This window comes from Accipiter gentilis, chromosome 12 (assembly GCF_929443795.1).
Source record: "Accipiter gentilis chromosome 12, bAccGen1.1, whole genome shotgun sequence".
Lineage (NCBI taxonomy): Eukaryota > Metazoa > Chordata > Aves > Accipitriformes > Accipitridae > Astur > Astur gentilis.
The window spans coordinates 5,474,781-5,913,883 of NC_064891.1; the positions used below are offsets into that span (position 1 = coordinate 5,474,781).

Consider the following 439,103-nt stretch of genomic DNA (forward strand, 5'->3'; position numbering starts at 1 on the left):
TTTGCAAGGTCTGCCGCAGGCTGCCCCTGCAGCTGTGGCAGCATATGTGGGGCTGTACTGAAGACTCTGTACATTTGACACAAGTGGGGGCTGCCTGGGGGGGGGCACTTTGGGGGCCCGGCCCCTTTGCTTACCCCCCGCCCAGCACACCAGCCCCTTCCCTCAGCACACGGAGAGCCGGCGACCCCCTCCCCGCTCGCCCTTGCGTTTCACAGGTGCGCCTTGAGTTATTTGTGTGTAAAGCAAAGGGGGGGGGGGGGGGGGGGGAAGTGTGCATTTCCCTATTAAAAAACCCAAAAAACAAGCAAAACAAAACACAAAACAAAACACCAAAAAAAAAAAAAAAAAATCGGGACGGCCCGGGAACGGTGCTTATGAGCCTTTCCAGCCCCTGCTCCGCTCCCCACGGCCGTCCCGTCCCGTCCCGTCCCGTCACTGCCGGGCTGGGCCGGGCCGGGCCGGGCCGGGCCGGGCCGGGGGAGGAGCGGCGGGAGACGGAAGTGAAAACAAGAGCGGGGGGACGGACCCGCCGCCTCCCAGACGCGCCGCGGGTGTCCGAGACTCTCCGCGACCTGAGCCGCACCGCACCGCCGGGCTGGGTGGGTGAGTGAGTGAGTGAGTGAGTGGCGGCCCGGCCGCGGCGTGGGGAGGGGGGAGGAGAGCGACACACACACCCCCAAAAAAAAAAAGGAGGGGGGGGGCGAAGCGAAAAGCCAGCAGGTTGGACGGGGTTTTTTCAAGCTTCACGGTGCTTATTTCTTATTTACTTTCAATTTAATTTCTCTTCAAGCGGGGCGTGTGGTTCGTGGTGGGCGGGGGGGGGGGGGCGCTGGGCCGGGGCTGTCGGCCGTGCCCCGGTGTCGCGGGGGGGGGCGGGCGGGCAGCGCCCGGGGCCGGCGCCTCGGAGCGCCCCGTGGGGCGCCTTGTCCCGCGGCCGTGGGGCACCTGTGGGGCTCCTTGCCCCGCGGCCGGGCGTGTTGGGGTGCCTCGGGCACGGGGCTCTCGGGTGCCTCGGTCCCCAGGGCTTTGTGGCACCCGTGGGGCTGCACGCCGGGGTGCTCCTGGGGTTGCGGGGACGCCTTGGACCGAGACCCAGCGCGCCGTGGGGCTGTCCGCTCCCCCAGCCCGCGGTAGCCGTGCGGCTCCTCGTCCCGGGGCGCTTGGAGGGTTTTGGTGGGGTTGCTGGGGGGTACGGGGGCTTGTGCTGGCGGTGCCCCCCCCACCCCCACACCCGGCACAGCCACCCCACCCGGGGCGGGGAGGGGGGCAGGAGGCCCGGTAGTCACTCCTGGGTCCCTGAGGTCTGTGCCCCGGCGGGCAGTGGTGAAGGCGGGCGTTTCTGCCTGGGTTTGGAAATTCCCCCCTCCAGAAGTAGATCCCCCAAGCGTTTGATCATCTAAATGGAAGTTGCACAATCTCACCCTTAGCTGGTTGGTTTGTGTAACGCTCCCCACATGAAGCGGGGTTGGCGGGTGGCAGTGCTTTCTCTTGGATGTTGCTCTACCACATTTGAAGACATTTGTTAAGTTAAACTTTGAATGGATCTCCTTTGTCTGCCATTCCTGCCTGGTGTATCCGTAAGCTGAGAGGTGCGGACATGGCAGAATCGAGGGGATGAGAAAGGAAAGATGAGTGATGCTGAGTGTGATGTGTGGCATTTCAGCATGCAGTCTCTTCCCTTCCATTTGTAGTTGCTACAAATGAAAAAGAACAGTATCCTTTTCTACTGTAACTTAATCTTTTCCTAGGTCTGTTATTGTAACTAGCTTTTACTCAGTTAAAAAAAAAAAAAAAAAAAAAAGGCGCTACACAAGTGCTTAATTTTCAACTGACAGGTTGCGCTTTCTGCCTGTGCCGATGAACTGTATGTGTGCCGGTCACTAGATGTGCTTTGCTATTCTGCGGTCTCTAATTTATAGTGACCTGTCACTGCAGTGGATTTCATTTAGAGGGAATGAAAAGAATTCGTGTTTTTACATGGAAAGGAATCTGTGACTAATTAAAATCCTCTTTTTGTAAGGAATTCAGTGCACAGAGCAATTAAACGACTTGGAGTTCTTGCTTTAGCGGTGAGCGAGCCCCCTGAGAGTCCTAGCTCGAACTTGGTGGAGGCTTTTTGTTTCTCTTCTTCCTCTTCAGCCCCATGAAAACTTAGCGGCATGTCTTTCCCCCTCTGTACATTGGTGCTTGTTGAGACTTTCAAGGGGGGGGTTGAGTCAGCACCTGGGGTCAGAGCTGCCTCTTCGCTGGATGCCAACATGCGGGGGCACGTCAGGAGCTGCCCAGGTACCCAGGCACCTCTCTTACCAGCTCCGAATTCTGCTTCCCAATATGCATGTTGTCCTGCCCAGTGCGAGCAGCTCTGTTCTGGTTCCCTGGGCGGCCGTCGGTGTGGATAAAGTTTGCTGTTTGGTTTGGAAACGAGTCTGAGCAGTGGCTCGGTGCGGCTCTGGGAGCGGAACCCCGAAATGGAGGGGAACCCCGAAATGTGTGTTAAAATGGCCACCCCTGCACCGGTGGGGGCTGTGTGACAGCCCTGCTCTGATGGTCTGTGAGGGTGGGCTGCGTTTGCAAAAATCTACCGCCTTCCAAAAAAAAAACCAAAACAAAACACAAAACCAACAAAAACCACAGCCCTCCCCAAGCAGTGTATGAACAGCTAAAACCTCAGCTTTGTGGAGCTCGGTGGGGTTTGCAGCCCGCTTGCTTCTGCTCGGCTGAAGGTCCACCTTAAATGTCCCTATACGAGTATGGAATCTGGCTGTGCCCCGGTGTAGTCTTACACCAGCCCGCCCTGGTGTGCTCTTGCCTGGCTTCAACCATACAAAAATAGACAGCATCGACTACCTAAGATGTCATTGTAATGTTACTTACCCGAGGTGAAACTGAAGCCCTTACCTTTGACGCTGAACGGCAATTAAGTGCCTCGGTTGCCTTTTAAAGGTAATTTGTCGCCCACATTTGTGGGGAGGGAGATGCTTGGGTTTTGCTTCTTCAGCACCGAGTTGTGGCCGGGGCTATTTCACTTTAGTTCACAGCTTTCATTTGAGGGTTGGTTCTAATATCTGTTTTGTCTGTAGCATTGTTCTACCAATATGAAGCTATGCTAGAAAAATAAAAAAGTTGCAGGGATTTTATTTTCCTCTGATTAACTTCAAAGTTGTGATGTTTTGACATAATTTTGAAACTGCCAAGACATAATGTGTTTAGAAACAAGCTTTGAGCTGATGACATAGCAGCATATGAAATTCATTTTGTTCGAAGTGAATGTGCCAGTAGTGCTAATTTCTTCCATACTTGGATTTAAGGGATACTGTCAATTTGCGCTTGTCTCAACATTGACTTTTTTTAAGATGAGCTTTAATGTTGGGTGGGTTTTGTTTTTTTTTTTTCCCCCCCACACAATGTTTTGTTAGTAAGACGTAGTTGTCAAACATCTCTGCATCAGAAGTTCTCAAAGTCCCAAGTTCGTGTTACCGGTTCCCTAGTTATGTTTCCTCCTGAGCTATGGAGGAAAACAACACATGCAGAATAAAAGCACAACTAACAACAGACCTGGTTTGGTTTTTTTGGCTGTTTTTATACTATGGAGGGGAACACAGACAAAGAAGGAAGGCTTTCAGGATGGTAGACAGTGCCTTTTGTTTTTATCATCTTTAAATTAATACCCTAATCCTCCTCCACAGGCATCAGTTCTTTGGATTTGATCCTTGAATACCAAAAATCATGAGCAACTACAGTGTGTCTTTGGTCGGCCCGGCTCCTTGGGGTTTCAGACTTCAAGGGGGCAAGGATTTCAACGTGCCTCTGTCTATCTCTCGGGTAAGTGCATTAGCCTCTTTTCCTGCATGTGGGTATCTGTTATGCTGTGGCTGACCTGCAACCTTTAGGCTTTGACATAAGTATGCAAAGCCATTAATTACAGAAGCTGGGGCTCAACTTGCCCTGTGGCATGGAGGGCTGTTGGGGGCAGGGGTGGACCTGGGAAAATAAGTCTTCTTTATCGTCCGAAAGCTCCAACTAAATTGTCTTAGGATGCGTTCATTTGAAATGGTTGTTTTATCTGCATTTATTTATGCAACAAACAAAAGAAACCACCCTTGAATTCTCCTCCCTGCTCCCCCCCAGAAAACAGAGATGCAGAGGTTGGAGGCTGGCAGGAAACAGGCAATTTTTTGTGTGCGGCTGAGCCCAGTTCAAATGGGAGGCAGCAGGGAAAAATCACTCATGTTACCCTTGTTTATTCAGCAGCTTGAGGATCTTCTGGTGTCTGTTCTTGCAAATCCCACTGTTTACAACAAAAAGGCACTTAAATGACAGTAGTTGCAAATAGCAGTTCATCAATATGTGCCTGAGTGAACGTACCAGTTTCTCATGAGCGTTTTATAGAGTATGTGCTCTGAACTGGTATTCAAAGGATTTGAGGAACTAAGTCAAAACAAATGTGATCTTTGTACCCAGGCACTATCTAACTAGTTTCCTACTTTAAAACCATGTTTTCAGGGAGGGCTTGTCTTTCGATGTGGGCTGAGTTTCAAAGCCTTCCTCAGATGGCTGAAGCACTTTACACATAAAATGTAGGGACAAACTTTGCAGTATTGAATTTACAAGATCACTGGAAATCTCTGGGTGAAGAAACTGGCTTCTGATGGCTCTATACCATGGCACCTTTAAATTTATTTGGTTTGCAGCATGGAAGCATTTATGTACAAATGGCCCCTTCTCTGTCGACAGGTCTCCTCCCCCTCCTGCGTATTCATATAGTTTAGTGACAAAGATGAATTATTTTTTACACCTGTTGGGACTGCAGAATTGATACTGCCCTGGGAGTTGGAGCAGGTTTCTATTTGGGTTTATGCATCATGGCAATATTTTTAGCTAATCTCAACTAGCAATTCAAACTCTGCAAGTTCATTTAGACTTGGCTTATCCTATCCACCTGCGGATTATGCTGGTGAAGTTAAAATATAGTTTAGCTCTGTGAAATTATTTTTATATGGCTAAAATGGACTGGAGAGCTGTAGAAATGCCTGTGTGCAGATGAATACAGCTGATATCTGAGCAAAAAAGGGGTTGGGAAGCAGTTTATTCCCAAATTCTGGGGATTTTCCAGCTAAACTCTAACTCAGTTTCTTGTTTAGTAGCTGGTTACTCCTCCACTAATGAGAAATTTGAACCAGGGAAGCAGATAGCACTCTTCTGATTTGATGGTATAAGTGCTCTCATGACAAGGATTTGCAAAAGCATAGGCTCTTGCCTGCATAGGGTAGTTGTGCAAGGTACTGATGAGCAATTACGCGCTGTAGGCAGCAAACCATAGTATACAACTAGTTTTAGGAAAGGGTAATACTTTTTTTGTAGGGGCCTCTGCTGTCCTGGAGATCTAGAGTGCAGTCCTGTGCAGTCCTGCTGTAAGCAAGCTTCCCATCTAAAAGTTTCTAAAGAGGAAGCATATGTTGAAATTAGCCTAGACTACTACTTTACTGCAGGAATCAAATATGCTGTCACATGGAGTAGCCTAGGGGAATTGGCCTAAATAGCTATAAAAGTATAAAAGCCTCAGTTACAGGATTCCCTAATGACAGGTGTCAGTGCCCACAGGAGCAGAACATAAGGGAAGATGGGGACTGGGGTGGTTTTAGGACTTTGTGTACGGGAGGGGGAAGCACAATATCCAATTCACCTATTATACCTCAGCACCGCTCCTCAACTGAACTGTTTTTTCTTATTTGCAGTTAAGAGTATGCAAATATTAGACTGCCTGGTGCCACTCCCCCCCCCCCCCCCCCCCCCTTCTTTGGATCAAAAAAAGTGCTTAGTTCTGGTATGCCAATCCAGCTTTGGCCCGATAGCTGGAAGAATTCAACGCCGTGTTCCTGGTATGCTAGAACAGCGCGTACCATTCACTCCCCTCCCTAGCCCTTTTTTTTCCCTGATGAAGTATAAATGCCTTCCTGTATCTGAGGACTGCTAATTAAATTATTTTAGCAAAACAGTAATGAGACAGCACAATTATGTTCTTTGGCAAGGAGGGCTTTTTTTGGTTTTGTTTTGTTTTTAATTTCTCCTCTAGATGCTGAGGATGAATCTGGCTGTGTTGCTGAGGGCTAATTTCCTGCTGTAGTTTAAACTCCTTAAATTAAATTCAAATAAAGTACAGTTTATGAAGCACAGAAAATACACTGGTTTCAAAAGCTGTTTATCTGAAAAGTTAATCTCTTTTTACTAATGACTTAAATTAAGATCGTGTATGGCTCCTTGGAAGAAAGTTTTTTAGTAAGTCGTTTGGCATTGTACAGAATGCAGTTTAAATGGGAATATTCCTTGTTGCCTCTGTAAGGTAAAATGAGCCTGTTACATGTTCTTCAGTTGAAATTCTTGAAGTCAGCTAAGGTGTAGCAGGATAACATTAATGCTAGGTGTAGCAGTAACATTTAATTTTTTGTGAACTAGTATATTGTAGACTAGTTGCAACATCAAAACCAATTGCAACAGTTATTGCAGGGTTATGGCTGTCACTTAAAGTGGCTCTTGGTGCTTTCAAGTTGCTACGTATACTTATACAGCTGTACACATGCCATGGTAAGTCATATATGTGATGTTGGGGATATATTTCTTATAGTTAGTGGCTTAAATCACTACAACAATAATGTGTGCGGTACTTGTTACGTATGCTTGTATCTGGCTGGACTTCAGCGGGGTGGCTTTTCAGAGTCCTCCTCCCTACCTTGCAAAGGCACCTGCCTGAGCCCTGCGGCGTGGCATTACACAGGTCAGGAATCCAACATCGGGAAGCTGCTGCGGCGTGGGAGGGGTGATCTGAGTGTGTGTGGGGGGTATGGCTCTTGCGAAAGGGGGGGGGTCAGCGGGAAGAAAGCTGCTCTGCAAGTAAAACAATTTGATCTTTACCCTTCAGCCAGGAATAAAGGGTGGGCTGAGGTGGTAGATCTCCATCTTCTATTGACAACCAAGTGTTAAAGTGGCTCAGGCCACCACATGTAACTGTACTGTAGGGCTTCCAGGTAGTTTATTCTGTAGTGGTACTTGTGTAGCGAGAGATTGGTTAGCCTGCAGTGAAGAAGGCTGAAATTACTGGGGCCGAGGTATGCAGAATAATGTAGATTATTCTGAGTTGCTGTTCTTACTTTTTTTCTCATGGTGTTTTACATTAATTAATGAAACGTCTGTTTTCCTTATTCATTCAAGACCTATGTTTCAATACAAAACTGAAAAAATTGGAAACCTAGAGCAGATAAGAACAAATTACTGAGATGCAAGGTTAATTGTGTTCTGGTAGCTGTAAAGTAGCTATTGTAGGAGATGACTAAGATTCAGACTTTTTCCTTACAGAAGAAAAAGCTTAATATCTATCCATCTATCTGTAATATATGTAGCCATCTGAAACAACGTTTGCCATAATGCGATTGTCGTCATATGAATTAATTGGTTGCTTCTGAATCAACATAGACCACTGAAAAGTCAGCTACTTAATAGGCATCTCCATCTGTACCTGGTAGATGCGGGAGGCATTGTCCCAACACTTGGAGTGCTGGCTACACCGCAAGAATTATATCATGGTTCCTCCTTGTTTCTCAATTATTTCCAAACAAAACTAATTTCCAAGTTGTAGGATGTTCTGTTAAACACCAGCTGGGTCAAAAAAGACTATCAGACCAAAATAATTGCAGCTGAACTATTTTGTTTTTAATCGTGATTGCCAATAATAAGTGATCTGCTATTGCTGATATCCATGTAGATATGTAGTCTTGGATAAATCTTACTGATGCTAAGGATAGGTCCACTTTGGGAATAAAATTGGTCTACACTCCATAGATCTTTGCCTTCTAGATTCGTTTGTGCAGGAGTTTGTTTCCTCTGCTGAATTAGAATAAAGAAATGCAGTTTTGGAGATAAAAGTAATGCAAACACGGCTAGGTAGGATTTCTGGAGTGGCTTGTGGGCATGCTAAGTATTACATTTACAGAGTTTGGGGTTAATGATATCTACAACATGGTCTATGTTGTTTACATGGAACACAGTAGCTTTTAAAATAATACACACTTCTTTAGAGCTTGAACTAACTTTATATTTGCTTTACTTTTTGGGGAGTTGGTTAGTTCCCAACGTTTAATTAACATAATAAGAATAAATTCAGTAAGCACGACTGTAGCATTAGAATTTTCAAAACTGCTGTCCTCCTCTGCAGATTGAAATAAATAGTGTTTGGTATTGACAGTGTATTCGTTACGTTGTGATGACCTGTGAGAGGTTTGGATATTTGTTCTAAATTGTAGCCTATAAAATTTTTGTGGCACAGTCTCTAAACAGTGCTTGTCTCTGTTTTACTGCAGTATTTACCACTAGGAACAAGGAAATACTGAAGTGAAACTAGTTTGAACAGTAATGTAGCCTGTGTGCAATTTATACCCTCCCACCTAATGCAAATACAACAAGAAATTTTCTTGTATTTAAAAGTTACTTTTTTGTTCAATCCTGCTGGGAGCTCTAGCCATCTTCCTTCAGAAGATGTTTCGCTGTTTGTCTTTCTCCTACTGTAAGAATAAAATGGAATACAGTCTTCCTGAAATACTTGACCTGACCGACAGCTCTGTTTTTCTACCGCAACTTCTTTCAGTGTGTTTCTTCACCACCACCATCCCCCGCCTTCCTGCTTCACTGGTCACTTTGCCTCTTCAAAAAAACCCAAACCAAACAAAGAAAAAAAACCAACCCCCTTTTAAATAGCACCTTCTCTTTGCAGTTTTTCAGTTTTCATTATTTCATCTGTTTCAAGTATGTTTTCCTGTGTTGTTGTTGCAAGCTTATAGTTGATGGAAGACTGACGATAACGAATCTGTCGGCAAGCAGTACACCCAGGGAGCAGGTGGAAGAGCAGCCCACCTTGGGATGAAGTGAGGAATGCATGTGCAGCACATCAGCTGCTCACTATTCATCCCACGTGAGCACACTGACATCCTTTGTGCTGGTATCGGGAGCTCACTATCAGAGGAGTCGTCTCCTCTGCTCTCCCATTTTCTTTCCTTCCTGCTCAGGTACATACATGGTTACCCAGCAAGTTGTCCGCATGGATGGAGCATGTATGGTTGGTTTTGCATAGTGTTTGCTTATTCAGGGGGTTGGCGTCTGGCCTTGTTAATATTTGGAAGCAAGCTATTTTAAAGTCCTCTAACATCTGTGAAAATAATGTTAATGGGAAGAGAATAAAGGAAAATGATGCTTTGAATGGACCTAGAGCACATCAGCTTTGATTGACTGGAGTCTGGCTAAGCCTCTTGCCCTTGTGTTTGGGTGAACTATTTTATTAAGCCACATGTGTCATTTCCAGTAAAATCAAGTTTTGTGTAAGTATGAAATAAGTTACTGCAGTGGGAGACTGAGGAAGTGGTCTTTCAAGCAAGCATGTGAAATAGGAGAGAAACACTAGAACAACTGTGGCCTGGCCAGTGATAATTGTGTTGGTAACTTTATGCTGCATCCTGGAAGCTACTGAGAGCTACTAACTAAGCCCTAACTGGCAGCTGCTGGCATTGCTGTGCTGGTTTGATTTGCTACGGAGTTGTGATGGTTTGCACAAAATACAGCTGAAGATGTGTTCCACTACTGCAACTTCCTGGCATGGGGTCAGAGATACCAGCAGAGGTCACAGCGCTTACCTGCCGATCCTGCTCCTAGGGCAAGAAATGCTGTGTTTTACAGAAGCTATCGGTGCTTATGAAATGGATGGGATTAGCCAAGACACAAAGCAAGAAGTGCTGTTCTGATCTGTTTAATTCTGTTTACAAGATGTGGTTTACTGAAAAAAAAAAAAAAAAAAAATGCTGAGAATGACAAACGAGCTACTAGTGCTAAAGTCTGTATCCTCTCTGCTCTGAGTCCTGAAAGAGCAGAGGTTTTTCTTTGGGAACTGAGTGGAATATGGTCAATTATAAAGCTCCCAGCTGCACAAGTGGTTTAATATGAGTGAGTTTTCTGAAAGTCCTAAGAGTGCTGGTTAGGGTGTCAGAGTTTGGGTAGCTGCCTGCAAGCAGCAACCTCCTTTAGAGAGCTCCTCAGCTTAACTTGAAGATGGAAAGAGATCGGTTGGTACAGATGTAATTTCCTGATTGCCTCTTTTCCCACTGCTGTTTAACCTTTTTGTGCTGAAAATTGGGAAGCGGGCTATGTTTCCCCTGACCATTTGTTTTCCTTCCCTTGCCTGTTCCACTATGCAGTTTAAAGCAAGACAGACCGTCATTGGAGTGGGTTTGGAAAGAAGGAAGGGCATAGGGGAGAAGAGGCAGAAGAGAAGTGTCTGCATCTCATCTGTTCATGACCTTATTTGTCAGGCAACCTTCTCAGACCAAGTAGGAAGCTAACTTATTTTAAAATAGTTCCTCTACTGATGTCGTTCCCCCAAAAGTGAAGCTGGCTGTACTGGGGGGAAAAAGCAACCAAATAGCTTGTAGCTGAGGGATATCTGATATGATGTGTGAACATACTCTTTTTACATTTAAAAATGCTGGTAACTCTTTTTCCGCTTATAAGTGACAGTTACAGCATGAGGAGTACAAGCTAAATATTTCATGATGGAAAAACTAAAGTATTTGTTTGCAGTGTCCACTTCTCAAAGACAGATGTGGTGAAAAAATAAACTCTGATTAGATGTTCAGAGCAGATGCAAAATTGGCAGTCCTTCCAGAGGCCAAAAAGCAGGACCATTTATTGAATAGTAACTGAAAAAAAATTAGGCATGTTTTCTTTACAAGTATCTGGCCCTGGAGGGCTGACAAGTTCTGTCGACTTCCCCACCATTTAGAGATGCTATTTTTAGTGTAACTGTTTTTCTCATTATTCATTGGCCGATGGCTATCAGAAGGCATTGTGAGAAGAGACATGGTGTTGAAAGGTTTGTTTGTTTGGCTTTGGTATGGAGCCAGGAGATAACATTGTTGGCTTCTGCCGCCCCCCCCCCCCCCCCCCCCCCCCCCCCCCGTTTGTTTTGACTTTTTAAGAATAGATTTCATATGTTATCAATGTAAGGGAAAGTGTGAGAGAAAATTGTCTCTCGTGTGCCTAAAGCAGTGGAAATATGGGAAAGGTGATATTCCTCCTGCTAGTGGTCAAAAAGAAAAAAAATTGAGGCTGAGGTTTGCTTGAACAAATATAAGAACTAGAAGTATGTTTACTTCCATAGGTAGCTGTTAGAAGAATAGAGACAGAAGGGAAGGAGGCCACTGCTAAGGCTGGTATTACATGAGTCTTTGAATGACTCCAGTCTTCGAATGACTCCAGTCTTCGAATGACTCCAGTCTTCGAATGACTCCAGTCTTCAGGGCAATAAAAGTAGGGAAAAATATGACAAAAGCGTCTGTTCGGGTTCCCTTGCTATATCAGGTCCTCAAGCTGAATCTGCAGAGAGAGGTACTATCTTTCTTTAGAAGAATTGACATGAGGGAAAGAAAAAGGCTATGAACTTTTGGCACGGAGTCCTTTGAGGTGCAAGTAGCTTCAGTTACCATGCTGACTTAAAGCCTTACTTGTGTTAAGGAGTTTATACTGTCCTGCTGCTCTGATGTGTGATGCTGAAGACAGAGCTGATGGGTAAGATGTTGAATGTCGCTAACTCCGCTAGCCTGGTTTAAATGCAGAGAAGCTACTGCTGTAAATATGTCAGTAGGTGCTTGTGGGTTATACAGGTCTAGATTAGGGCTATCATGGTCTTGTCAGACAAGTTTGCTGGTAGATCAGGTTTATAATGACGTTTGCTTCCAGGAACTGTTGAAAGAGTTTTCTTCAGGAGCATGGTCATGCTGGTAATGCTATGTCGTAGCAATTCAGTCTCATCTTCTTAAGAGGAAGAAAAAGAAAGAAGGCATTAGGAGCTTGTGCTATGTTTGGGCTGTAAGAGCAGTCTCTCTAATGACTTACTTGGAACTGGCTACATATGGAAATGAAGATCTGGGGAAAGTAGGAAGAGGCAACAGAGGCAGAGAAACAAAACGTGGATGCTGTTAGGTTTGGTAGAGCTGTGAGGAGGTGCAGGTACTACTCTGACTGACCGCTACTCAAGTACCAGCTGGCTGCACGTGCCCATGGCCACTAAACACTCCTGCAGAACAGACCTAAGGTTTCAAGTTGGGGAATGAAAACCACCCTTGCTGGACAGGCTGTAAAAAGTCTGATTTAAGTGACTTGTGTAGCACTGCACAGGTGTATCCCACCCTCTTGTTACATTTGTCTGCTTCCTTCATCACTCGCCTTTCAACCCTGTCAGTTAATGGGATGGTATGCCGGACACAGTAGCTTTTCATCTTTTGTCACTTTGAGACACCAGTGCAGTTCCCGCCACATAATCTCTTGTGTATGCTGACCCAAGTGGAGAGGTAATAGGGGGACAAAATAACATGGTATAAATTAAAGACCATATCATGATGAACACTCTCAAAGCAGATGAGTAAGTGCTGCACCAACGGAATATACTCAGTAGTTTTGGTGTAAAGTATAGTTAGGGGCCACAGAGCACAGACTTCTGCTGTCAGTCCCTTATTTTTACTGAACAGGGAAAACAGTAGTTTTCAGTGGTTTACAATCCAAAAAAAACTTGGAGTGAAATTAATAACTCTGTGACACTTGGGTGACTGTTCTGCCTATATACTGTCAAGCTCCAAGATGTACCAAGTGTTGAGTCCCCACTCGGAACAGGAAGATGCTATGCATTCCTTACAAGACTGGTGTTTTTTCTTTTAACGTAGGCCAGAAAATTTCAAGTAGAACAGTCCATAATATTTTTCTATTATGGATTATTACTATTATAGTTATATCTCCTTCTGAGTTAGTCTTGCATTAGAAACTTCATCTTAAACAGCTAAGCTTAGTAAAAGTAAAAGCAAGAGAAAATGGCATCTGGTTGTTGAAAGTATTTGAAAGTATGAACTCTCACAATTGCTGTCAGCTGTGCCTGTAACAAAGCCCTGAAGTAAAATGTAATGCCTTGTGTGAAGTCCCATAGGCTAAAAAGTGGATCTTGCCAGGTCTTTAGTAGTCCTGTTGGAAAGGTCAAATGGTTTGCATGTTAACTGGATATGAAAGAAGTTTGGCTTACCCTGGTCTATATTAAGGGATGACCTAATGTGGTATCTAGTTCTTCCCCTAACAAGTGATTGAACAATGTGAAGTACTTACCACGGGAAGGCAACAGAAACACTTATTTTGTGTTAATTATTTCATAGTTCTTTTGAAGGCTTGAATAGTGATTTAGATGCGAAGCCTGGATTAAGGGAGAGTGTATCAATTTCAGGAGGGTAATACTCTCTGTTTGTTAAGCATTTGTGGTTTTGAATGTAATTGGATCATCTTTAGATATTCTTATACCCAAAATTTATTAAACCTGTGGGGAAAATGATCACAGTGTCTCCATTAAGTATGATGTTCTATTGGTAGTAATAGCATTTGAGACTGTAAAAAAAGGAATTCTGTCGAGTGAAAGCAAAATGCTGTAAATGTGAAAAATGCAGACACAGAGATGTGTTTTTGTTATTTAGAAAGATTGTACCACCTTGGTGGAAACTCTAGCTGTAGAACATTTTTGTTCAGAATGCTTAAAAAAAGCATCTTTGCTGTGGAAATGCTCCCTCTGCCAGACAGAGCAGCTTAATCTCAAAGTTTACCGTACATCTGCTATTAAAGCTTTTTCTTTCTAATGTACATCTTATACATGACAAGCCAGACGTAGTTCCAAGTCCAATGCAGCTGGTAAGTGAAACCTTTCTTTCCTGTGAAGTAAAAGGCCAAAACTGTGGGTTTTTTTTTTTGGAGGGGGGCGGGGAGAGTGAGGCTCCCCTACCAGTGATTTCTACCTCTACTCTTTGTGTTTCTAGACTTAGGTTGGCATTGTGAGATACGTGGAGAGGTAGACTAATGGGATTGCTTTTCTCCAACTTGCTCATGTAGCTAAGCAATTCCTTCTGTGCTGTTCTGTTTTTCTTTTACTGAATGCATTTAAAGGGAGGAAAAAACAAAAAAGAAAAGCAAGCAAAAAAACCGTGGAGATGTACAAGCCAGAGAGCTTGTGCAAGTTTGGTTGGGCTTGCTTTTATTAGACTGATAGGGAAACGGAAGGCTTGTAAACTTTGAACATCAAAGACATCTTGGTAGAGTAACTTCTCTGGTTTCCTGTAGGCTTTTTGCAGCTCCTCATCAAATCACAGTATTTTGAGTCCAGACCAAATAAGAGTGTTCTCTGCCTAGTGTCTTGTTAGCAATTATTCAGGAATGAAAAGCCATCCCCCAACATATGTACTCTGACAAGCAGTGTATGCTCAGCCCTCAGGGGACAATGTACTAGTTCTTTGTGAGGGACTGATTGTCTGGATTCATGGCTTGACCAAATGTAATGTAGCTAGTGATCAAGGGACCCAATCAACCTCGCAAAGGAAGCAGTAGCAGTTGGAGAGCAGGCACCAGCATTGCATCCTATCTGGCAGCCTGAGTTCCTGTCTTCTTTAAGTCTTTTCTTAATGTACAGAGATGCGTGTGTGTGAGGGAACCCAAAACATTGGCAGTTGCCTAAAATGGGAATAAACTCATGTAATACCTAACGCTTCTCTTGTACGTGAACTGGCCCCCACCCCCCTGTCAGTGGTAATCACTGGTTGAAGAAGGTTGGCAGAACAAAACCTGTGGTTGCGTCTCCATGTCAGAACTCAAAGCCAACTCCACGTATGACACTCTTCCTCCATCAGTGCCCTACGCAGGGATAGTAGGTGGGACTGGTGCAGCAGAGGCACGCTCAGCCCAGCAGGCTTGGCCGCGGGAGCTGGGGCTGCTGGCACAACGGTGGGGGCAGCACAGTCTAGAAGTGCTGAAGCCAGACTTGCTAGGACATGTCTGTCAGTGTACTAAGCTGTGAAAACTGCCACTGAATGCTTATTAAATTACAGCTTTTGTCAGCTATGGATGCCAGTCTATTCTCTTCACTTTCCAGCTGTCATATTTTGGCAACTGGCTATAAGCAAAAGTCATTGTAGCAGGAGCTTACGTGAATCTCCTTTGAGAGATTCAATTTGTAAACTAAATTATTTTGCTGTTGTGCAGATCGAGCGTAATCCTGTAAATGCTAAGAACCCAAGCCTTGGCACTGCAAAAACACTTGAGCAAGAATGTATGTTTGGGCATATAAGTTGTCTCCATAAGATGACTCTTGCTTAAGGCTCAGCCTACGTTGATGTGCGTTGCTGCTCAGCACCCAGCAGTGTTGGGTCTTCAGACTGTTGTTACCAGAAGGGAAGAAACATTGACTTGCTTGGAGGAGACAATTGACCTTTCCCAGCCAACTTTCTGCTTTCTCTCAAAGATGCATTAGCCAGTGATTGTTAGCCATAAGAGAACTGGCTAGCAGAGATGTTTGTATGACAACCTGAGAGCTAGATTAGAAACAGACTTTGACCAGCCAGTCAATGTCCACACCTAAAACTATAGGGCTAAATCAAGTGGTATAGTAGCACCTGGGGATGAGGAGTCTTTGCATATTAGGTATGTGGTGGTGGTGGTGTTTTACTACCCCTTGCTCTGGAAAAGCTGTAGAGATGCTCTATCCACTTATCTCTCTTTGCAATATGCAATTACTGAACTCTTAAGCTACAGATCAGTACCTCAGAGCAGGTCCTTTTTTGGGTAGTTTTGTAAAACTGTCTATTCTGAACTATTGACTAAAATAATTGAGCTTATGAACAAAATACAGATGAGTAGTTTTATTGACCGAAAGACCAAATTTTGTGTATGTGTCTAGAAATGCAATTCACTTTCAGCGTGAAAACTTAAAGATGGTTTCCTTGAGGTTTGCACTTAAATCTTGGAGACCTGAATTCTTGCAATATCTCTCTGGATAAAAGTATCACCATCCCTCTTATGTCAGAGGGAACATGATACTCTCTGGCCGGTTGAGTAACTCCTCTGTGAGAGTATTTTCTTCCATTGACACATCTACACTTGAACTTTAAAACGTAGAAACTGCTGATTATTAAAACTTCAAATGACATTAATTTGTTTTGATGTCTGACCTGATGAAAACTGCTGCTGTTGCAGTTGACAGCCCAGATCAGTTTATAATTTTGTCCTGGATGGTGTGGGATTAAATAACTGGAAATTGCTCACAAGAAACTCTGATTACAGCAGTCAAAGTAAGGATTTAGGGAAAACCAGTCATATTTAGTTCACAACCTCCTGCTGTTGGAGAAGGCTGAAGTGCTGGGGGTTTTCCCCCATGCTTCTTCCTTGCAAATATAAGGCAAGATTTTAGCATGGTGATGGAGACAGATGGGTGCAAGTACACGATTTTGGACGCTGTAGCTATTGACGTCAATTGGTTCCTGACCTCATCAACAGGATGGAGTGCTTTGAGTGCTTCTGGTAACTCTGAATGCCTCCTCTGTCACTTACTCACCATGTGCACAACTCTCTATTTGGTTTTATTGCATATCCTAATCTATGCCTGTTCAGTTAGCTCAGCGATAACTTCATTCCCGCTCTCTGACTTCTGTTGCTCTCTTTAGCAAAGAACGTATCTGCAGGGTACCAAATGAGGTTTTGTAGAGATTCTCCTGTCCTGCTTTGCCCTGATGATGATTACCTAGTACAAGTCAGCCTTTATCCAACAGTATGGACTCGTTCCCTTGAAAGAAACTCCCCTATGATTTGGGTGGGGTGCTGAATATGGACAAAAGGTGAGACCTCACAAGAGGGGATCCCTCATGAAGAAAAATATTATCCAGAATAAGGGGATAAAGATGAACTTTGTGGAATGTGTAACTGCTGTGCTTCAGGGGAAGCATACACTTGAGAGGGGTGGCATGCAAATAGTTTAGACTTGGGTGCAATGACATTTATGTAATATTAGTATCAATTCTGGGAAACATAATGCATAACAATGGACATTATGAGTTAGGAAATACCTCACTTAGGCATTTAAGATTGCTAACCATTCAAATTGAATCAGAGTTGGTTTTCTAGTGCCATTTTTTGAGTTCCTGCCAAATAGGTTTGAGTCCTTCAATTTTTTACCTGTTTTTCTTTTAGCATAAAGAGGAAGGTAGTTTTGCAAGAACACAATTTGTACTGCCTTCAATTTTGTTTCCCTTGCTTTCCTTAGCCTGAGGACATGTCTTACTGCTGAAATAAGTCTACCAGGTGTTTTTGCTGTTAGCTATCATTTGAGAGAAATGCTCTTCAGAAGCCATTATTATTTGTGGTATTAACAGGGTTTAGGGTTCAGAAAAATGTATGATGGGACAGGAATGAAGGGGATAATACAAGCTAGGTATCAAAAAAAAAACCAAACCCCAACAACCCCAAACCCCACCCAAACTACAAAACCCCATTATTAAAAAACTATTAAAAACAAATATATAGGATATTTTTCAAAAAGGTCCAAATGACAAATGAAAGCTTTGTACTCTATATACCAGATGGTATAAGAATTTATAGGGATATCTTGCCTCTGTTTTGAATTGCCTAAGTACTGTATTGTAAGTCTGTAACCATCCTTTTCCTTCCTATTTTTACTTACTGTGCCACTCCTTGCCAGACTGTAGCATGTCCTGGCTTAACCGTGCCCAGCACCAGGTTTCTGTTTAATCAGAAAATCAAAGCCATATGGCAGCTTTTGCTTTATTGGTACAGTTACAGGAAATGCTTCAGCATCAAGAAACAAGCCACTCTCTTATGCAGCAGAGAGCACTTGGGTACCACTGGATTCCGGAACAAGCATAGACACCATCAGCAGCACACGCGCGCTTTGGGTTGCCAGACCAAAAAGCACGCTGGCTTCGTCAGGGAAAATTCTGTAGCTGGTGTTACATGGGAGGCGGTGACGTGGGTCTAGAGGTGGCTTCTGGCTTTCAGTCTCCTGACAGACGTGCAACCACCCTGGGCATGGAGACTCAACTATGTATTTCAGTTTCTGGCAGCCCTGTGCATGGGACTATCTTTCGGAGCCTGCCACAAGATCCCTACTGCTCTCCCAGCTTCATGGCAATGGTAGCAGCTCTCCTCCCTCAGCCACTTCAGGCCGTTCTGATTCCGGAGAGCACGGAGTGGTTAAGTTTCACTTCCCCAGGAGGCTGTTACAATACCATAGGGCTAAACTGCTTTGTAAAGAAAGTAGCAACTTCCTCGCGTTGATCTCTGTTCAGCAATAAACACGGTCTAAAAGCAAAGCGTTGGTTAAAAATCATTCCAAAGATACCACTTTGGCCATCCCCATCCCTTTTCTTCCCACTGGGAGGAAGAGTAAAGGTTGAGTTGTTGTTGAAAGGCTTGAACTAAAATGGAGCCAAAATCTAAGTCATCAGAGGGGCCACACTGCAGTGCTACAGAGCCGAGTTTGTTTTGCCAGTCGTCCCATAAGGAGGAGGAAGCGCTCCGAGATCCTCACCAGCAACCCCAGCTGGATGTTACTCGGGACCACCCGTAGCTGTCTTTGACCTCTTTTGCTGTCTGACTTCTTTTGCTGTCTTCCTGCATGCTGGAGTGATATTCCTAAAGCAGCCCTTCCAAGGGGGGGCTCCATGGGAAGATTGCTACGGTCGACATTATAGAGGAACCCAGAGTTACTCTTGCTAGTGCTGTTCTTGAGTGTCACAGTAACCGTGAACTTTTGGGAGGGGAGCGGTGGGGGGACTGCTGCTAAGCTCCCAGTCCTTTGCATTGATGCACTTGTATCAAAATCTGGGTTCAATTTAAATCATCGAAATAATCCCTCAGTGTCACATTGAAGGTTCAAGAAAAGTAAGTTGAAAAACTCAGCGAAACTTCAGAGTGTATCTTGGCATTAAAATCGTGAGATTAAAAAACACTCCTTATTTCTAGGGCCTGACTCATGGTTTTTGAATGCATGAGGGTGGCAGTGCTAGCTGCTATGGTCAAGTAGCATTATAAATATTTCAGGACTTCAGGGCATAGAGCTGTGCCAAATATTTTTCTCATGTTTGGTTTTTTTTTCCCTAATTCCCGAAACAAATTTTTGCAGATCTCTTATAACCTGGGTTGTGTGTGTAATTAAACAGACAACATGTTAAATCTCCAAATTTTGAAAATGATGTGTCAAATCCAAGTATTTAAATCGATTACATAGTGACCAAAGTGTTGCTGACTGTCTAAAAGCTGTTTTATTGGGACATAGTTTAAGTAGTTTTGTGTACATGTGGTAGAGGAAAGTGAACTGCAGAGCAGCTGGCTTGCTAGAGACCTTCAGAAATAAACAGTACATGGCATGTGTAGTAGAATTTGACCCTGTTAGGAAAACAAGTAGGGCAAAATGGCTGGTTATTAACAGTGGCTCCAGCTTCTGGTGGCAGCACAGGCAAAGCAAAAGAAAGGCGTGGGTGGGGGTGGGAATCAAGTGGGATTTGAATAATTCTTCCTGCCTGTCAGGAAACCCTTGGTATCCTGAAACTCAGTCAGCCAAATTGTAAATGAATTCTCCTCTGACAGATTGCGCTCTAGGGGAAGTATTTTTCTATTAGTTTTCGTGAGGCATTGCAAGTTGCCACGAGCCCAGAGCGTTAAAGGGCAGAGGGGGCTTTCGGCAGAGCTGTGCACGAATGTCTTGCTCGGGACTTTATCGGATGCGGGGTGCTGTGGGCGAGGGGCTGGCACGTCACCCGCCGTGCTGCGGTGGCACCTCTGGCGGCGTGGGGAGGAGCGGGCAGCTGGGAGCGCTGGCCTCATGAATTTCTTGGATGTGACTTGCCAGAAATGTTGAATGAGGTCCCTCCGTGCTTTAAAATGAGAACTGAACCGCTAATTTGCTTTCTCCGATTACCGGACGTGTGGGTGTGAAGAAGCTGCTCAGTGCCCTGTTCTGTGCAGTGGTGAAATAATGAGGTTGAGCACTGTGGATGGAAAGCAGTGGGTAGTGGGTCTCTTCTGCCTGCAATACATCCAGATGAAAAAGATGGAGGATGAATACATACACTTTTTTTCTGTAATTTGTCCATCATGAATGTGCTGAATCTGAACTGTTGTGCTGTGTCGAATAAGCCCTTTAATGAATAAAGCTTTGGGCTTCCTTTGCCCTTCAAGAATTCCTGGACCAGCTTCACTGCTTTCTCCTGATCTGGGGGACCCAAGTCTTTAGCCAGTGAAAAATGTGCATTAGTCCAGAAAGCTTCTTTGCTTGTTGCGTTTGCTGCTGTTTTAAACAAGTATGTGTCATGTGTGGGAAATCCTTGGAAGTAGGGGATGGAGCATGGCAGGCAAGATCCCAAGGAAATGTTGGAATAAGTAGATATGCGGATAGTAGTAACCTGAACCTCTCTTGAAGATGTATAGGAAATATATTGCTTGATTTATAAATTTGTAATACTTTTAAAAGGCACTAAAACATGAAGATGCTGGAAGAAGGTATGGAAAAGTTCTGTATCATGTTGTGTAAGTATCTGGGCTGGGCCCAGGCATTGTAAACTGTACAGGATTGTAATATAGGTAAATTAACGATTTCTCTTTCTGCAGAGGAGAAAGAATGATGTTTACGATATGTACCTCGTGTCTTCATATGCTGTTGTTTAAAATGAGGTAACTGAGAGCAGAACATAACAAATGTGTAAGCACAGTACTCCAGAGTTATCACTGGGATGTAATTTCGCAGGCCATCTGCATATCTAACACATTTACTTTGAAAACTGATTTTCAGCGTAAGAATGGGATTTACCTAGCAAGTTAAACTAGCTTTTAGATTTTTAACTAACACATTGTGGGGAAGAAATGGCATTAAAACATTCCCCTTAAATGAAACTCTAAACTTAATATCTTTTCCTTTCTTCCTTTGATTCACTCTCTATATACAGGAATATGACAGCTGGCATGATGCCTCCTTTTTGAATTGTGCCGTTTAGCATTTCTGGCAGCTGGATACATGTGGAAAGCTATAGAGTGACAAATCTGTTTCTCGTACCTTTTGTAGTCTGTTTTTCGTCAGATAGAAAAATGTTAATACTCCCTGAACTTTCCTCCTTTGGCTCACCCGGACGGTAATTTACTTGAGCATTTCCTGTATACGTTGTCTCTGGGTACGGAGCTGGTGCTTTCCATCTCTGCAGTGTTGCAGAGCTCCACCAGAGTGCTGCCTCATCCCCAAGCTTCTTGGGGGATTTCCTAGGACACCCCTGACTTGCATGCTGCAGTTAATTGGGACAGTGCAAACTCGTGGAAGGGGATTTATCCCAAATCCGAAACAAAATCTGAAGCAAAACTTGGAAAAATGCTTCACTTTGTGTATTTGTTGCAATGCTGTTAATGTTTCCTGTATCTCTTAGCAGAGTTTCATGAATTTCCTGGTCAAAGAGAAGTGTGCCTACAAAGAGTTACTGCTTAGAAAAGAAAAGTTTAGACAATCTTGTTATTTCTGCATGTTAAAATGTATTTTGGTGCTAGCAAATGAGTATTTTAATAAATGATGAATAGAACCTTTGTTTTCAACAGAATTTTCAAGAGAATTGCTTTTATTAATGTGTTTTGGCTTCAGAAATCTACAGACAAATGAAGAACTGATTTGGCTGTTGAGTGAATATTTTGTGTTTCTTCAGGCTGCATGAGGAATTTTGTGCTGTTTGTGGGCAAATGCCTGATTCTAGTCAACTCTGCCCATTGTGCTTTAATATCTAGGCAGGTGCTGAATTTTGAGCTCTCAAACATGCAGGTATTGGGATACGTACACACAGTCTGGAGTGGTCACCTACTGTAAGCAATCACCATAATAATTTTAACTTCTACTCCTTTTCCCCTCCACCTGGGCACTTAATACTAACTCTGCAAACATAAATAGTTCAGCTTAACAGATTACAGTTACAGCTTCCTCAGCGTGCCAGTGTTCAGACTTGCTGCAATACAAAGGGCTTTTCTGGAGACAGAGCAGTGAGAGGTGCTGAAATACTGCTTGGGGGTCCCACCTTCGGCAGGCGGATGGACACTGTAGTGATGACAGTGCCTGGAGGAAAAGCATGCAAACTGTCTTTTCTGACAGCGGTTGGAAAGTCTTGTCTAAAAGTTTTACTTGGCTAACCTGCTGTAATAGTTTATTTATTAAAAAATGCAGTGGTGAGCCCAGAACTTCAATACTTTGCTGTTTATTACTCAGTAGGTGTTTCTCTACTAAAGCCACGCTTTTGGTTTTGTGTTGGTTTGTTGTTTTTGTTTTTTTTTTTTTTTTTTTTTTTTTACTCTCTTGTTTCTTGAAAAGCTACCTATTTTTTTTCTTTTTTCCTTTACAGCAAAGCTGAAATAAAAAGGTGGTTTTATCCTTGTGAATAAGCCTTGCCTTTCCATTTCACTGCTCATTTTGAATGCTGCTGCAACTGTAATTTGTTCCTCTTCTTGTCTCTTCTCCTCCAGTTCTTCTAAGACTTGGACCTCTCCTCAGACCTCAAATATTTTCACACTTGAAAAAAAAAAAAAAAAAGAAAGTCTTGGATTATTTGAGCCAGGCTACAAAAAAAAAAAAAAAAAAAAAAAAAAAGGCAAGGACCAAAACACAGTCACACCCTTGAGGGGAGGATGAGATGTCTTTCAACAAGCTCTTCCTCATCAGCAGTTTACTGAAAAATTTACTTTGGTTCTCCTTAGAAAATGTTTTGAGTTTATTAATGGACTCTGACACTGTTTTCTATTGTCAAGAATGTCTTGAAGTTCTTTAAAAGCCGATTTGTAAGTTATTGCAAGTATTAAACAGACTCATGTTGACATACGTAGGCTTTTATATTTATTAGGTTTTAATGTAGGCATCAAAAATGTGTATGTGCATGTGTGTCTGTATGTTTTATTTTAGTGCTGCAGAACGATGAGGAGAGAGATGTTGCAACACAAAGTTTTCTGTTCAAAGTACAAGCTGACCTGCTGCCAGCAGGCACCGGAAAGCTGTCACGCAAAGCCTCGCTGAAGGAGAAATCAGAGGTGGTTTCCTTAGTACAGCTTTTTATTGATGCATATCAGCTCTGAAACAGAGGTGGTAACAAATATCTGCAGGAGTCATGCCTTTAAAAAATTTTCATCATGGCACTATTACCAAAATCTTCAGGAGCAGTATATTTTTATATACATATAGCTGAGCATTGCTGTTCAGTCTGGGGCAGATTTGGTCTCTGCAAGCATCCACTGCAATGCTTGGTCCAGGATCAAAAACTTGCTCCCGAGAAAAGCAGTATGTGTGCTGGCACCTTCCCGGGTAAGGTGCAGCTCAGGGCATGTCCTTTAGGGCAGCTTCATTCTTGCAGTGGTTCACTATGGCCTGACCCTTCTTTTACCTGGCAGCGTCACAAAAAATGCCGATTGCTAAATTGTTCTTGAGTTTACTGCGAAAACCAACCTGGTTTGTGTGTTTTCAAGCCCTTTCCCTCACTGGGGTCTCAAACAAGGAGAGATGAGTTTCACTGTCAAATTAAATACCAGTTAAAAATGAGTGGCAAAGGTTGTCTTTTTCTTCGCTCCCTTTGGTTGTTATGTTCTATGTGCCTGATGGAAGCACAGCATTTCTTGCCTACTATGTGAAGCAGCAGTGGTTTGCAATGTTTCGGTGCTTTGTTTGGCTTTCATGTTGCCCTTTAACGTGAAGTGTGTGTGTAGGTAATGCCATTGCTATGGGACAGCCTGTCCCTCGTCCTGCCTGACCCAGGTTTCTGTGCGGCACGCCGCTGGTGCGCTCTCCCTGCCCTCCCTCTTCTGCCCTCTTGCATTTGCTTGTGTCACTGGCTGAAGACTGCCCCTGGGAAAGCACCCGAGCCCTTTGGTTTTTTGCTAAGTGCGCTTCAGGTGGATACCCGGATGCTTTTCTTATTTCTGCCTTAAAATGAGGCTTTTGCTCATGCTTAAAATGCAGTGAAGACTGAAGCTGTAAATCAGATGGGGAGTCTGTAAAGCATAGTTAAATTCAGTTGCAAGCTCAGTTTGTTTCACTTATTCACTGTAAATTTTACCTCTGGTCAATCTGAGACCCTTTGCCAAGAACCTGTGGCATTTTTCACTGCCGTGGGATACTTCTGCACATCCGGATTTGGCAGAAGCGTTAACTAAATCCTAATTAATTAAAACCCTAAAGCTCTGGCCCTCTGTCTGCTCCATTTCAGCAGAGAGCTGGAGATGAAGCTAAAGGTTCATTATAAAGCAGAACTGTAACATAATCTATAGGCAGTGTATTAAAGTGACGTGCCAGCTCAGTGTGCCGTGGTTTTAAATAACTTGCATTCATACCCCCCCCCCCCCCCCCCCCCCGAGTACTAGATGAAAGTTTAGACCCTCCCTGAGCAGCCCACACCACAGTTGGAGCTCACAGTTCAACACGTAGGCTCTGGGGCGCCTGTGTCATTTTTGGAGGCTTTCCCCTATCACTTGCTCTTCCATTTCTTTTTTTTTTAATCAGACTTGTGTTTTGTTTTTTGTGGGGTTTTTATGGTTGTTTGTTTGTTTGGTGGTTTGTTGTTGGTTTTTTTTTTTTTTAATACCAAATTGAAGTGACAACTCTGGAGACAAAGCTCTCATTTCCTATGCCATATCTGTCTGTAGGTAAATGACTGTGAGCCTTTTCATTCCTGTTCCTTACCACCCTACCTAATTTAGTGGTAGCACTAAATTAGGCTAGAGTGATTTAAGTTTTACTTCCAGATGTTTCATATAGGGGAAACGGCGTTTCACCAAAATTAGATTTTGGGGCAACCATACTAAAATGTCTTAGCTGGATGATATTTAAAATTTGGAAACAGTATTTAAAGGTATTTAATTATGCAGAACTAAACCAGAAGACTTTTATGCCAGTGAAGTTATTGTTCCATCAACCAAAAAAATATCAGATTAGTTGGAAAAGTAAAAAAAAATGTTTTTCATTGGGGGATAGTGTTGGTGAGCTGTGTGACTAGTACTAATTTCTTCATGCGATGTGTCCTAGAGGTGCTTGCCTGGGGTTGCCGTTGTAATGATGTGTATTTATGTGGTTCACGTTACTCAGAATTCTTTTCCAAGTCTTGGGGTGTTTTCTCTGGCATTGCAAGTTTTGCCTTTATGGTTCAGAGAGCTGCTCAGCCCCATCACCAATAATCTTAGGTAGGAAGGCACAGTCTTAAGCACTGACTTAAGTCAGTATTGCCTCAATCCTGCCATTCCCCTGCCACCATGTACACCCCCAGCCCCTATGCTACCGCTACTGCTCATCTGTTCACGTACTGTGCTAAAAGAGCAGAAAAATGTACTTTGTTTTCATTTTTGTTGGGTACTACCATCAGCTTTTCAATTAGGGATATTTGTATCCTAAAAATGTGGTTTACAGGAGAACTACCTGTAACTGCAGGGCATTGTGGTGTTAAAGTGTCATGTTTAATCATATGAACTGGAGGTTAGAGTGCATTCTTGGTTGGTTTTGGTGAGGTTTGCTTAATCCCACCCCAGGGATGTACGAGTTTCCCCATCTGTGCTGGGAAATTAACTTTCACTTGTTACTGACCTGTGTTAGATTTGATGATCTAAAGGGAGATGCTACGCAGCATACCTGACTGGTAACACTTCACTTAATGAAGATTTACTCCCTGTGATATCTTCTGCACCCTTTTATGTGCAGTGATCTGGGTTGCCCTCTCTTCTCCGAGCTGTAATTAGCAGACTCTGATGAATGTGACAAGTTATTTTGTTTTCCAGCAGATTGTACTTGATTGCTGCTCCAACCTGCCCCTTCTGCTGTTGAGTTGCTACGTCAGTCTTGTACTCCTCAGGATGATGAAAACCAGACTGCCTATGTCTTTTCTGTAACAGGGGAGGAATGACAGCTATTTTATGTTCAGTGAGCACTGTGGTTAGTGTTTAGGAAGTGCGTGTGACAGTAACGGAGAAGCAGGGAGGTCTGCTGTAAGCTCAGGCAGGTTAATCACTATACATGTTGACATTTGAATGCAAACTTTCAGTTGCACTGGGATTTTCATAGGTCTGCTTCCCAATTGTTGTGGTTTAACCCCAGCCAGCAACTAAGCACCACGCAGCCGCTCACTCACTCCCCCCCGTCCAGTGGGATGGGGGAGAAAATCAGGGAAAAAAAAGTAAAACTTCTGGGTTGAGATAAGAACGGTTTAATAGAACAGAAAAGAAGAAACTAATAATGATAATGGTAACACTAATAAAATAATAAAAGGATTGGAATGTACAAATGATGCAATTGCTCACCACCCGCCGACCGACACCCAGCCAGTCCCCGAGCGGCGATTCCCCGCCCCCACTTCCCAGTTCCTAAACTAGATGGGACGTCCCATGGTATGGAATACACCGTTGGCCAGTTTGGGTCAGCTGCCCTGGCTGTGTCCTGTGCCAACTTCTTGTGCCCCTCCAGCCTTCTGGCTGGCTGGGCATGAGAAGCTGAAAAAACCTTGACTTTAGTCTAAACACTACTTAGCGCCAACTGAAAACATCAGTGCGTTATCAACATTCTTCTCATACTGAACTCAAAACATAGCACTGTACCAGCTACTAGGAAGACAGTTAACTATCCCAGCTGAAACTAGGACACCAATTTAATAGGAACGTGAAAGAAACTCTTTCTCCCCTGGTACACGTCTTGTGCTGCTCTCATTTTTATTTGAATTTTATATGCTTTCAGTTCTCAAAGGCTTGAGCTTCCTCATTCCAGTTAAGCACTGCGGGTTGAAGGAGTGAACTCAAGTTTGCTTATGCATCTGAAGGCCTTGAACTTAAGTTCTTCAGCAGTTGACTTAGTGGTATCATGCTGTTCACTACGAGTCATTGCTACAAAATATAGTACTGCCAGTGAGCTCCCATGTATGAACGAGGGCGTGTCCCCATGGGAAGGCTGCTCTCCTGGGGATGCCATCCATATCTGAGAGCTAGCCAGACAAACACCTGGGATGGAGGCTTTGAAGTCACCAGGTGACTGGTCCCAATGTGAGATGGGAATTATTTTTGTGACTCTGACACAGGGTTGCATTTGGCCAGTAACTCTTGGTCAAGCTAACGAATGTCCATTCATTGCTGCATAAGTGACTTCTTACACTAGCAGTAATAGTGGAAGCTCAAACACATGCACATATAGACAAGGGAGGGTAGGGCTGACCCTGTTGCTGCTGCTCTAGTCAATGAGCATCCTAGTGAGAGTGCTGAAGTACCCATATCTGTCATCTTCCACGTCTGCTTACCATATTCATGCATTTATTTGGAAACATTTGCAAGACTCCGATTTCTCCCCTTCCCCTCCCCACAAGTCCTGGTTTGGATGCTGCTATTTCCAAGTCTTTAGGCATGTGTGCAGCAACATGCTGCACTCAGTTGTGTGGCCCTGGAAGAGACCATGTTGCCTTCTGCTTTACTGGTGTGAACACTGAGCCTTTTTTATCGAACTCTTTAGAAGTGCAGTCATTAATGCAGTCATTTCTCTAGACTATGGTGTGAGGTAGAAGGGATTTGGGGGCGGGGGGGTCTTGCGTTGCAGGGGGGAGGAGGGTTAAGTATGAAATTAATTGGTTGATATCAGATCTGTAAGGGTGTGTTGTCACCCATGCATTTTACTAATTTCTGGCCCAAACTTTGTATAACACTGAGTTCTTTGCAGAAATCTGCAGTTTGGCATCACAGTCTCATGGAGGGTGCTCAGACCTGTGCAATATGTATTTCTGCTCCAGATCCTTCCCTTGGAACAGACTGCCAGTTGCGTTGAGTTTTTCTTGTGGTAAGGAGCTGAATTCCAGGTTAAAGAATGTGAATGCTACGTCAGTTCGTGCTCCAAGTCATACGCATGTTGTAAGGAGGAACTTCAGTGTCTTCATTTGACCTAATTGCCTTGCCAGGTCACAGATGTCCTTACGTGAATGGGAAAAGAGAAAAACCTGTAAAGCCATGCTAACCTAGTATTCCCCTCAACTTGTTTGTAAGTAGGAATGAAGGTATGTTTCTGAGAAGATGTTTTAGTTCTAAGGTTTTCAGCTGTATTAATTTTCCTGCTTTAATCATGCTTGTCCCCTCTCACTTGTGTGGTTTGCTTTCGTTCTTCATCTCCACTCTCAAAAAGTGGTGCAAAAGGTACTTTTGTAATCTGCAAGATGACACGGATAACAAGTGTTTTCTGAACGAAGCTGTATTTTATCTAAGGTGAAATATTGGCCCTGTTGAACTACTAAATAGTTACTTTGTTAGTGCATTCTTCCTTTCAAGAAGAGATTGTGGAAGATGTTTGTCTCCTCCTTCAGTTCTCCTGCCCGTGTGGCTGTTGTTTGAGTTGGTGACTTGTAGTACAGTGCACAGAGATCAGAATACTATGGTGCACAGAAAGGCTCTTCATCCTTCTCCAGTTAGTGCCCAAATAGGTTTAAGGACAATCTTAATGGAAAGGTGGAGGAAAAAGAAAAAGCATTTCCAACTATGTTGCAGGCTGTTCTTGTTCAGGATTCGTTTCTCGCTATAACCAATTGCAAGACTCCTACTGATATTAATAGGAGTTTAGCTTGCATGTGATTGTTCCAGGTTAGCTTCAATTATTTTATGTGAGTGAAATAAAACTTCAGAGTGAGAATTTATGCACATTAAAATAATTTCAGTATCAAATTCAAGTAAGAATAGATCTTAATATTTTTTGTAGCCATGTCAGTGCTAATGCTTTTCTTCAAAATACTTAACATAATGAGCTCTTGTTCATATTAATGTATGAAAACTCTGTATTCGATAGCATACCTAAACATACTTCGGATGCTATAATTGTGCTAAGTTGCCATTTAAATCTAGCAGTTTAGAAGACAGAGAAAACACCCCTGTGCTCTCTGGAAAAGCAAACCTTTTAGTAGATTAGAGGTATGGGCTGTAACTGAACACTGGTGAGAGGTATGAAATGCTTCCAGACCACTCAGGCTCTGGAAGAGCTAGTCAGGGACAAGTGCTGTAAATCTAGGGCCTCCTTTGGTAGGTTGCGTAATGTTAAGATATCTGATGCCTTCTAAGAGGTGGCCGGAGAAGAATGAATGTATGAAGCTGTTAATTTCAAGAGAGGCATGATGGATGGCTGTGTGAAGAGCTCAGATCCTTCTGTAGCTTTTTCATTTTCCCAGTGAACCCATTTGGCTTGTAGAAACTGGCTGAATAAAAATTATGAATTTATGTGGAAAAAGCTTTCCTCTAAAATTGGTTTGTTAAACAGACAGTACATACGCAAATGATGCATTTTAGGATCGGAGTGACATGAACCCTTGATGTCACCAGCTCATATGACATGAGGACATTGCTTGCCAAAGGTCACCGGTCGCACGTTAAGTCTCACTTTCCATTTCCATGTGTGCGTGTGGATATTCCTGCCTTCCACCTGCAGAAGCAGGGCTGGGGATGCTATTGCTCTTTGGTGATCGATGAAGTGCACCTTGAATGGGGGTCTTGGGTGGGAAGCCATCGGACCCTTCTGGTTCTGGTGGCCAGCCTGATTTTGTGGTGGCCTTTGGATAATGCATCTTATCCTGCCTGGTGATGTTTGGGGGGGGGGGGGGGGCGGAACAGACAGGACTGAAATATTTTTACCTCTTTTTTATGTTCCCATAAACCAAAGGTGGAGCCTCAGCAGTTTTGAAAATTGTTTGCAATCCCTGTCTCACCTCAGTATATGGGGGTGGTTTTGCTTGGTTGAGTTCCTCCCCCCATCCCATTTTGCAGCCAAATGTTGGTTTCTATTGTCTTGAAGAGCTCGTTTTGCATTCGATGCGCCGCTGCTCAGTGAGTCTTATATCCCACTGATGTGAGTTATATGCTTATGCGTCTTGTTAAATTATGGTTTTGGATATTTGGATGTTAGTCACAGCATGCTGTTAGCTGTGGGGAAGGAGCGGAGGCTTGCAGTGAAGGCTTGCTCTGCCATCCTCCCCACCTTGGGCAATAGGCACTGGCATCTCCTGTGCAGCCGGTATTGACCTTGCCAGCAGTCCCCGCTGTGGTAAGCCTCCAAGTGGGAAGAAGCATGAAGGCAGAGTAACCCTGCCAGGACAGTTCTCCTGCCCTGCTTTCCAAGATGTTTCTTGGATATTCTCGCTCCCTATTTTTTCTAGGTATGTGAGGAGATTTTCATTGCTTTTGAGAGGCTGTGTTAGTCGCGTAATTTTTGTTGGATTCGGGCTGATGTGGAGAATCTCTTTTGAGGATAAGCTTTAGCAGTGAACATCCGTGATGATTTATTCTGAATACCTTTTTGATCTGAAAGTATTCTTCCTGTCTTTCTTCTGCCAAAGGGTACGTAATCACTCACACTCCCAGCTTTCACCAGAGCCTTGCTCGTGAGTGGCCTACAGAAACTTGATGTATACAAAACTCAGTAACTTCCAGAGTAGTACGGCAAGACAGAAAGAACAAGTCATCATGGCTGTCACCAAAATAGTGGTCAAAAAGGCCAGAAACTTTGCTCCTCGTTTGGTATAGTTGATACAGAATTCAAGCAAAAGCAAGCTGAAAAAACAATTTAAGTACTGATTTTTATTTGCTTACTTATTTATAAATAACTCTTCCAAAGTGTTGTTTCCAGGAGTTCTAGGAGTAATACATTTACTTCTAGAAATTATTTGAAATCTAGCATGAGTCTTCCTACTGTAACATTTTGTTGTTATTGTTGTTGGGTATTCATTAAAAAAAACCCTGAAGTGACATGCCTAAGAAGAAATTGCCCAGATTTAGCAGGCATAAAGGTAGGCTCTATAATCATGTTTATCAAAAGCCTGCTGCTTGTGTGATGGTCGGGTTTTTATTCTTAAATAGGTTTGGAGGCATTCAAGAGGCTGTATGTAGGTTGCAGAGGTTATGAGGAGAGTGTAAGTCACATGGAGGCCAGTGACTCCTATGTGAGTCATCAATATTTTGGACTGTTATCAGCAATAACATAAGCAAACAAACAAACCCTTCAGGCTTTCCTTACCATCTGTCTGGGATCAAATTGGAGAAATGAATGGATATTGGGTTTTGGTGTTGCATTGTTAAACCTGGAATAGTTTCCTAGCTTTGTCTGTAACCACCAGTGCATATTGGATATTTTTTTTTTAGAATGCAAGAGCAGTCTTGGTTTTAGTTGTAAAATTTAAGACTGTAAAGTATTTAAATTTTTATTTCCTTAGATGTGATAATGAAGTAGAATTTACAATGCATATTTAGGGTGGATTTCTTTTTCTGCATCTTAATTTTGAAATGTCCTGATTTTAGTTTTGGTAATATGAAGCTCAGAGATCTTGACATACAAATTGGAGGGGGGGGGGGGGGGGGGGGGAAGTGAAAATAAGAAAAGAAAAAGTCACCAGAGAGCTAACGTGACTACCAGGCTCTATTTTACAGGATTCCTCTGCAAGTCTAGGCTTTGAATAGCTGGACACTTTCCACTGCACAGTGATAGGCTGAGAGCAAGTGACAGACTGTTGCAGGGATTAAATTTGAAGGGTTGAGTTTTTTCTTCGTTGGTTTTTCAGAGCTATTTGACAACCAACCTTATTCATTGTTTAGTTGTGTGTGTAACTTTTGGATCTCCAGATGTCCAAGTAAGAAAAAACATGTGGTGGTGTAACTCAGACTTTAGGTTATTACAATTAACAGTTGCTGTGCAATTCTCAGCAGCAAAACTCGGAAGACTTAAAACAGAGCAGCAAGAAATTTAGATGAAGTTCACAGGTGGCAACAAGTACACTAGCATTTTCCTCTCTGGACTTTTAATAAGGAAGTTTTGCGTTGGTTTATATTAAGTCTTAAATGTCTGCAATGCATTTGTCAATCGAATGGTAAGGAGAATTTACTTAAAATGAGGGTCTTCATTTTACAGTCAGAGTATTTGTCCTGAATAGCTTCCCATTTTCTTTCGACAACTGCTTTTTGTCACGTGCTGCCTAAAAAAAAATGCTGATAATCTTCACGTGGTCTTCTTGCACAGGTCCCCAGAAGAGAGGATAGATGCCTTTTTATTTATATAGGTGTATGTGTATAAATATTTATACATAAATATTTGCGTAAAGAATGTATGTGTATAACACCATTGATAGTAATATAGCCAGTGTTTTACATACACATATAAATAAATTTATATATATAAACCCCCCATACCTGGCATTGTAAAAAAAAAAATAAAATTGTGTAAAAGTGATGTTTAAAGTCGAGTAAACTAAAACAGTGGGGGGGGGGTGTGTATATATATGTAATTTCAAAATAGAAAATTAAATTTGAAATTGTTATATGTTCTCATGAGCTTTATTAGCTCGTGATAAAGGTTTTGTGTCTTAGCTATATACAGCTGGTATGAGTTTATTAAACAATGTGCAACTCCTTTAAAATGTGTTTCTTGTTTGCTGAGGGTTTTTTATTGGACTTTTTTCTGCAGTATTTTATACTTTGGGGTTTTAGCCAGTAAGTGTCTGGCTTAAAATAAATGTCTGCTATAATATTCCCGTGACGTATAAAAGGCAAGATATTCACTAGGATTTACTAATGTCTCCTGTTTCTGTTTTACTTCTTTGTGCTAGAAGTTTGCGTTGGACTAATGCTGAGGAGTTCTCTCTCCATTGTGTTAAATAAAGGCACATACGTATAGGACTGTGCTTTCGCTGATCTGGAGTAGGTCTCAGCACCATCAGCGTATTAGCCATATTTGTTTGTTACTTTCTGTGCACTTCAGAGCATGCTTATTTATCTGAAATGCATTGTCATCTTTCACATGTTTAAGGTTGCCTTTTTCTTCCACGTTACCAGAAGAACATGCCATAAGCATTAGTGCCTTTATAGTAAAAATGGGAACCCTCTATTGATGTAGCGTGGTTGAGTTGGAGAAGCTTCTGCACCTTGATGGATTTCTTCTGCACTTTCTTCTTGGGTGCTGAGCTGCATGCTCAAAGGAGAGCTGGCAGAACTGTAGCTCTGAGTCCCCAGCCTTTTTGGCTGCCAGTTATAATGCTAACAGAATTTGCTCACTACTTTTTTTTTTTTTTTTTTTTTTTTTTTTTTTTTTTTTAATATGTGACTTATAAATGTGGCAAAACTTTCTGTGGGGAGTGGGTCTGGTGGCTCTTACTGGTGCGCTTGGGTTTCACCTTGAAATTGGACTTCTACATATTTTGCAGAATGCCGGTTTGGGATGGCATTCCGGTGAGCTGTGCTCCCTGGACAGATGATTTGTGCCAATAAGCAATACTTGCAAAGTCTGAACTTGCCTCCGTTTTCCTCTTTACTTATGTGGTGCAGCTTATCATTATCTCAGTTCTTTGAAGCAAGGTGGTTGTTTCCTACGTGTTTATGCATGCCTGGTTTGTTTTTGGATAGGAGAAAGTGGAACAAAGGCTGGTATATCATGAGGGATTCAATTTGTAGTAGTGTTTTCTTGCTACTGGCTGTTAGTTTTTGTCAGATGAGTTTTTGGTTCATGCTTCCCCACTTAACTCTCTCTCTGCTTTGCTTTCACGTGTGGGATTTGCTTCATTAGTTGCATTTCCTTCTAACTGCTGCCATGTACAAGGGTCTGTCTTCTCCTGTGAGAGGGACTCCAAGGCAAAAAATTCAGAATACCTTTAAATTGCATAGTATGACATATTATTCGATTTGTATTCCTCAATTGGATGTTCTGGAAAGCATGGGGTGAAGGCATCACATTTGATGCAGGACATATATATGCCATTAAGAGGGACTAAATCATAGACCGTGAAAACCTTATGAAAACAAGATGGCACATATTGGGCTACTGAGGTTATTAAGGAGATGGATGTTCAGTTAGTCAAACTAATTTTATCATCTGTAAATGAATAAAAATAATCCTGTTTGGGAAGGGAGGAAGTACACCATTATATGCTCTGCAGACATCTTTATATGTATGGCTTTTACAGTATGGAAATGAATTTCTTTGGAAGAAGCTGAGCTCAGCCCCTTTTGCCACTTCACACTTAAGCTCCATTAGAGAAAACTAACTCTCCTTTGTTTTGGGTTTGTTCAGGAGGCCCCAGCAATAAAACCTGCTAACTTTCTAAACTGTTTATTCCAAATGAGACAGGCACTTGAAACTTCTGTTCTGATGCAAATCATGCGGCTCCTAAGGTGATGCCTAGTCAGCAGTCCCAAGTAATTATGTGCTTTGGTTGTGGAGTTAATTTGTGTTGGCCGTCCAAAAAAACCCAACCCCATAACTATAGAGGAGAGACTCTACAGACTCGCAGCTCCCAAAAGCTAAAGCAGCCGTACAAAGTTTGTGTTGCAGCCGTACAAAGTTTGTGTTGCGTTTCTAGCTACATTTTCATTCCATTTCCTCTTTCTGTCTCTCCGAGAAATTAAGTAGGCAGTAATTTTTACCCGCTGGCATATAGTCTCCCAGGGAGAAACCTGGATTAGTTCTGTAAACTCTCCGAACAGAAGAATAATCTTCGGAGAGAAGACAGCCAGTTAAAATAAATAGGGCTCTAAGGTATGTCGGCAGCATGGGAACATGGCTGAGCTCCTCGAGAGAAGGCTTAGTGAAAGCTACTAATTTAGGGTCTTAAATATCTGCAGACATTCTGGCACTTGGCTGTAAATCACTTTCCATCACTTCAGTGTTTGGAAAGCATATATTTTTTGGAATTGCCCATGTTCTTCTTGCAAATGTGGGTTTAGCCGCGATGTCTGAATTATTTTGCCTTAGTCCTTTTGACAGCTTGTTTTCTGACACTGTGACGTTATTTCTTCTCCTCCAAATCGGAACATTAGTTCTCTCCTGTTACTCAGAAAGTATCACCCATCCCATCTCAGTGGCAATCTTTTCACCTCTTTGTTCTCTTCAATGCTTCAAGGGGCTTGGAAAAGCAAGACCAGATGCTTAGTCTTGTTAGATGCCAATAGAGCTACACTTGCAGAGAGTAGTTTCGTTATTCGTTCTGCAAGGTGAGTGTGAAGTTTGACTCATTTTAATAATCCTTTGAGTTCTGGTGGGTATTATTACGTTTTAACTTGTATGCCAGTACCTGAATAAAATGTTTAAGCTACATGTAAAATACATGAATTGTATCAGAATTTATTGCTGTATGTATAGTTAACTGCTTCCCTTTCACTCTGGCAAGTTCAAAAGCAGGGATCATCCTTTCTCATAACTGCTACTGAACTTGCAGTAATGATGAGGCAGTGGTGTTATGTCAAAAATTAAAGCTGAAGGCACCTTTCATGAGGTTGTTTCTGCTTCCTTACATCCTGCAGCAGTTGGGCTGTTGTAAGGGAAGGGGGAGAGGTAGTAAAGGTGAAACCTGCTCGTGGAAGAGCAGAGCTGCAAGGAAACCATGATCAGTCAAGCCATGACAAGTGAGAGATGGCACCAGCTAATAAGCCTTCTGGCATCGTCATGTGGAAATTGTTCCTGCTTATTAACAACCTGTTCTGCGGCAAGGGAGGGAAGCTGGGGGCTGCTGTTTCTGCTTCACTCCCCTGGCATTCAAGTTGATCTGTTTAGTGTTAGTTGATTGAAAAATAAAAGGGCACGTATCCAAAAGGCCTATGCATTTTGCAGTTACCCTATTTTGTAAACCTAATTTATATTTGTGGATCCTTTTCTACATCAACCCAATTGTGCATAAGAGTAATTTACACTACATAGTCCCTCTTCTGTTTTTAGCAGCTAACGTCCTCTCATTCTCCCCTGTAGGTGTGTAGCTCCATGTTTGGTGCATACAAGGATGGATAGTGGGGGGGTGGGGTGTATGCAACAGTTCATTTGAAGCGCAAAAGCAAGTTAGTTGGGTGGGGTTTTGGGGGGTTTGTTTTGGTTTGGTTTTTTTTGTGGAGGGCATTAGATAAATATTAAAGGTCGAAATACAGTAAGAGAAAAATTTTAAGAAGAAAGGAGAGAGGGTTGAAGCCATTTGTCTTTTTCCTAAAATGTGAACCCACAGGCGTGCTCAGCCATGTTTGTGTAGAGGGAAAGCTTTAACTTTGTGTTAGTTTTTGTTTGACATAATCCCCGAATGTGGGACTACAGGGATACATAGCTCAATCACATCAAAATATATGTTGTTGTCAGGGTCATTGAGTATAAGTAGCAGAACTGAGAATGAAATGCAAGAGGCGGTTTTGTGGGTTCTTTGCTGGCAAAATGGCTGAATGCCTGTGGGCTCTCCCCATCCTTTTCCCATGGGCTATGATGAGTCAAAGGGCTGGTTTGAGTCTGCTTCAGCCAAGCCACTGCCGCACCACAGCGAGGGAGCTGCTGCACGTGGAGGGAAAGGGATGAAGCAAAGCTGGAGGACCTGGGAGGGCAGGCCAGGAGACATGGGTGGTAGCCCTCTCGCCAGGACTGGGGTGGTATCTACTGTTGGGGTCCACGGCCAGACCAAGAAGTATGGTTGGTACTTTGCCTTATAGTTTTTTCCTTACACATTATCTTTAATGATTATTGGCATGCTATGCACACTTTAGGTTACAGCTTTATAAATCGGTCTGGAAGCACCTTTAAAGTTATGAGGAGAAAAAGGAGGGCAATGAAAACATACAGGAGCAAGCAGGAGTACAGGTTCGTGGAGCGAGGTGATGGCAGGGTTTCCTGTCAGTGGTAGGTAGCAAAATACTCTGCTAATTGAAAGGGGGTTTTGACCTAAGCTAATTTTGATCCCTGCTTGGGTTGGGGAAAACCTTTGCTTATTTGCAGAACTGCCTCATAACTGCTTTTATAGCTGGTTGTGTCAGTGGTTTCCACTGCAAACCCTGCATTAGGGTTCTTATAACTCAGCCGTATAAATTTGATCTGGACTTTAAAATTGGCTTGTACGTTCTTGATTTGGAAGCAAATATCGAGGCTGGCTGGCTAATCTATTGGCTACGTGAAAAATATTGCTGTAGTAAAGGCTGTGAGGAGTACGATACAGCTCTCAGTTTCCATTGAGTGCAGAGGAAGCTTATTTGCCACAAAGAGCAGGTGCTCCCCTGGCTCTTTTTTTTTCATGCAGAAGTGGTAAGCTGGACCCTAAGTGTCCCAAACCTGTCGCGACCCTGGAGCGTAAGCTGGGTTTTTGTTTCCTTCCCTGCCGGGAAGAAGGTGAGGAAGGGCTTTGGCGAGCCACCCCGTTAGGTAGGGCACGCTGGAGCACAGCGATACCCTGTTTGTGCTCGTGGTGTTCAGGTGTCAGACCCCAGTACGTGATGCTGCTGCCGCCCCTGTGGGTTCCGTGGTGCTGGGACCACCCGTCAGGAGTCACGCCTGGTGAATTTGCATGAGGGAGCCAGTGCAGCTACAGCCCATAAGTGTGCCCCCTCTTGTGTTTTGGGGCAAGCTTGCATTCTCCAAAAATAGGGTAAGGGTGGCATGTCTTGCAGCAATTCACCGAAGGGATGCTTTCTAGAACGCTTTGAGCTCTTACGTGCATTTGAGAGCCTGCTGTTAAAATACAAGCCATTGGTGCGAGGTGGTACTTTGGTCAGGTGAAATGAGGCTAGGGATAAACAAGGTGATAACAGGTAATGAGTGTAAGTATTAGCATAAAGTGTATTATAGCAGGGAGATAAAGCCCCCGTGGTTTGAATGTCTGTGTGAAAAGGCAGAGCGTTATTTGATATAAGAGAGGTTGCCCGATTGCTTATTTTGATTCTGCACAGTTCTCTTGTAATGTTTCTTCTGTATGTGGGTGTGTCGTTCTGGTTTTTTACTTATTTAAAATACTTCATTATAGGGAAGGATGTAGACTGAAAGAGAAGCAAGGGTGGTAATGATACAAAGATCGTTGTCTCGTTGACTTACGCTTTGATTATGCATGTCTTTAAACTGGATTGTTATAGCCATCCATGTATCAGAAATGCTCAAAGGGTAAAAAATCAAGCTGGAGGGATGTCACATAGCCCAGGGATTTTTAAATTGGGAGCAATTAATTACATTCTGAGAGAAAGTTGCAGATGACATTGAAGGATGCTTGTGTGATGGGGGGAACATTATTTACTGTCAGACTATGAAATAGTTTCTTTGGGAAAGTGGTTGTGAAGCACCATCGCATGAGCTGGATGCAGCTAGGATTGATTCAAGGCAGGCAGTATGGATAAGATAAAAGGCAGCTTCCACCTTTAGCCAAATAGACCTTTGTCTTATGAGTAGCTGCACTTTATGTATTTCATTTATTACTGCATAAAAATTAAATAATGACGGTTCAAAGAAGACATGCTTGTCCAGTTTTCTTCTTAGTCATGTGAGGAAAAAATAGATGGTTATTTGTTAATTAGAAATTAGTTAACATTGACAGATGAGAGATAGATGCATGTGTGTGTGCACACATGCAATTTTCCTGGAAAGGATCTTTCAAAATACCTCATTAAAGCTTGAGAGTAAAAAAAGCTATTTTTCTTACTTTTTTTTTTTTTAAACTGCAAAACAAAATAATAGGCTGGCTAAAATTTAGCTCAAGAAAACAGTTGTATTCCACTGTGTTTTGGGCTGTTTGCTTTTAAAAACCTGAGGCGTGGAACTATGCTGAGATTACTTCTTACACTGTTGCTTTTGAAGTTCATCCTGGATCAAGAACTGCTTTACTTTTATCTCCATTTGGAATGTATTTTAGGACAATATTTGCAGTTTTGGAATTCTGATGTTTAAAACAAGAACAACAAAAAAGAATTTTTTTTTTTTTTTTTTTTTTGGTCATACAAAACTAAAATCTGGTATTAGATGGGTGATTTTTTTTTTTATTTTATTTTTTTTTTTTTTAATGTTTATTAGAAAGTGTCCTGAACATCTCTGGATGGCCTAGGCTGGCTTTTGGCTTTCAGCCATGAAGCTGATTGCTGCTGAGGGCCGGAAAAGAGGTTTGCTGCTGGGGGGGGGGGGCTGTGGGAGTGATTGGCCTGAGCAGGTGCCTGTTCATGAAATGTCTCTCCTGCTTGCCTCCCCCTTTTTCTCCAAAGGAGCTTCCCAGAGTATAGAAACATGGAACTATAAGTAGGAAGAAACATTGCTGGTTTGGCAATTTTGTAGCTTTAAGTCTGCTGTGGAACATCAAAAAGAAAATCCCCCTTTTCTGTAGCTCTAATTCATGCTTGATTTTAGAAACTTGCCTCATACTGTAAATACTGAATTAAAACAGATTCATGAAGGATTTGAAGAATATTTGTGGTGCTTAGAAGTTAGTTTGATTCATAGGTAGCCAGTTTTATAATTTTAATGCTATACTCTTCTGCGCATCTGTCTTGTTGCATTGATTCAATTTGTTTGCACATGTATGTTAAATAAAAGTACCTTTTAAGGATATGCTTTTTTCCTACTAGGAATTCAGCATTAGGTGTTGTTTTCCTTTTACCCAGTTTATTAGTCTTTTGGTATTTAAGCATAGGTAATAACTATAGCTCACCTGTGACTGATGCCAGATATTTTTACTAAGCTAAGGTTGAATTTTCAGTTTAAGAACAAAATCACTCATAGAGGATTAAAAAAAAAAAAAAAAAGCTGTACAAAAGTAGTAATGCTTTCAAAATTTCCTATGTATTACCACCTACATCTTTTTATATCTGCTTCATCTGTTGGATTTTTCAAAATCTAGGTGAAAAAATAAAAGAAATGGAGTTAGTTTCCATTTGGACAAGGAACATGAGGAACATTTCTTTTAGTTTTGGTTTGAATATGTACACAGTTTTGCATATGTAATCTCCAGTATGTATATGAATATATTGTTTATAATGGTAATGCACAGTCTAAGAAGTGTCAAAACTGAGGCTCCTGGGATATAAATAGGTCTGCAGTCTGGAAAAGATCCTTAATCATTTCAAATGTTCTACTTCCTCCTGCTGTGTTCAGTGTAGATGTTTGTTTCTTTTTATATACCTGTTCTTGTGATTATATTCCTCTTGCATCTGTGGTAAAACTCTGCCCTTGTAGCTTCGGCCCCACTTCATTATAGGCACTTCACAAGCCAAGGATGCTGGCTGGTACTCTCAGGGAAGACTTGTACTCTGGCTGAGGTTTCCTAGAAGTATCAACTTCGCCTCTCCTGGTTAGTCAGATCTCTTATCTCAAATCGGTAGGTGTCACTTGGGAGTCTTATCCACTGTATCTAGATAAGGAGATCACTGCTCTGGCATCCCTCTGCATGTGCAGTTCTTCATATCTTTGTCTAGTAATTTGTTTGTTCAGATGTGTCTGTGCCAGCCTTGCCTACAAGGCAGATTCAGTCCCCTGCCTGCATGGCAGGTCTCTTGGTCACAGCCAGGGGCTCATCATGTTTCTCAGGACCAGTCTGCTTTTTTCCTCATCTCCAGGGTGTGCTTTCCAGCCATATTTTTAAGGGATTTTCAGCCTGGGGTTTTGCTGAAATGATTTTACAGCTATCTCCCATGTGTACTTGCAAAGAGTTTCATCCTGGTAGGCAACAGTTTAAGAGTGACCTCGTAGAAGTCAGGTGATTAGTTTTGGGTTGTTGTGTGTTTGTCACCAGAATCAAACAAAAAAGTTTTTGTTTGTTTGTTTGTTTACGTTTATTAATTTATTTTATGTTACACTTCCATGGATGGTAAGGCCCCCCACCCCTCCATGAGAACAGTTAGCCTGAAGCCTGCTTTTGAAGTCTTACTGCTGAATGTGTGGGGGTTGCTTTTTTTTAATCACAGATTACAATGTATGAGCATCACGTGCATTTGCGTACGTTCAGAGAAAGCTAGATTTTATTCCCTTGGGGAGTCCAATAACAAAGCACAGTGATCCATTTGACCTTTAGCTTTTAGGGCCCTTACGTTCCTTTCCCTCTTCCAGACCTTGCTGACAAATGTCAGCATGCTGTAACGTATCGGTTTAGGGATCTGTTTATGGCAGGTTCCACCCCTCACCCAAAGGTTTTAGGAGCTTCCCTATAAATAGCTATGTTGGTCATAGCTTTCTATATGCTTGTGGGGTTCCCTGATCGGTGTTTTATAGTAACTGGGTCTCTTAGCTCAGAATTTGTGTATGAACACCAAATTTTGGAGGAATTTTGGCTTTGTTGTTGAAGGCTTTTGTAAGAGGATGCACTATACGAGTTGTAATTCTTATGAATTTAGCAAGTCAAAAAGTTTTTCTGAAATCAGTGCATCTCCTTTTTCCTTTGTCTTCTACTTTTCTTCCTTGCATGGGACTTGCTCTGCTAACTTTCCCTTGTTAGCATGCCTTGGTTTCAACTCTGGGTAAAATTGCTATGTTGACCCATAGTGCTGAGGGACTGCCCGCTATTTTGAATCTGAAAAAATGCCGAGCCTTCCTAAATCTCGGGCCTCCCCTTTCACCAGAATAATGTATTTGTTAGCATAGGATTAACACCAAATGGAAGGGTTGTTCTGGTTTTGTTTGAATTTTTGGCTATTGTTTTTAGTTGCTAAAGATTGCTACTGCAAATGTCTGTGGGATGTAGACTGCTGTTGAAAATGCCTGCTGTGATCCACTGAATGTGACATTTCCTGCTTTTTGTCTATATGTTGTCAAATGATACATTTTTGGAGTGCTGCATTTGCATTTGTCTTGCAGCATTAGGCCATACTTTTTCCTCAGTTAAAGTATTTGTCTTCAGATGCCACCCAATACATGTGTCGCAGCTGTCATGTATTATAGTCTCTGAAGTTTTAGGAAAGCCTTAACCACATGAGGTAGGCTGATGGGACACTTTCCACAGGTTTACCAACAAGTGACTAATGCAAAGACCGAGTCCTTAGTATTTCATGTAGTACTACCCCTTTGCCATAGGCAGTTGTCAAGACCCAGCCTTGCTTCTCCTGTTGGAGAAATGAATGGTGTGGAGACTGGTGACTGTACTTTGTGGTTGGTCATTGTCAGAAGGAACCACAAGGAACCAAAACTTCTTGGTCTCTACTGAATGAACTAAACCAGAGGCAGTCAAAAACCAACAGAGGTGAAAGCCTTCCTTCTGTCCCCCTTTGAGAAGTCACTTGCTAGAGCACAATTGTGGCCCAAGGTGAACTCTGCTTTTGGAAATAAAAATGAAGTAATTCTTCATTACAGCAGCACTGTAATGCTTCGTTTGCAGCACCTCCCTAAAAACATAGCAATTTCTTCAAGGAACAGATTTAGGCTTGCAGACAGAGGAAAGAGCTGTGAGGTTTTGTATGCACAGCACAAACAGCTACAACTTTTCTGCTGTAAGACAGGAAATACATCTGGAAACAAAGAGGGAATTTGCACCACCCAGGACTGCTCTTTGCAGCCAGCTATAAAATGATTAGCAGATTGAGGACCAGGGATATAAATCAGTGTGTAGATCTTACCATGTGTTGCTTTATTTCTATTTCTGTTCTTGGGAAAGTAGCTAGCTGAAATTCAGTGGCATCAGATGAAAAGACTAATTTATTGTTCAAATGGGGTCAATAATGTGAACTCTACAACGGTTTCTGTTGCAAGACTGTTTCATTCAAGTGGACCAAAGGCAGTTGAGCTGAACTTCAGCAGTGACCTTGATCAAAGAGGCAGACTGCTCAAGAGGCCTTTCTTATTCTAGTCTGAATATATTGTGGGTCACTGGGGGCTATAAACCTACTGAGAGAAAGGCAAAACAAAGTCCTGCAACTGGTCTGTGGCGTTGAACTTTTGACTTTCTACTAGTTGCAGCTGGGGAGAAGTCAGCTTCGCTATTAATGAAGTCTTCCACGCATGTGACCAGTCATTGTCAAACACACAAACTTTGAAGAGATTGTTTAGATGGAAAATCTGGAATGGAAAAAGCTGGTTTCCTCTCTCCTCTTGTGAGAAAAGTTTCATATATGATGAGAGAAGAGGCTGGAACTTGGCATCCAGGAAACTGTGTGTGCCTACCCCTGCTTGTGTCTCTTGGTGAATGTGCACAGCTTCCAGCCAGCAAAGTGGAGTTTGATTTTGAAAAATAGGCAATACTGTGCAATACTTTTCCTGTCATTCAAGTGAAATAAGAACAAGAACCTATAAATACTGTTTCATCGGAAAGATAGTGCAGCAACTTTCACAGGCACATACTCACAAAGGAGAAAAGAGAATTTTTTTTTTTCTTTCTATGAAACAGCACTGTGAATAAGATATTGTGGCCCTGTGTTCAGAGAATATATACATAAACCATCCAAGTTTCTCATTTACCATTCTTGTGATATTTCAGCTTAATGACGGTGGCAAGGCAGCCCGAGCACATGTGGGGATAGGTGATGTGGTTCTTACCATTGATGGGATAAGCACGGATGGGATGACTCATCTAGAAGCACAAAACAAGATCAAGGCATGTACAGGCAATTTGAACATGACTCTGCAAAGGTAAGATACCTTTTTCTTTTTAAAAAAGTGATTCAATCATGATCGTTTTGGGAGGATAAAAGCATGTAAGTGGTTTGGCAAAGTGTGTAAAGTTAAGTGGCCATGATTGAAGGATACGCTGCTGTAGCCTGAAATGTGTTTTGATTTATAGCATTTTAGAAAACTTATTAGATGTTAATTATGTGAGCTGACAAAGACCTTTTCCAACCTTCTGTCACCTGCTCTACATTGAATGAAGTCTAGTTCCTTTTCCTTTTGAGCTTCACTTTTGTTAACACTTGTTTAATTAAAAACAGGTCTTACCCAGGTGCTTTTTCCCTTCCCTGACTGACTAGGGGCACTTCTTTTTTGGGTCAAGTTCTGCATCATTGTTTTTATTGACAAACAGAATGATGGATTTAAACAGTTAACCCCTGAGTTACATGGATGAAAATACTGCACCTCAGGGTCATGGAGAGATGTTTCCTGAAATGATACTACTGTTTCACAAAGTAGCAGCCTCCCTTTGCTAACTGCAGTGTCTACTATAGAATTTACAGCTTGGTCCAGTCTCATTCTCAGAACATACAGTTTATTGAATGTCAGCATACCTCTGTTAGCCTGGGACTATGTTTTGGGTGGGGTTGGAAGAAGAGAGCAGGATGCTCATGTGCAGGTTATTGGAACTGAAGCAGGAAGAGCAGCAGCACAAGCAAGAAATTCCTTCAAGCTCTGAAAAGTCTCCCAGGGTTAAATACTGGCTTTTATTGGAAGAACTGCTATTTTTATTTAATGAAGCAAGTGAGCATCCTGGAGGAGGATTGGCCTCTGAAGTCATCACATAATGAGAACCATCTTTTCTTGTTATCAAAGAAAACAACAGCAGTTGCACCCTGTGATTTCTGTTCGTGCCTGCCTTCAGCAGTGCAAAGTTCCTCGATGAGTGTTGGCTGAGGCCCGTAACAGTATCTCTTCACCAGTTACTACCTTTTCTGGCAAATTATCCTGCCCTTAACGAAAGGACCACTTCTCCGAGTTCATCAGTGTAAGAATAAAAGAGATGATGTGGTTGTAGGTCTGACAAACATCTAGCCCTCCAGGGTGGTGGTGCTTGTTCCTGGCCTCAAGTGATGTGTAGTTGAATGGTTGTGCGAGTGCTGTCTTTTCTAAGAGGCTGCAGTTCAGCCCTTCTTGTTTCTTGTTCTTCCTGTTGTCCTTCTGTACTTTGGTTCTTGGCTACCCTTAATAAGGGATTCCCTTTGTTGAGTCTCTGAGGAAAGGAGTGTCTTGTGGCATGGTTCATGCCTAGGGCATCTTCTCGACTGAAACTTGTAAAGGTGGCATTAGAAGTTTCTTGATGAATCAGAGGTATTACAATGTGTGATTCTTCTGATGAGCTGGTATACCTAGTGTGTCGCTTGCTTTTCTGTCTCCCAACGAGGCAGGCAGGTTGTTTGGAAATGCACTTTCCAGGAGCCCACTGAGTCACTGCAGCAGGCAGCTGGGAGTGTGGGGGTTTGGCCCACTTTCTCCCGTCACCATAAATTGATGGGCAGGGTTGATATCAGATATAGGAAAGGAATAGCAGATGTGTCTCAGTCAGGCAATAACTTGTCTGAGGCTGCTTCTGGTTGGGTGCGAGGATGAGTGGTTTGAAAATTGAATTAATCATGAGTTAGCCCGGTCCCCTCCTGTTCTCACCCTTCCTACCCAGCGTAGCATCTGACTCACCAGCATTGGCTACCTGACAGCTGAAGGCTAAGTTAGGATCAGACTAGCAGAGATCAAAGGAATAGCATCTGTCCCAGCATCTGGGAGTGGGACAGATGTCCTCTCTTGTCCCTCTGCCGGTCAGCAGTCCCAGGGTCTCAGCTGTTTCGAATTCTGCCCAGATCCCATGAAACCAAAGCTGTGGACAGTGCTCTCCCGGCTGCTCTGTCTGTGAAAACCTCCTTGCTCTGATTGCTGTTTAGCAGGAGATTTGCTTCAGTTGTTTATTCGTTCTTTATAGCCTAGATGAAAGTGCTTCTTGGAGTCAAACTGGCTCACGCTAACTGCAGATGCTGGCTGCCCATGGGAGGGACAGCTTGAGAGTATAAACCGAGTGGCATGATAAGCCATTTTAATATTGAGGGATCTCCATAATTATATTCTTCTGTTCCTGCCTCTTCGCCCAGAACAAAACCAAACTAAATAAAATATTTTGAACTGTTATTGTTCACATGCAAGATTAAAGAGATGCTGTCAATGTGAAACAATGTTGGCCTTCAAAATATGAGTTGGTGCCATAGACAGGAAAATCTAAGACATAACTTATTTTGCTCTTACTGCTTTTATCTTGAGGGGGTTTTACACTTCGGAGCTTTTATCAACATTCCCATAGGCTACTGATAGTTTGAACTACAATGCAAGAATGTTGAGGTTAGTCTTGAAAGAGTATAAATTCTTAGATACTGCCCTAGTTTGCTGGTGCTTTAAAGGAACAGAATGATAAGTTGGTTAGTGGTGTTACTTTAAGGTCCAAGAGGATTGGAAAAGCATTATGGCTTGAGCTAATGGCTTTTGCACTGAGCATGTCCATGTGATGTTTTATGAAAGACGTGAAAGAACTCAGTTTCATCAAATTAGTTGTAGGAACCAGAATATATTTTGTGAGTTCAATTTGGTACGGTTTTGGTGGTAGCACTGAGTTGCCTTTATTCACGATAAATTGTAAGAAGTACTGTGCACTCATCTGTGGATGCCTGTGTTACTCTTGATCAGTTATAATTTGACACAGATTCACGTGGCATATGTGAAAATTAGCATAGTGGTGCAGCCTTAAGTGTAATGTAAAGATAATGGCAATATGGGGAAAAATTGCTGGGTATACATTCCACCAGCCTCATGGCATGTCAGAGACGGGTCTGGCTGTGTTGTTTGCTAGGGAGGGACTAACCAAAATAATCAGTAGTTATTTAAAAAAGAAACAGGGTCTTGCTCGGGCTTTTTAGGGGCTTTTTGTGTGTGTGTTGTGAGGATCAAAATGATAGTTGGTAGAAAAGCAGTGGTGCGCTCTAGGGATTAGTAGGCCAGTGAACCTGAGTGGGTACCACCTGAGGTTGATGGGCTCCAGCATCCCAGTTTGCACAGTGGCCAGGGCATGGTGACAGCTTGCCCTTTAAAAGCTGCAAAGGAAACTTCGTGAGTCTACGTGACAAAGGCGAGAGATTAAATTCTTTAAGACCAGCTTCCTTATTATAAATATTCTAACGTGATATGCTTTTGTACTGCTGATCAGGTTTTCACTTGACTTCCTCTATTCTTTATATGCAAAGTGGAAAAAATAAAATTAAGAGAAACAAAATAAGGGGCAAGAAGTAGCTTGCCTGGGAGGTTGGAAGGGATATTTAAAGCAATGTCTTCAAAAACTTTACTTACAGGTTTAAAGCAGTGTATTTATTATGGAGGCAGATGTGCATGTACCTTTTGTGGAAAACCAATTTAGATGCTTTGTGACTTGTAAATGAATGTTGGCAAAATATTTGAAGGGGAAAATAAAAGCTCCCCTTTTTCCTGTGTAAGGCCATATCGCAGCTTAGTTTTTTTAAATATGGAATTGTTCACTGTCCCTGAAAGAAACTGGAATTGCAGCTGTCACAATTGCAAGTCCACTTTGCTTGGAGATTGCTTAAATACAGATGGATAAAATTGTGCTTGCCAGCCATGTACACAAGTAGGTGCTTATTCAGGTGTATGTCTTTAAAATTAATTAATTCTGTAAACCGGTCTCGCTGTTTAGTATGAAGGTTACATTTTTTTAAATTGTGAAATAACATTTTAATTTTGGTATGTTATTTACTCATTTTTTGTATTAGCTATGGCTCAAAAATATGGGGTGGGTTTTTTTTTTTTTTTTCATTTTGTAAACTGCAGTTTTAGCTTCTTGATAGTTTGGGTGGTGGTTGGTTGGTTGTTTTTTTCCACAGGGACTCTTTCTTTGCATGTGTCCCTCTCTCCCTGAGATCTTGCTCTTTTGCACCCCAATATTTTATTTTCAGTTAAAGCCCTTTCCTGGTTCCCATGAGGACAGATGGAAACCAGATGCTTGCTTTTTGGATATATTTTCAAGTTCAGTAACTTAGCATGGATTTCCATAAATAAATCTGTAAGCTGCTGAACAGATAAGAGCCACCACCTATTTTTTAAATATTATTTTTTGGGACTGTTTCTCCAGACTTCTGCCTTAATGATTCTTTGGAAGTGAGAAAGATGAAGAATTGTATATTTCTACTGTTGCATGAGAACATGATGCTCATGAAAATTCTGGAAAAAAGTGTCAGTGAGCAATACAAGGATAAAAATAATATAGAAAAGCCTGGAAAGTTGTGTGGGGTTTTTGTTGTTGTTGTTGTTTGGGGATTTTTTTGGGGGTTTTTTATGATGTAAAACTTCTTTACCTCTATATTTTGTAAACCAGATCTGCACAGCTATAGTGTGCTTTGTAAAGGAATTTCTTTCACCTCTCACTATGAATTTAGACATTTAGGACAAAAGGCATTGGGACTGCTCGGCGTGGGAGTGAAAGGAGGAGTCTCAGGATTGTTTGCCTCTCTCGCTATATTGCAGTGCTTCAGAAATCTTTTTGGGTACAGTAGGTTGGCAGTGAGCAGTTACAGTTCTCCTTCCAGCTCTTCAGTGGATGACTTAATGGATTTTCACAAATGAACATGGGTGTTACGAAGCGGTAGATGAATTTCAGTGACAGCTGTGGTTTCTGTGTTTGTTTTTTTGGGTTTTGGTTTTTTTTTTTTTGTTTGGTTGGGGTTTTTTTTTGTTTTGGTTTTGTTTCCCCCTAAACCTTTTAAAAGCACAGGGTTGCCCAAGTGTCACAGGTGAGGCTAGGGCCTGCTGGGCGTGTTTGATGTCCATGTTGACAGGACTCAGAGCCAAAATTCAGATGAGCCTTAAGGCTGGGTTCTGCAGTTGGTGAACTCAAGTGTTAAAAACCAGTGACACTTATTTTACCTGCCTGCATGAGTATGAATCTTCATCATTCCGTTCTCCCTCATCTCTTTGGTTTTTCTTTCAGGAAACATGAAGTCTAGACTTCTAGCTTAAGAACAGCTGAAATTCTCATGATTTGAGGTCGGGTAATAGGGAAAAAATGTTATGTATCATTTGATTTCTATTTTCTAACGTCATTTTTCAAGTTATCCAATTCAGAAAGGGTTTTCTGCAGTAAGAATAGCTCAGTATGCTTTTTACTTACTATTTTTATTGTTCCCAGTCTTGGTTTTATTAGAACACAGTATGATGATATTACCATTTATTGTGTTGAGAGTCCTGCTCTGCTTTGGAAATGCACAGGAGGAAGAGCGTTTTGCTCTGTAAGGGATGTCTGTTCTGACAAACTATATGGACAAAATGGATGCTCTTGTTCCCATTTTGAAGTTGGAGAAATGAGGCACCTTGATGTAGACCAGGTCTTAAGAGACTCGAGTCCTTTGCTCCTCAGGTGTTGAAATACTCCCCTAGTGTAGGTTAGCTGTAATCTATTTAATTTCTCAAAAATAAGAAGCAGCAGTGTGGGGAATGACACCGGGGTTCCCAAGAGCCAGCCTTAGTCGCTGTTACAGGGGGATCTGAAGTCTTAAAGTTTAAAAGTTAAAATTGGCTCTACAGAAAGTTGAGAAAATAGTATAACTGCTAAATCAAATGGCAGGGGAGGCTATGATGATAATAAAAAAAAAAGAGGAGCAAGCAGAAGAATACAAGTATAGAAAGGATTTCAAACTGTTAACAATACAGGCTTCGCTTTAGGTGATGGTTAAAACTCATGAGTCATGGGTTCCTTGGGGTGGATATTTTGTTTCCATAAACCATATAAGGCTGTGCTTTAAGAAAGCTATGTTAAGAATGCATTCGGAAGCCTTATTTTTCTCCGGTTTTGGTTTACTAGTCATCATCATTTCCCTTACATAGCCATTTTGACTTTAGTTTTTTTCTTCAGTGATTTGTTTTTTTAGCATGTAGAAGGAGGTTGATTGTCCTGTGCCAGTTGAACAGAGGCAATGAATTGGTTCAAAGCATTACAACTTCTGAGTGATTTTTTTCTAAACCTGAAAACAATTTTTTGCTGGAATCCTTTTTTCTGTAATATTAATTCTTGCATAATTCTAATTTCAGGGATGTCAGAACTGAGTGTTGGATGATTAACGCCTACTTTGGGGTTTGCCCCCTGGCATGGGGCTGCTGAACCAGGCTGAGGAGCTCCATGTGGAGCTGGGGCTTGCCCGGCCGGCTGCGCTCGGTGGAGGCCCACAGAGATGTTCAGTATATAGCTCATTGAGGAGGAGGTGATCCGAGATCCGAGGTTGTGTGCCTCGCGGCATGAAGATGGCCAAGTGCTTTTGTCAGCCTGACCTTTGGGCCTGGAAGTAACCTGACTTGCAGGACCAACGCTGCCGTGTGATGTACGGTAACCGGGTGCTGCTGAGAAAGCTGCTTTTAATCTGCTAATTTGCAGAATCTGTTTCTGAGCTGGTGTTTCTTTGAAGTAAACCCTGTGAACTCTGTGCAGGCTCTTCAGATTCTTGTGGGCTCTGTAAACGCCAGCTTCAGGACTTGGAGGTGAGGCGTTGCTGGTCTAGAGCCTGGCGGTTTTCTCCTTTCTCTCGGCTCTGCTGGTGGTGTCTTATGGAAGACTTCCTTCTCTCCCCAAAGTGTGGGCTGGTGCCTTCCCAGACCACATCTGAGGCTGCAGCTGCTGGTGTGTGCCTCAGGCACAGGGTGACAGCTGCCCTGAAGCCTTCCAGGCTCATATCCTTGCATCTTAACAGGAGCTTTTCTAAAGCTGAAAGGGGTTTTCGCGTTGCTTTTCATGCTGCACGTTGCAGCGCAAGCACCTGAGTCATCTTAAGTCTTCCTGCTTTTTCTGGCTTTGAAATTAAGTGGCGTTGGGTAAAATGTTGTCCAAAGAATTCATAGCTAATGAATGATGCTGGGTTCTTCTTTGCATACAAAGGTGTCTTGGTGTATATGTATACGCACTTTTCTTTATTGGCGGCAATGTAGAAAGCTTTTGCTCCTAATTTAGCAGCTGAACAGGTTTTGCTAGCTAAGCCATGCCTTTGGAAATCCTGCCCACAAACTAAATAAGTGGAGGGGTACAGCTTTTGCTTCTAGCTGGAATTCAAAATCTTTTGTTGTGCAGAGCACTTTGCTGCACATCAGCTAGCAATTAGGTGAACCGCAAAACATGCTGCAGCTAAGTGAACCTGACAAACTAAAGACTTGCCTGGAAGTTCAAAGGAGAGTTGCTGGCGTGAAAATGGAAGGTTGCAGGGTAAAAACGGAGTTCAGTGACGTTTGCAGGATCATACCTATTCATCTGCCAGGAAAATGGGTGGGAGTGAGGACTAGTTAAGCAGTAGCAGCCTTCCTCACATTGCATACCTTTAGAGCCTTCCTGAGGATCTTTATTGCTGCAAAAATCAGGATCTGTAAAGGCTGTTCAGTTTCTTGAGGTTGATACAGTATGTAGCATAGGAACATAAATACAGTAGTAAATATAGATAGTGGACAATGGCAGGTGCCAAAGGTAGCTGATTTTTTACTGAATGTCAAAATGTTTCCTTCAACTTTAAGTTTAAAGACTTTTTTTTACTTTAATTTCAGTTACATTCCCCTCCCCTGTGCCCCTATCTATTAATACCACCATAGGAAAAAAAAAAGGCAAACAAAATCAAGCAAAGGAGCAGCCCTGGAATTGAACATTTGATTCAGTCAGGGTTGAAAAAGAAACATGTTACGGGTGGTTGTTTCTTTTTTTTTTTTTTTTTTTTTTATTATTTTTAGTTTGTTTGCCCCAGGGAATGCAAAATATCACCTCTGAGTTGCAGCAATTGAAGCAAATTTACCATTATGCTTTTGAGGTTTTGTCTACATACTGTATCATGGTGGGCTGAACCTGAGGGCAGTCAGATTAGGAGGGTATTTCAGAACTCCACCTTCATTTGTATGAAAATAAAGGAAGCCACCATCAAGTAACTGCCTCTCACAAGCTGGGAACCTGTAATTTCAATGTGGGACAAATTTTCAGGATTCCTACCCTCACAGTCCAAGTCCTTGATGGAATAAGGGTTGATCAATTGAGAGACTGCTTGGGAGGATAGCTCAGATGTTATGATCAGCAGAGCCTTATAAGTAGCTGGGTGGGAAATGAGTTGGGGCATCACTATCTGAAGGGTAGTGAGTGCTTGTGGGAGGAGGTTTGTAAATCTTGTGTAATCTGAGGGTCCCTCACTGAAAATGGAGGGAGAAGGTGTTGGATCCCAGAAGTTCCCACCTGTTTGCAGTGGATCAAGTGGTAACTAAAGGGCCTTAACTGGTCGTCTTGCTTTTTTTCCTTTAACTAGTGAGAAATGTCTGTGCCTTTGCTTTATACAAGTTGTTGCATAGCACAGACACCTGACAAATAAAGCAAAATCTAAATCTGAACTTTGTCTCCTAATTTTTTTTTTTTAATTTTTTTTTAAATATTGCTTGTTTTCAGGCAGGGAAGTAAAGATTTTTATTTATTTATTTATTTTTCTTTAAGAAGTGATGAATGTGATTTTGCTGACCCTATAGGTGTTTGCTGTAAGGTCTGAAACCGTGCATATCTTTCAGATATGTTGGGACTAGCCGAAGAATAAATGTTTATCACCTGTTGTTATTATATGGACTATAGTCTTTAATTCCTACATTTAAGGTAGATGTGAAAACAATTGCCTTCCGTTATAGTTCCACTCTAGGGATTAAACCACTCTGATGTACAATGATGTGAGACTCTTTTAAAACAAAGATTCAATTGCTAAAACAAAAAATATACAGTGCAAAAGATTATATGAGTTTCAAAAGTGGTTTTACACAAGCAGATCTCTAGAAGGATAATAGTTTCGGCTTGATGTTTAGATGTACAGTAGTTTAGAAGCCTGTTTTCATTCTATTTAAAACTAAACTAAAACTAATCTGTATTCTAGCTGAGATCTGACACAACTGATATCTGTCTGCGAAGACAGGAACAAACACTGATGATTTATTCAAATATATTTTACCTGAAACAGTGTACTTGGTAGGAAACATCTGTTAATTAGGTCATCTTGATCTTGGCATGTGCTGGATGGCCAGTACGCCTCAGTATGTGAGGTGAGGACCAGTTTGCAGCGCTCTGCCTAGTGGGTAAAAGACAAGTTTATGATAAACTGCTGCTTGTGATTTAAAATAACTTTCTGCAGTACCAATAGCTTTCTCCTTCAGAATTCGAAAAAAGTTGAGTTGAGGGAGTACCTTTGTGGGCATCAGGGAATCACCTAATGTACTCCACATGGTTTGATTTTATGTGCTTTTACTGTAAGCAAGGACTAACATTTGCAAGCTGAAATTTAATACAGAAAATATGTCTACATTGATTGCGGTGGTAAGTAGTGTAACTAGGAGTCTGACCACTGTCTAACAGTAATCTGCAGGTTGCAAACTCCTCAAGTTAGGTTTGATTGTCTGTTAAGTTGATTTACATTCCCAGTGTTGAAAAGCCTTTTCATTGCTATTGAAGGGTAGAAGCAGAACATGCAATACATGTACAAACATCCCCACTTTGAAGAGGTGCAACTCTTCCTAAGTGACCTTTAATAGCATAGATGCTTCTAAGTAGCAGATTTATTTCCAAAACATTAAATATAGGTATTTTAGGAATACAGGAACAAAGCTAAGCTAATCTTCATTATGGAAATCTAAAAAAAATCTCTTGAAAACTACAGGAGTTAATTTTGCTGACTATTGATATCTACGTGATGTGCAACAAAGCTTCTGTTTAATAGGTAGAAGTGCCAGCTTCCTACATGAGGGGAAGGCATTTAGTCTCAGCTAACGGTGCAATACCAAATCAGCCTTTCTGTAGTTGTCATGTCCCATGTGCTTTGGGCTACACCACCATTTTCAAGACCTGTAGCACCAGTAGAAGTTTGCTCCATGCGATTTTTGTTTTTCCTTATCTCTTCTCCTCACACAGATGATGCTAAAAGGTGTGTTGTGGGTTTTGGGTTTTTTTTAGGGGGGGGGGGGGGGAATTCTTTTTTGGGTTTGGTTTGGATAGTTTCAGAAAAAGGCAGAAATTGAGCCATTCAATAGTTCAGATTTTGATGCCTGATAGGCAAGCTGTTTGCTCTTAGTTGCAATGTTGTTTGCTCTTAGTGTGATTTCCCAGTCAAGTCCTGCTTTTTAGTTATTCTGAGGAAAAGGTTCATAGCTGTGTTTCAGGAAGCTCCTGTTTTCCTTCCATTTATAAATAATCCTCAGAGGGGAGTGTAGATGTTTTTTCTTTAATGAGTTACAGCAAGCCATCAGAAAAGTGATATTCTTAGGATTTTGTTATATTTTGTTTCATTTGAAGTGATCTCCATGGAGTATTACTCTCCAGGAGGCCTTTGATGCAATTCTGGCTTTCATTTCCTTATTTTCTAATGGACTTCCGTGGTGTTCACAGTGACAGTCACCGATACTCCATAAGCACTGTAGCATAATGTAGCAAAACATTGTTTTTTGTTTCTCTAGTAACATTACCTACTGTGTGCAGCAGCTAATTACAGCTTTTTTTAAGATGCTATATTACTTGCAAAATGTTTTCCATTAGTGATCTTGCTATTTTAGGTATTATTTTATTTGTCAGAACTGATTTAGTGGTAAAATGTAGGTTTTAAATTAATGATTTCTAATTCCATTTCTGGATTTGCAGCAGACTTGGTTTGGCTTTAATGTTTTATTTCCCAGAACTAGAAGTTTCCTCTTTTTCTCATGCAGATAACCTTTATCTACCTTTCACACAGTCAAATCTGATCTTACTTGATAGCTGCTGAGCCTCTGAGGACTTCAGTAGAAGATACTAGGAAAAACAAAAGTATGATGATCATTAAATCAGTGATGACTATTCCCATCATTTTTGTTTAGTTCCTTGTGAACTAAAGTGTCTGTGTCCTCCCCCCAAATATTCTCTTGTTGTTAAGAGCCCTGTAGGCAAATATTGATCGTTGCACTTATTTTTACATTTTGGTGATGACGTAAATCTGCTTTGAACTGTTAAATAATATTTAGGTTTTGGAGTGCATACATGTTTTAATTCCCAATGAGAAGTTTCCCACAACAAAATAAAATGGTAAGAAAGATGTATTCTTGGATGCTCTGGTGCAAAACACATTGTAGAGCTTTATTGCCCTGTAAAAAAAACCTGAGAGTTTCATCTTTTAATGCTGCTGTTAGTTCAATATTAGAAGTAAAATCCAGCTTTTTCTGGTGGTTGTATAACAAAGAGCTGTGTATATATTGATTTTTACATCCCCACCACTGCCTCACATGTTCCAATGGGACGTGTTTTGGCCTGACACTGAATAGGATGTGTTTCAGTGGACGTGTTCTGGTCTGAATACTAAGCCTGAAAAATAAGAGAATTGAAAAACTGTAGGGATAGCTTTGTCTTAGAGGAGTGAATTAGATCAGTGAACCTGTTAGTCTGGTATCTAGACCCGTTGTGGCTGGTATCTGATGATTCAGCAGAGGAAGGGGGGTGAGAAGTAAATTATGCCTTTGTAAGACCTGCATGGTGAAAACCTGGGTGCTTACACAAGAGTTGTGGGTTTGATTATCATAAACACTTGTAACTAATAATTAAATTGGGGTCTTATGGGCGTTGTTTGATATATCTATCAGCATGATTCTCATGCCAGACAGGCTGTGTGTGGATGGAAAGTATTTTCTCACATTGATTTTTTTTTTTTTTTTTTTTAATGGCACTTTCCTCCAGCTTTGCGCACAGTGTATCCCCACTTTCACCTAATGTATGGTGAGTTGTTCAGAAAGAAATCGTCAAATTTCTTCACCCACTTCTATGTATCTTTTCTGCTTTTGGCAGGATCTGCACCAGATCTGAGCCTTTGTCAACTTTGTGGTTCAAGACTTGAGATAGGAAGTCTCGAGGATTCATCAGACGCTTCAGTTTAGTCACAGCTGAATCCTTATTTCTACCAGAAAAAAACCAACCACCAAACCACTTTGTCTTTGCAGTTGCTGATGTGCACATTCTTTCATTCACAGAGATGCAGCAATTTCTAGTCTTGAAAGGACTTTAGTTCCCAGCTGGGGCAGAGCCCTAGGGGACATGCTTCCTCCTGACCTCATGGTGCTTCTGGTGGAGCCCTTCTGTGTTTGAGCCTCTGCCCAAAAAGTGCTTGGAAAGAAAAATTTCCCTTCCTTCCTGTGATGAGTAAGGAAGTTTGAAAGTCCCTACCTCAACTTTATAAAGGTTTTGAACTGCCCTTTTAACCTCCTGCAGTTGTTTGGTGTTTGCTCCACAATCCTCCTCTGTCTTGCACATGACCTGACGCCACAGGCTGCTGCTGGAGATGTCAGATCCTTGTTCTCCCCAACCCCCAGGCAGCTAATCAATACAAGGGAAGTGTTTGATGCTGCCAATTTTGGGGAGCTATGAGAAGTGGGAATCTATAAATAGGTTGTAAAGATGACAGCAGAGGAGGGCAGAGAAGGAGGGAAACAATTGTCAGAATGTTATGTCTCAAAGAATAAGGCAGGTTTTAAGGAAAGATAGTGTAACTTTTAGCAGAAGAAGGAAAAGAAAAACAGTGAAAATGATGTGGCACATCATCAGCACAGAGATGTTAGTGTTGGCTCATGTTGCTGAATGACCATCTCTTCTGCAGAAGTGTAAGATGACTAAGACTTGCCTTTGCTTCTGATCTACGAGAGTTTAAAAACAAAACCGGTAGCAATAAATGTATAGATATGAAATGGGAAAAAAAAAAAAGTTATTGCCAATATCTCAAGAACACTTTGGGTAGTAATTTGCCCACTTAAAAAATTTGGGGAAGTTTGCTTACATGCGTTAGCTGCTTAAAACAGAACTCATGTAGCTACAGTGGGGGGGGTGGGGGTGGGGGGAGTTGTGCCCACTTGAACCAGAACTGAACCTGGATTTATTTAGTGATTTATTTATTTTTACTTAATGACATCCACTTTTCTTATAAACTGAGTAAATGATTCTTATTCTTGCTTATTTTCTCAGTTTAGGCTTAATTGCACTTGATGCTAACAAAATGTTTGGTGCATAAAATATTGGCACAAGTTTAGGCTTTAGCTTTTTTCCAGCATTCTTGTGGACTGTGTAAGCTGAGTGGAGTCTGTCTGTTAAAATGAAATTTGCAAATGAGTTCAATCTCTCTTACATTTAAATTCACAACAAACTTACATGCTTTCATATTTTGGGATCTTCATTGTTCCTCTTAGGGCCTTATAACTTTTAAGCTTATGATGTCTGTTGAGTATTTTCCCCCACAGCTTTGGCAAGCTTTAATCTCCTAACATTTCTAATTCTTACCAAGATACAATTAAAATATTACTTAAAAAACCCAAACCAAACCAAACAAAAACCCCCATGAAGGTCTAATAGGTTATTTTATGCAGGTGTGGCTGAGCACAAAATCTTCCAAAATAATAATAATAAAAAAGTCAAATTTGAGAGGTTATAAGCCATTGTCTGAGACACACACAAACTTCATAGAGAATTTATGTCAGCAGGTGAGACTGTTGTAAAGCTGGCGTTTCATGTTGCTTTCTGTTTGGAATAGTCTTCAGCAGGCAATTAAATGGGTTTTCTGAGTGGCAGTTGTTCTGGGGGGCTTCCTTTTTTGGCCTAGTCTGTTGTTTGCATTTAAGCTGTGACTGATCACTACTGTCCGAGAGAGAACATCTTGTTAGAAGGGAATGAATTATGGAAATAACATGAGCTTCGGCAGAGGGGACTTTTAACACTTGTTTAATGTCTTTTGGAGGGAAAATGACCAAACCCAGGGTAAAGTCTGTTGACGATATAGTATCCTTTCTAACTACTAAGCTTCTATGTGAAAAATGGAATGTAGAATACATTCTTAAAATGTATTACAGAGTTTAGGAAGCCAAAGTTTTAATGAGCACAGTGACTTCAGAGATAACTAATGCTTCTCGATTCCTAACAGATTATTTTTCCTTTACATACAAAGCCACTCCACATGAGCAGACTATAAGTTTCAGTGACAGATGAGTCACTAAAATACACGTACTGGGCTTAGTATAACGTATAACAGTTATTGCAAGTACAAAAATGTGTAATATTTTCCATTCAAGGCCTCTCAAGTGCTGAAATTTATAAGTGCGCCTGCTGTCAATAGTGGTCTTGGAGTCCCTTGGTCAAAAGAGCTGCCAGTTATCTCCTTTCCAAGTTTTGGAAGGAAGGTGATGGCTTGACAAGTCAGTCATTTTCCACAAAGTCTTGTTAACTCATAAGAGACCACCCCATTAATGATGATTAAGTAAATGCTGGGACTGATATTTGTGTTTCATCTCTTGGAGCTGCCTACAAAGGAGCAAAGTTGAATAACTTAATTATGAAGAGAATATGGTTGTGGGAATTTTTTATCTCAACTCGGCTGAAGGGAGCTTTCCTGGAGCAGAATGTGCCTACTGCAATTTGAGTGAGTGGGAACAAGGACAGACTGAAGTTAACCTCGTGGCAGGGCTGCTAGACTAAGGTGGCACAATGGTGTGAACACGGATATTTTGGGCTTGCATGGAAGTTGGGACAAAATCAAGTTTCAGCACAACTCAGGTAAATTGCACTGTCATTAAAAAAAAAAAAATCAGAAAAAACCCCCAATATTTAATCTCAGTTATATATATGTCGTGGTTTAACTCCAGCCAGCAACTAAGCACCACGCAGCCGCTCACTCACTTCCCCCATCCAGTGGGATGGGGGAGGAAATCGGGGAAAAAAAAAGGTAAAACTTCTGGGTTGAGATAAGAACGGTTTAATAGAACAGAAAAGAAGAAACTATAATGATAATGATAACACTAATAAAATGACAACAGTAGTAATAAAAGGATTGGAATGTACAAATGATGCGCAGGGCAATTGCTCACCAGCTGCCGACCGACACCCCGCCAGTCCCCGAGCAGCGATTCCCTGCCCCCCCCCCACCCCTTCCCAGTTCCTAAACTAGATGGGACGTCCCATGGTATGGAATACACCGTTGGCCACTTTGGGTTAGGTGCCCTGGTTGTGTCCTGTGCCAACTTCTTGTGCCCTGGCTGGCCATGAGAAGCTGAAAAATCCCTGACTATAGTCTAAACGCTACTGAGCAACAACTGAAAACTTCAGTGTGTTATCAACATTCTTTGCATGCTGAACTCAAAACATATCACTGTACCAGCTACTAGGAAGACAGTTAGCTCTATCCCAGCTGAAACCAGGACAATATAGAAGCTATTTTGGCAGGAAATGGGACTGGGGAGAAGAGAATTAGATGTCTTATGTAAGTGAAAATTGCTCCCTGCAGTTCCTAGTCACTTTTGTGAAAAGCTGCTAGAGTTGTTTTTTTTAGGATCCAGATAAATTTCAGAACTAATATCTTAAACTAATGAATAAGATCGATGGGTCACTTTTTTTTTTAACAAACCCAAATGATCCTTACTTACATTAGCTGTTAAGTATTGTAGTGACACAGAACGTAGTCGTTACAAACAGTAAAGAACAAATGCTGCTTACAGATTCCGTCGTGCAGAATGCATAGAGGTGAGTGGAGGCAGCATGCCAGTGCTAAAATTAATAATGTATCAGTTCAATGTTTGATCATTTCAAAGGGGGAAAAAAAAAAGGTTGGAGAAATCAGAACTACATTTTATGGGATCATAAAGTGGTATAATCTGGTAGATTTATCTTGGTAGGGAGGATGGTTTCCTAACTTATATATGTTTCTTTATTTGTATACCAGAAATAACAAATTCATTTTGGACTAAAATACAGTTACAAAGTTTTGATTTTCTCTTGATGTGGAGAAAAAAGGGTTCTTTGTTTAATGAGAAGGACTTCATCTGCTATTAAAGATAATGGAGCCTGAGGCATTTAGCAGCCTTCCTGGAGAAACATAATACCTTGCAGGGTTGGACCTGAACTGTTTCTGCCATAAGCCAGTAATTAGCAGACAGCACATCTTTGATCAAGAACTGAATAAGGGACACTGTAAAGCTATTCCTTTTGTTTTCCTTTTCTTTCTTTGCAAGAGAAACGGAGAAGGTTGTAGCTTGCTATGTAGCTTTGTCCGAGGATGTAATTTTTATGGCAAATTTTTTACTTTAAAGCTACACCTTTAATTTTGATCATAGATATTTTTCTTGGCTGGGGTGGGTTTTTTCCTTTTTTTTCCCCTTAACACATTAGCACCAGAGAATGACTTTTTGTTAAGAGGAGGTGTCATGAATAGGTGCACACTGTGGGTGAGGCCAAAAGAAAGCATGGGGGTGAGCTGGAGTAATTGCAAACAGTAGATATTTACTCTTCACTACCCTATTCATTGTATAATTTGCTGAAATAGTTTTATTCTTAAAAAATGCTAAGAATTCATCTGATCCTTCTCATGATGCACCATGTTCCTGCTGTTTGGTTTTGTGGGTTTTTTAAACACCATGGAAGACTTGTCTCATGATGAGTCACCAAATTGTTAAGTTACCTCTTAACATTTTCAGCATTTTTCTTTTTTTGTCTCTCTGTCTGTCCATTTGAGTGTTTTGTTGTTGTTGTTGTTTGGCTGTTGGTTGTTTTTCTTTTTCTTTTTCTTTTTTTTTTTTTTTTTTTTTTTTTTTTGGTTTGTTTCTAAATTGCTCTTCCTAAAGAGGATGTTAGACTTCACTGCTAGCCATTTAGGTAAAAATGTGGAAATGAAGATACAGTTTATGCCATTAATGGTCTAATACAATTCCCTGCTTTAGGTCACTGTAGATTGCTAATGGTCAGGCAGGGAGTCAAAAGGGAAAGCTAGTAGAAATGGGCAGAAACTGGCAGAAATGGGCAGAACACAGAAGATGATTGGATTTCTGTGATGGTAGATGTGGAAGTCTTTGGGATTGGGGAGTTCTTGTAGTAGTCACAATCATTTCAAACTCTCTGCACCTCTAGGGCTGGTCAAGCATGTAGGAAAGGCTTGGGTAGGCAAGGACCAGCCTGGTAAGACCTCTCTAAAAATCAGTCTTTGTGCATGTGGCTGCTGGAGTGAAGACAATGGGATATCACGTAGGGGGACTAGAAGGTGGCCAGCACTACTTTATTAGTTTCCAAACCATGGTACCCAACCCAAGCTTTGTGTAACTACACAGAATATTTTTTCAGGACTGTGAAGAAATGCTTTCTCATTTTTGCATGAGACTGCAGAAATCTTAAGCCTTCTACAGGTCATAGAATCATAGAATGGTTTGAGTTGAAAGAGACCTTAATGATCATCTAGTTCCAACCCCCTTCCACTAGGCCAGGTTGCTCAAAGCCCCATCCAACCTGGCCTTGAACGCTTCCAGGGATGGGGCATCCACAAACTCTCTGGGCAACCTGTTCCAGTGTCTCACCACCCTCACTGTAAAGAATTTTTTTCCTAATATCTAATCTAAATCTACCCTCTTTCAGTTTAAAACTGTTACCCGTCAGCCTATCACTATATCACTATACTCCCTGTAAAAGAGTCCCTCCCCATCTTTCCTGTAGGCCCCCTTTAAGAACTAGAAGGCCCCTATAAGGTCTCCCCAGAGGCTTCTCTCCTCCAGGCTGAACAACCCCAATTCTCTCAGCCTGTCCTTATAGGGGAGGTGCTCCAGCCCCCCCGGTCATCTTTGTGGCCCTCCTCTGGACTTGCTCCAACAGGTCCATGTCCTCCTTATGCTGGGGGCCCCAGAGCTGAATGCAGTACTTCAGGTGGGGTCTCACCAGAGCAGAGTAGAGGGGGAGAATCACCTACTTTGAACTTCTGGTCACACTTCTTTTGATGCAGCCCAGAATGCGATTGGCTTTCTGGGCTGCAAGTGCACATTGCTGGGTCATATTCAGTTTTTTGTCCACTAGTACCCCCAAGTCCTACTCCACAGGGCTGCTCTCAATCCGCTCATGGCTCAGCCTGTATTTGTGCATGGGATTGCCCCGATCCATCTGCAGGACCTTGCACTTGGCCTCGTTGAACTTCATGAGGTTCACACAGGCCCACCTCTCAAGCCTGTCAAGATCCCTCTGGATGGCATCCCTTCCCTCCAGCATGTCAACTGCACCACACAGCTTGGTGTCGCCAGCAAACTTGCTGAGGGTGCACTCGATCCCACTGTCCGTGTCATCGACCAAGATGTTAAACAGCGCTGGTCCCGATACCAACCCCTGAGGAATGCCACTCATCACTGGTCTCCACTCGGACATCGAGCCATTGACAGCAACTCATTGACTGCGACCATCCAGCCAATTCCTTATCCACCGAGTGGTCCATCCATCAAATCCATGTCTCTCCAATTTAGAGACAAGGATGTAACACATGATGGCATCAAATGCTTTGCACTAGTCCAGGTAGATACATCCATTGCTCTTCCCTTATCCACCAACGCTGTAACCCTGTCGTAGAAGGCCACAAAATTTGTCAGGTGCAATTTGCCCTTAGTCAAGGGCATGTCGGCTGTCACCAGTCACCTCGTTATTTTCCATGTTCCTTAGCACAGTTCCCAGGAGGATCGGCTCCATGATCTTGCCAGGCAAAGGTGAGACTGGCCTGTAGTTCCCCTGGTCTTTTTTTCCCATTTTAAAAATGGGGGTTACATTTCCCCTTTTCCAGTCAGCAGGAACTTCCCTGGACTGCCACAGCTTCTCAAATATGATGGGTAGTGGCTTAGTCACTTCACCCGCCACTTGCCTCAAGACCCACGGATGCATCTCATCAGGTCCCATGGACTTGTGCACCTTCACGTTCCTTAGGTGGTCTTGAGGTCAGTGACATTTTTCTCCTTGTTTGTGGATGTTTCTTCTGGTAGATAGCAGTTGCCCCAGGAAAAATAATACTGGTCCCCAGTCCACTTAACATAAATGCATTACTAAGAAAAGATGTCTGGACAGTTGAGTTTTTCATCTTTGTCCAAAGAGATCACCCAAGAAGTGCAATTTACAGTGTGGAGACCAGTGTTTCACATCATGCATTTCCTACCTCCAAGTCAAATGCATGCCTAAAATCTGTTGTAGGAAGCAGCTGAGACCCATGACTTCTTTTCCCCTGAAAAAATGCCTTCAAGTAGTAGACTTTGGAATTGCACTCCTTGCCATGGCTTAACAGGACAACATATTTTAGTAAAACAGCATCCATATAACGATAATTTGCCAGATTGAATTAGTGTACAACTGTTCATAATGAATATTTTCTGCAATCAGTGAGCCAATGCTTTTAGAGTTCTTGTATTTCAGGTAAATAATTTAAATGTCCCCCCCAAGTCTGCTCCATAATAACAGATTTTCTTGCTGTGATACCTTTGAAAGAGTGCGGAGGTTCTCCTGTATGGCTCATGGTGATTTGCCATTCACAATCTCAGGTAAAATTTTTCTACCCATTTCTGGTTTGACCTGTGCCAGCTATCCAATACCTTTTTGCAAGTTCAGGGGCTCATTAGCTAGCATGTAAATTGTGGTGCCGTTGACCTTGCACTTTTATTTTAAGCTCTGTCTGTAGTTATTAAGTGAAAGATTTAAGGAAACAATGTGAAGTTGGCCACAGTTTATCTTCACTTCTTAAAATAACACAGATACCTCAGAGAGTGACATGATCTTTAGTGACATTTTAATTCTGTTGGCACACTTTGAAATAGCCAGCTGGGGCATCACAGGCAGACTTCAGTTTTGAAGCCTTGCAGATACTATCTAAATGCCAAACTTTTGAGTGGCAAAATAATGCATTTATATATAGATTAAACATGCAGTAATCAAAAGTGCTTCACAATGCATGCCAGTAACTGAACAGCTGCATTAGAACAATGCAGCTGTTAAAACTCCTCCATGCCCCAGTATACATGTATTCATCTGGTCCAAATATTACTCATGGGTATATCTGTATACTTTTTTTGAGGATACAGAGAATTATTTGGGATGCATTCATTTGAGGAAATCAGTCCTTGATTATATTCTGTCAGGGGGGTGGAAGGTATTAGCAGACTCATAGACATGTATCTTGCCCTGAGGATCTTTGCTCTGGTGTCTGAAAACAAACATCGCTGTAACAAAGTTGTGTAGTGTTTGTGTGTATGGTGCCTGATATGTTGCAGTGCTACCTCCTCGCAAGCTTTAGCCGTATCTGCGAAAAACACAGTGCTGCTATAGAAATATCTAATGCTCTATTTCAGCTTGATTACTGTTCTTTGTATACTGTGTTTGGCTGCTCATTACTCCAAAAGGGGAAAAAATGCCTGGCCAAATATTGAGCCAGTTTACAAGGGAGTAGGTGAGAGTATTAAAGGGCAGGACACTTGGATGTGTCAACATAAGCTGTCTGTCTCTGTATCTTAGGACAACTCTCTGGCCATTTCCATGGTCAGTAATCTAGGCTCTTGTCTCTCTAGGCAAGGCATTTGTTAAGAGAGGTAGTAAGTTTAGATATGGAAGAATTGTTATTTTTTTCTTAGAAGAATTGCTCCTCTCTTGGCAGGTAATAAATTACTTCTCAAATTTTGCTCACTCTGTTTCTATGCTAGCTACAGTCATTGAGTTAGAGCAAGCCTAGCCTGTATGGGCAGTCTGAAAGAGTTGCCACATTTGATTGACTGAAAAAACGAGACCCTTTAAATTGTATGTACCAGCAACTTAATCCAGCAACTGGACAGGATTTTGTGTGGTATGAGGGTATGGAATACTCAAAGATCTCCTCCCCAAGTGATTGAGCCCAAGGTTGAGAGGCATCAGCTCTGAATTGACAAAATCTTTTTAGTGTCTTGGGATGATATGTTTTTGTTAAGAAATACATAATGTTATTGGATGTGTAAAGGACACCAAATTTGTCATATAACTGAGACAACAGAGGTGGATTAATCAGTGTGTTTGTTTTCCTACAAATTGCTTCATTTTACATTTCTTTGTATAGCCAGAGGTATTTGTTTTGTACTTGTTACTTTTTAAATTAAAAGCATTAAAAGTAGGATGATTAATTAAAGATAAATATGAGAAAATCAAAGGTGACTTAATCATTATGCCATAACAAACCAGCAGCAAAGTGGAGACAAGAATCTTGGGGATGCTCTAGCCTTTTCTAGCATGCCAGTGTGTAGCTATTAAAATTATTGGTAGTAATGGCTAATTTTATTCTGTACCTGTTGCTGAGACGTGTTTCATGCCAGTGAGTGTTTGAGGACTGGAACATAAAGTTGAAGAAATTCTTTCACTGTGATGGAAACCAGTCTTGTCATCACGGTTGTCATCATGCTGTCTGTGTCTTGCTTTCCCCTCAGGGTTTTTATTAGAGGAAGCCTTCAGCGGCCTCCAATTCAGCTGTAGAAAGTTATGTCATATAAAGGACGCCAAGAGCAAAGCTGTCAAGGTCTCAAACTGGGAAACGCAGGGGAAGCCTGCACTTCTGCATGAGGACCTTCACTTTGGAAGTCTGATGTGCGTTGTGTCCACTGTAATTTCCTAAGGAATACAGCTGCACAGACCTGATTTTGACTGCGTCACCAATTTATGAACAGCCTGATTAAAAACTTCTTGAGGCTGTTATGACCGTGTTTGTAGTGCTTTGGGACACTGATCGATGTTTTGTTGTTTTTGTTTTTGTTTTTCCTTCCCTGTGCTAGTTATGCGAAGAAAAGCGTTAGTAGAAAGATATCAGAAAGTCAAGAAAATGATGACTCTGCAAATGTTAGGCAAAACTTTCTTGCTGCTGCTGTTGAGTCTCCAATGCTAGTGTTAAGTCAAGTGTCCATTGAATTCAATAGTTTAATGAGACTGCCAGGAAGACAGCGAGCTTGAAGAATAGCCGTCTGACCCAGGTCCAAAAGTTTTCTGATCAAAAAGTTTCTAAAGCCCTGTTGGTTTACTTCCCAGAATCTGAAGTAGCCTTGGGATTTGGCAGTCGCTCAGCAGTCATGCGTGAGCAGTGGCGCTTCCTGCACTCCTGGCCAAGTCTAGATAAGTAGAAAAGCTTGCATTTTGGAAAGTTGAAACTTTTCTTAGAATATGACTCTTCTTACCTGTGGATTTGAATAGTGTGTGTATATATTTGAGAGTGAAACTTTTGTCCCCTTTTTCAGAAAATGTGTGGCTTTGTATTTGATATATTATCTGGAATGTGTGACATGCTTAATGGCATTTATTTAAAGTCTTCTTTTGAAAATTGACTTGATCTTGCTCCTGTTACCCCAATGTTAAGAATGGGAAAAATGGGTAATTTTCACTGTTCTCTCTACTATGGGTTCCCTGTAGCTCAAAATCTGGTAATATACAGGCAGCTTACCTGACCCAATGATGCCCAAGTCCATCCTACGTCAGTCCACTATGTAATCTGTGTCATTTTTTCCTTCATAAACACTCATCTCATTGTTTGGGTGCCACAAGTGATGTTACTTGTCTCTATTTACACTTTTGTTTTTCAAATACAGAATATGCCCCACACCTGTTGCTTTCCTTTGGAAAACACATTTCTCTGACATGTGGGGTTTATGATGCTAACTTGCAGGCATTCTTTAATTATAAAAGGATATGTGATGATCTGTCAAGGGACAGTTGTCTCTAAATGGATTAAAAGAAGCTTACACAGTTTAAATATGGGCTGTGCCCTTCATATGCTGAAAATAGTTCGTTAGCTTGAACTGGCTAAATAGTGTGAGTATTTAGTACCTATGCAGGTAACTGTTTATTTTCTGGATTTCAGGCAGTTAATTTTGCATCTCTGTGAATGTGGGATGTAAAGAACAGAAAAAAAACTAAGGTAAATAAGTGTTCACATGTTGAACTGACCAGTGTTGTTAGATAAACTGTTCCTAAGCATCAGCCCACAGAAGAAAATGAGACACTGTTTAAATTAAACCTGTCCTCTGCCATGCAAGATCATCTCTCAGCTGTTGAGAATCAAAATTGTAGTGTCCTGACTCATCAATAGGGCTCTCGCTACCTTCCTCCAATAAAGAATGGAATGAGAATAAATTAATGATTGGCTGTTTGGAAAATAAATGTCTTCCTGAAAGATAGTGGTAGTATCGTGAAAATGTAACAGCATAAGAAAGATGGGATTTTTGGTAATGTAGGGAAAAGCAGGCAGGTTTTTCTGGTACACAGGATTTCTCTAGAGGTCTGAAACAAAGCTAAATACAAGTTGAGAGCCACAACTGCAAGACATCTGTGTGTTATACCACCTAGTAGAAAGGTTAGTGGTAGCTGCAAAGTCGAACATCTATTAATAACCAAATTGCACAGCTGCACAGTTTTGGAGCCTTTTTCTTTTTGCCTAGTTTTTGAAAAATTACTGCCTTTGAAAAATTCTAGGGTATTGTCAGCAGAAAGTCATGTCTGTGGCACAGAACCACAAAACCCCATGAGGTAATAAAAACACATATTGTGCCTGTCAAACATTGCTCACTTTTGTCTTGCCTTATAGCAAAGTAATGTTTGCAGCATTGTGAAAAATCTCAACAGGTTTTGTGACCGTCAGATGTTTTACATCAGTGATTAGTTGCCCACAAAAGCAGTTAATTGCTTCATATGCTGTGAGCGTGCTGTGAATGTTATCCCCTAAGTATTTTGAGCTGAGAAGCTAAAGCTAGAATGATCCAGTTAGCTGGATCAGTCGGAGTGAGATGGGATTATTAATTTCTCTCCTCTTTCACAGTTGTTGCGAACAACAGAAGAATTCCAGCGCTTTTTCTGCACCTTTAATCAGTGTTAGAGTTTCTGGTATAATTGGTTCCTTGGCCAGTTTATTGACTACAGGAATTAACTATTTGAGATCACTGCTGCTTTTTGTTCTTTCTTGCTTAGCTTTTGCAGTAAACAAAATAATTTCCACCTACAGCTTGTACTCTGACAGTTGCTCTTTGGCTTCCCTTTCCCTTAAAGGTGTGGTGAGACCTGTTGGCCAGGCTAACTTGAGGTCTTCTAGGTGTAATAGTTGGAGGTTTCCTTATAAGACTTCTTTCAAATTGAAGTTGTTAGATATCTAAAACTATAGTAGACAGCCACGTCGAGACATAAATGGCTTTTCTCAGAATGTTAGACCTGCAATGCATGCCGCTAAGCCAGTGACCTTAAATATATAAACATGTAAACAGTACACGGAAACAATAAAGGGCAACGAAAGCGAGGACCTGTAGTGGAAAAGTTAACTTCTGGCAAGCGTGTGTTCATTAAATTGATCCTGTAATAATTGTGTAAGGTGGTTTATAGTGCTTCAGCTCTGCTGTCCCCAGCCACCACCACCTGTGGTGGTGTCCCCTTTGGGGACAGCCCGGGGGGAGTCCCTCAAAACACACCTGCTGCAAGGAAGGCTGTGGCGTCCCCGCGGTGGAAGGGCCCGTGGTCGTCCTTGTGGCAGTTTGCCAGCCAGGCCCTGGGCTCGTGCGCCTCGAGGGTAGATGGTCATCCCTCACCGCTCGGGTGGAATAGGAGGGAGGAAAGAGGTGTCTGAGGGGGCTGGATGGGAAAGAAAACGTGCTTGTTTGGTGGTGGGTCATGCTCAGGAGTCAGACAAATGCTTAATGGTAATTCTGACCTTAAAGGGAAAGAATTAAAACCATAGCATATCCTATTAAAACCAACAGAGTTCATCCTTTTTAATGTATTTAGCATCATGTTTCTTTATCGGTGACTTCTGCCACGTCCCTGGCTTTTCTGGACCAGGCCCAGGCCCAGCAATTTTCCTGACAGCCATGCAGTTGCGGCAGGCTCTCTACACGTCCACGTGGTTGAGACGATGTACGGCTCCAAACACTGCAGATGGAAATCCGGAAGTTGTAGTATTCGGTTGCTCACGTTGTTCCTGTATCATCGCAAGTCGTTAGGAAGCAGGAGGTGTAAGGAAGCAGCTGGGATTTGGCCAAAGACACCTGGGCAGTGCTTCTGGGGTCTGGGTGGGTGACACTGTTTCCCATGCTGGTGACCTAGAGAAGGAGTTGGCTCGTCTTTGTTATTGCTGCCCAACACCTCGGAAACGGTTCTCATCTCATTTGGTTAACTGTGTTTCCACTACATCTCTCAGTTTTTCTTGAAGCCATGGATGGGTAAGCTGCTTTACAGAGGAGAGATGTACTTAGCCTCCCGTAAGAAGTAAAATATAATAATCTAATGGCTTTCTAAATTGCCAGATTCTTCATTTGAGAGAAAAAAATATTGATATAAATGTTCATTCCCAAGCATGCACTGAAGAGGAAAAAAAAATTAAAATCCCAAATAAGGATATGTTGGGGATTGTGGAGCTGTTTGTCATGAATTTCCAGTTAAAATAGATACGACTGCACTTTCAAGCTTATTTGGACTATGTTTTAGACAAAAGAGGTAATTTAAACATTAGTCACTATATTGTGGAAAACACTGGAAAAAATAATTGTGTTTAGGTTTGAATCTCCTAAATTATAACCTAGATTTGATGACAGACTGAAGTCAACATGAAGTTGAGTTGGTTTTTTTTTTTTTTTTGAGGGCTTTGGAAGACTGCCTAGGCCTGCAAGTCATTTAGACCTATGCTTTTCATTAAGCTGGCTGTTTTTAAAAGGTAGCTTGCTGTGTTAGAATTAGTATCTAATAAGCACTTCTAAAGAAAATCAAATGTATAAAATCCGCTTTATTAAAAGCCTGGGTATAGTTGTTTTGTCTTGTTATTTGCACTGAACTGTTATGGGGATACTGTTACTTGGCAAGACAGCTTTAGGAATGCTTAAAGAAAAAAATCAGTTTATAACAAGGCATAACAGATAGAAGTTACCACCATCACTGAAGGTAATGTAATATAAGGTCTTCTATACAAGCCGTTAGTTTTCCTATAGCTTGTGAGTAGCAAAGCAGCAGCAAGATGGGATTCCTGCCTACCAAACTCATTTAGACATGCTGAGCTACCACTTGTTTATAGGCTGCTTTATAACTTTTCTAGGACAAATGGCAGTGATCTGCCATACAGAATTGTAAGGCACTGGCCAAACTTGGTACTGGGAATGCTTTACCTGTTTGGGCTTTGATCAGGGAAGTCATGGGCAGGTACGGACAGATGTGGCCCCCCCCCCCCCCTATTCCAGTGCTGGCCGTATGCATGGGCTTTCAAGGTTTCTAAACCTTCTGCCTTCCTGGGAGTGAGAAGCATGTTTTTAAAAGTCTCTGGCAGTTAGAAGGTAAGTGAGATAAATTCCACGGTATTTTTTCTTTAGCTTTTTGTTTGGTGTTTGGTTTTGCTTTAATAGAATAAAATATTATCTGCCTGCACTTAAACTCTCTTTACAAATGCATTCGGTAGGGTTGCCACAGACCACAGGAATGAGACTATGAGTAGTGGTTGCCTTTGGGAGGTCTTGAAAACAGCTAATCCTTTGTGGGTAGGAATACCAAAGCAGAGGGCAGCTTGTTTCTCTCCTAGAATGTCAGTACTGTTTATTTTAACACATAATGATGAAATCCCAAACCTTATTTAAATTTAAGAGGGAGGACTTACGTTTGATCTGGCCAACTGTCAAATAGCCAGTAAAGCAAGAACATAATTTTTCTTGCTTTTACCTGTCTTAGTGCTTCATCGTAATCTGGTGTGCTGGTGGAGTGCATGGTGTGAGGATGTAAAGGTATTATATAGTGTATACCAAATGTAAAATGCTGACATGCACATTATATTAATTCTCCCCCTTTAAACTTACTGAAAATGTAGAATCTGTTGAGAGTGATTCACTAGCTAACATTCCTAGGCTAAATATAGTGAAGTAAGGTGTTAAGTATTATCTTGAGGTACTGTTCTGTCAAGAAATGAATACTGATATTCTCAGCATACTCCATTAAATATACCTCATCAAAGGGCAGGAAGCCCAAAAGTTATAAGCTGTTTAAAGTGGTTCATCTGACTGAAGAGATCCTTCTGTGAGATTTCACATATAAAGGGAGCATCCACAGGAGCTTTTTTCAATATTTTGTTAATGCTGAAACAACTGTGTCTCACGCTGTTTGCATTTTAATGTTTGAATTATCATGCATTTACAGCCTGTGTTTTGAAGGGCAAGAAGAGAAAGAATGCGTTTTTATTGTAAGAATTAGTTGTCAGAATGAGGTGTTCGTACCAAGACTCCTGGAAATGTATGGTATCTGAAATGCCATTATGCATCCCCTCTTCTCTCTGCTATGGCACTGGTTTGAAGTTGCCATTTGCTCCCTTAAGCAGGCAGTCAGTGCTGAAGTCTGCATTGTTTGATTGCAATTAACATCCATATTTGTCATAATTTGGTATGTTCAACTAAATGGAACCTGACATGATAAACTAGAATGAAGAGAATGACTTAAGAAATAAAATGTTGTTGACAGCCATCCGTTGGTATGTTAGCAAGCATAATGACCAGACTATAGATTTGAAAACATTACCGTGTTTCTTAAGGTGGAAAAAGTCATCTCCTTTTTGCAATGACTGCAACAGATCCCAGTTCTTATTGAGCAGTACTTAGTGATAATTTTGCTACCTGTGCTTTGCCATGCATTGGGATGTGCAGAGGTTTGCAGTCTCAAGGCACAGGTGCTTGTCCTGGCAAGATTGCTGAAGCACTGATTTACCCACTGGTGTTGCCTGGGCCAGTGTGTGTGTTTCTGCAAAACTATGGGAAACGTAGTCATATATTATATTAGTGTATGTAAGGCAACCATTTCTGATGGTGTGTAAGTTGCGATGAGAAGCAAGCTTATGAATGTTTCTGCTTTTTCTGTTGTGAGCCAGAGCAAGGTTGGTAAGAAATGAATTATGTCTGTAATAGAGAAGGGGCTTGGGTCTAAGGCAAAAAGAAATATATTTGGATTGTTCTTTTTTCTGTGTTTTAAATTACATCTGCATTTGTTTTTGTTCAGATAACCCCTAGTGAAAGTCATGGCTTGTTATATATGTTAAACGTTTTCTGCTTGTCATCTTTTTTCATGAGTTGGCTAATTTACGAAAAGCAAATGCATTTAGCTTCCTGCCCTGTCAGCTGACTGCTGTTTAGAAATAAAGTGAAGCAAACCTACAGAACTACAGACTAAAATGGCAAAATGGCTGAAAGATCAGGTTTTCGGAAGGAAGATCTGACCAGTGGCTTTTCAGGGATGTAGTATCTGCTGCCAAAACCTGTATCCTGGTTGATCAGCTAGGAAAAAGGAGGTAGTTTTGAAAATGAGAGTGGGTGAAAAAAATCCTTCCTTTCTTCCTTCCTCCTATTAGAAAGGTTCAGTTCAGAACAACGAATACAATTTTGTGGAAAATCTTCCAGCCTTGACTTTGTTTGGTGGACTTGGCGGTCCTAGGTTTACAGTTGGACTCGATGGTCTTAAAGATCTGTTCCAACCTAAATGATTCTATGATTCTGTGAAGGTCTTGCAGCTTCTTGTATCTCACACCAGAGTTTATGAGCAATCCTGTAAGTTACGGAGGTATGAAAACCCCAAATGCAGTACCTGTGTTAATACTGGTATTGCGTGCTCCCCATGTTTATACAGGGGTTCATAAGCACCGTTACCTTCTTGTGAACTTTCTATTGAGTTCAGCATCTGCTTTTTAAGTTATGAATATAATATAGTCCCTTTACTAAGGGGCAGAAGGACTGGGGATGGTGGGACTTAAATGGAGTTCAGAGGAGATGTGACTCTGAAATGTCATTTGAATTTTAGGTTCAATAAAGCTTTAGGGATTTATTGGCTGAGGGTTTGGGCCTCTGTGGTGTGGTTAATGCACACAGGACAGCTGAGACTTGTCCAAAAAAATCCTGCTTTGCAGTGAATTTACTTCCATAGTGCTAATTATTGAGATTACAGCATTTTCGTTGATGGTCGGTCTTTGGAGGTGATGTATCAAATTGTACTCATTGCAGAAGCAGGAAATACTGTAGGTTTAGGTTTAATAATGGGTTTTTCCAGTTACTGGTAATTATAGAAGGGATTGTTGAATTGCTTGTGTCTTTTTTTTTTTTTTTTTTTTTTAATGGGTGAAATACTTGGAAAGGGAATGAATAAAAGGAGAATTTAAAGAATGAATAGTTTTTGCTGGGCATATTGCTTGCAGCGAAGAGCAGACTAATTCATTTTCCTAATAAGGCTGCGCTGGAAGTTGGAATGTTTTGAATTGCATTAAGTGTCATGAAAGTATTCATCAGAGAGGAATGGCTTGTGGTATGTTTAGAGAGCAAATTTGATCATGTTTGGTCAAAATGAACTGTTTACACAGGCTAAATATAGCTTTTTTTTCCCTGAAAGAATAAACGACTTAGATGTAGAAGCCTGTGCAAAAACTTTGTGCACTTTCATTTTCAGTATTAGGCTCTCAGTAAGTGATGGCTGCTGCTTCTATTTTTGTTGTTTATAATAATTTGTATGAAGCTGAAAACTGTAGCTGTTTGCCAAGGTCTTTTGTGTGAGTTGTTTATAATAAGAATTTATACCAAGCTTTTATGTCTTTGCTTTGTTTGTATGTTATTGAAAATATTGCATAAACTAATATACTGAACTGCTAGTTTTAAATCATTCAGAAAATAACCTGCTTTGAGCCATCCTGCTTTTCTAATAAGTAATAATACGGCAAGTGTGTCATCTCATTTTGAAAGTCTTTATCATCAGTTATTCATACATTCAACATGATAAAACCAGCATGAAATCCTAATATGTTTAATTGCTAGGCGGGAAGCAAAGTGCTAACAGCTAAGAAAATGTACAAGATTCTGCAGTTTAATTATTTTTTTTGCTATGCAGTTTGGTAGTATCTATCAAAATCTTAAGGGAAATAGCCCTGCAGGAAATATTTTCTTAAATGTGCATTGGACACATTTCGCTTTCCAACTTAAAGTGGGCATTTCCTTTTGTACTGTCTTGTCTAGCCACTGTGCATTTTTCACATTCAGATCCTGGTGGCTCAATTTGCTGGGTGAGCATTTTCTTTATACAATATGGTGTAAATCACAGATTTTAGTCTGATTATGGTCTGAAGTCAACAAGGCCAAGTTAAACTGTTTGAAGTATGTCTGGGACATGCAAATTTATGTCCTTGTTTCAAGTGTGTTTGGGGAAAATAAAGTAATGTTGTGCTGTCTGACTCCAATGTTAAAAGAACATTGCGAACATTTCAGTTATCAAGCCTTTTTTTCACCCTCTTTTTCTTTTTCTTCTTTATGTATGATATTTTTGAGGATGAATTTTGAAGAATATGTCTTCAGATCATCTGGAAATAGTGGTTTGAAATAATTTTTGCTCAGTGATGTATTGATGAACGTAGAGCGATTTCATCCATTGCAAACTCAAATTTGATTATATTCTAAAACAAAAAAAAAATTAAGTATGTGCCTTTTATGAGACTGAAACTTCAAGGTCCAGCATTAGCAAAGAGAAGGTTTTTTTTTTCTCAAGCATGAAATATGGTAGTTGACTTGAATAACGAATGTCTTTCCACTTTTTACTGTTAGGTCAGCTTAATAAATACACAAAACATTCCAAGCTACTTTATTAAAAAAAAAGTATACCTAGGATATGGAGTGAGATGCATGTTTCCTTCTAACTCCAGTCTTAAAAAAGAAAGAAGAGTTTCCATATGTATTGGCATTCCCCCCCCCTCCCTCCCCCCCCTTCTTGTTGCTTTTGTTGCTGCAAATTGACAACTCTGCAATTAGGAATGATTAATGATGCACCCCAGTGCTTTGGAGGGCCGGAGGTCAGTCTTCTCATAGGCTGCACGCTCTGTGGGAAAGGGGAGAACGAACCTGTTCCTCAGAGCGTACAAAACCCTCTCTCTGTTGAGAATTACTGTTGATGTGGACATAATGTGTGTCAGCAGTGATGCGCAAATGGTGAAGGGGAAGTGCAGAAGATGATCTTCTCATGTGATGGTGTTTGGGTTTTTTTTGTCGTGGTTTTTTTTTGTTTGTTTGGTTGTTTTTTTTTTTTTTTTTCCTGCCAACATAGCGTGTGGATTATATGTATCTTCCTTTTTGTAAGTTAGCTACTGAACCTGCAGCAGGATTGCTGTTGCTTGAACCTGATGAGCCCTGAGGGCCAAATGGCTTTGAGGGAAGGAGTAAACATTTTGAACATAATTAGTAAAAAAGAAAAAAAGGAGAATATAAAAGGAGTTGTTAAATGGACCATGTGTGCCTAATTCAAATTTAGTTCTACACGTTTTCCTGGTAGAGATAGAAAAGCTGGTTTATACAATAGAAGTGTTTTAAATTGTAGCCTCTGTTAGCTGATCTCCAGTTAAATGAACCTTTTTGCCTCCCCGGCAAATTATCTTTGGAAATGAGAATCCAGCTTCAGTTCTTCCAAACCCTATTTAGAAGATTCATCGGAAATTGGGGTTGTGTGATTTCAGGCAGGATATGATTGCTTGTTTTTGGATCATTAAGGGTGTCAGCTTTTCTGAGCAGCTACCAAATATGGCCAGAAGTGTTTTGAAATGTGGCAAGGAGCCACTTTTCTACTGAAACAGCATGAAAAGAGTCAAGTATATCAGCAGCAATATTTGCAGACAAAATGTTAGTGTGCCAGATTTTTTTGCTGGTGTTTTTTTTTTTTTTTTTTTTTAAATTTTGTGTGTGTATATTTTTCCATACAACTATATGCAAATCTGAAAAAAACAGTCAAGTGAGATGCCTTTACCTGTAACATGTTGCCAGTTCACATTAGGTATAACAAAATCTTTCAATTCTTCATCTTCTTAATCCTTTCCATTGCGGTACTTCCTTTCCTTCCCACTACCCCATAGTAGTTTCAATGCAGCCATTGTTTGGAAGAAATTTTTTTGCCATCTACTGTGGAGTTCAAGTGACATTAACCTTATCTTTGAAGACCAAAGACTGTGCAAAAAGTTTCTGTATAATTTATCTTGCTAAGTCCTTCAGAAGGATTCTTCTTGTTGTTGTTCTAAAAGGAATCTTCCTGTTTTAAGCCTGAATAAAGGTTCTGTGCTATTTAAAATGCAATTCATCTGATCAGAGCTTTTCAGTTACATGATAGTTTCTTATGAAATGATGGAAAACAATAAGCAAATTGGACCTGAAGTCTCCTAACTGGTGATATGGTATTATGAATTTATAAATCAAATAGTACTTGATGATAGATGCTAGAGTTCCTGACATTGTATCCAGAGAAATTAATCTGGTTTGGTTTTGCCTTTTCATTGTATTAACAACAATGTTGTAGGTTTAACTTGAATACTTCTTGTTTCCTTTAGAGGAAAAAAAATGAAATACTTGATATATCTGTGGGTGGATGTGGTGAGTTGGAAGAGGGAAATGCTTAAACATTAAAGAACTTGTTATTTATGTTGTTATTTATGATTATGTGTATGTTTTTCCTCTTCCAGAGTGGCCTCTGTACAAAAACCTGATCTTATTAATGTACCAAAGGTATGTTCATCATCGCAACCAAGAAATGTAGCATGTGACACTAACTGTTACCCATCTGTCAAACCCTGTTGTGGATAAGCACTGTCATTCAAACTTTCCTTTCAAATATAACTTGCTTGATTTCCATGTGCTACATTAAGAACATCGCAGCGTTTTTATCTTTGAGTAACTTTACTCTCCGTGCGCCCCCCCCCGCCAAAAGAACTGAGAGACCTGGCAATTTATTATTTAAGAAAAAAAAAAAAGAATAAACGTTATCTGCCAACTCTCAGAACATATTTTTAGAAAGATATTGCCGAAGTTTTTCCTCTATCCCTAAGAGAGAAACACTAGTAGGGCTTTTCGGTGGTGGTGGGGGGTTTCCCCTTTTTTTTTTTGTTTTGTTTGTTTTTTTACTTGTTTTGCCTTTTTTTAATGGGCACTGAAATCTCCCTTTATATTTGGAAGAAGCTTATCTAAATATTAGAGTTTCAGAGAACAATTCCCCTGACTTTCCTTAGAGCATTGGGGAATTACTTGAGTTCTTCTAATGTTTTGTTCTCAAGCAATAGTTTCAAACCCTCCTTTTTGATAAGGCTGTTTGCAAACCTGAAAATACTTACAAATGGCCTGTATTTGAAATTCCTCTCCAAAGGACATAAATAACGTATATTATGTTAGTGTTCTGCTGACTGTGATTTGAAAGGCCACAGTTTGGGAACCACCATGTTAAAACATAGCTCCCAGGAAAAAAAAAATAAAAAAAATAAAAAAAATTGTATTTTTTGTGAAGACGTTAGGGTACATTGACAGAGTGCAACTGGAAAAGCTCACTGAGTCCCAAAGCATTAGCCTCTAATAAATGAGCTCCTGGGCTCTGGTTCCACTCTTACTGATCTGTTGATACAGCCCTTATATACAATGTGTGTGTGTACACATGCACATGCTGTTTGTGTATGGGGAATGTGCATATCTTGAATTGGGTTTGAGAGGTGGAATGTGGATTTTTATAAAAAACACTAATTTTTTCCACATGAGTTACCCGGTGGGTTTTGCAATAGAGTGGCTCTTCAGTTTCTCTTGAATTTGATTTGTGGGGTGGCTGTTCTGGATATGATGAGAGGAGTCAGCATCGTGGGATTTCATATTGATTGTGCGTGCTTGGATCGTTCCCTTTCCTAAAACGCATGGCTTGGTTTTTTTTCCATACGTTTCACGGCTGCAGTCTCGGTAAAGCTTGCTTCTGTTCTATGCTTCTTCATTCGACGCTAGGTGGGTTATCTCCCGTGAGAGCACCGAAAATCCCTGCTGAGGAACGTGCATGCGTCTGGCGTGGTTTTGTGTGTTTCTTTTTTGTTTTTCATCTCACATAGGGAGAACCTACAGAAGTAGTTAAGCCTGTGCCCATTGCCTCTGCTGTTGCGCCCAAAGTCACTGCCACGGCGAGCGTGGCTTACAATAAGACACCGAGGCCGTTTGGAGCCGTAACCTCCTCCAAAGTCACCTCCATCCCATCACCGTCCTCCGCCTTCGCCCCGGCCCAGGTGGCGGCTCCGTCCCCGACGGCTGCCGCCCCGGCCCCCTTTGCTGTGCCCGGACTGCATGTTAATGCCAAGCCTAACGCTGAGCAGCGGCCGCCTGCACCGAGCGCTGCTAAACCTGCAGTTAATGTCCCACGGCAGCCCGCCGCCACGCACAATGCCGCCCCGAGCGCCTCGGCCGGCGACGGCGCCCAGGACGTAGCCGAGGGGCCACGACGAGGATTCAGAGAAAACCAGGGGGAGAGTAAACAGCAAAATGGGTAGGTGGGAAATTTTTTTTGCTGTGAGGGCCTTGCCTCGCAGGAAAAAAGCTGGGCTTGTGTAAGGGCTAAGTAAAACACAGCTTGGAGGAGTCGTTTAATCCTCAGAAACGAAGCCCTGAGGAAGGACTCGCCTCTTACAAGGCATGCTTCAAAGGGCTGAGCCAGGCTTTTGGTGGTGATTTTTCTCGGGGGTGACATACTGGCTTATAGAGTGTCACAGCTAAATTGGATCAGGACCGCGAAATGCTTTACACGATCGGTTGTATCACAATGCGTTCTGGACCTTACAACAAGCCCGGTATTAATTTCGGTGTCCGTGTCTCACTGTGTATTTTGACTCCTGATACGGTGGCTGAAAGCAGCAGGCACTCAAAAATGCAGAGCGGTCTGTCAAGAAGGGTCAGTGGGCGCTGCGACGGCAGGGAATGAGATGCTCTGAAAGGCCATCCGTGGTCCCAGCAGGAGTGGTGGAGGAAGGTCCCAGAAGGGAGGCAAAGGGACAGATGTCACGTTACTTCTCTGCACAACGCATGAGAAACTTCAAGATGCATTCAGGGAAGCTGGCGGTGTTGAGCAGACTTCTTGCAGCATTATGTGTAAATACCTCAACTTTAAATGTTACCGTTCCCTTAAAAAAGCAACACAGATTTAAAACATGAGTAATTTTTGTATTCAGATAATTGTTTATGTTAAAGTGGATATTGGAGACCTAACATTTAAGGGACTGTAAGGCTACAGAAAAGGCTTATACTGTATCTGGTGTAGCATCTAGAGAGTAAACAATAGATCAGTAAATTAAACTGAGCCCAGCAGCAGTCCTGGGCACTCAGACCTGCACCGCTGCCCTGTTTCAGCAGCACTCGTCTGGCCAGGGCAGCCTTGGGCTCTCCCAGAAGCTCCTGGGCAGCGCTCGGGAGCTGCAGCATCCCAGGGACTGATTCCCAGCTGAGTGAGGAGGCGGCTGGGTGCGAGTGGTCCCATGCCAGTTGGCCTCTGTGCCCAGCAGCAGTGTCTGGCAGATTGAATTAAGTAATAAAAAGGGCAGGAGAGGAGCTGTAGGTTTCTCTTCGATCTTAAGAATGTAAAGCCTGCGCTTAAAAGCGAAAAGCTGTGGTTACTGTTTCCCATCCCTCAAAGGCAAGGGGCTGGAGGAATAGACCTAGTACCCATCTCCTCTGATATTCTCTCAGTATGTAAAGTTTATGAAGAACACTACAGAAAGGTAAACATCCACACCAACTAAAATACAGAATAAATTGCAGTTTCAGTTGAGCTTCTCATGGGGGAAAAAGATTTTTTAGGTACCTATTCCCTTTATATTGCAGTATGAATATTTTCCATATGTGGACTCATATAATGCAGTCTGTATGCGTTTTATATCACACCATTGCCATGGTAACTTCCAGCCCTTTCTTAAACAGCTGATGGCAGGGGTCCACACTGCATAGAAGTGGGATGAAATTCGGAGATCCCAAGGACTTGCTTGATGCTGGTAGTCTTGTTGAATATACTTTGCCAAACCATCTCTTATCTTTCCAGGAATGCTGTTTTACCAAGTAACTGTGTAAGGAGTAATCAAAAGCAGCAATTAGTACTGAAAAAGAGGAACAATAGCAACAAAATCAAGTCTTCTGGAGGGAAGTGCTGCAGGCGTAGAGTAAGCGCTTGACAATCGAGATCGGATGACTGGGTGAGCACTGTAAGGTGCCCTACCTTACAGATAGGGGATGAATAATACCAACTGAAGAGTATCGCAGCTGACGGGTGAAGAAATCCCTGTCTCCCTGCCAATCTTGCAGATCTAATTTGGGAAAGCTTGAAAATGTTTAGAGCTGTAAAAACCTACTTTATTTTGCCATCTTTCTTACAATAGTGTGTTTGCGCTATCTAACTCTCTGGCAGTCCTAAGGCAGAAATAAAAAACAAGTAAACAAAACCCCCTAAAGTTATTGTATTGGCCTGCTGCTACACTACTTATTTTTACTTAGAAAAATTACATGTTTACAATGATGCTTGACTATCTCCCCATTTAAAATGGAATCAATGATATTCATGAAATATCAGAAACATTGAAGTTTAGAATAATTGATCACTCTGCAATAAATTCCGTTTTGCTTCTGTGTTTCATATTATTCATTTTCTCAAAAAAAAAAAAAAAAAAAAAAAGAAAGAAAAGGCAACATATCTTGTCATAAATAGCACTGCTGAGCAAATGCAGTTCTTCAGACATGCACCTTGTCATACTCAGAATTTCCTCCCACCCTCCTGGCTCCCCTCAAACCACATTCAGGATGTAAACTATTTGCCTTCACTTCAGGATGGGGAAGGAAGTTTTGTTTCCCTTGTTGAGTCCTGGCTTAGAAAGAAAGCAATTTGCCTTCATTAGGCTGTGTGCAGTTATGTTTTTATTATGACCTTCTTGCCACCTCTTGCATGAAAACGTGCCTGCTGCTTAAAACAGGTAAGATGTCCATATACTTCACTCATTTTAAGTTCAGCTGGGCTAATTTTTCCCTTGTAGGTTCTCTTGATGATTTTAAGTTTTACTTACGTGACGTATGGCTTTACGAGAGCTTGGATTTTGAAACTCCTGTAATATTTTAAGAAGCAAAGAATGTATTAACACATCAAATACTTTTTTTCCCTTGCAGATAACAACAGTGACAAAGTTAGTATCAACAGCACTGGAGTTGAATTATGGTCGTTTTTCCTGTTGGAATAACCAGCATGTATTCTTGTTTTGCAAAATTATAGCTCTTACAGAGCTTTATATTTAAATTTTGCAAAACAGCTTCAGCTTTTCTTAGTAACTTCTTAGTATAGTAAATGGTTTTGTCTGCATTGGACATGATGTGATCTTGCTTTCCACTGTGTTACATTTTGCAGCTTTTTTTATTCCACAAAACATTTGTGTGGTGTTTGTGTGTATTGATAAATTCTTGGTGAACCTATGGCTGATTGGTGTTGGTAATACAACTAGTAAATGGTGAAATAGAGTATAAAAGCAAAAATGGTTTGAGGACTATGGAATGAAGGGCCGGATACTGAATTCGTATAACAAAAATAAGAGTAACATCCATATACTGTGATTTGTACATATTAAGGATGATCAATATGATTGAGGTTTCACTGGCTTGTCTTTTCTCCCCTTGCCTCAAGGCTGAGTTAAGGGAGAGCCCATCTCATTGAATTTTCCTTTGTCTCTGGCACCACCTTGTTGCCTCAATGAGTCATTACTAGTAGACTCTTAAGCCTTAAAAAAGGCACCAGTAGGATCCACAAGAGAAGTCAGCAGCATATTTTGTTTATAATACCACTTTCAAGAAATGTGAAAGACTACTTATTTCACTGTGGTAGTTGCTAGAATGAAGTCAACTGCATGTAAATAATTATATTTCCATGTAGTTCCACACCTTTAATTACTGCTTTAATTTTCAGATGTTATTTTTGCTATTAACTGTTTTGATGCTTTACTTCATTTTTCTCTGTACTTCTTGTACTCCATCCTGGAAATAGCACTGTCTTTGTTTCTATACCTCTCCCCCTTTTAGTAACTTTGATACAAGATACATGTACTTCACTAATACTGTGTGTCAAAAAATTCAATCTTTTATATAATTTTGTATGATACCTTACACATCGTTCTTTCTTTCAAGTATTAAGTATTCTTTTAAGCTTAAGTATTTACTAATGCATTCCATTGAATGGGCCTAATTCGTACTTGTTGACAATTAATAATTTACATCATTCTCATTCATATTTTCCACCTTTCTTCACCAGAAATACTTTGGACATTATAAGTACAGTGGGGAAGTAGTGGCAAAAATAAAAGTGACTTTTGAAGATTTGTTGGGTTGTTTTGGGTTTTTTGTTTGTTTGTTTTAATTAGAATTGTTATGTCTTAAGAACTAGTTTTGCCCAGTTGGTCTTATGTAGATTATGTAAAAATAAGTGTACGTTTTAAAGGGTCTTAAAGATTAATGCTTTGGGATAACAATTGTAGAATTTAGGAGTAATATATATATAGGTTGAATCTTCTGTTCCCTTTTCTTGAAGTGATCAGTGCCTTTATATGTTCTTTACATCAGTTACTGCAAGCAAAGTTTTAAAACCCTGTATTCTTGCAAATCTGCTAGTGCAGGGATTGGTAGTAGCATGTAGGTAGGTTACTGTGGGGAAAATTTCCAGATGGAACGATTACCCCACTTTTTTGACTTTCGGAGAGGGTATTGAGCATCAGTATCTCCATGTTATGCTCCAGAACATCGCTACATACACTTTCAGATGGCCTGGTTCTGATCCAGGCTTTGCCAGGCACAAAAGACTTGGCACGTACTAGGTGGCCCTTGCACACAGCTAGTGCTTTGCCTCTTGTGAACCAGGGGGATAACTTGTTGAGGAGCACCTGATCCTAACTAAGTAGACAGCCCTGCTTTACCGAGACAAATTCCCCTCTCATTCCTGTAAGGAAATCGCTGTGAGTTTAATCTAAGTATGGGAGTTTTGTGCTGTGGTTTTGGTGGTAGAATGAGAATATCACTATTAATTGGATTTCAGTGCCCTTTCCCACAAAACTAATTCAATAGAATAATTAGCTGCACTTCTATTTCAACTTTCTGACTTTATTTCTTGTTTTCTTTTTTCTTTTTTCTGTTCATGCTGGGAAAACTTTCTCTTGCTGTCTTACTCTGTCATCTCCAAGGAAAAACCCACCCAAACGGTAAAGGCTTAAACATGTAGATAACACTGTCTTTTACTGTTTCAAATGTTTCAGCAGGGAAACAAGGAAAAATATTTCCAGTTGGGTTAGAGTAATTATAAAGCTGTGTTTGGTTCAGAGAACTGAATCTGTGCTCAGGTGTGCCTGTAGAGCTCACTGCTGCACATCTGCATTCAAACGCAGAAGCTGCCTTCAAATGCTGTGAAAAGTCACAGTTCTGCCCTTGTCTTTGTATCTACCCCAACCCAGGCAGTCTCTGAAGCTTTTCACTCACTGCTTTCTCCTCCTTAACACAGCCCCCCGCGGAAGCACATTGTGGATACCTATACAGAGTTTTACCACACACCCACCCACAGCGATGCCAGCAAGAAGCGACTGATTGAAGACACCGAAGACTGGCATCCCCGGACAGGCACCACCCAGTCCCGCTCTTTCCGCATCCTTGCCCAAATCACCGGCACTGATCATAGTGAGTAGTTTGGTGTAAATGAAATAAAAGTAATGGCCTTGGACAGATAGGTGTTTTTAAAAGTTGGGGGTGGGGGGAGATAATAACATGGTTTAGTGGGCATGGTTAATGGTTGGGCTCGATGATCTTGAAGGTCTTTTCCAACCTAAATGATTCATTGATTCAGTCACATGTCTTGCATTTTTCCCACTTGGATAATAAATCCAGTAGGCAGAATTTTGGTGAGCTCTTTAAAAGAAAAAAGTTTGAGAAGACTATAGTCGGAAAATATTTTTGTAAAACTCCAGCAACTGCTAAATCGTTCAGGCCATATTCATTACTGGACATTATTCCTGATTGAGTTGAATATTAATATATTCTAGATAAATCTTAAAATTTCCATTTCTACTCCCAGAGATATGGGCAGGTATGTATTTGTTGTTTCTTTCCCCTCCTGTATAACCAAAATGGTAATGTTCCTTTTAAAATTCAATGCTCCAGAAAAATTAAGGTGTTTTCAGGCATGTAGAAAATCTTTGACAGTCATACAAAAGTATGTGATCTGCAGTGATTTAACCAATCAGAAGCATAAATCCATAGTTCCTCCATTTATTCCCACATCATGTTTCCATTCTCTGCTCATGCTATGGTGTGATTACATGTACTGTGAACTGGAACAGATGATGCAGAGAAGGTCATTCCCAATCATATAATTTTATGGTAAAACTTCATATTATGCTGTCAGTTATAATTCATTGGGTGAGATCTGTAATGTTGTGTAAAAGCCATCAGAAGTGCTATCAGGAGGTTTGAGCTCAGTTATGTTCAGACTGAGGCAGTTAATGCAGAGGTGACTATTTCATTCTTCTACTTTTCACAGCTAGTCCTACAATAAAGAAGGTAGTGAGGAAAACAGACCCCCTTCTCGGGGGCAGATTTGATTAAATCAACTATTGATTTTCTGGCAGAATTACTCTAGAAGCCAATGGTAACATGTCCCCAAATAAGGATTATTGTCCCTGCATGATAAATCTTCTGAACTTGGACAGTTCCTTGATTATTTTGTGGTCCTGCGTTGTGCTAGTCTGTTAATGGATCATTGTCTATCTTTGGATTCTCATCATTAATCCTTGTAAAGGCAGAATGCAAGACCTGAACATCAAATAACATGTCTTCGAGTACTGATGAATTAATCATGTTGACAAATACTATAAGAAAGTGACTGCAACTAGGTTTGTCAAATTTAAAATCAGGGCTGGGAATTTACATTATCCTGTGTGCAGTCCTCTAGCACCTTGACGGTTCACAGCCTGGCTGCAGACAGACCCTTGGATTATCACTTGATATAAACCCCCAGATGTTCGTCCAAAAGAAATACCTCCCAGCTTCCATTGATCTTCCCCTTCTCAACTCACCTTTCTCAATGCCAACGTGGAGAGCGTGCCAAGGGAAAGGGCAGAGAGCAGCAGAGCCACCTTTCAGCAATCCTGCTGGCAAAGGGGCTCTTGAAGTTTATAGACATACCTCATTTCCACTGGGGTGTATTTAGAATTGATGAGGAGTCCTAATGAGCCTTGTTGTAATCTCCTGCTCTGGTAAATGCATTGGCACAGGGCAGAATCTCACTGTGTGGTGGTACCATGCCTTTGAAAATAAAAATTTTCTGTTTTCTTGCAGTGAAAGAACCAGAACGTGAAGCTGCAAAGAAGACTAAGTGAGTTGATGTTTTCCATTTTTATTACTTTTTAAGACTTTGCATGTCTTAATTCTTAACTGATAGTGTTTGGTGCATTTGTGTGACATCTGGGTGTTTTAAAAATGTTGCTTCTTTCTTTGCCTTCTACTTCAGCATGTAAAAATCAAGATCTTTTTCTGCGTAGACCAACCTTTTAAAATTTGTTGCTGCAGTCCAGTATTAATGCTTGTGCAGGAGTTTGAGACTTTCCGTAAACTTGGACTGATTTGGTTTTCTGTACAAGGTCAGCTTGTTGACGTGTTTTCCTCTTCCTAAATCTAACCAGGCATTTTTGATTTGTGTGTGGATCAGATTGCAAGGCATAGCTGGAAAATATTACTGTTCTGGACTGCGAATGAGGGTCAGCTGTCTCCTTCCTTTGGGATAAGTTGTTCAAAATGAGGACCAACCCGTGGCTAAATCTAATGGCTCTTGCAGTCAGTGGGAGTTTTTCTACTGACTTTGCCTAACACTAGATCCAAGTTTTGGACAGAGAGAAAGGCAATGTGCAGATAGAAATAGTGCATGGAGATTGCATGCTTGCTTGTGAAACTGCTTAAGACAAACTTACTTACTTTCTTTCTTTCTTTCTTTCTTTCTTTCTTTCTTTCTTTCTTATTTTTCTTCTGTCACTTCTTTCCACAGGGAAAAGGTTCCCATCCACGTCTTTACCCCCAAATATACAAAATTACGTGACTGGCACCATGAAGTCTCAGCACGTGTTCTTAATGTCCAGTGATTTTACCCAAGTTGCAAAAGCAAAATACAAACTTCCTTCCTTTCTTCTTTTCCATCCGCTTTGGGGAAAAAAAAAAAAAAAAAAAAAAAAGGAGAGAGAGAGAAAAGAGAACTTATTTCGCTAGCCTTACTGCAAGGGAAATTCTAGCTTTTTCTATACTTTTCTAACACTTTCCTACTTATGTATAAAAACTGAGATGAAAATGTTTTTGTGCTAATCACTAGTCGACAAAATATACGTATTTAAAACAGAACAACTTGGGTGACTGAATCTCCCAACATGGGGGAGGAGAGATGGCTGTTGCAGTTCTTTTTTTGCCTTAAAGGAGTCATTTGCATTGCTGAGTTTGAGTTACTGTAGGTTGTTAGAAAGCAGAAAATTATGAACAAAAGAATAAGAAAATGTATTACTTTGATTTTGGGTCTGGGGGAAGAAGATGAAGAGGGACTGTATGCACTTGTTTCAAGCTATTGTAGTTACCAGGATAATTATCTTGGATTTCACTAGATTTTCAGCAGGTCTATTTTAGAGTGGTTGTAAATGTTTTACAAAGTAGAGCAAGAAGACAGACTGCTTTTAAGCAAATCGAAAATAAATAATAATAATAAAAAATTCCGATGTTGTGAATCAAAGTGCAAGCTCAATATAAAGATTCTGCTGCTTAAACTAGTAGTATGTTCATATTGTGGAAAACTTAGAAAAAAATGAGCAGAATGTTGCTGTGTACCTGTAAGAGCTTCAACACATCCTCTAACAAGAACAAGACAAGACAGTAGTATTTATTTATTACAGAGTGAAGCTCATAGGCTTTCTTGTGTTTATAAAAGCTTCATGGCCCTGTGGTTCTCCTGTAAAATAATGTATTATAGTAGCTACACATTCATTAATTTATGCTTTCTGAAGCTTGAAGAGTATTTTAATAAAAGTTGCTTTTATCTTAGCTCTGTCTGTTTTTCTTTTGAGTCTCTCTGACTCCTTGAATAGTCTTCTCGTGCATGGAGCTGTAATTTCATTGCACTTTCACAGATTATAGTAAGAGAAATAATTAAATCCCTGCTGCATTGTAGAAACAATCCAAACTGTATAAAATTACCACAGTAGTAGAGGTCCTCATCATGTTAAAAATGGGGTATGAGTTTGTGTTTGACATGAGATTTGCAGAAATCAGTAAAATGATTGACCTTTAGTGGGGGGCCACAGAATTAAGAATTCTGCTATGTAAAACTTGCTCTTGGCTTTTGCAATGCTTATTGAATCAGAGAAGTTTCAAACCTCAAAGGTGAATTGTAAAGAACATATAAAAGCCCAATCTTTCATAATTGCTTAATGAGAACCATTGCCATTGGTTTGTAGTTTGTGCAGCTGACCTACATGCTTTTCTGATGGAGTTGATCCTGTGAACAGATCGACGTCCACTGCAAATGCTTCTGCAGACTTGGGGGTGGGGGGAGGTGGTGTGGGGTTTGATTTTATTCCACAACTTGGAAAATTGAAAGGAATGGAGACCTTTGGAAGCATTTTAAGCTTGTGTTTCTTTTTCAGATGGTTTATACTGCTATACAGTATAGCAGTAGCTTATGCTATTTGTCATTTTATCTTTAGGAAAAGCCAAACAGAAAATGGAGACTTCAGGTAATAGCCAAGTTATCTAACACTAACAGTCACCGATGTGGATGCCTAACAATGCACAGCATAAAGTACAATTAGATTTGCACTGGTAATGGTGGACCAAGGCATATCACATCTTACCTTTTGGGTTAACTCCTTAGGGACAGTAGGGGAAAATGTTCACTTCAATAATTTCACTAAAGATTGTTTTGATGAGAAGTGCCAATTAGTTAAACCCCCCACCCTTGCCATCGTGTAACTCTGTAGTGAGTACTGTGTTACTAAACCCAAGCATGTTACTGAGTGCACATACACCACAATATAATTATTTGATAGAATGCTGCTTATTAAAGTAAGAATGTGAAGTAGTGTTAAAAATGTTTTGCTGGGTTTAAAGAATTTTAGTGAATGGAAAGGAAGATGGGAGTTTCAGAGGGCATCAATGCAATGAAAACTGTGAAAGGATATCACTTAAGACTCCCTGTAAAGTTTTCTTCATAAGGGCAGAATGGTTTGACCTTCAAGTATTTTTACATTTTGGAGAGGTCCCTAGGTAATAAGAATATCTTCGTGTTGGTATTTAACTTAACCATTATGTTTATCTATCTTACCAGCTCTTATCCCTTTGAAGGGTGAGCTGCTTTAGCAAGAAATGGAAGAAAAAGCCTCTCTAAATAAACCAAAGTGTAGACGCCTCTGTTTTGATTAAAATTAAACATAGATAGTCATAAGGTCTGTCTATTGAGGATATGAGAATAGTCTGAGAAAGGCTACCAAAATTATTGGTTTCCTTTAAATTCATAGTAACAAATCACTAGTTTCAAAAACGTCTTATGAATGTGTGAAATGAATTTCATTTACTGTTTTAAAGATGTCATCTCTTTGCCCAATATCCCCATTGCACAACACTTGTTGACGTTAAATTTTGGACGTTGTTATTGTTGCCAAAACAATGGACTGCTTTTCCATTTGCATGTGGATAACACGCCCTGGCTCATGTCTGATTCCCAGCATACATCTGATCTTTGCAAAAATATTCGGAGTGGTTTATGATATAAATGAATAAGCTTACATTTAAGAGAACACCTGGAAAGGTGAATATGACAAACAATGAAATAGAAACCTCTCTTCCATCCGTGATCTACAGATAAATATCCCAATCTAATAATATCCAACTTTTCAGGCAGGCATTATCTAAGACAAATGCCCTGTGGATTTTTTTTGTTATTGTTTATCCCTAAACTGTAACCCACTAGGGATTTTTTTGTGTGGATAAAACATCAGCAGCTGGAAGGACAGGAAATAGAAGTGGAAAACCCTCTCTGAAATGTGTAAATTGCAACTCTTAAACCAGTTACTTACAGCTTAGAAAGGCAAAGTCTAGCCTTTATGTAAAGTTTACTTATGTGTTTTAGTAACTAATTAGTTCTAATTCTGCGGCACCCTATCTCCAAGTATGTTTTAGATGTTCACTTTTAACCATCTCCTTTTGAGCAATCAGGTACAGATTTCATTTTGGCCTTAAATTATGGAGTCAGTTCATTGTCCTGGGTGAGAGATGTGTCTGGATTTTCCAGATTTGTAGTTTAGCTAATCCATAGCCACTGGAAAATATTTGTCCCATTCTTGGTCAGTCCTGAAACAACCTGTCATAAATAATGTATTTTTTTTCCCCCTCCTATGCCATAAATATCTGTAAAGCATACCTGCAGATCTACCTAATGGAGCAGGAACCCAGGATACCTGTATTAATCTGAATAAAAGCTCTGTAGCTACGCAGACTTTGGAGATGCCACCTGTACCAGAATTTCCATCTGCACCTTTACCACCTATGAGGTCTGCTCCCTTGTCATTCCTAAGTCTGTTCAATAATTTTCAGCACTTAAGGCTCCCTACTTTATTAAATACTTAATTCTGCATGCTAATATTAAAAAAAAAAAAAGGTAGTATTGCCTACTACTCTTGCTAATTTAGTCTGCTCAAAACTTGTGGTTGTGATTGCTTTCTACCTCATAGTTTACTTTTGTATTTGTGTATTACAGTGAGATGTCTCACAGGTGCTTTTCTTCAAGTAGAGGGCTTTAAGACAACAATTTCTAGATTTTTTTTTTTTTTTTCCTATCACAACTCACAACTGAAAAAAAGAAAGGATATGAAAAAATATTGAGAAATATATAGTCTAACCTTCACAAAACTAATGCGCTAAAAAAGTTGCAGCAAAAAGTGTATAAAACTTTGGGAGTGAATCCCCCTAGTACTTGTCTGTTTCTTTTCCAGTATTTCCTAAAAGTTTTCCATTGCATAATGTAATACTAAATGTATGTGTTCCATCTTTGTAAATTTAAAATACTACTTGGCTTTCTGAGTTCATAAGCAGCAGGACACTTCTCAACCTTCACTAAAAGTGTGACACTTCCTAAGTGTATTGTGCATCATTTTATCGCCCTATTTGTGTTTTGCTATAAGCTCCATGGTTTGGGGTTTTTTTCTGATCTACTAACACTTTCATGCATAGTGTTTCCTGTTCAGCATACTATTTCAATGTGGATTAAAACCCTCTTTCTCCATGTGTCTCCATTTGCTTTTGTTGCTGTGAATGGAGTGAAAACGGTGCTAGACCAGAAAGTGCAGCTGCTCTTTTGCCAATAGCAGAGTTGTCCCCTGGCAGTGTCCCCTCTCCCAGACTTTCTGAACACGTTGCTGCAGCAGATCCTGGGAGGTAAATCATTCAGAGGGTGTTCTGCTTCAGTTAACAATCTATCTATATGTTGTTCTAGTTTAGATTTGTCTGTCTTGGGAGAGAGAGGGTTGTCTGTCATTCACTTAAAATTTATTAATCTGCCATGACTAGGGATTTTCATGGAAATGGTAGGAGGGAGAAGGAGAAGAGAAATGAAATAAAGCTGAGCTGATTCATGAAGTCTTGTGGATACCAGTTAAAATAAGACACAATATTTCGTGTGTGTTGGTTTTTTGTCAGTGTGTATCCACCCTATCACCTGGATGGAGTAACTTTTCAGTGGTCTCAACAACAACAAAGTCAATTCAGGTTTCTTCAACACACAGAAAAGTGCCTTTAAAAATCTATAAAGAATTTTTAAATAGGTGGATTATTTCATTCATAGCACTACATGGTGCTATGATGCAGTCAAAGAAAACTAGATGATTATGTGGCAAATTTCCTGTCATTGGCCTTGGATAGCTTCACTGGCACTTATCTTGGCAGATTGGTGATGTTTTGGAAGTCGCCTATGGGTACTAGACAGCGACGGTAATTTTGACTCTAAGTGACAGTAATTTGGAGGGTTATGATGCTATTATTGAAGGTCAATAACATTTTCTGATGGCTTGTGTTTCATAGTGCAGGAGTGGTAGGTAGTGTTCATTACACATGCAGAAGCAGAAAGTTACAACACAAAACAAAGCTGCTCCTTTAAAAATGAGAATTGAATGAACAGTGCCTGGTCTTGCCAGGCCCCTAGACGGACTTGTCCTTGTGAAAAACATACAGGAATATACTATTGCCCATACCTGTGTGGGCTTTCTGCAACTTGAAATCTAATACTAAGATTTGGAATTGACAGTTTCCCCTTTAAAACAATAGTCTCAACCAGCTGAGAGAGATGAGGTGAAATGTCACAACAAAACATGTCAAGTCTGTTTTGTTGCAGTGGCCTTTGAAGGCTTTTTTGATGTCTGGGAGAAGAGGGTACCTTCATGAGCTAATGTGGGATTAGTCAGGAAGGGATGGTGGGTGATGACAGAGGTTTGCTTGGACAGCAGGCCAGTACCTTCATGGTAAGCTTTGGTTTGAGGCAATACAGAAAAGAAGATTTGGTTGAGGTGGTTTCAGCAGCACGTTCTCTTAAATCCCACAAAGCAGATGGGGTGAGTAGTTATGACTCAGCAAAGATGAAGGATACACAGAAAAGGTGTGTGGCAATATTCGTGGTGTGGTTTGTTTTGTGTGGTTTTGGGTTTGGGGGGTTTGTTTTTTGGTTTTTTTTTGTTTGTTTGGTTGGGTTTTTTGGTGGTTTTTTTTTGGGGGGGGGGGGGGGGGTGCAGCTGAGCAGAAAACCTGGGATGAAAAAGGCAGGAGGAAAAGTACTGCTTCAGTAATGGATTTTCATGTCTGCCAATGAAACTCTAGTATGATTGCACCTGCTGAGCTGCAGATGCCTTGCAGATACTAGTACAACTACTGTGTTCTGAGTACTGAGTTCTTTCTAAATTCTAGCTCTGGATCTGTGTCCAGGGAAACAAAATTTAAATCTACTCTCACTCAAGACCTATGGCTCTAAGTTTACTGTTTCGCAAAATTAACCTAGCAAGAGAGCAGCTTTAAAACTAGCCACAGGAAATCAGAAAGGACAGCTACGTTCATGGTGGTTCAGGATAAGAGCCAAAGCGTTTATACAAAAAGTCAAAAAAGTAGATGATGAGTATTTTCTACTCAAGAAGGGCAGAAGTCTGAGCAGCTTCTGCAGAGCTGTAGAAGGAAGGATTAGCATTGAATGTGGGAAGGAGAACATAAATTATTTAACAAAGCTATGTAGTCTTGATTCTCTCCTGAAATCAGTGTAGCAACTATGTTTGGGGTTTATGTTTTGTTACTGAGCTGATGTTGCTGCTTTTTTATAACACCCTTTTGGGTGGGAAATACACCCAAAGCTGATCTCCAACCCCCCTTATTTGTAAAACGGCAGCTATCAGGAATCCATATGGAGCAATTGGTGTGTCCCATGTCAGACTTTTAGTAAAGCAGAATTGGGCCATCCGCAGGTCAGTAGACTTTTGCCACTAAAGCCCTGCATTTGTTGTTGGTGACTGGCATAGGTCTTTATTTTCCTAGTAGGCTCCATCTTGTCTTGGCTGGGGCTCTCTGATTTGTACCACCCACTACTGAACCACCAAGAGGGAGAAAGAGCTTGCTGTGAAATGTATGAAGTATCTGGATTTGATTACTGGATTAAAGTTAGGTTTGCTGCTTATTAGGCAGACTTCATAATATAAAGCATAATGCTTTTTTTATTGTAGTTTTAGTTCTTTATTAAAAGCCTAAACTAGTCCTATGGTGATACAGCCAACTACTGTAATTTATAGTGTATTATTACTCAATTTCATACATGCAGTGTCCTCCTATAAGTTTAACAAAGTATTTAAGAACAATTACATCCTTTCCAGAAAGCTGCAGAAAGTCGTCTTAAAAAAAGTCATCCTGGCAACTTTAGACCATGTAAACCACAGAATCTGGCACTTCCTGAGAAATATATAACTAATATAAAGCAGATCCAGTGCCAGCAAGTCTTTAGATTGCTCTTTTTATATAAATGCTTTTTACAGTAATACAGACCTACTTTTATCTTTTCTTTCAGTGGAATTATTCATGATAGTCATAAATACAAAGACTTAGTACTAAATAGTAGGTATCAATCCTGATTTTTGTTGAGCACTTTCTGATTAGTGGACAGCCAAGAATATTCTCTGCAGAAATTGTAATCTCCAGGAGTAATTTCTTCCTCTTTTTCTAGCTACTGCCAAAGCAAGTGAAAAATGGAAATACGATGAGTATGTATTTATGTATGTATGAATCAGATTTGGAGTCAGCTTGCTCTCCCTTTGGAGCGTATACCCAGTGTGCGATTTACTCCCTTTCTCCTTGCCTTCTTCAAGGCCCTTTTTATGACTTACAAAGCTTCACAGAGATGCTGTGTGAAGTTCTGGAGAACTTGAGGGCAACTCCAGGAAAGGGTATAATCTGTGCATACCCCTGTTCTGTCATGAATTGTTGTAACTGTTGCTGTACTCTCCTCAACTCAGTCAGACCTCCTTTTTGGCAGGTTTGACATTTCTACATCAATTTTCCTAAACACCTTCCCTCGATCGTAGTGATCATGCAAAAGGGAAATTGCAAAGACAGGAGTTGCTCTTTTAATTGGCAGATGAGCATCAGGCTGAGGAGTAGAGGAGGTCTCAGACTGCCCGAACTAAAACTGTCAGCTTTCATGGTTGTCTTGGTTTGGTGACAAGCAAGAGGATGTAAACTATGGGGGAAAAAATATTGCTTTCCTGTGGTGAACACTACTTGTCTTTCTGCTTTCTTTTACTTCTAAGAACTTTTGTTTGAGAACCCTTTGGAAGCCTTACCCAAGTGCACACCTCATCACCCTGCAATTGTTCAGGTTTTAAATACCAGCAGCCAAGTAGCCACAGTGTCTAAAGTGTCATCTACTTACACTAGGTAGAGTTTCTAATATACTGATTGTGCTCTCTTTCAAGTTTCTTGTCTGTTTTTTAACGACTTTCAACTACCCAAATGGTTGGGGTTTGTGGTTAAACAAGCCTGGTTCTAAGCTCTCAAGCTTCAGCTGTAAAAGTGCTCCAATGAACCGGTTTCAGCATGGTCTGATTCCTAGGGGATGAATATTTGGTTCATAGGGAAGAAAAAAAAGCCCTCACGTGCTATTTCTCGTTCTTAACAAAAGATTGAAGAACACCAGCTGGAAAGAGGTGTCCATTAATGTTCAGTGTTTTTAATCAAATGGGAGATTTCTTCTCCATATGTTGTCTCATTATAATTGCTTGTGAATTAACATCAACTAGGAAAATAACTGCGGAGTTGCCTGCTCCAGATGCAGCAAGCCTTTTCACAGCTGATAAAGCAAAGTGTGCTGTGGCCACGCAGACCCCCGAGCTCCCCCTGCCCACCGTCACGGCCGTGTGGCCGCCTTCTGCAACCCCACCTGTGGAAACAGCCCTTGGGCTGCCTCCTGCTCCTGCCAGGTACATCCAAGCCAGCTGTTTTTAAAAAGGCATGATCAGAAACTATAATTTTATAATTTTTAAAAATAATTGTATAATTTATTTTTTACAACTTTATAATTTTATAATTTATTTTTTTACTGATGATGCTGCCAAGATGGAGCAGCTTACAGGTATCTACTGACCATCACGCTGCTCTGCAAATTTGCATAGCAATTAGAAATTTGAGTAGCTTTTAGGCAAAAGTTAGAAAAATAATTCACAAAGTAAAGCGGCCCTTAGATGGAGGAGGAGAAACAAGTCATGGGTAGGTGATTCAGTTGGAAGGTGACTTTGTTGTCAGAAGTTGGTGACGTGGGGTGAACATACAGTGTCAAAGTGCGGAAGAAGGTTTTGGGGGGAGGCACAGTAGAGTGAGCACAACGTATGATGCTTTGATATTCCACATTTTGCTCACCTGGCTTTCAAAGGTTAGTCACCTTTGTCATAAAATGTGTATTTTTGAATTGTCCAGTAGCCTGAAGTTTTTGGAGGAGAATAAAAGCATTAACTTGTGTAGTGACGGGACACCCAGAATACAGTGTTTACCAATAGAGAAAGAGTGAGCTTCCCTCAGTAATTAACTCTGTGGGATATTAAACCATACCTCTTCTGTTTCTTCTGTGTTTGTTTTTTGTTTGGTTGGTTGTTTTTTTATGGATAAGGAGGGCTTTTAAAAATCCTTAAATGAACTCCTCCTGAGCTTTAGTTAGCAATGCCAGAGGTGAATAAGTGTTTGATTAATGACTTTTCTTCTCTTGCTGCTTTTGGGCAGGCACGATGCATCTCTGCCTACTCACGAAACAAATTCTTTCAATAAAATCTCAAGCTGGCAATCTAAATCATCAGTAAGTCATACAAGGTAAATCTTTTAAGGTATATCTACAGCAGACTGCTAGGTGTAAGCAAGGTTTTCAGGCCGTGTTTTTGCATTTAAATCTGAGAAGTGGTATAAAGTATAGTTGTGTAAGTGTTTGGAGTGTTGATTTCTGAAATTATTTAAAAAAATACACAGCAATTCTGGGGATAAAGTTGAAGTTTTAAAATAAGAGTCCGAGTTACAGATTCACCACTGTAGGAACTATTTTGGAGCCAGTCTGATTTTTCACTTCCCCCGCCCCGTTCACATTCTTCCCAACCCAGATAAATAAGTAGGGGAAATGAAAAGGGGTGAGGACCACACTGAATTTGGTAAAGGTGGCTAAGAATAGACCTGCTGAAGTTATATCAGCAAATATTCCAAAGTTTTCCATGTTTATTATTTATTATGAAGAAGAAGAGAAGCTAAATGATCTTCAGGGCTTTTTCTGTCAGGACCGTGGAGACTTAGGTGAATCTGCAGGGAGTGTCCTGGGCCCTCATTCAGTGGGAATGACCCAGGGGTGTGCGACAGAGTCTGGAATGGGAAATATGAAAGCTGGTAGATGCTGAATGCTGACTTGATGAGGGGAAAGTTTTATTTGTGGGTGAAATCAAAACTACTGTTTTCTAGATTGAGTATTCAAGTGGCTAATACATTGCCTGATGTCTCTGTGAGCTGGGAACCTACAATTGCATAACTTTCCAGCAGTTAGTGTGGTCGGGTATTGTGCTGTGTCTCTGTCAATCTTTCCTGCTTTCTCTGTTTTCTTCTCTGTTGGCTCAAAGCTTTTGTGCTAGAAAAGTACTGCTAGAAAATCCTTTGGGACGTCTGCCCGAGTTTGGACCTGCTCCTCTTCCCGTTCTTTCTCCTTTCAAGCAGAGATCAAAAATTAAGAGTATGGCTGCTGCTGCCGTGTCTGCTGCCGTTGCTGTCCGGGCCAGGTAGATACCAACTTTAAAAGCAACATTTTATAGCTTGGTTTAAGAAAGTTTAAGCTCATACAAGAATAATCGGTCCCTGGCAGGGTTGCAAAATCAGCTCTTTCACAATAGGGTGGTGGGTAAATTGTTAGAACGTGTCCAAGGCCCCCTTGCCCTATTTTTAGCTTAGCTGCAGACTGCTGCTCTGAACCTTGGTGAGTAATTCTATGTTTCTTATCCTCATGATATCTGTTTTATGGTTCAGTCAGTAAACTAACTGTAAATAACAATTGTGTTACATAGGTGACAAAGAATAATCTGCATTTGGGAGTAACTTTTACATGCTTGAAGACAATAACTCTCCGAGTTGCATCTAAATCTTTACTGCATTGCTTTTTATAAAGGCTTACTTAGACCAGTGGTCTCAATTATTTTGATGATGTATTCATATCAGTAAAAAATTTTTGAGCATGCAATATAGGTATATTTATGTATTTCTAAATTATATAAAAGTCCTAATGTACTAATACATTATGTACATTATAAAACGTACCCAAGAGCAGAAATTAAAAAAGGATGAGAAAAAAGATGAAATAGACACTATTTTCAAAGTATTTTCTATTTTACTTTATTCGTGATAAAAATAAAGTAAAATTAAAAAAATTCTTCTCACACCCTAATAGGTTGTCGTGTGCACCCCTTGTGGTGTGCAACAACCTCCACTTTGGGGACTGCTTAGTTAGACATAATTTCTACATCAGTTATCCTAGGTTCAGTTTCTCCATACTGCTACAGAACTTACAGGCTTTTTATAAAGGGTTTTTGGTTTTTCAGTGGTCCCAGCCAACTTGGTCTTTGTTTGGTCACCTAGTTTGTTTACATGGTCTTTTTGAACGCTTGCTAGACTCTCCGAACCTAGTGTCTACCGCTCGCTCTTGGATGCCCTGCTCATCACGCCTGTCACTAAGCCTCCTCTGCAGGCCATCGGGCCCTCCAGGAAGTCCACGAGTGCTCTGGAGTTGCAAAAGAGCAAGAGGTATTGTCCGAGTGTGGTGCACGGTTGGCACTTAGGACTCACAAGAAACTGGCTTCTCCTTCAAAGCCTGTTTCTGTTGTCTGCACGCTTGAAGCAGCCTGCCTGTTGTGGTCTTTGGCACGAGGTCACCAACCCCAAATCCTGCTGGTTTCACATCTTTGCAGAACTAATCTGCACCCTGGCCCTGCCAGTGGTGTTTCTGCAAGCCCACCGTACTAAGCAAAGGTTTCCTCACTGGCATCGGGTGCCCTTCTGAGAAACACGGTGCTGTTTGTGTTGCGTTACAAACCTCCGAGGGTGGCACCGCCACTCTCAATAGCCGACTGGAGAAGAAACAAGACGCTCTGGCTTGAAACCTCTGTCCAGGTGAATTATTTGCAATAATTCCTTGGGCAAGTAACTGGCATGTTAAGCTGCGAGGGTGCTCTGGGATCAAAGAGCTGCTATTTTTCAAAGCTCGCTTTTAATGTGTAAAATCAAATAATTGGCATGCGGTGCAAATAACTATTTTAAAAATTATTTGCTGTCTAGGCCCTTTGTTCCAGTGCTGATTCTGTTCAGTGCACAGGACTTCTTGTTCTCGTTTCCTGACCGCAGCTATGTTAATGCTCGCTTCTGTGGAAAGATGCTTTTATGTAATAGACTTCAGCCTCAAAGGCGGAAATCTGTTTGGTTATTTTACAGGACAGTATGTATTCAGCTGTACTAAGGAAGAAATAATTTGTGGGTTTTCATGTACTTATTTGCATTTTCAGAAGAGTAAACCCCTTCTAGAGATAAAGCCCAATTATAAGTAGAGCTAAGATCCACTCAATGTAGAAACTTCTGTTGAGTAAGAAGTATTAGTTCTTTCCCTCCTGTTTCATGGCTTCCAATGTGACCTCAGTCACTAGAAAAGGCTAAAGTAGCCCTAGCCTTGTGGAGGTGAAATGGTAGTTATTAGATACAAACAGACAATCTGAAGTTGTATCAAAATTTCTAACTTTGTGGCATACCTACTTTAAAAAGAAAAAAAAATATTAACAGAATTATAGTGATATAACACACATTAATTTTCTTTTTGCCACTGAATGACACTTACTAGGAAATCTTATGATGTATGTATCCAAAGGGAAAACCTCTCCAGGGGATCTGATACCTGTGCACTATGGTTAAAGTCCAGGACATGCTGCCAGCAAGACTTTATTCTTCAGCTGTGGTGTGTTTTTGCCGATACTTTTGTAGAGCCGATAATGGTGGTGAAAGTGAGTTCCCTGACTTCCCTTTTGTTTTTTACTTCACTCGCTAATGTGCATTGTTATGGCATAAGCTGCAAACGAAGGTAGATTGTTACAAGAATGGAAACATTCCCTTCCTGTCTCTGAAAACTGGCTTTATGTTTATCCGTTGTTTGCTCACGACATGGGGAGAAACTCTCCTGGTTTTGAAGGTTTATTTTTGGAGATGCAAACACTTATTTCTGCTAGGAAGTTGAGATTCCCAAACTGGCTCTGTTCAGTTGCTGTCCCTTATGAGTACATGGGTCTGTTGGGAAAGACAAGGAAGCAATGGAGAACCTCTTTTGTCCTGCCATAGTTAAAGTGCAGGTTTGGAGGTTTTTCTCTGTTTTGCTCTTCCAGAGGGCAGAGCTGGAGAGAGATGTGCTGGGGCCAGACAGTATACTGGGAATACAGAGACCATATAAGCCTGCCCAAGAGACCTTATCAGTATTGGATATATTAAGATCCAGGTTGAACAGCTTGAAATATACATCCATAGATTATTAGGGGGTTTCTAATGTTATTTCTAAACTTGTGAAAAACAAGTTTTCTCTTAAACCATTGTAATAGCCAGGTTATCCTGGTTCAGGTTGCTGCATATGGGTTGTGGCATAAGGCTATACAGGAAGCATATGATTTTTAGGCTGTAGGGTATGACCTAAAATTTGGGAAATGTGATGCAACTACCATTAGTCTGAGAACATTATGCATAAACGGCATTTTTTCAGGATTTTTCCCAAAATAACTGGTGTTGATCTGAAGATACCATACAACATACCAGGGTAATGATTTCTGTTTTCCTTACTATCACCTTGAGCTGCCAGTGCCGGTAAGGAGGAGGGGGTTGCCAGTAGATGGAGCTGTAGAAATGAAGCTTAGTGCTGCCTCATCCTAGTGAATAAAGGAGCATAGCCTTATTGTATGGCTTGAGAAACATGCAGGAAAAGGAGATAAAAGAAGATAAATTATGCTTACAATTTACTGTCAGTAAGGACATATTCTCATTTAAGTTCAACAAAGATCAAGCAAAATTAATTATGTCAGAAAAAAAGAAAAATATAACAGACTTGAGAGAAATGACCCCAATGAGTGTGAGAAACTAGATGTTAAAATGTCTTTGCATTACTGTCCATCTAATGACATATTGTAATATGTACGCGAATGTAATACTGAAAAAGTATTTTAAATGACAGCTCACTTCATGCCACAACACAAGAGTTGATAAGGAAGGAGATCTGAAATCTTATGTCCCATAACTAAAAAAACAACTGGGACAACCAAGAAAGCCAAGTAAATAAGCTTAAAAATCTTCGGGGTTTGTGTTTTCTGGCTCTATCTTGTATAACTTTCATGAAAAGGTAGTGAATCTATTTTACCAAAGTAGCTTAGGCTTATTGGCATTATCTCAGGGGAAAAATTCAAGAAGGCTGTAGCTATAGCAAAAGCAGGGTTTTGGTTTTGTTCTGCAGTAGGGTTGCTCAAAAAATATTTCCCTTCTCTTCCTCTCACTTCACTGTCTCTGTTCCAAAAAGCTGTCTGTCTTAAACTGCTCAGTACTGCCAGAGAACTTGACCTTTTCCTGACTTAATATCCCTTATTAACTGGCCTGAAGTGGTGCTGAACACCACACGTTTTCTTCCCCTACCAGACTCCTCAGAAATGGACTTTTTTTTTGTATAACAGCCAAGAATTCTTTCACTAAGCTGTGTTCATCCTGATGGCAACCGATATAACCTTAAGTTTGTTGGGGTTTGTGTTTTTTAACAGATGACATATAAGCAGCAAAGGAAATGATGTGTTTAATATCTTGCATTTCCGAGAATTGCAGCTCTGCCCTAAAATTAAATTGCATTGCAAAAATGCTGTGAAATTTTGGGAGATGCTAGCAAGAATGGGCATTGGCATGGCTTTCGCTTTATCTACCTGACGCTATGCCATGTACAATTACTTGAAAAGAGGATAGTCTCGCCTTGTGAGATAAATGGTGTTGTCTCCGAGAGAATACTTACTCTGAAAGATGCTTTGAATTGCTTTTGTGTAGAGCACTGCTTACAGAAGGTTTACATACTTCCTCATTGTAACTTGATATGGAAATACCTCCACCCACACATACCTCTGCTCTTTCTTTTAATTATTTTATTTTGCATTTTCTTCCTTCTTGCAAGTTATTGGAACACTGCTAGGTTAACACAAAATGTAAATACTGTTTCAAAAAGCTGACTGAGACCATGGGTTTGCAGTAGGGTTGGGAACAAGGTCAGCACTCAGTATTTCTTGTCTGCTGTTTCTCTATTGTTACATCAGAAAGCCCTTGCAAAAAGGTGTATGTATTTCACCTGTTCATGGGGTTTTGTCATCATTCTCATACCTGGCTTTTTCTGGCCTCCTATATATGTCTTCAGCTAACGTGTATTTTGACACTGGGCAAAATACATCCTGTGATGTCTACAACTTAACATCGCTTAAAACAAGAAACTGAGATCTGAGATTCAAGTTTTATCTCAGCCGTGCTAATACCTTGCTATAAATCTTTGGAGAAGCATCTGTGTAAGAATTTGCTTGGTCTTAAGGCAGACAAATTGTTCTTTTCTTACTTTGAAGTTGTGAAGTTTCTTTAGTAGAAATGTTTCAACAAGTTCATATTAAAAATTTCTTCTTTTTTTTTTTCCCTTCAGTGCTATATCAAGCACTGCATGTATATTTTAGAAGCCATTTATTCAGGTTTCTGTGGCGTTGCTGGATGCCTGCTTGGGGTTAACAGACAACCAACAGGCAGCAATGTGTAATGCAAGGGAAGTCTTACTTTTTTGTTTAACTGTTTTGGTTTTAGAAGCCATAAAGCAGAATCAAGGCTATCGTATTCCACTTGGCTGTGCCAGAAACCAAGAAGAGTGATTTGCTCACATCTTTTCTTTTTTTTTTTCTTTTTTTTTTTTTTTTTTTTTTTCCTGTTTTTGTCTTTAAAGATTTAGTGTTCTTAAGGGAAAATAACCTCACAAAATTCCTGGCCATCTGAAGAAAGCATTTACAGACTGTGTCTTAGATACTACATGACCTTTCCTGTCAGCAAGCTTCCTCAGACCACAGGGGATTTGCTCCTGACATGCAGTCATTCTGGACAACAAGTGGGAGTTAAAATATCATTTATAATCCAGAGAACTATTAGGAAAATACTGATGTACCAGACTGAGCTTGGGGCTCAAGTGATGATGTTTACAGATGGACAACCTGGTATCTTGGACTTGCACGATGATAAAGTCCACCAGACCTCTTGAACCTGCTCTGGAAAGTCTGAGAGACTTGGCCTTTGTTACCATTTTAGTGGTGTTAGAAGTTACACGATGACAAGCTGTATTTCATTTTTGGTTAGGGTCTGAGCTTCTCCTTTGGCTAATAACAACATGATATATCAGTTATCTTGTCTCAAGTGTGTGTGAAGAAATTCTAGGCAGCATTATATAGGAGTTTCCATGGAAGGATGGAGGGAGGTTTAGGCATCTATAGCCCCAGGCCATATGTTTTTCTTCTCTTTGATTTTGGCAGCGGGCGTCAAAACCTCTAAATACATTCAGAAGGATTTTCCAGTGCAAATTTCTTAAAATGCCTCTGAAATGTGTTCAGCCTTGTGCACCTGATTTTGGGAAGGAAGTGGGTGTGGTACCAGATGCAAATATCCTGGAGTGGCCTCTGAAAAACTGGTGCTCATTTCACGTGTGACGTGGACTTGCTTCCTCCCCACCAGGTTCCTTGCCCACTGCCCCTCTGTAGCATCCAAGAAGCTCTCAGTACCGTGTTCAGCGGTGGAACAGTCATCTGGCAAATGTCTTTTTCTCCCTGTCCTCCCACAAAAACCAGAATGTAATACAGTGTTTGGTATTTGAGGAGGAATAGCAGAGGAATTATTACTTGCTTTTTAGTCTGTTTTGCCCGTTTCCACCATGCTTTTGTGGATCAGGAAGGGGTAAGTCTGAGAAGCCTGTTGTGAGCTCTGGATAAAGTTTGCACTGGCACGGGAGCCCTGTGTGTGTGTCCCCAAGTCTCAGACGGGCCCCCCAGAAAGTTCTTTCTTTTCCATACATGTCCTTACTCTGATAGAATAGGGCTCCACTGTGCTGGAGTTGATCTCCGTGGAAATTCAGGAGAGTATGTCATATATGAGATAGCATATGTCAAAGATAGAGAGGTGTCTTTGGCTTTCTTCTTTACTGGATGTTTTTCCTGGACTGTTTTTGCAATCTGTTTCCCTTGCAACACACTTCCAAGATTATTTTGATTAATCTTCCCATAACTTATTAATTAAACACATCGTGGGTTTTCAGGACACGAGACTCGGAGTCACTCAGGCTCACGTTCCACTGTTCCTTCATTCTTGCAGTGTTGAAACCCCTTGCCCAAAGCTTGACGGCAGAGCATTCACATCTTGCAAGCAACATCATCTTTCTTAAAATGGATGGGACTCTTGGTTGCATTAGTTTTCATCATGGTAAACTTTCTTTTTTTGCTGTAAGTACTCATCAGGTGGAGGAGGAATGATTTAAGAGTTATGAAACAAAGTTAAAAGGTTAAACCTAGAGTTAGAAGGAGGCTTGTCATTAATAACAGTACAAGTGTTTTGACATCGAAATGTGCTTGACCTGAACCTGACCTACAAGTGTCATCTGGGAAGCCTGAGAAAGCTACTTATGTGGAACTTGGTAAATACGTAAGGTTTGTCATTCCTCCTTTAGTTTTCTAGTGATGACACTGAAAAGTAGATGGGAGCTCTCTTCCCTAACCGATGCATTTTCTTGAATTTCTGAATATACTTTTGTCTCTTCAAACTCTGTATTTTCTAGGGGATGAATCTTGCATCGTCATTGTACAATATCCTAGTGAGTTACAAAATACTAGTAGGACTAATTGTGGGTATTGTACAGCCACTTCGTAGAAGTTAAGTGTGCTTCTGAAAAGATACATAGCTATATTTATAAAGATAGTTAAAAATAATAGGAGTTTGAGGTTTCTCAGTGTAGAAGACCATAAAGTAAAATGTTGAGGAATTAATTTTGAAGCATGAATTTGAAGAAGTTTACCATTTAAAAGGTTGAATGTCTCCAGGGTGCAGCACTTCTTTGAAAGTGAGACAAAGATGGATCTGTCTTTCTACAGAGAATGCTACACGTGCGCTCCCAGGCAACTGTGTGATTAGAGGCTGTAATTCAGGAAAACCGGTGTGTGCACTGTTTCCTGCAGCCCACCATAGGTGGGCAATATCACGCTGGAGAGACTTGCCAAGCTGCAGTAGTAGCCTACCTGTTAAATTAACAGGTTGTAGTGCTGGCTTGAGTCTATTCAGCTCTGGCTTGAAAGAACCAGGCACAAAGTACAAAGGGTGTCCAAGATCTCTCAGAAGTTTTGCCCTGAGGCCAACACGATCCCCTCTGTCAGTGATGGCTTCAAGCTTTTCCCATGGGAAGCTTCTCTCTAGGATAGGCTCCCGGCATATAAACCAGAAGAGGTGATTAAAAAAAACCAAACAAACACAGGTGGTTTTATAGCTGGGCTTATCATTGTCTCTTAGTTTGGGGTCATTAGGATTCACCGAATTTCTAAATGAAAGCCTAAGAGTCTCTAATAATCTGTTGCTTCAGGAACTAGCATGCCACGACATTCACAAGTCTCAGAATTAAACCATGAAATTGTCAACGGTGGAGGTACCAATCAGCATTACAACTAGCCTTGTGGGCATGCATCAGTGTCTACTTCCTTGCCTATATTTACAATAAGGCTGTAGTTTGTCAGCAGCACACCTCAGCCATTTCTACATTTTTCTCTCCTTCTGCCTGAAGGATACCCTTTTTGCTTGTCTTGCATCCATTTTTGCTTGTTAAGTCGCCTCTTCTGTGTAAAGACAGTTGCTGACTCAGCAGGATTTTCTTATTTATGATTTATATGTTCCAGACAAAGGCAGTAAAGAGGTTCTAGACATGAAGAGTGATTTGAAAAATGGTGATAAGTCTTTTGGATGGAGGAAGAGGAAACTTTCTGGGTTTAGGACCAACAGTGTTTTGAGGAGTTCTTAAAGTTGTAATGGTGCTCCGGCCTGGAGCAGATTTGATGGGCTACGTGTCAAATGTACTCAACAGTACAGAAGGATGTTTCTGTGACACTGAAGTTGCAGTCATGCGCTTTTTTCATAATGGAAGCCAATCCTAAACTACCTTGTCATCTTCAACCACTGAGCTGCTATTTCATGTCAAAAGATACCTTCCTATCCTTTTTCTTTCAGCCTGCAGCAGTGCTTTTATGCAATATATGTCCACTGCCTCAAAATCTGTTGTTAAAGAGACTTGTATCCCAAGTCAAATGTGTACCTTAAATGCCTCCATTTGTGCTGTACAAATGTCTTTAAATATCTTTTAACATTTGAAAGTAACAGAATGCAAGGTCTTACTCTGTGCTTCACTAGGCTTGTGCATGCTGCGTATAGCAAATCCATCAGAGTGTCAGTTCGGCACAGCTACTGCTGTTATCAAAAGCCTACAAATGCAATAGCTGTTACTCATTAAACTGAGCATTCACATATATTCTCTAAACTGGGAATCATTTTTTTATCCCTTACCCAGGAAAAGATTCTAAATACATCAATTATTAACCCTGTAAATCTAGAGACAAAAAAATCAAGGTTATGAACTTGTGTTTTAGCCTCATGGTATGTTCAAGTTCTTGCATGTCACATGGGCAAGGCAATATTGTGCGTGTGCAATACTTGTAAAAATAGCTCAAGGATTTTTACTTTACGAACTTGGCACAATTTATAATTCTGTGAATGACCCCGGTGCAATATGCAACGATGCACATGTGCTGTAAATTTGTTTTTCTTCAATAGAGGAAGGAATACAAGGCTTCTAACATGTTAACTGATGGGTTTCCAGACTGCACAAAATATGCATTTGGAATTGTTTTGGCTGTATTTCGCAACGTTGTTGAGTTCATTTCCTGTTTCTGTGATCCTCTTAGTTTGCAAATGACCTTCATTAGCAATTACTCCTCTACTTTGAAGGTTTTTAATGAAAATATTTGTTTTCAGTTTCCCAAAGGCAAATATCCATTATATGAATACCGTTACACTGCATTAGAAATTTGTTATGTTAACTTTTTTATTTTTTAACAGCCTCTGGATATGAGAAACGAGAAATGAAAAATTTTCTTGCTGGCAATGTAATTACTGACTACTTATACTCTACATGAATTGTGATTAAGTGCAGTTTTCATCACATGTGTTTTTAAATAGCTAAAAGAGTTCTGCTAACCCTGAAAATATAAAAGCAGCTGTAAACTGGTCTAAAGAGGCAATATAAAATATTGCACATGTTGTTAATGAATAAAGAAACTTATAGCTCTTTAAAAATACTTAATCATTGGGGGCAGCCATGGCCCATAGAAGAAAATTGCATTTAATTCAGTCACTTCTAGATTGATGACTTTTATTAAGATCTACAAGTATAATCTGACTATATGAGTATTTGCCTACTCTCCAAGGATTAAAAAAAAGTATTGAAAAAGTCTGGGAGGTTACCAAATTTACAGTACGGGTTCTGCTTTAGTCTGTATCATGCCAACGCTTAATTATTTTAGGTGGAAATTGTGAAGGGATTTAGTTGTCTGTATTGACTTTTGGCAGAAGTTACTCAAGTGTCCCGTTCTTAAAAAAACAGCTTGAAAATATAACTTTCACAGCCTTGTCCTGGGGTGATCACCGCAGCATCGGTGATGATAGAATAGTGGGTGCCGCTCTGTTGCACCAAGGTGCAGGAATGTCACTCCACATCTCCATTTCACAAATTCTCTTGTTCTAGCAAGAAATGCATTTTATTTTTTCCTCCCTCCTTTCTGAACAGTGATTCCCTGGAGGCTACCCAGCCCGCTGCTTTTACGGCCACCTCGGCGAGGAGCGTGCCCACCCGCCAAGAAGACGCGGATGCGAGACCTGCTCCCACCAGCACCACATCTGCTGCAGCCCTCAAGCCAACGGGACCCCCGGGTGCTGCCAAGTACTCAGGCTGGCAGCCTGCAAGCCAAGCAGGTAACTTTCAGTGAGGTTTTTCTTGGTCGCTTGAAGACCTTTGGGTAGCTCAGGAATACATACTTCACCGTGGGTGTAAAAACAGCAGCCTTCAAATGGCTGTTGGTCTGTTTTGAGTACAGGCCAGCGTGTTTAGAAAAGAGGAGAGGAAAAACAGATCTAGCAGTTCTAGTAAACCGGTAGCCCTTTGTAAATAGCCTCATAGATGTAATTGGTTTCACAAACAAGCAAAATCAGATGTCTCTGACCTCTGTTAAAAGCATATATTCTAATCAAATGTATAAACGTACCTCACAGTTTCAACTTGGTGGTTCCCATGTGACTGTAAATTCAACAAAGCATATGCCACGCTGTTTCAGGGGTGGGAATATTAACAGACGTGTTTTCCAAGTGATCTTTTCTGAATTAGGTGTTAATTTAAAAGAAAGAAAAAGAAAAAAGGCTAAAACATTAGCGTGGTTACGTATTTGACATTTGCAGGTTTTATTGGAGCAGGGTGCCAGAGTATTGCATAGGTTTGTGATATGGAGATTTGTTTAAAGGTGGGTTCTTGCAAGGGCAATTTACATACCTACAATCAAAGGTAGCAGCTTAGTGATTCTCTTACCCTTTAAACCTGCACCAAAATGTCTTTTGTCTGGAAACCATGCCATTACCTTTATGAATGCTCCTATGCTACAACGCTATCTGTATTAAGACATGCAACATGTGTAACTGTGTACCTATATTTTCATAATATTACATGCAGTAATTTGGGGTAATCTTTTAATGGAACTTGTTTCTTAAACTGAATCAGTCTTTGGTGTTGAACTAAACTTGAGTAGTAATTTCAAAGGACCAGGGAAATCTGTATTACTAATTAAGCTTTAACTGAAGATTTTTCTTGTAAGAATGAGATGAATATTTTTGATTTTCTTACTGAAAGGATCCAAGATGCTAAGTAGGTTTTTTTGGGTTTGTTTTGTTTTGTTTTGTTTTATTTTTATTTATTTATTTATAGTTCTACTGTTAAGGGTTTTCCCTCTTTAAATTTATATCCAGTCCAGAAAAGGCCCTGGCATAAAAATAAAGATAAAACATTTGGTGTTAATGCTGTGTGTTTTATAATGGCGTTGGCACATCTGGCTAAATTACTGTTGTGCCTGGTAAGAAGTATATTTATTTTGTTTGGGACGTGCAGTTCTGCTAGCAAACCTCAAGATGGCAATACACAGTCATTTCTACACTACCCTGTCAAATATTGAATATATTCTTAAGGAATAAGGTAAAGACTTATTTAAATTTAGATCAGTTTAATTCTAGCATTGTTTTACTTCTTTGAGTTAGCTATCATTAGAGGGGGAAAAAAAACCCAACTCTTTTTAAAGTTACATTTTTGGTAGCATATGTACTTCAGGCAAATGTTTGTGGGAATATCATAATCCTGCATTTTTGTAAGTGACTGACTGTGCTCCATGTTTGATGTAACTCTCTGTCTCACCAAGTGATAAACTTATTTCACTTGCCCAGAAACCACCTGTCAGCTTGGGGTTTTAGTAGTACCACACCCATTTTCAGTATGTTTGTAGGTGTTTCACTGCTAAATCCTACTAGCATGCTTTAGTATTAATACAAGTCTGATGTTTGAAATAGACTTTTATTTATTTATTTTTTTTTTAAATGATGGACACATGAAGGAGAAAGATTTAGAAGGATGAATTAAATTACAGTTCCATACTTCTCTGAAAATCTGTGCCCATTCTCTTGAATAATGTGAAAATCTCTCCCCCCCCCCCCCTTAAAGGTACCAAGTAGGTAGGTGAGGGGGAAAGCCAGCCAGAGAATTTTTGGTTGTTATGTTCCAGAACAGCTTAACAAAACATTATGGAATTCATAGTGATAAAGAAGCTGGTGGAAAGCAGTGGTCATGAGGATTCCAGCTCTGTGCTGCCTTGCTGTAGGGTCCTGAGATGCATTGCTTAACTTCCAAAGAAGCAAAGTCATTACCTCCTCCAAAAATACTGGGGCGGGGGGGCACAGAAATAAAAACTGTAGGGGAAAGAGGCGTTGAAAACTCAGTTTCCTAAAATGGGAAAGTGCAGGGAGGAAAACACCGCAGCGTAGATGGCAGCTGCCTGGGAATTAACCAGGGCAGGAGAAGGTGTGATGTCCCAGGTGCTGGAGGAGCTTCGGTTAGTGTTTGCATCTCAGGAGTGTGAGGAGTCTACGCGCTGCCACGGGAAGCTGGTCTGCGCTGGTCCCCACTACATGGAGATGCTTGCTGAAATGGTGAGGACAAATGGACTATATGGAGATGTTAGGATGCTCTTGGATTTTGTTTATCTTCTACATTATCTGACTTCATCAGTCTGAAGGCACCTTCATCTTACAGCAGAGTCTGCAAATGAGTGAAGAAGTAACGTACCTAGCACACCTGCTAGCCCAATTTCTGAGTTGAAAGGAAGTGTTTCGTGATTTGATTGAAATTCCAACAGTTGCCAAGGTGCTGGAGGATTGTCCAGAGAGGTTATCTGACAGGTTCTACCGTAGGTCTGCCCTGTAAACCTGCCCTAGGCTCTCCTCTGGTTTTATGTGCCGTGCATTGCCCATGTCATTCAAGTTGGTAATGCAAAACTAGCAGATGGGAAAGACCTAAGCATGGTTACAGGAGAAACGGGATCAGCATTTTTTTTTCTCAGGCCTATATTATACACAAATGAAAATATCCAAGGTTTTGCTGTACCTGAGCTTATTCAGTAAGGCTGAAACCAGCAGTCTGACAGGTAAAACTGTTTCAATACTTGAGTCTTTTGATAAAATTAGCCACATGCTGAAGAAGAAGAAAGTCTGTGACTGTTTCAGTGCATGTTTGGCGTTCAGTCATTAATTGCGCTGTTTGCAGTCTGTGAGCATGAAGTTTTCTTTAAAGTAAAATTGCCAGTGCTTCACAGGCCAAACAAAATTTGGCTTCGTGGGTCATAGGCCTGACAGAATTTTAAACAAACAAAACCCCCCTGATTTCAAAGTTGAAGTCTAGCTTAGGAAATAATTAGAAGGAAGACATAATCTTACGTAAATGTGTATATGAGTATGCTATTAATAGCAGAAACTTATTTGGGGTATAGTTTTGTAGCTCTAATAGCACTCACCCTTCTAATGAACATTGTATATAATACCAAGTTGTTTCCATAGCAAAGCAGGCATGTCACAGGATTTTGTTTGAGTCTGGGGCAGCTGTAATCTGCTGTTTGATGGTGTGGCATGAATATTACCAGTAATTTTATTTATTAAGATGTCTGACCACACAGATCAGTCATTTGGTCAGGCAGCATCTTTTTGTTTATTAGCTGGAATCTCTCTTTCTTGCATAGGCCACCAGGGAATACCCCCTTTTTTTTTTTTTTATTAAAAGTTACACAGTTTCTTTTTTTGGTTTCAGTTTACGGGTTGGGGGGGGAGGTCCTGGGGTTTTTTTCCTCTCTTTTTTCCCGTTTTTTTCCTCTTTTTTTTCCCGTTTTTTTCCTCTTTTTTTTTCCCGTTTTTTCCCTTTTTCCCTTTCCCCCTTTTTTCCCTTTTTCCCTTCCCCCCCCCTTCGCCCCCCTTCGCCCCTTCCCCCCTTCCCCCCCTTTCTCCCTGCCTCCCACCCCCCCTTTTTTCTTTTTTCTTTCTTCTTTTTTCTTCTTTTTTCTTCTTTTTCTTCTTTTTTCTTCTTTTTTCTTCTTTCTTCTTTTTTCTTCTTTTTTCTTCTTTTTTCTTCTTTTTTCTTCTTTTTTCTTCTTTTTTCTTCTTTTTTCTTTTTTCTTCTTTTTTCTTCTTTTTTCTTCTTTTTTCTTCTTTTTTCTTCTTTTTTCTTCTTTTTTCTTCTTTTTTCTTCTTTTTTCTTCTTTTTTCTTCTTTTTTCTTCTTTTTTCTTTTTTTCTCTTTTTTTCTCTTCTTTTTGTTTTTCTTTTGAGATTGTGCAGAGATGCCTAAAGGTGTCAGAAGGTTTTCGTTAGAACTGAGTTATGAGCTCTATTGATCTCTATTTCATGACCTGGCAAGAAAAAGGTGTGAAGGAAAAAGATAGTCTAAAATGAATGGCTGGGATAGCAAACCTGGAGATGCTTCAGGCACTGGGTTTCTCTGCACAGCAGTCAATTGTGTTCCAAGTGATCTCACAGTCATAGCACTCTTGGAGCTGAACTATGCCCATCTGCTGTTGGGGGACTCTCGTGGGGTACCCACAAATGCTTCTAGGCTAGTCACCCACTGTGAAGGTAACAGAGGTTTTATTCCCCTTTGGAATAAAATCCTGACATTGAAAGATTCCTCAGTGGTTTGGTAGAGGAAATGAAGGATGGCTGCCTCATGCTTTCTTCTAAGGCATGGGTAAGAAGCTGGATAAGCAGGATAAAAGCCTGGCTTGTCAAACAAATGAAAAAAGTCTGATCTTTGGGACATGGGTGCACAAGGAGTTGAAGATGGAGGGCAGGTGGGGCATGCACACAGTACAGCGGTAGCATCTGCCTGGACAGTGGTTTCCAAATTATGCATTTGCTAGCAGTCTCTCTTGCCTGTTTTGTTGATTTTTTTTCAATTACTGAAATAAGCCAAATTGTGGCTGTTACTGTGTGTTAAGAGTACAGGCTAGAATTTATAATAGTTCTCACTTAATTTCTGTTGAGCTCTGTTCACCCACCAGAGGGAGAAGCTTTTTGCAAGATTATATTCAATTTAAAAAAAATAATTACTCAGAACATCCTAGCTACATCTTAGTGAGTTATTCTACTATTTGATAGCTAACTGTTACCCTGTTCTTACGTAGCATCGCTCACCCCAAGGAACCCCAAAGCATTTTCCAGTCCCAGTACTGTGTGGAAGCACACGATGCATGCACAGGAATAGCTTTCACCCGCCACCACCATGCAGTTACTTCTTGGGTGAAACGTAACAGCTGCTTGTCAGCACACTGTAACACTCCACGGCACCTTGAAAGGAAGTGAATAGCACCGTGGCAAATTGAAACTGCTGGGACAATTTAAGAAAGTATAATTACCCAGTAAATGCAGCTACACAAACTGGAGTTTGGCCAGGAGACGAACTTTTCTCGCGGAAAGCGCAGCAGATCTGTGATGGTCACAAGCAGTCAGGACTTCCAACGTTACGTTTCTCACGCAAAATTGCTTCCTTTTTCCAAGCATCTTCAAAACGCTGCTGTTGGAGGGCAAGCTGCTAGTTGCAGTGGGGAGGGCAAGCTGCTAGTTGCAGTGGGGACTGGAGCGGCTTGGTGCCAGGCATGGTGCTGCGAGCACCGTGTTCTGCCTTCCCGTGCAGGAGCTGGGCAGGCAGCATCCTGCTTCACTCATGGGGGTCTCGCGGGATCGCGGGGGTCCCGTGGTGAGCTGGTACAGCTGGAGGCTGGAAAAGTTGGTTTGCTGCTTAGAGAGGAGGGTTTCATTGCAATCGATGACCTTCGTTCCTCCTGGGCTTGTCAGCTGAGTACGAGGACAGGATGGGGTAGGTTTGCGATAGAAGTGTCCAAAGCTTGCAGTTTTGTGACCGGTTATCTGCATGTGCCAATTTCCTTATTCCCAGGGTCTCTCTCGGCCTGATACCACTGGGATACATAATCCCCTTCCAGTAGAGCTGCTCGGGAATGTCAGCATATTCTGCAATACCCACAACTGTCAGTTGCCTAATCCCGAGCCAGCACATGTGTTAAGCACATGCTCCCTTCAGCAGAGGGAACGCACTTGGAAGAGAACTGTAAGCATAGAAAATTGCTCCCCAGGCAACTTTGTTTGAAAAATTCTGCTATTTCCTTACAGTTGTTTTCATGTGTTTGGTAGGCTTGCATTTACCATCTCTGGAGTTATCCTTAGTGTGCTGTCTTGTGCTTTTTTTTTTTTTCCTCCTATTTCCTATTCCCTCGATAATATCAGAACTTTAAAAGCAGAAGAAAATACAAGCCTGCTCCTAGGTGTGATTTGACATCCTGTCCTGCACATACTGACAGTTTGGGTCTTTGTCTCCTTCTTTGTGACTTATTCTGTAGAGGTTTGCTAAGAAATATGGGGTAAAAATCCAGACCATATCAGACTGGGGAGTTTGGCCACGAGGTCAAGCAGCATGAAGCTGGGGAGAGGGAGGGAGACATCAAGACTTATTGTGCTGTTGCAAAATTAAAAAGTAAGGCTTTGCTCCAGATCCACAAAGGGATGGACTGTGGCACTTTCTGTCCTTGTCCTGTTGTTTTTCTGTATTTCATTTGTAATCACCCCAGCCCCCACTTCAGTTCTTTTGACCTTACCGGCCACGCTTACTGGGTAAATTAAGTTGATGCCCCATTAGCTTTGGGAATATTTTTGCATGGAAAAGGCAACCAATCTATTGTGTCAGCATCACCTTGTTCATAAAGTTCTGCAATGTTGTTTTTAGGGCCATCTCATCCCAATTTGTTTCCTTTGTAGAACAGGAAGTTAAAGGCAAGAGTATTTTACGAGTTCAAGGACCTATGTGCCCATTGAGGGCCGTGGTCTGAACTTTGGGAAGGAACTGGAGTAACGCTACAAGTTGTTAAGGCAAATCCTTATATTGTTGGTAAGGCCTCTACTAGAAGCAGTCCCAAAACATAAACAGTTCCAGTATTTTTCACTAAAAAGGGTTGTTAAGTATTGCTCCTCCATGATGCAGTCACCATTCATAAAACCAGAAAACCTTGTCCATAAAAGTGATAGGATTGACAGGTCAAAACACAAAAGCTTCCTGATCCTGGTTTATGGACTGTTATTAATTTTTCATCTAATCTAAATTATTATATCGTCATGTGACAGCAAACCACAAGAATTTATTCTTACAAGTTAAGTAATGTGAAGTCACTTAGCCAAGCAAAACCCATTGTGAAACAAGAGTAATTTGTAAATGTCAACCTTAATTTGATGGTAGTATGAAATTGTAACTCCGGCAGACATGGTGAAAAAAAATGAATAAGTTTCTAAAACTTGAATGTTTGTATTTAAGAAGGGGTGGATCATAGTAATGATGCAGAAATGTACCACCTACTTGTTGGAGGCAGAATGACCTGCTGTACCTTACTACAGGATCTGCTAAACAGAAACTCAACTTTCTGTTACAAATATGACCTTTGACAATTTTCCTGTGATTTGGTATTGCTAAATTCATGTGCTATTGCACCAAGCTGTGCGCTTAAACTAATTGCATACATAAATCAGATAGATGCATGCTTCTTTCTCTAGTCATTTAAACAGAGGTGAAGAGATTATTTGTCTCTGTGATTATTTCACACCCATTGAGTGGGAATATTCCCCGACTTTCAAAATCAGATGCTCCTCGTCTTTGTTTTGTTAAAAAGCAACTAGCCTGTTGTCACAGACTGACTGACCAGATCAGTTCCCCTTCATTTGCTAGCACTGACTCAGAGCAGTGATGTGTCCTGTTCAGATGTACAGGTGTAGGACATCCAAGAATTATGCCTAATATTTGTTCAACAACTGAAAAGTCAATGTTTCTCTGGTAAATGCATTCTTATCGCTATTGAACATTAAACATCAGCTCCATAAAACTGGCAGATAATCTGCATGTGAGTGAGACTGGGCAGTCATGCTCTCCACAGGCAATAGTCAAGCTGTGGAGGTCAGAACAGGAGCAAGGGAAGCAAATGTTATCTACAGGAATCTACCAAATGGGTTTCTAAACTATCACTCTAGAGAAATGAAACACTATCATCCAGGTCTTCATTTTCCCTTTCTCCTCCAGGCATGTTTTCTGTAAAAGCGACGCCAGTTGTGCCAAATTTGTGATGGTGTGTGATGTAACAAATCACAAGGAGACAGGCTGAGTAAGCCAAACCCACCATACTCATTTTAATTAAGATGCTTTACAGCTAATTTAGCCAGAGCCTTTCCAGTTGAAAGGCTGGTTGCTAGCGCAGGAACTAGCCCCTGGGGTTGCAGGGGTTGTTGAAATTGGGCTGGGGTGGCACCTGTTGTGATTTTCCACGGGGTGCATACCAGCCTTTGCTGTCATTTAAAGACATGATAATGGTTTAATCCTTCCTGTTCTGCCTTTAATCAGTGGTGGGGGTTTAGCTCTGACTGCACTTCCAAGACTCCATAGGAAACAAAAGGAGAACTGCTGAACACAAGGGTTTGGTGGGTTGTTTGTTTGGATTTTTTTTTTTGTGTGTGTGGTTTTTCATTTTTTCCTCCTCTTTTGCTTGTCCTGTAGCTTTCTTCGCTGAACTTGTGTGATTTCACGCGGGCCTGGGAGTGGATGGGGTGTTATATACGGCTAATGTAACGACCTGACAGCCGAGCTTTTCAGACACGTTGCTTCATCCGGCCATCTGTTTGGTTTGGAGGGAAGGAACAGGAAGATTTCTTATTGTACAGATATATTAAGAAAAGTCAGAAAAATTGGATGTATGCAGCTTTATATTTTCCATTTATAATACAGTAGTCTGATAGCAGCGTATAAATCACTGAGCTAGAACACTTTAAAATGAAGTTCTGGCACTCCCACTGCTTAAAGTAGCATTGTTATTTATAGATATTACATGAAGTCTGATGTTATGTTTAAGTGAGCGTTAAACAGTTCAGGCTGTTGTATTGTTGCTACGCACCGGAGAACCTCTGTCAAAGTGACTTTGGCACCGCCGCGTATCCGCCTTTCTCCCTTTGTCTTCCAAACCTTTCGCTAGTGTTTGCAGTTATCCATGTGCTCAGTGATGGAACAGCCTATTGTTAGACTAACGAGGGCAAAGCCACACTGGGATTTTTGAAAAAGAAAAAAAGCCAGTTCTTTACCTTGCCTAAAACTTTGTTAAATATTAAACTAGCCATACCAAGGAGTTTAGTGAAAGCAAACACTGAGGGTAAACCTAATAAAGTAGAAAGTTAATAGTCAGGTACAGAGTGTTTTCTGTTTTAGCAAAGCCAGCTATGACAATACACAAGTGCAAATCAACAGCGCTTTAGAGGGTTTAATTAAAGAGAGCCAAGGTGAAGTGAAGCCTGCAAAACTCCAAAATTTGGCCACTGAGACCTTCTCATGACTTGTGGAGAACCCAAACCTCTCTGGTATTCAGGGTAAAATAGCTCCTGATGGGGTGTGTAATTCTTATAAATTATTTCTTTTATTTATTTATTGTATTTACTTATTATAATCTATAATTCTTCAATGCATCCACAAAAGTTGCTTCACTCTTCCCATTTCAAGCAACAAAGGTGGCACCCAGAAAATACGTGGTGAGATTGTGTTGTGAGGAAGCTGGAGACGTTTCCTTTCCCATCCCCACACGGTCGTTGTTTGCAATTAAAAATGTGCATGCACCACCCCAGCACTCTCCGAGAACAGAGTTGCTGATGGGATCCAAAATCATATATGTAAAATGTAAAAAGCAAACTATAAAGCACAAACCACAGGAGCACTCAGAATGATTGCCAAGAGTTGAGATGCCTTTGCTTAGATTGAGTGTAATAATTTGTACCCACCTTGTTATTAGTGGTGTGCCCTGGTAAAAGCTTCTCATTGCAAGAAAAAACACCTGCATAGGTTTTCCAGGCCTGATGTTTTTCTTTAAATCATGTGGTTGTGTTTCAGTCTGAAGGGTTTCCCGTTGAATAGGGAAGAGAAAGGAGAAGAGGAGAATGCGTGAACTCTAAGAGTGTCCCCTTCCTCTCTGCTTGCAGAAAAAAAACATCTAAAAACATCTTGTCCAGTACAGGAGTGTTAAACTAGCTGGTTTAGTAGAAGGGACAGTTGGGAAACCTCAATGTTCATTCTAAACAAGAAAACAGGCCTAATATTTGAAATTCTGTAGCTACAAGAGGTGGAATATTGTTGGAAAAAAATACTGAGAATTCATACAGATTTTAAGTAGGGAACTAATAGTGTTTGGTTTGGGGTTTTTTTTTGTGGTTTGTTAGTTTGTTTGTTTGTTTGTTTGTTTTAATAAAAAACTGAACCAAAGAAACAAAAATGCCACCACCACCAAAAAAAAAATGCTCCATGGCTTGCAATGGATGTAATGAACCTTTGGTAAAATTACTGGAGTGTTAAAGGCATGTTTGTGGCCTATGGAAAGACACAAGTGGGCAATAAAAGCTGTCCTCCTGCTCGTGTTCAGAGGAGAATGAGGAAGATAAGACTGAGGCAAATCAAGCGGTAAGAAAGGGAGAATGATCTATGGTGGAAAAATATCTAGCAGAACTACTGCAGAAGGTTTACAAGGAAACCAGTATAATAAATGTGGTGAAATGGCTATTACTATACTTTACTGGTGTATTTTCTTTAACAAGAGTATGGATCTAAAGGCAGTAGAAGCAGACGTACTCCTTTTTTTTTTTTTAGGATGAAAAATCTGAACTGAAAGAAACTAGAGTCCACTTCAGAACAGGAATAGAGTAATGCTGTGCAAGACCAACAGTCTTAAAGTGAATACCAGCTAAGAGAAAAATACCCCTTGAGAGAATGCTGTGGGGACAAACTGTAAGCATGGGCAGGGAGCTTCCTGGCTTTACAGTGGCCTCAAGAGATGGAAGAAGAGAGCATTTAATAAAATGCTTTAAGGTTTTTCTTTTGAAGGATTTTTGAGCAGAAGGCAACCTTTTCTTTCTCAGTTCTTAGCTGCTTATGGCATCTGCAGTGATCAATTAGATATTGTTCCCATCATAGTAGACCAAATAGTGACATAAATTTACAAATGACAGTCCAAAAGCCTATTAGAACTTAGGTTTTGTACAGTATCCAAAAATATTCTGGCAAATATAGAAGTATCTGAACACTTAGGGCTTATTTGTTATTCCCATTATTCTGTTTGCATTGTGGCTGTGATCCCATGGGAGTCCTGTATCTGCTGACGGTCTGGGCGTTGAACTTGAGTTCACCGATTTCAGTGGAAGTGGAGTGGGTCCATTTGCCTTCACTGGTCCTCAATGCTAAATGCCCAGCTTGTTTTTGTTTAGGCCGCAGCTCTTGCTTAACACAGTACTAATTTGTGTGGTTTATATTATGGTTTGCTTAAAAGAGAGTTTTTGTTTTAACATAGGGTCATTAGTAGACTGAAGTTATTTCCCAAATGGATGGACTATCTCCTTCTCTTCTTTTTTAGTGCTTTGAGTAACTTGGAAATGACTGATCTGTATATCAACTCTGTAGAGAAAGTTTATGTAGACAAATTCTACTCCTCACCAGTAGTAACTTTAGAGTTGGGTAGTGTTCAGAAAAGCATCATTCATAAGAACAGCATTAATGAAAGCTGTAATGAGACCAAAGAAAAGGAATAATTGTGATGTTTGTAATTTTTTTTTTCCCCTTTAATCAAGCAGGACTTTTTAAAACTATGCAGTGCAAACAAGAGCTAGCTGATGTGTCTGAATGGGCTTTGGGATTCAGCAGAGAACTCAAACAGAAATTAGCAATATACTAGAAGCTGCACTGCAATTTGATTTATGGTAAAAGCAGTCTTCAAACGGATTTGGTTTGAGTGTGTATTTTTGTCTTCTCATGAAATGGGTCCTGAAAATTAGAAAGCCATGTGTGGTGACAGAGGAGGAAAGTGCTATTAATCAAAAACACTTTTGTTCATGTCTTCAAAGACTTACTGCCCCTTTTTCCATTTTTTTATCTGTTCCTATGTTTTCAGTTTAGCAGACATTTATAACCTGAAATGAACTACAGTGGCAGAGTGACTTGTTCAAGATCAAGTGCTTCTACTCCTAAATACTTTCTACGCAGGAATGCTGAATGTTTCTAGAATCAAGATGTCATTTTTTCAAAGTATTGCAAATTAATTAATTATACATTCAATATAATCAATAGTCTTGTATTTAAAAAAGACAACAACAAAACCACATCAACCCCCCCCCCCCAGTGAACCAGTATACTTTTTGCTACTCCAGATACTGAAAAAGATCCAAAAATATGTCAGTCTTGAAATAACCTGATTTGAGAGAATTTGATTTGAGAAAACCAGTTAGACAAAAAAAAGCTGTATGACTATATTGCTGCTTCATACAGAGAAAGAGAAGCAAAAGTAGGTATCGAGCCCGTATCAGTGGATACCAGTCATAATTATAGTATAAAAGTAGTGGTGTTAAAAAAGGATTTCTTTTCCAGCTGTGTTGCCTTAGCCTACAAATACATGAGTAATGGGGGGTTTTGTTAACTAAAGTTCACTGGATTGTTTTGATTAAATTGTGTAGTGTGTGGCTATCTTACTTCTGTAAATAGCAATGGATTGGCATTTCTGTTGAATTTTCTGTGTATTCACTGTTGCTTAAATTTATCTTCTCTGGGAATTAGTATGCTACTTCCATTTGAGCAGGGAATGCGATGTTTTACCTGAAAGGTACTTGCAGCTTTTCTGTAGGGTGGAGGCTGATCAGCGTTACATTAAGGCAGATAATGATAAACAGTTTTTCATCTTTTTCCTGGAAGATGATATGAAAGAGGAAGACTAGCACAAAGATTGATAGTTCCACAAACTAGTCTTTTTGCAAAGCTATGTACCAATGCCCTGACCTTGTGTTGGAGAGCTGCATCATTGCAACAGAAGCATCATCCTGTGCTGTCCAATGTCTGTCATTACTTGGTTGTTTCTCTGTGACTTTCCACTCAGATCTTAATTTCGCTTTCTGATTTACAAGATTTAGTACGGCTGCACTAAGGCAAGGACACTGAGTAAACACTCATGGTTTCTCTTGCCCATGGTTACAAACAAAAGGCTATGGAAATGTGGGGGTTTTTTAGGATACTTGAAAAAAGAAAAAGAATTCTCCACTTGACAGGAATAACTGCTCCCATAAACTCAAGTTGCTGTAGCTTGTACGTTACCAAGGTGCATATATCAATAGAGGAGAAAGAAAAGCAGAGGACTGTTTGTTTCTTCATTACCCTTAGTAACAGTATCATCTGTGCCTTTCATTTTTGTAAATGCATTTTTCGTACACCACAAAAGCTTATGTCTATTCTACAACTCTAAAAACCTAAGCACAAATGGTGTGTGTATGGATACATTTCTGAAAACATCAGGTTTTTATTTGTGTCATAACTTTTATAAAGAGGATGCGAATGTGGACTTTGGAGTGCTTCAGATTGGCAGTATCTAGTGATCTAGACTAGCGTTTAAATTTGATTTAGAACTATGTTTTCCTTATGCAGTACTATATTTTAAGTTCCTGTACATGTTGTATTGAATGTGTGCTCTTGTTTAATCTGTTAGTAATAACATATGATCTATTGCACTCACTGTAAAATGTTTTGAGTAGGTATGTCATATTCTCCTGTCTGTTCATACACTGATATTCTTGGCTTCAGCTTTTGTATCTAAAGCAAAATAATGCCTTCACAGGTTGTATATTCTTTCGCCCAACTTCTTTAGTATGTTAAAATTTGTCCACTACTTCTACAAGTTAGCCAAAACCATTCTGTGTTATTTCACAGACATTTCATAAAGTATGTAGGACTGAGTCGGTGGGGGAGGAGGGGAAAATAAGTGCTTTCTAATTTGTTCCTTTAAGTAGGCTGGCATACACTGTACAAAGATATTAGGTGAATGTTGCTGGTTGCTTGTATTTCAGGATAATTTACTTGGTACGGAAAGACGGTCTTCTAAATGCTTTTGGCACTCTTTCCCCAGCTCCTGCCAGTGGATGGACATCAAACAGTATTAAAACACCTGGAACAACTGCCCCGAGTGAGAAATTTGCAACAGCACCTCAGCTAAATGAGCAAGACACGTTGGTTCAGAGGGCAGAGCATATTCCAGCAGGAAAGCGTACTCCCATGTGTGCGCACTGTAATCAAGTCATTAGGTTTGTATCTTTTCGCTGGGTATATTCTTTGCTGGGTAAAAAACTGTCTGGATGGCCAGGCCCCAAGAGTGGTGGTGAATGGAGTTAAATCCAGTTGGCAGCTGGTCACAAGTGGTGTTCCCCAGGGCTCAGTATTGGGGCCAGTTCTGTTTAATATCTTCATCAATGATCTTGACGAGGGGATTGAGTACCGCACCCTCAGTAAGGTTGCAGACAACACCAAGTTGGGTGGGAGTCGTGATCTGCTGGAGGGCAGAAAGGCTCTCCAGAGGGATCTGGCAGGCTGGATGGATGGGCCAAGGCCAGTTGTATGAGGTTCCGCAAGGCTCAGTGCTGGGTCCTGCACTTGGGTCACAACAACCCCACACAAGAGTGGCTGGAAAGCTGCCCAGCAGAAAAGGACCTGGGGGTGTTGGTTGACAATATGAGCCGGCAGTGTGTCCAGGTGGCCAAGAAGGCCAATAGCATCCTGGCTTATATCAGAAATAATGTGTCCAGCAGGACTAGGAAAGCAATCGTACCCCTGTACTTGATACTGGTGAGGCCATACCTCAAATACCGCGTTCAGTTTTGGGCCCCTCACTACAAGAAAGACATTGAGTTGCTGGAGTGTGTCCAGAGAAGGGCAACAAAGCTGGTGAAGGGTCTAGAGAACAAGTCCTATAAGGAGCGGCTGGGGGAATTGGGATGGTTTAGCCTGGAGAAAAGGAGGCTGAGGGGAGACCTTATCTCTCTCTACAACCACCTGAAAGGAGGTTGTAGCGAGGTGGGTGTCAGTCTCTTCTCCCAAGTAACAAGCGATAGGATGAGAGGAAATGGCGTCAAGTTGCACCAGCGGAGGTTTACATTGGATATTAGGAAAAATTTCTTCACTGAAAGGGTTGTCAGACATTGGAACAGGCTGCCCAGGGAAGTGGGGGAGTCACCATCCCTGGAGGTATTTAAAAGACGTGTAGATGTGCTGCTTAGGGTCGTGGTTTAGTGTTGGACTTGGCTAAGTTAATGGTTGGACTTGGTGATCTTAAAGGTCTTTTCCAACCTAAACGATTTTATGATTCTATTCATCCTGCAGGCTCTCTGACAGCAGGGCTTTGTTTTGCTTTTGTGGTTTTTTGATTCCTTAGTCACAAGTGTTTTAAGGCTTCATTTCAATAATGCAGAACACTGTTTTCATGCATGGTTTATCTAACAAAACTGAGAGTGAGAGTAGTGATGGAGGAAAAACATTGTGAACTGCTAACAATCACAGCCTTACAACACATTTTACAGAGAACCAGAAAGCTGGGTGGAATAGAGCAAAAATAAAACCAAAGAAAAGCAAGCAAGCTAGTTTTCACTTATACACCCATTCCAATAAAATTGAGATTAGCTAATTGGGAACCAATCAGAGAGTATAGTCTTATAAAGACTAAGTTGTCACAAATGTTGATTTATAAACAAGAATTTCTAATTGACAAGAAGAGAAATAGCAGGCTCCATCCATATAAGAAAAGCAAAGAATAGAGGTTTAACATTGCTAGGACTGGATTAATAGTAATTTCCTGCAGTGGTAGATTTCTTTGGTGGGCTCTCTGTCCTTTGGGTATTATGGTAGCTAGTGTCCTTGATTTGTATGACACGAGTAGAAAAGATTAAGCGATACAAACGTGAGTTTTCCAAATGAGATTAAGTTAAATAAATTCTGATGATCCCCTAAGATATGCTATCGTTAGCCAGAATTTCATATGGAGGAAGAATTGAATCTGGGTTACATTGTTCAGTCAGTGATTTCTGACTATTAGTCATGATTGTCTCATCCAGGGAACTGTAATCAGTTTTCATGTCAATGTGCAAATCATCCTGATTTTCATCTACCTTGCATTTTATTTCTTCCCTAAAATAGAGATTTTCTGGGATTATTGGAAGAAATGTATTCTTTTAAAATGTTTTCTTCTTGCTTGTTCAGTCATCTGTGGTGTTGAACTATAAGGGCAAAGTAATGCATTGTAGCACTTCAGTTTTTATTTATCCATGTCCCATGTTTTCAGTGAACAAAGTAGGAGAGCCTGCACTATGTTTTACCACAGTTAAAGAAAGTGACTTGTTTGATTAGAAAACGAGTTCTGAAAAATGAGGAGCTGTGTGAGCTGTATAAACTTCATTCAGTATAATAGAAAATCAGCCTTTCTACCGTGGCTTTTTGTAGCCTCTTGAGCCCTGGCTTGGATTCTGCATCAGAAGATGCAGCTAACTCAATCACTTGATCTCTAGGGGTCAGTTGAGTCCAGCTTGTTTACTTTCATTAGATTTCTGTTCTGATAGTTCACTACCAGTTCAATTAACATTGGATTAATTTTAGAGGACTTTTTGCTAACTGATCTGTGATGTTTTAGAGAAGTTTTTCCTACTTTCACTGTATATGTCAAGGTGATAAAAATACATTATCTGAATCCCCTTGAAGCAACAGAAAAACTTACACAAATTTCCAACACAGGTGCGCATCTTTTCTAATCCAGATTTTTTGCTTCACCAGAAAATGGATGAGTAATATCAAAAAGGTCTACACACTTTTGGATGAGATTAATCTGATTCGTTGAACAGTTTGGCCTGTATAATCATTCTGTCTGTCTTCAGTATGCTGACCTATTTGTTTCCCGGGCTTTGGATTTGTGTCTAGTAACTAATATGCAGGCAACCATGCACTTTCCTTTTTGTTACTACCATTTCAGTTTAAAATTAAAACTGAACATAGCAAATCCACTATATGCTGCATCTTTTATGCAAGAAACTTCAGTGCCTTTCACAGCACCTGTGGTTTAGCAGGGTTCGCTGATGCTCTTTGCCGTGGGGTCTTGCAGCACAGTCCACAGATCACTCCTGAGCAGCCAAGCTCTCATCTCAGCCCTTAAATCACTTGCTGCTACTCCCTGCCTTCCCACTTCAACCACCATTAAAAAGGAGATGAGCTGCTGTCCTGTATATTGTATATTGGTCCATGGAGGAACCTTTGCTCCTTAGTGGATGCATGAGGAGAAAACGCAGAGCCTTACTTGACAGTACTTAAGCCATTGTCACCTATTGTAAGTGACACCTCTTCATGAATAGTAACTGATACCCACATCTAACTTCTTTGTAATTTGCTGGTGGTGTTTAAATCCTTATATTTCTTCATACGTTAAATGACACCACAATTATTAAAAGCAAGCATTGTTTCCTTTGAGGATGAGCTGACGTACATTAATCAATGCCAAATATGCCTTGTGTTCACAGCATACAGTGGATTTGAAAGATTGCAATGGCATTTTGAATTCAAGTTTTAGCATAATTACAGTTCATGGCCTTCGTGGTAGCATTACCTATGAAAAGGTAGGAGGAAGATCAAGTGACACTGCATTGTACATCTGTTTTGAAGCCAAAATGCGTTGTGGAGTTGGTTACTTTACACTCAGGCATAGAATAACCACGGGTGGTTGAAGCAAAACCATTTCTTAGAGACATGTTATAACTTTTTAATATATCTTTAATTATTCATACAGTGATTGACTGAAGATGCCAGTTTTTTCCAAAGCTTCATTAAGTAAGCTTTTCTTTCCATGTCTAAAAGAATCAAAGCTGGAGGAAAACTAAATTTCCCATCATCTACTTGCTGAGATGGTCTGACAAATTTCTGACATTTCCTGATGAAGGTTTCTGATTCCCAGGCAATCGTACTGAGTGGTATAGTGCAGAGTTGGCTCTTCCTTTGAAGTCCAAATGTGTTTTCCCTGGATCTCCATTGAAAACGTATTCTTTGGCATGTCTGCTTGTGAATGATGGTTTGGCTTTGTCACCTTTTCGTACAGCTTAATTGCTTTTAAAGGCAAAAGGGAAAAAGTACGAATGGTGCTTCCCTTCAGCATCTCCTATACAGAAATTATATATCATGACATTTTCAAGTGAGGAGAAAAAGAAACTTTCCAGAGTGTAGACTGTTGTATGGTTAACTGTAAAGTGATTGACCTACTTAGCAGATGTGGAAATCCTTTTGATCTCTCTACCCCCAAATTTCAGTTCTGGCTTGCTATCATAATAAAAACCACATCAGAAGCTAGATTATTGGCATACTAATACATCAGGACCATACTGATGAAGTTATATTTTGCTACGAGTGTAAAGATAGTGAAATTGCAATTATATTCCTTGTACATTACTTACTTCTCCTTCCAATTTGCCCCTATATCATTGCTACATGCAGAACCCAGATGTTTTAGGTGGCTAACAAATTTATGTACCTGGTGATCCTTTGGGGCATAAGATTCTGTAAATACTGTTGCAAATACATCAGAATCCCTTGTAAAAAAAAAAAAAAGTAAAAATAAATTACTACTGTTTGCCTCCATCCGTGAGTTTGGTTCATATGGTCTAGATGGTGATACCAGAAAATCTGTTCAGAAATGCTTAAGCATGTCAAAGTAGCCTGGGATAGAGGCACGTTCATAGCCAACTGTTGCCACTCGGATCATCCCATATCTTTGGGTGGAAGGAACATGGTTTTTTTAGCACCACCTTTAAAAATATGTTCTAGTTGACAGAGGCATGTGGGATTTTTTTTTTGTTTTGTTTTGTTTTTTAATGGGGAAAGAAGGATGAAACCATCTGCAGCCATCTTCCTAGCGTTTCATGCCTTAGCTACTTCCCATCAGGTTGCACAAGTGTAGGCACGCGCTCCCCTTACTCAAATCAGGGCTTTAAACTCCTTTTCAACTTAATGCAGCAAATAAATACCTTTCATTACTGGAAGCTATCGTTTCGATCACAAAAATACGCAGAGACCAGGAACACCTCCAAGTTCTGAATATCGTGTTTTAATGTATTTTACGTGGCAGGTGTTTATTTTTTTTTTCTTTCTTCCACGTGCTTTGGGGCAGCTTTTAAGTCGCTAGTATCATTAAGCTGCAGCGTCAGCTTGACATGTTTAAACTACAGCCTGATTAAAAGTAAAATTGTGTTTAGAAAGCGTTCTTCTGGACACGTGTGCGCAGGGAGCCAGCCTGCTAATGGAACACCTCGGAGACATTGTGCAGGGCACGGCCACAGCTGTCTGGGGACTTTGGGAAAGAAACTCTGTAGATGCACTCTCAGGCTGTTCCCCATCCATCTGGGTTCCTGTGCGCTGTCCTGAATGGCTAACCTCAACATGTCAGAGCTGTAAACTCTGGAGAGCTAAATGCAGCAGATGTTGTAAAAATTCCTTCCCCTCCCGTCACTAGCGAACTTGCTTTCCATTGCAGAGCTAACTGAGCCTATCGTTTCAGTGCAGATGGCCAGAAACTCAATCCTACCTGGAGCTGGGAGAGTCTCTTCGGTGTCAGCCCCGTGTTAATGAATCTGTTAAATTAGCCTGTGCTGACACAGCGCACTGAGAGCACTTTGTTGTACATAAGGGCTTGTATTGTTTGATCAGTACATAACTGAAAGGGCATTGATGTAAAAAGGTGCTTGTAGAGCGACGGAAGGGTATCGGGTTAGGTCAGTGTTTGCACTGCTCAGGCATCCGCTGGGAGCGGGGTCCAGAGAGCTGCGCTCGACCCCAGTTCCCTCCTTAAAGGGCTACGAGCTGCTCTCCAGGAGCCATTTTTCACTGCTTTCTCTCCAATAATCAGAGGCGAATAGAAGAAACTGTTTCAGATTAAATGTGTTCATCATCTCAGAAGGTGTGTGAGTTGTCCTAAATCTGTTTGAGTCCCTTAGCTTTGACTTTTCATCCTGTTGAAAATACATAGCATCTCCAGAGAAAATGTAAAAGAGAAATAAATAATTACCCCCTGCTCTCAATGAAGTTGTCCTCTGTCCTTTGCCTGCTTATATTCCCGTCTTAGAGTCAGTATAACCCTGGAAGCAAATTTTAAGTTGTTTTTTTTTTTTCTTCTCTATTGCTGTTGCTTTGTTCATAGCAAAATCTTATCTTACACAAAAATGTTCTTGTAGGTTACTCTGTTTCCAAAACAATGTTTAGCAACAGGGTGCTGATATTAGTACCTTACACTTTTTTTTTTTTTTCAGTGACGTATAAGATCAGAAAAAAAGTGATGCATTACTGAAAGAATGGCATCTTTACTGGTGTTGCAAAAATGGGAAATCTGGTGAGGGAGGTGAACTTGAACCACAAAGTTCACCTGAAACCTAAATTCTGGAAGGTTAAGTGTTGTTGGGACCTTGGAGGTACCTCATTAAAAGAAATATGTTCGTTAAAGAAATTAGCATGCTGAATATGTTTTCAAATTAATACAGATACAATGGTATATGCCTGGGATTTACGAGTTACAAACTGAGATTTTTTTTGTTGACTGAGAAATGGACAGGTTTATCTTGTCTCTTAACCTTGTTGCATTAGCCAGACAAATGTTATTAAAAGCATCACTGTTTTGTGTTTGCAAATAATAGAGGAGGCTCTGTATTTGGCGAAAATGGTCCTATTTTAACTAGCTTCTGAAGGAAAAGAAGAAAAAAAAACCAACCACCACCACCACCCTCCAGCCCCCCAAAATCCCCCAACAACTGGGATGGGTTATCCTGTAACAAACATGTCAAATAAGGACAGCGATTGAATTTGTCTCACGAGAAACTGATGATATTGGCTCTTAATGGAGTTAAGTCTATTTGAACATTTGTGGCCTTGATACAAATGCACGCTGAAAGACAGCTGATCCTATCACTGAGTCAAATACCTCTCTGCAATAGATGGAAATAACTGGGAACATCCTTCTTCTCCTCTTCCCTAGCAGCCACTTCAGCACTGTGTTTAATGTAGTTCTAAAATAAGATTTCTGAAATGCAGTGAAGCGAAAAGAATTAGTATTTATTGTGGTCAAGTGTTTCTGGGAGATAGTTCAACGGGAATAGATACAGTCAACGCTTGATGCTTTCTTAGAGCCTGTCAGAGGAAAGAGGGATGGAGCAGTATATGTTTGTGAAGAATGTAGTAATGGCATAGAGGTATCGTACGTTAAGCCTACTAACAGCTTTTGCAGGAGCCAAGCCAGGGCATTTGCTGACAAAATCTCTTCTTTCTAATCAGAGGACCCTTCTTGGTGGCTTTGGGGAAGTCATGGCATCCAGAGGAGTTTAACTGTGCTCATTGCAAAACCTCCATGGCTTACATTGGGTTTGTGGAAGAGAAAGGGGCGCTGTATTGTGAGGTCTGCTATGAGAAGTTCTTCGCCCCTGAGTGTTCGAAGTGCCAGAGGAAGATTCTTGGGGTAAGTGACCAGCAAGTGGCCTGTTTTTCAGTGGGAACAATAACCACAGTGTTCAGTGCTTCTCTGTAATGAAATCCCCTTTTATCTGGCCCAGTTTGCATTCTTCCAGACATACTCTGACATAACTTTTTCAGCTCCCGTCACACACAGGATATTTTTTTGGCTCTTCTATTGAGCCATTTCAGTCTCTTTGAGAAAAGTTGCTGTAGTCTCCTTGGTTCTTCCCAGTTCAACTCCTGTTTTCATGAAGCTGTTCTGTAGCTGTTGTGATTACTAGATTTTCTTGAGCAAAATGCTTTTAACTGGGCAGCTTTATACAGAAGGGGGGTGGGAATAAATAATTGTCCTTAGCTGAGCTGAGCACTGAGGAACACGCTGGTTAGCTAGATGTGAAATACTGAAATATTCCCAGTGGCAGCGTAGATAGAAAGATGCGTTATCCTACTCGGCATTAATATTGCTAATTTGAGCCTGCCAGCTGATCGTCCGCTGCTTTACTGCAGACAGCAATGTGTCTGGACTCTTGTGTAACTGGGGTCAAGCAGGGCTCTGGCAGCGCAATTCTCAAGTCATATTTGGCACTATATTGTCTTCCAAAACAACACAGAGCAGCCATTTTCTATGCGATGCCTCCTGATTAACTCTTCACAGACTGGAGGAGACATCAGAGATGCTGCTTTTCTTATTTCAGGGCACTGTTGTGGGTGAGATCCTAATTAAGATGGAAAAGGTGAACAAATGAGTTGTTAAATCTGTCCAACTCTATGTTGAACCTTCCGAAAAATGAAAGGTTGCTTACGACAAATAAGATGTGCCATAAATAAAGCACCTCATTAAGATTAACATCAGAAATTGCATGCACAACCCATTTTCAAAGTAGCAGTAGGAAACAAAGTATTCTTGAAATGAATCAAGTGTGGAGGCTTGGTCACCACAGTCTAGTCATCACATCAAAATAATGTGTTAGTATCACTTTTTCTAATCCCCACAGGAAGTAATAAATGCTTTGAAACAAACTTGGCATGTTTCCTGCTTCGTATGTGTGGCCTGTCATAACCCCATCCGCAATAATGTCTTCCACTTAGAAGATGGCGATCCCTACTGTGAGACGGGTAAGAAGCAACACAACCAAAGTTTACTGCGGCTGCGCGGGGAAGCAGAGCTCGATAGGGTTGGAAAAAAAATAGTAATTCCTTTTTCTCAAGCTTCACTTGAGAAGAAGTGTCCCAGCAAATTCATGTAACTTTGATAATGTCAATTCAAAGCAGCAACAAGTGCTGTAGACACTCTGAGTTTGCAGCAGGAGGATTTGGTGAGAATTTCTTCATTGGCTTTGGCAGGAGCAGGCTTCTTGTCACTGGTTTTACTTGTTTGTTCCTGTTAAGCCCTCAGCTGTAGGTATCAGTGATATAGCAAAGTGTTAATTTTAGGGTGACTTTCTGGCTGGCTTTAAAATAATCTGGAGTTTATGTAAATCTGCTTATTTACTAACCAAGCAAATGCTAGTGGAATAATGTGGTTTACTCTGAATTATCTTATTCACAGCTGGGAGGGACTTCGAAGAGTAAGCAGTCTGCCCAGGAAGTTTTTTGCAGGATCAGGGATAACATCTGTTGAACATAAGCTTGGGATAAAAAAACTAGGCTGTTGGGAAAAATACAGTGATATGATTAAAAGCTTGATGAGCAGTATTATGTGAAAGATGCAGCTTAGAAGTTCAGAGGGATTCTGGTTTGGTTTTTAGTACTTCCAGCTAATTGTACCTTTTTTTTATTAATATGAACAGGTTTTATTTATGTTGGTTTCCCAGTTTGCTTAAAACTTTCCATGTACCCTTTTGGGCTAGGAAAGAAACAGTATTTGTAAAACAATTCCCGCAAAAGGGAAAAGACACAAAATTGTATCAAAATTGTCTATTTTCACACTGCATGCTGTTTACATCAGTGTTAGAACTGTCTGTCAGACCTTTTCTGTGTTTTTCCTTCTACTGTAAGGAGCATTGTAGTTTAACTAGAGGTGGAAGTGGATTGACCAGGAAGAGATATAGCCCAAAATCCTAGTGACTTGTTTGGAGCTAAGATTTCCTTCTGGGTTGATTCCACAGTTGTTCGCAGCGAGTGCCATGGAGAGTGCTAGGTACTGAAAGGATGAGGAAAGCAGGCAAAATTTATCCAAAATTTCTCTGTCAGAGCAGCTTTAATGAGGTGTTAGCTGATAGGAAAGGATGCAGTAGGTTATTGCTCACTCAGTGACAGAAGTAGGGTAATGTGTTGCTCCTATTGAGTTTGTGGAGCAGCAGGGGAAACGGATATATAAGCAGCATCCTCCAGTGTGACAGCATGGTGAAATTTCATCCTGAAGCAATCCGAAGCCTCTAATCTTGGAACTATTTGATAATTCAAAAATAGTACTGGAGGAATCGATAACTCCCCTTTGTGTGGAAAGCTTGTGACCGGGTTTGTTTTGCTAATGTTGAATTCTTGTTCCTGCCACCAAATGACCCGTATGTTGTGCGGTGCATTGATTTGTGCTACTGTTAGAACTCCTGTGCACAAATGCACACTTTTCTTTACTGTGAGCAGGAAACACTGGGATAAAATGTCAAGAAAATTACTCTTCTCGCAAAGTTTATTTCTGAGATAGAAAGTTGCTAGCACAAGTTAATGTAGACACATTCTGTGAGGTGTTATTGGCAGTGATACATTGTAATGGCTCTGGCTCTCTAACTAGATGTTAATTTGAGATATATTCATTCCTCAAAGACTTTCAGTCCAGCTGGAGTTAAGAGTCTATGACTAATTTTAAAGAAATGAGGAGTAAATGTCACTGCCAACTTTCCTTCTTCCTAGTGCAAAGGAGGGTTCTAATTTTAAATCTGTATTTGAAATTATAACAGCATCAGCTATTAGTATTAAGAGGGTTTAATATACAAAACGTTCTGGTTTTGGATGTTGATGCTAAAAATTAACTGAAAAGTGTAGATATCTACAACTTCAAACTTTGTTTAAGTGCAGAGTTAGTAACCTGGTTTTGAAAATGCTGTGTGCAGGAAGCATTGATATGTGACTGTACCAGAAGTCTGCCTTGGAAGCCTTCTGTGGTATTGCAATTCAAGCATGCAAAAGAAAGCTGATGCCCTTCATTCTGCCTTATCTATTGCCCTTTCTTCAGAAGAAAAGCCAATAAACTTATCAACACAAACCACAGGCCAACTTACAAAAGGCTTTAACTACTGGCACCAGGAAAATATCAGTGGAAGATTCTGTATGAACATGGGTGCAAAGAGCTGAAACAGTATGGTCATGAGACAGTGTCCTTCAGGGGTTTTGCACAGATATGTTCAACTATTTGACATTTACATTGTCTTTTTTCTGCTTAAACACTTGCAAATTCATCCCTGTAGCATGGATAAATGAAGGTGATTGGTGAAGCTCTTTCTTGCCACTGGCAGCCATCAAGGGTTTTGCTTTTCCAGAGCACTTGTGTTCCCTGTCCAGCTGAGATGCCTCCTATGATGATGCTTTTTGAGGTCATCATACAAAACACTATCTAAACCAAAACAGGACTTTTCTCTTGGGCTTGACTCGTGATAAGCCTCTGTTGGCTCTGCTACAGTAAGCACTAGAGCTTCAGCAGATCTGTATAATCTAGTAGAGAAACAAAATCTCCTTGTACCCCACTTGCCACTCCTTATAAGTCTCCTTGAAAACAACCCCTGGCAACTAATTTCCCTGTCAGAGGCAGCGTGTGTTACTATTAAGGATGGAGTCCAAAGCTTCATTATGGTTGTCATACTGTCTGTAGATCATCTTATGAAGACGTAGAGTTGCATGACAGTACATATTTGCCATGGTAGTGTGCTGATCCCAAATTCTCTTGTGTTACAGCACTAATGCTGTTGTCTTCTGTGCAGGAAAAAAACCCATTTCCTTCTTTCTTAGAATGGGGTGTTTGAGAGTTGAAATAAGTGGAAAAGATGAGACAACTTGGGGTGAAATTTAGATTTGCAGAGGTGGACAGTGAAGGGCTGTGATGACTTGTAGCCCCTGAGGTGGCTCTATGCACAGAAAGGAGGGTGTCACACACTGAGACCGTGGGGATGGGGGTGGGTGCCAGTGCCTGCCACCCAACTTTACACATATATTTTATCCTCCTAGTCTGCCCTGCTCTCTCTTTTTGAGCTTTGCAGTTGGTGGGGAATATGAACAGTTTGATGCCCTTCATTTTGGTCCCTGCTCTCTGAGTCTGCTGAAGGAGCTTTTCTCTGCTGACTCCAGGAGAGCCTCCAGTGGCACCAGGCCAATTCTGTGCCTAAAAATGAATGGTGCAAATACCCCTTCAGTGATTCCAGTCACCAATAACCATCCTGACACCCTACTGAAACTTTTTGTTAAATGCAATAAATGTATTGCCTAAAGCCTCTGGTTTGGTTTTGATTTGGGTTTTTTGTGGGGGTTTTGAGGTTTTTGTGTTTTGATTTCTTTTTTTTTTCTTTTTTTTTTTTTTTTTTTTTATTTAAGCCATGTAATAAACTCCAGTGACTAGAAAACTATTCTGACCTGATCCAAATTGCTGGAGTCTGTTTAGGACAGAAGCCTAATGGTTACATGATTTTGTGTAGTGCAGTCTAGGGTAAATATTGTGCCAGAATGTAGGCAGGAGTTTGTTACTCACTGAGGAGGTCTGTCATGTGGACAGCCAGGGTATGCTTTCAATGCAGAGCTGGAGAGAACATAAGGAACATGTATAGCCTGCATGGGTGCTCTGCAAGGAGTGCATTTCCCCTCCCAAGCATGCTATTGATCTCAAGGAAATGAAACACCAGGAAGATGGAAGCATTGCTCACTCGAAAGGATAAGGAAGGGGCTGAGAACTGAATTAGTGAGGAAAGGAGGGCATCCCGGTCTTTCAATCTAGGAGCTCTTTATTCAGTGTGCCCAGTATTATAAAACTCGACAAGTGCAAACCCACTGCAATTGAAAGCAAAGGCACAAAGGTTTCAGAGGGTCAGTCTTGGTTTTCTGCATATGCTTCATCTTTAAAATCTGTTTGTATTTATTTGCAGATTACTATGCCCTCTTCGGTACTATGTGCCATGGCTGTGAATTCCCCATTGAAGCTGGAGACAGGTTTCTTGAAGCTCTGGGCCACACTTGGCATGACACTTGCTTTGTATGCTCAGTAAGTAAAGCTAGTCTACATTTTAAACAAACCCATGGCAGCAGTGCTTGTGCTAACCTGACCCATGTGGGAGTTAACAGCTATAGCCTCTTTCAATCCTCTGAGCCCAAACAAAAAGCACTTTCCCAGTTATTTGGAAGGTGTGTTGCTATTGTGAGCCTTTGGCACCAGTCCAGAGGAGTTGGCCTGGATTGCAGCCATGTGTCCTAGCATTTAACCCTTGATGTTTACTTCCTCGGAGCAAGCGTTGAAGGCCATACAGGAATGGGCAGCGTTCCTAAAGTAGCAAGAGTGCTTCTGACATAAAGGCACTGTAGCCAAAGTATCACCTGCTAATATTGTATGACAAAAAAAACCCCTTCCAATCCTAATGGCTGGATGGCTTTGGTTTTTTTTAAATGCTGAGCCTAACTCTGCTCCCAGTCAAGAACCTGTTTACTTAAAGAAAGGAAGGTTATGCTTACATCAACCATTAGTATTACATCAAAAAGAGTATCTCTAACAAAAAGGTAACAACTCTTACTGTTTGAATATATTTGTGCATAGAACAATGCCATGATTTGGCATTCTGAATAATGTATGGTGTCATACATCCATCTGAATTGAGTGATCTTTTCTTTTTTTATCCCATTTCAGGTATGTAGTGATAGTCTGGAGGGTCAAACTTTCTTCTCCAAGAAGGACAAGCCACTATGCAAGAAACATGCTCACTCTATCAACATCTGATGCTTGGAGCTCATCTTGTGTAACAAATGTACTTAGCAGAAAGAAAGGTTAAAATGTCCGTGTTAAATAATTGGTTAAAAATATTTATCTATGATTTTCTAGAATGGAAGAGAGACGTGAAAACTTGTGGAGGGGTTGTACACTAATTTTTGGAGCATTTATCAGTTAGGGTTTTGCTTCATAACAAGATAGGAATTAGGAATTGCACCCAAGCCAAATGATTACAGTGCCTTTACCTCTACACTTGGAACATTATTATTGGTTTCATGATTTTATGACCATATTTATATCTGCTTCAGTATAAGCAAAACGTCCATAAAAATAAATACCCGATATTAGAAGTCTTGGTTTTGCTGCTATTCAACAAATAAAAGGAGATCAGCTTCAGCAATCCAGATCACTTTATTGTGCTGCTTTTTTAAAGTGTGTCTAGAAGTATTGCAGCTCAGGTCCATTAAAAGGAACTCAAAGCAAAGATAACATTACACAGAATATATAGTTCAACAACTGATATTTTTATCTGATACTCATATACATGAAGCCTCCTGCACAATTACATGTACCTGTGCCTTTGCAGTTAAATCTCTGATGGGTCTGCAAAGGACAGAGATTTTTTACAAAGCAGTTAAGTGGGGTGGTGGCTATGCTGGTAAACAAGAATAGTTTAGAGATGCCACTTCAAAAACGTAAATGGGATACTCTTCCTTAACTCATGTAATACCAGAACACTAGCCAAAAATACCTGCTAGTTAAGGTGTGTTTGACAGGATAGAAATGTCAGAGCAGATCTTAAAAATAAGGGAGCAAGGAGTTACACTCTTATGTTTGCAGTTCAGGTTTTAGGTAGTTTTAAGTGCCTCAGAAAGGGGAAATTGCACTGACTCTGCAGGTAACAGTGGTTTATATCAAGTATGTGAGATTGGTGTTGAATGAGGGAAACTGAAGTGCAACTGAGGACATTGTTTTTTCTCTCAGTACATTCTTTACCATGTAGCTCATGAGTATGTATATTGGTGGTGTGCCAGGCAGTGTACCAAAAACTTACTTTCTTGCTCAGCTGTTATGATTTTTATTAGTTTAGGTTTTATTTCTCTCTTTTTTTCTCCGGAAGTAGGGAATATCTTGTTGAATAATATAATGTTGTTAGGCAGCTCAGTATCTCTCAGTTCTTACAAGGGAGCAGAGAGACAATGCTGTCATTATGCATTTACTGTGAGCCAGGAGACGTAGCCAATTCTGTGGCTGGATTTGAATTTGTCCTCCCCACAGAGAGTCAGCGCAAGACCTGTGCACCAGCTAAGTCCCACTTAACTTCAAATTAAGCCTTAAATGATATGGAGCAATTTTAGGCAGATAGGGAAGAGTTGGTAACCGTTTGCATAGGGTGAATTTTGCTCCAGCAGAGTTGCACAACAGGGAAGGGGGCCCTCTCAGGGCCAGATCAGATTCCTGAAGAAAACTGAATTTCTGTGCTATTTAATTCAACTGGGATGTCAGGGCTGAATTGTTAGTCTTTAGTGCTCTTTCCAGTAGACATTAAAAACAACCATTTACTGGTTTTGTTGTTGTGGGGGTTTTGTTGGGTTTTTTTTGTTGCTGTTGGGTTTTTTTTTTAATGATACAAAGGACAGGTTCATCCATAAAACCATGGGGAAAATCACAAAAAAATTGCCATGGTTGAGTAAAGCAATTGTAACAAGGAACGTCAACAAAAGAGGGGGAAAGAAAGCCAAAATTGCTGTGCTGAAATATTAAAAGATATTTGGCTTTCTTATTAATTCAGCAAGACAGGTTCATGTTGTGGGGCTCTTTGACTTTACTTCCCAAAGTTGTTTTTCTTCAATACTACCACGTTTCTGTTTTTGAAGTTATGGTGGTACAGAAGAAATGGCATAAAGCTGTTTAAAATGTTTACACTCTTGTAGATGTACCCTTTTGTGAGTTTGGCTGAAAATCAGAAGGGTAGAAGCAGACTGAACAAGAGATGGTAACATATGAGCCAGGTTGCTTTTGAAATTAGGTGGAATGAGGAGAAATGAGACCTAGAGGCTAGGTTTCAGTGGAGCTATATTGCACATGCATGAGGAAAGAGGATGGGAATGCACAGGATGAGGCGTACAGTAATTTCTGCAATTCAAACCTCGCTCTTTTAAAGTAAGATAGAAACTTTACAGTTTTTCATTGTTCTTAAAATCAAATTGAATTTTGTTTAGTTTCATAATTTTAATTGGAATTATATTTCCTAGTCCATATGCTCTAGGGTTTGAAATTTTGCAGTTAATGAATTTGAGGACAAAAGCTTGAAAGGCTCTGATAGTACTGCTTCATTTAGCTGCTTTGCCTTTTAATTTTTGCTTTTATCTATTTGTTTAAAATTTAAAAGGAAGCATAGAGTCACTGATACATAATGAATATTTAATGGCTCTACCAAATTATATAGATCAACTAAAAGGAACATAATTTTTATCGTTATTTTAATAAGTGAGATTTTAGTAGAGCACTTTATAATAATGCCATATATCTCACTGAATATTTATTACCTTTTTTTGTTTAGGACTATTTCATACTGGTATCTTTGTACTTTGTTTTATTTGTTAGCCTGCATATTTACCTCTAGAATCTTTGATGTGTAAGTGTCTGTATGTGTATGTATTTATAAGTACTTCTCTGCACATGCACACATATGCATGTACATTGAGAGACATAGGTATATATGCACATATATATACGTATATTTGACTGCAGACTTGACGTAGTGAAAAACCGGCACCGTTCAGTCATCATTTGGGGATTTTGTGATACTTCCAACTAATTTTCATACAACACGTATAGCATTCATGTTTTGAGGGAACATTACAAAGTCAGGAGAGACATGTTAGTAACCTAACTACTGTAGTTTTTTGCATGCATTTTCAGTCAGTAATTATTTTTCTTCCAAAACTGCCTGTAAGCAAATCGGGTTTAACTCTGTTTGAAGGTAGAAGGTCTTTGTAAGTGAATAATTGAATCATGATGAAAGTTTCAGTATATTGTAACTAAATAATTCAGAATTACGTGTAAATATAAATGCTTAATATAACAATACAATAAACTTAAAAGTAAAAGTTAAGTTGTGGTTCAGTGTGTGTTGGTCTGTTCAGTTGTGTACCTGTTTCTTCATGGAGCTACTCGCATCATCTAGCCATATGAGTGGCTTTGCAAACAAGAGTAAAAAGGGGAACTACACCAATTCACAGATTACTTGTTTGGAATTCCTTTTTTTTTTTTTTCCCCATTGTTTTACGCTAAACAACCAGCTGTTAAGTCCTGGTGATTTCCTTGCCTGTGGCTAATAGTCCTTGGCATCAAATTTTGGCTGTTTGCAAATTTAATTATAATTAAAAACCCAAACCAAACAAATAAACCCAACACAGCCCCCTCAACTCTCTATCTGTCCTCAGTTGTTTTGTGGTTGTTGGATGTTTTCTTCTTCTGAATCATAGTCAGTAAAAGAAAGTTGTGATTGTACACATGAATAGATATCATTTGAGTTGCTTGTTCTTCAGGTTTTTTTTGGTTGAATGGAGGTCTGCTTTATGGAAAAGGACTTGAGGGTCCTGGTGGACACCAAGTTGACCATGAGCCAGTGATGTCTCCTTTGTGACAAGGAAGACCACCAGCCTCCTGGGGTCCGTTAGGTGGAGCATTGCCAGCAGATTGAGGGAGGTGATCCTTCTTCTCTGCTCAGCCTTGGTGAGACATATCTGGAGTGCTGGGTACAGCGCTGGTCTCGCTAGTACAAGAGAGACACGGACGTGCTGGAGTGAAGAGCTAGGAAGATGGTTAAAGGCCTGGAGCATTTGCCATACAAGGAGAGGCTGAGAGAGCTGGTACTGTTCAGCCTGGAGAAGAACAGGCTCAGGGGGACCTCATCCATGTGTATAAATATCTGGAAGGGGGAGTAAAGACGATGGAGCCAGACTTGGTTCAGTGGTACATAGTGACAGGACAACCGTGAGGATTGGTCAAACACTGGGACAAGTTGCTCAGAGAGATTGCAGAGTCTCTGCCCTTGGAGATACTCACAACCCAACTGGACACGGCCTTTGTACTAGACAAGGTCCCTTAATTTCCAAAGGTCACTTCCAACCTCGGTGAGTCTCTGATTCTCCATCTTTTCTCAAGGTGGAATGAAAGATGAAAATATGGTATTGAACACTGTAGAACATGTAACAATGGAAAACTCAATATTGGCCAATTCCTATTTATTTGCTACCTTTACTTCATTCTACTGCCCATCTAGAATACTTTGCAATGCTTGTTTAGAAGCATTTAATATTTTTCCTTAGTTGAGACTGTTCAAGGAACTATTGCCTGCTCTGGCAAGCATTATCTGGTACTGTACTTAGCCTTGGCACACAACAGTCTCCACTTTCAGCATGGGATACTTAACTGTCTACTATAACATGGCCAGTTACTTCATGATAACACCAGCCTGGTAAGACTCTCCTTAGCTGAGTATCTCTTAACTAGGCAAATGCACTGCTGTTTTCTACCTTTATTTACACAAGCAAAGGAAAACAGTGCACACAGCTCTATAAAATTTAGAGGCAACTTTACAGAAAACTTGCCTTCCCTCCAGTGTTTAGGCTATGGATGAGACAAATGCAAGTCTATTTGCAAACAGTATATTAAACTCCAGAAGCCAAACTTTTAAAAGCATCAAGTCTGCATTTGACGTTTTAATGGCAAAGGTTTGGTTTCTATCAATCACAACGTCATGTAACATTAAAATGCACCGACAAAAAAAAGAGAACTGTCATTCATTCATTAAAACACTGTAATCCAGTGTAAGATTTATAGGCTTAAAACTCAACGGTGTGTTTTCACAATAAATCCACTTTCACTGCTCAGCACAGAACAAATCTCTCTGTCACTCAAAATGTTTGCTGGTCAAAATGCCCTGTATGAGATCTTCAAAGGGTTTTTCACAAAATTGCATATAAATCCTTTTACCAGCAAAGGCTTAATTTAGGTTCGAGTTTTACTTTCTCAGGACATTGGTTAATATCTTGTGCTCAGACAAGATCTTGGTTATATCAGAAACACATAGGGCCCTAATTTATTATTAGCAGTCTGGTGTTAATTAGCGGGAATTACCAGAAATAGTTTGCTTGATGGAAATTTATTATGGGATCACACTTTACTGATGGCAAAATAGGAGTCACTGAAAGAGTGCAGCTCCTTCTCATAACCAACTAATTAATAAGGTGCCAAAATTCCTCTGAGAAGGGTTTGGTCCTAACTATGGGAACCTCACAGAGCAAATGGTTCCTGTGCAGTATTTAAAATTTAAAAGAGGAAAAGAGAGAGGAGAAAAAGCTGCCCAGCAGAAGTCTCAAAAGTGGTACAGCTTTTTCTTGAATTTATGAAACAAAATATTTAGCTGTGTTTCCAAGCTCATTAAAGAATTGCTTTTCCCAGACAGAAAAACAACAGCTAGTTTATAATCTCATTTGGTATGCTTGAACTTGGTTTTCAGTTTTACTTGTGCATACTGTACACTACTGCTTGTAATTTTATGAATTGGGCTTATAATGAGCTTTTATATTGCTCTTTATTGCTTTGCCTAAAGATCTTTTTCATTATCATTTGCCATGAAAGTTGAGGTTGGCATAGATAGGAAATTTGTGTTGATGACTGAAAAATAGAGCAAAGTATTTACATCTCTGATAAGCCCAAATCTAGCGCGTATATGGCAGTTTGGGGACAGAAAACCCCTGTCTGTTGTTAGGGGTCTGTTGAAAGTTTTGTGTCAGAATGGCATGTTATAATAAGATGGAGTGCAAGCAAAAATGTGTCTAAAGAAATTTTAAATCACTATGCTAAAATTTAAATATTGCTGATTTGGAAAAATATTTTCCATAAGATTTTTTTTTTTTTCAAAAATATTTAAGATGGTAAGGTATGCAAGTTGTAATAACAGGCTTTTGTATTTACACTGGAAATACCTTAAACTCTTTTAAAATATCTAGTGTTTGGGGTATGTTTTAAAAGTTTTCTCCTATACTGTGAAACTAAGGGTTGTGTCATTGTGCTCTGACTAATATTCACACTTTCCCTAGGATGACAGTTACTTCCTTTTCAGTACTCATGTACTCATGGCTTTGCTTCCCATTTTTCTTACTGTTGGGCAGTGCCGTTGTTTGTTTTAAAGTATTTCAGTACAAGATAATCCTGTCACATGTGTCCCTTATTTCTCTTTGTGATGCATCAATGAAATGTCAAATGTTCCTTTGGTAAATATAAACTTGCACTAAATTTTGGCACACTTCTGAAGTGTCAAGTTTTCCCACCCAGAAGTTTCCGCTGGAAAAACAGCTCAAGATACTAGACCAAAGCAGTAATTCTATCCTACATAAACTCTTTCTTTCCCTTGAAATCCATCAAGCAGAAGGGAAACACATGAAAACAAGTGTAGGGCCAAAATCATTGAAAACCTAAGCAGATACAGCCTCACTGATTTCAACTTATTCCCCTCCGAATTAAAAATGACTGGTATCAAAGCTGTGTTAATTTTATGCTTACATTTGCCCAGTGAGTGAGATCAGAATTAAACAAGGATCTGGGTCCTTGGTTTTAGCAGGATTTCCATTAAGTGTCACAAATCTACTTGAAGGAATGCTCTCATTTGGTAGATGACAAAACAGTTGAGTACCACGCTACCCAGAGACAGGAACATCACTACAAGAAATAATACTGCTTCCTAATGGTGTATTTCATTTCTCAAATCTCGGATGTTGAGTATCTCTGGACGAACCATAACAGGCTAGGTAAGAAAGTGAAAATCTTTCCCTGATACTAATCTGCCTACACTGGTACCTTGCTGATTCAATTAAATTTAATTGAATTGTTATACACTTCCACTGAAATAGAACATAAAATTTTTGTACTCATCCTGTGCTTGGATCAATATTGTCTGAGAATAAAAAGGATGGTAAATTAATAAATGATTTGGCTCCGCATGAAAAATGAACTATTGGCATATTGGCATTTGCACTAAGTCGAGGTACTCTTTGTAGGTTTTAGCCATATCGGCGTTCTTCAGCTTTTCTTGCCATTTATGTTCTCCTAGCAGCATTTCTCCAAACTATGTAAACCTTTCAAAGTGTCCTTTAAGGGTGGATTGAAAATTATTCAGATCTCTCAAAAATTACTGGAGTATATGTTTTTTTAAATTCACTTCCGTTATTGAAATTGTTGATCATGACACATAAAGCAATCACTTACCCTCTCCTTCTGTGTGCAAAGCATAAATTACATTTTATAGGACAGGACTTTTTTTTACTATACAGTGTGTTTTTCCTTGTATGTTCTCAGCCTGTGCCTGTTGGAGGCAGGTAGAGTATAAAATAGAGCAACTTATTATTTACAGCACCTAGGGTCCAATCTTGGACTTATACTTGGCCTTAAACAACCCCAGTGAAGTTAATCTGCTACGTGACTTTTTTTTCCCCATGTGGTACCCACTGACAATCAGTAGAGGATTACTGGGAAATTCTGACCAGTGTCTGACCAATATCTGGAGAAGCAAACAGGTTGGTTTTTCTCTGAAATAATTCGGTCTGTATCAATGGAAGTAAAATGACACTGCAATAAGGCTACAAATAAATCTGGCATGTTCTTCCTTATTTATTTATATATTTTCTCAAGTATGTGGCTAATCAAGTGGGTTTTTTCCCACTTTTAATAGAATGCATCTCATAGTTGGCTAGAAGATCCCTCTGCAAAATTTGGAGAGATGTTATTTTTTGATGCTTTCCTTTTTCATTTATTCCAAGTGGATGTCTGTCATGTCTTGCTGGAGATCAGTTTCTGAGGATGCTCTGATAGTGTCTGTGATAACTCCCCCCCCCCAAAATAGCAATAGCATATTTTCCTGCTTAAAGTTTGTCTTTTACAAGGTCCCTAGAGCTTTAGCATAGGTTTCCTCATACCATATTCATATTGTAGGCAGTTACATAATGGTAGTAGGAGAATCTTGTATTTTTCTGCTCAATGGCAATTAGCATTCAAGGATTGTGGTGTATTGTGGGAGCATTGGATCGCTAGTTAGGCAATGTTGTGGTACTACCGTGAAACCAAGAGTTGTAATTTGGAACTTGATGTGATAGATGTGGTAATCATAGTGCCACTACACAAAGGGTGCAAACAGTTAAATGAAAAGCAATATATGGGAGCTGTGGATTATGACCTGCATCCAGGCTCCAGCTCCTTTCCTTGCATAGGTCCTTCTGCTGCAGAGATCTTGGCAGAAGCAGCCAGCCAGGCCACTTCGTCCCAACAAACACCCCTACTTGCTGTCTCTGTTGTTCATCTCCCATCCCTCTGCCCAGCAGCACCCTGGTGACACTGAGCCTTTGCTCTCCTACATCCAAAGAGCCAAAAATACATCTTTGGAAGCTTATGTATAGGTCAGATTTTTAAGTTAAGTTCAGGGCTAATCACTGTTGAGTGTGAGCATGAGTCTATCAATATGTGTATGAGTTAACAAAGAATTTGTTTTTCAGGGAGCACGTTGAGAGAAGACTACCTTCTTCATGGCAGGGGTTTGCAAAATCGACCAGGGTGGAAACTGGCACTCCAAATTAGTTCCTTTGAACAGTAATAGTGTTTGCTATTCTGGCCTTCATGTTTTCCCATGATATATGGTAAGGTGCTGTCTTGCTCTTGGAAGGAAGAAAAGGCGTGCTGGGCAGTGATTTTTAGTTGTGCTTTCAGTCACTGTACAGGTAGAAGGGAAAAGCAAGGTGCAGGGGGGCCAGGAGATGGGGCACAGTGATAGGAGGAAAGGGGAGGTGACAGTAGGAAACAGTTTGGGGTTTAGAAAAAGGGCAAGAGCTTGTAGGAGTCATGCCATTTTGTCAGTTGTTTCTTGTCAGAGGTTCATGTGAGCATGGTCTGAAGAAGGGGAATGACTGGGGGGGCAAGGTAAAACAGCAGGCAGGAGCTGAGGTTGCTCCTAAAGGCAAAGCTTATAGCCTCGTGGCAGCGGACTTTTCTTCTCTCCCTATTCTACATTTATATTCATCACCAAATTGTGCTCATTTTTCTTCTGCTGGCTTTTTTCTTGGAGGTTGAATAGCTTTTTCATGCTCATGATGTACTTGGGGGGACAAATAAATCCTTTTTTGTCATCAGCTGATCCTGGGCTACCAAGAGGCTGAAGCAAGTGTTGTTTAACATTACCAGGGCCGGCAGATGCTTCAAATTACACTGTCCCATCCTGTGCTGTCTGTAGGCAGCAGCCCTATCTCAAATTCCCCCAGGGCTTTGCTTCTCTGAGCTTCTTCCAGCTTCTGGCATGGCCACCTCTGCTGAAGTCCACTTGGAGATTTTACAGAGCAGCTCCATGGGTCTGTGAGTGGGAAACACACCTCGAGCTGCTCCCCATAACTCGCAGGGGATGAAATGGACTGGAAAATCTCATCCAATTGTTAAAATTAAGCTTTTTACCTATGGCTATGTGCAAAGTTGGAGCTGCTGTTCTCCACATGCTGTTTAACATGCTGCGCAAGGGAGCACTGAGTGTCTGAGCTAACCTGTGCCCCAGTGCGAGGGGCATCCAGCTACTCTGGGAGCTGACAAATTTCTGGAAGCTCTTTGCTGTAGCTCATGGTTAAACAAATCCATCGCTTCTTCCAGTCTGTGGATTACGTACCTTGTTCAGCACTACCCCAGTGCATAGATTTCATATCCTCCTTCATGTCAGACAGAAATTAATAATTTCATGAGGATCCACAGAGATAGTCTGCAGTCTGATACCCTGCTTTGTCATTTTTGTCAGTGCTGCCTTGTTTAGAGTTCCTGTCCATCTAGAAGAGCTCCCTGGCCCTTCCCCTCCTGCCTGCTACCAGCTCCAGCAGAATTTGTAGCTGGGTGGGCGGGGATGGGGGACTCAGAACAACGGTGGTCCCTCTATCAGGATGCAGCTTGTGCTGTGGCCGGCGGCGGTCCTGATGGTTACCTGCCCCAGCTGCTGTTTGAAATGGCTGCAGGCGGCTGGGTATGAGCTACAATTTGACCTCGTGGTGGCTGGTCGATGAGGATGCTGGAGGAGGGAAACACCTCGCCTCTCGCAGTCCTGGGCATCCCCTGCCTCAGCCAAGCCGGTGTCCCGGACCATGGATGGAGGAAGCCTCCAGGAGCTTTTGCTTTTCCGTCCTTGTCCAGGTTTGTTTCTCCTGGGGCACATCCAGCCCCAGTTGGCTCTTATGAGGCAGGGTAGGGATGGTGCTCTGAAGAGCACAGGGGATGAACCTGCAGCACGTTTTAATGCGCATTCAGTGTTTGGGGGTGAAAGACATAGCTTAGCCCAGAGAAGTGTATTTAATCATAGGGCAAATGGAAAAAAAAAAACACCAACAAGGCAAACCCAAGTGTTTAGCCATCAGTGTGTTCTCTGTTATTCACAAATGGACTTGGTAATGTGATTGAGTTAGATGAGCCCAACATGCCCCATGGTAAAGGCTGTTTTCTCTTTCTTATTATACATAGTTTGATGTTTACAAATCATAACTTAAAAAAAAGATAATGGAAATAAACTTTGCTTTTGATTCATCAGCTTTTTGGGGGGTTGTTCATGTGAGTCCCAGTATCATTGAAATATAGGATCTGCATCTCAGCCAAAACGTGCCACAAGGGGAGCGGGGATGCTTTCGTTTAATTGCATTGAACTGTACTGAATGAGAGCAGATTCCTATGGAAACCGGAGCATACAGTCAGGTAATCAAAGGTTGTATCTGAAGAAGACTGAAATGGCACTATCTGCTTCCTGACTTTGGAGTCCTGAGTTTTCAACCTTATGTATGTTTTTTCAATGTAATGTAATCTGTATAGCAAAGGCACGTGCTGGTGTGGTGTTTATATCAATGCTCTAGTCTGGTTCAAAGCTCAAACTGTTCAGAGGTTTGGAGTGTAAAAATAAATCCAAGGGAAGATTTACTAGCAGACAAAGGCCAGGCACAGCAGTCAATGATATGACCTGACTAGTGCAATATCTATATGGCTTGTTTGTGTGTGTTCATGCAGTTACAGAAGCAAAGGCCTCTATAGTGAAAGATACCCCAAGCAGCCTCTTAATCCTCCCCCCCCCCCCCCAAGAAATAGATCATACTATGCAGCAAATGGCATGTGAGGCGAGAGGGCTTCACGTGTCTATTTGCTCTAGGTAGGAAGAGATTAGTAAAAGGGCGTGTCAAGCTCCTTTAATGAGCAGAAATGAAGTTGCTTTAAATTCTACCAGAGATTCTGGGCAAACTCAATTCAAATATTCATCTCTAAGTTAAAGACTTGATACACTAGGCATGGACACAAAAAGCTAGAGCAAAACTTGTATAGCTGAAGCAGAAGCTAATTATACAGCCTTTCTTGAAAATGGAAATTCGAAGTGAGGACTTTTCTGGTTAATTTAATGAAAATCATCCTGATACATTATTAGACTCTTAACAGTTGGCCAGAGGAGATATGTGGAAGAGAGAAAATAGAGACAGAGAAGGAACTGATGATACCGGAGAAGTGGTGCTGGCAGTTCAAGCAAAACAGGATCAAAGAAGAGATTGCTTTCAGGTGAGGTAAGATAAATATTTTGCTTTTTTTTCCTAATTTTCCCCCCCCAACAGCTTAGATGGAAGCATTTGCTTCATTTTTCTCATAGGATAAATTGGCCAGAGATATTAAGCAAACTGTTTATTTTGTATTAATTCCAATCAGTCTGGTTTTAATTATCTTTCTTTTGTTATGGTTGTCATATGGATAATACTATGCAGATGTATACAAAGAATAGAAAACCTTACGCTCTGACTCATAAAGATGTTGAACATAAAACGTAACCTGCAGCCCTTCTCTCATTCTTGGTCATTGGCTCTGGACAGAGGCGCTCCATTACAGCACTCTTTACAGCCTTTTGACCTGGGATCTGGACCCAGGGAATTGCCCACTGGAATAAGGGAGAGACTGCAGGATGCAACCATAGTATTCAGTGCCTGGAACCCAGCAAAGCCCTGATGCACGTGCTTCCTCTTAAACATATAAGAAGTCCCCTTGAAGATAACTGCTTTATTAGGCTTTGATTTCAAGCAGTCTGTTATAGACATCTTTAAAATAATATTTGTAAGGTAAGTTTATCAATGTTTATATTCCTAGCCTCTTTTTTTAAATTATTATTGTTTTGAAATTGAGCAGGCTACTTCTCTTCCTTGCAGACCCAGACAATATGAACACTTTCTAAGCTCCTCATATTTGTCTCTTTATGTAGAGTGTGGTTTTTATCAAAATGATTCACAACAATATTATTATTACTCCGCATGGCTGAATTTGTGGAAGGTAACAAGTTTAAGTGATCTTCAATCAGTGCAATTACTTACATGACTCTAGCTCCAGCATGAATCTTCTCCTGAAAGTTACAGCTGCTTAAGAGACAGCAGTGGCAATTTTTAATTCTGGACCAGTGATGTATTTAGTAGTTGACATGTTATATGTTTGCATAGCTAAAAGTAGCTGCAGTCATTGGGACTGCTGCTTCCTGATCCATATGTACATGCTGTGGACCCTGTGGTGCAACAGTGTTTTGGGTTTGAGTGGTGGGGTTTTGGTAGCGGGGGTCCTCCAGGGGTGACTCCTGTGAGATGCTGCCAGAAGCTTCCCCAGCTCCAACTCAGACCCACCTCTGGCCCAGTCCGAGCCCATCAGCGATGGTCGTCGCGCCTCTGGGAGAACAGATTTAGGAAGGGGAACCTGCAGTGAGTAGGGGGATTGGAACGTGAGAGGAACCCCTCTGCAGACACCGAGGTCAGTGAGGAAGGAGGGGAGGAGGAGCGCCGGAGGAGGGGATGCCCCTGCAGCCCGTGGTGAGACGGCAGGCTGTGTCCCCCCAGCCCATGGAGGGGAGCGGGGGAGCAGATGCCCACCTGCAGCCCGGGGAGGGGCCCACGCCAGAGCAGGGGCGTGACCCCCAAGATGGCCGTGACTCTGTGGGAAGGCCCGTGCTGGAGCAGTCTGTGACTGAAGGACCGCGGCCCACAGAAAGGACCACGGCCCACAGAAAGGACCCATGCCGCAGCAGTTTGTGAAGAACTGCAGCCCATGGGAAGGACTCGTGTGGGAGAAGTTTGCGGAGAACTGTCTCCTGTGGGAGGGACCCCACGGTGGAGCAGGGGAGGAGTGAGGAGTCCTGCCCCTGAGGAGGAAGGAGCGGCAGAGACAAGGTGTGATGAACTGACCCCAACCCCCATTCCCCATTCCCCACCCCCCTGCGCCGCTGAGGGGAGAAGGTAGAGAATTCAAGAGTGGAGTTGAGCCTGGGGAGGAGGGAGAGGTGGGGGGAAGGTGTTTTAAGATTTGGTTTTACTTCTCAGTATCCTTGTTTTGATTTGATTGGTAGTAAATTAAATTGATTTTGTTTCTTCCCCAAGTTGAGCCTGTCTTTTGCCTGTGACCATAAGTGATGAGTGATCCCTCCCTGTCCTTGCCTCAACCCACGAGACAATTTCTTCTCATCCCACTGGGACCAGGGGAGGAGTGAGCCAGCGGCTTTGTGGTGCTTTGTTACCAGCTGGGCTTAAACCACGACACAAAGCTATCCTCAAGTCAACAGCATTGACCTCTCAGTTCTTGTTGCATGGAGGTCTAATATGTCAAACTTCAAACATGTCACTGATCCAGAATTGGGCAGATACACAAGCTAAGAGAGAAGATTTGTGCTGGAACTAGAGGAGAAAATAGATATTTATAGATGCTGTGAGGAGAAAAGAGGCCATCTGAAGCTGGTCGGGTTGGCGTCTGATGCAGATACAGCAGCCGAGAAGGGAACCATGCCTGGTGGTGTGGGGCTTTGCAGGGCTCAGCAGCAATCACCACTGGGCTTGGCCTAGACGGCTGCCACCAGTAACCGCTGCACCTTCTTACAAGAAAGCAGCTGCCGTTCTTCTAGGGGATTTTTTAAAGCACCTTGGTTTTTGTCAGAGTTTCCCCACTCGTGTTGGAGAGGGTTTCTGTGTGTCGCCTGCTTGGCTTTGTTCATCAGCCTGCCCCTGGCAGGAGTGGTTTCCCTTCTGCAGTGCCATGGAGGAGCCAAAAGCAGTGCTGTGGCAGTGAGTCCATCAAAATGTCAAAATAGGTTGTGTGCAGATAGTGCCAAGCAGCCATTTACCTGTTGGGAATTACAGCTGATGGACCACCTTCATGTGGGGAGAGTTGGCTTTAACTTTTAAAAGTCCGTGTGAGAATTACACTGTGTACAAGAAACACATCACCTGCAGTTTTACAAGTGAGTCTCAGGTGCCCCAAATACACCAGAGCACAATAAGAAACAAAAGGTTTAGAGAGGAATTTAATTCAGTGGCAAATAACTCTAACAAAACAGATATTCCAGAGCTTGCTGGGATAACCTACCAACTTTGGCATAAAATGTTCATAATAAGGCAAAGAAGGACAATGGATATCTGCAAAGAAACTAGGTTTTATAGCTGTGGTTCCTAGTTTGTGTCCACCCAAAGTAAGATCAGCCCCGTCACATTTATCTCATGCTTGCATTTCAGGGGTGGTTCAGGCTGCCTTTTTACTGTTTTGTGGGGCTCCTGGCTTTCCCCTTCCCTGGGGAAAGCACAAGGAAGATGCACGCGGCACCCTGTAAAAGGAAGAGGAGACAGTAAAAGTTTGCTTCCTTACACAGCTCGCATTACAGATGCTGTCCAAGCCTTCCAAACTCCTCTTCAGAAATGAGATAGCATTACAGTGCCTTTGCACAGGGAATACCTAGGAAGAATTGAAGTGAAATTATTTAATTGTAAAGGCTGGAGACTTTTTTTTTAAAAAAAAAACCACAAAAGCTGTAGAATTGAAAGGGCATTGGTGTTTCTTTTTGAAGAGACTGCAGGTATAAAATTATATTCTCTTACATTTGCGCAGAATTTGAAGCCTCTGTAATGTATACCGTCTGTATAATTTATAAATGTCAGACCCCTTCCCAGCAGATTTCACCTGTAATGTATGTAATGTAGGGCACTTATGCATAGCCAAAATTACCCTTCCTAAATAAGTTTCAGCAGGGCTTTACAGCCCTTGTTACAAGAATAGTTCACGCTGGCATGTGGTGTGAGTTTACCCAAGTGGACTGAGATGAAGGGAAGCGTTACCTCAGATCTTGATATGATTATTTGCCCATCTGTGTAGTCCTCCTTTGAATATTGCCAGGATAGGAAATATAAAATGGCTTCAAAATGTCAAAGTCTTTAATTAAAAAGTAAACAAAACAGTGAAATCTGAAGCTAATATTACAGGAGGAAACAAAAATAGGAACAAAAGCGTAGGTAGGGACTTTGATATGATTAGTCAAATGCCAGTGAAGCCAAAACTCAGGCTCTCAGGGTGTTTCGTGGGAAGCAGTTAAAGTGATCGCTGCACTGCTTGCTTGCTGGGTGCCGGGATTGTCAGCAGAGCTAGGACTGGTTTGAGGGTTGGGTTTTTTCTGAAACACTAAAATTGAGGAGCTGGACTGAGAGAGGTGGTTGGGATGCGCGCAGCAGCTCCCAGGGTTCCCTGTCTGCCTGTCCTTGGCAGAAAAGGAGCATGTCCGCTCCTTACCACAGCCTGCCTGGGCAGCGGAGGCTGAAGCCAAAACCTCACGTGTCATATTGCCGGTGTGTTCTCACCGTCACTGAGCATTACAAGGTGCGGAAGCGGGGCGGACGGGAGAAGCCCGGTTACGACTGGCGTTTCATCGATGAACAGTGCAGTCCTGTTCTCTCGGCTGCGTCCCGGGCTGCACCCCCTGCACCCGCCGGTGCCTCCCGCACCTTGCACCAGGGCGGCTGTCCCTGCCTGCAGCTCCGGGCCAAAGAAAATAGGCCCCAAAAGGCAGAGAGGTTAGCTCATCTGTTGCTTATAGCCTGCAGTCTTCATTCATGATGGCTACTATATTGGGAGTTTTCTTGGAATACATAGTTATAAATGGTAATGGGAGTTCTCAGAAATATCATTTCAACTCCCCGTACTTGTAACAGATGCCAGCGCATTTGGGCTCTGATCGCAGTTTCCAACCTTGCCCTCATCTTTGAGGCACTCCGCTTCCTTCCACCCCAGAGACAAAAGATGTTGGGCTATAAAATGGAGGGGGCAGCGATCTGGCAGAAAAATCAGTTTGTCATACGCATTTCAACATTTGTCACATCTCCCAGGAGCTGCTCGTTAGCCAGCTTGAAGTGACTGTATTTGCATGCAACACCAAAGGACAAATATGCCCTTAAAGTGATCAGCCTGCAAACATCCCGTGCTGGTCCAAGGGAACAGACGACTTTTTTTTTTTTTTTTTTCTCTAGAGAGAATGGAAAGTAAATGGATTTGATGTGAGTTTTTTCTGAAAGCAAAAGAATTAACAGAGAAAAAGTTCTTTAGAAAATGTCATTGGCTATTCAAGAATAGAGAAATGGGAATTGAAAGGGATATCACACTTCAATTTTAACTAGCGGTTTGCAGTCGCTTTCTTTGGATATCCTCTTTCCTAGTTGATATTTCCTCTGATTTATTCCACTGCAGAAGTGGATCATTTCAGTGAGTTTTATGTAAGTCCACTTGGCTGTTTTACAGTTCTCTGCATGTTTCAATATATTCCACTGTTAAAAATTTTAAAAGTAGGTGGGGAAAGAGGAAATTTCTGGTTAATATATAACAATTTCTGAAGTCAATGTGCCTGGACTCAATTTTTCAGGGCATTTTTCCAGATATCTAATGATGCCAGAAAATAAAAATAGCCAACTAGCAGGACCTTTCCTACAAACTCTTCTGCAACCCAGCAGAAGCTTCATGGCCCTAATCAGGTCCTTTTCTACCATCATTGGGGAGAAACTGAAAAAACTATCACAGGCACACAGAAGAAATAGAAGTGCTGTATAAAACTGCTATAGATGATGAAGTCTGCTATAATAGAAAGAGTTGAAATTAATATTTGTCTTTTTTGTAACATCAGAACAGTTGTGGTTGACCAAATGATCTAGCTGAGCTTTGCTCGTGAGAACACTGGAAACTTCAGCTGAGCATTTGTATTCGTTTACAGTTCGCCACAGGAAGGGCAGCAATCTTGGCACAGACACCAGGCTGGTGCTATTATTATTGCTACTACACACACTGTGGACAAATAGAGTTATGTCTGGAGCCAGTATATGGAATCCCAGGGGTTTCAGGTAAGTTCACATCCGACTGATGAGAGAAAAATCTTGGATTTGAAAAAAACCCCCACCCTACTCATTTTCAAGCATGCGTATTTTGGATCATAAATAAGAAAAGCCTCACACTGATAATTCTTATAGAGTTCAAGTAATGAAAAATTAAGTGGGTGAAAAATGGAAATAGAAGACCTGAGATGGGAATGTTTTTCAGTTCTTTTTAATTCTCTGGCTTTTGAGGAAATGTGGTGAGACGATATACATCTTAAAAAGAGTGCAACTTGTGGGTTTGCCCACAAGATTTATTGCATTGTATTTAAAGAATTTCTATCTTATTGGGATATTGGGTTGCCCAGAGAGGTTGTGTAGTTTCCATTCTTGAAGGTTTTTGAGACCCAACTGAGCAAAGCCCTGAGCAACTTGGTGTGACCCCACTTGGCGCAGGAGGTTAGGCTAGATACCTCCCCAGGTCCCTTCTAAACTGAATTATACTGTGATCCTATCAAGCAGACAAAGAAGGATGATTTTTATGTCATGCTTTTAGGCAAAATTTTGTGCTTTTGTGTGTGAGAAATGCTTGTCTTGATGGAAAGCAAGGACTTAACTGGATTCATATGTAATTTTACACACTTTCCAGGAAATGTTGCCGAAAATATCATATCAAACCACCTTCCATTTCATTAATAGCTTTCTATGATTTTAGGTGTGAATGAAAATATTACAAAATGTGGAAGTTAAATAAATGACGAAACACGAGAGCAGTTAATGACTGAGTAGGTTGGCAAATGAAGTAACAGGATAGTGTGAACTATATTAGCTTAGTAGGTTAAGCTACGCGTATTGTTGATAATGCTCTATGCAGGATCAACATTATGGGCTCTGCAGTTATTGCTTAAGCAGAAGAGCCGATCCAGAATAATTCTGGGACCACCTCATTCATCCCATCTGTGATTTATGCCAGCTGCTAAATGTTTTCTATGAAATTCATACTCATGCCTTTATTTATTTTTGTTCTTGGTTTGGCTGATAAGACCATATCTGTGCTGCTAATCATTATTATAGCATTTTTTCTGTCAATTACTGTCTGTTCTTATTGCTTATACATGTTTCCAATAATATATCTGAAGAAACATGGATGTATAAGAGACTGAATCTGAAATCTTATGCTTGTGCTGTTCATAATATTTCAAACTCTTCAGTAAAATATTATTTCAATTGGCTAAAGCTAGAATAAGCATAGGGAAGAGGCTCTATAGTCTTGCCTCCATGTGTGCATACATCTTGTTTCAACCTGACTGCAGCCCTACGTAGTAATGTTCATGGAAAACTTCACAAAGGTAACATGCCACATATTAGCTTAGCAGCTGAAAGATGAGTGAATTCAACAGCAAGAGAAAAATGAAATTAGGTAGAGGGAAAAATCAGCCAAGTATTTAGTGATTCAAAGTCACTTAGACCTCAGCTGTTTTGGGTTTGAACACAAGAAAATGAAACTACATGGGCTTTATGTGAAATCTCTTCCATCTGGTTCAACAGAAAGCCAACCTTTTAGTTGTCTGGTTAGCTATGAATTTTTCAAACATGTTTTTCATAGATCCATTCTGAGTTTATTGTGACGCCTTCTAGAGGTCATGGTAGAAGTCACTATAAACAGATTAAATTCCTGTTCTTGTACAAAGAGAGGAGTGTATACATTCGCTGGAGTAATGCCAGTCTACTGACTTCTCAAACTTTTGTTGTTTCAAATAGAAAAGTGAGAATCTTCATCTGCATTTCTTTTGCCTTTGGATTTTTCCAAGCAAGTCATCAGTTTCCCCTTCACCTGCACAGAGCTCCCCAAATCCTCTTATTTCATGATGCTGATTTATTTTATAATACTGATACTGAAAGGATCCAAACTAAGGTAAAGTCAGAGTGACTCTGGGAGATACTTTATGTCTTTTGGGTCCTTAAAAAGCCGGCTGACTTGAGAATAACATGACAGAGGAGTCCCTTATCATCCTCCAAGAGGTTAAATCTAATGGACTGCAATTCAAACATGGCAGAGAGGTTGGCATGTTGTGCGCTGTTGTTGGCATTTAGTAGAGCATGCGACATTTTGATAAAAGATTAACAGTCTTTACAAGGAAGGGGTGAAGCAGAGAAGATGTAAGCTTGAAGGAAAGAATAACTTGGATTCTTACTGTTTTCCTATAATTATTTAATGTTCAGGGCCTGTCCTGTCTCTTCTGGCCACATAAAGAGATAGTAGAGCAAATACATTCAAAAGATTTGAAGTGTGCATTACTGCAACTAGACTTATGTAGAGTATTAAAAATGAAAGTGTTATGATTTAGAAAGAGGTAGACCTAGGTTTAGGTACAGAACAGCACATGGACTTGGTGGTAGCACTAGATATAAAGATTACTTTTCAGAAAGAATTTGCAATAGGTGTCATTTTAATGGTTGATTCTGGGATTAGGATTTTGCCTTACAAATTCGCTGCATAAGAGATGGAGAAATACATGTTAATACAGATGGAGTAACACATGCCTCTTTTTTTAGCTATGAATCAGTTCTGAGATAAAATAAGAAATACTTATTTCTAAGTTTGATCTCTGTCATTGGCAGAACTGAAAGAAAAATCCATGTCCCAGGACTTTTCGGTGCTCAGAAGAAACTGCTTTTGGGACTCTGTGCATCTATCTGCCTGTGGACAGAAACTTGCTCAAGTGCTACAGGTGAAAATAATGGCGAAAAGGAAAGGGATTTTTTTTATAGGTGATTCAGGTTTCTTAAAGTAACATTAGAATGTAGTCTTAAGTTTTAAATTTTAAAGGAGGTAGAAAGAATTACATTACTGAATAGATGTGGGCAGAATGCTAATTGATTGTATCATATCCCTGCCAAATTATCACATGGATTCTAATTCCCATATCAAGTGTGCTTGTGGGTATAAATATATATACATAATATGTACATGTATATATGTGTGCACATGGGTTTCTGTAAGATGAAACGGCCTATATACTTTTTCCTGGGTTATGCCCAGCACATTCATTTAATTATTCAGCGAGGACATACACTACCAAGTTCTTGGACCTTTTTCTTTTATTTCTTTTTCTTTGTAAAAGCTTTGATACTTTTTGGCACTGGTTCGTGTAGTCAGTAGAGTACATTTAATGGGCCAAAGGCATTTTTATTACCCTTTAAAATGTTTAACAGAGTTTCTGTATAATTTCTCAACATGTTCTATTTGTTTATTTCTGTATATTTTTGGTATAAAGAGGTAACATTGTGGTGTTAGGTTTTATTACCTTGGCACTGTCATCATTAAAGATGTATCAATCCTTCCATTATGCGCCCATATTTTTAGGGGCTTATATTCTGGACATGGAATTTCATTCCCAGTGGGCAACCCAATACAAATGCCCCAGTAAGATGCAAATCATGATTTTCTTTAATTAAGTTTAAAAGAAATTGGTTTGGCAACTTTTAAATAGCACAAAATCTGTTTTGAGACCTTTTTTTTTTTTTTTTTTTTTTTTTTCACAAGTTCAATAGAAAAAAAATATAGTTTTTATTTGAACAGTTAAGGGATTGATCCACCACTTCTCAGACACTTAATTATCTTAGTTGTAATGGGAGATAGTTTGAGACGAGACTGAAGGTTCAGGCTCCAGAAGTGACATGCAGTTACTGAATAGCTTAGCCTTACTTTTACCATTATGTGAGAAATGCAAGTGGACTGGACACTAAATACAAAGGATTAGTTGTTTCATATGAAACAGATTAAAATTGAAGTGCATAGTATCTGGATTTTCTCATATACTACAAACAGGGAAAATAATACACTTTTGGTCTTTTGAGTTTAAAATAACAGCAGCATATTAGTCACTAAAATCTTATGCATTGTCTGTGTTTCTGTTTGCACCACTGATTAGGCCTTAATTTTTATGTGTGGGTATTCTGCCAATTAAATACTCTGATTTGTACTTGATCCAATGTAAAATTTTGAAGAAGATTGATCAGTAATTAGGACTTGGTTATAAGATACATAAGAAGGAACTGCACTGAAGTGTTGGTTGCTTGTATGCAGAAGTCAGACATCATTATCTGAGTTTTGTGAGTATAGATGTCTTATTAATTCAGTGAATGTGAGCATAGTAGACCACCTTCTAGACATCTGGTGGGTGGCAATGCAGGACCTTTTTTACTGCCTGAGTTCCAGTCTGTTGCACAGCTCCATAGAAAGAAACGGTTCATGGTTAAAACAACTGAGAGTCAGATTTCGTTTCTGACTCTGCTGAGCTTTACCTTTCAATAGGCAAGGGGGCAGCTACACCAACAAGCTCCTTAGCATTTGGAATCCCTTTCTCACTGCTATGTGTATTTTGCAAAGGTTTTTTTGTGGGATTTTTTTTTTTTTTTTTGGCAAAGAAGACATAGCAAGAGGCCAGCAACACTGTTATCCTGTAGGCTGCAAGTCCTCTTCCCAAATAGTGCTGAGAAGCTGGGGCTCTGCAGATGGAGAAAACCAGCAGATCTGTGGTGTGACCCTAGACTCTTTCACCCCCTCTCTTATCATATGCAGTACACAGAGGTTCAAACAGATGCTAGTGAGATAAGTGGTCAAGTCCAACGCTACACCAAAATGATAAATACAGCAACTATATTACAGAGCCCAGAGCATCATCAACAATCAGGGCCAATATCTGGGTACCAGCATCCAAATGGTCCAAAGGTTTCCAAGAGTTCAAGGCAGAGTCAAAAGCCAGTTTTATTTTCACTTGCTCCAGACAAGGTCCACCAGTGATTTCAAGTTCAGTGCTGTTCCCAAATATGGGATAACTCATTAAAAAGGTCCAGTGCTTAGAAAGAGACCAGCATCAAAAATGTGTTCGCTACTGTTCTGGTCTTACTGAAGATGGCTCCTCTCTGTTAGAACAAAATGTTCAACGTATATCCATTACATTTTGGATGCCTTCTGGTGGCAAAAAAAAAAAAAAAAAAAAATCATTCCACAATTGTCACTGCATGTTGTTAATATACATGCAGCATACGTAAAATTTATGAACATGCGCATAGATGTACAGATAAATACGTACATATATATATATATATCCAAGAAGTTAGGAGTGGAGGTAAAATGTGTAGGAGGCCACTATGTAGTGCATCTTACTCAGTTTGCAGAACGAAGCCTCATTTGTGCATCTGTTCTAGGAGAAGCTGATGGAAAATAGGTAGATTGCAGTCAGTTACACATACTGCATGATATCCTAAACTGATGGGAGATGAGTAAGTACAGCACCAACTACTTTTTTCCCTGCTAAGGATTTACTCTTCACATCTTTGGTCAAACATCATCCCCTCTGGAGTGGCATGAAGCCTTGTCCCACAAAAGAATTATCTTTCCCATAAAGCTGGGGGGCAGTGCACAGCCAAGAAGCAGGTCAGAAGCTCCTCCTGTTTGTCACTGGTTTCCCTGCCTCAGGAACAGCTATAATCCTTGCCCATCCTTGCATGCTTCAGATCTGCAGTGTGGAATATAATGGTTCATAAATCACAGCATATCAACTTTTGCTGATTGTTTAACTGCTGGTCCCCAAAGTCGTGTGGTGTTGATGAAGAGCCAGTCTGAGCTCGGGCAAGTGAAAGAAGCCATCAGGTTCCTGCTGACATTTGGAATCTGCTGTCTCAGAAACCATCATTTTTAATGCATGACTGAAAGCCTTATTTCAATTAAGGGTCTGTGCCATTGGCTACCAGCTGTGATGCTGTGGAGTTTGCTGCGACAGGGTACTCCCTTTTCCCAGACCAGAGTCTCCACTCAGTCTCTTGACAGTCTGCCAAGCTTCGCAACTGGAATGTGTGAAGTTCAGTTTAGAAACAGTTTCTTTCCATCATTCGTGCCTGTTTTGATCTAGTATGTGAAACAGGTTTCTACTTTTGTTATAGGATTCTTGTTCATTCTTGGCAGATTTAAATTCATTATATAATCTAGCAGCATCAGATGACTGCCTAGGAATGAGGAGCAGATGCATCCCCTGAGATACAGAATTCCTTGCTACAGCCATGCGTTGGTGACTTGATAGCCACCACATATGACCAGAGTGGTGGCAACAAAGGCATCATGAATTTGATAAAACTGAAACCAGACGGAAGGGACTCTGAAGGGGTATGGTAGAGAACTGGCCTCCCATACCTTAAGAATGATGGGGAAAGCATTTGTCCTGCCACAACCACACTGTGATGGTAATCCTTTCCTGCCTAAGCACAACTCAGGACTATCCTCCCTGAGGATAGTCATAGCTATTGTCAGTATTAGTCCAGCTTCTCCATTTGCACGCTGCTGTGCTGTGAGCAGGCTGTCTGGCTGATGTACCGCTAAAGCATGTTGCGCAGCTTCTCTTGTGGCTAATCTACTAAGAATGACCACTGACCCAAGCTAATGGATGAGGTCTTTTTATTTGAGGGGCTTTGAGACTGTAGTCTGGGTTTTCATTCCCACTGTTGGCATAATCAGAAAGAAGTTACAGGTGGTAATGCTCATGGCGGTGCCAACTGCTGTGCACTTCAGAAATTTGGAAAGAACTTCTGAGAAAACTGGCATGACGTATTTTCCATCTTTTCTTTTTTTTATAATAACCTACAAAAGACAGCTGTCTGCTACTGCTACCAGCAAGCAGTGCAGTGGCAAAGGCCTTTAAACAGCTTAGGAACCTCCATTCAGAAGTGCTCTGAAAAAGCTGGCTAAGCTGTTACTGGACTCTGGAGGTACCTGACCTCTCTAGGAGCTTTCCTGCTTGGTGTTAAGTTCTCCAGGTGCCTAGGATTGTACCTCCGAACATTTCACCCTAATCTTCACAGGACTGAGCAACCCACCTGTTAGCACGGAAGTGAAACACGTCAAGATTTTCCCCCTGATGTCCTCAGGAACAGTTGATCTTGTAGCATAGGGGTCCCCAAAATCGAGCATAGCAGTTGTCTGTGCAAACCAGTCCAAAGGGGTGTACAAGTCTGAATGGAGCTGGCAGGTTTTGCCATCAGTGGTGTTATCTACTCCCATAAATGGTGATTCCCTCAAAAAAAGACCCCCAAATCCAAACAATTAAAAGCCCCACTAGTGGTTTTACCCAGTTGTAGGCATTCTCAGAAAATGCCTGACACATACTGAAAGGATTAGGTTCCTCACAAAATGAAGTCACAACTGCCACTGCCTTTTAAAACATAGCTGGAGGAAGAGGAAAAAGGCCTTCATTTCCATAATAGCATCCTAGTCAGATTATTCACCAAGTGAGAGGATGCCTATGTTTCTTCCTATACTGAAGGGAAAACAAGGTCAGAATGTCCCGTCTCTGAAAAGCATCCTAGAGCTCATGCTATAGGTCTTTATGTTTTATTTTGGTTTAATTTGCCTCTGAGCAAAATAAAAATAATAATTAAAGATTCTCTGGCCCAGATGAGAGTGACTTTATAGCCTATGGAGCAGAGCTTCAACATGTGTAGAGTCTTGGGTTCTCATCTCATTATCCTAGATCATTTGTGTATTTCACAGCAACCAGTCCTTGGACAAGATGCACAGGTGAGTTGTTCATTGCGTAGGTGGGCCTAGATGTTCTTCCTTTCCTCTCCAATGCATCTTTGATTGTTGAATGAAAGGAGTTCTACTTAAGATGACTACCTTTTAAGTAAAGAATTGTAAGTGGGATGAGACCACCCCATCCTCTGAGCTTCCTCCCTCTGTTGGGTCTCAGCTGCTTTCACTCCAGTTCTGACACCTCAAACTCTCTCACTCCATGCTTGAGGTACTGGTACTAGAGTACTTGATACAGGGCTTGTTGTCCCATGGGGCTTTACAGACCAAAGTCCTTCACTGTGTCCCTAGTTATCTAGCCCAGCTAGTAGAGGTCTGTCCCTGAACTGTATCCTGGGATAGATATCCTTATGGCCTATCGGTGTAACCATGGTGAGAAGAAAGGGTCTTTCTTAGTCCATCATTGCATTTTGCAGTGGCAGGCATAAATTAACCCCTAGCTTTGTATACCAGTGTTTATCAACAGTTCTTCAAGCAGATGTGTGTTACAGATTTGACTATAGACAGTCCTATAACCAATCCTCACTAAATTACTTGCAGGTTTCTCATGTAGATTAACAGTTGGCAAGAAGTTTGCCAAACCTGACTAATATATTATATGCATTGTCTTGATAATAAATGGAAGAACATCTGTGCTTAATACTTTTCCATCTTTCAGAAATTCTCCACATTCCACAGATGTGAAATGAGAGCCTTTGTAAGTGAACAGTGCTTTTGAATTTCTTTCATAGTTGAAGAGGTTAATAACCTGATGACCACAAGGAAACCACTTGAAAGACAAGGCTGCTTTGGCCATTAGATGAAGTAATTAAATTTAGTAATAGTTGTCACTGTATAAAAGATCCCAATGTATTGGTCATGATTTTTCTGATGGAAAACCAGTATTAAGGAATCTAAATGTGATACTGTTACATATTGTGTTAGATGGTTGGATATGCATGTAGCAACTACCAGAGGATTTTATAGGTCTCAGCTGGTGATTCCAACTCTGGTTATTAGGGGTGCTCAGAGTTTTTGTTTCAGATAACTCCAATTATCAAGAGTGCCAAGAGCAAGTTGAAAAAAACTGGGTTGGCAGACATGAGGGACAAATTGGGGAATGAATATTATAAATTATATAAACCTCAGCCAGCTAATTAATCACAAATAGAAAAGCAGAAGGAGATATTTGGATGTTGAATTCTGTGCTAGGGGTGGGTCACTTCTTGCCTCAAGACAGAGGGCATGTTGTAAAGGGTGCTTTGAGTTGTTTTGAAGGCCGTATGCTAAGATTACTCATTAATAATTGAATCTTTTCAATCTCATTTCCAGGTAACAGTTGAGTCATCAAGTGGAGCAGAAAAAGCAATATGCCACAACACATCCATAGCCTGGCTTGTGTTCTCTATCATATGCAAAAGACAGCAAGCAGGTCACCCTGTGCAATGTGCACCAGTGTCAGCATACACTGAGACTAATTTTTGGCATAGAGTAAGCCTGCATGCTCAAGGGTGAGGACATTTTGTTGCTGTTGCCCAAACATTCTTAGAGGGTTTTGTTTTAGCCAAAGTATAATTGTGTGCCTTTGATTCAGATCATGAATCTGCACTGTAGTTATTTACAAGGGACTGTGTGAACACTCTCTCTCATTGCGCTGTGGAAGATGAAACAAGGGATTCAACTACTAAAGGCTAGATAGTAGCACAAGACTTTGTCAGCGTGTACTGAGGTCTCCTGACACAATCCCCACTGAATTTCCAAATCTGGCAAATGACTGTTCACTTCCTGGCAACTTGCTGACTTGATGGGAGATTGGGAGATTTTCCAGAACTCCTCAGCTATATGACCAAAAGCAAATGAAGGAACAAGGTTTTTTACATACTATGGACAGCTTCTAGCACAGGAGGAGGGGAAGAATGATGTACAGTTGGCAACTCAAGCTTCAACAATAGCACTTCTTAGTTTCTGGTGAGAATACTGACTTGGTGGATCAGGCATACTAGACTGACATTCTTCACTTGGTGTGTCTGGTCTCATGTCATCATCTGGCCGATTTGAAATCGAGGAGGGTTTTTTCTCTGTAATTTGCTGGGCCAAACTCCTTGCCTCAGCAGTTGTCAAACTGTAAGGACACCAGTGACTTTGTAAACTACACACCATAACAGTACAAAAGGAAGCTGATAAGTCGCCATGTGGCCAGATTTTCATATAGTATATTTATCTGAAGGCCTTGGCTTCGAGAGACATTGTTAAGCATATATAGCAGCCCCAGATTTTCCATTTACCAGATATAGCTGATGTACTTATCAAAGATCTGTTTTGTATATATCACAAATACTGTTTCGTCTAGGCCCGAATTTTTCAATATTTTTAACATTGTTGAGCCCCTAGTTTTTTCCAGTCACACTGAGGATCTTTTCAGAAATTATGCATGTTTCAGATCAGTGCGTATGAAATTGCTTTTTGTGTTGTCCCTTTGTGGTCCTCTAGAAGTAATTCTCCACCCTTCTGGGTTGAAAACTACTTATCTGCATGTATTGCTGCACTGGGTTGGGTGTGCTCTTTTTACCAGGAATAAACAATCTCAGGGAATGAATAAGCTGTCACAAGCAGCTTTAGGAATAAAGAGCAAAGTCAGGGAAAATGCAGAGCTATGAAGGTTCTTTTTGTCAACGCTTATATTCATGGTTCATAAAAATCTAATTCAGAAGGTTAATTTATGCTCCCCCCCCCCCCCCCCCCAAAAAAAAAAATAAAAAAAAATCCATTCAGACACTGTACATTTGTCACGTGTGAGCCAGATGCTGACAATCCTGGTATTATCCTGTCTCACAGTCCAAGAAAAATCAGCTTTTATCTTATGAAAAATTATTTCATGTACCTAAAATATTGCAGTATTTTGGTGGGAGGGGGTGTTTGTAATGCCTTACTATATTACAGAGTTAGTACAGCAATCTGTCCCTTGCTGGTTTCATGTTCATTTTTGACAGATACAAAGAAAATAAGAGCAATGCATCTGATGCTGAGGTTTTGGTAAGACAAACTTCCGACTGATAGTGAATTAAAGTAAGATTCCTGCCATATAGTTCTTATTTGTTAGCATGTTTCTGTGTGAAAGACCAGAGCTCTTTTTGTCTGGGTCCTGTGCTAACACATGCAGAGAGTCCCTTACTCAATGAATTAATACCCTGAACAGAGAAGACAGATGGGTGGGAGGGGAAACAGAGGCACAGTAATGGAAGTGCTTGTGCCAAGCTATGCAGCAGCCACAGCTAGAAGTGGCCACAGCATCCAATTTGCCTGACTGGAAAATCAAAGCTGCTGGCCTTCCCTGAAGATATCACCTTTAACTTAAGCCAAATATATATTTAGGTTGATTTCCTTATCTGGAGATTTTTATTTTATATAGCCAGGAGGTTCAGTGATGTGGCTGCAGAATAGGATTAGAAAGCCTTTCTGATGTTTCCTGCTTTTGTGGACAGTTCTGGTAGCAGGTGATGGTAGCTAGGATGAGGGAGAAAGCCAAAGGGCTCCAAGGGGACCAGACATTAACGCAGTTCTTTTTTTTTCGGAAAAGAACAAAATAAAATGTTGTCAGTGCTAGATTTTTTTTATATTTTTTTTAAGTCTATTTTACTAAATTTTATGGCAAAATACAAACTGCATGGTCTGACCTTTTATGTATTATTCATCAATGTTTTCTTATCCATTGCTCCCTAAGAAGAGCCCAGTAAGTCAAACAAAGCACTTTGGCGCACTGAAATTATTGGTGTTCGCTACGAGCAGAGAATAAAATGGGAACATTTCACAAACAGTGTTGGCCTACAAAATGGGAAGAAAGGAGAATACGGGTAGCTGATCTGGGCAGATGAGCCACACCCTGTTCTTGCTCCCAAATCTGTCAAAAAATCTGCCATATAAAATTCCACAGATGGGCATGTAGGAACAGCTTTTGGCTCTGCCATTAGTCCACTTGCATGGTGCCAGGTTTGATGTCTCTGGGAGAACTGTGAGGGTTTGAGGGTCATCAGGACATCTATACATGTGTGGAGGACATTTCTTCCCCAGTTTTGCATGCAACCAGACAAAGCTCTGAAGCCTGAAAGCCATGAAGAGTCCTGTCTACAGAAAGATGAGTATTCTGCACCAAACAGAGTTTTCTCACCAAAAAAGGTAGGTCTTCGTACAGGCTGGAAAGACCTCTGGCCAGTCAGCCCTGTACAGTTATAAAATCTGTCTGCAACATGTCCAGGTGCTCCCTATCAAAGTTTCAGGCAATGTCCTATAATAGTCCCTGGAGCAGAGGAACTGAAAGGAGGGAGCTGTGGAGGCGGGTGGTAGCCCAAACTAAGCGAAGAACTGTTTTGTTTGACATTTTGCCCAAGGTTCATAATTGAAAGAAAAAGCTTTGACCTGTAAGAAACCCTGGGTGTGGTGGAAAGTGCTTCCTGGGCTGGGGGAAACAGGCGAGCCACCCTCTCAGCTGCCTCAGGCATGGGTGAACAAATATGCGGTCTTTGGCTTCTGGCTGAAAAGTGGTTATGATGGGAAATATTTTGGATGGATTCATACTTAATGATTTTTAGGATTACTCAGGTGCTTTTGTTTTAAGGCTTCAGAAAAAAATTGTTTTTAAGGGCTGCAGGAATAATCTTATGCAATAAAACTTGCTGATGCTTTGGGACAAGCAAAATTTTACTCAGAAGATTTAAATTTTCTAAATCCTATAAGCACAATCTAGCATGGCAAGGTCCATTGATGAGGTGACAAGTCATTTGCTGAAATGTGCAAATCCTAACAAATGAAGATAGTACAACTTGAAAGGCTCCAGAAGTGAAGCATCTTAATATGCTGGCAATATGCTGTGTAGAGTATGCAGCACAAGGCAGTGCGCGTTTGAGAGCAAATGTAGGTACATGCACATGTGTGTTTATTTCCTACTGGACAAAGGTTCAGGCTTTACATTGATGAGCATGAAAATCCCCATCAGATAGGAAGGCAGCAGATGACACTGGTCTTAATACCATGGCTGTAATCATTGTCTCTGTCTTTTGTGCTGCAGTCCTTTTTTCCTTCCATCAGAAAAGCTCAAGTCATTTCCTTAGGCCAGGATGTGTGAGTTTTATGCACCCCCCTGATTTCTTGAGGGAAATATATGTAGGTTTTTTTCTTTAAGTAATTCATATTGAAATACACACCCAAATACCACCTCAAAGGAGTGAGAGCTTTCCAAAATAGTCTAAAACTTAATCCAGCATGAGGGACTCTCCCCTAAATAGGAGCATTTTGGAAGGACTGTAGTATCCCTGGGCTCTGTTTTTGCATGGTACTCCTGAAAAAACAGGCGAGATTTTGTGATACTCAAGCTCAGAAAATCCAACGTCACACCTCTCACAGAGAAGAGCACCTTGTGCATACGGAGGAAGAAGTCTATGCAAGCAGATTTTGTACGGCCTTCCAGCATGGAGGAATTTTAGTCTGTACATGCCGTACAATCTCCTCATTATTTCACAGGGTAATGTTGCTTTCTTTTCACAGCCCAGCCATTTCGCTTTCAGCTGCTTGAATTCAGCATTTTCCTTTGTCCCCATAGCCATTCCCATGTTCACATTCTGGCTGGTACGTTGCTTCTTAATGTATGTGCCCAGAGGACAGATGACACCCTCTTCTTGATTCCCAAAGCAGCATATAATTTAAGAGTTTAAAATCCATCTAATCTAGACTTTTCCAAAATGCCCATGTTTATAATGATTGAGCAGCACCCCCAGAAAACTTCTGTCACTATATAACTACTAAGTTACCTGGAGAAGCTATTTTATGAGTGTTTCATCACCATTTTGGTTGTAGGTGGATTTCTGCAACAGCTGTTCTGCTCCAAAACTGCTCTGTGTGTGGGCTTCACCCACAGAGGTAAATGGGAAGTAGATGATGATTTACCTGACCGCATGGCTGCAACCTGTTTTCCTGTCTGTCCTACTTCCCACCTGTGCCCATCGGAATCATCTGGGATTCTGTTTATTAGGATTTCTTGTCTCCCCATCCACAGTGTCTGCTCATGGTCCTTGTCCCATCTATGCTGCTTGGAAGGACATGAGGACTTTTTATATTCTGAAGTATCTCTTGCAAAGAGGGATGGAAGTAAGTTGTGGATGCATCTATATGTTACTTTTCACCAGGGAGATGAGTGATACGTTTCTTAAGAGGACATGACTTGTTTATGTCCTCCTCTGACATGCACACTTTCCATATAGAATGACCTTGGCTCAGAAAGTGCATTTATTTAAAATAACATGATTTATTAGCTGAGCTATGGCTGACAACAGTCTGTTCCCTGCTTTGGCCAGATTTTAAAACTTCATTGAACTCCACTGCATGTACCCATCTCATGCTGCTGTTGTCTCACTTTGGAGACTGTGGGAGATGCTTCAGGATAGCTTACATGGACACTGTAATAGCACAGAAAAACCATCATTACAATTTGTAAAAAAGATTGTTATAATCCAGGAGACAGTAGTAACATCTTATAAATGGTAAGCACCTGGTCCACAGAACAAATCAAAACCATTACATTATGACTACTGGGAACTGTGAAATAAGAGTCCACTTTAGTAGACCTCAGCAGTACTTTTTTTCTGGTAAATGTTGCAGTGTTGGTAAATGGAGTGTATATTTATGGAATGGCTTTGTCTTTGAAAGGATCAGTATAACTCTGATGAAGCTCATGTCTGCAAAAAGAGAATTTCATTAGGGAATCTGAAGGCAGTAGTACCCATTATTATGAACGGTAATGTTTCATGGTTAGGTGCCTTTATATATGTGCTAATTGGCAATACATGACAGTTTTTTTGCTTAGCGAACTGATCTTGAGAGTAACCTCATTGTTTTCTCATGATTTAACAAGGAATTAGAATCCTAAACAGTGGTAAAAAGCATTCAAAGGTACTTGACCTTGACCAAATCACAGCTTCTAGTTTAATTTTAATTTTTGTTCCCTGAGGAGATTTGATACACCACAGAAACTGGCTATGAGTTTTGCACCGGCTATAACTTACTGTTTGGTACTATTTGGAATTTGTCTTGTATCTTTTGTGAGATGCTCAAGAGTATTTATGCCAGTCTACCAGCACAGTTGTTCCCTTCACTGCTCCAGCATAAAACGTCTGTTGCTTTTAAATTCAGTGATTTCAGAATACACTTTCTTGAAAAGAAAAAGAGAAGTCAACAGTGGCTTGAATTAACTTATTTATGCTCCAGTTATAGTTGGAGAAACTTCCTGTGGACGAAGTGTCCCCAGCTTTCCCCAGCCAGGGCTTGTTCCTGGGACCTTGAGAGAGTCTCAACTTTTGTTGGTTGCATTTATAGCATGTAGTTTTCATGTGCAAAATAATAAACTGGGGAATGAGCTCCAGTCTTGCAGTAATCTTGAGAGTTTCCCACCTATTACCAATCTGACTGCTCTCTGTCTTGACCTGAGCATGTTAATGAGCCTTAATTGCCCAGAGAGACCTCACCTGGGACCTCCACCCACACATCCTACCCAGGTGACGGGCCTCCATTTAAGGTCAGGTCAGAAGACCTTCTCCTTCTTTCTGAGCATACTGTTCTCCATCCCTTGTTTCCAGTCTTGTCTTCTGCTGCTCCTGCTTGGCCCCCTGGATCTGGCTCACCCCTTGCCATGTCCGGGACCATCGAAGGACCTGGCTCTACCTGTCGTGTTCAGGTGCTGACGGGCTTCTCGTGGGTGAGGGCGCGTGGCTTGTGCTAGGGTTGTCCTCAGCTCCCTCCTGCCCTCAGCAGCCCTTCTCGTTGTTCCCTGGCACTATAGCCTTGTAGCTCAGCGTCCTTCATCATGGTAGGACAAGGATGAGATGGACCATAATTGAAGAGTAACTACAAACAATTTGTGCTCTAGAGAGGCTGTTTTCCTACCCAGCGAGCACGTGTGGGGATGTGGCCCAGCATACTGACACTTCACCTGGGCTTTCCATAGGTAATGTGGACAATTTTACACTTATGAGTTTGTATAAAAGTTGTGTTTGGTTTATGTGTCACGTATGGTGTGCAAAAATTGTAAAAGGTAATTCTGAAGTGTGGTTCCCTTTGCTTCTGTTTGCTGCCTCAGTATTCGTTAATTTGGGGTGAAAGAAGAGGGAGGAAAGGGCTAGCTGGGGAGCTCACCACCTCCAGCCTTGGTCACAGAGTGAGGGAGTGGCTAGGCTTTTGACTGTGCTGAGATCAGCCGAGTGGGTAAATCCTGATTAGCGTGGCTTCTTGTCACAAACACAATGGTATAATGAGTTCGCACAAACTAGCCAGGCTTCAAAATTTTTGAAGAGGTGAATTGGGAGGTCGGGTTATGAATCTAGAATGGGATTTGACTGCCTGTTCCTGTCTTTTTTTTTTTTTTTTTTTTTTGCTCAAACTGAACTTTGATCCTTGTTTCAAAATGTCCCAAAGACGATGTTTTGCATTATGGATGTAGAGCCTTTACGTGTTTCTTCCCTGAGTAAAAATGAAGTTAACTGCACCAGAGCATCCCCCTTGTGCAATCTTCTGTGCAACTCTTGCTGCTTTGCTTACTGCCTAATGCATGTTCAAAATCCTAATGGCTGTGGATCTTTCTGTATTCAGATGAGTATAGACTGTTAGATGTGTATTGTTGGCTCGTTTCTTGCTGCTTGGTTGTTTGGTTTTGGGTTTGGTTTTTTTTCATTTCTTTGCCATAAAGTTGGTTTTGGGTTTTTTTGTTGTTGTTGTTGGTTTGCGTTTTTTTACAGAGACTTTTTAGTTTACATTTTCTTTCATCTGGAATCTCAAGGCCTTTGATTCATATTTGCTCTTTGCTTTTGGTGTATGGAAAAAGCTTAAGACGTACTTGGCTCTGAGTGGTACAAATTTAAACACTGGTAAGGAATAGAAATATTTGAAACTAACCCCATCCCGGTGTACTTAAGGATTTCAGTTACTAATAGCCATGGATTGCAAAAAACCCTCATTATTTGTATTTTGTTACTAGATCTTAAAAGAATAGAATCGGCAATAGTTTACATGCTTGTTGGGTGACATTGGGTGTTAAGCAGGAGAGAAAGCTGAGGTTTGCTTCCAGAGGATTCTTGGGAAGTCACTTTGAAACATGGCTTAAAGGGTAATTGCTTTTCCATCATAAAATTTTTAAAGGAGAGTGAATTTCCAGGTGTTTGATAAACACTTGGTTAAATAATATGTCTAAAGTCAAATGCTCAACAAAAACCTGTGTTCAGAAAATAACAATTGCAAAGAGAGAGGAAAAAACCCAGCTACTCCAATGGTGTAGCACCTCACCCAGAAAGAATGTAAGGGGCTGTAATCAAAGAGTTATAGGGGTCCAGCATTTACCCATTGCTGACTGCATCCAGAGGGGAGCTGAGATGCAGCAGCAACCACTTTAAATTTTATGGCTAAGATATTAATGGATTTTTTTTTTCTTTCTTTAACAGTGTTCACAAAAATAATTTCAAATTCCAAAATGCTTGTAGCTTTCCCCAGTCTGGAGAGAAAAAAGCCAAAGCCAAATGTGCTTTGGATAAATAAGGCCATAATTTTAAATGCTTTCTCTGTAATGTGCCACTATGTTTAAACAGCACCTCAAAGGAGCAGTAGTGTTCATATGTCATGACAGTTATAATTATGGGAGGAGGAATGCTTGTGCTTTAATAATAGGAGAGTTCTTCAACTTCCACTCCAATAACTGTTTTGGTTGTGAGGTTTTGTTCTTTCCAATAATGGTTTGGGTTTTCTCTCCCTTGTTCAGAAACCAAAATGAATCCATACTGTGCATGTGCTATCTCTGGATTTACAACCACATGTATCTGCATTCTCTAAAAATTTGAAGGGTTAACACTAAACAAATAGATATAAAACTTCTTCCCAGAAAGATCTGTGTGGGGAAAAAGGTGTGGGGTTTTTGTATAGAAGAAAACGGGATCCTGTGGTTGCAGGGTAAAAGGAAGATTATTTTTTTTTTCTCTAGTGCACCTTCTTAAATCTTACTCTTCTCCCACAAATATATCTGTTTTCAGCAGTAAAATGAAAGTCTGTGGGAGTCAGTGAAGGACACAACGAAGCCAACAGGGCAATCTTTTCTTGTTTCAATATTTGCATCCTTTGAGCTTTACCCCCTGTGATCAGTGCTTTCTGCGCTCAGTATAAATGTGTCCACTGAGGCATACTTGTGCCAGCCCTTTGCACTGCTTCCCTTCCCCTTGAATCCCCCAAAGAGGGTTTCAGTGGGGCTCAGACACTGCCCTCAACTTCCCATCCATTACCTAAACCGTACTAGGGCCATTCCAGCACAAAAGCCTATGGGCCAAAAAGGGCTGAGCAGCAAGGGATCTGTAGGCTGCGTTTCTGTATTGTAAAACGCTTTCCAGAACTGGCAGGAGCTGATGTTCTACAGTATAATTGCTTTTTCACCTTGGGAACTGGAAGTAAAATATAGAGATCTCATATATTTTAATCTTTGTGATGGATGGTGATAAAAGGGACTGTGCCTTGTGCGCTGCTGCTTTTTATTATTATTACAATAACAGTAATAGGAAAAGGTTTAAAGGGGATTTCTATAATTCTAATGCAAGAATGGTTGTATTTCACTAGCAGCAGTTCCTTCTCTGTATCACGCTCTTGCGAATGCAGGATACTGCCTAAATGCTTACAGGTAGCCTCTGGGTGTTTATCAGTGTTGATAACTATGTCTCCATGAACTTTTCATCTGCCTAAACAAAACAGAATAAACATCAGATTTAGGCGATGCCACCATATTGGTAGCAGGGGAAGAGAGAAACATGTTTCCTTTATGTCTTGTTTTACCCAAAAAACCCATGGGGAAGGTACTAGACCATCATTTACTGTGCAAGAGTATGTGGTCATTAGGGCCTGGAGAAAGCTGTTCAAGGTGAAATAGGTCAGAATGAAGGAGAGCAGAAGATGAAGGCAAATAGACCTACCAGCATGCAAGGAAATAATTTGTTGCTGGAAAAATAGTTCCTAGAGTGACAGCTCCTCCCCTCTTGCTCTGCTCTGCTTCCAGAGCAGTATCATGGTATGTAATGATACAATTAGCTGTGTCCCTCATGCATGGTTTTAGAGGTGCCTGTGCCCTGCTGATCTGCTGAAAAACAGATTAGTGCAAGCATTTATTAATAGGGACTGCCAACGTTTATGTGCTGCAAGTGTATGCCAATCTGCAACTTTTATCTGTTAAGACATATTTAGGGCTCTGGGGGAGTTTTAGTCTTGACATCTTGGCAGCATAAGGAGACCATTTTCAGTTTCATCATATTCTTATTATGAAATAAGAGCCATCTATTATAGGTGGCTTTATAGCTAAGCACTACACTGGGAATTTAAGAAATCCCACTTTATTTTCCACCAGACAAACGTTCTGCTCTTTTTTGGCTTGGGTCTCAGAACACAGCAGGAAAATAACTGTAATCCAGTTTCTGTGTACTGTCTTCTTGCTTCTTACAGAGTTTGGATAATTTCACTGGTTCCTCCCCCAATTCTTATCTACACCAACAACTATGACGTAGCTTGTCACATCCAATTACTACCCTATGGTCCTGGATTTGAAGAAGTTTCTTTGCATGCCTTTTGGTAATTGCAAGCTATTTCAGTTTCCCCACTTACGTCTGTCAATAAAACCTCTTAAACCCAAGGAGTGCCCTAACAATATGGCAGGGACGCACGGTCCCAACTCCAGTAGCCTTTAAAAAGGACATAATGACATGGGGATCTCGGCATCTGGGCTGCAATATGTTCCAGGAGAGTGGTTGGGATAAAAGGCACTAGTGAGAAGCTCAGGATCTCTCTCATGAGAAGTCTTGGGGTAGGAGAGGGAAATTTTCCCTGGCTCCTCTTGAAATTGTTCTGTAGTTGCATATGGAGTAGCTGGATTGACTGGGCCAGGGAAGGAAAGACAGGCTCTCCAACCCCTGGTTGAGGGCTTCAGTGGGAGAGCAAAAGGTCCTTTCCCAAATGATTCTTTTTTTGTTTGTGTATCTTACTGTAATTGGATATTGGAAAATGCATGTAAGTGGTGATTATTTTTTTGCTTGCTTCTTTAATAGTATTTACCTCTGGGTTGTTTGGTTACCATTTTTTATGACTGAAAATCATGTTTAAAGTTTTCCCTTTCCTCCTAATAGCATTATGGAGATTAAAGTTCTTTTATTATTATATTTCTCTTTATTTTAGAAGAGACTCTGTAATAGCAGGGTAGGGTTTGGCCTAAATGACTAGCTTTCCAAAATTTCAATATATGGCTAGTCCCATAGCCAGGGTGTGTAGGGGGGAATATACAATGATGAATATTTTAAATTCGTGTGAAGGCATGGCAAAGCTGAGGGTGGGGAAGGGGATGTGGTGGGTGATTCCTGGATGCATAAATTGTTTTAAATGCTTTCTTGCCAAGAAATTTCTATTTTTTTAAAACAAACTGAAGACAAACTTTCTTATTTTCTGGATATTGTACACATTGGGTTTCACCTGATGCAGTGCTCTGTCATTAACTCATCAAGGCTGACTCCTTGGAGCCTCATCAGGAGAAAGCAAGGATACTAAACCACTGGAAATCATCTCTGCATTGCAAAAGAGAGCAGCAGTCCAATGGATTATGTGACATGGCAGATCTTGAAAGCATAGCACATCAAGGAAGGAAGGAGTGCCATAACTGCAAGGGTATTTGGCTGTTATTTTTAGAGTTGTTTGACTGACAGATCACCATGTAACAGTGATGTGTATGGGGAGAGCTAGTGAAATAGCGCTGGAGATGGTTATAGTCTGATGTAACGCCAGTGTGATGACAATTCCCTGGCTCTTAGTGGTTTTATCCCTGACATGCAATGTTCTACATGTCAGCTTTCTTTTGTTTTCCATGCCTAGTTTCTCTTTGCTTTCCACACCATACAACAGTGAGCAAATGAAAAGGATCCTTTTATGAGTTACTGAATGCCTTTTGTATTTTTACATATTCCACTTTGGGTATAGGAGAAATGCACTGTATGGTTGGGCCTGTGGCTGGTGAAACGGGTACCCACAAATAAAAGGACACCTAATTTAAAACAAAGTGAGACCCTGTTCCTTTCCACTGGGAGAACGAAACAGCCTCTCAGCATGGGACTTCTTTGTGGTGGATGGGTCACTGATGTAGAAATCAGCTGTTTTCTTACTCCCATTTTCCAGATCAAGCCTGACACACTTAGAAAAGGCAAAACATGTCCAAAGGAAGATCTCAATAAAGAAATGTACCTTTTTCCATGTAGGCTCTGCTGACTTCACCCACCGGAGTCTCCTTTCCCTGTGGTAGTCATATAGCTTGCTGGCTAAAAGTAAAATCGCTTAAACAGTTTTGTTCTAAGAACTTTCAATGGCTGCTTCAAGATCGAGCCGCTATCCTTGTTTTGGTGTCTTAAGGAACACCTAGATCTTTTGCTGTTATTGTGCAAAAGGTCGCATTTTATCCCCTGTGACAACACAGCTGCATTCAGGGAGAACTGCTGTTGTTATTGCATTAAATTGGTCAGTTTATGCTCTCCAGAAAGCCCATCCCTTTTCAAGGGTTTAAACCCAAGAGGAAATCCCACTAATATCAAATAACATTACAGTATAGGAAGAATAAGGATATTTTTATATATATAAATATATACACACCCTATATAGAAATAACAAACAGTAATTATAAAAGTCATACTTATAATGAGACCTAAATTAAGGAGTAGCAAGAGGAAGAAAACGCATAAAATATACTCCATAACAGTGAAATGAAGTTAATATTATAAAAGAAGGATGACAGGCTTGCTTTTTAATTAAAATAACACCTGTTGGATTAAGTTTCAAAGAAAGGATCAAAGAAAATACTGAGCACAAAACAAGGCACACAGTAAGTGTTTAGTAGATCAAAACATTTAAAAATGTTTCAGAGAAGTACGAGATGTAAAAGGGGGAAAAAAAACCCCAGGGATTATGTTGGGATTATACTGGAAACTTGACTAAAGGACCAACACTCCTGAACAAATAACACTACATTAAACTAATTAGAGTTCAGAATATGAAATTGTTAAACTCTGCTATCTCAGCTGCTTCTTTAAACTGGAAAAGGGATTAATCCATATTGTAAAAATAGTTAGTGTTTCAGAGGGCAGAAGCTATAAAATACTGCTGAAGGTTGGAAAAACAATAACAATATCCACAAAAAAGTGGAGCCTGAAGTCCCAGCCTGTGGAAGCCTTAGGCAAGTGAAGAGCTCTTTGTGCGAGTCCATTCACTGGACTCGGGTGCACTGTTGTTATCAGCAAGGTGTATGTATGTGGGTGCTTTAGGATGTACCCTAAATCCAGGATACTTTTTCTGCAGTTTAAGACTGAGTAGTTTAACTGAAGTTAAAACATTACAGGCAACAGATTTATTTTTAATCGGAGGGCATTCTTCCCTGCTGCTATTGTCCTGGAGACAGTAATTTGTTTTTATTCTTTTAAATTTCCTCTGAAGACTTCTGCACTGTAACCTTTCTTATTTGGTAAAGATGTCTAGTGTTCAGTTCTGATGGCTTTCGAGCCCCCCTTAAATCAATAAGGATTGCGAATGCCAGAAATTCATAAGGAGAGGACTCCGGCACATTGAAACTCGTGGAGGATGTTATGGCTGACTGCTGGCTCCTCTTGCTGGTGAAAGATGCTGAGGCAGGCAGCCAGCTGCTCTCCCCAGGAGGGAGTTAGTCCCTGGATCTCAGTTTGGGAACGGCTGTCTTAAATAATTTTGTTCAAATATAGTGCCTTTTATGTTCTTTCCAATTCTCTGTCCCTCTCGCAATTACCATTTCACATGGGAAGCATGTACCCTTTCTTCTTGTTCCTCTCCGTTTATCGAGATGTGCTGTCAGTGTTTTACCCTCATTGTAATACACACTCAAACATGTATATGTACATTTGCATCCCATGGCAGTGAGGTAACATGAAGTACATTTGATCCTAAGCTTCTAAAGTTTGCACAACAAAAAATAAGACTGTGCTGCATATAAATAAGCATAACTTGAGTCTGTGGATAGCGTTTGGATCAACTCTTGGCCATTAAAATGCATTTTACTTGTTTGTTTTTTTCTTTAAGCGTATTACATGAGCCATTGGGTAGGTGATCAGCATACCTGATAAACAAAAGCATTTTTTACAACGTGTATGTGGTGATTATCTCTTTCCTAAGTCCTTTTCTAGCTGGCTGAAGAAGCCTTTTGATACTCTGTTTATCACAGTTTAAGGGCTGATTTGAAAATCCCAGCACTGCACTACAGACACTATACTCCAGCAAACAGACGGTAGAGAACCATCAGCTGTAATCCATGAGTCAACACAGACAAATGAAGTTTGGTATTGAGTTTTGTAGATGAGATGTAATTGTGTTATAGAACTATAAGAAAGCCATGAAATATTGTATCATCCTGCCTGTACAGTAAAGAACAAATGCTATTTAATCTGGCATGATAACCCCATTTCTTGCTGCATTACTGAAACCTGCAACTTTAGCATGGTAGGAAAATCATCATGTCTGATCAACAGTTGGGAAAATGGGAATAAATTGGTTGCATGTGTTTGTTTTTCCTCTGTGAAATACATAGGGCCACCAAATGACAAACAGACTTGGTGAAGTTGTTTACCAAGGAAAAGCAATGCATAAAATGTAGAGCCACAGAGCTCTTCACAAGACAGGAAGAGAATACTACTGTTTTGGAAAGAGATATAGAGCGTTTGCTTCTAGAATAGAAAGGATTATGTTGTCTTCTTTAAACACAGACAAAAGGTGAAGAGATCGCACAATATTTGTTTTTCCACCGGATGGTTTATTTGCATGTGTTTAGGGGGGAATTCTCTTCCACTGACAACACATAGTATCTGAAGGAATTGCAGAGGAGCAGTGCAGCTCTCAACACTTTGAGGTCAGGAAGGTGAAAGCAAGCTGAAAATTTTGCCGGGAGGCTCAAACATTTTTGTGGTTTCATCTGTTTACCTTAGCAGTGATAGAAGATTTAGACAATTACCCAACAACCTCAAACAGTGTCTTGTTCAGAAATACTACATCTCCTTTTTGGTATCATCGCTGGGAGCTCAATATTTTGAGCACTTTCATTCAAGTGTCATTATAATCAGGTCTGATATAATTAGGAGTTAAAGAATGTTGGCTGAAGTGATCCAGTTAGAAGAGATTAGCTGGAGGTTGTGGAGAGAAGAGGGAAACTGTCATGCCTTCATTAGACCTCAGTCCAGGACTGCACAGTTTTTGTGGCTGCTGATTCATTGCCGCTCGGAAGGGCATGCATTTTTGAAGACTTGCCATATGTTTTCAAGGAAATTGGTAAACAACTCTCCCTGTTTGGGCTGCATTCTGGCATTGGAGCACTATAGCACAAATCCTTGATTCTCACCTACTCAGCAGATATTTAATTATTTTTGTACTTCAAAGGCAACCGTGCTTTTCAATCTCTCAGTTCAGCAGCGTGAAGCAAAGGTGTTCATAATGCCTCTTTTCTCATTGCCAACTGTTTTACTTTATGGCACTTTTTAATTCTGTTACACCTTCCTTTTGTTCCCTTTCTATTTATTTTTATGTCTTCTCTTCCTTTTCATCCCTCTCTTTATTACTTCCTGAGGGTGCTTTTTTTTTCTCCTCTCTTCGAGTTCTCTGTTTTGGAGGTTTCTCTTGCCAGTGTAGCATGGGGTGTTTTCTAGAAGAGCCAGGACTTCTTTTTGTCTTGGTCTTCCCTTGTTTGTCTGCAGGAGGCAAACAGAAGAGGGAGAACAATTAAAAAGTGAAGTATCTCTGCTGAGAGGGAAACCTTAGGCTCACAATACACGGCATACCTGTGTTATAATGAGCTGTGGCTAGGATAAAGGCCAAAAAAAGTGCGGAGCCTGAAGTGCACAAGGACAGCTCGCATACACAGATTTCACAAAATAGCAGTCCAGAAATCTTGCTGGAACAAGCTTTCTGCTAGTTTTTTTCAGCATTTCCAAATTTGCCTCAGCTAGTAACAAGGTCTTACCTTTGCTTCTGCCTCTAATATTGACTGAGGCATGTGTAAAGTAAAAAAAAAAAAAAAGAACCCACACCTACAGTGGTGGAGAGAGTATAGGTCTGGGCCTAAGAATAGAGTGAGATGCAGTGGAAGAAGCTCTCCTTCTTTGGGGCTAGTTTGCCTTCTCCTCCCCTGTAGCTGCCCCAAAATACCGATGCAATATTCTGCAGATTGAATGTTCTGAGTTAACGGGGCATAGACTGGCTTCTGTGTGTGTGAATGATAGATCAACCCCCTCGGAAAGCGATGGAGAGTATTAACTCCTCTTGAGTGCGAGAAACTGAAATGATATGAGGCTAGGGTAATCTGTACCTGCACCACCAGCGAGCGTGGCCCGGTAGATTTGTGGCCTGGAACAGCTGGTGCTGAGGCCCTGGTGCTCAGGCCAATGCGTTTGAACTGGCTGCGGCCTCACCTTGTGCCCGGAGTGCCTGTTGGCCCCGAAGCGCGTTAGGTGCGCTCCTGGCATGCATTTTCTGGCTTACTGCTTGTGGTCTGTGCACTGAGGCCGCAACTGCTTCGAAGCGCACTCCTGATGCACATTAAAATGCTAATGTAGTCATACCTCAAATATTCCCATTTTAAATCCCCTTCTTTCTCAGAAGTCACAAATTTTAACATGTGTTATAACGGACTAAATTGTGGCCACAGAATTCTAATGGGATAACCTGAACTGCTGGTGTTATTTTCTTTAGCCAGTAGTATAGCCGGGAAGCAGTAATGAAATAACACTGAGCTTGGAAACCCTGGGCTGAGTTTTCTGTCGTGCCTGTAAGGTGGGACGGGACGGGACGGGGCTGCCTGTGAGACGCAGTACAGGTTACCGCAGGAGTTATCTACGCTGGGGCCGTGGTGCAGCCTACGCTTTGCGATGAATTCTTGCCGACGCTATAAACGCTCTACGACATGCTGGCGACCCGTTTTTCCGTGGGCCGTTCCCACGCTGTCCGTTTTATCTGGAGAGGCCGTTAATTTAACCCCGGCAGCGAACCGCCCCGCTTCTCTTCCCTCTCCCCGCCTCGCCAGGCGAGCGCGGGGGCGGCTCGGCCGGCTGCGGGGGAGTTCGCGGCGGCCGCTGACTCCTGGCCGTGGGTAACCGGCCCGTTCAGCCCCGTCCCGGGGGCTCGGCGGTTCCCGCTGGGTGACCGAGGGTCCCCTCCGCCGGCGGCGGGGGCCGGGGAGGCGGCAGCTCCTTGCCGGCCGCCCGCAGGGGGGCGGGAGGAGGAGGCGGCGGCGGCGGCTAATCCTCCGCTGGCTGGCCGGGTGTGCGATCACTAGTGGGAGCTGGAGAGGGCGGGAGGAGGAGGAGGAGGAGGAGGGGGGGGGAACCCCCCCACATCACCCAAACCACCCCAAACCCGAGTGCAGAGGCTGCGAGCCGGGCGGGAAGGGGCCGTGTGCGGGCGGCAAGGCGGGGTACGAGCGCGGCGGGAGAGGCAGCCCCGGCGAGGGCAGCCCCGCGGAGCCCGCCAGCCTCCGCAGCCGGTAAGGACGCCGGGGCCGGGCGGGGAACGGGGCTTGCGGAGCGGGGATGCTGCGGCGGGCGGCGGCGGCGGCGGCCCGGCACCTGCGCGGCCGGGGTTGCCGGGGAGTTGCCGTGCCCCGGGGCAGCCGGGGGTGGTCCCGGCTTCGTGCCCGCCTCAGCGAGGGGAGCGCCCCGAAAGCTCTCCGGCGCCAACCGGGGGCTCCGCTTACCCTGGCTGGGGTGCTCGGCGAGCCCGGCAGCGGGCTGGCTCCCGTCCCGTCCCGTCCTGTCCCACGCGTGGTGTCGAGCCTTTGCGTTAGGCTCTTCCTAACTTCTCGTAGCGCAAGCAGCTGCGGCGGGGTAGGTTCCTTGCCCCAGCTGGGAGGCTTCTGGGAAGTCGCTGGACCTTCGTCTCTCCTCGGTCACACGCTGCGTGTTGATGCGAGCTCGTTACTTGCACGCCAGAAGCTGATTAATCTTGCACCGATTAAGCTTCGGTGCTCCCAAAACGCGCCTTTGAGCCAAAACGCCGGTTTGTCGAGGTACGTCCCGTTCTGTAGCTGAGGATGACGGAGGACTCTGTGAATCTTTGGGAAGCGGTGGTACGGTATTGTTAACTGAGGGGCTTTGTCGCTTGTGATGGACTGACGTGAACTCTGATTTACCGGTCAGATCGTAGCACTCCATTTTTTTGGTGATGCTGTTCGGAAACATAGCGTTTGGCTACTTGATTTAAGAACCTGGTGACTGTAAATTACAGAAAGCGTCACTCTTCAGGAGGCTCTTGTAGATAAAACCAGAGGTCTGCCTAGCGTCCTGGGTCTGACAGTGCAAAAAAGCGGTGCCGGGGGGGGAGGGTGAAAATAAGGCAGACGTGTAAGGATAATTCTCCAGAAGGCGCTCTCAGCATGCAATCATTTGCAGCTTGGATGCTTCCTAAGGGAGAGCTGATGTCTTTATAGCCCTTGCTGCTTTTCCCCTTCCATGAACTGCTCTGATTGCCCCTTGACCTTGTGTAAACTTTTAGCATCTGCAGTGTGCTGTGGCAAGCAATTTCTTAGCTTTAACTCTACACTGTGTCAAACACCCCACCCTTTTATTTTGAACCTTCGTTTGATGGCACCTATGTCTTTCATAGAGATAGCGCAGAACTGGTCCCTGTCCCTCTCTGTCCCATTTGTTCTTTTATAAACTTCCAGTGTTTCCTCTGTTGTCTCCTTTTCAGGCTGAAATGCTCTCTTCTGCTTCGTTTAAAGTTTACCTTAAGAGAAGGGAAGTGAGTACAGGCATCGTTATTTTCTGAGAATGGATCATTTTGAATGACAGGCATGTTAAAGTCAGGATGTTAAAAGCTACAGTCTCTGGGAATAACTCACGGAGGCAGCGTACGTTAATTTGACAGAGTGGCTACCATGTGATTGCCTACAGAGGACAAAATCGCCTCTGTCTGACAACTAGCAAGAAGCTTACGGCACCACTTACTCTGGCTTTCTTTTCCTGGCAAAGGCTGCACGAGCAGGGAGTGGATTTCTTTCAGAGGTTTTTAAAAGCAATCAAAAAACCAAACCAGCGTTTTACTATTAAAGTGATATGATGAATTCATAATCTGCTTATAAGTAGATTCTCTGGTTCATGTGTTGAAATTTTGCATTGTTATGAAACAGCTTTACAGTTATTTCGAAATAAGGAATCCATCACAGTAAATACAACCTAAGGGCCTTGACTGTCTTCCCACAACCTACTACCCTGCTTGGCTTCAGCTGAGCTGCTCTTGATTGACACTTGTGCAATCAGGAAAAAAACCCGAAACCCTCAGACCTTTGGAGTAGTTGTATCTGTACCTATCTGTATTTATGTTTGTGTGTGTGTGTGCGCGCGCGCGCGCATCCCTGGCCTAGCAGTCCTTCTTGTGGCTCAGTATACTGAATGCTCTGGCTTCAAGTTAGCGCTTAATTTAAGGATACGAGTGGGTCCATTTTAATTGGTGCACTTGTGTAATTAAAGTGATGCATGTGCTGGGGTCTTTGCTGCAGTGAGGCCAGAGCACTCATTGCTTTGCAGAATCAAGCCCTCAGGTCTTGAAACTCTCTTTAAAAGAGCTTTGGTTGGTAGTGATGTAAACTGACAGATTCACAAAGGCTGTTCCCAGCATCTCGTCTTTCTTGCCTGTTTCTGTCATTCTTCTCAGTGTATTGTTTCCTAGAAAACAAGAGTTTCAATACGTAAGACATAGTATCTGTTGCCAGGTGCAAGGAAACAATGAGAGGAAGTCTGATGCTCAGGTGGGAAATGATGTGTTACTACTCCCAAGAAGTAAGATTAACTTTTTTTTTTTTTTTTTTTAGATGAATGTTTATGAGCTGCTCTGTTTCTTAACCACCACTGATCACATGCCATTGACTACAAAGCACTTACCTGGACTGTAAATCCTGTGGCGAAGGGACTGCTTTGATTTATCTTATGAACGCAATACCCGATATGCAGTGCGCTGGGGGGAGTGAAGGGGTGTCTCTGGGCCCAGCCTAAATGCTGCTGCTAACAACCGCCATTGCACGTAGTTTACAGCCTTCAGACAGAATATGGGATAAGCCAGAAAAGTTTCTAAAAACTTGTGACAGGTATTTTCTACTGACCTCAGGGTAGTTGCAAGGATAGAATAGCATATAAAGCAGCGTGGTTACCTTGGTTGTCATTAATCTGCTTAAGTTGGTGAGGATTCACAGATGTATCAGTATGTGACTCGGATGTGCCAAAATGATCTAGATCATTACGCTGTAAATACTGAAAATATTGAACAGAAAAAAATTAATTAGATCTATTGGTGCTACCCTGTAAAACAAACTATAAAATATATCTTAGACTTACTACCATTTTGAATTTTTGTTCCTTTTCAGAAGATGTGAGCACCTATTTTTAAATTCTCGAACAAACTGAAAATGTTGCCACTGATAGGCAAAATTTGGAGGAAACTGGTTAGCAAACAGTAGTTTGGTCTAAAATTTATGTGTCAAACTGGTTTCTTCGCTAGCACACGTTTCAGACCAGGCTCTTCTGATAAGCACTTTCCTCTTGCTGTTTTGTGTCTGGTTAAGGTAGCAAAAATGTAACAAGGGTTATATGATAAGGTTTTCAAAAAGTCTACAAATTGTAACATTCCGATGATATCTATGAATCGTATCATGCTTTACATCAACAACCTTGTTCTTTTGAGTGCGTGAAAGGAGGAAAGATTTATCTATTACAGCTTCTATAAGGGCTGGACTTTTTTGTAGTAAGGAAATGATTTTGAGGTAACTAAAATACTTTATAAAGTAGTGTTTGATTACATTATACCAGGTTTTTCATGCATTACATTACTGAGTTTACTTTTCTCTGCTTAAAATGTCAACACCTCATCAAGCTGTAAAGAAATTCCTATGTGATCAATTATTCTTTATGATCAGTTCACGCCATGCTGTGGGCGCGCACCCAGGTGTGAGTGCTTACACAGAGGTGCGTGTATCTGCGTGTCTCTGGTATACAGGCAATACGTTTTAATTGCTCCCGTACTCGGACTATGTCCAGGATTTTGATAAGAAGCAAAACTCAAAGGAACCTCTTTTCTTAGGCGTTGTGTCTCAAGGCTGGAGTCCCTGCTCCAGCCTTTCTCTTCACAGGGTCACTTATTGGGGCTGTATTCTCAGCCCAGCTTCCTGCTTTTCTGCCACTTGTCAGAGTGAATATCTTTTAGGCCTCCAAACCTATGTCAAATTTGGTTATAATTGGCCAATAGGCTCAAAGCTTATTAGAGAGGGTCTGGCAGACGTGTTTATCTGCAGATAAGCACATATAAACATTTCCTTGGGAAAGCAGGCCGAAGGAGTTGTTTTCTGTTTGAGTCTGGATATAAAGCAAGTCCTCATCTGGTGGTGCAATGGCCAGCTGGGAGGGCGTTTGCATGGAAGTCATGATTACAATTTTGAGCCCTAAATAATTGGTGTTTGGAGTCAGCTGTGGTGGCTTGTAGGACTGCAAATACAGGTCCACAGAGTTTTCAGACTTTGAGGAAATGGGCACAAACCACTTAATGTAATGAAGAGACTGGGGGAGCAATGTGGGTGTGGGGAGAGCATCGGTGAGCATAGGTTTCCCCCTTTACATGTTCCAGAAAGATTTTTCTAGCAGTGAGTGAACTGTGGTATGTAGGAATCTGCATGTACGCAGGTCTTAGGAAGTTTCTTCCCTTAAAACTGATTGTGTTACACATTGAAAATTAATTCAGTGCTAAAGTCAAAATACATTGCTACAAACCTCTACGCTTGGACATCATTAAGCCAGAGACTGTAGTTTCACATACCAGGATGAATAAAGGCACATGTTTGAAATGTTCATTCTTTAAAACTACCTCTTATTTCCTAAAACAAACATAACTGTTGCTGTTTTTCTGAAACAAAAGCAAATATTGTTTGGGGTTCAGAAAAATTTCACATGTAAAGCCTAAAATACAAAATGGGTTGTATATAAGACATATTTATAAAGCAGCCAGGTAAAAGTTTTTAAAAGGTTAAGTTATTCAAGACTTATTCCCTGAAGCTACAAATGTATTTGCTCATGCATAACTTCACTGAGGAATACTTACAGGAATAAAATTACGCGCTTGCAGGTTTGCGGAATCAAGACCGTAATTAGCTCTAGGTTAATTCCCCCCCCCCTTCCCCCCTGCTTCCTAATTAAAAACATACAGGTCAATTAAGGATCAAATGAGACATTACCTTTGTGATTATCTTCCTTGGCAGAAATAGTTGTTCTGATAAATATTTCGATTTCAGTATAATCTGACCTTTTGCTCAGCTTGCTTTCCTTTATCCTTACTAATTTTGGCTGAGGAAAAAGAGTTGTGTTTAAAACAGACTGTGAAAAGGAGAAATGCTGAAGCATGTATTTTGGGCACACATTTATTTTAGGGGAAAAAACGCCCCATGGTGGGTGAAATATAGATTTATTCACCTTGGATTCATAATGTGTATATGAAAAGGGTTTGGCTAGTTTGTTTTTCTCTCTTAAGTATGCAAATACAGCTTTATTTGTAACCAGATAGCTAAATACAATCTTCTTCGTGTGTCTGCCAATTTCTGTCTTCCCCATTAGAAGTGATGATGAAATGACATCCACAAGCGTGCATACAGTGCAGAGAGTATAGGCATACATACAGGCTAAATCTTTCCTAGTCAGGTTTGCTTCAGAGCCTGTTGATTGTCGTCTCTGTATGTATGTGAGAAGATTTGCACACGGCCAAAAAATTCTTGCTTCTGTGCCAGATGTATTGCAAAGTCAGGACAGTGTAATGGAGATAAGGTTAATTAGCTATTTGCATTTGCTACTGAAGTTGGATGAGCAGTTGTTTTTTTTTTTTTTTTTCCTAACAGGGAATTTCTCTTCAGGCATAACTATCTGGTAGAGTTTGTTAAAATGAATATAGCAAGACTTTTGTAGCCTGCAGAAATATAATTAAGTGTGTGCAAGCATCATAGACTTCTTTTATTCGTAGGTAAGTCTTGTAAGGTCTTGTCCTACTGGAGAATCGAAGTGGAGAAACCCTTTGAGCTGAGCAGGGTCCTCTTGCTTCAAGGAGATGCGGCAGGATCGGTCCATAATGTCTCTCTATCTCGGTTTCTGTCCTGTGGGGTGCAGACACAAGTACTCCTTATAAAGTGTTTTGAGACCCTGGGTGAAGAATGAGGTTGAGTCCAAGCTGCTGCTGTTGATGGACAGAATGAGACTTCAGTTACTCAGAAGACTGTTTTATGCTTTCATCTTTAAAAATTTTAACGTGTATTGTCTTTTTCCTTTACTCACAAGAGTTCCTCGGCAGGCATTCGGGGCTGCTACATTCAGCACCTTGCAGCTATTATGAATGTGAAACTTTGAATCTGTGTTGTGTTTAGGGTTTCAAATACTAGTATAATTTCTGTTTGAGAGATGGTAAGAAGTGCTTTGTCCTAAGATTGCTGGTGTGATTTCTGTGTTCAAACTGCAGTCCGCCTAGCTCGGTGGTTTTCACTGTCACGTGAAGTGAGATTCTTATGGCAGGAAAAATTCTTCCCACAGGTATTAATCTCCTTTTTCAAGTTTGCCTCGGCACAGATATAGACACCTTACTCTAGCTAAAGAGCAAAACCCTTTTCCTCTAGGATTTTGGCATTAATTGGAAATGGATGGTAAACTTTGGGGGTTTATCTAGGGGTTAACTCTATTTACACAGGGCATGTGAGTTATGCTTGCCAGTGGTACATGAGCAGCAATGGCATCACGTAGATGCATATTTGTATTTTATGGAAGGAACAGGGGTTTTTTTTGTCCTGACAGCTGTTGGAGCAGCAGGCAGATCCATATTTACGCTTTTGAAGAGGAGGAGGAGGAGTTCACTTTTAACTTGCAGCTAATTAATTTTTCTCTGATAACTGCATATCACAACAGTTTGGGCTTGTCTGTTTCCTTTGTGCTTCTTCCACAAGTAAGTCAGAACCACAAAAAAACCCCAACCCAAACCTCCAAATAATTGCTTACAATGGGGATTAGGAAGCATTGTTGGGCTGTTTGGTGTAATAGGGATGCTGCTGATTGAGGACCCACTGAAATCAATAGTTAAGTCCACTTAAAAATGAAAGAAAATAAAGATAACCTTTATAACTTTTTTACTCGGAAATCCATTGACAGGGAGTAATTGAGCTTCTCTGTAACTGAATTATGGAATTTCTGAGGACTGTTTCATTTTGAATGAAATTTGCTCTCCTGACAAGAACTGACGTGATGTCAATGACACGTGCTCTGTTTTGAACGTGTGGAATTTTCTTATGACTTGGGTTTTTTTAAGGTTTTGTTGAAGTTATTGGTTATTTGAGGATCAGCGCTTTAGTTTTAAAAAAAACCCAACAAACCAAACCCAAAGCAACACAAAAAATAGTTTCTAATCCTCTTGGTTGTATACTTTATTCTTATTTTTTGAGGCTTGAATCTTGAGTTGTTTGACTTTTTTTGCGTGTGCATAATACCATCTGATTTACTTAACTTGGAGCTTAATTTGTGCATAAATGTTTTGCTAGCTTTCTGTAAAAGAGTAGATTTCATACTTTGTGCAGAACTAAAATTTTTCTGATTCACCTTGCCAGTTCAGGCACCGTGACTTGGAATGGTGTGAAGAAATGAGATCCTGTCAAAAGGGTTTGATCTATTTTTATACTGCCCTTCTGCTCTCAAATGCTGCACATATATTTGAAATTATTAATCCCGATGTAATTTCTTTCCTTAGCAGCATTTCAGCTGTTTCTTTAAACCATTCTTGGCATTTCTTGTCTCTTAATGCAAATTAATATAAACTAAAACTGTGTGACTCTACTTCTGTAAATGGCTATATTCTTACAGGTTTAATCATTGCTGCTAAATCTTTTTAGAAGTTGGTGGGGGCTTTGCATACAGGCAGGAGTTGTCTTGCGTGTATTGAAATGCCTTTTGAAATGTCTTTTATGCTAGTCATACCTAAATACTGGACCTGGCTCAAGGTGAAAAATAAACTGTAGATAGTCTGATTGACCAGAAGCAGTGCTGTTAAGGATAAATTAAGGATTTGAAGGCTGAGTTAAGCTTTTGGAAGTGCTTTGCCATAAAATTAAGGACATAAATGGGCAGTTGTTTTGGGAATTGTTGGAGCATTTGCGGAGAGCTTCTGTGCCTAGCTCTTTTTTTTTATCCTTCTTGCTGGAATATAGGGTCCTCAGCACTCTCAGCAGGCAGTGGGAATGTGCCTGGTCTGCATCAGTGCAGAGGCACCTGCCTTGTTTTGTCTTTTCCCCAGCTGTGATGTGAGATAACCTCCCTCATTGTCCTCAAGCAAAGTGACGCAATCTTCCTGGGAAGTGTGGCTCGGCTTAGCTGGCTAGCGCAGAAATGAACAGTTGAAGAGGCTATCTTTCTCAGAAATTAATTTCTTTTCCCTGAGACTGCAGAATAAGCAATGCTCTCAAATGGCACTTGACAAATGTCAAAGGCTAGAGATGGAGAGTTTTTGATTTATTTTGTGTGTGTGTGTGTGTGTGTGTGTGTGTGCAACTAATATCCTAAAGAATAGATGGGGTTTTTTTCATTGAAAATAGTGGATGGTGGTACCGATGACATAGGCTAGAGAAGATACAAACACAGTGATACCGACAGAGGTCCTGCAAAGTTACCACATTTGGTTTCGGGCTTGTGAGTAGGTTAACTGATGGTGATGGTGTAACATGCACAGCTTAACATGTTACTAGTAGGTACGCTGGTGCTAGGTGCTCAGATCTCAGCTGGACTGGAGTGAAGCAATGTAGCTTCAGCACCCTGAAACAAGTCCTGTGAGTTGTCTGAAGGTAAGGCCGAAGGAGAATGCTGTCAGCCTAACCCTGGGGAGAGAAAGCACGGGAAAGGTTGCAGGGGATGGTCAGGACTCTTACAGCTTCTGCTTCCCACATCGGCTGAGGACAGAAGGGACAGGTTACTTCAGGCAGCAGCTGTCTATAAGTTCTATTAATGGTTAGAGATCATAGTGAACACTGGAAAGGATTATAATAAAATCCTTGAAGGATGTGCACAGCAATTCCTGTTTTCATTCCAGGCTCTGGTGTTGACCCTTTCATTTAGTCTGTACCTTAAAGGGTACGTGTCACACCTATAATGTAGACATCATGTAATGAGCAGCGTGGATCTTTTTTTTACCTGCATAGGTTATTTCACTTAAACCAGTATAGGCTGAAATACCAAAATCATGCTTAAATTGGCATATTGGTCCAGTGGAGGGGGACAAAAAAAATATCTGTCCTCTAAATAGCATTATACTGTCCCATGGAGGAGTTGCAAACCCAGATAATCCTTTCTGGGTGACCGCTGACTGATCATCACTGTTTTGGTGGTTTGTTGGCTTGATTTCAAAGCATGCATGTTCATCTCTGGTGCTTGTTAACTTCTTTGAGCAGTATGAGTGTTCAGCAGCTTTACAAATTAAATAATTACCTTTCTTATTTTGCTTGTGTAATGCAAGTTTTAATTCAGATTTGTAAGGCCTTTGAACTATCGCGGGTGATGATCTGTCTTTTTCAGAGAAAACACATGCTAAATTACAGGTGATTTTTCACTTTCTAACAGATGTTGATCCAGTTACCTGTTCTTTCGAGATGCTAGAATGGACTAAGCAGTGGCTTTTCTTTTTTGCGAGGACTGGACATTATCACCGAATAGTTGCTAGTGACTTTAAACTACATCTTAAACTGCCTCCTGTCTGTAAGCCATATCATCAAATAAGGAGAGGTGGTGGGGAATGAATAATAAATGAATGTCAGGAGTTGAGAAACTTTCTGCACAGAACCATTTTTCTTAATCTTGTTGTCCCTTCCATATTTTCCCTAAGGTATATAAGGTGAAGCGTCAGACCAGGGGCCGTATTCTTGAAAGGGCCTGTATATGAGAGAGGGTAATAGGGTGATTTTTATCCCACCATGAGGCACTGCCAAGTGTATCGCATGGACAGATCTCTGTGCTAATCTTTGCTGAATGAGGAAGGAAACCTTATGATGGTGGCTGTGGTGGCAGAACTGTGTGGTTTGGGGAGGGGGGGGAAACGGCTCTGGGCCACAGCACAAGGGATGCATGTGTGAAGTCATTAATCTTGGGGATTTGCTGCCCTTTTTTTTTTTTTTTTTTTTCTTTTTTTTTCCTACAGCCCACACACAGCTTTTGGCTATGGGTACGGCATTTTCCAGCAGATGGCCTATTGCACAGGAAGGTGAGGATGAAGTTGGAGACTTTCTGAGTGCGCTGATGTAGTCAACCCTTTCACACATATTCTTAAATTCCGTGAGCCAGTTTCAAAGGAACCATGTACATGACTGTAAATTTAGGATGTCTTTGCCCTTCCTTTTCTTTTCTTTATTGTCCTCAGACATGGATAAAAGTATGGCTCTGACAGAATATATGGCTGGACAAGGAGGATAATTAGTGCAGGTTTGGCCACCTCCCCCCTTCCCTTCTTTTTCAAAAGCAGAAGAACAGGTTAGCTATAGAAACAGAAGAGCTGCTAAATGTTTGTTCAACTGCAAAACAAGGATCAGTTTATGCTCTTGAGAACCCTTTACCTTTTGTTAATCTATGCAGGCCAAAATTTAGATTTGTAATGAGATAAACAGCTGCTTTTGCAGTTAAAACTGGTACTAACGTCCTTTAAAAGACTGTCCCTTCTCTAGTTATCTGAATTCTGGAATGTCAGAAAAATACACCACAGCTGACAGGATAAAATCAAAGGTTTTTTTACTGCTATAAACGTGTATAATTTGGGGGATGCAAGCATAGTTTTCTTTTGCGAAGAGTAGTTGTGTGCTACAATATCAGCTGTTGAGTGCACATTTAAAATGGAGGTGTCCACATTTAAATACAATAATTTCTTTGTGATATCTCTTCCAGAAAACTCTTAAAGGGAAAATATATCTTCAAATGAGATGGCTTTTTTGAAATGTTTGTATATCTGGGTTAAATATTTTACTGTTCTGTTACTTTAGCACTTCAAGAGTGAAATTATATTATTTAAATGGAAAGAAATAACAAACCCCAAATATAAGTCTTGCAAAATACCTTTTAAAATTGTTTCATTTAAGTATAATTAGAATATCTTCCAAAAGGTGTTGCAAATGATAACTCTTTAATTCACTAGTGAAAAATAAAATAAATGGGCTGCCTATTTAATGAATGAAATAATGAATTGATGAAGGCTCTTCTGTTACTTCTGTAACAAATGGAAATGTTATTTCCATTTAAGTGACTTTACCTCCCCTTCTTCCTGTACTACTTCAGTTCTCTTCCAGCCGCTAACCTCCTTTGTCCCCCTGCCCAATTCCCTCTCTCTCGACAGTATTCTTCCCTGAACAAAAGCAGCCAACTGCTGTGATTGTTGTCAAATAAGCCAGTGTAAAAATTTGCAGCTGCTTTTATTGTTTAAAAGATGTTCCTTTGTGCAGTATGAAAACTTTTGTTCAGTGTTAGCTTAGCGGCAGTAATCATGGGATTTAATGATAATACTCTCCAATCAGATGAAAAATGCTTGTTTATAGCAGCTCTTCTACACATTCATTAATCAGGAAAGGTTCTTGACACGGTGATAAATATAACTTTAATTCTTGCTTAAATGTATGATATACAAATAATACAGTCCTGTTCATCAGTGAACGCATGATAGATATACTTGTAAGGTGCGTAAAAGATATGTCGTGGTTCAACCCCAGCCAGCAACTAAGCACCATGCAGCCGCTCACTCACTCCCCCCCATCCAGTGGGATGGGGAGGAAATTGGGAAAAAAGAAGTAAACTCCAGGGTTGAGATAAGAACGGTTTAATAGAACAGAAAAGAAGAAACTAATAATGATAATGATAACACTAATAAAATGACAACCGTAGCAATAAAAGGATTGGAATGTACAAATGATGCGCAGGGCAATTGCTCACCACCCGCCGACTGACACCCAGCCAGTCCCCAAGCTGTGAATTCCCACCCCCACTTCCCAGTTCCTATACTAGATGGGACGTCCCATGGTATGGAATACACCGTTGGCCAGTTTGGGTCAGGTGCCCTGGTTGTGTCCTGTGCCAACTTCTTGTGCCCTGGCTGGGCATGAGAAGCTGAAAAATCCTTGACTATAGTCTAAACACTACTGAGCACCAACTGAAAACATCAGTGTGTTATCAACATTCTTCACACACTGAACTCAAAACACAGCACTGTACCAGCTACTAGGAAGACAGGTAACTCTATCCCAACTGAAACCAGGACAAGATACTAGCAGTGTAGTCAAACAACAGAATATTCTTCTTCCATACACTCTTATTGAAATGATCTTGTACACTCTTTTTTTTTTTTTTTTCGTAGTTTTGTGGCTTGCTTAGTTCTGTGCACTTGAGTCTGTGCACGCATTGATGCTTACTGACATGGATTTCAGAAGTTCGAAGAAACCTTTTGGCATTAGTGCTGCATCTATCCATCCTTCAAGGGTGATGGGTCCACTCTGCTTTATTCTCCAGAGTTCTGGATATATCAGCTTCTAGATCAAGGAGCTGACCAGAGTGTGTGGCAGCTCACGCACAAGGGGTCTTTGCCCAGGACTACTGCCCACAATGGTCTCGTTGGCAGTATAGTGTGAGGATGTGACCAGATTGCATATGTAACCTCTGTGGTGAAACTTCCATTGGTATCAGTTGTCCTTGCTGGTCCTGACTTAATACGTTATCATTGTGGGGAAAGCCTCCAAATTCCTGTTTGACAGTTTCATGCAGTGCATGCTCAAAACCACTCTTTGCTTAGTAGGAGTCAGCTGGAATCTATTTTCTCTCTTTTGACATGGTAGGACTAACAATGGCATTCACTTGTGCCCGTTGTTTCAGGCCAAAAATATTATATGCAAAATAACACATTCTGCTTCTGTACAAGAAGTGTAGAGTAGCCTCATTTATTTGTAGCAGTCTTCGGGTAGTTTGAAATGGACGCAATCCCCTGTGGCACAGAGAACAGTCATGTGGGCTTTATCTCAGTCATTTCCCTTTTCTAATCAAGATTTTGAGGCACCTGTATTTCCTTTTGATCTGCTTTTGAAAGTAATGCCTGGGCTGGATCCTCAGTTGCATCTCTTAGCACTTTTTACTGAGTTATTTCCAATAAATGCAGATTCTGTGACTACTACATTTTGCTGATGGGCTGGCATTTGCAAAGCCTGTGAACTGTGCCCATGTAAACTTTCTTTGTTCTTTGAGCCATAGCATTCCATTAGTAATTATTCCATTAGTAATTCCATTACTATAATATATATAAACCATCCTGGAGGTGGTTTCCATGGGTGTTATTCTCTGCCTTATCTTTAAAGCTGCAGTGTTTGTTTTTCATAGGGGTCTATCCATCTGATACTATAATTGTCCAGGAAATAGGGCCTCACACTAGTGAGAATACAAATCATGTTGAGCTCCTTGCTTTGAGAGTTTCTCAGTAAATTCCTGTCTGCCTTGAGTATTGAGATTTTTTTTCAAACTCTTTCTTCATGTCTGGAGAGATTTAAAATTTCTTTTAAACATCTGGTCATAACGCTTCTTTGAGTAAGGTTTGCTCTCAAAGTAGTACTTTTTGAAACCATTGTGTGTTTTCTGTAGGTGGTCAATCAACATCTCCTGGGGCCAGCTGACTGCCTGACTGACTAACAGGGCTAATATGTTTATTACTTATTGAATATGTCCATTTTTCTTTCAGGTTTTTCAAATAAAGCTTGGTATTGCTTGGTCTTTTTGAAGCCTAGATAACTGCAGATCTGCATAAGTCAGCTTAACTTTTTTTGGGGGGGTTACTTGATTTTCAGTGCTCAGGAGATTCTCAAAGTGATCCCAGTTTGAATGACTAGCTGATGTTTGTTGCAATCTCTGTTTGTCCTCTCTCGTGATGGTTTTATGATCCTCCCCAGGAAGTTGAGGGATCCCGTCTGAACTGAGAAATCATAGTCACAGGGTGTGAGTGGCAAGTTAGTAAATACATTATTTGAATGTAGTAAACAAGCAACTACCACTTGCAGTTCAGCTGGTCTTACAGATAAGTCTAGGGAATCATGCCGCATGTGGAATTCAAGTGTAGCATCTCTGTCCTTCCACACTTGTACTAACTCCAACATGATGCTTACAGTGTCACTTGACATGGGAAATCCAAAATGGGATTAGATTTCCATAACCACCATAAGGTAACTGATGTACATTTCCAGTGAGTCCTTTGTTCGTGAAAATAAAGCAAGGGGCTACACTAAAATGTACTTGGTGGCTATTGTCAGGAGACTGCTAATACGTGAAGCGTCTCTGAAATAGTATATGTGCCTAAGATTTCACAAAAAAACTTCAATCAAAATTGCCATAATTGTATACATAAAAATAACAGTACTTCACAGTCAATTTTAGTTCTGTGACCATCTTGAGAAAGATTCAACTAAATTACTTGGATAAATCTATCTGGCAAAAATTCTGCCTCTTCCAGTGTTACAATGGACTGCTCCCTAAAGCCTTTTTAGCAGGTTGATAAGCACAGAGCAGAAGATGACTGTGAAACTCATGATGCAGTCCTGCATTCAGGATGGAAGAACTTAGGTTTTCTCTTTACGCTGAATTTCATAGTAGTTGTGTCTTTGGGGTATTCCCTTCTGTTAGATTTAGTTTACGTGGGCCGTATGGTTCAACACCTACTGGAGGGAAGAACCAAAGAGGTGGTAAATGGCAAAGATGAGGATTGTAAGCCTTATATTTTTAGGAAGGCAGGCTATAATAGGGAGTGTGTGTACACAGTTTGCTTAAAGAATACCTAGAGAGAGCTTTACCAAAGAACTTTTTACCTTACCTATCAGATGTGTCTGTGTAAGCATGGGAATGTCTCTTTGTCTTGTCAGAATTTCATTTTGCCTTTTGGAGTTCATACAGCTAAGTTTGTGGTTTGCTGCCATCTTACTAGTACTCAGAGAAGGTGAACCTGAAGGTCATGAGCACTGGAAGAGACTGACAAACAGACTTTTCACATTTAAAATTTAACAGAACTCGCAGTCGAGTTGATCTTTGGCTAAACTTTTTTATCCAGATTTAAGGTCTAGTCCTTAAATCTGACACTACAGCGATCAGTTAGAAGGTTGCCCTTGTGTTCAGCAGGAGGAGGAAGGGGTAGTTTGATGCGTTGGAGCTGCAGACGTTATGCTCATGAGTTACATGGAAAGAATGGCAATAGATGATACGAAAGGTCTGAAATGAAAGCAACAGCTGATTTTGTTCAGTTCAAAATGACCCTGCCAAAAGAGGCAAATGACATCACAAACTGGAAGGTAATTTTTTCTTAACAGACTTATAAAATATGTTTTTATCCAAAAAATACACTGAGAAACTCGAAGGATGATGAATAAACTACTTCAGACTCATGGGAAGCAAGCATCTTTTGCTATTCAGAAATCTTCAAAACTGCTGATGGGAAGGAGGTCTAACTTCATCTTAATGGATATAATCAAATTCCTCATTCTGTTACTGTCAGGTATGTGCATATGGCGTATTTTCCAGTGTCCTATTTCACTTGACCAAAATGTCTGGAAATACAGAAACTACACAAGCTCACTTGGTTATTTTTACACACTGTAAGAGGGTGCAGTGTCATTTGGCTTGTTTATTTTCCCTGAATCAGCTTTTCCCAGTTACAGTTATCATCAGCTGTGGAAATGAATCACAATAGAAGCAGCAATGTAAGAAGTCTGGTGTTTTGTTTTTTTTTTTTTGTTTGGTTGGGGTTTTTTTTTGTTTGTTTTGTTAGGATGTGCAAATTACTGTAGCTATGGGTAAAGTAAGTACTCTGTAGTTTCCCATTTTAAAACACACCAAAACTTAGAGTCTGAATAATGCTAGAGACCCTTCCTGTTTATGGCCCAGAAATTCTTGGGGTGCATCCTCTTGCCTTCTAACACTTTTCCACAGGTGGAAAGGAGCCTTCATTTTATTATTCCACAGATGCCCAATTTTTTTTCCCCCAGAAAATTAGGTCCCTCTTCTGCTTTTCCTGGTATGTCCTAAATCCACTTCTGAGATGGAGGTGGAGACACCAGAACTCACCCAGTCCAAAGAAGCATCACCTAGTACTGGGGTATGGGAAGCTTTCCCTCCTCTGTCTGTTTCTGCCCTCACTAAGAATATGAGGAGCAACCGTGGGGGACGAGCCTATGTTTTTAAAGAACATCAGTTGCCTTCAGACTCTTTCTCTGTTCCCTGTAGTGTTTACTGGTTTTGCATGCTCAAATTATTTTTGTGAGGTGTTTTTGATTGCTTGAAGACATTGCTTTGACACTTCAATGTCATCTTTTATTTAATCTGGTATGTAGTCAGCTATTAATCTTCCCTTATGAATCCACTTCTTCAGCCCTTAAGCATCTTTTTGTTCTTACTCTCTGAATTTTCCAAGTTTTTTGTGCTTCTGTAGTGTTGGGTGCTAGGCTGGTCCTGCTCAGTGGTTGTCAGACTTTCTGACTCTGTTCCAGTATTTAACGGTGTAGGCTATGTACAGATAGAGGTCACCTAGGAGGACATTTATTTCCTCTTCACAGAATTCAGTTTGGCTGTACTGAAATCTACTGACTTTTCTTTCCTTGGCTGCAAAAGCCTAACAGTTTGTGGATTATAGTTAGTAAAAGCACAATTTCCACTCATCAGTTTTAAAATAATTTTCATTTTCACTGGTTATATTGCAATTTTGTAGTTTGTTAGCTGTGAAAATAACATTTACTTTGGACCTTAATCCTATTCATTTTCACGCATGACTTTAAGTACAATATTGACTGAATTCTTCTCTTTTCTCCCTTAGGAGATGGGTCAGGATGAGTGCTTAAAAACAGTCTGAAGAGTAAGGAAATAAGTTAGATAGGTAAACCAGAGCAATTACACTAGCAATTTTTTCATTTTGATAAATTGCTTTTCCACTGCGTTCATCAAACATTTACCTTGAACACAGTAACCTATTCAATCCCTTTTTTTTATTGCAGTGTGTTTATAGACCCACCCTCTCTGTATTTCCATGTTGCAGTTGTGACTGGTTGCTTTAAGTGAATGTCGCTGCATGTATGCAAGAGTTCATCTGCTGTCTCGTGTCCCTGCAATTTTTCCATGGGCAAGGTGTTTTTGCAAGGAGCAGATTCTGGTGGTCCCTTTCTGGGTGTGGTTTAACGCCTGTTAAATACATGACTTTGAGCTTGGCACAGATGTCATGATTTTACTCCATTTCACAGAGCAGAAGTTGCATTTAATTTAGCATCAGGTGCTGTATTCATGTCACTGACTGTTTCTGGAAAGCAAGCAGTATTTTGCCAAAAGAACCTGCTGTGGCTCAGGATGGGTGCGGACAGGGATGCTCGCTCAGCCCAAGTGGTGGTATGAATGCACAGGCTGCCTGTGGGTACTGTACATTTTGTGCATCTATGAATTCCCTGGGAGGGTCTGTGGACAAGAGATAAAAGATACAACCTTTAGTTATGGCTGTATGGCAAGCACATCCCATATATGCAAAGCACTTTTGTTATTGTGTAATTTCAGATGTGTTGTCTTGCAGGTTTACCCTCTCCTTGATAACACCCTTTTTATGCAGTTCTCTTGCCTCTGATTTTCTAAAGTTTCAAAAAATGATGGATCATCTAATGGAGTAGCTTTTGTAAGAGGTTTATTGTGGATGTGAAAGTGTGTCTCGCAACTTGAGCATATCCAGAGCAAATTGTATTCAAATGCTGGCTTTGCTCTCTTTCAGTGGACTCCAGCTGTTCTACTGGACACTGTTTTTTATCATTGTGCTGGACTACAGGGTACAAGTGTTGAGACTACAGATGCTTTTATCTAGTATAAATTTTCAAAGAGTTTCACTGGCGGTTTACATTGCTCGACCTATTCTCTTTTATGCTTTCTGTATAATATACGTGGAAACCACTAGCTAGAGAATCATACTTAGCAGCTGGTTACACACTGTATTTCTTTCAAGATCTTGTGTGAAACTTCAAAGTTTACATCAACTTACAGGAAAAATAACGCTCGAGTATCAAAGGGAGAAATGAGCAGAGTACTCGATAAATGTTGGTGCTGGTTTGAGTGCTTCCACGTTGCCCTGAACACAGCTCACTTATTTCTTTAGAACATGCACTGATATTTATATTACCTTTCTTTATGATCCTTTCTAAAGGATTTTTGCCTATTAAAAAAAAAAAAAATCAGCAGTGGAAAAGCTTAAAATTGGGTTTTAAATGTGCATGAAGTGGAAGTGTATCTTGATTGTTTTGCTGTTTTTCAGAGTTCATTTATGAACTGCCTTTAATCTACTGAAGGAAACTAAGATGTTTATATTATGTCATTGGGCTCTCATTAGTTGGTTGCTTGTTTTTTAATAGGACCATAATTTCATTTGGCAAGCCAAAACCTTGTCTTACCACCCCTTTACCTCTGTCTCTGTTTGCAAAGCCCAAGAAAGTCTTTGTCTGAACGTTATGTTTCAAAGCAGACCAAGAAACCCCTAGACAAAATAATTAAACTCCCACTCGCTAGGTTGATAGGAAAGGCTTAGCACTGTGTGTGTAACGTTTCTGGGGAGTCCTTGGCTCGCTCAGCGTTGCAAACCCCCCAACACCAGTGCAGCCAGGTGAAAGCAGCCACAAGCTTGGGGCACGGGTGAGTCACAGCTCCACTCCAGGGTGGCTTGAGAACACTGATGAAGAATATTTGGATAAAATCAAAATGAAGGTTTCTTGTTTAAGGGCTACAGAAGAGAGAAACTTAAATAATAATTATGATGATTTATGAGCTGTTAGGTAATGTGGTTCACCCATGAATTTGGGAATTAGTACTCCTCTGATGTTTAAAGAAGTGAGTTTGTAATTCACTTGAAACCAGGTAAGTTAGTATAATAGTTAAGCTAGGAGCTTACGCTCCCACACCTTAACAGCCAGTGAAGTCCTTATCTATCTTACTAGGTTTTCTAATGGCCCATTCTGACAGGGAAAACTGTGTCTGGGTCTGTCCATTTGATTTTCTTATTTCTATGTCATTGCATTGGTTACTAGGGTTCATCTCGCTTAACTGTAATTGTCTAGCATTTCTCTGTAGTCAGTGATGGGAGATGAGGCCTCCTGAAGACAATTCAGTTTGTCCTATCCTAACATTAAGGTGTTTTAAGACAGTGATGAATATTTGTAAATCCAGGGTCCATTTCCTTGAGGTATCAAAATAATGCTAGGGCTTGTAGCTGAATACATGTGAGAAAAATTACACCCTTTTTAATGAAATACTTGTTTGATCTCTGTAAGAGTGCCACTCCTTCTTATTAAATTTTTTTTTATTGTTGTTTAGGAATGGTTTGAGGGTTTAGGGCCCCCAACATCAAAATAACCTTGTCCTGGTTTCAGCTGGGATAGAGTTAATTTTCTTTCTAGTAGCTGATACAGTGTTATGTTTTGGACTTAGAATGAGAAGAATGTTGATAACACACTGATGTTTCCAGTTGTCCGTAAGCAGTGTTTAGATAAGTCAAGGATTTTTCAGCTTCTCATGCCCAGCCAGCAAGAAGGCTGGAGGGGCACAAGAAGTTGGGAGGGGACACAGCCAGGGTAGCTGACCCAAACTGGCCAAAGGGGTATTCCATACCATGTCATGTCATGTCCAGTGCAGAAAATGGGGGGAGTTGGCCTGGGGGGATTGCTACTCAGGAGCTAACTGAGCACCAGTCGGCAGGTGGTGAGCAATTGCATTGTGCATGACTTGTTTTGTGTATTCCAATCCTTTTATTATTATTATTCTTGTAATTTTATTATTGTTGTTATTATCATTATTAGTTTCTTCCTTTCTGTTCCACTAAACTGTTCTTATCTCAACTCATGAGTTTTACCTTTTTCCGCCCCAATTCTCTCCCCCATCCCACTGTGGGGGCACGGAGTGAGTGGCTGTGTGGTGCTTAGTTACTGGCTAGGGTTAAGCCACGACAAAGCTTTTGAGATGAATTCCTTTCTCTCTTGAGGAATCCTAATTAGAAGCTGACAGCTCCACCAGAAGCTACCTAGGGGAGCTCCCCATGCTCTGGCCTTCTTGTTCAGGCTTTCCTGGCAGCAGATCTGCAAGACTTCCTGGGTCACTTTGCAGTTCTCTGCCTTTTCATCTCTTACACAATTCCTTTTGTAGAAGTAGCAAGTTTATTCTTCTAAAGGCTGAATCTCTGCTTTCTCTTTCTCCTGTATGCAGGGTGTTCTCTGATGCTCAGCTGTGGAGCTGTGAGGACCTTTGTTTTCATTTCCAACCTGAACATCATCACAACTGGTTCATACAGAATGCTTGACATTGCCCTTAGCATATATGCTGCTTTTTCCTTTCTACTCTTTGTGCCTTCTTGCTCTTCCCTTGATATGCTGGTAAACAGCCATCACATGCCCTCTCAGCCTTTGTTTTGCCAAGGTATGTTAGCCAGGGCAGGCAAAGGTAGTGTCATTCTTCACATGTGTTTTTACTTATTTGCTTCCCAGCAGATATAGCTGCAGCAAGGCACCAAATGGGAAGGTTTGTAGTGACATTTTGTTGTGGGCAAACCCGGGTGGGCATCTCAGCCCCACGCAGCCGCTCGCTCACTGCGCAGCAGCAGAGTGGGGGAGAGAACAAAAGGGTAAAAGTGAGAAAACGTGGGTTGAGGTAAAGATGGTTTAACAGGTAAAGCAAAAGAAATTTGGTATTCCAAGTAAGCAAAAGGTAAGCAAAAGGGATTAGCAAAGGAACCCCAGAACAGGCAAGCAAGGAATTCATTCACTACTTCCCATCGGCAGGCAGGTGTTCAGCCACCTCCATGGAAGCAGGGCTCTATCATACCTAACAGATACTTGGGAAGACCAGCACCATAACTGCGAACGTCTGCCCCTCCTTCTTCTTCCCTCAGCTTTTATTGCTGAGCATAACGTCATATGGTCTGGAATATCCCTCTGGTCAGTTGGGGTCAGCTGTCCTGGCTGGGTCCCCTCCCAACCTCTTGTGCACCCCCAGCCTCCTCACTGGCAGGGCATTGTGAGAAGCAGAAAAGACCTTGAAGCTGTGTAAGCACTGCTCAGCAATAGCTAAAGCATCTCTGTGTTATCAACAGTGTTTTCATCACAAATCCAAAACACAGCACCATACTACCTGCTGTGAAGAAATTAACTCTATCCTAGCCAAACCCCGTACATGTTTCATCAGCAGCAGAGTAGGGAATGTACGTTGGACAGCTGGTGGGCTAGTGTGGACAAGGGCAAGGAAATGCAAAAGGAAGATTTGATCTGTTTTCAAGGGCCGGTGTCCTCAGTCCAGAGCCAAATCAGAAGATTTCTGGTGTTACGTGCTTTCTTTTTTTTGCCTTTCCTCCCCCTCTCAAGGTTAATTGGTCTGTCTCTGTGTGTCCACATTGTTGAAATTCCAGTGGAAGCAGCACGGGGACTAGTGTTTCGTGGTGCGGCAGTGACCCCTGTCCATGGGGCTATAGTGAGGCTTCGAAGCAGAGCATGTCCTGGTTTTACAGTACCTGCTTGTTTTCCCCCTAGTCAGCCTGATTCAGTATTCTCTGTCTCCTGTCATAATCAAGAGCATGTCTTGGGGTCAGGAACACCTTCTCTTCTGCTGAGATAAGGGGAGCTCCTAGGCTAGATGTTGCTGAGAACAAACCTCTGGTGGCAACTCTAAATAATGTAAAAACTTTCTCCTGTTAATTTGTTCTAGGTTGCTTGCAGCTAGACAATCCATTTGTTTTCTCAGAAGTTTCAGGCTTCTAGGTACCTGACTCGTCACACCATACATTTGCTTCCCATTGCAATTCTCAACTGTAGGGTCTAGCTTGCAAAGTGCACGGGCCCAGGTTCTCCACTGTGCCCAACCTCTGAGCCTAACTAAAGTGACTGTTGGGAAAAGATAGACTAATTAGAACGAAACTAAATGATATCACGGTGTCCAATTGCATTTGATAAACTCTGAATCTTTCCTGGTCATCTTACCAAAAAAAGTATTAAGATGTTATGGACTACTGTGATAACATTGGTCATTTTGGGCAACGATGGTGGGGGATTCTCCCATACTCTGCTTTGCCAACCTTTCCTTCCTGTGTTGCTGAAGCAGAGGGGATGCCCAGGTAGGCTTATTACACTTGAAGAGTAGACGGTAGAGATGCGTGAGCAGAGAGGGGCACGGATTAGTGAACAAAGGTTGATGGGATTAGTATTGTGTGTTTAGTAGTAGCTCTTAACTACTCAATGGTACTTTCAACTAGTAATTCTGGTATTGTGCACTAGTCAGGAAGACTGAGAGGCCTGTCACAGTGAAGTGGGAGGTTGAAGGAGGACACAAAAGATGGCTTTAGTGGGAGGCTGAGATGTATTTTTTTATGTTCCCACAATTTAAATGTTTTCTTCCCCACCCCCACCCCTTAATAGCTCCTTAGATTGTTTTCCACCACCTTTTATCACTTTTTCCTTTCTAGTGTGTAATTTTGAAGATTAAATATTAAGATTCTGATATTTCCATTGTGAAGCATCTTCCACCCCACGTTCCTGTAGTGAAGTGTAGCACAAATGAATGCCAGTAACAGTGTCTGAATCCAGCCTTGATTCACCATACCTGCTGTTACCCAAGTAAATGCATTATTCATAACTTACATGATACTTTCCTGAAAGCGGTATACTTGAAAGCAGTGTATGTAATATAATGTGTCATTATTCTAGAGGTCTGAAAATGTCCTTTTATAATTCTCTTTAGTAGTACAGTTTATGTGATGTGGAAACTATTTTCTAACACATGTGCCTAAGCAGTGAGCCCTTTGTTAGATCCAATTAGAATTTCTCCCTTGATAGAGTGTGAGGCTCTAAAGCGGTGTTATGCTTGGCTGCGGACAAAATTAATCCAGTCAGTTGGGACTCTGAACATCAACTTTCTGCAATCTCAAGGTATAGAACCACTGATATGTATGTTTATATTCAGCAAATCTAGCATTTGGTGCAAGCGGCAATAGCCAAGCCACTTGTCTAGCGTAGCGTGCGATGTGTCAGCGCATTTCAAAATTATTACGTGCATATGAGCTACTGTACAATAACACTTTCCCCCACAATGTGGTGTAGCTCCTCTCCTGGTGGTGGAGAGGGTTTCTCATTTGTCTTTTTTTGATTTTTTTTTTTTTTTTTTTTTTGAGAGTATGATGTACGTGCTATATATATGCTATGTTCATGAATATACTTAATAGGGTTTAAGAAAACCTTATGTATTTTCTGTTTCTTTTCCACTGTAAATTGTTAATTAAAAGAACAACCCCAAACATTTTGTTGATTGCCGGGTATTTTGTTTGGTTTAGTAAGTGTTTATTATGGGGCTTATGTTATAAAGGATTGTTTGAGAAACTTGGCTTTAGGTTGTGTGTTAAGCACACTGATATCAGATGAAGTAAAATACTTTCAAGTATCACTGATTGTTTTTTCTCCCTGTGTAGTGCCTATGCTAGAATCTGGGAATGGAGAATTAGTTGCTTTTGATGATTTGCCATAGTAAGAGTGATGAACATGACTTAAACCTATTCCAAATTTATTGGTTTCCCTGGGAGTTTATACAAAGGCCAGAATTGTTTCGACAGGTCTTGGTCCACAGAAATCTCTGTGACCATCAAAACGACTCATTGGCTTCCGCAAACATGCAAATGCTTTTAAAATGAACCTTTGTTTTGCTGGCTAACTGTGCTCTTCAAGTACTGCAAATGCACATCCCTCCTTGGCTGGAAATGGTGTGTCACACTTGGCGTTCTCCTAGGCCTGACTCTCCTTGGTGTTCAGTGGCTTCTGTGGGTGCTAATGCTGACTGGAGAGCCCCCGTTACCCTCCTGATACTTCAGACAGCTGTTGTGGATGAGGCCGGTTCCTGTCCTGTACTTGTCCTGCAGGTCTGCTTGTGCTGTTGTGGCATAAAAGAGCCTCAAGCGAGGTAGAAATGACCCTCTGAGGAGCGGTTCAGTGGAAAACTCTGGAGAGAGGTGATGCAGCTTGGGAGATAAGCTGAATAAAACGTTAGGAGTATGTGCTATGTCCTGGTGACTTTCAGCTGCAGAAGGGTTTCCAAACTGGAGCGGTTAACAGCTACCTGAAGCTCTCGCCAGGCATCATCTATGCATCAGATCAGCTTGGCTGGGATGCAGGGCTCCTGGCACCAGGGTAGGTTTCTCTTCCTTTCCAGTTCAGATCAGTATGGAGTTTGGTTACCACCAGCCAGTCCCCATATCAAAGCCAAGGTTTTTCAAAGATGCCCTTAGAAACAGCAAAAAGCAGACTCTCCTTTCTTTTTTCCACCATAAAATATGCTTTTGGAGTTACAAGGAGGAGTCAGACACCTTGTTTTGATTTTTACATTGTTCTCTTCTGAATATGCATGCGTAGTAGAAACATTTCTTTTTCTGGAATTGTAGTACTGTTCTTACCCTGCCTACCATGCTCCAAACTCCTTTGCTGTTTCCTTAAGGAGAGTGACTCCATGGTGGTTAACTCTTCCTCCTGGGCTGACAATGATGGGTCCTATGTCTTTGGGTTGAAAAGTGCTCAGTCTCATACTGCTTTTGTTCCAAAATCAGAGTGTGTGTGAATAACCCATCATCAAGTTGTTCCTATTTGCTTCTAGCAGCTCCCAGAAGGAGCCAGATAGTGTATGCCACATATAGGGAGCGTGACCCCTACTTTGACGGTAAGTCTAAAAAAGTCCTAAGTACAGCATACTAATTGTGATATAAAATTTAGTGAAATGTGTATGGATAGGCATATATTTAAATTATCTGGATACCTACGATGGAACTGGATTCTTGACATGTTTCTTCATGTATGAACAGTTGCAGTAATATCTCAGATTTCCATTTTTTTTTTAAAGTGAAGGGTGGTATTAGCTTAAAAAAGTTGGACATAGTACATTTTAGTTAGCTATATGTAAGGTACAATTTGTTGTAATTATTACCTTTGCTTTAAGTGAGAATCTGAGGGCTGGCAAATCTTAAGTTAGCTGTGCAGTTATAGAGTGAAGCAACTAAATTTTATTCTGGATGCGTTTTGCATTGATCCAGTGGAATTAAAGCTGAAGGACAAATTTTAGATTGCCCTGAAAAAAGTCATTAGCAGATGGCTAAAAGATTTACTAAGATATTAATAAATGCTCCTGGTAACTGGTATATGCATGTTGGAAGTGTGTAACTGATCAAGCAGATGCTAATTTATGTATCATCAGTTCTGCCATTTTGTGCATAAATTTTGATACCACCTTGCTCAAAAAGAATTCATTTTCACAGTGTTACTGAAAATATGCCCCTTCGAATTTCATAAAGAAGCCTTTATGGTAACTTTTTTCTTCAAGAGAATATAAGATTATTTATTTTACTGTCAGCTAAACTACACATTTTTGTATACCTTAAATTATACAAAATCTTGCACTCCATTATTTGAGTGTATATAAGTTAAACAAAACACTTTACGCAAGACTCAAGTATTAATTTTTATGAAGCTAAATTCTAGTATTATGCCAAAGCGAGTGGAAAAGTTGCCAAGGCTCTATCTGTTCCTAACTAGAAATGTTTACGGTTCTTAGGAATGGAGGTAAAGTGGTATGAGCCTTACTGAAGAATAATGTCATAATAATTCTTATTTAAAAAAAAACCAAAACCAAACAACCTGTTATAACTTTCTGGCTTATTCCTGAGTGTTATCATGAGAATTATTTTATCAGCTTATGATTTTTCTGTACTGCATTTATATTTCCCATTGGAAAAGGGTGACCTGCTGTCTTGATTGCCTTGTCACGTTCAGCTGTCTTGCTGCAAATTGTTAACCTGTTTTGCTAAATTTTTAGAATCTGTTTTTTACTTTGTTCTCAAGCTGTGTTGGTCTCTCGATTCTCTTTCTTCATTCATAGCTCTGCCAAGCCCCATCAGTTCCACATACAGTAATGCTTAGCTTGCTTGCAGGCTTGCCACAAGTATACGGCTTGTTCACTGCATCACTCATCCCTTTCCTCCCTTATGCATAGCATCACCTTCTGAAGCAAAACTACATCTGTAAACCCAATTACGATAAACTTTTTGGATTATTGTAACAAGATTGACAAATCCATCTACATGAAGGCTAGTGGCTGGGTTATTACATAGGTAGGGTGACTCTTTGAATATAAACCACTCAATTGTTGGAAAACGTTTTGCATTTGACTTCTTTTGATTTTTAAATAATGTTTTATTTATGTAGCACAATTCATTGAAACATGAGTGTGTAAGGCAGAGTGTGAACAGTGGAGGAATTGTTTAGGCAAGATTGTATGAGCAATAAAGCCTAAACATGAACTACTTAGTTCTTCCTGACCATGAATAATTTGTGGTTTGGTCCTACTGCTATTTATTCAGTCAGTAACAGAATGGTTATGACTGAAAAACCACTGGAGTGCCTGACAAAGTGAATCCAGTCTCATTGGTGAGTATTTGTCAGTTTAAGTACCAGTTCTTCCTCCAGGCTGTGGTACTAGGCAGAAGTCCTACAGCTTTTTCCAGTTGCTTTGGGAATTAACATTAAGGTTAAAAATACTCCCTGCAGCCTGCATAGGTGCTTCCTACCTTTCTGTGGCACTTGCTTCTAGCTCAGCATTTGTGAGTGACTCCAAAATTGGTGAGACTGCAAATGTTTCAAGGACAGAACTGGCCTGCCGATTTCTAATGATACAGACTTCAGAGGAAGAACAAATAGTTTTTTAAAAAGTGAACATTACTTCTCAACTATTACTTTTGCCATCAGTTTATGCTCATTTCCCTGTCTTAGGCAAAGCAGCAGAAATGCTTTTGAGCCTTCTAAAACCACTAAGGTCTAAATTTGTGGTAGATCCACACAGTAATGTGGCTGACTAAAATACATAATAAGCATTTTCATGTATGGAGTATAATTTTTGTTTTCAGTCAAATTAGGGAGTAAGTACAGGGGAGTGCTATGTAAATTTTTTTGCAGTGTTTTTGACAGCATTTTCTTAGACAAAAAGCAGATTTTGCCTACCATTTGTTATGATTTGTCTTTGGTTTTTAATCAGGCTCATCAGTCCAAGGACTAAAAGATTTATAGGATCAGAGCTTTTAACTTTGCCGTGGCAAAGAAAGGGAAATCGGTCTATAGCATGTTTAATTTGTACATTTTAGTTTCTGTTTGGTTGAACTGCTTGATGTTTGATGACACTTTGGGGGAATTGTATTATATGGTGCATGTTTATGTCAGTGTGCTTAGGAGAGAAAAAGGGGAGGCGTGCACTTGTTGGGAAGGGAGCTATAAAACACAGTTCTTTGGGCATCATCTGCATAGTGTTGCACTGAAAGAAGCCTTGTGCAAGCACAAGAGCATAAGCACCTCTTTTTGGTAGACCTGTAGCATTGTCTAGGGAAAGATCATGTTTCACATGAACCTTTCACTGTATTTGCAACCACAGTGCACTTGACTCATTGTGTTGGACCTTACTTCTGATAGTGGTGAGGTGGTGGAGGTCTTGACAACAGACCTATTGAGAAAAAGGACCTGTGTCCAAGCGGAGGGATAAGGAGACGAGAAATAAGAGTGTTCAAACTGGTCTGTTTGGTACCTATGGAAATACCTATGGTACAGGAATGGGTGGAATTCCCCTCAAGTAATATATAAATTCACAGGTCAGTTACCACCACATACTTCCCTTTTTCCTGAGTCTTCATGGAAAAAGCAAACACAGACTGGGAAAGTTAACAAGAAACCATCTGAAGGCCTCATTCTTCCAAAGCAGAAGGGAAGAAAGAACACTTTTTTGCTTTTTCATATTGATTTCCTTCATGTTTCATGTTCAGGAAGGGTGCATTCCACCACATCTGCTTCAGCCCTGGTTGAGAATTAGCCTTAAATTTTCCACTCCTGGACATGTATTTTCCCCTCGGTGTACAGTATTTAGCTGCATGCCACAACCTAAGAGCCCAGCCCAACTCTGTTCAGGCAAATTGTTGCGTTGATGGTAGTATTGAGCATCAGGCACCAATTTACCAGTGCCATAGCTGTCCAGTAACCCCTCTCTGCTGAACCATTGACTGTTGTCAGATACATTTGTAGTGCCTACAATATGATGCTTAAGGACTTTTCAGCTGAAGTCAGTTAAATGAGTGGAATAGGGATCTCGCACACATCCATGACAGAACAGAACTCGGCAATCTTTGAAGTTGTAACTTTTCTGGTTTTTATATTCTCTCTTTTCACATTTTGGATTTTCTTGAATGCTTCCTTTTGAAAACTAAATCTTATGGTTCCCCCCTCCCCCCACCTTCTCCTTTGTTTCGACTCTCATGTTCTGTATTTTCTTTTGCCTTTATCTTGTTCATCCACTGACCATGTGTCCTTCCTAAAGCAGATTATTCTCAGTGCTGTCTCATTTCTCTCCTGATGTGTTTGTTAGATGGATATAAAGCTATTAGCAACTTCAAATATGGAAGCACTTTCTCCCGCTTCGAGCATTTATATATAATCTCAGAAGGGTTTTTTTTGTTTTATAACAGTAGACCTTAGAGAGTTTAAAAAAAAAAAAAAAAAGCCCAATAAAACAGATCAAAGAGACAACATTTATGAGAACTATATATTGAAAGAGGCTTTTGAAATCTATTGTTTAAATTACTTTTCCTTTTGGGGCAACTGCAAAAGTACTTAATAAGCTGGTTTCGAACAAGAGCTGGAAGGAAGTAAAAGAATTACAAGTATTTTCTTACTTTCCATTTGTTATGAAGAACAGTTAGTTGCTCTGCCAAGTCTGCTTTCAGTTCTGTTTAGTCCGAATAGGAGCCCAAGAAATTTTCTGTTGAAAAGAAAATTGTCTGTGTAAATATAAAAAAATTATTTACATCTTGCATATTTATGTAAAGGAATGTTCTATGTATCCTAGCTTTATAAAACTTCAGTGTTACTAAAAGTATCCCTAGTGCAGCTCAAGGCTGTGCTTAAAGCTATGCCAGTGTTTTGGAGGACTGTAAATGGGGAGCGTTTAGGAGAAGAAAACAGGGACACATTGGATTAGTAGTCTGCTATGGTTTTGAAGAGAAAGCAATGTTTGAGTAACTTCCAGAAATGAACAGCAGGGTAAAACCAGCCAGAATTGTCTTGATTAAAACAGGTTGAGATGTGTTGGACTAGTGAATATGTTGAAGTCAGTAAGAAGGCTTTTCACTGTCTGCTTATTAAAGGGATGTGGTCTCGGTCTCGTGGTACAGGTGGGTGTTATGGAACCTCCTTGTGGAGTGTAAATGCGCCCTTGCCCTGACTTATAGAGCACAGCTGTCCCAGCCCTTCAGCTGGGCCAAGTGAAGAGTGCCAGGAGAGCATCGAAATGAGACCAAGGCTTTGTTCTCATGTGTAACGTCAACCCCACGTTGACATAAGCCAAAATTGACTGCAGAGGGATTGTTCAGAGCCTGTGGAGGTTGGCCTGTCTTCTTCAGAAGTTCCCAAATTTCACTTCAGAGACCCAGTTTAAACAATCCAACTTGGTTTTATGTGTGTGTTTGGGTTTGGTGTTGTTTTGTTTTGTTTTGTTTTGTTTTAATTAAAGGGTTTCTTGAGACCAAATAGTCTGGTTGTATCTTCCTCTCTGATAGAGAAGTCATTCAGCTTGCCCCACAGGCAGACAAATTTGAGTCGTCTTTTGTACAGAAAGAGGGGTAGGAAGGCTTTTATTCTTGTTTGTTTAGTTCGGCTTGGTTATTCAACGGGATCTAACAGAACTGAATATTGGATTCCAGTCAAAAGATTTTAAGAATTGTATGTCTAAATTCCTTTGGAATTCTTAATATTTGGGTGTCTGGGATTTAGATTCTGGCTTTCATACTTTGTTCATTTCAGTGGGATTAAACTTCCCTGTAAGGTGGAACGTAAGCTCTTTGCAGATTTGCATGTAATCAGGTAGGAATGGTATAGTTAAAATACCAAATTCAGCAAACGGGAAACTTGTATCAACAGTCAGGTTCTTCCTCTGAGCAACTAGTTGTGGAAGTTCATGTGCAGCAAGCCAAGTTTTTCCAGTGTCTTTTGTCTTTCGACACTTATGAAGAGAAGTCATTCTCCCGCCATTTGTTTTTTGCTGGGCTAGTTTTGGTCAATTTTTTTTTTTTTTTTTTTTTTTTTTTTTTTTGTCTCCTTCTTTGAGAGAGGTTCTCCACTCCTGTAACATCCTGGAAGTCTTCCTCTGCCACTGGTTTGTATTCAGTGTTCTGGAGTGTAAATGGCCAGATTTCATGTGCTGTTGCTGGAGCATGCCGGCACTAATGCTTTCCTATCTCTGTTGGACACGTGACTTCTCATACATTTTCAGATCATATTTGCCTTTGAGGTGTCTTCATTTTGTTGGCCGGTCACAGTCAATGTGTTGTCAATGAGTATTGTCAACAAGGTATTCTCCCTCCTTGAACTTCTCCGGTTGATAAATAGCTTCATTTTCTGGTGCTTCCATGCACACAGCCTTCCATTTTATGCTGTAGGATGTCATGCTCAGGTATCTCAAAGTTACCCATTAAATTCTGTGTGATATTCTATATGCTTCTTCTACGTGTTGGTCGTGTATCCTAACTTTGTGTGAAAAGCTGTTTTTAATAAGGTACTGCTGGTTTTTTTTGTTTGTTTTTTTTTTCCTTGCTAAGTTAATTGGTAAAAGTACTAAATAAAATGACTTTCTGAACAAATGTTTGTGGAAGTACACTAATAATCTCCACATGGTGCATGCTTTCCCTTTATAAAACTCCATAAGCTAGTCAGTTTGTTCATACTGCTAACATCTACTTCAAGTTTCCCCTCTGTTCGTGAGTTCACTAAAGAATTCTTTGTATGTCATGCTATCAGAGGCTTTATTGAAGGCCAGATAAATGATGTCTACTAGAGATGCTCACATTTAAAAATAAAACAAAACACAGAGTAGTCTGACATTGCTTATTTTTTTGGAAATGCAGCTAGAAGTATATTCCTTTGTTTACTTTCATCTCGTCAACATTCCCCCCCCCCGCAAGTAATTGTCCTAAAGCCTTGCGTTCTGCTGGGATCAGAATAACTGGACATTCTTTGCCCAGATTCCATTTTTGCTTTCTCAAGTTACGGGTATTATATTTGCTATTTTCCAATCAGATGGCACCACCCTCAACATTGGAGACCTATTAAAATATTTTCTTTAACACCTCCTGCTTCATGTGCCAGTGTTTCCAGAGCTCTGGGATGTAAATTATCTAGTCCTAACTTGAGTTTATTAAATTCTATTGAATTTTGCTGTCACATTGGCTGTGTTTATTTTCACGTCCACTAACTAATCTCAAAGAAGAAAATATAACTTATAAGTTCCTAAATTAAAAACACATATTTGGTAAAGCACATTCTCCAAAAATCTTGGAAACAGCCTGGTAAACATTCTTTAAAACTGCCTGTATAATTCACTGGCCTATGAATATTACCCAAGAAGCCATAAAAAGCAGAAGCCAATTGACAGTAAAAGTAATGTACATTTCCCAGAAATTTAAAATTGTGGGGTGAAGAGCCATTTGGCAGAAGAATGACCATTTTCCTCTGTGGCTTTCAACTAAGTTTTTAGTTTTGTTCAGTTTGTTGCCTCTTGACATTCCTTTAGTACGGGAGGAAGAAAATGGATGCCTTGAAATCTTGCATGTGGAGTTTTTCCTTTCATGTGTCTGATGTTCCAGCTCATCAAAAATGTTACTGTCCTTCCCGTTTCCTTTCTCCCCTACACGTATTTCATCTCTGTGCTTCTGTGTTTTGCTGTCATCTTCTTTATAGTCTTTCCAGCTTCCTGCATAGTCTTCCAATCCTTGCCTGACTTCCCCATGCTGCCTTTTTTGTGCTATTCCTCAGTATTTTAGGAAGCAGTTGCTTTGCATATTCAACAATCTGTGGTTTTCAGGGTTTTTTTTCTGAAAACCTATCCTTTCCACAGGTACTCTGGCAGATGTAATTAAAAAAAATAAAAATTTAATTAATTCTACATAGTACTTGCTCTTTCTGTTAGTGTTTGTTCTTCATTACTCAGAAACTTTGACTATACCTGAATATATTTATTCTCATCTTTTCCTTTAGGACCTGTGAATTGGTGCAATTTTTTTTTTTTTTTTTTGATTACTTGATTTGGAGTAATTATTGCAGTAGTTCAGTTGCTAGTAGTGCTTCATATTACCTAATGGTATCATGAGTAGCAGAAAATGTGCGATGTTATTAGCAAAGCAGCTGTCAAGGTATAGATGTGTAGGTGTTGGAGCATTCCACAATTAGGTATGGAGAGAGCCTTGTTTTCCCTTTTGGAGTGAAAGGAGGAAATTGTGCATTAGGCTTGTCATTCAGGAGGTCCCTTCCATTACTGCTTTCCTATGAAGAGCTGGGGTCAGCCATCACCTTGTCCAGGAATGTCCTCTTCGGGGTTACTCAAGTTACTTGCAGCGTTGATTGGAGCACTTTCTATTTCCAAGTGTCAGGAGCTGGTTTATGGCTGAATCTCTTTATGGGTGGACAAGATGTGATTTAACACATACTTTTCATTGCAAGACCACCCGACTATAACACTCTGAGGGAGGGAGCTGTGATGCTTGACCATGTTTTTATACGCTGTATTGATATGTATTGGCTGTGAGAGTATCTGGTTACACATTTGAGCACTCCCTAGTTGTTCTCTAATTGCTCCTGTTTTGCTCACGGTTGCCTAATGTGCAATCTTGACTGTTACGCTGAACTCATACTATTTAAGCTGCTGGGAACCTGTGCTCGGCATTAAATGTACAGCTGGTACAGCTGTGGCTACTTCACTCTGCCACTGTGGAAGCTGCAAGTCTCGCCAAGGAGCAAGCTTGCCAGAGCGTTGACCTGTAAAGTGAGTTGCTTTAATATAAAGGCCGTGGAAAACACTGCAGCACATAGCTGCTCTAGTACAACTTGTCGTGGTGTGAATGCACTGCAGAAACCCTCTAATTCCCTCCTGTGCTGGGGGAGCTCTGTTTCTAATAAGGTTCAGTGAAAAGGTTTAGCAAGCGTGGAATGGAGTTACAACAGTCTAAACCGACTGCAGGGGTGTCCTTTGCATTAACAGCGGTTTTCTGGTCTTTTTGCCCCCCCAAAGCAGGCATGCATTGGTTTAGAGAGCTCTAGCTGCTGATAGGGGAAGAACTCACTCTATGAGTTGTATCCAAGACCAAGAACTGGATCTTTACCTCCTGTAAATGGACAGTTCGTTATTTGACCTGGCATTGCTGCACCAGGGACAGGGCCAAACTCTGCTGGAGCCACTCATGGAGTCTGCTTGCCAATGTGGCCAATAACATATTTACCGTATGTATGCTTTACATATATGTATCCTGTAAGTATACCGCTGCGTGTATGTGAATGATCGTGTGTGTGTATGCTGAATGTGTAGTTTAGTAAGAAAGCGAGGGAAAAAAATATGCAAGGAGGGAAAATGGCTCAAGATAAGCCATTCCAGTGCAGGGTTGTTGCAGGACAGCTCTTTAACTACAAGAAATCTGGCTTGAGCCCTTGAAGAGCTAGCCATGGGAGTTTTGTCTACAGGACAAAAGCTCGGGAGCTGCCAAAACTGAGAGTGTTTTGATTGGATTATAAAAGGCTACTTTTTCTTTCTAGCAGGGTGGGTGGCTGTTGGGGAACTATCTGAAGAAACTAGACTTATACAGGGAGGCAAAACCTGTGTAGGATGGCAGGGTCTTTTGAGTAGTCATCCCACTCGGCTATATTTCTTCTAATTTTGCGAGTTGATAATACCAAACTACAAAGTACCTTTTGAAGCTGTGTAGGAATCGTGGCCCAAACTCTCAGATCCCAAGCCTGCTGTGGATTGCCAGCATTGGTTTGCCGTGACAGGTTTTAGATTTACTGCCTTAGGCTAAGTGCTTCCTGCTTGCTCAGCAGGACTTCAGTTACCAAGCAAATTTTAAAAGAAGAACTAGCAGCTTTCTTTTAGTAAAGCAAAAGGGTTAAATTCTGGCTATAGTATTGGAGGCTTAATCACAAATTAGAAGCATTAAGGCAATAAAATCTGTCCGCAGAGTATACTTGATATCAACCTTTTTCTAGAGGTGTCGTTTGGTTATGAAGAAGCGTTTGTGAGCTAGAGTAAATTCCAAACCAAAGACCTATTCTGCCAGGGCACTTCTGTGGAATCCCGTGTTTCGCAAGATCTTCCTGAATTTTTGAGTTTCTACGTTTGAGCGATGTATTGACTTTCAATGCTTAAAGCATGTTTCAAGACCCTTTGTATTTCCCTGCTATGAATGTGTGGTGTTGCCTGACTGCTTAGCGTCTGTGACATTGCCCTGCTCTACTTCAGAGTATATACCCGTGATGCGTACGAGCCTTGGATATGATGATCTTTCCGTTCTGTTTGGCCTTTTTCTCAGGGAAACAAATTGATTGCAGTCATAAAAGTACACTGTTCCATTTTGTGGACACAAAGCACAGAAGCTTGATTTTTTTATTTTTTTATTTAAAATCCTAAAAAGCATGTAACATGAAGATTTTCATAGCTACATCATGGCTTATGTATTATATATATTAAAAAATCATTTTTTTTATTCAAAGGTTTACTATGTAATTTCTGTAGAAAGCTTTATATAGTGTGTTTAAAATATTAACACCTGACCTACATGACTCATTTTCTTCCTTCTCTTAGCTTTAAGGAACTTGGTAACATAACATAAAAATTTCAGTTGTTCGTAGAGGAAAGAACAGCATTTTTACTAGATATGGAAAATTCCAAGTGGAACATGTAAAGAGATAAAATACCATTTGGAGATTTAAGACCACATTTTATGATTCTGACTTTTTTTGACGCAGACCACACAACAACCTCACAAGGACTCGCTTTTCCCTTGCAGTAGAGTGACTCATACTGAGAGAAATCACATAGGCAGAGAAACATAAATTATTTACTTGAATAACTCTCTCTTCAGTGCTTTCCTGAGAAGCCAGAAGACAGTAACACATACTGTTGAAAACTTCTTTTTACAACTAAAATACTTTGTAGTTGCAGGTGATGTCTGTTTTTGAGTTAGTGTTTGTGGTCAAGCAAAGAGCCAGTTCTTTTCCTTTCTCCACCTTTTAATAGCTTAGGACAGTTTCGGGGCTCCTGTAATCAGTGCCAACTGGCACTGGTTAGGGGCAGCAGCAGAGTCTTGCCAACCTGTGCAGACATCTGCTGCATGTTTAAGGGTAAGACTGGCTGCGTGCAATTCTCCTTAGAATAAAGGTTACATCATAGCGATTGCTGAGGTGAGGCAGAGGTTGAAAGTATATAGCAGATTTTTTTTCTTTTTCTCCTCCAGTTTTAATTTGTTAGCACACCTGCAGGTCTGGCATTTGTTTTGTTCTTTGCTTCCTCTCCTTTCAATATATAGAAATGGCTCATTGGAGGCAAGACTACCTCTACTTTTATTTCCAGCTAACTTAACCCCATGCTGCTGCCCCCCAGCACCCACATCCCTGCACCCAGAAGTGCACTCCATCCTTTTCTTTCTCTGTTAGGTAGTTTGCAAGAGGGAAGTGGTGAATGTTGGTCTTGGAAATCTCTACAGAAAATCAGAATTTAACACCTCTCATTTAAAAATTACTTTTACTGTTTAAATGTAAGGGTAGATATAAAGAGCTTGTAAGAGGAACGTAGTTTATCATTCCACAGGGACAAAAGATGAAGAGCGTGACATCTGGAAAGTTTGGTAATATAAATAAAACCAACTGGAAACAGGTGGATAATGGGGAGCTCATCTCCTACTACAAGAAAATGCTAAATAAATCTGTTTTTAGTACCTGGCAGTATTTAAAAAAGGACTTTCTGTATCACAGAGGAAGTTTCTAATGAAGAAACAGAATTCTTCTGTTCTCTGTGGAGCCAGGATTTATTCACCCAGGTGAGTAAAAACAATGGGGCCAAATGTTTCAAATTCAGCTATTGAACCTCCAGTCTTTAGAAAAAAAACCCCACCTGTTATAAAGGGTGAGAAATACACAGAAAATATATCATTTACATAATACAAAATCAGGTCTAGCCTCTAGAGTTGCAAAGACCAGTTGTACTAGTACTACTAATAATCACTCTTATAATGATTACATTTAATATAAAATTAATATTAATTAAAATAATAATTACTTTTATAATTAGTACTAGTAGCCTATTTAATCTTGTAATTATTAGGTTAAAATCCTTGTCCATCTGAATGAGAACTGAAAATTAACACTAATGGTACCAGTGTAAATGTCAAATTGATGATAACCTATTGAGGATCATTTTAAGTCATATGATGTGGTATCTGGAAGTTACCAGAAGGTGAGCTAACAGCAACAGCTAAATTATCCCTTCACCCGCCATAGAAGACGCATTCTTCTCCAGAAATGCTAACTGATGTAGTTAAATAAAATATTATGCCTTTGATTTATTTGTTTGATATATGGTGTGCTTAATGCCATGGTATGTTCTAGAATATACGATGAATGTTTTAGCTGTTGTAGACAAATACTGAGCCTTTTTTCACTTTGCAACATACATAGATGCAGGCAAGGCAAGATCAAGATTTTTAAAAGTTAAGTACTTATTTGTCTTTGTTTCACAATTCCGTATCGTTTATATGCATGTGTGGCAGTTTGTGTGTGCATTTACACAATATGAAGGAAACAAAATGAAAAACCAATTTTAAAGCATGAGGAATTATCAAAAATGGTATACAGTGATTTTGTGTTTGTGGGACTGAAATTTTCTGTATGTACATATTGAGAAGTGGCCAAAACCAAACAAATTCTTCTCAAACATTGAACACTTCAGCCTGACAATCACGTCTTGCCTTTATTTGATTAACTAATAACAATAATAGTGGCTGCTAAGAACAGTCAGGACAGCAGTGGGTCTCGCTCAGGAACCTGTCCCTGATGGCAGCTGTGGAGGATGCGCCATAGGGAGGACAAACAAGCCTGGCCCCATCGGTGACCATTGCCTCATTGACCCTCCCAGCACCCACCGCTGTTGGGCTATGGGGGTTACAGGTACACCCCAGCCTCTTGCCCCAAATCTTGCCTAGGCCGTTTTTGTTGCCAGATGAGGCTGTGGTGTGAGACTCGGAGTTCGAAGATGTTCGCTACCAGCTGTGGAGAAAAGCACTTTTGCCTGTCGTAAGCCACCTACTTCAGTCCTCAATTTCCTGCTTAATACCACTAATTGCTGTCTAACATGACGGCCTTTGTCATTTCTGTTTCTTAGAAAAACCTTGTCAGTGAGGCGTGCTTGCTGCAACTCTGCTGCTGTGTGTCCATGTAGCAATACCTGGCCTGTTTTTTTTTTTTTTTTTTTGTGGTGGAGTTTCACCAGTGTAAGAAAAGACTGTAGGCTTAGATGCGTGGGGCTTGCATCTCCATACGATGAGGTAACATTGTAACTGGAAGGTACTCTGTAAATCAAACCATATATAGTTAAGTATTCTGCAAAGAACAATATTATGGGAAATACTCTCACAGATGAGCAGGTCTCTTCTGAAAAATGAAATCTAAGAAGATACCAGATGCTTGCTTTTATTGGATCCATAAAATTACCTTATGAAATCTGGTTTTATAATTGCAGATTGTACAGGAGAAGTCTGAAAAACACACATATGTTTTAAGACGCTAAATATCTTACCAGTGATCGGGGGATTCAAGATAAGCGGAGGTGAACAGGTCTAGCAGGTTTCTCCTTTCCCTTCTCAGCCAGGTGCATTTTGAAAACGCTAATACTTAACTAATCTCTAGAGCCCAAAGATATTCTTGGGTTTACATCAGGAGCAGCTACAGCAACTACGGGCGCTGCAGGGAAGCATGGTGCTGCAGCTGCAAAGGCGGGTTGGGGATGAGGGCAGAGCACCAGGTCACACGGAGGCTGGCTGCAGATGGCCAGGGTTGCTTTGCACCCACCGCTAGGTCCCAGATGGGGCTGTAGCGAGAAAAGCTGGCGATTTTCTTGCTTTGTTGGAATTCTACGTGTTTTGGCGAAGACCATCGATTGGGATTTGAGCTTTGATGCTTCCAGATAAATTCATGTTTCCAAAGCACTGATAACTACATGTAAGTGTTTAATTTCCTCACCCTTCGCTTTCCTTCCTGGCAATAATTGGAATTAGAATGAAAGCTGTGTAGCTAATTCCCAGGTGGTTATTTTCTTTGTTTCCTATTGCACAAATAAGTTGAGCACTATCCCGTGACAGAGTGCTGGTCTTGTGGAAGATACTTATAGGACAGACTGGATAAGGGCTTATAAGTTGGTGCTGTTTTACGCTTGTCCTGCTAGGCAGGACCTTCGTACTGAAAGCTGAAGTAACAGAGAACGCCTTGCCCAGCAGCGCCAGGCATCTTTTATAAAGCAATGGGCCATCGGTTTAAACTCTGCCTGCCAATTGCAGCTATAGAAATTTGGGCAACAGCTACTCTAGTGGGCAGTTACTGAGCTATGACAGGCCACATGTGACAAAAATAACAAGGAACTTCAGTCCCCATCTGAAAGTACACATCACACTTCTTCACAAACAAAGTCTATAGTGTTGGTGTGGATTTTTTCAGGTACCCGATTTAGCCTCAAGTGTTGAAATGTTACTGTAGGCTGACAGCTCATTTCGGGTGAGACATTCCTTTGAACTTTCAAGGTGGGTAACATGTTCCAGCAAAAGTAGGTGCTTGCTGAATCAGGGCCTTAGTTTCTTTCTACTGAGCAGCATGGAGAGTTCACGAGTTGGTTTGCATTGGCACCTTTTCGTTCGCAGTGGTTGTAAACAACAGGTGCATGCTGTCATACTTTCCTTCAGCAAAAAGCAAAGTTTATATTTGACTATGCGTACATTTTCCTATTGTTTTAATAAGTGTCTCACCAGTATTGTGCACCTTGATTTAGATTAGTGTTTATTTCTAATTGATTGTAGTTTCCTGAATTTTAGATACCAGCATGCTTGTGATATTTGCATATATCAGTTGAACACTATTTTTCTTATGGGAGTTTTGCAGATGCCTTATGCTTTAAGAAAAACAGCATTCAATTGATAATTCTTTGCATGCTGAATAGGGTCCATTGCTAGAGGTGTCTGAATGCACCCTGATTCCATATAAACTTCTTCTTCTTCTTACCATGCGCCTCTCTCTTCAAAAATACATCTTAACTTTGGATGCATTAAGTGACTGATAGTTGAGAAGAGACATGTTTGGAATGCTTGAATAATTCACATCATCTGCATTGACTTCAGCTCATCCCTTGCAAACTTGCAGTATGACCCAGGAGTTCCTCTTGCATTGACCAGGAGGGAAAACCAGGCACTGAATGCTTGCAGTGGACTCACCAGTGTTCAGCAACAGTAACGTGGCTCTACGTAGCGTGTAGCAACTCACTAGTACTAGAATAGAAAGCAGAAGGGAAATCTTGAGCCTACCATAGGCAAATCTGATGATTAAAGCCAACCTGCTTCTGGTGTTCCTGCTGTAAACCAGCAGAACTTGACTCTTGCCAGCAAGCAAAGTGTCTAAAGCCTGGCCCTTTCACGCGTCACTCATAAAAGATGACCAATTTTACCACCGAAATGAAAGGATTTCCAGTCTAGGGGGACACTGAGATACTGAAGAAGGAAGAGGAAGGAACTGAAAAGCCAGACCTACGTTTGGGACAGGATCCTGTGCTGTATCACTGCGCTGGGATTACATTTGTGATGAATAGTTTACTTGGGAAAACAGAAGTAGAACAAGAAGACCTGAATGCCAAGTGTTAACAAAAAGATTAGTGCCTTGTACAGTGCAGGAACTGTGTGAGAACAGTTAGTCCTCGTGTAAAGATTGCCCCGTAGTGCTGAAAGGTCAGGGAGACCCTGGAGTTATCTGCTGCTTCATAAAGGGATGAACGTTTCCTCACGCTGGAATTGGCAAAACAACATTTTGCTATTTCCATTCTCTCTCCATCCCCTAGATGTCATCAATATAAACTGGATTAAGTGAGAAACAATCAGAAAACTATTTTTAGTGGCAAAGAGGTATCTTCTTGAATAGAGTTTTGTGTTTTATCTTGTAGAAGATACCTGGGGAAGCCTTTTAAGATGCTCTCTGATCTAAGGGTAGCTCTGGATGCTGGAAGATCAAACCAGGAAGAGTGTACGGAACATAAAACATCTTGGGCTTTGTTCTGTTGTCTGCATTTTTAGTGCTTGCCACCTTTGGCAGACACCTTATACAGATCCATTAGCCATCTGTGTTGGCGAGCAAGATGTTAATGCAACTCTGAAGAAAAATTGCTAAGGAAAGGAAAACATTGGGAGAACTCTAAAAATATGTCAAAACCAGTTAGGGTGTTTTGGGGGCTTTTGGAATGTTTTTTAAAATAAATAATGGAAAAATTTTTGTAAATCAAAATTTTTGACCTATGGTCACTTTAGTTTCGATTTAAGTTTTGGCTTGACACTATAGTAGCTATGTAGTGTCTTATGAAACTTCCCTTTCCACACTTTTATACAGTCTTTTTATATGCGGTGGTACAGTGATTTCTTAGACTTTTGTATCATCTAAAACAGGATAAACTGTGACTAAAATAAAGGTTTAGAAGAGAAGAACAATTTTAGCTTAGAACATTATCCTGGTCATGGGGAGCGTTGGTGTTTGTTTTGGAGGTGGAGGTTTTTTTGTTGTTTTCTGTGGTTTGGGGGTTTTTTTTGGTTGGTTGGTTGGTGTTTTTCTTCTTCTTTCCTTGGCTGCATAGGTGGCTTGCTCTGTAATATTGAGCAAAATCATTACACTGAATACATGCTTCATGAACAGCCCTAATTCTAGTATTTACTAATTTGAGAGCTTGGGTTTTTTGACATTAATGTCCCTTTCATGAGTTTTTCAAGATGCATATTTTTTTTTTTAACTAAAACCTTGGAACTTGCTTACCAGATTTCATCAATTTCACCACTTGCAATACGTAGTGAAGTAGTTGTTTTTCAGGACCCAAACTTTGAATTGGTGCCCGCAAACATCATTATGAACACCTTCCATTAATGCTTTCAAATGAAAAATCAAAGACAGACCATAGCTGAGCCAAATCAGAGCCTTGTTAATAATGGCAAACAAATAGCCTTTTACTTATGTGTCTTATAAGTTGCCAATGGCAAATTAATACAATTTAATATCTTTTTGTTTCAAATTAATGTGTACAGCACATAGCACTCGTGCATAATTAATGGAAAGAAGGAGAACAGAGGACTCTCTAGATAAGAATTGCAAGATTCTCTTGTTGCAGCATATTATCTACCTGACTTGAATTCCTGCCTGTTTTGAATGCTCACCTCTTCTCAGCCATTTCCCACTGTATGCCAGGCAATTTCAATTTATGGAGTTGTTTTGTTTTGTTGGTTTTCTTTTCTTTTTCTTTTTTTTCCTGAGAGTGTAATTTATCTAAACAGGTACATCATGGCATGCACAGTTTGTGGGCTTTCTTCCCATCTTCGAAAATGAGTTTCTGTTCCAAAAAAAACCGAGAAAGCAAATAGATGTTTTGTATTTGTGTGAAACTGTATTTTTCCATTTAACAAATAGAGCTGCGCTTGAGGCCTGTGCTGTTGCAGCGATCCCCTGTTTTGATCCCCTCCTGAACATGGAGCAATCGACAGCTGTGACTATGCTTTTATGATTCTTCCTTTGAATGAACTTGAAGAGGGAGCTAATGATTCTGTTTTAACCATTTATTATAGCTGAGTAATAATAATTCATGGCCCAAATTGTGCAGGCTGCAGATAGCTTTTCCTTTTGAGATACACTTTGCATAGAACGGAGTATTAATAATAAAAAAAGAAATTCTTTGGTATAATTGGACTCCACAGTGTATTTGAGAAAAATAAATGCTTTGTGTTGTAGGTTTCCTAATTTTACCCACAGGCTAAGTCTTGTAGATACAATTATGCTTTGGGAGACATTTTAAGTGCTAGTTGAACCTTTAACCTGTGTTTCCTCTGGAATAATTACAGGATGTGAAAATGGCCAAATGAAACGCTTACTCACAGAGATTAATAGAATTAGTTAAGCTACTGTTACCTTATGCTTGATTTATATTGTATGTGTAGGTCGAAACAGGCTGTAATGGCATGTGGGTGTTTTCCTATCTTTTCATACTTGCTAAAGTTTTGCCTTACGTTTATTACTTGCTGTGTTATGTGAACTGCTTAAAAAGGTATTTTAGACCACTGGCAGGTAGTTGAATTTCAAAGGCTGGCTCTATTTAAAACAAAACAGTGGTCTTTGAACTTCTATCAATTTTTCTGAAACTAACAGTAATAGAATTGATTCCATCACCTTCCAAGGAAACAAGTTGAAAAAGAAACCTCTGTGGATTAGTAGTCCAGACACTAAATATATTTTGCAGACATTTGAAATGAAGCCCGAGTCAGCTACAATAGGAAGCAGGGGAAACTTAAGAAAAATCACTTGTTTGTCTGCACTGCCAAAATTGTTTGAAAAGGTAAAATTAAAAAGTTTATAAATATGAGGAGCAGTATAGTAGAAGTAGAGCATTTAATCTTATTTAAAGATTCAACATTGGTGGTTCTAGGTTTTTTTTCAGTAAAACATCCAGTGAAGTGATCCGCCTTTTAAAAATTGATTTGTTGTTTTTCTTTAAAAAGAGAGTAATGCATTAGCTTTGAGGCAACTTGAATTTTGATCTTTGAAGAAAGTCTTGTACAGTTACCATCCTAATTTTCAGAAACTGGCTCTTTAACAGAAAACTTAAATTTAGAATTAGAGGAAAGCTTGAAATCAGCTGATCTTGTTAGATACTACTGTGGGAGTGTCTAGGCAGGTTTTTACTAGGCTTCACTGGTGTTCAAGTACTTTTTGTTGGGTTACTTTCAGTAAGCGCTTCGCAGCCCTCCTCCTGCAGCCTCTACTAACTGTAGTATTTGGGGGCTGCACCCAGGTGAGGAGGAATGTACAATGGTGTTACCAAGGAGCAGTAGCTCACCATGGCTCATTTAAAAATCTCAGCAGGTGCTGGCTTAATATATTCATTATTGGTTTTTTTGGTTGTTCAATGGAATGCTGTTTTAAGGTGAAGATGATGATGCTCATCCTCTGTGAAGATCCTGGAAAGGCTTTGGGGAAGTGAACTGAAACCTTTAAAAATCTGATCCACGATTAGAATAAACCTGTCTCGTAGAAAATTCTTTATTCAAAAACTTCATTTTGAATCAAAGAGTATTTGGGTAAGCCCATTTTATCACTCACATAAGGTATCGTTAGTGAGCTATTTCACTACTTTAAAATCTTGTTTTAATTTGGTTTAGAGTTAGTGTTTGTTTCAGTGGTTACAGCACTAGTGAAAATGAGATTTTATTTTTTTTAAGGTCAGTGAAGTATAAATGCAAAGGAGATTAAAAATCAATTATTAAATCAAGGTTTCCTTTATCCTCATTCTATTAATGTTTGCCTCTCTTTGATGACTTCCCCTTAAGGTATTATACTAATGTAGGAAATTAAAGATTTTCCTTGTATACATTTCTGTATCATCTGAGTTACAGGATTTCTCATGTCTTTCCTGATAAACATGCTCAGTAAGTCCACTTAGTATGTATGAGAGAGTTGTCTGTGTACAGAGAGGATACAACTTATTTCTTTATAATAATTATTGTGTTATTAATTATACCAAATTTCTTTTAAGAAAGACATTTCTATTTTGCTCCTTGTGTAGAATAACTATACAATGCCGGAATTACAGCGTTTAACCAGAGATGCAAGCAGAAATCCTGGAAAAGGATCACTAAACGTTGAATCTGAATGCAAATGTTGTGTGATAAACGTGGATTGTTTTTGCCAAAGGGTGTATGTGTATGCATCGTTGTAGTACTATGACGGCATGAAGACGGTTTATGGCCACAGCCGTGTGTGTTGAGGTGTGACACTTCAGCTGGGAATTTATATACTAAAATACCTTTGCTTTTACCTTTGTGTCGTTATGTCTGTTGTTAGTTAAGTAATTTTTAAGGAACTTTGAGAAACACAGAGGCTTTGGTTGAAGGGAAGTAAACTTAGAAAATCATTAACATCAACAAATACAATAAAATAGTAAGAGAAAGGGAAGTCTAGTGTATTGAGCTATTGACTGTTCTGTGTGTTTACTAAAGGACATTAGAATGCCGTGTTTAAAATAGTTGACTAAAATTTCAAAAGCATTACACTAGCATAGGGTATGTTAAGAATATGCTACGTGTATTGAAACAATGAGAGGGGACACACAAGTCCTTTAATGTACAGTTATCAAATGCTGGTCAGAATGCTTCCAGCATTTATTGGAACATCAGTGCCTTGTGAAAATGTTTTTAAATTTCTACCAGATTTTCTAAGATTATAGAATGATTAAGTATTAGCCAATTGTTGTGCTCTTGGGAGTCACGAGAATCTGGAAAATATCCCTCTGCTGTCTAAGAAATGAAGTCCTGTTCTGGGGAATTCATCTGGAAAGAGCATTTCTTTGGGGGTGATGGGGACCATCTGTGGAATTCTAACTACGCAGAAAAACCAGGAGCAGAGATGGGCAAAAAATACACCAGGAGGCAGGCAGTTCTGAAGAGGTCACTGCAGTAACCTTGTTTTGAGGAAAGGTCTGCCTGCATGGGCTGACCTTCTGACCCTTAATAATTCAAGAGTAATGTTATACACTCTTCGTGCCTATGCAATATTTCCATGGCATAAGGCTTCTAATCATTCCTAATCTTCATATGATTTCCAAATATATATTAACACATACACGATATATACACACGCAAACCCTGTGATTGTTATTTAGTATGCAGCCCATGTAGTTTAAGAACATTCAACTCCAAAGTAAACAAAAGCAAAAGGAAACATGCTCTGAGATTCAATTCACAAATTACTTTCTACTGCAGTGAATCAGTAACTTGCTTTGTGCCGTAGTGAGGTGCATTTTTTCCATTTGAACCATTTGGTTTACAAATGACTTTGTACTCCAATGGTTTACTACTGTTGTGAGATTTCATCAAGCAAGCAGTGTTTGTTGAGTTACCAGTTTTCGCATGTGTATTTTTTTGCTTTTGGCCATCTCATTTGAAATTGTGTGATATGCCATGTTCCCAGTTGCGATGGAAAGCCACCCTTTTTTAATCCTTCCTTCAAGGCGATGAAATCTATTCATAAATGGAGAAGATCTGGCTGTCACTTCTCTTGTAGCTTGACACAGCGATGTGGTTGTGTCCTTTCAGAAAGGAGTTCTGTGTCTCTGTCCATCATGTCCCCCCTGCCCGCAGTTCACCATATTTTATCTACAGTTTGCAGTGAATGGTCTCTTTAATGTGAAATGCAGAGCGCTTGTGTATGAAGTCTGAAAATAGGAGAGAAAAGATCTTGTTCCTTGTTTAAAATGATAATAGCACATCATGTTGTAAATAAGGAAGGATTTAGAAATTACTCTGATTTTTATGCCCAACACTTTAACTTCCTTGTTTTTCACTGCATCAGCCTGAAATGACCTGTAATTCTATCTCCTGTGGGTGTTTCTTACTATCTACTTATATTTCAAGTCTTATTTTAAAAAAGAGAATAAAAGTTGAAGTGTAACTTTTTTTTTTTGGTAACCTTGTCCCATTATAGCTATTTCTTTCACACTGGAGCTATCATACGTATGGGTAGATAATTTTAACATATTTCACGATTGTCGTAATCCTATTGTTTCAATGGAAAAGTTTTGAATTTACAGAGGCACACCCCAAATTGGATGCTGAATTGGATAAATATTTTTCTGCTTTAATAGGCATTCCATGGTTGTGGCCTGCTGTATGAACAGTGAGTTACAGATGAAGCTGAGAAGGTGGGTCCTTTAGGAGACCATCTATCTATTACAGGTGCATGTCAGGTTATGACATGGACATGGTTTAGTGGGCATGGTTGATGGTCGGACTTGATGATCTTAAAGGTCTTTTCCAGCCTAAATGATTCTATGATGTAGAGCGTGCATACAGAAAGTAGAAGGCAGTTGGGCTTACGGTTCCTCTTTGGATCACTGTCCTGGGGATCCTGCTTGCACGCTGCATGCCAGCTGTAGGAGGTGGGGAACACGTGGCCCTTCGTGTCTCTGGGAGAACCATCTGGATGCTGCATGTCATCAGCCAGGTACATGTACTGAAGGCCACTCTCACATAAGCACCTGCGCAGAAAAGCAAAGCTGACTGACAGCAACCTGTTGCTTCTCGGCGTGTACTTCGTCAGATCTGATTTTGTGTCCTTCAGCTTTCTTAGTCCCCTATGGGGACGTTATTGAGCTGGTTATCAAATATGACAAATGCTCTTCAAATATTCATACGTGCTTTTGTCATTGGCATCCTATAGTTTTGTGTTCCGTCTTCTCAAATGTCCCTTGGTGTAGGTATTGACATCGTTTTCATGGAGCACACGGTGCTCTCCTTTACAGGTCCGTAGCCTAGTGCTCTTTTTAACATCTCTAATAACAGCCTCCATCAGCCCCACGTGGAAAATGTAGCTACACATGCCCAGCATTTCTACCAATAGTGCCAGCCAGTTTGTGTGTAGAGAACAAAAGAGGTCTTTGGGGCCCAGGCTGTGCTTGAGAATGGAAGTGAATTTCCAGTTGCTAAGTGTAGGTGGAAGCCACAGTTAAATTCTTGATTTTAGTCCTTTGAAATGTATTTGCTGACTCTTCCCTTAAACTTATGTGCCTCAAACTAATCATGGTAGTTACTTTAAAAAATATAAATAGATGACTCATAATGTCAACACACATGACTTTCGTAGTGCCTTTTCTCCTTTACTTCGGAGTTAAAAACAACACTAGAATTTCTTAAATATTAATTTCATGACTGGCTAGAATACAGTATTCTAATATTGACAACTCTGATTAGTGTCAATAGAGCCATGTAAACTTAAGGGATATTTATACTGTCTCATTTTGTTTGTACTCAAACTTTGTAGAAGATCTTTAAAAGTTGAATTTGTTTTAAGTAATTACATCTGTTTAGTTTCTTGGTATCTTTTCCATGAAATAAGTGGGAATGACTACAATGTTACTGCATTTCTGCTGATAGGGAGGCATTACAATCCTTTGAAGCCAAGTGGATTACTGATTATATATTGAAGCTGTTTATCAGACTTTTAAAGATCAAAGATTTATGCATTTGAAAAATCTATAGTTTGCTTTAAAACCAAAATAAAGCAAAAAAGACCCCAAACTGACAACCTTCCCCAAAACCTAAAAAACCTAAAACCAGAATCAATTAACAATGCCAAGCAATGACAGCCCTTGTCATCTTGGTTGTTTATGATTGTGTTGTATCCTGTTAATCCTGGAATAAACCTGACCTGGTCTCATGAGTTACGAATTAAACTTTACTCCTTGAGCATCTAAGTTGTGGTACTTGTGTGCTACAGAAACAGTTGCTGCAAATACTGAAGCTAAATTCCCTGTGCTCCTTGTAACGCTGGGAATGTAACTCTGCTGTTTTTCTTTGCAGACGCTTTTCAGACTGGAAGGGCGGAGTTTAGTCTTTTCATGCTAAGAAAATATTTGAATGTATTATTCCAAAAGACAGTCTGAATTTTTTTTCTTTTTTTTTTTTTTTTTTTTTTAGTGTATTTCAGTTGAAAACAGGTGGATCAGGTTTCATACTGGCTGTTTAGATAGGTGCTTGTCATTCTTATAGTGAGCAAAGAAGGCTCAGTGTGTGAATGCCTAAATGGCAGGGAAAGCATATTATGGGTGGATGTGGGAAGCATGACCAAGACAAGGAGTTCATTGCACAGGAGATCACCTGTGGTTTTTTTTAGTGCCTGCACCTTGGAGAATCTTTCAGACAGCACTAATTTGCAGCACAGTAAGTACAGAAAATAGAAAGTAATAAGGCCTTATAGAAGTGCATTGAAATAGATGAGCCTTCAGTGCATGGCAAAGCAGCAGTAGTTTTATTTCTGTAATAATTTAAGAATGTCATAAGAAAGGGTCTTGGTTTTTTTCCTGATAAACTAAATGCTGGCAGCCATAGGGAAGCTAGGAAACCTATAGAGAAAATTTAGCCACATCTGTCAATTATGGTTAAGGCGCTGAATTATCAGTATCCTACCCACTATGTGCTGTAATTTCCCCTAGTGTTTGACTGGGGTGGGGCAGGGGGGGGCAGAAGAGTTCACAGTTGAAGACACTGGTGGGCACCTTCCTGCTAGAATCATGTCTTTCCAAAGATTCACTTCTCCTCAGCTGAAGGTTCATGTCAATTCAGCTGTTTTGCTGAATCTTCTGTTCGGATTTCTTTTTTTTATTTAGAGCCTTCTGCTTGTCTTGCTGACATGTCGCTCTAAAATTGCAAACTTAAAATTGTCCTGATCTTAGCAAAAGTGATATCTTAAGTGATTCTGTCTTATTATGAAATCGTGTAGTCTAATAGGAGAGGAGGAATTGATTCCGTTTCAGATGAATTTTTTTTTGTCTATTTGTAATTAGAATCATGTGCCTACTCAGTTTCTTGTCTGTATTGCAGTTATATTTTTCCCTGATAAAATCTTTAGGTACAGACAAATGCAAATGCATTAAATTGATTTCATTCTGTCATAACATTGTATAATTTGAGAACTGAAGGCACTGATGTCCAGAAGAATCATCTGGATTTCTACAATCAAACTACATATTTATATATGTTATGTTTACACATTATGAAAAAAATTCTTATAGGCTTTTCCATTCATTTTTTTTGCCTCATGGAGGCTGCATCAAGTGAAATGTCATATTCCTCATGCTGTAGGACTTTTTCTATAATGTGTCTGCCTTAGAAACTTTCTGATGTTATCTATTCGTTTTCCTCATCGATTTTAAATACTATTGATTCCAAGTAATTTGTTTAATTAGCCCCAAACTATCGGTGTAATTATTGCAATCTGTGCTTCTCTCTCAGCTTTTTGCCTGCAAGGCTGACAAATGGCAGGAGGGGAAAAGGGCACCTTCCTGTTAGTGGCTGGGGAGCCTTTGGTCCTCTGTCTGCTTCGTGCTATGGGCTGTCAGAGCGGGTGGACTCCTGAAAGAGCTGTGGGAAGATGATGAAAGTATTATTTAGCTTCATTGAAGAAGTCAAAACAAATATCAGCTGTGGCAAAAAGCTTCCTTATTTTATGAAACAGGACGTTTTTATGGTTACTGTAGTGTTTCCCAGCTTTTTATTGCCATAGTATCAGCTTACTCATGAAATCCCGGATTGTATCAGCCAGTGTTAAGTTCAACTTTCTGTCTCTATTCTTGCAGGGTTTAAGAGGAATGATAAATTAGCTCGGGATTATGGGTGTTTTGTATGCAAATTGGAGTGAATGCTAACTGAATCATCTTCACAGTTTTATGGACGTTGACCTCTTTGGCTCTTTTATGGACGTTGACCTCTTTGGCTCCTGTATTGGTTATGTACCAATTCTAAGGTCAGACACATGGATGTCAAATCGCAGCTGTATTCGTCTGCTAAAGCATAGCATAAATTGTAATGCTTATTTTTTATGCATTGTTTTGCTTGCTAATTCTAGGCTTTTCTGTCTTTCTGAGAATAAAATGAAGGAAAATCTTTACATTTTAACCCAGCCCATACAGGTAAAATATGGTCAAATGCCAGCTGAAACATTTGTTTGTTAGGCACCTCCTCTAGATCACAAATAGAGAAAAAAAAAAAGAAAAAAAAGATTGAGGACAAGAGTGGGAAGCATTCTCAAATAATACAACATGCTTTTTAGAAGCTGGAAGCTTGCATGCAGTTCCACAGCTAAAGCAGGAAGGGAGACCTGCCTTGTCTGTAGTGAAATGTATCACCGTTTGTGTATGTAACATTAGCTTAGCATGGAAAAATTGTTCTTCGAGAATCCTTTAAAAGTAAGGTAGTGAAATCACATAATTGAAGGCTGTTTGTAAGTGGAAATTATTATTTGGAGCTGGGGAGGCTGCGCTGCGATTATGGGGGATGTTCTCTTGTAGGGTGTACCTACCTGAGATCAATCCCTGATCTCTGCAGGATGGAGTTGAGAAAAAGAGTAAAAAAAGACTAGGAAAATGGCTTCCAGAGATACTAGAAAACAGGAAGATCATGTGAAAATGTCCTTATCATGTTTCTGCCTGTTGCTGAGCACAGCAAAGTGGAGAGTTTCCTTTGTGGGAGCTGAAGGGAAGGAGCTGTCATTCTTCGCTACCAACCATCCTGTTAAAACTCCTCCAGAGCAAGATCATGAAAATTTAACTGCTTACATAATTTGTAACCTCCCAATCAGTTCCTCATCCCTCTTTTAACTGTGTAAGACGGCACAGTCAAACAGATATGATTGACTTCAGATTGGACATTAGGAAAAGGCTCTTCGCTGTGAGGGTGGTCAGTCACTGGAACAGACTCCCCAGGGAAGTAGTCACAGCACCAAGCCTCTCTGAGTTCACGAAGCATCTGGATGACGCTCTTAGACATAGGGTTTAGTTTTAGGTAGTCCTGCGAGGAGCAGGGAATTGGACTCTATGATCCTCATGGGTCCCTTCCAACTTGAGATATTCTATGACTCCTTATAGAATTATCTGATAGGAGAAATTGGGAAGTTCAAACAACTGTATGGTGTGCTTATCTAAGACCTTTGCTTTTTCTATTCAGGATCAGATTTTTTTTTTTTTTTTTTTTCTCTGTCCATACATAGGCATGAAGTTGGCATTTTCTGTCTGCTTTCCACTTCTGTCTCAGGTGTGAACGCAGCTGAAATCTGAGTTGAGTTGCATGTGACTGTGGATGGTACTACTGTTCCTCTTCTCCACACATCCTGTGAGAAGGTACAAATGGTGCTCTCTGGGAGCGAAGGATTGAGCTAGGTTTACTGGAAAATGATCACCCTTCAGATAGAAGCAGAAGTCATTATAGGTTACTGGAAATCACTTTTTAGCCCTCAAGCCATTCTCTTATAAACTTAAAACCTTTGCTCTGGAGGGAAGGTTTACTTTAATCTAGACTTCAGAGTAGACTTTAAATTAGTATTAAAATATAAATAATACTTTGGTTTTCAATCCTGAAATTGCTGTGCTTGATTATGATCCTTATTACTTTGAACTCAGAGGCTTATGTCCCTTATTGGGTGGGATTCTCACCGTGGGGAACCCTTCACCATAGCCTGGGCGGCTGCCAGGCAAGTCATCCTGTGAAGCCTTGGTTTACCAATGGCAGGATTTGCTTGGTCACAAAATGATGTTGCAAGAGTCGCGCATCTCCCTCTTCTCCAAATAGGAGCTGGGGGAAGAGAGAGAGAAGCAGAGCTGTGTGAATGTTTGGAAGAGGCCACGGGAGTTTGCTGATGAAGGTTTACTAACCTGAGAAAGTTTTTGCTGTTGGTGAAAGTTGCTGTGTTAAATGTGTGCCGTTAATAATTTGGTGATGACATAGTGATATAGAGTGGATTGAAAGTAAGTTGTTAAACCAAACCTTTTCTACCTGTAGCTTTGTGTAAACACTAGACAAACTTCTAGGAAGTATAAACACAATTTAACTTAGTATTTCAAAATGAATATGACCTTACATGCACAACTTGATGTATGTGAAAAGGCAGAGTCCCCAATATTTAGGCCCTTTTGAAGAAGTACAGCAATGGAAAAAGAAAGTTTCAAAATCCCTCCAGTGACTCTTAGGGAGTGAAGGCAGTAATTTTTCTGACTTTTAATCTCAGTTGCACTATATATTATGGATGCCTGAGAGCTCCCAAGATGTCAATGTTACAGGTGTTTTGGGGAAGATGTACTCACCATTAGCATCTAGTCTCTGTTAATTAGAATCGAAACCAAATGATCACAACTCACTTCACTAGTTTGTTCTATACATGAATGTTCACAGAACTAGTATGAACAAAATGCATGGAGTTTTTCATTTATCCCAGAAAAAGGGAAACTAATGTACACTGTGAATTAACTATACCATTACAAGCTAGTTGCATATTTAAAATGCATAGTGTCTGATTGGTGTCATTTAAATACCTAGGTATTTTCTTTAATAACAAACAACATTATTTTTTTCCTTTCAAACAACAGATTATAACAACTGTCGAGTATGAAATCTGCTGTAGGAACAAGGACAACTACTTGAATCAGGCCATTATCAGCAAGTCATTTGGATTTATGCCCTTGCAAAATTTCTAGCTGTTCCAGCATTGTGAAGGAAATGATAAATATTTGGCCACTGTTCGGGACAGGAATGAAATTGAGCCATTCTGCAACTCTTGAATTGGTGTTGATATGTGTAAAACTACTTCAGATAAGATAAGCAGTGACATTTAAAGATTTTAGGGAAGCTGTCTAAATGAATAATTTCTGCTTCACATTCTAGTGTGATAATGGAGTAGTTAATTAAAGAGCAAAGAAGCAAAAGCTCTGGTCTTCGTGTTTCTCCTTGTCTCTGTGCTCTTGTGCCTTTTGCTCAACCCATGAAATGGCTTTTCCTTACAATACAAGCATGTAATGTGTTCATTCTCCAGCAGCCACCACCACCACCATCATCATCCTACTGTAGCTGTTGCTCCATCTTCTTTTTTTTCTCTTGCTTTTTGCCATTATGATTAATTTTCCAGCCTTGTCTTCAGTCCTCTGCAGCTGACTGAAACTGCTCTTGCTGAGGACTTCAGTAAACCTTTTATGGCTACATTGCAGAATAAATGAATCTCGATCTCTCTGCTGCTTATGAGACTGTTGTTCTCACCCTAAGACTTACAACATCTGTTGCCATACAAATCCAATCCTACTCCCATGGAAGTGTTTGGGTTCTTGCGTTTGTTACATCAGAGAGGAGAGATGATCCTTGGTTTCTAAGATATGTGAATTATTAGGGCATCTAGAATTATTTTTAGTAATGTGTATCATATTATCTCATTCTTCGGGGGCCTCTACTAAGATGTAAAGGAAACCTGTGTGGTCAAAGATTGCACAATGGCTTGCAATATTGCCATTTTCTCTTGGAAGCTGGCGTAATAAGTAAAAGTGTAATTTTCCTTCTAAAATAGTATTGTTGAATATTTCACTATCAGTGGTCTGCAGTTCATAGGAGCATTTACCATGTTACTTGTTGAAAGAATGTAGTAAATATATAACTAGCTATATGCCATCAGTGGGCTTTTTTCCAGATATCATTATATTTTTACCTGAGTATCATACCAAAATTGAAGGTTGGTATTATTTTGCAATGCTTTAAACCTTCCTTCAGAATATCACTAATCGTTTAAAAAAATGTTCTTTGCCCACAGGGTGGAGTTTATTTCTTTTGTTCTTGGGAGCTGAATAGGAGAAAGGGACATTTCAGCTTTTCTTGATAAAGGTAAGACAGCATCTCTTGATAAAGATAAGACACTGTTCATTATTATGAGCTCATAGAAAGTTTGTCAATGGAGGGTTTGTTTATTTTGTGGTTGGGTTCCCCCTCTCCCCCCCCAAGTTCTGTGCTTTGTAGTAAGTTCAATATGTGATAACGCAACTTGTATTGGGAATGGAATGTGTAATTCTGCCACAGGTATCAGTAAAGGCTCTGAAGATAAGCAAGTACCTGTAGATTGGCATGACAAAGTAGATAGCAATTTGTTCTACACTACTGGAACTTGTGACATACTTCATATGCCACTGAACTGGCCTGTGCAAGTTCACGCCATCATGCTAGCACACACTTGGTGAGAGCTCTTAAAAAACTTAAAAAAGTTCTGTCCATGCCACTTCTCAAAGAAAATGTGTAGACTTGCTTGGTGCTGTCTTTACTGCTCTGTATCGTCACATGAGAGTGCAGAGGTTTGATGTGAGGAGAGAAGGGTCTTGAGACCTATTTTAATTGAGATACACCTTCAAAATTAAGCAGCAAATGCCTATCCTACTTCTGACAAGCAGAAGTAGGAGACGGAGAAGGGGATAAAACTCTGGAAGTCTTCTCAGAGGCACGTTTTCCCCAATGACTTTTGCTTCATGTTGTGCTAAAAATGTGTCTGATGTTTTATAAATTTTACAGAGTGTTAAATTAAAACCTGCAAGAAACACTTGAAGGTATAGCGTGCAACTTCATGTTGAACTCTTAATTGCAATTTTTGATGCAGAAATCAACATGGCACTGTCTTTCCTTACTCCCATTTGGCAAATTTTGAAAAGTGTTTGTAGGTAGGTTTGATGTGACAACTGCAAAGAATGGGGCTGGTCTGGTTTAACAGCTACCATGCGCACAGCAGATTGACTACCTGTATGTCCTTCGTGCGGTGCAATGCAGGTAGGGAGCGTCAGCCTGTTTCAGTTTCTGTTCAAAGGGGCTGGAATTCATACGTGATCATTTATCATTTCTTATCTGACAGAGGCTGCAGTCTCTAGCTGAGGGTGGTAATGTGTTTTAATGAGCATAAGCTGATCACTACCTATTGTGTGACTGTATCTGCAGATCTACTTTTGACTTGCTCAGCACTGTGTTTAACTGCATGGTAGTATGAAGGTGCCGCTTATATGTTAAAGTTTGGATTATCAAGAACAGCAAGGCATAAGTCTACTTCTTGAAAGTTAAATAGTTTGTAAAAGAAAAAAGTCTCAAAATTCTAACAAACTTGGAGAAAAATTGGAAGATTCACCAAAAGTCAGATTTGTGTGTTTCTACAGATGTAGCTGATTTTCAGGTTTTATTTGTAACCATTAGAAAACTTTTCTGAGCAGTAGTTTAAAGCAGCATAATCATGCCACTGTGTATGGATGCAGTTTTTATCAATTTACAGATGTTTACTGTACTATAGCCTACTACTTCAGGGAATGAGAAAGAGCTATAATCACCTTCCTAACCTTATGATTGTATAGATAGGTAGACATTAAGAGTTACATTGACTTCTTGCTTTGCAAAACATACAACTTAAAATATTTTTGATATAAAAATGTTCTTTCAAATTCTTTGACTGATTTCTGAATTTAGGCTTCAGCTTTGATTTCTTATCCACTGATAAATACAAAAAGTTCCCTTAAGGTCAGTAAAATCCTTCTAATGTAACCTGGTGCTCCTGTCCTTCTGCCTGCCACCCCCTCACCCCACCATTGCCATCATTTCAAATGTTCACTTTTTTGTTGTTTGTTTTGAAATTTACTCAGCATGTATAATCTCAAAGGTTAAATCACTGTTGGATGAATTCTCAATCAATCATGAAAGGAGAAAGAAATTTTCCTGCTGAAATGGTACATCTATTGGAGGACTCGCGGACTCTTAGTGAAGGAATGTGTTCCATTGTTAGATTGCTGAAGATGCAGGGGGAAAAACTGCTATGCTAACATACATGAAAATGTATTAATAATAATTTACAGATAAATTAATATAAGCTTAATCTCATTCTGCCAAAACCCATGTTGAAGGAAATGAGAATTTACTGGGTTAGGATCTAATTGAGTGATTCCCGCCCCCCCCCCCCCCCCCCCCCCTTTCTTTTTTCCCCTTCTTCCCTGCACTGGAGAACTCATTTAAATGAATAGCCTTAAATATTTAGTAGTACTGTACCTACTGTGTTAATCTGTTGGTTAGAGGCAAATAATTTTCTTCCTATCCTTGTAAGACTCAGTTGCCTGTATAAAGCATGGTCCTCTGGTGAAATTGTGTGCTCTTGCTTTTTTCCGAACGTTGGGCAGAAGTTATTTCTCCTTATAGATTGCTCCATGCTTCTTGTGCATCCTGTAAGCCTTGCTCAGTGATATATGTAATAGGCTAGATCTGACTTGCTGTACTTCTTTCTCTAGTTAGAAAAAATCAGTAAGTCTGAAGTCTCATGCGTGTGTGGTTCCCCACGGGTGCACAGACAGAGCAGCAGCACTTTGCTTGTTCTTTGTTACTTTGTGGGAGTGGAAGAGCTCAGAGTTCATACTTAAGTTTATCAGTACCCGGCAGGGTTTAGGAATTGCACTTAATGACAGAAATTCCCAAATGTAATCAGTGGCAGATGCAGTTTCTGGCTGTGTTGAATCGGTGCTCGTGTGTAGCTGTGGAAGGAACTTGAGCTGTACAGGCAGGCTCAGTTAACAGCATCACTAAAAGAAAATTATAATTTGTGAGCTCTGATGCTCGCCCATATCATAACTACTTTTTCAGCTTAAATACTCTTGCAATGGCTGCAGCCTTCTTGAAAAACATGAACTGTTCCCTGTCTCCTACCCACAGCCTGCTCCGAAAAGACTAGCCTTACGTATTAATTTAGCCTTATTTCCAACATTATACGCTCCTGTATTATACACTAAAATTTTTAGTCTGTATATTCTGTGTGAGTGTAGGATGAATGCTTTGAAAACTGGGGATGCCAGCAGGCTGCCAGTTCAGCTCTGCTTTCTCCCAGGGGTGGTCTGAGTTAATGTCATAGGCCGGGAAAACTCAGGTGCTGGGGAGGGGAAGGCCAGAAACTGTCCTTCAGCTTGCCTATGTCTTCCCTCCCAGTTATGATGAATGGTGTAATTTTTTTTTTTTCATCACAACATAGTTCAAGTCCGAACCCAACAATCCTCCCCATGCGTGTCTTAATTCTTTATTCCTTGACCCTTTTTTAAAATCAAGAACCTCTTGGGGCAGCAGCATTCTTCATACTTGTCTGGTTTACGACAGAGCATGTACGTGTTCTGCTCAGTCTTCTCCCCGAACAGAGAGCTGTGTCAGAAAGTAAAAGCTGTCCCCAATAAAAATATTTGCCTCAAAGGAGCTTGACCTGCCTTATGATGTTTTTGGAAACAAAATGCAAGAATAAGCATTATATCACAAGCGAAGCAAGGAAAATAAGGTTGCTGTTTTCCTTAAATACGAACAGAGCTTTAATACCGCTGAAATGTTTGGTTTGCTGGGGGAGGTTACCTTTCCAGGAAGTTGGACGTTGTCTTGACTTGTTTATTTTGGATATTTCCACTAATTGATTGTAATCTAATTACCAAAATATAAAGCCAGGCCTCTGAAACAGACAGAAACTGCAGTTGGAAAGATTTATTGTGATCCTTCCACTGAAGGAGGAGAACGGAGCACCATTTACGTTTCTAGTACTGTGTGTGTATAGCTGGCAGTGGAGTCACTGAGTCAGGGAAGTGTACGATGTTCTGTGACGGAACTATCCTTCAATAACTGCTCTCATGACTTTCAGTTTATCAATGCATGACTTAGTTGCATGTTATAACGTAGAAAAAATATCAACAGAAAAAGGCTGATTTGTGTAGAAAACTATGCAAGGGAACATCTTGTTATCTCTCCTGTTTCATATTCTAACAAAATAGTCCATTTCAGATTACTGGCAAGCAATTTTCAGCTTGGAAAGGTGGCTACTATGAAATATAGATGCTGCGGAATGTATTTGGTTAAAATACACCCCTTTCTCACATTGGGGCTGATTTTCTTTTGCGTCTAAAAGGCGATTAGCACAGAAGAGGGAGGTGGGGGGACGAGTGGATGTTGCTGAATGGAGTGGAACAGGTTACTCATTCTTTAGAATAGCCAGAAGGTAAACTCAAGTGCACTTGAAAAACCACACTGGTAAAAACCCCTCATGTGTAGTTCAGGCTTTTAAATACAATGTTTACTATTGACTTTTATATTGGATTAGAGAATGAATCAACTCCCGAGAATGCACTGGAAAAATACGCCGTGGAGGATGTGAAGAAGTGGCAGTGTACACTGTGGTGCTTTGCACCCTCCACCATCGCTTAAATGTGTGATGTGTCTATGTTATATATACATATATGTGTATATGTTCTACATACACACGTATAAATATTCTCTATATAGAATATACGTATACTCAAATATATGCACACATATATATGCACGCATATTTATGCGTGTATAGGTATGTGTACGCATGACAAGAACAAGTACAGAGATTCTCAAACTGGGGATGCAGGAAGTATCTTGGAAGGCAGGAGATGGCCCAGGAAGACTGAATCCAGGGTTTTCCCTTCCTATCCATCCACAAATACTCTCTCATCACCATTACTCATATGAAGAGTAATGTTTAATTTGACCTTGTGAGGAGGCGGCGACAGGAGTCAGCGAGGGAGTACAAAAAGCTTGCAGGCAATTGGGTGGTGGTGGTGTACTAAGTGCCTTTCTTTCTCCCCCCCCCCCATAAAGGAGGAAAAAGGAGAGAAGGGATGAAGGGATTGATGGTATGCTTTATTACTAGACCTGACAGGACTGAAGGTTGGGGCAGATTGGGAATGAGATTCTGTTGAGATATATGTTTATATTGTAGGGGGAGAAGAAGCAGGACAAGTGGTACAAAAAAAACTATATAAAAAAACCAACAAGATAGAGGAAGAAGAATTTACAGTGCTTGAGAAATGTGGAACAAGTCTGTAACCACAGACTGTGCATGGAGAAGTTGCTGACTAAAGTGTTAGCTTCAATGTGATTCAAAGAAAAACACTTGTTCAGGTATTTATGAAAAGATAAAAATAAGGTAATACAAGTTGTGGTGGTGAGGGCAGGGTAATGTAACCTTTGCAGCCTTGAGGGATCACAAGCAGGATGTAAACACAGAAACTAAATCCACCTTATCTTGGTACAGAAAGTTCAATTTGCATCTCCCCTGGCCTTGGATAAAAAGACAAGCTGTAGGATGCCTAACAGAAGTTGTTCTAGCCACTGGGAGTAGAAACAAACCTATTTCATCATATGAAATGAATAATTTTCATTACAAATGCATGGATCTTGTGGATCCATGGAGTTGCACGTCCACTGCTGGAAAGCCGTTAGGTGACATGTCCAGAGCAAATGAGGAGGATGCTGAGTAAGATTTTGATCTGCCAGAGTTGCCTATTGCTGACTTTTTTAACTGAATCCAGGCATATTGGTATTAAAATACTAACTGCATCAACCAGTGGTCTCTATTAGAATAGCAGAAAACACTTTGGAAATAAGCTGATCACTGCAGTTCCCTAGAAGTTATCTGCAGTCATGACTACCTAATGCACGAGAATGTAATGTGCTGGGCCAGGGTAGTACAATAGAAGCATTACGATAATGCGATACTTTCTCTTCCTGGAAAACCATAATTTAGATCACTGAAATCTGTGGGACTGAAGGACACATTTAAAATAAAGCATGTGTTGCTCTCCTATATAGTGCTGGCTGGACCTTAATGTTCCTGGGTAATGTAGTTGGAACTGTAGCACATCCCTCCATCATATTTGGGACACTGAGATATTCAGGGGCCAAAACTCTGTGTGTTATGGCTGAACAACATATTGCAAACTACTGAAACTATGCATGAAGATACCACATTTTGATAATCGCAGCTCTGTGTCTGGAATTGAATTATTTGTATGATATATTGCACAACTTATTGGCGTGTTGAATGAATAAGATTGTCTCTGGAGACCTACAAATGGGAATACTTATTTGGAGAATTAGGAGACAAAACCAAAGGACTAAGGCTTCTGTAGAGATCAGACTGCTGCACTGAGAAAATCAAAGTCCATGTGCATGATCTAAACCATGTTTGACATACCAGGCTTTGGTTTCACCAGGAGACTTACTATGCTATTTGGTTATGTTTTTAAAACCCGCAAGCGTAAATTAGAACGAGCTAATTTTATAATTATTCCCAACAGACGCACAAGTAATTTAGTCTCAAACATGTTTATTTTATAAAGACACAATCATTCAAAAAAGAAGTGCTGAGAAACCACAAGTGGTTTGAGCAATAGAGGCTTAGAGCTTTTGCAAACATGCACGTGTTTAAAATGTGGTAGCATTTGTTTAAAAGCCATTGAGTGTTCTGTCTCTTTCTTTGCGGCTTTATGACTGTCCTTAAGAATAATACCAAGGAACTGGAGGGTGGGAGGGTTGGTTTATTGGTGGTGGTGTTAGTTATTAATTTAGTTTAAATTCCAGGAAAAAACTCAGTTGCTCAGACTTGAGGAATGAAGAACAAAATCATGCTTGTTTAAGATGCTGCTGGAGTAGAGACTGATCTTGAGACTGAATAAAGAATGGGATTTTTTTGTTTGTTTTTAATCCTGAGACTTGATGGATTGTTCATGCTGAAGAGACAGAGATACCGCTGTAATATGTTTTTTTTTCCTGGCTCAATAGCTTGAGGAGGCAACTGCTGACAGGATACAAATATGCTGTTGGAAAGGGCACCATATACAAATATGTTAAAATCAAGGTTGTAATATTAGCCTGTATACAAGTCTATGAAAAGATGGGTAGAAATGGTGAGGTGCACATATGTCATGACTCTCACCAGTTCTCTGATAGTTATTTTGGCATGACCCAAGAGGAAATAAATATTTGACAATGACAGCAATTAAGTGCCCCGCAGCTTTTTGGTCTTCTGCAATGCATGGTATGATGCTACAATTTTTTTGAAAAATAGGCGAGTAATAACAATACAATTTACAGGTGGCAAACAGCTCTCAAAAACACTGCGCTTTCTGAGAGCAGTGAGCTTTATTGGCTAGTTAGTCTTTGCTTCTTTTACTAGGAAAGATTAAACAAACAACTTTAGCACGGCTGTAATGTGCTGTCAAAAGTGAGTTATAGCCTACTTCACTTCTTTAAGGTGTTGTTTAAATAAATCTGTATTTGCTTTTTTGTAAGCAGTACTTTGTTTTCTGGTTTTGAGACAAGTATCGACTTTGAGGGGAGGAAAAAAGGGAGACTCGTGATTTTTGTGTGGTTGTTCTGTTTATAATGTCTGTGTTTACTTTTATTTTATATAGTGCAGATATAAAGCTTTTTTTAAACTTTTTGTAAGATTTTTAAATACAGCTAGGTAGCAACCGGACTTTTTACATTTCCCATGTAAGTTTTTAGGATCAAATAACTAATTCTTAATCAGGCAATGTATCATGTTTTAGATTGAAGTGTCTTGCTTCTGGTGTAAGTTATTTAGCTGCATCTGAAGCTTAACGCTGCTGGAGTTAATATATAGATATCTATTTCTGGATTTTTCAAAAGGTCTACAAAAATCAAGCAACAATTTTTCAATAAAGGTAATAGTATTTAGGACTATAACTTCATGTTAGCTTTTAAAATTTCATGCCCTGCTCAAAGTTGGATAGTATGATTGGGAAGTCAAGATGACGTGAATTATAAAAAATTGTAGTAAATAGTTCTTTCAGATACCAGACCTTTCTGGCAGTTTCCATAAAATTTCTAGTATAAAGTAGACATGAGTATTCTGTGAATGAATCAATTGCTTTCTAAGTTAGAATATATATTTTAGTCTTTCAGTCTGGACAACTCACACTGATTTAAGGAGTTTTGAGGTTTTATGGAATATCTTAAAATGTATTTAGATCTTTTCACTGAATTCTAGATAACTTTTTCAACATTGTATGGTCATTGGTTTTGTAAAATATACCAGATTCATAGCTTCAGTGAAAAATTAGATTTTTAACTTGAGTGACGAAATATAGTCCTGATGAGAACAGATTTTAGTGGCTTGAGGAGAGGAATTATTATGAGTATGCAAGTCAGACTGCTGCATGAACTTATTTTGCTGGCCATCTGCAATGTTTTAATACTGGTCATCAAGTTTCCAGCACAGTCTAAAACTGTAGTTCCAAGCCTTTGTCTTTGGTCAGATGTGCAAGTCACTGCTCTCATTGCTCTCTGCTCTTATAGGCATGCCTTCATATTTACATTTCCCATCAGAAAATATGTGTTTTAATTGTTGAGTGCAGGTTTCAAGATTGCCTCCAAAGTTGGAGAACTTTGTGCAGCAAGCGGTTACTTGTGGTACGTCCTCATCCATGTCTCACCAAGGTCAGCAGAAAGGCACCCATTGACGGCAGTGGGTGGCTGAGCACCACTGCTAGTGTTCCCCTCTAATATGTTACTGTATGTTTTTTCTGTTAGTTTACATGGTTATATGCTAGAAACATAATTTTGCAGATTCAGTTATTAAAAAGTTCTGCCTTTCAGTTTTTGCAGCAATATGTATGACACGTAGGTCTTTTGTGGAGTTTTTAATGTAGATGCACTGTTTTACCACTTTCTTCTAACAAAGAATTTTCTTGATAATCAGACATCAAAATCCTCAAATGTCTTCAGCTTCAAATTGGTATTTTATTTTAAATAGTTATCAAATACTTGAATAATTACGTAATTGCTTCCTGTAAGTTTTAATGCTGAAATATTTTATTTACATATTTAATTTTGTGTACATTATCTGTAGCATGTGTTTTCTTATTTCATTTTGATCTCCTTTTTTATGCCTCTAAGACACCTCACAGTTTTTGAGGTTAGATGTTGGGCTTCCCTTCTGGGAATATCAGCTTAGATAAATGGGAATGAACGTTCAATATAGTCTTTGTAGCTCTCTGTTATGAAAAGCAGATGTAATAGATTATTCATACTTTTTTTACTTTAACGCTTTCCAGTTGCATTTAGCTAGTTATGTTTGTTATAAATATCGTTCACAATAAGAAAAACCTAAATGTGATGAATATTGCAAAGCCACAACAACAGAAAGTGTCACTTATTTTGTCAAAGCTGAAAGAAACTGGTTTTAGTCTTAAGGTTTCTTCAGTGATGTAAATTTTCTCAAAATAAAGTATACTTACCTAAAACACCAACAAACACATGAAACCTGTGAATACTGTTATTCCATATATCTCTCTAATGTTTATAGACATATGAAGAATTGCACTAAACACTAGTGCTACAAAGGAAAAGCAGGGACCTTAGCAAATGTGGTACCGTGTAGGAGAGAGCCTGAGGGTGGTGAGTTAGATGTTCCTTCTTGTTTCATATAGCTGTGAAGTATGGGAATTCCACTTCCCTTTTTGCATGCCCATCCTTCTGTGCTTTTAAAACATTTTCACAAATGTAAATCTTGTCAGTGAGGCTTTGCATATAAAGACCACCTGGAGAACATCTTTTTGAGGGTCACAATATTGACTGGGAGAGACTAAATTTGTTGCTAGCTGAAAGCTAAATAAATAAAGAAAGAAAGAAATAAAATCACCTGGTAGTCCTATAACAATTTCTAGCTCTGTGAATATATATGTATATATATGCACACATACTGTGGAAAGTTTTGACAGAATTAAAAACCCCTTAAACAATAAGAGGTGGCAGATATGGAGATTTGGGAAGTTGTTTCCGTAAAACCGTGAATCATGAAATTACATTTGTATTTTAAATGCTTATATGCAGCAAACAAAATTTCAACACTCCCCCCGCAATCCATGCAGTTTATTTTAAAGGCTTTTTTCCCCAGTTGCATTTAACAATATTTTTAGGTAACGCATTAATAAAAAGTTCAGCTGCACAAAATGAATTCTCTCAGTAAAGCCTCTCCATCTAAATGTATACTCGAAGAACTTTCTACTCAGTTTTCCTTCATTAGCCTATGTGTAGTTAAAAGCTACAATTAAAATGACATCTGAGATAGGTGAGCAATGAGTTTGTTTGAGACTTTCAGATCCGAGTCCAAAATATTAAAAAAAAAAAAAAAAAAAAAAAGTAAAAGAAAAAAGGAACCTACAGTACTTCAAACATGATGCATGCTCCTGTTTGGCTGCCAAAATTATCCTTGAAGACCTTTAAAATGATAGAGATTTACAGCACTTGTGTGTGTAGTCGATGAAGGGAAATGAAAATGTAATTGCAAGTACTCATCAAAAGCTCCAACATTCAGTTAGCTTCAGTTAAAAAGCACAGTTTATTATGAAGTGATATGGTAACGTTGGCAGAATTTTGTCAAGTCTAAGTTCGAGTTGAATCAGCTACAGACAGGAGATTAAAGGCCCAATCCATATCCCACTGAAGTAAATTGGAAGTTTCCCATCAGATCTAAGACTTTAAAATTTGCCAAAAGGTTTTGATTGTGTGTGATAAGATTTTTTTTTTAATTTTCCATAATTATTAGAAACATTACTTTATTCATTTACATATGTTTAAATAAGAATAAATTAATATTGCAGCTGTAAATCCCATTGTAATATGCTGTGGAAGTCATTGTGTTGATCCCAGACATTGGTGCCTGAGTCCTGGGTGTTTTGAAGAGTCGAACAGTGCCTGTTACCCTGTGAGGCTGTGATCATCAATATTTGTCGCTACATCTGTGTGCTGCAGAGTGGCCAAGCCATGTGGATTTGAACCAGGTCAGATGTGAGAACTTGCTTGTGTTTTTGTCAGCCTGGCGGGAGCACACAATGAGGTATTTATAGCTGCCTCGTACCAGCTGCAGGAAGAAGGATGATGCCTGATCTGGCATAAAATCTACCAAGATAAAATTACTTTCAAAAATTTTTTTAAAATTTATTTGTATCAGCAGAATGGCTTGGTACCAGTTCAGTGCTTTTTTTTTTTTTTTTTTTTTTTTTTTGTCATGAGCTTTTGCTGCTTTTTTAGGTATTGAGCACGCGGAAACCACAGTTTAGTTATCTCACTGAACCACAGCTTACAGTTATTATTGCTACATCCTAAATATTAATATATTAATTATTTAATATTATTAAATATTTGAGCTATATTGAAGTAAATTGGGCTGTTACCCGAATGCTAGTAGTTGTTAGGGTATAATTTGAGGAGATTTTTTTTTTTTCCTCTTGTTGCAAAGAGGATTTTCCACAACAGGCTGCCTTCTCCTCTCCCTTCCCCCCATCCTCTCCTCCCACACAAAACTTGTGCTCTTCCTTGCCATGATGTAACATAAACAGGAGTCATACGATAAGATAGAATGATACTATTTTTTAAACGGGAATTTATCAGGCATGATCCTTCTCTGTTTTCTCAGCATAACCGGTGCCATGGTGAACCCCACTCAGGAACATGTAGCTGAGCATAGTAAATGACAGAAATGTTATAAAATCTGTTAGCCGACAGGGACTACTGGCCTTATTGGAGTAAATGTTTGTGGAATTGCACCCTCAGAGCAGTTGATGGTGCAGTAATACCTCACATGAGGAAATCTTATCAACAAAGGGGTAAAAGTTGTGTCATTTGTTTTAATTTCATTTTAGGTATTTGTTAATATTTTCAAAGTTCGGTCAACTTGTGGGCTTTTACTAGACATGGGGTTGGTAAAAGTTTGTCAAAGAGGAATGCAGGATAATGAAAATAAACAGTTCAGCTCCAAGAGAAGAGGTGATCACCTGGGAAATGTGTTGGAAAAGGTAATTTTGGGGGGGAAAAAAAGAGAAAATTGTGAGAGGAGAAAATAATTGTTGTTTCAATTGCAAGTACAGACGCACACGTGCTGTTCTTCCATGTATAATCACGTTACAGTCCAGGATAAAATGAATAGAAAAGCTTACGCAGATTTCAGTAAGTGATCCCTGCAACGCGAGGTGGGAGGTGAAAAGCTCTGGTGAATGCCAGTCAGTTTTATCTGGGTTAGAGAAGAAACAGCACTTTCACTTCTCAATTTTCTAACACTACCCGCTATGTTTACATAAATAAATACACTGAAAATAAGCACTCAAGAGCTGATATTTACATGCAGCTGCAGGAGTATCAAGAATTTCAGAGTATTGTCTGGTTTTACCTCTGAACTTGCAGCTCTGACTCACATAAGAGTCATCACTTATATGTACAAATTTGGCAGCATCAAATAATCACTGGTGACAATTGTCATCAAAGAAAAGAAATACAGGGCAAGTGTGTGGATTTAAAACAATTTATAGAACATATTTATCTGGGTTGGACCATTTCACTCATGCAGTAATTACCCGTGAAGGGTTTTGCACAACTGCTTTTTACAGTTAGTAATTACTGACTGTTGCCCATGACCAGGAGTCGGATTACTGGAGGGGTTTTTGCAGGCTGTATTGACAGTACGGCCACAAGTAGGCAACATCAGTGTTCAGGCAGGAGAATTTGATGAATAAGATAAACCCTATATAAACTAACAAGCATATCCCTCTAGCTGTATGAAAGAAGATGATGGCTGTAAGGTCACGTTAAAGTCCTGAATTGTTTAGGAAAGCTTATGTCTTCCAGCTGGGAAACATCACGCAGAAACACAGAAAGTCAACTTAGGTAATTTTATCTGTTGTGTTCCCTTGGGCCAGTGCTTTGGAAAGGAGAGTAAGATCTGTCATTAGTCATTGTTGCCTCTTGTGAGCTATTAATTTATTATGCTCTTTTATGTCTGTATGTATTTTTGTAAATAGTGCTTAGATTAAAGTTAAGTGTACGTATTTGTAAAAACAGATGGATTGGACTTTCAGGGAGAGTCAAGCTTTTTGCCTCTGAGTAGGGCTGGTACCATTCATACTCATGTAAAACATCTACACTTCTCGTCTGTCTGTGAAAGGTTTAGTAAATTTGGAGCAAGACTAATGCTTGGTGGTAAGAGCAAGTTGCAGAAACTCCAGTTCCAGTTTTTCTCGCTTTTACTAACAAAGGAACAGCCCATGTGTGCTGGATATCTTCAGTAACTTGGTAGAACTTCATATATCCACCTCTGTACTCACAAAGGGCTTTTGGGGATGCTTAAGTGCTGTTCTGTCCCAGGGCTGTGTGTACACAGTCATGGAGTGATCGGGACAGCGCTGTGTAAGAACTCCTGAAGGGTCTTTCAAGGTAATGTGTAAATTTAGCATTGTTGTTTTATTAAATAATCTTTCAGCTTTTCCAGCTTTTGATCCCATTACAGACGTGCTTTGTGTTAAGGCAAATAGAAACCTTGGAAACACAATGTGATGCTATGTAATCGAGTTCTCCGAAAGTTGTGAATGAAACTGTGTCCTCATTGTAGGAAACTCAGCTGGGATGCACAAACAGTACTCGAGCAGTCAGTGAACTCAGCTTTTTGAAAGGAGATGAGGCACGAGCTGCATTGCTTTAAAAGTCTCAGGCAAATTTGAATTGTCTTTAGATGAATCAAATATATTCTGTGGCTGCTATGGTTTGATGAGGAGTATTGTTTGGCTTCACTGTGCCACAGCCAGTTGTTCTGCTATTTTTAAAGTCTTGGATTCAGTAAAAAATGGATTAAGAAGAATAATAAAAAAAAGGTGACAAAATCTCACTGTGGATTCTGGTATTCAGTGGCTCCAGGCAAGCAAGGTGATGACATAAAATTAGGATGCGTATTTAGGTTAGTGTTTTGGCAAGGTAAAGGGTAGGTTAACAAGGCAAAGATAGTAATTAGATAAACTCCTGGTTTAATTTCTCTTTTAGTTTCTCATTAGGTTTTGCCTTTGGGTGTAGTCAGCTGCCGCATGATTTTACGCTTTATCATGTTGAAAGGGGAGATTGTAATTTGGATGCAGGCTTTGGCATGAACAGCCTTCTGGCGGAGGGAAGGTTCTCTGGCAAGGATGAATCCTGAAAGGAGGGACTCCAGGAGAAATCATACCTGCAGAAAACCTGGCCTGTTAATACAGCGTGACCTTTTGCATGCTGTCTCTTGATTCTTGACTGTAGCCTTAGGCTAGAGCTCTTCTTTGGAGCTTAGCTTCTGCCCTCTAAATGTCATTTTGTCCATCTTTTGCCTGACGAGGGTGGACAATGGAAGTGTTGCAGCTTTGCAGTGTCCCTGTTATTTCTGTGTCGGTTCCTTAAGTGGAAGGGCAAGAGTTGCTGAGAAAGAAGATGAAGCTTTGGGAATGTGTGCCTGGAGCTGAAAGGAGGATTGAAGCACATGCAAAGGTGCTTTGGCACTGCAAGAAGGTGTTGTACGGGTAACCTGAGTTGAACAATGTACTAGTGTAACAGTTGGGGTTCCCTTCTATGAAAGATGAGAGAATACTGAGTTACCAGAGGTTTTTCACCCTTTCTTAGTTAAAAGAAAAGCTCATTTGAGGCCTAGTTGCAATGTTGCTACTAAGCTGTCCTGTTTTAACCCCAGCTAGCAACTAAAACCCACGCAGCCGCTCACTCACTCCCCCCCACCCGGTGGGATAGGGGAGAAAATCGGGAAAAGAAGCAAAACCCGTTGAGATAAGAACAGTTTATAATAGAACAGAAAAGAAGAAACTAATAATGATAATACTAATAAAATGACAACAGTAGTAATGAAAGGATTGGAATGTACAAACGACGCGCAGGGCAATTGCTCACCACCCGCCGACCGACACCCCGCCAGTCCCCGAGCGGCGATTCCCCGCCCCCACTTCCCAGTTCCTAAACTAGATGGGACGTCCCATGGTATGGAATACACCGTTGGCCAGTTTGGGTCAGGTGCCCTGGTTGTGTCCTGTGCCAACTTCTTGTGCCCCTCCAGCCTTCTCGCTGGCTGGGCATGAGAAGCTGAAAAATCCTTGACTATAGTCTAAACACTACTGAGCACCAACTGAAAACATCAGTGTGTTATCAACATTCTTCTCATACTGAACTCAAAACATAGCACTGTACCAGCTACTAGGAAGACAGGTAACTCTATCCCAGCTGAAACCAGGAGATAAGCACGATGAGCCCTCTTTACCCAGGGCTCCACTCCCATCTGAATGTGTTTTTGGATGCTAGAAATGGGTTACCCCAGTGTTGCCAGCAAGCGTGACCCACAGCGCAGTGTGACAAGAAATCCAGTACGCGTACTATGGACATAATGTTTTCCCACTCATACTTTCTGTGGCTTGCGTGCTTGCATGGTGCCTTTCCCAGCTCCCTCTGTCATTTTAGCTGTCTGAATGCTGGAAATATGTAAGGTTTTTTTCTGTTTGCATTGTCTGTGAACAGATGGCTTGGTGGCTGGTGGTTGCTCCTGCTGCTGTTGGTTTTGCTCTTGTTCTCAGGTGCCTCACAGAGAGCTTTCCCAGCCTAGAGCTAGCCTTATGCTCCACTATGAGGGTAGTGCTCCAAAGCTGAAGAAACCTGAGAAGGAGAGACAGCCTTCCTGCAAGTAACAGATGGTTACTGTTTTAAATACAGCAGGAAAAAAAAAAAAAATTATGGATTCCTACCTAACATGGAATGCTGGGAGAGAAGGGAGGGTTTTCTTGCGGGGGTGTCTGAAGGGAAAAGAGGTGGAAAGAGGGAGGTGAGGGATGAAAAAGAGAAAAATTGATTGGAGCTTTTTCATATCCTACTTAATCACAGTCATATGTCAGGCTGCTTGAGAGGAGGAGGGAGGGGATGGCTTGTTGAAATCTGTAGCGTGCTGGAATTCTGCGAGTGAGTTGTGCGGTGTGGTGAGTCCTGTGGCTTGCTGCTGCCCTGATGAATAGAGCCTTTCCAGAGCTGCCAAGCCTGAAGCAAATGTGGTCAGGGATTTATTGCGAAATGTACCAAACCTTGGCATGGGGCTAATTGCATATAACAAGGAGTGTGCTGGAAACTCAGACCTGAAAGGTGACAAATGCAGAAAGTATTCTATATCTGATGCTGGTGAAAGAGTTTTTGTGTAAGGGAATGTCTGTGTGTCTGTGCTTTTTGCTAATGAGCTCCTAAACATAGCTGCATGTTTTCTGGTTATTAGCTTGGTTAAGATAGATGTAGATTTCTTGTTCTGGTCATTTATTTCACAGCCAACAAAGAAACAGTAGATGCTGTATGGCTGCAATAGCTGAAGTTCTCAAAGCAAGTGTGTGGGTGCTGTCTTCAAAGTATCTGGTGCACACATCCAAAGAGAAAAGAATAGAATGTTATGAGGCTGGATATTAACAAAATACTGAAGTTGAGGTTTGAAACTTGAATATGAAGTTTCCAGAGACAGCAAAAATGAACTGTTGGCCTTGGAGAGAATATTCTGTTCAGTATCCTCAGTGGTTGAGCGACAAATTTGTATAGCAAGACTGGTGTTTCTTCAAGTTTTAAGTTTACTAGACCTACTGGATCTTCATCCTTGAATGCCTAATGATCGTTAGAGCTGTACCACAGTGACATTTAATCCAGTGGAAAGCTTCTTGCTTCCTTTTAGCGCTTCTTCCTGTTCTTCACAATACTCATAGCTGCGTTTTTAAATCTTGTATTGGTCTTTAATGTCAGACACAGTTAAGCTTTGTCTGTGGCCACGCTGCTGTCTTTGAAAGCCATCGAACTGTCCAAATGAGTACTGTTAAAAGTAAGAGGTGCTTCAAGGAAGGGTATGAAAACAAAAAAATGGAAAAAACTTCACAACCAACCAAAAATAAAACATGGGATCGATATAGGACTTTATTGACTTAAATGTCAATGGACGTCAGAAGCTAGGCAATAGTGAAATGTGTTGTAAGAAATAAAAACAAACACTACAAGATTTTAATCTTCCTCCTGGTGGTGCAACGTTGGCTCTACAGTGGTATCAGGGAGAGACAGACATTCAAAGTAGAAGCTTTCTGCATAGCATTGCCTTCATCTCAGTATAGTTGTGCCTAATGACTTACATCAGTTTTGAGACGGTAATGACTCGTGTTTTGCTGGCTTGTGGAACAGCTCTGAACCTTGCAAGTCTGTGGCAGGTCAGTCCTGTCAGGTTTATCTTGGCTCCGTTCTATCCACAGTAGTCTTTATTGTATTACATTCCTGCCAGCAGTATGGGAGAAGCAGCAATGAGAACCCAGCAAAGTCAGAGTTCCTTAGCCTCTACAATCCTGCAAAGGTGTCAAACCCCTTTATTTCATAAAAAAAGTGAGAGAGCTTTTCACTTGGAGCCAAATTCTTCAATGTCAGCATTGACAGAGGTTGCATTGTCCTGGTTGGTAGGGGGAAGGCAAGTGCTTGGTGAAAGCTGGCCTGAACCACATGACAAACGTTGCCTTTTGGTCTTGATGCTGCTTCAGTCTTTGTATTCTCTCAGTCCCTGTGTCCACTGATGCACAAAAGGAGCAGGTCCTGCACTCCTGAAAATAAGTCATTACCCTTTTACCATCAGGATCTCCTTGATCCATACCAACTAATCAATAAAAATGAGCCAGTTGTACTGTAGAAAATAGGGGGGGTTGCTAGTATAAATTCTTAATTTCTACAGACTTTAAATCATATTACACATGCATTTAAAGAGGTGTTCCCTTCACTACATGAGGACTGAGCTGTGATATTTAAAAATAATAGAGAACCAAGTAATCTAAAATAAATTCCTCCCATGGTGAATGTGATACCTTCCTAATTGCAGAACAACAAAAAAGTATATGCAGAATGATGAGAAGAAATTGAAAGCAAAGGAGCATCTGCATTACAAGAGTAACAGTTGGAAACAGTGCTGATTCTTCTTGTACTTCTATTTAGCTTTTGTTTTGTATTTCAGTTATGGATGGGTGTACACACAGCCCCTGTCCAGAAAGTCACAATTTATTTACTAATATGCATGATCCAGCTGGTATTTTCAGTCATGAAGAAATTTGTTCATTATAAGATATTTCTGAGTTTTGCAGTCTTTTTAAATTCTGCTTTTTGTGAGATCAAGCAAAGTTTCATTAAAAAACCCCCACAACCTACTTTTTCAAAAACTGACTTTAATGAAAAATTATTATAATAGAAACTAGTCATGCAACTTTAACAATTCTCTGCTTCCCTTTTCAAGAGTCCCAGGTTGGGGAGGATATTTAGTGTACTAGAAACACCTGAGGTATTTGGGCTTTGGTAATGCTTGCACATTAGTTAGTGCAACAGCAGCATCTTTGCTAGTTTCACCATCAAAGATTAATAATCCTTGGGACAAATTGTGTCAATATAGCAACTTACTATTCTGAATCATAGCATGTTAAACACAGAAAAGAGTAGTTTCTGTATTTCTCTGAGTATTCCAGATTTTCCCATGAACTCCTGTAAGTACTAGTAGCACTGATAGTACCTCCTGCCATGGTTTCCTGTCACATTGATAGTCAGGACAGGAGATGTACAAATGAAGGAAAAGAAAGCCCAAGAAAACAGAAAATAAGTGTGCTGTGGACAAAAGCTTTTATACGGAGTATGTTGGCTAAGGCACTTGGTTCAATGAATGCATCAGCATTACTGTGTAAATACTGATACAGGCCTGATATAGTATGCAGAATAAAATGTTATAAAATTGTCCCAGTGTAGAGTTTTTCCTTGGTATAGGATGGTTATAATACCTACCAAAGCTTTTTATTATTTAAAAAATAAAATGCAGTAGGTACAAATCTAACAAAGTTACAGGGTTGCTCCCAAGAACTATTCTTGCTGGCTTTAGCAGCATTACAGAGATCCTATTTTCATTCAGATAAGATGTTCTTGAACCATTTCCTAAATCTATGAAGCCCACGTAAGACTTGTTTTCTTTGACATAGAATGTATTCAGGTTCTATTTTACCTTCATTTTCCCCAGTAAATATTCAAGATTTTTGTAGAAAGCCAGAAATAGATAGTTTTGATATCAAAATGGCAATGTAAGTTTTGTAAAGATGCTGTCAGTTAGATCTGAACACATGCAGAGTTGTATCTGAAGGACATTGGGTGAAATAAAAGGAAGGGAAAGGACCACAGAATCAGAGAATCTCTTAGGATTTCTAGAACACTCCATCTTCCGGGGCAGAAATTGTTGATGGCTACTGACGATCATACTTCCATCTATGCAAGTTACAGTAGTTTTTGTACCTGTTGCAACCTCTGTCCAGACTATTAATAGCCTGATCGTCCTTCTGTTGAAGCTAGCAGGAAATCTGTGCTCCATTCCAGCAGAGCTGAAGTTTGCTGTAAGTGAGGGATGGTGCTGAAGGAAGAAAAACAAGTGCTACCATAAATCATTTGCATTTGCACAGGCATAATGTTTGCACATCAGGCTGTAAGTTTTTCTGATCTCTAAAGTGTGCCTTCTTGCTACCTTTCTAGCCGTTGTTCAGAATAGGCATGAGGGGATGCTATAGCTTGCAGTCATTCACCTGCTTTCCCTAGATGAACAGATGAAATGGGATTTCTGGTGGGAGATGAACTGACATCTGTGAACTAATTTTTTAACTAAGTGGTAGCCAAGTTCATCCCTCTGTTTTCCTTTACCAACATAAGACTTAAATTTAAGAAGGATTCATAAAAGCTGCAGTTTTCACTCTGAAGACATTCTCCAATTTTGGAGGCTTCCGCTGAGGAAATTATTTTCCTTCTCAGTTCATGATCCTAATAAGCACATAAAAACCAAAAAGCAGCACACAAGTAATGCTGTGACGCAAGCCAAAAATAATACTGAGCAAAAATGTTGTCATGGACTAACTCTATCAGAAGAGCAGTAATAAGTTTATTACTTACAGACAGCATAAAATTTGAGAGATTCTCTTTATATTTTATCCAACAACCTTCCAACAATGGCCTGTGACAAATTAATGCTTATCAAGAATGTGTAAAGGTGAAGATAAAGACTTTAGTAAAGGTGGAATAGGTGTGTGAAGTAGATGGCTGCTAGGTTTGTGCATGAGGCAAAATCAGGGGATGTTTTATGTCCTAGTATTAGTTTTGTTCCCTTGTTAATGAGCACTGAAGGTTGAAACCTTTATATCCCTTTCTGAGATGTTACTAATACCAATTATGTATGTGATAGTTTGCACCAAAACCAGATATACTGCCTCTGGCCCAAAATATTTACAAAGGATACATTAGAAGGGAAGTATAGGTGACTCAGCGGGGCAGTTTTGCCTGCAAGAACTGTGGATTTTTGCAAATATACCTATTATTGCTTCATAGCTTAAGAATCTTAAACATGGATTTCAGATGAAAAGTTAACAGCTTTTAATATAAGCAACACAAGATTGTTCCTTGGCACTGCATTAATGGACTAGAAGCATAAAAATAAACCTCCTGTGAAGTTAAAAGCCCTGAAAAGGTGATTTCTGTTACGAATACCTCCTGAAAGCCATGTTTTAATGTAAGATCAAATTACCAAAGTCATATGTGTGAATATTTAATATATTCAGGAATAGGTGTACATGGGACCATAGTTAGAGTGGGCACATAGGCTGGGCTTCAATAGTGATCAGGAATTGCGTAGGTCTGTAATGGCTACCAATAAAATGTGGTGCTTGTGAGAGATACTCTATACCTGTGCTTTAGAATCGCAGGCTTCCAGCAAGTTTGATGCTAGCTGCTCAGGGATGAGAGGCTGTCAGCTTGGTGAGACCTGCTGGAGAAAGGTAAATAAAAATAGCCATGCAGATTCCATCTTATTCAAATATGTGGAGGGGGGGACACGAAGTTTTAAAAAAATAAGTGAACAAACCAAAAAACACAATCCCAAACCCCAAGTGTGTGCTGTGCTAGGACATGAGGGAAGTGCTTTTGTCTTCTGAAGTTTGGGGTAGAAAGTCAGGTATTTATCTTCATGAGTTTACATTTCTTTCAAGTGCGTTCTCCTAACGATTTCTGGCACTTTAATAATGCACAACATAGACAAAACCAAGCTACGAAAGTCAAGGCACATGGAACGTGGTGTTTGCCTGTGCCTCTCCCAGGTGAGGAGTTGCAGTGCGCTTGTCACCTTGAGAGGACAAGGGCCAGATGCAGTGGCCTTAAGATGTGTGGTGAAATTCCCCTGGGCTCCCATGGGGCATGCGAGCAGTCCTTAAAACATCAGAAGTATGCAGCTGCTTATTTAATGTGCTGCCCATGCTTGTTTACAAATTTAAAGTACATCTTTGTAAGCGTTACTTGAAAAAGCTCCCTTGCTCTGTGTCGCGTATGCCAAGTGATGAGCAGAAGCCACAGCAGACCTTGTCAGCTGGTGTAAGTCTTTTTTTCTGCTGACGGAATCTGCACTTCCAGCTATCCTGGCTGAGTACGCAGAATCGTGGCAGGGCACGTGAAAGCAGGGATTGTTTTGCTTTTATTATTTATCATTTGTGCTGATGCACTGCCTACACCCGCTGCCCAAGGCCCTCTGCACTGTTTGGCATACTCTACAAGGTGAAATTGTTCCTGCCCCGAAGATCCCGTAGGAAACACACTCCTTCGCTCTGTCTGCAGGGCTGCGAGTGATGTACAAGTATACAAGTAACTGCATACTGCTACGTCGTACTTCCCTGTCTTTTGTGAGGAAAAGCTGGGTGAAGTTCAATGACCCATATTAGAGTCAGTCAGATAAATACCGGCTAATTCACTGCAAACATTGCTTCAGCTAAAAGTGGGTTTGTTGGCTGGTTTTGCCTAGATGCCAAGTGATGATGCTGTAACAAAAATTGCCATGCCAGTAGAGTTGAGCTTAGATGCGATTAACCATTCCTGCCTTCCTTCTCCAGCTAGGATAAATAGTTATGGCTCGAAGCATGCAGCACCCGCAATTTATGGCCAGATATTTAACCCTCGCCACTACGGAGAATGGCAGGTTGTTACCACAGGGGCTGGCTGGAGCAGCGCACACGGGGTGGGAAGGAGGCCGGGGGTTAGAAATAACCTGCCGGTGGGGATCTTTAGAGCCTTTATGTAAACACGGCTGGAATGGAAACAAGGTGGTTCTTTTTTTTTTTATTATTTTATTTTTTTCTTTTTTTTTTCTTCAGAGACCTGTATGGAGTCCAAGCACAACATTGCAGGCTGAGCTGCACACTCCCTTTCAGAAAGGCACCACAGTGCAGGAGATCGGGCCCACGAGTCCGATTCAGTGCTGGCTTTGTGTACGGCGCCGACCTTCTGCGTCAGTTGTATTTTTGCACTGTGGCCATAAAGAGTGGGAAAAAAAGAAGGAAAAAAAAAGGGTAGTGATCGTAGGGGAGGGGAAAATAGCTGGTATAATAGCACTGAACTGGAATGACAATATTTATCTTTAATTTGAATGATAGGGCCTTGGGTGTAATAGAAAGTAATAATAAAAAAAATATACTCAAGGTCTTCTATGCTTTTGGGCTTTTAAAAAAACTCTGTTAAAATAGAACCTTCCTCACTTCTGAATCTGAAAAGCAGCAGTTTAATATTAATAGCCTGCCTTTGTTTTAGTAAGACTCGTACTTTACTCATCTCCCCGTTGAGCGGAATTTTGGCTGTATATATAGGTATCTTGCTAGAAAACTATATAGTGGCATGTTATTTTGCCAAATTTAAAGTTCTTTTATTTATGCATTTCTTACATTGAGTATAAATGTGGCTATATGCTTTTTTGTTTGAGAAAGCAAAGTCAACAAATGTGCTTTGGATTTGGAACAGAAGGGGCAAAGATTAGTCTGTGGGGCTTGGAGAATGTTCATTTCATCTTCATGGGTCAGCACCTCCATAAATTTGTGCCAGATGTATGAGGCTTATTGCAGAAGTGCCATATAGTGCCAGCACATGCTTATTTTCAGGAAACCTTGCTCAGAAAGGCAGAAGCCCCTGCACTTCGCTGTACAAGATGCCAATTCCTAGCACGGTGCAGGATCGGACTATGTAACCCTTTTACTGCTTGTTGTGCCGTGTTGTTTAAGAGCCATGACAATTGAGAGAGAGAGATAATCTCGATCCCTTCATCTATTCTGCTTTGACTTGGGGGAGTTTGCTGGTGGCCCCGGTGCAGAGCTTCATAAGACGTTCAAGTCCATGTATCTTACAGTGAACCTGACGTTGCTTTAGATAGATATAACTCCTTATCTATGTGCTCCACTGGCCTGAAAAGACTCAGTGCAGGTTAGAGGACTACACGCAAGGATCAACTTACAGATCAGCCCTCATTTCAAATACTGTTTCATTGTCTTTGCTTTTTTTCTTCTTGTTTTCTTTTTCTTTTTTTTTTTCCCCTTCTGTTTTCTTCTTCTTTTTTCCTTTTTGTTCTTTTTTTCTTTTTTTTCCTCCCTTCCCCCCCCCCCCCCCCCCCCCCCCCCTTCTTTTATTTTGCACCAGGGTGGAGGTAGACAGAGGAAAAAGCAGAGGTTCCAGCTGCCTGGGAATCTGAGTCCTTTCACAGATAGTGGGGTGAGGGATGGATGCTATTCATTTGCTTTTGTCCCACAGAGAGAGGAAGTCCAAGCACATTTAACCGTGGAGGGCTTTGGCCAGTCCGTGTTGCAACCCAAGGGGCGCGTGGCACGTTACATCTGCTGCTCAGCCAAGAAGCACTGAAGGGCTTACCCCCACTGAGGAGCTGGGAACAAAAGCAGTCTTCAACGTAGAGAAATATGTTTTTAAAGGGGAAAAAAAAAAAAATCAAAAGGGTGAGGGGCCTTCAGCTTAAGCACTATGTTTGTATGGGCTAAGGGTACGTAGGGAGCGAGAACCACAGTGGGCTCCATGCAGGAGAAGCTGAAAGGCACACCTTAGTTAGAGAGCCTGAATTGTGGAGTTAGGGGTGCCCTGCAGAAAATGTTTCTCCCTGCAGTGACTGAAGTCTCTTGCTTTTGTCCCTGTGTATATAGCTGAATTATTAGTGTAGCTTTCTGAAGCATCCACTCTAATACCTGTTCTAATGTTGCAACAAACATAACAAGCTTTAGTATGTTTTGCAGAAGGTTAAACAGGTTAGTGAAGAAAGAACAAAACCTTTCTTTTGTTCCCCCCCCCCCCCCCCCCCCCCCCCAGCAAATTTAAGCAAATAATAATGAGAGTCAATTAGAAATTAACTGTGTTCCATTTAGTGTATAAATGCTAAATGGAGACTGTCACACAGAATCATGACTTGCTAATCATGTATACAAATTACTCGGAAAATGAGATGTGAGGTACAGACTGTATTTCGAAATGTACAGTTTCACGAAATGCCACTGGTGACATCGTTATATACTTGAACAATTTTACTAAGTTTTAAGAGACATTGACTAGTTGTTAATATGAAAAGCCCTATTTTCAGTTACTGTTTTCTTTTCTAAGCAGATATTAGTATGTTGTTTTTGATCATGTTTCAGGAAAGCAAAATTTCAGCTGCCACAGCCACATTAAGTTGGTAGGTAGTAGTTCAGGAATGCTGCTATTGGCATGTGCTCTTGAAAGCTTATTAAGAGAGAAGAGAGTTTGCTACGATCATTAGATTTAATGAATAAAATCTTCCTGGGATTTTGTGCAAATGGTAGATTGTCAAGAACTATATGAAATCTGTGAGAGATGTGAGAAACAGATCGTATGGCCTAAAATCAGAGCTGCTCTTACAGAATTAGTTTGCTTTTCCTCCAGAGATTAGCACTTAGCAATTCTGGGCTAAATTTCAAGAAGAGCAAACTCTAACCTGTGCATTTTCCCTTCGCTTGTTTTTCTTAACCTGAAAACAGTCTTAAGAGTGTTTGCAATAAAATGCCAGGAAAAATAAAATGAAATTAAATAATCCATTTTCAAGCTTTGGGAACTACTCTTTTCAGTTTGTAAAGAAAGCTAAAAATATGTCCTGTACTCAGCAGGCATTTGAAGGTTCGCTCAAGTTCATCTTGTGCACCATCAGATATGCCTAGGTATTTTCTGCTTTAAGTACATGCCCCTGTAGAAGTGCCCTCACCTTCCCAGATGAGTTTGTTCATACTTAGCACTCGTGGAACCTGCTCCCAACTTAGCAAATGTGCTTCTGTTTGCTTTATAGGATAGGAAAGCTCTCGTCCGCTGCTCTTCTCTCCTTCCATCTCTGTCCACAAAGCAAACTTTGTCCCAGTGCAAGTGTGATTTGTATTTACCACCCAAAATTTTATTTTTTCTTCTCAGATATGAAGTTTAAAACTAATATCAGAAAGAATGCTACAATCATAGCTGTATGAGCAGCAAGTATGGAAGTACAATTTAAGAGCAGCTTCAGGAAGCGTACATCAAAGATGTGTTGTCGAAATTTGAACATATTTGAACTATTGAGCTGAAGGCTAATGGTATTATAGCTGGGCATAGTTTTAGTATGAGAGGTGTATGTGCATTTTAATACGAATGTTGTTAGTTTGCTTTTTTAAAACTACTGAAATCCCTCCTAGGCTTGAGGTCATGATAGGCTGGACCAGCTGCCGACCCCAGGTCCAGGGAAAGGGACATGTAGGCCTGGATGCTCAGGGGAGCAGGGTCCTACCATGTATTTCAGCATGTAGTTTTCATGCAGGTTTTGATTATTTTTACAGTAAAAGTAGCAGCAAAATAATTTAAAAGCTGCCAGTTGGCCATACATTTTAAACACATGTTTTCAGTTCCCATCCCTCTGTCTCTTGACTGTTGTTCAGGTGGTACATATAATTTGTATCTGATATCAAGTGTTGTGAGATGCTGAATGTGCTGAGAAAAGGCAAATAACAAAATGCTGGCATACAAGGGCTAAGAAATACAGTAAACAATACATAAGGGTTTTCAGTTGACTTATTTTAGATGTTACTTGCTGAGATATTCCTGTGGCTATAAGATTTACAACTTCCTTTTCATTAGTGTCTTCTATCCTGCTTGTAAGCTAGATCTTTTCGGGGTATGATTTTGTTCTTTAATCAACCTGAAGTGTGTGTTTTTTGGCATTGCATAATTTTCTAGTGCATAAGAATTTGAAAATGAAGTTGAGTAGAAAATTGTTGTATAAGCTACTGTGAGCCTCATTTTTCTGCTTTTGTTGCCCTCTCAGAGAACTCCAAGTCTGTGATCCTGGACGTCCTGGATAGATAAGCAAGGACAAAAATCACTTGGGATGTTTTCACTTATGTAGGTAGTTCTGTTTCAATCGACCTAATATGAAATAGGTGCTTTATTTTTGTACAGTTTCTAAAATTGGTAAGTTCTCAGAGGTAAAATGCTTATAGGAGAAAGGAAAACTCTACAGAACAAACTGATGTCCATATCTGTGCTTTCTGAATAGCTTTATCTCTTGCTTGAGCCCAAGTGTTTTATCTCTTGGGCTCAAAACAGAAATTCATCAACAACTGAGGAGCTCCTAGCTTGGACTTGCCTGCCTCTTCCCTAACTTTCTTTTTTTGACTGAAATCCCAGAACCGCCAAAGCTACTCTGATTCAGAAGGGCCCTGGGTATAAGAATACCAACTAACACTGTATAAAACCCACGTAATGATCTTTTAGTGCTAATTTAGATTTTACATTTGAAAAATTAAAAATTGTGAATGAAATTTGCATTTGAAAAATGCTTTTTCCCCCTGAGGCATTAACTATTGAAATAGCTGAATATACAGGCATTCATTGTGAAGTTGGAGAGTCTTAAAGAATTAGAAGAATGAAAAAAATAATCTGCTAAACCTTTCAGGGGACCGTGGCACTAAATTAAAATATACAAGGCTCTCATCTGAAGTTATTTTCTTAGATATAGAGTTAATTTTTAAATCCAGAGGAAGCCTACATAAAACTAAGCCAAGTTAATAATACTTGCCTGAAATCTTCCCTAATTGTAAGATTTCTCATCTGGTGTACTTGGAGAACATTTGTGTGGCTCGTTCACCTTTGACTCAGTAACACATAACATGCATGTTAGCTGACTTTAGCAACATTTTCCCTTTGGGCAATGAGAATGAGTGAAAAGAAATGTTTGATAAAACTATGAGCAACTGAAAAAGTTGAACTGGATTGGAAACTAGTATGTCTTCAATTAGAGGAATCTGTTTGCTCTTTCTTTTTCTCAGTCTTGCAATATAGAAACCTTTTTAACCTTCTTTCTTAATATAAGTCATACTGTATTCCATAGAGCATCCTTTTTGCTTTTAGGAAATAAACTTGTAGCAGTGTGAAAAGTATCTTTACACCATTAGGAGTATAGGGTCTGTTCCCAGCAGCAGTTTAGATACTGAGGATGCCACTCCTGGGTACAGGTCCACAGACACTCTTTCCAGTGGTAAAAATTATTTTCTGCCTCATTTCCTCCAACTGTGGGTGCTCATTCTTACTACTGAGCTGCTCCTGTAATGGAGGCAGCACAGCTGGTGGCATGGAGTCAAGGGCTGGGTGATGGGCTGGAGCTGGGACAGGGCAGGATGCTCCTCAGCCCCATGTTCTCCCTGCAAACCTAGACCTATCTAAAGTGTCATCAACGTGGATTGCTCCCAGCCATGTCTGAAAACCTTTTAGTGCATTTTTAATTTAAGAGGTAGGAATTCTTCTAAATTGGAAAATACAGCATTTCTCAAGTGAGGTAAGGTTCTTTCCGAAATTTGGCGCCAGCAGAGAACAGCAGCTCAAAATCTCCCAGGTCTCATGCTCTCATTTTCCAGTGTCTTGGGTTACTGACTTGCACTGTAGCAAATACATGACTTCAAACGCTTGCTGTAGGCACTTTTCTTTATATCTCGGTACGTTGTCTGATCATATTGATATAAATCAGGCATGCGACTTCTCATCTGGAAAGGTCTGTGATGAAGGTGCATAGGGACAGTATTTGCAAGTGTTTTAATTAGCGTAGCTGGCAGTATGCCAGCTTTCCTGAAATGGGGCTTGAGCAGGAGGGAGCTGCTTCTAATTTAGGACAATTACAATATAGTTTTACCATTTGTACCAACCACATCTACTCTCCCCCGCCCCCAAATTTTGATTAATAAAGGAATTTATGTTAGAATTTAATCTCTGAGTGACCTGCTCTCTTTTAATACTATTTAATGGGTTACTTGCAGGCGTAGAGATCACTTCGATCTTTTTCTTAGCAATTATTTTATTAGGAAGTGTGGTGCTTGTAGGAGTGTTTCATGTGAGGTGGCAGATGCTAACTGTGGTGGCTCTGAGACCCCCCTGTTCCAAAGAGGTTCTTATTTTCAAGAAGGGCCAGGTTTTAGCAGATGTAATAGGAGCAAGATTTCTTCAATATTGTGGCCTGTCTTGTTTGAGGAGGGTAGGCATTTAATGAAGGAATAATTTCATGGATGGCTGCATCAATGGACAGATGTTATACAATTCAAAAAGATAATCTGTTCCAATAAGAAAAAATTAATGTTGCAGGACTTGTGAGCATTATTGTCTCCCTAGAGGTAGTATTAATTAAGAGGCTAAACCCACAAGCAAGGTCAGACATTTTTTCCACTTGGAGAGCTTGTTGGAATAAATTGATTTTTGTCTGGATCTGTCTTTTATTCATGTATCTTGTTAAGTGTGTTAAGTCAGAAGTGGCCTGTGAACTTCCTTTTTTCTGTTTTTGTGATCAATAGTCAGCTTTGGAGAGCGTACTGAACACTTTGGCTGCGGTAAAATTAAATATAAAAGGAAAGCCAGTCATATTTTGTGTGTTATTAGCAAGGTCTACTAGTGCTCATACTTTTTTTATTTTAAGGAATGTTTTGTCACTTATGTGTTACTACATCTGCATGCGTTCATTTCCCTGGACTTCACTGCCTTTCATTTAGTATACTTGTTTAAGGCAAGATAATTCTTGCACCATGTCTTTCACCTGCCCCTCTCTCACTTAAAAGGTAGCCAGGTTTTGGCCTCTAGACCAGAAATCAAATGGATTGTGTTCCCTATAATTGGACAATTTCTGCTAGCTACTGAATCAGGATGGAAAGATTCAATAAATAAATAAATTCAGAGGTATTAGAAAAGTCCAGTTATGCCAAATGTTGAGCACATTTTGTGAGCAACTCGGTGCCCTCAAATCCCTTGACATCTATAACAATTAAATCAGTTAACTCTTTTCTTAACAGCATGCCAGAAGAATATGTTAAGAATATATGTAGAAAGGTTGTTGAGGTTTCATTATTTGCAGGAAAGCAGAAAACATGGCTTCTTTTTTTTTCATAGCGCCTTCCACTTGAGGCTAATTGTAAAAATAAAGAAAAAAGTAAATCTGACTTCTTTTTTTCTCCCAGAAATCAACAGTGAATTGTATTTTTTTTTCAGATGTTTCTGGATTATTGAGTCTTTACAGAATTAAAAAGCAATATATTTAGTAATGACAGGTAGACTCTTCCACAGAAGCAGAATTTGCAGCCGCCTTGGGTTTTGTTTGTGATGTCTGAAATTTTCTCATTGTTTTAAGAGTTCCATAATATTTTGTTTTCCTATAAAAACACTTGCCTTCATATTTCATCAAGTATGGCAGTTTTTGCACTGGGAACCATTTATTTTGGTGCAAACATCATAAACCATGCATTTGAAGTGATGAATTTTGTTAAATCAATATTTAGAGAATAGTTGCTCTTAGCAGGAGGTCCTCTTTAATATGTGAGTTATAAACTGGGAGGTCTCTTTTCTGCTCCAAATTTTTTCTCAAATGTATTTAATCCATAAGATTAAAAGGTGAAAATGAATTCTTTGTATGTTGCTGAAACTTGAGAGCACAGTCAAGGAATGAAATTATCCAGAGTTTTGGCAGTACCATGAATTCAATAATATGGTTTTTGTAAAGCATTCATACAGTACCCTCTTTATCTTTAATGATTCCTCATGAGAGATTTCAGTTTTGAATGTGTATTGTTTCTCATGTTTTATGTCAAAGTGCGAAACCACCACTTGGTGTTTTGGACCAGAGAAATTCTGCAGAGAAGATATGCTGAAAGTTCCCCTGTGTGTTCATGTGGTGGAGAAATACTGACAGATTGGATGAGGTGGCTTTTGTAAGGCTCAATTTGTGTGAACTGCAGCGATGGTGAATGAACAAACCTCAACTGGACACAAAGTGCACTGAGAAAGGCAGTGAATGGTTTTCTGGGTTGGAGCTTTTTTTTAATGAGATGATACAGGACAAGGACCGCTGCCTTTTCAGTAATTTGGGTTGTAATCCTTGGGCCATCCTACAGCTAATTGAGATGTTATTTGTAGGAGTGTAACCAAAAATCAGAACTGTTACATGAGAGCTTCAGTGCCAGTTTCACGTTTGTTGGTGAACCTTCAAGGTTGCAAAGTAGTCTGCATTAAAAAAAAAAAAAAAAAAGGCAGGTTGTCATTGAATTCAGGAAGTGAAAAGGAATATTCCATCTGCTAAAAAGGCTACTGTATATATAAAGATGGTATTTACACAAGAGCAGTAACTGCTCATCAGTGAAATGGGTCAGGTGATAACAGTAATTAGTCAAGCTCCTCATCTGTAGTAAACTGTCACATACAGTGGTAAGTGTGGACCATGAAGAAATGGCTACATATTGCTTGCTCAGTAAACCACAACCAATTTTCAAGACACCTGGACAGGCAACTTTTTCCTCCGTCATTGGGATACCAGGTGGTATCAAGCTCATCTGAGTCTCTTTGTTTTCCATAAAGAATTTTCTCATTCCTCATGTATTCATTCCTCACAGACCTTCTTCATTATTAACTGTATTGGAGCTAGTAGTAGATTATGTCTGTGTCACACCGGCTTAAAGGGATTTGGCGTTTTACTTCTTGCAGGGCAAAGGTTCCATGTGTAAGTGTCGCTTCTTTGACACTGCAGCTTTTCTGTATTTTTTTGGCAGTAGTTTGGTGTTATTAATTCCATCAGCTGGCGACAGGGATGTTACTCTTGTCCTAGAAGATGAAATTTTGCTGGAATTTCTGAAAGTAATGTTTCCAGCTTCTGATGCAGGCAGTAGCATTGAACAAACAGAAGCACAGCCTGGCAAGCTGTTTATCCTGTATGTGATCCAGCAGGCGTTGTGCAAACTTTGACAAACTTTGTGTGGTTTTGATAGAAGAGAAAGTAGTGAAGTGCTCTAGCAACTCTGACCCTCCTCCTTAATCTAGTTGTACAGTTTGTTCCTACAGCTAAATTTCTCAAGCCATGCAGTATTTTATTTCTGATCTTTATGCTGCCACCTCTCTTCCCATCTGTTTTTGAGGTCTTCTCCTGCTGTGTTTTTTTCTTATCAATAGTGATCCTTTCCAAGCTGTATTTCCCTGAGATCAATTGCTCATTTTAGCTGTATTTTTTCCCCTAAGTGTCTTAGGGATTTTTGTTGTTGCTGATTCCCTGCCCCCCCCCCCCCCCCCGCCTTTGGCTTCATATCACTCATGCGCTACCAAAGCAAACTTGACATTCAAGTAGGATAATGTTATCAGTTTCATGTTGTACTGTACTGGACACATTCTACTTCATTCTCCTCCTGTCAGCAACAGCAAGTCAAGCAGTCTGTAAGTATTAAAGACAATACAGTAAATGAAAGAGGAGAATGATGTGCCTTTTTCTTCTTTATTTGTATAAATAAAACGTCTTCACTGTTGATGCAATGTTAACGTTAACTTTCTTTTGTAGAGATTAAAAATACAGCTGTTGCCTAAAGGTTCTTAGCTTTTATCTTCAATTGCTTTTTTTTTTTTTTTTTTTTTTTGGTACCATTTGTACAGTTAAAGAATGTAAGACCAGAAGGGTGTGTTAAAAAAGTTGTCTGATCCTCCTGTATATCACTAGCCATTGTACTTCTTGTACTTACCCTGTATTAAGATGGTAGATTTTACACGACTAACATAAATTTGTACTTTGTTGTTGTATATATTCTGGAAATGTTTCTGATTCTTAATCTCTTGGTATCAAGAGCTGAAGAATCCAACATGACTGGCTTTGGTAATTTAGATCATTGATTAATCACCCTTTCCAGAACTTTGGTCTACAGCTGAGTTTTGGGGGTGTTTTTTTATGCTTTCCTTAGATGAAGTAAGGTTCGTGGTTTTTTCCAATGGAGGTACTTGGAAACTGCAGTAAAGTCTGTTCTCAGAGCTCCTCTGTAAGTTAAACAAGTTGAACTTCTGGTTGCTTATTACAAATCTTTTTTTGTGTTCTCTCCAGTTTAAAAATGTCATTTAAAGGTGGGCCACAAAATTTTAAGCTGATTTTGATATTAGCAATGCTGCATGGAGAAACAGTTCAACTTGGTGTTAAATACTACTGGGCTAATACATGTTCTTGCAGAGCCTCGATACAGATGTTGAAAGTAGGGTCCAGTTCTATGTTGGTGATGACTCTGAGATCAGCCAGTTTTTTGAACATGTGCTTATTGGTTATTTTTAGCGTCAAAATTTTTAATCAGAATTTTGGATAGTACAAAGTGAAATGCCTCAGATATTGATGTGCGTCATTTGTAAGCCCCTATTTAATCAGATAAATTTGGTATACTGATCAGAGGATGAAACCTACTTTGTTTCACTAGATCTATTTTCCATAAATCCATGACATCTGGCACTAATTTAATAACTGTTCTTTGGTTCTGTATCAAATGAATCCCCCGAAAATATTTCCTTTCCTTGTCTGGATTGATGTTGGATTATAAATGGCCTGCAAGTTACTTGGGTTGTCCTTCTTTGAATGTTGACATAATATTAACTATCCTCCAGGTTTTTTGAATGTCCTTGGTATCATAGACCTTATTAAAAGCTACTAATGGAGCAGAGATCACTTTATCCAACCGAGACTGTTAGGATTTATGCCACATGCTGTCAGGGTCTTTGTTCGCAGTGAGAAATGAACAAGTGGTACCTCATCTTACTGTGGTAGCCATGTACTATCTTGCTGTTCTGGTACAGTGTACAACGAAGGACTATCACTACATGATTAGAATGGTGCCTTCTTTCTTTATGTAATCTATGTGTTAGAAACTTAATGTGTTTTCTGCCTTGTTGTTAGATCATGTCTATCTTGTAAATAATAATCATTGTGCCCAGTACCCTTGAAAAAGACCTTACTATTCTTAGCATTACTAAGCATGATCTTTTTTTTTTTTTTTTTTTTTTTTCATTTTTAGCTTCACTATTTCGACTGACTGTAATTCGTCTAAGCCCCACCTAGAAATCAGGAGGGGTTGGTGTCCGAGCCCTGGATCTGGAACCCTGGCCTACGTGCTTGGTGCACAGGGAACAAACCAGGCCCCACATCCCAACCTGTGAGCGCTTCCGGTCTTCCGCTTCTCGGTCATCAGTCTGAGGAGGAGGAAGCTGTACCTGTAACAGGAAATACCCTCCCTCCCATCCAAAGCCAACTAAGCCACTCTCCCCTTTGCCCACTCTGTTTTCCCAAACTTTCCACGTGACTGTCATGCAAATCATCCCAGGAGGTTTCAGTAGCAATAAGTAAACTTTAGGGGCATAGGAGTAATTGGTTACAAAAGCGGTTTTCTAATTAGAATAGATGGCTACTTTTTTTTTTTTTTTTCTTTAAAACTGGCATTTCTCTGGACAGTGAGCACCAGCCATGAATACTGATAACTGAAACCAAGTAATTTTCCAGAACATGATCCGGTTTTAATGTTACAGACCAAATCTAGCAGTGTCCTAAGCACCACGTGCTGTGAGCCTCTGGATCCTGAGGAATACAGACATTATCTGTGCTTGCCATCTTGGGACAGGCTTTTAAAGGATAAACTTGGTGTTGAGCAGCGCTTACTCAGAGCTGGAACCGAAGACCAGCCACTGGTTTCTGTGGACCCATGTCTGACTCCTAATGCTCCATCTATCCCAACTGTTTTATCCTAAACTTGACTGCTGAAGGTGTCAGACTTCTGGTTTGACTCCTTCAGGATACAGGTAAATGTATGCAGAGAAACAGACCCTTTTACAAAGCTTACACTCTTACTTTAGTAGCATGAGAAATGTGGATCACTTTAAAAAGAGAGACTACCCCAAATTCACTGACTGTTTTGCTTAACTCTTTGTTCTTTCTTTTGGTAGTCCCTGCTGGGGTCCCTCACTCTTTGTCCTGAGCAGGCCTCTCCTTACCTTATTAGGATTTATCCTGAGTTAGTGAAGTTGATTGTCTCCTTTTATCTTATTTACTTTTAAAATAATCTTTCCAAGCAGCCCTCTAAACAGTCCCAGCAGCTGACCTGAGCCTTCTGCCAGTAAACTGTGTTGCCACAGGACCTTTCTTTGTAATGCTTTGGCTGCATCGCTCTCTTGCCCAGGTGCCAGAAGATCAAATTCCTGATTTGCAAGCACCCAGTAACACAAAGTAATTTAAAAATTAGAAGGGTAGCAGTGGCTGTTGGGGAGTATCTTAGAAAAAGGAAATATTTATCAGGTTTTGTTTAGTCCTGTGTGGGAACAAAGCTCACCTAGGTACAGGTTTTGCAATTGCAGGAAACGGAGATAGTCCATTTCAAGAAAAATAAAGGTTTTGTATCTTTGAACGCTTCTCAGTATCTTGTCCTTTTGCCAGCATGAGAGTTTGTCAGCCCCCTTTTCTTCAGTGCTAAAATTCTTGACGTTAGAGATTTTGCCTTCTGATGTAGCTTAAGGAAATCTTTGAAGTAAGGTACATTAGCATATAAACTCTGGAACTCTTTGGTTGCACTTGGGTCAGGGTAATAAATGTTTATTCAGGTGCCCTGTCTTAGGAAGCGAGTGTTTTCTGCCTTGTCACAATACATTAGGTATTGTGCCATATTTTTGTTAAAACACTTGTCATATTTTTCAAACCTGGCCTTATTATTTCTAATTTCTGTTCCCCCAAATTATAGATCTTGAATGTTCTTTTGATCTTGCTGGCTTTAAGTCAGAATGAAAGTGTTCCTCATGTGCATATGAATGTTTTCCTCCCTTGGGGAAGTCCTCCCTGACTGGTAGAGGAAATGAAAACGGATCAATCGTCTGTCACTTAACAGTGTTAAAGATGCTGTGAGCTTTATCTCTTACTGATTCTAATAAAATGCTTGTTCCAGCTGCATGGCAAGCATCCACGTTTGGTAGCTGGTATCTAAGAAGTCACGTTTTTGTAGGGCTGGCCATATGGCCTGTACCTGGACAGTGAATCTGAAGTGCTCTAAATACTATGAATTTACTGTATGTTGATGAATTGTGCAGTTGTTTGGCACATATACAATAAATTTGATATGTAGATTTTTTTTTGATTAATTGCATGTACATAAGCCATCTGTGCAGTGATTGTGCGGTAAGTAAGGTGGAAGAGCAGTTCTCTAGGACAAATGGCCAAAAGTGTATTTTCTGTTGGGGGAGAAAAAAAAAAAGTGTTTTGGAAAATGAGAACACATTTAAACTAGCCAGAATGTGCGATAACTTCATCTTTTTGTAAGCAGAAAGAGTATGAACAGAATGATACTGTATGCAAACAGACGTTTTAAAGGTATATTTTCTTAGAGAGTTTACTAGGGACAACTGACTTTTCCTATGTTTTGTATGCATGGTTTTTTATAGGATTTATTTTGGGGTTTTCATAAAATTAAATTGTGCTGGGAAAAATCAGCATAAGAATGGTCCAGAATGGGAAGTCTGTAGGATTTGTGCACATGTCAGAGGGACTCTGTCATTTGCTTTTCCTGGTTCTGCTGCATATAAGCACTCATTTGCAATATTGCATTAATGTAGGGGTTTGGAGTGAATTATAAAAGCAGTGGATAACAGCTTGCTTTGGCTGTAAAGCTGCACTCTCATATTTTTGGCAGTAGGTAAAAAGGGCTGATTAGGAGAATCTATTTCCTGTATGTTCAAATATAAACCAGATACTCAGTCATGAAAAAGTCATTCACTGTTTTCCAAAGACTGGTTGTTTGGTTGTTTTGTTTTTGGGTTTTTTTTTTTGCCAATGTGAAATGGTAGTTCAAGTGGAAAACTGGGCAATGTGTTAGTCCTTATACACAAAACAAGCATCGAGAAAAGGTGATTGTATTAATTCTTTCCTTCCTTCCTTCCTCTGTGGATTCTGATTGTTTCTGGCTTTAAACAGATGAGATTCCCTAATGACCACATTAGTGCTTTTAATCTTTCAAAGCAGGAGTGAAAGTGTAATTACTGTACATGAGTATCAAACAGATTTCAGTTCAAGCAGAGGTTTCAATGTTCCAGGTTTCATATCATTTTTAGAAATGAAGATCTTATCTGTAGCAGTGGGTGTTCCATATTCTGACTGTTGATGCTTGTGCTTTTTTATGGTTATACCTTTGAGTACTTACAGTATCATTCATATTTAGACATGAGAGATCAGCTTTTTTCCAGGTCCAGTGTGTAAGGGCTCCTCACTGGTGGTGGTCTTCTCTTGGCCTGCTTAGAGCCGCTGCTGTTTTTTTCCTCAGGCTGGTCAAGTGGTGGCTGCTCTGAGTAGCTAGGGGAGGCTGTGAAGAACTTAAGTAAACAGGCAAGAAGTATATTCTGGGAGCCAGTCAATTACACAGTGATAGTCACATTCTGCCCCTTATGTTGTGCTGGTGAATTACATAAGGGGGTTTTAGATGACGTGGTAGGGAAAGTCTCGTAAACACAGGCCTATATACCCGGGGAATCTGTTTCCTAATGAGGCTCCTTGAAGCAGAAGTGCCTCGATGCTCCCTGCAGCCTTTTTTTCCAGGCTGGGATCCTGAGTATCCAGTGTAGCTGACCGGCAGGTCCCCGTACAGTGGAGAAGCTGCACCCTGTACCACTGGGGACCAGGAGCAGGAGCAAAGCAGGAGTCAGGGCTGCTCCATAACCGTCGGCTTGGCTGCTGCCTTCATCCCCATACTTACTTCTGTAATACTCTTCAGAGTGGGGGTCCTGCCTTCCCTTCTGTCTGGAAGTGAGTAATACTCGGTGCTGCAGGTGACGGTAGCAGAAACCTGCAGAGCTTTTGCTTAAAGAGAAGGGTCGTGACATTTGTATGTAATGGAAGAAAGAAGAGGTAGAAAGACGCTCGATGTTGCACATATCCCTCCTTGAGACAGCCTTGGACTGCCTTCCATCTAGAGGGAGTTATAACTGATAGTCCTTTACCTAAGAATAACTCACTAGGGGGACCTTCAATGGTACTGTCCCAGTGGCAGCCACCTATCCCTGTTAGATCCATGTTGCCTTCCCAGAGCACGTAGACCAGGAAGATTGCTCTGCCATTCTGGTCTTACTGATGGGCTTCTAGCTGTCTAACCTAGTCACCTTGCCTCTGATGGTCTAACATGCAAAAAAGGGAGAAAAAAGTGATCTGTTATTGTTATATCAATGTTTCCTGCTGTATGAACTGTGACTTGACATCACAAACTTCTTCACAGAAAACAGCATCCCAGGAGCTCGGGGTGAGGTTTGGGGCTATAGGAGCCTGTACACTCAGACTGGCTGTGGTGCCTTACAGGAGCTGAACTCTTTATACTGGTGTACGCAGCTCCTGAAACTTTTTCCAACACAGGCCCGCTGTTTCCATTAAAGGATTTTATGGGGCTCCCTACACATCATATCTTGCACAGCTTACCATATTGGCTCTTAAAAGTGCCTTTGAATACAATGCCAGGGCCCCCCAGTAGCAGCTTTATGGGCTGCTGGCGAGCTGGGAAGCCCCAGTTGGCTATCCCTGTGCTAGCGGAGCCCATGCACCGTCATTTCCAGCTAAAATGATGAAACATCTGTTTTGTCTAGTTTAATTAAATATGGCTTCCATGCTGAATAAAGCAGGGAGCATTTCAAACTGCCTCAAGCTCTTCCAGAAGTGCCATCTCCTTTTTGAAGTTGAGTTGTAATGGAACTCCAACACTTAATACCTCTCCGTACTGCACCATCAGTGCCTGCATAAAGCTTTTTCACTTAGGCCCTAAAAATAAAAAAACAAAAGCTTCGTCATCAAGGTAGCTTCTATTTCTTTCAGGATCTCTGGCATAAAATTATTTTTTCTTGCTTCCTGTTTTTTGGAGTTGGTAAAAGCCACAAATCCAGATATTCTGTGGGGAAATCTGGCAGTCATTGCATATGCATTGATTTATATACGAGCGGTCCTGCATGGGACTCCTAAACTCGTCAGTGCTCCTGGATCATTGGATGTGAAATAACATGCTCAGAACATTTTTGCCATTCTTTTTGAGAGCCAGGTAGACTCCGCAGCCTATAGCAGCCGATGGCGGCTCAGGGGCAGGGTGCTGGCGGGCAGCAGTGGGCAGCAGCCTTAACACCACCTTACCTGTCTGTGGGTGCTGCCTGCCCGTGGGGGCAAGCTGTGTCCTGGCACTCACAGCACGCTGTTGAACTGCAGAGTGACCTCGGGCAGCCTTAGGATGAATCCAGCTCTTTTTAGGGTAGATGTAAGAGAAAGGGTGTCCCGCTCAAACGTAAAAAGGTTTCTTGTGAGCAGCAGTGTTGCGTTACGAGGCGTGTATGGAGAGATAACGCAGCTTGGCCTGGTTTTCTGCTGCCTCTTTAGTTACTTCAGTGTGCATGGGGAGAACGAGTGTGTAAAACCTGAGCATCTTATTGCATACTAATTTTAAAAGTGATGAAAGGATGTACCAGCAAGTGATGAGTCAGGCACTTTAAAGCACAGCACAGTTTGGCTTTTTAGTAGTGAGAGGGGCTGAATAATAAGTATTTTTGTTCTAGAGGCTAAATGTTAAAATATGAGGGGACTAAAGCTGTGTAAAAACACAGCATTTTTTTCCTTCAATGAACACAGAGTTAAAATTCAGCTGCTTAGTAAACCCCATTTAAACATTAGAGCACTGAAGGAAACAAACACTAGATAAGCTTCTAATACAATAACAACATAGTCTGGTTTCTTTTAAAGGAAGAAAAACACTCTAAAGATTATGTGCAGGTAGGAAACATATGAAGCTTCGTAAAACAGAAGTTTGGTGCTCTGTTTAACTTAGGTCTGAAGATGAAAAGCCTCAGGGAGGAGACAGGAGAGTTTTGAGTACGAGCAACTCTAGATCTAACCAGGCTGCATCACCAAAGAAAATTTGGGAATTGGTAGTACAGTTTTGAAAAGGCACTGCCAAGGTAAATTCTTTTTAGTGTAATTAGTAAAGAAGGAAGAAAGTGTTCTGTTGTTTCATTCTTGCCATCTGCCAGTGTTGTATTTCTATTTTATAAGAATTTCCTACTTTACGTTGCTGCAGTTGATATTTGGAGGGAGGAAAATACAGAAAATAAAAGACAGCACTGGGCAGGGAAGGGGTGAACTTTAAGGATAGGGCTGGAACACATGTGTATCCTTTCAATGTGTGGGAAAAGCCAGGCAGGATTCAGCGGTTTGAGTTAGACCCAATACCGTGTTTTGAATAGCCTGCCCATACCAAAGCAGTTGATAATGGTCTCTGCTTTTGGTTAGTGCTTGTCCTCTGAATCCCAATAGCATGTTCTAGTGCACTTCCAGATGTGATTTCCCAGGGTGATTCAAAGGCTCAAAATACTTCAGTGAGTCACAAAGCAGGGTGTCAATAGCCATGTTTTTCAGGATCCTTATGTTCAGGCAAGAGCCCAGAGAGGAGGATGTGAAAGGCTACCCTGCAGTTTGACTGCAAAACTGTTGGCTCCACATTCTCGTGAAGTCTGTGTATGAGTATGGCTGGAGCCTGACATCTTATAGCTCTGTCATGTCTACATGTTTTCCAACATCTTTTTTACACAAAGACTACAGGGAACATCAGCCAACACGTGGCTTGTGTTGTTTTTGCATTATTATTGTTAGGATTTTGTATGTTGACTAATCTGTTATTGCTGTCGTGTATCACTGAAACAAAATGTGGCCTTATTTTGGCAGGGAAATGTATGTCCTGTGACACAACTGCATTGTGATATATTGCACTGCCTTGTTAGTTTGATATTTTCTATTAATGTGAATGGGAAGAGGGGAGCAGAGTAGGGGAGCAGAAGAATAAGAGATGTTCATCTGGCCACGAATTTTTCCTCTCCTTGAAAGGCTCTCATGTCCTCTACCAATTAGTCGCCTTCCCTGTACTACGTGATGTGCTTGCCCACTCAGAGTTTAGCTGGCAGTTCAGACGCAGTTTGTTCCCACTGAAAAATCACTGCAAGCAAAGCAGCTCCACCACTCTTTCTGGGCTGCCCTGTGGGTCGCTTGGCTGCCAGGCTTGGGAAATAGGCGTGTGTTCTGGGTATAGCCAGAATATAACGATCCAGGCATTTTCAAGTAAGTGTGATCCTGCTTATTTTCAACTTACCAGGTTTATTTGGAAAAGTTTATATAGATTACTTCAGATGGTTTTGAGGTTTTTTGTGATGATTTTTGATGTGAAGGAATTCAAATTTTATGTTCACTGCCAGATTTGCTGAGTTTTCATGATGCAGGTAATTTATGGACTTTACTGGAGATGGAGATTTATGGAAGCAAAAATTTATGCAATTAGATACTTTAGTGTATTTCTGTTTAACTTTTACAGAAAAAAAATCACAGAAGTTATTTGAACAGTTGATAAAAGTTTTATGATGATATGACTCTCCTGTGATTTCCCAGTCATTAGTTTCACTGTTACTGCATTCTTTTGTTTGCTTGGCTGTTCATTTATTGAACTGATTTTATTCAGTAGGAGCAGCAATGATTATAGACATACATTTCCAATAAAGATCTTATGTTACTCTGTTAAAAACAAAATCTTACCACCACCACCACCCCCAAGCCTCTTCTAAAAATTCCTATCTGAATAGAAAGTTTGAACAGCTGAAAAAAATCATGGGAATATGTGTATATGTATAGGGTGCTTTTGCAGGGAGGCAGAGGAGGTGTTGATTTGATAGGGGCCCTGATATCTTCAGAGGAAACCTAAAACAGTTGTGTGTGATTTTCTTTGAAATGTTTCCTTTTCTCATAATTTAAAAGCAAACTGTGCATAATACAAGTTCTTAGCCAGCATGCTTACTGTCCTATGCTGGTCTTTATAGGGCAGACAGCAAATATTTTACTTAGGGGACAGGATGCAAACCTTTTACTTCTATGTCAGAGCAGCATCTCCTGCAAAATAGTCCTCAAGGTGTGACTGAGACTGCCCTTGTCGTGGCATCAAACCAAGAGCACGCACCATTGCCACCCAGGGTGTGAGGTTTTAGCCGGTATTTGGAGTTGTATTTCAGTGGACAGGTGGAAGTAATGACGACAATAAGAATGTCTTTGATGCCATATTTAGCAAGTGCTCTTTTCCTAAAGTGGGAAGATCAAACAACGGGAAGCAGTTTCCTTGCCTGTAATATGAAACTTGGCTTCGCATCCAGCACCCCGTCTGAAAAATCTGCCTCTCTCTTGCAGGGAGGAACAAACTGTTGATTTCCCTGCTGCCTGTGACTTCCCTGTTGAGTTTGCTCCTCCATGCAAGTTAAATGCAGGAAATACACCTGGAACCAAGTCAGCTCTTCGCCCCTTTAGGTACATCTGTACTATCACAGTTGGAAGAGCCTGAAAGCCTCCTGCCCCTTCTAGGAAGCTTATGCCTTGGCTGTGCTCAGGGCAAGCAAAGTAAATCCCCAAGTTAGGGAAATCTGGCCGTGGACTGAAGGTTACTGCATTTTTGTCCTCATGAGTGCTGTGCTCCGAAACCCTGATGGTTCCCATTATTGAATGTAAAGCAGAGATCACACCAGGTGGCCCAGAACTGCAGAATTTTGTTGAGTGCATCTGTCAGAGAGAGCAGTAGCTTACTGTTCACGCTGGTCTTCGAGTGGTGGCTTTCATTGTCTCAGCTGGCATTTAACAAAGAGCATTCTAATCGTCCTCCGTTTAGTTCAGTGGCTAATAAACACATCAACTTTGGAAAGGGTAGTGTTCACTCACAGTCAAACCTCCTCTAAGACATTGAGAAAGATAAACACTGAAAAGTAAGGATATCCTACTGGTCCAAATAGATGGCTGTTGTCTACTTAAGAACTACTCACCTGCAGGAGTCAAATACAATAAATCTCTCCTGTAGACCTGAGCCCCTCAGTTACATGTCCTTTAAAACAGGGACTCACATAGGAGGTACCTTTGGCTCCTGCTGACTTGTCATGTATTGTCTGTTGTCACATACTCTCTCTACTGTAAATCTAAACTATAAGTGAATTACGAAAAGAGGCGAGAGAGAATACTCATTCTATAAACTGAATGGAAAATTTTGGTTCCACGTGTAGTATTATATTTCTTTTGTGTTTATTGTGACTAAGAAAACAGTGGTAGAGGACATAGGATATGTACCTGAGTTGTGTATATGTGGATGAGTTAATGTTTGCAGTGACTTGGAGTTGTGGACATAAGCTGGCATATGCTGTTCAAGCTTGAGTCTAGCAGTGCTGTCTTTATTCATGATTTTTGTATTAAAACTAGGTTTGACATATCATGTTTTGGTTGAGGTGCCAGTTTGGAGTTCAGTAATGCAGCGTATATGTATTCAGAACAACAAGGGTCAGGTTTTGCGCTTCCATTTTTTTCTGCCATTGAAAGGCATCTGCTTATTAGTCTGAAACATTCAGGGATCCCCTGCTGTCATTTTTCAGCCATGAACATCTTGCTAAAATTTATTCAAACTCAGCATTCCATATTGAGTTGCTGGCATTACTGGATTGTTCTTCCTGTTAGGACTTGCTTGATTTGAACGAACAGAGTGCAGCCACCTCCCAGTGATGCCCAGTGTACCAGTGACTTGTGGTTACAAGCATAAGGGAATAGTGCAGTGGCTACCAGCAAAGGACGACTTGGCATGTTACGCTATTCATGCATTTTCTAGTGGCTGGATTTTGAAATCCTTACGTTATCCAGGAGGATGTGCAGAGACATCTCATGAATAGTGACATGTATAAACCCACCAAAGTAATTATTAGGCAGTGCATATTCATGTGACTACTATAATGCTTGTAATTATGTTGAATATAGTGTTAGGTGCACATATTTGTAATATTTGAATAATGGAAAATATATTCCCTGTATTTTAATAGCTTCTTAGCTATTAAAATACTCTAGTATTTTATATACTAGAGGTATATTTGGTCTATTTTCCATAGACATATGGGTAAACATACAGCATGGTGTTCCTCTGTTTTGTAAAGGAAAGAGCAAATATAAAGAAATTCCTCTTTTATTTGTGTAGATAAGTTTCACATCAGTGGGTGGAAGGGAAAAGGCTAAAAAAATTTTTATGCCTGTAAGTTAGATTTCAGTTAGCACAAGCACTATTGTGTGTGATCTCTTAATTTATGTGTGTGGCAAACTCAAAGGTGAGATGACCCAGATCTGATTGCGATCTTGTATCAGTGTAAAGCAGATGGACAGCGGCATCTCCCCATGCAGCCACGACGCTCTTGTTGGTGGAAGTCAGCCCGAGATCAGAATCTGAAAAATTTACATATTCTAGATACGAAGGTGAAACTTTATATTTCATGTTGCTAGTTTTGAAGGAACTGTAAAAGAAACCATGTCTCAGCTAGGTTTCTACTTGTCCTCAGTTTTCTACTATCTCTTTTTCTTGTGCTGTGAAGTACAAGGAAAAACTAAGCTAAGACATTAGCATAAAATAAAAGACTATCTGGTACTTCAGAAAAGGAAACTACTCTGAATAGCCCATCTACTACTAGAGGGGCATACAACTGTGTCTCTGCAATAAATGTACCACATGGTGCCTCATGTCCTCTCTGAGCAGGCAAAAAAGGCATTTCTGAACTGAGTGTGGTCATCGTCACTGAAGACAGAGTTTGTTGTTATAGAGAGTTCTCCTCTGTGTTGAGGATGGACAATAAGTATACTAATGTGATGAATTTTTGGCCCTTTTGACTTTTTCAGGATACTGGCTTATTGTAATGGAACACTTGCATAAACTTGTGCCACATACGCCTTTTTCAGATATTGCTGGGTAAAAAGCTGCAAATTGCCAAGAACTGGCTTCTGGGGTACAAATGTGAATTTCACAAGTCTTTTTATTTAAGGTTAAATTAAAGCAAAACCAAGCGGAAAACCTCCAAGGTCTTTGTTTAAAAAAAAGGAGACCAAGTGTGTTGTGAATGTTAGGCTTGTGAAGATCTTAATATAGGAAATAATGCCCTAAAAGAAACAAGGGTCTTAGCCTTTGCTCAGATGTGACGATTATCCTTGACCTAAAGTCCAGAAGTAGTAGATTTTCTTTACAAACAGGATGTGCCTTCTGAATGTGGGTGAGGAATCAGGCAAATCAGTTAGCCAGAATAAATAATAAAATGTTGCTTGGAGGCGTAAGGCAAGGTTGCAATCCAACAGGGTTTTAAAATTACACAGGCTTTAAAATGAAGATAAAATAATACAAAAGTACTGCAGCTGATTTTAGAATTGAGTTAGGCACTGGATTATATTTCTTGTATGGTTTCAAGCAAATATCTGAAACTCTAGGCTTCTATTTCCCATACATGAATACAATGAGATAGTGTTTCTTACTTTCATTAGAGAAGTGAACATTGTTTCTTAAAAAATTATTCTCTGTGATTTATTCATATTGTATGGGTTTTTTGGGTGGTGGGTGGGGGATTAAGTTATGTTGCCTTATAAGCATCTTTGTGGAAATGTTTTAATGGCACTATGGAAACAAAGATCTTCTCTTGAGTCCCAAATTAAAATTCTTGCATTGTACATTTGGGCAACTTTAATCTGTAATGTAGCTTAATGAAAAGTTTTCAAGGAATATTTTAGTTATTTTATAGAGAATACTGAAGAAACAATTTTGTTTGTTTGTTTTCCTCAGGTTATTTCTACATTTAGACTGTGACACTCCATTACTGTGGATCTTATTAATGTAATCTTACATGAGTTTTTGAAACTTCCATGTAAACTATGTGTTTTTATTGCAAACAGTTGGGTTTTGGTTTTGTATTGACTGACTGTATAAAATCTTCCAAATGTGTAAATATACATTTTCAAAATATTACTGAATGAACTATTTTGTAATGTCCCTGTCTTCCTCCGATTTTACCAGAGGTAACAGAAGTTATGCTAAAGGAATTAGAACTTTTTGAGACTACCTCCCATTTTTAAGTCTGTGTGTGATTTTGATTGTATTGAATTCAGAGCAGAAATTAACTCAGTGAAGGAATGTAGTACAAAAGCCTGGATCTGGATGATTGGCTTTCCTCCCAGTTTTCCCACACCAACCTAGACCTTCGAGGTAGAGATCCTCCTCTTCAAAAATGAGACTCGGACAAAGTGCAAATTCCTCGTTTCCTGAGGTCTCGTTGTTTAGGCCAACAAACATGCAGGTCAATGTGCAGGTTGCAGAACCGAAATTGAACACCAGCTCAGTTTCCCTGAATCAATGAAGTGTAATTCGAGGCTTGTGGTTGCGTATCCAGCTTGGAGAACAAGCACTGAGAACAAAGGCTCAACACCGGTTCCTTCAGATATTTGAGCTGCAAAATGCTGTTACTTTACCGCTGTTTTCTTCTGCTGGTATTTGGCTCAGTGCTTCACTGTTTAGGTAGGCCAGGTGTAAATTTGTCATGATGGTTATGCCAGCAAATTCTCCTAGAACAGAGGCAACTTGTGCTGTCCCTATGTAGGTAACTTGAAGAAGAAAAAAAAAAAAAAAAAGAAGATTTGAGCTTTGCAGATGTTCATATAGACTGTCTCTTACAACAAAGCTTCTTGGTCTGACTGTAAGTCAGTCTCTCTAAAATCAAGTCAACAAACAGTCCTCAGTGAACAATAACTGAAAAACTTTACACAAGTGTGGCAGCAGATGCAGATTAAAGAGCAGTAGATGTGAAACCTAATGGTGTTTTCAGCAAGATATATAAAAGATTAAACTCATAGCTTCTGCCCTCAGATGGCGATGGCACATATGAATGTGTGCTGTCTTGACTTGAATGTCTTTGAAGTGTGATTGCTGCTTTTTGGATGGGGAGTCTTTTTTGGTCACTAGAAACTCAGGCTCATAGTGTTTTGTTTAGCTGCATTTCAGGATGCTAATTAATAATTACGCTTCACAGAGTGTTCACTAGGATGTAATCAGATCTGTATTTTAAGCGAGTATGGCTTTTTGTTTGCTTGTTTTTACTGAAGAGCTTATTAGATGTTGATGGAAGTTGAGTGCATCTGGGCCCAATCATGCACCTCTTCCTGAAGCACCTAATTCAATTGATTGTGTGGTTTAGTGACAAGAAATACAATGTCAGCAGGACCTTAATTTTTTAATCTACCTAACCACAACATAAGCATTGTGAGTAATGCATAGAGGTAGATCAAAACTCTTAGATCTCCATGTCTGCGCAGAAACACTGGAAAAGGAAAAAGGTGTATATACACACTTTTATCAGTGTGTATATGTAATATTGTACAATTACTGCTTGACATGTGTCTCCATAAAAGATGTGGTGCACCATGATAATAGTTAAAATTTTATCTGTCAATTCACTCAAGTGTGATTGAATTATAATGCTCATGTTAAATGCACAATATCAAACATAACTGATATTTCTTTCTGCTCTGTTGCAGATTACACTATCTTACTTAACCTGCGAGACAGTAATATTTCTTGAAAATTAAGAGTTCTGCAGGTAAGGACTGATTTAAGTAATTTTCTTTCTATAAAGACCATTGCTGCTAAGCACCAGCATGAAGTAAATGCAGAGGACAGTTGCTGTTTGTGAACTACACTTTGAAAAGCTGAAGAAATATCACTTGAGATGTTCATGGTGATATAGGCTGTAATAAACAGGCTATTTGAGAAAGACACATATATGCATGTTTGGTTGATCTTACTGTTTTGAATGCTTGGTACCTAGGATGTCTTTCAAGAAGGGATTGGTAAAGAATTGTCTTCTGACAGAAAAATGGGAGCCGGATGAGAAAGTGGCTGGAGGTAATGGGCAGCACTGACACCAGGTTTTAGCAGCTTGACTTGGGTGCAGGCTGCTTGTCGTTGTCCATCTCATATTTTCAAAGAAGCATTGGTAGACCTAAACTTCATGTTCAGGAAATGTCCCTAGTCTCCTTGGGGTTATTACTAAATAATAGCATGCCCAGCAAGCTGAGTTGTCGTTCTTTGACTGATGTGTCCCGTGGGATAAACAAGCAGTAGTTCTCCAGAGTGAAAAATCAGCAGCTCTGTTTAAACAATCTGTTAAAACTCCTGCCTTGTGCTTAAGAAAAAGGATTTGAGGCTTTTCAGGAGGATTGTTGAAAGATTAAATAATTACTCTGCTCATTATGGGAAAAGCCCCAGTTTGCTGGAGATGGTGCTGTAAAGCCATATAGTCACACCTGACATAAAAATAAAATGTAAGTTTTGCCTTGTCACATAATGGGGTGGGGGTTGTGCTTATTTTACTTCTAATGCAGACTGGTACAATGCAGGTAAGCAGTTCACTCAACTGCAGGTAAAGTAGAGAGAAATATGTTAATTTGCTACATGTTTACATAACATATGAAGATACCCTTTAATTATGAACTGTCAACCCACTTTTCTAAGGTAATGAAAATTGTGAGCTGTTCAACCTATAGAGCCCTTGCCATCCTTTCAGTTTCTTGCATTTATACACATCTATTTCATCTTAGAGCTTATAAACAAAATACAGGAAGTTGTTGAAAAGGATAATTAAATATTTTTCCATACAGAGATAGCTCTTCCTGGCTGCACCGTATTCTGTTACCTTGCCTGAGTATCATAAAGAGCCTGAAATTGAGAAATTGTGTTGAAATTCCTTTGGGTTCGTATTCTTGGAACTTTTCCTAGAGCAATTTCACGACTTAATTTGCATTTGGTGTTAGAAAATTTATAAGACTCTGGTGCTTTGTTACTTATGCCTAGGTTTTGAAAGGAAAAAGAATGAATGCCTGTTAAGTTTAAAATAAAATTGTAGCCTTTTCTTATAAAACTGGACATGTTATCATTGAAGTGCCAGTAAGTTGCATGGAGGTATTAAGGAAATAAAAAGCTATGTTATCTTCCAAAGCTTATAACCTAAACAAATGAATTAAGCATAATCTTTTCTATGTTAAACTTTATTTATATAGGAACATGGTATATAAGAATTTTTAAGACTGTTAAAATGCTATTAATTTTCTCTGTTCTGTTCCAAATCTTTGTCTTGCCATGCCTGTAGAAAATGATTATTTTTCTTGATAGATGTTAAGCAGGTTTTAAACTGAGTTTAGAAATATTTCCTCTTACAAGAGACTCTTTTGTTTGTGGTTTTTTTTTGTTGTTTGATTGGGTTTTTTTGTTGGCTGTTGGTTTTGAAACTTTTTAAGATTAGTCATCTATTTACCATATGTAACTACATGAAAGCAAATATTGTTCCTGCTTTTCCAATATCCTAGTTTATTGTTTATCTGCTTGAATCTGAGTAGAAATGAATACAAAGATGATAATAGTACCAATTTAATTGCATGGACGTATATGCTGCATTTGGTTGTACATCTGGATATATGTAAATGGCTTTACTGCTTCACACTGAAGACCTTCTGAAGGTCATTGGATTACTCCCCGCTTAAAATGTCTCCCTGAAAGAAGGGGGTACCTTAGACATCTTATATTATGTGCCTAGCCAGTTCAGTCTTTTTAGGAGGAAAATGCACTGGTAAATTAAACACAGAAAGAGCCATGAGTAGGTCCATGCTTTTTCTATGTAATTCCCACACTATTCCTTGTTTTTAGAATTATACTTGCGTAATACAAAAATCTTGAGCTGGCATATGCTACATTATAGGATTCTGCCTGTAAAATGGTATAGAAGACTGCCCACTCTTTTAGTAGTAACACTTGACCATTTATAATTCAAATCAATCTTTGAAGTTTTAGTGACTACTTAATTTTTTAATGCCCTCCCTTATGTGATGGTTGAAGTAGCTCCAGTGGGTTGTACTGGTTGTGTCTGTCACTGCTCTACCAATACAGGGAACTGCTGTACTTCAAAGGCTGTATATAAATATTTTATTTGTATATCTGCACTACCATTTATTACTGGAAAAATCAATGATAAGAAAAAGTAATAAGTCTGGTGCTTCATGCATTGTGCACCTGAAAAAAACATTGGAGCTTGGTTTTGTTTTGAGAAGGACTTTAACTTAATTGTGGTTATTCCACAGATATTTCTTGTGTGGAAAGAAGAAATAATAATAAGAAATAATAACATCAAACCTAATAACTTCAGCTGAAAGCATTTTCTGCTAATATTTCACATGGAACCAATGCAGCTGAGATACAGATATGGAAATACTCAGAAAACTGTTGCTCCATGGCCTGGGCTTGAAACTACACTGATTCTTGAACTGACTCTTATTAGGCTCATAGTGAGTGGTCTCGGGAGGACAACTACCTGAAACCTATTTCTTTTGGGTAGGGGGGACCAGGGAGGAAGAAGACAGAGGTAGGTCTCATGTGATTTAGCTTCATAAACTGGTGTCACAGACAGTGTCATGAGAAAAGTAGTGGCAGTCCAAGGGAAATAGAAGGAGGGTGAGGGTGGGACTGGGAGAGGAGAGCAGAGTAGTCCCTTCAGTGGCAACCTACTGTTGTCTATGTTCAGCTGTCTCATAAAACTGCTCTTTGCAAGTCGGTGAGGAATCCTCCAGTCTGCTGAGCAGGACAGAATAAAGGGGCGAGTGTCTTACTAGTGTCAGACCCCATGAAACTTCTTCATCCCACTAGCTCCCAAGAAAAATACTCCCTGAGACTCCCTCCAGCTCAGAGCTCTTTTAAGACTCCTGTTCTTCCTCCTCCTGAATCCTTTTGGCAGATTCAATTTACGTCACACTCTGGGGATGTGATTAATTTCCTATTATTGGCCCAGTCCTGCAAACCTCTTGCACTCAAGGTTGGCAAGTGTGCTGCTGCATCTCGGTATAGATGAGTTCTGTTCCTGCACATTCAACCTATGGCATGTTTACTGTATGGGAAGATACACCCAAACTATGTTTGCTTTAGAATGTGAAATCTACCCTAGTAAAAGACTGAATAATTTTACTCGGTATAGAACTTTTAAGCAGTTTTTACCATATGCCTTAGTATCATAATTTTAAATTAGATTTGCTCAAAATGGAAATCCAGATTCAAGCTGACATCATAACATATGACCTCCAGTAGCTATGAAAATTGAAAACATGAGACAAGGGCATTAATCACTGAATAGTTTATAAGCTGGCCCTGAATGTTCATCTGAAATGTTAATGCTATTTTATTATATCCAATAACAGCTTAAAGTCAAAATTTATGAATACTATGGGGTGCCGAAGATAAGGCATTCAGACTCATTTTATTGTACTCTGGCTCAAATCTTTAGAGCCTTTAGTTAAGTGCAGACAACTACCTGTATGCCTAACCATGCTTTTAGTGCATGCTTTTCTTTTACTGGGACTGAAAACATGAGCAAGACAGTAAAGATCTGATTTGGCATCTAGACTTGTGTGAACTCAGAAATTTGTTTGTACATACCCAGTTGCAGGAAGAAGTGTTAAATGGCTTCAGCATGGATGTGTCTGTGAAGTTAGGGTCATCATTTTCTGGGGCTTTTTAGTTTGCTTAACAATTTGAATTTTGGTTTGTAGTTCTGCTAGTAATTCTTTTTTTGTAGAGATAGTTGTAGCAGTAGTGTTGAATGTAGTTTAATATGGAGTATAATGAAAGCAATTTAACTTACATATGCATAACTGACCAGGGCTGTAATCAAGCAGATCTTTTCAGATGGCTTGATGGAATTATCACTTTAAACCTATTTGTAGTTTCATTACTCTTTTGAGTCTCAAGCTATTTTCATCGATTTTGTTTGTTTGTAGCTGGTATTTTACAATTAACAAGTAAAAAAAATATTTGATAGTTTGAAAAGAAAGAAATTTAAGAATGTCATATTAACTTTCATTTGAATTTTCATTACTTTCCAAACTATTCATAGCTGCTATTGAGTTGAGGGTCTCCCCTCTTGTTTTGAAGAATATAATTCTTGCTCCTTCTGCCCACCCAGTATACGAGTTAGAACTTTGCCTGTGGTATTTTTGTCCAGTTTGTTTTGGTCTCCGTATTTTTATCGAGACTTAAAAATATTAAACATGATCAGTCTGGCTTTACTTTTCCAGCTCCTGAATATGCAAAAAGTCAGCTTGAATGTTTAAAGAATGTGGGGTCAAAATATGATCTCACATTAGCAGAAGTATATGCATATTGTGCTAAGTACTTCTACATGTGTTAGGAAGACCTATTTAGGCCACCATCAGAAAAACCTTTTTAATGAAAGCCTTAGGGAGGAAGGCATAGCTTGTCAGAAATGGGAGAACGTAAAGATAATTTTTGGGACGTCCAGATAACAGCAAAACTTGCCTGTTTTCTACCACAAACCCTTCTCTTTTCAATGTACCCCAGGGGAGAGAAGCATAATGTTTGAGCAAGCCTTGGGTTGTGCAGTTTGGAGTGATATGCAAGCAAGCTGAAGTAAGAGGTGCAAACTTGCTAGGGCCCAGGAGCAGCATCATATAAATGAAGAATGTTTGATTGCTAATTACAGGTCAAATGGAGTGCCTGGATGGGACTCCCCTTAGCTGCATGCTTTAATCCCCAAGTTGGAGGTGGGGGGAAAACCCCAACAAAACACCCTTCCTAATGAGCTGAATTTTATACCTGGTGTTTAAATGTCTCACTTGTCAATGCAGAATCTTTTGCTGGGAGAGCTTCTTTGTTCCTACGTAGCTTGAGCCAGTGATTTCAAAACAGATTGAAATGCTTTTATAGGTGAAAATGAACTTAATTGACAGTGAGCTGGTTGTGGCTTTTGTATTTTGCTTTATTGGGTAGTTCCAGTAGTAAACTGAATTTATTGAAGTAAATCTATGAAATGACCTTAATTGCCTGTTCTCAATATTTTTAAGGAACTCCACTCTTTGCCTCTTTTTATTTTAATGTAAGGTACATGGTGCAGCTTGTATACACATATTGTTTGAAGGCTTTGAATGGCTTGCCTGTCTGATCCATTTTAATAGATTCCAGCCTTTTTCCATGACATCATTATTGTAACAGACTTCCTAGAAAATATGAACAGCTGCTGTGTATTTTTTTCCTGTGTTTTATATTAAAACTGTAGCAGCTTTTTCGTTCTCTGCAAATGACAGCAACAGGCTCGTCTGATGTAAAACAAAATGAAAAAAAAAAGTAAAAGTAAGGAGCTGCAATACTGTTAACAGGCCAGTAATGTAACAGGTCCCCATGTATGAATTGTTTCATAATGCAATAAGGGATTACTTATGCTGCTGTCATACTGGTCAAAGGTTGGTCCCATTTCCTTTCCCCCTTCCCCCTGAACTAAACTGTGCATCATTAAAGATGATGAAAACAGTACTGTACTCAGCTTCCTGGCCCAGATGGCAATTTGCATGAAGAATTTTATTGTATATTTTTTTCCTAATATCATTCTTAGCCAGACTGTGCATAGAGGTTTTAAAGTTCTTTTCAGTTCTTACAGTTCAGGTCAAGGAGACTTGCTTCATTGTTTCTCTGTACATCCTGGCATTCAGGGTTGGTTTAGAGGCCACTTTACATGGAGCCTAGAGTATTAAATAAAAGTAGGAATTCGTCAGTCTTGTTGGTACACCTAACTTTCTATCTGGCTCCATCTGTAAATAGCTGAAAGGTGTCAAAGAATGATGTAGGCCTTTAGATCATTATATTGCGATTTGTCTGGAATACCTCGATCGGAGTTTTAGTATCTTTTAGGTGACTTGGACAAACCAATGCTGAAGTCTGGATGTTTCATTCAGCAATAACTGCATTGGATTTAACAAAAATAGCAGGTATAAACAAAACCTATCCTTTATGTGGCTCTAGATAGAAATGTGCAGCGCTGTGAAGGATAGCGAGGTGCTTGTAGGTCACTCCTGCCATCCAGCAAGCCAGGAGTTAACAGCCAACTCTGGTCTCACCTGGGTGCTCCAGCTGGACTAAGGAGACCACACTGATTGTTGTTGGAACCAACTGCTGCTTAGAGAAATCTGCACAATCCCCTGTAAAGTCCAGCTTCTTGTTCGTGGGGGTGGGTTTTGCTTAATGGTTCTGCAACCAGAGCTCAACTTCAGCCAAGCTTTTTCTTTTCTGTGTTCCTCTACAATTCTCTTCAGGCTTGGCACCTGTCTAGAGGATCCAAAGATCAGACTGGGCTACTGGGGAAATGCCCAACCTGTGTAATTCAGTATATGGTTCCAGTAATGCATGAACTGTGCTGCTCCCAGGGTTGTCTCATCCCACGTGTCATGGTTTAAGCCCAGCCAGCACCAAAGCACCACCAGGCTGCTCGCTCACTCCTTGCCACCCCGGTGAGATGGGGAGGAGAAGATGTAACAAAAGGCTCATGGGTCCAGACAAAGACAGGGAGGGATCACTCACCAGTTATGTTCATGGCAAAAAGCAGACTTGACTTGGGGGGAAAAAAAAAAATAATAAAATAAAATAAAATTAATTTGTTATCAATCAAATCAGAACAGGATAATAAGAAATAAACCCAAATTTTAAAACACCTTCCCCCCACCCCTCCCTCCTTCCCAGCTCAACTCCACTCCTGAATTCTCTACCTTCTCTCCTCAGCGGCACAATGGGACGGGGGATGGGGGTTGGGGTCGGTTCATCACCCCTTGTCTCTGCCGCTCCCTCCTCCTTAGGGGGAGGACTCCTCACTCCTCCCCTGCTCCACACACTGGATACCTGGGGTCCCTCCCACCGGAGACAGTCCTCCACAAACTTCTCCAATGTGAGTCCTTCCTGTGGGCTGCAGTCCTTCATGAACTTCTCCAATGTGAGTCCTTCCTGTGGGCCGCAGTCCTTCATGAACTTCTCCAATGTGAGTCCTTTCTGTGGGCCGCAGTCCTTCAGTCACAGACTGCTTCAGCACAGGCTTTCCCATGGAGTCACAGCCATCTTGGGGGGCCTCTGACTGCTCCAGTGTGGGCCCCTCCCCGGGCTGCAGGTGGGCACCTGCTCCCCCGCTCCCCTCCACGGGCTGGGGGGACACAGCCTGCCCTCTCACCATGGGCTGCAGGGGCATCCCCTCCTTCTTCACTGACCTCGGTACCTCCATCGGTGTTCCTCTCACGTTCCAATCCCTCTACTCACTGCAGGTTCCCCTTCTTAAATCTGTTCTCCCAGAGGGGCGACCACCGTCACTGATGGGCTCAGCCTGGACCAGGGGTGGGTCTGACTTGGAGCCGGGGAAGCTTCTAGCAGCTTCTCACAGGAGCCACTGCTACCAAAACCCCTCCACACAAACCCAAAACACTGTGATAGATCCTGGCTGTGGTGCTCAGCTGTACTGAGAGACATGTGGTGCAGACGTGTGCTGAGTATGAATCGCTGTAGGAAGCGGGTCCCAGCTGCAGTACGAGAGCTCGGGTGCCAATGTGGGGTGTTTGGTGTCCCGGAGTGCCCAGCAGGCTCCAGCCCTGCACCGACTTGTGTGGGAAGCGTGGCCGGTCTGACCTGGGGGAGGGCATGCTGGAGCCTGGCTGACTTAAAGACCAGCCAGGCCTTACGATGTAATATGGCCACAAAATGACTCATCGTCAATAAATGCTGTTATCTCAGTCCTGTGTCTTTTGGGGTGCTTTCTCCCTTCATTTGAAAATAAGACACCTGTGTATTGTCTCCTGTGTGGGAAAAAAATGCAGCAACTAAGTACTTCTCCTCTTTGTGAGGCAGGGAGATGGTTTATGCCCCAGGTAGGTGACTGTGAGCTGATTGAAAAATACTGAAGCAAAATCGATACTAACCTTGCAATGAGAAGCTAGATAAGGACAGGGCTACTTTGTCCCTGATTGTGGTGTTCATCAAATGGTGCCCATTTTGTGGCTCCATATAGAGAAATAATTTCATGAAAGAAATAACCAATGCCTTCTGGGCATTATCAGTTACAAGGCCTCCTTCATCTATTAGGAACTTTACAAGAGACTGCTTGACCTGTTCTCTGTTGATGTCCTAAAGCAGACTTCAAAGCACGTAATATACAAATAATATTAATGCAAATTTTTATTAGCCCAGATGTGGCAGAACATATGAAAATTACCCTCTGTTTTATAACCATGGGCGGCCTAAACCAACATGTGAGTATATAATGTGACTGATGCCATGCTCGCACTAGGGTGGGTACTGGTAACAAAAATCCAATTTCATTCCAACGTTAAATAATTTCTGAAACTCATTTTTTTTGTCATCTTTTTCTTGTTTACATTGAAACGAGTGTAAAAAGTCTGATTTTCAGTGGAACAAAATCTGTGTATCATTTTCACTTAGTTTTTACAGGTAATTAGAAAGCAAAGTGAAGAAACAGCATGTTATGTCTTATCATACCACTTATGCTCTAAGGAAAGTGTCTTTCTCATTACCCTAAAATTCCCCAATATGGGGAAAGCTGTAGGGACTTACTTGTACTGTTTTTAGCTTACTGTTTTTCTTTTTTAAAGCATGCAGAAATTAATTTTTTCCTTCCCTCAACCCCCATATAATTTTAGAAATTATAGCTCTCTGGTATTACGTTTCTAGTCAGTCTGGCATATTTCAGGTGTACAAACAGGCTGTGGATTGTTTTATTAGTTCATTTCAGTAAATAAACTTCTTTAGAAAATCGTTTTTCCATTTCCTACCCCCCCAGAAGAAGGTTCCAGAGAGTAATTCATATTTGCATAAATATATATTAATAGGTTTTAAATAAATGTCAGAGATAAATATTTGCCAGCTCAGCTTATAAAAATTTTACCTAAAAAATAAATCTATTTTGTAGCTGCTATTTTTATTTAAGAAATGCAAAATATCAAGCATCCTGTAGACACGAAACACTTTATTATGGAAAATAATTTTGCAGTCACTGATACATATACTCTACAATACACACAATATCAAGTAATTTAATGATAATGACCATGTCTGTTCTGATCTGTATGGCAAAGCAAAACTATGGAGAAATTCCCCTGAAATTAATGTAATTAATCTGGAGTTACAACACAGAGTCAAATAAAAATATGGATCATACATTTGTAATTTGAATACAGAGAGATCTGGAAAATAAGTTCTACCATTCTTCAGACATGTCATGAAAAATGTTTCCCATTTTGCTTCGTAGACCTCTGACATAAAACTTGAAATATGTCTTGGCAACAGAATATATCCAAAAAATGTAATTCACTGAAAAAATTACTTAACTGTGGCTTTCCTATTGAGACCCTTCTTACAGTGATAAACCTGAAACCGCTATTATAGTAAAAACACGAACATTTGATTGAGAGGAGAGGACAATAAAGAGTGTTTAAATACAGTCTGTTTTATAAATAAATAACAGTAACTTGTATGTTGAGGGCGAGAATTGATTTTTCTCATTTGCCATACAGATGCTTTTCAATTAGATTTGTGCTAAAGTTAATGGCAGACTATGGGAAGAAAAGTATGTCTTAATTAGCTTAACAGGAGCTTTCAGATATTTATTGCATCTCCTAGCATCAGTTCCTCCCTGTGAAGCAGGTCAGTCAGCTACTTCATCTGTTCTACCAGAACTACTCAGAACATTGAAATATGAAAGACACAAAGACTTTCCTGAGGCCCACAGTATTTGAAAGTCTTTACTTACCTCTTTGTGGTTTTCTCTCTGTTATGTAAATGTGTATCCTCATGATAAACCCTTTACAGTGCAGTTCACGTGTTGGAGTATCACTTGCCAAGACCAGTCCTAGTAAGTGTGGCAGTGTTGCCACGGTGTAGGAGAAAGTTTGTGGCTGTGTCTTGAAAAAACTTTATCTTATTAGTCCTATTTAAAAATCCCTTATGGGGATTGTTTTACTACTCCTTCAGTAGATACTTGAGAATTTGTGCTCTTCTGGCATTTCCTAATATTGAGGTACATGTCATACTTGGAGACTATTCTGATGGTTGATGTGAATGGTAATAAGAGGGCTTGGGGTTATTTGGGGGGAGGGGGTACGGGGTTTTTTTGCCTTCATCACCATCAGCTTTACGCTGTCCCATGTTGACAATAAGTATAATTTATAAAAGGTTGTTGCCTTTAAAAACAGTAACCTGTTCTCTGTGAAATGCAGAGAAGTTGTTGCCTGTTAGACCAAATGCAGAAGTCTATGCTGCAAATCACCGTCACAACCAAAATGTAATAGTATCGCTGGTGTAGCCATGATGTTCAAAGACTTAGGTGGGGCAGGGTTTGCAGGGAAAGGTAATATCTTTTATTAGATGAACCAATACAGTTGGAAAAACACAGACACTTTCAGACAAACAAGCCCTTCTTCAGGTCTGTGCAGGAAAGGGTTTCTGTGCCCAAAAGCTTGTCTGTTTTTTCCAGCTGTATCAGTTGGTCTAATAAAAGATATTACCTCTCCCTGCAAACTTTGCCTAACTGACACATTAGCATTCCTGTCGGCAGCTTTAGTAGAAAAGCCAGCAGCAGCATGGGCACAGTGTTTTGCCAAATGTCATACACCATATGTGCTTTACCTGCCCTGGACTTCTCAGATATGGGGCAGAAAGGGACAATATGTTCAATTACAAAGATGAGTCCTTGGTCACAGACTGAGAACGCTCACTGGAGAGTTTGTTTATTTCTTTCCTTAGCTTTAACTTAATTTTTTTATGAAAAGGGAATTTTGCCTTCTGTAGTGTTTGTTTGTTTCTCCTCTCTTGAGAGATGTAGGTCCATATCTCCCATTAATGATAATCTTCCCCGCATGGCAACCTATGCGTTGGTACCGTTACAGAAGGCAATATTGTTCCCTGGGCATCGCTCTGCTTTTCTGATGAGTCTGATTTGTGATATGCTTAGGTCTGGAGCGATGACACTCACCCAATAGCTGCTCATAAGTCTCTTGTTTAGATTTAGAAAGGGCTGTCCTCACAGAAAAGAGAAGACAAAAATATTTGGTGTCTTGATGGAAAGTGGGTCGAAAGGGGTCTGCTGTAATGTAAAAACAAAAGGAGCAGTGTTTCCAGCTAGAGCGCCAAACACAGTGCGGAAAATGTTTATAGTGTTGTATAGTTTTATTACTTCAGACTGAAGGAAAACAGCTTATTGAATGATTTTCGTCATTCAATAGATTTTGTACCAGTGGACTATCAAATAGAGTGGACAAAGAAAACCCCTCTCTACTATGGGGAGGGAGCAGGGAATCTGTAAAAAGTACTCAGCTTCCTTGTGCAGTGTACAAGGATGAATGCTGTTTTCAGACTCATTGAGAGTCCTAAATTCACTGTGAGGAGCTGGTTTGCAGTGTCGGGAGGATATGTAGACGCCCGTGGGCATGTGGATTACCAAGCTGAAGTTACTGCCAAGTCCTCCCACGGGGACACTGTGAAAATGGCATTTGTGGAGTTGTTGCCTTTCCACTTCTCCCTTCCCAAGATGCTTCATATAAAACCTGTTTACTTGGGCTTGGTTTTTAGCTGACATTCTGTAGTTGTTTTGCTCGGTGTTTGCTTGGTGTGGTGGGCACTAGAACATGAAGAGCAGTCCCTTCTCTCTGCAGCGGCTGGACCATGCATGACAACTGTGCTTGTACCCTTCTTGGTGGGATTTCTCTCTTCTCGAGCAACAAATGTTATTAAAGCAGCAAGTTCAGTAGCAAGCTCACCAGTGCCGTTTAATTGTCTTTGGTGTCTTCGCTGCTTTTATAATGCTATACTAATGCCAGCTGTTGCTGAAGAATGTAGCTGCAGGGTGAGCCTAGGGCTGCTGTGGAGTCCCAAGACATTTTGGCTTTTAAGCTGTTGCAGCAAGAGAACAAATAGTTCTCTCTGCACATTGCAGAATGAGGTGCGAGTGAGCTGTCGTGTCGTCTCAAGGAGCTGGACCAGAGAGCTAGGCTGAAGCCAGGGCCTGAAAAATGTAGCCTGTGCCTAAGTGCCAGGGCGAAAAATAGTTGGACTGCCATTCTCCCTGTTGTGTTTGTAGACAGTGACTGAGGAGGACTTGGATTTGAACATGAAAAAAAAAAAAAAGTCTCTGTGTTAAATCTACCTGTAGACTAAAAATGAGTGAGGAAAGAAAGGTGTGAAGAAGGAAAAGGTAGAAGCGTGTTTTGTCAGACACTGCTTTCATGCAGTGTGCTGTGTCCCTTACTCTTCTGCCTCCAGAAGAAAAATGTATTCCTTGTTTGGTCTCAGTCACCGTGAGCCAGTCTGCGTCCTCTTGTAGATTCCTAAGTATCTTTGAAGCCTTTAGCCTCAACTCCTTTCAGCTCTGTCCTTCCAACAGACACTGATCTGGTGAGTCCTTCTCAACTTCATAAGTTAATATGAGCTGAATTTCTCCCTTCCTCCCTCTGAAGTACTAGGATTTCTTTGACTGTGCTGTCACAGGACTACAATCCCACTACAGGGTGGGATCCTTCTTGGTATCAGCCTCCAGGTAGGATGTACCAAACTGGCCTGAAAAGAGCCTAAACCTTAGTACCCTGTAGCAAAGGAGGTGGAAGATGTCCTTTCTGCTTTGAGTTCTGTGGTGTTTTTGTTGCTGCTCGCCTGCCGTGTTGTGCGCCATCCTTACAGGCACTCATTTCTTGATGCCCTCATTGTTTCTTTTGTGGTTCTTACGAGCAATCGTGATCTGCTGCAGCTTGGCATGCATCTCTGCAGTTGAAAAGGTATCAAAAAATTGTTTACTTGCTTGCAAACATGAGAAGCCAGCTGTGATGTTTACTGCACATTCATGTTTGGAAGATCATTTTGCAGCCAAAAGAAAGCTTAAAATCTGGAGGCATTTTGGCATTTGTCTAGCTGAGTGGGTGGATAGATTGTTTTCCAGCCTTGATTAAAGCACATTTGTAGGGGCACAAAGATGGAGAAGCAAAATAATGCAAATGTAGTGTGAAGTATTGTTTAGGAGCTGAAATACAGATATATACAGTGACACACTAAAATATAAGGTACAAGTCTGGTATAAGCAAATAAATTACATGTATGGCCAAGAAAAGTCAAGGAGAGAGACAGAAAAACATGACCTGAATAGGCAGACCGTGGATGTTAACACAGTCTGTTATGTGTAAGGTCTGTGTATGTGGGACAAATCACTGTCATCCAAATCTCTCTTTAAAAAATAATGAGACACACAGGTACCACCATGAAAGCTTGATGTGTAAGGTCTGCTGTAAATTACACTTCAGTGCAATGTGTACAGAGACTCTGAAGGCTGGAACTGATGCCTCCCTGAATATAATTTGAGGCACATGTGGTAGTAATTCAAAGATACTCTCGTACTCTAATTTCTAATGTATGTATCTTGTAGTGCAGTCTTGTTGACTTTTGCCAAATATAGGATAATAATAATAATAAATAATATTTAATATTTTTGCTGATGTAATAAGCTTGGAAGCCAGTCTGTTGAACCTGAATAGCTTTGTAATGACAAAATACTAGCATCAAAAATTCAGGAAGCAGTGATATTGACGTGGAATCTGTTTGGTATATAATAACTTTTTATTACACACCAGTTTCATGTAACTACTTTGAAAGTTGTGATGACAGAAATAAAATTCACTGGATTTGTTCTCTTCAATAAATGAAAGGTAAATATAGCTTATATTATTTTAACTTTTCCAAGAACAGTTTTGCAACACAGACTTCTTGTTCCTGTCCTTATCCATAGTAACCATCCTCTTGACAAATGTTTATTTTCTAGGTGCTAATAGTATCATTTCTCCACTTGAGCAAAATTCCTTTCTTTTTTTCTTCTCTACATAAATTAGTAGGTGGGACTTACCTCTAGTTGCTGTAAAGCAAGTGAATTTTAGCACATGTACATTAATCACATTTTTTAATATTTGCACATTGCAAACACCTGAATGATTTTTTTTTTTTTCTCTTCAGAAAACTTTTGGAATGTTTCCTCTTCATGTTCTTAGAGGATTTTTCATTACGCATCTTCACATCAGTTTGTACCTCTCTGTATTCACCACTTTTCCACAGGGCAACAGTTTTCTTCTGCTGTTTCCCTGTGCCAGGAGAGATGTACCCATTCCTTGTGCATGCTTTCCTCCTCTTGGTTGGGAGTTAAACGCTTTTAAATCTCTCTTCTCCCAAGTTATTCCTAGCTAGGTAGATCGGTCTTTCTGGTTTTCCTTTGTAAATCCATTAATTTCCAATTCTTCAGCTGCCTTTGAAGAATCTTAGAGCCTCCTCTTCTGGGCAGTTTGCTTCTCTTCCATCATGGGTAACTAAACCTTTCCCTTCTTTTTCTGGTGATAATCCTGGAGTTGCCTCCTCTCTGTTCTTTTCCCATCTCTCTGTTTATTTTAGAGGAGATAGAAGTGCTTTTGTCTAATGTCAGTTCAGTTAGGTGCATGTTATCTAATCAGTGACATTTTCTGGAGGTTTGCAACCTTCTGGCTCTGACTGTGTTAAGTATCTGACATTTTTTCCATTGGGCTTCATATCTTTCCTTCATTGGAAGGGGACATCATAACCTCAAACACCTTTCTATCACAAGATATTATGGCTAAAATTATTTTTTTCTATCTCAGCTCCTGGTTGCATAAAAATGTAAATGTAAGTTAAAAAAAACAGATAGCTCGTTTAAAAAAATGCGTGACTCCTTATGTACTGCATCTATGTCTTAGCAAAAAACCCTGAGATGATATTTTTCCAGACAATATAGTTGAACTATACATAATTTCCAGGATCTTTTCATTCAGAATTTTGCTTATTTGTAGCTTTTCTTTGAGCTGCTTTATTTTTAGCTTAATGAAGAATGAAGGAAAATAGTTTACATTTGGCGAATAAACTAACAATTTATCATGGGCATCCAGAAGCTGAAAAGTCAGGCAGGTGCTGGGTTCTTCATTCTCTGTTCTCATGTTTTGCAGTAGATAACATAGCAGCTGAGTGTCAGGCTTCATTAACTATCTTACGTTAATGCTTTCAAAAGACTCATCACTGCTAAGCAAAGTATTTCTTTCATTATTAGAATAAAGAGTACAAAGACAAAATATTTCATACACTTGAAAGATTTTATTTTTATTCCTCTATTTCTTATCTGTGAGAAAATGACACCTCTCTTCCTCCCAGGTGAATGTTTTTCTGCCGACAACCCTCTTGTCCACTTGGACCTAAGTTGCAAACTGCACATCTGGCTGAGCATGTGTGTTTGCTGCAGGAGTGATAAGACATCCAGGTTTTTGTCAAGAGATTCTATGAAGCTGATATATGGCACAACAGATGATGAAATTAGTTATTTTATGGGCCTCCACTTTGAGTGCCCAATTTCTTTTGACTCCTGCAGCTTGAACGTTTCCCAAATGCTATGTGTGAGATACTAATGCAAAGTTCCCCTGAGACTGGTTTCCCACCAGGAATTTGTGGCCACACTGTCCATCTGTAAGTCTGTGTATTAGTAATGTTCAACCCCCACTGACCAATTTCAACCTAACTTGTGTGATGGCTGGAAGTAAAAAGACCCAGACTTTCTGCAAGAAAGCTAGAAATTGTGTGAAAAAGAGAGAGAGTCAAAGTAATGTCCACCCTGAATTATATATATAAGCTATAACAAAACTCTGAATTAAAACTCAGAATTCCCTTTGCATTTACTATTTGTGGTTTTCTTTAAGCTACAAGAAAGCCACACAAGCATACCTTCCTAGGCTGCCAGTTTCCTGGATAGCTGAAAAAAATTTTCTTGTTTGTATTAACAAGCAAATACATACAGTTAATCAGCTTTAAATCAGTTACATGGTTACAGGGAGAGAGGTATGGATGATGGCTGCATTTTATAATGCCATGGGCCATGATTGGCTTTCTTGCCACATGTTGCACACCCTTGCTGTGGAGTCATAAAATCAGTTTGCAACTGCATGGAACAGGGTTCAGAACAGCCTTTCCTCTTTTTTTTTTTTGTTTTGTTTTGTTTTGTTTTCTTTCCTTTTCAGCTACTAGCCAGTGGGTAAAGGTTTTGGAAGCAATATAGGCATTAAGCAGGGAAGTTTTAAACAAAAAATTGTTTTTTAAAGGAAATAGCCAATGGTTTCTCACGCCTTGAAGTCTCATTTTTAATAATTTAGCAGTTTGATACATGGTTTCGTGTTCATTACATTTTAGCACTTTCCAAAAACATGTTGAAAAGAGTGATGGGGAATGAGTCCAAGACTGTGAATAATTGTGGAAACATCCATACCTGACTGGATAAATTATGATCCATGGTCAACCAAAAAGTTGTGGTACACAGAGAGAATTTTTCCATTCATTTCTTAAGATATGTCTTCTTTCTACATTTCCCCTAACCCACTGTTTAGATCAGATGTATTTTCAATGTCTTTATATAGCTTATTTTGGAAGATTTATTAGTCGTCAATCCATCTGCCCTTTTCTGTAGCTTTTCTTTTTACAATAACACCTAGCTTTTGCCAGGCAACTGAAAAAAAAAGGTTTAAAAGCTTCTTTGGATGGCCAAACTAAATGATTATGTGAATGTTTGACTAATGAAAGGAATTTTCACTGGTATGAGATAACTCTCAAATTCATAAAATTCATATAGTCAGTGCTGAAGATTAAGCAACGTTCATATAACAGGAACTCAGAGAATAGAAAAGATTCAGGAAACAACATAAATATGAGCCAGCAATGTGCCCTGGTGACAAGGAAAGCGACCAGACTCCTGGGCTGCACTGGGCAGTGTGCTGCCAGCAGGTTGAGGGATGGGATCCTTCACCTCTGCTCAGTGCTGGTGAGACACAGTGTGGAGTTCTGGGACCAGTGCTTGGCTCCCCAGTGCAAAAGAGACATAGACATACTGGATCCAGTCCAGTGAAGGCACCATGAAGATGATTAGGGCATCTCTCCTATGAGGAAGGTTGAGAGCTGGGACTGTTCAGCCTGGAGAAGAGAAGGCTCAGGGGGATCTCATCCATGTGTATAAACACCTGAAGGCAGGGTGCATAGAGGATGGAGCCAGGCTCTCTCCAGTGGTCCCCAGTGATGGGACAAGAAGCAATGGGCACAAACTGAAATACAAGAAATTCTCTTTAAATGTAAGGGGCGAGGAGGGAAGTGTTTTAATGGTGAGGGTGCCCAAAGTCTGGCACAAGTTGCCCAGGGAAGGTGTGGAGTCTCCATCCCTGGAGACATTCAAGACCCAACCAGCCAAGGCCCTCAGAAACCTGCTCCGTGTGACCCTGCTCTGAGCAGGGGGGCTGCATTCTCCAAGTGCCTTCCAACCTCAACCACTGTGTAATTATATGAAATAATAAATTCAATTTGGAGCTGGGTGTTTTATCTAAAAGATAGATACCTTATTTCTCACCAGAAGTAACCACACAATTTGGTGGGCTAATCTGAAGGTGTTATATGTAGTTATCCTTTTCCATAATAAGGAAATATATGACCATTTTCAGACTTGAACCACAATGATGCAAAGCATGGAAACTTAGTTTAAAAAGTAAGAGCAGCCTTTCATTAATTAGTATGCTGTTTGTGCATTCCTAGTTAAATATAATGTGATTACTTAAAAAAGTAATCGAGATGGCACCAAAGTTATTTTTGTTGTTGCCATTGCAACTTTTGGAATGTTTCATCAGTTACTTCCTCATGTTGTGTAACTTTTTGAATCACTTTGGATTTGTTTAAATGGTAGTCATCTTTTGGTTAGAAATAATTCTTCTGGGTGGGAGGGTCTGAGAATCCAAAGCAAGGAGCAGTATTGTAATAAAAAGCCGATTTGAAGCCTATTTCAAAATTGTGGTAGTACTTAATCTCTAATTTTTACGTGATCTCTGTAAGTGCGTCAATGGCTATCTGTAAAGTGGGTCAAGGAGTCCCAGATGAGGCTGCAATGTCTCAGACCCCGTTCAGATTTCAGATTTGTGAAGGATAGACACAGCATGCCCCATGTTCCTCCTGCATGTGGTATCTTGGCTTTTCAGAGGAAGGAAGCTTGACAGCATGGAAGGATCAAAACTTGCCGTGAAGTCTTGGTGCTGTTGACGTGACTTATCACAAGGTAATAGAAAAAGTTGCTGTTAGTCTAGTGTAAACTCTGTGCAGTTCTATAGCTGTCATCAGTAACAGAGCCAGTGTGGGATTTCTGCTGGTATAATTGAGGATAACATCTGTCCCAGTAGCACGAAATCTTAAATCAGGAGACTGTTATATTAGAATATCTTGTGATGATGTTTAGATTATTGCATTCATTGTGTGAAGAAAAGGAAGATGCACGAGTAAAGTACAGCTGAAGAAATAAGGTCACCAAATCATAAAAGCTTCCACACATGCTTGAGAGATGCCATACTGCAATAACTAACTCTACTAGAAAACTAATTCTTACAGGATTGCAAGAAATAAATCAATTGCATTTGTCTGAGAAAACACTTAAGGAGTTAGTTTGCCTTTCCCATGCACTGGAGTCTTACTGATTTTTTTATTTTGTATTTCTCCTCTGATGAACTCACCTTCTGACTGTCGTACATACGCCTGCAATATGTACTTTAGAAGGAATTTGACTCTAATCCAAATATTTAGTCTGATTCAAACAAGCCCGATTCACTGCATATCATTACCTCTGTTTTCCTTCTACCATGAGTTGTGTAGCTGTCCAGCAGCTTGCATCCAGCTGTGTCTGCAGGCATGCAGCTGTTTGGGGAAGTCCAACATCAGAAGTAAAATGAAGCACCTACGAGAGATGTGTTTGTAGATAAGTAGCATCATTTACTCTCACAAGACTACATTGATCCTTTACCACTGAAAACAAACCATCAGCATGTTTGAGCTAGTAAGTGCCTAATTGTGAAGTTACAAAATAATTGCATATGTAAAATAATGTATGCTGGTTTTCTACCTTTTTTAGTGTTCGTTATGTTTGTTTGTTTGTTTTAACTAAGTTAGAAAATGAAGACATAATGGACTGCAGAACCTAACTAAACACATTGTAATGTTCGGTTAATTTGTGCTCATTTGTGCTACAGTGACATTAGCATACGAAGCCATAAAGAAACAGATATTCCTCAACATGTGCTATTATAGATGTTTTCATTTCAGTAGTCCCTACAGGTACTGTTTTACTGTGCTTGAGAACAAGTTCTGCCTAAGATTTTTTCAGAAGTATCTTAGAAACTTTTGGATATCCTATTGTACCAGGATTTTTTTTTTTATACATTAATAGGAGATTACTTATATGTGATATAGTTGCTTTTATCATAGGAATGGATCATTTAAGTATTAGCTCTATGTATTGCTTTTTTCTTATTGGCAATCCTGCAAATTAACTATTGTTAACTGCTGTGCATGTTGGTGCTTTTTTTTTTTTATTTAACTCTACAATCATACATTTTGAATATTTCTCTTTCTGTCTCTTCCTTCCTGGTTAATCTCTTCCTCCTGTACAATATGCTTCTAGTCTACTTAATTGTTTGGAATCCTTTTAAGCAATTTAAAATGTGATTGTTTTCCTTCTTGTAGTCATTGTGACATTTATCTAGCACATAGTTTATTAAGTGTGGTCTTAAAAGCAGTGCATTGATTAACAGTGATTTAGTGAGTAGCTGAAAATATTTAAATAGACTGACTTAGAGCAAAAGAACTTTAAAATGGGAATATTTTCTTCTTCTAAATGAAATTAGGCTCCTTTTAAAAACAAAATAAGGCGAGGGGGTGGAACATTCAGCTGTATGGCTTTCACGCTGGCAACTTGCTGGTGCTTTGCAGAAAAGTGGGCTCTTCACCTTGTTTGTTGTCTTATGCTTCAGAGTAGCATTTATTCCCTAGCAGAGCCAAGGCTGCCATTTTTGTCCAGAGAAGAGGAAAGCTGATTACACTGTGATGTTATAAAGCTACGTTAATGTAGTTACAGTTTATCTCAATGCCTCATTTCTTGAAAACTTCTAGAACATTTTTAGGGTGTATGAGTAGCCTGCCTTCCACTAAGTTTTTACTCAAGCAGCAGAAATTTTAATGGATGCAGCATTTGTTGATTGTGCTGCGATGAACAGAAAACTGAAACCACATTCCCCAAATTACCTGCTGCGTGATGTCTTTATATTTTTAATGGTCTTCTCTTCAGAAGTCCCGTTACAGTATTGCTTCAGTTGAAAAGAACAAATAGGCTATTTATTAAGTGTGCAGTCAATAGCATTTCAGCTAATAATGAATAAGCACTTAAAATAATCTATCAACAGTAAAGGTTTTTTTGGAGTCATGTATGATCTTCCTGTCTGCTCCCTGGAGTCCAAAGTATTTATTACTTGGAAACAAAGACCCTTAGAGTCAAAGGTAAGCAACAGTGTGCTGAAAGAGCAAGAGCATGCCCGTAAATGGGAATACAGTGGAGAGCAGTTAATAATGGACCTCTAGCAGGGCCCACTGTATGTTCACTCTTCTCTTCCCACCCCATCCCCTCTAAGCTATTTCAGCTAAGAGGCAGTTCCCTGTGGCCACGCTCATAAAGAGTGAGTTCATGCATCATCATATATTTTACATGCATTCATTAGTTTACAAGGAATGCAATGCTCTTGCATGGTTTTTTTTAGCCAAATATATAGCATTTGGTTCTGCAGATCCCTCTTTCAAGTGTATTGTTGATTACTCTGAGTAGATTCAGTGTTCTGTGAGGTTGGACCCTTAAATGGTGTTTGGATGAAAACTGAAAACTGTTCTTAAATATATAAAGCCCTTGTGACACCATGGCCCACCCATGTAGTAGAGCAAGAATCTTTGAGTGAGTGTCCTTTTTCCATGTTGTAATTCTTCTCATGTGACAAATCTGTATCATGGATGGGCATATTTAAGAAAATAACATAAATTAGGAATTAAATTGGTCTGTTTTCCATTAACTTTATGAGCAAAAGCTAACAACTCTTACAGTGCAGGATTCACTGTGCTCCAGCGAACTTGAAAAATCCAAATTTTGTTTTACTTTGAGCTGCCTGCAGATAAATCTTTTAAAGCTGAATAGAATTCACTCTGATGAGTGAGGATTGTTAGAATGGCTCATAATGTGAGGATGAATGAAATATGATAAAGTCTCATTGTGATGTTTGGCACTTGTTCACAGTTTCAAATAGGCATCCTCAAGGAGGAGAAAGAAAATTGGTTGGTTTGTGGTTTTTGGTTGTTTTTTTTTTTTACGTGTTCCTTCAAATGGCATTTGAAATACTTACTCTTTGAGGTGTGTTTAATTAAAACAATTTTACAGTCAGCACTGACAACACAGTGAGATTATCTTCCATTTAGAGTTCCCTTTTTGTGGTTCAGTTGAACACAAACTGCAAACGACATGCCCAAGTGAAACTCAGATCAGTGCTGCTGTTAAAAATGTACATAGTGCTTGTCAGACCTGAGAGAGAGGAGATGGTTTGTTAGCTGAAGAGATCAAGTTTTATAATGAAAAACAGACTAATCATTAAGGTCGTGAGGGAAAAGAAACTAGAAACTCAGAATCACAGGAACCTGAAGTTCAGATTTCACAAAACTTGACTTAGGTTTTCATCTTCCAGAAACAGAACAATGTGTGCAACCATGTGCAGCTTACTGTTTGTGGCTTTTTCCCCCCAAATTATTTTGTTAGTCATAAAGGTTTTTTTACTTGAAGGAATTGGAGACTTCTGTGGTCTTTTCCATAAATGTAGGGACCTTTTGTGGTTTTATTATTTTCTCTCCATTTTGCAAGCCCTTTTCTTCACTTCTGTGGTGTTCTGTTGGTACTGTGTTTAATGAATATCTGAGGTTCTTGTTAAGGATGGTTTAAACTTTGAAGGTAACTGGTGATATTTTAGATATGACTAAACTCATGTTCTCGAGCTTGGGAGGAAAATTTAAGGAAACTTTTTTTAAGGAAGATTATCCTTTTATTAGAGTTTGTCATACAGGTGGAATTAAAACTTTCACATACACTACACTGAATTGCTAGAAAGGAGTTTGCCTGCATAGAATTTTATCTCTAACAAAATTTCTTACCCTGATTCGTATTAGGTGTATAGATGATTCCACAGATGTGTATATGTATATATCTAAACAATTAGAAGTTTATATAATCCCCAGAAGGGTAGGAGTTATCTGTTTTCTGTTGCTGGATTAGGGGACAATGTGCAAAACCAAGGACCTGCCCCAGAGTACTCTTCCATGGCAGCATCACTTTTTCTTCTGTTAGCATACGTTCCTAAAGGAAAGCATACGTGAAGGAATATGTAGTGTAAATTTAAAGTGTTGAAAATTATCTCTGCTAATTACGTTATTTTGCATATTTGCTTTCCTACTGGAGGTCTGCGACAACTCACTCTGCCCTTCTGCCTTTTCTCCCCCACTTTCAACTTTTTCCCAGGTGTTCTTTCATATGGACAGGCTTTTAAACTCGCATGAAACATTAGAAAACAGTGACATCTCTGATAAATTCAGCCAAAATCATTTACAGGATCAGTTCGCCTTCACTGCTCAGTCATGTGGCACCCAAAACATGTTTTACTGGAAGAACTCATTACTAAAGAGCAGACTGTGTAACATTAACTCTGTAGGTGCTTTCTGTAAATAAATGGATGCGAGTCATTTACTCCTGTACATTCTGGCATTAGGGATTAGATTTGTTCAGTGGGAAAGAAATGCCGCTTGATCTGTTTTCACTTTAAGAACTTGCCAGTCTCTCCATTACTGTGTGAAACTAGCTCTTTGTGATAATACATCTCCTAATTTTACCAGATAAATCAGAGATGAAGTGATGTAGAGATTTATCAAAGCAGCAAGTTATTGGTAACAGATTTTTGACTATACAATAAATGTCAACCTGATGCTTGGACTATGTGGTTAAAGTTGTTTACTGACCTTTTATATGAAATAATTCAACAAGATGGCATTCCAAACAAGTCATCTATAAGTGTGTCTCTCTTGCTGTAGTTGTCTTTTGCTGCGTCTTCTGTTGCTTATGGCATTTCTGAATGGGGAAGCACAGTGATGTAGCTGGAAGATTACTCTTGATTCACTCTCTGATTAAACGGCTAAATTAGTTTTAGGTTAAAAAAATTAGTACTACATATTCCAACTAACTTTGTTTTTAAAGATTAGTGTCTCAAATGAGTGTGAGCAGATGAGAAATCTTTATTATACTGAACTATCACTAAGGCATTGACCTGCTGTTCATCAATTTTAAGAGATGAGGAGGTAATATTTGTAAAATGTAAAGAGCTACCCTGCTGTAATAAGGTGTGTTAACTATTCCTTACGCTTGACCTCAGGCCATAAAAGCTCAGGTATGCACTGACTTCTTTTCCCACAGTTCACCAAAAATGTTTTCAACTAGATGCACAGACAAGCCATTAAGTTTACTGAGAATCTTTCTTCTCCAACTTCAGCCTTCCAAGATTTTGGAAGTGACCCATGCGTTGTGTTAGCCGTGGTTTCTTTATCTGTTCACCAGTGAAGTATAACATCCAATGCTAGAATTTGCATGCCGAATGAAAGTTAAACATAAGGTATGGCATGAACCAAATCTTTCCTCTGCCTGTGTGGCTCACTGGGAAACATCTGCTACGGCAGTGAGGCGGCTGGTGCAGGAACTGTTCATTTGTGATGGACATCTGTGGTTGGAGTGGCAGGCTGCTGCCACCAGGTGATAGAGCGGCTACTGAGTGGAGGTGGGGAAGTCCAACTCCAGAGTGCTTAATTGGTTATTGATTTTTTTTTCATTGCTTGGTGTTTTGTTCTGGGTTTGTTTGTTTTTTTCCTTATTGTGAGGCCAATAAGTTAGTGCAAGTTAAAAGTAGTAAGTTACCTGTTACTTGTGAGTAGTGGCATCTCCTCGAGAGGCTCTTGTGTTCCGATGTTGTGGATTTCTGTTTGGCAGAGAGTTACTGCGCTACAGGAAGAACTTTAAGCAGAGGATCTATTTATGTCATGCTATCAGACAGCAGTTTGACTTCTCCCATATTTTTCTGCAATACTTTTAAGGTATTATTTCAGATACATGCAGCTGGGAGGGTAAACACAGTTTGAAGCCCTACTTCTCCTTCTCTGTTGGCACCCTTAAGGTAGCAATACGGCCATGCAGTGCCAGGAAAGTTGATAGATGATTGAATTCTGACAAGTAACAGGCAGAATTTATCAAATGGAGTTGATTAGGTTGGAACCTGCTGGGATGCATGCACTTTTAAAAGTGGTTGAAGTGCCAGATTAGATGTATAGACTTTGGGAGCTGGTATTAGAATCCAGGTTTTGAACAACTGACTCCTACAAGCTTCCCTCCTGGCAATCTTCATTGCACGTCCCCAGAGATCAGACTGTCTAGGGATGCTGCAGACGTGAGTATAGTTTCATGGCCTTAGCTATGGCATATAAGTGTCTATTCACAGGGAAGTCAGAAGTGTTGCGTTGTAATCCAAAGTTTGAACAGAGTGGTCACTTGGCAAGTTTAGGCTCTCTAGTTTGAGGTTTTGGGGGTGCTTTTGCTTTGCCCCCCTTTTTTTTTTTTTTTTAAATTCAATATTGTCAAGGTTTTGACAGAAGTGTTTGATTCATTATAACTTAGACTAAGGCAATATTTAGTTTGAAGCCTGTAGAAATATAAAGATATTTATTGTAAATCAAGAAAATAAATATTTGGGGTCAATTACTTTTCTTCTCAAAGTCAGTGATACAGACTCCATGAAATTTCACTGAAGCGGATAGAACTTGTTGGTGACTACTCTGAAAAAATTAATCTTTTCAGTGTAACCTTAATATGCATGTGATAGAATAAATGTGTTTCTTTTTGAAATTATTTTTTTTGGATGCAAACAGTGTTATTCTTATGATGTATCCTCTGCTAATCATCTTCAAAATGAACACAACGTGTGGTTGATTGAGTTATTCTTAACAGCTTCTCTTCCCAACTACTGTTTAATGGTGTCTTCCTAAGGTATGCTTCACTGACCAATTGGTTCATTACTGTCATGTCCATTTCCTCTTCAATTGAACAGATGTGATGTGTCTGGGCATCAAAGAGAAAGGAGGCAAAGGGTGAACAGTTATCATTTATTTCGGTGTGAGATCACCAAGTTCAAATTAATTTTAGTTGTCTTAAGAGGGAATGCATCCATGAAGCAGAAATGAATTTTCACAATTTCTGGACAGTTCTATATTATTGTTTGACAAAATCCCTGCTATAATTTCCACAGATTTTAGTGGTCTTTGAAATGAAGAAACAGCATCACCAGAGGCCAGCTGATTCCTTCTGGCTTACCAAGTCTAAGACCTTCCCTTTAAAAACTTGTAACATCATTCACTTTAATTATTTCTAAGTGTAGATGTCTTCCATGAATTATTTTTGTTCTTGCTAAAATTTCTGTGCTAAGATTCTTGATGATCTTGATGAGAACGCATCACATGAAAGAGAGGTGGCTATGATGTATGCATGAACATACATTATGTGTATGTTTTCTTGGTATTCCTAAGTCAGTACATCAGAGTTTCTTGGTATTGGTAAGTCAGTACCTCAGAGTTAAATGGCTTTTCTTTGGCCTTGAATGCCTACCGATTGTACCTTTCTAAGGAATGAGGAGGAAGTTTTTACTGTTACCAGCTAAAATGAGCCTAGCATGCTGCACTAGTTGAAATGTGATTTTAAGGAAGACTTTCCAGAAAGGGATACTGGTAAGGTAAACGATGGTAGTTAGGAATAGCTTGGGGTAAGCGCTTGGCTGATTTTTGAGAAATTCTGTTCCTCCAGTACATTTTTGGTTACAACTCTGGATGAAATCCTGTGATAGGGGAAACTAGAGGGAGAAGGTAATTGTTGAAAACCCTGGGGAAACCTTGACCCCTTGGGGAATCCAAAGGCAGTTGAGCCACCTTCTTAAGTCAAGGTGGAAAAAGGTTGGAAGCAGAAAACTTTGTCAGGAAACTTGAAAAGCCAAAGACATGAGTAGATGAAAGAAAAGAAGGCAGACCAGAGCAGAGAGCCAGAGACCATCAGAACCTATTCTAGAAGATAGATTTGAGGATTGGGCAAGCCTGTAAGAAACCAGGACCATGAACTAGAGATGGGACAATAGTGAGCAGAAATAAAGGTGCAGGTGTGAAGACAGAAGTGTATAGCTACAGCCAAATGGCACAGCTGTCATCAGCAGTTAGTCCAGTTGTCCTCAGCTGGGCTGGGACCAACTACCAGTTGGCTATAGGGGCCAGCCACTCTGGAGGCTTAATAGGCCCTTGGTCACTGAAGAAACAGAGAGCAGGTCACCTGAGAGTAGGTTGCCCCTGCAGAAATTGACAGTGGCCTTACCATGAGAGGCTGGGTCCTTTATTTGGTGGATCTCACAACAGCACTGAGTCAAAGCGTGTGTTCATTGAGTAAGCATGACAGAATTTGGTCCCTAGTTGTCAAGCACCCTGATAGTGGCTTTCATGAGATATCTTATTTTTTTGTAAATGTATAGGTGGTTAGAAACCTCCTGATGGGAAGAAACATTATTTGAAATTAACTTTCAGACTCAAACTTAGTTCCACAATTGAGGATAATTAATGTAATTTTGTAGTTGGTATGCATTGTGTAGCATTGAATGACTCTTTGCACTGAGTCACAAAACCTGTGGAAGACATGGATGCCTCCAGCAATGTCTTTAAATTCTCTGGATTTCATAAAAGCAAACTGAAGCCATGTTCGTTAGTGTCTGCACAGCTGATAGACTTTCTCACTGTGCAGTGTACACAAGAGTAGGCTCTGATGAAGACTGAGGACTCAAACTCAGAGTGACTGCAATTTCACATGCGTTGCATTTGAAAATACACCAGTCTAGATGACAGATGTTACTATCCTTGTGTGGTTAATATAGGTTTGTCTAAGCTTTTGCTACATTATGAAAACCCTTAGGGGTGCTTATTTTCATATTTTTCTTGGCTGGTTGAAAGGTAACACTACAGAATGCCATAGAATTTGGTCTTACTGCTTCAGTCATCTGCTCAGAGAGCACACTCAGAGTTTCTAAAGCATTTATTAATCAGAGAAAACAGCAGAAAAATTTCTGGAAGATTTCTGTCTTGCCTTTCCAGATAAAGGGGAACATAAGCCATCTTTTACAGTGTGTGACATGCAATAGCTAATTCCAATATATATATCTTCAGCTAACGTCCTTCTTTAAACTAGGAAATGCAACTACTGCCTATACAGATAAAACTTACTTCTGTGGTGGTTTTATAGGATGCCTTAAATTTCTAATTTTTGTGGAAATTCAGAGTTTTGGAGGGAAAAAAATTAGTTTCAGAGTCAGGAAGTAGAAAGAGACTGAAAAGAATTCAAATTATCTATCTTTTACTGATTAATTTGCATACAATACTGAGATGTTGGATTCTAGCAATATATTTCTATAATGCAACAGAAGCCTTCAGATGAGTATTGACCACTGGAGAAAATGGAAGAAGGTGATGGTCATGGGTCTAGTGTATTAGTCTTGTAGTTTACACTCCCTTGCTGGAGAAACTGAATTCTGAGACAACCTAAAACTTTCTAAATCTACACTGAAGTCAGATGAAGCAATGCCTCTTTTTAGTTCTTCTATATTTGATGACCATACAAGAGAGTTGGGGCTTTGTTTTCTTTAATATAGTAATTTCTTCCTTTGTAAAGAATGCTGCCATTAGCTTTGATATTTTTTGTGACTTTCCTGACATAGCAGTGGCAAGATAAGACACAGGGCGGTGTGAAATTAGATGCTTGTATTTCAGCCTGTTCAAACAATGTTTCATCTTATTTTTAAGACTATAGATTTATAGGAAAACAGATGGGCTGTGCAGTTGTGCTTTTGAGATCATTAGGAATTACTGTGAACTTACCAGGTTTCTCAACTGATATTTGTAATCAAAATGAAGTTCTCTGAAGGTGTTGAAGTTCAGGATCTCTAAGTATGGAATGAAAAATCAGAATTCCTTATTACACAGTTTTCCTTGTAGTGACCACCTTCATACAATGACATATCTCTGCCAAGCAGTGAGAAAGGACTTTCCCAAAGTAGGAATAGAAGCACCAGCTGGTAGTGCATGAGTCTTTCTAAGCACAAAAACATGACCATTACACAAACAGAAACAAGTAAACATGCAATTAGTTTGTGTAACATCTGAAAAGTAACTTTTAAGCTATTTGTGACTGATACAGGAGGTATCCTATGTGATAATGGTCAGTAGACAGGTAGAAAAACAAGTCTACTGTTGGTAGAGCTTGGGACAGGTTTAAGTCTGCAAGCCTCACAGGCACAGAGCTTTTTGAACCTGCAGGATCTAGTCATAATCTGCATTTGGCTTTTAGCATAGGCTTGTTCCCCTATTTGGCAGGAATAGCCAAGGAAGAATCTTTGTTTAAATGAGGATAAAATTCACTCATTCATTATATGGAATAAAACCACAATGTACCATGAAGACACAGGTGGAGGTTCTCATATGGTAATGAAATTTTATATAAGGTGTTTGAATGTTTGCAGAGGAACAATATGTTAAGGTAGTTTTCAAAAGTTTTAAAAATAATCTTGCAGACCTTTAAAGCTATTTTGTGGTTTCAGAACTTTTGGCATGATTTACTGTATCATAACCGATGTAATAAAAGGAAACAGAATGAGATGCTTTTAAAAATACACAGAATATTTGGAATATTTTTCATTATTTAAACTGGTTTATAGTTGCAAAAATCCAGGCTTCTGGGCACAATTTGGATTTTAGTGTCTGCTACAATCTTTCAGTTTTATAGCATTACTGGAAATAAATTTTCCTTATAATACTCTTCTTAGTGGTGGACACATTCCTTTTTTCCTTCCTGAATAACTTGAATCTTTCACAGTACTGGTTTTCTTTTTTCAGCTTACTTCATTCAGCAGGTTTTTCCTTTTCTTTTTCTTTTTTTTTTGTCAGACTAGGTGATTATGAAACTTTGTTATTATTAATCTCGCTTAAAGGGGATTTTGGAACTTTACCGGTCCATATTGTTCATATACAGTTCTGTGTCCCATAGGGATTATCTTATCTAACTACAACAGCCTTTTAAAATTTATGATACTGTTAGCATATTTCAAGTTAGCCTATTATCTTTGATTAATATGAGTGGTAGCCCTAGATTTAGGGCTAACCAGATTGCATTTCAAGACTTTTAGCTTAAGCAAAGTAGTAACAACTGTCTCACTATTAAATTGCAGACTTGCTGGGTATGCAAAATGCAAGCAAAAAAAGCAGTAGTAATATATTCACATTTTTCTTGAGCTATCAGTCTTCTTCCGCAAACTGCAGGTTGTGATTCAGCTAGACCTTGTGTATGTTTAATTTTGCATGTCATGGTTTGTGCCATTGACTTCTCTGATCACAGTAGGAAAGAACCTACTAGGAAACTAGTAGGCATTTCCTCCAAAGCTCTCCTGTTACTAAAAATTTTGTTGGAGGCTTTCAGAAACTCTAGAAAATATTAGGGTGACCCAAATTAGTGTTAAATTCTTCTGTATTATGCACACTTTAACTATGAGATTTTAATGTAAGTTGTCATTTCTAACAGTGGGACACAAGAGACTTTTTTTTTTTTTAATCCTGACTAATGAAATGATTGGGGACAGTCCTGACATTCACCAAGTGATGAATGGGCTAAATTTTTTGTTGAGAAGGATGATAAGCAGTGTAAATGTAAAAATAAAAGAATTTGAGATTGGGTGCAAGTGTTTCTCAAACTCAAGACAAACTTTGTAGTTTTTGTGGCGCTGGAGAATGGACCTTGTATTGGAGAAAACCTTTTGTCCTGGTGAATTGAACGAACACTGCTTGGAGTAAAAAAACTAACTCCTTGTCTTTTCCCCAACCAATGAGACCTAACAAGGTATTTTATGCTGCCTGTGAATTTTAAGAGCTTCTACTGACATTTTGTTAAAAAATTAGGATTTTTTTTCTTAAATGTTTGGCTAACACTGCTGTTCGTCATTTGTCCTCCTCCTGCACTCATCCTCTCAGTGCTGTTAGACTTTTCCAGCATGCTATGCTCTCATTTTTTTGTCAGCACACTGCCCTTGCATCATTTGATGGCAGTGATGCTGGTTTTGTGTCCTTCATCACCTGCACTGTAACACCTCTGCATGTGCAATGCCAAATAAACATATTGTTAAAAAACAAGCCTTCACTAACTGAACTATTTGTGGTATCCTCCTCTCACTGTTGTTTACGTGTCTCCTTTTGCTTTTGTGTGGTGGCATGGTAGTGATGTAGTACGGTAAAGTGATGCTGTGTATTTGTTTCCAGAAGTAGAGGGATGTGCATGTTTCATTAAAATTTTGGGCTTCTGTATCATTTCCAAAAATCTAAGATAATTCACTATTTTACAGATGTAGATGTCCAAGAATATGTTTTAACATTATACTACACATAAAGCTATGATAAATATTTCAGTTGCTTGCCCAGTATTATTAAACCACTGTTTGGTTTCTGGTTGTTCAGGGATATATTTGTGACAGCTTAAAAGTTTGATGGAATGATATTATGAAGCTGCCGTGTACATCATTGAGGATGAGAGCTATGTGCAGGAATTTTATGACTGATAAACTTGTAACGAGCAAATTAGTTGGAAGGCTTTGCATCTGGCAGTTCACCAAAGCTTAGCAATTACCCATGCCATCAAAATGTATTTTCATTTAAAGACAAAAGGTTTCTGTGGCATCAATGACAAGCTTCTAAACCAAGGTTTTATAAACAGTGCCCATTTAAACAAAGTCAACTTCAGGACTGGTGTATTACTAATGATAAACTTAGTTTTTCAAGCTGCAGAGTAAAAATAAATAAATTATATGAAAGGAGAGCCTTAACTCTGAACAAGGTACTAGGAGCACTTCCAAAAGCTGTTGTTGATGTAAGCAGTGAAAGTAAAGCAGTAAGAGTTAACATATCTTTCAGTAGATGCAGGAGGTGACATTCCTGTTTTGTTCCAAACTTACTATTAAAACTTCTCCACTTGGCTGAGCTGCAAATGAGTGGATAAGCACTGGCCATGACCTTGGTGGTAACCTCAAAGGTGTGCAGGGATGCTAGCCACTGGATTATGCCAGGCTGTGCCAGTGGCTGCAGAGACTGCCTTGTCTTAATCACAGAAGCTTGATGTTCCTGTAAGCCTTGGAACAGACTTGATTTATGTATAGATAATGTCCTGGGGAAAGTGTGGAGGGCAAGGAAAATTTAAAAGACAATTTTAAGATAAACTCCTGTAGCTCATAGTGTTAATGCAGTTATGACGTGCTTTATGTTTTACTTGGGCAAAACCGCCCAGATATGCCATCTAATGTTTTGATTAAAGGCAGGACATTTATCTGCATTTGTAGTGCTATTCCACAGTGTACACTGAGGGCACGCATGAAATACAGAGTTTGTGCTGGTCTTGCCATCTTCTTTTCAATTTCCCTTAGTTTTCCACTTCAAAGCACCCATCTCTTAACAGCCCAGTTTCTCTGGGGGTTCACAGAGATGGTGATTGTTTTTTGGAAGGCTTTCTGAACTTTGAAACTGATATTTATTGCAGGGCAGAATTGTGGATTCCTGCCCCCAGTGATGTCTCATGCTTACTGTCATGCTGTGCATGATTATTAAATATGAATCTGGGCACCAAATACCTGAATACTGACAGAAATTTTGAGGGTAAAATTAATGCGTATTTTTCATCACACTGTGAATGCACATATAGTCTTTATGCTCTTGCATGAATTCTATGAGAAACACATACTTTCTTCAATTTTGAGAGCTTGTTTTATGGAAAATGTTTTTACAGATTTTTTTGACATCCATATTAGTTTGGAATTAAATTGTATAGTCATAGCTAGCTGGTACGTAGATGTGCACTGTAAAGGGGGCTGAAACAAAAGTGCTTCCTCCTCTTTCTCCCTCCCCCACTTTTCCCCCTGCTTGCAAAACACTGGTTTTTTTGGTGTTTTGGGTTTTTTTGGGGGTTTTTTTCAGACAAGGCTCATAATTACCCTTCTGGGCCTGATCTGGGCCTGCAGGAAAGGCCTGCAGCATCTGTAAAGCTGGCAGCAGCACGGTATTTCCAAGCAGGCGGGGTGGGGAGCCAGTCCATGGCTTTGTCTGAGCAGCTGAGAACTTCATCTGAGCCGTGCCGCGGTGTACAGTAACACCGACCTGTGCCATCAGCAAGGAAAGCACTGAGCAAGTGTTGGGGCCAATATTTATAGACCACTACATAGCAGTCCTGGAAAGAGAGATGGAGAGGGAGCGTGAGAGAAATCTTGGCTGAACTGAGGGCAATTTTATTTCAGATTTCTGTTATTTAAGCAACATTAAATAAATCCCCCTTGTCAAGTTTAATCTGCTCTTGGTGAATCATAGCAGTCCTGCTTCGCATTATGACCAGGTGGAAGCAACAGATTTAAAATAAGACATTTGAGGGTAAGTAATTGATTTAGTGTCACTTTTACCTCCAGCGGCACAGCCAGCTTGCTGCCCTTCGAGGGTACTGCATCAAGAGCTCGGTGCATGTTGTGCCTGAGGTGTAGTGCTGCCTGCTGTGTAAGGATGTTCTGGTGGGGGGGGGGGGGGGGGGGGAGGGGGATTTTGTATACAGTTACAGAAGAATATCAAGTGGTTTCTTCATTTAGCAACATGCTGAAAAGGTCAGTTAGCATCAGAGAAGGAATATACACAGTCTACTTCCACAACTGAAAGTACCACGACTCATTTAAAATACTGTCTCTTAGTAACGTCTAGGTTGTGGCTTAAAGCATCCATTTCTTGGTATGCAGATGGTCGTACTTGCATGGCAAGCCTGCTGTCCTATATACGCTTCTTTTAATAGAAGAAAACTGCTGCTGTTGTATTAGCAATCAGGGTCAATACTGGTTTTCTATGAGGAGCAGGACAGTAGTTAACGGATGTTCTTACGTACATCAGTTTAAAAAATAAATTAAAAAAAAAAAAAAAAAAGAGTTGGGGATGTGAGTGGGTTATTAGGAGAGAAACATTACCCCTTCTTCATGGATTGTTCAAGGTGACAGAACACACACCCCTGCAGGATATTCCCTGATAGCAGAAGGGAAATGATTGTTTACAGCAAACTGTTATAACCAAGGTGAAAGAGAGATTCTCCCTTGCCTACATTCACACAGGCAGCTACCTACATTTTGAAAAATGAACTTTTTTCCATTACTCACAGTATCTTTTTCAACAGCCTCCTTGATGCATACAGGCTGCTGAGTTCATTAGTCTTCTTTGTTTGCATATTCTAGGGTGTAATTTTAAAAGCCAGGTTACCTAAAAAGGGGATAATTCTTCTAAAACTCTCTCCTGGCAGCAACATGTGAAATCTGTACTATTCAACATTGATGTTTACTATGGTTAGCTCAGAGAAGATTAATGTGTTGCTTAAAGAACACAGCGTTTCCCTGAATGAAATTTATCAGTTGACAGCCCTGGAATTACTTCTTTAAGTTAAGAAAATATAGACTTTGGCACTGGTTGAAGATTTTTGGGGGTGAGTGGGAGGGTGGCTTGCAACTCCAGAGGGTGTTAGACACATACTGAATACGTGTTGAAAACAAAAGTGTGTTAAAATAACTTTAGGTTTGAGACTCAAACTAACAAATAAAAGGAAATGCAAGATAGGGCTCATGTTAGATCCTTAACTTTACTTGTTAACACCAATGTTTTGCATGGACAGGCCATGTAACGTAAGCCACTATCCACTGGTTTAAGACTTACCAAGTAAAGAACAACAGTGGTGGTTTCCAGATCAGAAGAGCAGTCTGTATGAGAACCTGTGGAAAAAAATGTATATATATAAAGATCACGATGATCATTATTTCCTATGTGTATCATATATTTCCTGTTTTTGTTAGAACACTGGTTATCACGAACACTAGAAACATTATGAAACTACTTTGGGAAGTGCAACAGGTGAGACAGAAATGTATGTTATATGGACTGTTAACACTAATAAAACCAGTCTGCTGGGAAAATCTCTCATTATGGAGCTATTCCAGTACATAGGCATTGAAAAAAAAGAAAAAAAAAAAAAGAGAAAAAAAAAAAAAAATAGCTGCCTTACAACCAGTGAATTTTATAGAGAACAGCACTGTCACATCTCTTTGAGGTTTATAAATAAATGATAAATGCAAGCCGAAACCTCCTATTTTTTCCTGCTTCCTTACCTAAATTTATCTATGCTTCTGTTTGAAGGTGATATGGATGTTCTTTTGTCTAGTATCTTGGCCAAAAGGCAACTAATAAGAAGTGAGAGAAAGTGTAGTTGTTGAAAAGGGACTTAGCATAGTGTATTTGGACACAGTAGATTACTAGGCATTAGTCCACATCCTCAGAGTTTCTGTGTGTGTGTACATCCCTAGATGATCACAGCCTTGACAGTTTTTACTATTACTGTGTTTTGCTATTACTGTGCCTTTTACTACTATAGGCATACAAGTGATTTACCATTGGCAAACCTGCATGGTCCTTAAAGAGCATAAACTATTCTTCAGTAATTGCCTGTGTGTGTATATCATTACCTTGTGTTAATGTGGATTACCTGTTGGTAATGGGTAAAAAAAGGTGTCTCATTTATAACCAGGGACCGTAAACTGCATGTGTGTACAGTGTTGTGGAGTAGCTGATGCAGAACAGTATCCATCCAACCTTACAATGAGGTTGGTTGCTTGCTTTCCCATATAATTTAGTAAAACATTTTCTATTTTGCGTATTTAAGTGACACTCAAGGGAAGTTGTGGCGAATAATGTCAGGATTGCAGATATTGCTGGTCTTGCCTCAGGGAAGAGAATAGCTTCTGAGCTGAATTTGACCTGTTCATGAAGATCTTGATATAACCTTGTTCTTTGTGATGGAGTTTTCTTGACCTCTCCTAAGCCCTACAGAGAGATGCTTTAATGGCATGTTAACCCACTGATCAGTGAACTCTGTGCTAATGGGTCACCTTAGAGGCAGAGATTTTCTCTCTGATTGCTGGGATTATCCATGGAAACTCCGATTACCTGCTGGGGCTGGGGTGAGAAAAGTCACACGCTGCCTCTTTAGCACTTGTGACTGTAGGAATTGCAACAGCATTGAGTGTTGCAGGGGTTAATGTTGGGGCTTTTTGACTATTGTTAACGTGCCTGGGAGGGCTGTCATGTGGTTACCTGCTAGGATGGGATGAACTCTCAGGCTGAGTGAGGCTGAAGTTGCCTTCCAGAGGTTTTACAGAACTGATGGCTAGGAAGGCTTCACAGGAAAGGACAGTAGGGATAACTTTTTTCATTATGCCACCCTCCCCCCATTAATAATTGGAGCAGGAGCAGAGACATAGAAATGTATCAGTAGGCATCTCTCTGTCTCTTCACAACCGTGTTGTGTTTGGGTTTGGATGTGGGTTATCTTTGGGTTTTTTGAATGTCAAAAACCAGCCTTCCCCTTTTCTTAGTCATTCTGGAGCTTGAAACCCATTGTATAACTTCAGCTTTCACAGCTGCATTTCCAGGGATGGTGTAAACTGGGATGTTTGCTTTCATGTTGTGTTTGCTTGCTATTTAGCTTGTTCTCATGTTCCATATGAGGAGTCCCCATCAGAACTAGGTAATTAGGTTGACATAACAGCATCATCCATGCTCTGCATTCATGGGTGAAATGAGATTATGGTGTAGCCAAAAAAAGTACGTGTGAAAAAAGGAAGGCAGGAATAGACTTTAAAAAAAAAAAAAAAGTACGCATGTGCACGTGTAAAGGTAACGTCGTAGAAATAGGCGTATGCCTTGGTTGAAGGTAGTCCTTGCGCAAGGTATGCTGCACAAATAACATAGGTAGTCCCTCGGAGTTTCAGTGATTTTTCTGAGTGGGGAGATGGCTGAGCATGATTTCTGATGATATTTCTAATGGTGGTATGCCACTGTGGGAAGTTATCTTATAACACATCAATTTTTAAGAAATTTTAATTGGGAAAGCTGTCTTGGATCTGGGAATGTGTTTCGAGTCAGGACCAGAACTACAAAGACCATTATGTTAAATAGCTGATACCTGATGGAGAAAGCACATATGTGAGTTGTGAAGGATTTAAGTTTTATCTCATGGGTTTACCAGATTCAGGTCAGGGATGTGGGCCCTCATTTCCCACACTGTAGCTGAGCACTTCCCACACCAGCCTGTGAAATAGTGAGAGCTTCTCAAGCCTCTCCACCCGAGGCTATTTCTGTTTATACATATGCTGAGATGCTTACTGGACTGGGGACTCAGACCTGGTTCTCCCGTATTGTAAGTGACTCTTCTAACGTCTGGGCTATTGAGTCATTCTGTATCTTGTGATCTGTCTTAAGAAATACTAATTTTTGTGTGCAGATTTTATAATTCAAAGCAGGCTATTAAGTTTCTGGAATAATATTCTCTCCCTCTGTGATTTTTGAGGAAATCTTTTTGAAAGATCTTGTTTTCAAGAGGTTGCAGAGTAAAATCTCTCAATTTAAAAAAAAATAAAATAAAATAAAATATTCCTTTCCATTGGATTTCTTGGCTATGTCTACTAAGACATCCCCCAGTCAGACTTCATCTTGGGGCAAACTGTTTCCTAGTAATATACGTTGTAGTATTCATTTAGGGTGTTTTCCTTTGCATTGTTTTGTTTTTTTAAAAAAAAATTATGTTCCCATGCAGAGATGGGAAAATGGGCATAAATTTACTTTTTATGCCAGTGTTGCCTCAATTGTGATACATTTTAGTGTCAGAAGAGTGGCACCTGCCTCTTTTCATTGCCATAGCTTGCTGATGATGACTTTGGGAGCTCTTCAGGTTTTGTAACAAACTTGAGAGCAAATAAAAAAAGCAAAAACGCGTTTATTCGACTGAAGAAAACTGTTTATGTTTTGAGAGCCAGTGCTCTTTCTATATTCAAGCGAGCTCCTGTTTGGCAGTCATCTCTCCCAGAAGCAATTTTGCCCCTTTTTATTCCTTCCACCTTTGAATTTATGGCTGGAGATATTCTTTTGCTAGCCAGAAAACCTTCCTAATCAGAACTTTTGAACCTTGCCTGCGGGTGTCCTGTACAGTGATGTTATTGGCATGATGCCATGGCTATTTAAAAACTGAACTGGCATTGGAATTTACTCCTTGAATAAGTAGTGAGTATTGGATTTTGCAGTTTGATTTGTATTTGCAAATCATTACGAAGTGCTTCTTATCATTGAACTTCCCCTGTGGGTGAGAAAAATTTAGTTAAAGTGGTTACATCAACAACGTTATGTATAGATACCATGAGAGTATTTAATGTCCGAGGGAAACACTGCTTAGCCTGAGAGCAGGTGCACGTTCAACAACATGTGTGTTTACAGAAGACTGTATTTGTGGGCACTGAGTCCCTTGATCACTGACCTTTATCTTTTTCCCTGCACACAGGAAGTCCAGTCTTATTTGAGCAAGACTTATTCGCTTAACCAATGCTCATTTAGGCAGACCAAGAATGCAGAGAATTACACGTGGTCACTCGTTAATGTTGGTTTAGAAATAGCATTTGCAGTGTGAACGGTCCTTTCAAGTTTATCTTAGTCTGTGACATAATACAGAAGTACTTACACCATGAAGAAGACTCAAGTTTTCATGCTGTTTAAAAAAAAAAAAAAAAAGTGGTTTTTTTTTTTTTTTTTTTTTTTTTTTTTTTGTCTACTGCTGCTTCTAATTTCTTTGTAGTGTTTAATATTTCTGTAAGAAAAAAAATAAAATATTGCCATTGCTAACACTTCTCTGAGGTTCAGAGTTAAACCACTAAGTACTGGTAGCTCCAGACGCATCTTAAAATCTGATCTAGGTTGACATTCTCGTACTTCAGGAGTTACAAATGCAAAAAACCTCCTTGACTATACAGAAAGAAGGGTTTGGGAAGAGAGCTGGAGCTTTTTTAGTTTAGATGCTGTCTTTTATGTTGGCTAATACGGACAGACTTTAACATGGATGGCCTCAACCAAGTAACAGTGCTTCAAACAATGACCATGCAGAGGAAAAACCAAGCAATTACTCTATGTTCTAAAATGCAAATTGAAAGTCTTCAGCCTGTTGCTTCCTATGTCAAACTGGCATTCAAGAATGCATTCCTTGCAGCAGAAGACAAAATATTCTGGTTTTTCTTAATCCTTTGTGGCCCACATTGTTACTTGGCCCATAGGCCTTATGTTTCAAATATCTCTCTTAAGGTCAGCATACCCTTTACTTAGACTTTGCACTATGTGCCAGGGCACTGAAGTGGGACCATGGTTTCTGTAAAAATTAAAATAAGCCAGTGAATCGTAGTTATTTACTGTATTTCATCCCACCTCAGAAAGCATAAGTGTAAAGTGTGATTTTTAATTAACAAGCACATTGTCCCAGTGCTTTGACTTGGAAAATTACATATCAGTATCTAGACAGTTTAGCAGACCATTCGTTTCTCCCTCTAAGCCATAAATAATATCCTTCCAACTTCCCAGGAATGTTTTTCTGCTTACTTTTAGCAGTCATAGGTACACACGAAGTATTAATGATCAAGGTAAAATAAATGAAGGGTGGTAATTGAATAAGGCTATGCCTTTTGCTAAACAAAACAAAACCCCTAACCCTTTCCATCCCTGCATCTCCTTTATTTCATCACTACAGTGGCTCATCACGACATCCAGCAAGAGTTTTGCCTACTAACCTTGAAATGTATCTTTGTGTTTATTGTCAGGACCTTGCTGGCAAATTGAGCTTGACAATGAGATGGTGAAGGCAGGGGGAAGCAGGGTGACCTGGGACACACAGTTCTGCTACAACCTTTCAAGGTCCGTAGAGTGCCTTTTCATTTCCAACGAATCAAATTCCCAACTGGGCAGCTAGTTCAGTTAGCTAATCATTAATGTGGGACCTGTGAATTATGGAGTTTGTAACCCTTTCACTTGCTAATTAATTTTTGTGTGTGTGTGCTAAAATACTCTTCCTCCTGATGCTGTGAGAGCCTTTAACAGAGGCGAGCACACTGAAACCCGGCCCAGGCTGTCCCAGAGGTGGGTTGCCCAGCCTTCGCCCAGAGCCCCGCTGTCACCTTGGCTCGGAGGAAACCATTTCTGCCGGCACCCTCTTATGGCCAGTGAATCTGGGGACTGGCCCGTGGTAGGTGCAATTGGTGGGCAGCCCTGAGGGTTAGGCAGCAGCTGCCCGGGGGGTCCTGGCGCTTGCGGCGGTGAGTGCGAGAGGCGAGATGCTATGCCATGCCCTTCCCTTGGGATGTTTTTCACTTGGAGTAATTCCTTTCTCCTTGTGCTGAACAGTGCATGTCTAATAAGTTTGATGCATGTGTAGCATCATAGTTCTGGTTTCGTTAGTAGACATGCGGCCTTTAGCTATCTTGTGCCAGTAAAAGCGGGGCCAGGTAGGCGCCAGCTGATGTTCATCTCTATTCCTTCTTCACACTGCTTGTCTCCTCCGCATGTAGTGCACAGCGTCACCGTGGGTTTCGGAGTAGCTTTCATCTCGTGTTTTCTCAGTATGATAATGGTATGAAGTTGAAAGGATTACCCTTGCGGTTGCTCAGGGCTGCCTTGTCTCAGCCAGTCCCTAAGTCAGGTTCAAACCTGGTGTCCCTCTCCTCCATGTTCCAAGGGGCTGTCAGAGCACTTCTCCCGTGTGTCCCCAGCCCCCCAGCTCTGCCGCTTTGGTTTCACAGCCTGTGCCTCCAAAAGCAGCGTCGTGTGAGCAGAGGCAGCAGGGCAGGCTAGCCGGCTCTTGCTCTCCCTCAAACCATCCTGCTTTACCTCCTGAAAAGATGAAGAAATGCACGTATGGTCCAAGATTTTTGCTTTATTTTATACCTAGTTAGAATGAAGAGGTTTCTTATTTCATGAAAATAGCGCAGGCATCGCATGGCAGGTACTATCTCCATTTCCTAAACCACCGAGAGCAGCTCTGCATCTGTCACTAGGCAAAGTTTTTCTGCCGCCCTTTTCAATAGTTTGAGGGAACAGAATGGCATACCCGCTGGATGTGGCTGCAAAGGGATGCTATTTAAAATGCAGTCACTTTCCCAGTTTTGAACAAGTCCAGCTAAGATGCTGTGGGATAGGGGGATTGTTTGCAAAGTGCATATATGGTCAGAAAATGACTGTGTACAAATGCTATCATCCTTCTCCAGAGATCCAAAATCTGTCTCTCTTCCAAGATATGTCTGCTTTCCTCAGTTCAAAAATAAATGCTGATGACTTTTTACTTTTATTGGCTCTATAGTGGTATGAGAAAATGAGTTGGATTCTATTCTGGTTTGTTGATCGTCAACGAAATTGTTAATTGCTTTCTAACATGAGCCAGAGAGCATGCAGCGTGACTTCAGGTCAGGCTCCAGGTGTGTTTTTAAAATGGGCTGTTAGAAGAACAACTTGTTTTCTTTTTTTTTTTTTTTTTTTTTTGGTTGGTTTGCTTCAAACCTGTAGATTAAGAAAATGTACTTTGGAGTCATTGTAAGACAAATATTGAATTTCATTGTGTCACTTCTGCCGAACTGCTTTTCATCCTACACTTGCACTACCAGATCTTATATCTTTCAAAGAGATTTTTTTTAATATTTCTGACAGTTAGCAGCATCTTAACTTTTTCCACCCTCAGAGCTCTTTAGAATAAAGTAATATCTACCACTTAAACAGCAGTTTGCATCCTGAGAAGATTTTGAAAGTATGCATTAATGCTTCTTTCCTGTAGGGAAACAGCAACATGCATGTTTTCAAGATGAAAGCTGAGAGTGTGTTAAGTAACTTATTCTGGGCACACAAGGAATTGGTGCCATTTAATCTGAGAGTAAGTGACTTGAGCTTGTAATTAACTTTCAGCTCTAAACATATGAATGACTGGAAATTAATTATAAAAAAAGTACTGCAGTAAGGTTACTCCACCTGTACTGCATCAGTCAGTGCTTTGTAAAATGTGCCAGGGAGGAGGGACTGACTCTCGCCCCTGAGGCCAAGCATCTAGATGACATCTCCATAATATGACATTGAAATAAGCAGGCATATTTGCCTTGGGGCATCAGCCTAGCTCTCTAACTCTAATGAAGTAAAAATTGCTATCTCTTTTCAGTTCAGGTTTTCCACAAAATACAGGGCATGATGTAAATGACAGAAGGTTTTGCTTTTGACGTAGAGTCCGCTGCAAGACGGCAAATCAAGGGATCCAGGGTCATGATGCAGTTCAGTGTGAAGAAGCCACTAGACTGCTTGGTTGCTTTCTGTTAGCAGTAATTTAATGGTTCAAAATGATGCAAGTCATACCATGTCCACTTTGAGTTTTTTAATAGACATTTTCTTATCTAGAGTTCAAGGTAGTTAGAAAGATAAATGGTTTAAAAAAAATTAAAACAAGTTCTGATTTCTTTTAAAATGATGAATGAATTAAGAATGCAATTTGAGTCAGGCTGGAGAGCATATCATGAGGTGGACCTAATTTTGAGAAGGTTCCCCAAAAACTCCTCATGATGTTGGGTGCACGTGATGCAGTTCATTAATGGGCAGAAAGGGGAGATTTTAGAATTAGGTAAATTTATGCTGTATTTGGTGTTGATCTACAAAGTAATGCTAGCCTGTATGCCCAGCTTGGAGAATTTTGTACGTACAGTCATACTCAACGAAACCTGTCAACTAAACATTAGAGCTGAGTTTTATGCTTTCTTGTAAGCTGGAGCATAGCCACAGTGAAAGAATATAAATGCTGGAAATCTTCTGCAAAGGAAAAGAGAAAGGAAAATGTGTAATGAGACTAATCAAGTTTGTCAATCTAAATAATAATGAATTTCAACATTAGTGAAAGTTCACATTTGTTGAAAATACACACAGAGAAATGCATGCTATCTGAAAATATTATCTGGCATATTGTGTCTAGGTTATATTTCTCTTTGTCAAGGTGAGATTCTACTCCATAGCAAAGGAGGCGTCTTAGAAATCAGGTCATTTCAAGGGATTTCAGTGGCATTCGTCATGGAGGAGGATATTATTTCACTTGGGTATGACTGGTAAAATTTGAGGCTCTGGTGGCTGGCTTTAAAATACTTTGCTGCACAGGTCCTCAAAGGTTTCATGAGAAATACTTACATTTCAGTTGTTGAAAGTATCATGCTTGCCTTATTTATTGGCCCTGTCGTCTCCGTGCTTTTGGAAATATCACCTCTAATTGTTCTGAATAATTGCAGCAACACCTGCTAGCAAGCCCAGGGCTGATATACTGGAAGGCTTCCCGTGGTTGACGTCAGCCAACAAACCATTTCTGTCCTTAGCAGATGTTTTTCATTTCTTTTCCACATGAGATTTACTTAGATCTATTCTCTTACTCCAGTAAAGGCCAGCCACCTCTTCCAGGCTGTTTACCATCAGAAAATGTATCGACTGAGTTACTGGCACGAAACTTATATGGATGTTATTTATAATGTTGATGTATTTTGTGTTTTATGAACTCACTTCATCTTCTCTGTTCTTCTGCTTTGCAGAAGTTTGACATTTCATATTTTTAACCTTCTAATTACAGAAAAGAAAAGAAAAAAAAATAGTCCTCTACATTGTCTGCCTTTAGATTATAGGTCAACCTGATGCTGTTGGCTCTGGTTTTTGGTCTTACTCTGTTACCATCTTGAAACAATGACTTTTGCTTCCATTTGATTTTAACATCCAGAGCGCTTGGTTCTTTGCTTGTTTATATTCTGTATGTTTTTTCAAATTTCTGATTGCTTCCTCACTGTTCCTTTCTGGCTTTTTATTTATTTTTATGCTGTATGCCACAAAGGCTTTGGTTCTCATTTAATAAATAAATAAAAGATTAGCAAACAATGAAATATACCCAAATGAATGGCCCAAAACTATACATTGTTAATAATATGTACTTTGAATCTTTTTGTTCCTGGGGTGATATGTCATCTAAGTAGGAGAAAATAATATCTATTTCTTTTCACAGTACAGATTTGAGTTAAGTTCAAAATTCCACATTACTTGGGACTTTATGTGTTCAATTTTTGGTTCATTGTTCTTTGGTAGGGTAGCTACACTAGTCTGCTGATGCCAAAATGGTATTTCATCAGTGTACAACATGGACATATACATATAAAGGGTTTCTAAAGATTTCAGACTGGACCATGATAAACAGCAGCAACGTCTTCCTTCTCTCCTTCTCTCCTCAGCCAAAAACATTACTCCCTCCTCCTAAAAAAACGTGCTCAAAAGCAGACTTCAGCTATCATGGAATGCCAGAGGGGCCAAGCAAGCCCTACTGCTTTATTAAATGCATCAAGAAAAATGGTGGGCCCTTTCACAATCTTTCTGTAGCAGTGGAAGACTACTAAAACCACTACACTGTCCTTGTGTCACATGTTTTGCTGGACACCTTCATAAAATGCAAATCTCTCAAGTCCTGGGCATGGGCTCTTAGTTCCCTGTCAGTGTATCTTCTGCTGTCAGTGGGGCTACTCAGGGCTCACAAAGCCTCCCTATGTTCTTTCAGGGTATTAACCTTATAAAACCAATGCCAGAAATCCTTTTTTGTCGCTTTCTCTTAGGCTAGTTGTTGCCATTTTGTACCGTATTGTGGATATTCTTTCTCTTAATGAAAAACTTCTTAAAGGTACTTATTTTTCATCCGAGAGAGCTTTGTTCATCGTTAGATGTGCTTTGTACATGACCTTATTTGTACCAGGATGTTAGTACTCTGCCTTGGAATAAATAGAGAGGTAGATAAGTAAATGAAGGTATTTCAGTGACCCAAACTATATTATATTACTAAAGCTCAAAAGTATTTGCCCTACCAGCTTATGTACTGAAGAATGGACTTCCTCTGCTTCTGCTTATTATTGTTAATTATACTAATCTGACAATTTCGTCCTGTGACTCTTGAAGTGGTATGTCTGTCTGTTCCTTGACTCAAAGTAAAATCCACTCGACTTGGGGAAAGAACCACTTCTGTTATGCTCAGGTCTCGTCCTAACCAAGAGTTAAAATTATACGCATATGATGCCCTATACCAATATATTCCTTAATATGGTAGAGTTTCAGCATGAACACATCAGGCTGTATTAGCTAAGTAAATTATATACTTGCCTCTCCCAACCTGTTTGTCAGTGGTGAGATACCAAGCCATTTGCACTGACACAGTTTACAATTTAGAGCCATTCTTTCTTTTGGAAGGTTTCAGTGTAATCATCTCCAGGCTCCAATTTGTGCCGTACATGGCCATCTATGTGGTTTTTTGTACGCATTCCAACCACCTGGGTCCCATTACTCCCATTTGGTTTCCACTGCACTAACTTCCTGTATGTATTACAGAATTTATTTTAATTTTTGAGCATTTAACATAAAAGGTCTTGTATGGTCTGTACATGCAGAAAAAATCCCCACACCATAATCCAAAAGGTTCATTTAATTTCTGTATTCCTACTTACTCATTGTAATATTGGTCCATAGGAAGATGGTATCAAAGTGTAAGAATGCCTCTTGTCAGAGCTCCTCCATAGAGCAATGAATGTTTTTAAAATACCAGTTTTTAAATTCCTCATATCCCTAGTTCTTACAGAGTCATAGAAAAATGCTGAAAGATACCTCCAAGCTGACCTATGGCTGTAGCTCAAGGCAGGAGCTTTATATACTTAAGCCACTCTAGAGAGACACTTTACTGACCTTTTCTTAAATGGATATTCTGTCAACTTTACTGGTGTCTGTAGACCACATGGTATGCAACAAGAATTTTGTGTTGTGCAGCAATGCCTGATGCTGAGGCTAAATTTGCTGTTCTATTTCTCACAGGGAATTCATTGGAATTTATGGGATGCTTTATTCATTTCCTCAAGAATTTTTTTTTTTCTTTTCAAAACATACATATATGTGTATGCATCTTTCATAGCTTAAGTGTTTGCATTGTACTGCACTTCAGAGATTAATGGTAGGTGAACAGGAATAGTTTGTTACTTGCAAGCAAGGACAATGATAGTGCTATCCAAAAACATGCAAACAGCCTTAGACCTTTCTACATGAATGTGTAAAGACAGAGGAAGATTTCATTAAGACAGTAGAGTTCTTTTTCCTTCTAGTCAATTAGAATCTTTAATTACATATTAGTCCTGCAAGCGAATCTTGCTCCCATGGCAAAGCAGGAGGTAAATAGCGTCAACGGTGAACCTTCTCGCTCCTCCTTTACTTTTCTCCCCAGACTAATGCCTTCTAGCCCACCCTTACCATTATTATCTTTCCCTAAATCTGGTGCCAGAATCTACACATCAGATGCATAAAATAACATGTGCATAGACCATCCAGCCTGAATCAGAGATTTTGTATTGTGCTCTTGGGTCTTTTTTTCCAGGTTCCTTGTCACTGATACAGGAAGGTATACTCACATATGGAAAGTTAGAGCACCGCAGCAGAAATAGGGCCAAAATACTACACCATGCTGGCTACCCTGCCATTTCAAACAGCAATATCAAATGGCTGTATTCCTGTCTCAGAAGATCATGGAGGGAATACACAGTGACCGAGTAATTCTAGTACTTTTCACTGCGTAAGAAAGTAATTGAGAGCTAGAGAAGGATTCGTTTCCATGGTCGTCTAGTCTAGAGCAAGTCCTTAAGCTATCTGGATGTATTTATCTCTATTATATGCCTGTTGGGGTCAAGAAAGCAAAGGAGAAATATGGGTCTTTGCTTCCATAAACTGAAATGGCACATATGTAGAAAGCTATGCCATAAATACTAGAATTCTGTGAATTTTTAACTTGGTTGGAAGGTGAAAAGACAAAGGCACAGCTGAAAATGCTAGCTGATTAGTATTGTGTATAAAATCTATTTAAGGGGCAATAGCAGAGTTCTGTATAAAAATTAATTAGAACATAGCACAGTCAGTTGTGATCAAAGAGCGTACGTTCATTTTGAAATATATTGTTGCTGGAGACAATTCATTTTTAACTTATTAGATTCCATAAATTGTTTTCTTATAGGTTAGGAACAGAGATATATCAAGCTTATTCACATAATACTGGCTCTGGTAACTAGCTAAGTGAATTACAGTTTTGAAGTATATGCTTACCCTTTAATAGTAGTAGTAATCAGCAGTGAAACTACATGGAAGTAGTGCTAGTGTGTTTTCAGGATTACAAAAGCAGTTCTAGCAAAGAAGAACATGTTGATCTTAGCAAAATAAAACCCCGTGCTACTCCTATAAGGAGTGAGGGAGAAAGTACACATTAGTTTCCTCTTATTGGTATGATGTCTAGTGGTTTTCTAAGACGCAGATTTGAAAATGTGGATTCTTGTGTCATTAAGGATCTGAAATGGCTGTATCCAAGGTCCCCCCAGGTTCTTGAAATGTGTATATGAATTTATGGTGGAGTTTTTCTGCATTGATATTTTCTATGTTGTCCTTGATCTTTTGCCAGGGACAGAACAAATCTATCCCATTCAAAGCACGACCACCCCCCCGCCCCCACCCCCCCCAGCTGGTTTAACTTGTGCCTTTGGAATTGCCCACATGGGTAGAAGTTGGCCCACGTCCTGCTGCTTCAGCAGCTGCCCCTGGTAAAACAAATGCGCAAGGCCATGGTTGTCTCTTGCTTTGTAGTGTTGGTTCATAGAGTACTGTTAAAATTTATAAAAGTCAGTTTTGCTAGCCTTTTTCCTTATTTATTTCTGCTTTTCCTCCAAAATATGATACATGCTGTGCTTAAGTCATGGAAGATGTAAAAATTACATTGTATATAGAATTAAAAATATAGTGTCAGTCTGATCAGTTCAGTTTATAGGCATAATGGCTGCAGGAGTGCAGGAATGAGGAGAGGAAGGTGAGCAGTGTTCTCATGTTTACAAACCCTTGACTTAATTGCATGCTTCCCCTGCTGTTCTCTCAACGTAACTAGACCTTTTAGTTTGAACCTGTGCTCATTTTATCCTAGTGCAGATTGGGATTCCTAACAAATAATCATTCTGTGTTGCTGTGGAAAAAGAACTTATTTATGTATATTACATAAAAAAGCAACCTTCATGGTTTTTTTTCCTTTTTCTGCATCCCAGTGTAATTAATTTTCAAGTACAGCCCTTTGCTAATGTCACAGATGATCTGGTAAAGTAGAACAAGATATTTTTCATTAGGAAGAATCCTAAAACATCTGCTCAGTAAAGAGACCTGACGGCTGAAGGATGAAGAGAACGTATATATTCTCAGAACTGCGTTTGGGTATTCAGTACAGGACATGTGCCAAACTCCTCAGGAAAGCAGCAGGATATTTTTGTTTTAAGATTATTTTGATATCTTGGGCCTTTTTTATGTTGTTCGAAATATCTGGTAGCAATTTAAATATAATATGCCCACTCTCTTCTCTCTCTAATTTAGGAAAGGAATGAGTTTCTCAAAAAGAAACTCTCTTTTGGGGATGTCCAGGTGTGCACATCTAAGTCCTGTGGAAGGTTGCACAGCATCAGACTTTTGTTTTCTGAATAAATAAGCTATTGTAAATCAGCAGGCATGAAGCCAAGTTATAATAGAAGAATTTATTATAATTTAATGTAGATGGTGGATAGAATGGATAGATTGTAATTGAAGCTAAGTGAATAATTCCAGTAAATAATTTATTCAATGAATTTATCCTGGTTTTCTACTCAGAGATTGTTTCCCTCCCCCCCCCTTCCCCCTTCTTCCCCATGGTTTATAGCCCCTGGCTTTTTTTAGCTAACCAGAACAGGGAGGGCTCTCTTTGTTTCCTTTTGTGCTGGGCTGTGCTGGCCACCATGGCAGCATTGCTGTTTCATGCCTCTGTGTCCCAGGGCATGCACAGCTGGGACTCCATGCTCAGGGGAAGTCTGGTGAAGTTGGTGGGGCTCTGTGTGGGACACTCCCACCATGGCAGCAATGCTTACAGAGATGTGGATCTGGCTGTGAGAGCCGGTGCCTGCAAACACTGGCTTTGCCACTGCAAGCAGTCCTCTCTGTGCTGAGTGACTCCCAGTACTACAGTGGGCATCCCTTGAAGGCAAGAATTACTTAGTTATGTCACGGGTTTGAGCTTCACTCTCTAGGTTCACAGTTGGGTAGGACCTACTCAACAAAGACCTACTCAAGATGGTTAACAAGGAACTTTCTAAAGGATGAGAGTCATGTTTCACTTGGGCTGTCGACTTCTTCAGTTTATTTTTTGTGTATGTGTGTGGGTTTTTTGGTTTTGGGGGGGTTCAAGGAGAGAGTAGAAATATTTGTGCCATACAAATTCCTTCCAAAAAAATGTCTCCAGTCCAAGGAATTTGTTTACTGAGTCGGAGCTGTGCTGTTGGGCTCTAAGCCTTGTGCGGTTTTGTTTCTATTACCGTATATGCTAGCATCCTGCCCGTTGATCAGGCTGGCCAACATGCTGAGTCCTTGCCTGTATTATGTCTCATTCTGCCCTTTCTTCTAGGTTTTGGGGGGTTCTTCCCCCCACCCACCCCCCACCCTCCCCAGCTTTTAAAATGCCCCAGTGTTTCTGGACTTCAGAGGTTTTAATCGAGCTTTGTCTCTCCTCAGCAGCCCATCCCTCTTCCATCAGGAACATGAACAAAGATTATTAGATGCCTACACGCTCAATTGATTCATTTTTTCCCAGTTTTCTCAAGGGCCCAAGCTAGTCTTCCACACTTAATGTAACAATAGATGCAGATTTTTGTAACATTTGCTCTCCTTATTGCTCTGCATACTAAAAGAGTTTCATGTCACAAGAATTAATGTTTCTAATTGATTTTTGAAGTAGGACCCACTAAAACAAATTGAGCTACTGACATCTCATACCTATTATTATTCCAGATGGGTTGCGAACTTAGGTAGGCATCACTTCATCAGGATTACAATGGTCACAGCTTGCTTAGTGCTCAAGTAAATGGAGCACAGGCTGAGACGAAATTTGGTCAGCAGTGTGAACTTGTGTTGTTTGATTTTTGGAGCTCTGAGCCACCAGTCTGGGATACAGAAATTAAACCTTTGATGTAGCAGGAGATCCATAATGAAGTGCTCATGGCGTGTTCTCTTCCATTCCTCCGGTGGGAGCACCAGATTAATATACAGTGGTGAGCAGGTCCTACTGTGGTTATAAATTTGCCGAGTTCATCCCCGCAGTTACTAGATCAAGGTCTGCAGATTTTACTATTATCATTCTGTTCTATGTGTTATCTCTTTGCCCTTCATGTTTACGTTTAGCATGTATTAATATCAAAATCTACTGCACCACAGAATCTGCTCTTCCGTGCCCTGTCTCACTTCTTGCTCCTGTAGCTCTAAGACATCTGTCTATAAAAGGGCTTTAATCCTAGCACTGCGTACTCAGTGCAAGTTTGGAGTGATATCACACAAGATGGTCCATCTTCTCTGTGCTGCTGTGGGTCAGACTTTGTCATTAAGCATAAAATTAAGTACCAGGTTAGATTTCTTAATGAGGCTTGCAATTTTCTTTTGACAAAAGTGGAATTGTTTGGTTCTACATAGATAATCCATGTACTCTTCAAAGTGACTGTATTCCTCTTGAACAACTTCAAAACATTTGAGCTTAATATTAATTTATAAAAGCAAATTATTTTAATAATAGAATGTATGAACAATAGTCTAATCTGTTCAGCAGTCTGGTGTATTTTTTCATTGATTCCTATATTAATATTGGAGCAAAGACAGTAATTTCTGGTGCTTTTACAGCTGTAAAAACATGGCTATTGCGAAAAGAGACTAAACTGTACCAAAAGACTCACTGTGCCAGCAATATTTAATACTTCATTGTAGGTCCACTGTTTTAAACATCTGTCCCTCATTTAGTATATTTTTAATACCGAATTTTTAGTGTGGGCAAAAATGTAATTGTTTATAGTAAGATGCTTTCTCTGCTACTGAGAAAAAAGCAACATAGGATTCTATAAGAAAAAATATTTTTAATGATTTATAGGATTTGGGTCATTGGCCTTAAACTTCCATAAAATAGTAAGTCATTTTTATTGAAATGAACATGAATGTGGCCGATAAAGGAAGTTTTTGTGAAGTAAATATGGAAGCTGGAAAGGGAAAATTACTATGTAGCCCCCATATTCTGCTGTGCATTGTGCATAAAAAGGAAATCATTGAGATATTCAGGCTGAAGCGGGTGGGTGCAGCAGTCTCCTGCAGTAAAAAGGAAGAATTAGGAAATGTGTGAAAGATACTGAGGTTACAGCCACCTGATGTAATTATTAATGTTCTGCCGGCATCACAGAATTTTTCAGGTTGGAAGGGACCTTGGGAAGTCATCTAATCCCATCTAAAACACATCTTCAGATGGTATGCGATGAGAACGTTGGAAAGATGTACTAGAGTCTGGCTGTGTGTTACAGTCTGTCAGCTTGTGTAGGGACTGGCTACAGAAAAGAGCACCATGTGTACGATGTAATTGTTCCACACTAGTATAATTTCCACTATCATTTTCTGGAAGAACACTTAACGCTGTGAAGATTCGCTCACTTTTTATGCATGCGAAGTTTAGAAAATCCTTGTGCTACCTTGGCTGATGTGTTCTGCTGTGGATATGTAACTTTTCTGTAGTGGTAGATATAGAAGATGTCATATCTAATACTTTGTTGTTGCTGTTTTGTTTTTAAACTCTTGATGTTAAAGTTACAGACTTACACAGCATCCCCGTGTAACATCCCTACAGTACATTAAACAAGTCCACACAAAAGCAGGAGAAAACACAATGGCTATTGTGTACTAATTTAAATTTCCAAATCCATGGCAAGTGCCCATGCCCATCTCATTTAAGTATTTATCGGAAATGCGATGTAGATTAATTCCTCCTTTCCACCGGTATGAGACTGCCTGACTTATTTATGAAAAGAAGACTTAAACTTTCATCTGGAACAGCACAAAACAGGTCTACCATTAACTGTTTGTCCTGCCATAATGGTGCTTGGGCACTAGTCAGCTTGTTCAGATGACGCTTTCCTAGATCAGCCTGCTAGAGTTAGCCTGTGGATGGAGATATTTTATCCTGCAAGGTGGAAAAATAAATATAGATTTGCTATTTTGATTTGTAAAATGAAGTCAGAAAGGGAACTCTGTGTTGGGACTCAAGAGTTTAACAGTGAGACTCAATGACATCTTAATTACTAGGAAATACGTTATAGGCCTGTTTGTGTAGGAAGAGCGCTTGAAATTATATCCACAGATACACTTAATACTGCTTCCATTTGTTCTTATATTTCATCTCAGTATCATTTATTGATAGGGACTTACGCTCCGTGTCTTAGTTGAAGGGACTGTCTGAAAGAAGGAAAATTGTTTGGCTCCTATTAACGCTGCCTCACCTTTCTTTGCCTACCTTGTACAGGCATATATTACTGCTCTGAAAATGGACTAAAAAAGGGCTAAACTGGGAACTTCCAAAACCCAGTCAAAACACTCTTCTTTATCCAGGAAACATTTCTGAGTTGTGTATGGCTTTTGTTGTTGCATTGGCAGGGTTTTTCCAACATAATGTAACCAGGGAAAAAACGGAAATCTGTCTGAATTTATATCCAGACACTAAATATGTTCAGTTCTTTTCTTTTTTGGTTTTTTTTTTTGTTTGTTTGTTTTTGTTTTTTTTTAAGAAAATGTTTGTTCCCTTTGTACAGGTACATGAGGCCAAAATGAACTATGGGAATTCAATATCTTTCAAGTTTTGTTTATTTTTTTTTTAAGCAGACCTACTCTTACAGTTTTCAGTGATGTGGTATGTGGATTAAAATCGTGCCCTTTTTAGTGATCTACCTAAATTCAGAACATGCAAGTTAAAAAATAAAAACATTCAACAGTACATCTGATGTAGATGATAATGGTACTAGAAAAGGAAACCAGTACGTGTCCCTCTTCGTTTTCCAGAAGCGTTTGGAAAGAGTCCCACAAGTGTTGGCAGGCTTCATATCTTAGTGGAAAGCCATGTGATTCATTTTCCTTTCAGAGTTAATGCTTCATACAAACAAGGGATTGTAAACTGAGGATTTGTTTCAATTAATGCTACAGTGTTGGTTTACAAACAGCCTTTAACGTAAAATTATGTTTATTTCAAATGAAATAATTATTTTGTGTTCAGTATTTAATTAGTTGTTCTACATGGAATATATAAAAGAATAAAGTCCACAGGTGCAATGTATTTTAGAAGACCTATTGTCAGTTGTATCACCAATTGCTGGAAATGATTAAAACAACAACAACAAAAAAATATAGTTAACAGAATTTGGGAGACTTGATATTAACTAAAAGTATAAGACTTCTATTTTTTTTGTAATATGCCAGGCATGCTTTTGCTGCCATAGAGGCAGCAATCATGCACAGGTGATAATGTTTAGAAATTTGTCAAAACATGTCAAAGAGAAAAATCTGTTTTCTTTCGAATCTTAGACCACTTACGTACACTCCACTAGGGTCTCCTTTCAAAGAACAGATGTAGAGAAAAGTGTAAATGTGTGTGTCTGAAGGTGGCTAGTGTAGGCAGTTTCTTCTTTTGGGAAGCCCGCCCACAAATCCTGAAGCAGAGTCTGGAATCATCAGGATGTGGTCAGGACCAACATCCCAGGTCAGAGTGGTGTAGGCCGGCTTGGAGGACTGCTGAGGTAGGAATCGTTTCTGACAATTCCTGTTACTGGCAGTCCGGTCCCCTCTGCTAGGCCTCCATCCTCATAGGAGTGCCAGGATTAGGCCTGCAGCTGTACAGATTTATTCGCTAATTAAAAGAACCTGATTTTAATGGAGTTACATCCAGGGTTAAAACTCCATATGAAGCCAATTGAGAGATTCAGAGGTATTGACTCAATCCAGGTTGCCGTTGGGATCACCACAAACTTGTCAATGGCAAGACTTACGTGCCCTTTCATAAGGATATCTAAAACAAATAAAAGCTCTCTGAATTCTATTTTCATGTAAAGCTGAAAAAAAAAGTCTTCCCATGCCTTGCTACCATACGCACAGATAACTGTGGTTCACATACTTGTTTTAAACGTTATAAAACAAAATATCCCTAAAGTTTCCCAGTACTAACGGCCTCATCCATACCAGGCTCAGCAACACATTTCAGTGAGCATTTCCATTTGACCATACTGCAAGATAACATTTGCGAAGCAGCTCTGTTGTAAAACCAAGTGCTGATTTCATAGGAGATTGTGAATGACAAGCTCTGTGTCAAATTTAGCTGCTCTTTGGAGGTAAAAATGGAAGCAGAGAAAATTAAGAGCCCAGTATAATTAAACATCTTTCTGAACTGTTGCATTTTATATATTATGTTAGTTTTCAAAGGTGAGGGCCAAAGTAAATGTTTGGAGTTCGGTCTTGGCACTGTGGCACAGTTGAGATTGACGTGCGTTTACGGTTCCATCATGGACATTGGAAAAACCCCGCTCACCATCGGGAGGAACGCAGTTGGCGCTGAGTCAAATGCGCGGCGTGGAAGCATTCGCCCAATTAGTGTTTTAACAGCTGCTTAAGGTTTGTTTCAATGGGAAGAAAATTATTGAGCACGATTTTATATAATTAGTAGAGCATAAAACACGTGGTGTGTCTAATTAAATGTTTAAAACTATTGACATTACGTAGCTACTGTTGAAGTAAATGAAGTGGAAAATCGTTATGATTTTTTCAGTTGGTAAATTACTTCACAATACGCTCAAAGGTCCATTTGATAAGATGAATTCAATCCTGATACGGAATGATGAGCACTAGGGCCTTTTCACACCCCACAGGTATGCAGAGGTCTCACCAAGTTAACTGGTGCAACTGGTTGGTATTTCAGGGCTTTCAAGTCCTGCCAGCATGTGCTCCGCTCTTCAGAGCATGCTGTGTTAAATATAAGTATGTCCTGCTCCTTTGGTTGGCAACTCCTTCATCCAAAGGGTGACAAACTGTGCGTTGTAGAGCTGAAACCCTCACTTTCTGATCCCAAAACAATAAAGCCATTGAGTAAAGATCCAGCAGGCACTTACAAAAGGAGTTTGGAATTGCAATCAAATTTGCTTTTAAAACTTGTCGTATTTCACAGGTTGCCATTGTTGAACTATTTGGCCTTTGTTTTGCAGTTCTTAAAATAGATACGGAAACGTAAGTATGTATCATGCAACATCAGTTGTGCAATTAATTTAAATCCAGTTGCACTACTTGCTGCTTCTATCCAAGCTTGTAACATTCATGTTCTGTTTTATTTACAGGAGTGGTGAACAATATTGACAGTGAAAACAAACTTTTGAAATTAATTTTTTCCCCATTTGAATCAATAAAGGTTTCACCTAGCTGCTACTTAATGACACACTTTGTCATGTACGACACTTTTTTTTTTTCTATTTCACAAATAATGAAGAAGAAAAAGCCTAAAACAAGGGAGCAATGTTGAATTCTAGCTGTGGCACAGAATATCTCTGAATTTACACTGGGCTAACTGAGGGTTCACCCAGCCTTTTTGTATCGAGCATTTATAGCTCTACAAGCCTATTTTATCATTCTACATCGTACTTCTAGTAGCTGTCAATGTAACCATAAAATGAGCATATACGTAGTGGAGAGGTAAACATTCCCTAAAAGAAAACATATTTCAGGGAAATAAATGAAAAAAAGCAAGCAGTTGCCTTTTTTGGTTCTATGGTTTTGCATCTGATTGTTCATTTGGTTTTCATGACCTTCAGGAAACTTTGAAGTAGGGTTAAGCTGTGATTACAAGCTTGCATAAAATGTGCTAGCACTGCCTCCCCCAAAAGGCAGCAGAACACTCTTTTGGTGAAGTAGAGTTGAAAATGTCATTATTCAGTGTCTTTCCTCCAATGGCTGGAAAAAATACAGAAGCCCCACGTGTGAAGTACTAATTCCTCTTTATGACACAGCTTCAAGCCCATAGACTGAGTCACAATTTTGAATCTCCTAGAAGGAGGAGGAAGTTCTACTAAAAGTGATGTGGGATTTATACCAGGAAAGGGTGAATGGCAGTAGCCCTTCCCTTTCCAGGGCCACCATCAGCCTGTTGTGCAAGTACTAAGGCAGACTCCCCTTATGGACATTGCAGTGCCTTTGGTGATGGCTCGCACTGCGTAGAACCAAATCCAGAAGTATCTGGAATGCTCCGGTAGACTCTGGATTTGCCAAGAAAACAGACTTGCAGTTAGTTTCTGCCGCTGAGCCTTCCTATTTCCTTTCGCAGTAAGCCTTTTACTCCTGGAGGCATCCTACCCAAGAGCTTGAAAGAGAAGAGGTTATTCTTTCTTTTATATAGGGAGGGAGAGAAGAGGGCAAGTATGTATGAGCCAGACCTACTTCCTAGAAAACTAAAATTTTTAGCTGATTTCCGTCAATAACTGGAAGTCTGCTCAGGGACTCGCTGTCTTAAAAACTCCCTGGTATGGTGTGGAAAATGATCTACATTTTCTTGACAGACCTCAAGCACAGTGAAAGACCATCTTTTTCTTTGAGAACCCTTTCAAACGTAAATGATTTTATCTGCTATTTTAAATTTACTAACATAAATTTTAAAACTACAGTGGTGACTTTAGGATGAGCAGAAGTGGTCATCCTGCACAAGACCACAGGAAACATGGATCTGCAGAAGTCTGTTGTATGTTTGCAGTGTGGGGCTTCTGGAGGGCTGTAGCAGAAGCATCAGGGTTGTGTGTGAGGCTGTGGGGCTTCAGCTGTGAGCTGAAAGAGTTAATTTTCAAGTTCACCGTGTTTACTGATCCTTTCTTATTCCTTTGTGATAATTGGCACCTCAGATTCTCTACTAATTAATTGGGTTGCAAGGGGCAGGTGGCGCCATTCTATTTTGATAATCCCTGTCAGCAATGTCTGTATAATCTCCTTGTTTAATTAAAATGAATTTGTAATAGGGGTGCATGAACTTGCAACAGGGTTTTTTTTCTTTTATTCCCACCTCTTCTCTCTCTCTCTCCACTCCCCCAGCCTCTCCCCCCAGCTTTGCTTCGCTTCAGTAGGCGTTCACTGCTGGGGGGCAGTTCTGCAGTTGTGGCACTGCCACAGTTTGTGTGCTATTGTCATTCTCTGGTCTCTTTGGAAATGTCTTACCTCATTAACACTCCTCAAGCCATAAGCCGTTTATTTTGAAATGCTTTCCTTTTTTCTTTTTTTTTTTTTTTTTTAACAACATATCTGTAAAGAGATTTCAAAATTTCTTCCTACTTTAAGTTAAAAACATTTCAGAAGGTGCATTGAGCATTAAAATGATTTTAGTTAAAAACAAAATATTTAACCATTGAAACACATTAATGTTTTATCAATTCACTGCTCGTGTATCTCCGTGGCCCTGAAAAAACTTAAAGCAAGCATACAAAACCCAGTGCTAAAAGCATTGCCTATCTTAACTCGAGTCAGTTCAGGCAATATGAGCAAGGGTCAACTATTTTTAACATTCACTCACTGAGGACAGATTTCAGAATGGAGAGTTGAAAGTTTAAATTCCTGCTAAGACTTACACAGTTCCGGTGTGTGTTTTATTATGATTATTGAAACTTGCTCATGCTAACTGCAAATACAGAAGTGGATTGTAAACTTCATCCTTGAGGAGGTTCTGTGCGTCTGAAGGTCCCCTCCTTCTCCAAGGCCCTCCCCGGTGTTTTGTCTAGCTTGTCTTCACATTCCAGAGCAGAGGACAGAAAGTTGCAGGAGTTGGAACAAAATAGGAGATTTGTTTTACAAACACTTTAAAGGGATAAGAAGGTGAAGGATAGATGCTGAAGGCTTCCTGTGGCATAGAGGACGTTTCCCATCGTGTGCTCATCTCCTCCAGTGGCCTGACAGCTCACTTCTGCTGGCTGCTGTTCAAGGGAAAAACTATATTCTTTCCTTTTTTTTTTTTCCTGTGCCTGTACAGGAGGCATGCTGAAGCCTAGCAGGAATAAGAATCCCAATTTTGGCCAAAGTTTAACTGCTAACAGGTTGCTGAAGCAGTCTGTCAAACTCCTGTAGCAATGTGAATGCACGCACTTGCTTAGAATCTAAAAAAATAAAAAGGTGTTATGTAGTAATTTAATTACATTACCATCCCCCTGTGTTCAAGGTGGGGCAGATCAGGGATTGATAGTGGCACTTATTACTACTTTATGTTTATTTGAAAAGGGTGGCACAAAAGATCACTTCTTCAGTGGCATCTGCCTCATCATTTCCTCACATCCCTAGGACTGTCCCGTTGCAGGTATTTCTTCCTGTTACATTTGACATGTTCATTTGCATTTTGTGGTGAAGCCACACATCCAGCTCATTTTCCTGCGGTGTGTTTACTAGTGACACAGACAGGTGGGAATATGGCTGTTGTGTACCTACAGAACTTGGCAACTGCATGATGCTAGCCAGCGTGGCGATGCAGGGTGTGTTTCATGCTGCCTTTCCTGGGCTGTCTCCCTGAGGTCCTTCCTCCCTCTTATTGAAAAAGCAGCTGGTGGCTCAGTGTGAGCAATTAAGGTCGAACAATACTCCAGTTGCCTGTCAGCAATCATCACACTTGGGAAGTCAGCTCGCATGCAAGAGACGGGGTCCTAAAGTTACAATGAAGAATGCTTTAGAAAGTCCTGTTTGAAAGATTGCTGTTGTTTTGTTTTGTGGTTTGGGTTTTGTTTTGTTTTGTTTTGTTTTTATAGATGGCAGTGAATTAGCATTTTCAGTGGGAAATTGAATGATGAGCAGGCAAACTTGTCAGCATCCCCCTGCAGTGCTCTGAAGGGATGCACAAAGCTGCCAGCATTTGTAACCTCATCATTAGCCTCCCAATAATTGCTTTTTGTCTGATATCCCTAGTGTCCACACTCAAGTGATCGAATGAAAATTTCTGCTTTCATGCAAGAAAGCAAAACAAAGTTTCTAGCTCTCATCAAGTCAGTGAGAAGTTTGAAAATGTGATTTCCAAAATCTTGAAGACTAGCATGAGAAAAAAAAAATCAAGAAATTCTTGTGTTCAAATCACCTGTGTTTTTAAGAGGGCATCCAAAGCTACGAATGGGCTTTTTCTATTAAAAGGGAATGAAAACATAAAATTGGAGGGTGCTTTTACCTCTCCTGAAAATCCCAACCTGCAAAGCTATAGGCACTTTTCCATATGTATAAGCATTAGTGCGCAATGCCTACTTGGCAAGGGAGAGGAAATTTCAGTTCCGTTTCCTGGCTTTTGATGAGCTTCATACTTGAAAGAACTTTCGCAACACAGCAAAAAGCAATCCCCAAACTTTTCTGGAGCTGGAGATGCATCCACAGATTTGTCTGCATCACAGGAAGTGTTAGATTTTTCTGTTGTAAAATTGTACCTTTAAGGTACAGGACTGCGCAGATGTTTAAAACAGAAAAACATGTCAATGTACAGTGGCAGAAAAAAAAAAAGCTGAAATCTTGAAAAGCTCAACAGGTCCAAACTAATCTTTTCTCCAAACTGTCACTGAGTGTAACAACTAGGGATCAACTCAGCAGCATCTAGCCCTTACAGATGGTGTCTACTGCAAGTGTGAGTACAGTGTGTTTCCTTTCCCTGTTAATTAAGAGTAATTAAGATGCTACTGTGTGAAGGTGTGTCTTCAAGGTGTCTCTGGGTCCCCACTCTTCTGCCTTTTTAGTACATTTCACGTAATACTGATAGCCTTTACAGTTCTGCTGAGCTCTGTTTGTTCGTAAGCCCCAATGAAAACATTGGGGGAGTTGAAAGAACTTCTGAGGCATGTGAAGAGCTCTCTTATTTGGGGAGTAAATTGAATTCCTGTTCCTCTGGCTTTAGGTGACAGATTCCCAAGCAATTTCATGGTTTCTTTACAACTCTCTCCTCATTGTGACTATTGTGTATATGCAGTGTTAATTAATAGACTCATAATCAAGTTATGATGTTGGGTTTCTGAGAGGTATATGTAATATACACAAAATAGAATAACAATAATATGGATGACTGATGTGGCATTTCAGGTACCTCCATTCCTTGTGTTTTGAGAGTTTCAGGTTTCATGGTTTAGTTAGGGTCCTTTCGGTTCCAGACTTAGTTGCTTCTAGACTGCCACAGGCAAGTATGAACATGTTTGCTCCCTATTACTCTGTAGAATAGAGGTGGAAACTACTAAAACGCAGCATTTAATTTGTGAAAATACAGCTTTGAACGTGAATCATCCTATATGGTAATTTCTGTCCAAGTTTTAATATGGCAAGACAGGAGTACCTCCCAAAGTTAACACTTCTCTTCTGCTAGATGTTAGCAATGGCAGAATAGCAATTAATTTGCAAAGACTATCTTGCAGTCTTTTGAAAGAATTGCATGAATGCTAGAAACGGAGTAAAAATTACTCATGCCACAGAGGATTAAATGCCTTCTGGGAGCAAGGAATTCTGTATCTGAAATGTGATTCTGTTCTTGCTCAGATGCCTTGAAATGGTAAGTCCGTTTCTGTGGTTTATATGTACTTGCTACAGAGAATCTGGCTTTGCTTGTATGAGAGTGAGGAGTTAATGCTGTCAAATGGACCCATTTAGTTGCACTACTTAATTCTCCCACGTAGATCGTGAATAATTGTTTTTAAGCTGAGGCTCAGGATGTACAAGGGGATGGTGAGAGTCATCCAACACTTTTATTGGGAGAAGTTTCCCTCTCGCAGTCTAGAATGCGGGTATTAAGGAAATTCTGTTCTTCCTTGCCCCATAAATTCAGCGGTTCAGGGGAAAAATTGTATCAGCTAGGTATTATATAGAAGATGGGTACCTGAACAAGTAATTGGCAGGGTAAAAAAGACTGAGCAGTAGGAAGTGGGGAAGGCACAGAAGAAGCTACATGTAAAGTTCTACAAAACACTTTAGAACAATAAAAACAGTAATTTCTCTATTTATTGACCCCACTGACCCCAATTGATGGACATTAGGCAGCCAGTAAATGTGACAAATCACATTGTAGATTATTAATTTAGATCATTTCTTCTCCACTTTACAGGTAGTGGAATTGTGACTTGTCAAAAACTGTATTTGGAGCTGGCAAATACAGTGGCATTGTAGATACTGTCCTATTGGCAAAAAACAATCTTCCTAAGTGATACTGTGATTAATCCGTGTGGGCAACTGTTACAGAGGCTCATACTGTAGAAACTCCACTCTTTGTTCTTGCAAGATCATCTCTCATTTGAATGCTAATGTTGCCTTATATGCAGTGTCCGATGCTGACTTCTGTGAGTTATGTGTTCAGCCAAGGACAATATTTCATGTTGATTTTTGCCTGGAGTTGATTCATTATAGGTCTTAGATGTGAAATCTCATGCCTTTTTGTTGCTCTATAAATATACTGAGTTGAATCTCTAATACTGCTGGCTATTGACTTCTATTTGTTTGTTGTGTTTTTTAAGGTCTGAGTGCCCTAAAGTCTTACTAGAGATTGAAACTATTTAAGGTCTTGTAGGATGGTTCCCTTAAATTTATCATTGGTTGCTTCAGTAGTGGGTTTTGGGAGAAAAAAAATAATCTGAGTCTTCAAGATAGGAGCCTTATGGGTCCATTTATTAAGAATTAAGATCAAGACTAACAAGTTACTAAAGTGATCAAGATGCCGAATCATGCAACATATGAGTTTTTGAACAAGTACTACACATTTTGGATTTGTTTGGCTCATGGAGGAGGGAGAGTCTCCTAAACTGTCAAGGTTTTAAATCCAAATTCTCAGTGTGTATCTGTTTTATCCTAGGAGCTATTTAGCATGCTCTTTTTTTTTTTTTTTTTTTTTTTTTTCTGCTATAGCCAAGCTGTCAGCACCAGGATGTAACCTGGAAATTAAATATCATTTGTTGTAGTAAAATTTTTAAACATGATGGTGACTGGTGCTTTTATACTTTGACTGTATTTTTAAATACTGCTTTTAAAAAGGAAAACAGTTGCCTCTGAAGAAACATGGAAATAACATCTTGATTTGCTAACAGTTCTGAGAAATCACACTTCTTCAGTGTGCCTGAATTTAGCAAGTTGAATAAATAAACAATTTATTTATTTATTTATTTATTTATTTTAAAGCAGTATTAGTTCTGGGAGCCTATTGTATATGCTACTGTTATTGTAGGATTATTGCCTATTCAATGTTTGGCTGGGATTCGAGGTCAGAGCCGCTCTGGCAGCTAAAGTGACCACACTTGGCCAGCGGATGGCTTGCCTTTTGCACTCACACACCACTGCATGGCCTCTTACGGCCTTTCTCATGCTCTTCAGAAGGGTGCGTTGCTCTTCCGTAGCCAGCTCTTTCTTTTGCCTTTGAGATAGCTTGCTTTTGCCTCTAGCTTTGAGACCAGATTTGCATCCTAGGTACATGCATAAAGTACCTTCTCAGTCTATGTATTTTAATCATTGTAGCATATCAACCCTAAAGCAAAATACTGTCATTGGAATAATGGCCTTCTAGTTATCAGAGAAGGACTATAGTAAATGCTTTCAAGCTGTATTTGCGTGCCACGGAGAAAGATTAGGGCAACACTTGTAGTGTTTTAAGAATTATCACAGAATTGCAATAATCCCTTATAAATTTGCAATTAGGATATTCAAATAGCTACGTTGAATTATGTCAGTTTTCAGATTTGGGTTATAAACTTGAGCAATCTTATAGGTGTGAAGGAAGCAAGTAGTACTACTTTCTAAATATTAGCCTGTGTCCTAGCAGGGTTAGAGGGCTTTTCAACCCAAGGTGAACGATAAATACCGCATTCAGATCCCCCTTTACAAAGCTATTTGTGAGTATGGTTGAATAGCTCTTGAGAGCAAGAGAGAAAAGATGGAACTAACCCGTTCACGTCACTGTTACTTCAGCCACTGAAAAGGCTTGTGATTACTGCCCCATCTATCTGGGGAAAATCCCTTGCAAAGGTTTTGAAGAGATCGTAATCAGCCGTAAGGTGATATGTTAAAAGGACTACCAAAACCACCCACAGAAATTTGAGGCACTAGAGAGGCAAACACTGGAGACAGAGAATGCAGACGGCACAGCTACTGTATTGATTTGTTTTTCCTGGAATTACAAACCCATTCTTCGCTTAAAATCAGCGATCGGCAGGGGCTGGGTCACCCAGCTCGAGATCTAGACCCCGCTTTTCCCTCTCTCAAGGACTGCGTGGGTGTGGGCAGGCCAGATGTACTGCACTGCTGCGCTGCGCTCCCTTCCCTGCCACCTTCTCTTTCGGGGGCTCCGAGAGGCGCGTATATGTCCCCTCGCCAAAGACAGAATTCCCCCCACTGTGGTGCAGAGGAATCACTTGCAAGAATAACATGCTTTTCGGGTGTCTCTGCACGAAGGTGAGGCCTGCTGTGGCCAGAAAAGCATTAGCATCTCCGGCTCAGGTTGGTTGGTGGGCACAGCAGCCTTCTGAAGCTGCGCAGAAGCACGTCTCAACTGATGAGCAGTGGGGAAAAAAAGCTGGCATTTAAAAAGCTGTCTTTCGGCACGATCAGTCTCGCAAACGCTTTCCCCAGCCCAGGATCACCCAGGAAATAAGGAGGTTTTCATTACAGGCCATAGTATTTATGTGTGAGATCCTGCTGTATAGGTTAGTAAAGCTGATCAGACCACAGCAAATGCCTATGGAGATTTGGTGATCATCAGCGATCAACGTATAACCTGAGCTCAAAATCAGAAGGCTCTATTAACTTCAGTAGGCTGCTCATCTAATGTTAACTATCAGAAAGCAAATTAGTTATAAAACAATTGACATCATAACTACTTTATGTTTGGGCCCTGTAGCACCCTGACCTATGCTGGAAATTCTTAGTCTGCGTGATAGGTGTCGTAAATAATAACACTGAGCTCCCTTACAGTGCTGAACTCCAGGTCAGTACACTGACAAAGTAGGATGCAGACAGATGTTTGCTGCTGGAACAGATGTGCTGGTCTTAATACATCACTGCTTATCTGCTGATGATTACTGCCTTTCTTTCGAAGAAAGGTGGCAAGACCACTGAGTGCTTCTCATCTGCTTTGGTATAAGCTCGGATATCTTGCTTTAAGCTGATGTTGAAGGCTGTTTAAACTAAGCCCAGCTGACTTGTCTGCAAAATAGATGGGGGTCTCGCACGGTTCAGCCGAATTAGTGTTTTGTAAGGAGCGATAACATTTCAGCAGGGACAGAAACGGATGTGATAACTTTCTGTGTGACTTAGAAAAGTAGCAAAAAACACCCTGTAAGAATATCTCTGCCGTGATCTAGATCAAGAAGATAGGAAGGGGCATGGCTGTCACATTGTATGTACCTACAAAACCACCATTGACTTAATAACCATGCATCTTCCTAGTTTATAAGTCTTTGACGTCATCTTAATCAACCCTTAGGGTTCCTAAAGCTTGTAGTCAATTGAAAATATACCGTATTTTCAGTTTGCTCATTTTTGTTAGCAGCATTTACGAAGCATCCAGATTTGTACAGTAGCTTCCTCTATTATTTGTGCTGCGGCTCCACACAGAAGTAGAGAAGCAGCATCTTTGCAATTAGGAAAATAAGTAGTGGAGTTAAAGAAACAAAACAAATGCTTCAAACATATTCCCTAGATTTCAAATAGAAAGTGTTTCTTTAATACAGAACTGATTTGGAGCTGGGAGCAGGGCATACATTTCAAGAGATGCCAGAAATATCTGCTTAGGGGAGGTGTGTGGTACTGTGGCCAGTGTTTGCAAGAAAAAAACGTAAATATCTTAAAGGTAAAATATTACGTGCTTCCTTAAAAGGCAAAGGGTGTTTAATTTGTAATGTTGCATGCTTAAATTAATGGAGGTAAGAATATACTGCTAATTGGCATGACAATTCAGTGGAACTGACCATCTTTATGTACAGCTTATGTTTCTTTCAGTTCTACTGCCTTGATTGCACAGGATGATTTCAGATATAGTAAACACATGAACAGTTAAAAACCAAGGTTGGATTATTTCTTAAATAGTTCTTAAATATACTGTCTCAGCCATAAAAGTAGCTCAGAATTGCTTCTGGAGGTTTCTTGCTTTAAGGTTAGGGGCATTATGTTCATGTATTGTGTAGGCTGCCTGCATGAGTTGCTGCAAAGTTCATTATACTGCTAAGGCTGTCAGTGGTATTTACGGATATTCATGTGCAGTGAACCCTTGAACCTGAGCTGGTCATCTGAGCGTTGCTTGTAGTTAAGAGTTGTGTTTATGCTTAACATTGGTAGCAGTATTTAATTGCTCCCTAGGAAAAATAATTGCAGTTTGAACTGAGTCATATAGTAGACAAGGGATTGCAAAAATGCCAGGCTCACAGGAAGGATTGTCCTTCTTGTACAAGTATTAATTATTAGACTTCTGTTTTTAGTGTCCTGTTTTGAGAGTTTGGAAATGAATGTGGAACAAGTATATAATTCAAACTGTGCCATGTCCCACTCACATTAAAATCAGTAATGGCAAAAATTGCGTTATGGAATTAATATTTCAAAAATATTTTCCAGGCATTTTTCATGTCAGCTGCGAATGGGAGAAAGGGTGATGATGCCATTTTGCAATAGAGAGGAGTGGAGATCTCGCCTTATACTCATCTGAAGAATTTCTAATTCAAAGTATTGCAATGTTATCCCTGCTAAAGTTTCAGTTCTCATAATATAATATCAGATGAGAAAATCCTGCGTAACGTCTGGTATGTCAGCAGAACTGTTATGGTTCTGAGCCTGGTGGTGGTATACGTGTCTTCAGAGTTGCATTTGAGAGCCCTCCTGCCAGTGTAAAGGGAGTTTATATTTCTGTAACTCTAGTGGGGATTCCTTTGGCTTGACACAATCCCGGGAATGTCTTTCAAACCATGTACATACACAGAACAGATGGCTTTCATGGGAAGCAGGAACTACCGTTCAGCATATAAGATTTTTTTCTTTTTTTCCATTTCTTGGTAGCTTTCTAACTTGAAATAATCCTTCCACAGATACTGTGTAATGGGAACAATGTCTTGTCTCTCTTTCTCCATCCCTCTTTTTTGATTTTCCCATCAAATTTGAGGAAAACCGCTTTTCTCAGATTCTGAGGTTGGGGAGGGGTGGGGGGGTTGGTAAGCTTTAAATTCAGTTACTACTGAATTTAAGCATTTGGAATAAATGTTGAATTTCTGAAACTAAGCCTTAGTGGAGAATTTGACAATACAGGGTACTGTTTCCTTCCTGTCGGGCACCAGTGCAATCTGACCAAACCTCAGGAATTATTGACAGAAACATAGCTGCATATGAAAAATCGTACTTAGAACGTAATGCATTTTGCTTGTAATTTGATTGAATGTGTTAATTTTGTAGTATCATACAGCAACATCAGTGAGTGATATGTTGTGATAGTATACAATATGAAGTGACCATATAAGAAGAAAATAAAAGATCATGTTTTATCTAATTTTCACCCTCTTGCACTTAAAAGGTTGTCACTGTAAATGGATAGTTAAATAATAAATTGGCTGCCCCCTGCAAACATTGACCCAGTAGATGGCTTTGCTATATTATAGCCCTGTATTTGCTTTCTAAGTCTTGTGGCCTTATAGGGAATTAGCCTATTTTGGTTACAGAATAGCAGTAAATAGAACTACTTCTGCTTTTTTCATGTTGCCTACCCCACTGCACTCTTGTCAGTCTGGCAGTCAGTTTCTCATAGATTTTGTTAATATTTCTGTACCTTGATAAAAAAGATGAGAACAAGCAAAGAGATAGAGGATAACAAGACAACTTAAAAAATTTGGTGGGTAGACATCTTTGTAATAAATTCAGGATTTGACCTTGAAAACGTTTCCTAGTTACTACAAAGACAAAGAACAGAAGCTGTAAGTTAATATTCAGCTGTCTGTACAATAATGAATTACAATCTAACATTAAAGAGAAAAAATAAGAGAGTAGTCTATTGTAATTCTTTAATTGAAAATGTATCATTGTGGAATTGTTACTTGGATACCAGTCGTATTCTTATGGAAATATGTTTCCTTTTATTAGCAGGTTGATTTATTTGATGATATTACAGAATTGTAGGTTAATTTTAATCTACTAACCCTGTGTCATATTGATACTGTCCAGCTACATGTTTTAAATAAGCACGTGACTTCTAGTGTCTAGTTCTTATTTTCCATCTGAATGTTTGCAAGTGCTGAGATTAATGTATTATCTACAGCCAGAGAACTAAATCGGCACATTTGAAAGAAGGTACATACAGAGAATATATCAAAAATAGATCAGCCAAAATTAATTAAAAATGCGGCAAAACTGAATCTAGACACGAGGTAGTTATTATGTTAGACCTGAGTGAATATAATAGGAATGGAGAGCATAAAATTGTAATGTCTGTCTGAATCACATCTCTTAAAGATAGTGGGGAATCATTTGAGAAAAGAAGTTGTATTTCTGTGTTTGTTTTGGTCGCGTTAGGTTTGGGAGTCTTCCATCAGCTTCTAGCTTTCATCTGAGAGTGTAAGAATTACCACAGCCTAATGATAGTTTAAGGTCATTGAGAGACAGTGAATATACCAGACTTGCATCAGCACGTGAACTGACCATGCAGATGTTGCCGAATCATCTCAGCCAAACAAAAATCATAAGCACTACACTTCAGCCTCCGTCTTGTTTGGATGTTTTGGCGGAGGTGGATGGAGTTGCCTTGGAGGCAGGAAAAAAAAAATAATTGCAACGTCAGTTGGACTTGGGGAGTTTAGTGGTAGAAGTTTAATTAGAGTTCCCAAGAGCCTCCTCTAATACATCACGGAGTGGCCCGTGCCGGCCTGGTGTGATTTCATAATAAATAATAAATATAATAAATCACATAATAAATGTGTCAGTATGGTTTTGGTGTATGCACATGCTGCTTTTCGGATATTGGGCAAAATTCCTGTTGTGGTACCAGAGCTGCTAAGGGCCAAACAATTATTATGGATTACTTGGGCAGCCCTTTCAGTGATGACTGACTGAGGCGAGTTCAGCATCATAAGAGTTGTGTGATAATTGTTGGGCTGGTTATTCCTGATGAGAGCAAGCGCTTTGGTTGCAGTGAGCAGCCGGGAGCAAATTGATTGGCAGTCTTCACTTTAAGAGTGTACAAGAATTAAAAAGTACGTTGCTGCACCATCCAGTGAGGCTTATATCACTAATTATATTTCCTGTGGGTTTTGAGAAGCGTATTTCTTCTGTGGATGAAGCTGGAGCCTGCAGGCCAGGGCAGTGTGCTGATGGTGCTCTGCAGCAGAGGAGGTGGTGGCAAGACTTGCAGACTTCCAGCGCATGGAGATTTGCAACCAATTCTATCTTAAATAAGGTGTTACAATTATGCAAAGAGTCTTCATCAGAGAAGTCTCAGACATCAGAACTTTCCTCAACAGTGAACACACAGGTCATGCCATTAATATTTGCCCCCTTCCACACTGAGATGTAGGGACAATTTTCACCTTGCCAGACGATTCTATAAAAAAACGTGAACTGCAGTAGCAACTCAGACTGCAGACAGCCTGCACTGTGTGCTCTTAAGGGAATATGTTTTTGAAAGACAGATTCTGCATAACCCTTAAAAACTGTGTTTAATGCTTATTCGAAGTGCTAGCAGGGCAAGCATAGAAAGTGACACCTATATTTATCGCTTAAATAAGGTAAACTGTGCTTTGCTCCTGCAAAATCCTAGCTCTGCCACTAAGCCTCGTTCCTTCTGATGGCGTGAGATATCCCGCATTCCCCCCTCAGTCCTCGGTCTTTCTACTGCGATCCTCAGCAAGAGAGCAGCAGTCGCTGCTGCTTTGGGTGTGGAACGTGCCCACTAGGGACCTGGTTTGTGATTACCAGCTAATTTTACATAGGCCACCCTAGAGCTGTTGGAGACAAATAAATCAGTGCAGAGCTGTTCTGGATTTAAGCCACTGAAAGGCCTGTAAAAATATTTGTTATCCAGATACCTGAGCTGGCCAGCCCTTTCTACAGACTTTAAATGGTCTTACACGTTTTGCGTTGCTCGTTTTGGATGGGTTTAGGCAGGCAAGTTGACAAAGTAGTTTTTGGCAGTTGGAGCAGGAAATGTACATTTGCCATTTAAGTGCATGTAAATAGGGAAAAACCTCATTAAACTGCAGTTGATGAGACCATGTACAGTGAAATGAAAACTGACCGTTTTGATAGAAATAGTTGATACTACAGAATTTTTTGTAATGGAGCCTAAAAATTGTTCCCGTTTCCTCATAGAGCAGTTTAAGACATCCCAGCTTTTCTTGCTGTCACTCCCAATGTCTTGCTTACATCTGCTCATCACCAAGGCTTCTCTGGGGAGGTTCGTCTCCTTGAAAATGCTTCCAGGACACCCACAGCATGGCTTGTAGGATCTGATAGAGAAGGCGTATGTATAAAATAATTGGGCCTCATTTTGTCTCACTTATGTTTCCCACTCTCTGCCCCCCCTGGGAAGGCTTGTCTCCCGTTCTTGGGAATGGCGGAGATGTCTAAGCAGCCAACCTGGTTGTGGAGCCTCCCCCAGAAAGCACAACTCCCCGGCTCCTTTGAGACGAGTACTTCCCAGGCTAGCGGAGAGAGACACTTTTAAACATTTAAACAGAACGATTTACAGGTAAAGGAGCTTGCTTAGTGCCTGATTTGTTTTACAAGCAAAAGATATTGGGGATTACACTTTCAATGCTGTTTTTCAGCTGGAGAGAGAGGCAGAGAAGAGAGCTGCTGCATCTCCGGATTTGTTCCAGCTCCTTGCTTGGGGCCAAGCTTTGGTTCCCCTGCACCCTCCGGCTGCTGAGGGTTGCTCTGCGAGGAGGGCTTTGGGTGACTTTTTTTTTTTTTTTTTTTTTTTTGCACAGAGATTGCTTAAACAGCCAGTCCTCGCTCCACTCACCCCGGCGAAGGAAATCCTGTATGAACTGGAAAGTGTTAGAAAGGATTTAATGAGATTATCATGAACTGTTACTTCACAAAAAAATCTTAAACCCGCAGGCAGCTGTGCTGTGTAACTGGGGACAGGTGAAGGAATGTGAAGGACTAAAGAAGCTGTCTACTTATTTAAAGAGGCAGAGCTAAGGAATTTTTTTTTGATGTTTAATATGCATATTAGCTAAGAAAACACAAACAAGCAAACAAAACCTTCCACCAAAAGAAGGGATACTGCTGAAGTCTAATATCTTCAAATGTAGATTTATTTTTAATAATATTGCAGAAGAAAGTGATACTGAAATTAGTACTTGAAAATTCAGTAGCCCAGTGGACTCTGCAAACTCCTACTTGCCTTCAAGTTCATCATACCAGTTAGAAGTGACTCACAGACGTTGTATTGTGTCCACGTCACATTAGGGACTGCTTTGAGGTTTTGACGTGTCTTCTGTTGTAATGCAAAGAACTTAGTAGCAATGGAGTGAAATTTGGTTGGTGGTTTTTTTGGTGCTGTGGGTTTTTTTCTTTTCTCTAACATGTGCTTGTGGTAAACCTGTAAATACAGCTGAGATTTATTTTGATGCCAAGTACTGCTTGTGCTCTTTGCGACACTGAAGTCATGAAATGCACTTACTTTCTGTGTGTTTGGTTACTTCTGTGGTCTTTGTGCACCTGTCATTATAGGAAAGTTATAAATACTGCGTGAATATTACGGCGTTAACCTCCCTGGAGGCCTGGGTACCCAAAACCAGTGTGCCACTGTGGTTCTTCAGCGTGATCTGCTGTGAAGTCCAACCTATAGAGCAATGTGATTGCAAACAGAGGAACGTGTTGTTTTGCTCAGTAAAAAAAGCGATTTCAACTGGAAGTTGTTAACCAGTAAGAGGTATGGGAGGAAAAAAAGTCCTCTGCAAGCATTTAGTGTCAGATTTATTTTGGCAGATGCCTATCTTGAATTTGTAGGACACTTTCCAAATCCATCAGACACGCATCTGGGTGCAGGGGGAGGGGGGGAATACATCTATGTCTTTGTCCATTTATTGCTTGGGAGAATAGTTTGGAGGTTGAAACGCAAACTGTGGTGAGAGGAGCTTCTGAAATAGGAAATTATGTACTGATAAGTTATTGTACCAAGAGAGTCTGCCATAACTTATTCGGTGAGAACACTTTATGTTATAAAAGCATTACCTATTATTTTTATGCATGCTTAAAACCCGCTAGCATAATATTTCTCAGTTATAAAAGAAGATAAAATTTACGATAGAGTGGCTTACTGCTGTAGGTGTAAACTTTGACATTTCACGCATTCAGATTTGCATGTTAGGTGGCGTTACAAGCACCTTGGAAGCTCTCGCCCAGCAGGAGTTGGTTGGTTTGCCTAACGACGTACCAGGCAGGAGTCGATGTGTGCAGAGATGCACACGCGCCTTGCTGAAGCTCCCTAACGGCGTGCCGAGAATAGGACTGAGCCCGTCTGCCCTCGACCCTTCAACCCTTTCTTCTGGCCAGGCCAGAGAGCTAAATTTAGGTTTCCAGGTGGCGAAAGGGGCTGAAGAGCAGCTGCCAGCTCTGCCCGCAACAGGCGGGTGGGCAGGCTCCTGGGGACAGGGGGTTTCAGCTCCCCAGCAGGAGGCTGGCTGCAGATCTCATTTACGGATGAGAGAGGAAAGCCCTGAAAAAAATAGTGTGAATGATTAAGAGTTTTTTGAGGGTAGTTTTACAGCCCTCTTCTTGCTCTCCTTCCCTTTGTACCTAATCCTCACACTGAACCATCCATCTCTGTTGGTCTTCCTCTTCTGTCATCTTGCAGCCTCATTCTTTGGCATGTTGAGAGGGAAAGGAGAAACAAGAGATTTGCGAGGCACACTGCTTCTGCCACGTTAACCGGGAAGGCAGTAATAAGCTACTTCTGGAACTGGTTTTGGATATGTTAGGCTTTGGAGGAAAGAGTGACTTCAGAGAAGGAAGAAATAATCATCTAAATTAACTTAGATCAGAAAGAATCAAGCAAAGCTGCGAGAGATTTGCTAAAGTGATATGAGTAGGCAGGTTAAAGTATTTTTGGCAAATGCACATTGTCAAATATGAAATCCTGGTATATTTCTGGAAAGTTGAATTAACTCTGAACACGAAAAGTATCCTTCTTGTCCTCTTGAACAAGTTAATGGAATCTTCTGCTTTGCACAGTGAGAAAAGCAAATAAAACATTTGACTCCAAACAACAGATAGAGCTGATTTCTGAAAGTGACTGTGCCATTCAGTGAGTTCCACATCCCGCCGGGAGGACTGCATTCGTATCTGGCCACCTCAGCCAACGAAAAGGTGCAGCAGAAATAGGTGGGTGACGAAAATATGAGATGAACTATCTCCTAGAGGGGTGAGGAATTTAAAATTTGGGGGATGGTTAGAGAGGACTTCAATAAGAGGAGACAGAAGAAGGAAAATAAAATAATACATATAAAAAGAGGAGGCAAATTGGATTCTTCCATTTAACCTTTTACATAATAAAAGACAGGAGACATCCCAATGAAATTAAAAAGCAATGCATTTAAAAATTAATAAAAAGCAAATACCTTTTATTGGAGACAGGGATATGGACAAGCTGAGCTGTTGGCCTGATGTGTTGGGTCAATGCAGAGATCGCTATGTTATGTGACCTTTTGGGGATGTCTTTCGCCTTTGTAGCTAGGTGAGGGGCTTTTTTTGCCACAGTCTGAGACATCCGGACGCAAGCCTGCTCAGGCTCAACAGCTGGGTAGATACAGTCGTTGTGGTAGTGGTAGTCATGGCAGATCTATTGCTGTGGGGCGCTCAGTTGTTTGAGCTGATGGTGGCTGCGTGGCTCCCAGTTTGTGGGGGTAACTTCTGGTTGGAGTATCACATAAAGGTCTGTGCAGGTTCTCATTGCAAGATCGGGCAGAACACGACAAAACACTATAAATAATTGTTTCTGGTTTATCAAGACAAATGCATGTCCAAGCTCCTTTAACTTTCTTAGACATCTTTTACAATGCTGTCTCCTTACTGAAATATAGTCAGCCGAGCAAGGAACTTTAGTAAAGGTAAAGACGCGTTCTTCCTTTGCATATTTAGTTTTTGATCCAGCTTGTTGGAGAAATGTGCTTTTATTCTATCATATGGTAATGCATTTGAAGCCAACAAATGAACTTTTAATGGGGTGAGCATCTATTATGTGTATGTTTGTGCATATGCTTATACTGGTAAAAGAAATTAATTTATTTTCATCAAAATATTGCAAGTTTTAACTTATGTTTATAGGCTAGTTTTTAACCAAGAAAAAAAACTGCAGACCCAATCTTATTAGGCGGGGTAGGACTTATTACTAGGATGATGATTTTTTTGAAACTTTGTGATCCAAATGCTGTGTAGCCAAAAACTTTCTAATGAACACTTCAGTTAAGACTGAACACAGCTTTATGGACAGGACACATGGACTTAAATCTCAGTCTTTAGTTGGCATACCATATCCTGATCCCCACATGTGATAAGATGGATGGTTTGCTGTTTGTATTTTAAAAAGAATGTGTTGCAACACTTGATGCACAGCCACAGCAGGTCCTCACTAGGAAATGTACCTCCTGAAGGCAGCGAGTGTCTGAAATACTGCTAGGAATGGCTTAAATGAAAAATTAGAGAAACTGATAGTGAGTTTCCCTGTGCTATCGTTTTGGATATTGTCCCTTTTATTGGAAGCCACTAGATCTTCCTTGTGCCTGAAAAGGACCTCCTTCTCAATATACTTTTCCCATGTTTAATCCAAAGGTCTTTTCACCTCATTTGGCAGTGTACTGCTCCTTTTCTCAAGGATCAGTCACTTTTGACACGTAACTGAGAAATACATGGTTTTAAATTGGAAGGAAAAAAACCCCCAACCAACCAGCTCTGGAAAAGCAGCAGAACTTCCCCACGACGAGATGTGCCATACTGTGAACTGATCTCCCAAACTGTAGCAACAAACCCTCCATCACTGAGAGCATCTAGAACTGAAAAAGAGAGAATGCACTGAACTGCTTAGAGCATCCTGTCCAAGGTTTTGGTTGATGAGTGTCTGCATTTCGTACTTCTATATTTCCAGTCGTGTGAAAAAATGTCTTAGCTCGCTGTTACTGCTGGAGTGGCCAGCTGTGGAAGAAAGTAAGTTTACATGGCCTGAGTAGGTTTCAGAGTTAACAAGCATGTGAAGCAAATCATACCTTGTTCTGAGAGTCATTTCGTGTTGTCTACAGATATGGGGAATAAAAGATGTCTGAGAGCTAGGTATGATGGTTTGTTTGGGCCATGTGTTTGTTTCCATGAAAGTTTGCCATCTATAGAGTCTGTTTTGTCTGTAAGGATGATACTGTATGAGAATTTAGACTTTACAAATTAAGCTGGGCCCTGCTGGTAAATATATTTCCGAGCAGCATGTGCATCACCTGCTGTGTGCTCTTATTTCCTCCTGACTCTCATAATTTAAAATAAAGGTGCAGACTGAAACAGAAGGTTTATAAAACTAGTTGTAATTCTTGTGAAACCAGGAAAGTTTAAACAGAGGTGTCAGTCATTGCAACAGATGAAAAGTTTTAGTGGTTAGTGATGTTTATAATATATTCTTTGCACATGTTATTTGAGGTAATGAGTGTAAGTATTTGCGTGTGGTCTACAGTAGTTCTTAAGAATGTGATTTCCTTTAAGATATGTTTTGAAATTACTCCGGTTTTAGCAATGATTTTGAGAATTTTTTTTTTTTTTTTTTTTTTTTGTAAATAAGTGGCAAATAAGAGAGAGAAGGGTTTTGGTTGTTTGGCGCTTTTTTTTGTTTGTTTTAAAGGACCTCTCAAGCCCTTTGTTCACCTTCCCTCCTCCCTACAGTCTGCCTCCCCTGCCCCAATTTGTTAAAGACGAATTGTTGCCCATGGTAACTGCAGAGAATTTGTTGAAAAGCACACTTTTAGAAGACAATGGGCCCCAAATATACTGTGGCACAGCTTTAAACTTTATTAAGTCTGTCTTGGACTACCCTCTCCTCTCACGAGTTAAAGGGAAGAAAAGTTTGGCAGCCTCCATGCTGTGAGCGTGATTGATGCCCAGAACATCTGAGGGACTTTTGTGTCCAGCGTGCTCTCCATGAGTGCATAATGTGTGAATACTCAAATAAGGTCAGCCCTTATCAGATGTAATCTAGTCCTGAAAGCAGATCAACGGTGACAGTCATACCCCATAAGTGAGAACACAAATCATCCTTGCATGCTCTGGACAAGTTACGGAATTTTTTCCCATCTTGCTCCCGTTTTATCCTTTCCAAATGGGGGGGAGGTGGCAGAGGGGAGGGGGAACTTTGGCAGATCTCTGAAAAAAAAAAAAAAAAAAAAGGCAAACCCCAGAGGAATACATGCCTGGAATACTAGATGGCCCCTTCAGCTGGGCCGCAGGGGGATGGGGGCTGTTTCCAAGGCGGTGGCAGTCCCGGCGCAGGGGTTGGGCTGTGCTGCTGCTCTCGGGGCTGCCGATGGAGCACCCCATGGGTGGAGTGGGGCGGGAGGGAAGAAACTTGGGCAAAAGAGGTTCAGCTCGCTTCTCCAGTGCCTCTTAAGAGTCTTTTCAGAGATTTCTAAGCACATCACAGCTTTTGTTGTCTGCCTGTCCCTGGGTTTGAATGCCTCAGTTTTTCAAAGTGGAGTGAAAGCATCTTTTTATTCTTTTTGAGTTTGTGCTCCACAAATGGGGATGCTGTGTGTCACCACAAAGCCAGTAAAAATATTAGAGAATAGTGCCTTAAAGAAGTCATTTCTGCCAGCTTTCATGAAGAAAGCAGCGGTAAGCAGGTTTTGTCTGAAGGAAAAGCCTCCCGTTTGTGGGTATTACTTATGGAGTATAAGTACTGGATTGTTTTTTTAACTAGGAAAAAAAACCAGAGGAGCAATGAAATGTTGTTAATTTAGACTTTTTTGATTTGTGCTTCTGCTTAACAAAGGGTTTTAATGGGTGAAGAGCTTTTACAGAACACAAAGTATATAGGAAAATAGCATAATTAACAGGAAGAAATCAAAGATATGGTTATGTCAGTGATGACATTAACAACTATGGAAACAATGATGTCATCCTCTACAATGCGAAAATATTTTTTCCACATTTATGACGACTTGAAAATTTTCTTGCCATTTTCAGAAATATAATGTCCCTATCAGCGCAATAATCTGCAGTACTTCTGTTTGCTTACGTACTCTATATGAATAAGTGTGAAAGACTGATGTATTCCCCAGGATTGAGGGGAAGATCCATGTGTGCTGACAGCCTGCCTCCAAACCCTGTAATTATAGCACATTATTGCTTCCTTCACTTATTTATTTTGCTTTGTGCTCTAATAACAACAGGGGTGTCCTACTCCTCATTGAAGATGCATAATAAAAAAAGATTCCTTAGTTGCAGCTCACACCTTGAACTCTGCAGACCTCAGAGAAAGATGAGCAGAACGTGTATCCGTAACCAACCTCGCTCTTCCCTTTGCATCCCACCACTGAGCTGTCACCTCTTGGCTCTGCTGAATGGGACGGTATTATTCATGTTACGATCAGAAACACTGGAATACAGGACAGGAGAGGAAACCTCTTGTGTCATCAAATCCATGACAATGGTGTCTCAAGCAACCATGTCGCACTCTCACCCCCCCCCCCCCCCCCCGCCCTTTTTTTTTCCTTCCAAGAAGTGATCAAGATATGTGTTAGAGTAATTTATGCTTTCTTTTTGGCCACTGTCCCAAAGAACAATCTGTCCTGATATCCATATATCCTGTATCGATTTGCAAGGAAACCTAATTTGAAGAGACACGTTATTGCCTTTCTGTCCAAAAGAGTCCTCCTGCCATCCACACCCCAACAAACGATGGCACCGATGATTAATACTGAAAAAGAACTGAAGAAAGCCAGTAACTTTCAGGAGGTGCTCTACCACAGCTAACTTGTGTATGCCTACTTGCAGATCTCATTTCCCTCAGTGAGCCAGACTAGCTATCTGTGGCCATCCCAGCACGTGTTGACTTGAACTGCCCAGTGATGGCGCAGCTTTCCGTTGTGTTTGAGGTTCTTCCCACTGTGAGTTTTGACCTTGCTACTGCACTCTGTTAGTTACGTTTGTGGACAGATACAAACATGAATTAAAGACAGATTTTAAATGCTTATGTTTGTTTCGGTCCGCACAAGGAACTCATTTTTTGATGCACTGCTTCTGCTGGCATCCTAAAAACATCCCAGTTAGATTCCCCATACTTTTAATGGCAGTCCTTCAGATTCAGACATTTGCAGCTCTGAATTCATCCAGTCCTTTATGGTCACAAAGCTGGGGCTTGTGGAGTCTGTCCCAAGTGTCCAAAATAATGACACTCTTGCATCTTGCAGTCAAAAAGGTCATAGGAGTGCCATCCTATGTTTGACGTAGGAATAATGGTCTGCTTTGTAGCGTTTGATGAAAGATTTACGATATGTGGTGGTTTGGGATTTTTTTTGTTTTTTTTTGTAATAGAAACATTTAAAATGGTGTCAGCAGATGATGAAGCATTGCTCTAAGGGTTTTTATTTGTGCTTATACGGGAGCTTGGGAAGGAAACATCAAGCATGGTTTTTGAAGACAGCATATAGGTTAAACATGAATTTTAGAGCTAAGATCATTTTTCCCATGAAAACTGATAGGTGTGGAGCAAATCTGTAATTAGGACTCATATTAGAAAAGAAATAGTTTAGATGCTACCATGTTACTTTCTTGCTATATATTCCAATGAAAACACATGAGAAAGACTGAAAAATTATATTCACGTAAATGATGTATTCCGATGGTGTGCATAGAAATGTATGTCTGTGTCGCATTGTAAAATGGTGTAGTAATCAAACAGGTAATAGAGTTCTAAACAAAACGATGAGGAGAGAAAAATAAATTCCACACTTCACTGCGAAGACAAGAGTAATGCTCATCACATTTATGACAGCTGGTCAAGGTCTGGTTTATGAACACTTTGGCCAGATTACTCTCAGTCACATAAAGTTGAATTTTATTCTGTTACTACTAATCGTTGTATGACAGCTGCTAGGCGGCCACTTCAAAGATTGCCATTTTGCTAAGCATCATCAAAGATGTGGATCTTCCCCAGAAAGCTTCTGGGAGATCGCTTGTTTGGAGCAAAATACCATTCGAAGTGTTGTAGTGGAATTTGCCCACTGAGATACTGTCGTGGTTTAACCTGAGCCAGCGACTAAGCAGCACACAGCTGCTCTCTCACTCCTTCCTGCTCCTAGTTGGATGGGGAGGACAATAAAAAAAAAAAAAAAAAAAAAGTAAAATAATAGTAGTAATAAAAAGGAATATTTAAAAAAAAAAAAAAAAGAAAAAAAAAAAACCCAAACAAGAAAAGACAAGCAGTGCGCGATGCAGTTGCTCACCCACCCGCTGACCAATACCCGAGCAGCGATCCGCCCCCCCCAGCCAACTCCCCCCAGTTTATATACTGAGCATGACGTGCTATGGTATGGAATATCCCTTTGGCTAGTTCGGGTCAGCTGTCCTGGCCATGCTCCCTCCCAGCTTCTTGTGCACCTGCTTGCTGGCAGAGCATGGGAAACTGAAAAATCCTTAATTTAGGATAAGCGCTACTGAGCAACAACTGAAACATCAGTGTGTTATCAACATTATTCTCACACTAAATCCAAAACACACTGTGCCAGCTACTAAGAAGAAAATTAACTCTATCCCAGCCAAAACCAGGACAGGTGCCATTACCTAGAGCAGTCCAGTATCAGCGCGAGACTGAAACGCACTTTGTCAAACGCCAGCTAACGGATCACAAAACCCACTTTTCTTATTCTTATAGATAAAAATAATAGTGCTGCCATTAGTAATGACAATTTGTATTGATACGGAGTTTATTTGTAAATACCTAGTTCACCCCTGCTCTTGGGTTGTTTTCTCAACGGTGGCTGGGAGTTTCTTTTTATTGCGGGATTGTAATTTTCCTTTTACAGTGCCATATTCAGTGTTTTAGGGATATCACCTGTGTTTTGTTCAAGAACGTAGAAGCAGATACTTCTGCCGTTTGATGCCACAACAGTTTTTCAAAGCCCTTGTTCCCGTCCTGAGGGGCGGACGAGTAGACGGGTTACCTTGCGGGTTTGAATCCATCGGTGCTTGCCTTTCTCCGGGGCAAGTGATCGGAATGGGCGCATCAGCTGAAACCAGTATTTTGCTGAGCAAGTATCAAGAACCGATTAAGGTCGAAGCCTGCTAACCCCAGCCGGAGACGAGGTGGCTTTGTTGTCGTGCACCCAGCGGAGAAGTGACACAACCGCTGCGCCTGTGCGACCGTCAGGGGTGACGGTAAATCCGTACGCACGCCTGATGCACTAACAGGCTTATAGGGAAATCATGGGCCGCGCATATGTCGAAGCGGCTCATTTAGTGCGTGAAGAACGACACCAGCTTAGAAAGTGTTTGTAACGGTCGTCCAGTGGAAAGCTGCGGGGAGGGTGCCTCGTCTTAAGGAACGCCGCTCCCCGGGCTTCGCCTCGTCGCCGGCTGCCGCCCGCGGCCGCTCCCGAGCGCTTTCTGCCCGTCAAAGGGTCGGTCGCGGCTCCCGAGCGCTTCGCTGCGGTCTCCCTGCCGGCGACGGAAACCGTTTGATGTGCGAAAGCCCGAAGCGCTTGGACGGGAGGGCTCTGGCTTCCCCGCGGGGCCGGGGGTCTGCCGGGGCGGGGGGGAGCCGAGGGGTCCCTCGCCCGGCGGCGGCTGCTGCCGCCGGCTCCCCCGGGGCAGCGGGCGGGCGGCCCCGCGCCGTCGCCGTCCCCGTCCCGGCCGCCCCTTTGTGGCCGAGCGGCGGGGGTGGCAGCCCGGCGGGTCGCCGCTCGCCCGGCTCCCTCCCGCCGGGCGCGCCGCCAGCCCTGCCCCGCCGCCTGACGGAGCCGGCGGGGAAGGGGGCGCGGCGAGGAGGCGGCCGGGGCCGGCGGCCGCTGCCATGGGCCGGCGGGAGGAGCGGCGCTGGCCGCGGCGTCTGGCCCTGCTGGCGCTGCTCTGGCTGCACGCCCGAGGTGAGCCGGGGCGGGGGGGGGGCGGCCGGCCGGCTTCGGGAAGGTGTCCGCCGGCGGGGCGAGGCGGGGTGGGGGTGGTCGTGGGGAGGTTTTGGGCTCAGGGCTGGCGTCTGGGTGCCGCCGGGCTGCTCGGAGCGACGGGGCGGGCGATGCTGCCGGCGGAGGCACGGAGGGAGGGCGGCTGCCGGCGCTGCCTGCTCTCGGGGAGCGCAACCCGAGACTGCTCGCCCCGCTCGACAGGAGGACTTTCAGAGCGACTGCCTTAACTTAAATCCGCCTTTAGGAATCTGGAGCGGCTTAGGGCTTACGCTTTGTTTTGTAACTTCTGTCTCTTCCACCCCTGTTAACAGCGAGCGGGGTTTGGGGAGTAACTGTAGACTTAAGACGCGTTGCGCTGCTTGCGGAGGAAGAGCGGGCTTGTTCGTGCTGCAGTTTTCACAGGAAAGCGTCATGCTAATTATAAGGGAAAACGCCGCATTTGCCCATCAAGCAGCAAAAATTTGACACGGCTAATAAGAAAAGGGGGCCCTAATTAGCAGGAAACAGAGACCGTAATAAGGCAGAATTTTGACTGACGGCGGAATCACAGTGGCTTTATTCATCGCGGAGGCTGAAAATAAGGAACCTGTGTTAATGGGTTTGAAGCGTTCTTACAACAACTGCCCTCGAAAACAAGTTCAGGATGCAGTAAAAGAGAGGGCGTGTTTTCGGGAGCTTAGAAACGCGCTTACGGTAGTGCGCTTCATTCACGTACTGATGTTCTTTGGAAGAACCGTAAAATCGCTGTCGTCGAAGAGGCGTTTTTCTGTCGAGCTTAGTGTCTTTTAGAAAGTGGTAAACAATTTAATGAAACACTCTTGGGGTTTTGGCTTGGATGTTTTCTTCGTGAAGCAGTCAGCTAGTAAGCTGAGTATCACAACTGAAAAGAGAAAAAAAATTGGCACAGCAAGGAAGGTTTTTCTTTCTCCCCATAAATTAGTCAGTTCCGTTAACTAAACAGATAAACTTTCTGTGACCTCACCTACAGCCCTTCAGCATTAACCATGAGTTTTTCTGACGCTTGAGATGATTTTGATCTGGCTTCCTAATAAGACACGATAAAACTAAGGAGCAGAAGCAGCAGCACCACTCCTGTAGTCCATTTGTCCTGAAAGCTTTCATGTGGTGGGAAGTGGACATGGTGTCCACAGGAGCTGCCGGGCTTGGGGAGAGCGCGGCAGCTGCGCAGTGGCATTCAGAGCAGCAGTTGGGCTGCAGGAGTCCGTACCAAGTGTAACGGTGTACGCAGCTCAGTTTCAAGCTTGCGATCCCTTGGTCGGTCATTTTCTCCTTGAGTCACAGGAATGGCTGGACCGATGTTTTGTATTTAATGTTTGACCTCGTTTTCAGACTTGACTGCAGAAGCTGTATCTGAGGCATAGGAGCGAGCACGCTGCACAATTTTGCGTGGGATGAGCAGATCTTACAGTCTTTGGGTGGTACTGAAAACGTAGTTTAAAACCATTCGCTGGTACTGTTCTTCCTAGGTGATACTCGTGTGAAGTGCATGCTCTGGACAAATTGCAGTCACACCTGACAGACGAGCCGTGGGTATTTTTGCAGGGACCCTCGGTATTCTGCCAGCACCCTCTGCTGCCGAAGCGGGGAGTGCAGCTGGGGCTGCATCAACTCCCCCGAAACCAGGAGTCATAAATGTTTCTGAGTCTTATTTGTTTCGCCGTTCCCTTTTAAAATTTTGATGGGTAAATGCTTTGATGCTTCTTTTTGTGCAATCCCTTGAGAAGCAAGGGGGTTCTTAGATTATCCTCAGAGTTATCCATGCTAAAATAATGTGCTCCTAAAGATACTGAGAATCTTGGTGCGATGACCTTCAAGGAAATCGCGTGTATTCTGACTTCAGAGCATCTGCAAGGGCATTAGGCAGATCTGTAGAAGAAATGCAGTAGGTTGATGGAAGGTGTGCACAGAAAACTTCTCTTGTCCCGAAGAGACGTAAGAGGTTTCCCTCTCTGCAGAATTCCAGGCACAAAGACGAGCATGCAAAAGTTACGCCAAAAGATAAGATCCTCATATATTGTGTCTTATCAACAGTGTAACTACAAATGTCAGTAGGAGATTCCCAGTAGCATGAATTGAAACCCAGCTGCTCATGAGTTCACAGTTTGTATTTGAAATATGTTCCCAACTTCCCGGCAGTTGGGAGTGAAAGCTTTTCTTGACTTTTGAGCACTTGTACAAACTTTTGAGGAAATGTAACTAGTGGCTCGTTAAGCACAGGATTGTTTCCCTTCCGAGGACTGTATGTTTCTCGTTTGCCAGCACCATTCAGAGGGCGAGAGGCTTGTCGCTGGGGAATCTTTGCCAGGGAGCACCCATGCAGGTTCCTGTGGATGCTCTCACCAGCTCCTTATCCTCCAAAATACTGAACAAGAGATGGAATCTGGCCCAAAATCTTTCCGCAATTAAAGAAAGACAAGGTGATGGCAATTGAAGCTGAGTGCTTTAGGATAATTTTAGGAGCTAAATCCCTGAAAAAAAAACCCCTTTGTAAAGCTGTGCATTGTGTAATGATATTCTTTATGTATTTACTTCTTTTTAAGTTACCTGACTGTAGCACTTTGTTTCCTCCTACCCTTTGGGTTATGGGTCAGAGCCCCATTGCTCTAGACAGTTTCAAGGCCAGAAGTTGTTATGAAAAGAGAGCTTAAAATCGAATTAAGAAGTCTTTTAAGTAATTCAGTCTGTGCCTCAGGCCGACAGCAAGGTTTTCTAAAGCTGTATTAATTCTAGCTTAAATTTGCTTAGTAGATGCTTCTATTCTTTCCCTCCAAAGCTTCTGTTTCCTTGCAGGCTAATCACAGTGGGGACATGAATTATTAGCCTGTGGAGTCTGCCTTTTGCCTGTACATATGTCTGGGGAGATCCTGATGGTTCCACATGGTTACTAATATGAAACATAGTTATATCGTTGATGTAATGGCAGATTTGCACTGGATATAGGGCAGGAAGGCAACGCCAAGAGTTTAGTCAGTCCCTCTGACTTGCGTACGATGTTTGTTACCGCTATTTGACTTTCCTTCAGTGATGAGGGGACCACAGGTTTCCAGGCAACGGGTTCCAGCGCATCCCTATTCTCACCGCTAGAAAAATTAGTCTTAGGGGTACTCTGGTATTCTTTGCTCCAGTTCAAGTCTGGTCTTGAGTGTCTGGTCTTGAGTGTCTCCAATTACTCTTGCTGACCTCTGCTGTGCATTTTTTGGTCTCTCCATATATTCCTCAAAATGCAGAACTCAGACCAGAGTGTTTCTTTATTTGTGCAATTGCTTATGTGCATGCACTCCAGCTTCTCCCGATCATTTCTACAACTTCTTGAGAACATTTTTGAATACTAGCCCTGTCCTGCAGTTCACGTGCAGTCATGCTTAACGTCCACAAGGCCTATACCTTGTCCTAGAAGGAATTGAAATACTTTTAACGTGGTTTGTTCTTGACAAACCTATGTTGGCCATTGCTGATCTCTCTCTGTTGGTTGGGTATTTTTGGCTGAATTTAATCTTCTCTAAAGTAGGCCAAAACCTAATTTAACTGGACATTTAGAAAAAATGCTTCATTGAGCTCGATGATGCAAACTAGAGGGTTGTACTGTAAAGGAATCGGGTGACAAAAGCTCTTCTTGCCAAAACGCTACTTCTTTTTTTTGGAAAACTCCCTTCTATCCCATAATCTGAGCAAAGTTCAGCTCAAAAAAAAGAAAGAAATGTTGCACAAGAGGCTGAGTTTTGGGGCAGAGTTGTAGTTTTGGTCCAAATCTCTTGCATCTGGCACTGCACAGCTGTATCTGTCCTATATGTGGAATGAAGTGTAAGCCTTAACTTACTGTAAAAATGGAGATTTCCTGCCCATCTTACCCACATGGGATAGAGGCAGGATATTGATTTGGTAGATTTTTCCATCTTCCCGTACTACCATTGGTGGCATCTGAAGTGGAGCCACAAATGAGCATCTTTCTAATAGGCACCGACCATGTCATAGCCTTGTCCTAAACCGGTATGTGGAAATCACAGAGAAGTCTCTCTGAACGAAATTGCGTAGCATTCGGGAAAAATACGGGGGAGAAAGTATGCAAAGACTGGGCAGGAGCCAGTTGTATCTTTGAGGAGGAGTGTAATGCTTATGCCTATGGTGCTCTCTGTTGGTACACTTCAGCCTCGTGCTGTGGAGCGACATATCAGCCTTTACAATTGACAGATCCAAAGCCGCAGGGACTTCGAGTAGACACAATTGTTAATTATCATTGCAATCTGGTGAATATATAAACCTGATGTAACGAAATTCTTTGGTATAATTACTTGTCATACAGTTCACTGCTCAAGGGATTTAGCAGGCAGTACTGTACTTTGGTTTAATCCAAAAAAATTCACATTCACCTGCTGGTCTAGTTGTTGTCTGGCAAAGTGCCAGGCCTCCACCTCCCGCCTCTGATATTTGCTGCTCCTCAATGCATTTTAACGCTCAGATGCTTAAAGCTAAAAATTCTGGGAATTAGGAGATAGGACCTGACATTGTTTGGCCTGTTGAAAGCTGAAGGATGATTTGGAAAACACGAGGATAGGTAACCTTTGGGCTGTGTTACTTTAGAGGTAGCTGTGCAGTGTAGTTGTACAGCACATGTTTAAAGTAGTAATCTTGTGAGTGTAAACTGATCCTGGTTACCATATGGCAAAATCCACTGAAAGTATGAACCCAGCTGTTAAATGCATAACCATGACTGTGTGTTCAAGAGTTTTATACTGCAGCTATTATGTGGCATCCCCAGCTATTAATCTCTCGCTATTAATCAGCAATAAAAGCAGCTTGTGGTGAGCATCACAGATGCTTGAAATCTGATCTCTTCAGCATCATACCTGGAGGGAAGATAGCAATACTAGGCTCTTTCCTTCCTTTATTCCCTCCCTCCTCTTTTTTCTAGGAGATAGGTTCAACCCGGGACACATGAAGCATACTTTGCCCCCACTGGTTCTGAACTGGAGTTTATCGTGCACCGAGTGTCAGGTCCTCAGCTGTCTGGCCTTGACAAAGATAGTGGGTTTGAAGGCCTTACTTGTTTTGCAGTTTAACGAACATTTCACTCGTGTGATTTTTGAATGCCTTTTGTTCCAGATTCATCGCCAGAAGGCAGAATATTTAAGTCGACTGAAACTAAATGTGCTATGTGTTAGCCAAAGTAACCATGAAGCATTTACTCAGCAGGTTACTTCAAACACCTACATGATTTTAAACTTAAATGGTCCTTTTGAGACTGACAGGACAACTCTCTTCCTTGAGTACTTCGCAGAAGTGGAGGCTTAACTCCTTTAAAAAAATAACAGGACTCGTGTGTCCATACGGTTATCCAGACCAAGGATAGTCATATCTGTTTACTAGCTTCTATTTGCAGCTCTACTATTTTTTAGTATCTTATGCTGCAAACTGACTGTAGGGGGGATATTTTCTATTGCCGCTGATTTTTACGACATCTGTTTGTCTGTGGAGTTACTGTGATGTTGCAATGGTACTGATCATCTATCAGCAAATTTTTGGACTGTTGCTTCAGACACAGCGTGTTCATATAAATACAACTCAAAACATGTGCGCTAAGAAAGTGTATTTTCTTCCTCTGCTGAAATCTGCCTTTGCATTAGCTTAGCAGTATAAAAGGTACTCGAGCCTTAGCATATAAACATCCCGTGAAAAGGAAATGGGATATTCGTTGCTCCTTTTTTGAAAGAGGGTTTGGGAAATGTCACTTGCTGGGCTTCTTCAAATAAACCCCTGATCTCTGGGATAGCTCTGCTGTCCTGGCTCATCCAGTGGCCCTGTAACGCGCTCGGGAGGTGTTCGAGGAGCACGAGGGCAACGGCAAGCATGAGATTTGTCTCTGTTCCTGCTTTGCTGAAGTTAACGGCCTTTTGATTTCTGTTTCAAAAGTATTCAGTGAGCCGCTCAGAGAGCTGCAGCTCCTTTATTATGAATCCACAGAATAAATATGGATCCTGTGTGTTAGTTTTGCTTTGCCGAGAGGACCACATCTCTGTGAAGCCGTAGTTCTGGATTTGAATGGATACTTGTATCAGGCAGGATTTTGAGGTGATTGAGTGCTAAATGATCACAAAGATTAACTCCCTGAAAAGTTCTTGTGGGTTTCTCAATTGCCCCAAAAGAGAAAGAGAAAAGTGCCTTGAAAGAGAGTGCCGCCCTTTCCAAGACAGTTGCCTGCAGAAGTATGGAAGGTAGGAACAGCTAGGGAAGGAAAACCCGATCGTGTTGTGCAGTAGCACTTACCATAGCGGTAACAGATCTGCAGAGACAGGCAAGACCTAGGCCGTGGAGAGAGAGAGATGCTAGCTGCGTTTGGGGGTTTTATGCAAGACACTTAATAATTGGAGAAACGGAGGTATTTAGTGCTTTCATGGTTTAATTTAATTGTAAATACTATCTTAATTAATTGAAGCTTTCTGTTGCTCTTTTACCACTTTGACTCTTCCTTTCACTGCTCTTCTGAGGAAGCCAATACAACTATGAAGTTTTGATGAACAAATAGTCTGAAGATGTCTCAGAATATATTCATTTGCTTAAATATCCAATAACATTTCCTTAAATGTGGAACTAGGGGGGGTTTGTTCGTTGCAGCAGTATTTCGTGTCCAGGGCATGGTATCATTAACACAGAGTACTGTATGTGATTTGAGCTTTTTCCTAGCCTTCAAAATACTATAAACTTTTGGTGGATAAGGAGTAAAACATAATATTTCATTTGAGTGTGTTGTTTATAAATGTTTGATACACTGGTGTCAGAGACAGTATTTGTGGTTGCTGTTTCTGGAATGAGTGGTTTGAATAAAAGCTAAGCAGTCTGCAGAAAACATAAGCATCTCAGGAGCTCCATGAATACCACTGCTATAACCTAACCTAACCCGGTTGGGTGAAAAATGTGGTTTCCTTTCTTCGTTTGAAAAAGTGTTTTTCAGGCTTACTGACATGCATCCTGCAAATTTAATTTTCATAAATATTTCATCTCTTTCTTATGCTCAATTTAATCTATCAAAGCCACACAGTGCAGGAGACATCTGGGATTGTGCTTAAGCAGCTGTGTTTCATTTGCAGGAGGTTTCTAGCAAATTTCTCTTTCTTGCCAACCACAGAATGTCTTGGTGACTCTGCAGTAGCCCTGGGAAATTCAGCGTAAGTGACACAGCTTCAGAAACAAATGGGCTTAGTTTCTTCCTTTACCTGGGTTAGGTACCGTCTAAGGCTTTTGATGGACTGCTCTGTCTTGCGTCTGTCTGGTCAGCCTAAGCAATAAGAGAACGTTCCCTCCCTCTCCGCCTCCTTTTTTTTTTTTTTTTTTTTTTTTTTTTTTTTTTTTTTTTGGTGAAAAAGCAGGAGTAGCACAGATTCCTCTTAAAAAAAAAAAATAAATTTTTTTTTTTCCTTCACAATTTCCTTACTTAAGAAAATGAAGTGACTAAAAATCAAACTGGGAAATCCTTGCAAGTCAGCCTTGAATCAGAAATTAAGAACTTAAAAATACCCAATTTGCTATTGTTCAGGTTCACTCTGTGCAGAAGTTGTCATGATTTTTAGTCACTGTGGCAACTTCTATACAGAGTGAAACTTTACAGCAGCCAGCTAGATTTTCTTTTAATGAAAAAATGCAGAAAAATCACATACTGAAATGTAGTGATTAACAATCCAATTCCACAATTACATACGTAGCGATCAAGCAACATATGTATTAAATAAATTAATTATTATTTCAATACTCTGTGTAAGGAACGAAGATAAAAGCATTTCCCACACTTCTCAGAACAGAACATACTGTGCAGATTATGTAAATCAGTTTTATCTCCTTTTGGCAACTCAGTTCTATTAGAAATATAAGGCAAGTACAAGCATCGCGTGGTCTTACTCCTGCATGTTGGCTCTAACTGAGCTTGTTTTGGTTCTTTCTGCCCGAATAGATGCTGCTTACTGTGTTTATATTCGAAGCTCTTACTGACTAAGATGCCTCAGCATAAGTTACGCAGCATCTTCGTACAGGGTAGAAGTTTCTGACATCGGGTTGACGAAAAGGCACCCTCCTGAGATATGCCGTTCTGCTTGGTGGATTAGCTGGGTCCCTCCGTCACAGGGCGATCCGGTGGTCTCTTGAGAATTGCTCTGATTTATTCTTTCCGTGCAAATTAGCTGTTGGAAGGCGAACCAAACTACGTTTTTCTTCTTAAATCTGAATGCATATTGATTAGATGATTATGACATTATACTAACCTCTTTTCTAGCGTGACCAAGTAACAAATGAAAACTCAGTATTAAGCTGTTAAATATATTCTATTTGAGTAAGGGCCACCAAGTAAATTTTGTTGAATGAAAGATAGCTGCCTGTGGGAAGTCACTAGCTGAAAATACACCTACAGGTGAAGAAATAACGTCACCACCTTCTGAATCTGTCATTACTGACTTCGGTTTGGTGAATAAATATAGGCTTTGGGAGCATTCTTTCAGATCAGTTTTCAAAGAGCTGGAACAACTCATAAACTCTGTTATCTGTTAAATGTAGTTTTCTGTGTGTTCTCTTAGCAGTTCAGTTGTTAGTAACTGCCTGAAGATGTACTTTATTTTTTATTTTTGTTGCCTTATAAATTGGAAAATAAATAATGATATACCAGAAGGCATCAGTAAAAAGAAGGAAGGTAAAAAATTGTCTGCAGTAATGATGGCTTTTGTGAAGTTTAATATCGGATTCTGTCCAAATCAATTGTTATTAACATTTCTTCCCTTCAAAAAAAAAAGAAAGGAGACATGAAAAATTCCAGCTATAGCTGCAATAAAGGAAATTTAGAGATGTTTCTTGCTGCATATAGGGATAGCACAGTTGCAGTAGGCGTTTTAGCTGGACAGTAAGGATTAAACTCTCTAGGGAGAGGCTTGTTCACATGGGAAAATTTGGGCATGGAATTGCTGCTCTGTATGAAATGCTGGTATTTCAGAGATGCTGGTATGTGTAATGGTTCCTTCTTGGTAGTGGCTGTATTAAATGTACATAAATTCTTCTTTCTCTTAGATTCCTGTCTCCATGCAAACCTAGATATGGAAGTATAGTTATATTCTGATAGTTTTACTGGTCAGTTCCCTTTAAAACGGTGTTCTCCAAAATGTTTGGGTTTGATCCAGTATCTTTTAGTAGCAGTCAGTGATAGCTGACGCTATCGTTGTGGATGATTATTAACAGTACTGTGTGGTGGTTTGGTTTTTGAGGGGGTTTTTAATACTTGACTTAAGCTGACTTTTCTCTGGGATGGAGGGAGATGCTATGCTGTATATAACCTGAGGAGGATTCGGTCTGGAATATCTACTGTCATTGTACTTTGGTATTTTGGTTTTTTAATACAATATTGTAACTTTTTCATAAATAGATCAGAAATTCTTCTTTGGGGGGAAAAAAAGCCCTAGACTCTTTCTGGCTCTGTGGACACGCACTCGAGTCATGTATGTGTTTTATTTAATAACAAAATAGTACCACCAAAGAAGAGCAAACTAAATCTCATAAACAAATAAAATGGAATGCTGCTAAGTTATGGAAGCACGTAAAGTGCCTGGGCAGTTGTTTATGTAAAAATCTAACCTTTTTAACCAAGTTTCTTTCAGCCCCAGGAAGGGGCTGCTGAACATATTTCCCTTGAAACATGTTTGTGCACTAAGCTAGCATCCCACCACCCCAAAACGTGGTAAAATGAGCTTAATGGTATATCCTTCATTCTGTAACACATAGTTTGTGTTTATTTTAGATAACAGAGAGAAATAAAGGCCTAGGTGATGTAAAACAAAGGGAAAATAAATTCAGTCTTTAAAACACATTCTTTCTAATAGGTGAAGAAGATCTGATTTTTCTGCAAGCTCTGTAAGTGATGTGTTTGCAGGGTCCTCTGCATGTTTAGAGAGCAAGGAGGAAATGTAATCTGTAGCTTTTCAACCGTGGGCACCAACACCTGCTAAGAACAAATGCTTCCACCTGTATGTTTGCACGTCCTGGTGCTAAGGTGATGTTGCTGCTTCTGGGAAGCACCTTCATGCTTTCGGTGGGTGCTGTTAGATGGGTGTTACATCAGGGAAGGGCTGCAGCCCTGCCATGGATGTGATGGCAAGCGGTCGGCAAATAGAAGAGAACTGATGAAAAAATTCCCGTGATGGTGTACTGCTCTCACTTCTCTCCAAATGATACGTTTCTGCTGGTGGGCAAACACCTTCCATACTCGGACTTGCAGAGCTAGAGGAGAGCTTTCGTACTGTCGTTAGGTTTAACACTTACATCTGACATAAGGACTTTTCAGAGGTAACTAAAGGTGTTGTTGTAAATCTTTATTATATTGTTGTATAGATCTAAAAGGTATATAGAAGTTAGTGCTTCCAAAACTGTTAACTAAAATGGCAAGATTTTTCTTACTGTGACAGCATTAATGATTTTTATATTTTCAGTGTTTATTGGCGTACTATTTCTAACAGTGTTTGGACAATATTAGGGGAAAAATAAATCATAAATGGAATGAAAAAGAGCCATTAAACCCACCATTGCAACCATTTGGTATAAAAAATCCACCTTCCCCTGCCCTCCAAATTTCTCTTGTCTGTTTAATATTGTCTTGGTAGTAACAGAAAAGAGGACATTTCTAAAGGAAATAATACAGCTCAAATTTCTGAATAGGCAATTTTGTGTTCAGTCCGCTAATGACCTTTTAAAGATAGAAAACCAGTGTAAGAGTTAAAAGTCTTAAGTTGATTTTGCAGCTTTGTAGTATAATCCAACCTAGATGTGCATCTGATTTGCGGATCCAGATCCACAAAAGTTCTGTGGTTGAACCAAGTTCGGCTGATTTCAGTGGGTGTTAGGCACAAAGATACCTGTGTGAATCTGGTCTGCTCTCCTGTTTCACCTTCTCTCCTGCAAAATGGAAATAATAATGCAGTCTGACTCCAGAGAGCTGTTTACGAGAGACATTAATTGGAAGCAGCTGTCTCCACTGGTGACAAAGGCCATAGAAATATTTGTAGATAGATATATATAAACAGCAACAGACTGTTGCTATTCCATATGCTGGACCAAATGGCTTTCAGAATCTGAGTGGTCCTATGGCAGCCCACTTGGGCTACGAGCTAGTTTCGTGTTACGTGCCCATCGTTTTTCTCAGGGCAGCTTAATCTAAAACAATATATAATAAATTTCCCTTGCAGAATGGCAAAGAGAGTTTTGTCATTCATTCATTTGCCTGTCTCACAGACAGGATCTTCGCTTGTGGAGTGAGGGCAACTGTGTTTTGGCCTCATTGTAAGAACTGTAGGAGGGATGTGGTGGAGGAAAGGTGTGTGTCCCAATGTCAGTACTCCAAACCGAATCTGTTAATCTGGCCTCCTGCCTGATCTGGACCAAAGAATTCAACCAAGTGCTTAAAGCACCCAAGCTAGTACATTTTAAGGACAGTAACATGACATTCAGAAAGGCAATTTATAGATCTAAAATGATGGCAAGTCTGTAAACAGCGCCTGGTAAGTTTTATATTCAGAGGAAGTCATGCTACACAAGCATAAACTCGGAAGAAAATACCCTTGCTAGTGTTGCATTCAAAATGTCTGCATTTATGTTGCACACGCATCCTTTGTTTGACCTCTGTGCATATGCATTACTATGCAGTCTTTAATTGCACGATAACAGATAGCTTTTCCATTGGACCCCTGCTTTCTCCAGTCCAAAGGATGGGCAGCACTTGCTTAATGAGTCCCTATTCAGTATTTTTTTTTAGTTGCATTGTTCAATGTGTGACCATCGCCTTATTTACCGCATGCTATTCAAACCCTGCTGAGGCCATAATTATTCATTTCCTCGTGGTTTTTTTTCCTGAGACACCCGTCTTTATAGTATCTGAATGTTCATTAGCTTCAGCTTGGTTTCACAAGTCTCCACGGTTAGACAAAGAGAGATCTGTCCCCCCACTTTGCAGATTGAGCGTCAAGGCAGAGGACAGTTCAGGCTAGATAGATGACATCCAGGTTGTGGTTCCACATTTTGGTAAAACCAGCCTAACTTAGCATGCCAGCAGGAGCGTATACCTCCTTGCTGTTGACCCCTCTCTCTGCTTCTCTCTGGTACTTAGGCAGCTGCATGGTGGAGCAGATCACTGATGTGACCGTAAAATAACCCCACCAAAACAGAAGGAAAACCAGCTTTTGGTTGGACTGACTCTTTCAATGGATCCACTTGTGAAATCATGCCGTTGTTCTATCACATGCTTGGTTTGAGGCACTTTGGGCTCGATCCCTTGGCATGCACTTACTCAAGGTAAATCATGGCCTTCCTGATGTCAGTGGCACTTGTGTGTGCTCAGTGTGCTTGCCAGTTAGGTCCTAGGTTTTCAGGCTGAGCACATAGAAAAGTGGAGCAAAGAACCAGGCATTGCCTGAGAAAAGAGTGGCTTAGATGTTCCTGCTGGCTTCACACCCAGCTAGTGCTGGGAGAAATAGGTCACGGCAGAGCATGTAGCTGCGCTACTCGGAGTTTATTCCTTTTCTTTTTCTTTTTTTTTAATAATTTTTTCTACTCATGGTTGTTTACCTTACCTACCTTTTAAGTTTCTGTTAAAAACTGAGAAAGGATTCTACAGGCAACAATAATTATCCTTTATTAAAAAATCCTGCAGCAGTAACACTAATTCGGCCATCTCCTAAGTAGGTGGGGTGGGTGAGTGGGTAAGTTGGTGATTTTTTTATGTGTGCTTTTAACATATTGTGGTTTTATAGGTGATTGCTTAGACTTGAAAAAAGCAAATGGAAAACAGAAGTCCCGTCGCGTAGCACGCATGCCCATCGTGCCAAAGCATGATACAGCATGATGACCGTGCATATCCACTGCACAAAACTTTTTCCTTGAGTCAACAGAGTAAGCGGCACAAATAATAGGTTACAAATCTCCATGTGTCTAGCACTTGGAAGGGACAGGACATTTTGCCAGGGCCTTGCAGAAAGATTTTTCCACAGAGGAGTGATGAGATTCAGCAAACCAAAGTGCCATGCTAAGCTATAGAGAAGCATCCAGTGACTCTTGTTCCTACTTGACTCGGTTGTCCCCAGCCCATTCCCCTCCTTGAGCGAGTTTATATAGTTCCCACTGCCCTGGTTTCTCAGCTCACTTCTGCTGCTTGTCAGGCTTATTGGTTTTAACTCCAGTGCATTTTCTCAGGTTTTCAGTCCAGCTCTGTCTGTTTTCTCCACCCATTCTGACTCCTCATCAGATCTGCCTGTGTTTCCAAGTACTGGGATGAACAACAGTGCATCACCCAGTGTGCTGTTGCACAGCCTGCTGTAGCCTTCGGCAGGCAGGAACCAAGGCTGCTGGAAAAGTCCTGCTGAGTTGGCATATTCCCTGTAGAAGTGACGTTGTCAGGAAATCCAACTCTTCAGGTCCCTACGGTCTGAAGTAGTACAGCCCGGGGGGGGGGGGGGGGGTTTACTGGTTTATTAGTTGGTCAAGCTAGGTCCGATTTTTGAAGGAACAGCAACAAACGCACACCTAGTACAAACTCTTCCACTAATGGATAAAGATTTTTCTTTTTAAGAGAAAGTTAATAGAACTGCTTCATGGAATGGACTGTAATGCTTCAAATTGTATTTACTACAAGCCTGTAATATTGAACATATTGAAATATGTTTGGAAGTCTCTAGGTCTGTGTGCCACTGGAAAGAATATAGGTCTTTAAGGGAAAAAATCAAATCTATGAACACTTTGAATGATTTTTTTTTTTTTTTTTTCCTTGGACTCACACTATCAGTGTTGTAGGAGTAATGGAAATCAAAGCTCATGGCAACATGTGCATCCAAGATCTGAATTTCAGTTTAAATGAACAGTGGGGTTTTCTCTTTTTGGAAATGTTTCAAATAACGCTTAGTATAGCACTGGAATGGCTTATGCTTTGTAGGCTTTGGAGTGTGATACACTGCTCGGGTTACGTCCATAGCACCCTCTGCACCATTCATTTCGACAGGAGGGAGGAACTCGGTATCTCACAGGATCAGGTTATTATTTGGATGGTTTTCGTATCCGTATAATGCCTAATGCCACCTGGCAGAGATTGTTTTACCCTGATATATATCATAGAATAGAAAAAGCTGTTTCTGCTGCTGTTAACAGTCAGCTGTTGGGTGTTTTAGCTCTGCTGTTCAGTGAGGGTGTTTGCTCTTCTCTACTACTTTCATCCCTTGATTCTAAGAAAGGAATTTTTTACTTAAGCAAAACATGGCCTTTTCCTGTCAGCAGCTGGGAGAATGAGGATTAAGTTCTCTAAACAAAGCTCAGCGCCCTTGTCAGGTCTCTCTTTTCAGAAGGTCTCCAAAGCCATAATAATCAAAAGGCAGGTTTCAGGCGAAGCATTCCTTAGAAACACCTGTGTGTTCTTCCCAAAGGACGAAGATAAATGTGGCATCCTTGCAGTGTATTGCGCTCCAGCAGTGTGTCTGGGGCTGCCTCTTTGGAAATTTCCCCTGAAACTCAGTGGACACAGACCGTAAAGAAATTCAAGACATTTCTGCAATGTTGCGAGCACTTGGTATCTGTTTTCTTAAACCCCCTGAAAAGAGACATGAAGGAACTCTTTGCAGTAGCATTCCTCCTCCCCTTTTTAAAACATTCTTTTGCCTGTTAGGGATCTAGGCTATATGTAGAGCATTAGTGTTGTTAGTAAAGAAATGGTATTGCCTGGCAGCTTCAGTCCAGCAGAATTGACTTGTTTGACCATGCTCTCCATCTCTTTTCTCGTGCATGGCCCTTGTTGGTTTAACTATTATCTTCTTTCGCTCTACACTGAAAATATGCTTTCCACCTTCCCCTATAAATGAACAATTTGGTTGCATGTGCATACGTGGCAATTCTGTGCTAAATGCAAGGTTCTGCAGCAGTGCGTAAAGAATGAGCTTTGGAAAGCAAAATTTTACTGCTCTGACAACCAGAATCCCAACTGGCAGAAGCTACCATTCACAAGAGTTTGCATACGTTGAATGGGGGAAAACACTGTAAATGGTATTGTTTCTTAGGACTGCAGTTTGACTCGTTTGAAAAGTCAAGGCAATTCATAAACTAAGTAACTTTATATTTCAAAATACTGATTTAGTCTTTTGGGAAAAAAAAGGTTATATAGGTGAAACGGAACATCTTCTGAGGGAAATTGCATTAAACAATTAAAGGTCTGGAGACAAATGTGAGATGGATTATTTTAGTTGAAAAAGATGTTTTCTTGCCTTCATTAAAAATAATCTCAGAGGAGATTAGGAAACACGGATAGTCACAGAGCCCTTTTTAATGTTGCCTTTTCCTCTGAAATTAAGCTATCATGACCAAAGAAACATACTGCAGAGTCAGGTTCAGTATGTAGTAAAAATGTTTTAATCTAGCCTAGGGCTTGCTGCAAATTCTGAGTCTCTAGAGTTAAGAAAGAGCAAAATACTGTAGTCTCATTATTTCCAAAGTTTCATGTCTCTTCAAAACAATTTTCTCCTCAGTTCCTGAGCATGTTTTCAGCTGCTGCTTTCCTTTTTTTTAATCTTTTTCTTCTCTCTGGTAGACTATAACTGATCCAACTGCTATTCATATTCTGATGTGAACACAACAATGGAAACAATATGGAACAATATTGTTGGAATCTTGGAATTCTGGTAATGGAATTCTCTTGATTATCTTGCTAAGAGCTCTGTGGAGGATGGATCTTTTGGCTTGGTGGACAACAAACAGTAATACAGAGGGTCACCGTAATACATGTTTTATGAGCATTACGTTGAAACATTTTGGGTTTAGATTGTTTTATCTTTTGTTCATTAGGCCAAGTTACATTTTCAATGTTGTGAAATAAAAAAGTTAAAGTACATTAAAACAGTTTTGATGTTTTAAAAATTAGAAGGTTTGGATTCAATTTTTGAATGAGCCGAATTTGCATTTTGGGGTAAATTTGTAAAGAGTGACAGACAGTAAGTCTGGAAGGAAGTTTGACTTATCTAGGCTGTCCCTCCACCTGAAGGCATGTATAACTGTACATAAGCCATTTCTGACACCTTTTTGTCTAATCGTTTTTTAAACCTTTGGGAAGAGAGCTTTATTCTTGTACCTGTAGATGATCTGTTCCCGTTCTTAGGCTTTCGAAGAAAACTTTATTTTCTGAATGTCTGAGATCTCACTGTTAAAATGTCAGCCTTTATTTCCCATCCTGTGCAAGCGCACGCAGAGCAAGAGTACATCTCGCCTCTCTTTGCTGAGACCTTTTACTTATTTCAGAGCTGTTACCATGCGGCCCTTGTCTCTAGACCAAACCAACCTCGTCATTTTAATCTTTCCTCGTAATTCATTGTTTTCAAATTTGTGAGGGTGATTGTTGCGCCTTTCTGGACTTTTTTTCACAAGTTCTTGTCCTCTGGGAGCAATGCTGCCCAAAGCATAATGCTGCTTTTGAAGCAGCTTCCCAGCCCTGAGCAAGAGGCTTGTTTCTCCTTTCTTATGCAGAACAGTCTGTGGATATCTCCTGATATGGTAACTGCTTTTTCATAAATTATTACACTGATGACTCACATTAAGTCAGTGACCCATTGTCTGATGCTGCAGATTACTGATGAGCCAGTTGTTCTCCATGTTGTATTTGTGTGGCAAATTCTGACTGTTCATTATTTGGACTTGTGCTTACTGAATTTATGGTGTGTCAGAAGCATCTCGTATGGATTTGTCATCAGTGCACATTGTTTCTGTTGTTAATAATTGTTACTATTTTTACAGATGAAGTGTTTTGGGGGTGTGTTGAAATAACAGAATATAATAATTTCTGGGGCAACACTTGAAAACACGTTAAACCTGTGAAAGTAAAAATTACCATTACCATTAGTGGTAACCAAGTGATAGTGATAGTTACTTTACATTGTGTATGTTTATTATAAGTCATGCACTCATACGGTTAAGAGCAAGCAGCCTGGAGATACGAAAGGATGCGGTGTCCATGCACAGCTCCTCTCAAACATGTGCAAAGGAGGATGACCAAAGTAAGCACGAGCAGCATAGGCAGAAGCAACGGGCATTCAGAAAAATAGAAACTTGCAGGGAGAGGAGCAGTTCTGATAATGTTGTAGCTGAGCATCCTAAGCTATTAAAATGTTTCTGGTGGCATGGTCCTACTCAAGGACAAAGCCACTGACAATTAATCATATTCCTCTTATTTTCCACTCCCAAGGTGATGCAGCCGTCTGGGATTTCTCACTGAACGGAACAGCTTTTTCTGTTTTCCTTTTTTGTTTGTTTTTGGTTTTTGAAAGGGGATAAAATAATCTGGAATTGCTTTAGCAGTCTTGTCACAGGTGATACAGGACTGGAAACATGAGCCTTCAGTCCTGGGATGTACTACTACATATGGCCATTTGAGCGCGTCTTTGTTATGAAATAGTTATTCTGGGTGTTGTATTTTGAATGAATGTATCTATACACACAAAGTGAAAAACCATGCGTGTAGTAGCGCAGAGATGACCGAAGATGTGTTAGCAATATAGGCATGATGGACTGGTGCACCCTTAGTGCTGGCAGGGGAGGGAGCTGGAGCTGGTGGGTGGGCGTGGGGACGGGAGAATGGGGAGAAACCGTCCTGTCACTCGTGCTGCTGGGGGATAGGAAGAGTTTGTACGGGGGGGCTGGGACCACTGCTGCTCTTGCTCTGGGCGGGCTCTCTGCCCCCACTCCCATGTGAGCAGCTTCAGCAAGCCGGGCTTTCTGTGACTCGCACATAGCCCAGGCAGGCATCGAGGCTGATGCCACGCTGCTTCCCCCATCAACCTGTTGCCTCAGTCCTGAAGAAGTTCCCTGCAGACCATTATTGCTGAGAGAGCAGTCCACTTGGGGGGATGTGTGAGTGAGTTTTTCCTAAAAGGCAGGGTGTGCTCGGCTGGGGAGGGAAGAGAATTGGTTGGGAAGGAGACTTGGTGGTTCATCCAAACCTCAACTTTCATTGGCACTGCTCAAAAAGTGGAACGAGTATGAACTGCTGCAGCGATGCCTCCCCGACCTCGTGGGTAGTGTGAAGTGATGCTGTCTTACTCGTAGCTAACTCAAATGCTGGAGGTGGCAGCTTGAAGTGTAAAGCCTGTGAAGGACATCTTTGCATCAAGACGGGTCCGTCCTGAACATTTGATAAGGCTCTGGTTTTCATTTATCTGGAAAGCATTCAGTGCTCAGCTGTGGGGAGACAACATCGTATTAGCGGCTGCCTCCGCAGTAGAGGAGTCCGCTCGCAGGGGCTGCTGCCGAACTCCCACCGCAGCGGTAGCTGCTCTTCGCCGTGCATTCCTGGAGTCGGGTGCTGCTCCCGCATCCCCCTTGTGCTTGGGGAGGTACTCCCTGGCCGGCACAGAGGGAGGCTGCTCTCTCCCGGGATGTGGAGGGGAATCAGTGCCGTGGCTGCTTCCTGTCATCTGCAATTTCACATGTCAGAATTCTCGCTAACCTTTTCAAATAATACCAAGAATATGTGACTGACGTCTGAAACAACACATTTGTTCTAGCAGCAAAGACTAGACTCAGAGTAACTTATTGTAAAGCTCTGTTTCCACCAGACAGCGATCCATATTGAAGCTTATTAAAGTCATGTGTTCAATTTTTTCATAATTGCCCCCATTCAAACCGTGGCAGGCAGCCAGTAGAGCACTAAGTGGAAGTTTCTGTCGGTCCACCTGTCTTTCTGTAGCTAACAAAGTGTGCCGTTTTTTGTCTTGTAGACGTTACACAATTCATTGTCAGAGGAACTTGTTATATATAGACTTAAAATAAATTAGTTCGAGACAAGGCCAAAGCCATTCGACTGTACTTCTTTGTATAGCAAGTCATGTATTTATTATACAGAGTGACACATTAATACTTTGTTTGGGTGGAGAGCTTATTCTTAAACAAGAACAGGCAATTCTGGTTCTTGGTCATATTCATCTGTTAAATGTCCTAATTAAAAAGGATGACATCCTGAGCAGCGTGGGTTTCAGCAACGGCACTCACCCATCTGGACTATGGGCTCTGCTACTTTGGTTCATCCATTAGTTGGAAGCTCTTCCCGTGCAAGGGTTGCTGTGTTTCCAGGTCCTTGTCCTCTGCCAAAGCCCAATTTGCAGCAAAAGGAAACCCTTTTGCTACACTTCAAACCATAGGAAGACATCAGCAATTGCCTCATATTAGCCTACTTGGAGAAGTAGGAAATTAACTTTATAGACTTCTAGGAAATAAAAGGGTTTTTTAAGTTTACCACTCCTGATCTCTGTGAACAACAGGTACACAGTTTATCAAACCTGTAATTAATTCGCAGCTGGAAGTGCCTCCAGGATCAGAAACTTGACTCGAGGAGAAGCAACGCTGGCAAAGCGAAGGAAAAAAAACCCAAACCTCCTGCTTTCTATCAAAGCAATTCATCTTGAAAATTTTCTTTGCCTGTGAGGAGATTGGCAAAGACAGCTGTTGCTTCATCCTGGAAAATGGCCCAAAAAAGGTCCGCAAAGAGACATCTTGCAGTGATTTTAATGTAAGCAGTAAGTTTAGCAGCAGGGTTCTGGATTTTCCTTTATTTCTGCTGTAAAATTCAGGTGTGCTGGCACATATTCATAGAAGGAAATGAGCAAGCCAGCAACTTTGCTTGCTGGCCATTAGCAGTGAAACACTTCTGGATGAGCTAAGGTAATTCTTCAGTTGAGTGATTGCAGAGTAAGACTGACACCTTAATTTTGGTGATACCCAAACTGTCAGCACATGATTTCCTCGTCCAGCCGGTTTGTGAGCAGCGAAGTATCATGTCTGGTCAAGCCTGAAGGGGAATAAAACCTAGTCTCCCTTGGATCAACTTTAGCATGCCCTGATTGCTGTTACAGAGAACCTCTCACTTTTATAAACTGCTCTCCTGGAAGGCTTTTTCTGATTCATTTTCCCTGTTCACCTTCCACAGAAAGACTGTTAACAGAAGCTTCTTCCCACAGTCTTGCCCCTCTTTTAGACCTTTATATTAAGACTCTTAAGCAAAATTCATTTTTTAAATAACTCAATTCAGATATAAGGATGCAGTTCACCTTCCTTTATCGCTAGCTGTTTGTTGTTGTTGAGCAACTTAGGAAAGGGGAGAGAGGAAAGGAAGGATGTTGAAGAGGTTGCCAATGGTTCAGTTCTTCCTAAAACTGGGTGTGTGGCTTGTGTCAGGTAACTGGACATATGACTTGTCCTTTGGCTAATAGGTTTTCTGGTTCTGGATGTTTTTACATGCTGGATTAACCTCTGTGACCTGTTTCTCCAGGCTGAACGTAAATGTGATTCAGACACTGTTAGACCTAATCAGGATTAGCTCCTTTGTTGGTTTTGCTTGGAAGGATGATGGAGGTGGCTGCTTACTGTTCAGTAGATGGGGCAAAACACTGCAGGGTAAATTGACACACAGTTCAACCCAGCCACTTTTCTAAGCAATGCAGAAACTTTTCTTTTACTCAAATGCGCAGTACGCACATTCATGTAGCATGCAGAAGAGAATGATATATCATCTCCCATCTCTGCCCATGCAAAGACATTCATGCTCCATTGGAAGATCTGGGTCTCGATATATGCACATTAATTGCTTTAGGAAGTCAGAGAAAACCTCCTAATATCTTGATGATCTGTTAAATAATTTGAAGACTCTTCCAAACACACCTACTAAGCACTAAGGTCTCTTCAGTCTATTCAGGAACTGGAGAATGGTCTTCTCACCAAAGCAGTGTAAAGGGGCCTTGGCAGTGTATCTAATTTTAACTGAACAAGGATTATTTGTCTAGGGTTTTTCACACAGCCGTGCTATTGGGTTCTTTCACCACAATAATGCTTGCTAAGATCGCTGTGTTGTTTTATCCCTTCTGAAGGAAATGCCAGAGCTTTGAGTTTCATTTTCAGCACCTCCCGTAACATGTCTCTGTTTCTATACACTTAACATATCTGTTTGCAAATGTATCCATCAGCATCCATTCAGCATATGAGAACTGGCACTGGACTTCTGACTTGAAGGCTGCACTTCTGTCAGCACGTAGGAGATGAGATGAGATGAGAACCGGAGTCTCGTTTTAAAAGATACAGTAGAGACACGCACGACAATTTAAAGCTCAACTGGTTAGACTCAGAAGTTTCTCACTCCAAATTATCAATTGTTTAAACTTTTTTAATAATCATAAAATAAAAGCTTGTATTTATTGTACAAAATCCCAGCAAGGGTAGCATTCTGTCCTCACACAAGTAATCCCAGTGTACTGTGAGAAACAAAAGGCAGGGTTTTGACTGAGCCGGTTTCAGCTCTCCACAGTCCATCTCATCCTTCTGTTAATGAATAAAGGTGAACTTCTGGGTGATAGAAAGGTGGTAACGGAGAAGGAATTCAAATAGCTGTTTTGCCTCTGATCTGTAGAGCATGGAAGTAAATCCCACTGCCAAACACTTGAAACTAACCCCCAAAATTAAAAATCAGAGCCATTCTTTTCTGCTCCTTCACCGCTGTTTTTCACACAGTTGGCAACAAGAAGTTGAAGTACAGACAGAATTATTTTGCAAAAGCAGAAACACTTCCAGGGTGAGCAAGTTTAATTTATAATGCTATTATAATGAGCATTATATTTACAAACCCCTGTTTTCAGGTTATAACCTTAATTTAAAGTTATATAAATGAAGGCTAATGTCTGAGCTGGTGAATGAAGAGGTGTTCTTTGTAGGTGGTTTTTGGCACTGTTTCATTCTGCTAAGATTTGCTTCAGTTTTCTCATATTATTCTGTGGGGAACAACATTCATACAGTCTTACCCTAGCAGGACATAGTAATGCAAAGTACAGATCTCTTCAGAGACTAAAGACCCTTGCATAATTTGGTCTCATTTTCAGGGGCAAGTGTTTATGAAAAATAATGTATATTAAACTTTTCAAAGTAAACCTATAAATTCCCTTAGGTTTCCTTGCAGCACTAGTCACTGCAGTCAGTAGCAATTATTTAAGATTTGCTCTATAGACTTTACATGTACTCTATCTAAATATTTTTTTCCGTATTAACAGCAAAGTATCCCACAGAAAGTAGCGCAAAACTGACATTTTAAACACTACATGTTGAAAAATAGAAACAAATGCTGGACATCTAATACATTTTAATCTTGAAAAGGTATTTAATACTCTGAAAATGTTAATGAAAAATTTATTTCTGTTGGCTTAAATAATGACGCTGCCAGGTGGGCTGAAAGCAGAGGAGATGGAAAAGGAGTGACGAGCAGTTGTTAACAGTAGTGTGCTATGTGAAGCATGCTGAAGTTACCCTTGAAAGTCCGAATCGGGGACGAGGCATGCTGCCAGAACTGGGGAGCTTTTCTTAACGGCTGCCCTGTAGTGTAGGAGAGACTTCATGCATCAGGACTGCCATTTAATTAGTGCTGAATTTGTCTAATATTTGAAGCTAAAGCTTATAGTTGTTTTACTAGCAAATGCAGACATTATTAGTGTGTAGCCATGTTGCATAGAGAGCCATGCAGAGTTTGAAAGGCATCTTTGAACCTTCTCCTTCAATACTAAACTCAAGCAGCCCTGTTCTAATAGAAGTGAAGCTGCGGTGGAAACGAAAATCAGCTGCCCTGAGAAGTTTGCATGCTGCATGAAATGGTGCACACTGCAACACATCAGTGGGAGAGGAGACAAGATTCTTAGCTAGCCTTATTTTTTCAGCCCACCTGCATTTTATGTGAGTTCTTTCTTTCCTCCTTGCTGTCTCTTAGTAGAGTGAAAGGAAAGAAGCAAAGTCATGCAGTAGGATGTTTTGAAGAGACTTGTGTGATTGACTGCAGGGTTTGCCACTGAAGGAGAGCTACAAGAGAATACTTCCCTCTCGCAAAATGCCACTTTTCTGTGATTCCATGGGAAATATTTGGTGTGTCCTCAGTGATACTTTTTCTCCAGCAGGGCTGTCCCCAGCTGTGGTTGAAACCCTTATTTCACCCCTGGGATTTAACCATTGATGTGGAGCTGCGACCTCCTTATGTATTAAAAAAAAAAAAAAAAGAAGTGTGGTTTGGATTAAGCCTTATTAAAACCCAGGATTACTTCTAAATGAGTCATTGGCATCTTTGTGAGACCAAACTTTTGAGGTGAATTTGTGAAACGGGGGTGTTTCCCAATGGTACACTGCCTACTGTGACAAAATCTTGAATACCAAGAGGACGGTGGAATGATGACTTCTTTTAGGGAGGACCCATTATGTTATTTTATTTTCACATCTAAATGGAGCTTTTTTAGATTTTTATCATAATCTGTAGATATTTAAGTGACTCTCTCATTATGGCAACAAGTGTCTACAGTGACTTCCTGTGAATTTTCTAATTGCTATTACCCCAGCATTTCTACTTTTGAAAAAAAATAAAAGGCACTTCTGTTTGGCTTTATCTGGTATTTCTGTTCAGTCTAATATGTGACCTTAACATCCTATTAAAATTTATAGATACAATAAGAAATCCCTCATTAACTTTTTCATCATTGTCCTTAATTTGTCTCCTTGAAGACTGGAAAGTGATATTGTTGATAGAGATGATTCAAAAGGTTAAAACAATTAAAAAGCATAAGAAAGTACAGATCGGCAGAAAAATGTTTCAGTTTAGGCCCAAAGTATTCATAAATTTGAGTTATGCTTGATTAATAGTTTCAACTAAATAAAAGCAGCATTTTTGAAAATTAGTACACCACCTCCTCAGTTAAATGTAAATATTTTTATTTCAAAATAGCATTTCCATGTAAACATTGACCTAGCTCTAAGCAACAAAATAAAAAAGACAATGATTCCAAGGAGCAGTAAATGATCTAGGAAAGAAACTAAATCCTTTGGGCTGAACAACATGCATTCAAAGTGACATTTGCAGGTTGGCTGGGACATTATTGGAGGAAGCTTCCATAGATTATTTAAGCTTCCTTCCAATTTTTATTTTTTTGTTCAGTCACCAAATTTGAAAATTCCTTATGTGTTCATCCTCAAGCTTGGGCACTCCTGTCTTATTTTAAAAAACCCAACCAACTAACCAAACAAAATCCCCAAAACCAAGACAACAGATGGAAAGACAGACCATCCAGGGAGAATTACAGAGGTGGGAGTGAAAGAAAGAAAGAAAGATAGATAGATAGATAAAGCACACAGCACACATGTGAAACCAGACCATGGACATTTTAACTGACTGCTTTTCAAGATGCTTTAATATTTCCATATGAACTTCTCTGTATGAGTGTCTTCTCTTACTCGTATGGCAGCGTCATTGGTGACACTGGGTTCTTCAGGGAAAATGCACTTGCCGTACTACTTTTCAAAGCTATTTTCAAGTTAAACAAAGCATCTCCCGTACCAGAAATGCAGAATACTTAGTGGCTTTCCTCAGACAGAAACTCCCAGCCGTCTCCTTCGATGAGCACCCTGCGGGCGCAGGGAACACTTGCCTTATAAACAAACATGGCCTAGGGAGGCTGGCCTGCTGGCTTGCAAAAATAACGTACGTGGAGACAGGGTAAATAGTTTACATCTCCTTCGGCCTCTGGGTTGTGTCATGGAGCTGCTAGTTGAAACGAGCAAATCTGCTGTGGCCCGAAACATGCGACTCTGGAAGAGGAGGATGGAGAGGTTTTGCTTTAGACAGCTTTTCATGGTGAAAAAAGATTTCTACCCATGTCCTGTGCTCCACAACTGACCAAAGAGCATCACTGCATCCGGCAGTGGCAATAGGCATCAAAACAGTACACAGGGTTTGAGTGTTTCAGATATTGTGTCCTATTTTTCTTTGCAAAGCGCAGGCAGGAGAGGAGTCATTTGCTTCTAATTCATGTCTTTTATCAACCACAAAGTGCAAAAAGTGAAGACCGTATCCAGACTGTGGGTGTACAGTATGTCATCTCTCCTTTACTGCCTAAATGTTAGCTGCCTGCCCAGTGTCCATAGACAAAGAAGGGCAAAAGACGCTTTAGAAATATTTAGATATTTTGGAAAGATGGGTCCAGAAAATGATTCTTTATATCTGAAATATGTCTGAGTTATGTGGGAGAAAACTTCGGTGACTACGTTTTGATGGCTAAAATGAGAAGAGAGGAGACCTACCCTAAATCGGCCAACCTCCAGTTTTTCCTTGTTTACATCTTAAATCAGATGTAAATCTGATCTCTGGGGATTATTTAGGTTTAGATTTCCATCGTTTGTTTTTCTTTAACAATAATCTCTACAGTTTAAGGAAGTCCCAGCACATGTAGTTTGGGACTGGAAGATGAAGAGGTCCCTCAACCAATGGCCTAGAAAATTAGGAGGGGGGAAACGCCTGCACATCCCTGCTGGCCGAGGAATTTTGAAAAGGGTGTTTCTTTCGGCCAGAAGAGCTCCCTAGTTTGGGTCACTGTGGAAGTGAAGTCCTCTGTCCATATCCTCATTGCCAGGGATAGGGGGGTGGGGTGGGGTGGGGGGAGTTCATAAGCAGGGCTAATTGCTCGAGCCCATTGTCCTCCATCTCTTCTGCTTGAATGAACCCCTGGAAACCTTTTATGGAGATGAAGCTGAGTGTCAGTCTCTTAAAATCTCATGGCTGGCTTTATTGAGGAAAGGTTGGCCCTCACCTGTCAGACAGTCCTGTGATGTCATTTGGGGGATTTTGGTGACCCTCTGCTCAGGCAAGTTGGAGAGAGTATTGAGCTGACTTTCTCCTGGAAAGGGCAGCATGGCAGGAAAGGAGACAGTGGTGCGATGATCCGTGTTTGCTGTAGGGCAAATTAAACAATGGATATAGCGTATCGATGCACAGAAAAATTAGGAGGGGCAAATTCCTTGGGGGATGGGGAGAAGATGTTTCTAAAGAAAATTTTCTAGTGCATCTGTTCTATAAATAACTCTCCCCATTTCTCCCCACATCTCTAAGATGGTTGACTCGTGGTCTCTAAAAAAGTGTACGAAAAAAAGGAGAAGGAATCTGTTTTACTGGACTTTTTTGGACTTGTGTAAGAAATGCAACATACAGACGGAGTAATTTGATTATGCTGGTTTCTTGTAAGAGTGTCTGAAAAGCGTTTTTCCCCACTTTTAGTTTGGCAGTATTTTGGTTTGAGCTATTCTAATACAATCATCTATATAAAGTACATCTGGTCCTCACTAGAAGTGTGCTGAGCCCCATTTTGCCACCATTGTTATGGGCAGAAACTGAGTTTGCCTTTGGCAGAAACAAAAACTCCTGAGAGTGCTAAGAAGGAGCAATTTTGTGGGGAAAGGAAAAGGTGGTCTTAAAACACTTGATTAATATTATTGCTGAATCTGAAAACATTTTATACTAGTGAAGGGAACCAGAAATATGATGCTAGAATACTGTTGTTCCTAATAATCTCTTTCTGAATGGGTGTGAGGTTTTAAAGTGAAGGGTTTTGACTTCTTCCCAAGGCTCCCTAGTATTTCATGGGCTGCAGAACAATGAATGTGAAATCCAAAAGGGACCCTGTAAATCTATTACAGTGCATGCTGGGCTTGGTTTCATGTTCCTTTTTAACATCACAACTTGGTTTATTTTCAGTGGGAACTAAGGTCTAGGTGAGAAACAGGGGAATTACTTCAGTACATGAATTTTTAATTGACTTTCTCTAAGTGACAGAGAGAAAGCAAGAGGAATTCTGCACATATGAGATCTTGCCTTGAAATCCTATACCCATTGGAGGTGATGGCAAAACTAACAACGCTTGCAGTGAAGCCAGGATTTTGTTCTCTAGCTTCAGGATTTTTAAAGGGGTGAAGATTTGGGATCATGTCCTGTATTAGAGATGTACAAACAGTTTGCAGAAATCAGTGATTCTCTCCTGAAACATAGCCAGCTTTGGAATTGAATCCGCTCAATTTAATAACATGTCAACAGTGCTGTTGAGGGTAAAACTGAAGAAGTATGGTTGTTTTTATCCTGAGTGTATCACATCCTACTGAAACTGCAGCCGGCAGGATGTAGAATAAATTATAAAGTGCTAATTCAGTTATTTTTGTATTTAACTCTTCCTCTTTTGGATACTTTTTCATGGATATCCGACGCACTTCTTTAAGTGTAGCTTCCCAGGTCTGTTGATTGATGACAATTACTTTCATATAAGGAATTCTGTTGCTGAATAACAAAAATACATAGTTGATTGCACGAGAAAATATTTTTTTCTCTCAGAGTATATTCTGGACTTCTCTGAACATAAATTTATTAACCTCATTCTTTCAAGTACTGACTAAAAGGTTCGTTCTTGCTTGTTTTGACGTTACGTGGGTAACATTTAGTACAGAAGTAATGTGGATAGCCTACCAACACTTCCACAATCGCTGGGCTTGATGGTGAGCTTCACGTTTTTCTGATGTTAGGAGTCAGGTTTTTAAATTTCAGTTTTAAGCCAACTTCCAAGGTAGAGCTAACAGAGAGTACCCATGATGTTTCCCCCCAAGTAATACTCCCTCTTACTTTTCTTGATACAACCCAGCAGCTGGAATGCATGCCTTGAAACTCAGCTCCTGAAGAGGAGCCTGCAATCGTAGCTCACTATCAATTTGGCAAACATTAGTCATAGTTGCAGCTGAATTTCTGATTGGCCTTCTTGGGTTTGTGCCATATGTTACGTGTCATTTTTGTTGGTGAAAAAAGTAGGCATTACAGATATGCGGACCTGCAAGTGCAGTATTCTAAGTAGTTTTTGAGTAAGATTAGTTAATTACTTATAACCTAATTACGGTACATTTTACAGAAGAAAATTATTAAAACTGACACCTTTTCTGATGTCACACATATTTAAGTGTTTACATTGATTTTCTGCTGAACGTGTTACTAAATCTTTTAATTGCATTTCCTTGGGGATGCTGGTAACCTAGGAGAAAAAAATGTGAACTCTGTGTTGGGGCAAATCAACTGGCCTTTTTTTGAAGGATTTTTCCACAGCTTGGGCATGGAGATCAGCCCTGTTCTTCAGCTCACAGAACATGGTACTTCTGTCCCCCACCTTCAGACCAAGGGGAAGCTACTTCGGAAAGGAAAGCGATGTAGAAATATAAATTACTACATGTAGGAAAGTGTGTGAATGTCTACAGTTATCACATCCATGCTTAAAAACTGGTTTTACCCTTTTCCTTCTCCATCTGGCTGCAACTCAGTGATATTGGTTGTTTTATCAGGTAGGGTCCCCACCCAGGAAAGGGCTTTAGAAAGTCATTCCTCTTTTGCAGAGTTGAGTAGGGAATTATTTTAGCAGTGGTGCATTAAAAAAACAGCAATGAGAAATACAAGTTGGGAGGGAGTAATTTCAGATTACTTTATAGGAGAATAATACTCCCTGTGCTTATTTACAGAATATCAAAATACTTTTTCTTATTCCTTAGTTAAGGTTAATCAGACCAATAGTCAGGCTGTGTAGCATGGAAACAACCTCTTATTTGTTAGAGGCTTGACCACCAACACATTCTTTAAGAATTCTGCTATTTTATAGAAGAAAGCTGACTTATATTTTTTTACCCTATATTTGGCATCTACTCCCTTACATATTCTGATGGAAAATGTTGCACAATTCATGCATTTAGTTATGTTAACAGTATTTATAGCGAGTTGCAGTACATGACACTAATGAAGAAGTTTAATTTTACATCTTTACCTTGCTATAAAATAAACTATTTTATACAAATGAAAAGTTGAAAGCTTGGGAAAATATTTTTCTTTCTCTCTGAAATCACACAGAATCTCAGCTTGAAACACATATTTGCTGTAGGCCCCTTGTTCTTATGACTTGGAGTATTTTTAGAGATTGACTGGAGCTGAAAGCAATGAAACTTCAGCTGGATGACAATTTCTATCTCTTTAAAATAGCTAAAAAGAAGAAAAGGGGGAGAAGAATCTAATTTTGATTTTTTTAATTCATATCGGTGAGCATAGCCATTTCCTTGCAATTTCATGTGAAGTGTCTAGAAGACCCATACTGTTGTCTTTTGTTGGCATTAGTTGTACCTTCTCATTGACTTTTCCTGAAGTCAGGGTTTCTAATTCAATTTTAATGGGCTAACGGAAGCTTGCTGAACTTCAGATGGGGTCTCGGTTGAAATAAATAGACGGCAGCCTCTGTTCTGTTACCTGGGTCTTCTCTAAAAAGTGTACCAACCCCAAAAAAACAAACCCAAAACACTTGTTCAAGAGAAGGAAGCTTGTCACGTCAGCTAGCAACTTGGCAAGCAACAGTCACGTCAGAGGGCTGTTGCCTGTCTCCAGTTTGCCTTTCCTTCTCCTCAGGGGTAGGAGTGCTCCTCTTGCCCTTGCTCTGGTCCACAGCAGTCATTTTTTGGGGTGCTTCCTGGGGGAAACCTGGGAAGGGAGAAGGGCTTCCCTTCCCAGGGGAGCATGAGGACCAGTGGGAAGGACATGCGGGGGTTGCCCTTCTGTAGAGGACTGAGCGTGTTGCATTGCACGCGTGCTGGGTGTACAGGAACATACCAGCTGGGAGCAAGCAGTGCCTGGTTTGGGATTGGGAATCCATATTGCGCGTGCTTTTAAAGGTATGTGAGAGCGGGGCAGATGCACAAAGGCTGAGGAAGGAGTCGGGGTCAGATAGTTTTGACGTAAATCCTTCAGGAAGAGGGGAGAACGCAAGTGAGAGAGCAAGGGGAAAAATACCGGTGAGCTTGTCAAAGCATCATTGGGAAGTGGGAGGAGTCAGGGGCTGGAAGAGGGATCAGGTTATAGAAGAGAATAGAAGAAAGGCAACTGGAAGAGGGAGGAAGTCCAGGGGAATGTAAGTGGGGAGAAAATGAATTCTTGGAAAGAAACTTACTTCATTTATATAAACGAAAACTCCATAAAGAAAGAAACAAATATAAAAAAAGGACTGAGAAAAAGAAAGTAAATGCTTAAAACATTAAGGAGGAAAGTAGGTTGAGGGAAAACAGGAAAGAAGAGATAAGTGATTTGAAGAAGAGAAGAATAAGTTATAGGAAACACTTTTATTTGTGTTTATAAACACCGTAAAATACGATACTTTGATTTTTCTTTTCAGCATGGCAAGGAGGGTGTAAGCAGTCATCAGAGCACGTGCACTACACAGTATCGCACGGTGTGTCTCTCTGCAGTACGGTCTGTAACTGCACTGTCCAGAGCGGGGAGCGGCTGCTTTCTTGTGTAGGGCTATTGCTTTGGCTTGTTTTGTAAGTCTGTTCATTACCAGCAATTGTTGTTTAAGAAGTCCCTTATTTTATAGTGAGATGCATGCGATCGAAATGTTATACCACAGTCTTGTGTTCATTGTGCATGTGTGAAGAGTGGCTATGAGGACCATAGCTTTCATACTCGCATTACTTACATTGACATTATTGTATTGAGTAGTAGCAGTATTTTCAGTTTTCAAATAAAATTATTTTCACAGTGTTTTGTTCAGTGTAAGTAGCTCTTTTTTTCCCCCAATTTGGAGCCCTCATGGGTTATTTATTTATTCGTTTGTTTGTTTGTTTAGATAGAATATGTATTTTATAGATGTAATATTTAAATAATTTAAATATTTATTTATTTATATTTCTTTAAAAAAATCCCTACCAGCTGGAATTGGACTGGCCAAAGACTGTGGATGCATGGCTCGCCTTCTCCCAGTGCTTTTGCCTGCATTTCCTTTTCCCAGTGTCCATATTCCTAGCAATCCCTTTTTTGGCGTTTGTATGTTGAACAGCAGGCAAAAGAATCGCTGGAAAATACAGCACTGTTTGGTCTGCTGTTTTCCTCAGAACAAGCAACTTACAGTACAACTGGTTTTATCATTTCAGTATTGTTATTAAAGTGTGTGGTTAGGAAAAGCAGATGTCCTCTGGCTGCATCTCCTTTCTGTATTTTGTTATCCTCTGCTGTATTTGGAGTTTCAGTCCGTTCAGGACAATCTGGATAGAGCTGGGGAAGAAGGAATGCCTGAGGATGGTATTCTTGTGTCTGTCCTGTAATAATGATTTTCTTCATCTGCAAACCAGAAACGCTTTTAAAAGCACATTACCGTTCGCGTCAATGATTTGCCGATGGGCAAGGTGCATCATGGAGCATCTTGGGTAAGGTCATATAGGTAGTCATCACTTTGGGAAGAGGATTCACTTTTGGTTTCTGCATGTCATAACCTCACTTTTATGTTATGCTGCTTTGCAGGGTGCTTGAATGCAGACTAGCTCTTTTTTTTTTGGCTCCACGATAAAGCTAGATGAAAGCGTGTTCAGATTTTTTAATAATTTTAATGGCAATGGCTATTCATGTTAAGAGAACAGAGTCTGTGTGATCCCACTGAAGGCAAAAGGATTTGTCTAGGGGAGGGCGCAAGGCCATTTCAGGAGCATGAAGAATTGCAGGTCCAGGAAAACACCTGCTTTAGGAATACTGTCCTGTTCATTCACTTGGGCTTGCCTGCTTGCTGAGATGAGTCACCCGTATAAATCTATCAAATCCTGTTTGGAGAGTGGTCTCTTTGCTCTGTATTTGTTTATGGGAACAGAACCTCTCTCTCTTAATCCATGTCATAGTCTTTAGGACATTACTACTGTATGATGAAACTGAATATTTTTATTGAATCTATTGTGTAGTGCCAGTGGACCTGAGTAGGAGAAATGATACTGGAGAGAACATAAAAGGAATTTCTTTTCTTTTTAGATGGGCGTAAGGGAGTTCAATGTTACCAGAAAAACCGCTTTTAACAATGCTGATAAAGAAGAGGTTTAATGAGGCTGGGGCTGTTTGCGGAAAATTAGTCCGTATTAGGGTAATATTCCTTCAGGGAGCGTTTATAATGCCTGCAGGAATGTGGGCGGTGGAGAGGGGTGGGGGGTAGATCGGATTCCAGCACAACCTTGCAAGCTTTCAGCTGCTGACGTGCGGTGCACCTGCATGTTCCCCTGCCTGACCTCAGAGCTGGCTTGAAAAGCTCTGGCATCTGGAAGTGCAAGGAAAGATCAGGTTTTTAATTTTTGTGACAAAAAAAAATAAAAAAAATCCATCTTTTTCTTCACTCTTATAATGCCTTGTATTTTACATCTTTCTAAAGGATAGTGGAAACTATTTTGTGGGTATGCTTTTTAGTGGTTTGGGGTTGTTTTTTTTGCTCTTAATTTTATTAAACCAGTATCTTAAAGATCTCATAAAGATACGTCCAAATAGATGAATAGTATTCAGTTAAAAAATGTGGTTAGTTGGCAACACTGGAGAAAATAATTTCATACTCTGTGGCTTATCTCAGTAAGAATGTTCTCCCCTAGCAAGTGCAGATTCAGGCATGACATTTGGCTTTGGCATTTATCTCATTCACAGAGGTCTGGGATAGCATCTCATTTTCAAATTGTAGCGATGTGGAGATAAAACGTAAATACTGCTGTACAAGGATTGCCACTTCATAAGGTTGTCCTTCGTAACTGGTATCAGTGGTAGTTACTTGCAAATTTTAAGTGTACGTAGTTTACATCGCTTGGAATTAACCGTTTTGTAATTATACTTTGATTGGTATTTCTTTATCGGACATCACAGAGTGGTTAAGCTATGCTGCTTATGAACTTCCATGTCAGTAATTTCATGGTATAAAATTGTGCTTATTAAATGCACAGATTTTCCTTTTTGGAATTTAAAAGTCACTCACTTTGGCATCTGTAGCTTATTTCTTGCAATCTACTTAATTGAGTAGCTTCTCCGTTTATCTTAAAATGCAGATAAATGGCTTTCAGAGCAGTGTTTATAGCTTAATAGTTCCTGAAATAAGAGTCAACATTATCTCCTAGACTCTACCAGTCATAACTAATGATCCCTCTGCTTACACAGTTGAGCAAGTCAGGAGACACTGAACTCTGCAGAGAGCAAGGGCCCTGTGCAGTGGGAGGATAGTTTGGATGTGGTGGCGCCTAGTAGACAAGGCTTTCATGGCTCAGTAGTGTTAATTGGGAACCGAAATTTGTCCTCGGCCACCTCTAACCTCCTATCACTGAACTGTTCTTCTACGAATATGGATACGAACCCGAGGGTGAGTTGACAGCACGCAGTAGTCTCGCTTCCCTCATCATTTAAAGGAAATAATAGCAGTTCCCTCTTATATTTGCTTCAGTTTCGCCCATCAGAGCACATTTTGCAACACGAAATCTCTGCAGAAATTGGGGATATTTTTAATGTTCCAATCCTCGCTGGCAGGCAGCCTAACGGAGGCATGGTGTTGAGGGCTGAAAGAGGATGAGAAAATAATTGGGCAGCTGGCAATTACTGTATTTTGTCCTAGGGCTTTTTTAATGATGTTTTAATGTATTAATGAAAGTAAGATGCCTTCTTTATATTTTCCTGACAAGTCCTTTGGCTTGGTTCCTGAATGGTGAGTGGTAGGCTGTATCCTTTGTAATAGGGTTAAGTGCATGCTTCAGGAAGAGAGAGGAGAAAGAAAGAAAAAAGGAGTGGATTTACCACCCATGGGAAATGCTATATTATTATTACCTTGGAAACAAAATTTGCTTGTTTATCCATGAAATTTAAATAACATGGGGAGCAACAATGCCTCATGGCGTTAAGTATTAATATTCTTCTCTACTTCTGTCAGCTTGTCAATATGATCTTTTACCTGAGATGATTTAACTTGCAGGAAGAGTATTTATTGGAAATTGCAAATATAGGTGTTGTTAGATGGATATTGCCCTTGAAGAATTTCAGCCAGGACAACTTCTGGTTTCAGATAGGCAATCCAGCAGCCAGTTTTTACTGGCTTTAGGTGAATTTTTGCTAGTGATATACAAAGCAGTCTCCATACCTAATTCCTATGTCTCCACAGCCATCTAGTCCACTGTTTTGAAAAGCTAATTAAATGTAAACATTTAGGTGGGTGACCGGTTGTAAAAGGAACTGTATATGAAAGCTGTTCCTACTTAAAGAAACTTATATCCGTCTTGTTTATGCTTCAGCTTCCATGTTTTTTATTGTTTTTCTGAGATTTCACATTACCTTAAAAGTAGGTTTTGAGCTTTGTAGTGGCTGGAGAACAGCGGGCTGGTACAGAGCACGGTTTGGGTAACACCACATCCGGCGCAAAGGCCACACTATACAAAGAAAACAAATTCAAAACAGTACCTAGAGCTCTGAAGATGTTTTTATTGGATGTTCCCATGAATTGACTACAAGAGATCCAAGGTAGAACAAGCAGGATGCCCTTGGAGAGTTGAAGAGGAGGAACGTGACGGCTGCCACGAGCACCGCTGTGCAGTTCAGGCAGTTTCTACCTGGACCATGTTACATTGCGTTGACAGAAGATTGCATGCCAGCTATCTTTTTCACAGGGTATGCATGGTCTTGTTAGCGTGTACCAGTAGCTCTCTAAAGTAGGGATGCAGCAGGAACAGACCAAACAGTATGGAGGTGGAAAGATTCAACTGTTGCCTCTGCTGATATCAAACAGCTTTTAAAAAGCATGCGTAAGGCTCCAAAAAAGGAAGTAGGTATTAGCAAAGACGATACATGCAAATTTTTTGAAAGAGGAAATTGGAGGCAACTCTTTTATTTTGATGTTGAGGTTGTATAAAGTCTTGTTTCTTACCTTGTCCTCTGTAAATCAAATCAAATATCCAGATACCTGTCTTTGGTTATTGCACTAGGAGTCATACTGGTTCCAGTCAGCATCATGAAGAGTCAGCCCTTCTGTACGAAATCAGTTGAAAGTTTATATAGTTAGTTTTGAGCTTTTTCTTATAGGAATATAGCTCTTATTTATTTGGCAACAACCCCACTGGTAAAGAACAGCATCAATAAGCCTTCCAACAAGAAATTGGATACATAGTTTTGAATGTGCAGATATCTCTTATTTTCATTGCCAGTTTCCAATACATGGAATTAGATTAGGTAATGATGGAGAAGAAACCAAAGTATCACTCTGTAGAGAAAAGCACTTAAGTACAAAACGCTGTAAGCATGTTCTGACTGCAACATCTGATGTTTACAGCTTAATATCAGAAAGAGAAAAAGCTGATTAGTAACAGTAGCTATAGGTCATATCTAACATACTAGCATGAAGATGATAGATGTTATGTGTTACATGAAGGGGGTGTGACATATTAAATGACCATGTTATCTGGAATAAATGTCAATTACCAGATTACTTTTCCTTGCATTAAAGTTACAAGCTAACTAAATTATTTCAAGGTTGTGAAATAATAATCTGTGGTTGGTTGGTTGGTTGTTTGTTTGAAATAATATTCTTTTGTTATATATCTGTGTGGATCACAATTACAGGGAATTTTTAACAGTGGTTAGTCAACCTGTAAGACAAATATCAGGATAATTAATTACTCTTAACTGTTATGTCTCTACCGTGGAGTGAAATTCTTGCTGTCTTTACATTACGGGACCAAATTTTGCTACTCTTTGTATATAGTTTTTGTCAAGTTTCCTATATTTTTTTTGTGTCATGCTGTGATAAAACTATGTATCCTGGTAGCAATTTCATGACCTCTTTTGGTGGCCCTTTCTCTGAAAAAAAAAATATCATAAATTGCTGGTTGCATGCCTTCTCTTTTAATAGTCTATTTTCTATCAGAATTCTTTTTTTTGCCTATGAAGTAAAGAAGAGGAAGCCTAAAAACCATTGAAAACTTCTCGTGATTGCGCTCATCGGAAAACATGTATTGAGTTGGGTAAATGAGAGCCAAGCCGCTGTGATGTATTCCTTATCGCAGGTAGACCCACTTTAAAGGGAGGTGGGGAGCAGAAGGCTCCAGCTCTAGTGTGCGTTTCACATACTGACCTTGGAAGCCGCTGTCAGCCATCTGGAAATAGTTACAAATTCTGTATTGCTCAGAATCTTTATTTTATTTGTAATTCCAGGATTTTCTTTTTTCTTCCACCTTTCTACTGTCATATCCTATGTAGCCTGAATATTGCTTTGTGCCTGGCTGAAATAATATTGTTTGCCAGCTTACAATCAAAGGGAGTACAGAGAAAAACAGCTGAGCTGTATTAGGCAGAGGCAGTCTGGACTACATTTCGTTACTGCCAAATAACACGCCACAGGTGCAGGATTAGCCCAGCGGACGGTGCTGTGTTTGCTTAGCAGAGTCCCCCCGAGCCGCCCTCTGCCTCCTCACATGACTCTCATCTTTGGGGAATCTGGCAGCGATGTAGCAAGCCCACAGAAACCCAGTGTAAGTAGAAGGCTTAGCTTTTCAGCTCCCAAAGCGCTTGCGCCCCCCCCCCCCCCCCCGCCTCTTTTTTCCCTTTTTCTTCTTTTTTTTTACTTTTTCTTTTTTATTACTTTTTCTTTTTTTTTCTACTTTTTTCTTTCTTTTATTTTCTTTTTAATTTTTTCTTTTAAAGCCTGGTTTGAGCAGAACACTGAAGAGACTGAAAAAAATCCCCAAACCAATGAAGTTCAGTGGATTTTGCAGAAAGGCCAAAGAAGGAAATGCGTGACTGAAAAAAAAGCAGCATCGTTGGCGTGCTGGCGAGATGCGGGGCTGCCCCGCAGGGCAGCGGGGAGCCAGCTGCTCGTGACATGGGCCGTCTCGTGTTTGGAGCTTCAGTTCTTGCAGGGAGCAGGGGGAAAATAGTGGAGATTTCATTCGCTTGGACTGTGGGTCGGAGTTTGTACGGTGTCAGGGGTCTGCTGCAAACATTCAGGTGCACTTTGGTTAGTTTAGTTTTAAGGAGAGGGGTGGTAGATTTCTGGAGAAAATACTGCAGCTAGACCAAAAGATTTCCTATTCTCTTTTTTGGTGAAGAATGAGAAAAAACCCCGATTCGTAGAAGACCTGGTAGTTGGCATTCAGCCTGACAGTAAATTAAAAGGATGTTTCTCTTTTTCTCCTGAAATGTGCTTTTATATTAATCTTTGGGTTTGAAGTTATTTTAAAAATAAATGGTTTGGCAATAATAGACCAACTTTGATGCCAGGTTTGCATTTTGAGGATGAATTACAGAGCTGGGACTGGTTTAAGCTTTAGCAATAGACACCTTTCTTATCTAATTTTAAAGGTACTTTGGCAATATATAGTGCATGTGTATGTCAATAATGCTTATTAAAACGCTGCATCTGTTCCATACATGTGAAATACTAGTTAATTGGAAAAATAGCCAAGTAATAAAAACAAATGTACTTTCTTTCCTAAAACTTTTCATCACTGTTTATATAGGGCTGGGTGCTGAAAGAAAGAAGTTTTACATTTGACCAGAATTGTTTCTTGCTTCATACTCTCTGGGGAAAACCTAAGGAGAGAAAGGCGGTCACACAGCTCGTGAAAACTCGTCAAGGAGAAGAGCATGTGGGAGGCAAGTTTTAAGGGTGTTTGCAGTTCACTTTTCTTTCTTAGACTTTGAGGTGCTTTATGAAGCGCATCGGTGACGATGTAGCCATATGACATTGGAAAAAACTGAAGGAAGCAAACCCAGTGGTGCTGGCAGCTGGTTCCTTCTCTTCCAGAGAATGGAGCGGGTGGGTGAGCATGGCAGCCTGCCCACGGGGACCGGTTGACGGTTCGTCGGCAGTGTCGTAGGGCGCGGGGTACACGTGCCTCCTTCCCGCCCAGACACAAGCTTAGCAGATGCTCTGAAGCGTTCAGACAGGGAAATGCTTTTAGGCTACTCGAACGCTTCAGGAAAACCATATCCCTTATGTCTGTGGTCAGAATTGATTATTGTTGTTCCATGCATGCAATTAATTTTGGTTAGCAATAGAGATGCTTTCCTCCCTCTTTAAATGGATTTATTTGTTTTCTGTCAAAGCGAGTAAGTCAGTGACATTTTCTGTTGCGCTCGGCCATGTTCGCAGAAGATAAGACCCTCCTGCGTGAACACAAAGGTCTTCTTCATTGCTTACGATTTCTACTCATGCGGTTCAAATCCCTGCTCAGCGTGTGGGGTGAGGCCGACAGTAGCGGCAGTCAGTTCAATTCAGTCCCTGCCTTGGCAGCCGAACAGGGCAAGAATTTATACTGTCACTTGTTCAATTACTTAAAACGCTGCTTGGCCTGGTGACCTGGCAGGGTGGCATTTGCCTCCAGGAAGAAAAATTCTTACAGATCCTTCAGCGCTTCATTCAGCAACAGTTAGCTGCTGAGTGTGTCATAAACACGCGGAATGTAGGGATGCCGATGGCATTTGCCTGTGCAAAATTATCAAAATATACTGGTGATTTTCTCAGACACTAAATAATCTGTCCTTGTGGGAGATAGACAGGCGCTTGAGGAACAGTGGGGAGGGGAGTTGGTAGGAAGCATCGTCATCCCCATGGTTTGGGAAGCATTTGTGATAAGCTAATCAATAAACCAAATTTAAAGAAAGTTATATATGTATGGCCGTAAAAGTTTTGAAAAGCCATTAAAAATATAGCCTGCTTATGCCATAAGATAGCTATATGGCAGTTTTGTTTTTGTGAATGTCTACACTGTTTAATTTATTCTTATGAGAAGTGAGAGGGAACTTCATTGTATTGGAATTGAGAAAGGAGTTAGTGATTTATGAAGTAGATTGCTCTTTAGGCTGAGCTGGGGATACGTCACATCTACTCACAAACAGCTAAACCCAGTCAGTTAGAAGGGCACTGGCCTCTCTGAATACTGTTGGCACTGTCTTCTGCAAGCATGCCGCCATTTGCACATGCTGATTATATTTTAATATACAGGTGCAAGTCTTTGATGCTGGGGTGAGAACGGCTAGCTGATATTTTTATCTTCCAGGCACTATTTTTGTCTCGACTACTGGCACGGTGCTCTTGGGTTTCTTTTCATTGGAAAAGGGAACAGGAGTGACAATGATTTATTAAACATATCTAAGAGAGCCACAGGGTCAAACCTGTCTGTTGCTGTTTCTTTTAAATGCCATTGTCTGAATGCATCAATCTAAATATCATCTGAAATGATAATAAGTAAAAATCTACAGCTTGCCCGTTGCAATCTCTGATGCTTCCCTACAGATCAGATAGCAAAGCATAGTTTAGTAGTAATGGTATCACGTTACATTGCTTCCTGTCTGTATTTTTCTTCTTTTTGTCCCCCTGTTGCTAATGTTCGGGAGTTTTCAAGATTGCTTGTAGTGATGTTTGCATACTCTCCTGACAGTGGTGGCATTGGGAGTTTGCTGCTTGGAACTGCAAGTGTATGTGGGGATTTGCAGCTTAAAAGCAGAAATAACTAGCTTTGGATATTAACAGCAATCTTCTTCTCTTTCTTTAGATATAAAAGGTTTCTAAATGAAGAGTGTGGCACAAACTCCGCTGTTTTTAGCTTAATATCCAGACTGCTTTTTTCACATCTTTCTACCTGAGCTTCCATTCCCTGTTTTGATCAGGTGGTGCTCATAGCTAGGAGATGGGGTTTTGCAGCCAGCATAGTTTCATGAGTTTTGATTACATTTAGCTAGACATTTTCCCAAGATGCTGTTGAGGAAGGGATGAAAAAGCTCAGGTACATAAAAGTGATGGACATAAAAGCAACCTCTTTCAAAGAAACTGCTTCAGCAATTTCACTGAAATAGTTGATTTTGTTTTCTGCAGTAAAGAATACTGTAAGTTTGATGAAGACATGAGACTATCCTTTAATGTGTCTTTGTACAATGTACGTATTCAGTAGCTTATTTTCTACCTGAAGCTATCCTGTAAAGTAAATGTAGGCACTCAATATGAACCAAACTGATAAATGAAGCAATTTATGCCACCATGGAAAACTTAGATTTTTGCATGTTGTCTCACAAAGCTAGGCTAGTGTGCCTTTGAAATAAATATCCTTTTCTTATTATTTTGTGGTATCTTAAATACTAATGCTTTGGGGAGATCAGAAGAGGTCTGATCTAGCTGCATCTCTGTTTTTTTTTTCATGTGATGCTCTGTTATGACTCAAAATCCTTCTGGGGATGAAGTCAGAAGAGTCAGTCATTCTCATATTGGACCTTGGATCTCACCTTAGTATTCCTGAAACATTAGTGTCTCACTGTTCAGGTTTTATTACCTGTTAGCCTCGTACATGCATCAAACAGTACTGCTTTTACACAAATGTTTGCAAAAAGTTTGTTCATTTTGAATTGTACAAGAACACACAATTCAGAAAAGAATAGTGGTAGCTCCAACACATTTTACCTGTTCTGTGTAAAATGTGGCTTTTGAAAAGAGATTAGAATAAAGAAAATATGTTGCTATCTTAACGAGAACTATGTGAAATACCTTTTCATTCATCTTTGCAAATATTAAAAACTTACTTACGTTTTAAAAGCTTTTCTTTGCCATGGAGCATTTATAGATGGAACCAAAGGATTGTAGAAGGTAGAATTAAAGCGAGAGATTCAACAGAGTTGGAGAAATTCTTTATTAATGGGAAATTACAGTGGGTAGGGGTAGACTTTACTGAGTCCAAGCTGGCAGGCTAGAACACTTTGCATGTACTTTCCTTTGGAAATTTTAAAGAAGCCTTTCTTTTGTGCTTTTTTTTCTATTTTGTTGGTATGCTCTCTTATGCTATGAAAAATGTGCCAACCAATTCTCATTTTTTTCCAAATGAAAAATATGTCACAGATTAACTATGGATAGCAGAAATGAGAGGAAACCATTAAAAAGTAACACTCACTCAAACTGTGATGTAATGGTGGACAGCAAATTACATGTGCATTTCCATGGGCTATGACACCAAAGAAGCCGTTGTGTTTTTAAATTGTGAGTAGTATGGTATGAGTATTAATTTGAAGGGTCTTGTTTCAGTAGCTTTGTTACAGCTTGTTACATTCCATGCTGAACTTAACTAATTTAGCTAATAATGTCATGTGTGATTAAGACGGTTTAAACAGACTTTTTGGAGAAGGGTGCTTATCCTTATCAAACCAAATGCAAAAGCAATTTTTGAAATAGTGCTGTATACATGTAGCCATATTGGCACTTGGTGACAATTCTATGAATATGGACAGAAACAGTTTTTACGCAGACTGCTTAAAGTTACATCAGATTGTAAACATTATTTATTTACATCATGAATACAAGCAAACCCACCCCAAATTTCGAAATACATAGATGAGGAGCAACGTGTAGGTTCTACGTACTTTGGTGCACAGGAAATCCAGCATAGGTGGGAAATGAAGCAAATCATACTTGATAAGCCCAACAACGCTACAATTTGTCTAATATGCCAGTTTATTTCAGTGGATGTATGTCAGGGTACAGCTATTTTCAAACACCATTTGATACCAACCTCAGTTTGGGCTCACTAGTGCAATACAGTCACATAGTGAAAAGGAAAGCATGTTGTTTTCATTTTTCTGGTGTTTTTTATGCCAGACTTTGTTTAAAGTGGGTTTGGATCAGAAATATGCAGGTCTTGGCATCTGACCTTTCCTTGGGTTTTATGGTAGCCCTGAATATCCAACAAAGGGAAATTGTCATGATCCATTTTTCCTTCTCTGTTATACGGTTGTCACCAATAAAAAGTGTTTTACTGTTACCTCTTGACTATTTTACACAGTAGATCAGGCTGAGTTAAGAGGTGTAATTTATTTCAACTTCTGTAACTGCACTGTGTTTTCATTGCTGACTATTTGCCAAAAAATATCCCATGGAAATTCTTTTATCTGATGACTGTAAAGTACAGTGAGTTAGCAGTTAGTTATTTCCCTTTCTCTTAAAACAATCATGTTGATGGTATAACCCTGGCCTGGTGGGAAGTCATCAGGCTGTAGTTTATGATATAGCATAGGAAACTCTAGCAGGGTGTTGCATGATAGTTTCATATTTTAATAAAAGCATGATTTGAGGAAAAGCACACTAACTGTATAGGCTAGTGCAGAGCATAGATGAAGTAACCTTGTGGTTTAAAAGTTCTGTCCAACAGTTTTATCAAGTTGACTGATTTTCTTTTGAGGTTTGGGTGGGGGTATTTTGGTGTTGTTTTTTTAATTATTGTTCAGACACTTTTGTATGAGTGTACCTAATTTCCAGTCCAAAGCAGCGGTTGAAACAGCCATTCCATGATGTGCAAAGCTTCTGAGGTGTGTACCTTCTCTGAAGCAGTAAGCATTGCTGCCTGTCAGTGGGCGCTATCGCTAGCCAAATGTTGTTGTTATTGGCCTGGGAAAATGCAAATGGATGGTACTGCATTAATCAGAGCCTTCAAATACCCTATGTAGAAAGAGGAGAGAGCACAGCACTCTGTTTTTTTTTTTTTTTTTTTAACAGACTTGTTTGTGGCCCTTAGCATGTTTCGGGAAGGAGCAAGTCTGGCTTTTACTTGTGACAAACCCATGCAAGATCATGGAAGATCTGCTTTTTCACTGCATAGACAGAACATAAATTGTGCAGCTGTGGCACAGAAATCAATCTGTTAAGATAACTATTGCTAATTATTCATCCTCTGGGAACAGGATGGCTTAAGATTTGGACTACAGAATAACAGAATACAGAGCTTTTCACCTCCTACATTACCGGACTTGTTGAATCAGAGCAGTGCCCAAAAGTCATTACCATCTGATGTCTGTGGGCTGGTGTGAAATGAGTTATTGGGCTTTATCCAGGTTCTAGTGGAGAAATTCCTGTCCAAATCACATAACTATGGCTACAGTTGGCAGGGGCTGGACTAGTTATTGGCAGCTAGAGCAGAGAGCTTGAGGACTGAATGTACACTAAGAGATGGGCTCTCTAGATCAATTTTTTTTTTTGCACCACCATGAATCAATGCAAAGCTTAAATCGGCGATTTTCCCTCTGTGTGTGAGGTACCACTGTCTACAGACCTCTCAAGTCAACATGAAACAGCATTATTTAAAACCAGGATGTAATTCATCCTGATGGTTACTTCACTGTGATTGTGGAACAGGGATCTGGGATCTGGGATCACTTCTCTATCATTTAAAAAAATGGTAGCAAAACAAACTGTGAAACCAGGAAATGGTTTGCCACACAAGAAAGTTAGTATTTAGATGCAAAAGCTTAGTGCTTATAGATTACCATGAAGTCTAGGATGGGTGGGAAGCAAAATGGAAGACTATCTCTAAGAAGGATTAGTTGTTGGCATGGAGGTTAGCAGGGGTTTAGACTAGACACTAGTCATTCTCGTGGTCATCCAGGGTTAATGCTTTCATTTTACACCACTTTATTTTCCTCAGTTTCCTTCTCCTGGCTTCAGGATCTTTGTAGACGTGCCTTTCAGTAAAGGAGCTCAGGTGAAGCAAAGGATGGAGAGATACACTAACACATTTGGAAAAAACCCAACAGTAGCATGCTGCTTCTGAGCACACAGTCCCTGTTCTCAGGTGGAGATTCGTAACAGGCCATCACGTTGCAATTTGGAGTGGTCCCAGTCCTTAGAGGAAAATATTTCTCAGGAGCAGTACTCCAAAGAGACATAAAAGTCCTGGTGGCCACCTGCCTGTCTTTGTGGCGGAAGGTGCTTCGTACATGCTGGTGAATTTTAGTGGAAAAAGAGGGATAAGCTGAGAAAATCAACTAAATTTGATGAAGGTATACCAGTCCAAGGGTGACCTTCAGGCTCTCAACTGTTTTGATTAATTCCCTGATGCAGTCAGTAAGTTTTTCAGCAGACCACAATAACCTTATTTCTCATACGGTTTTTCTGCGGTTGTCCCAAGCTGCACTCAGTTCATCAGGGGTGGGAAGCTGGCCATAAGCAGACTGCAACAGAATAGGCTACAGCAGAGAAGCAGCCAAATTTAAATAGCCTGAAATCCCTTGCTTTCAGGGCACTTGGACATGGCTCCTTAGGAGAGCTTTCAAAACCCAAAGGGCTTCTAATCCCTAGGCAGAGCCCGGGCTGCATGACCAACATGTGCTTGTTACAGCACAGGAGCAAATGCAAGAGGACTGTCTGTTCACTATCCTAAACTCTGCATTTCATACCTGGTATCAGGAGGAACTTGTTGCCAAACTGAAAAGCTCCTGGGGGTTTCCTCCTATGCGTTACATTTTGGGGAAAGGACTGCTGAAAATCTTTCTGCTCTGAAGTTAAGCAGATGAAGAAGTCAAAAGATCTTGTTGAAACTCAGCTTTGAGTGGGAGAAGAATTCTTACATTTTCCACGGTCATCTGCTGGGTGAGACATCTGAATTTCAGAGGCAAAAGATCTGCCTATCTTTTTAGCTAGCAGCCAGGAATTTAAGGCATAAAAGGAACAAGAGAATGGAATGAGAAGAGTTTTTCTTTTTAGAAGATAGAAAAGGGCCTGGTTGAAAGTATCTTATTCCTATCTCCTTTAATTTTATTTGATTTAATGTATTCAGCACTAAACTGCAATGATTTTACACTGCTTTTTACCCTAGGCATTAGCTGAAAGCAAAATCCTAGGCTACATCCCTACTTCAAACTCTTGGAAAGTGTAAATCCGAATGCCAGCCTATTTGTCCTAAGTTTTCTAAAAACCAAACTACGTCTGTAAATAGCCACCTGTGATGCTTTGATGATACTTCAGACTTCTGATTCTAATTCAGCAGCTCCTACCTGTCTTATTTTAAGACTACAACCGGGTCTAGGGATGTAAGCTGTTGTTGTTTATGGCAAGTTCTGCAGAAGCTGTTCATGATCACATCCCTGATAAATGATGGGCACAGATTGCATTAGAGTATGACTGCCTTACACATTTGTTGAAAAAAGGGATGACCTACAGTTGTCTGTATTATGCAGAAGGTATTTAGTTGTCTAAATTTAACATTTTCAGGCACTTTCAAATTTGTAATTAAACCTTTAATTTTTTTGTGTGTGCTAGGTGTAAAATGCTTTTGGTTTTGCACTCCTTGCTGAGGAAAGATCCCTGCTAAATCTGTAGACAGGTCGTAGAAAGAGCCATGGAAATGATACACAGAGCAAACTATTTCACTCAGTTGCCCCATGAGCTAGAAGTTCAGTTTGTTGCCTCATGAGCTTGAAGTCTAAAAATCCTTGACAGGAATATTAATAGTTCAATATTCCCCATTCAATGGTAACAAAGTAATACAGACAAAAATTGCTGATTGAAAGAGAATTTACTTAATCTCTAATCCTGTGACCCAGGGAGCAAACATCTGTTGATACTAATTTGTTGTACACAGGCTGCATTTTAGAGTTTCGTAATTATATTATGAGAAACAAACAGTGCATTTTTTTCTTTAATTGAAGAACCTACTGCATCTTAAGGTATACCTATGAGTACACACATATACAGTGCATCTTGAGTGAACTAATCCATTTAGTTCCAATTTTGCCAAATGTTAGTCAAAACAGTATGGGACTTCAACATCCAGTTGTGACGTGAATCCAATTAGTATCCTGATGCTGTGCAGAAGGGTTACAAGCCCATAGTTTGTGTATGTTTTGTAACTAGTTTTCTGGTTTGACTTTAGGAAGAAGTGAGCTAATAAAAAATCCAGTACGTTTCAGTGGAATACATAGGTGCTAAGCAGAGATCAAGCCACACGAGTTTTGCATTTCATAGGTGTTACAGTCTGATACGGTGAATGATTGTCTTATTGTCTTTCATGTGTATCACCTTAGTATTATTAATATACGTCTTATGCAAGGAATGCACGAGGAGCGGAAGGGCTGTAACGCTCAAAAAGCTAACACTTCTCTAAATGAGCTGTTCTTTCGTGCAAAGCCCCGCTTTTCCCAGAGCTAACGAGTTTCAGCTTTTTCCTAGTTTGCTAGGGACAAGCTTGCATGTCTCTCGTTACACAGCAGAAAACTAAAGCCTGTCTGCAAGTCGCTGCCGGTGCCTGCCCGTTTGCAGAGCTTTCCTTCCAGAGCTGGCACAGGAGAGGAGGGGTGTGCAGCTGGGGGGCACGACAGGCACGCTTGTGCTCAAGGCACTGCCTGGTCGCAGGCACCCAGGAGCACAGGCTGGACTTCGTTAGTCCTCCGAAGGGCATGGGCTGATGGAACGGCCCTGCTCTTCCTCCAGCCTTTTGCTGCTTTGGGACCTTTCAGCCTGTTCTGGCCTTGGTGGTTGTTTGCCATCCAAGCCCTGAAGTGTAGCTGCTTGTTCCCGTCACCTCTGCCTGTTTGCCCTCTCCATCTCTCTGTAGGGAGCTGAAAAGGATACAGTTTTCTGTCAGGTCCACAATATATCAGTCCTGATGATGGAGGTTTGGGGAAGACTTTAATTAGAGCCAAAGCAGCAGTTCAGGAGCCAATCAAAATAATAATAATAAAATGCCAATTGTTTCTAAAGACTTAACAGTAAATCAAGAATTTCAAGCCTGCTCTTCAACTACTCTGTTGGAGCGAGCCGTTCATAGATGACCCTTTAGTAAGATTTCTTACAGGGAAGCAAAAGGAAAGTGAGAAACTGCCAGTTGAAGCTTTTCATGCTGATCTCATTTTTGTCTTTGAGGCTTAAAATATTCACAAGCACCGAAAGCTGATATTTATGAGCGGAGCTGGGGGAGGGTGGCGCGGGGGTGTCACTTAAACAGTTCCTAGCCCATCACCAACATCTCTAGCTGTACTCCACCAGCTCCATGGAGATTCAGTACTCTGATTTTTTTAGAAGTAATCGCCTCCATATATTTCAGCATTGTGCATTCTAAAACACATTCTTGCCTTGAACTTTGTTTATAGATTTTTTTTTTTTTTTATAGAAATGAACTGGTTTTACTTGTGTTCCAAGTAGTATTTCTGCAACTCAGTGACAGAAAGTGCTGTTGAACTTGAAAGAACATCACTTTCTGTTAAATCTTTGTTAAATTGTATGCCTGTGTCCTGCTCTTCCTGGAGTACCATAAATCCCACTTGTTTTTATGGGGTTCAATGGATGTAGATACATGCCAAGTATAGAGACAAAGAAAGCACACAGGTGTAACCAAGGATTTGACCTGTGTAATGCAATAGGAAGAAAGCTGTACTCTGCAATCTGAAAAGCACAACGTATCTCTTTGGCAGCAGCAGAACTTGAACATCAGCACCTTTGATCTAATGCCACTGAGGCTCAATAAGCCTCAAACACAGTGTGACCACTTTGGAGGCTTCTACAGAAAACTGCTCTGTAGCGAACACTCGGCTCGAATAACTTTCTCAAATTTTGATGAGTAGAAATACTTTAAAGTTTTCATTCCAAGCCTTGCAATCCAGCCTAGAACTGTTTCTTTTTTCCTCTCCCTTATATTTATAGCCAATTTTCTAGACAACATGCCCTTGCGAAGTTCTGGCAAGTTGAACATGGAGACCAGAAAAGAAGATGGAGAGAGCACAGCACCTGCTCCTCCGCAGAAGAAGCTGTCTTGTCAGTGCCACCACCACTGTCCTGAGGACTCAGTCAACAGCACCTGCAGGTTTGTGGGATATATATATATATTTGGCAGTGAAACATGGGAAGACGTGTATGTGGTAGCTCAGCAGTCCCAAGCTGGGTGTCGCAGTTTTTTGTTTAAGGAGTAGTATGTAAATGAGTTGTTTATACGTTTTGTCTAAAAATCGGAGGTAATTTATACCTAGATACCAGCTACGTATTTAGATTTTTATGCTGGGGTGTTTGCATCTTTACAGTTTTTGATAATACTTGCATTAATTCATTGCATATGAAATATTCTGAAGGTAGAAGTTTGTTTTTAAAGGTGCATGCAGTTAATGGGTGGAGACTTAATGGAGATATATTGAAATGTCAGTAAATGCTTATAAATTTATAATTGCTCTCTACAGAATTGATAAGAACCTTGCTCTTGGTGTGTGTCTTTGCAATAGCTGAGCTATCTTTTGTAGGTCCTCAAGGCACTGGGCTTTTTGTTGCTTCCATGCTAAAAGGAAAGTGATCTTTTTCTTGAGGTGAAGTGTTGAGTATTTCCTTACTCTAGTTACAGTCTTCTGTTTGGTTTTGTGTTTAGAGTACTCCAAACTTCTCATTTGGGTTGGATTCTGCTTCCTCAGATCCTTCTGCCTCCCTGGGGGAGAGGCATGTCCAGCTGTGTGCAGTTCCCTTGGAGGCTCAGCCTTGGTCTCTGTTGCACTGCCACTGCCTGAAGCAGCAGAGGTGACTGAGGGTACCTGTGGTGGGACCAGGCTCCTGTTCCTCCACTCAAAAGCAGCTCTTGCTGGACACGTATTGTTGCTTTTGAATGAGGATAGTGGTCAGACACCCTTGCCTTGGCTTGAGGTGCACGTACAGCTTGCTTTAGCTGCAGCAAAGTACGGCCAAGCTCTTCATGTTCCACGTGAGGAATTCAAACTTTTCTGCTTATTTAGAGCAGGTAGGATACTGGAAATATTCACCATCAGCTATAGCCTAGTGGAATTGTGGGAATGGGAGAAGTATCGAAGCACAGCACAGATGTGAGCCCAGCGGAACATGCCAGCTGGGCATGCAGTGCTGTTTGAGGTGAGACAGTCTAACGTTGTGTCAGGTCTTCAAGGCAGCACATTAAAAAGATAGGTGGGGAGGGCCTAAGGCTGCTGAAGATGTTGATTGCTTTGTTGGATTTTTGGGTGTCGTTTTGTAGCCTGACTTAATTCTGCTCAGCCTGCAGTTTGACACTGAAGTGTATCAAAGTTTTGATGACAGCTGTAAATCCCATTTCCCCTTTCTAACCTCCTCCTTCAAACCCATGCTCTAGCCAGGAGTTAGACCTAACTGCTCTCACATGGTAGTCCGTTCAAAAAGCTGTAAAAACCCACTCTGATATCAATTTGCAGATCCCCTGCAGCGTGAATCAGCTGTTTCCTGTTCCTGCCCAGCAAGAGCCACTGCTTTCACACACGCAGGAACAGGGAAGTTGCAGATGACTTTTAAATCCGTGAATTAGGAAGCACAAAGGGATCCATCCATGTTAAGGAGCCTCTTGAACAAGGTTTATACCCCAGCTGGGTAGGCCTGCCGTTGCACATTGCTTCGTAGGCATCATTGACATTAAGTATTTTTCATGTTACCGGATTCTTGTCGGCAAGAATCCTTTTCAGATGGTGATCGTTCCTGTGGCTCCCCTTACCTTGCTGCGAGAGCTGTGGTGAGGTACAAATGACACAACACCCCTTGTTTTCCCTACATCTTAACTGTAAGTCTGTAATAATTTGCTTCTTAAATTCCCTACTACATAGCAGGCGTTACAGGTGAAAAGTGAAATGGGGTGTTACATAGAGAAGAGGGTCCTAAATCTGCTGTTGGGAAAGAGGAGTTGTTACATCTCAGGTTAGCTGGCTGAGTTGAGACCAGGTTTCAAAAGATTTGACCAAGACCAACCAGGTTAGCAGGCATTATTCATTCCCCCTGTGGTTTGGGATAATCCTACTAGTCAGGCAGTAACTTTCATATTTCATCCTAGCTCGAAGGAGTGTTGGCACAGTTTTAAAGCACACAGGAATTCTCATTGAACCTCACTATAAAGGAAGTTTCCCCATATTGAAGTTCAAGCGGTATCGATCACACTGTGTTTGTCTGAAAAATAAATGAACTGCTCCAGATTAAACGTTATTGGATTAATTATCTGCTTCCCTCAGATGTAGCTGCTGAAAGCCTTTTACATTTTATATTAAAAAAAAAAAAAATCAAAACTCTAATCAGCTCTATCAGTCTATTAAGCTTTGGGCTGTGCTTGGACCTGCAGAGCTTGGCTCTGCCAGCCCTGCAGGGATGAGCCAGCATGTGCTGGGGCACCCAAGGGCCTGGCAAAGCCCCGACACCTGGGAAATTCACTGAGCACACCCATAGCCAGGGCTTGGGCTCTGAAGAGTGACAGGCACTGTCCCTGCCAGGGCTCTCGCCAAAGCAGGGAAGCTTTGCGTGCGCCCAGGAGCAAGGAGGGCTCTGAAAGTTCAGTGGGAAAGCATTTCCAGCTGTGTTTAAATTAAAACTCTCAGAATAGAATAGCTAGTCCTATTGCAATCACCATTAAACATTTCTCATGAAAAGCAGTCTGCTATCCTACCTGAAGATTTTGGTCTGCTACCACAGGTATTTATCTATTAAAGTATAGATCTTGCCTGTAGTACCAGTAGTCTGAATGTTTATATAAAAATGAGGACATCTGGTGGCCATTTAAAATCCTCTCCATAATTGTATTTTTAGAAATTTAAAAGTCAGTGTTCTTTAACCACATCTGTATCAAATCCTCTAATAGCCTGCTGTGTTCCTATACAGAATTTCCCTTTCTTCTGCAGCTTAAGTCCAGTAATACTTTAGGGAGCTAAGGATAACACTGCAGCTTAAAATGCAGATTGCTTTCTATATCAACAGAAAAGCAGTAGCTCTAGTTAGAGCGCGCTCTAAAAATCCACGGGGGCAATCCACGAGCACAACAAGTTTTAGAAGACCCCTTAAAGGGTCATATCTCATCGAGAGAGGGTGAGTGTCAGGGAGCAGTGAAAGGGGGCCAAGCCAGGAGCTGAGGGTGATGCTAGGGCCAGCCATATCTTACTCACCAGGACCCCATTTCTCCAAGGGTACCCAAACACAACGGGCTGAGATAGGTCTTTGATGGCCCTTCACATGGCTAGTAGTGATCTCAGTCCAGGCAGGAGATGAGGCTGGAGGCAGGCACTCCTATACTATCCCTTAGGGAGGGGTTTAATGCTCAGACCTGAGCTTAAATGGAGCAGGGGGATATGTAGGGGGGGGGGCCACTCTGGGCATTTGAAGCTCATCAGCATGTTCAGGGCCCTGGCAATTAAGATCTTTGCAGAAGGTTTGCAATCCTCTGCTTGTAAAGGGTGTGTTAACCAGCAACGTGTTGAAACTTTATTCTTCTTTCTGAACATCTGCTCCATTCATAAAAGGCTTTCAGTAAAGAAGCTCAAAGCTGCTTTGAACACAACCAGGACCTTGTTTTACTGTTCCATTTCAAGTTTTCTGTGTACAAAGTGAATGCACGGGCAGTTGTGTCTAATCATAATTAATTGCATATTTTAAAAACTAGTGTTAGATTTAATTAGCTTTGACTGTAATGGGATTGCAGTAAAGGCAGAGGCTGATTGGGTGCATTGTTGTGCTTTATTTTCCATTCATAAATAAATGCTGACAGTTTTAAAGATCCGGCTGATAGAGTTTAATTTCTTACGTGTTGCCTACTGGTCTTGAGTGTGTTTCTGCCCAACTGTGTCTTGATGTAGCTTTGGTTATCTGAAGCAATAAAATAATTAAGTTGCTTTTTTCAGTGTTACCAGAGGTAGTAATTCACTTGAGTGATGTTATTTTTATTTGCCCGTTTTCCAGATGATAGGATTGAATTTTCTTTGTAATTTGGTATGTAGGAGGAAGAAGACGACTTCAACCGTGGGCCAAAGCACTGAGTTTAGGCAACTTTTCTTGTAAGCAACTTTAGTTTTTAGGGTAAGGTTGAACATTTTCTGATAAAGGAGTCATGGTGAGATCTTACAAGTTAGCCTTTCAATTTTTTTAATGTTTATTCTTATTTTTTAATGTAATCCTTTATACAGGGCTGTACCGGAGGCAGTTAAGTCCCCTTTGATGATTAAAACAAAAAAGAGGCCAACAGTGACAAATTCTTGCAAGCTCCAGTCTTTGCTTGCCCCCTCTGCCCGGGCTGAATGTCTCATATGTGGATCAGCAGGTGACTTCGCCCCAAGTGTTTAAACTAAAATGCAAAGTCCTCCTCCCACGCTTTTCAACTGTGCCCCAGAAATTCCTTGTTCTTAGTTTTGTTCAGGGCTTGCCCATTAGATACTTAATATAAACCCTAAACTAAATAGTAATGCAAGTCCAGTCTCCCTGTGTTGAGACCTGTTGCATTAGTCTCAGATAGTTTTTTAGCATGTGGGAGTACTTTGGTGTTATTGTGCAGAAAGTGCTGGGATACCTAGGACTTCCCTTGCGTATTGAATTTACTTATACCAAAAAAAAATTCCAAACCAGCAAATATCCATGTTAAGGGTATCCTACCATTAAAGAAGAAGCTACATCATAGAAATTCAACTGCAAGTGTAATCTTAAGGTCAAGTAAAAGAAAACATTTGGTCTGTGTTTAAATTTTGGAGACAAAAGAAAGGAATAAAAGAAAAAGGGAAAATGAAAAGAGGAAGATGAGTAGCTTTATTTTGACTATTTGCTTCTTGATAGTTCTTACATCTACTGAGATGGATTTTGCACATAAGTGAAAGGTGCTAGAGAGCCCTGGTGAAAATGAAGAGGTACCCGTGCTTGGTGCTATTGCCATACCCCAAGCTGGGCTATCAGGTCTATAGACCTGTCAGGTCTCATATACTCAGCATGAAGCCTCGATGGTTTCTAGGGCTCTCCCTCACAGGCTGGCATGATGGCTTGTTTTCTGTGTTGTGACTCCACGTGTCAGGGAGAACTAGTTGATCTGATTTGTGATTTAGTAGAACAATGCAAGACACATTTGGTGGACTGGGTCATTTCTCAGTCCTGGGAGAATAGTCCAGGCAGGTAGTATAGAGAAAATACTGATGGATAGACCTACATGTGATATATGAAAAGATGCTCTGCTAGGATGTGTTGGGTACCCTCCTTTCTCTCTGTGTGTAGGGTCATTGTTGAGCACCCAGAGAGCCATACACAGCAGAGCGTATGTGGTAGGACCGGCATCACTGTCTTGGAGACTAGCGTGACCACAAACTGTGGCCTGCTGTGAGCCAGCTTCTTTGCTTTGTTACACCTGTATGTCTCTCCTTGCCTTCAGAGTACCTCTGCAAACATCTGAAGGTGCATCTGGCTCAACAACTGTGTAATGCTCTTCTCATTTGGTTTCATGTTACTTCCCTGATGCACAGCCACTAGCTGTATTATTTTTTTCTGAAAAATTAGCCTGTGTTGAACACATTTACAGTGACTCTTTGTTTAATGGATAGTGTCAAAAGGCAGTGTTTTGCTAAATTTGGCCTTTGTCATTTTCCTTAAGAACGCGACAAAATAAGTGAATTAGATGCGATTTGGGAGTCAGCCAATCTTTTAATTAGATCATTTCAGCCAGTCTTTACGGAAGGATATGAACTTCCCAGTTTCTGTACTTAATGTAACAATTTTTGATCATTTTTAAAAACAGTGCAGAAACTTGTCATGTTGCTTTGCGATGGAAATGAAAAGATGCGGTACCTCTTTCTGATATCAAAACCAGGAGCAGAAAGAGGAGGAGTAGATAAAAATAATAATACTCGTATGGACTCAACTGCAAATAAAATTAAAGATAAGGAATCTTTTCATCAAGTTATTTAACCCATCTGTTTGTGATAGGCACTGAATGGGGGAAAGCCGTTGCATTTCCAAGTTACATATTGCCATCCCCGGCTGCATCACACACACACACACAGAGCAGGACAGGAAATCTTCAGCAGTCAAGTTTTGGTAGCTGAGGTATCGCATCTTCTGTAAGAAATGGCTGTTAGCCAGTGAGGACATCTGTGTGAGCAGCTGCAAAGCTGTTGGCCTCTGTTCCTCTCTTCTGACATTTAGTAAAGGTCTCAGTTAAGATCACCTCTTTCTTTCTGGTAATCTGTAATTGTAGCAGCACCTTCTACATCAGTGTCTGTCAGTGTTTCCGCTATTAACTCCCTCTATTTTCCTGGCATTTGACTTGGCTGTAAAAATTCGCTCTTGGCAAATATTTGACATACCAAATCTGTGCTTATTAGTGATCACATCCAAAATGTATTTAATTGCTGTCCCGTGCCATAGTCTAATAAGAGGATGCTTTAGTGGAGGAGGTTAGTGGATGTGGACCTGGATGTATTCAGTAATATCAGGTTGAGTTCCTTCTTTACACAGCGTTTGCAGAATCAAATTACACAGAATTCAAATTACAGAGTTTAAGAAAATAATAGTCCTATACCACAAATTTTTGCCAGGAAATGGAGAATAGGTTTTTCATATTGCTTTGCACGTATCAGTCACGTACATATGTTTCTATTTGTGCAGTCACCAAAATAAACATAAAATTGGAGGCATTGCAGACTTACCTGACTTGTTTCTGACTTGTTACAATAGTAAGAACAGTTTCATTTCTACCATAGGCAGGTATGAGGTAGGGCAGTCAATCAAAGAGCAGGGGTATGCCCTGCCCTTTATTTGCAGTGTGTGGTCCATCTGACATCCTGTGAACCAGGAGAAGAGGTTGGGGGTGGGAGAGGGGAAGCAGGTAAGAGATACTGCATTCTTTTCAGAAGTCGCTTTTACTTCTTGCCCAAACACCTGAGAAATTTTCAGGAAGATAATGAGTTCTTACACTGCGTGAAAACTTTTTGTTTTACTTTTCTTAGAGGTAGAAACAAGCAGTACCAATGTTTATTCTGCTCAGCATTGCTATTTTTAATTATCTCGCACTTTTCCTTCATTACTCTACCGTTGTCTGTAAAGAACATGATTTATCCTTATTGTTGGAGCTTTATAACTTTTCCATTTTGCTCTATCCAATCTAATTTTGTTTGTCTTTTTAAATTTGGATTAAAATTTTCAGAGGGACTGAAGTGCTTGAGGAGCCTGAATTTAATTTTCAGAAATGAGCTAAGAATCAGAGCCCCATGGCAAGTCAGAAGAAAAAAGAAATAAACCTGCTGACTTTCCTCCTTCCTTTTTCCCTTTTGCAAACAACTTGATTTTTCCTTCCCCTGCTTTCCTTTGGTGAACTGAGCATTTTGTTTTTTGCTGGGGACTGTTAGTTGTAGAGTTCATTTTTGTGTTTCACTTGATTGCAATTTATTGTTTTGTTGCTCTGTCCCCTGGGTCAAACTTACTCATTGCTTTGAATCAAAGGCACCATGCAAACAAATAAAATCTAACCTAATATAATATTCTACTCTAATGGATTCCTTATAGTCTCTCTTCTTGGCAATCCTATTGTTCCTATCTTTTAAGCTTAAGCAATGAAATCGAGGTGGTTGTTGCCCAAAAGGGTTGCTGTCTCCTTTGCCTTACTTGTATGCACAATGTCAAAGAAGGGTAGAAGTCATTGCTTGCTTCTCCGAGAAAGTAATTTGTAATGTGCAACTGGTTACTTTTCAAATCCAGAAGTCAATAACCTGTGATAGATTATTATTGGAAGTAATAAGCTTACTGTGGCTAGACCCTGCACCACTAATATAAAAATATGCCACAGCAAATGTTTGACGTGATCCTATCCAGCATCTCTCCGTCGTGTAGCTAATACTTGCAAATTGTGTTTCTCTCTTACATGTGTAACTGTGCCTCTCGTTTCCTATGTCTTCATTGCCTTTGCTGTTGTTGCTCTGTTAGACTCTCGTTTGATTCAAGTAAGGAGCAAATAATCTGAAATTTTGCTGCGTTTAAATTTTGTAATAATTTTTCCTTTTTATTTCCTTGTTTTAACTGAGTTTGTTTCTTCTCTTCTGAAAAATATTCATTGCACATAATACCCAGTGTTATTTTCCTGAGGAAATAACAAAATATTTTATTTCTATCTGACTTAAACTCGTTCATCTAAGACATTTTTTCTTTATTTTTGGATCCTCTTCCTGCACATCAGTCAATTTGCGTTTCTCACACACGCCATGTATCTCCCTCAGAGTGCTGAGAAATTAATGTACAGCAGTCTCAGTAAAACGCAGCCACCATTTTCATGCTCTCCTCCCCCTCTTTCCATAGCATTCAGGCATTCGACCTTCATCGAGGAAGGACGTTTATCACCAGCACCATCTAGCCATCTGTTAGTATACTTGTCCTCCCTGGTGCACGTTCTTGTAAACGGGAGCATTATGGATCACTTTGGGCTTATAACCCAAGTAAACAGTTATGAAGGGTGTTGATGATAACTCAAGGACTCATACACAAGAGTGTTGCAGTTTGTTGCAAGAGCTGGTCCGCAGCACTTGTCGGCTGTTGGACTGTGTTGCGAGAGGTTGCCTTGGGTTCCTGAATCTTCCAGTCTGCCTTAGTACATCAGTTTGTTAATGGCAGATTTGTCTTGCGAGGAACAAAGTTTGAGACTGTATTTAGCAGCACGTTTTTTACTTCAAAGCCTTTTTCTGATTCATTCTTTCCAATCCTCAGCACTGATGGCTACTGCTTCACCATAATAGAAGAAGATGAGTCCGGTGGACATTTAGTCACCAAGGGATGTCTTGGATTAGAGGGCTCGGACTTCCAGTGTCGGGTAAGAGCGCATTTGCTGCCATAGTGTTGCTTGGCTTTTTGATAGCTTTCCATGGAAGTGCAGTCAACAGACATTGCTATGTCCATGTTTTCACTTCTGTTCATTTGGCAGATAGTTGCTTCGCCTTCATTGCTGAGGGGAGTGCATTTATATCCCCGAATGGCAATATTATAGCTTCTCCTAACAATAACTTAAGTTTTTGGTTTTGGCACTGCTGTTAGTAGTAACACTCCCGCTCGGAGGAAGTTTGCAGTCTTAATTCCTGCAGTCTTCACAGTAGCTAAAGTTAGTTAGGATGTTACTTGATGAATCGCAGCAACCTTTATGTCTTATATGCAGTTGCACTTTGTTTTTGGACTTCTGGTGCCAGAAATTCGCTTCAAGTAGTACAGTATCTCCTGATGGAGAGCAAATCTCACTGCAGGAATGGAAGGGGTATGGGCAATGGAGCAAGGTATCTGTAAAGTGTTTGCCTTTCCCAGTGTTAACCTTAAATGATTTTACATGAGTACACGAACAGTCTTAACCATCAAGGTCCATGGAAGGTATTTTACCCAGCTTCCCAGGAGAGTGGAAGCAGCAGCTAAATTAGTCTGCACAGCAACTCCTGTATTATTCTGGCTAAACGGTTTTGAATACCCACTTATTTTTGTAGTGTAAGTCTAACTGGTGGATGTATGTGACTTTCACAGTTCTGTCTTGCACCATTAGAGTCAATCAGTCCTTTCTGCAGCACTAGGGCACCAATAGAAATACATTAGGGGTGCTTTCATCTCTTAACTATCTGGATGAAATGTTGCTGGATATGGTCAGTTGCAGAAATCCTTACTCCACACGTCCTAGAAGTCTGTAACAGACTGTAGTCCAGGTAACAAGAGCATCTTTCTCTCAAGTGCCAGAATGACAGTGTATATTTACAACACAGATATTTCATTCGCTTTCTATCAAACTGTTTGTTGCAGGACACTCCTATTCCACACCAAAGAAGATCTATTGAATGTTGCACAGGCCAAGATTACTGTAACAAACACCTTCATCCTACGCTGCCACCACTGAAAAATAGAGGTAAGGGGAAGTAAATCTAGTCCCAAACTGATCTTTTCCTGCTGTTGCTCTTTGTGCCTTAGGAAGAAACAAAGCCAAAGCCAAAGCACCTCCCTCAAGCTGCGTGTGATTAGAGAGATAAACTGCATTAAACAGTATCACTGAATTCCTATAGATCATGATCATATGGGAAGCAGTGCCTTGACCCATGGTCACCGATACTTGCTATTATTCCTATTGCATACATGCCATGAGCACCAGATGCATTTGAGTCGCACGATATTGTCCTAGCACAGACCTGCTGGCTATCAGTGGTCATCCTAAAGACTTGGGTTAGTCGTGGCAGAGGATGCCTCTTGCTGTGTATGTTTTTAGCCTGATAATAAAATTGAATCCTCTTTCTAGTCCCTGCAGCCTGCATTACTATTGTTCATAACTCTACACACATCTGGGACCAGGTCTGCAGTGGTTAATCAGTCAGTTCAAGTTGTCTGAAGTCCATTCAGCTTTTTTTATTTAAAAGACCTGATCATCCAGCACTAGGAAAATAACTGGTCGCCTAAGCGGATTTTCTACTGGAAAAATGTAGCTGAAAATAGAACGTAGAGTAAGAACTCATGCACTGATTTCTTTCTTTTATTTGTTATTTGAGAATAAATGGATATTTATTAACTTAGTAGATTCTGGGGTAAGGTTTTAGGTTTTGGGTTGTTTGTTTGTTTCTTTAAACATCACTTTCTGAAACTTGGTAGAGCTATTTTGGCTGGATGTTGCAGAATACATTTTATAGGAATGTATTCCTTAGAAAGTGTAAATTTGTTTATGTTAAACTCTTGGCATTGGCAGCAATGGCCAAGATTTGTGGTGGTCAGCATGGAGTTTAGTCTGCGAGAGTCAGCTCAAGGTTACAGGAGAATTTGTAGTCATGGCGTTCTGAGTAGAAAATCCAGGTCACTCTGCAGAAGCACTCTTAATTACGCAAACAGCAGATACTTACACAAATGCATGCTCAGAGAAAGCCTTCACTCATGTAAGCTGTTCCCTTCATGCCTATGAAATTCTGCACAGATGGGCTGCAGAATCAGGCCTATGGAGAGTAATATGTAAATATTTCACTGTTTACTAGCAAGCCATTAAGTCAGCGAAACCTCATAAAATTCTGACTTCCAACGTAAGAGTTATGTACTACTTTGTTGGTTTTTTCATCTTAAAAAGTTCTTTGGACTGAGAGAGAAGCTCCAAAAGGAAGTCAATATTTGTTCATGCTGACTTAGTGTACCAATAAATATCACTTCAGTTTGGAAAACCTGCCATGATTTCTTCTTGATGCTGACTGAATTTATTCTACATTAAAACTACTTAAAAATACTGAACCAATGCCTAACACTAGACATCTGCCTTATTAAGATTTTTGTTATTTGGGAATACTATCTGCTCCTTATCCAGAAAGCAATAAAACAAGCTTTTGGTAGTGGCAGAAGTTGTTTGGATTGATATTGGTTTTTCTCTGTGTGTATATGGGGTAAACAAAATATCACTTGGGCACCACAGTGGCAGACCCATTAAATAGGAGAGAGAATATTTGTTGAAAGGAAAAATTTCATAGAGTTGGAACAGGATTCTAGCTGCTCTGTGTTGCAAAGTTATCTATTTTAGCGTGACAAACAAAAGGCAATGTATTCACTCAACATATTCTGAAGACTTTTGTTTGAATCGAATAAATGTCTTGCACTACCGGTATCCTGATAGTATCTTGTGGAAGTAAATTTCAGGAGCTGCTTCATTAAATGTGGCTGGACAGGGCTTGAAGTCAGCACCTTTATGGAAGCCTTAAGTAAATACATCATTCATGGTGCCAGGCCTGTTTTAATTTGTTGTTGCTGTATCCTAGTATGAAAGCTCAGAGAAAAGCCATAATTTGAACTGTAGATCCTCACTGCAACCAGGTACAAATACTGTATACAAATACACGCTACTGCCAGTGCCCAGTACTATGGCTGTGATCATTTTTTTCTGTTGGAAACATTTAGATTAGCTTGTGATTGACTGAGAATTGTAGAATTGTATATCGAATTTAACATAAACTGTAAGTACAATGAAAGAGAAAATGAACTTAAAACCAACCTTCTAGGAACAACCTTCTGACCTCTAGGATTCCATGAAAAATATGTATGTTCCTCAGCATTTAGAAAACAAATAGAAATTTGGCTTCTGATGAACTTATGTCTGAGGCCGTATCTCATGGGAAGCAGAGTGTCCAGCTGCAGGTCAGAGGTTGTTGAACTGCAGATTAACCTATGCACCGAGGTAGCATCTATGAAGGCAAGTGACTTGTGTTCTCAAAGTGCTTTTCCATTCCTGGCATGTGCTGGAAAGTGGGTTTTATCCCCCTCACTCCCTCCAAAAAGAAAGGAGGGCCACATACATGAAAGTGGAAGCTGGAAGAAGTAAGGAAGAAGCTGGTCAAAGCAAGGCTTGTTGAGCAAGATGGAAGAAACAACGGCTAAGCCTAGGTTTTGAGCTGATCTCAGTACAGAACTAGCAGGATAAAATACCCTAGAGAAAACATGGAGTCCTCGTCCCAGCTGTACATCTGTCTTATTAAGGAAACGAGAGTCATGATTGGATCTGATACAACACCTCTGCTTTAAACAATAAAAGATATTCCTGGAAATTCCAGCGAAAGAGCAGGCTGAGACCAGTCAAAAGGAGAAATATGTCTTTACTGATTTAGAGCCTATATAAGCAGAAGTGGTGGTGCCACCGTGTCTGGCTCCCTGCCTGTAGAGCTAGTGATGAATGGGCAAGGGAATGATTGGAGGAATGATGGGGTTTGATGTGTGCACACAGTCTCCACGCCTCAGATTTCACTGCAGTTTTTACTTGGATAACCGTAACACTGTGAACTGAAGGGACCTGAGGAGGGAGGAGAACCTCCTCTCCCTTTGATATGCTGACTTGTCCCTTGAACCTGCTGGGTGGCATTTTCAATGCACTCCTCAGCACAGTCCTGTGGATGGCAGAGTGAGGGGAACGAGTGGTGGAGGAGGGGGGAATCGCAGGAAAATAACTGAGAGGCAGCTTAGTATCACCAAAGACCCTCCTTTTGTTGCCATCTCTCCCTTTGTGCTGCTCACCACTGACACCAGCAGCACCACTGTTTTCATACAGCAAAACTGTTAACGTGCTGTTTGCTGGGCTTCGCTATTATCGACCAGCCGAGGTATGTGAAGAAGCTTCCCAAACCTCCCGCATGTTTGTTTTGCGCTCCCCACACCGTGCTCCTGGTAATCGCTCACTGCTGCCTCCACAGAAGCTACTGCTTATTCTCATAACCCCACTGCTTGGCATGTTGAAGTTGCCAAGTAACATAACACTAAAAAGCACGGGACTGGACTTCTTAAAGGACGGAGTATCTCCATCACGCAAACTGGCACCGACTGGTACCCACCACAGTCTTCGCCACGGAGCCCACGAGCCAGTGGTTAAGTGGACTCTCAGCTGAGCTGCCCCATCCCTCTGCCTTGTCAAGGAGGTGCCAAAAACGGAGCAGGGAAAGGGAGGTTTGTCCTGCTGCGCTGTGGGGAACAGCCTGGGCTGCAGGAGGAGAAAAGAGTTGGTCTCCAGCAGCACCAGCCCGGCTCAGCAGAACAAATGGACATTGCTGGTGTAAGAATGGGGACATGCTTTTAATCTTGTGTTGTCCACGAGCCAGCAGGTTTTATGAAGTCCTCAAATGAGCAAGCAAATTAAATTCTGCCAAAATGCTTTGAAAATACAGGAAGTATTTGAAAGGTGAGACAATAGCTCACTTATCGTCAGTATTGCCTCTCATAAATAAAATAGCCAAAAAAATATAAAGACACATGGAAGTTATTCTCTTCTCCTGTGAGAGCCAGCTGCATGCCCGTGCTGTGCATAGTGAACCACTACTTAAGCTATGTTAGCTGACGCTGCCAGCATGGGGGACATCACCTACTGCAAGAGCATAAGCATCGCTGCTGCTGCAGTCTGCATCAGCTGCTCCCAGCACCAAGATCAAGACACGTTCCTTTATGTCTTGCCTGCTTTCCTTGCACTTGCTTCACGTAATTGCATTGGGGTACCAAAAATTTTTGCATTATTGGAGTCTGAAGTTTGTTTGAGAGCTACACAGCACCTCCAAAATGCCTTCTGGCCTCTGGGAAAATCAAACTGCATTTATTTACTTTTCTGAATGGGAGAAGCCCGTTAGAAACATTGAGCACAGGGCCTGGATCATTTAAAAATATTGGAATTTGGTTAAGATTTTGGCATCTTTGTCGCCCCTCTCTCAAATGCACGTACTCGCATGCACACAGACAGCATGAGCAGTGGGTGCTTTACAAGTTCTCGTGGTGCAACACTTGGTGCCTGTGTAAATGTGCAAACTTCCATGGCTTTGTTCTCTGACATATACGAGTATGAGCAGGGTCTGAATTGCTCCCTCTGCATCTGACATCAACATTCATTACTGCTAAGCACAGAAGCCCAACTTCCATTGTGGCTTATTCTGTGAAGTGGGAAAACCCTTGCTGTGGACAGATATTCAGGTTTCTCCCAAGTATAAAAATCCCACTCTATGGTCTGTGTGCCCTGTTTATCCTCTCCTCAGCTGATGGGCCGCGACAACTTAAACTGTTACATACCACACATTTTAGAGGGAAATGGCTGGCCGACACAGGCTGCTTACAAAGCATGAACTAGAGCTCTTAGCCCTGCTGAGCAGCCATCGCTTTCGCGAGAGAGGTCTGGATTCCCCGGTGGGCTCTCGGTTTCGGCTCACAGCCCGCTTGGAGTGGCAGGCCAGGTAGAAATCTGCTGTGGCAGGGAGAATGATGGGCTTCAGTGTTTTCCTGATAGACATCGTGTCAGTGTCCCCTTTCAAAGGCATTGGCCGTGTCTTGAGTGTTTACATTGTTAATGCTCCTGGAGCAGGTAATGGCAGGTTAAAACATGACCGGTGTGATCAAAAGGTGCGTTGGTTGGTAATCTCTGTTTGTAGTGGAAAGGGGAAGGAGAGAAATAGTTTGGGGGCAAAAACAGAAGGGGAAACTGGATCTTTAAACTAAACGAGCCTGACAGTAAACCAAGAGTCCCTTAGGAATCTCCTTGTCTCATTACCCTTGTAAATCTGAAACGTAATAGCGCCGTTCCAGGATGAGTCCATACGGATAGATTTCTTGCATTTTACGATGTGTTTGGCATTAGCGTGAAAGATGCAAGACAGCCAGGCAGGGAGGGCTTCAGAAAACATAGTGCTCATTTGCATTATACCAGATAGCAACTCTGAGAGGGTGGTGTGTGTGTCTGCATGCTGAAATACCATAATTTTGAGACTTTGGGGGTTAGGGGAGGTTAAAGAAAAATAGCGCGTGGTTTCTTTGTTTTCAGCAGAGGAGCATGCACGAAGGCCGGACTCGCTTGCCTGAGTTGAGAATACACTCCATAATTTGGAGATTAATGGTACTCTTTGAAGGAGAATATGAGTCTCCCATGCAAAGATTGACTGAAACATTTTAAAGGCTTCTACAAGCTATTTGACACATTTCATTTTCAAAGTGTTTTACAGAACAGCTGCTGGAAGGATAGTGTTGCCCACCATCATAAGAAGGACTTGCTGGCACACAGGGCTGCTATAGAGAGAATGGAGGAGAAAATTCCTGCTCAGGTGTTTAAAACAGGATCCGAGAGACTGATTATTCTGCAGTGATAGAAATATACCTTCAAGGCCTTTAGTGGCCCGCCTTCCTGGGGGTTGGATGGTCCGCTGTGTCTTCCCTCCTAGGATAAATGCAGTACTTCATTATTTTATATTAACTGCTCAATAGGACGCTACTTAATAAGAGTGATTTAAGATAGAGGCAGTAATTTTTCTATGTCGCTGATCACTTAGGTTAAGACACAGAGCTACGAGTCTTAATTGATTTTTCATTCAGAGCCAAACAGGGGATTGCAAATCAAGGCAATGTTTCGCCTGAGTGAGGGCTGAAAACTCAAGTGAGCTTTTGGAGGTGCTGATTCTGCCCTGGTCAGTGAGGGTTGAAGAGGAAGCGCACAAAATGCCTGGGGAATCCAGGGCTGTCTTGCACAGGACTTCAGTAGAAAAGAAGGGACACGATCTTGTGCTCGTGGCACTTTTTAAGGCGTGTGTGTCTTGATGCTGACTTTGTACCTCCCTTTCCAAATTTTCCACCTTCCTTGTTTTTAACCCCAGACTTTGCGGAAGGAAACATTCACCATAAGGCCCTGCTGATCTCAGTGACTGTTTGCAGCATACTTCTGGTGCTTATCATCATATTCTGCTACTTCAGGTAAATAAGGAATACGTTACCAGCTTGTTAATATTCCTCCCAGCATTTATCTTTTTATAGACTTAGGAATTTGAAAAAAATTGAAGGGGACCTCGCGGAAAAGAAATGAGAAACTGTAATTTTATGATGAAGAAAAATGTGTATTTTATTCATGCTAGTCACAGGTATACCCGTGTGATGTATTTCATATGGCATCTTTTGCCCAACATGCTAAAAAGCCATTCAGGTAGAAACACAGATTATGCTTTACTGAGACTAAGAAAGCCACAGGACAAATTTTATATGGGGTAAATAAACCTAAGGCTTCTGAATGCGTTTATGTGGTGAAGAACTGATCATAAAAAAGAGAGGGATACAGGAATGTGAGTAAATGTGCCTAGACTGTTATCATAATCTACATAGATTGCATTTAAATAATTTGTCACATTTTTTAAATAGTCCCAGGTCCCATGACCTTACCTCCTATGGCTCCTAAAAGAACCACTGCAGTCAGTAAAATAAAACTGTGTATTTACTTGGTCTGTGTTTTAAACATATTTAAGTTTCTGAAAGAAAAACATTTGGTTGCTTTGCAAACTTACACCAGATTGCGTGGTCTTTGTGTTTTATACTTAGAGTTTTGATGCTGAAAACAGTTGCTAAAAATAAAATAGAAAATTTTGGGCAGCCAGTCCAGCATATTCCTCAGGGAAGCAGAGGAAGCTGTGAGTCTATAAAGGAAGCAAATGTGAAGGACAATGTGCGTTATTCATTTCACATGTGTTCATCGGATTCAAAGCTAATTTCACTTTCATGTAAAACGGCAGATACAAACGCCAAGAGACGAGGCCCCGCTACAGCATCGGGCTGGAGCAGGATGAGACCTACATTCCCCCTGGAGAGTCCCTGAAGGATTTGATCGAGCAGTCCCAGAGCTCAGGGAGCGGCTCCGGGCTCCCTCTCCTGGTAAGGAAGCGATATTATTTTAATGCAAGTTTAAAAGGCAAAAATTAGTAGAGGGAGAAGTCTAAAGGAGGCACAAGAAATTACATTTCTGTGTCCTCAGTTGTTGTTTTAGGTTTTTTTCCTCTCCCAGAAATGACAAGGTTTTAAGCTGGAGAACAACTGCTTTAGATGCAGGAGACTTCTTTTCATGGAGACTAAGTGAAAAAAGCCTAGGGTTTTTTTTACCTCAGCTCTTTTCTTAGTTTAGGTCCCATAGGGTAAGTAAGGCTAATAGAGCTCACAGAAATTCATGAGGATTTACTCCAGTGTACAGGACAGCATCTGGCCCGCTGATCTTATTTTATTGCTTTTTATGTGCAATACACAATAGCGTTTCAAACACTGACACATCGTCTTTATGTAAAGGGAACTGTAATTCATCAAACCTGGAACCTTTTTATGTGTAGCCTTCACTTTGCATTCAGAAATCAAGAGCAAATTAATTTTTCTTGTAGTGTGGCAATCTCAAAGGCTAAAGGCACAGAGGTGGAATTTGTGATTATTTCTGAACTGACTCCAGGATGACTGAGCCCCCTGAGCTCACCTGCTGAAAAGGCAGAAGTTTTACCTTCTGTGGCAAAACAGTTCTGTTCACCAGGGGTTTTTGTTTCTGGGGGTCATTGTTGCTTTTTAGCACTGAAAAAAAAAAAAAAAAAAAAGCCAGGTTACTTATTTAAAACACTGCCTCTAACAAAATGAATTCGATTTCATTTTCATTTTTCAGAGATGATATGTCCCTCCTGTCTCCTAAACCTATTTGTCTGTAGTGATCCTATTACTGTAGATGTTGTCCAGTTTCCAAGTACTACGTACTATCTATCTGGTTTTTGCTCACACATCTTTTTTCTACACCCTAAAGAAGAAATAAAATGGGAAATTTTATAATTTCTTAAAATGAAGCAACAGGCTGAGCGGTTGGTGAAAATCTGACTAAACTCAATTTGTTCTCACAGGAGTAAATACTTAAGAGTCCCATTTAAACAAAGAGCTGACTTTTTTAAAAAAAATCCAGCGTTCTGACAATTAACAAAGCTATTGAGAAAAAAAAGCCAAGCTGCCAAGTGGGTGCTGTGACTAGTACTGAGCATGGAAAACCCACAGTTATTTTTCTCTGCTGAGAGAAACTCCATCATTTAAGTCTAGGCTTTAAGAAAGCGCTGTCATATCCCATACCAGTGTCCCGCTAGAAGCCATGAAAGGGGAGGGACCATGCTTACAATTTAGGACCATCCCTAATGAGTGCTTTCTCTTGATTTAGTTGTGAGGAGTTCTTGCTTTTTTTGCCTTAGTTTTTTGCATAACACCTGCCACATCAGGGTCTTGGTCTGTGCTTGGTGCTCCTACCCTGTTACAGTGACCGAAATAATAATTTAAAGCAAACACAAGGAACTTGGTGGTTGTTCTCTGAGAGGATGTGTTTCCAGCAGCCCACGTGGGTAGCAGGTGCCCTGGGGCATCTCGTAGCAGTGCATGGCTCAATACTTTGGTCCAGGATGCCCTTGAGACAAAAAAGCTGGAGCAACGCTGGTTGTGGCCGCTTGTGCTTTATGCCTTCCTCTGTCCCAGTGAGCTAGTTGAAGATGGCATCTGTGGTCTTACTGATGTCCCCAGGTCTACTCTTGCGGTGGACAGAAAAACTAACTTCTGCTAGTTAACTGCTGTAATAGCCGAAGTGGCATCCCAACTGGGTTGTTGGTCAGTAACTCCCAGAGCTGTGCTGGTGCTCCGTGAAGCAGAAACCATCCTGTCTTCTGCCAGTCCTCCTCTCTCAAGCCTGGGGACTTTGCAGCCACTAGGTCAAGTGTTCTTCCTGAAGGCACTCTTTCCCCTCTCTCTTTGCCTATGAAAATGCGTACGTTTTTCTCCCAGACGTTCCCTTTAAGTAGTGATTTTCTGTGGAAGAGAAGAAAAACGAGAGCTATAATGAATCTCGCGCTTGGTAATAGATGTTTGCTGCATTAACCAGACAGCTACAACCGCTACAGGCTCAGTAGAAATGCACAGATTAATACCTCTGGGCCCATGCCTGAGACAAGTATATAGAAAGCACCTGGCAATAATGCTCTAGACTTTATTGCGGAAGAGTTTGGTTTTAACTGTATTATTTCTTATGCAAAGACCAAAATATCCAGAGTTATTATTCCAGGAAAGTAAGCTGCAAATTTATTACAAAATGTCACTTTATGCTAAACAGTAATGTTTTCCTTCTGTGCAGAACATTTATTTTAATGGGTACAAATATTATACCAAAACCAAGCATTAACCAAGATTTTATCGATACTTTGACATTCAGCAAGCGTTCTTTCTCCTGACCTGTTCGTACCTCTGACAGAAAAGTTTGTTGCAGGTCAAATGCTGCCAATCAAATTTTAAACCAAGAAAAAAATAAAGTGAGTTGTAAATAAAAGCTTCGAGCCAACAAACTGGGGTGCACAATCAAGTCTGTGCAAGCAAGAGGATCCCCATTGGCCTTGACAAAGCAAGAAGTGTAGGCAAAGCTGTTGGCCCTGTGAATCCACATACAAAATCCAGGAAGGAGATTGGATGCTGGGGACGCTTATTTCAGTGGTCTGTACGAAGAGTTTGCTGAATTACAGATTGGTCTCTACCTTTTCATGTATTTTTTTCCCTAATTCCTCTTCCAATGAATTGCGCTTTTCAAGGGACTGCATCCCAGCCATAAGTATGGAGTTCTCTGTTCAAAATACTGAAGTTACAAAAGGTTGGTTTGTCTGAATTTTAATCTGCAGTAGCTGAACACATTTAGCTGAACATCAGAAAAACAGAATGCAGAAAGTAGAAAGGGTTGGTAACTGGATTGATTCCAGTCAGGAAGAGGAAACAAAGGGCCAGGTAACCTTACCTGGCTGCTCACAGAGCTCAAGCAGCAAAATATACAGGTTTGAAAAGAAATAAAAAAAACCCAACCCCACACAGTGTAAATAATTCACGTGAGCACATCATTCAGCATGCTTATGAAATCAGTTCATCCAACAATTTTGATTAACTGATTTGTTTTGTAAATTGTAATCAGTTCATGATTCAAGAAAGGGCTAAATTCCTTAAAATAAAATAAATTGTTCATAGGAAATCGTTTGACCAGTTCTAGCAAGAGGAAACCAGGTTAAGGCCCTTCACATAGTATTCTGCTGCCTGAAAACCCGTAACAGAAAAGTGTTTTTCATTTTCTTAATGTAATTTAATAAGGAACTTTTCATCATTAAGTATTGTAATTCCATGTACTTTATGATGCCATTACATATATTTACACAAATTAAGTTATTTGATATAACCGCATTATTGTTCAGGATGCATTTTTAAAATGGGCAAAATAGAAAGCAACAATGCTAAAATGACATTACAAAATGTTACAGCAAAATACCAATGTAATCTAACGATTGTTCAATCACTACATGAGAGTATAAAAGAAAATAAATCAATTTTAAAAATTAAGGCTAATCTCTGTTCTTGGCTTTCACTGATGTTCAAAAATAACAGCACTGAAGCCACCATCTTGGAAGTCTAATAATACATTGCAGGGCTGAAAAAATGGAATTCTGTTTAAATGACAGAAGAAAGCTGGGACTTTTGAAATAGCTTTGCATAAATGCTACTGTACGGGGTTTTTTTTCTTTAATTTGTTTAATATGAAAACCAGTAATTTAGCTACAAAATAAATGGTAATAGACCTTATCTAATAGATTTTGAGTTTGTCTTTGGACATATGTTCATGCTGCAGAGGGATTGTGGCAGTCCTGCTCTGCATTACCAAACTGGTAGTTTACAGTGGACCTCCCAGGAAGAACAAAGGAAGCAAATTATTTTAAAATCAAGTTTTAATAATTTCTGTCAGCCAAGACGGATTGTATTTGGGACTACATGAAATGCATATGATTTCATAGGTATTCAGGCAGTGCACTGCAATAAACTGCTTGAAATTTGTATATGGATGGTGGCAAAACCGAGAGACCTTGCGTTTGCACTTGTCCAAGTTTTGCCAGTTCCTTGGGCCAGGTGAAAAACCCGTTGCACTGGAGGCTATAAAGTTATTTTCTTTCAAAATCTTGTAAAATCCTACCAAACCAAAAATCATTAGCTGTGGATTGAACTGGCAATACTGAAGCACAAAAGGCTGACATTTTAATCTCCTGTTATACTAGGGTGAGGCTGAGTCGACCATGAACACCAGTGGGTTGTATTGCAGCGTCTACTTGAGTTTTTATTTGTGAACTTTTAAAAATACATGATCTGCGGAAATGCTCAAATCCTATGAGAATATATTAGTCTCCATTTGTCCAAGATTTTTTGTAGTCATAAAAGCTTGTTAAATGTAGAATCAGTCCATCTGCTACATGGGGTCTGCCATCCTTATGAAGGGTATCTCTGCAATGCTGCTGAGTACATTGAACTTCTGCTACAGCTGCACAAATGGTTTGACTTTAGCATCCGTTCGCAGTATAGCCACTGGCGAAGCTGGTACAGACACTAGAAAAGGCAGATTTAAAGCTGTGCTTCCATATCTTTGGAAAAAAATTCTTACTTTTTATTGCTATGTGATGGTGATTATCAAAATTAATGTAGGCACTTTCTAACACCAGATTTGTATTTTGAAATTATTAGGCCTGGGATTTTCAAGGAAGGTGATAAGAAGCTGCTCTCAGTAATTCTGCTAGTTTTAGGGCGATGATATGCTTTTGGCTCATGTGAGCCCTAACCTTGAGTCTCAATGGTGTTGAGTATGTAACGAACATCCCCGTTTTAATTAAAAATGTGTTACCTACCCTTTTGGAATTTGATTTGCGTTGGGGTGGCCAGCAGTTTTTTCTGTCAAAGCTTTTCCAAAAATAACAAAAAAATTTCCACAGAATGGCAACCTCCCACAGGACAATAAAAATTTCGAGGTTAGTAGTCAAATGTTTCCTTCACACAGACTGATTTACTTTCTTGAGAGGCCACGGTGCGTTTTGGGAATGTATGGAAAGGCATCTTCACAGTGGCAGGAATGGCCTCACTCACACTGCATCCTGGGGGAAATGGGGAGCATCCGCCTTGTGGAGCTTTGCCGAAATCCACGTCGCAATGGTTGTGTATTCCCCTTTCCACCGGGCTTGCTGCGTGGGGAGGAGACACAGAAGGAGGGAGGTGAATGCAGAAGGTGTCTGTGGAGCAAGTTGTAACCCCCGCATCTTGGCATTTCACAGGTTCAAAGGACCATCGCAAAACAGATTCAGATGGTAAAGCAGATTGGAAAAGGTCGCTATGGAGAAGTCTGGATGGGAAAGTGGCGTGGTGAAAAGGTAGCCGTGAAAGTGTTTTTTACCACGGAGGAGGCCAGCTGGTTCAGAGAAACAGAAATCTACCAGACTGTCCTGATGAGGCATGAAAATATTCTTGGTGAGTGACATTAAAGAGAATTATTTGATAGTGTACACGTTTCTGAAGTTTAGTAATTTTGTATTCGCTGTTGCCTGATGCCCTTTCCTATGTGCTTTGTTACCTGCTGCGCTCTGCAATTAGCCACCCAGCACTTTGCAAAATAAAGATGTTTCAAGGATTACTGAAATATAAATACAAGTTAAAAAATAGTGGGGTTTAGGGGCTGTTACTGCAAACACCACACATCTGTTTCTGCCACCTGGATTTCCATATCTGGGCTTTCTGAAAATACGGTAAAGGCTAGAGGTGAGGCATAGTTCCATGAAAGTAAGATTAAAGAAATTAAATAAGTTATTAAAATAAAACTATTGAAGTGGCTGACAGTCCAGAGTTCTGAGCAGTCAAAAAAAGCCCAAGAAGTATTAATCTGAAAATCTTCTTTTTCTTTGCAGGATTCATTGCTGCAGACATTAAAGGTACAGGATCTTGGACCCAGCTGTATCTCATCACCGACTACCATGAGAATGGCTCACTTTATGATTATCTAAAATCTACTACCTTGGACACAAAAGCCATGTTAAAACTGGCTTACTCCTCTGTTAGTGGCTTGTGCCACCTGCACACTGAGATCTTCAGTACTCAGGGCAAACCCGCTATTGCCCACCGTGACCTAAAAAGTAAGAATATCCTGGTGAAAAAGAACGGTACCTGCTGTATAGCAGATTTGGGCTTGGCTGTTAAGTTTATCAGGTGAGTAGAAGTGAGGAGGGTGAGGAAAACTTGGTAAATCAGATGCAAACGCTGGTTTAGTTGTTGACTGAGCGAGCGTGCACGTGTGAGTGGGTGCCAGCAGTGTATGTGCATACCTTTCAGGCTACCCTTATCTGTACGTGAGGTGGGACTGCCTGTGTGGGTGAGAATGTCACGTAAACACATAATGCAGGTGTATAAATAGTCACTCTTTTATTATTGAGCACGTTAGTAGCATTTGCATAAAAGTTTGGTTTTCATCACTTCTCCCCCTCAATAGCAATCTGAGTCTTGCTGCCACATGCTAAAAGGACATAGCACTGACAGGTTGGAGTCATGTCAGTAAACTTGTCGCTGAAGCTTTCAGGTTGTCTGATCGCAAGATAATTCACTCACAACTTGTATAGGATAATTCTAATCATTTGCACAAGTTTCTAATTGGTATTTATTGAAAAGCACCCCATTTGGGCTGCCTTTTCTTTCATTTCCTACAAATCAAATTGCCAAAGTACAGATTTGATTTTTGAAATGGCTTTTAAATTGGATTTAAAAAAAAATGGTTGTGTGTTTAAACAACTTAGAGCAGACGACTAGGACTTACTCACTCCTGGGATTTGTAAAGGAGTCATCGCTGTCTGACAGCTCCATTCAAAAGGAGCTTGAGCTCTTGGCACTAGTCCTGCTGGTGGAGACATGAGTTAGGAAGTCTCTGATCTTTCTGCACACAGAAATGTGTCCATAGACTGAAGGTTTCCTTTTCAGAGGTCAGCTTTGAAACCATGCACTCCCTGAAGTATCAAAAAAGATTTTAAGAATTCTGTACAAATCTTGAACTGAAATTATTCAGAGCGTAAGGAAAAGCAGGTTTTGTGTGCTCTTCTTGCCATTCACTTATCTACCAGGTTTCTTGGTGAGGCTTTTCCTTCATGAACCTGACCTTTGTTTAGGAGATGAGAAGGAATATTTTTACTTTGAGGAACAGCGGCCTAGAAAACAACAACTTGGAAATACACTATTTGCTGTAGAAGTTTTGGGGAAGAAATTCACCCTTTGCAGATATACCTTGCCTGACCAGTACAGAGGAGCACACTGCTTAGGAATGAACGGGGGGGAACTAGGAACTACCACGTGTTGCTATAAAAGAAGGTGAAATATGTATTCGTCACAGTCCAGATGGAATTTACATTACATACTCAGCTTGTTTTCGTACTGTATCAATCCTTAGACAGCATTTCTCAGGCAATGACCAGGAACAGAAAAAAGTAGTTGAAAGGGGTGTGCTCTGCTGAAGCTAATGAGTTTAGTAAAGTTCTCTGCATTTCACATTTTATTTGAAATACTGGAAGACAGTGCAGGTCACTAGATTTATGTTACATTCTTGGAGGCATACAGAAATGCTGCCGGCGTATGTATGATTTAATGGCTGTGTAGGTGACTGGTTGTACCTCAGGCTTGGCTTTTTTTGTCATTTTCGTAACTGTAGGTGAAGAAAATTGCTGTAGGTGAAAAAAAATTACAGAAGTTGTATAATTATTTTGTGAGATTGTGTTGCATCCATCACATTTAAAATGTTTACATTTTGAAGGTGGGGAAAGGGAAACAGACCTTTCTAAATAAACCACAATATATGTCATATATTAAACTTTTAAAAACATTAAAACAGATACAGCTGAATTTGAGTTAATAAGAAAAAAATATTAATCCAGTCACGTAATTAATAGGAATTTGCTTCCTGTTAGATATACGTTGTCTCTTCTGGTCAATGTGTGAGGTGTGACGCATTTGTTTAGATTTTTTTGCACATTTACATCTGTATGTTTAGACATCTTGATGTGTAAAGGTTGGACAAACATAATGCATGCACAAAAAATAGTTATACTCATCTTCCTTGCAGATCTGATTTGCTACAGCTAAGTGATACTGCCCAGGCTATTTAGTGTCCTCCATTAATTGCTAAGACTAAAGCATTAGGTAGTGGAGTATGTTAAGAAAACAGCATTTAATGAAGATTTGATTGTTATCACCAGCATTAGAGCTCAGGCTAATGCTAATGAAATCTCGCAAATGTTACAGCATCCCTGTTGAGTCTTATCTCCATTGTGGTTCTGCATTTGAATGCTTAACATAGCCTCAGGCGGGTCAGTCTTTTAAGGAGGGTTGCCTTCACACTAAGAGGCTTTCCTTGTAAGAATTGTTCCATTAAGATTATACATTACTTTTGACCTTGTTTGAGAATGGATGTGGTGTGAATTTAGTACTTCTCCCATTTAAATTGCTTTTCTTTTCAAGCCACTTTATTGCATGTTTGATGCCTTTCCCCTACCCCCCCCCCCCCCCTTCTTTTTCTTTTAGTGATACAAATGAGGTAGACATACCTCCAAATACCCGTGTAGGAACAAAACGCTATATGCCTCCTGAGGTGCTGGATGAAAGCTTGAATAGAAATCACTTCCAGTCGTACATCATGGCTGATATGTACAGTTTTGGACTCATCCTTTGGGAGATAGCAAGGAGATGTGTTTCAGGAGGTAAAGAGCTGGGAGATTGCTTTGAATTGTGTCAGTGAATCCCATTTATAACCCAAATCTTCCATTACATCCTTTTCTCTGGGTAATTGTTTTTACTGTAATAAACAAATGTGGATAAACCATACAGGTAACTCTCTTAATATCTGTTCTCTTGTTGAAACTTATTTTAAAGCATCAGCCAGTGCTATTTCAACAGCAAAGATTTAGACTGTATTTTAACAGCTCGTTTGAAGGCAGCAGATACCTGCACTGAAGAAGGAATATGGAACTCATCTGGGGGCCTTTTCCAATGGCAACACATTTTTGCTGGACTGGGGGTATTCAGCTATTTTAGCAGAAAGACAATGGTGATTTCTTCATTTTGATAGAGTTAAATAGGAGGAGGAGGTCGAACAATTTGGGGGTATGCTGTGCCACCATTTAAAAGAAATAATCTGTTTACAAGACAAGTAGAAAAAAAAACAGAGGCAAGTGGCACTTATTACATCATTGGCATACCAGCGACGTGCTTCATTTCCTTCTGATACCAGGCATTCAAGCGTGAGGACAGCAAAGGTAAAGCAATGCAGCCAGCTGCAGACTCGGGGCATAGATCCATCCTCATACGCGTAGGCTATGTGTGCTTTCCGCATGTAGAGCTCAGTGCAGTGCAAAAAATGATGGGTGTTATTACCTCTATTTTGCCACTGAGGAAAGTTAAATGCAGAGAAATGACTTGGCAGCCTTTACGTGCCAGATTGGTAGCAAGTAAGAGTACAGCATGTCTCTCTCGGGTCTACGCTACCTTCACCAGACTTTATGGGTCTTTAAAGCCTGCAGTATTGTGCTGAATGCTCGCTCCATGCTTACCCTAGAGGAGCTGAATTTCACTGATGAGCAATGTGGTGCCTGTGTTTACAAATTGGTAAAGTGTATTGAAATGATGTGATGTAAAATTTGTAATATTGTTGTCATTGTTGCTGTGCTCAAAGAACGGTACCTTGCCATGTTCTGAAAAGGCGCAGAAATGCTCTTTAGTATATACCAGGTCCACTGATAAGAAGGAGACCTAATTCAAGGTTAATTCTCTGCCGAATTATTCTGATACAGGCCCTATGCTAACAGTTCTTTCTGTGATAACTTACTGGAGATTGCTGGACTGGACAGCAGTGGTAGAAACTGTCTCACCAGGCAAGTAGCTATGCTTTCGGATTAATATACCCAACCAGTCTTTACACAGCAATGGTTGCATTGGAACTTGACTGTGGAATAAACTTCTAGGGCAGGAATCTCCTTTTAAGGAGAAGTACGTATAATTGTTGAACAGTATGGTCAATCTGTTATAAAATGAGAGGGGAAGAGGGTAGTGGAAGGTGTCTTCTGCAAGTGATGGACAACTAATTGCTTCTTTCAGGCATAGTTGAAGAATACCAGCTTCCATACCATGACCTTGTGCCCAGCGACCCCTCGTATGAGGACATGCGGGAGATTGTGTGCATCAAGAGACTACGCCCTTCATTTCCCAACAGATGGAGCAGTGATGAGGTATTATCCCTCTTAAAATGCAGCCTGTGTTTTTAATCTGAGTGAGTGAGTGAGTGAGATTGACCCAGTTCTGCATCATTTTGAGCGAGGAGGAGCTTTCCCACTGGCGCTTACACCAGTCACAGTGTAACAGGGCTTGGGAAGGAGCACGACCTTCTCGGATATCCCCACTGAAGGTTTCAGAACCCCAGAGACCATAGCCTACGATATTTGCAAGCTGGTTCTTTGTGTGCTGTCTACCAGATCCCACAGCGATAGCAGGCTGTGCTCAGACCTTCTTAGTCCCTCTGTTTTCCTCTTGCACTCATTTTGATTTCCACTCCCAGCATTAATAGCATTAAATCAGTGGCTAGCCAAAAATTTTGAAAGAGAGATTATTTTGTAGTGTATAGTGCAGCGGCAGCATACTTGGTGTACTGGCAGCTGCTTCAGCATGATGTGTGGGCTGTAATTGCAAACTTTTCTTTTTTTTTTTTTTTTTTTTTTTTTTTTAAAGAAGGAAGTATCTCCTATCTCTTTGAAATGAAATAAGCAGACAGCTTTTTTGTGATCACGGGTGTGCAGGCTTGGAAACACGATTTTACTATGATTTTAGGCTAATATGAGCACAAGATACTAAGTTGCACACTTAGGGTATGGATATGCAATAGTACTGACCACAGCAGCTGGTCTGCACCGAGGAGCACCGACCGTTCACCCCTTTTACATCTTACAGAAAACGGTGCTCATGTACCTCTCTGCATTTTAGCATACAGGGCTACAGGTATGGCTTTTCAGAGGAGACGTAGGATCCAGAAAATGCTTTCCAGAATAAAACGAGGAGATGAGAGGGCTGGGGGAGAATCTGAACTCTCTCTGCTGAGCATCTGTAACAAAGCAAAGTTGTGTTCGTGGGATCAGAGTCAAACAGTTGAGGTACCGCAGGCAAACCTGCCGACTGCTCTCGAGATGCTATGGAGGAAGGGTCATTAATCATGTTAATTGGTACAGTTTAATGCTGTAAAGTTTTCTACCATTGCAGAAGACAGCTGCCATTTGGGAATAGCAATGCGTAGATGAATGTTCTGCAGGTAGATGAAAGATTTAGGTGGCATGAGATGTAGGCAATTGGGGAATGTGAGGGAATAATAAAACAACCTCTCTGGGAAGCTCGAGGACTTGTGCAACAGCCAGTGTGGGAAGATCTAACTGAGACTTACCTGCCTTATCCTCTCCCTAGCCAAATCCCTCCGAGACTTCAGGCCGGGGGTGGAAATACTGGAGGAAGCACTGTTAGTATTGATCCTGGGAAGGGCTTTTGTGCGGTGGCACGCGGTGTGTGTTTGGTCTGCTACCACACGTATCGAGGATCGGGGAGGGCTTGTTGAAACCACTGTTCTTGATGAATTGGTTAGCGTCATCAGTAATCCCACTTCAGGCATTCTAACGATGAGAGGCAAACTTGTTAGTGCGTAAAACCATGTGTATCACCAAAACGTGTTTATAGAGATTGGCATTAATCTGAAATGTATTAGGCTGGTCTAACCTCGCAGCTAACTGCTGGTGGTGTTTACGCTTAATGCCTTTGAGAGTCTGCACTGCTTCTGGGCCAGGAGCCTCATGAAAACGGAAAGCCAAGTTGGGTGAGATAGGAAACTTCTCTTTTCCTGTTGTGGCAAGCAAATCTTCAGGCAGTGTAAATCCGTAGGCTGGCAGGGTCGTCACCCGGCTGTGGTGGCTTACGTGGTGCTTCATGTTTGGAAGAAGGTGGTCGACATAGAGCAGGACGCATGCTCCTTTTCCAGGATGTCAAAGGCAATGCTGAGATGCTGGCAGCAAGAGAGTTGCTGCTGGGAGCTGGAGGAGGGTCTGGCTATGTTTTGGAAGTGAGCAGGGGATGGAGCGGGACAGGGCAGGGCTGAGCCGGGTGCTCGCAGGCGGCTTTCCAGGGAGGGCGGCTGGGCGGGAGCTGTGGGTGCGTGCTGAACCTGGGCTGTACCCCGGGGGCCAGTCGCTGGCTGAGGAAAACGAATTCCACTGAATTTGTACAGCAAAGGGCTTGCTGTACAGAGTCACGCTTGTACAGGTCAGGCTGCATGGATTTGGGGAAGGGGAAAGAAGAAGAGCGCTTTTGTTGAGCGTACAGCCAAGTCTAGACTATAACTTGTCATAAATCGTAAGAGTAATTGCCACGTTTGAAGAACTCTGCTTAATGTACAGAAGACAAAAGCCCTTGAAAAGTGATACCAGCCAGCACGTTGTCTTTTTTTTTGGCTGCCCTTAGAAAAGACCTTTTCCCTTCAGTTTTTCGGCATTGCCACCAACTGCAGTCTCCTCTTCCACTGACCCAGGTGGGACTTTCTCTCCCGTTTCTCTTTGCAGTGCTTACGGCAGATGGGGAAGCTGATGATGGAGTGCTGGGCTCACAATCCCGCCTCCCGGCTCACAGCCCTGCGGGTCAAGAAAACACTTGCCAAAATGTCAGAGTCGCAGGACATTAAACTCTGACTCGGCCAGAGGCAGTTCTTGTGAAGGCCCATGGAAACGGACTTTCTCGTGCAGGCAGAAGTCCTGAAGAGGTATCAAAAGTCTTTGCTAATAAGTATCTTGAAGGCAGTCATGCTTAAGAGCAGCTGTAGGTTCGTTTAACAGCTTTTGAGGAGACTATCCTTTGCAAAAATCAGCTGAATTTTGACATACAAGATTGGAAGAGGCTTGTCTGCCCTTGTTTACATGGGGAAATACAGTTTTAGTAACTGGTTTAAGTTTATGCATGTTGCTTTCCGTGAAAGCCACTTATTATTTTATTATTATTATTATTATTATTATTGTTATTATTATTATTTTGACTGTTTAAAAAGATACTGCTTTATGAAAATAAAACTTTTGGTTAGAAGTAAAAAAAAAGATGTATATTGTTACATTGAAAAACAAATAATTGGAGGAAACTGTGCTGAAAGTGAAAGCAAAGTGACTTTTTCATTTATAAAGAGACTATTGCACTCCAGCATTTAAAAAAAGGACAGTGGGTCTGTGCAGCTCAGAGGAGCTGTAATGAAAACCGTCTTGAAAGCCGTCTACCTGCAGAGATGACTTGCCGTAGCCTTGCGCATGCAAGCAGTTCTCATAGTATAGAGATGGAGCCCAATTACATCCCTGCCATCGTTAGCACAGCTGGCTGGGTTCCTGCGGGTGACTTGTCCCAGGGGAGGTCGTGCTTTGCTTAAGATAATCGGGAGCTGTATGAATATGGTTCAGCATGACTTGTTTGAAGAAGCTCTTCATGTTTCCCGGAAATCTGATGGGGTATGGTACCAGGATGATAAACAAGTGCCCCTTTTCTCGGCCTTTTTTTTCCCCTCTTTCCCCCTACTGCAAAATGAAGTATTTTGTGTGTGAGTGGAAATGAAGTATACATTTGGATCCGCTGGTGAATTTGAAACTGCTGTGACCTACATACACAACCACTGAGTAAAAGGAATTTCCTTGTGAGAAAAAAATTAGTCACTTGCTCTTCGATCTGTGTAAAAGTGAGGTATCCATCTACAACCACAGGGGAAAAAAATAAAAATCTGTGTTCCCTTTTTTATGGGAAAGTGAAAAACCTCAAAGAATCCCCGTTTGTGGGGTGGCAGTCATTTTTCTTTAAGCGTAAGGAGACCTGGTGCCTCCTGGCCACACTAGGAGGCCAACAGGGAAGGAGCGTGGGACTTGGGTGGGCGGTGAGAGCTGGGCACAGGGGCTGGCAGTGGGCAGGTGCCTCCAGCCCTTCTCCTGCTGTAGCGAGAGGCACCCCAAACCAAACAATTTGGCTCGAGCTTCGTCTGCCTTACTATTTGGAGTGTTCTTCCAGCAGCCTCCATGCCTCTGGGAGCTACTGCACGGTAGTGACAGGCTCTGCCACCAAGCTGGGGCTCCGTAGCATCGTGGTTTCCAGCAAGAGGAGTTTTTACGGGAGAAGAGAAATGGGAAACATATTTACCGTCTTTCCCCATTCCTCCTTCCTGGGGCTGCAGCAGTTGCTGCGATGTTAAAACTACAGAAAGGGAAATGAGAGGTGAAATACTCCCTGTGAAGTATTTTCTTTGGAAAGGTCTCTGTTCTTCATCAGGTTATCAAAGCTGAGCTGTATGGGAGTTACCGGTTTGCTCTTTTTTACCCTTCTTTTCTTTTATTTTTTTTTTAAATTTTTGCCTGCCTATATCCTGTTTCACTAGGTGGTGTTCAGTTTAATTTTGAAATAAGTCCTTACAAATGCTGCTTTGATTATGCTAAGCCTATTTCAGAACTGAAATAATTGCCATGCTGGATTTAGCCTCAGCATTTCTGTAATGCTTCTTTTTTCCCTTTTTGGACAAAACTGATTTATTTGTGGTAGGTAGGCATATAATTGGGGTTTAACTTCACAGCTCCCTGAAGGTGTTTCTAGTTGGAAAAATTACCATTTTATGCTTTCAAGCTAACGAAGAAAAATGCACAGGTTCAAGAGAACCAGCAAGACCTCCATGACTGTAGGTGTTAAAAAGTTTAATCAGAGGATTTTCATTAATTAGAGTGCTTTTTCCACAGTGCAGTTTCCCTGCCTGTACCCAAAAATACCGAGCAATACAAAAAGAAAATCTCCGAGGGGTTATAGTACACTGAACCCTGGCCCCAAGAGAGGCGATGCTGGGTTCCTCTGTCCTTAATAAACAGCGTGCTTGCGTGGCTGAGAGTGGAGTTTGCTCCTCTCTTTGGCTGCATTGGTTTGAAGATCCGTGACCCAAAATGAGAAGGACAGCCCAGCCTTTCTTCACCTTTTTGTCTTAGTCAATGGAGCCACAGGGTTTCTACTCTTAACTCCTTTTGCCTTCATGTCCTTTCATAAAAAACAGCACAGCCCTGAGGAACAGGGGTTTCTTGGCTCCGCAGAAGCAGATGGGACCGTTGACTTTGGCAGCAGTCAAGGCAGGCTCGGTCAATCCCATCTCCGAGCCCGGTCCCTACGGGTCCCGGGTAAGCGGTCACGCAGCAGGGGTGCCTCTTCCCTGCCACGTTTAGATGTTTTTTCACATCTGCTTTCCTAAAATAGATTTTTTTTTTTTTTTTTTCAATATTATCATGGCTCTCCCCAGAAATGTTTTGGAGGGTGCTTTGCTGGCTGGTGGATGTGATGCACACGATGCCCCTGGCACCTGCTGTCCGTGTGTTACAAGAGAAAGGGCCAGTTGCTGGTTTTCTGAACAAGTCTTAATTTTTTGGTCCAAAAGAAAGGGATCTAAGATACTGATTGATAGGTTACATAAAGTGTGTATGTTAAATGTTCAAGTTTATGTGTTTTATATATATATATAAATATATATATATATATATTCAGTTGAGAGTCTGGAATAACTCCAGTATGTGGATTAAGAGTAAACTATTATGGATGATAAAGCACTAAATAAAACATAATATTTATTTGTGAAAATGCATAAATGACAAATCACTGCAACGGTGCTATATAGGAAAATAAATATATATATATATGGAGACACACTCTGAGAAAGCAAAGGGTCTGCAGTTGTATAACTAGTGCCTGCCCATTTTCTCTGAAGACTCAAAAGGCCAGATATTGCCCTCAAATTCTCCTACCCACTGTAATCGATGCTATTGTAAGGGGATATTCCTAAGGTCAGAAAACAGCCTAAGGCAAGCGTGGAAGTCGTTTGTTCTAGCACTGTGACATTTGAGTTACCACTTGCATGGCTGACCTTCTGCAACATTCAACATGTAATTATTACGGTTTCAGCATGTGCAGTGACTGCAGGTTAGTAGTACATTTATTTTGCCAGATGTGGCCTTTTAATGTCACTTCCAGGTTTTGGTAGTTTCACAGTGCACATCAATGAGGGCTTGGAAGTAGATTATGAAGATAATCGTGGCTTCACTGCCCGCAGGTCTGAAAATCCAATATTCGAATGTAAATCACTGAAGGAAGCTTAGTGTAGTGACTTATTGGCATAGGTAAGATGGCATAGGTAAGTGGGAGAAGAAGGGGGGGAAAAAACCCAAAACAAAAAGAGGAGAGATGCCATCTAGCAACTGCTATCCTTTCTCTAGCACAAAGTTATTTCTGTTAAAGAAAAGGTTGACAATGTAAAGACTAAGAAACGAATTTGTGTTCTTTTTTGAGAACCAGTGCCTTATTAAACCTGTAAATACTGTAATTAGAAAACCTGGGGAACAAACTGTGTTACGTTGCATTTGTTCAAATTGTATATGGTTGTTTTAACATTCCCCCCAAATAAAATTGTTTCCATCTCCCCAGGAAAGAGATTGCTTTTACTTCTATTTATTTTTCATGTGCTTGAAAAGCACCACCTTTGGGTTTCATTTCACTGGCTAGGTTATTTTGACCGTGCCTCAGTGTATTTATTTATTTTTTAATAAGTTTTTTCCTGAGCAAACAAGTAAACAGCAAGATGTTGCATATGTTTCCACTGGCATAAAAAAGCATCACCCTTTTCACAACTCAGTGAAGAGAGAAATGGTAATTAAAATAGTGTTATCACTAATAGAGCAGTCACTCGCATTTTGTGGCTGATTATGTGAGTCTTTAGAAATTTGGCATTCGCATAAAATTTTTGCGAGCCTCCCCCTTATTTCCCCCACATATTTATGAATTGTGACTACTATTTTTAATAGCACATAAGGCACAGGAGGTAATCTGTGCACAGACTGAAGCTAGATTTTCCAGCCCCTTGCTTCAGGAGAAAAAAAGTTGCAGCCTACATACACCGCATCAGCTGAAATGCAGCGTTGCTTAATGCTGAGAGACATTGGAGCGTATGTATCTCTACATATAGAGAGATATTTGTATGTATTTGTATTTACGGCCTGAGCTCTCCTCTGGTTCTGCAGTGCCGTGCTGCAGCACGCAGCATTCAGCTCAGCATTTCCTAACATGTAATTACCTTGCTGGTTATTTTCAGAGAAGTGTGTAAACAGCATTTTTTCCTTGAGCTGCATCTTCCCGCTGACTAACATGGACCCTGCAGCCCTCCTGCTTTGCCCCAGGCCGTCTGTGATCAGTGGCGGAGCGTTGCAGTTAGCCTCCAGCAGCATTTCCACAATCCCTTGGCCAGGCCATGTCTAGGTGGGAAAGCCCCATGCTTGCTGCACGTTTTCCCTGGCATGTCACTGTATCCCATAGTTTTGGGGCTGTTCCTGCCCCCCCTTGGCTGCACAGTGCTGAAGGCAATTCGGTGCTTCAGCACAGCCCATCTCAGCTGCACCTTCTCCAGCATGCTGCTGAGATAGGTGTTTCTGCAGCTGCCCTTTGTTCCCCCCATCCTGCTTGCTTTGTCCCCTAACTTTCTAGGTATGGCGTTGGGGCAGTCCTAGACTGTTCTCATTTTCTTTCCTCTCCACCTTGCTAGGTGCATGGCTACTATTTAGCCTTGGGCTTAGCTACCCCTATCTTCTGCAGCTGCAGGCAGCACTGGCACTGTTTCACTTCCATTTGAGGTTGGCAGAGTCGTGCTACTGTCCCCTGCCAAAACCAGAGCTCTGCTTCTTCCTGAAACACACCAAACCATGCCTTTCACGACCTGGGAAGGAGAGTTGCAGTCTCACCTTCAAACGCAGAAGCACTGGAACAGACACTTCCAGGAGTCTCAGGAAGAACAGCTGAAGGTGAGGTACCTGAAGGAAAAGTCCATGAAGATAAGGAGGGAACTGCTTGGCCAATGCAAAGACTGCAGGCTATGGCAGACCCAACCCATGGAGGTGTCAGAAACCAAAGGAAACTTGAGTTCGGCAATACGTGTAGACAGGGTGGGAATAGTGGGATGGACAGAAAAGAGCTTGTCTCCTGTGAAAGCTAAGTATGCAAAGGGAAAGGCAGACAGACACCAGGAAATCTAAATGCAGTGGCTGTGTCCAAAGTAGGCATCTTAATTTTGCAGAAACCAGCCCTGCCTGCAGCTCAGCTCTCTTTAGCTGTGGGACCATGTGGTGGCCAAAGTTACCATTGAAGAAGTTATGCCTCGTGTCCCTTGGGATACAGCCTCCCTTCACATCATAGCTCCAAGTCCTCTTCATATATAATCTACCTCTTCCTGTTATGGGGAAGATAATCATGAAATAATAATAATAAAAAAAGAATAGTTCTCCCTCCGTGTTGCCAAAGGTCCAGTGGCTTTTGGATGGAGTAAACCTGTCACTGGCGCTTGGCCGCAGCTCTGTGCCATGCTCGATGTACTTGAGCAATGCCCAGTATTTCATCCGGTCTCGGGGCATCGGGTCTTGGCTCAGTAACCTGCCAGTCCTGCCAGTCTCCAGCTCCGTCCCCAGTAGCTGCAAGGGACAGCTGCCTGAGCTGGTACTGCGGGGCTGCCCGTGCCTGCCCTCCGGCAAAGAATTGCTGCCCGTTAAGTGCAAATAAATTACAGGAGCCAGTGGGCATATATTGCCTACATCCCGGTTTGAGCAGAGAAGCCAGGGAAACGGAGGAGCCTTGTGTTAGCGACACACTTCATTGTGGAGCGTTAAAGAAGCCGGCGGTGTCCCGTGCTCGGGGAGAACAGCCTGAGCAGTTGTCTTCTGCCCACCGTATAGCTCGCATTAAAAATTGCAATGGGAGGAAATAAAATAAAGCTACTTTACACCTTGGGAAAAGCTTGCTGTAATCCAAGGGGATGGGTTTTTAAAGGTCTGCCCTTTTCCAGCTGGACTGCAGGGACTCGCAAACCTGGCAAATGCACTTGTTGCCACATTCTCGGCTTTTGGGCTGTGTGCTGTTCGGCTTCGTACGCTATCGGAATGCTTCGGCTTTGACTTAACCTTGACTTGCCCCTTGCAAGGAGAGCCGCTGAGCGAGCACACTGCGCGGCCGCGCTGGCAGGCTGCGGGTCTGGCGTATGAGACGGCAAGGGCTGAGCGTTCCTTGGCATGGCACAGCCGGAGAGCCCGAGGACCGGCAGGCAGCCCTGCACCCCCAGGGCGTGGGATCGGGATGGCACAGGATGGGATGGTGCTGCCCTCGGCAGCGCACGGGTCCCCATATCGCCTCCATCCTGGGCAGGATGAGCTCCTCAGCCCGGGGCTGACCTGCTGAGAAGGAGCTGGCTGTAAGAGACGACTGTTTCCCCACTGCCACCCCACACCTCAGCTGGGAGAAGCAGCTGCACGGCTGTGCTGGGGAATTGCCTCTTGCACCCCAAGAAATTTAATACTGAGCACAACAGGGCTAAGGTGAGAAGCAACCACCATCTCTGACAGTGGTGAGCGGGTGCGAGAAGGGTGAACTTCAGTGTTCGGGCATTGTATGCACCTGGCTAAATCGGACATGAGCAGGTATTGCTGGACAAAATCACCTTGCCCAAGTGGCATTTAGTTTGCCTCCCAGGCATTTGTGACGAGCCCAGTGGGCTGCTCCCCTCTCTAGCAAAAAGGCTGGATGCAGGGAGGGGAGCTGAGCTCAGCAGCTGAGGACACATTTTCTTGCCTGTTGCTTTTCTCCACCTTTGACTGCGGCCACGAAATGCAAACCTGAGGAAAACTGTCTGGGGTGAATCCTCCTGTAGTTGCTGAGGTAAAACCCCATGGGGATGCACGAGGATTTACGAAGTGCAGTGAAACAGCCTGCATGGGCATGCGCGTGTCATGAATGAATAGTATCTTAGGAGGCAGACTACGTTACAAGGAGTTCTTGTGTGCAGAAACCTTCCTTCTGAGCAGGTAATTTTTTTTTTTGAAAAAGAAACCAAATAAAAGGCTCCTCTTTCCTTCCAAACTTCCAGGAACTAAACAATTGAACACAAGGTAGTAGTGTATTTTTTTTTTTTCCAGTTGCTTATAAATATAATTTATTACCTGTTTAAAAATTCTTTCTTACACTTTGTACATGTCAGGCTGACAGAATAAATGCAGGCATTTACAAACAGAGGGAAGGAGAAAAAGGGAGGGGGATAAGAGGCACACTCAGAACTAGTAAACCACACCTCCACTGTACAGCAATACAAATAATGCAATGGCTAGCACTTCTCTGGTAGTAAGTCTTTAGAAAAGGAATTGCATAGAAGGTACAGCAATAGGGAAATCAAAACCAAAATATTTATCCAGATCTGAATAGCAAAGAAAACAAATCCCATGAACCCTGGCACAGCTGAGACACGGGAGGAGGAGGGAGAAACGTGATACACCCTCTCGGCCCAAGTCACGCAGACGTTTCATTTCCTGCGGGCCCTCCTTCTTTGCTTTGGAAAGGTACCAA

General features: G+C 40.6%; 2 protein-coding genes across 14 annotated transcripts; both read left to right on the forward strand.

Moving 5' to 3' along the window:
- Window positions 1–470: 470 nt before the first annotated feature.
- On the forward strand, window positions 471–135,592 carry PDLIM5 (PDZ and LIM domain 5). Of its 11 annotated transcripts, none has more exons than XM_049815432.1 (19): window positions 471–599; window positions 3,687–3,822; window positions 43,050–43,201; window positions 75,550–75,592; window positions 76,945–77,372; window positions 82,392–82,564; window positions 84,221–84,257; window positions 86,620–86,649; window positions 88,327–88,461; window positions 93,229–93,408; window positions 94,202–94,288; window positions 95,074–95,229; window positions 96,113–96,244; window positions 105,384–105,568; window positions 119,187–119,361; window positions 126,398–126,578; window positions 127,570–127,690; window positions 131,644–131,759; window positions 132,396–135,592. In XM_049815432.1, exons 2-19 carry the CDS (start codon window positions 3,727–3,729, stop codon window positions 132,483–132,485), a joined length of 2,517 nt encoding a protein of 838 aa, XP_049671389.1. In that variant the 5' UTR covers window positions 471–599; window positions 3,687–3,726; the 3' UTR covers window positions 132,486–135,592. The 11 variants fall into 11 exon arrangements, 9 of the variants coding, with proteins under 9 accessions (XP_049671389.1, XP_049671388.1, XP_049671391.1 ...); XM_049815431.1 differs by having other exon boundaries at window positions 496–603; XM_049815433.1 differs by having other exon boundaries at window positions 502–611.
- Window positions 135,593–175,771: 40,179 nt separating this feature from the next.
- BMPR1B (bone morphogenetic protein receptor type 1B) lies at window positions 175,772–431,802 on the forward strand. 3 transcript variants are annotated; one of them, XM_049815319.1, is made up of 13 exons: window positions 175,772–175,821; window positions 228,652–228,722; window positions 275,044–275,105; window positions 401,454–401,613; window positions 410,247–410,349; window positions 411,312–411,414; window positions 417,629–417,725; window positions 418,532–418,670; window positions 423,911–424,103; window positions 424,538–424,835; window positions 427,188–427,363; window positions 428,757–428,887; window positions 431,249–431,802. In XM_049815319.1, exons 4-13 carry the CDS (start codon window positions 401,471–401,473, stop codon window positions 431,372–431,374), a joined length of 1,509 nt encoding a protein of 502 aa, XP_049671276.1. In that variant the 5' UTR covers window positions 175,772–175,821; window positions 228,652–228,722; window positions 275,044–275,105; window positions 401,454–401,470; the 3' UTR covers window positions 431,375–431,802. The 3 variants fall into 3 exon arrangements, with proteins under 3 accessions (XP_049671276.1, XP_049671277.1, XP_049671275.1); XM_049815320.1 differs by lacking the exons at window positions 175,772–175,821; window positions 228,652–228,722; window positions 275,044–275,105 and adding an exon at window positions 261,721–261,811; XM_049815318.1 differs by lacking the exons at window positions 175,772–175,821; window positions 228,652–228,722; window positions 275,044–275,105 and adding an exon at window positions 354,204–354,306.
- Window positions 431,803–439,103: the final 7,301 nt, after the last annotated feature.

Excerpts from the sequence above, each read along its gene's own strand:
- PDLIM5 (XM_049815432.1), top strand. The coding sequence starts at position 3,727 with ATGAGCAACTACAGTGTGTCTTTGGTCGGCCCGGCTCCTTGGGGTTTC. Across the intron at positions 77,373-82,391 it reads GAGAGTAAACAGCAAAATGG|CCCCCCGCGGAAGCACATTG; the intron begins GTAGGTGGGAAA and ends TCCTTAACACAG. Across the intron at positions 84,258-86,619 it reads GAAGCTGCAAAGAAGACTAA|GAAAAGCCAAACAGAAAATG; the intron begins GTGAGTTGATGT and ends TTTTATCTTTAG.
- BMPR1B (XM_049815318.1), top strand. The coding sequence starts at position 354,234 with ATGGGCCGGCGGGAGGAGCGGCGCTGGCCGCGGCGTCTGGCCCTGCTG. Across the intron at positions 418,671-423,910 it reads GCTCCGGGCTCCCTCTCCTG|GTTCAAAGGACCATCGCAAA; the intron begins GTAAGGAAGCGA and ends GGCATTTCACAG. Across the intron at positions 424,104-424,537 it reads GAGGCATGAAAATATTCTTG|GATTCATTGCTGCAGACATT; the intron begins GTGAGTGACATT and ends TTTTCTTTGCAG.